The 576,716-nt window shown below is 40.3% G+C and overlaps 2 protein-coding genes and 2 long non-coding RNA genes across 18 annotated transcripts; 3 read left to right on the top strand and 1 right to left on the bottom strand.

Annotated features, from left to right (window-relative positions):
- Positions 1–101,566: 101,566 nt before the first annotated feature.
- SLC8A1 (solute carrier family 8 member A1) lies at positions 101,567–487,245 on the bottom strand. 12 transcript variants are annotated; one of them, XM_030311225.1, is made up of 12 exons: positions 486,779–487,242; positions 432,117–432,395; positions 410,487–412,318; positions 168,595–168,701; positions 165,440–165,460; positions 164,985–165,002; positions 164,859–164,873; positions 160,911–160,979; positions 156,299–156,429; positions 152,002–152,101; positions 127,824–128,099; positions 101,567–105,033 (listed from the first exon to the last, which is right to left on the bottom strand). In XM_030311225.1, the coding sequence occupies exons 3-12, from the start codon at positions 412,283–412,285 to the stop codon at positions 104,657–104,659; spliced, it is 2,913 nt and encodes a 970-aa protein (XP_030167085.1). In that variant the 5' UTR covers positions 412,286–412,318; positions 432,117–432,395; positions 486,779–487,242; the 3' UTR covers positions 101,567–104,656. The 12 variants fall into 12 exon arrangements, with proteins under 12 accessions (XP_030167085.1, XP_030167087.1, XP_030167086.1 ...); XM_030311227.2 differs by lacking the exon at positions 486,779–487,242 and adding an exon at positions 454,937–454,960; XM_030311226.1 differs by lacking the exon at positions 432,117–432,395.
- LOC115511278 (myristoylated alanine-rich C-kinase substrate-like) lies at positions 430,835–432,090 on the top strand. The gene is made up of 2 exons (XM_030311814.1): positions 430,835–431,301; positions 431,466–432,090. The coding sequence occupies exons 1-2, from the start codon at positions 430,835–430,837 to the stop codon at positions 432,088–432,090; spliced, it is 1,092 nt and encodes a 363-aa protein (XP_030167674.1).
- On the top strand, positions 485,860–502,576 carry LOC116737991. Of its 3 annotated transcripts, XR_004343437.1 has the most exons (5): positions 485,860–486,492; positions 488,921–488,997; positions 493,373–493,464; positions 500,546–500,622; positions 501,699–502,576. It is a non-coding gene; the product is annotated as an uncharacterized LOC116737991 (long non-coding RNA). The 3 variants fall into 3 exon arrangements; XR_004343436.1 differs by lacking the exon at positions 501,699–502,576 and having other exon boundaries at positions 500,546–501,355; XR_004343435.1 differs by lacking the exons at positions 500,546–500,622; positions 501,699–502,576 and having other exon boundaries at positions 493,373–493,722.
- A 23,226-nt stretch (positions 502,577–525,802) lies between these two features.
- Positions 525,803–576,153, top strand: LOC116738009. Of its 2 annotated transcripts, none has more exons than XR_004343480.1 (3): positions 525,803–525,832; positions 541,817–541,868; positions 575,925–576,153. It is a non-coding gene; the product is annotated as an uncharacterized LOC116738009 (long non-coding RNA). The 2 variants fall into 2 exon arrangements; XR_004343481.1 differs by lacking the exon at positions 525,803–525,832 and adding an exon at positions 540,439–540,623.
- The last annotated feature ends 563 nt before the right edge of the window (positions 576,154–576,716 follow it).

Raw genomic sequence — 576,716 nt, 5'->3', positions numbered from 1 at the left:
TTTGTGGTTAGGGAAGGCCTCTCAGAAAAGGTGGTGTTTCACTTGGGGGTTGAAAGATGAGCATGAACAGGCCAGCAAGGAATGAGGGCAAGTGCAGTCCAGGCAGGGGCAGAAGCGGGCGCATAATCCTGAAGTCAAAGCAGCATGGCTGGAGCAGTGATGAGAAAATCTGGGCCAGATGATACCAAGTATTATTGGCATTTTATTCTAGATGCAAAGCAGCAGCCGTCAGTGAGTTTTTAAGCAGACCGTTGACATTAAGTATTTTAATTCATTTCGAGTTCTCCATGATCTGACAGTAGACTGTCCTAGCACATGGTGTAGGCTGTCGTGATCAAGCTATTCTACATCTGTCTGGACTTCACTTGGCCCGATCTGGCCCTTATTTTTATTTATTTTTGGCTCCATCCATATTATAGTTTGCGAGCATTCAATGGCATAGGAAATTGATAATAATCCTAATAGGAATATTTATAGATCCCTTTTTATGTATCAGGCTGTAAACTCTAATAAAATGAATTTGATCGATGTGTATTAGGTCAACTAAATACTAATGGATACTTGGGGATTACTGTTATCCCCAAGCGGAGAGAAGTTCCATGACTGGTCCAAGCATGCAGCCAGTAAGTAGTGGGACTGGGACTGAAATTGTTTGGTGTGACTCAAAAGCCAGAATACTTAACCATTTTTATCTTGTTTCCTTTTCTGTTAGAGCTGAGGGGACTTGTAAGCCGAATGAAGTCCTACACTCTCATCTCAGAAACGAGGGCAGGCATGGCCAACTCTTGAGTGGTCTGGGAAAGGCTGCACAACAGCTAGCTGGTGGCCTCGACTTGTTCGAGGCCCTGTACTTACTAGTTCTCACAGACAGCATGAAACTGCATGTGTCCTGGTATCACGCGTATTGGTGCTAGTGACTTAGGTTTTACCGTAAGAGTCTTTGGTTTTGGACACTTACAAAAGACCACTTGTGCACTGAAGACAAAACAAGATCACTGAAGAATTAAGGAAAGATGATTATCTGGGAAAGGAGGTCAGGTGATATGCTGCACAAAGATAGCTCAGTATCATGTGGTCCCTTACACGTCCATAGTAATGGCCAAAAAGGTGAAAGACTTCCTATGGTAATGCGCATCGCAATGATTTTGGCTAATCTGCATCTTCTATCAGCCAGAAAACACCTGACACAATTACAACCCCCCTTCTCCCGCCACTTGCTTGTCATCTGTGAATACCAAGTGGGGGTAATTTTATTTTTATTGTTCCTGGGCTCTGTCCTCTCTCTAGGACAGAGGAGAGGTTAATTAGGAACATTGGGATGATGTTGGGTCAGTCCTTCCCGAAGCGTGTTCCTAGAATACCAGAACTGCAATATGCTAAGAGGCATTATGGGGGAAAGGTTCTGTGGCACAATAGGTTTAGGCAAGGCTGAGCTTTATCAAACTAGGTAGTTTTTACTATTAGAAATCTCAAGGTCTTTAATATGTATTGTGAATATCAAAGACAGGTAAAGAATATAGTGTTTCTCAAATATATTTGACCGTGGAAACCTTCACTCAGGATTTCCCCTAAACTTGCAGAACTGGTAAGCGCCATTGGATCTCTGACCTAATTCTCAGGCATATAATCTGCAACAGCGAGGCTTGCTTTGTATAAATAAAGCCTGCTTCAAGTATAATGGCCAAATTCTTTTCCTCCATACTCTTGATCAATTTCTTTGCCTTTATCTCCCAGTTTTTTTTCCCTTCATTTTTTCTCCTTTGTAGCATCAGCACATGGCAATTTTTTTTCAATTTAAAAATGCAACTGATATATAGGTAGAGAAATATCTAGTCTGCATAGTATAATTTCAGAAGCACAGAAAAGGTCCCTTTGCTCGAAAATAGATTTAGCTTCAGCCTATTACTTGACCTGAATGGTATACTTAGTGATTCCTATATATTATTAGTACTTAGAACATCTTCCAGCCAATGATGCATTTGGTGAATTAGATTCTCTCATTCTTAGTCCATCGCCCCCCCCCCCCAAAAAAAAACCTTTAGGGATGGGCTTTGACAAGGTGGAAATTTTGATGAGGGCTGTGAGGGCTATTGCACTCTACCTCAAGAACCCTCTGGCCCAATCCATTGTTTACCGCCTCTACTCGTCCCTGGCCAGGATGCTCCTGATTCCTCAATCCACTTTACTTTGATTTTAGAAGATCTGCAAATCTAGATGAATGTTGAATAGGCAAATCTACGTTTTGTTCTGTGAGGTCAAACTATTTGAAGTGGCTAAAATCATGGTTAAAATGATACACTTGGAAATTGTATCCCCTTCTGGGGGATGTAAGGATGCTGTTTGGTAGCTAGTAGCTACCTAGATAGATGGTTATTTTACTCAGCATAAGTTTGCTTTCCTGGATCCAGTATGTCCAGCTTAAGAAGAGGAGGGTGGAAAGTAGCGACTAAGTGCAGTGGTGTTGGTGATGGAGGAATTAGCTATCCTATCTCATGGTGACCATGTATTGCAACTAGAAGGGACCTTTACACTGAGTTTAATTGCTGTGTTTTTAGAGATGACTCCTACCAGAGAGAGTGACCTACCTACAGACGCTTATCAGAATCAAGGCTCAAGCCCTGTGCTCTCTCTCATTAGACTATCCTGCCAGTGACCTATGGGCTGGGTAATGTTGAAAGGGGGGTGGAGCCAGGAGAAAATGTGGGTAGAATGTCCTCCTCTGTCCCCTCCATTCTCCCCCTGTCCCCTCAATGTCTTCACAATTTTCTTTTTTTCCTATTTGTCATAAAACCATCTCCTTCTTTCCCTTTTGGCTACTTTTGTTTCTCACCGTGTTTCTCCACTCTTACATTCCTTTCTCTGCCCATAACTTTGGCTGTTTGTTCATTTTTGTCCTACGTCTTAAGTTTGCTCCTTGGTTCCATTCAAGGTGGCTGTAAATGACCATACATCTGAGCACTGCACAACTCCAGGGGTTGCAATCCACAAAAACCTCAGTATGACCAGTGTGGTCCCCTGGTCCTATCCCCAACCAAGAACTTGATTCCTATGTAACAAAATGGGGGAAAAGAAAACTTCTATTAGCTATGACAACTGCCCTCTAAAGAAGGTAGAGCTTATATGGTACTTCTGAAGAGCTTGTTGGGTTTGTTGAATGAAGGTAAGCTGAAACTGACTTTTGCTATCTTGAGAGAATTGAATGGCTTTGCACAACTGAAGAAGAGGAATTTGGAGTTCTACGAAGAGGAGGTTGAGATGAAATAAATTGGACAAGAAAACCAGAAAGATGGGTGAAGAAGTTGGTGTCATCAAAGAAGCTAGTGGAAATTTCCAAAGGTGAGGTGACCAAAAGGCATTTTAAGAACGAGGAGGCATAAAAGTTGTGATAGAACACCCTCTTATCTCACCCCTCACCCAGATCCTTAAGTTTATTGAATTACGATCATGCGTGCTTTGGGGATGTGTTTGAGTAGAAATTGCTTTATAAGGCTAAGTGTGATATTTGGGGAAATACAGGGCTGAAAAAAGAAAGCAAGCACATGAGGAATAGCCTTGAGCAGAGGTGACCAGAAGAATGAGACTGCCCAGGAAAAATCAGAATTTAAATGTGTAGAGGGGAGGACCGATATTTTGGATGTGCATTGGGCATGGAACAGGGATCAGAGCTGATTTTTATCTACATTTCAAGGGGCCGGGATTCTTTGGCCAACATCTGGTTTGCACATATATGATTAGAACACTGATGGGTTTCCCTGGGTCCAAATTATAACCACATAGCATCTGCTTCTCATAAGCCACTAAGAGGAGAAGGTCAAAGAGGCTCTTATCCAAGGACAATGGCATGTTTACTTTTCATTTAGAAAGAAAGCATTGGAAAAAATCAAATGGATAAACTTGTTAATGCAGCAAATGTGAAAAACCTGAGAGGGGTCTCTTAACTCAAAAGCCTATTGCCAGCTGGCACAGTTCAGTTGCCTGAAGACTTGGAGAAGGGCTGGGGGGAAGATTACAAACCATTTTCACTCACAACGGAGAAGAGATGCCAAGTAGGAAAAGTGTTGACTTCTACAATGGGAAGACACTTTTCCTAATAAAATGAACTAGGATTTATTTTTCTTTTGGAATTGACTCAGATGGCTCTGTATTTGCTGTAACCATCACCCCTTTGATTACAATAAGTATTGGGGAGCTGACTTGGGCTCGGGTATTGGCGAGCAGAAGCAGTGGTCCTCAGTTTCTTTCAGAGAAGTAAGAAAGGTTCCAACAAAGAGGGCCTCTTTAAAGAAGAATGTTTAACCATTAGGAAGTATTTATGTACCAGGCTTTGTGCTTCAGTAAATTCATCATATGCCTCAGTTATATTTCTCAGCACAGGTATTTGTGGCTGGTGGAAGTCCTGTGGTTGTCCTACTTGAGCAAATGTTGACTTTTTAGGTCTTTGGAAATGACTGAAGTAATCTGTCACCATCCCTGTTGATTATCAATTTTTTTACTGCAGTCTTCCAGCTCAAAGAATGATTCAAATACAGCACCATTTATAGTTGATGAGCTTTACAAAGGTTTGTTTTAAAAATATGGACTACTTTATTGATTACTCCTGAAGTCCTTGAGACAGATCTGTGGAAGTAGGAAAAAGAAAACCCGGTATTGGGGCAAAGCCAGGAAACTTGGGCTATGTAACCTTGGGTAAATTAATAATATTTCTTAGCCTCCGATTTCTTATCTGTAAAATAAAGGATTTGAAATCTGAAATCTTGCTCCTCCAGCTGAAAAGTGTTTTTTTTGTGTGTGTTTTAAAGCCCTGAGAGCAGTTACTGTGTATTCTATGCTGATTTGCCTGAGTCCTGACAGTGGCCCCTTATAAATAAGGGATGAAGTATGGATTAATCATTCAACTGAGGATCAGGACACCTGATGTCCCTGAAACCAGCCCAGCAGTTTTATTGTTCCTTTCTCTCCTCAATTGGAAATGGAAACTGTCCTCACTTTTTCTAAGTAACAATAAATAAGATCCATTCAATCTCCTCAAGTTCCATAGAACAGAGTCTATATAAACAGGACCTCACAGCTAACATGGATAGAAGTTCTAAATATATTGTTGCAGAAAAGCAAGTCACAGAATATGCACAGTGTAAGATCATTTGTGACATAATTTTATGTATGTGTGTGCCTATAAATGCATTAAAATGATTAAGGGTAGTGGTCAAAGAGCATTTAAGGCTTATTTGTGATTTTAACAAGATATTTTTTATTTGAATAATTAAAAGCAATAAAACTACACTGTCATTTTTTTTTTTGGTGATAAAATGATTTGCATCTTTAGATGGAAACTACATTGGGCCCCTGAGAGTGGACCAGAAAAAATTGGTCAGCTGAGTGAATTCAGTTGGTGTTTGTATGATGGGAAGGGGGTGTGAGGGTGTTGGAATCATGTTGTAAGACCGGCAGTGTGATAGAAATGGAACAAGTGTGTATTGCTCTATTTGGACCACGTGAGTACCAGCCTCATATTTTGCTCTGTGTCTTGTCTTCAGAGGATTTGGTGTAGGTCATTTTGGGATGTGGGCTTTGGCTGGACTCCCCAGCGACTTATTTGGGGTTACTGAAGTTCTCTCAGCCCTGTCCCATCAGCTGGTCCTACTTGCTTCCCCTGCAGGCTGTGGCTATCTCCTGAGCGTGTCCAGCAAAACTCCAGCAAAACTAACATTCTCCAAATGTTAGTATACGCTGTAGAGATGGTAACCAAAATAAGACTGAGGTGAATCCTCTGATGTCTCCAGATACTTGAAGGGAATGATGTTGCTTTGAGGAAAGAGGCCAAGGATATGCTTTTCCTGAGAGAAAGATGACATGGTGCCTATGCAATTGAAGACAGGCGTGCGTCTGTTACATATGTGCTAGATGTTGGAAGAATATTATACCTAATTACCATTTGTCTAGGCTTTATAGCAATTAATAGCTAAAAAATTTTTCAAAAACTATCTGGGATCAGAGAAATTAAATGATTTGCATAAACATATCCAGCATGTAAGTGACAGAACTAGACTTCTAATTTCCTCGATCTATCCCCAGCCTCTTGGTAGCCCACCTCTGCTGTGAGCTCAGAGGGCTTGGCCTGATGACACAGCTGCCTGCATGGGGTTATGACTTTTTTTTAAAATTTTTTTTAATGTTTGTTTTTTTATTTTTTTTAACGTTAATTTATTTTTGAGACAGAGACAGAGCATGAATGGGGGAGGGTCAGAGAAAGGAGACGACACAGAATCTGAAACAGGCTCTTAGCTGTCAGCCCAGAGCCCGACACGGGGCTCGAACTCACGGACCTGGAGATCATGACCTGAGCTGAAGTCGGACGCTTAACCGACTGAGCCACCCAGGCGCCCCAATGTTTGTTTATTCTTGAGACCGAGACAGAGCATGAACGGGGGAGGGTCAGAGAGAGGGAGACACAGAATCCGAAGCAGGCTGCAGGCTCTGAGCCGTCAGCACAGAGCCTGACGCGGGTTTCGAACTCACGAACCATGAAATCATGACCTGAGCTAAAGTCGGACACTTAACCAACTGAGCCACCCAGGCACCCTCATGGGGTTATGACTGTTAAAGGAAATCAGAAACCGCACTGGGCATCCTGCTGCCCATATGATTTGATCCAGAAGAAATGGCAGATAATGTTATTCCTATGTACTGCTCTAAACATTTGAATTCCAGAAAACAACAATCCTTCTGACTTTGATAAGATTCTCTGACATTGTTCTTCAGTGTCCCACTCCTTCCCACCACCTCCCGACTTCCTTCCCTTTGCTTTATTTTGCTGAGCACAATTTTCTTTTAAAGCACTGGTGGTTGCTATTACCAGAGACCTGTTGTTCAGTCTCCCAAATAGTTTGGAGTCCCTGACAAAGATTGAGGGCTCTGGCCTTAGCTGTTTCAGGAGGTAGTGGTGTGCATCTGAATAAACTTGGCTTAATCACGGCAAGTCCTGGTTGGCACAGTTTATCAGTGACATAACATCAAATAAATAAATGGCTCCTGGAAAACAGCTCATTCTAAAGCCAGCTGTTTTTATTGCTGAGCTCTGATTTCACTGTGATTAATGAGAATGTGTTCCCTCATCCTTGGAGATCAGAAGAACAGCTTCTCAAACCACTCCCCATTCCCCCCAGCCCCCCCACCCCCCAGCACTATCTTGCCATTAATCTATAGGACTCAAGATGGTTGCATTTCATGAATACTCCTTGGCTTGGGGAACTGGTCTTGCATGAGTAAATAGGATGGTGGTAATCTTTGTGTTATTGTAAGACTCAGTCTCCTGCTAAGAGAAATGTAGGTTCAGAATAGCACTAGTAATAATCACCACCACCCCTGCCCTCCCCCCCCCCCCCCCCCCTTTGCCTCATATACTTCAGCTCTCTGCAGTGCCCTTGAAGGATTCACTAGCACTGAAGAAGGGAGAGATTTCTCTCAAGTATTCTAATTTTGCTGCATAACTCGGGTCTGACCTCCATATTCTTTGGATTTTTGCCTTTGAATGTTCCTCTGGGCTTGATCCTGTTGTGTTGTCTTTTTGTTATGACTTCCTTTATGACTTAAATAATATATTCTCAAATAGGCTTGGAACAATATAGAAGCCTAGAGGAAAAAAATATAGAAGTCCCTCTTCTTTCTCATTTTTTATTTTAGTCCAGAGGTAGCCACTGTCAATAGTTAATATTTATCTTCCAGACCCTCATTAATACATTGACATACATGCATGTATTCATGCTTGTCCTGTGTATTTGTTTTGCAGGACTGTGATCCTTCTAAATGTGGTATTCTACGATATAGTCAATAATTCTTAGATTTTAAAAAAATGAAGTTTTTCAGGCACTAGAAAAGAGACCATAATATAAATCTCCACACACCCATAACCTAAGTTTTGTGAAATGGTTACATTTTGCTGTATTTGGTTTGTGGGTTGTAGTGAAGTTATATATTAGATGTATTGATATTTCCTTTATACCTTTCCTTTGTCCCTTTCTCCCTTCAGAAGTAATCTGTTTTGAATTTAGTGCTTATTCAACCCCAATGCATGTTTTTATACTTCTACTAAATGTTTTCATAAAAAATGTTGCTATATTTTGAATACAGTTAAAATTCTATAAATGAACTATATATACTTATATATAACTCTGTTCACTCTATTTGTTCACATGGCTAAGTAGAATTCCAGTTGCTTTATATACTTCATGGTGTTCTATTGTGTGAACAATACCCCAAGTTATTCAGTTATTCTCCCATTTGGGTATGTGGATAGTGTCTCCAGTACTTGCTTTAACAAACAAAATTGTAACAATTATTATTGGGAGTCTTCCTGTTGTGCAAGACTTAGTTTTTCTAGAGCACTGACCCATGAGTGGAATTGTTGGACTGTAGCTTCTGTGCTATTCAGCTTTAACAAGTATTGCCAGATTTTGGGGGGTGGGGTGAGGGGAGATGTAATTTTAAAAATTATTTTTTCCATATATTTCTCAATACTTAGTATTGTCAGACACTTTAATTTTTGCCCATGACTTTTTTTTGTTTTAACTTGCATTTCCCTAGTTGCTAGTTGAGGTTAAGAGTATTTTTTGTTTCTTGGATGCTCAGATTTCTACTTCAGTGAATTGCCTTTTTATATCTTTGCTAATTTCTTATTTTCATAATAGCACCTAACACAAAACACTAAACATTGACAAAATTTATAGGGCTTCATATATATATATATATATATATATATATATATATATATATAAATGTGTGTGTGTGTACATATATATGAATTCATTTAACCTTAGAGTCATGTGAAGGGCCTCACCCAAATTCACATCAGTGGTAAGTGACAAAACAAGGATTCAAACTCATGAAATTTGGTTTGAGTTTGTGTGCTTAACCATTATGCCAAGGTGTCTGGGTAGATAGCCTTGTTTTTATTCATATTCTTTCTTTGTATATTTCATGGCTATATTTCATGGGCCTTTTCCCTATGAGTTTCAGGATTATATGCTTATCTTCCAAGCATGTAATAGACCATATTCTTCCAAATCTGTTGGAATTATTTTTAATAACATGGAAAGTATAGTTTGGGAAGACTCAATGCTTTCACACCATCGTTTCTTCCCATGGCTGTGTTCTCTTTCCTTTATTGACTTTTGTCTCAAGTGATTTTAATGGTTTTTAAAATCTTGTTCATGAAGGGATGGCATCTCTCCATTCTCTATCCTCAAATTTATTCTTGAAAAATGTATTGTTTTTGAATGCTGCTGTAAATAGTAGCTTTTTATAAAACTTTTAAAATCTCTATGTAAGAACATAATTACAGATTGTATATTCAGTTTTTATCCAGGAAATTCCCTATCTTCCTCATTAGTTTTACTAGTTTGAATATGAATCTTTTGGATTTTCTAAAATCTACAGTTATAATTTCAGTGAAGGAAAGTTTTTTTCCTTTCCAAATCTTACGCCTTTATGGTCTCTTATGACCCATGTCTGATAACGCAATCCAGACTTTATTGGCCTCTTAAAGAGGGAGAATTTTTTTTTCTCCCTCCCTGTTCATATTGTCAGGAATACTTCGTATAATCTAATATCCTCTATCCCTTGAATATTTGGTAGAACTTTGTTAGAAAATCACTGGGGGCTTTTTCCCCCTCCCCCAGTAGGTAGATTTTTAATTAGTTTCATAAACAGTTTTAGGTTTATTCTTGTTCTATTTTGATTTTATTTTAATAACATGTTCTTTAGGAAGCTATCCATGTGTTTGGTGTTAACACAAAATTCAAATTTTACTTTAAAACTCTTAACATCTTAAACCTGTTGAAAAATACATAAAATAATATAACAGTTCTATAACACCCATCAAGTTAAATAGGTTCTAACTGGAAGCATAGAGGCTTCAGATCTCAGAGAAAGGAAGATGGGGTGGGGGGAGGGTAGGAGGAAGGAAATCAGGAAAGGAGAAAATAGTACAGATCTAGCTAAAGATAATCCTCTACATTCCATTTCAGTGCTCTTCTCTCCTGAGATACCCATCAACCTGAAGCAACTGCACATCACATTTCTGTGTTTTTATACCTTCACTATGTATGTTGGGCACCTTTAAATACATACTGTCGTTTGGTGTGGTCAGCCAGACTTATATATGTGAGGGCTAGAGGAAGAATAGTGTTCAGAGATTATCTGGGAACCAAATTCATCCCTTTTAAAAAACAGTGTTATTTTTTTTAATCCCCTATGAATGTATCCTTAACACTACGCTGTTCTGCTTTCCTTGTAATTGGGCTTTAGTATTCCGTGTCCGTAGTCTCCTACAACTTGTTCTATCCACTCAATGCGTATTTCTAAGGGCCATGTATGTTTTCCACATTGTTGCATTGATTTTCCATTACTAAATATTTTTTTGTGCACATGCCACAGTGTATTTATCCACTCACCTATTAATGAATATTTTTTCCCCAGATTTTTGCTATGGGCAATGCTGTGGCTGCCCTTTCTTCCTTTAATTTATTCAAAGAAAAAAGTATTGAATACTAATATGCCAGGTACTATTCAAAAAACTGGGGATGTAACAGTGTAGAGGGCAAACTAACAAAACAAGTAAAATGGATAGTCTGTTATGTGGTAATGAATACTAACGTTAAAAAAATAAACGGCAGAGAAAGGAAGCCTTGGACGCAGAGGAATTATCATTTTGGGAAAGATGCCAAGAAAGTCCACATTGAGGAGGTACTTCGTGAAGGACCCAGACGAGTGACAGAACGAGCTATGCGTGTATCCAGGGAAAGGGAATTCCAAGCAGAGGAAGCAACAAGTTCAGAGGTCCTAAGGCAGGAGCATGCCTGGGGCACTCACGAGCCTGCCCAGAAGCCAGAGAGGCTGTAACAGGGTTGGGAAGAGAGGGTGACCCAGAGGTAAGGTCAAAGGAGTGTAGGGGGCGGTGATTAGAGAGTGGGGAGAGGGTTCAGGTCGTGCAGGACCTAATAAGATATACAAGAATGTTTGGCTTTTGTGGCGAATGAGCCAGCAAGTCCTTTTCCTTCCATTTCTAACAGGATCCCTTTGGCTACTGAGAAAATCTGTAGGGGCTAGAATATAGGCAGAGAGGCCAGTCCAGGAATCCAAGTATGATATGGTGGCTCAGCCAAGGTATATACTTGATCTCCCTTATTCCTCAGAACAACTTTTTAAGGTAAATATATTCTGCCTATTTCCCAGTGAGAAATCGAAGTTTGGAGGAGGTCGGTCAGCTCTGTGTCTAACTCTGTCCTACAGGCTGTTCATGGCAGAACAGAACTTGAACCTGTGTCTGACTTAAACTGCTTTGCCATATTGACAGAAATAGTTCACAGTTAGAGCAAAACCGTGTTGCCTAATTTAAAACCCAAAATCTTGACAAGGGATCTTGCAATGGACTAGATAACTGGAACCTGGCATCTGGCAGGAAGTGTCAGCTGTGGTGTTTCTGCTCTCAGGTTATTCATGTTACATAAGGAAGAGGCATCATTGAAAGGAAAAGGTGGCCTCCACGTGGGAAAGAGGCTATCAGAATTGTCAGCTGGAATGGTCTGCAGGCACAGCCCTCAGAGATGACGTAGCGATGGCAGGACTACAGTTAGATTCATTGAGGAAGGCTGTTCTTTTCTACTGACTGCTCTCAAACTTTCAGGAACGAACGGTGACAACTTGTTGCCCTCTAGGTTCAATATTGGCATAATGTGTAATCAATAGATTATAAACGAGGTTTTGTGTTCTAGAATTTCAAAGGCTTCTGTGGTCTCAGGGAGCCACTGCTAACGGTAGAGCAGGCAGTGCAGCCTTCCGCCGTGGAGTTCACATGGTGTCCTCAGGCTTCAAGCAGGAAAGAAGCTCACAATTAGCGTACTGCCTTTATTTTATAGAAGGAAGAAACGGAGACAAAGAGAGCCTGTTTAAAGGTATTCATTGATCCAGAACTGAGCAAAGCTGTTCCGTGAGGGGCTCCAGTGCATTTCAAGGAAAACACTTTTAGGTATTAGACCTGTCTCTCCCGTCTGGCTGTGTGACCTTCCTAAGCCTCAGTTTCTCCATTAGTAAAAGCTGGACAATAACTATCTTGTGGAGTAGTTGGGAGAATTAGACGTGTCAAAGCTCTCAGGTGCTGTCTGGCACTGGGTAAGCTCTAGGTCTAATTGGTATTTTTTGAGTTAAAACCATGTTTTCAAGCCTACTTTGTAAATGACTTCCAAGTCTAAGTCCAAGCCAAATTTTAAGCCGCCTCTACACTGACAAATCAGCTTTGACCCATTTATACTTCTGTCTGATACATACTTGAAATACGTAATAGTGAATGATGTATTTTATGAAGGGCCTAGGGTTCCAAGCAAAAAGGAAAAAAGGGCCTAGTATTGAGTATATGTTTCAAAATTGAGGTATAATTGACACAGAATTTTATTTGTAGGTGCACAACATCGTGATTTACCATGAAATGATCACAGTGAGTCTAGTTGTCTGTCACCCTACAAAGTTAATACAATATTGACTGTATTCTGCAAGCTGTACATAACATCCTCATGACTTATTTTATAGCTGGAAGTTTGTAACAACTTAATCCCCTTCACCCATTTTGCACCCCACAACTCCCCTTCTCTCCCCTCTGGCTATCACCAATCTTCTGTCTATGTCTGAGTCTGGGTTTCATTTTTTCTTTAGATAAGTAAGATCATATGGTATTTGTTGTCTTTGAACTTGTCTCACTTAGCACAATACCCTCAAGGTCTATCTCATGTCACAAATAGCAAGATTGCACTCCCTCTTTTTTTTTTTTTTTTTTATGGCCGATTAGTATTCTGTGTGTGAGAGGGAGGGAGAGAGTGCACGCATATCTTGTCTATTGTAAATAATGCTGTAACAAACATAGGGGTGCATATCCCTTTGAATTAGTTTTTGTTTGGTTATATATACTCAGTAGAATTACTGGATCATATGATAACTCTTCTTAATCTTTTGAGCAACTTCCATACTGTTGTCATAGTGGCTGCACCAAATTACATTCCAATCAACAGGGCACACCCATTCTATTTTTTCTACTTTAGAGCATCTCTGTGAAGGAAATAGTTTCTTTATGGAACAAAAAGTCATTATGTAACTTCCCATTTTTAAGGGCCTGAGGGTCTCACATGTGCACCCAGCCAGGGATCTTTTGCCATGGCGCCACAAGTGTTTGAAGTGTCTTATTCTTTCTAAACACATTTCTGGTATGCTGTAGGGCATTTGATTGCAGTGAGGTAGACTAGATGAATTTTTTGGGGTGCTGGAATGAGAAGTTACCGGATTCACAAGTTTGAAGTACACTTACCAAGGCTTCACAATAAAAATGACTCCTTATTGTTCTAACTTCTGCCTTTAGAACTACTGTTCACCAGAAACACTAAAACCTAAGCATGATAGTGGGGGATGAACTTGATCTGTTGAGAGAACACTGTGTTGTTGGAGCAAGACTGAAGAGTACTTAGGGAAAACATTTTGTCTTTTCTGCTTGAAAAAAATGATGAGTGAAGTCAGCTCAGCTAAAGCCTTACCAGATACTTCTTGATGGGGATGTTATGAATTAAGGGCAAGAGATAGCTTTCAGGATTCAACTTTCCCAGAGTTCCTGCAGCTCTTAGATACATACATTAAGCCCCCAAGAAATACGCGATGAGCCAAGAGGTTAATCTATTGATTTACAGTGGGGCAAATGCCTTTCTCATGATTGGACTAATGTGTTCGGTATCCAGAATGTCGTCTTGATGTGGTATTTGGCGCCCAAAATTAATGATCATAAAGTTGCTTCCAAATCATGGAGTCAGAGCAAAAGCAAGAAAGTTGTCCTGAAATAGATGCTATCCAGGTTTTAGAGCAGTGTGATGAATGATGAACCACGCCTCTTCTATAATAGATAAGGCATTGATCTTAACTAGAAAGGATCTACCAACGAATACTCAGGAAATCTCTGTGCAGACCACTCAACTTCTTTAACACAATATTCCTCAGATTTTACAACAAAAGATTCCTTTGTAACTTTAATCAATTGCTGGAAGGCTATATATTGATAAGGAGTGTATCCCTATTCTTGAGCAGTTTGGTTGCAAACCACTTCAGTCATGTGTCGAATCTTCAGTTTCCTTCTCCAGGGATCACTTTATCTTTAAATTCTAGGAACCAGTATTTGCTGTAGACTCCTACACTGTTTGACCCTACATTTGGATATCATCCTGCTGTTCATGGGGCTCATGCTACACACTTGGAGATGTAAACACCAAAAGTGGTAGAAAGTAGAAGGGGGTAGTTGAGGACACGAGGACTACTGTGCCATGCAAGCTTCAAAAGTTGAGCTCTCAAATGAGTTATACAAAGTAAAGCAATATGTATCTTTCGATCTTTTTAAAAAATTTTAAATTCCACTAAAGCTAACATACAGTGTTACATTTGGCCTCAAGTGTGTAATACAGCGATTCAACAATTCCATATATCACTCGGTGCTCATCATGACAAGTGCATGCCTCCACCCCCATTGCCTATTTTACCCATCCCCATACTCCCCTCTCCTTTGGTAACCGTCAGTTTGTTCTCTATAGTTAAGAGTCTGTTTCTTGGCTTGTCTTTTTCCTCTTTGTTCATTTTTTTCTAACGTTTCTTAAATTCCACACCTGAGTTAAATCATGGTATTTGTCTTTCTGACTTATTTTGCATAGTATATTCTTTAGCTCCATCCATGTCATTGCAAAAGACATTTTCTTTGTTATGGCTGGATAATATGCTATTGTGCATATATACCACATCTTTTTTAATCCATTCACCTATCTGTGGACACTTGGGCTCCTGCCATAATTTGGCATTTGTGAATGATGCTGCTCTAACCATAAGGGTGGATGTATTTTTTGGTAAGTACCCAGTAGTGTGATCACTGGATGGTAAGATAGTTCTATTTTTAACTTTTCGAGGAGTCTCCATACTGTTATCCATAGTGGATGCACCAGTTTGCTTTCCCACCAACAGTGCAAAAGGGTTCCTTTCTCTTCACATATTTGCCAACACTTGTTTCTTTTTTTGATTTTTAGCTATTCTGACAAGTGTCAGATTGATCTCATTGTGGTTCTTGGATTTGCATTTCCATGATAACTGATGTTGATTATCTTTTCATGTGTTGGCCATTTGGATGTCGTCTTTGGAGAAATGTCTGTTCTGCCCATTTTCTAATTGGGTAATTTGTTTTTTGGGTGTTGTATAGGTTCTTTTTATATTTTGGATACTAACTATTGCATATGTCATTTGCAAATATCTTCTATGCAGTAGGTTGCCTTTTAGTTTTGTTGATTGTTTTCTTCACTGTGCAGAAGCTTTATTTTTGCTTTTGTTTCCCTTGCCTCAGGAGACCTATCTGGAAAAATGTTGCTATGACTGATGTCAGAGAAATTACTGGATTCTTAACAAGGATTTTTATGGTTTCATGTCTCACATTTAGGTCTTTCATTTTGAGTTTACTTTTTGTATATGGTGAAAGTGGTCCAGTTCCATTCTTTGGTATGTAGCTGTCCAGTTTTCCTGATACCATATGACCATCTTTGTCCACTTTCACTTGTATTCAAAGTAGTACTAAAAGTCCTAGCCACAGCAATTAGACAACAAAAAGAAAAGGCATCCAAATTGGTAAAGGGTGAAAGTTTTACTTCTTCCTTGAACATGGCATGATAATACAGACAACCCCAAATACTAAACACACACACACTGATGAATGAATTCTGTAAAGTTGAAGGATACAAAATCAATGTGCAGACATCTGTTTCTATACACTAATAATGAAGTAGAGAATTAATCACATCTATACACACTTACATATATGTATATAACTATTAATTTATGTACACATTTTTAAATACTACTTCACTAAAACGTACTTCATCAAAATTAAACTCTGTTCTTTAAAAGGCACCGTTAAAAGGACAAACTACAGAATTGAATAAAATATTCACAGTGCATATTTCTTCTGTCAAAAATATATAAAGTCCTCTTAAATTTAATGAAACAAATGACCCAAATAATGAGAAAATGGTTTGAACAGGATACTCCACTAATGAAGATATACAAAGGATTGATAACGTTTAAAAATGTTCAACATCCTTAGCCATCAGAGAAACCTATATTAAAACAAGATAGAACAATACACCCACTAACAGGGTTAAAAATTACTTTTTTAAAGTTTATTCATTTGAGAGAGGGAGAGAGCGAATCTCCACCAGGCTCTATACTGTCAGCGCAGAGCCCGACATGGGGCTCGATCCCACATATTGTGAGATCGTGGTCTGAGCCAGTATCAACAGTTGGATGCTTAACTTACTGAGCCACCCAGGATCCCCTGGTTAAAAATTTAAAACCAAACTGTGGAGAAGATGTTAATCAAATGGAATTTTCCTATATTGCTGGTGGGAATGTAAAATGGAACATCAGTTTTTCAGCACTGTATAAACTAAAACATCTATGTGGTAAAGTAAATACTTTTAGGTATTTTCCAGAGAGAATGAAAGCATATGTTCAAAGACCTGTATACAACTGTTCAGAGCTACTTTAAAAAAAACAAACAAACACTCAAATGCCAACCAACAGTTGAATGGATTAGAGAATCCTGGCATATCCTGGCATTACCACTCAATAAAAACAAATGATACATGTATTAACATGGATGAGTCACAAAATACGTTAGGTGAAATGAGCTAGATCTAAAAGATATTCTGTATGATTATGTTCAAATGAAGTTGTGGAACAGGCAAAACTATACTGACAGAAATCTATTGTGGTATACCACTGGTTGCCTAGGGCAGAGGTTGATGGGGCATAAATCCACTGTAAAGGGACACCAGGAGAATTTTTTGAGGGATGGAGATGATCTAGATCTTGACTATGTTGATTTGTCACAATTCAATGGGCTTGACTCTTAAAATACGCATACTGTGTGTAAACTAGTTTTCAATAAAGTTGTTTAAAAAAACTAAAATCACATCTAGGGTTGCACAAAAATATGTAGGAATAAACCTAACCAAAGAGGTGAAAAACCTGTTCTCTGAAAACTATAAAACAGTGCTGAAAGAAATTGAAGATGAAACAACTGGAAAACATTCCATGCTAATGGTTTGGAAGAAAAAATACTGTTAAAAGGTCCATACTACACATAGAAATCTACAGATTTAATGAAATCTGTTAAAATACCAGCATCGTTTTCACCGAACTAGAACAATCATAAAATTGACATGGAACCACAAAAGACCCTGAATAGTCAAAGCAATTTTGAAAAAGCAAAGCTGGAGGTATCACAATTCCACACCTCAAGTCTGTAGTAATCACAGCAGTTTGGTACTGGCACAAAAGTAGACACAAAGATCAGTAGGACGTAACAGAAAACCCAGAAATTAAACCCATGATTATATGGTCAATTAGTCTTCAACAAAGCAGGAAAGAGTGTCTCTGAATCTTTTTAATGGATGAAACCCAGTTGAGATGGGTATTCACCACTGTTTCATCCCAAATAAGGTTGTGACCTTATTTGGGGGAGCAAAACCGTTTTTGTTAGTGTCATGTTTTAGAACAAAATAGTTTGTTTCTTTGCAAGGTATTTTATGCAAAACACTGACATTAGGATTACCTACTTAATAGCTGCTTCACTGACGCCACGTAGGCATCATTCCAGGATGATCTGTCAGGTTGTCTGTATCACCCAGTATCACAGTGTGAATCCACTTTTCACAGTAAAGACTAGAGATGCCAATAAAGATGCAGTGGAGGCAGGTTTCTGGTCTATATGTGAGGAGAACTCCTCTACCTCTCCAGGTGATTATGGAGTAATTCTTTGGCTGATTTCAGCAACACTTGGCAATAGGTGGGGTATTCAGCTGTTTAAGCAGGTCTCTACCACTTGATGAACATCACCTTTCTTTTCCCAGGATTAATGTTGTCATTCTATTCCTTCCCTCTCCTTATTTGTCTTCGATCTTGGGTTGTGGATTAAGAAGGTGAGGGGAGATCCTAAACTCTTTGGTACCCATTTCCCCCTATTCCTTGTTCATAGTACTCGAGGGTCTTGCTCCCAGTTTATCAGAGTCAGTAACAGACAAGTTGGGTACTTTAGGGGCAGTATGGACATGGGGCAGCCATAGCGTTGGAAGAATATCAATCCCTGTTTCTGCCCAGCTCAAATGCTAAATTGTAAAGCGTTGTAAACCTTTGTTGCCTTTAATTTTGGATACTAAGTGAATTTTCTTGGGGTGTGGCCAAATCTGCCTGAAGAAAGTTTTATTAAAGAATAATTCAATAAAAGATTTGTGGCTGCTCAGTTCTGCAAAAGGGCCAATGATGAGTATTTAAAGTTAGTAACGAAGTAGCTCAGAGACCAGAATGGCAGGACTTTTGAGTTCACTTCCTTGTTTTTGTTCTTTTGAGCACTTTTTCTTTCACAAAAATCAAAAGGAATTTTCTTTAATATTTTGTAGACCAAACTGAAAACAAGTGAGCATTGTTTGCTCATTGAATCCTGTCCTGTGTAGGCACTTGAGGAATGTGTATTGACCAAGATTATTGGAAAGCTGTTAGGTAAGGATACATGCTACATCTTTTACCCTTTGGCCGAAGCCACTCACCTCCTAGGAATGTATTTTCTCACCTGGCACCAATGTTTTCGCCCCAGAAATGATGGTTTTATGTAAAATATGGCTAAGTAGCGGCTCTTTGTAACAGTCCACACTAAGAAGCAGCTTTTTTGTGGCTCCTCCTAGAAGCATCCAGAAGTAAGTTATATGCTGCGACTGCAGAAAAAAATTTCTTTACGGTCTGGCTTCCACCCATTCTGTTCTTTGCCAGTTCTGTGCCCTCTTCCATGCGAGTGCTCCCACCCTTAACCTGCTATCCTGAACTCCTTGGATAGGAACGCCTATTTCCCATTGTTCTTCTTTCCACGTCCTTGCATTCAGTGTTTCTGTCGCATTCAAGCTGGGTCTCTGTGTGTTGCCTGCCCATGTTGGAGTTTCTTCTCATCTTGTTCAGGGCTGAAGTAGTTTTGCTAGGAAGTGCATGCCCTATATTGGAATAGCCTGGTAGATGTTCCATTGTTTCAAAAAACCCATCTGTTTTTCCCTTTGATGGAGAGGTTAGGAGAGGCAGGAGGCCTGCAGGTGTTGTGACTCCTCAGAAGCTGTGAGGTTAAGTTTACCTCCATTTTATTGTGAGTATACTTTAGCTTTCTTGTTGATGAAGAGTTTCTGTAATCCAGCAACAGGATGCCTTGGGTAAAAGAGGTGGTGAGGTAAAGAATCTAAGAATCTACATTATTGAAGATAGAGCCTTGTGAGAGGCACCTTCAGCCCATGATACAGAATGAGGAAAGCCTTGCACTGCATGCTGGAAGGTTGGCTCCTGGTGGTATTTACCAAGAAACTTGGATTTCTTCCAGTAAACCAGCTGGTTAGCTGTGGCCTGGCAGTGTTGATTTACGTACCAGAGAATTCCTTCTAAAAAAAAAAAAAACTTCCCCTGAAACATGTATGGTGTCTGTGGACTTCGTAGTCCTCATGTTTTCCTACTGAAAGTCCTGAAGGCTGATGGAAACTTTGTGTCCCCACTCTGCAGTATTTCTGCTATTCAGTGCCATGTAGGAATTGACTGGGATTGACATGTTCTTTTCCTTGTTACCCTCTTTCCTTTCCCTCAAAGGGAACCTCCCAGGAGAGTGAATTTGTGTATATCTGTTACATTCTCTCCGTGTAATCAAAGCAATTCCTTTCAGATGCCTGCATGACTGCAGCAATCATACCTTTCCCAGAGATTCTCACTGGCTCTTGTGATGGGAATGCTTTTCCCAAGGAATCTCCGCAAATCCTATTTATCACAGGGCCTACCTGCAGTCCTATTAACTGGGGGAGCATTTTATTCTTGTACAGTTTAATGGTTTTGCTAGAACTCCTTCAGTACTGTCACCCCCTGAGCTTTGTTTCTCCTTCCCTCAACCTATTTTCACTTGGTTATTGGCTTCCTCCCAGATCTCCCACATCTCAGACTTTCTCAAGTTTTGCTCCTGTTTTTCTTATTCCTCCTCCCCCAGTGCCACTACTTCCCTTTGTTTGAATCAGGTCAGCTCTGCTTCTCATCTTTCCTCCTTATGCCTTGTTAATTCAGTCCCTCCCACAGCCTCCCCGGATCATCCAGTCAGCATCGGGATGATATTTAAAATAACAGCCACAACTACTACTTTACTGAGTACCTTCTATGTTCTATCCCTGCCCTTGCAAAACTCATTTCAAAGAAGCCTCTTAAAAAGCAAGGTGTAGATGTCATTATCCCCATTTTACAGATGAGGAAAATAAAACCTAGACGCGTTAACTGTTCCTAAGTAAACCAGTCCCTAGTTGGCTGACATGAGATGCAAACCCTTAACGCTCTGTGAGCCTGTGCTGCTTCTCCTGCACTCTGCTGTCGGACAAGAGAGCATATACCACTCCTATGAAATGACCGTTCATTTTTTCTTGAGATCTTGGCCGTAGTCCTGCTAGAAAAAACTGACTCAGAAAGGCGATGACCTTGCTCTTAGCCAGAGGCTTGTAAGCGGCAGACAATTCAGGATCAACATGGAGCTGTGTTTTGCATCCTATCCCCCCACTGCTTGGGGAAAACGTTGGTGCTCTTTAAGGTGTGGCTGCTGAATGCTGGATGTGATCAGCTCCATTGCTGGCTAATAGAGACAAACTGGGTAAAGATTATTAGAAAACTTATGGTCTGTTTCGTATGTCGTGTAATTTTTCCTGCTGGCTTGAGGTGATGGACATCCATTTAGCTGCTCTACCCCCTCTTTTATGCTCACCAGCCAAGGGTCAATGTGTGAAGCTATTTTTATCTCCTCCCCCTCTGACTCTTGTAATGGCTTGACTCTCCGCATTCAGCATGAGGACAGCCACTGGACTCCCATCATCTGAGGTCAATACACAAGCTCATATTTTGGCTTCAATGTTAGAAAGGGGAAGTCCTTAAATGAGAAAATGATGCGTTGTTTTTTTTTTTTAAGAACACAAACCTGTCTAATTTTACTAGATGGAAACTGGACACCTTATTGTAAACCTTTGGATTTTGTGCCAAAGAATTTTGCTTTATGTCAGCTCAGGTTTTATTAAATTCACAAGGGAATTATTGAAAGATTGGCTTTTAACATTAGCCAGAACTTAAAATCACTCTCCTCTTCTAAGAATTTCTTTGGAATTTTCCAAATTAAGTGGCTTTAAAATTGTATGACGTGCCTTCTAACAATCTGGATGCCAGTTCTCTTTTATGTGTTTTGAGATTAAAATCCATAAATAATTACTGGGCATTATGGGAAATCTTTTATACTGGTTTAGATGTGCAGGGATCATTTGAAGCTGGAGCATGCTTGACCTTCATATGATGGTTTCTGTGTTCTTTCAATATAAATTTTGATCACATCACTGATTAGGTTTTATATAATCCATGGTTTGGGGACACCTGGGTGGCTCAGTCAGCTGAGCATCTGACTCTTGATTTTGGCTCAGGTCGTGATCTCATGGTTGTGAGATCAAGCCCTGTGTAAGGCTCCATGCTGAGTATGGACCCTGCTTGAGATATACATATTCATTCTCATTCTCTCTCTCTCTGCCCCTTGCTCGCTTGTGCTCTTTCAAAAAAATAAATCTTATAAAAATAAATCCTGGTTTGATTCAGATGTTTGTTTCATTCATTGTTTGATTCAAATGTTTTAATGTCCTGACAAAACATTCAGTGATAGCTTGGTTATTTTGGCCATACAAAGTCAATCTAAACATTACTATGAAAATTGTCTTAAAAATCTATTAACTTATTTTTATTTTTTATTTTTTTTTAATTTTTTTTAACGTTTATTTATTTTTGAGACAGAGACAGAGCATGAAGGGGGGAGGGTCAGAGAGAGAGGGAGACACAGAATCCGAAACAGGCTCTAGGCTCTGAGCTGTCAGCACAGAGCCGGACGCGGGGCTCGAACCCACAGACTGCGAGATCATGACCTGAGCCGAAGTCGGATGCTTAACCGACCGAGCCACCCAGGCGCCCCTATTAACTTATTTTTGAAAAAGTCCTAGAGGATTGTCATTTGGGTTTTCTTTTTTTTTTTCCAGTGTGTGTATTCATCTATTTCCTTGACTCACTAATTCAGCTTGAGTTAATATACAATTTTTAGAGTTGAGAGCTTTGCTGACAAACCACTGTATAAGACTTTCTTGAAGACATGTCTCTTTCATTAGACAGTAATATTTTAATTAATCTTTAGATGCCTTAAATATAGATTCGACCCAGTAGGTATAGTCCAGACTATTTTGATCTAGAAAGAGCCTACCTGGGTTTTATGGTAATAAGCTCAACTTTTACATGCACATTGCTCAGTATCTTTATGAGGTTTGCTCTTCGTAGCAAGGCTTAATCAGCTAAGTTTTTAGTAAGAGGAACTAACAGAAGGACAAACTAAGACTCAAAGGGGATTGAAAGCAGAGATTCTCACTTGTACTCAGAAGCCCACTGAGTGCAAAATAGACCTGAAAATGGTAAACTTGGTCAGGGGTCAAACAGGACATTCCCTCTAGCTGAGAAGGAGAGGAACCTTTGCAAGTCTGCAAAGAGACACACACAGGTGACCTTCTGGAAAACAAATGCCATCAGCACATCTCCAGCACACTGTTAGAAAGAGGATACCCAAGCTTTGTAGCTGGCCTAGTTCTCCTGGGTAGATAGATTTCTTCTTGTGAATTATGTATTGACTTTGGGGTGTATACACCTTATTTTTCCTTCAATGGCCTACATGAAGCAGGGTTTGAGGATTCCTTGAAGACCTTGATTTGTAGCCATGACAGAATACCCTCTGGGCACTGGCTGGCTTTCCTGTCAGCACAGTGGTGCAGGGCTTAAACTGATAAGATTAAAACTCATGGATGATACATTTTGCCTCAGATATCAAAACGTCAGGATAATTAGTTTTGGAAGATGGCAAGTTTTCCCTGTTTACTAATGAGATTAAAAAAACAATGGGATGTTTGTGAGTAAAAAATTAGGGATTAGAAGAATTTACATAAAAATGTAACAGGTCAGTAATCTCGATCATTTAAACCCTGAAATTGAGTTAATGTTGCACTTTTATTTTTTTGGTGGTGGTATCACCGTTATGAGATTCATCAAAAAATCCTGTGAACTAGCTTTGTGCAAGACATATGTCAAACACTCGATACAGAGAGCCAGTAACATAGCCCTGCCTTCACAGGGGGGACAGGTTGTGTGTACTGTGGTGGTAACCTATGGGCACTGCTTTTTGAATAACTTGGGGACTTGGTCTCTTTGGTACCCATTACATCATAACTCTTCAAAGATGACTGTCCCTTTTCTAGGATCAAGCATGATGAGGCCATCTTCTCTACTTTTTTTCCTACCGTAGAATATTTTGGTGTTTACGTATTTCTCTTAGTCTTGGGCGGTGGCAGGTAGGATGGAGGGGTGTGGGGTGGTATTTACGGAAGGAGAAGAGGTATGCAAAATATATAAAGAGGAAGGAATTTTTTCCCAATTGCTTCAAAAATATTGATTCTAGCTCATTATGGGTAAACCCAATAACCTTGGTGTGAGGTCTTAGGGGGATTATTACTCATCTACTTGATCATTCCCAAGACTATGGTGGTTTAAACCAAAACGAGGAAAAATCTTGTCCTTTCTCTGGTCTCAAGTCTTAAATCTCTACTCATTGCCTCCTAAATCTGGAAAATATGTTGAAGAGAGAAAAAAATGGAAGTTGCAACAGTGATCTTCACCATAGGGTGCTATTTATATATTTTTAAAAACCATTAATACAGTACTATGTATGTTTATGAGTTACATACATGAAGTAAAAAGTGTCATACATCAAAATGATAAATGGCAAATTCAGGGGAGGGTACTTAGCTGTGGGGGGAGGGAGGGAGGGTAATGCAAATGAGAAAGACTTTCTATGTTTGATTGTATTTTATTCAAGTTGGTGTGTGCACAGATGGTCCATTATATTGTCCTCTTAATTTTCTTGGTAAATGTAGTTTTTAAAGGTTTTCTTTTAAAAAAGAGGGGGGATAGAGAATGTGTTATTTTAATGCATCTATTAAATGTTGGCTGAAGTCAGTGTTACTTCATCTCTGCTGGAAGTTCATGAGTGAAAATACCAAACCTAGTTTGTGGGACTGAGTACTTTCTGCTCTGTAGAATCTGTTTTCTATCAGCCTCAGATCAAAGACGGTTGGCCATGCAAATCTGAACGTTTTCTGGACGGCAGCTTTCCACGCACACACTGAATGCTTTCTTCACTATTGATTTTGCACCAGTTGTCCTAGGCAGCTTGACTTTGGGAAATTGCAGTAGGGCTCAAAAGCATTTTTGTCCCCCCATCATTAGTACTTTGAGCTGCTTAACTCATCCCTAAGTTCAGCAGTTGTTTCCTTTGATGGAGGATCAACTGTGTGAAGGCCCAGAGCTGGTGCTCCTTAAGTCAAGAGTGAGGCTGATATCTTTTCAATGGAGACACTTCATTTTGAGGAGTTTCTGGGTATTAGTATTCATAGGTGTGTCACTGACCAAGGTATTTAAAAGTGATGCCTTTTGGCATCCCTGGGTGGCTCAGTTGGTTGAGGGTCTGACTTGATTTTTGGCTCAGGTCTTGATGTCATGGTTTGTGAGATGCTTGGGATTCTTGCCTTCTCTCTCTGCCCCTCCCCTGCTTGCACACTCTCCCTCTCCCTCTCAGATAATTTCGGTTGGTTGGTTGATTTATTCATTCATTCTGCCCCATTTAATCGAGTGAAAGGGCTGTCTCCTTCCTCAAGTTTTCATAGATAGGAAAGGAACTACCACTGCCCAACATGGAACATGGGAAAGAATGGGAGGAATGCACATGGCTTTTCCTCAGCCCTCACTGTATTTCTCAGGGAAAACGGGGGACAGAAGATCTGTGAGTGTGGAAAATACAGGGATTGAACATGGAGAACCCAGCTTTGCCCAGGTGTCTATTGAGACGACATGTTCTCAGCAGTACTTCTTTGCTCTTAACTCTGATGAGCTTTGTGGGTAGGTTCCTGTCCTCACAAGGGGTGGGGGAAGCTTCCTCTGGGGCAAAGTAAACTTTAAAAAGATTAGGAAACTCAACTCTGGCTATAGGTCAAGACGGTCTCTTGAGCTTTATCAGGAATGATGCTGTCATTTTCTTCTTGCTAATATATATATATATATATATATATATATATATATATATATATATATATATATATATCATGGATCATTTTAATTCCAGTATAGCTAATATACAGTGTTATATTAGTTTCACGTGTATAGTATAGTCATTCAACAATCCTGTACATTACTCAGTACCCACCATAAGTGTACTCCTAATCTCCTTCTCCTATTTTACTCACTACCCTTATCCATCTCCCCTGTTAACTATCAATTCTCTTTAAGAGTCTGTTTCCTGGTTTGTCTTCTTTCCTTCGTTACTTTCTTAAATTCCACAAATGTGAAATCATATGGAATTTGTCTTTCTCTGACTTATTTTACTTAGCATTCTACCCTCTAGGTCCATCTACATTGTTATAAATGGCAAGATTTCATTCTTTTTTATGGCTGAGTAATATTTCATAATAAATGTATCATCTCTTTATCCATTCATCTATCAACAGACAGGTGGGGTGCTTCCATAATTTGGCTGTTGTAAATACCGCAATAAACATAGGGGTGCATGTATACTTTTGAATTAGTGTATTCGTATTCTCTGGGTAAATACTCAGCAGTGAAATTACTGAATCCTGTGGTAATTCTATTTTTAATTAAAAAAAAATTTTTTTTGAGAGTGAGAGAGCATGAATGGTGGAGGGGCAGAAAGACAGGGAGACACAGAATCTAAAGTAGGCTCCAAGCTCCAAGCTATCAGCACAGAGCCCAATGCAGGGCTTGAACTCACGGACTGTAAGATTGTGACCTGAGCTGAAGTTACATCCTTAACCAACTGAGCCACCCAGGTGCCCCTCTATTTTTAATTTTTTGAGGAACATCCATATTGTTTTCCACAGTGACTGCACCAGTTTGCATTCCCATCAACAGTGCCTGAGGGCTTCTTTTTTCCATATCCTTGGGAACACTTGTTTCTTGCGTTTATTTTAGCCCTTCTGACGGTGTGAAATGATCTCATTGGAGTTTTGGTTTCCCCGATGATGAATGATGTTAAGCATCTTTTTATGTGTTGGCCACTTTTATGTCTTTGAGAGAGATGTTTGTTCACTCAATGTCTTTGACCCATTTTTACTTGAATTATTTTTTTTTAATATAAAATTTATTGACAAATTGGTTTCCATACAACACCCAGTGCTCATCCCAAAAGGTGCCCTCCTCAATACCCATCACCCACCCTCCCCTCCCTCCTACCCCCCATCAACCCTCAGTTTGTTCTCAGTTTTTAACAGTCTCTTATGCTTTGGCTCTCTCCCACTCTAACCTCTTTTTTTTTTTTTTTCCTTCCCCTCCCCCATGGGTTCCTGTTAAGTTTCTCAGGATCCACATAAGAGTGAAACCATATGGTATCTGTCTTTCTCTGTATGGCTTATTTCACTTAGCATTACACTCTCCAGTTCCATCCACGTTGCTACAAAAGGCCATATTTCATTTTTTCTCATTGCCACGTAGTATTCCATTGTGTATATATACCACAATTTCTTTATCCATTCATCAGTTGATGGACATTTAGGCTCTTTCCATAATTTGGCTATTGTTGAGAGTGCTGCTATGAACATTGGGGTACAAGTGCCCCTATGCATCAGTACTCCTGTATCCCTTGGATAAATTCCTAGCAGTGCTATTGCTGGGTCATAGGGTAGGTCTATTTTTAATTTTCTGAGGAACCTCCACACTGCTTTCCAGAGCGGCTGCACCAATTTGCATTCCCACCAACAGTGCAAGAGGGTTCCCGTTTCTCCACATCCTCTCCAGCATCTATAGTCTCCTGATTTGTTCATTTTGGCCACTCTGACTGGCGTGAGGTGATACCTGAGTGTGGTTTTGATTTGTATTTCCCTGATAAGGAGCGACGCTGAACATCTTTTCATGTGCCTGTTGGCCATCTGGATGTCTTCTTTAGAGAAGTGTCTATTCATGTTTTCTGCCCATTTCTTCACTGGGTTATTTGTTTTTCGGGTGTGGAGTTTGGTGAGCTCTTTATAGATTTTAGATACTAGCCCTTTGTCCGATATGTCATTTGCAAATATCTTTTCCCATTCCGTTGGTTGCCTTTTAGTTTTGTTGGTTGTTTCCTTTGCTGTGCAGAAGCTTTTTATCTTCATAAGGTCCCAGTAATTCACTTTTGCTTTTAATTCCCTTGCCTTTGGGGATGTGTCGACTAAGAGATTGCTACGGCTGAGGTCAGAGAGGTCTTTTCCTGCTTTCTCCTCTAAGGTTCTGATGGTTTCCTGTCTCACATTTAGGTCCTTTATCCATTTTGAGTTTATTTTTGTAAATGGTGTGAGAAAGTGGTCTAGTTTCAACCTTCTGCATGTTGCTGTCCAGTTCTCCCAGCACCATTTGTGAAAGAGGCTGTCTTTTTTCCATTGGATGTTCTTTCCTGCTTTGTCAAAGATGAGTTGGCCATACGTTTGTGGGTCTAGTTCTGGGGTTTCTATTCTATTCCATTGGTCTGTGTGTCTGTTTTTGTGCCAATACCATGCTGTCTTGATGATGACAGCTTTGTAGTAGAGGCTAAAGTCTGGGATTGTGATGCCTCCTGCTTTGGTCGTCTTCTTCAAAATTCCTTTGGCTATTCGGGGCCTTTTGTGGTTCCATATGAATTTTAGGATTGCTTGTTCTAATTTCGAGAAGAATGCTGGTGCAATTTTGATTGGGATTGCATTGAATGTGTAGATAGCTTTGGGTAGTATTGACATTTTGACAATATTTATTTTTCCAATCCATGAGCAGGGAATGTCTTTCCATTTCTTTAAATCTTCTTCAATTACCTTCATAAGCTTTCTATAGTTTTCAGCATACAGATCCTTTACATCTTTGGTTAGATTTATTCCTAGGTATTTTATGCTTCTTGGGGCAATTGTGAATGGGATCATTTTCTTTATTTGTCTTTCTGTTGCTTCATTGTTAGTGTATAAGAATGCAACTGATTTCTGGACATTGATTTTGTATCCTGCAACTTTGCTGAATTCATGTATCAGTTCTAGCAGACTTTTGGTGGAGTCTATCGGATTTTCCATGTATAATATCATGTCGTCTGCAAAAAGCGAAAGCTTGACTTCATCTTTGCCAATTTGGATGCCTTTGATTTCCTTTTGTTGTCTGATTGCTGATGCTAGAACTTCCAGCACTATGTTAAACAACAGCGGTGAGAGTGGGCATCCCTGTCGTGTTCCTGATCTCAGGGAAAAAGCTCTCAGTTTTCCCCATTGAGGATGATGTTAGCTGTGGGCTTTTCATATATGGCTTTTATGATCTTTAAGTATGTTCCTTCTATCCCGACTTTCTCAAGGGTTTTTATTAAGAAAGGGTGCTGGATTTTGTCAAAGGCCTTTTCTGCATCGATTGACAGGATCATATGGTTCTTATCTTTTCTTTTATTAATGTGATGTATTACGTTGATTGATTTGTGAGTGTTGAACCAGCCCTGCAGCCCAGGAATGAATCCCACTTGATCATGGTGAATAATTCTTTTTATATGCTGTTGAATTCGATTTGCTAGTATCTTATTGAGAATTTTTGCATCCATATTCATCAGGGATATTGGCCTGTAGTTCTCTTTTTTTACTGGGTCTCTGTCTGGTTTAGGAATCAAAGTAATACTGGCTTCATAGAATGAGTCTGGAAGTTTTCCTTCCCTTTCTATTTCTTGGAATAGCTTGAGAAGGATAGGTATTATCTCTGCTTTAAACGTCTGGTAGAACTCCCCTGGGAAGCCATCTGGTCCTGGACTCTTATTTGTTGGGAGATTTTTGATAACCGATTCAATTTCTTCGCTGGTTATGGGTCTGTTCAAGCTTTCTATTTCCTCCTGATTGAGTTTTGGAAGAGTGTGGGTGTTCAGGAATTTGTCCATTTCTTCCAGGTTGTCCAATTTGTTGGCATATAATTTTTCATAGTATTCCCTGATAATTGTTTGTATCTCTGAGGGATTGGTTGTAATCATTCCATTTTCATTCATGATTTTATCTATTTGGGTCATCTCCCTTTTCTTTTTGAGAAGCCTGGCTAGAGGTTTGTCAATTTTGTTTATTTTTTCAAAAAACCAACTCTTGGTTTCGTTGATCTGCTCTACAGTTTTTTTAGATTCTATATTGTTTATTTCTGCTCTGATCTTTATTATTTCTCTTCTTCTGCTGGGTTTAGGCTGCCTTTGCTGTTCTGCTTCTATTTCCTTTAGGTGTGCTGTTAGATTTTGTATTTGGGATTTTTCTTGTTTCTTGAGATAGGCCTGGATTGCAATGTATTTCCCTCTCAGGACTGCCTTCGCTGCGTCCCAAAGCGTTTGGATTGTTGTATTTTCATTTTCGTTTGTTTCCATATATTTTTTGATTTCTTCTCTAATTGCCTGGTTGACCCACTCATTCGTTAGTAGGGCGTTCTTTAACCTCCATGCTTTTGGAGGCTTTCCAGACTTTTTCCTGTGGTTGATTTCAAGCTTCACAGCATTGTGGTCTGAAAGTATGCATGGTATAATTTCAATTCTTTTATACTTATGAAGGGGTGTTTTGTGACCCAGTATATGATCTATCTTGGAGAATGTTCCATGTGCACTCGAGAAGAAAGTATATTCTGTTGCTTTGGGATGCAGAGTTCTAAATATATCTGTCAAGTCCATCTGATCCAATGTCTCATTCAGGGCCCTTGTTTCTTTACTGACCGTGTGTCTAGATGATCTATCCTTTTCTGTAAGTCGGGTGTTAAAGTCCCCTGCAATTACCACATTCTTATCAATAAGGTTGCTTCTGTTTATGAGTAATTGTTTTATATATTTGGGGGCTCCGGTATTCGGCGCATAGACATTTATAATTGTTAGCTCTTCCTGATGGATAGACCCTGTAACTATTATATAATGTCCTTCTTCATCTCTTGTTACAGCCTTTAATTTAAAGTCTAGTTTGTCTGATATAAGTATGGCTACTCCAGCTTTCTTTTGGCTTCCAGTAGCATGATAAATAGTTCTCCATCCCCTCACTCTGAATCTAAAGGTGTCCTCAGGTCTAAAATGAGTCTCTTGTAGACAGCAAATAGATGGGTCTTGTTTTTTTATCCATTCTGATACCCTATGTTTTTTGGTTGGCGCATTTAATCCATTTACATTCAGTGTTATTATAGAAAGATACGGGTTTAGAGTCATTGTAATGTCTGTATGTTTTATGCTTGTAGTGATGTCTCTGGTACTTTGTCTCACAGGGTCCCCCTTAGGATCTCTTGTAGGGCTGGTTTAGTGGTGACAAATTCCTTCAGTTTTTGTTTGTTTGGGAAGACCTTTATCTCTCCTTCTATTCTAAATGACAGACTTGCTGGATAAAGGATTCTCGGCTGCATATTTTTTCTGTCTAGCACACTGAAAATCTCGTGCCAATTCTTTCTGGCCTGCCAAGTTTCAAAAGAGAGATCAGTCACGAGTCTTATAGGTCTCCCTTTATATGTGAGGGCACGTTTACCCCTTGCTGCTTTCAGAATTTTCTCTTTATCCTTGTATTTTGCCAGTTTCACTATGATATGTCGTGCAGAAGATGGATTCAAGTTACGTCTGAAGGGAGTTCTCTGTGCCTCTTGGATTTCAATGCCTTTTTCCTTCCCCAGTTCAGGGAAGTTCTCAGCTATGATTTCTTCAAGTACCCCTTCAGCACCTTTCCCTCTCTCTTCCTCCTCTGGGATACCAATTATGCGTATATTATTTCTTTTTAGTGTATCACTTAGTTCTCTAATTTTCCCCTCATACTCCTGGATTTTTTTATCTCTCTTTTTCTCAGCTTCCTCTTTTTCCATAACTTTATCTTCTAGTTCACCTATTCTCTCCTCTGCCTCTTCCATCCGAGCCGTGGTGGTTTGCATTTTGTTTTGCATTTCCTTTAAAGCGTTTTTCAGCTCCTCGTGACTGTTCCTTAGTCCCTTGATCTCTGTAGCAAGAGATTCTCTGCTGTCCTGTATACTGTTTTCAAGCCCAGCGATTAATTTTATGACTATTATTCTAAATTCACTTTCTGTTATATTATTTAAATCCTTTTTGATCAGCTCATTAGCTGTTGTTATTTCCTGGAGATTCTTCTGAGGGGAATTCTTCCGCTTGGTCATTTTGGATAGTCCCTGGTGTGGTGAGGACCTGCAGGGCACTTCCCCTGTGCTGTGGTGTATAACTGGAGTTGGTGGGCGGGGCCGCAGTCAGTCTTGATGTCTGCCCCCAGCCCACCGCTGGGGCCACAGTCAGACTGGTGTGTGCCTTCTCTTCCCCTTTCCTAGGGGCGGGATTCCCTGTGGGGTGGCGTGGCCCGTCTGGGCTACTTGCACACTGCCAGGTTTGTGGTGCTGGGGATCTGGAGTATTAGCTGGGGTGGGTAGGCAAGGTGCACGGCGGCAGGGGGGGCAAGCTTAGCTCGCTTCTCCTTAGGTGATCCACTTCAGGAGGGGCCCTGTGGCAGCCGGAGGGAGTCAAATCCACTGCCGGAGGTTTGGCTCCGCAGAAGCACAGAGTTGGGTGTTTGCGCGGAGCGAGCAATTTCCCCGGCCGGAACCGGTTCCCTTTGGGATTTTGGCTGGGGGATGGGCGGGGGAGATGGCGCTGGCGAGCGCCTTTGTTCCCCACCAAACTGAGCTCTGTCCTCCGGGGGCTCCGCAGCTCTCCCTCCCTTTGTCCTCCAGCCTTCCCGCTTTCTGAGCAGAGCTGTTAACTTATGACCTCCCAGACGCTAAGTCGCGCTTGCTGTCTGAACACAGTCCGTCAGGCCCTTCCGCTTTTGCAAGCCGGACTCAGGGGTTCTGCTTGGCTGGCGAGCCGCCCTTCCGCCCCGGCTCCCTCCCGCCAGTCCGTGGAGCGCGCACCGCCTCGCCGCCCTTCCTACCCTCTTCCGTGGGCCTCTCGTCTGCACTTGGGTCCGGTGACTCCGTTCTGCTAATCCTCTGGCGGTTTTCTGGGTTATTTAGGCAGGTGTAGGTGGAATCTAAGTGATCAGCAGGACGCGCGGTGAGCCCAGCGTCCTCCTACGCCGCCATCTTCCCAGAATCCTCTTGAATTATTTTTTTAATGTTCTTTATATATTTTGGATACTAACCCATTATCAAATATGTCCTTTGCATTTATTTTCTCCTATTCAATAGGTTGTTTAGTTTTATTGGTTCCTTCCTTTGTGCATAAGCTTCTTATTTTGATACCATCCCAATAGTTTATTTTTTCCTTTTGTTTCCCTTACATGAGGAGACCTGATCTAGAAAATGTTGCTATGGACAGTGTCAAAGAAATTACTGGCTGTCTTCTCTTTTAGGATCTTTATGGTTTCAGGTCTCACATCTAAGTTTTCCTTTCGAGATTATTTTTGTGTCTGGTATAAGAAAGTAGTCCAGTTTCATTATTTTGCATGTTGCTGTCCAGTTTTCCCACTACCATTTGTTGAAGAGAACTCCTTTTTCCCCATTGCATATTCTTGCCTCTTTTGTCAAAGAAAGCCCATATAATTGTGGGTTTATTTCTGGGCTATTTGGTACCATTGTTCTGTGTGTTTATTTTTGTGCCAGTTCCATATTGCTGTGATTACTACAGTTATGTAGTAGATCTTGAAATCTAAGACTGTGGTACCCCTAGTTTTGTTCTTTATTTTTTACAGTTGCTTTGGCTATCAGGGTCTTTTGTTGTTTCATTTACATTTTAGGGCATTTGTTCCAGTTCTGTGAAAAATGTGGTTGGTGTTTTGATAGGGATTGCATGTAACTTGTAGATTGCTTTGGGTAGTATGGACATTTCAACAATATTTGCTCTTCCAATCCAGGAGCATGGAATATCTTTCCATTTGTATCCTCTTCAATTTCTTTCATCACTCTTTTATAGTTTTCAGGACCCAGGTCTTTCATCTCCTTGGTTGAGTTTATTCATAGGTATTTTATTATTTTCGGTGTAATTGTAAATAGGATTGTTTTCTTAATTGCTCTTCTACTTCATTATCAGTGTACAGGAATGCAACAGATTTCTGTATATTGTATCCTGTGACCTTACTGAATTCATCTATCAGTTTTTGTAGTTTTTTTGGTGGAGTCTTGAATTTTCTATATATAGTATCATGTCATGTGCAAATAATGAAAGTTTTACTGGTTTGCCAATCTCAGTGCCTTTTGTTTTTGTTGTCTAATTGCTGTGGTGACTTCCAGTACTATGTTGAATAAAAGTGACAATGAACATCTTTGTCTAATTCCTTACCTTAGGGGAAAAGCTCTTGGTTTCTTTTTACCACTCAATATGTTTGTTGTGGGTTTTTCACATAAGGCCTTTATTTTGAGGTATGTTGCCTCCAAACCTACTTTGTTGAGGTGTTTTTTTTTTTTTTTTTTTATCATAGATGTATATTATACTTTGTCAAATGCTCTTTCTGCATCTATTGAAATCATTTTTTTATCCTTTTATTGATGTGATGTATTACATTAATTTGAAAGGATCAAGCTACCTTTGCTTCTCAGGAATAAATCTCAATTGTGGTAAATGCTTTTTTTTTTTTTTTTTTAAGCGTATTGTTGGATTTGGTTTGCTAATATTTTGAGGATTTTTGCATCTATGTTCATCAGATATATCGCCTATAGTTTTGTTTTCGTCTTTATCTGGTTTTGGTATCAGGGTAATCCTGGCTTCATGGAATGAAATTGGAAACTTTCCTTTCTCTCCAATTTTTTGGGAATAGTTTGAGAATAGGTGTTCATTCTTCTTTAAATGTTTGGTAGAATTCACCTGTGAAGCCATCTGGTCCTTGGCTTTTGTGTGATTTTTGAGGTTTTTGATTACTGATTCAAGTTCATTGCTGGTAATAGGTCTGTTGAAATTTTCTATTTCTGGCTTAGTTTCAGGAGGTTATGTTTCTAGGAATGGATGCATTTATTATAGGTTGTCCAATTAGTTGGGATTTAATTTTTCCTAATATTCTCTTATATTTCTGTAGTGGTTGTTACTCTTCTATTTCTGATTTTGTTTGAATCCCTTCTGTTTTGTTTTGTTTTTGATGAGTCCAGCTTAAAGATTTATTTTTGTTTTTGTTTTTTTCCAAAGCTCCTTGTTTCACTGATCCGTTTATATTGGCTTTTTTGTTTGTTTTGGTTTTTTTCTTGTTTTTTATAGTTTCTATTTCATTCTGGTCTAATCTTTATTCTTTTTCTAGCTCCGTTAGGTATAAGGTAGATTGTTTTTCAGATTTTTCTTGCTGTATCTCAGGGGGGCTGTTTGTTATGCTGTCTCTTTAAGGGTGGAGACTCCACTTACTCTTAACCTCTCAGCTCACCCAGAACAGAGCCCACTGATTTTAAAGTTCCCAGTGTTAAGCCCTACTGATTGTTAGGCCCCTCTGGTTTTCAAAGCCAAATGTTATGGGGATTCATCTTCCCATGTGGGTGGGTCCTTGTACCTGGTACCTGACATGTGGTCTTGTTCTCTCCCCTCTTTGTGCCTGCAGCCTGTCCCTCCCTCCTACAGACAGTCCTTTGGGTCAGTTTGGCTCTGTGTCTCTGCCCTTCCTGCCCTCTTTGTGGGCTCTTCTCTCCATTTAATTGTGGAGAGTCTGTTCTGCCGGGCTTTGGGTTTTTTTCTTGGTTACTTAACCTGGCGTGGGTGTCCTCTATCCATGGGACAGAGTAAGCTTAGGATCCTTCTACTCTGTCATCTTCCCTGAAAGCCCAGTGCTGCCATTTTCATGATCATTTGTCCAATTCTGTATCCTATCAAATGGAGTCAACCTCCTCCCCAGCCCCCTGCCTCACAAGAGAGCCTGAGCGAGCTAGCAGGGGAGGGGCAGAGGGAGAGGCAGAGAGAATCTTAAGCAGGTTCTATACCCAGCACACAGCCCAACCCAGGGCTCAATCTCATGAACTGTGAGATCATGACCAGAGCAGAAATCAAGAGTCAGACACTTATGTGACTGAGCCACCCAGGTGCTGCTGGAGTCAAACTGTTAGTGAAGGATGTAGTTAATGTTTATCTCCCAACCCTGGTGACTTCCATGGGGTTCTTGCATTTGTGAATGTGTGTGGAATGAGACAAGGAAGAAGGGATATGGTGGGGTCCTTGGTTCTTTTCCTGGGCCAAACTTTGGAAAATAGTCTACATCTGTATATCTAAATTTTTTGTCTCTGTATAGGGTTTCTTATTCTCAGCACTACTAACATTTGAGCCTAAAATTGTTGATGACTGTTCTTGCATTGTAGGAAATTAACATCTCTGACTTTAGTCTATTTTGTGCCAATAGCACCTACCCAGTTATGACAACCAAAAATGTCTCCAGGCTTTGCCAAATGTTCCCTGGGAATGGGGGGGGGGGGGCAAGCTTACTCCCTGTGGAGAACCACTGCTCCTTATAAAAGTCAATGCTTGTTTCTTACTGTTTTGTAAGCCAGACAGATGGAGAACAGCTTTCTTTAAAATCTAAAAAACTTCTAGCACTGTAAATTGTCATTCCACGTGCTTCTCCCTGTTTAATATACCAGAATATGAGTAAGAAGGCCCAGGTTCCTAGTCTTGACTTTGAGACACACACACACACACACACACACACACACACACACACACACAGCTGAGTGACCTTAGGTAATTTACCTCCATGCACCCTAGATTGAATTTTTCTCATACATAAATTATCACCTTTGAATGGTATGCAACAGAGTCCTCATTCTTCTTATTCCACATGGGGAGGTACACTTAAACTTTCAAAACTGGTTTTATAACTTTTGATCCATTAATTTTACTTCAAGTAATTTATCCTAGAGAAATACATGTGTATGCAAAATGTACATGCAAGGATACTCCTCGCATTGTTTCTCGTAATGGCAGATAATTGGAAATCTGTTGATTTTTACATAGGCAGAAATGCAATACCATTCAACTATTATAAAAGATAAGGCTTGGTAATATACATACATATGCAAATCTATACTTATAAATGTGAAAAGATGCATTATATACATTTGTAAGTAGAAAATAAAATTTGAGGGACACATGGGTGGCTCAGTTAGGCATCTGCCTCTTGATTTCTGCTCAGGTCATGATCTCCTGGTTTGTGAGATTGAGCCCTGGCAGCACAGAGCCTGCTTGGGATTCTCTGCCCCTGTCCCACTCAAGTGTGTGCTTTCTCTCTCAAATATATAAACTTAAAAAAAAATTAAATATAACTGACATACAAACCTATTTATATTTACAAAATGATCTCTGTATATGCAAACACATGAATGGAAAAAATATTAAGGCCTATACACCAAGTTGTTAATATTTGAAAAGGGTTGGGTTATGAATGACTTTCCGCATTGCATGTTTGTGTAGTTCAAAATGTTAAATTTTTAAAGAAAAAATGTATATTTTTATTAAGTTTATTTTGAGACAGAGCACAAGTAGGGAAAGGGGCAGAGAGACAGAATCCCAAGCAGGCTCCGCGCTGCCAGCTCAGAGCCTGATGTGGGGCTCAAACCCATGAAACTATGAGATCATGTCCTGAGCCGAAACCAAGAATCGCTTAACCAACTGAGCCACACAGGTGCCCCAGGTGTATTTTTAAAAGATGCATATTTTCCTTCTTATTGGACTGAGGTGGGTAAAACAGTAACTTTGGGTCCTTGTTCTCAACTGGAGGTGATTTTGCCTCCTCACAGGACATTTGGCACCATTGGGAGGCATTTTTAGTTGTCATACCAAGAGATGGGGGTATTCCTGCCATCTAACCGGTAGGGACAGCAATGTTGATACATACCCTGCATAGGACAAGCCCCGCCCCCACAACAAAGAATTATCAGGCTCAAATGTGAATAGTGCTGAGGTTGCTATCTTAGCCTTTTGATCAAGAACAGCTGATAGAAATGTACAGATTATGATGAAGTGATTGTTAGAAGAAATTGCCTCTAAAATCTTCAGGGAGTGTTCTAGTTGAACCTGATAGATCTATTCAACAGAGATCTTGTTCCTCATCCTAGTTCTTTTTCTTGGAATATTAAAGAACATTACAAAAACTGCTCCACCCAGTTTTACCATGTTTTGTTTTTTGTCGTTTTTTAAAAACACTTTTATTCGTCTCTCCCCGTTAAAAATCATGGCTACAATGAGTGACCTATTTTCAGCCCACTGGCTCAATGATGTCATCAAGGTGCTGTGTCTTCCATCTCTAGAGTCTCCTGTTCTTTATGTGGGCTTTGTCCTTAGCCTTGTTGTGAAATGCCTGTTGCAGTTGTAGGTGCCATAGTTAAATGCAGAAACATCCAGAGAAAGAAGGAAGAAAGTCTCTTCCCGTGACTGTCTCATAGGGGCTGGTTGGGATATTCTCCCATCTCAAAGGCCAGAAGTGGTTCATGTGCCTATCACTGCCATAATTTCTATCACTGCCGTAATTTCTAGCCAGAGGAAGAGAATTAACTTCAGAAGGATCCACACTCCCCTGAAGCTATGGGGAAGGGAGAGTTGGTCAGCTTTCTAAAGACTCCTGATAATGGGGTAGGGAAGGTAAATACATGAACAGAATTGGATTCTGTTTAAAAAGAGCATTGGCTGCTGGGAAGAGAACTCAGCGTCTGCTTCAAAAGAGCATCCCTGTATGCTCCCAAGTAGCTCAATGACCTCCCATTCAAGGGCAACCCAATCCTGATTAACTCTGCAGTAAGCTGAATTAGTTCTGGATCATAAACTTCTTGAGAACAGGGATAAAGATTTGTTCATAGACTTATTAATTATTTATGCTTTGACTGCTTTCAAAAAGGACTTGAAATGACTTACAATAAAAATGTGTACAATAAAACTCTTAAAACCATGGTAACCAGAATCGTGTTATGAAAAGATGGGAATAAGATTCATCTTTACCTTTCATATCACTTAGCTTAGTGCTTTACACACACACACATACACACACACACACACACACACACACAAATTCTTAAGAATAAATGTTTAAATAAATGGCCATCCCAACCCTTGGTTGGGAGCATAAATTTTATGAAATACCAAGAGAATCATTTCACAATTAGCAGCCAGTGCTTCCCTGAGGAAAGGCATCAGAGTTGCTTATCAGGCTAAGGTTGAGCAGATTTTTCATGCTAAGGGCCAGCAGTACAAATGATGATTGACCTTGCCTTTGGCAGCCTCAGAGAGATGGATTGTTGTCCATACACTGATCTTTTCAGCAAGGCAGTCTTACCAAAGAACCATCTAGATAGTAGTATCTATATAACCGTAGGATTAAAAATGTATGTAGATCAACGTGTATACTGGTTTGTCCCTGTTATCTGTATATCCAAAGCGTTCTGGGAAATCATTCCCACCAGCTAAACTATAACTTAAAGCACCCAACATTTCCTCTTGTGTTCTCTGCCCCTAACCCTACCCTCCTTGAAAATGTAAATGCGTGATAGGCTCTTCTTGGTATTTGTATTTTACATAGGAACAAAGCCCTTCAGCCAAAGACCTCTTTCAAAGGTTAGATTCTGGGCACTTGGAGTTGCAATGGTGAACTAGGTCATTTGGGCCAATCATTCCCCTGGGAATAGTGGAAAAGCTGGATCAACTATGGAAAACAACTGTTCTGAGACTTAACAACATAGCAAGACAGTGACAACTTAGGAATCAAAGGTTTGGGGGAAGAACAAAACCCAAAGAGGTGAGTCTGGCTTTGGGGGCTGCGTTCCTGTAAGAGACTTCTACTTAAGGAAAACTCAAGGCTGAGAAGCTTACTCAGAGCTTTGACAGCCTTATAGGGCTGGTGAGACAAACACCAGAGTTGAAGGTTCACTAAGGAGGGAGCTCTGCCAAAATCACAAGGTTTTTGTTGTTGGAACCCCAAAGGTACACTCCCAAGGAGAAAGGGTAACTTGGAAGTAGGGGGTCTTGAATCTTGTCAAACCCTGATTGTATTGTTGTGATCTGGAATTGCGAGCCACCCCTAGCCTAGATGTAGAAGCAAATTTTAAACTCCTAGGTAGGAAGATGCTATGTTGTAGAGCCTCAAGTTTTCTCTACATATTTCCGTATAATGTGAGGAACTACAACTTTGTAACCACAAGCAAAAAGAAATAAGAAACAAAGGAACCAGACCTGTAGCGGATCCAGGTAATGGAGTTATGAGACCTAGCCTTTAAAATACCTATGCTTAATACTTTCAAGAAAACAAAAGGTGAGATGGAGAGTGAGGGAATATGACAGCTGATATTTAAAGAGATAAAAGGTGTAGAATTCTTCCAGAAATGAGAAAAACCTTCCAGCCAGAGATACGCACCCCAAACTGGACTAGTACAAAGAAGACAAGATATTCAAGAGGAAAACAGATTAAAAATAATTCTATAAATCTGAAAGAAGCCAAGGGGAGGAGGTGAGGAGGAGGAGAGAGGGGAAAAAAAAAAAAAAAAGACCAGATGGAACCAGTAGAAAGTAAATAGTAATATGATAGTTTAGACTCAAATACATGAGTAATTACATTTGAAGTAAACATGCTGAAAATATTCCAATTTAAAGATAGATTGTCAGGATTTTAAAAACCCCAAAATTTGACATGTTGCTTAGGGGGGATCTCCTAAAATGTACATACACATGAAGTATAAGGGTACAGAATTTCAGACCCTTGAGCTAAGTAAGGCAGGGTTTGGGACAGGAAATGCTTAGTATGCTCAAAGTAGCTGCAATACAGAGCTGTCTCTTCTATCTGTTGGACTGGGTTTGTAGCTTGAAGGTGATTTATTAGGACCTTGAGTAACTGCCGATTGATTCATCAGACCTTTTGCCCCAGGTCGCATTATGAGTGTGAGGGAGTAGAAATTAAGGATTCCTCATCTTCTCACGATGAGATAATTTTTTGTTTCTCTGAAGTCTTAGGTTATTGGATGTTAGGCAAGAGTAGAGGCAATGGTAGGAAGATGGTGGAGGGATTTTTCTGTCTTCTTGAAATCTCTCAAAACAATGGGGTGAGCTTTGAGCAGTTCAGCAGACTTGGAATTAGCCAGGTGAGTTAAGTGTTTTTTTCTGGCTAAAAGAAACTGTTGAAACCTGTGGGCATTTAGAAGGGTAGATGAGGAAGTGAGGAAACACAGGTAATCATCTCAGTAGCTAGGTATCAGAAAGAACCAGACTCCAGTGCTGCTTGTGGGTACAAAAAGGGTCACCTTATCTTCTCCTTAGAAGTCTTTCTCCAGACCTCTAAATATGTGTCGTCTTTCTCCCTGCCATTGGGAGAGTGCCTCCTTATTGGAGGATAGGGGAAGTAATTTCAATTGTTATGATTGCTGTTAATAATTGAAACTAGTTTAAGATTTACTTTCATGAAGTAGTCATTACTGTGATATCATCAGTAATACAGTTTGGTATAATTAATGCTTTATAATCATTATAATAGTTGTCTATAGTAGTAGTATTAGCATGATAATTTTTATCCTAATAGGGTTCTGCTATCCCCTCTGCACACTACTGCTTGCTTTGTGTGCTTGGGGACAGAGGGCATGAGAGCAAAGACAGCTTTGGTTTTAATAGCACTTCCGTCTCTCCAGTTCCAGCTCATCTATGCTTCAGTTTTAATTAAGTTCTGCTCTCACATCAGTGGATGCTCCATCTAGTTGATTAAAAACAATAAGGTTAATTCATTTGGGGGATTCTTTTAAATTGTGGTTACTGGTCTTAGAATCCAAGACCATTTGGAATAAAAGGCAATCCTGTATTTTTGCGTCCCTGGTATATAAGGCAACTGACTGCCTCTGCACCTTCCTTCCACACCTCCAGTATTTACCACAGCCAAGCCTGCCTTGTAAGCTTGTTGAATTGAATCCAAAGGTCAAGTATCTGAAAGAAGGAGCCTTGGGACACTATATTAATTTCATCCATCCATTAAATCCTATTCCATATTTTTAATGTACTAATGCACCATTTAAAGGAAACCTTCAGAGAATCTTGTGTGATAGAACAGATTATTTTAGTAATTTAAATAAATCCTTTGCTACTTATCATACGTAATTTGTACACAGATTTTGGGCTGAAATCTTAGAATCTCATACATTGGGTTTCTCTAAAGTGAGGAGCACCTTTAACTTGCAATGTGTTTCAAGAGATATTCTTTCCTTGAGGTCATTTACTTACTGCATTTATCAATATTTTGGTAAAAGATCAAACATTTTGAAATTGGATGAAAAATAGAAGGCGTACAGCTAATTTGTCGTTTTAACATACTGGATACTGAGATACAATAAAGAGAAAATAAAAGTATTCTTCATCATCAGAGTAAACTAGTTGATGTATGCTATTTACAATTTTTCTATCCTAGCCACAGGGACCCTGAAGTTGCATGCATCCGTGGGTTAATGAGAAACATCATCAGTTTCCCAAAGGCAGCTATAAATGAGAGGAAAAAAAGCTACATTAAATCTAATCCTCATCTCTCGAAGCCTGCTCTTGATGGTCTTTCTTGTCTTGATATTGTGGGTTAGTGCTCACTAAGGTGCCATGGCATGGGCTAGGTAGAGCCATGTGCATTTGTATAATTCCACTCAATTACACTCATGGTTTGCCACCAAATCTGATTAGGTCAATTTATTGTTTTCACTATCATTTTCAAACTAGATCTTCCTCTCTCCCTGGAATATATGATCCGTTAAAACCCTAGAGTCAATAAACACTTATGAGGCTTCTATTATGCAAATAATTGTGACTAGGGATGGGAAAGGGCAACGTGATTAAGACTCGGCATTTTCCTTTATTGAATTATTGAACTTCCCATATGTGAAAACAAAAAAGAATTAAGCTTTTTAAAGGATACCTTAACAAAAGGATCGCTTTGTTCCTATTCTGTAGCTTTCTGGTGAGAAAAGTGATAGCTGGCCCTATCCTACGAGCCACAATAAGCATGATTTCAGTGCTTCACCGCGGTTATTCCTCCTAGGGCTGTCTGTCACATTTACTCTCTTGCTGGAGTAGCCAGAGCTGTCAGCATAGGACTCTCTACAAAATGAATACGTCACAGACAGAAAACTTTTATTTGGAAAAAGAAAAAGGTGAACCTAATGGCCACCAGTAGGGTCAAACCAAGTCAGATGGAAGGGCAAAACCTTAGAGCTGTGAGGTCTAAGATGGTGACTTTTTGAGAAGACGTCCCCCTGGAAAAGATGACTGATTCCCGAGCCAATGTCGGGGAGGAAGTCCAGGTATACTTGCAACAGCGTTGAGTTTGAGTTCTGATTCCACTGCTTAAGAACTCCTGGGGCCTTGATGTTTTCAGCTGTAAAATGGGGGTAATACATGCTTAAGGGTTATTGAAAGTTAATAATATATGTAAAATGCCTAGCATAAAAACAGCCCCAAATAATGTGGATGATGAAGGCAACTATTGATAATATCAGCCTTGAAAACTGTTGAAGCAGCTGACCTCAGCACATCGGATTCCCATGGATTTATGCCTGCTCTTTCCTGGAATTGAATTGGACTTTCCCACAGGCACAATTTACTGTTTATCACAAATAATCTCATTCTGCTTCCCTTTTCCTAATTCCTCTTGACTTATTCACACCAACTTTGTCCATCGTAATGTTGTTTGGAATATAACCAATTCCCCAACTTTAAAGGTTGAAAGTTTATTCAACTAACAGATATTTATTGAGGTCCTACTGTATGCTAAGTGCCGGTAATTCAGTAATAAGTAAAAATATAGTTTCTGCTCCCTGGCCTGTATACCCTGGTGGTAGCCCTCTGGAAATGAGGCCAATTAAATAATCATCCAAGTCAATAGAAAAATGTAGCTGTAATAATTGCTTATAAAGGGAGCTACATGTTGCTATGAAAGTTAATACAGTCTAGGAATGGGAGCTGTGATCCAGAGAAGGGAGAGTTATAAATTACTGGATATCCTCAAAATATTTGGTGGTAGCAGAATTTTGTGACATGAGTTACTAAAAGGCAGAAAGGGAACACATACTCAGTAACTACCATTCTCTTGACAACTGCTCGTGATGTCTCCTGATCTTTTAATTCTTTAGACTTTTCTCAGTGAAACCTCTAGATATGAAGAATTATTCACTAGTCCACTATCAACATGTATCATTCTCATCAATTTTATGGAGAATCAGAATAAACTCCTTCCCGTTTTTTTTTTTTTTTAAATACTTATTTTTGAGAGAGAGAGAGCTTGAGTGGGGGAGGGGCAGAGAGAGAGGGAGACACAGAATCCGAAGCAGGCTCCAGGCTCCAAGCTGTCAGTACAGAGCCCGATGCGGGGCTTGAACCCACGGATGGTGAGATCATGACCTGAGCCGAGGTTGGACGCCCAACCGCCTGAGCCACCCAGGTGCCCCTATTACTCTTAATCATAGGTTCTAGTATATTCTGTGACCTACAGACCACAGCTCTGCTTTCATTAAGGGACATCCTAACATTTCTACCACATTGCCTCCACCATGCTTGTTGGCTTTTAACTGAGTTTGGGAAAAGTGTTAGCTTCAATTTCTTCAGAATTAGTAGTCACCCTATCGTGAACATGTAGTATTGGAAGTTATTTCAAAAGGCTTAGCTGTCTTATTCCTTCCCTTATCAACACAGTTTCTGATTTTGATGGGCTGGATGTTGTGTACGTTCTGGTTTATGAAAGCTCTTTTCCCATCTCTGCTTTCCCCCAGCACTTCACTCACAATGTATTTTTATGCACAAAACAAAAAAATTAATAAGGAAGCGAAAATTTTTTGGTGTCTTTTAAACAAATGCAATGTGCAGACCCACAGGACAAGAGAAAGGCTAAGTTGGTCCAAGCTAGCAGGCAACACCCTTCAATTCTCTGATGGTAGAGGTTTTGTTTTGTTCAGCCTTGTATCACAACATCTTGAAGAGTGCCTGTTGTATGGTGGACGCTCAAAGAATTGAATGATTAACAACCTCCAAATTTGATTTGATCATAGGCTCATTGGCAAGTTTCACTTCCCTTTGTGATTGGAAAGATCTCAAAATCTAGCACAACGCAGAAATTTGTACTCTTCTGTCTCAGCTATGTTGTGTTTTCTTTTACGTATTCACCTTTATCGATTTTTATGTGTGAATCATGTCAGACTTTCCATTGTCCTCTGGCTGCTTTATCAACTCCGTTTCCTCATTACCCTCCAGTTTCTTAAACTGAACTGGAACTGGTCAGCATTTCAGGCTGGCTTTCCTGAGGTAGAGAGCTAGAGGGTATGGCTCCTGAATACCATGTTGTGAGCAAGGGAGAGTGAGGTGTGAAAGAGGCATAATCAGGATGCCACCGGCTAGAGAAAACTAGTCAGTGCCTTTGAAGACAGCTCTAGTTAAGGTTCAAGAGCAGCCACTGCTGTTAGCGTAATTACTATCAATGAAAGTGTCAACACCCATGGTGAATCAGACCTTGTTTCCCCGAATAGCTGAGATTCTAATTGATAACACACAGAGAACACAAGCAAATCAGGAAGGAAAGGAGGCTATTAATTTTGAGTATGAACTACATGAAATGAAAATGAAGAACAGGAAAATGAGTTTTAACAGAAAGAAATGACTCCGTGCTCAGAATCAGCTTCTCCCTTTTATGGTCAATTGATTGTTTTAGGATTGTGCTAAGTGTTTTACATTCTCATGTAGTCTTTTACCAATGCTATGTATGGCTTAAGATTATTGTATCTCCCTTTAATAAGGAAGCTGAGGTTCAGAAACCTTAAGTTTCCAATGGGAACAGGCAATATAATGAAAAACCCACAAATTTTAGCCGCTCTACCATTCTGCGTATATTATCTGGGTACTGATCACAGCTACAGTAGTACTTTTCTCTCACTTATTTCTAGTTGCTCATTGAGGATGATGTAGTTGTATATATTTTCGGTTCTTTTGAATTCATGGTTTCCTTTGGGTTGAACCTAAAACCGGACACTTGGACAAAAGTACAAGGTCATTTTTACTAGTTAACTTTGACTACTTTTCCTTTTAATTTTGGGTAGAGAAACACAGCCCTCAATTTAGAGGAGGGAGAACTGGGTTTGAATATAAACAGATGCACTAAGGCATTACGTATGAAAAGATCTCGAATGGTGCCTGGCACATAAGACTAGGAGAAGGTGGGGGTGAACACCGCAGGAAGGAAGAGAAAGCAGAACATATGTCTAAATACGTAGGACTATACCAAGTAGAAGCCTTTCAACCTTCTGTCACCCCTTCACTACTATTCTCCCCAATTCCTGATTCACATCAAACATAAACACAACTGACACATGAATCTCTCTCTTCAGCTAGTAAAGATTCACAGTGAACTAAACTCCAGATGAAGGTTGTGTCTGTGGAGCAAAGTTCCATGTTTGTTATCTACCCCTCTTCCCTAAGAGGGGAGCACTCAAGAGGAAGAGTGAAAAGCGAGCAGAATGGAGGAACAGAGAGCACCAGAAGAGAGAAGAAATTGATTTTTTTTTTTGGGGGGGGGTCAGGATCTGTCCTGAATAAATCCCATGCTTCAAATGCAATGGGAGATGGGAAGCATTTTCTAGACCTTTTCAATGCCACCAAGTGCCTGAGACTCTTCTCTGGCTATGGAAAAGGCCGTGAAAATGCTCACCTTATGTGTCAAGTATGTTAGGTCATAATGAGCTAGTTTAAATGTAGAAACAAAGATTACAAACTTGTGTCCACCTCCAAAGTTGAAGCGGTTATGGACTCCCCTCTCTCCCCTTCAGCCTCCTTCCTTGGTTTCGGGATGCCAAGTTGAAAGACCCAAGCTACACACAAGCTATGGGGCAGAGGGATAGGACTGGTGACAGTGACAGTGACTTGTGCAGTAGTCTGTGTACTTCAGATGGCTCAGCATGCTCGTAGGTCTTGCTGTTAATAAAATGTTCTGGTTGACTGAGAGGTACTAGTTGCCCACAGATGGACTGCCCGTTTTTGAAAAATCCTACAATTAAACTTAATTCAATTTTTCTTTGATGATAGCTCTTGAAGACTATGCAATTAGTGTTTCTGTCATCATTAGGAATATAAATTCTCCTCATACCAGCAAATCATAGAAGCAGTGGCTCATGGAGAGTGGATGTTAAGGGAATGTCAATGAACCCACATCTATTCTCTGAGGGTAGCTAACATTGTGGAGATTCTGCTGGAGGCAAAGGATGTGACCACTCTAGAGGGGGATGGGCAGAGGAAGCCTCTTGTAATGGATGCTGTCACTGAAACAGTGCCCACTTGAACTGATTTGTAAACTAACAACACCGACTTCAGCTATCTTGTGTTCCTGGGTAACCATGACAAGTTATAAAGGTCCACTGTCACTACACGGTGCCCTTCTAAGGTGCACACTTTGGTCGTGCTGCACATAGTGATTCAGAGGCCTGGCTTTGAATCTGTGTTAGTGCTGGCTCATTTAAGAGAGCCTTCAAGTTTTTGTTATGGCTGTGGCGAATTAAAATCTAATTGAATTCCCCAGGCATTTAATAGTGCATCTAATGTAGGCCAGGCTCTATACTAGGTGATGTAGAGGTACAGAGATGTAAGGGCTAAGGGTTGGTGCTTGGTATAATCCAGGTTTCCCGATACTGTGAAGCTCTGAGCAAGGGGCCCCTGCATTATAGACTGATGTGAACAGGCTCATGATTGGTGAAGTGTTGACTTTCTTAATTCACATCTCCTGCCCCCCAAAGCAGACCCTGCTGGGAGTAGTTTATCTGGGAAGTGATCTCAGCAAACATGGTGGGGTAACAGGGAAGGGAGAAAAGTCAATAAGTATGTTGTTGAGCAGGTGGGGGTGGACCCCACTGGAACTCTCTGAAGTACCCCGTGGCACGCACACCAGAATTGACCTACCACGGGGTGGGGAATTTAGACGTTTATGGACTCTCAGCCCCCATAAGTTGGGGGTTGGCCCTGGGGTCCTCAGTTCCACAGCACGTCCAGGTGCACAAGGCTGAGCAGGTGCTCCCAGTGTTTGAGGAAGCTTTCTGACGGGAGAGAAGCAGGAGCTGGAGGAGGTAGTTGGGGTTGTAGCAAGCTGGAAACCATTTATTGGTGAAGCCACCTCAGCCTAGGAGATTGCTGCTTATTATAGCAGTGACATGTGTTCACCACGAAAGTTTGGAAAATTGAGAACATTTCATAATCCCACTTCTCAAGAAGTAACATTCTGCTGGATTTCTTATGAAAAATTGCTTTTTCCTAGTGTGCATGTATTCTATATGTGTATATTGGTGGGGTTTTCCTTTGTTTTGAGACTTGGTGTTTTTGTTTTGTCTCCACCGTTCAATCGTAAATACTTAGCTCAGAATTTTGAAGAATTGAAAGTAGATAGTATGTGAGGTTAGGGCATTTTCCTGTCTCTTGTAAAGACCTGAAAGCATTGTGGAGATTATTTTGGATATTCCGGAGGAAAAGGTGAAACCGGGGAGCCCCTGAGTCTTCGTTTGGGTTACTATAACAGAATATCACAGACCAGGGGGCTTATTAGCACCCAAAACTTGGGGCGCCTGGGTGGCTCAGTCGATTCAGCCTCTGACTGTGGCTCAGGTCATGATCTTAGAGTTCGTGGGTTTGAACCCCGTGTCAGGCTCTGTGCTGAGAGCTCAGAATCTGGAACCTGCTTCAGATTCTGTGTCTCCCTCTCTCCTCCTCCAGTTATCTCTCTCTTTCAAAAATAAACATTAAAAAAACCCTAAAATTCCTCACAATTCTGGAGGCTAAAAGTCTGAGGTCAGGGTGCCCAGTATGGTTGAGTTGTGGTGAGGGACCTCCTCAGTGTGCAGGCTGCCAACTTCTAGTATCCTCATGTAGCAGAGAGTAGTCTGGGGTCCCTTTTATAGGGGCATTTATAAAATCCCATTTCATGAGAGTTGCATCCTGGTGATCTATTCACCTCCCAAAGACCCCACCTCTAAATACCATCACTTGGGGGGGGGTAGGTTTTACTATATGAATTGGGGAGCTGCACAAACCTTCAATCTTAGCACCTTAGTAGGAGCAGGGGAGAAGGAGATTGGACCCAGGGTTGGAGGGATGCTACAGGCCTGAGATTCTCACATATATCAGGCTTCTGCCCAGTCTGTGGCTGTACCCTGTGTGAATGACCTGGGTGAAAAGATTGGCTTGAGGCACAGTGGTTCTCAGCCTGGCCAATGCTCCCAGGACCCCAAAAGAGATACAGAAGAAGCAGATTTGCCTTTCTGAAAGTCTCAAGCCTGCTGGGCAGTGGCATCTAGGGTTGGGGTAAGTGACTGATGCAGGCCAAGAATGATGAGTGATAGAGTGATGACCTAAGGGGGCTCCCTGGTTCTTGGCTCTGCATGATGCTATAGGACTTTGCCAAAACCCTAAGGAAGGTCCCCCAGAAATGACTGATGGGAATTCTATCTTGCCTCTGTGGGTGTGGGCTTATAATTGCCTTTGGTTTAAGAAATACAGCAAAGTGAGGATTTAGATTTTAGAGTCTGCTGTTTCCTGGGGAATTACTTTCTCATGGCCTCCTTGGCTTCTGGCTCTGATGCAGCTCACAAATATGTAAATCTTTCCTCATTTTTGACCAAAAAATAAAAATCACTTATTCTCCTTCATCTGATCAGACTTACTACAGACTGGGGGTTATAACGGGAGAGATCACATTATCTGGAGTCTCCTGCCATCTCCCCAGCTATCTTTTTTTCTGTCTCCCCTTTCCTTTAGGTAGCAAGAACAGGTTCCTGTGGCTACCCGGGCTCTTTAGGTTGGTGTTTGTTCCTATCTGGTCTGTTCTGATTAGTTGTTAAGTATAGTCCGTTCTTGATCATCCTTCTGAGAAGCAGAACAAATCTCTCTCCTTCTCATTTTCTTGCAAGTTACTAGCGTCCTTCTGGAGCTTTGATCGTGCCCTTGAGAGTCTCCTATCCTTTCACAATTGCCTTAAGGAAATAGTTTGAGATAGAGACCGTGCCCTTCTTAAAAGGCCTTCTGTTAATGAAAGTTATATTTATTGTATATTAAACAGCCTCTTTAAAAAGTTTGAAATTGAGTAATCGAAAGCATTATGGCAGACGCACCAAATCCCATTTCACTTTGCCTGGGCACTCAGGAAGATGTTCTCTGGCTCCCCTTGTGGTGAGGTTGTAGCTATGTGATTAGTCTGAGCTCTGAGCCAGGAGCAAAGATGACAGGTGTCACTTCCGGGCGGAGTATTTACTAGCCAGTGTGCTTCTCTCTAGCCTCCTGCCGCAGCCCTTGTGGAAGCTAGGTGCTGAGGTGGCAGAGCTACAAAATGGAAGCAACACGGACCACGGGGCCACCTTCTGGAGAATTGCTTGACTATACCGGACTTTGTGAACTAACTGGGAAATAAGCTGGTATTTTAGGTCACGAAGATTTAAGGGTTATTTTGTAGCAGCATAGCCTAAGTTAACAGTAAACCTTAAACTGACTAACATGACCAACTCTGGAATCACACTTCCTAGGCTCCATTGCACACCCTACCACTTACTAGCTGTTTGTGCAAAAAGAGTCTCCAGGAGACCACCGATAGGAGGTGCCTAATACACTGTCGGGCACATAATAAATGTTCAAAAAGCAACAGCTTCTTGATGACAGTTATGCATAAGGATGATTAAACCCTAAAACAAAATTGTTAGTATAAGTGTGCAAGTACTCCCAAGCAATTTCAATGCCCATGTCTTTTGTTTATATCTAGAACCAATTATTCATCATAGGAAACAGCATTGGGAAAGTTATTGGTTGTGTCAATATAGGTTTATTTACAGAGGCAGCCATCAAATATTTGAGCCTTAGTTTTTCCACATTTGTTGCCACAGAGTTGCCCGTAGCACTATTTTATAAATATTTTAATCTTCTGCATCTCACACGATTATGTGTATTTATCATTTCTGAGCTAGCCTATTTTTGTTCCTTTTTCTTTCTAAATCTGACTTGTTTTCACCAGCTCCTCTTTCCGTAAACATATGGCCTGTCCTGCCTTTTTTCTGTGAGTGCACCTGGCAGTTTTTCTGATTTTGTCCCTGTCTTTGTTAGGCTGGTGGCAGGGGGTGATGGAGGGAGGGCTTGGGAGGGACCAGACAAGATGCTTTCATGGTTTAATGCCTTGTGGCGGGGAGGGGGCGCGGGAAGTTTAGCAGTGACCACAGTGAAGTGGAGGAGACGATGAGATAGGTTTGTGTCTGTCATGCGTGAGCATGCACTCTGGGGACTAGGATTTCAGGTGGTCAGCACAGAGTAGTTTTGCCACACGAGTTTGTGGTGCTGCAGAACATGGAGGTGGAGACATCCTGTGACCTTTTAGAAATGCAGAACTTGAATCTTGGAGAGATTGCTTTTGTATTTACCAATTATTTATTTTAGAAGCTAAAAACAAAGGGGTTAAGAGAGAACACAAAAAGATGCCTTAAGGTATGGAAGAAGGAATAAGAGCCAATTAAGAGGGGAGAGGAGGAGCGTGATAAGAGGACATTGCTCTGAAAGCTAAGGAGGAAAACTTCATGGAGAGTGGCACCCAGGCACTAAATATTTATTATTATTTTTTAATGATTTTATTTTGCAGGGGGCGGGGGGGGGGTGTCAGAGGATCTAAAGTGGGCTCCAATGCGGAGCTCGAACTCACAAACTGTGAGATCATGACCTGAACTGAAGTCGGATGCTCAACCGACTGAGCCACCTAGATGCCCCTAAATATTGTTAAATAAACGAATGGAAGGGCATTCAACCATGCTAAACGGTACAGGCTATTTAATGAGAATGCGGTAGAATCAGCCTGGCTCCTGGCTCTATTTTCCATTCTTTTATATTCATTTGTTAATTTTATTGTTTGGTTTGGTGTTTCTCCCTCACTTCTAATTTTATTTTACCTTGCTGCCTTAACTCATTTTGGAACAAAGTAAGATCCTTATAAAAGTATTTGCTAAGTAATTCTAAATTAACAGGATTTGAAAAAAAATAAGGAAAATATTTACTATTCTAACCTCCCCAGGAGATTTCTACTGAAAGACATTATTATAAAGCTCTGAGTAAGCACATTGTCATAAGGATTATGCCCCAGATGCATCTGGATAGCAGTCATCATTATAAATAGATGTTAATTCATAAAATATTTCCATGTAATTTCTATTCCAGTGAACGTAGTACTCTTACATAAGGGCCTGTATTTAATGCCATATTAAGAAAAGGGGAGTGTGGATAATAAGTGATAATGGTAGTGATATCTATCTATCTATATAAAAAGATAAAATTCAGAAATCTACCTACAGAACATTTCTGGGAGAATCAAGATGTGACTGTTTATCCGTACCTTGAAATTTTTCTTTCCTAGATATTGAAGAAGTTGTAGGATTTTGGCTGCTGCCAGTCCCATATCCGTCCCAACTCTCCACAAGCTGCATTTCCTGCCTTTCATTCAACTTAAAATCCAAGACCTTGCCTCCAGCTAACTGAGCCCACAGTCTTTTCCATCCTGCACACAGGTGGCAGCAGCTAAGGGCTGCCGAACCTGTAAGTCTACCTACGGAGGCTGCTGGCTCTCTACCTCCAGCTAGTGGCACTGCGCATTTTGCTGCCGGAGGCCAGTTTCTCTTTCTGAAAACTTTCTGCTCCTTTGGCAGCAAGACCCAGAGGTAGAGTGAATTGGTAGTGGGCATGGGTGGGTTGGAAGGGAGTGGGACTCAGCAGAGGGAGTCTCAGCTGCACCCACAGAACCTCTTAAGCATGAGGCTGTTCTTGTGGAGTTAGCTATTCTCATTTATATCTGACATAAACTGCGGAAAGATGGACTGGAGAGATCAAACTAGGTAGGATATTCCTCTGATGGTGGAAACTGTATCTCTACACCATTTTATGTTTTCAGAGCACTGTTGACCGAAACCAGCTTAAATAAATGACTGTTTCTAATTCAACAACATGAATTGAGGCTAATGCAAATAGATGTGGCTGCATAAGTGCAGGAAGACTGATGAAATCATAAAGTATTTTAGAAATCTTCAAGATACGTATCTTCATGCTTTCCCCATTTGGGGACACATGCAAAACAAGTAACGTGTAGGAAAATCCCCCCCAAAATGAAAGAAGCTTGCTTGAATTATTGCTTAATGCCAAATCATTAACGCTCCATAAACTTGGATTCCTTAGGTCTTGCTTCAGAGCTGACACTTATGTACCACACATATAATTTCATTCACATTTAACACCAGGTGAGAATTTTCTTTTTAAAATCAAAGTTACAAGTAAATATTGTACATTACTAAATGATTCAAACTTTAAGTTCCCAGAGTTCCTTAGTGATGAGTCTTTGAATGTGATAAGGGAGCAACTGCTGCTGCTATTTAATTTACAAAAATCCTTAAGTGTTGCCAGTCATTTACCTATTTATTTCATTTTTTCCTGTACTTAGTAAACAGCTATTTAGCTTTCAAATAGTATCTTTGGAACTAACAAACCAATGTCATTACCTTGATGGATGGGCTGTTTGAATTTTAATCTATGTGGTTAGTTATGGTGGCCTACTTGAAAATGAATAATCACCATATTATTTAATTTGGCAAATGGCTCTTATTACCTCTTGTAGGAAGCGTGTCTTCTCTAGATCATTTCAACTGATTTTTTTTTCTGACTGCTGATATCACACCTGTCATTTTGCGTTGGGTCTATGATTTTTCCAAGCTTTTAGAGTAATTGAAAAGATATTAACTTTAGAAATTTCATGAGTAAGTACAGTCTTCTATATTAATGTGGAATAAGAGATGAATTGGAGTCTCTCTGTGGTGCTTGGGATGGTCTTTGAATCCCAAAGAATTTGAGTTCTATATCTGCTCCTTTTGTCTATACCTTCCAAGATTTTTGAGTATTTCTTTCTTCCGTTGCACTTTTCAATTATTCTGCATCGATGTTAATCTCTCTGAATCCTGATGACTGTTATGTTTGATTATATGCATCTGTGTATATATGTGTGTATATACATATATATATTGGATTATATATTATACTGTTGGATTATCTGAGAGAATCCAAGTAGTTAATATTATAGAGTATATTTTATGTTGAAGTGTAATTTTGTGATTAAATTTGAATTGCTGTATCTGGAGTACTGGGAATTACCACTATTTCCTTACAAATTATGATGTCAACAACACAGAAGAATGCTAGGAGACAGCTCGGTTCTCCTGTCTACCATTTCTTGACAGATGTCTTCACTCTCATTTATGCTGGGCGTAGATCATACTCTCAGAAATAATGCAAAGACCCAGTCCAAGTCCTAAGTGATCTGTACTTCTTCTGTCCTCCTATTCATGCCGACTCAACTTTTTATTGGAATAAGGGAGAATATTAAATCTTGTTTCTTGAGTATTTTGATTGAGCAAAAAAGGCTTCATAGAAAATATAACAGGTTTCTGATTGCAAGCAAACCACCTTAACAAAAAGGATGCTTGCTGCCCCGTGGCTAGTCGGGAGTCTCTAAAGTGATAAGCGACTCTCAAGATCCAAGACTGGCAAAAGGACAAGAAATCAAGAGAACCCTGGAGGTGGGGCAGCCAGGTACCCAGCTGGAATCACACTATAAAGCCCCTTTTGGTTCAAGTGATACTGCTCTTCTATCACTTCTGATTAATTTGACCTCTAACTGTCCTGCCTTGGTTACAGTTGATCAAAGATCCTATGAGTTTCCATAGGAGGAGCCTGCTGGGGGAGGCAGGTGTTAGAAATCACCCTTCCACAAGGCCTCATAGAAAGATGAAGTGCTGATTGGAAGGGATATAGATGCTAGACAACCACAAAGAAGTTAATAACCAATAAATAACTAAATTATGTCTTTATTATTAGTTGGTAATCTTCAGAAGCAGAAGTCTAGCAAATAGTACCTGAGGAAAAAGTCTAAACTGTACCACACTCAGAGTATTGCAGCTAGCTGCCCAGCAGAGAGGAGTCCTCAGGGATGATGTGCGTGCAGGGTATCAAGGTCCCTGCTCACCCTTTTAGGCCATGCACCTGCTGGTCCTTCATTGAACCAAAGGCAAAGGAGCCCCTTGTTCCATTTCAGAGCCCTAGGGCCTTCTCAGCATGGACACTGTGAGGTCTGGCTTCTCAGTGTCCCAGTTGTTTTCACTTCATATCACTATCTTAGGCATCCTCCCAAGGACAATCCACTCTGCACTTCTGTGCTTTCCAGTATGAGGAGATTAAGGCCTGTCAGAATTCTTAGAAATGTTGGAAATGTGGAGCTAAGTTAACTCAGATTTCCTTATGAGAAATGCAAATTTGCCCCGCTTCACCTAGGACTCTCAAATAGTCTTCAGTAAAAACACTTAAATTTTTTTTTTTTTGTTTCTACCGATCTCATCTCTGTGCCTACACATTATATTCCTCAGTCCTAAGATCATCCAGCTGGCACCTCATGTCTCAGTTGGCTAGAAAAACTGAACAATGCGTGGCATTGTTCCATGTGCTAAAAATGAGTGATTTATTATTTAAAATTCAAATAATTTAGTATGCTTTCCAAGGAATTGGTTTAGACAATCATGATGGAAAACTGAAGGAGAAAAACTACAAATGGGAAATGTTTCTGACCTAAAAAGAATAAAAGTTCATCTTATTTTGGGTGGATCTAATGATGGTTCAGAAAATGGGCCTTTGGTCTCCAATCTTGCCATTGGGACATTATCTCAGGTTCTGAGATTGCATGGCATAATTTTCGTTCCTTAAGGTTTCCAGAGAATGATTCTGCTACTTCACTTCTCTGAGGCTCCTGAGTTTGGGCTCCAGCACCCTCTAATTTCTCCTCCTTACTTTTATCTACTTATTATATCACCTAGTCACTCCTCCTCATTGAGTTTTTAATCCTGATTGTGCCTTCCCTCTGCTTCCAAAGTCCAGTCCTTATCCAGGGTGATTTTCATGCTCTCTGGATGACCCATCCAATGCCATGGTGTGTATCTCTCTCTCTCTCTTTCTCTCTTTTTCTCTCCAAGGATCTCTACATCCATTCAGTTTTACCCTGGACAGTTACAGTCTGGAGCCCCTGTCATCAGCCAAACATGTTGCAGAGTCATAATTCAGACTCATTATGGCATCTCTTATTCTACCATATCAAGAATTCTCATTGAGTCCTCTACGTTCTGTATCTCCCATACTCTTATCCAGCTTATGTACAATATTCTATCATTTCAACTACTCTCTTGTAATAACCTAATCTCCCCTGTCTCAGGTTCATTACACTCACTTAGAGCAACCCTGAATCCTAGATGAGTCTTACCCCCTACTTTCTCATGTAGCTGTATCTACTTTCTTGGGTATCTCTTGAGAAAATGACTGGCACTCCTATAAATTGGTGGTCATCCTCTTAATCTGAGTGTATGATACTACCCAGAATATTCTTTGAAAATTGCAAGTCTGATTATACTCCTCCTGTTATTCTAGCTTAAATGCCTTCAATAGCATGTATTTGTCCTAAAATTAAATATAAAACTTGATTAACTGTTGCCCACCTTGCCGATCTCAGTGCCCCCTGCTCCCATTTAACCATATGGCTACCTACCAGGTATCTTTTAGTTCCTCTCTTTCCAGGTGTTTAAACATGCTTTTCCCTACAACACTGTTCACCATGCTCTTCTGCTTTGCTAACTCCTGTTAATTCTTCATGTTTGATACTGTCCCTTCCTTAGTTGAGCCTGATCTGACCTCCAGGCAACTTTTGCCATTACATGATTCCATAGCGCTCTCTGCTGCATATATCCTAGTACTTCTCACACCTTTAAAAATGTATGTAGTGTCTGTATTCTACACTAGCATTACATCTGGGACTGTTGCTCACTACAGTTTCCCCAGTATGTATAATAGAAATCTTTGCTCAATGAAAGGATGGATGGATGGATGGATGGATGGATGGATGGATGGATGAGTGAGTGAAACAAATATTCATCAATCTGAATAATTCACACCATTCCACCCTATTAATATAGTTGACTTGTATATTCCTTTTGTTGTTTCTCCTGATTTCTGAATTCTCATTTTGCCAGCCTGTGGAGTGTGAGATAAGGGGAGACAGAGGAATGGGTGATATATCTGTTTTTCATTGTTAGTAACCAAGATTGTTTTAATTCCTTGCAAGTCCTCTGCTGAGACAGACTCTTCTGATATCAGACATAATCAGATCTGGAAGACCCTTGAGTCTGTCCAGTGATTCTTAATGCAAAGCACCTTGTATCCCTTTGTATGGGGTTGGCAAACTAAGGGTGAGTTTTTGAAAAAAATACTTGGTAAGTCCAGCCATTTCAATTGAGGTTTAGATTAAATCATTTCCTAAGGGTTTCATTTTATTGCTGGTTTCATTGGCAGATATGTCCTTACATTAAACTACATAAAAAGAGTTATAAAGGAATTAGCTCCAAAGGTCATTCTAATATTTTTTGTAGGGAGGCAATTATTGGCCACATTTAACAAATCAACATTTCTACTTATTGGAGATGCACGTTGTTACCTTTGGAGCATTTTAAAGAAGAGAAAATGGAAAAAATCTCTTGAGTATGATCTATAGATTTCCTTTTAGCCTCTTGGAAATGACAGAGAAAAAGAAATTAGAAAAGATAAAGTGTGGGAGGATAAAGAGATTATTTTTCTTTATATTTTTATTAGTTGGCTGAATATCTTAACCTGACATTCTAAACTTTTTTTTTAATTTTTTTTTCCAACGTTTTTATTTATTTTTGGGACAGAGAGAGAGAGAGCATGAACGGGGGAGGGGCAGAGAGAGAGGGAGACACAGAATACGAAACAGGCTCCAGGCTCCGAGCCATCAGCCCAGAGCCTGACGCGGGGCTCAAACTCACGGACCGCGAGATCGTGACCTGGCTGAAGTCGGACGCTTAACCGACTGCGCCACCCAGGCGCCCCCATTCTAAACTTTTTAAAAATGAGTGTGGAATTACCTGTTTTCAGAAAAATGTGGGTATTGGGGCAGTGGGGAGACTGATCAGTCTTTCCTTGAGGTGTCAAGCTAAACATAGAGAAGTTCAGGAGCTATTGCCAAGATGAGGAATCCATTATGTGATGTGACTTCAGGGGAATCAGTTATGAGCAGGTCCCCCCCCCCCCCAAATACTGCCATCATGAACCTATCACAGTGCCAGAATTTTGCCATTAATTATTTCTCCAGGATTAAGGAATGATATACTTAGGAGTTGTCTTTGAAAATGCAGTTTTTTTTTAATGAGATCTTAGAAGTATGCACATATGTGCACACATACCCCACTTCTCAGTTATGAACTAGGAATTAAGTAGCTATCCTTATGGGAAAGAAACACTGGGAAAGACATTCTAGTAGGTGAAACCAGCATATAACAAAAGGAAGTTTTGTCTGTTTCTGCAAAAGGAAGTGTTATGCCTGTTAATAGTAACTTATTGGAAGGACAATGGTTGTGCTCAACATTAGAGGAAGAGACAGCCAACCAGGCCTTAAGGACAAAAATAAGGGTAAGTCTGGGAACTTAGGCAAGATGATTACCTCCTCATGCCTCAGATTCCTCATTTAGGAACTCTGGAGAACTAGTGCTGACTTCGTGAAGTTGCAATTAAGATCAAATGAGTTAATACTCATGAAATTCTTAGAACAGTGGCTCACACATAGTAAGCACTCAATAAAAGTTCTCTCTTAGCCTGAATGCAGAAAATCTCAGGGGCTGCCGATGTAAAGATTGGCTAATGGAGAGATGGCACAGGCCAGGGAGAAGTGGGTGAAGTGATACGAAATCGTATTCTGGATTTACATAGAAGGTATAATGCCAACTGTATTTGCTAATGAATTAAATATGAAGTGTAAGAAAAAGAATAAAAAATGATGTCATGGTTTTGGACCACAGCAAATGGAAAGTTGGTGGTTGCCACCTATTGAAATGCAGACGGTTGAGACAGATAAAGAAACTGTCTTTAGATATATTAAATTTCAGGTGCCTATGAGACTTCTAAGAGCAGGTGTCAAGGTCAGCAGGATACAGGAATCTGGTGTTCACTAGAGAGGTCCAGGCTTGAGTGGCAAATATGAGACAGAAGAATACACATAGAAGCTGAAATAATTCTTTACTAATTACTTGCAAGTGTCTAGCTGTTGTTAATGAATTTTCTCTGACATTATTCATTCTAGGCTCTCCCTACCTCTAGCCAAAGCTTTAACTGGGTTTCTTTGTCTAATGAAGTGATCTAAACCTTTGTTCCAGAGGTTTCTGGGTCTTTTACGCAGCTATCAGTAGTACATTTGCTGGAACCCTCCATTAACATTTCCTGTTGGATATGGTAGATGAAGGTGGTACCCAGAGGATCCTCCTGGCTGGACGTGTCTTCTGCAATTCTGCAGAGGGGAGCTTGGCAAAATAGGGCCATAGGAAAGCACCCTGGGGGGAAAAAGGACTGGGAGTGGGAAAAGGGTGAAGGGAATGTTCTAAAGACAGGTTTTGTCTGCTCTACTGATCACTGTTCAATGTCTTCAGGGAACTGGAACAGCCTCAGGCTACACCCAGTACTCTTTCCCCGCTCCCCCACCCCTGGTGCTCAGCAGGAGATGTGGCTGAAGGACTAGCAAGACGACCTGCCTCAGCTCCACACTTGAGCACGCAAGGTCAAAGCGTGTTGTGCTCGACTCTTCCGCTATTAATCTTCATTACCCAAACAGTCATTAAATGAAACTCAGCCCACGTTTTTTCGTTCAATTTTTATTACCACCACCTGACTAATTATTAAAAAGCAAGCAAGCATCAATTAGCTCCAGACACATACATGACAATTACACTGGGGAGACACGACAGGGTTGAACCACACATCCCCCTGCAGTGCATAATAAGCTGGCAGAAACCAGAACTCTATGTATAAGCAGCAAATGTGTCTAATTGACTTCCTGGGAAGTGAGGTCCTCATGTAAAAACATCTGGGTGCAATTTTCTGGGCATTTAAGCAACTCTAGAGAGACATGGAGTAGGCCCTGGGCTGCATTTTGATTGGATTTAAACCCCGCCCCTGCCACCTTAGTGCCTTATCCTTGGTCCTTTCTACTCCTTGCCCCACGTGTGTGTCCTTCTCTGTAGTTCTTGGTCCAACTCACCTATTATGGTTTGAAGTGATGGGCTTTTCTTCCCACATCTCATCGGTCCTCTGCCACACTGAATTTCTGGCCATTCTATAGACAGGAAAGGAGGGGCCGTAGGCACTTTGCACATGTTCTTTGCCCCACGTTTTGCTAAAAATGTGCATGTCAACTCCTGGCCTAAATGTCACTGACAATGTAGCTTTTACTGACTGCCCCCAAGCAGTTAGCTGTCTCCCACTTCCTGTTTCTGGAATAATACTTATCAAATTTGTGTATAATTGAACTGCTCTGTCTTTTCAACTAACGCGATCTGCTTGAGTTTAGAGACTATGTGGTTCTGATTTTGCCATCTAAGATCCCAGTACATGAACCATTCAGTGAATTTTGTAGCATTAATGAATTAGCATTCGCTTGGTTCAACAAAATCGGTTAGAAAATATGGCTGAAATAAGTTTTTATTCAACAGTTGGTATTGTTTCCCTGTGAACAGCTCACTAAGAAATATTGGTAGGTTTCATATTCTCACATTTGCACCTGTGATACATGATAGAGGAATGGTTCTCGGTGTTGTCAAAGGACCATCAGAATCATCTGGAGGGGCTTGATGGGCATGCAGATTCCTGAACCCTATTTCAGATCCTTAGACGTGGGGACTGGGAGTCTGGATGTTCAAAAACTTTCCTCAGTGAGTCTTATGGACACATAAGTTTGAAAAACACTATAGTAGAAAGGAGAGAGAGGGAGTAAGATGTTCCTTCGTAAATGCAGCCAGGATGCATTATGGTATAAGATGAAAACCATCAGAAGTCAGGAGAGAGGTGAAACCGTATTCCATCCTGTTATACGAGAGGGATATCCTTTTATCTTTAACCTCTCTTGGGGTGCCTGGGTGTCTCACTTGTATAGGCATCCAACTCTTCAACTCAGGTCATGATCTCAGGATTGTCAGATCTAGCCCCCCGGCCAACTCTGCACTAAGCATGGAGCCTGCTTAAGATTCTCATTCTCTCTCTCCTCCTTCCCTGCTTGTGCGCATGCATGCATGCTCTCTCTAGGGGGAGGGGGGAACCCACCTCTCTTATTGGCATTCTCATTCCCCACCCCTTCAGCCCTGATGCTGTGCATATATCCTCAGGCCCATATGCTTCACAATATTTTTCATGAGTACCCCTAATAAAGGAAAATGAAATTATACTTCTGGAATTCTGGGGGTTGGGGGATTAACCCAAAGCAGCCTCCCGGGGAAAAACATTTCTCTTAAGGCTTTAATACGCACTGGTTTTAAAATTAAAATGTTTTAAAGCACTATTGAATAACATTTAAGCTTGAAGAGGTTCTGCCTGTTTGCTCTTTGCTATAACTGCAGATGCACTGCTTTCTCTGAGAAGGCGGCATCTTAACATATAAGTGGATAAGGATTCTGGTAAGAGACAAACAGTCATAAAACTAATGTAACTATAGACATTTAAAAAATGTATTGAGGGAAAACAAAAGAAGTGCTAGGCAGATAATAGAGTTTACTGTTAAAACAATAGGGCTTAATTGTCAAAAGTAATATCCTCAGTAGATGAATACTTTCACGTAGAAGCAGAATTTTGTCTGGGATGCTTTAACACACAAAGGTAAGTTTTGGTTCATTTTTGCATTTTTGCATCCAGCTAACAGAATAGGAAAGGAGGTAAGAATTCAGAGACAGGATCTGAAGAATTTTTAGAGCAGTTTCCTCTAAAATATAATTAATTGAAGTACCTTCCTATGCTGGAAGTGAAACTTCGCTGCTTGTCTGTATGGCTCTTGGTAAAAACAGAGGTAAGTGGAAGATGGAGACTCTGGGGAATTTGAGAGGGCTCTGTCTGGAGAGCTACATTTTGGGTATGTTGCACCTGGCAATACACCTTGTCAGGTGTTAAAGATTCAGTGAACTCCAAGTATTTTGCCTATTTTCCATTTGCTTCTCAACCCCCTGTACACTTAGGTGGCAATTTAATTCATCTGCTTCCTACTCATTTACACCTAACTCATAATAAATGTTTGGAGGGAAAGCTGAGAACTCTCACCTGGGTTTAGTTAATACAGATTTTCAGTTCCAGAAAGGAAAGACACAGGATCATTTAGTCTAATTCATAACATGGGAGCCCTCTCTTCAAGCCCTATGCAACATTGTGACATAAGTATCTAACCTATACTATCTCTCGGTGTCCTACTCTTGTATGTCCTGCTATCTTCACATAGTACTCCAACCTCATGATCCCCTAACACAGTTCCCTATATCTTTTTAACTCCTGCTTTACTCATTGGCACACTGTTCATCTGATAAAGGAATTCGTGCTATGATCGTGGACAATATTGGGATGGAACCAGTAATACTCAAATTTTATTGAAAGTTTACTACAGGTCAGAAAGAGGATTAGTTTATTGTACTCTCATAACCACTTGAGGATAGTGTTGCTATCCTCATTCAGAAAATGGAATTTGGGCATGGAGAAGTTGAGGGACTTGGCCTTGGTCATACTGCTTGTGTGTTGTGGAATAGAACTTGAAATACAGGCCATCTGACTTGGCTCGTACTCTTAACCCCCATGTTCACTACCTCTTGTTGACTTAGAACCCTCCCAATGTGTTAGCGTTTGAGTGGTGGTCTCAGGATCTTTAGTCTTAATGTCTAAGGGATAGGCACCGAGAGCTACAAAAATAAGTCCTTAGGACTCTTGAGCCATAAAAGTTGGGTAGGAGGATGAGAGGATTACTCCACATTCATCTAAGGCTGAGTCATAAGATGCTAAGATACAAAATTATTTTGTGGGTCTAAATCTATTTGAAGAATTGGCCCTTGGTACCATACCTTCAATGTAGACAACAAATGTTAATTTAAAAATCCCCACTGGAATGCAAATTGGTGCAGCCACTCTGGAAAACAGTGTGGAGGTTCCTCAAAAAATGAAAAATAGACCTACCCTATGACCCAGCAATAGCACTGCTAGGAATTTACCCAAGGGATACAGGAGTACTGATGCATAGGGGCACTTGTACCCCAATGTTTATAGCAGCACTCTCAACAATAGCCAGATTATGGAAAGAGCCTAAATGTCCATCAACTGATGAATGGATAAAGAAATTGTGGTTTATATACGCAATGGAGTACTACGTGGCAATGAGAAAGAATGAAATATGGCCCTTTGTAGCAACATGGATGGAACTGGAGAGTGTTATGCTAAGTGAAGTAAGCCAGACATTGAAAGACAGCTACCATATGGTTTCACTCTTATATGGATCCTGAGAAACTTAACAGAAACCCATGGGGGAGGGGAAGGAAAAAAAAAAGAGTGGGAGAGAACCAAAGCATAAGAGACTCTTAAAAACTGAGAACAAACTGAGGGTTGATGGGGGGTTGGAGGGAGGGGAGGGTGGGTGATGGGTATTGAGGAGGGCACCTTTTGGGAGGAGCACTGGGTGTTGTATGGAAACCAGTTTGACAATAAACTTCATATATTGAAAAAAAAAAATCCCCACTGGATTTCCCAGGCAGCTTGAGGCCCTGAAACCTGAATTTGCCCGCCCTCCAACCTCCCTAAGACATCACTACTCAGCCCCAACCCTCAAGCCAGCCTGGGTATCTCAGTGTTGTGGTCTTCCAACCCAGCAGCACCTGAGAACCTGTTGAAAATGAATATACTTAGGCCCTGTCCCAGACCTACTGATTCAGAGATTCTGGAGCTAGAGCCTAATAATCTGTTTTAATTAGCATTCCAGGTGATTCTGATCAGTGCCCAAGCTTGCAGACCAGTGTCTCTGGAGTCAATAAAATGGAAAATGGAGCCTTATTAAGTTCACACTGTGCTGAGAATGGTGGATCAACCAGAATGTGGCTAGGTCTGGCTCTATTGGCAGCAAGTATATGTGAAATACAAAATATCAGTTCTGCAGGGGGGAAACCTTAGAAATCAAAGTGAGGAGGTAGAAAAAGCTTTAGCGGCGACAAAATGCAAAGGACTGAAATGTCTACAGAGTCCTTGTAGACCAGAACAGGTCTGACATTTGACCCCAGATACCCAAGGTCTGGGAGGGGGCCCAAGAGGAGGAGGTACATGGCAGGAAAAGGCACCAGGGTTGGCATCAATGTATGGCAGACTGGGTGATGTAAACATCAGAACTTAGAGTTCTGGAGGCCAGAGGTCTGAAATCAAGGTGTCCTCAGAGCCCTACCCCCTCTGAGGCCTAAGGGAATGAACTATTCCATGCCTCTCTCCTGGCTTCAAGCATTCTTTGGCTTCTAGATGTACTCCTCCAACCCATTTTCACATGGCATTCTCCCTATGTGCTTTCACATTGTCTTCCCTCTGTATATGTCTGTGTCCAAATTTGCCCCCCTTTTATAAGGACATCAGATAAACCACATTAGGGCCCTCTCTCATGACCTCATATTAAGTCCATTGCCTCTGTAAATACCTTATTTCCAAATGAGGTCCCATTTTCAGGTGGTGGGGTTAGGACTTAAATGTATCTTTGTGCGGGAACACAGTTCAACCCATGACAGTGTTTAGAGGAGGAAAGTGAGGAATTGAGGCAGGAGAAGAAGAGGGGAGAGTAGAGAGTAATCCATTGGTGTATATATGAGAAGTGTGCCCTTTGGAGCTTCAGTTGACTTGTGATTTTTTCCTGCTTCACTTTAGATGCTACAAATTTTGGATTAGCCCCACCCCTGACACTGGGTTCCCCCTTCCCAAAGTTGGCAGTACAGTGGAGTAGAGAGAACACTGCATTTGGGATGAAGGGTGCAAAGTGGATATTTTGCTCTGTTTTATAAACCCTATAAACTCTGTAAAGAATTCAGTCCCAAGAAAGTATCATGTAAGCTGGTAACAGCTTGGTGAGCCCTTTCTCCTCCTCTGTTCCCCTCCTCAGTCCACATGGGATTTTTAAAGGACTTTGTGGTTTTATACCAAAACCTGTGTGGCATGGGAATGGGTGGATGGGGCAGGGCTGCTGCTTCAGAGTGCAAATTTTTCCAACTGCTTCTAGAACACACACTGCACAGATAGGGAAGAGACTTTGGCAGAGGGATACCGGGCCTTGACTGCGGACTCCAGTTTTGTGATGGAATTGCTTTCCTCCAGTTGTATATTGAGCACTACAGCATCCACCAGTTCCAGGAAAGGCTGTTAGAAGTCATGTCCCTAAAGGAATTTACTGGAAGCAGGAGCAAGTGCCACATGCCAGATAAATGGGTTTACTCGTCTTCCCACAGGGAGATCTTTTATACTGAAGAGTCCTTTCTTGGGAGAATTCCTTTTTAGGTTTCTAAGATTCCCAGGAGTTGATGAAGGCTCATAACCTACTTCTGCCTTTACTCAGGGATTGTTCTGTGGCTGAATGGAAGGGGCATCAAATTTAGAACTGCCTGAAAGGAAATCTAGATAGAAGCTATTATTAGATGAGAGGCGAGCTGAGGTGGTATCAGCTGGTAAGGTACTATCAATTGTGCTTGGATTTAGGAGAGGATCTTAAATAAGAGCATGGACCTAAGACCATGAAAGCAGGAGGAATAATGGGCTTTGAAAACTTTCACTCTTCAGAAGCCAAGGTCACCACCATGGCTTATATATAAGGAGGCTCACTTCACGTAATAAGAGAAATAAAAATGTGTCCTTAGGAAAGGACAGGACACTAAGGAAGAAAATAGTTAATTGTGTTTGGAGGGACTCTCTTAAAATTTCCAATGGTGTTGTAAGATGGGGAAAAAGAGAAAATACGGAGTAATAGAGTTGGAAAGACCTCTCCAGCTGCCAAACTTCCCCACCTGGCATTTAAAATGGTCTTTTCATACTCTTGGTCTCACTTTACCTGTGCAGCTTTGCAGGATCTTGGTGATCTAATTCCAAAGTCTTTGCCTGATGGATGCAAAAACTGTTGACCAGAGAGTTTAAGGGATAGCTCACTCTTACACAACTGGTTAACATTAGAATTGAAATTAGAAAAGTTAAATCTCCTGTGAAATATATGGTTAGTAAAACTTGTATTAAAGAGTACGTCCTACACGTAATTGTGTGTGTGTGTGTGTACTCATTCCTGAATGACTGTGATTGATTTCTAGTTTCTTTTGATTGTATTTTCCTCAATATACTTATGCTTGGGAAGCATACAGGCACTATTTCAGCAACAGCCCAAACAAGGGGTGGAAAGCAGGGTGCTCTTATTCATTAGATTTCTTGACCCTGTTTCTCCTTGTGTTGGCCTTATTCTCACCTCCCTTGAGGATGAGCTTCCTCCTTGTGGCCAAAAAAGATGGGTATTGGTAACATTAGTCTTTGTCTACACTCTGTAACACCAGGAGAGACCGTGTTTCTCCAGAGGATTCTAATTGGTCCTTCAGTCATGTGACCTAGATGGATTCATAACTGTGGTCAGGAGGGGGGGGGACATTCTCATGGACCCAACCAAGTCCTGTGCCTCTCCTGTCTCTGAGGGCACATGGTAGATACTCCTGACAATACTTTATGTATTTCTATTTATCTTTTTTATTGTTTAATGAAATTTATTGTCAAATTGGTTTCCATACAATACCCAGGGCTCATCCCAACAGGTGCCCTCCTCAATGCCTATCATCCACTTTCCCCTCCCTCCCATTCCCCATCAACCCTCAATTTATTCTCAGTCTGTATTTCTCAGTACCAAAAAAAAAAAAAAAAAAAAAAAAAAAATAGTCTTCTGACTTTTCTGGTCTCTTTCCATCATCCTGTAGATCTCTCAATTTACTGTCCTTACAACTTTCCATTCCCACCAGACTTAATCCTGTCTCTGTGATGATGTTGGGATTTCCCTCTATAATTGAAAGGAGCCTGTGACCTACACAGAGACCAGGGTTCTAATCCAACCTCTGCCATTAACTACTGAGTCTTGATGGCCCATCTCCTTGGGCCTCAGTTCTCCTAAATATTTGAGCACATGAGGATGGAACTCCAATGACTGCCATACAAGCATAAATACGGGGAGACTCCACATAAGGTGTCTCCCATTTTCCCTTTGTATCATAGGCATACAAAATGAGTGTGTTAAGTTATACTTTTCAGGATGCAAATGAATGTCAAAATTTAGTGATGCAGACATGTTAAAATAGTGTTTTTCATAAAAATTAGTCCTATAGTATTTTTTCTCATGTTTTATAAATTTTAAACACATATTCAGCATTGGCATCATCATGAATAAAGCCACTTTTGGACCATCTCACAGTTTTCCAGAGTATGCTGTCTTTGCTTCCAGCTAATACATAGTCCCTTTTGAATCTGCGTATGATGTTTTAACTGGCATTTATTGTCCTCACGAATGCTTTCAAAAGACATTAGTATACTTGATTTTTCTTTTGTGCTTGATAGCTACAACATGTTGATTTTTCAAATGATCTTTTTTTAAAAAAATTTTTGAAGGAGAGAGTGAGCATGTGAGCAGGGGAGGAGCAGAGAGGGAGACACAGAATCCAAAGTGGGTTTCAGGCTCTGAGGTGTAAGTACAGAGCCCCATGTGGGGCTCAAACTCCCAAACCATGAGATCATGACCTGAGCCAAAGTTGGACGCCTAACCGACTGAACCACCCAGGTGTCCTTCAAATGATCTTTAAAAGCTTGTTTATAATGGCATCTAGTACTCACAATTCTGAGCTCACACCCCAGGAATAATTACTACTCCTTGATTAGATTTCTCATTTCCTCATTGTCCACAAGCGAATCTGTCATGTGACCTCTATAAACCTTTAACATTGCTTACGGCATTTAAGGCTAATAGGTTTAATTCAGAAGATAATTTATTCCAAATAAAGCTTTATAGAGTGTGCCCCCCCCCTTTTTTTTTTGTGAGAATTTTTAAGGACGTAGATAACATGATTCCCTCTTTTCAGAGCAAACACTTTGGGAAAAACCCTCACCTTAATATTTGTGATGGAAAGGGGGAGGCAAGGAGAACAGTTGATTAAAGCTGACTTTAAAACTTCACATGGGAGAGGAGAGGCAGGTGGGATGCCAGAGGAGGACTCAGTCATGCATGGAGTTAGTCTAGGGTGATTTCCCTATAGACTGGCACAAAGGCAGGTATGGGCTGTGTTGAGCCAGTGGAAACCTCAGAGGGACCGCGGCTGCTGGAAGTACAGTTGGCATGAGTTAAAGGAAAAGGAAGAGAGGGTAAGGTTTGGAAGGATCTCCACATGGAGAAAGAACAGGGGAGAAACAGGTCACCCGTTGCACCTCAATTCTCTTCAGTATAAACATGCCCTTTCTGTAGGGCACTGGCTATTCATGAAATGTCAAATTGCAAACCTGAAACTGTGTGAAAACTTTTGATGAATATCACTGGGGAAAATGAATAGATGAATAGTGAGTAACCTCTTGTTTTCTGAAAGGCTATATGAAATTGCTTACTGGATGTAGGGATGATACATGCTCATCCTTGAACGCTTGCTGTGTCTGAAAGTTAGGACTGTTGAAACGTCTGTTTCACACGGGATGAGACAACGAGCTGGACTTGCCTTGGTTAATTAGTACAACCAAGGGAGGCATTTGGGGATCTCTGTCAGATGGCCCATTGTACAGGTAAGCTAGTGTTTTTTGAAACCTATTTCAGGTACGTAAACAAATGACAACGTATGTGGATGAAACATTTTCACGAACGTGATTTCATTACACAAACCTCTGAAGGAGGCAACCATTATCACTCCCAGTTTGCAGATGAACACAAAATGGAGATGTGGGGTGGTTAAGTGCTTACGTCTACCTCTCAAAGAGGTAACCCAGAGAATGTTGGATTAGTGATGTTCCCTGTTATGTTGAAAGTTTAGAAACCATTACATAGACTGACATCCAACACTAGGTGACATTTCCCCACTCCATTCCTCAGCAAAGTCCAGGCAGTGTAGCTGCTAGGAAGAACTTACTCTGAAGGAAAAATGCCCAGTTAATGAAACTTTACAGGTTCAAAGGCTAGAAAGTTACTGTGTTTCAGAGTTTGTTTTGCTGTTGTGGGTTTAGTAAGACCTGAATGGGCATATTTCAAATAGTACAAAAGGTTACAATAGAACATGTTTTTATGTTGTGTTCTCTTGACCTTCCTCTTCTAGTTCCAGTCCCAAGAAGTAACTTTCAAACTACTCTCTTGTGAATGCTTCCAGAGAATTCTCTATACCTGATCATTACTTATTCCTCCTGCCAGTGTTGTTGTTGTTTTTTTTTTTTTAAGCACAATTGGCAACACGTTGAAAATCTTACAACTTCTATTATATTTTGGAGTTTATTCCAGATCATTCCACAAAAATTGACCTTATTCTTTATAGGGGCTATTTAGTATTCCATTACGTTTCATCTACTGAATAGATAATTTATGGACATTTGGGTTCATAAACCATGCTGAACTACACACTTTACTATTCTGTTCTTATGTGAACATATCTTTACAAAAACCCATCTAGGTGTATATATCCTGTATCAGAAAGTATGCTTTTAAAACTGGGAAATTACCAAATTGTTATCCAAAGATGGTAAACTAAGTTGCTCTCCTACTAGTTAGGAATGACATTATTTCTTTCACTACTGATTTGGTTTTACATTACCAAATTTTTTATTAGGGTCAGTTTACTGGGTGAAAATTTAGTTTTTTAAAATATTTTTTATTATTTTTGAAAGAGAGCAAGCAGGGAAGGGGCAGAGAGAGGGAGACACAGAATCGGAAGCAGGCTCCGGGCTCTGAGTGCTCAGCACAAAGCCCGACGTGGGGCTCAAACTCAGACTGCGAGATCATGACCTGAGCTGTAGTCAGCCACCCAACCGACTGAGCCACCCAGGGGCTCTGAAAATTTAGTTTTAATTTGTATTTCATACATTAAGAGTTGGCATAGCTGAAGATCTGTTTAACAATATGAACACATTGAATTGTACACTTTAATGGTTAAGATGGTAAAAGTCGATATAAATTTATATATTTTAATATATTTAAACCCTTTTTGTACTCTTCCTGTCCTTTGTCCATTTTTCAATTGGTTTAATGCTATTTTCCTTATTGGTTTGTTGCTGTTTTTATTTTAGGGAGAGGGAAAGTATGAGTGGGGAAGAGGGGCAAAGGGAGAGAGAATCTTAAGCAGGCTCCCCACTCAGTGCAGAGCCTGACCTGGAGCTCAGTACCGTAACCCTGGGATCATGACTTGAGCCGAAATCAAGAGTTGGATGCTCAGCTGACGGAGCCACCTAGGTGCCCCTCCATGTTGGTTTTTAAGAACTCTTGTTATACTAAGGAAAGTAGCCCTTTGCCATATGCCGTGAATATCTTTCCCAGTTTTTAAGTTTTATGAGGTTTAGAGCATTTTTTCCACTTAGATTTAAAAAAAAGATTGCATGTATAGTTCGAAACCAATTTAGATATTTGGTCTTTAAGAAATTTCTTTTGTGATTGTATTTTTTTTTGTCTCTAATTTTACTTTCATTTAAATCCTTAATCCATCCAAAATATTTTTGTCATAGGTTATATTCTTGCCTCACTATCTGTAAGGTGAATATGCAGTTCCAATGTGTTCTATTGTTTTTCCTCTGCTGAGTTAGAATGCTACCAAATTTCCACATGTAACTTTATTTTTGGACTCTTAACATTCAACTTAATCTTTCTATTCATTTACGTGTTCTAAATTTATTACTATGATTTTATAATGCATCTTATATACTTAGAAATTTAACATTTTTTTTTAATTTTTTTTTTAACGTTTATTTATTTTTGAGACAGAGAGAGACAGAGCATGAACGGGGGAGGGTCAGAGAGAGAGGGAGACACAGAATCTGAAACAGGCTCCAGGCTCTGAGCAGTCAGCACAGAGCCCGACGCGGGGCTCGAACTCACATACCGCGAGATCGTGACCTGAGCCGAAGTCGGACGCTTAACCGACTGAGCCACCCAGGCGCCCCAGAAATTTAACATTTTTATGTTTTACTACAAGTTGTCTTACTACTGATAAAGCGAAACCAAAATGGAGGCCGCAATTTGAGTATACCTGTAAGCCTACCACCCGTAGCCATGATGTAACCAAAACTTAAGCTGTCCCGATTTCCCTGAAATGCTGATTCTCACCTTAAATAATACTTCTTCATGTCAGCATAGCCTTGTAGTTTGCTAGGCAATCAGCTGCAAACAAGTAAACTTAGTGGTATTAATACTAAAAAGAATGTAAGTTTCAGGAAGCTTTCTGGGAAACATGGTGGAGTAGGAGGATCCTAGGCTCCCCTAGTTTCCAGGATAGTGTAAATAACCCGGAAAATGACCTGAAGACTGGCAGAATAGACTCCTCACAGCTAAATGTAGAGAAGAGGGCCAAACTGATGCATGGGACTTTCCCTGGAAGGGAGGGATGCCACATGGGGTAGGAAAAGGAGCAGACCCCCCCCCCAACCCAGGCACAGGGGACCCACACTGGGAAGACAAATCCCTATGACATTTGACTTTGAAAATCAGAGGGATATAATTTTGTGAGTTATTAAAATCTATGGGGCTTAACACCTGAAACTTTAGAAATCAGGCTCAGCTTTGGGAGAGCTGGAGGATAAGAAACTGAGTCCCTGGTTTTCGAGAAACAGCACAACTAACAGTTGTATATACTGTATACCACGGAGATACAGTATAGAAGCAGTCTGAAAAATCCCTAGGTTATGTGGGAATGTGATTTATTTACTAATCTGTTAGCTGAAGGTGCAGGGATCTTTGGGAGACTTCCCTAAGAACAAAAGAGCTGTCTGTGGGTGCCGTTTCCCTAACCCTGCCTGAACTGCAGGAACAAACACAGCATTTATGCTCTGTACCTAGCTTGTTAATAGTGTGCCCTGCCATGTGCTCCTAGAAGACTTACCTTCTTCATCCCAGCCTGGGCAGTTTCCTGAAGGGCTGCAGGTCCCTCCTGCTGCTGACAGCACACACCTGCTGGCTCCGCCCCAACCCTCCCCTTGCGTTATGTGGGCCTGCCCCCTCCAATATGCCTTTGGCCAGAGCCCATCCAAAGTGGTGCCACAAGTCAGGCAGTGTCTAAGCAGCCCTACAGGGGCTGGCACCACTCTTTCTTGACTCCTGCCCCAGGGTGAGGGGAAGGTAATCACACCAGCCTGACTGCATCCCCAGGGGTGGGATGGGGCAGACATCTAGTCTGTCTGTAGGTCCCACCCACCAATGAAAGCTCAGGGGATAGGAAAAGTGCCCTGCAATTTGGTGCTACTGAATTTCTGGCAGATGCGTGGTCTGACTTCACTCAAGCCCGAGGCAGCCCCAGACTGGCCCATTAACACAGGAACTGAATCCTGCTGACAGTAGACCATGAGAGCCATTGCAGATGACTGCCTGGAGGCAAACACAGCTCAGTGACAACAGCAGGGTGTATACAGCACACAAAGACACCCCAGAAGTGCAGGTTCTGGTGAACAGGGGACATTGCACTACAGGGCACTACAGCACTTCTTCATACGGCCACAACTTTCAAGATCAGGAGATGTAGCTGACTTTCCTGATGCATGGATACAAAGAGCTAGACAAAATGAAACAGGAATATATCCCAAATGAAAGGACAAAACAATAGCAAGAGAGCTAAATGAAATGGAGATAATCTGTCCAATAGAGATTTGGAAGTAATAGTCCTAAGGATACTCACTGGAATTGAGTAAAGGATCTCGGTGAGACCCTCAACAAAGAGAAAACTTTATTTATTTATTTATTTATTTATTTAATTTATTTTTTTTTCAACGTTTATTTATTTTTGGGACAGAGAGAGACAGAGCATGAACGGGGGAGGGGCAGAGAGAGAGGGAGACACAGAATCGGAAACAGGCTCCAGGCTCTGAGCCATCAGCCCAGAGCCCGACGCGGGGCTCGAACTCACGGACCGCGAGATCGTGACCTGGCTGAAGTCGGACGCTTAACCGACTGCGCCACCCAGGCGCCCCAAGAGAAAACTTTAGAAAGAACCAATCAGGTGAACTCGACAACCGAGGCCAAAAATATGCTAGATGGAATAAATACAGTAGAGAAAGCAGAAAAATGGAATAGTGACCTGGAGGGTGGAGAATGGAAAACAAGCTAAAAGACAAGAAGAGAGAGAGAGAAAAATAGACTTAAAGGAACTCAGTGACACCATCAAGCATAGTAACATAGGGATCCCAGAAGGAGAAGAGGGGAAAGGGGGCAGAAATTTTATTGGAAGAAATAATAGCTGAAAACTTCTTGAGTTTGGGGAAGGAAACAGAAATCCAGATTCAGGAGGCACAGAGCCCACAAAAATCAACCCAAGGATGTCCACACCAAAACACACAGTAATTAAAATGGTAAAAGTATGATAGAGAATTTTTAAAGCAACAAGAGAAAGTAGTTACAACAAGTGAACTCCCATAAGGTTAGCAGCAGCTTTTTCAGCAGAAATTCTGTAAGCCGGAAGAGTGGCATGATATATTCAAAGTGCTGAAAGAAAACCTGCAACCTCTATACTCTATCAGCAAAGCTATTATTCAGAATAGAGTTTCCTAGACAAAAGTTAAAGGAATTCATTATGACTAAACCAGCCATCTAAGAAATGTTAAATGGGACTTTCTGAATGGAAAGGGACGACTATAGGCAAGAGTAAAAAAGTAGGAAGCAGAAAAGCAGTAAAATATCAGGGGTTTCAGATAAGGATGTAAATTATGATACTGTATACCTGAAACGTGGTGGGGGGCAGGGAAAAGGAATAAAGAGTTCAAATTTAAGGAACTGTCAGTTTAAAATAGATTTATATTTTTATAAGTCTATAAAGTATATGGGACATATGTTATATAAAAACCTAATGAGCAAAAAATGAGAAAGGAATAAAGTATATCACTAGAGAAAGCCAGCAACTGTGAGAGAAGAGAGTAAGAGAAGAATAGGAACTACAAAAACAACCATAAGACAAGTAACAAACCCACAACTGGTACATACTTATCAGTGATTACTTTGAATGTAAATGGACTAAATGTTCCAATCAAAAGACATGGGATGATGGAATGGATAAAGTAAGACTTATCAGTATGTTGTCTACCAGAGACTCATTTGAGACCTAAATACACAGATTGGAAGTGAAGGGATGGGAAATGCAAATGCATTTATCATGCAAATGCAAGTGAAAAGAAGGCCGGGGTAGCAATACTTATTTGGGACAAATAGACTTTAAAACAAAGACTAACGAGATGAAGAGGACAATACATGATCCTAAAGGGAACAATCCAACTGGAAGATACAACAGTTATAAATACGCTTCCAACATGGAAGTATCCAGATACATAAAGCAGCTAAAAACAAACACAAAGTAATTGACTAATACATTAATAGCAGGGGATTTTAACACCCCATTTACTTTGATGGACCATTGAAACAGAAAATCAACAAGGAAACAATGGCTTTTAATGACACGTTAGACCCGATGGATCTAACAAGTATATTCAGAACATTGCATCCTAAAACAATATGCATTCTTCTCAAGAACATGTGGGACATTCTTCAGAATAGCTCACATGTTAGGCCACAAAACAAGTTTCAACAAATTTAAAAAGACTGAAGCCCTACTGTGCATCTTTTCTGACGACAATCCTATGGAAGTAGAAATCAGCTGTAAGAAAAAAATCTGGAAAGACCACAAATACATGGAAACTAAATAACATGTTACTGAACAACGAACGGGTCAACCAAGAAATCAAAGAGGAAATAAATATATGGAGGCAAGAGAAAATTAAAACACAGCAGTACAAAATCTTTGGGATGCTGCAGAAACTGTTATAAGAGGGAAGTGTGTGGTAATACAGGCCTACCTCAAGAAACAAGAAAAATCTCAACCTGGCCTTATAGCTAAATGAGCTAGAAAAAGAACAAACAAAACCTGAAACCAGTAGAAGAAATAAAAACAAAAGCAATAATAAATAGAAATTAAAAACAATAGAGCAGATCAATGAAGCCAGGAGCTGGTTCTTTGAAAAGATCAGCAAAATTGATAAAACTTTTGTCAGATTCAAAAAAAAATGAAGCAAAAGTAGAAATGAGAATAACCAACACCACAGAAGTACGAAGTTATAGAATATTTTGAAAAGTATATGCCAATACATTGAATAATCTAGAAGTGGATAAGCTCCTAGAAACCTATAACCCCCTAATACTGAAGTAGGAAGAAATAGAAAATTTGAACAGAGTACCAGCAATGAACTTGAACAATAATTTAAAAATTCCCAACAAAAGCCCGGGACCAAATGGTTTCACAGGTGAATTCTACCAAACATTTAAGGAAGAGCAAGTATCTATTCTCAAGCTGTTAAAAACATAGAAGAGGAAGGAAGCTTCCAAATTTATTCTAAAATGTATTCAGGGCAGCATCACCCTGATACCAAGACCAGTGAAAGACACTACAAAAAATAAACTACACACCGATATCTGTGATGAAAACATGCAAAAATTCTCAATAATATATTAGCAAACCAAATCCAATGATATATTAAAAACAATCTTTTGCCATCAAGTGGGATTTATTCCCGAGAAGCGAGGATGGCTCAATATTTACAAATCAACCGATGTGACACATCGCATCAAAAGAGAAAGGATCAAAACTATTTCAATAGAGGCAGAAAAAACATTTGACAAATTTAGAGGGAATATGCCTCAAAATAATGAAGGCCATATCTGAAAAGCCCACAGCTAACATCATACTCAGTGGTGAAAAACTGAGCTTTTCCCTTAACGTCAGGAACAAGGCAAGCATGTCCACTCTCACCACTTTTATTCAACATAGTACTGGGAGTCCTAGCCACAGCACTAAGAAAACAAAGACATCCAGATTGGTAAGGAAGAAATAGAACTTTCACTATTTGCGCATGGTGTGATACTATAGAGAATCTTAATGACTCCACCAGCACAATACTAGAACTGGAATAATGAATTCAGTAAGGCCTTGGGATTATAAAATATGTAGAAATTCATTGCATTGCTAGACGCTAATAATGAAGTAGCAGAAAGAGAAATTAAGAAAACATCCCATTTACAATTGTATCAAAATAGGGGCACCTGGGTGGCTCAGTTGTTTAACCACTGAGTTGGTTAAGCATCCAACTCTTGATTTCAACTCAGGTCAAGATCTCATGGTCATGAGATGGAGCCCTGTGGTGGGTTCTGATTCTCTCTCCCTCTTTCCTTTCTCTCTCTCAAAACAAAAATTGCACCAAAAATAATGAAGTAAGCTTAACCAAGGAGGTAGAAGACCTGTACTCTGAAAGCTATAGACATTGATGGAAGAAATTGAAGATGGGCACAAACAAATGGAAAGATATTCCATGCTTGTGGATTGGGAAGACAAATATTGTTAAAATGTCCACACTATCCAAAGCAACCTAAGGACTTAATAAAATTCCTATCAAAATACCGACAGTGTTTTTCACAGAACTGGGACAGATAATCCTATAACTTGTATGGAACCATAAAAGACCCTAAACAGCCAGCCAAAGCAGTCTTGAACAAAACTGGAGGTATCACAATCCCAGATTTCAAGATATACTACAAAGCTCTAACAGTCACAACAGAATGGTACTGGCACAAAAATAGACACACAGATCAATGATACCAAATTGCCACCCAGATAAACCCATGATTATATGGTCAGTTAATTTTTGACAAAGGAGGTAAGAATATGCAACAGGAAAAAGAGCGTCTTTTTAACAGGTAAGGTTGGGAAAACTGGACATCTACATGCAAAAGAATGAAACTGGACCACTTTCTTATACGCAAAAATAACCTTGAAATGGATTAAAGACTTAAATGTGAGACCTGAAGCCATAAAAATCCTAGAAGAGAGCACAGACAGTAATTTCTCTGACATCAGCTGTAGCACCATGTTTCTAGACATGTCTCCTGAGGCAAGTGAAACAAAAGGAAAAATAAACTATTGGGACTACGTCAAAAAGCCCATGCACAACAAAGGAAACAAACTAAAAACCTGGAAGGTAGAAGATATTTACAAATGACATTCAATAAAGAGTATAAGTAACTTCTATGACATAAAAAGTAATAAAAATAGGTAGAAGATGTGAACAGACATTTCTCTAAAGAAGGCCTATAGATGACCAACAGAGACATGAAAAGATTCTCAATCAACATTGCTCATCATCAGGGAAATGCAAATCAATACCACAATGAGATCACCTTACACCTGTCAGAATGGCTAAAATCAAAAACATAAGAAACAAGTGGTGGTAAGGATGTGGAGAAAAAGGACCCTTGTGCACTGTTGATAAAAAGGCAAACTGGTTCACCCATAGTGGAAAACAGTTTGGGAGTTCCTCAAAAAATTAAAAATGGAATCACAGGGGGCACTGTGTGGTTCAGTTAAGCATCAGACTTCAGCTCAGGTCATGATCTCGTGCTTCATGAGTTCAAGCTGACAGCTCAAAGCCTGGAGCCTCCTTCAGATTCTGTCTTTCCTCCTCTCTGCCCCTTCCTTGCTCATGCTCATGCTCTTTCTCTCTCTCAAAGAATAAACATTAAAAAAAATTTTTTTTAACGGAATTACAGTATGATCCAGTAATTTTACTACTGGGTATGTACCCAAAGACTATGAAAACACTAATTGAAAAAGATAAATCCACCCCTCCGTTAACTGCAGTATTTACAATAGCCAAACTATAGAAGCAGCACAAGTGTCTGTCTACAGAGGAATGGATAAAGGAGAGTGGTCTATATATGTAATGGAATATTACTCAGCTATAAAAAAGAATGGGATCTTGCCATTTACAACACCACTGGATGGATCTAGACAGTATAATGCTAAATGAACTAAGTCAGAGAAAGACAAATATCAATATGCCTTCATTCATATGTGGGATTTAAGAAACAAGAAAAAGACCAGAAAACCACACTCTTAACTGTAGAGAACTAACTGATGGTTACCAGAGGTGAGGTGGGTTGGGGGATGAGTGAAATAAGTAAAAGGGTTTAAGAGTACACTTACTGTGATGAGCGCTGAGTAATGTATAGAATTGGTGAATCACTCTATTGTGTACCTGAAACTAATATGACACTTTATGTTAACTCTATCAGAATTTAAAAGAAAAACATAAAGTATGTAAGTTTCTAGTAACCAATCACAATGGGAAAAATGCACTTTCCTTTTCATGCTTTATAAAGTGTGGCGTAATTGCCGAGAGCAGTTTGTTTTTCCCTAAATACTATCAAGCACAAGCTCTCTGAATTTTCTTTTGACACTCTTGTCTAGGGGGGCTATCTCCTCATTTTATTTCAATTTTTTAAATGTTTATTTTTGAGAGAGAGAATCTGAAGCAGGCTCCAGGCTCTGAGCTGTCAGCACAGAGTCCAATGTGGGGCTCAAACCCAACGGACTGCGAGGTCTTGACGTGAGCCAAAGTCGGATGCTTAACTGACTGAGCCACCCAGACGCCCCTCCTCATTTTATTTTAAAATATTCTGAACTACTCTATATTTTTCATGTGAATTTAAGTGTCATCTACTGACCCTCTCCTTAGTCTAAAACACTGTTGGTATTTTGGGGGTGGGGATTATATTATAGATTAATTGTATATAATATACCTTGTTACTGAATTTTTCTATACAAGACTAGAGTATTTCCATGTATGCAAATATTCTTTTAAATCCCGTCATAATTCATTAAGAAAACCTTTTTAAAATATAGCATGCAGAGATATAAATAGAACAATAAAGAAGTAAATAAATAGAATATTGTCAGCATCCCAAGTATTATATTTCCTCCCAATTACCATGCCACATCTTGCTCCAAGATAATTCCTGACCTGACTTGCAGCATTAAAACTGTTTTGTTTTTGGACTTATACAAATCATACAGAGTGTATTTTTTTTCTGGCTTCTTCCACCTTAAATTTGGGAGATTCATCAAATCTTTGAATAAATAGTTTCAGTTTATTCATTTTAATTTCTATGTTGTATCCATCACATAAATATACCACAGTCTGTTAAACCATTCTATTATCACACATTTTTTCCCAGTCTGGGTTATTATTTTGGTTAATATTGCACACATTTCTGTTGAGTACTGGGGTGTAAAATTGTTGGGCCATAGGATATGTGTATTTATAAATATACTAGGTGGTGCTGAATGATTTTCCAAAATGATTCATCTAATTTACACTCCTACCTGACAGGGTATGAATTTCAGTTAACTCATGTTCTTACCAACACTTGACATTGTCTTTTTTTTAAGTTTGTTTATTTAGAGAGCACAAACAGGGGAGGGGCAGACAGGGAGGGAGGGAGAATCCCAAGCAGGCTCTGCACTGTCAGCATGAAGTGCAATGTGGTGCTTGAACTCATGAACCTGTGAGATCATGGTCTGAGCCAAAATCAAGAGACGCCTAACCAACTGAGCCATCCAGACACCCCAACATTGTCTTTTTAATTTTAGTTATTTTGGTAGCTATGTAGTAGTATTACTGTGTGATTTTCATGTGCATTTTTCTGGTTGCTGAAGTAGTTAGTGCCTTTTTGTGTTTTGTTTTGGTAACTTGGATACCCTATTTTGCAAGTGCTGGTTCATACTCTTTTGTCCATTTTTCCATTAGCTTCTCATTTTTTCATATTTATACATAGAAGTTATTGGAGATTGTAAGATCTGTATTTGTTGGCGTTATTCCTATATTTTTAAACTGGCATTCCGAATAAGATATGGTCTACTGTTATATATTCTAATGTGGGTTTTTTTTTTTTTTTAGTGTCTTTGGATTTTTCTAGGGACAGCAAGACTCCCTAAATATTTTTTCTTTGATGGTTCCATTAGTGTCAAAGTTTTTCATTTTGCCATCTTCAGTTTGCAAAAGGAAATTCCTGTAGGTAGTGACTGACATTTATCTTGCTTTTCTTACTGTTCTCATCTGGACTGTTGCTTTGACATGATATTGGTCAGTAGAGGCATTTTTAAGAGTTTTTGATGTGAATGTTGGCTTACTCACTGATTCTGCCATAATAGAATGTCCAGCCCTCAACCCCAAAGGCCTCTAGTCACAGTACAAAGGTCACTTCAGGACTTTCTTGGAATTACACACTCTAGTCTCTGGAATGAATTTGTTCCTTAGCAGAGAAAACACTAAGTCTCCTGGATCTGTGAAGGATTTTGCCTGTTTGTGAATTCTGTTCTCACCTTCCGATTCTGTTTCCACAACAGTGTTGGGTCCGTCAAAACACCCGTAGTGTGTCATAGTAAACAGTTAGGTCCCCGTCTTATTCACTTGAATTTGAATTCTGCCTATGTGGCTTACCAGATGCCCTAATTTCTCTGAAACTGCGGATTTATTTGACCACCATAAATCTTCCCAAGGTAGAGTACTGCTTCTGGACCTGTATCCCCAGGGTCTTTTGCCAAGTCCTTGGTGCTGGGTATCCTACTTGGCTGCTGTTGTATTTTTTCTTGATGTCCTGCTCTACCCGCTTATCTTAATGAAATTCAGTGGTTCTAAATACTGTACATTAGAATGTCTTTGGGGGATAAGGTTGCAGATATAGTAAGGACTTCTAGTTAAATATGAATTTCAGAAAAAGTTTTTAGCTTATATTCTGTATAATATTTGGGACATACTTAAACTAAAAATTTGTTCTTTATCTGAAATTTAAATTTAACTGGGCATCTTATATTTTTATTTGCAGAACCTGTTAACTCTACTTGGGAGAGTTTTTGAAAAATACTTAAGTTGTACCATCTACCATCATGTGTCAAGATTTTGATTTAATTGGTCTGTAGTGGGTTCTAAGCCAAGTATGTGTATTAAATGCTCCCCTACTGCTATTAATGTGTGGCCAGAGTTTAAAACCAGTGCTCTAACTGCTTAGGACTGAAATCTTCCCAATAACCTGACCTACCACAGTGGACCCTGACCTACCACAGTCTTGTCTTTAGACCCTGACTATTCCTGGGTTACCCATTCATCCACCCACCCATCTTTCCTTCCTTCCATTCATTCATCTATTTAATACATAAGTGCCAACTCTAGGTCAAGCATATGATTTTAGCTTAATTTCCTAAACATCTTCAGTGTGACTTAAGGCAATTTAGTAAAATGAACCACCAGAAATGGTTGAGAAGGATTTCTGTACTCTGGCATATGAGGTGGGTGCGGCGGGGAGTAAATCTTCTAGTGGCTCTAGAATATTCTAACTCCTCTTTAATCCCACTTAATCAGTTACATAAAGACAATAGTTTATTCAATGTTTCTAATTATCAGTAGATCAAAAGGAAATGCCCTATCCTGGTCATAGATTTAGTCCTAAATTCTTATAAGCAGTCTTTTATGCAAAGTAATTACCCTTAAATCACTTCACCGATTAAACACATGTTATTCTTAAGATTCTCATATGCAGCATGTAGGTGATCATTTGTCATCTTCCTGGTTGGAGGAAATTAATCCCAACTTTGAACAACGACTTGCTCTCTTGTGCCTGATATGGATATAGTGTTATAGTGTCATTACAGTGGAATGAAGAGGACAGTACATAAAGTTTCCCTGGATGATTAGTGACCCTGCATCTTTCTTAGGGGCTCTTCAAATATTTCTGTTAAATTTCTTCCCAAAAACATACTTCATGGTCACAATAAACATGTTCTTTCACCTTCTGACCTAGTGCTACGGAAATATTGAAGGAACTATGAAAGATTCATAAGAACTTTGTCAAGTATGCTATGATGCAATATTAACTTCAGCATCATTTTCTGCAATTAGTTTTCCTATGAAAAAGATTTATATGCGTTTTAGAAAAACGTATTTCAGCTTAGAAAACGATATATTTCAGTCTTCTGGAATGTAATAGTTTATCAAACCTAAGTGCCTGTGGTTATAAACCAAACTTCCCGTTTTTTTCACATTTTTTTCCCCATATGGGAAAGTTAGAGTTGACTTATAATATTTTGATATGTGGGACTTAAATATGTGTGTATGTATATATATATATATACACACACACATATAATATGTATATTACATATGTAATGTGTGTATATGTGTGTTCCCACACAATGTGGTACCTGTTATTACAGAAAATCTGTATTTCTGTAACTGAAGGGCTCCTACCACATTACAAATATATACATACATATTATTTATATATTCATTATAGTTATTGTATGTATGCAAAAAAATACGGTTCAAGCAGCATTCTGAAACTTTTTTTTTGAAACCGTACTTTTTTTTTTTTTTTGCATACATACAATAAACTATAATGAATCCGCAGAGTCATTAAGACCATCAAAGAGTGAAAGTTCATTGCTACTGGTGGACTCCTATAATATAAAACTATTAATATAACACCAAAAATAAAACTACAAGGAGGAGAACAGTAAATTGCAGGAGCCAGATTTTTTTACGGCTGCTTCCATCTAGTTGAACATTTGGGTTTCTCCAGGACTGAATCTGTGTCCTGATGCCTGTGTGGGTATGAGTACAGCACAGTGGTTGGGGGTACGGCCTCTGGAGTCAGACTGGTATTCATCCTGGCTCGGTATATCACACAAACTTCACACATTAGGAACCTCTTTAGTTTCAAGTTTTCCATTTGAAATACGGGAAGAATAATACCGGACTCATGGAGGGTTTTTTGGTATGTGTATGAAGGTAGAATGAGATCATGTATGCTACGTGCCTAGCAGTGGCTGGCACTTTCTAAATATGAACTATTGTTATTGCTGCTTGTTACATAGTAATAAAAGTTGTGGAGTACTTTAGCAGGCATCACTAATTGTATCAATACTCTAACCCATCAGGTCAGGTTTCCTTTCTTCACTTCCCTTTTCTTCTTTTACATGCAATGAGTCCCTTCAGGATCCTATGTCATGTTAGCACTCTCTCTCACTTTTGTACTTTTTCCATTTGTCTTTTCTCCATTGTGTATCAGTGGCTTCTGTTCTCCTCCACTTCTTTTTCCCCAAACATTAGGAATCAACTCATACTCCACTATGGATGGATAGCAAACGGAACTGGTAGTAGTTCTCTCTGTCATGGCAGAGAGGATAGATGACATTTACATGGCACTCTTTTAAGTATTTTGTGTATGTTAACTCATTTTTACTCCAGGAAGTAGGTGTCGATATCTTCCCCATTTTACTGATGAGGAAACTGAGGCACATAGTAGGTCGCTTGCCTGTGATGACAGAGCTTAGCAGAGCCAGGGTTTGAAACCAAGTACTGTGGCTTCAGCATTTATGCTCTCAGCCATTATTCTCTAGTGCCCACCCCCGCCCCCCCCCCCCCCAGAGTTAGGCAACTGCAATACAGTGACACTTAGACTCACATGTTCATCCTACACAGTGAGAAGTGAGGCCTGGCAATTTTTCAAAGGTCACAGCAGGTCAAGCATGAGTGCGTCCCATGACTGCCAAACATGTTTCTTCATCTCAGGCTTTCACTGACTCAAATAAAAATGAAGTGCCCTGGTTGACTGACCTTAAAGGGTCTGACATTTGTTTTTATTTTTTATTTTTCCCTGTTTCATCTTTCATCAGTTCTTAAAAGACTCTGACATTTCTTTGTTCTACTTGTAGAAGAACATTATGTGTGTGTGTTGATTGCTTTTTGGACAATTGGAGGTTTTCCTTTTTTTTGACATCTGAGTGTCGCTTCTGATCATCTTTGGAAAGACATGGGTACTTGGGTCATTTGTTGCTATTGAATTGAAACGCCTTTGGAGAAGGACATTTGAGAGAAGGCTCCATTCCGATTTGTCAACAGAAGGAGATTAGTTAAGAATTTTGAGTTAATCTTTCCTTTGGAATTTATGGAACTCTGGCTTAGTAGGGGTCCGGATGAAGCATCATGGAGGTTCCAGTCACAGAAATACAGGTTTTTCTGTAATCAATAACAGGAACTGCAATTTTTGCCCTATTTTTTTTTCCTGCAGTGTCCCCAAACATGAGTGCTCTCTGATTAATAAAAGACGAGATTTTTCTTTTTTTTATTTGCATCTTTTGGGCTGGGACTTACATACAATTGGAATTTGTTGGCTAGAATTTTAAAACAGATGGCCACGTTCTTTTTTCCCCTCTAGGAAACTTGCTGGGTTGTTTGTCCTCTAGTTCTCATGGTAACTGAAGAGGGTTAACATTTTTCCTCACAAAGTAAAATCAGAGCTGTCACAACAGGTGCAGCTGTTTGTTGTAGTTTCTAGTTTGTGGAGTTCCTACTTTGTCTTGTAGTTTCTAGTTTGTGTTACTGGACTCTTGGGACACTTGTAGCTTGTTTTTAGTTACATATGGTAAGAAAAGAACCTAGAATAAATTCTCGCATTTGGCCTTTTAAATAATTTTTCATTGCCGTATGAAAATACAAATTTCCTCGCAAAATCAAATCTTGGGTAATGCAGGCCAATGTTATTACTCAGATGAAATGATTTCCTTTCATAGATGGGATATGCATGGGACCATTGTGGGTAACCTTCATATATTACAGATTTATCATCTCAGAATTTCTGAAAGTATTTATGTCATTCTGTTTTTAGCCAGTAGTTGAAATGTGGAAGCAGGGGCATGTACAAAGCATCTGGCTAAGGTGCCTGCCCAAGGATTGAATGTGAACTTCTACTAATTATATATTTGCAGTGTAGCCACCATTATTCCTTGAAATGTGGTGAGGTTTTATCTGCCATTGAATGGTTGAGCACTGATCCTGGAAGAGCTACTTACGGTTCCATACACATAAGCACGTAAAGTTGTAAGATATTGCAAGTCTACGCTTAAATATGTTCAATTTTTGAAGTTGAAAAGAAAATCGAGTTTACCGGCACGTCTCTGGATCTGATTATATTGTCCTTCCTTGTCAGGGTGACTACATAACAGAACACACGGAGACTGGGCACAATTGGACAGACACAGCTGTTCACAGATGATGAAAATGGTGCTGCAACATGGCGGGTTTTATGGACAGTCCGAGAACAAAATGGTCACTTGTGATAAGGTAGAACTCCTGGTGTACTCATGCACATTTTGGTCTGGTGATTGTGCCCATTCATGGATTATCCACATAGGCATGTCCTTGTTGCTCTGGATTTCTTAAAAGAATCCTGCTCAAAATTGTGAGCGAAATTAGACTTTCTTTGGTCCCAAATCAGACATCTACAGGTAAGCAGGCCCAAAGAACAGAAATAAATTTGTCCATTCCTCAGGATTGTCTGAAATATTGAAGGTGATGTTGGATGAGCTGTGTCTACAGTAACTTTGATGAGGCATGAAAAACCTAGTGAGCTTTCCTTGCATCTGGGGGCTATTAGCTAAAGTCTCTTTACTGATATGACATTCTATATGATTTCTTGTCACAAATTAAAAGATCTATGATAACAATGCAGGATTGTTAATGTGGAGTTGTACATCAAATCTCTCTGGGATTTTTGACTTATTCATGGTGATGTGTTGCATATTTTGGTAGAAATTGCTATCAATTAAAAAAAAGTTTTTTGTTTTTTTTTTTTTTTTGTTTTTTTTTTTTGAGAGAGAGAGAATGAGCAGGGGAGAGCAGAGAGAGAGAGAGAGGGAACACAGAATCAGAAGCAGGCTCCAGGCTCTGAGCTGTCAGCACAGAGCCTGATATGAGGCTCAAACTCGGACCATGAGATCATGACCTGAGCTGAAGTCAGACGCTTAACCAACTAAGCCACCCAGGTGCCCCTAGATATTGCTATCGTTTTTATGCCATGTAGGGAATTTGCTCAAATCAAATAGATACTTTCAAGATTTATAGAGACTTAATAACATAATGATCATAAACTTGAGCTTTGGAGTCAGACAGACTTGAATTCAAATTCTGGTTCTGCCACTTAGTAATGTGATTTTGGGGGCAAATAGGTAAGTTTTCTAAGCCTCAGGTTTTCATGTGTAAGAGGGCAGAAATTATACTCCTTTTAGAGATTTTTGGTGAGGAACAAGGATATCATCCAGGTTAAGTGTTTAGTATGTTGCCTGGTTAATAATAAGTAATAAATGTTGGCTAAGTCTACTATAATGAAGAGAGTTAGAATTAAGCACATTTGGTCTTCTCATTTCTCTGTGGGAAGTGATACTGGTGTTAAAGAAAAATTTATTTTCAGACACCTGTTAAAGACAGGAAAGTTCTATTCAAGAAGGGGACTGCTGCAATGGGGTTTTGCAGTAAGGGAGAGAGACTGAGCTCAACTCTGAATAGAATGAAGACATTGGGGATTTATATGCAACAAGTGAGAAGGAGGCCATTGGATGGAATATTACTAAGAGGATACATCCAAGCTAGGTAGATTTTTGCTAGACTGACTTCACAGGATTCTTGCTGAAGGCAGGTCAGAGTGTTAACATGTCAAGGATGAGGGATGAAGAATTTGATCAGATACCAATGTGGGAGGGTTTTCACTAAAATGACACAGCAGGATTTTTGCTAAGATTGGACTAAGTGGGCCTGGGACAGAGCCCAAGGTCAAGGCCTAGTCAAGAAGAGATCTCAGAGGAACATGACTCAAGTGTGGTCAAGGAGAGAGCTTTGGTCACTTGCATTAAGGGACATAAATATTGTATGGGCCATAAATACCAGCTAACGTTTATTGTGTGGATTATGCATATCAGGTACTATTGCCAGACATGTAATAAATGTTAATTATTTCATTCAACTCTTAGGACAATTCTCAAGAGCAGGTGTTCTTAGTCTGATTTTATATTCCAGGAAATTGAGATTCTAAATGGTGAAGGGATTTTCACAAGACTAGATTACCCAGGTAGACTGACAAAGCTGGAATCTGAATCCAGAGGCTTCTGATTCTGCAAAGCAGCATTGGTGGACACTGTTTCATCTTGTGTATGTGTGGCTATATGATCTAATCTTGCCTCCAGTGAGTAGCACATATTTACAGTGACTGAGTGACTTAATATGTGTGAGAATGGAAAGTTACAATCGGTTTCAATAGGTTCAGAGAAACTTCAAATGTTGTAAAAAAAAAAAAAATTAGTGACACAAGGTCAAGGCATAGAACACCTGTCAATCTCATTACTGTAAGCACCACAATGGCAGGAATCACAAGGTTTTATGTTTCTTCCAAGGTACTCAATTGCCTTGGAACTTTGGGCTTCATTCTTTGACCAAATTGCTGATCTCCTGCCTTCTGACTTGGATGGATCTGAGACTCCCTTATCTCTGTCATAGCAACAATTTCTCTTGAAAGACAGTAGATGCATCTCCTTGAATAATAAAAAGGAGAATGTGCCACATTTCAGGTGTGAATTTCGCTGTCCGTGGATGGGTGCATATCTGGTAAACAGATAAGGTAATGTAATGAAATCTGTCATTGAGAAAGTATCCTAGATGTATATAAGTATCAGTCGTATTCTGTGGATAAATATCCCTTCATCAGCCATTTTCCTCCTCTTTCACAGAATTTCTTGATCTCCTGCAGAGACATCATTTTAGGGAATGTTAGCAAAGAATCTTAGTGTTTGAAAACCAACGCAATATACACATTTCAAGGGGAGACCTTTTAAGCATTTCTTCAGAATTAGGGTCAAACCTCTTAAACTGGGTTTTCTTTTAACTTTTAGATACGACGTTAAGACGTTATTTCTGTGAGTGATAGTTGCATTTTCTTTGGGCCGAATGGACTGTATTTTAATCCAAGATCTGTAGATAATTTCTATCTTTGTTATGTCAGAGAAACAAAATAATTTCTTAATTCCATGGAAATTATAGAAGAATGGTATAGGGGGAGTTCAGAAATTCCTCACTGGGAGATAGAAGCTTGTGATTTCTTTGGTTCTTGAGAATTCTCCTGATACTTGGTATAGAGCCTAATTCATAGTAGATGGTCAATAAATATTTGCTGGATGAGTGAATGGATTTTGCCTAGATGAAATGTTCCTGAGCCTGGGCTGGACTATGACAAGGAAGGCTTTGATTCTTCTTTGTTCCAGTTAGTTAACTGAGTCACACTGAAGATACATAAAAGTTGATTAAAAAAAAATGAATGGCTAATTTACAAACATTTATATTTAAGTATTAGGAAATATGGTTAAAATTAGGAAAACAGCTAAGACAGTGATTTGTACAGAATTGACTAGTTCAGTCAGCGAACACTTCAGAGATTACAGTTTCAACAAGATTAAATGTCACATAAAACATATATGTATGACAGACAGTGCTTTTGATTTTTATGTTAACATACCATTGATTATACATATGAGAAATCTTGCCGGTTCAATTTTGGGTTATGAAATATATAATTTTTTATAAGATATTTCAAATTACAACATATCTCAGGCAGCATGCAGGAAAAGTCATTTATTGTACATTTGTGAGAGTACACCTTGCAATAAGCTTCCAGTTTGGGGTAGTTAGATCAAGAGTATAGAAACCATTGAAATGATAGTATGGTTGAAATCAGCAGTTGTGTTTACTGACTGAGAGAGACCATTTCTGGTAAAAATAAAACTCTGAATTCATTCATTAGGAAAATGCACAGTGAGCATAAACTCAATTCTTTAGGAAGTTTTTTTTTTTTCCACAATGAATTCTCATTTATTGGTGATATAGCAGCTGCAGGAAATCTGAATTCTGAGAGCTGGTTGTACATAACAGCAGGAATTCTGTGGGCTCACATGATTACAACAAAGATGCTTACCATTTGAAATCACATATTATAACAACGGTGCTATACAAACATCACAAATATTTGGTGTTTCAGAGTCTTAACAAATATTATGCTGTGGTTATTTCACAAAGAGACTAGATTAACAGGCAGTGTAAATCACATATATCTTAAGATTTTAAAAATACATTTTATACAATAGGTTTCTAATTTCTTCACTAGAATTTAATTTTGGTTTTGTCCCATACTTAGAGTCCTTAAAGAAACTATGAATCTCTGGCTCATGCCAAGAAAGTCAATAGACTTGATATTTCCCCACAGGAATATGGCTGAGTGTACATTGAATCACAGAGTCAATAAAGCAACATCGAACTTATAACAGATTATTTTTAAAATTCAAATAAAATCTAAGTATTTTAAAAGCAGTTTGAACAAAACTATAGGAATCAAAAAATTTATTTACAAAACATTTGAATATATTTTGTAAATGGCTAGTTCTTACTAACTGCACAAATGAAGTATCCTTGGTGCATATAGTCTGTTAACCTTCTATGCAACGTTGTTAGACCTCTGAGTTGTGTGAGATGATTAGGTGGGAAGATTAGATGGTAATTTCCATCCACTCATGGTACTTGAAAGGGGACATTTTAATGCCATCCATGTTAGATAAGATCTGTCACTAATGTCGATGCCTTCATTTAAAAGGATTGACTGAAATTCCCAGAAGTGACTTAGTGCAGTCTAAGAATTCTAGGAAAGAATGATATATTTACCATCAAATGTTGGAATTCTAATCCAGCATTATGCAGGTGATCCAAGTTACTGTGCCTTTCATTCCCAAGGTGTCTGCATTACACTGATTTAAAGAATATTTTTCTTGGCCCTTAGGAATACAAAACATTGATTTCTCAAAAGAGAGAGAATGATAGGGCAAGCATTTCTTACAATCACATTCATAGTGAAAGAAATTACCTTTTCATTAAACAATGCTCTTTGGCAAAAGACTTTGTAAATAACCTCTATTTTTAACTTTTCATTTAGTCCATTTTCCTTTTTTTTTTTAAAATTTTTTTTTTCAACGTTTATTTATTTTTGGGACAGAGAGAGACAGAGCATGAACGGGGGAGGGGCAGAGAGAGAGGGAGACACAGAATCGGAAACAGGCTCCAGGCTCTGAGCCATCAGCCCAGAGCCTGACGCGAGGCTCGAACTCCCGGACCGCGAGATCGTGACCTGGCTGAAGTCGGACGCTTAACCGACTGCGCCACCCAGGCGCCCCTAGTCCATTTTCCTTTTTAATGATATCAGGTTTCTGGTGACTTGTTCACTACTATAAGTTAATAGGAAAACACCACAGATACAAAAATGTTTAAGTTTAGCACGTATTTTTGAAAGTTGAATTCAAAATGTATTGATTCATTGATACTAGAGAAGGTATTTTACACAGGCATTTCTAACAGTGTTGCTTAAGATTATAATTTTAACACTATGGTTAGCAAGGAGGATATTCCCCACTACATGTTATCACTGAAACACACTGAATGAATCCACTGGACTCTTTATTTTTATACATTGTGTTTCCTACAAAATAGGTAATGATGCACATACCTTAATGTGTGTGCGTGTGGTTGTGTGTGCGCGCGTGCGTGCGCCGAATGGCAAGTTTAGAGATTACATTCATTGGCCTAAAGAATAAAAACTGAAAAACTCAAGTATCCAAATCCATTACTGACCTACCACCACTCAGGAATTTCAAAGTGCGGTGAAGTTTTTTTATAAATAACTTGAGACGTGTGAACATTTTTCAGGACCAACTAGAGGAATATTAGGATTGCTTACTTCATTTTTCAAGGTAAGATCTTTTCCTCTCTGTTTTTATTCTCTTCTTTCCACTCTCTCCCTCTCTTTGAAGGTTATTTGCAATGGGTCCTTGAAACTGTGCATACGAGATGTAAACAAGCTGTTATTCCCTTTTTTGCCCTGTGCAGGGGATTCATGATCACCTGTTAGGGAGAGGTGGTTTCTGGCCCAATGACCTGCCACTTTTTTTTTTTTTTTTTTGTATGGATTGCCTATTCTGGCTCAGGATGAGTTCAGTTTACTATGAAAGTCTTTACCAGGCTTACTCAGTGGGAACGAAAGCTGTCCGTAACCACTGAAGGCAAGAGAGAAGTTCTAAATTAGTTCCTGTTTAAATTCTCCCTTCTCATTTGTCTCTCTTTAGAATACTCGCAGTGGCACAGAGCAGTGCATATATACAGTATGTACAATATGCTAATTCCTTTCATTGCCCTTGTCTAGGAAGCTACAAATGTCTTCTCAGTGTGAGCTTCCTACTGTCTACAAAAAATTAATAGATGAAACCCAGGGAAGTCCCCATTGTAATAACAGTTGTGCCAACAATTATTATGGCTTATTAGAATAGTGTTGAATTGCACCACTGACCTATGAAAATCACCATGAATGGCACTGAAAGGCAAAGCTACTGAAGATTAAAACAATTATGTTACCTTCTAATATCAAGGCCTTTTTGATGTACCACATAAGAGTCTTTAGAGCATATAACTTTTTTCTCCTAATATTTCTGAAAGAAATTTTTAATCTAGGTTTGTTTAAAGGTTTTCGGACTTGAGTCAATAACATAAACCATGAGTTGTGGACTAAGGTCAGCAAGGAGAATATTTGCTACAGCAAAGCCACCACTGTAACTCTGCCTTGGATTTAAGAGTGTAAAAATACCACAGTGGACTCAAGTTCTGCAGGTAGGTCAAGGCTCTGGACCTGTGTGAATCCCAGGCAATCTGATTCAGCACCCACCCCTGCTCCCCCAAGGTGTACTTTCCATCACCAAAGTGTCTGGACATTGGTGATTATTCTAGGAAGTATCCTCTTAGTGAGGCTTTAACTTTTAGTAAAATGATATGCAAATGGCTATGTGCACAATGGTGGAGACAGAGGAAGGAGGTACTGCTTGAGCTGAGCTGGAGCTTTCTGATGATCAGGTGCGGAAGAGACATAGGATGATTGGGAAAGAGCCAATGAGGAAATATTCTTGGAGACAGAAAACAGACACTTAAGATGTTCAAACTTTGACCAGCAACAGGAGAGGAGCACAGATTTTAGAGAAGCAGGAAGAACACATTATGATCTATCCGTTATTCTTTTTCAGTAATTTCTAAAAAAGCAGTCATTCCAAAATATCTGACAAACTTGACTCCTTTAAGGGAGGCCTGGAATGAGTGACAGTTATAGAATTTCTCTCCAGAATATCATGGTTGAGCTTCCATTTTAAGGCCTCCTTTTGTACACTTTGCATTATTTTTCTGGATCCCCAAAGGAAGGGGGTCAAAATATATATGGATGTTTTAAGTATGATCTTTTCAGGTTAGATTTTTAGGAAACATGCACACACAATAACAATCTTAAGTTCTACTTTCCGAGATCTCTTTATAAGCAAAGTCACTTGCTGACTCTCCATTTCTGCACCAATTCAAACAAGAGCCAGGAAGGGTGCTCCGGAGGGACTTGGGATGATGTCTACGTTATCTGTGCTTTTTATGAGGTTTTATGAGCCATACTGAGATTTTGAAACTATCTTCTAAAACCCAAACTCACTCATAACCAGTAGTTATTTTGGCTTAATTCATACTCAGTTTTCAAACCAACAAACTGTGTCATTAAATATAACTCAGTACTGATACACGATGATGTAGTATTAAGGCAAATGGTCCAGAGCTAATCAATTAAAAGGGTCCAAGGTCATTCTAGAGGCCCTGCACCAGTCAAGCAAAGCAGAGTGACTGTTGGTTTTTTGAAAGAACGGGAAAAGCTGATTAGAAATCTCGCTGATTGTGGAGAGCCTGCCTGAAGTTCAGTTATGCCAGGAAAGAATATTTGCAAGGATTAATTTTCCTTCAAATTACATTTTAATTCCAAACAGTGAGCATTTCTGTCCATACATCAGAATGTACAGGGCCCACATGAAACCTACCGTTTAAGCTTTTTCTTGTGAAGATGCAGAGTTTGACGGTGGGCCTATCAAACCTGAACATGCACCAGAATCCTCCTCAAGACCTTGTCAAAACCCACATTGCTGGGTCCACTTCCAGAATTCGATTCATAGGTCTGGGCTGGGGTCTCTGGTAGAACCAGAGAAGTTGTATAAATAACAAATTTCAAAATTGTTGCTGATACTGTTTTGTTGGGGACCAAATGTTAAGTGTCACTGTATAGCTTATTCTAGAATACACTACAGTTTTCCAAATCACCTTAATTGTGCTCCCAGGACAAAGCTTTTCCATGTGGAACGTGAAGGTCGGTATTGGATTTTTTTCCCCCCGATGTTTTTGTAACGTAGGTAAGGGACAGATTTGATAGATGCTGATTTAATATTAAAGAAAGGATCTGAAGTTTAAGTGCCTTATCTGCTTATACAACAAACCTGTAAGTGAAATGTAACCAAACTCTAACCTATGACCTCTGAAGGGAATGTTTTTCCATATTATCAAATTTGAGTCTCTAAAAGGCTTTTTGGAGAAAACTCTACAGTTTCTCTTCTGAGGGTAGTATTTTAGCCCTACCATGAAGTTCGTCACCACACAGGTGATATTCCCTCTATTATTTCAGGGTGGTTAACATAATAGCTCCTTCATAGTTTTTTACTGAACACAAAGGTTGATTGTTTTTTTTTTTTTCTAGTAAAATCCTCTTTAAAGTATATCAAATCTAAGGGCCTGTATGCATGAGTACAGAGAGGGCAAGATCATCAAGGGAAAAATCCGAGAAATTCATTTGATGGGGAATTGAACAAGATGTCAGCACGCTTAGAGATTTGCAGTTTGTTTGACAAGTGGAGCTGGGTCAGTTCAGGAGGCTGGATTGGTACAAGGACTTGAGGAAGAGACGTGAGGGTCTGAGCAGCCATCTATGCAGAAGGGGGACTCAGTCTACTCACAGGCTCTCTCTGCCTTACAGCAAGCACCCACCACTGATGGACAGAGCTACCTAGATGGCTTAAGGCAGTCATCTTTGGAAAATGCTTCTGGTGCAGATTTGTGTAAAAAAGACAGAAAATCCTACCTTTCCAATTTAGGATCTCCTGATCAAATATGAAATGGGGGTCAAATTCAATGTGAGGGACTTATCAAAATATAAGAATCCCATGCCTACTGCAACTGAACAGCAGCTCTATATAACAGTTAGTGATGAGAAGAAAAAATAAAATTTTATCCCTCAGTGGAAGTCAGAGCTACTAATATAGTTATAAAATAATGTTACCTATTTTAATTTTTTTCTCTCGACAGGCTCACAAGATCACTTGATCTGTTACAGTGTTGGGAACATTTGTTTACTTTTCCCCCGACAAATTTGGCCCTGTGCCTCAATGCTAATAAAGCTGGAATATACGACTTATGATGTTGAAACGGTTTTGCCATTTCTAATGACATACTAACTGGGATTCCTTCAAGAGAAAGCTTACATTTATTCCACTAAAACATCCTTTGTTTATGTAAGCGGAGTTCACCACTGTTGCTTTTTCTCTTCCCCATGGCAATGTCTATTGCTTCTTGCTATGTTTTCTCTGTGTGCAATTTCAGATTGCTAATGAAGCATGTGGGCTGTGGGCAAACCAGGTGATTGCTAGGGGTGGGATTTAAGTCTTTGTGAAACCTTTTTGAGTAGTCATTTTCTCCACAACAAGGGAGGCTTTTAAAAAGACAGTTGAATCTGTAGCATAAATGAAATTCCTTTTTCATCTTCCTTTACAGTCTTAGTATCTTTTTGTCCAGTCAACACGTATCATGTTTGTATTCACTCCCTTTGGTGTAAAATGACTGCTCTCAGTCTTCCTCCTAAAAGATTGTCATTAAGTACAAAGAATGAAAAGTGGGATTATTATGGGAAACTGTATGAACTTACACTTTACGTTCAGAAAAAGAGTGGATTCAGCCTTACAAAGGTCACCGGTGTGGAATCCGTTCCAATCTTGTTAAATTTTCTATTGTAGGTCTACCGCAAAGGGAGAAACTTTTCACTCCCTGTTTGGGAAGGGACATTTTTTTTTTTTTCCAGCAGTGCACAAAGAATTATTTCAAAAGAGACTTTTAAATTCCCATCAGACTTAATGTGGTTTTATTGGCTTGACACTTGCAATCAAGAATTAGGAGGAAACTTGTTCACAGTGGAAAGCACCTTCAACCCATACCCAGTAGATAACAGGGAACTACCAGATCACATAGGGCTTGATGTATTGTGGGAAAGCAAGCTAGAGGTAAAGTCCTTCCTTTAATGATGAGGAAATCCAAGTTCAGAGAGAGCCAAAGATTCATAACCCTCTGAAACAAAGACTAATTTTCAAAAGAGGAAAGCCTTCGGGTCTCCTCTCTGATGACTAGTTGATGTTGAAATGAAGAGAACCTTGTGTATTCAGACATCGGGACTGAGGTCCCTCCTAGTTGGCTGTTAAAATGTGACAACTGGAGTTGTAACTCACTGAAATGTGTATAGCCGGATACCTCAAGAAGAGCAACAGGCAGAGTGAAGAAAATCCAGTGATGATTTAGTATCCACACTCAATAGAAAAAAAGAAAAATTCAGGAATGGGAGGCAAATGATCTTTGAAGTCAGTTTTCCCCAACTTGAAATGTTAAAGACCGTATATCAACCTCACACAGAGTTTGGCTCATTGTACACTCAGGATCTGTTAGTGGAGTCTAAATTCATTTGTTTCATTGGTGAAAGACTATGAAGTTAACAGACTTAGTATTTCTATTTCTGTTAAAGAAAAGCTTCTTGATAGGTTTCAGGATGGCTGCATTAAGCAGTCTCAAATTGATAAAATGCCTCAACCAAAATGGAAGGTGACTTTGAGTGCCACAAGTGGCCTCTTCCTGACTGAATTCAGGGCTAGTGTTAATTTTCTAGAAATTACTGTGTCTTGAATTCTTCATATCCTCTTAGAATGCCTAATACAATACTTTGCACAAAACGCTTGAGATTTATAGAATTATAGGATTGAAAAATATAATAGACTCTGCCATTTGATTTAAAAATGGCTCCACAGCCTTGACTGTATAGATTTTTAAGTTTTAACTACATACAAAATGCATCAATGGTTCTGGAAAACATACTTGCTAAATTGACTAATTTCCTGTTCTCTTTGGTTTAGCTTCTGATTCTTTTTCCTCCGATAATGTGCCATTTGATGTTTTTCTAGCCTCAGTAACCAGATCTGAATTTTAACTGATTATCACTGTCCAGGCACTCTCTCCATCTCTCAAGTTTTATTGATTTGTGAGGACCAGCAAGGAAGATAAAGTGGCATTAAGATCCTAGTGTCAGAGCAATTTCTGACTTTTGATTAGGAGTTGGAAATATCAAATCTTTTTATTGGATTACAGTCACAGTCATGTTAAAGATACTCTGAACGGTCTGTGCTTTTGTAAAAACCTTCTGGATCAACCAGTGAGGCAGCTATTCTTTCTGTTTTTCTTTTATATTATGAGCTAAGGAATGGCTGTTTCTCCTGGGAGAATTAGGAAATAAAAGGCAGACTCTGGAATTATGTCAGTGTCCTCCCACAGAATGAGTATGGGGAAATACTCCACTGGGAACCCTGACAGATAAAAATTTACAGGGAAGAGCAAAACATTAAGAGAGCCTGTCACAAGCTCTGCCCTCCTCTTTAACCCAGAAGCCTGTGCTGAACCCTTTTCATTGTTTTCAAATATCATTACATATCTTGTCTGTTGTTTTAAAGGGACCCAAACCAGTTCAGGTTTGTTCACAACGTAAAACTCAGTCTTTGGGTAAAGTCCTAATACTACCACCCATGGATCTGGTTTTGGTTAATGGAAGCACTAAGCTCTAAAGAGGCATGATTTCTAACAGCGACAAAGCAATTATTATTTTCATTTTACTAACAGAATGACTTCAGAGTTGGGATGCCAGCGTATTGGCCAGGAAGAAAAAAACACAAGCTTGGACTCCTTTAAGGGTAGACTCCTTGCTAGGTCCAATCCACTTGGCTCTGCTGCTTTCGTAGTGTTTTTAAAAATTGAGTCCATGGAAACCAGTTTGAAAAGATGGGTTCACTCTCCAGGCAGGCGACAAGTACGACTCTAAAGATCTGAGTCAAAACGGCCTGGCTCAGAGCAGAGAGGAATCGCAATAGGTAATATTCATATTAAGTGAAAATAATACCCTGGCATTGTTCTAATGTTCATAGACCATATCCATCATGGGGGTGAGCAAGGGTGGGGTTGGGCTCGAGACTAGGTTTGGACCCATGTATCTTGTATAGTTCCCAACTCCACCTAGTATTTGAATGGTGACGTGACGTATGACATTGATAGTGATTTGTCTCCCCTTCCCCAACTGCTTGTTTGCCTCTAGAGACTATAAGTGGATGGCAAGGGTTGAATACTGATGTTACTAAATCCTATGTCTCAATAATTATGTTTTCTTTAAGGCTTTGCCATAGAGATCTTGGCTTCAGAATTGGCATTTAAAAGCATCTCTATGGGTGTTTAAAGTTTTAAATTTTTAATTTTTTCAAGGTGATAAGCAGATTTAGTCCATTTTGAAAATGAGTGCAACCCTTTTAGCTTTCTCTCATCATCTGCAGTTGTTTCTGAAAGATGTGCCATAGAGATTGAGTCAGAAGTATGAAAAGGGGCATAGAAGCAGAGTCGTTGATACAACCCTACTGCTCATGGCTTCTTTGGGTGCTAGATTCTTTTCTCAACAAAATGAAACCAGTTGTTGGGAAAATTCCCAATCTATTTTGATGAGAAAGATACTCATTTTTTAAAATGTAAATCTATGCAGGATCTGTGAAGACAACCTGAGAACTTCAAGAATATTTTAAGCCACTTGCATACATTTACCATAGGATCATCTGTCTCTAAGAAGGTTCGAAGTGTCAAATTTCCTAAGGGATTACTAATGGCAGCAAAAGTCTTGTTGTTCTTAAGAGTTTTAGACTAAAACTCAAAGATAATATTTTCCTACAAAATGTAACAATAGGAGAGCTAATAAAAATGACTTTCAGTTTTTGCATGATGTTATCCTTTGCTTAGATCCAATACCGCAAAAATTTTGTTGAAATAGCAATAAGATAAAGTCCTTCCAGTATTTCTAATATTGGGACAATAAGTGTCCCAAATAAGGTCCGGTATGTAATGAAGCAGTTGGTTAAATAGGCTCCAGTGACCTGATGTCAATATTACTACCCCTCTCTGTACCCACTCCTTACCCTGACTGGACCCCTTGGAGAAATCTCATGTACTGGTTGGTTGAAATGGTTAGTTTGTCTGTTAGTAAGATCTTGGAGGGAAAATGCTAGTCACAACACAGCCAGCGTATGTGTAAGTTGACGGTTGCTTGAGTGAAAATATCTTAGTTAAATTACAGCTAGTGGAAGATCTACATGGTTGTAGATGATTAGGTTTTTGTGGCAGAACTGGGTAGGAGTCTCACTCATGCTTTCCTATTGTGCCAAAACATATTTCTAGAAAATGTCAAGTGATGTATGGGAGCCTGCCTGCTCAGTGCTATGTTTCCAGGGAAAATATAAAATCTCATTCTTTTAATCCCTCAGGATTTGACCTAGATGAGCATAATTTTTTTTCAAGAGCTGTTTTCAACACCCTCCAAATAACAGAGGGTAATTGGAAAAGTCAGAAAGGTGCTCTAATCGATCCTAAAGACTGTCTATCAAAAATGCTTGCTAAATGAAGGGAAGAAAAGTGAATTTCTTTCTTTTAAAGATCTACTCCTGTTTTTAGAAGGATATATATGATTAACGTTCTAGGCAGCTTTCAAACAACTTTGAATTTGCATCTTTAGCAAAAAAAGAAAAGAATCAGGAAAACATTTCTTTCTGTATCTCTCTCCCTGTTCTCATTTATAAAAATTTTTTAAAAATCTTTATTTTTGAGAGAGAGAGTGTGAGCAGGGGAGAGGCAGAGAGAGAGGGAGACACAGAATCTGAAGCAGGCTCTGAGCTGTCAGCACAGAGCCCAATGTGGGGCTTGAACCCACAAGCTGTGAGATCATGACCTGAGCCAAAGTTGGACGCTTAAGCGACTGAGCCCCCCAGGCGCCCCCTCCCTTTTCTCATTTATAAAAGATTCTGATAAAAATGAACCCTAACCTGACACGGGCTTTTAGGGTAATCTTAGACATCCAAAAACATAGTTCAAGTTATTTGACATACGTTGTGTGTTTTTGTATTTATATATATCTCTCTAGGGAGAGATGGGACAGAGATTTAATGCTGAAATTGTGTCTGATTCATATCGAATTAATCTTCAAACCACCATTTCAAATGTTTTTTTACACTGGTTGAAATGGCAACTTTTGGTAGGAAAAAAAGATTGAAAACAACTCTTCTATTTGCATGAAAAGGCCGGTGTTTCAGAAGCCTTTCAACTACTGATAGGTCTTATTGTTTATTTGGGTTAGACTCAAGCTCAATAGCCCATCTGATGATTATTTAAAATATTAAAATTCTGAAATGTTAACATCAAAATGAAATCAGCCTTTTATAAATTAAATTGTCAAATTCTGAAATGTAGAAACTTCCTGCCCTCCCCCCCCCCCCAAAAAAGAGGGAAATTATTGAAGGCATTTTTATGAGACACCTGTATAGATCCAGTGTATTCCATAAAATAACTCGATAATATGGAAAAGGCTGCCCAAAGCATACTTTTTGGGGGTTGCCAAAGCCAGAAGTTATGTATGTCCAGCTTTGATTTCCATATAAAAACAATACAAGCTGAAATTGTCCTGTTTTGGGAAACTGGAAATTTATCTTCCTTAAAGTTAATGACTTTCAAATATTTTAGACAAGAATAGTGATGAAATCTTACCTCACACATTTTATTCATGCTAAATTCTCTCATTTTTAAGTATGTTCTGTCAACATAATTAACTTTCACCTAAAACATTATTTTATCCATATTACTCACTGAGCATTAGAATGTAAAATCTCGAGATTTCTTCTTTGGAGCATTCTTCCAAGTTTAATGGTAAATATAAGAAGGCAGAGAAATGTACCCATAGAGAAAATTAAACTATTTTTCTCAGAACTAGCTATCTGGGTCATATAACTTTTATCTTAAATATTTATACAGTTGATTTTTTAAGTGAAATATTTTGAAAAGTGGTTATATATTTGGTTATTAGAATTGTTCCTTCCACTTGGAAAGAATGGAAACTTCATATTAGAAGATAGGTCAAAACAAATAGTATCACATTTTTAAGAAAGCTCTCCCTCGAGAATTTATCTCTTGTCCTACCATGTGGCTTCAAGAAGGGTCTGACAAAAAGTTCTGTAAATTAAGTGGGTTATTTCAACTTGGGAATGTAGGGGAGAGGTCTTTGGAAATCTCTGGGCCAGATCCTTCTTGGTGGGTAAACAGCTTCCAGTAGAGGGCTGCCTAAGAATTCCAGTACATTAATTCCCCTGTCACCCCCAGTATACTCCTGGCTTTGGCTAGGTAGATCTGTCTTCCTGTAAAGATAGGAGTCGTGGTTTTAACTACAAAGTCATATTGCCTTTTGAAGTTCTGAAGGAATGTTCTTTCCTACAAATAAATCAAAATAATAATATATACAATGACTGTTGATTTAAATGTCCCTTAGGAGATTAAATCAGAGGAAACTTGGCAAAATTGAAAATTGGTAGAGCCTCTGAGGAAATCTTTTGGGACATCTTGGCAGGCAGGGAAAAAGTCACAGAAAGCTACTCACCAGTTCTTGTGGGCTGGAAAGCTTAAGTGCTCTCTCTCTTGGGAGACCCAACGCTCAGTGGTTGTTCCTTCTATAGGTAAGACATCTCTGCCTTGGGAGATGATTAACCATGGCCTGATTAAGCTCCAAAAAGGAAATATCTAACTGTTGGAATTGATTCCCCTTCCTTTGTCATCCTTGTAGGTGGAATACCATTTGGACCACACAACACTTTAAATGTGCTGGGTGGAAGACCATGAACATGGCTAGAAGTGATAGGAATATAATATTGAAAAGAAGAGTAGAAGTGCCGTCCATTGACAAAAATCTGTAGGTAGATCTGAAGGAAAGCTAATACATGCACTCATAACAGCATCTTTTTAAGAAAAATATGATTGTGTAAAGCTCTTCTGCCTAGTGCACTCACTTGTTTATCCATTAAAATGCTCAATTTTGCCCATAGCTAGAATGCTTTCAAGTGATTACTGTAACAAAAGCTGTGAATGCCAGGTGTAGGTCTGGATGAGATCTAAGGTGGTGCATTGTCAATCACGAAATGGCCATTATATAGTTATGAAACTAGATGCAAAACTTGCTCTGAATGCAACTGCCCAAGATCAGAGACAGAAAAGCAGAATCAAAAGAGACACTCAACATCATGAGCCAGGAAATGCTTTTTAGAAGAGGTCTTAAAGGGGCTGACTTATATTCTTGAGGAGGTAAAGTTTTGACAGTGTGTGAGAATGGAGGGCTTCATCATCTACCGGAGGAAATTTTTTTCTAATTGCTTCCACAAAGTTCTCAGATATGCGTAGAACAGACCAGTCAGATTGACAGATCAGTATCCGGGATCCTGGGTTGTGGAATCAACAATGAATTTCCCTGTGTGGAAAAGGCAATGTGCTTCTATTAACTGAGACCACTGGGGGAAAAGATGCTGTGTTAGGGATTCTCATTGCAAATGAGATCCACCTATCAGAATGCCTGCAAGGTGGTTTAAAAGAGCAAATTTTATAATTTTTTCTTTGAAAAGCAAGAAGAAAATGTGTGTGCTATATAGAAAGCAAAGCTCTCAAATCTTTACTGGTGGTAGGCTTGAATCATTATGTTTGAAAGAATTAAAATTATCTTCTAAGAGGTTGAGAAGCATTGAGCCAAGGCATTTCCTTGAAGGGTAAAGAGTCAAGACTACTCTGGTCATTGAATTACTCTTTGTTATTTAAAGAAATAAATATCGGCTGCTCATTTTGTGTTATACCAAAGATTGGTAACTGGGAGACATTAATTGCTGATCCAAGAAAATACTTAAATTATACCTTATTTCCTTCACATGTGAAACTGTGCCACATTATATACGGACATAATGAGGAATTCTAAAGCAAATTTGAAAGACTATCAGATGAATATCATTTACATGAACACAGTGGATTCTATTGTAAGAACTAAATCCACTGATAATTTATGTGGGCTTGCAAATAAGTACAAACTAGAGGTCACGTTTTTCCCCCTGCAAATGCTTATTTCTGGTGTCACCTCTTCTTATATTATTGATTGTATGACACATAAAGTCACTAGCATGTAATTAGTCAGAAATTAATGCAAGGAAGTTCTATTAGGGATCAAGAGGAATATAATATATCGATACCAGAAGACTATCGCTTGGACCAGTTTTATCAGAACTGATTTATTAGCTACAATATTCTAACAAGTGGTTGGATGTGTAACTGTTTATGGGTTAATGTTTTTGGATGCAGAAAGGAGGCAGATAAAGGGTACTAAAAGATGTAAAAAAATTAGTGAAATGGAGAAACATCCAACATTTATCTCCGTACCATCAGATAGATACATATTCTGACACTGTGCTCTCTTGGGACATTAAAAAGGAAATACTATATGACCAAAGGGTTGACATTTGCAAGAATCTGAATACTGGGTATCTATTGTCTGTCTTTTGGATGAGGATACCAATTGCACAATAATACCTTTTTGGTCTTTATTTCTTCAAAACATGAAAACAAAAATGAAGTAGATGACAATGAGAGAAAACATTCCATACAGAATATGCTGTATCACTAGTGATTAAGTCAGAAACAATTAGAAACTTTATTTGTGCCAATAACGTGTACCATTTATAAGGAACAGCACAATTAGTGCACTTCCCCCCTAAAGCTGTGCACAATACACACAAAATAAAATGAAATAATTTTACACAACTACAATTATTAACAACCCTGAACAATCAGAATCATATTTTCCCTATAACATGAAACTTTAAAAAGCAAACAAACCAAAAAGCTTTGAAATTAAAATTCAGTGGCAAGAATTTCTGAAAGTCCTCTGTGAAAATCTGCGGGATTATTGACATTCCAAATATGGCTAAAATTGAGTGCAAAAATCTAATATTTAAACAACTCATGTCCTTTGACTATATTTACTTGGTGTTTCTAGGCTAGCTTTCCATTTACTAAATCTTAAAAAAAATGGGTTAGAATGTGCCCCCAAAAGAGGCCACCAGTTTTGGACCACGGCCTGCTGGGGTGAGTCTCCTGGAGATATGAGGAACAGTAGAGGTGTGGGGCATAGAAAAGTACTGTTGTCCAACAAAGATAAAAACTGGGATTAATTGGACCCGTTCAGTCCTCTGGATCACCAACATGATTGCCTTTCTTGGCTTACAATGGGGAGATGTACAGATCTGCAAGATTGGCCAAGGATACATAGCATGCTTCCCCTAACCTGTGCTTTATCTCTTAAGTTAAAATCTTAGATATTTGGACAATTATATTTGTACAGTTTCAGTGTGTTTATGTTAAGAGTTTTATAATTGTTTTTTCCCTGCAAGATAAAACTTTTCATATGGCTGTGATCACTTTTACCCACCGAGAGAGCAATCACATTAGCTGTGAGCCCACTGAGGGTGGGGATCTGGGCTGTCTTGTTCATGGTTTAGTCCCCAAGAGTAGCACAGTACCTGGTATATTGAGTAGTAACCAGCATTTAATTATTCATTCAGTCACTGGATGTTTATGAAATGATGAGTGATCATGATTAATGAGTGGAAGAAGAGAAAGTAACTCTGAACAGCTTTTATCTCTTAAGTATCTTTGAATGGATACAGAGGGCCAGTGGTGTCTCTGGCCTGGGATGCTCTATAGAGAAGTCTCTGAGACAGGACCAAAGTCATTGCATTTTGCCTCCTTACTAGACTCACTACTTTGGAATGTTGGGTTTATCCATGCTCTTTGGTATTCTGAAATAGAAAGAGCCATTCCTTTTCCAGGGTTAAAAACCTCCCAGTGCAATCCTCCTGGGAGGCACTAATCTCATTAAATTGCTTCCTCCTTAGTCACAAGTACAGAAGATACACTTTTAAAGGCCCATTCGTCTCCCTGGCTTCATTCCTACTCAGGAACTGCAGGTACAATCAGAGGAGTCTGGATGTTGAAAGTAACAGGGCTCAAAATAGCCTTTTACATAAAAAAAAAAAAAAAAAAAAAAAAACGAACAAATCACTATCTACCATCTGTCCCAGACAGAGCAGAAGTGAAATAAATACTTTGGGGGCAGGGCAGGGGTGGGTGTCAGGGAGGTGGAGGCTCTCAAAGCCTGGGCACATCGAATCTGGCCACTGCTCTACAACCTTTCTCCTTTGCCCTCCTGAATCATCAAGAGGTGATTCTTTAGAGGCCTCTGGTGTATTCCACGTGGCTAATTTTCCATGAAGATAGTTGGTAGTTTGCCTGCTGTCCTCTCAGTAGCTTTAACTTCCCAACGAACTGTTATTGCTTCTTAGAAACGAATGTGCAAGTCCATGAACAATAAGCCATTTTCTCCTTTTATCCCTAGTAAAATCAAACTCACAACACAAACGTTACAACTCAGGTGAAAAGGAGACTCACTTATATCTTCAATGTCCAGTCAACGTTGCTGAATGGGAGAACAGTATACGCTATACTCTACTATATACAGGTACGCTTATTTTGTTTTTCATCCATGCACTGTGTAACAGGTATCACGACAACATTCCCCAACAGGCACACGAAGAAGGAGCAAATGTTCAGTCATGACTGGAACAGGATTGTGCAAGCCATGGATACTTTCAAAAATAAAGCTGACAAATGATCCCAGGCAACAGCGAACATGGGACTGGGACACACATGATGCAAATGGAAAACGATGATGTGCTTTTTTGAATGGGGTTATTCCTGTTTGCCTGAGAGATGGTGGGCAGGAGGAGGAGGATTGGGATGGGGGACCTGGGGGTTAGCCAGGCTGGAAAATCAGAATAAGGGCCTTGCTAATCATAGTCCAGACCTGAAGAGATAAGAAATAAATGATTTTGCACGTTCTTGGGAATCTAGGCACGTTATTCCTGTACCTGTTAAACAAGACTGTCAGGCATCATATCTTTGAATGTCAGACTGTATCTAGAGCCATCACTTCTCCTGGCTCCATTCAAGCGCCCATGCTTCTTCTTGGAGGCAGCTTTATCTCTGCTCATGTCCCAGAGAGAAGCACGAAATTTAGTGATCGAGCAAAGACCTGCCTCTTCTTCAGCGCCCATGTCCTTTCTGAATCCCAAATAATTTGTCAAGTGTTTGGAAGAGAGGGCAATTGTAACGATTTAAATTTTTACCAAAAACCCATTTGCACTTAGATTGGTCATCAACTCCCGCAAGGGAAACAGAAACTTTGACCCTCCCAACAAAATAATACAAAATAAAAGTCAAACGTCAGCCACCTCCCAGCCCCCACCAAAAACAAGCAGAAACAGAAAACAAATCAAAGACTTAATGATTTATGAACCTGGAGAGAACACAGTCCTTCTAGGCTGAGCTGCAAAGATGCCCCTGCCTCCGTGCCTCGTTCAAAGTGGCGATGCCCCCTGGGAATAAGAGGTGATGGTTTCTCACTTCCGCCCTAGTACAGAGTATGCTCTTGAAGCTGGGTTCCATCAGCAGGTAAGTGAACATGACAAATGTCAGTTTCCTCTGTTCATTATACATAATATTTTATGTATATATTTATATACGTATATATATATAAATTTACTATATCTGATTGTTCCTTTAGAAGCCTTTTATGTGGCAGTAGGCCTCCAGGGAGGAGAAGAAAATGTACAAGAGCCATAGGAGCACGAAGAGGCAGGATGTGAGGAGCTTGGCAGTCCGGGGCCCACCCAGCTCACCTCCGATCTCTGGCCTTCGCCGATACAGCAGCACCCCCACATTGATGAAAGCAAAAATGGTGAAGAGAGTGACAGAGAAAGCTAGCGTGCCAGGGGACACTTTGAACTGTTCCCCGTTGGCTGCGTGGTAGATGGCAGCGATGGACCAGGCCACGCCGATTCCCAGGAAGACGTTCACCGCGTTGCTGCCAGTGACGTTACCTATGGATGCATCTGCGTACTGGTCCTGGGTGGCGGCCACTTTGCTTGCAAACGTATCTGTGGAGGAAGGAAAAAAAGGCAGTGACACTCAATATTTTAGGTCCGTGGAGCACTGGAAGCTTCCGTGATGTACTCTAGGGTCAAATCCCCTGACGGAAACCTCGTGACCAGGAGGAGGTTTTCCTCTTCTCTGGAGTTCCCCTCCTGTGGTCGGAACAATGGGATCTAGACATCAGAAGCCAAATGTTTGGTGTTGGCTGTGTTACCAGATGATCTTGGGTCAATTTCTTTGCCCACAGGTAGCACAGTTCTTTGTGAAACTGAGCTTGCAGGGCAGCATTTTTCAGAGTGATCATGACCCGTCTACATTAGAATCACGTGGGGTCCTCAAGCGTGAATGGTACAAGGTTCCATCCAGCTGGGCTGCATCAGAATCACCGGGGCCCAGGAATCTGCTTTAACAACATCCCAAGAGATTGTAGGTCACTAAAGCTTGTGAATGGCTATTGGAGGGAATTGCTAAAAGGTTCTGTATCGACAGCTCTAGGTTACAGATGAGGAAGCTAAGGTGTCAGGAGATCTTTCCAAAGATTCAAGAGCAAATCCTCAGTGGAACTGAAGCTAATTGAACCATAATAATAGCTGGCATTGGCCTAGAGCCTTAGGAATAGGAAAGCCGACTCACCTACATTACTGCACTGATTGTGACAATTCTATGAGGGGGCACACTTTGAGGACACTGGGCTTCTGGACAATAAGTGATGGGTGCAACATCACGCAACAAGGGAGAAGCCATCTCGGGGCTTGCGCTGGGACCTCCCGCCGTCACTGCAAGTACTCGTTCACTGCAGGCAGCATCGTACCTTTCACTATGCCATGCGTACCAGTGGCCATTCTCAAAGCTTTGTTCGCCAGTAATCCCGAGTGCATCTTCTTCTGAAGATAGGAAAATCGTGGTCCATACAAGGAGTAGGACAAGTGACTGATACTCGCGATGAGTAGAGCATAGGGCATGTTTGTGCCATCAAATCCTGTCGTCACAACTGAATGTGTGACCCCAGGTGGATTACTTAATTTCTCAAGCCTCAATTTTCCAATCTGTGAAATGGGGATAGTGACACCCACCTCAGGGTGCTGTTGAAATGCTATAGGTAAAATGCTTATCTATCTTGGTAGAAAGTAAGAGTAGCTCTTTTTGTTCTTTTGCAAAGACCATGTGGGTAAAGCTGGCTGATCAGTTTACTAAAAGTTGAGGCAGGATCTGAAATCGCTCCTTTCTTTAAGCACATAAACAGAACTTGCAGGATACTCAGTTTCTTTTCTGTTCAGCTCCCTTGTTAGTATCGAAGTCCTCTCAGTTACCTTGGCAGAATACCTTGCACAGTAGGCTTATAGAAGACATGAATAACTGTGAGATTGAACTCCTATTTGCAAGAGCCAGTAATGGCAGGTGTGATATTACCGTAAGGTGCCGTGTCATCTGCTCTGGTCCTCCGGAGGTTCCTGGGATGCTCTGGGCAGGCATGGACTTGTGGGATATTTGGATCACTTTCTCCCCTCTTTTGCTACCCTGTTGCCACCATCCTCCTCCTGTAGATCTCCAAGGGGGATGATACATCAAGCATGCAAGCTTCTATCAACCTGTAGATTTTTGTGCTTTACTCTGGGTGAGTTGGTTATTTAGGTTGCTCAGAGGATAGTTCCCAGCAGCATCCCTTTCTTTTTTGAAAGGAAGTCAACATGGAGGGCCCATCTCATTAATCTTGACCTTTCTGGTAGAAAGCAGGTTTTACTTAGTTTTATAATTAGACAAACGCTGCCTGCTCTGTACCAGGCACTATCCTACATGTTACACGCAGATTCTCATTCAACCTTCTTAGTCTTAAAGATTTTATGGTTTGGGAACACCTCTTGGACATGTCAGTAGAACAAGGATTTTTAAACCAAATTGTTATAACTTCAGAGCCCATTCTCCGTACACCCTGCACTGTCCCTCCCAGAAAGGCTAAAGTTTTCCCTTCCTCATTTCAGATGGCCCTGTCCCTTCCCCTCAGAAACTCTGAAACTGGTTATCCCAGAATGCTCTTTCCTGTCTCTCAGCAAAGGCTGCAGGAGGGGTAGGCGGTTTGCTCAGCCACCCGCCCGTATTTGAGCCGCTTTGTGTATTCAGCTCACACACCGCAGCCCCATCAGGACTATCATGGAGACTGGCGAGTGAAAGCCAAGCGAGGCAGATCTTAATGGTCTCTTGCACTTCATCATTAAGAGTTATTAGGAGCTGCAGCCTCCACAAAATGAAGTCGTTTTGCTTTTCTCTTTCAAGGACAGAGAGCTGAGCAGGGAAAGTGAAGGCAAAGAGTGGAAGGCAAGGGAAAGTGGCTCATGGCTCAGCTGCTTCGGAGGAACACTTGAGATGTTCTGTGCTGACATGGCTGTTGGCACCAGCTGGTGGTGAACAGATGGCTGTGTTAGGCTGGGCCCGACGAGGTAGGGGATGATCCCTCCCCGTGCTGCAGGGGCAGGCGACCTGGCACTCACACCTGCTGACCTCCCCTGGCCTGTGGCACATGGCACACAGGACTTCCTGGGTGCCCCATCTCCACTCCAACCCTACGCTTTTCTGGAGGCTTCTGCCACTGTGCCAGAAGGGGATGAGGCGTAAAATCAAAGATTCCTGGGGCCCAGGGACCCTGAACACCCAGACCAGTCCTTTTGCCTGAAAGACGTCCCTGGGTCTGCAGGGATGTCTCCCTCCCTTGTTTTTCAATAGCCTATTGTGAATACTGAATTGGAGTTCTTGTAACAACAGGTTCCTGTTTTTTCAAATGCCTTTCTCTGGATTCCCTACAAGATGAGTAGTGGAAGTAATTAGCTGATCAAAACAGTGAAACCTGTTTGGGGCCTATTTGAGTCTCGTAGGTTTTATTTACCTGGGTTATACATCAGGCCTTTTATCCGTTTTAATTCAAAAGCTATGTAAAAATTACAGAGACACATGCAAACCCAAACCAGTAACCTTACCTCCAGCAGAGACGACTCTGTTTTCCAAATAAAGTGTGATGGGATCTCCCCAAATTGCATTCTGTCACTGCTCTGCTGCTTAGTGCAAAGAGCAACGCATACGTTAGACTGCCAAGCCTTACCCTGGACACTAAGCTCATACCCTGCTTATGGCTGAGCAAGGCAAAGCCACTCAAATGCCATTCCCCAAAGTAAAATCCAAGAAATAACTACCGCTGTGGTCTGAGGGGTTGTAATCATATTCAGAACTTGGCCCATTTAACAAACACATGAATCAGGTTTCCCATGTGATTGGCACAAACTAAGACATGTTGATAGTTACATATATGTGTCTTCCTACCTATGCAGCTTAGGTCAGATTTCTAGTAGGAATTGTTGCTTTTCACTTCACCTTGAATTCTGAGGCATTTTGGATTAGTCCTACAGTCTTAGACTTTTGGTTCTGCCTCCTGGTACCTATGACTGTAAATCATAGGGAAGATTCAGTCGGGAGACAGTGTGGCTGGAACTAAACCATACATCACAGAGTCAGGACATCACTGTTCTCTGCAGACCTATCCTGACTCTGTATAACCTTGGCCAAGTCATCTGGTCAATGTGCACAATAGGTCGGCACATTCTCCTTTCCTCCAAGAATTGTTACCTGAATCTTGCAAACTTTACAGCGACATACACACCAAGCCTTAAATGTCTCTTCTGTAAAAATGGATACTTATTATATTCCTGTAGGTCACACACAAGGTTTATTATCTAGAGCAAGGGTTTCATCCCAGACGATTTATTCTTGACTTTTAGCCTATTTGGGGGGCCAGCTGTTCAACCCTCAAGCACTTTGTGCCTCAGGAACTGACACCGATGGTGATTTTAATTGGAATCCAGCCTGCTTGTCAAGGCATGGTTACTTCCCCAGCACCTGTGAATTACAATATAAGAGACAGACCAGGGGGTACAGAGCTTCATGATACAGTAGTGAGAGAAGCTCATTAAGGAGACAGTCCTAGGTCTTATGTGCGTTGTTGGATAAGACACTTCACTTTTTTTTTAGTTCTAGTTTCTTCATCTAAAATAAAAAATTTAGAAGATCTCTAAGACTATCCCTAAGTTTACTGTTTGGGTGGTGTGCGGAATACATCAAAATACTAAATTTATATGTATGATTTTGCTGTGTTTTTCTTTTTTGTAGGAGTTTGTACATGAGCACCCATCTTCATTTGAACCGATTAATCTCATTTTAAAGAATGGCCTAAATGAAACATTCAAAGATCCTAGGAAGAAAGGTCTCTAGACCCAAAGATATTGCCATTGATCAAATTGTGGCAATATTTATGAAACTAAACCACACCGCCCGGAGTCATTTGCCTTTTCAAAATAGATAAACGTTGGCAAAATTATTTACTTGAAACCCCTCTGACCAGCGAGCCATTTATATGCGTGACCCATGGTATATAAATGGTGGCAGTGACGACCTTTGCAAACTTGGTGCGTTATGTCAAGTTTGCATACCACTGGCATGGGAAATACTGGGAGAGCCTGGTTCAAAGATCTGGGGCTCCACCCTCAACCTACTTAATCAGGCTGTCTTAGGAAAGGACACATTTTAACAAGGGCCTCACGTTATTCTTCTTTATACCAAGGTTTGAGAACCATGGCTCTGAGCCAGGGAAATGGCTGTTGCTCCAAACACCCATTGTTTGGGGGGCCTTGCTGAGAGGGATAGATGTTTCAGTTTTGGGGAAGCAGCTAATTTCTCTTGGAAACAGTGATGCCCTCCGGTCTAGTGGTGGTTTGACTCAAACACACACTTGGGTGGGTTTAATGGAGGGGCCGGGGCTGCCCCTCCAGTTCTAATGCCCTCCAACTCTTGAGTTATGCTATGTTCTTATTATTTTTAAACCTTGTTCCAGCATGGATGCTGTGAAAGACCAAAGGAGGAAGGAAATTTACTTAAATTCGTAGAATTCTGGCTCCACCATTCGCCAGGTAAGAAGCTTACCTACTTCAGAGGGTTTTGAAAGAAACCCTGTTAACCTGAGCAGCACGCAGATTAGGGCCTGAGACCTAATGAGTGTTCAGCATTACTGGCTATTTTTATAACCCAGTAGCACCAGATCCTAAGAGAATAAGTGGTGGGGAATTCTGACTCAATGTGATAATTCTAAACTTTCAGGGAGTTATAACATCCTTTAAAGACTGCCTAACTTTATGATCATGTGCATTTAAAAATGCGATAAAGCATAAAATTATTCTCAAAAATCAAAGCGATTCTTTATTTTGAAAATTCCATATAGCCTGAGTCATGGAATGGCATTGGAGCTCTTCTAGTTTTAAGGCCCTAATCTCACTAGTGACTGAAAGGCAAGCAGGCAGGCATCTATTCTCCTCTAGGCGCTTTTTGTCTTGCTTTTTTAGAATTCAAATGAAAATCATTTACATGCGAATTCTTCTGTCACTGAGGACTTTGAACAAGATTTTGTCTTTAGTTGTGACATTTACCCAAGTAAATACGAAAACCACACTGCCTCACACACGCACTCCATTGGTTCATCTCAAAAGAATCCTTATTTGACTTTCAGGTGAAGTGCAAGAGGTCAAGGAATTACTGATGTTGACGGATTAATGACCAGTTAGGAGTTGTAAAAACAGAAAAAGGGAAGAACACTTCAGTGAGATTTCTGCCCATAAAAGCTCCCTGAAAGAGTGTAAAAAAGAAATGGAGATGGTGACGTGACTTATTTTTAGAAGGGAACAGAGGTAAGTAAGAAGCTCCAGAGGATTCGTGTTGGCACATCGGAACACCTGCTTCTACTCATTTTTATCCCCAACTGCAAATCAGAAGCACCAGGGCAACATTTGAAAAATACTAGCTTCCTAGCCCCACCCAAGCTTCTGTTTAATTTGTCTGGAGCACCAGTATTTTTTAAAGCTCCCCCAACCAGACTGAAATCCGCTAACCACTCAGAGCCTTTGTTTCTTCATCCGTGTGAGGACAATGGCACCTCCCGGATAGCGTATGGAATAGCCCTGACGCACAGATCGTCGAAAACCAGCCTTGTTTTGTTACCAAATAACTTTTCATTTTGATCTTTGCAAGGGTACCTCCAGGACATTGTTTTCCTGTCTTGTATTTGAAATCCTGGGAGATTTGAAATTCAAAGAGATTAATTCTAATTAAAAGGGAAAAGTAATGGGGGTTTATTTTTCTGAGGAACACAAAGTGGAGGAGAGAATGAACACAAACCAACAGTGCTATTTGATCTGCCTTCCAAAATGTAATTTGATCCGTGCTCTCAAAAGAACGTGATAATACTCCACTCTTAAACACACCCATAATGGGATGATTGTTCAGTATGATGTCCATGAAGATTCAAGAGAGGATCCAAGGTTCCCCTTCCTTGTTTAAACGTCTAGCTTCATGAGGTTTGCTGAAATTTTCTCAAATCCCTGGTTCTAAATCTTTGAGGTCAACAACAACTTTTGAGCCTCTCAAAGAACTCTAAAGGTTTGTCTGAGATGGGGCTAATTCAATTCAATTCAGTTCATTCTGTTCAATTCTATTCACTCCTCCCCATGCCCACTCTTGACCTTGAAAAAAGCCCCAAACCAACTAGCTGGGTGTGGAGCAAAGAAGTGGTATTCTGACCTGGTTGTCTCCTGAGACTTGCATTAACATGGTCTTGGAGTGGACCAGATTATGTATGTTAAGTGGGTTTGGTACTTTCACTTTGGGGGTCCTGCTTGTCTATTTCCCCACATAAAAAGGTTTATGCAGATTATTGTGGTGGAAGTTGCAACGTGTGCCTGATAAAATAAGGGGTGCAGGGTTGACTGACTTGAGAGAAGTCTCCTGTCTCTGTTCAAGTGGTAAACAGGCAGCTTGATGATGACCATAGTATTCCACAGTTCCCACTGGGTTCATGTGAATCATTGGTTCTGCTTGGCATTGAGAGCCTTAGTAAGCAGAGGTCACTGTCCATAGTTCATTTGGTCACCTGATTCCATGTTACTCTGTGGTTAACCACTGTTGTTACTGAAGGATGCCAGTGCTGATTACTGTGGACTGCATAATGTCTCTAGTTATAGTAGGAAGGAGCCTAAGCTATGGAGTAAGACCTGGTCCTGGTCCCATTTACCATGTACTGGGTGTGTGGCCTTGGGATAACCTCTCTTTAAGACTCTGATATCTGTAAAATAGCGAAAATAAAAGTCCCTATTTATATAGCCATAAAGATGATCAAAAGAAGCACTACAAAATGGCTCAGGATGGTGTCTGGAAGTTAGTAGGTGCACAGCGAATATTTCCTATTTCAGAATTCTTTCTTCTGGTGATAACAAAGGGAATGTTAATGATATTAACCACTTTTTATTATGGTTTCCTTCAGCTAGGTGATTTAAGGTTAATAAACCTATAGGATTTAGGGAGAATGTGTTTCTGTCTTTGATGTCCACAAATGATAGTGGTGATAAGGGCAGTGATAGTTAACATTTACGAGGCTCCTAGGCGAGGCTCTATATATGGCTTCCCATCGGGGCACCTGGGTGGCTCAGTCGGTTGAGTGTCTGACTTCAGCTCACAGTTCGTGGGTCTGGACCCTACATCGGGCTCTGTGCTGACAGCTCAGAGCCTGGAGCCTGCTTTGGATTCTGTGTCTGTCTCTCTCTCTCTCTCAAAAATAAACATTAAAACAATTATGTATGGCTTCCCATGTAATCTACAAGACAATCATATGAAGTAGGAACTTTTATTATCTTCATTTGATAGATGAGAAAATTGAATCTCTGAGTATAAGAAAGTTGGCTAAAGTTATATAGCCAATAAGAGGTGAAACTAGTATTCACAAACTAATGTGCTCCTAGCCAGAATTCATGTTCTTAACCAAGAGGGCACTGTGTATTGACTGACTTTATGCATAAGAGCGTGGGGTGTTGACAAGGACTGAATAACATACCTGAAATTTGAAAATGGGCAAAGGGTTCCAAGAAAATATCCAGAAACCTTATAATGTTCACCTCTGACTATAACTACACAATACTAAAACAGCTTATCAGTTGAAAGAAAAGGATTAAAATGGTTGTACAGAGAAACATGAGCCTGACTCCTTTAGAAAAATATTTGTACGGGTCAGAAACAGATTAAGAAGGGGCTATTTCCATGGATGACCCTTCATACCTTTAGAACAATATTAGAGATCACTGACAAAGTAATTTTTTTCAATTCCTAAGTTCCTGGCTTCTCTTGCTATTACATTATAGTACATAAAAACAGGCTTGAAGGAACCTACTTTTAAAATAACATCAAGGTTCTGGTATTTTCAATTTTGAGCCAGAATTTTTTTACTTTTATAATGAACCTTTATTAATACCAAGTCCATGAGGGTAAAACATTGTTGAGATTTAGATCAGCAGCATTTTGCTAATTTTGAAAAGGCAAAAAAAGGGCATGTTTGGGGCTACAGCAAGTAGCTAACTGTCACTTTCCCAAGCCATTTTGTTATTAGATACAACTGGAACTCCTTGCCTCCAACACAGTCCAGGGTTGCCTGCGTGAAACAGTCAGTGTCTTCCACCTTGCTGTTCCTTCCTTCCCCATAATCTCCCTCTGTCCCTCAACCCTCCTTGCCTTTGAAGCCTGGTTTGTTCTTCTATGCTTTGTTCTATTTCTGGAACATGTCTCCTGTCTGAATCTTCTCAAGTCCTGCTTTAGAGATGGTAAAGCCATAGGTGCCCCAAGCCTTGCTAGAACTACAGGTAGCTGAGTGGGACCCGACAGAAAGACTGTACTATAACTTGGAGAAAACAGAAACGCTCACTGCCACTTCCAGATAGCCTTAGTAGGTTACAAGAGAACTTCCCTTTCAGCTGGGCTATACTGGTATAACTCAAAGCCTACAGATCTAGATAACACGCTGAAGACCCCCAACATGTGCCCTTGTCCTGTGGATGGTTACCCAGTTATTTATTCCTCATAAACCTTCTTTTTTTGAGAGGGGTTGCTTTGTGCACTATGAGTTCAGGAAAGTGTGTACACTACTAAAAGTAGACAAATAGAGTCATCTCAATAAACAGTAAAGGTCACTTTCAGTGATCAGGGCTATGGTAAGTGGGATCCTAAGGGGGAAGTCGGCATAATACTGCACACACAGCAGGTGCATCTCAGCAGGCATCAGGGTGAGGAGAGGGGGGTGAGAGTAATGAAGAGATTTCCTGGCCATCAGGGGTTTCCTGGCCTGGAATTTAGAGTTAGGAAGGTGCTCAGGACAGATCATAAAGTGGAACAAGAATCTTGAAAAACAAACTTCATCCACTATAAAACTTTTCTGAGGACGAGCTGTGAAGGGGAGAGATCTATGGGTCGTTGTTTCCTTCGAACCATTCTTGTCAGGCAATGATGGACTATATGACAAGGCCAGAATCCTCTCTTAATTCTGTATCTGTGTTACGGTAACATTATATTGTATTTACTAATAGTGTATTCCATTGACTTCAACCCACAAAATTACTTCGCGTATTCATTTGTTAAGAGCTCTGTGCCCTTAACATTTCTGGGAGGGGATATAATACCCAAGTCTTCCATCATTTGTACCTGGGCTCTTACTAGAGATGTAATTTGGAATGCGGAGACTAGAAAGTAAGGTGTAGAGCTCCATCCAGGCTGCTAAGGATACGTGATGAGGCTGAGCTCTAATGTCATATTTTGTTCTTGTCTCTTTCCCAGGCACCTAGCACTGCTCTTGGTAGATAATTTTTAAATGACTTTTGACAAAAATTTCTTATTTTTACATCTGAGAGCTTTCAGAGCTCTTCCATAGATGTTCTACTATTTGTTCTTTCTGACAATTCAGTGGGTGGGTGCATGGATGGGTGGGTGCCGTGTTGGTTTTTTTTTTTTTTTTTTTTTTTTTTTTTCAGGGGAGGAAGCTGAAGCCCCCTAGGAGGCAGAAGGAATGTGAATGCAGGGGTGGGCTTAGAATCCACATTTTGTGATTCCTGGTGCCGGGGTTCTCATGCTGGAGGCTTGTTTCCAGGATCTCTCATCAGATTCCATTCTTGCCAGATATTATCCCACGCTCTGAACCTGATGACACATCTAGATTGCCTAACTTCCAGGGCTGCTGTGGATATCAAAGAGATAATTTATACAGATGTACTTTTAAAACAATGAAGCTATGCAAATGTGGTTACTGTTGAAACACTTATTGTGTTAAGTGCAAATGCCCTGCCCTCATGAAATCATCATTCACCACTGATGCCTTAATGTGGATCATTTGTTGCATATTCCAAAGTAATAACTAACACGGAACATTTAGATTGGGAGGGGAAGAAGTATTGGGAAGAAAAACCCAGGGCAGTTGGGTACTATCCCCTAAGAACAGATGTTGGTAGGTGTAACAAGAGAGTCACAGCTGCCAGAGAGGAAGGTAAACCACTGAAAACCTCAAAAGGGTTATGTAAAGGAATAGGTCAAGAAAAAGTAATGCCTTTTCAGAATTTCTAAGGTTAGAACTGCTGGGATAAGTTTGCAGGGGGATAACCAGAGGTTTGAGTGAGTAGGTAATTTTCCAATGATTGGTGTATAAGGAGTCATACTACCCTATTAAAATACCCCCCGTGTGTATAGAGTATACATGCTCTTGAATCCAGGATTCCATGATCCTGTTTTATTTTCTTCTCAAGAATGTTCATCTCATTGCTATCTGAAACTTTATCCTATTTTTGTTAAGTATCTGTTTTCTTCCCCTGGGGTATGCACTTTGTGGGATTAAACATCTGTCTCGTTTATCCCTCTGTATCTACTATGTTGAATGGGGTATACTACTTAGTGGGTACTTAATATTTGTAGAACACATGAATCAAAACACATGCAAAATGGCTCTGAATCCTATGCCTTGCTACTGTATCATACTGCTTCCTTTGATCTGATGTTTAAAAAATGGTTTTAAACTTAACGTCTAATGACTCGTGTAGAGGGAAGATGTCTGGAATATTTGATGATCGAGAATGCCACATTGTCTCACACTCAGTTTGTGCTTCCTGGCATCATCTGTCAGAACACAGTTTTTTATTTTGAATATTACTTCTCACTATTCCTCTGTAGACTGAGCTCTGGTGTAGAAGTTGTAGAAGAAAGGGCTTAATCCATACTCTCAGGAAAACAAGACTTGGTCCTGAAGTTATCAATGTCAGGTTCTTCTAGGTGGTTTGACCCTTGTCTCCCTACATGTGGAACTCTGGAAGCACAGATGGAAACAGACAAAAGGATGAGCATTTTCTGGTGTGGTCTCACGCTGGATGTTGACCCCTTTCTGAGCACCCTGACCAGTTGTCTTCTAATTGGACAAGTGGGTTAGTTTAGGGCTTTTGCTTTGCCATTTTTCAGCTGTCTGAAGCATCATCATACAAAGAATCCTTCCGAGAAGGACATTTTCGTGATCTTTTTGCACATTTGTGGTTAGTTGTTGTTTCACAACTCTAACTCAGGAATGACAAGGTATAATTTGTCCTCTGCTGGCTCCGTTTGCGAACCCCAGTGGGGATCATTTCAGTTTGGAACCACAGCAAGTCTCGCTTGTTGTCTCAACCCACGAGTTTTTAGGGCGATAACCTAATAATAGCTTACAATTTATGGAGGACCCTGTCAAAAAGCCTCCTGGGCTCCAGAACAGGAGGGAGCGAGGGGAAAGGAAACAAACACGACACAGCATTTCCTGATTGTAAATAATAGAACCAAAGTGGCTATCTTCTCCGTAGCACGAAACGTAGGATTTATATGTGCTGAGTTAAACAAAGGTTATCTAATATGGCCACCAATAGATTTGGCATTTCTGGGTCATGCGCCAGAAAAGGTGGCTGAAGAATGTGAGGCATTTTATGGATTTAAATCCTTTTTGTGGAATGAAGCGGAGTATAAACTGGTAATATATAGCTTAAGTTTCAGTCCTGGGCAAAGGCAGGATGTGAGGTCTGTGCGCTGAGGAGCATTGATGGCATTCCAGCTGGCTTTGTGCTTAAATGCCAAGCACCATGATTTCATGTCTGTGATATGCACTATCCCCGACAGGTATTAAAATGCTTTTACAGTCACATGTAAGATTTGCTTTTTAAATTGAATTACCATTTTATTTGCCTTCTCTTCTAAAAATAGCAAGGAGCCTTAAAGTCATTTTGTTTCTCATGCGGTGCCCATGACATGGCAATTAGGTTCTGCTTTTTTTTGTAGCCCACTTTTTTTTTTTTTCTTTTGAATTCAGTGATAATATTCTGTGTGCAGGAGACAATGTTCACAGCCTGTGTTCTAGGCCCTGGTCTCTACTCTCTTCCTAATGGTTTTCATGGATTTGTATTGATCCAGGGGCCAATGACCAGTGTCTACAGGGTGACAGCTAGGGCTGGGGATAATAGTAAGAAGCTGAACTCATGAGAGTTGCCTCATTTTCAATGTGTTATGATTACCTGAATGAATTGGCCACGGATATTTAGCCTCTATAGATCATTAAACGGGGGTTTTACCCCAAGATTCACAGTGCTAATTCTAAATACCATTGTGTGATATTTTCCCCCAGCGATTTCAAATATATGAGCCAAGGCTACTGTTGTGGGGGAGGGTAGTGGGATTGTTTTAAAGGGTGCACATATCTCTATATTCACAAAGCAATAAAGACCAAAAACATCTCATATTTGTAGTTTGCAAATGACTATAGAGATGTTACGGTGAATAAAACAAAAATTATCTTAAAATTTTACAGAATCTGAGGTAAATCCCTACATTTATGTATTACTAAAGTATAGTTACCATCATGTGGAGGATCCATGACATTTTTACATTCAAATTGGTCCTTGAGAAACGCTGAAAGAAGCCAAATGTGTGGGGTCTTCAAAGTTACATTAGTGGCTCCCTGGGGCAGGAGGCAAAGGTGGGGGTTACCTGTCCGTAGCTAAGAGGGAAGTTACAAGAGGGAAGAAATTCATGTGGGTAGAGGTGGGGATTACCTGTCAGTAGCCAAGAGGGAAGTGACGAAATGTTCTAAAGCTGGATTAGGGTAATGATTGTAGGGCACTGTAGATTTGCTAAAAAAATAAAAAAATAAAAAACTCCCTTAACTGTACATTTCAATGGGTGACTTATGGTATATAAATTATGCCTACAAGGTTGTTTAAAAATGCAGCCTGAGGCCTGAATTTAAAAGAAAAAAAAAAAGCACAACAGTGGTTCTTGAAATTTTTCATTTTCATTATCTAATTTTCACATGTGACAAGGGAGAAATGAAAGTTATCACCTCAACATTATTTTCAAGTCACTTCTAAGAGACCCAGGCTATTGTTAGTCCCCTTGGAGCAAACAGGCCTAAGGTCTTCACTTGTTTTTTTTTCCCCTTTGCAATATACCTCAAGACTAAAAAGGAGAGGAAATCTACATTCATCCGCATTGCACATTCATAACACCAGCTCTCTGAATACAACACACACACACACAAACCACTGAACAGCGTGATGTTTCTGCCAATATCCTTGCTTTGTCTGACCTAGACTAGGCAGGAAGGCCCAGAGAAGACTAGGGTGAAACATTTTTAGTTTCCCTTCTTTTACACCATGATTTTTGTGGGACTGAGTGAAGGTGGTTGGCGTGGGATTGGGGCACTAATCCAAAGACAGGCTTATGTCACATTGGGCATGACGCGTGCTGCATTCTCAGCTCCCCGGGGCCACCTCCTGGTGGATGACATCATTGTCAGCATCCTGGTCCCCCTCCAGCCTTGTGCTCCATGCCAGGGACCCCATACAGTGCTACCTCTTGATACAAACTAAAGATTGCAATTGCCAACAAAAAATTTGTAAGTACTAAATACAAATTCTTCTTTTGGGCTGTAAGAATAAGGGATTCAAATAGTTTTGAAATGGGTGTTTCCCAGGTTTTTACAAAAATGCTTTGGGTCTGCTGCACTTAGTCTATTCCCCAGTGTTTTAGTTTAGAATAACAGGCAGTTCTTATGCCATTTGTGGAGCAAATCTTGTGAAATCTGGTATCCAGCCTTCCTTTGTTTCGCTCTGTCCTTAGAAATGCTTGCTTTTGTAAGCTTCCTTCAAGTCCTATGACCTCACCTATTCATGAGAAAGTGTGCTGGAACATTCCGAGCGTTTTACCTCCAGCTGGCTGGTCACTGGCGTGAGGGTGAGAGAAGGTCCTGTGGAAAGCCCTCTGAGTGATTAAGGGTTGCCCGGTGCTGGACCTCTGGCCATGTCCCTGGGTGGCTCTGCCTCTTGGCCTGACTGTGATCAGAGGGCCCATTTTCAGCAGTCCTGACCTTTCTTGGTGGTGAAGAAACTGACTGCTTATTCAGGTATCTGGAAACAAAATATACCTGCCCTTTCGGATCTTCCTGGGGGAACCAACATTATAGCCATGGGGAAATCCTGGTGCAGAGTAAAGCAATTCTGTTTTCATTCCCATTTAAGCTGTTGTGAAATGTTAATCACCCGATTAAATTCGTATACAGGTAATATGTAGCTATGGTATGTTCTCTTCAACCGTGTCTGAGTTGAAATGCCAATGTTGAGTGTAAAAGCTCGGGGTAGAATTGCAGGAAACAGGAACACAATTGAGAATGTCCACCAAACCTGAATTCCTAATGTAGGAATTCCTAACACAGGACCTCGTAATGAAGATGGGCTGCGAATTTACTTGGTTTGCTATTTTTCACTTGCTGTGATACAGCTGAGCTAACTACCGGGAGGCCTAAGCCTATTTATCAGTACATTGAGGTAGAAAGGAAAAGAGATCTAATATTTTTTTCAAGCACCAATTATATGCTAGGCCCTGTACCGGGTGCTTGATAAAGGTGCTCTCATGCCATCTTCACTACAACTCTGAGGTAGATTTTCATGTCCCCATTACTGTTATTCAGATCAATGAACTAAGGTTGACAGGAGTCAAGCAATTTGCCTCTAGAGGTGGGGTGGGTGGATTTGAACTCACGTTTACCTGACTCTAAAGCTCATGTTCTTTTATACCGTCTTGTGGAGAACCATGAATACCCCACTAAGAGATGATTTTGCATAATTCTTATATTGAGGCTGTTTCCCAGTTAATCCGTGAACCCAGAAATGAAAACACCAAAATCTATCTGAAGTAGGATGGAGGGAGAGGAAATGGTTGTATCAGTCGGATTCCTCGTTATTCTCCAGGGTAGATCAGATGGCTGTGGGATTTCAGAATGGCTGGATACAATCTACCCTGAGAAGAGTATCTGATTGTGCTGTGTTTCCTTCTGACCCCATCTCTGTTGTTAAGTAAGGGGGAGGCTGAGTGTATGTACTGATAGATGCCTTGGATAGTTACTTCTAGTGATTCTACTCCCAGGCTCTTACTCCTGCTCAGAGACCTAGAAAACGGCTTGATTTCCAGAGTTTCCAGTAAGTCTGCAGAACGTGACTGCTGGGAGAACATCCCCGGTATGCCCTTCCTGATCCTGACGCCCGTGCCTGGTCAGCCGTGTATCACAGGAAGCTTTGGTCTCGGCCCAGAATGACCAAACCTCCTTTAAATTTTTACAGGTAGGAAATGCTAAATGTTTATGGGTATAGAAATAGGCCTTTATCATTTCTGTAATTTTTTGAAGCATGTACCCTACTAGGTGCTTTCCATGCCAAAGGAATAAGGATATAAGGTGCCTGACCTCAAAGAGCTTGAATATAATTCTACTGTGGCATGCTTTAAAAGTAGGAAATACTAAATTGAAGCAAAGAAAGAAGTAATTTCCCACAAATTATAAGATATGTGGGAAAATATGGGATACTTTAAAAATAAATCCATATAAAAAATAAATCCACATAAAAAAATAGAGTGGTTGAGTACCAGATTATGATAAGGAGAGACAATTTGTCATCAATTGAAACTTGGACTGAATATGAGCAAATCATTTATTCTCTGTGGGCCTTAATTTCATTATGTAAGTGAGGACATTGGTGCTGTCTTTACGCGATAAAGGGACTTTTAAACAGAGGCACCGCTGTCTATACAACCTGCATGACTGTACTAGTTATGTTAGGATCCCCTGGGAAATAAAGCAGTGGGATTTAATAAATTGTAATGTCTTTGTTACTCAAGTATACTCTATAATGTAGTTTTCAGAGTTTTTAGAAGTTAGGAAAGTAAAAACCAAAACATGTTAACCATGAATAAATAATATATTTTATATATGTTATATATATGCATTATATATACATATATACACATATACATATATATGTATATATATATATATATACACACACACACACACACACACACACACACACACACACCTGCAATGTTTTCTAGCACAATGCCAAAGAGGTAAAAAATAAATTCACTTTTAGAGAATGGTTGGGTCTCAGGGACAAGAAAATCTCAGAGGAGACAAAAATCACTTCATGTAACTTAATGATATGATCTAAATGAAATAATAGATAATATAAATACAGTGTGTCTGCCTAACACACAGTGGAGTGGTAAAGTTTTAAAAGGTTCCTTCCCTGATCATAATATTTTTCCTATTCTTTCTCATTTTCTGATGGTTTCTATTCCTTTTGACATTTTGAGAGTTGATGTCAGTGTAGAGAATGTTATTTCCTAGATTTACAGCAATTTTCGGTTGACAAAGTGCTCTGAGATCCATATTACTTTAATCCTCTCATCAACTCTGCTTAAATTGTCATGTATCGGGGCTCCTGGGGGGCTCAGTCGGTTAAGCATCTGACTTCGGCTCAGGTCATGATCTCGCTGTCTGTGAGTTCGAGCCCCACGTCGGGCTCTGTGCTGACAGCTCAGAGCCTGGAGCCTGCTTTGGATTCTGTGTCTCCCTCACCTTCTGCCCCTCCCACGCCCGTGGTCTGTCTCTCTTGCTTTCAAAAATAAATAAAACATTAAAAAAAAGTTTAAACAAATTGCCATGTATCATCATGCCTGTTTTACAGGCAGGAAAACCAAGGCTGAGTCAAACAACTGATTCCAGTCATACAATGAGTAATGGTTGGAAGTCCAGCTTCCTGGATTCAATTCTAAAGCTCTGTACCTATAGTTCTAAAACTCTCTACCTCCTTGGTGCATATTCATGACGCTTCACTAAGCAAACATAGTGAACAGCTAGTATAACTAGTTTTTTGTCAAATTCTTCCTATGGTGTTTAGAAACCTGGAAGTAATGTAACTTAAAAATAGCATACATTTTCTCTAAAATAAGGTTTTATTCTTTAAAAAAAGGTTCTATATACAGAATGGGAAAAATGCCTAAGATCATCTCTTTTCTTTCTCTTCATGATTTAAAGTGTCTACAATGAAATAATTCCTACTTGACAAAACTCAAAGGATATTCAAAACACTGGAAGTGAACAGAGAAATCTAACAATACCAGAGGCTAAGAAGCAGCCTTAGAATGCCCAATTTTAAAATTGTTGTGGTCCTAGGAGTAAACAGCTCCTAATGGGAAGATACAAGGGGCAGTAGGCCAGCTTCAGGCACAAGCCTAATCAAGACGTATGGACCACGACCAAGGTAGACTGAGTGAAGTCAAAATATTCCCAACTCATTAACATCTAAGAGTTTTCTCCGTAAGGAAGAATGCTTGCTTCTACTTGATTCCAATAGAAGCAAGAGATGCAAGGAACACCTGTGTTTGGAATGTGATATAGAAGCTGGAATATTTTGGCCCAATGTACCCAATTTCATCCAAGTAAATGTACGCAAAAACAGTATGTGCTATAGGTGGTGCCTCATACAAAAATGGCTGGCTTCTAAACTTCTTGCGTTAATTTCTTTGAGATTTCGAGCCTATTTCCCATAGAAACAATCTGACATAACCTAGTTATGGTCCCAAGTCAGGCTACTGCAGAATGCCTAATTAGTACTACACAAAACATACCTAAAGTTTTAAAAGTATTGGCCTGAGTTCTGGATCTGAAAATCAGCGATGATAGAGAAGAGAATGAAGAAAGAGACAAAAAATATCTTGCCCCTCCTCATCACCCTTCCCATCATAGCCACATTATGAAAGAGGAGACTCACTGCTCTCAAGTTATCCTTGCCCTTCTTACTACAATAACCTGCCCAAATATATTCTTCAAGAATAATCCACACTGTAAAAGTATCTACTGCTCATCTCCCTCAATCATAACTTTCTTGTCTCTAGAAGGTGTTAAGAAAGTCATCTGAGTAACTCACAATAAAGTGTCAATGGATGATTTGTCCATTCATTTATAGACACAACACATTCACATACACGGCCAAACACATGGGCACATGCGATTGTATTATCTGTTATCTGGGCATCATTTTCGAAGCCAAAAATATGAGAGAGAGACATTAAAAGGGCAAGGTTTCTGCTCCCATGAAGCCTACATTTCAGTGAGGAGAGGTAGACAATAACATCAAAAATAAACCAAAAAATCCAGAAGGTAATAAAGATTCTATGGAAAAAGGGTGATATAACACAAATGAATTGTTTGAACCACTTCACATTGTGTGGTTAGGAAAGGTCTCTTCAAGGAAGTGACATTTAGGATGAACTATAATTGAAGACAAAGAACCAGTCTTGAGTAAATGGAGGGGAAGAGCATTTTCGACAGCTAGTGCAACCTTGAGAAAGGAACGAACTTGATGTGTGGAGGACAATAAAAAGGCCAGTGGGGCTGAAGAACAAGGAGGAAAACAATGGAAAGACAGGCAAGGGCCAAGTCACATAGGGCTTTCTTTGTAAGCCCGGAGGATACTTTTGAAGTTTATCTTCAGTGAAGTAGGAAGCCCTTGGAAGATGGTAAGCAGAAATGCGGTCTGATTGCCATCTTAAAACAATCCCTAGAAGAAGCATGGAGACAAGAAGCTACTGTAGGAGTCAGAGAGAATGGCCTGTCTGGACTTGGTTATAGAGAACTAAGTGGTCCCATCATGATGTACCGTAGTGGTAAGATCTGCAGGACCTAAGGATGGCTTGACTGTGGGGACAAGGAAAAAGAAATCAAGGACACTGGGTAGATGATGATACTGTTTTCCTGAAAAAAGGCAAGATCTGGAAGGAATAGGTTTGGTTGAAGGATAAGGCAGCTGGGCAGTGGAACTAAAGCCGTTCCACTCTGCACATGGTGATTTGGAGCCCCAACTTCCACATCCAGCATCAATATAGGGAGGGCAGTTGGCATATGAATCTAGAACTCAGGAAGGTGGAGACTGGAGATACACGTTTGGTAATCATTGGCACGCTGGCGGCATTTAAGCCATGGAGACTGGTGTGATGGGCCCAGATGGGGAAGGGGGAACTGGAGACTAGGCTCTGCCTATGCCACCATTTAGAGGTGGGAGGAGACTATTCAGGAAGCCCCTCTTCTCTGGAAAAGAAGGCTCTTGCTCTGCTAGCATGTGTGAGTCCTTAAGGTCATCTCAGCATACCTAATGTTGAGGGGGAGTGCAGACCCTCAGGGGTCCTCCTCTGCCAATAGGCTAGAATGAGTATTTGATACCAGTGGCATGAGGGAGAAGCTTTTTCTCCCCATAGAGGTTGAAAAATATAAAAATATAAAAAAAAACAATTTTGAGATATTTAAATATTTAATCCTGCTTAGGGCAGGCCATCCCAAGCTGAGAGTTCAAGGGTCTCACCACAAAGAGGCAAGCAGCCCATCGAACACTAGCCGGGAACCCTTCTGCTTTAGGAAAAGTGTCAAGACATCAACCTGGAGAAAAAGCGGGGTCTCAGGACCAGTGCCGATTAATGGTACGCTTTCGGTGAAAAGAATTAGTCTCTCCTTTATTCTTCTACCTGTACCAACTGGGCTTTGTCATCTGGGAACAATAGCATCTTTTTTTTTTTTTTTTTTTTTTGAGGAGTCAGAAGCTATAATAAGGCATTCTCTGAATCATCAGGGTTGAAGAATCAAGTCAGAAATATTATGTTTGCTCAGCATCTCATTCAATTTGCACAGCTTTTTTGGGGGGGGATGTCTGTTTATATAAATATGATGAGATTACCTGTGAATATATTGTGTGGGGAGCATGCTGTGCAGCTAATATTGCAGCAAATTACAGGAATTCTCCAGGTAGCAGAGCGAAGGAATCTGTTTTCCGATGGGAAGAATTTTTGGCGGTGAAGGGAAACCGTTCTGACAGCTAATGATTCTGTTGGATTCTCCCCAACAGGCTCTCTTACCTCTTGATGCCCCTACCTGGGTTCTGAGCTGGTTTTAAGTGGCAGAACAATGACCCCTCCAAACACTGAGGTTTAGTGTCATCCACATTTCACGTTCCAGAAAAAAAAAAAACAAAAAACTTAACGATATGGTATGGCTGCCACACTTTTCAAGAGTTTAAAACAAGAGAGGCACACAAGCACGTTGGAAGACTGGTATATAGAGCCAGTTTTGAGGTATTGAAATGAGCTGGGAGATTTTTAAAAAATGTAAATATTTAGAAACAAGGATTTGACTTAGTAAAATCATTTCTTCTGATCCTTTTGAAAACAGGAGATGCATTTGGTAGGACCACCGGCTGCGTTTCCAGAGAGGTAAGCGGATTTTGAGTAATACTGACGAGAGACCTAAGTTTTGCTTTCGTTATCCTAATTTGCACATATTCTCCTCAAGGGTTAAACCCAGGGCCAACAGTGCGTGCTAACCTGAGCACCAGCCTTAGGGAGAGTAGATTCCAAAGCATAGTTTCCTATAGTAACCTGAGATAGAGCAACGGATAGCCGTTATGTTTTGTTCCTTTTGGTACAGTTGTTCTCTAAACAGAACAACTCGCAATAAAGAATATTTTAAGGTTCTCCTCCTGCTTGCTAAATTTCTGGTTATTTTCGGGAAAAAATTCAAAGTAAAGATCAAAATGGAAACTGCTAGAAACAGCTGGGGTTGAGAGGGTGACTGCTTCCTGCCCCTCCCCACCCCCCCACCCCCGAGGATCAGCTGTCAAATGGAAGACTGCATAGTCCTGCTCCATGGCAGGAGTGAAAGTACCCCCTAGATCCTCTGGCGCCTCCATCATCTCAGTTGGACACCGGAACTACACCGGACCCCTTGATCAGGACTCCCAAATGGTCGATCAGTTGGATAATACCATGTGTAATATAGCTCACCAGTATAAATCTGGACAGTTTATTCCCGGTTACTCAAAGATGAATTGTCCAAACTTACACTGGTCAGACCGTCCTCAGCCGTTCATAAATAACTAATTAACAAAAGCTGCTGTTTTAATCAAATTCCTTCTATGTTTCAAATGTTTTAGTAGATGCATAATTTATAGGTGTCTTCTCCAGTCCGTACCACAATTCTGCAAGTTATATAGGACTCTCCCAATTTTACAAATGAAGGCTCAGAGACTTGTCCACAGTCACTGAGATGATAAATGTCGGAGTGCAGAAGAACAGCTAGTAACTTCCAGTGAGGAGATATACACATGATTTAAGCTGTACTTGTTTTCAGACTCAAAACCAAAAGCCAGGGTTAGCTGTATATCTGCCATGATGTCAACTAGTGCTGGGGACTGGATCCAGAACTTCAGTTACAGTAGGCTCTGATGTGCACCAGGATCACCTGTGAACTTAAAGCACACATTGTCTCGGCCTGTCCTCCTGATCTTCTGACTCCTCAGGTTGATGGTAGGTTCAGGGCATTTGCATTTTTTTTTTCAACGTTTATTTATTTTTGGGACAGAGAGAGACAGAGCATGAACGGGGGAGGGGCAGAGAGAGAGGGAGACACAGAATCGGAAACAGGCTCCAGGCTCTGAGCCATCAGCCCAGAGCCTGACGCGGGGCTCGAACTCACGGACCGCGAGATCGTGACCTGGCTGAAGTCGGATGCTTAACCGACTGCGCCCCCCAGGCGCCCCCCTGTATTTGCATTGTTTTTTTAAAAAAATTTTTTTTTCAATGTTTATTTTTATTTTTGGGACAGAGAGAGACAGAGCATGAACGGGGGGAGGGGCAGAGAGAGAGGGAGACACAGAATCGGAAACAGGCTCCAGGCTCCGAGCTATCAGCCTAGAGCCCGACGCGGGGCTCGAACTCACAGACCGCGAGATCGTGACCTGGCTGAAGTCGGACGCTTAACCGACTGCGCCCCCCAGGCGCCCCCCTGTATTTGCATTGTTTTAAACAGGCTCCCAGGTAGTTTTGATGCTCACCAAAGTTTGAAAATTACTGCTGTCAATGTCAAGTTTGGGAGGAGGATTTCTTAGAAGTCTGAGCAAATATAATGAACTACAGTTGTAGGTGGGAAGAAAAATTCAGCTTATAAGGAATGCATGAAGGGACATCCACGAAATGTGTAGCTGCCCTGCTCGCTTTGGCCAGAATTACTTTTTCCCTGTCCTGCTCAATGTCGACTTTTTTTTGTAAACTTATTCCCATTAACATTTGGGTCAAGAGAATATTGTATCAGGTTTTCAGTAGGTATTTATCTCAGGTATCCAACCATACAGTTTCATGGAAATTATCCAAACATTAGTAAATATCTAAAAGACAAATTTTGTGCTTGAAGATGATCCTGTAATTTCGTGTTTTTGAAAGTGCTAATTGTAATGGGAAGCTGATCTATCGATCTATCCATCAAACCAATGTGCTCTTTCCACGCAGGCCAGGCAGTCCCTCTGGGAATGCTTTCCTGTCACCATGATGATACTGGCCAGCGTTCTAACCTTGAAAACTGCCATGACAGTTTTCTGGCAGTGACATTATTTATATCTCTGGGCTCTTGTCTTTCATAAGCCTGGTTTGTTAGCACAGTCCTTGAAATTGTGAGAAAGAAAAGGTCAGGAAGGCACATGGGCTTCCACGTCTGGGGGAAATCATATACGAATGCATTCTCTACCTGGTACCGAAGTTCCAAGCGCGACGAACACTACCGCAGTCACAGAATCTTTCAGGCCAATGGTGCATCCGAAGTGGGAAGCCAGGTCTCCAATGAAAGCTGTCAGTATGCCGATCATGAGGATGGAGACAATGAAACAGGCCCAGCCATTCCAGTATTCTGTAGGGGGGACGAAGGCGAAGAGGACCTTCCAGAACACAGTCAGGAAATGCATCACATAATCGAAACAGGAGGGTAGCTTCTCCTCCCCACATTCATCGTCGTCGTCATCTTCCCCTGGAGACAGGAATGAAGCACATTTCATCACAACCTGCACTAATTGGGCTCCTCCTCTCTTCAACTGCCTCCTTCCTAGGCCTGAGTAACCAGGAGGTCATTAGAGGTGACTGAAGCTTAGGGTTTTCCAAGAGCCAATCATAATTAGTCAATTAATTATTAAACTGACATACCCCCTCACAGTGGTTCACCGGTCACTGGCAAATACTTAAGCCCCACCCAGTTCTGGTTATACTCAATCAACAGACCCCCCTTTCTACTGTCCTATCACCTTCAGAGAAATGAAAAGGATTTCTTCCAACAGACTGGGAAGCCCTGTGCCAGGCTCAGAAAGAAGCTTCTTTTGATGCAGGGTAACTACGACAGAGCCCTTTGGCCAAAGTTCTTTCCTTCCAGCTTCAAGGCTGGCTCTGGAGATCCATGGTGAAATAATCACCTACAGGACAGTGTTCAAACAAGGCCCTCAATCACAGCTCTGGGCCCTACACGTTTCTTCAGCTTTATCTCTTGCAATTACTTCAAACTCAAACTTCATCCTAGCCAAATGGAATCATCTGCATTTGTTTTCAAACCATATGTACTTTCTCCAACTTTTGTCCTTTAGAACTAAATGTGTTTGGCATGTCCTCATCCCTCCCTCCCTCCCCTTCCCCACTCATCCCTTAAAACTCACTTCCTTTGTGAAACCTCTGATAGCCCCCTTGCCCTCCAGCCAGTACTTCCAAACCCCCCCCCCCCCCCGGACACTTGTGACACTAGATCAAGGTTCTCAAACTGTGGTCCCTCAGCCAGCAATATCAGCATCACCAGAGAACTTGTTAGAAAAGCAAATTCCTGGCCCCACAAAATCAGAAACTAGAGGACTGGGGGTGGAGTGGAAGGGGGGGTGGCAGAGGCGATTTTGATGCACACTCAACAACCAGTCTCTCTCCAGACTGTCCATTCACTTTCTTTTCCAGTTGACTGTGAGCCTGTCGAGGGCAGGAGTTTGTTCATTTTTGTGTCCCTAGTGTTTGGTCCCATCTCCAGCATCTGTGATAAGCTGGCTAAGTGCTTGTTAAATGAAGTAATGCATGCATGAATTTCCACTGACTTTATATAACTACTTAATTACATAATATATACACACACTGCACAATTCTGCCAATTACATCCTACAATCGGTGCATAAAGAAATGCACCAAGCTTATTATTTAAAGGAACCAGGAAATCAATAATAGCATTCTAAAACAGACTTCTTCTAGAATGGGATACAGTTCTCATTCACATGTTTGAAAATTGGGATACTGAATGTCAACTCTTCTTGAAGTGGTGGCCAATATAATTTCATGTGTTTTGTGCCATTTTGGGAAGAACTCCTTGAGGACTTTGTTCATCCCCAACCGCCACAAATCTTGTCACCAAAGATCCCCTTTGTCCAACTAATGCAGTTGGCAGCAGCAGGTGAGGCTGTCAGACTTCCCATCTGACTGTGTGACCGGAGACTACCAGAAAGGAGCAAATGCGTGTGCACTCTGTGAGGCACTCCGGTGGTGAAGCCATCTGGTGCAGATCATTACTGGGAAAACCCTTACAGCGGAGGAGCTTTGAGGGAAGAGGTGTCTCTCAAAACACGACAAGAAGAAAGTCTCCATTTGTCACCTGTCACCTCACAGAAGAGAGACGAGGCAATGGCTTGCTCTCTCTTCGATGAGCACATGCTCATCATGCAAACAACCTTTGGGGATCTGTGGAGAAAACAGACTCCCCTTGGAGGCTTTGGACCATCTCCAACAAAGTGTTGGGAGGAAGCTCCCAGCAGATGAATGGAATCACCTTTGGAGACTAGGTAGGTAGGGAACTCAAGTCAACCAGCGGGTTGTAAAATGTGTGACTAACTAGAGTAAGAAAGCATTATTAACCATGTTAAAGTCACTGAAGGAGGCCCTTGGACTAGGGTGGCTCTAATGCTTTGGTAATCTATGTAAGCAAATCAAAACCTAAACCAGATCAATTTCCATAAATGCAGTCTTGTCTGAGAAAACAATTTTAGAGCAACCAATCACAGGTGGCCACCTAGGTTTTACCAAATAAGGCAACCACTTAAGCAACAATCAAGTAATTTCCTTGCTTTGCTTCCTCCTCTGATGTATAAAGGCCTTTCCCCTAGCTCCTATTGGCTGAGTGCCCCTAAACCACTTTGGGTTGGTCCTGCCTGATTCCAATACATATTTGCTCCAATAAACTCTTGAAATTTTTAATGTGCCTCAGTTTATCTTTTAACACCCATCTCCTTCAGTGTCATGTTGTACACTGATTACATATTTGTGACATCTTGCCTGAAAGGAGATGATTTTAAATAAAAGCACATGTTATGGGCTGAATTATCTCCCCCAGATTTTTAAGGCGAAGCCCTAAGCTCAGAGTGTGACTGTATTTGGAAATAGGGCCTTTAAGAGATGGCTAAATTAAAATGAGGCTGTTAGGGTGCCCTCATCTAATCTAATCAGACTGGTATCCTTTTAAGAGGAGGATATTGGGACACACACCAGGGATGCATGCGAATAAAGACGACCATGTGAAGGCACAGCAAGAAGGCTGGGCTGCCCCCAGTCAAGGAGAGAAGCCCCAGGAGAAACCAAACCCACCAACACTTTGGTCTTGGACATTTATCTTCCAGAACTGTGAGAAAAATTTCTGTTGTTTAAGCTACCCAGGCTGTGGTCTTTTGTTACAGCAGCCCTGGCAAACTAATACAGTCCCTTTGGAAGCCTCCTGGGTCATGACACTGATATTTAAGGACAACCACTCAGTGTTTCTATTACCCACTCCTTTCTTATTTGCTTATCCATTTCTTCTTTTTCCCCTCTAACTTTTCTTCTCATTTCCCTTTCACCCCATGCTTTGGGTCCAGAAGAACTCACTGTGAGAGCAGCTGTTGTTAGGGCTTATTGGAGAGAAAGAGGAAGAAGAGAATCCTGTTAACTTCTCCAACTCCTCTTCTTCCCAACTCCCCATCCCAAAGATGGGAGAGTTGCAAAAATACCCCACGGAAGCTCAGGAAAAACACTGGAGTTTCTGGTTATATTTATTTTGTATATGATCCTCTATATTTTTGGACAGTTTGTAATTTCATAGGATATATGATTAAAGCAGTTTGGAAAACATGGATTTTAATTATTTATAGAAACATTATTCTGCCTCTGATTCTACAAAATTACTTTGGGGTGTCTAAGACTCATTATGAAGAAAAAGCAAATAGTGAAGCTTCTCTGAAGAAATGACACTTGTAAATCGAGAGTAGACATTATATTTGTCTTCAGGATGGCAATAATAACACCTTTCCCATGAGGGGTGTGCAGGGGAGTAATTAGATCATCTCTTCAAAGTGAGGATATTTCAAGATAATGATTATCATGGTAGTTATGATTTTCCCACACTTGGGATTATACTGCGTTTCCTTGCCATTATTTAATTGATTAGTCAACATGCTGGGTCCTAAGGTTACTTTCTAGGCTTTTAGAAACAAAATTGAATCTTGTCCTCTGGAATTATCTTCATGATGCATAAGTGTGCAATGCAAAATAAGTGTGTGCGTGTATGAGAGAGAGGGACAGAGAGATAAATTTCCTTCTGTAGGTCTAAAATATACAAGGTATCTAAAATATATATATATATATATATACACACACACATATATATGTGTATATATACACACATATATATGTATATATACACACATACACATATATAAAACATACACACGTATATATATAAAACACGTGTGTGTGTGTATATATATATATATATATATATATATATATATTTTTTTTTTTTTTTTTAAGAGCGAGAACATGAGCAAGGAGCAGAGAGAGGGAGAGAGAGAATCCCAAGGAGGATCTGCACTGTATGGAACCCAATGCGGGACTTGAACCCATGAACTGTGAGATCATGACCTGAACCAAAGTCAGACGCTTAACCAACTGAGCCACCCAGGCACCCTGGTGTCTGAAATATTTTAACACATAAATCTGGAATGGGAGGGCCCATCTGTTTTATTGCATTTCTAAGTAGAAGTGCCTTCCCATCCTTCTTCCTGGGATCACACTGCTCTTTATAAATTTTAATCTCCAACTCAGATGCCTAAATATTAAAAATGACCACTAACTTCCATGTATGAAGCACAATTACCCTGTCTTGGAGAAGGAAAAATACGATGTTTGTCCATCACCACCAGGACTGAGAAGTTTGTTTCCTGCAAAGAGCAGTGGAACATTAAAACACAAAAAAACACCTGGAACATCTTTTCTGTGATGGCAAAAGTGATAGCAATGCTCCAGTTCTGTATGTTTGCCAGCTTTGGCTTACTGGAGGCTACATAATTCTTTCAAGTCCTTCCTCTGCATTAACAAAGAAACAGGCAGTTTGGTGGGTTCCCTTTTATAGGATCCCAAGCAAAGGATCTTCTTATGTTAGAATCCTCCTTTTCAGCTTTATGGATTCCACTAATGGAAAGATAAGCTATATTCGATTAATCCTTCCCATGGCCCTTCAAATGATTTCCTTGAGACCTGCTGGACTTCCTAAATATAGCTACAAAAATAGCCAAATGATTAAAACCACAAAGAAGAGAGCATCAGTTCAACTACTGACATAACAGAACTTGAACTGACCCTGCTCTGGAGCATGGGAACAAGGTAGCATTAGCATGATTGATCATGATAGGGAATCCTCACCTTGGGACCTGCAGATAACTTAGCATCTAATGTAGACCAGGTGTTAGAGTGCATCCCTCCAGAGGTACCCAGGATTTGGCCTCGGTAAAGGCTTTATCAACCAGAAAAAGAGGTCACTGGGGTATTGGGGACACTTAGGTCAGAAGACTTAAGACAATTTCTAATTCTCATAGCTTCTTTGGGAACAAGACTTGACCTTCCTGAGCCTCAGTTCCTCATCAAATGAGTTTCCTAACTCCCACATTACAGATCTGTGGTAAGGACTGGAAGAGGAAATGTTAAAGTCTTTTGTGAAACTGTGAACCCCTTTATAGACAGACGTCTATGTTCCTTCTCTATTGCTAGTCAGAAGCAAGGTAGTAAATCTTGGGGCGCCTGGGTGGCGCAGTCGGTTAAGCGTCCGACTTCAGCCAGGTCACGATCTCGCGGTCCGTGAGTTCGAGCCCCGCATCAGGCTCTGGGCTGATGGCTCGGAGCCTGGAGCCTGTTTCCGATTCTGTGTCTCCCTCTCTCTCTGCCCCTCCCCCGTTCATGCTCTGTCTCTCTCTGTCCCAAAAATAAAATAAACGTTGAAAAAAAAAAAAAAATTTTTAAAAAAAAAAGAAGCAAGGTAGTAAATCAATATGATCTGAGGATCCTGATTTCACAGAATCTATATTCTGTTTGAGTCATTATCACCACAGCTTTCCCAAGTTGCTTGAGTGTAAGAAAAGAAAAACGGAGAGAACATGATAGTGTCTACTAAGGCACTAAACTTTTTTACATATCTGATCTTATTTAATCCTTACAATAATGCTACAAGGTAAACGTCATTAATCCTGTTGTACATACAAAAACCCTGAAGTTCACAGGGTTTAAGTGATTTTCTAAAATAATCACACAGTTGGTAAGTGGCTGATTTGGGATTTGATCTAACAGCCCAGGAAACATTTTACCACAGGTGATGTCTTTTTGAAGCAAGTTGAGAAGTATAGCATCTATTACATATTGATTCAAAGTTTGAATCTGAGAATACTTCTAATGCTTAGTGCTGTATAAATACAATGTTGCCTTTTTTAGGAATTTGAAAACATTGATGTACCCTGTTTGTATCGTAATTCATATGGTTTCTTTCCTAGATCTGATACATTTTTGGGTCAGGTCAGCTGTATGATCTTTCCCAAGACCTTGGGGACCAACTAAACATAGAAAACAATAAATAAAGGGAGGGCATCATGGTTATGACCATTTCAAAATTTCTACTTGAGTGTAGCCAGTTCTTATTTCCATTTCTAGTTGTCAAAGGTCAACCATGTAGTTCTGAATCAAACACCCTGCCTACATCTGGCTCTTCTCTCTAGAATTTGGGAAACTGGCCTATGTTGTCACATAGGGGACATGTGTGCTGTTGTCACATAGGGGACAGTTTGGGGAATGTGTGCTGCTATTAATCTGAGGAAGGGTCTTTCAATTACTTCTAGGTATTTACCTATCATTAGTCTATTTTTCTTTTGCAAGAGTATCCTCCAATTAAGGGAATATGAGAATGACCAGATGCTTTTCAGGAGTATGACAGAGTGGATTTAGGATGACATCTGCCAATTGCACCGCCATCCCATATGACCTGAGCCCCGCATACATTACTCCACAGCCCCATGTAATATAGAAACCAATAACTGTGAAGCTTGATCACCCTACAGTGGTTTTCTATATTCAACACACATTGTTTTGAGCCTAAGTTCTTTATGAAATTTTATTCCTTTGTTTCCAAGTGGGATTGATTTGATTTGGTGTCTATCTAGTCTCTGAGCACAAAGATTTGTTCAATCCAATGAACAGGCTCATTTGATTGAGCTTTCTCCTCTGTAGCTATCACTTTTTTTTTGCAACATGATACACAGGAATTACCAAAAAAGTTCTCTTCAGTTGTAGATTTCCATTTTTCTTTGCTTTCAAAGGTTCTGACAGAATCGTAAAGCGTCAAGACAAAAGAAACCTTAGCAATCTGTGAAATCAACCCTCCCCATTTTAAGAGGAAAAACTACAAGTGGATCTGAAAATTTTTTGTTCTCTTGCTTTCCTGTATCTCTCTCCCCTATTTCCCCCCCATTTGAAACATAAGGTTTTGAGTTAAACCCAGTAGCTTTTACTGTCTTGCTCATTCAAGGACCTAAAAACTTTTCTCTCCATTCCCTCCTTTTTTCCCCCCTCAATTTTAATGTTTATTCATTTTTGAGGGACATAACATGAGCAGGGGAGGGGAGGGGCAGAGAGAGAGGGACACACAGAATCCGAAGCAGGCTCCAGGCTCTAAGCTATTAGCACAGAGCCCAACGCAGGGCTCGAACTCATGAACCATGAGATCATGATCTGAGACACAGTCGGACGCTTAACCAAGTGAACCACCCAGGCGCCCCTCCATTTCCCCCTTTAAGTGTTTGTATGTTATTTCTAGTGAGAAAACATTTGTGTGTCTCTTTCCATTCTTAACAGTTTCTATATGCCGCTAAATTCAGTGACCCAAAGATTCATTCCCAAACAAGAACTTGTCTCTTGTTCTGGATTTTGAAGAAGTGCTATAAACATTTTCCTATAACGTAATAGCTAGGAAGTATTTACTTTATGTATATTCTCTGATGACAAGTAGAAGATATCAGCAATTTTTCCACTAAGTACACTGCAGGATAACTCCTTACTAAAAGAAATCTCAAAACACAATTTACTCAGATTACTAGATCTGTGCATTGTCAAAGCACAGAGGAAAAAAATGCAGACCTTTGCTTTTATCAAATGAAACGTGAATATTAGAAAATGCCTGGACTTAAAGCATTGAGAGGGTTTCAGAGCTTTCTCGGGTCAATTTTCTGCTTAAGATGAATTCCTTTAAAATCTGTCTACCAAATGGTCAACTGTGCCGCACTTGAGAGTCTTAGCTACTGGACAGTTCATGATCCCACAGTCCAAGGTTTGGAGGGCTCTGGGTTAGGTTCCGTTCATTTGCCCAGATCCCATAGGCTCTCAGGCCATATGGAATAGGTCCATCTTGCTCCGTATGCCATTCCTTCAGGCAATTGAAGCTGGATACTCTCATATCGACCTCAGTCTTTGCTCCAGGTTCCTTTGGCAAGCTGGCCATACTCCTCTGAGCACTAAGGCCTTCTCCTGTTTTAGAATACAGTACGTGGAGCTGAGTGTAACTTCAAGAGGCACCTAACTCACCTGCACTGGGGGAAGGTCTCTTACCTTTCGCATCCTGGACACCATTCACTTTCATTAATGTACACACTGGGCTTTTGGTAGCCACCTCAAATACTGTCCTACATAGAACTTACTCATACCTGTATGTCAACAACTCTTTCAATGCCATTTCTAGGTCATACCTCCCATTTCCCATACTAGTATAACTGATTTGGGGGGACTAAAACTATACAATGTTTTTATCTGTCCTTATTATGCTCTTTAAGAGACATAATTCCTTACTGTCTGTTCAGTCCACTAAAACTGAATACTATAATACCTGTACTTTTTATTAGAATACCAGGTATTAGAATACCTGTACTTTTGACATCATGCCAGCTCTTTCTAAGAACTTTCCTTCTTGAAGCTTTCTTCAAAATGTATTTGGATTGTGAAAAAGTCCCTGGGAAGCTCATTGTCCTTCGGGAGAGTGCGAGGCTTGCTGTTCATCTCTAGTCTGCCTTAGTCCCTGCAGGCAAAGTCCTGAGAGCAAGCCTAGGGGAGAGAAGTCCATCTTCACAAACTAGTGGGGATTTGAATTAGCGTGGAGACTCGATGTCTAGAATACAGTGTGCCTGCACACCCACATCTAAGTGCACTCCTAGAGACTTGACTGCTCTCTAGTTTTTATTCTATGTCCCTCAATAAGTAAATGCATTGGATATCAACACCACTGTGCATGAAGTTTGAGTTCAAGATTGCTATAGATTTGTAACTTGGACCTCTGGCCTGTTCTGAGATGGAGAGGACACCTACATAGACCTTGTTAATCATCCCCAACCCCCAATTCCAAGCCAGAGACAGCTATGGGCGATTCTGCCCCATAGGATCAGTGCTAATTTCAGCCCATGCTTGGGGGGTTAGGGTCATGTGATGTGTGACAGTGCTGGAAGGGACACAAGGCAACTCAATCCCTGTGAATCCTCTCAACCTTGTCTGGAATAAATGAACCCCTGGGTGAAAGAACAGAATCCCTACCAGCTTAGGCCATCATGGACCTTATTAGGACAGTTGGCTCAAGAAGTATCTCCCGTGTCAGAAGTATTTCTCAGCAGATGTGGCCAGTGTCAAAATGAAAAGCGATTCACTAAGGAGTGCTCGTTCCAAGTAAGTCTGTATATTAGCAAAACGAATCAGTTTAAACCTGAAAACGGACTGTGTAGCTTCACCCCCTTTCTCTTTGTAAAGAGTTCCTTAATGTGAGCTGAGTGTTCCTAATGATTGTAGCTTGACATAATTAGTCATGCAATTATGCCCCAAGCTTTGTCTTTGCGAAATAACTCCAAGTCAGGCTAAATATCTTGAAACTCAGTGTACTCTTACCCTTTATTGACTGTAGGATGAATAGAGTTCCAGGCTTCTGCAGTAGAGAAGCATATTCCCTATAGACTTGAGCACCTACGAAATAAACTTTCAACAAGCGGAATTGATACTCGGCAAGTGTGGATGCCTCCTGCTAGTTTAGATGGTTTAGTTACAGTGGGTGGATTGTGAGCACACCAGGTTCTAAGACTGGCCTGAGGGCTCTGATAACACTTTGTAAATATCAGCAGCTGAGTCTAAATTACCCTCCTAGAGTGTAAAAGTTGAGCTTTGGAGGAACTCTGGGCAGCAATAACCCTGTGATTTTCAACAAACAGCTCAATGTTATGTCCTAGGAAAATGCTGAAATTTATGTAAAGGTAGACATGTACCAAAGCCGGCCTCACATGCAGAGCATCATGAAGACTGGATTCTCTTAAGATACTGCTGTGATCAAGCTAGCAGTTCAGGTTCACTTACTGAGTGCGTACTCTCATGCACACGGGTAAACAGATACATCCCATCTAATCTTCGTCCTTGTAGCAATCTGGTCAAGGCGGTATTATTTTCTCCATTTTAAAGGTGAAACCAAACCTCGAAGAGTTTAAGTGACTTGGTTATGAAATCTGAACCTCTTTCCACCACTTCACTGAGATTAACTTGACCCAATGTTTCCAGTGGAAAAAATTCTCTGTGGTTTGTCCAGTAGAAATCCAACCTGATAAAATCTAAGCTCATTAAAATATTCTCCTTAAATACTCCTAAAAATACTCTCCTTAAAATAACCCTCTGCATACATCATGTATAAAATACTGAATGCTCTTTTGGGGAATGGATGGATGGCCCTAGTTTCTTCTTCTGCAAGAGTCTGATTTTCCTTTCATCTTAGGGAAAATCCTCTACTGGTGGTTTATATTGGCCCTGATGAGAAGTGGGAACCTTTTCATTCTGGTGGCAAACATCTATCTCTCTGCATAGCAAACAGAAGGAATCCAGCTCTTCAGGAGCTCTTGCCCACCCCTACCCCCAGCACCCCCTGCCCCCTGCCTGCCTTCCTGGTCTCAAGATCACTCGATGAAACTTTGTTCTTTTTGTTTGTTTGTTTTTTTAATTTTTTAATGTTTATTTATTTTTGAGACACAGAGAGCACAAGTGGGGAATGGGCAGAGAGAGAGGAAGACACAGAATCCGAAGCAGGCTCCAGGCTCTGAGTTGTTAGTACAGAGCCTGACGGGGGGGCTCAAACTCACTAACCGTGAGATCATGACCTGAGCCGAAGTCAGACGCTTAACCGACTGAGCCACCCAGGTGCCCCAGTGAGATTTTGTTCTGATCTCGAGGTTTGTGAGTTGATTTGCTGGCAAGGTGGCGATGTACACTTAGTATCTAAAATTAGAATCATGGCTTTGGTTCACACAATACAAAATGATTGCAATTACTTAGCACCCCTCATCTGCTTGCCCGTGTTTCCTTCTCTCTGTTGTGATTTTCAGCGAGGCCCCAGTAAATAGGCCTGCCGCTGACAACAAAGGGACTTCATGAAGTGATTTACATGTTCTCGGGCACAGATTCTCCATGTGCTTCAGTTTCCACTCCTGGAAATTGAGGATAGCTATTACTAATTTAATCCTTAGTGATGAGAGAGCATAAGGCAAGTTGAGGGCAAAGCACAAGCTAGCACGCCCCCCTCCCCAGGGGCTGTGCAAGAACAAAGGGGAAAACAAATGGTTAAAGATCACAGGCAAGACATCAGTCTCCATCAGTTTACAAATACATTAGTAAATTATAAGCAAAAGGCAATCTTATCAATAACCTAATCTCCAGAAACCTGTAGACTCAGTTTCCAGGAGCCCCCAAAATCACCCCTCCATAATGATATGGGGAACAGAGGCAAGAAGGAAATTGCAGGTAAAATTAAATTTCCTTATAACCTGCAGCCCATTGACAAATACTTGAGGCAAATAAAGAGAATAACATTTCCCCAGTAACTCTCTACTGTCTTAATGCTAATGCTTTGCTAGAGGGACAAACAACCTTAGCTTGACAATGCCTAGGCCTCCCACATCCTGTGAATCTGCTTCGGCATATGAAAATCCTTTTGGAAACTACCTCTTGACTTTATCTCCCCCAACTCCATAGTATATAACCAGTCACTCTTCACAACCCCAGTGCAGCTCTTTATGACCATGGGTCTGTCCCCATACTTTAATAAAATCACCTTTTTATGCTAAAGAAGTCTCAAGAATTCTTTCCTGGCTGTCAGCTCTGAACCCCTACCATTCCAAAACCCCATCATTAGTTCTGATGACAAGATAAATGAAGTTTTTAAAAGAAGCTGTATGCTTCTATGTAGTAAAATCTGTTTTGGACAGGAGGATTAGCTCATCCAGATGGGGTACCTCCATTCCCACTGCTTGTGTGCACTTTCCATAAAGGGTAGGCTGGTTACAGTGGATGTTGACAATCAAGTTTGTCTGCCAGGAGCTTTTTAATTTTCCATAAATAATAGCCCTGATGGAGCTCTGGTGATGGTTTTCTTCCATATAAACCATCTTAAAAAGATCTCTTTCCCTCTCCTTATCTATAAGTCTATGGCCCGTTTTTCTTATCTGGTTAAAGCACGGAACGTCGCTGTTTTGTACGCAACTAAGAATATTTTACGTCGCTGTTTTGTACGCAACTCTAGGCCGAACCCCTAACCTGGACCAGTATCTGTAGTCAATCTTTAAAGGGAATGGAGTGGTTGAAAGAGTGACTTTATTTGTACCATTCATTTTTTTTTTCGGTGAATATTTAGTAATAACTTATGTGTCAGGGAGAGTTCTAGGCATTGGAAATATACACAAATAAAACCCCACAGAACTTCCATTCTGACCGGGAGAGATAGATAGCAATCAAGTAAAACAAATGAACAAACCTCATGATTTCAGATACTGATATGGGCTAGGAAGACAGTGAAGTCAAGTAGTGTATTCGTGTGAGAAGTAAGGGAGGTGATTCATTTTCAGAAATATCAAAAGCTGTGCTGTCTAGTTAACAATAGGTTTCCAACCTAATGAAAATATGTATGAACCCCACTCCCACCACAATGGAGTCCCAGACCCTTGGACACTTCACTTTTTGGTCTTTTCCCCCCCTCTCTATCTCTTGGGCTTATTTTCGCAGGCTTTGCAATGAGCATGCACCGAAGAACAAAGGAAGGACTGTAAATCTCTGAGTCACCTCAGGAAATGTATATTTGTTCCAATCAGACTACTTGTTGCTTTACATGGGCAGAGGTGACGTCCAGGTAAGGCTGTAACCTCTGTAGAACTCAGCCAATGAGGAATCAGGGGTGGGACTTATATGCTGGGGGATAAATTGCTGTAACTACCCTGAGTGTGCCTGTCCATCAGATACCTGCTTTTGCAAGAACGTTGATTGAAGCCTCACTTCAGTGTGCTCCAAGTCTCCGTGTCCCTCCTTTGATTGGATCAGTGGGCTTATTCTCACACTAGTGACTGGGTAGTTGAGACACTCCTCTGAAGAGGTGACCTGGAAGCTGATATCTTAATGGTGAGAACATCCAAACAGAGGGAAAGCCTTTCTTGTGTGTGTGGGGAAGCAGCTTGTGCAAAGGCCCTGAGGCAAGAGCATAGTGTGAAGAAAAGGACTAAGCCTATGGCCTCCAGGCATTAAACTCCGGAGTCACAAGTGTGACAAGATGGAAGGAGGATTGAGTCTAGAATCAGAACCTATAGGTTGGGGTCTGAATCCTAACTTCTGTTCCTCCATCTCATAAATGGGTTCATGGATACATACTGCACAGGGTTGCTGTGCGGCTTGTGTGAACAGGAAACTGTCCACCATTGGTGAGATGGTTCACTCATTCAGTGCTGCAGAGTTGTGGACTCAGGAAAGTTTTGGTCTTTGCTTTGTCTAGCCCTAAAGTATCACATCATCAAGAGACTCAGAGGTCCTTGGGGAAGATCAGGGGCCAGGCATGGATGGAATAAGTGCTAAGGTGCTGGTTCTACAAATACCAACTCTAAAAGAAAAAAATGAGAGCAATACTATAAAGTTTGGCAAGGGCTAACAATTCTAAAACAGGCTCTGTGTGACCTTGGATGAGACACTTTCCCTCTCTGGTCTCAGTTTCTTGTTTATCAAAATAAGGGGAGGTTGGAATAGCTGCTCAGTAAGCTCCTTTTTAGCTCTGGGCAGATTCTGTTCTAAGATGCGCTTTTTTTTTTTTTTTTAATTTTTTTTTTTATAACATTTATTTTTGAGACAGAGACAGAGCATGAACAGGGGAGGGTCAGAGAGAGAGGGAGACACAGAATCTGAAACAGGTTCCAGGCTCTGAGCGGTCAGCACAGAGCCCGACGCGGGGCTCGAACTCACAGCCCTCACGGACCGTGAGATCATGACCTGAGCCGAAGTCGGCCGCCCAACCGACTGAGCCACACAGGTGCCCCTAAGATGCGCTTAATAGGACAGAAGACATAACACCAAGCCAGACGTGTTGAGACAACGGCAAGGCAGGAGAGCTGAAATGGGGTGGGGAGTGGGGGTGTGTGTCCAAGCCTGTTGCTTCAGGTAAGTGGCTTTGGTTGCAAGAACCAGCATGACACGGTCTTTACCAAGAAAGCAGACTGAACAGCAAGAGATAATGCTGCAAGTCACTTTTATGAGGCTCCCCTCTGCCTTTGGGGTGTGTGTATGTGGTGGCCGTGGCCATGTTTTCTCCTCCTTCCACCTCTTTGGATTATGCCGAGATGTCTCCCCCACTGAAAACAGTGTACGAAGGCTCTCGCCTAGGGATGAAATGCCCCCCATGCCTCATGCATTGATTTGTAAGCAACCGCTAGAAGAACTGTATTCGCATCTCAGCAGCCAACGCCAACAAAAGACCTACTGGATCCAGTGATGGAGCATTGTTTGCAGAGCTGAGCTGCTGCCTCTCCAGACAAAAGCTGCATCAGAGACGTGACTTCAGGCTTACAAATAAGAGCCGCTGAATCATTCTGGAGCCCTTCAGCACTGTGTTTTCCTGAAGATTTTGTAATAAGCAATTTAAGAGAAAAACAGCTCAACAAGCCAATATTCTTTTCAGAAATACCAGCTAACGCATATCCAAGGGACAGAAGATAACTGCTTATTTCTCCCACCCTCTCATACTCCCGCCCCTGTGTAGCTGGCCTGCGCTGTTCTAAAACAGGGTCAAAGCTACCTGGTTCAACATTTTATCCTGTCACCACTGACATTTTTAAGATGATAGATATTCTAGATTTGCTTTGCCTAACCTGCGAATAGGGCCCCAAATAGTTTTCTCTCTGGAAATTTCTGTAACCCTTTCTTCCTCATGCCTTGTGCCTTTCCTCTTTCTTAGTTAGGATCAGGATTATCAGCTAAATACCGGTAAAATTCCACTAAGAAAACTGACAGAAAAAAGCCACTTTAAATATAGATTTGTAGGGGCGCCTGGCTGGCGCAGTCGGTTAAGCGTCCGACTTCAGCCAGGTCACGATCTCGCGGTTCGGGAGTTCGAGCCCCGCGTCGGGCTCTGGGCTGATGGCTCAGAGCCTGGAGCCTGTTTCCGATTCTGTGTCTCCCTCTCTCTCTGCCCCTCCCCCGTTCATGCTCTGTCTCTCTCTGTCCCAAAAATAAATAAAGGTTGAAAAAAAAAATTAAAAAAAAATAAAAAAAAAAATATAGATTTGTACATTCAATTTGCAACGTACAAAAAATACTTTATGTGTACAAACACATGCATATGAGCATGTTCTATGTATTTGTATTTATTAGACAAGAATTATGTATGCCTGAACGTTTTTGAAACATGGCATCTGTCTGTATGAGAGTCTGTACGTATTTATATAGATTTTCTTGTAGATCAGACATAGCTGTATGATGTAGTGAAAACAGGCTTTTAATCCAGTTACATGTAGATTGAAAAACATTGACTCACACATAAATTCATTCTTTTTCCACAAATAGTTATCATCGCTTAACATTGTCCTAAGTGCTAGAGAAATAATGGTCAACAGGACAGATCTGCTGTTATTTAAAACTAAAAAGGATTTTAATTTAGATTCTTACTACTTCCAAGAGGATCTGAGCGGATCTGTACCTACTAACAGAGCATAACATACTTTAAGATAAAATAGGACACAAATATCCAAAGAAAGCATAAATAAAGGAGGCTTTCAGACACGTGAATTGAGTGAATTTTGACCAGTTGGGGAAAAAACATCAAGTGAGCTTTCTGACAGCCAGAGCGAATAAGGAGACATCGAATTATACAGTTATGATTTTCTAACTGCAGAAGTGATAAAAGTTAATTTGCTGGGAAAATAAAATGTCTTTAAAGTAGGAATTTATCATGCTTTATAGTGAGTGACATCATGAAGAATTATTCTAACTCTAAGGAAAGATAAAACAATACTTTTCAAATATTATACTTTAAACATTAAAATTATAACTAAATTATAATTCAGGGAGGGCAGTTTTGAAAAGGACTCTGATAAAAAGGTAAAGAAGCTTTATTTCTTAATATCTAATTCAAAGCAAGGAAGAGCAGCTACTGAATTTAGTTAATGTAACCATCAGATGGTGTGTCTTAAACATTAGATGTTTCAAATGAGCTTCAGCCACGTTGGTGTAATTACCCAATTTATCAAACGTGTACTGTAAGGCAGATACTCCACTTGATTAAAGTCAGAGCTTTAAGTTTCAAGTAGTAGGACCAGGGAAAGCAAGTTGACATTTATTGCTGAAAATGAAGGGTCCATCAGGGGACCCTTTCATATTTCCATGTTCCAGAGACTGACGTCACCTATTCCAATCCCCTAATTTCACAAGTGACGTTAGAAGATTTGTCTAGAGCCGTCCAACTAGTCGGCGGCTCTTTGATCATTTGAACTCAAGTCTCCAGATAAGCCAGAGATTCCAGTGGACGATTGTTACATGAAATGCTGTCACCCATGTTACGTGCACTATCGCAACGCACGTGAATATTTTAGCTGTATACTAGAAGAAGGAACGAGAACCAAGTTGGAGGGCAACAGTGTTGTTCACATCTCCTGTTAGAGTTTAAAATAATCGTTCTTCCTATTAGTTCAAGCATGCTGGTGGTGCAGAGCATGAAAAACCTGCCTGAATTGCTGATCATACCACCGGGAAACAGCAGGAGCTCGAAAAAAAGAATGGGCATTGATTCTGTTTTGTTTCTGAAGACCTGACATGATTTCTAGCAGGAGACATAAATACAATTCCAAGATCACAAAAAGAATGTGGAAGCCCTTCTGGGTTCCTCATGATGGGATTAGCCTTGCAGTGACTGAACCTGTCCATTTCCGCACCTGGTATTCTTTCTGGTCTTTCTGTGCCTCTGTCCAGTGCTTGCAGACTCATTTCTAAACACTTCACTCGCTGCGTGTAACCAAGAGTAAAGGACTCGTCAACTTTGTCCCTTTCTCTTGCATTAACTCATTTGAAATCTAGCCACTTAAGACCTGAATGAAAACTGTAGGAGGGACAGGGCACCTAGGTGGCTCAGCCAGTTAAGCATCCAACTCTTGATTTCAGCTCACAGTTGGGGAGATCGAGCCCTGCATCGGGCTCTGCGCTGATAGTGTGGAGCCTGCTTGGGATTCTTTCTCTTCCATTCTCTCTGCCCCTCCTTCCTTCTCTCTCTCTCTCTCAAATAAATAAACCTTAAATTTTTTTTAAAAATTGTGGGAGGGACACCCAGGGTTTCACTGAAAGCTTATCAACTTTGAACTCAAAACAATGGGGCTTCCTATTCTAGCTGGCCACTTGCTAGTTGTGTGACCCTAACGAAACACGTTATAGAAGCAACCTCAGGACTGTAAGCTCATGAAAAAAAAAATACTTAGGGTATAGCTGTGAGGATTAGAAATAATAGAGGGCATCGGCCATGTAGAAGACAATGAATAAATGGTAATATTGTTTAAGCAGATGTGAGCCACAATTTCATACAGAGGTATAGGCTGTTGTGCCTATTTCTCATGAAACCAGCACACCCTTGTTCATTAAATGAAAAAGTCAGCTTATCATTTGTAGGTAAAGGATAATTAAGATTATCTGTATAGTCACACAAGAAACAGGGCAAAATGGAAACTCCCAGTCTCTAGCACCTTCTCCCTCTACTTTGCCAGCCCTCCCTCCCTCCCTCCCTCCCTCCCTCCCTTCCTTCCTTCCTTCCTTCCTTCCTTCCTTCCTTCCTTCCTTCCTTCCTTCCTTCCTTCTGATTGTCTTATAGTTATGCTGAAGCTGTGCCAAACTTGACCCAGCAGCACTTTTTTAAACTGCTTAAATGGGATTTTCAAATGACCCAGGGTTAACACATTAAGTAATGAGAGTGCCTCTTCCTTAACGGTGTTCAGTAATAGGAGAGATGCTAGCATGATTCCTGCTTAGACCAGATTGCATGGCAATCCCATGCCCACTTGAGGCACCATTTTTATTATTTTCATTTAAGCCTATGGAGTGGGTCTGTCGTCAAGTTGACAGTATTTTCAAGTGAATTACTGTCTGGGGCACCAGAGTTGACAGTTTTTGCTATGAAATAATTCAATTGAATTGAGAACACTTATTTCTCCACATAGCATGCATGGATGATGAGTTGATGACGAAGCGTCCCCCAAACCCGAACTAGTTTCCACACTGGCTTGGTAGGCGTTGGGAGAGCATGCCCTCCTTCTGTAGCTGAAGTCGGGTCTCTGGTTGTAGTCTACTGTGAAGTGGAGTGAGTGTGGACAGGCCAGCCGCATCCACCAGCCTGGCCGAGTTTTGAATGTCTGTCCTACAGATTTCACAGACATTTCTGATTTCCCATTAAGGAGCATGAAGAAAATTCAGCACTTTCAAAGCATCATCTCACTTAGATTCTTTGAGGCTACACTTTAAAGACTATCTTCCCGTCCCTTTCCTTTTGGGAGAATGGGTGTGGACCGTATACTGTTAACTGTGCAGAAGAGCTAACTTAAGCCGGGTGGGTGGGAAGAATAGAGGTTTCCATTGCTGAAATCAGGTGGGCCGTGAAACACAATGCTGTCAGGGGTACTCTAACACTATGCCGTCTGCTGACAGAACTCCCAAATTTCAATACTGGATGGGGTCTTTCTTAGAACTTGCCTAGTCCAACCCTCTCATTCCATTGCTGCTGAAACGAAAATTCAGAAAGGTTAAATACTTCGTCAAGGTTTTATAGCTGGTAAGATACAGAACCGAGACCGCAAGAAGGATTTTTTTTTTCTTTTGCCGCCTTGGAGTGTTCCTTTGTTATGAGGATGCCAGCAGATACTATGTCGGATATGCAAACTCTATGTCAAAAGTAGTAAAAGAATTCCGGAAAAATCCCTAGTGCTGGATCCCCAAAATTACCAGATAAGAGAGAGGGCAGCGTGTTGACTTTCTTTAAAGAAGGTCACGGGGTGCCTGGGTGGCGCAGTCGGTTAAGCGTCCGACTTCAGCCAGGTCACGATCTCGCGGTCCGTGAGTTCGAGCCCCGCGTCGGGCTCTGGGCTGATGGCTCAGAGCCTGGAGCCTGTTTCCGATTCTGTGTCTCCCTCTCTCTCTGCCCCTCCCCCGTTCATGCTCTGTCTCTCTCTGTCCCAAAAATAAATAAAAAACGTTGAAAAAAAAATTAAAAAAAAAAAAAAAAAAAAAAAAAAGAAGGTCACAAATTACGAGGCAGGAGAAGTCTATGGATGCATGTAGGCAAACATACTTCTTGTTTGGGGAACTGGCTGGTGTATCCTCCCTATGGGCCTATAAACTAGGCTTAGGGAGACTTAACGAATATTAAAGGGAAAAAACCCTTCATATTTTAAGCTGGGCTCAATTATCCAAATGACGAAAGATACATGCTGTGTAAGATACACGTGTGTGTCTGTACGCGTTGTGCGTATCTGTGTGTGCACACGTCTGCGCGTCCCTGTGTGTTCATGTGCACACACGTGCATGTCTGTGCATATCAGATATCCCCTACCAGATGTGTGTTCCATACGTGTATCCGTGTGTGTGTGCACGGGCACAGACTCAGTCCCCAGGTACAGCGAGTGAGTGAACCCTTCACACTGGAGAGAATCCTGGGCTGACCTGTACCGTGGCGCTGCCATTTACCAGCCTTGCTTCTTGAGCAAGTTCTGTTGCTTTTCTGAATCTCAGTTTTTTACCTATTCAGTGGTGTGCCTGATACTCACTACAAAAGGGACGGTGGTTTTTAGTCACTTCGCCATTTCAGCAATTAAACTGAATCGACTGTATTCACACAAAATTTGGTCATGTTGGAGACTCTTCAACAAGATTTGTCTCCCAAACAACCGACTCTGGTATCTAAGTGTAGAAACAGCCCTCACGAAAAGATGAATTGCCTTGACTAATCCTTATAGCAACTCCACAGGTGAGGACTAGTTATCTCTGCTTTACGTTTGAGGGAACAGAGATTTAGAGGGGAGGTAATCTGTCCAGAATCACCCAGAGAATTTCTGGAGATCTGGGACACAAATCCACATCTGACTCCAAAGCCAGGCTTGCAACCACTCTCCTTCACCTCACCATGGCCCAGGACTGCTGCGAAGAACAACAATATGGTGGTTGTGGAGTTGGGGCACTGGCATCTGGTTCTCTTCACCCAGATGGAGTCTGCCATCTTCCTTGACCTAACCGTTTCTCCTCTATATCCCAGCTGGTACACATTTTCTTAAGGTCGGCCCTCCATTCTGCCTGGATGGAGACACTGGGAAGGAGGAGGACATGGGGACAGTTCATACTGGACATGGCAGTGAGTGCTAGCCTCTCGTCGAAGAGCATCTGTCTGCTGACACGTCTTAGAAGCACCCGACGGTCGCTTAACTGCCTCATGCTACTGCTGAGGGTATCCCACCCAGGAGGCGACAGAAGGACCACCACGGGGACGAGACTGTCTAGACCCTACCTCATCTCTGGAGACTTATGAATCCTTGAACTCTTCAAATGTCAGACTCTAAGAACTTGGTTCCCAGAAACAGGTTATGGGAAGCCCAGGTACTGAGCCCAGGAACTGAAGTTAAGGAAAAGCAGGGGAACAAGAAGACTGCCGGGGGGTTACCTCGAAACTAATTTAAACATAATCAGTGAGAAACAGAAGTAAAATCCTATTTCCAAAATTATTATTTGTTTGGCAAGATAGATAGACTCAATTTTGCACAGAAAATTGCATAGGAAAAAGCGTCTCAGTAGAGCCGTTTAACAGCAATTTGATATTTTAATAAGGCAAACGGTTCTGATTCTCAACTCTTTTGCAATGAAATCTTAAAATCCAATGAAAGTCTGTTTTCAATACCGCTTTACAAATTTTATTGTCCATTTAACAACCGAAGAACATTAACATTCTTTAGACACTTAAATTTAATCATAATGACAAATATTGAGCTTTCTAACTGCCCTTCTAATAATTTAGTGCTTAAAAAATATGGGTTTGCTTTTCTGATATTTTTGTCTCAAAATTGTAAATAAGGTCAATTTACCCAGCGGCCTGCAAACGTCTGAGCAATTTTGTGTTATTCCCAAGCAGTCATTTAGTAACATAAAACACAACATGCTGCATGACAAATAAGAACACTCGAGAGGTTTTGTATTTCATTCATTAACAACAGTTCAAAGGATCTGGGCAGGAGTCGGTCCCATCGTGAGAGTGCTGAAACCATGGCACCAAGAGAGGGGGCAAAACCAGAGTCCCTCAAGCAGACAGAGGTGCGGAGGGAGCAATTTGACTCATTTTGAAACTTCTCCTTCTTAAGGGTAGTAGAGAGCCCACTGGACTAGCATTTGGAAGACTGGGGTTCTGAGCATTGTTCCAAAGACATATTGCCTCACCAAGGCTCAGATTCTAGAAGATCAGGGTAATCGTAACACCTCTCACGTACGATTTTGAGAGGATTTAATTCAACGTTATAAATGAAAGTGTTTGCAAACCAAATATGCCCCTTGAAAGTAAGGAAGCATTAGCGTCTTTATAGTTGGTTTGCTGTATACCTATTCTGACCAGGATCACAACTTTGGTCTTGTGTGTGGCAAAATCTCTCTCACCGTTCTAAGCTGCCCTTTTGCCACTGTGAAGGACTGGCCATTAAATGTGTGTGCTGGTCCCTGTGAATTACAAAAATGTGTGAATAAACGAACACAAACCCACTCCACTGCTCGAAAAGAAGATGCATGGCTAATGTGTCTATTGATGGTGTCTTCTTGGCCACAGTTGAGTGTAGCCTCACGTATATTTCTCATCTCTCTCCACAGCTTTGTTGCTCTCCATGATAAGCTCATTGTCATACACACACTTGATTTTGTTTGCCTTATTTGCTGCCTCTTTGGGTAGAATATAAGCTCCACTTGGGCTGGGGTATTTGTCTGTTTCCTGTGCTGTCGTATCTCTTCCACCAAGAACAATGATGGACATGTAGAAAAATGAATTAATGATGTCCAGCTTCTGACCATTATATAAATGCTCATACGTCTGCAGCCAAAGGAGACCTGTGAACCATTGGGAATGGTTCATTAAAGTTTATGCTACTTTTAATGTTTTTAACGTTTCGATTCTGCTGTAACAAAGCCCATAAAATAATTTCATTATTTTTAATGTTTTCAACTGGTCTCATCAGCAATTTCTTATTCAAGCATTTTTGTCCTTTTAGTTTTTGACTCTGAAGAGGGAGTATAAAGCTCATGCCTCAGATACTAATGTTTGGTTTAAAGAAAAACATAAGACATAGTGAGCGAGTACTGTAGACTGTTTGTGCCCCCCACCCCCAAATTCATATGTTGAAACCTAATCCCCAATATGATGGTATTAGGAGGTGGCGCCTTTCGGAAGTGATTAGGCCATGAGGATAAAGCCCTTATAAAAAGGACCCCAGGGGTGCCTGGGTGGCTAAGTCGGTTAAGCGTCTGACTCCTGATTTTGGCTCAGGTCAAGATCTCATGGTTCATGAGTTTTAATCCTGCAACGGGCTCTGTGCTGATGGTGCAGAGGCTGCTTGGGATTCTCTCTCTCTCCCTCTCTCTGCCCCTCCCTTGCTTGATCTCTCTCTCTCTCTTCCCCCCCCCTCAAAATAAATAAGTAAACTTAAAAAACAATAAAAAATAAAAAAGATCCCAGAGAGCTCTCTTGCCTGTTCCTCAATGTGAGGACAAGTCAGAAGACAGAAGTTCCTGTCTGTGAACCAGGAAGCAAGGTCTTACCAGACACCAAATCTGCCAGTGCCTTGATCTTGGACTTCTCAGCCTCTTAAACTGTGAGCTTGTTTGTTAAGACACCCAGTCTCGGGCGCCTGGGTGGCGCAGTCGGTTAAGCGTCCGACTTCAGCCAGGTCACGATCTCGCGGTCCGTGAGTTCGAGCCCCACGTCAGGCTCTGGGCTGATGGCTCGGAGCCTGGAGCCTGTTTCCGATTCTGTGTCTCCCTCTCTCTCTGCCCCTCCCCCGTTCATGCTCTGTCTCTGTCCCAAAAATAAATAAACGTTGAAAAAAAAAAAAATTAAAAAAAAAAAAAAAAAGACACCCAGTCTCTGGTACTTGGTAAAGGCAGCCCCAAGGGGCTAACACAGGGAGTTTTCCCCTCCCCCAAGGAGAATTTGCATGTAAATTCCAAATCTACTCTCCAAGCAATTTCCCATTATTTAAGGTTCATAAGTTTCCTTTATTTACTCAATTGCAAGAAACCAAAGTGTGATTATAAACAGCATTAATAACAAAGAGGCACAAAAATCCTACCACCCTCTGTTCCCACTTCGGAGCATCTGTCAGATTATTCTACTGCAGATTGGAAAGAGGGGGTTGTGTTAGCAGTCACGACCTAACGGCCAGTGATGTTGGTTCCATACTTTTCAGTGGGAATCACTATTTAGAACATTCTAGTCTTGTTCAATAGCTGCAACAGTAGAAGATGGACCTGTGGGGAGTGCTAAAGAGAAAGAACCAGTCAAGATGGAACGGAAGGATTAAGGGGGGAAATCCCACAATGGTGTTGCTTTCATGCATCTTTGAGAGGGGCTTTCCTCTGTCTTTATACGATCATATAGACAGTGGACAAGGTTTGAGAAGACAAGAAAAAGACCTTTCTTTCTATATTTAATTCCCTCGGGTCTCTGACTCCTTGAGTTTGAAAACAACTTCGTTTTGGTAGGATTTTCCTTTGCACTTCTAGAGCCAGTGCAAACGCTGATCTGTTAGACACGGTTGAAGAGAGTGTAAAATTATACAGATGGTAGTGATAAAGTGTCTTAATGTCACCTTCTCCCACCTAGCATTTTGCTCCTTCCGTAGTGACCTTCATTTGGCCACTTCTCCTGCTTCAGGGAAATTTCCGGACAAAGACTTCGTGATTGGCTGTCTGTGAATTAGAGACACAAAAGCCTTAAACGCCTTTACGTTTATCTTGTCTATTTCCAGAAAGAAAGACACAGTGTAGATGGAGAAGAATGCCATGTTTGAAGACATGTGCTTCATCTAGAAAGTCCGAGGCAGTCTCTGAAATGTGCAGGTATGCTACCAAAACATTTATTCCTCTTTTAATTTTACCCTGGAAGGTCATTGGTGCTTTGACATAGACCAAGTGGTCCCAGTAGGAAAAGCAAGCTCAGTGTGGGCCGTTGTCATTTACAGCATGCAGAGAAAGGTACTCACCAGCGCTGACAGTGATGGCTTCGATAAACTGCTCTCTCCAGCTGTTTGTCCCAACCACAAGGGCTAAGTTTGTCTTCTTAATAAGTTTGTCCACGGTACTCTAGAAGGGTTGGAAAGAATAAGATAACTGTTGGGTTGGTTAAAGCCTTGGGAAATCTAAGATTTCCAAAATCTGGTGATTTTGAAACCCCAGAGTTCTACGAAGGGTAGGGGATGTTAGGCTCAGAACAACAGTATTGACATCAAACACTGTTATGATTATGCAAATGAGCATAGCCCTTGGCTGGAACCATTCAGAAATAGAAATTGCTTCATAGCAAATTCGAGCCTCTTTCACTGCCTAATGGCCAGTGAAGAATGGCCTCAGTGTTTAGAAGAGCAGACGTTGCAGAAGCCCATCCCTTCCCCTTGAATGCTTCATGAACTTGCTTCTTTCCTGGCTTCAACTGTGGCATCCTGTCTATAACTGAATTAGTATATGGCCTGCTCAGCATTACACGTTTCTGAATAGCTGGAATTGGCAGATAGATTATGGAACTAAAAACTGTTATTATTGTGCTTTGGTTTATCAATGAAATGCAGCCAGAGAGCAGAGCCCCAAGAATTCTGCTGCAGGATCATCAATAAATGGATTTTTCTGTGGCTACTGATTTTGTCAGCCTGGCGGCTGTTAGAGAAGCCACTCTAACGCTACTTCTGTTGCAAACAAGAAAAGGCGAGACAAGAGAAGTTTAATTCATATGGTTTAGGGCACATTGCAATTGATGTTGCGCTAGATTCCCCTCCCTGTTACTTTTCTCTTTAGACTTCTTTTTCTCTCTTCAGACTTCTTTTTTTTTTTAATTTTTTTTTTTTCAACGTTTATTTATTTTTGGGACAGAGAGAGACAGAGCATGAACGGGGGAGGGGCAGAGAGAGAGGGAGACACAGAATCGGAAACAGGCTCCAGGCTCCGAGCCATCAGCCCAAAGCCCGACGCGGGGCTCGAACTCACGGACCGCGAGATCGTGACCTGGCTGAAGTCGGACGCTTAACCGACTGCGCCACCCAGGCGCCCCAACTCTTAGACTTCTTTTTAAGCACTTGGCTTTCTACAGTGAGCACCCTCTAACTTTCTAAATGTCAGTTAAGGTAACAACAACAACAGCCAAACATTCACAGGAGAACCAAGCAGGCAGATACACCCAAAGCACTACCACCAATCATAGCGACTACAGGGAGAAGGGTCACTCCCAGGACATGAGGGTACCCTGCCCAGAGAGACTATCGCGTGGACTAGTCTACCACACATATCCACACTTACTGTCAGAGCATCCTCGAATCCCCACTAATTGCAAAGAGGCAGAAAACACATATTATTTGTCTCAGGTCAACATCTATACACGTTTAATGCAATGCACGTCAACTGACTATGGCTTGGGAGAGAGAGAGCGAGCAAGTTCTCAGCCAACTGGGAGTGAAGAAAATGTGATCTGAGCAGCCTGTACAGAAGGCCAAAGCTCAGTCGGAACATCAAGTGTGTTAGTTCAACGAGAGTCATCCGAACATGGAGATGATAATAAGCATGAAAGGGCCCACCTCCAACTGGCCCACTCTGTATTTTCAACATCGTTCCTTGCTAGATGTTTTCCTTAGGGTGGTGACCTTTCCGCCCTAGCCTTGTGTCTAGAACTGCTAGCACCCTGATAACCGCTGTGACCGTCACTGCTCTTGGCCACAGTATCTTCAGGCACAGGACAGGCATGTCTTTTCTCTCTGGACTCAGCCCCATTTTATCAAGCACACTGAGTGTCTTGGCTGGTGCCAACTCACAGTTCTGTGCAGGATATGACAAGAAATGACTTTGATTTTTCCTAACTGTAATGGAAACTTGGGGAAGGTCTCGCCAAAGGAGCCCTCTGTTCTGATGCCAAGGCAGAGAATCCCATCACCTGGGAGATAAACAGTTAAAGAGATAAACTGCTGTAATAGTTAAACACACAGAGTTGCCTCAAGAAACATCTCTAAAGAACAATGTTTTAAAATAAATGAAAGTTAAAATTTATGTGTATGAAAAACCCAGGGTAGATTGTAAACTTTGGTTCACGTTGACTCTGGGGGACTGTGGGACAGCCTGCTTCCTCCGAGGGCTTAATTTGCATAAGTGTCCTCCCTTGATCCACGGGAAGAGGGGACACTAAGTAAGATGAATTTGAACTCTCACTGCACTGGACCTGTAGGCTGTTGTCACAGCCTCACCATCAGCAGTGGGTGTCAGGAAGCCAAACCCTTAGTCACAAAATAGTAAACAGGAACCCAGCAGGCAAACGCAGAGTGGGACATTGTGAGGTGCCACCCAGATTCAAGTCTCTCATATAGTTCTAAGAGCTCTGAATAGGTTCTTTAAAAACAGCTATGGACCTAGAAAAATAAATTTCTTAAAAGAATAACATCATATTGATATTCGAGGGCACTTCAGGAACATGCCCTCAACCTCCCTTTCCTTTTAATAGTAACTAACTACTGGTGAACTTTGAGGAGACGGGAGGAAATAGCCTATGGAAGCTATTCTAGAAAGATAAGAACCCCGAACAAGTGGACTTCTGTAAAGAGACTGGGGAGCTTTCAAACGTCCAGGTCATTGGGGTGGTTACGAGAGAGAGCTTTGGACCCAAGAACGCTTTGCCGCCTGGAAGACCGTGCCCTGCCACACCCAGTCCAATGCTTCCTGCAGAAAGTTTCTGTGACTGCTCTTCCTAGTCTTGGGTGCGTGGAAGGGGAAGGCCGGCTGTCCCATAAAGGAGAGACAGGCTGTCCCATAAAGCCTGTCCCATAAGGCAGGCTGTCCCATAAGGCAGGCTGTCCCATACAATTATTCCCCATGAGAGCCCTGGAGGGATGGAGGGCAAACTTGCCCAGAAATGCCAAGTAGTAGAATCTCCGTTATAGCAGGTGGCACCAGGCGCTCTGATTCCAGGTGAAAAGAGGGGGCATGAAGAAGAGTGAGGTTGGCTACATCTGGACAGACTGGTCCGTGGAAATGGACAGTCTGAGGTATCTGCACCCCTGGGATCACAGGGAACCTGTGTATGTGTGTGTCAGTCCGCAGGTTCTAGATCAAACAACAGGTGAGCTCCGATACTTGGGGTCTGCCCAGAAAGCACCGGTCCCAGTGTTTACCCCTGTTCCTTTGCATGGGAATGAGTGAAAGAAACAGAGATTTGCAGCAGCCTGAAGGGGAACGTTTAATTGCATTTTTTATTTTTTTAAAAAATTCACTTCAATTGCAAAAAGACATTTTCCCTTCTACCTGTCTCCTCTCAGGCACCTCCATTTGTGAACTAATTTTAAAAAATAATTAATGGATCCAGCTAAAGGAAAAGAGGCCACTACTATGAAACATCAAGATAAAATACTGAGGCTTCTAAGGTCCTGGCCTGATTGTCCCTGTTGGGATCCTCATTCTGGTTTTCCAAATAGGAGCAGAGTCTGCTTTTGAAAAATAATTGGGGAAGATGCAGCTGCACCATGGGTTTGTAGTTCTGGAAAACCAGAGAACGAGGTTCCTTTTCATGTCCCGCTCCAGAATTAGCGTGTGGCTCTCCTGGGGTCTTAGCTGTCAGGGCTGTGTGAACGAGACGGGTGGGAGGTAGAGTAGGGACAGCGGGAGCAGCTAAAATGGACAGCAAGTTTCGCCTCAAAATTCTAAGCTCACCCTAAGGCCCATCTGCTTAACTTCTGAAAAATGACTTTTCATCATCCAGAGGACCAGGAATCCAATTTCATCTGCTCAGTTGTGAACTCTCTGCTCACAGGCACTATATACCTTTAGTACGTTGACTGTGCTAAAATGTCCTAGGATCTGAAGAGGAGGACTAATTATAAATGAGAACTTGTCAATGGGGTGGATGTTTTATAGGGAGAGCTTCCCATTCCCCCTCCAGAACAAAAGCCTCCTGTCTGCAGTGTGAACGGTTTGCTTCTAATGGATTCACTGGCTTCTTCAAATAGAGCTTGGTTTCCTCCACACATCACAATCTCTTGGAATCCACCTTTGCTTCTTCCTTGCTCTCCCCTCAGACAAAGTCCTCCCTTTGGGGCACCTCTGACCCTGGGCAGTGACAGATGCCACCCACTGGCCCCTGGTTCTGATACTGTTCAGTTTGCAGGACCACTTGGTTCCCTACCTTTCTAATTCTAGTTCTGCCCTGAAAAAATTCTCAGTTAATGAGCTAGTTCCTGACATTGACGGCAGTCTGGACAGTCTGGGTCCCGAGATGGGCCTGGCCTCCCCCGTGGGCAGCGTCGGTGAGCATACCTTGAATTCGTAGGATTCTTCAATGATCACTTCCAGCTTGGTGTGTTCTCCCAGAATGGGGCGCCCCATTTCTGCAATGCGCCTCTCCTCTTCCTCTTTGCTGGTCAGCGGCTGCTTGTCATCACATTCCTCTGTGAAAGGGAAGGGCAAGAAAGTTAGCCCTGTGCTCAATTTTCTTTGGAAATCCCTGGGTTCTGCTACAAGAAAACCGAGAAGGAAGGAAGCCCTAATGACCTACTAAAAGTCCCTTGGGTGAGATCATAAGGCCGGAGGGGAGAAGTGCTGGCGTGTCATCACTTCACATCACATCACTGTTAACAGCAGGTGACTGTAAATGACCCGCAACCTGAGCACAAGCCAAAGTGCAGATCAGGAAAGCAGCTCGTATGGGCATATCACTGGGAAAGACTCTGCCTGCACGCTGTCTGTGCTGAGGGATCACCCAGCTGTCCCCTGTGATGCTGGTTCACCTGACTGTTTTTATACATTCCTTTAGCAGGTGACCAAAGGAACCGTAATGAAAAGTGCTGGAGTGACACAAGGGATGGAGGGATCTGGCCTCCTCCTCTCCACTCTCCAGAGGCAACAGAAAATGCCCCAGCGCCAAAAAATTGGTTGAAGGGAGATTCTGATCTTAGCCAGAGCCCCTGTTGCAAGTTAAGAAGCAAACCATCCATTCCGTGTTTCACAACGATGCCTGTGTCCTCGTGCTTCCGCTCTGTGGTGCAAAGTTGAGATTTGTTAGGAAGACCTTGACCACGCTCATCTTAAAGTAAACGGGGGGGCAAAGGTGAAGCCTTTGGGAGTTAATACCACTCACCATGTGAGCATGATTATTTCCAGAACCACCAGGTTCCTTACACTCCAGGAAAGGCTAGTGGGTGTTAAGAAAATGTTAATGGACTTGAGAGTCCACTAATGAGGGGAAGCTCACAGTTGGCTCCTCGCTATGTGAAGGTCATTAGGATAAATTTCAGACTGAAAAAGGCCATGCACATGGCAAACACCATTCCTATAATCACTCTACCTCCTTATCCTTCAGGCCTAGGATGCCAGAACGAGACAGGCTACTTGAGTCAAATGTACCTCATCTCCAAGGGAGTTGTATGGGTGGTATGGAAAGACCTCTGCCCTTTGCTTCTAGAACTTTCCAGGCAAACTGCCTGTGGTAGGAATCTGTTGACTGAGGAAACACGAGAAAGGGAGGGACTTCTAGCCCAGTCTTCTTGCCTTTTGTGTTTATTTAGGCATCAGCTTCTGCAGGAGTCCATACCTCTCATTCCCTCCAAAGACAAGTTTTCCCTCTGCTGAGGGCCCTGCTGTGATGGTTCCATTTGATGCTCTAGCAAATTTTGTAGAGAACCAGTTCCTAGGCCAGCTCACTGCTAGGGCACAGAGAAGATGGGCTAGGGATACTGCTAGCTAGCATTTTAAATACCAAGTGTCAAAACCAACCCAAGGCAAAAGCAGGATGTAGCATATTAATGCTTTAGTATGTATTCAATAGTGTCTTCCTAAAAGAATATTTTAGAATCTGCTTTTCTATCCCCAGTCCTTATGTGGCCTCAAGGAAATTACACGGAGACTAAAAAATAAGTGATTTTGGACTGACCAGAAAGTGCTAAATGTTAAGAGATACAAAGGAGAGGGGCAAGGAGATTAATTTTAACTGCAGAAGTAGTAGAGATTTTTATAGCAGGCTTGGGAAGTTATGACCCAAGAGAAGGCAAAGGGTTCCAACTTGTGTCCTCCAGATTTGTCCTTGAAATTGTGTACGTAGTCAAGGAAGTGGTCAGCTGAGATATGTGATGTCTAGTCTACCCAGTGCTCAAGTCAATCGTATTTTGATTCCTTGCTTTCTGATCCTTGAACTCAGGATAATGTTATTGGTAGTTTTCGTAGCAGTAGGTTCTTTTAGTGTCTTTGTTCAAAACCTTGGCTGAACATGGATGTCTTAGAGACTTACAGCAAATAAAAATTATTTTTCCAGAAGAACAGCCAGGATTATTATTTGAATTGCAAAACCATGGAGAGAGAATATTTATTATGGCTTCCTTTTCCGTAGTTTACTTATAAGTGATAAGTTGTTTTAAATGGGACTCAAGGCACTTTATGTAGAAAATTGGAGAAACTACAAAAGAAAGGTGATGTGGTCACATTGTTTAATGCCACATTTCACAAAATGAAATTATTTGGAACATGGCATTGAACAAATGGACATGGTAGCAAATGAAATTGAATTACAGTGATTAAAAACGGTTATTTATTCCCTTTTTAGTCATCTTTCCATCCTTCTGATCAGGATGAAATGCTTAGTTTGGTGCTATTATATCTGTAACTAGTTCCTGACATTTGCTGTATATGCATATAAAGATCCTGTTTGTTGTTCACGTGAGAAGTGAGGTATAGAGATGGGAGAGCTTAGAATGCAGCGAGGTGAGGCTGAGAAATCAGGGTGGGGAAGCAGCTTGCTCTGTCTAAGGGAGTCAGGGAAGCCTTCAGAAAAGAGGAAATATTTGAAATTGGCCTTGGAACCTGCAGAGCAGCTTGTCAGGTGAAGTTGGTGGTAAGGTTGGCTAGAAGGTGGTATAGAAGGGGGCATTCCAGGCAGACAGATGTCCAAGCACAAAGGCATAATGTCATGGAAAGGTCAGGGCTATTTGCACTTAATAAATGTCATGAACATTTAAGAGAGAATTGTATGTGATGGAAAAGAAGCAACTAGATAAATCCTAGTGTTGCTCTGCAACGATATTGATAAATTAGTATCTGTGGTACAGATTTTTGATGCTGGCAAATACTGGTCTGTTTTTTTAAAAAGTGTCCTCTCTTGGGGCGCCTGGGTGGCTCAGTCGGTTAAGCGTCCGACTTCGGCTCAGGTCATGATCTCGCGGTCCATGAGTTCGAGCCCCGTGTCGGGCTCTGTGCTGACAGCTCAGAGCCTGGAGCCCGTTTTAGATTCTGTGTCTCCCTCTCTCTGCCCCTCCCCTGTTTATGCTCTGTCTCTCTCTCTGTCTCAAAAATAAATAAACATTAAAAAAATTTAAAAAAAAGTGTCCTCTCTTTGGGGACACCTGGATGGCTCAGTCGGTTAAGCGTCCAACTCTCAGTTTCGGCTCAGGTCATGATCTCACGGTTTCCTGAGTTCGAGCCCTGTATCAGGCTCTGTGCTGACAGTGGGGAGCCTGCTTGGGATTCTCTCTCTCTCTCTCTCTCTCTCTCTCTCTCTCTCTCTCTCTTCCCCTCACACTCATGCTGCTCATACTGTCTCTGTCTCTCTCAAAATTAAAGAAAGAATTAAAGTGTCCTCTCTTTAAAAAAAAAATCCTCTCTTGAGATATCTTTTATTGGTTGGGGGAAACAGTTTAACATAATTTGTTTGGATGGTCTATTATATTTGTTTCCTTTTCATTTTGAATGCTGGATCAAACACAGTCCATTTTACTCTGGCCAAGTCAGTTTCACCTCCTTACTTATGCACAGTGATAACATACTGGAGTTTTAGTTTGGCTTGTCAGAGAATTCATTCTCTGTCTCTGTCTCTGCATACATATACAAGTATACTTTTAAAATTCATCATATTTAATTGAGAAGTTGATACTAAATCACATAACATCATAGGCTTAACCAACCAACACAATTTAAAGATCAAATGTGTAATTCATACTCACTGTAAAAATCAGTATTTTTTTAGAGTTTATTTTTTAGAGATTGATAGAGTGCGAAGCTGAGAGGGGCAGAGAGAGGGGGAAGACAGAGGATCCAAAGTAGGCTCCGTGCTGACAGCAGACAGCCTGATTTGGGGCTCAAGTCCACAAACTATGAGATTATGACTTGAGCTGAAGTTGGATGCTCAACTGACTGAGCCACCCAGGCACCCCATAAAATCGGTATTGACAAGACATAAACCAAGCCTGTGATAAAACCACCAGTCAAGTCTGGGTATCATGATTATTGAGTGGGTAAGTGTGATATGAGGAATAGGAAAGTCCTACTGGGGCAGGAGGAAGTGTTTCTACCACAGTAGCCAGTGATGGCAATGATTGAGGAATGAATATCCCTGTCCTCATCCAGAGACTTGGAGATGATGCCTGGGCTCTATGCTTACGGTAGATTTGGGATGACTGCGTGGTCCTCTGGTCACCTTGGCAATGTTCCCTCTAGAGAACTCCCCACAGATGTATTATCATCAGTGTGTATGTGGCTATCATCACATTGCCTGGAGGCAAGAAAGGCAGGCTCTGGAAAGAAATACAGCTTGCTTTTAAAGAAACTTCATTATACTTGGAATGAAAGACCCATTTTGAGAAGCGAGACTTGCGAGAAATCTGGAATATGTTGAAACTTGAGAGGGAGAGGCCATGGGGTCAATCTTCTCTTCAGGTCCATTTGCTCCCTTGACTATGCATCCTGTCCTGTGTGGATATGCTTGTGTTATTGTTGATGACCCACCATACTCCCAGCTGCAGAGAAGCCACTGTATCCTTTAGCAATGTTCTAGAGGGGACAGGGGCCAAACTGTTTCATGTCTAAAGACTTCAAGAACACTTGAAGGCAGTTAACTTCAAGCTAACTAAATTGTGGTTTTCAAGAACCATGATGCAATGAGTACCTGCAATGGTGATTACAGTAGAAGGGATCGGATGTTCTCTAGCATGAACTTTCCGGAAGATAGGCTGGCCTAGCAAAAAGGACAGGCAGAAAATCAGCAGAATGGATGCACTGGTTTGCTACCAGAGCTTTGTGGAATTAGTAAGCTAAACATCACATCCAGATGCACACATCACAAGCAGTGTTAGTTTGGGGATTGCGTTACTCCTACGGAGGTCACAGAAGTGAACAAATAAATGGAGTAAGTGTTCTAGGAGCCAAGCCAGATTATGTGAATGAACCACACCCTCCTCAGTAGGGGGTGCTGCTAGATTCCTGCAAGCGTCTGAGGTGGAGTGTCCATGCCCTTCAAGTGACTGCTTCCAGAGGCCTCACAAAACAATGGAAAGCACTTGGTGTGATGACAGGTAACCTGGTTTTGAAGCCTACTGGTGCCAATGACATAGCCAATAACCTTGAGCAGGTTATTTCCCAGTTTCCCCGCATGTAAATGGGGATAATAGTACCTGCTCCATCCACATCATAGGTTTGTTTGAGGGTCTAGTGACATAGCATCTGGAAACATGCTTATTTATTTCCTGGGCAGTCTGAATAGGAGAATGTTTTATTCACTGGCAGGCTTTGCAAGGGTACACCATCATCACAGTAACTCTTGGGTTATTTGGGCCTAGGGTTTTTGTTAAACTTCTGGCTCAATCGACTGCCAAATCCACCTGCCACTGACTTCTACCAAGAGCTACCTAGAACTGATCTGAGAATTGATGAAATCGACTTGGTGCCAACTTTTGCCAAAATGCTTGCCATCTAAGTTTGGGCAAAGCATTCTCTTCTCTGACACTCAGTTTCCTCAACTGTAAATGAAGCTAAAATTGAAGAGGGTTGGTTCCTCTACCCTAGGTACTGCAGTGATTGAAGTGTGTTACAATGTCAGAATTTTCATACTTTGGCTTTCTTAAAAAGCCACGTACCTTGTTAAGTCTACTATATTCTGAGAATCATCTAACTGGGAGAGCAACTTTTAGAGAAGTATATTGACTTTTAATATACAACTCTATGGCTGCCTGTTTAGGGAATCACACATGCCTCTCTCTTCTCCAGATTGAACCAGAATACTTAATTTTTTTTAAACAATCCAAATTAATGTGCTCTAGTTTCACATCACAAGCAGTGTGATGCACATGCAATGAGTCCCCCTCATTGCTCATTTGACTGGAATTCACACTGATGGCATTTATGAGACATGGCTGGGCTTTGGATTGCAAAGGGGTTAAGATGAAGGTAGGAATGAAGAGGTTGAAAGGGAGGAAATGAAGGTTCTAGAACACTCATCATTAGAGGGCCAGGCTCTGAATCCAGATGGGTGATTTGGGGTAGATTGATTAATCAATTGATTAATCTCTTTCAACCTTCATTTCCTTCATATAGGTGAGAACAATAATATCTTCGTAAGGTTGAAGATTAAATGGTATACCAAATTACAAACTCTAATGAGCTATAACATATAGGAGGATATCATGTTTTATGCCGTAAAGGTCAAGGGAGAATGAGATCATAGGTCCCAACAAGGGCCTTTCAATGAGGCAAGGTCTAGGAGCAACACATAAAGACTTGCAAATTCCAAAATCACCTCCAGCACTTAATGTCCACCACTAATGAAATCTCTGAAATATATTGGGCTGTGGACCAAATGACTTTTTCAATTTCCATATATTCTGCTTCAGATTTAGATTTTCACACTCAGCTGCACAAGACTACAGAAAAGCTGCAGGCGGAGGCCAAGGGCTAGATTAATTCTTCTCTACTGCCCTTGCATCTCAAAGCCTTGACTTCAAAGCCTCAAAGTGACTTCAAAGGAAAGTTCTTTAGGCTTAAAGCTGCTTTTCACTGTGTAGACCTAAATTTTAGAACCTTCCCCAGGGCATCTATAGCGTGTGGATCCCAGGTATTCTGACCCAGCTCAGGAGAAGAAGGGTCATCTAAAGTGAGAGGGGCCTGCCAATGTGGAGATTCCCAGAGAGTTTTGGAACATTCTCTTGTTCTAACTGTATCAATTTCAAGTGTTGGGAAGAGGGGGGCAAGAACAGAAAATCTCTAGTTCAAATTAAAGCCTTAAGAAAGATTTAATGAAGTAAGTACATGAAATGATAGAAATCTTTGGAAGGAGTGATTCTGTTCTCTTGAACGCAAGATGTGTCCAAGGCAGGAAATGTTGGGCATTAATGGACGGATATTCTAGAACATGATATGAACAATTTCTGGGGAAATAAAACTAGGATCCTGTTATTACCTAGATATTTAAAAGGGAGGGTGCTTCAAGTGACACAAAAGGAAGGCCCGAAAAGCAAAATCCTGACATAGTCAATTATCAGGAAAATAGGAAAATAGCTAAATACATCAATGTATTTTAACAAGGCACTATGTAGCCAATGATTTTCTAGTGAAGATCTCATTATCAGGCTGCACAGGACTTAAGGTGCTGCTAGACCCTACAATATTTCTCCAATGGTTGACTTTTTAATTTCTAATTATTTCAGAATCCATGAAGGCTACCTTGCCCAATTGCCACCTCCCTCAAATCTCACAAGGACAACCAACTTATTGGGTGCCAGGAGCAGAGTATTTCCAAGAAGACTTCAGTGAGTTCAAACATGGGATGAGAAAAATAAGATAAAAGTTTTAAAACTAAATGCAAATTCCCACACTTGGATTCAAAACCAGCATCTTCAGCAGTGCACAACTGGGGAGACTTGAAGGGGGGGGGAGAGCTTCACATGGTTCAGATTTTAAAAACCCTCTGTGAGGACTTGTCCTGTTTTAGCATTTTTATCCTTTTCACTGTCTGTGTCTCTGAGAGTCTATGGATTATTTTATCATTAAATGCCGTGTCCGGGGAGGAGAAGCAGAGAGCAAAGACCCCCTGTGAAATTGCTCGCATTCAGAAAGTTCCACTTTGGACAGAATCATATTGGAACGACCTGATCATGAGTTTATATGAACAGTGGTTTAATTAATTCCCAACTCCCCCACCATAGCATTTGCAAAATGGAAATTTTTGGAAATATTTCCCCCCTTAAATATTTTGGTTCAGCTGATTTCAGGAAAAAAAGAATGCCACTGTTGGTATCTGCACAACATATTGAAAATGTCATGGCCATTAGGATGCGTTGAGAGACATCTTCAACCTTCACCTTCACACAGATCAGACCTACCATTTATTATTTCTGTCCCTCTCTAAATCTGCATAGATGATTCTGAAAAAGTGAGGAATTGCTTAGGGTCAAAAGGGAGGATGCCGTAAGGAAACATCTTCCTTCTGTACACAAGAAAATAGCTTTAGAGTGTTTGGAATAGTTTAATGTAATCAACACAGGCTGGATACCAGTATGAATTTGAGAGTTTTAAACTTTTTGACTCGCAGTTTGGGTTTTTATAGAACACTCTGTAATGCATCCGAAGAGGCCATGATTATAAAGCTCAAACTGAAGTCCCCAAACAGGGGCTCAGATTGGTGCTGTGGGGTGAGGGGAAAGGACTGCTCTGTCCTCTGCTAACCGGGCATCATGTATTAATAGGGGCCTGAACTTGGGCCATGGAGCGGTCCTAGATGTCAATTCCTCTGTTTCCTTAAGGCCAGCAATTGTCTTATTTATTCTGGCACTCTGGAGCATCTGGCAGGGGTACACAGCACATCATCAGTGCTATGTGAACATTTATAAATCGACCAGTATCAAAATGTGAACAATTACAGATTCTCCATACAAATGTGCATATACAGGAACACAACACACACGTTGTTAATGTGTAAAACGTTAAATGTGTAAAGTCAACAAGAGCACACCATGTGCCACGGCTAAATGTTAACGCAGGTTACCTAAAATGTGGTTTTGGTTTGATTTTTAAAGGCATTTGGGGGAAAGTGAAGAACATTAAAAAAAAAAAACTGCCTTACCGTACAGGTATTTTCCTTCATAAAAGCAAATAAAAATGAGAAGTGATTTTTAAAAATGTAAACAACACATGGTGAAAACAGCAAAAAAAAAAAAAAATTGACGTCATTAGCTTTAAAAATTCATACCTGTTATTGTGAAGCCACCTAAAAAAGAAAAAAGAACAAATGTTACAATTTATTTAACTTACAATCTAAATAACAAATGCCAGTGACATTGGCTGCCTGACCACCCATCTAAGATACAGAAACTTGCCAAATTATATTCACAATTAAGAAAAAACTGAAAACATCTGCACATGATTTAATCGCTACTCATTCTTTGAAGATTATGAGGCTTAGTGCACAAATTTAATTCTTGTGCATACCTAAGCAACCGCTGGTTTTTAAAGAGACTGCACTGAACTAAAAATGGAATATAAACTATCCGAACTACACAAAAATGAGGCCAGCGGCCCTACACAACAATATGGCTAGTAAACCAACAGAAATAAAAGAAGAGTCAGAAAGGTACTGTATCACCTGACATTCATGGAAAATAACTTAGAAAAATGGAAAGGAAATGCAAGAAATGAAATGCTTACCAAGCTCATTCAGTAACAGGGCTGTGAAAGAAACAGACAAAGACAAACACAGAATAAGAGACCAGATGAATAATGAAAGTAAGAGGAATATCAGCAGAAAGAAATCCAGGCAGATTTGATTACAGTGGTAGGGGGCCACTGCTAACATGGGTGCACCCCAAGGAAATGTGGCATTGGGAATATTTTCAAATAAACAATCCCAACGCTAATTTTTGCAAATGTGTGTGGTTGATTATATATGTGTACAGTTCACCTGGGGACTTCATAAAACATTTCTACTGTATATGTTTACATATACTATACGTATCCAGTTTACCACACACGGTAGAAATATTTTACGGAGTTAATCTTAACTTTATTTGACTGAGTCTTCCTCATTACATATTGCCAGAGAGTTACTGAACTCAACATACGGGAGTCTTAAATCATCCAGGATCTCAGGTCTGATACCTGTCGTTCAATGACGATAGATAGAACATCTCAAGAAATTCTATTTTGGCTGCCCTGCCTGACGGAGACTTTGGCACAAGGTAAAGCCCTCTCTGGCGGTTCTACTTATTTGGTATTCACTGGCCATCAAGGGATGCTTATGTTTTTTTAAACCTTCAAAACTTGAGTCCCAGGAATTAGCACTTATGTGTGTGTCCTTATCTATGACTTCTGCATATTATAAGTGCACGATCACACTACTTCTTGTGGACCTGTAACTTCATGGAAACCGACAAGGCAGGTGGAGGTGGGGTGGGGTGGGACATCCGTGATTTATCTTCCAGGTTATGTGCTTTAAACCCAGACTAAACAGTGGCGCTTTATTTTGGTGAAAGCTACCTAGCTAAACATATACCAATTACTTCAGGAGTTGTGGAGGAGAATGCTACAATTACGTTTTCAGCCCTGTTTTCCTGCTAATGGTAGTGGCATTAGAGGATACTTTCTAAAACAAGTCAGTAATTTCACATATAGTGACAAGAATCCACTTGGAAGGGTGCGAAACCAGATAGTGCTATCAAGGAATTTTAATTTGCTTTCACATGACGGCATATTTTACTAAAATGGCCATTGAAAGAGCTGTATCTAAGATGCTCTTCCTTTAGATAAAAGACAGTGTTTTGGAGGAATACATTTAGAAGTAAGTGCTTTTTTTCTGTATGTTAATGAGGCATTTTTGATCCCATCTTTGTAAGAAATCAGCTCAGTTTTCTAAAGTGTCTTTTCCTTCTGCCTACTGCCTATGGAGCATATTAAATAGACCGCATTAAAATGAGTCCCCAAAATGTTCCTTTGGGACATGATTAAGTCAGGACATACACTTTTTTTTTTTTTCCTGATGGACTCTGAAGTCTGTGAGTTCTTACAAATGTGAGATCAAATTCCCCCAAATGTTGAGTCTATATAGGAATAGACTATATTTGATTTTTTTTTCTTACATGTAAAAGTATAAATTTCTTACCAAGTGGTCTAATCATCTCCTATGCTACTGCATGCATGTTTGTATGCAGTGAGTAAGAGCTATTAATGTGTAGAATGCTCATTTACATAATCCCTTTAAAATTGCCACTAGTAGAGGGTAATTATATGAAGCCCTTGTGATAATTCAGAACAAAATGTTATCTTTAAGGGTGGTATAAAATTCCTGTCCTTCCTTATGAAAACTAGGCCATGGAAATAGATATAAAATCAAAGAGCACAAAGAAATTGGCTTCTTTGTTCAAATATTTTCTAAAAATATGTAAGTACAAATCAACTAAAAAAAATCTAGCTTTAAGGATACTGCTATTTATTTTTCCTTTTTACTATATATATTAGAAAACTGTCAATTCTATAAGGATCAAAACATTTTGGAGCATAAGGCTGGCTAGGCCTTAAGCAAGGCCTAAATTCGTGTCTACCTCTTGTCCCTTGGAAATGTCATATTTGATGATATGAAAAATCTTAGGCCAAATGGATGCTACAATGTGTACAACAGTATTCTTCAAGGGTCTTTGCTCTTATTAAATATCTATTTTTTTGAAAACTGGGTTGTGGAAAGGAGCCTAATTACTGAATTATCTCAAAAGTTCCTATTAGTTGCCATTAGAATAATGGCATTAGTTATAAGTCATTACTTATTAGTCATTACTAATAAGCATTATCACTAAGTTTTTATGACTAATGTTCAAGGGGAGATTTGGTAGTCAGCAGCACATTTTAGAACAATCCCTGAATAGTTAATAACTGAACACAGAAATCATGCTTTTAGATCATCACTTCTGATTTACAGAAATCTCTTACTGTATTTCTTAAGTCTGCGCTTCAATCCAGGTTAGTGGGCGTTTCCTGAAGAGAGGGGGCATTTCTTGGTGCACTTATGAATGAGGGAGGGGGATGAAATTGCTAAAGCTTCCAAGGAAATAAAGGATAGTACTTGGAGCCGAGGAAGAGGAGAGAGTTAAGTGTGAGAGTAGGAGACACGGAGAGAGAAGAGTACAATTTCTCGCTGGTATGTCTTTGTATACTCTCACACCTGTCATTCCTCTTCTTATCCATTTTGGTTCCTCAAGCACAAGGGAGAAACTGCACTCTTTCTCATATTCCTCACGGTCAAATATTCTAATGGTAATGATCTTCCTGTGGGAACACAAGACAAAGGCAAAACAAATGGTTGGTGTCACACGCTCATGCTAGGTGTTCACCAAGCTGCATGTTACTGTGATGTTATGAAGGTTGAACTGGCAACACATGGACCTCCAGAAGTATGTAAGAGGGCATCACGGCTACTCCCAGCTGGCCCCGGTGACGTTTTCTCCCAATTTACCACTTACACCATTTCTTCCTGCTTCACTTAGCTGTCAGGAAGTACCCCAACTTAGGAAGAGAGATCGGAAAGTTGGCTTCGTTTTGGCCTGGCAAACATTAGCACCATCATTCCCAGAAATGAAGGCCTGATTGACTGCACTGAACATTCGTTTCTCAGCCCTGCAGCGGGCAGAGTGGCCAGAATTGGCTGATGGAGCTACAGGTTGGGACCGCTGTGGCCCCCGGGGGTGAGATCTATGCCCTGTTACATAGGTGGAGGGATGTGTGTGTTGTGAGTCACGTCTGAAGAGTGCAGGCATCCAGGGGTGGCACAGGCCAGCAAGAAGCTGTTGGGCTCAGCCCTGGAGCAGCTCCCCCACCTTTCTTCTCACTCATCTCCACCAGGCGGGGCTCTCCAATCTCAAGGAAGAAGGTCTTGTTTTTCTCATACTCCTCATCATCAATTACCTTGACTGATATTGTTTTGCTGAAACAGAGAAGAGTAGAAATTGACGAACAAGGGAAAGAGAAGGAACATAGAGAAGAGGAAAGCAAGGTTAACGAGCTGCACTTCCAGACAAACTTCTGTACTTCCAGAGAACCTTCCGTACTGTGACTTTGTTCTTCCAGAATGGGTGTGGGGTAGGTCTGTAAGATTATAGAGGTCACCCAATGCATAGCTCCCCTGCCCAAGGCCATGGAATGATTTTAGGCAACACGTAGCACTCAGGACTAATAGGTTTATCATCATCATCATGAGGAGGAAAAGCAGAAGAACACAGGTCACAATAATAAGAAAAAAAATATTTACTTAGTAAATGCCTTAATCGTAGGATTGTCTGAGCTGTGCCCCAGAAATCAATCCTTTAGAACAAATAGGTAAATCACATCAAAATATCAACAGAGGTTATCTGTGAGTGACTGGCTTATGGGTCATTTTTTAATTTTTTTACCTTCATTCTGCTTTACTGTATTTCCAAACATAATATTTTTATCATAAAGTTTTATTAAAGTAATAAATGTATAAGACCATCACAAAATAAAATCAAACACTTTTATGTTACCCCACCCAATGTCCTAGAATCAGACTCTTCTTCAAGTTAGTCAGATTTTCCACCTAGATCTCAAGGGGAAGGTGTTCATGTTTTATTTGTCTTTCTAAAGAAGAAAGCTGAGGCCTCCCAATAGCTGTTTTGGAAGGTGGGGGATGGGGAACCATGATGTTATAGTTATTTTCATCCCTCCAAAGTTGAATTTCAACTCTTACAAAATATACCATTTATACTATTTCCAACTTTAGCAATACACCAAGGCATTTAGTTAAGAATTCTTCCTGTAATTCATCCATTAGCACTTGTAGCCTTAGGGTCCTCTGGTTAAGAGTGACTGACAGACAGTAGGACAAATGCAAATATTATGCAAATGTCAATTTCCCATAAGCCTGATGACTGTGAAAAGAAATCTAACGTTACCTTCTAATTAATAAGGGCTTAATCACTTCCTATATTGCAACTTACTCAGAGCCCCCTAAACACTTGTTTGCCCTTGAAAAAAAATTTTTTTCCAGTAACATTGGCCAAGAACATTTCTGACTAAAGTTTTTGAAACAATGAATTTACATAGACACAGTTTTAATGTCATGGACGTTATTTAGTTTGAGTGGAGTTTTCTAGATCTTCTGGAACAAATTTTGTTTATAATCTTTTTTTTTTCTTCTAGTTATTGATCAAAGCCATCAAGTTTCATTTAGACCTATGTATGACAAGGAGCTTCAGTGTTCTTTCCTAGTATTAAATAAAGGTAGAAGTTGCTTTTAATTTTCTGAAAATCCTAGTTCCTAATGCTCAATGCTTTAGTCTTACTTTCTGGGGTTAACAATGTGGAAATAAGATCAAATGATTGCGTCTGGTCCTTTGGAGCCCCATAACTGGCTCTCTGTTCCTCAGCTAAAGAATATCCCTGAATGATGCTCATATCTAATTTCTCATTACTGAGGAATTGGGGTTCATAACAGGGCCTTTTCTATCTCAGCTGTGTTCTCAAAGACTGAAATACTAAGGCCAGGTGAACATCTGTAAATGACTAAAACAATAATTATTTTTATTCTTATTTTTATTTTTTATTTTTTAAATCATTTTTAAAGAGTAGTTAGGTATTTACAAAACTACCAACAATGTGATGAAGTCCAACTACGTGTATACAGTGAACAGTTCCTGTCTAACTTCTAGAATTGTTTTCTGGAAGTGACCCATTTACTTAGAGAGAGAGAGAGAGAGAGAGAGAGAGAGAGTGAGAGAGTGTGTAAATATATAATAAAATCAGCCTGCCCTGACTGTATTAAGATATCTGATCATTCCTCAATCTCCAAAAGTTAAAAATTATTAGAGAGAGCACAAGAGATGTAAGCCATGATGATACATGAACTCTTTATTTCAGAACTGAATTTGATGTTATCAGTGAAATCAAGTTTATTTTGCAAAACCTGCCAAATGTCTATCCTCTTTGTCATTAAATTTATGCATTTGGGGTATTAATTTCCATCTTCCTGCCTTATAGTCATAAACTGCAGTTGTACAATTCCACTAAAGAAATCACCCGTAAGACCAAGTGTGGCAAAGTGCTGATGGGCATTAGAAGGGCCCTGCCACCATCTTCTGGACTTGATGGTCTAACATGCCTTATCAAGGCAACTTCATGAAGTTGAATGAATGTAGCTTAATGTAGTTCAGCTACATTAAGCTGAATGTCATGTTGCAATGCTCTTGCTTATATTACCTAAAAACATTTGACTTCTCTTTCTGCATCTTGCAGTCCCAACCCATCCTATGTGTAATCCCACGTTTTTTTGATTTGCATAAATAGAGCACCATAGAGACGACTGGAGTAGCCTGGCTAACCGGGTAAGTCTGTTAAGAAAAAACTACCGGTTTTCTTCCCAAAAAGCAACATGATCACTCATTCACAAATGAATGGAAGTAACCAAATAACATTGTTTTGTATCCTTTGTGAATTTAATCCTCTATTGTTGTAGCAGCTTTATTTTCTATACTCTGGAGTATGAGAAATATAAAATCCCACACAATTTGTATAATACAATAAGCACTGAAAGTTTACCTTTAGATTATCAATATTTACTAGGTCCATAATCCTTAGAAAATGTTTCAGGATTTGATAACTGTAAGACTGGAAAATCCAAGATGAAGAAAAAGAAAACAGTACCTCTGTAGGTGCCTGGCAAAGACACCTAAAATAGATGGGATTTGCATAATGGCATATTATTTCAAAATCATTAATAATACCATCAATAGTATCCCTGACAGGAGGAACCATTAAATTATAAATTGATTTTGGTGCTCTTGCATAGTAAAACTATTAATAGGCAACTTGATTATTGAAGGACATTTCAGTCCATTTAAAGAGGCAGGATAAAGTTAATCCTTAAGAATTAGCCCTTGAAATCAAGAGAGGCAAAAATCAGAAGAGATTGCTAATGTTCACCTTTCATTTCTCCCCCTAGCAAAGGTAGCAAAGGTGAAAATGACTAACATAATTTGAGAGAGAAAGAGAGAGCGAGCACGAGCAGAGGAGGGGCAGAAGGAGAGGGAGAATCTTAACCAGGCTTCATACTCAGCGCAGAGCCCAGCCCAGAGTCTGACTTGGGGCTCGATCCCAGGACCATGAGATCATGACCTGAGCTGAAATCAAGAGCCAGAAGCTTAACCGATTGAGCCACCCAGGCACCCCCTAACCAATGTAATTTTTAAGGGAACTTATCCTTAGGCTGTCCTTTGCTCACTTTTCAGAGCCTAATGCCACTTCTGCCATCACAGGGGAAGTTACATGAGATGGGGTGGATTTGGTAAGGACTCCAGTTATTCTAGTTTGATAATCAGCAGAAGCACACCTCTGTTCCTCATAATTTTGCAGTGGATATAGAATCTCAAGGACTGAAAAGATTAAAGGCCCTCCCATTTGCACCCCACCCCCACCCCCCATTGCCACACCAATCCCATATTCAAAGGGCTTTTGCTTTATAACAGGGACTCCCTCTCCCTGAGAACACAGATTCCTGTTGGCTGTCCTTTTGTTCTCTTTACCGACAGGTAGCAGTCAAGTCAAGTTTTATTTCTTTAGACTGAAAGGTTAACCAAAACAAGACTGGAAGACTCAGGTAGACATAGCCCTTCAACCAACGACAACTCTTGTACTCTGATTGCCCTGATAACGAACAAATAGAAAAGCTGATATCGTGCAATTTTCATCTACCATAATTATGAAGAAGGTAATGAGAACTTTTCACTTGATTTTTTTAAAACATCTCTCTAAAGTTGTTGAGTGTACTATAAAAAAGATGTTTTCTGGAAACTAGCAAAGTAGTTACAGATCTTATGATAACATTAGATGATTTCTCAATATGGCCAAAATTTTTATAGTAATACACCTTGGTTCCATTTCTAGGGGGGGAAAGATTTTAAGGAAGATCAATTTGTTTAGTGGAAAAATACGGGCTATTCCTTTTGATTTCTTTGTAGTGCTTTTTCTCTGATAATAAACCAACAACTATTTTGACTTCTCAGTCTCTCTGGTATCTGATGGGTCTCAAAAGACCCAAACACCTTATAACATTCGGCCAAGGAGTTTGTATATCTGGTGGTGACTCAGGCAGATGGTGGGAAAGGAAAGAAAGAGGTGGCTTTTGTAGCAGAGGTAAAAAAAAAAAAAAAAAAAAAGGAAGAAGAAAATCTCTGTAAAATATATTCTGATATCTCATCAGTAAGTCAAAGTAGCATCAGGGCCTCTTTTTCTATGTCAACCTCAATTTGCCCTTCTGTGGTTTTTCTCAAGACTGTTCTTGATGTTAAGAGAAGTGAGAAAAAGATGAGTTTGGGAGGTTAAAGAGAAGAGACTCTACTTTTAAATCCCCATGTAAAAGATTTTAGTGAGTATTTCACATATTTGGATACCTCAATGGCTATTTTAACATTTATTTAAAAAAAAACCCTAAACTCTCTTTAGGCCTACTGAGAAGTCAATGAACCTATGAGCACTTTACATTTCTTAATTCACCTGTCTTCATAACAGCCCTAGAAGTAACTTCTGCTGCTTAACATTCACAGAGGAAACAATGACTCAGAGAAGTGAAGAAACTTCCAAGGTCACAAAGTGAGACTCCTATGACTGGCTTTAAAGACCAATACCTTCAATTATATGACGCACAAAGTTCCTTATTCATTCAGCTGTGCAGTATTTTTATGATCACTTTAAAGGATCTGGATCATTATTTTAAATTAATATAGAGGTGTATTGTTTTATCTTTTTGTTAAGGATTGCCTAGATTAGCAATAGTAGAATTTCAATTCTATTTTTAAAAGGAGAGCAACACATATATTTTATGATGGCTGTTCTAAAAAGTGGAATCCCTGAGGAGATAGAGGTCCTATTAGAAGTAATCGAAAAGTGCCATGAATATGTAGGGACTCACCAATTCTGAGAACTTTGAGCCACCGATCAGTAGCCTCAGCCTCATAGGGAGAGGTGGGGGGCTTGTTAGAACTTCAGAATCTCAGGCCTACCCCCCAGGCCCACCAAATCAGATCTGTGTATTAACAAGATACCCAGATGACACTATGCATGTTAACGTTTGAGAATCACGGACCTAGAGAGGACAATGCGTTCTTTTATTAAGTCAGATGACAAATTGAGAGGCTGGTAATAGCTGGGCTTGTGTTTCGGTTCTGTCTGCATATTAGAATCACATGTGGAGCTTTGCAAACTTTAAGTGGGGGGCTCGGCTCACTCGAAAGCAGTGAAATCAAACACTCTGGTTGTGGGGCCCCAGCAAGAATACAGTTTTTAAAAGTTTTCCAGGTGATTCCAATATGCAGTAGGGGCTGGCAACTGGCTAATGGGGAGCAAGACTGTATGCCTGATGTTTAAAAGAATGTATTAAATAAAGAATAGATAGAATTGTGAGAAAGTCAGAGTCAAAACTAAATGTCAGGTCTAATTAGCAATCTAGACTGAAACATGGGAGAAACATTTTGCTTTGTCCTTCACTAAAGTGGATTATATAGACTATTTAAATTGCTCTTTTCTCCTCTGAGGAAATGCTGGTCTCCTCAGGCCACCCTAATAGTATAGGTGAGAAAACACCTTGAGCATTCAGGCAGCAGGGTTTACACTCATACAGAGTTATTTCCTTCCCAACCAAGTGATAGGAACTCTGGTGATAGGCTTTTACACAATGGAAGTTCTACTGGGAGAGTAAGAAAAATAAGGGTTTCAGTTGCCACAGAAGATAGTAATGCCTCATATCCCCACTCTCAGCTTCTGAGCCATGTCAGTGAAAGGCATGTTGGTGGAACTGAAAACTTTCCACATTAGGGCTACCATACTTAGACTCAAGAAAGAAGTGACCCAGGATTGATTACATCTGAAGGGAAAAGATCTGGCAACTTCTCCGACCACAGCATGATGTCATCAGGTGAGGCAAATTTGAAATTTAATGTTAAAAGCTTTGGTATAGACTATTACTCAAAAGGGCAAGCCAACAGGAAAATGGGCAAAGGATCTGAATAGACACTTCTCCAAAGAAGATCAACAAATGAACAATAAGTATGTGACGAGATGCTCAACATCATTAGTTAGTGGGGGAAATGCCAATGAAAACAGCAATGGGATACCAATTCAAACCCACTAAGATGGCTAGAAGCAAACACACAGATAATGACAAGTGTTGTAGAGAATGTAGAGGGGTTAGAACTCTCTTACACTGCTGGCAGGAATGCAAAATGCTGCAGAAAAGACCTAGCAATTCCTCCAAAATTAAAAAACAGAGTGACCGTATGACCCAGCGATTCCACTTGTAGGTCTTCACAGCAAGATTATTCATGAAAGCCCCAAGGTGGAAACAACCTAATTATCCATCAACTAATGAGCGAATAAACATAATGTGGTCTGTCTACACAATGGAGTATTACTCAACAAGAAAAAGAAATGAAATTCTGACACACACTAACTGAAGGATGGCAGAACATGTCATGTTGGTATGCTGATAATTTTGAGTAATAGGTACTCGAAAAACAGCAAATGCAGGGACACCCTTTCTCTGAACTGCACCCCCTGCCCCCCGCCCCCCGCCATCTGCCTAAAGACAGATACTCTAAAAGGAGCTTGACTGTCACAGATTCCCTCCCTGCAAGTGTCATCAGCCATTACCACAGGAGACGAGAGTACAAGTGGATGTCACATCCTGACAAACTTTGTCACACACTGTCATACTTCCCATCTGTTCTTCTAAGGGTCTAATCATCTTTCCTAAAAATCATCTGCTTTCTTCTCAGAGGCCTACATTCTCCACCTCTTCCCCTACTAAGATGGTATGTAAGCGTGCATTTAAGCTACCTTAGGGAATAACTAATTTGTCCCTGGGTGTCTCTCATGTAGACATGAAGTATACATGTTAGTAAGTTTTATTTCTCTTATTTATCTTTCTTTTAGTCCATGGTCTCAGCCAAGAACTCTAAAAGGTGGAGGAAAAATTATCTTTCCTCCCCTACACTTCAACAATGGTTGAACCATGGAAACATTATGCTGAATGAAAGAAGCCAGACACAGAAGTTCATGTATGGTATGATTCATTTATATGAAAAGTCCAGAACAGGCAAATCCATAGGGGCAGAAAGTAGATTAGTGGCTGCCTAGGGCTGAGGTTTGGCGGGGGGGGGGGGGGGGGGGGTTGTCAGTAATTGGATGGTGACTATTCATGGGAATGGGTTTTCACTTGGGGGTGATAAAAATGTTCTACAATTGATTGTAGCAATGGTTACACAATTCCAAAAATACACTAAACCTCATTGAATCACATATTTTAAATAAGTGAACGTATGACATGTGAATTGTGTCTTCATAAAGCTGTTATTATTTTTTTAAAGCAAGCTTCAGGGTAAATCCTAGTCTTTAGAAAGAACTGTGTCTTGGGTGAGAAAATGCTGTGAGGATGTTGAGGCTTTCTGGTACGGAGTTTCAAATTTTGCTGGTCCTGCTAAACAGAAAATTGGAATGCTGCATGCCAGAGACAGGGAGGGCCATGTGCCCCAAAGCTAAGCACCATTGCTCAGTCTGTCAGCACCATGGGCCCTCAATCCATCCCTTTCCCCAGGTTTCCCCACAGAATCCTGCCCTCCAGGATCAAGGGTTATTGATGTTGTACTTTGACATGCTAAGCATTTCTGGTGGCTCTTACCTCAGGCCTAGCTTCCTTGGCTGGTTTCTTTTCCCCAAAGTACAAAGTATTATGAAATGTCAGAAGTGGCATTTCCCTCATGGCATTTATTTAAAAAGAAAAGGAAAGGACCGTAATCATAGGTCATGCTGCTGCCCCTTGCTGAGTCCACAGCTCTCTACGTATCACCTCGGGCATTATCCAGCAACGTTGTTGACATTGATTTCTCTCTGCCTACAAGGAAAGATGAGCTTGCTATGGATTGCCTTTGTATGCTTGGTTTAAATTCCTGGCCCATTTTAAGCTTTGTTTGTTTTTTCTTCAAAAATTGATTTGATGAGTTAGTTGGGGATTTGGAGTAACAGAGAGAAAGGGGCAGTCAGAGAAGACTCACGCATATATTCTCCACATTTTCCATAAGTGACCCAAATCCACTCCCCTAATTAACATTCCAAATAGGATAAAACACGCTGCTATTCATATTATTTCTAATAATGTTTTCCCATCATCTTTAGATTAGGAGAAACTCTGGGTATAGATCTACTTGGGAATTTGCTCAAGTTTCCATGCTAAGATGGGTCATAAAGGAGGGGCCAGGCCATGACTCAATCTGTTGTTTCCTTTGTTGACAGGTCGAGAGCATCAGACTGGGATGCGGATTACACAAGTTCATTAGTATCTTGATTCGGCCACTTTCTAGCCAAGGTATTTGGACCAGTTCTGGCATCCTTCTAAACATCAATGTTACCGTCTATCAAATGGGGATAATAAAGCTCACTGCACAGTGACTGATGTTCACAGTGTTATGATGATCAAATAGGGGGTGTCATCATTCATCAACTGTAGATGATACAACTTCACAGGTAGTCACAAAGATGAAATAACACAATGCATGCAAAATAATTTTGCAAAGGACTCTAAAATGTTATGAAAAGTTGTTATTATTAGTTGAAAAGGAGTGGCTTACTCTGTAGTTCTTACTTGCCTGTTTACCTAGTCACCTCAAAGGGGGCAGTTGGCGGGGCGCCTAGGTGGCTCAGTCAGTTAAGCGTCTGACTTCAGCTCAGGTCATGATCTCGCGGTTTGTGAGTTCTAGCCCCACGTCGGGCTCGGTGCTGACAGCTCAGAGCCTGGAGACTGCTTCAGATTCTGTCTGCTCCTCTCTCTGCCCCTCCCCTGCTCATGCTCACTCTCTGTCTCTCAATAATGAATAAACGTTAAAATTAAAAAAAAAAAGGCAGTTGGCAGATGGTGGAGGTGGGGGTCAGGAAATATTTGATGGAGTCATGGGCCATACCCTCAAATTCACTCTCCTGTGTAGCTTGGGATCACATCCTGTATAATGGCCTACCTACTTCAGAACCCTGAAATCAGAGAAGCAAGTGGCATAAAGGCTAGTAGTGTTCAGCTTCCCAGTCCCAGCTCTGCTAGGTCCCCTTTTACATCAGCTAGTTACACGGAGGGGACTGAAATCATGCTTTTCCAGAGCTCCTGCTCTGAAGAGAGGTTGACAAACAGGGATAGTACTATTCTGGCACTTAAATAGACTCTGAGGTTGAGAGTTGCTAAAGTAGCTAAATGAAGGGAGTTTCTCGGGAGGCTTGTCATCCATGCCCTGATCTCCACATTATCAAGTGGTAATTGAAATGATTGCTTCAAGCAAGGCAAGAGGCAGGGCCAGCTAAAAATCCTGCTATTCTCTTGGGATACCCACAGAATTTTACAGAGCACGGGATCAGGGGTTTTCCAATGGCGGCTTACCCTATTTTATTTTTTTCTGCTCACTTTTGTAACTGAAAGGCAACCAATTTATTTTTTCCAAATGCAAAATAGGAACAAAAGTAATTCATTTTTGATCTTTCTCCTTTCAGCAAGGTCAGCTTTAGTCTCTAAAGAAAAGCCTGTGAGCTCCCTTCCTGTCCTGTGCTGGTTGACCACTTGAAAGAAACATTGCCGGGACCCTAGAATTATTGCTCTAATAAATAATATGCTAAGAATTCTAGTATCCCCCAGGGTTCTATTCCATTATAGCAGGCTAGTGTGAAAACCACATGAGTAAAGTTTTGAAGAGAAAATGGTATGAATGTGTTAAAGTGACCATAATTTTGTGATATATAAAATCTATACCTTACCATTGCCTCCTTGCTGTACAGTCGATAAACTTCAGTCTTAAGGAGGGTAAAGTCATAAAGATCCTGGGTTTGTTACCTAAATGTACATGCTGACAATTGGTCAGTATAGTGAAAAATAAAGTGGATCAAGCATTGGACATCATGTTGAAATACATGAAAACAGATCTTTGTCTAGATGTTTAAAGACCGTTCAAAATTATTGGCGTTGCGCAAGTTCCATGAGAGAGACTTTTAACCAAATGATGGAGGGTTCTCAGCATCTTGAAACTGCTCCCTTAACTTGTCAGGACAGCTTAAGTGTCCACAGTCTGAGATCTTTGCTGTACTCCATACAGGGAATGGGAAAGGCCAAATTCTGTAGAAAATGTTGTTTTGACAAATCCCTCAAAGTTGAGGATAATGTTCAATACTTTGTGGCATCAAGGATAACACATAACACATAAATATCTTTGGTTCCATTTTTGAAACTTCTGTCAAGTCCTCAATTTATAATTTTTTTTTTTTTTTATAAAAGGCCACTGCCCTTAATAAGAATTTGGAATTAAGTGAAATTGATGCTGGTGAATTGCAACAAAACTTTTGAGTTCCCATCCTTTTCAAAAACTCTCTTCATATTGGACATTTCAAACATTGCTGGGTTATTACTGAATCTCTCTCCAGAGATTATTTCTGCCTTTGGACTTTCTTCCTCTGTCAAGATTCTTTGTTCAATGTAGAGTTTCCCTGGAAAACAGTGGAAGGATTTCACTCCTAGAATGTTACAGAACAGCAGCTAGTGTATGCTGAAAGCATCTCTATCCAAAAGAGTCCAGTTTTAAGAATAGAACATCATGAAATAAAGCTGGGCTTTCTTACATTTTTTTATTTACATGCTTTCTCTCTTTTTCTTCCTTCCCATCCTTTCTCCATGGCCACAAAATAATCAATGGCAAATCAGTCTCTCTGCATGCGTTTATACAAAATATTCTAAAAGACAAGATGCCAGATATTTTCTTGAACAGAGCCAATAATCAATAATGAGTGAATTGTTGCTGAGTTTTGTACTTTGCATTTCTATTGCATGTCTAATATTTTATTGCTATTTTACATTAGATTAAGCAATCAATCCTTATGTGTTCATACTACATATTCTGCAAAGATGTTTGGACTTTCGTTTTGCATCTCACAATGGGGGCTTATTGATTTACAAAAAATAAAACAATAAATAATAATATTTATTGACTACTCACCCCATGGGATATAATGTGAGAAATGCAGGTGGGGCTCTGGTTTGTTTCTACTGGAGGTGTCATCTAAGAAGCTCTCCAGGAAGTCTGTTAAACTATTTCAATGTTCATTTATTTCCATAAATAACATAATTATTAAGGCTAATCAGGACACTGTGACCGTGACCATGGCTCTGAGTGACTCCACAATAGGGGTGCAAAAAAATGACCTTCTAAAATGCTTTCTTAGGAAAGGGAATCAGGTTGCAAACTTCTCCTTCTGTCATTTATTAGCTGCACCCGTGTGAGTTACTTATTCTTTCTAAGGCTCAAGTGCCTACTCTGGAAAGTGGTTATAATGATGGTATTTATCTCATCTGATTGCTGCAAACAGTCATTGTGATAATACATACAAAATTCTTAACACAGAGCCTTAACACAGGCATTATAGGAATAGGAATATTAGCTATTCCTATTATGGCCATGATCAATATTATGTCAAGTTAAGAAGTGGGACTTTTGGGAATGAACTGTCTATAACTCCTACAAGTGACTTAATCTATATGTTTGTCTTCTTGTCTATAAAAATGGAATAATTATATCTATGTCATAAGGTTGTTGAGAGGATTATATACAAAAACAGAATAGTAAGCAATCAACAAATGATGGTTGTCAAAATTATTATTATGGAAACCAAGGAGAAGACAGACTAGGAACTAAAGTATTTCAGTAAGGCTTATTTACTGACATCAAGCTTAGTAGAAATCGATAGGTTAGTAGTAGAAAACTGATAGGTTAGTAGAAATCGATAATACAACCCTTTTTCTTTTAAATCCGATTTTCAGTGCCTATCTTTGGCTTTTGCTTTCTCTGATAATCTAGAAAAAAAAAACTTGATTCGGAACAGAATTCTGTCCATCTTCATGTGAAATATCAGCTAGTCTGTATTTCATGGGTTCTTTTCCACTAAATACAATTAAAATAATATGAATTACTTTCAGTTATTCTGTGTTCTTTCTCTTAAATTGTTTTTCCTGCCCATCAAGGTAATACTTACTCGTTGTTGAGAATTTGACAAATGCAGAAATGAAGAAAAATGAAAATCACCCATAAGCTCACCACTAGAGATCACCATTTAACATTTAAAAATGTTTACTTTTAGCTTTTAAAATATACAGCTACACAATTCAGACTATATATATACGTGTGTATATATATATATACGTATATATATGCATATATGTATACATATACATGTGTATATATATACGTATATATGCATATATGTATATAGTGTGTGTGTGTGTAAATAAAAATTGGTATCATGATTTTTCACTTAATGTTCAACATTTTGAACATTTCCCATGGCATAAAATTTTTTAAAACTTTTCTTTAGAATGGCATAAGATATTCCATGAAATGTCTTTACAGTAATGTAATTAACTCTTTATGAATGGATTGTGGGCCATTGTTTTTCTCTCTACTGTCCCTATCTGTCTAGACTGATCTGTATTTTATAGGGGGAAAGAAATAAAACAAGCCAAAAATATTATGAACTTTTTATGTTTTTCTATGGATGCATTACTTGGGATCAGTTCTGTTAAGGATGAATGTTTATTTCTTGTAATCTTCTTTACATGCTTGGGTCCCACTCTGGACTCCTACCACAGGTGGTAACCTTCCTCAGCTCTGTTTTCTATTGGCCCTTTTTGAAATTCTTGTCTGGATTCTGCCATGTAGAAAATTCATACATCAATTTTTAAAAGGGGAAATTCTCTTCTCAGTCATTACTAATCTTCTGGCTAGTTTTGTTGGAAAATTTTTTCAGGAATCATCTGCCAATGTTGTTTCCCTAGAAGGCCATTCTGGCTACCTCACTAAGCTCCTGTTTATTTTGTAACAAATAATTCCTCATGCTAAATCACTTGCAAATGCTCATGGTTATGCCCTTCTCCTGATCACCCACTCCCGTTGTCATCAGAATGGTATTAGTCATTTTCTACTCAAATTCAGTCCTTGCCTTCACCAACACCCTACCCTCCAGTCTAGAAGCATAATCTCCCAATGCTCCACCGCAGAAATCTCCCTCTTCACCTCTCATTATACAGGTGAGCAAACTGAAACTCACTGACATTGGCCAACACCTCAAAAGTAGAGGATGCCAGAGTCAGGATTAAAACTCATCTCCAGAGTTTGAGTCCGCATCTGGTATTTATCTATTCTGCTATCATCCTAGTGTTTTTCTTCTCTCGTGCTGCTGGAATCCAATTCACCACTCTTTGTAGAAAACCTTTCCTTCCCTCCTCTCTTTTTAATGAACTAAAAACTGATACCGATAACAAAAGGAAATGACTGGTTTTGTTAACTTCCTGCCTTTTTAAATCATTGTCTGTCATCCTGATAAATGCTTTATAAATTAAAGGGCCCATCCAATGGAGACATGGACTTCCTGTAGTAAGGATGACTGTGTAGAGTGTGACCTGGTGAGTCTTTGACATGAAAACAGTCTGAAACATCCACAGAAACACTAAAGAATAAATCAAAACCAGCCCATAGTCTTATTTGTATCCCAAGTCTCCTGGGCATCATGTTTAGCAGTTGTCTATCTTTGCATTTTTCTATGCTTCCTTCCTTCTTCCCCCAGAGTCATGGAATATCCCTATTAGCCACTAGACAAGGAACCTGAAGATCTACTTGGACTGAGATGAGAACGGTCCATAATTATGTGTAATTTTTTCCACTTAAGGAATATAATTCAATTTTTTAAAATTTATTTTTAGAGAGAAAGCACAAGCAGGGGTGGGGCAGAGGGACAGGGAGAATCCACGCTCAGTGCGGAGTCTAACGTGGGGCTCGAGCCTAGGACTGTGAGATCATGACCTGAGCCTGAAATCAAGATTTGGATGCTTAACTGACTGAGCCACCCAGGCACCCTGATTATGATTGAATTTTATGGGGACTCCATTTCCTAATTCAAAGAGAGTAATTTTGGAAGGAATTAGCTTTGCAGCAATGTAGGGAGCCATAAATGCTCCGGGTAGTGTGCCTCTATATGGTGAAATACTTCCTGAGTGTCTAATCACGACCAGGTAAACATTAAAAGTGATATAAACTATGAATCAAAAATTATTACCAGCAAAATATCAAGAGTCTCAGTATGCCCCCCGCTTTCTGCTGCTGCTTTCCACTCTGCAAAACACAGTGATTCACTGGCTGTGGACTCTTGCTGAACTTTACAGCACAGCACTTGTTTGGATGTTTAAATCTTTTTCAGGTATTCTACTTGGTTTAAAACTTCACCAAACAGTTATTCTTTTGGAGCTCATATTCTTAACAGAAGGGACCCAAGGCACTTTATAGGTAATCATCGCAAGAGAAAATCAGCAAGAAGACAATTTAGCCTCCTGCGGATGCCAGCAGTTTAAAGCTTAAAATCAAAATTAACCAAAACCAGAATAGAGTTCATTGGCTTTGTACCGAAAATGTGTTTTGCCTTTTTCCCTTTTATGTTTTATGTTTTTAATGGGAGTTGTCCCCAGTTAGACTTTACAGAACCAGAACAGGTTTACAGAATGCAAATAAAGCCATTGTTTAACAAAAAATTGAGCCACTAGACCAAACACAGTGAGAAAGTACTTGGTGAGCCATTCTTGGATTAATTACAGGACTTCTGATGAGATGCATTTAAAGTGTGCATTGATTTTAGGAGGAAATATGTAAGTCAGCTTTTAAATTTTTTATTTTGTTATGGGTTGTATGATGTACACAGTTAGTACACAAAAAGCAAATCCTCGCTATTATTTTTGCTTTTGACCCAGACATAATCTTCTTACAGGGAAAGGTTATTATTGTTATGACTTGTTCTATTTGACAAATTCTCTAAAAAGTCTACACTTTTGTTCAGAGAATCTGGTAGGTCGAAGGGGACATATGATATCTAGATTGGCATTGGCATTGACCGATATGTAGCTTATAGCTGTAAATATATAAATGTAACAGCTCTTATAGTAGCATGACCTTGGTCAAGCCACTTTCCCTCTCCAAATTTCAATTTCATCAAATGTAAAGTAAGAACCCCATAGACCTGACATGAAAAACTAATGAAATAACATATATGAAAGAACCTTTCATACTTAGAGTATTTTCAAATGCTGCTGCTTTATTATTACTATCTAACTCAATCTTCTCATTTTACAATTGAGCAAACTTTGGTCTCTTAAATTTTTTTTCATGTTAATTTGCTTTTGAGAGAGAGAGAGACAGAGCATGAGTGGGGAAAGGCGAAGAGAGAAGGAGACACAGAATCCTAAGCAGACTCCAGGGTCTGGGCTGTCAGCACAGACCCTGATGTGGGGCTCAAACTCTCGAACCATGAGATCATGCCTTGCACCAACGTCAGATGCTTAACGGACTGAGCCACTCAGGCGCCCCAAGCTTTGGTCTCTTGATTCCAACCATCTTTCCATTAAAGCTTCCTCAGCTCCTCTCTAAAATATATATGGTGTGTTAATCCTAATGTTCCAATATTCATTTTGTAAAATAAAAACTAACTCTGTAAACAGAAAGTCGGTAATATCTGACACGTATCCATGGATCTCCTTTCAGAGTTATATTTTATGTTTATATCACTAAAACTTAGAAATTATAGTAGCAGATATAATTGACTTCTAGAACATGAAATAATACTTTATTAACTATGTATTATGATACTATCCTATTGGATTTTAACTCTTCTATTAACGTTAATCTTGTAGAATTGGATTTAACTCATATTAATTATAATAACTGGTTCATTTCATAAAATGAAGAAACAAGGGAGACATAAGAGTACATCTCATGGACTGGTTTATGTATCCTGAATAAATGCTACTAATTCAGTAGAAATAATAATTTTTTAGTATTTTGTACTAAAAAATGAGACCAGAAAAGGCTTAAAAGTTTATTTATGGATTTTCTTACCTATATTAGCTTGCTGTCTTGGTGTAACATTCATAGGGCCTAAAAACTTTTTCTATTCAATCATCTTTTAGTTTCTAGAATGATCAAAATCCTCTCCATAATTCTAGCTAAATTTCTTTCACAAGGTCAGCCTTCCTGATACAGATATGCAAAGGTTAGTGAAGCCATAAAAATACACTTCTGGGTCTTCAGAGCCCCAATAATGTAAAATCTTCTGTCTAAGCCATCCATACTCAACAGTAACCCAGCTGCCAAGAGCCAGGATACCAATAGGTATGCCATGTGCATTTCTTATGACAGTGGACATAATGATGGCACGAGGTATTTGCTTCAGAGACATTTGTGATGATACAGCTATTCTCACTGTCACACTTTTGTACTTGAGTTTGTGTTGCTTTACCAAGGTCTTGGAGATTTTTCGGTAAAAAGCAGCCCACATATTGTTTAGATGAAAAGATAGGCTTCTTAGTGTAGGTTTGGCCATGAGAGTGAGCAAAATGAACGGTGTGTAGGTGATTCAAGCTCACGACTTGGACCTCACAACAAAAGGCCAAATGAAGTAATCAGGCACACTCTGGATTCCTACAGCATGTTATTCTGTCCAGTCATTCCACAGACCTTCACCTAGTATCCACCTATGCATCAGGCCCGCGTTAGGTGTCAGGGATAGAAAGAAGAATATGAATCCACAGCTTAGAGGGGTGACAGACATGCAAACTGAAGACCACCTACCCCCTTACATGATACTTATCAAACAAGGGCTCTGTGCAGAGAAAGCTCAAAGGGTGGGGAAGTTTAAAATGGCAGGAATAACTGGGCTGGGTCTTGAAGGAAGAGCAGAGGTTTGTCAGGCAGAAATACATTTAAAGCTCAAAGACAAAAACAGGAAAACAAACTTGGTGCAAATAACAGAGAAACGAAAAGATGTGAAAAGTGTGAGGTGCTGTTGGGCTCCTGTTTTTGTGCTCAGGTATGTGCAAGAGGGTTGATGGAAGGTGAGCCGGGAAAGAGGGCTTAGGAGAAACGTTTAGGGTTAAGAGAAATGCTAAGTGATGTGGGCACAATCTCGTAACAGAAAGCCAATGGGCCACTTTGATTATGGGTTGTCATGATCAATTTTGACCTTTAGGACAATCGATGTTACTGAGTAGAGCTTGTGTTGTAGAAGAATAGAAAGACAGTGAAGGAGAGGGCAGGGAAGCAGCCACGGAGAAAATGCTCTTTCCCGGATGGGCAGAGCCTAATGTCCCTGCGAGAATAGCTGGCCAGGTACCCCGCCAGCAGCATGTTTTGAGAAACTGGCCCCCAGCCTCCAATCTAGATCTGTCAAAGCTTAAGAAATAGAAATTGCTTTAATGTTTTAATTTCTTTTCTGCAACCGCTTCTTCCTGAAAACTGGTCTGTGGGTTAGAGAAAACAAATTGAAATTCCATGAAATGGTCTCTTTGAGCTCCTGCTTTCTCTTGCAACGATCAGTTTCTTAAAGCCAGGTGAAGGTAGTAAAATACAAATTCTTCTGGAGAAAACATCAGATAGTAAAGCCGACCTGATTTTCATGAACAGAAAATCTAATTATCTGCCATCAATTCAGGTCTGAGCACATATTTCATTTTACTTTTATCAAGTGTGAGTGGTTTTGGCAAGCATTTTGACAAAATATCTAGATGTACACACTGAGTTTTTAAATGAAACTATCAAAAACTGAAGTCTCAGGCTAATGAATTACATGGAAAATTGCTATCACATTACATTATCTTATACAGTATTGGCAGGAGGACTGGTGAGAGAACTGCAACCAAAATGATGTAATAAAATGGAAATTTACAAGTTGGGGTGTAGGAAAGGTTAAAAAGAGTATCATTCTTCTCATAGAGTGAGCAGAAAAGTGATTGATTCTTAGGTTACTTAGCAAGCCGTGTGTGTGCGTGTGCGTGCGTGTGCGCGCACACACGCATACATGGCAGAGAAAGAGAAACAGAGAAAGAAAAAATAGAAGGAATAGTGTCTTGAGGTCTCTGATGAGAAACAGCAATTTGCTATAGGAGGTAAGTGAGATGTAAGAAGATTGAAGGCATGAATAGAATGACATCTGCTCCTTGCTCTTCTTTGTTTAGGCAGACAAGAGCAGTGAGCGGTTAAAGGCAAAAGAGATAACAAGAGTTCAACAGCAGCAACTGCTGTTATGTCCAAGGGCCAGCCCTGATTCATCACAATGGGATGAACCAGACTGAACGACGACGAGGCTGAACAAGATCTAGCCCACTGGACCAGAGCAGGGAGCTGGAAATGACAGAAGCTGTGCAAATCCACCCAAAGGGAGGAGGCCCATTCCAACGCAGAAGAACATGGCACCCAGAAAGAATGGAAATGGTAGATGGAAGCTAGGTAAACCACTGTGTGGGATGGGCAAGAAAGCATGGAGCTGAGTGATGTAGACTTAAGGATAAAACAAAACCGAGAGGTCAGGCAAAGCACTGCATACAGCATCACGTGGCAGAACCCTGTTCTCCTGAGAGGTATCAATCCTCCAAGGGAAATGATTGCAGTAATGATGGGCCTTCATCAGGATGAGGTAAAGTCTTAAAGTCAAGACAGGAAGAGAGAAACTAGATAGGAAACCAAACCTGTTCAGATAGATTTCAGAAACCTAGCAGTTTATTGGGTTTTTTTGGTGTGTGTGTGTGTTTGTGTTTGTGTGTGTTTTTCTTGAGTTCCTGGAACAATTTGTAGCAATTTCACAGTGTTTGGTAAATTACAGACTGGACTATTGGAACTGGAGAGCAGGTCAGAATCTGATGATCAACAAGCTTATTGTGATGCTGAGGTCCAGAAGGCTAGGAGGGTTTCTAAAATCCCTCCTACTTCAGGTCAGGGTGGGGTGGGGCTAAGAAAGCTGGGTGGGATCAGTCCAGGGTGGTGGAGAACTACAGGAAAGGGATAAAGCCGAAAAAAATTTTGGAGAAAAAAATTACAGCCACCACAATGTCTTTCCTTGGGCTCTTTCTACCTGCTTCCTCCAAAATCTCTTCTGTATAGTCCTATCTTTCCTTGTGATTGTGTACAATTATAATATATTTAAATATTTAATATACTTAATGTATTTAAATAAATACAACTATAATATATATAAATATATATTATTTTCCAAAGAGATAGCTGACATAATAATATGGAAGGCTAAGGAATTTTGTGCGGAGGAGATAAGAAACTCTGATCTTGACATATTTAATTTAAGCTATGATGGGAAATGTATTACGCTATGTGTGGAATATGGGCCTTCAGTGAAGATGAAGTGTCTAGATGAAGGCTGTCTATATGTTTGCCATGAATGTTGAAATGGAAATTGAAGCCATTCATGTGAGTTGATAGACTCTTTCCAAAGGAGTGACCTTGGAAAAAAAAGCCAAGGAAGATAGAACCTGATACTGTAATATCTCTGGTAACAGTGTGAAAAAGAGGACACGTGCGCGCATGCGCGCGCGCGCGCGCACACACACACACACACACACACACACACACACACCAAGGCACCAGTCATGGGAAGGTGAGAATTGAAGCTCAGCGTAGGATGTCTTTTAATTTGAAGAGGGAGGCTCTCACATGTCAATGTCAGAAGCTCCACAATTGTAGACAAAAAAGAGGGGTCGTGATTTGGGCCAAGGAGAGACTTTTGGAAATAAAGCCAAAGAGCTGGTTTGTGTAGTGATTCAAAAGAAGATAGGAAAGATTTTTGAGTTAGTAATGTTATTGTTGGTTTTTCTTTTCCTTTTTTTTTTTTTTTTAAATTATTTATTTATTTGAGAGAGAGAGAAAGCACAAGCTGGAGAGGGGCAGAGGGAGAGGGGGAGAGAGAATCCCAAGCAGGCCCTGCTGCCAGCACAGAGCCCAATGCAGGGCTTGAACTCACAAACCGTGAGATCATAACCTGAGCCAAAATCAAGAGTAAGACGCTTAACCAACTGAGCCACCCCTGTGCCCTATTTTTATTGGTTTTAACACAAAAGAGAAAGTAAACAAGATGGCCTATAGTATGGGTAGTCATAGTGAATGGTGACTCTCCACATAGGAAGTGACCAGAGCATGGATTCCTAGTAAAAATAAGATTTGTGCCATGTTGAGAAATCAGATTGCAGACTTGTGTGGTCCTGAGGCTTATGGAAAGAACATAACATTAGACCAACAGGTCCTCAGATCCAGCTGACCATTAAACTTTCCTGCAGAGCTTTTAAAAACAAACACACAGATTTCTTGTCCTTACCATAGACTCAGAATCTTTGGATGTGTAGGGGAAAGGTGAGTGGGGGGCTCTCTCGAGTTAAAAATCTCCTCTAAGAATTCTAAAGCAATGATCCATTCATTGTCATGAGGAAAATATTTTACTCGCCCTGCACCTCTCCCCAGCTTAAGAGGCTCAATAGCAAATATAATTAAGAGAAGAGCCTTTATAAAAACCCATCTTTCAGGGGTGCCTGGGTGGCTCCGTCGGTTGAGCGTCCGACTTCGGCTCAGGTCATGATCTCACAGCTTGTGAGTTCAAGCCCCGCATCAGGCTCTGTGCTGACAGCTTGGAGCCTGGAGCCTGCTTCAGATTCTGTGCCTCCCCCTCTCTCTGCTCCAACCCACTTGCATTCTGTTTGTCTCTCTCAAAAATAAATACATATTAAATAAATTAAAAAAAATCTTTCATATTGTCTCACTTTTCATATTTAAGTAGTTCCTGAAATTTATCCTTTTCCATAATTTCTTAGATTCATCAGATATGACATTAGCTATTGTTCAGGGTGAAAGCGGAAGGTGGTTCTTCACAGCCTTTGTGGATTCTGCCCACTGTAATGTAGCAGGCCATTTTTCTATCAAGTCTAATCTCAGTACATAGATTAGTAGTAAAATCTATTTGTTATCTCATTGAGTTACTAAGTCTATAAAGCATTCTGCAGAGGGGGTATTCTTTATGGTAGACCAATTTGTTCTGTAACCTGTATAATTGTCCCCTTAGAAGAGCTCATGGAAATGACCCTGGACACATCACATACATCAGTGGCTGCAAATAAAATGAAGTCTGGCATTTATCATCGTGGAATTGCACCAACTTGGTCTGGCACGACTCCATGCAGTCATTTGCCCCAGTTCCTATTTAGGGGCCAGATGAAATAATATTCAGTGTGCTTCAACAGTCATATCCTCCCTGATAAATTTAGCATTTACTGAGGGATCCACTTTCCATGCACGCGGTAACTGCACTATTGTCTCTGAGCCCAGAGATTATTGGCAGAAGTAACAGCTGGTGCCTCAGGACGGAGCTACAATTTTATGGTGTGGTGGCTAAGGCTGGAAATGGAACTAGTAAACCACAAATGCCAAAGACATCATAAAGAAAAATGTTCCTTAGGAAGCACTCGCCAATTTCTGGGCAATCAATTATTCCCTAACCTACACATTGACTTTTATGAATAAAACAGCCCAGGAAATGCATTTAATTTAGCAGACAGTTTCGATAAGGTGAGGTGCTTTCCCTCCTTAGCAAGAGACTTCTCTTCCACAACATCCTCTGGCCTGCACCCTTGCCCTCTGGTAGATACACTTTTGGGTTCACTTCTATTTCTCAAACTCTTTTGTAAACAAGGATGGTCAAGCAAAACTGAGTGCTCTTTGAATAAAAGAGAACTGAGTATTGAGAGTGAAACTGATTGTCTCCAAGACTCTTTCCAGTTTGGAAATTTTCTCATCTGGCTACATCTTTTTTTCCCCACCTCTGTGGAACCAAGAGAGTGGTGTTATCTGTGAGGTTCAAAACTGCATCCATTGCTAAAGTTCCAGGAGAGAATGCCTGCCCAAGAATGTTCCTTGGGGATGGCTTTAGCAGAGGAAAAGCATGCCTCTCTCCTGTATCTTCAGTTCTCTCACTTGCCTCTAGTGCCAAATAGAAGTCAGGTTCAGAAGGACCCTCATGAGTGCCCATCAGAACCATAAAATTTAGGTTAGGTCCAAACTTCTAGAAGGACGTGCCAGCTCTAGTTAGGCCTTTGAGAAGAAGGAAATATTGAGGGTCTTTGAGTCTATTTCTCTGTGAAAGCGTAAGGTGAAATTATGTAATTAAAATTTATTTCTACCTTAAACAACTGACAACATTGTGTGTGTTAACTTCTCAAATGAATTTGTGATAGCTTAAATGAAAGATATAGGTACAAAGAAAACATGGGTAAAACATACAGATTAGAAATACAGGAGGAGTTAATGATAGAGAAGATAATGATAGCAAAAACCAAAGCAAAACAAAACAAAAAAAAAAAACCCTTTTCTTGGGAAACAATTGTGTTTGAGATGTAGCATCAGTCACATGCACACCAGCTTACTGACTGAACATTCTTTCAGGGAATGCTACCAGTCTGAGCTGGTACTTGAATTTCCCTAGCCTAGAAAGATGATAAATAAATATCAGTATTATATATTTATGTAGGGATAATCTCTTAAATCCCCAAACACTTGGTGACATATCTAACTTCTACAAGTTCTATAAAATATTTCAAGTGTTATTAATTTCATTTGCTATGAGAAAATTATTTATTGATTTTTTTTTTTACCAGACTGCATTTAGTAAAACTGACTCAAACTGTAAATGCAGAATGTAACTCACAATGAAAAATGAATTCCTCAGCAGTATGGAAAGTGAGGAGAATCTGAAGTCAGAAACCTTGATATCTGATATACTCTCCAGTTTTCCCAGAAGCAATCTTTGGAAGCATGTAAATAACACTGGCAGAATACTGGGTGGTTCCTTCTTTTAGCCACTAATGACCCTGAAGTTTAGACCGATTTTCAAGTGGAGCGCTCGGGCCCTTATTATAGTGACAAATTCATATTAACTCAATTGTCAGTCCTTTTCATTATGGATACAGAGTTGAAGGGATCTCTCGGCACTCAGTTCTTTGAGCTTGTAGAGGCACTGCACAGCTCTCTGGAAAGCCAATTGAAGAAAAAATGTAAAAGGGATTCAACTAGGATCTGTTTTAGGTCTCATAACATGATTGCTCATTAAGTTTCCTGATGGAAGGCATTATTTTTTAAGTTCTGTAGTAATGCACTTAATAAATACAGAAATTGGCTGCTAATATAATGGAAAATGGTTCAGTTTTAAGACTCCCAAAATTAACATGATCCCATTTCAAAGTGGAGTTAAAAATATTTCCATATTTTTCAGTCATCAGATTGAAGGTATGTGATGAGGCCTGCTTGGAATCCTGGAAAACAGAGGAATTAAATAATATAATATGCATTATACAGCTCTACTTGCTGTGGTGGAAAAGGAAGCCACTCACTCTGAGACCCCTGTTTGCATTAATGTTGGCTCACTGGTTTGCTTAGGATGGGGCTTAGGGTACAGGGCCATATCTCCTGAAGTAGGACTCCTCTAGACCAACACATGATGCTCTTAATGCATCACAGTCAGACTACAGAGAATAGGCCTCCACAAGGATTATAAGTAGAGCCTGTCAGTACTATACCACAAGTGATCTAAACACTGGCAGCCAGTAGGCTTTATTTTCCAATGGATGGAGTCTACTCCAGAATAACGATTAGACGACAAAGGAAGGCTTTAATGATTACGCAAAATTGTTCAAGGTGCAAATCTTTCTTTGTATTGCCCAGACCATATGAATTAGGATTCTGGAAGCAAGCAGAGCAAATTCTCCTATACTACTTGCCAGGAAACTATCTCCTCAAAATTCCTCTCCTTATTTAGAAAAACACAACTACAAAAATTCAGCTTCAAAGTTTGTGCATTTTGATACATGTTGATGATTCTACCTGGTAATTGATCACTTGGAAATTGACAGGACTTACATTAGGCTCTTGTTCTCAGTTCCAGTCTTAACAGGGGAACAAGGAGACGCATAAAGCATTACTCATCAGTGGCCGTATTTGGCAAAGGCAGGTCTCTCCCCCCTACTGTTATCATTCATCCTGATAGAGCCGTGACACAGACCAGATGTCATTTCAATGTTAAAATTACATTGTTTTCATAACAAAGTCAGCTTACATCACTCTTAAATAGATCACACTAAGGTTCTTCTGTATACTGTCATGGAGAGAGTGAGCTAGATCTTTCCAGAGGACTTGCCAAGCACAAACTATAGGAGAAGTTAAGATTTTCTCAGGGCACTCACCAGCTGGCTCACAGCCTATATATCTCCATATCTCTCTGCAGCATACTTCGAGTCATTGCAATATAGAATGCCCTTTCTACTGATTTCTTTGATTCCTGGAGGAAATGACAGGTACTTGTTCTTGTGGGAGGTAGAAGGCCAAAGATGTCATTGGCTGGAGCTCTTTTCTTGCCTGTTTTCCTTGCCCTTTCTTCTGGAGCCCTAGTGACTTTGAATTAATTTACAGTCCACTGTGTAACAGTATATGTGCACTACTTTTCCCACTGGACAGTTGGAACTTGGAAGATAACAATTTCGAACCCAAGGTCAGAATCCATATGGACTCAGCCCATGGAAGCCATGATTTTGGAAGCTTAGTTCCTTCTCTCTCCCTTATCTCTGTTATAGCCCCACTTGCCTTATCACCTCTGTGGCACTGATGATATGTTCGGGGAACAAGGGCTGCAGGCACTAACAAAAAATCATCCTCAGGGGACTCTCATGGTAAAATGCCAAATGAGGACATCCTGTGCTGACCAAGTCCCTGAAACGCTTCAAACTATTGAGATGAACCTAAAGAAAGAACGTTTTCCTTTTAGTTTTGGAGATTTTGCCCTTAATTGACCTCATGCATCTAACTATTCACAATAGACATTTTTATACGAAAGGTCATACTGGAAAAAAAATACAGTCCACTTAGATACCTGCATATGATTATGCAGATAGATCATCTGCCAATGATTATGAGCAGGATTGGTAAAAGAGTCTAATATGTTGAATATTCTAGGGAATGCTAACATGTCTTTAGTTCCTCGCCATACTCCCTTCTCTTGTTTTATTTTCTCCCCCCAGTTTTTTTTTTTTTTTTGCCTTTTAAGAAAATAAAAAAACTCAAAGGTAGAGTGTAAATTACCAGATGAAAATACCCAGAAATATTCTATCCTTGAATGGGGACCCTGATCCCTCAAAAAAAAAAGGTGAAAAATTATTCATAAATAATATACTTCTCCTTGAAGATTGCTAGGAGATATAAGATAAATGCCACCATTGTTTCTCATGGGTCTCAGTGAAATTTTGTGGTTTTCTGTTTCTCAGTTCCTTTTGACTTAGTTAAGGTATGACAGCTTGGGATATAATCAGTGTTTCCTACTTATTCAATGCCCTTTAACTCTATAATCAAAACAAAATTAAATTTACTGACTTTTTTTTTCTTTGCTGTATATTTGAGATTATCTATTCCCCAAACCAGAGCTTTTAAGGCAAGTATTTTATTTTGAGGAGAAATGACCATGAAGCTTGATCTAGGTGATCAACCTCAGTAAAGTCATCCCTTGCTGAGAAGTACTGCCATTGCCTGAAGGCACATCTCCACTTTCCCTGAATAACTACATGATATTTGACTGAGGTCTGGCTCTGAATATTCAAACATAGAGGGTCCTGCATACTCTGGTTTGGAGAAACTTATGCTGATATGGATCATGTAGACCAAAGCGCTATACGATCTGGAACATGTTTGGTCATAAGAAATGCTGAACATTTTATGATTAAGTGTGTGTGTACAAGTGTGCCTGTGTGCGTGTGCACACGCATGCCCCAGATTTTTTTCTGCTATATTCTCTTTACAGGATGGGTTTCCAGAAATTAGATCAGCAGCATGCAAAGAGCAAGGGATAAAGATGAATCCAATGTTGTTAACTCAGTGTAGTCGGGTGAACAGGTAAAAGTGTCAGAATTCTCATCAGGATCTGACTGTATTTACTTTTTGATTCTATTGCCCCCACCTTCATCCATGCCTTTGTAATGTCCAAAGCCTACTCAGTCTTTTAAGATAAAGCTATAAGGCCACCTCCTCCACAAAGCCATCCGTGCTTCATCATTTAGAATTCCCTCTTTTCTGAATTTACTGTCACAGTTATTTTGTAAATTCACATGGAATGTATCACTTTCTGATTTGCGAGGTGATTATGTTCCTGCCTGATCACGAATACTGGGCTAGAAACACTTCGAGAACAAAATCTCTCTCTACTTCAACTTTGTATTTCTGAGAAGGGAAAACAGTCAAGAAGTATTTATTGAATCAGAATATATGACTATAGCCATACATATGTATTTTTTCTTCTATGCTAATACCATTCCCCACCCCATCCCCCCCCCCAACCCTCACCATGCCATTGTAAAACAAAAACCAAAACATTTACGAAAAGCACTGAGGCTCACAGCTTAAAGGTAGCAAGGTCAGGAGTACCACCGGAGCAAACTGTGGACACCCACACAAGCAGGGAGAAGCTCACCTGACAGAGTCATTGGAGTCATGGCTCTGGGCAACCAATATGTCACTTCATTAAAAAGTCACTGTTCGTGAATTGCAATTACCATTTGGTTTGAAAGCATATGTTCATGACTAAGAAATTGTCTCTAGGCCCAGAGAAAGGATCTTGCTGGCTTTTCTAGAGGAAGTGAATGCCAACCAGAATGGCATCTATGTAAGCAACATTAGGCATGCTTTAAAATGTGCCCCCGTGATGAGCCATGAGAACTGACTTGCTATATGAAAGAACTCAGTGACTCTACCCCCATGCTACGCTCCGTGCCCACTCAGACAATAAGTTGGGATGGCTGTTTTATGCTAACTCTTCACATTCAATAAAACAAAGGGAAAGCTTTAGGCAGCCTTCCCTTCTTCTCAGTAAGTGACGTTATTAGCGTGCTTTGCTCGGGCCCCCCCTTAAGCATGTTTATTTGCAATTCCTTCCAAATGTCACTTATTAGAAATTCCGCCTTCCTGATCCTGGAGGTAACAAACCTGGACACGCAGCTTTCAACAGCAAATGGAAAGAGGCTCAGTGTGTATCCAGAGATAAGCAAATTAAAGGGCATAAAAGACTGGGGCAGTTTACAGCTAAAGAGCATCAGTGTAATGTATGTAGAAATCACGCACTCTATTGCCTCATAACATTGCACTCCTACTGGCTCTTTCCCTTTACCCGGTGTGGTTGCCAGCAAAACCTAAACACGAAGTGTTCCGCAGCCATGAACTAGTCCCAAATCACTGGACTGAAAAAATGCCATTCTGTAGTATGCCTACTGCTAAAGCTTCCATTAGTTGCCCAAGAGAGTGGCAAGAATAGCTCAGAGTAAGTCTTAGCCAAAAATACGTAATGACAACATATGGAGAAAACCAAAAGAATTATAAATGGAAAAAGATTAACAAATTCAGTGCTGCTAATGGGGCGGGGGGAGCTTTATGAGTTCTTTATGAGCTTAATGAGTTCTTTCATTCTAACATGGTGAGGGTTAAAAGCAATTTTATAAACCTAGTTTAAGAGAGGAAGGAAAAAGCTGCAGAAAGATCTGTGTGTTCTTTAGATGACATTTGAAACACACTTACATGCTTTTAAAAGCCATTTGTTGCTGTTACCATTCAGGTGGTATGCTTGAATGCTCAGAAAACAGCTTAAATTTGGGATACAGTGTTCTATCCTTAAAGGTTGGTTTAGATTGCTACTTTACAATAATTGGGGAATTATTCCAGGTGTAATAGGTATATAGAAAATTCTAAGGTCTGAAAATTCCCGTATAAAGGCATTTTAAATTTGTCATATTTCCCATGATCCTTTAACAAAATCAACTACAGATTTTCAGATTATTTTCCCATCCCGATTAAGGGTAACCACAATAACAACTACGTACTTCAGTGTTTAGCAGAACCGACCACACATTTTTGCCCTTAACTGAAGGGAAAACAACCATATGGACCTTGTTCTTAGCCAGGGCTCCATTAGCTAATTGAATTGACAAAGCCCAAGCAGTGAGAGACCATGGATTAGCCACATGTTAATGATTCCATTCCTTTGGCACAGCTAATGGTGTCTTGTTTCAGCGCAGCCTAGAGAAGTTTGCCTCATTTTGAACGGGTTAGACAGATCAGTGCAATAGTACCAAAGCGCACCAAATATATCATTGTTTTGAGGAACAAGAAAAGGCAAAGTTAATTGCAGTCCCAGACCTGAAATGCCCGATATACCCAAAATATTATCATTCTAGCATACAATCAATATAAAACTTGTGGAGGAGATAGTTTATATTCTTTTTTTCATTCTCGATCTTTGAAATCCGGTATATATTTTACAGCTGCAGCATTTCTCAATGTGGATTGGCCACATTTCAAGTATTGAGTCCTTAACAGCCACATGGGTTGGTGGCTAGTATATTGGACAGCGTAGGATTGAATGGTGACATGTGTCACTCCCATGTCTTTCCATTGTTCATACCCATAGTCCTTTTGAGAGTTTAATGCTTCACGTTTATTCCTAAACACGAGCTGGACACAGAGCCATTCATAATGGTAAATTAACCTAAAGATAAAAGAATAACAGCTAGCTTGCTCCCTATTAAGGAAAACTGGATCTCTAATGAAAAACACATAATTTGTTAAGGTCTAAAAAGTACTAGGGGCAGAATATGGCCATTTTGATCCTTTTTTTTTTTTTAATTTTTTTTTCCAACGTTTATTTATTTTTGGGACAGAGAGAGACAGAGCATGAACGGGGGAGGGGCAGAGAGAGAGGGAGACACAGAATCGGAAACAGGCTCCAGGCTCCGAGCCATCAGCCCAGAGCCCGACGCGGGGCTCGAACTCACGGACCGCGAGATCGTGACCTGGCTGAAGTCGGACGCCCAACCGACTGCGCCACCCAGGAGCCCCTAATCCATTTTGATCCACTTTGAAATAAGTGATCACATAATGCTTCAAGCCCCTTAAGGCATGATGTGAAAGTGTGGGTGTGAATAAGCCTCTTCCAAAATTTTGTAAACGTTCTGCTTCAGTTGTGTTGTGTACAACTAGCCTAGGGGGTATAGTGATCACATTTTCCTATCTGGAAATAGGGAAACACGATCTGACAAAGGAATGAATTGTTCCTGTGTGATTTGTTGACACAAAAATCCTCATCCAGTCATGAGACTAAAATATGTTTAATGGAAAGATTGGACTGGAAAAAACAGAGTTATAGAAAATTAGGTTGTCTTCAGAGAGTTCACCAAACTTAGGAAGAATAAATAACTAAGGTTCTAGTTGGCAACGATAATGGGACCAACGAAAAGATTAGGGCTATGAAGAACCAACAGAGAATCCATTAGATTGCATCCTTACCTAATTTCTGGGACACCAGTGTGAATAAGCCAGTGTTATTACAAATAACCAGAATTTTGAAAAATTGCTGAATTTTATTCCTAAAGTCAGGGTATCTGCCACTTCCCTCAATATCTACTTCTAGAATTAAAGGGTGTCATTTCATCACCTTGGGACATTTATTTTAATCTGTCCTGAATGTAATTATTCCATCAAGCTATTGTCACAAAATCCTATTAACTCAAAGAGTGATTGCATTATTCACTCCTTACTCATTCCTTGATTTCAGTGCCTATTAAATGCAAGTTTCAGGCAGCCAATATGAAGGATAACCTTAAGGGTTCTTACATCTTTTTGATTTTAGGCATTGTTTACTCCCTGGTATTATGAACATTGGTCTCAAAACGAGAATTTGCTAATATTATAGTTCATCATAATGATGCATCTAGGCTTAAGAAATTCAGAGAAGGCCTAATAAAATTTATTAATTTTAATAAAAATTAAAAATGAGGTTCATCAAATGACTGAAATACTTCCTTTGATTATCCTAAAAGGCAATCATCAAAAGCACCAGATTAGAACCAGTATAATGATGGATTCCTACACAAACAGTGGGATTCTACTTCTTGAATAACCTCTACAGAAATCAGGATTACAGTTTCTTAAACCTGAACATGTGATCCAAGGTAAGACAAAAGAACTTTTTATCTTGATTTGCGAATTTAATTACTCGAAATGACTTTGAACACTTTACAAAATGGATTATATTTATACATTGAACAAATCCACTTAACTAAAAAGATAAAAATAATATGAAATGATTGCTCAAGAAAATATGAAGTAGGAGGTCCCCATATCATAGATGCTGGTTACAAGTTTCTAAATTAGAATATGGAGTCATGACTTCTGGAAAGTTAGGTTTAATCATCTATGTGGTTGGCCCTAGAAAATGTCTTAAGTTGGTGAAATGTAACTTCTCTCCCCCTTTTTTAGCATCAGTGGGGTGCTCCTCTTTGGAACTCCCACTAGTTGCATATCCAAAGATATGACCCTAAAATATATCTCTCTTCAAATTCAAAGTATGCTGCAACTCTTTGAAAGTGGCCAGATTGAAGTAACCTTAAGGTTTACGAAGCAGACCTCCTTGATTGCCATATCACTGGAAGGACTTCTCTTTCTATAATTCAAGCTATCCAAAAGAACTACTGTAAATGTTTTATGCACCGCGAGTACCTACAGCCAAGGAAGAAGAAGAGAACATAGAGGGTGAAAGGAGGGGCAGGAACAAGAAAGGACAGTCATAGTGTCTAGCTTATAGAAAGAACCCAATGTATGCCTTTATCCAGTGAGTACTGAAGCACTTTCCTAACTTGATCTCTGGGGCCTCTCGCTTTCTAGGTCTAGACCTCTCTCCCTGGTCAAGGTTCCAAAGGCCCACCTCCTCCTTCTTGCAAGAATAGATCTTAATATCATTTACACACACATGACAGGTAACTAGTTAAATCTCTCCTGGGAATCAGTAGGCACTCAATAGGGAGTGAAATTGAAGTCAAGTGAATACTGTGAATGTTAGTTGTTCAGGTACCACTGGGCAGGAAGGAAGGCATGGGAAAGAGATCTTAACACTTTGTTTCAGAGAGCATGGCAGTTTGTCTGGGAATGCAACTGGAACCCTTTTATTTTTAATTAAATTAATTAATTAATTAGTTTGTTTTTTAATCCTGGGGTTCGGGTTACTATAGTTGGAAGTAAAATTAAACAGAGGGTAACAGTTTTCTCTTTGGCACATTAATCAATTGCTCTGCTTAGGAGGTCCCTTAAACAGAAAAGAGTGAACAAATTTGGGCACCAGAGGAATCCTCTGGGCCTTAGCAATCACCTCCTCTTACCTGATGGAAAGCAAACAAAAACTGAGCCAGGGGGCAATGATGGTCTTTTTCCCCTTCTCTTCTCATATGCCCATTTAGGCTTAAATGTTCTTTAAAGAATTCAGAACTCTGTGCACTACATGAAGGCTTACTTTTGAGGGGAAAAGAATCAGAGAATGTCAAATTTAGATTTTTTTCTAAATGTTTATTCATTTTTGAAAGACAGAGAGAGACAGAGCACAAGCGGGGGTGGGGCGGAGAGAGAGGCGGACACAGAATCTGAAGCAGGCTCCAGGCTCCGAGCTGTCAGCACAGAGCCCGACGCGGGGCTAGAACCCACAAACCCTGAGATCATGACCTGAGCCGAAGTCAGGCACTCAACCAACTGAGCCACCCAGGCGCCCCCAGAGAATATCAAATTTAGATTGTTCTGTCCAGAGACCAATGATTCCATTTTTCCTTCCCCCACACATGCCAGATATCATTCATTTATCATTCATTCGGCAATTATTTACACACACCAATTATGTGCCATAGAGACTGTTCTTGGAGCTAGATATAGATTAGTGAAACAAAACAGGAAAAGGTCCTTGCCCTCTCCTTGAGGTGAGACATATGTATACAATATATATATAATAAATAATGTATAGAGTATGTTAGAAGTGCTACGGAAAACATAAAAGGAGAGTTAGGGAGAGGCGTGTTGGGTGGGGGGTGGCGGTTGTAATTTTAAATAGAACGTCAAGGTGGGCCCTATTGAAAATTTTGCACTTGAGACTTCAAGGAAAGGAGAGAGTTATCTATACAGATTGTTTTTTCAGTGGGGGTTAGGGGGAGGCAGTGGTAAGGAAGATCATATGTCCTAGGGAAACGCCTGTCTTTTTATGGTTTAAGGAGGTTACTGTGGCTGCAGAAAAAGTGATACAGAGGTAAGAGCAGGATAGGGGAGGAGGGTGGTCGGTGAGGCCAAATCAAGTGGGCCACATAGAGTCTTTTTTTTTTTTTAATTTTTTTTTAATGTTTATTTATTTTTGAGAGAGAGAGCGAGCACGAGCAGGGGAGAGACAGAGAGAGAAGGCAACACAGAATCTGAAGCAGGATCCAGGCTCTGAGCTATGAGCATGGAGCCTGACATGGGGTTGGAACTCACAAACCATGAGATCAAGACCTGAGCCGAAGTCGGATGCTTGACCAACTGAGCCACCCGGGTGCCCCGGCCACATAGACTCTTGAAAGGACTTTGGTTCTGAGTGAAATCAGGAACATTGTTTTGAGCAGTCAAGGGATTTAATTTGACTTGAACTTTAATGGATCACTCTGGCAATTTGTTGAGAATAGATCCTTGAAATAAGAATGCAACCAGGAGGCTACTGCAGCTAATGTAGATAATGGTGCCTCTGATGGGAATAGCAACACTTAGGAAGGCAAATTTGCAACTATAGACACTGGCAGATGGATTGGTGTGGTGGCAGGAGTCTGTGGAAAGTCTATTCTGATTGCTTCTCTTTCCTCAGGGAGCTAAGAAGCCAGATCATCAGCTGAGAGTGGGGACAGTGGAGAGGAAGTGCTGGCCCTAAGAGTAAAGAAGAGGCCGGGCTGAAATAGCTGGATAGGGAAGAGGAAATGAAAACTAGGGAAAGACAGCATGACTAGTGGCATCAACAGTGCTTACTGCTCGGTATTGCCTCCGTTCCCACAGGTATCAAAATCTTCCTCCGCCCAGAACCTCCCAGCAGCCCTATTGATCAATCTGAGTAGACAGATGAGAGAATGTGTATTTCCCAGTTCTGATCTAATCTGACCTACTCCTACGGTAAACTGAAGTCCAGAGAGTGTCTTTTAAACTGCCATCTTTGAGGATCATTTGAATTACCAATTAGCAAGTGCTCTAGTAAGGAAAACAATTAGAATGCCTATCTAAATATCATGCACCACGAGGGCCTGATAACTACGGCTCCTGGGAATTCATGCTATAGGATAAGGGGACCAAGGGCTGCAGCTGAGTGTCTGAAACATGAATCATATTAATGCAGCGGGAATAAGTCACCTGCTCAATGGATTTCTAATTAACTCTTAGATCTTTACATTCTGGCTCAAAGTTATATCTTCTGCACATCCTGGCTTTAGTTTTCAAAAGGTGCCAGGGAGATCAGCCAGAGTTTGTCTTTTGAATAGACTGGCATGACTTTTCAACAAGACCCAACAGAATCACATTTGATTTCAAGAAATTGAGGAGATAATTAAGAATGTGCTAGTCACTACTGAATGTAGTTATGTATGCTTGCTTCTGCAATTTAAAGGGGGAAAAAAAGGTCCATTTAAGTCATCTTCAAAGGGTTCTTGCTATAAAATAAAAGTTAGAGGAGGGGTAAATCTGCAACGCCAATGATTTTCTTGCTTTACCAGTAACTTAGTATTACATAACGAATGCTGAATTATCAAAGCATTTATTGACATTTCTTCACACACACTGGGAATTGGTTTGTGGCCTTCAGAACTCTCCACTCTTCCTAACTGCTTCTCAAAGTTCTCTCTCTCCTCTCCTTCCCACTCAGTTTACTTCTTGGAAGCCTTGTTGACCTTTGCAATCATTTCCTCTCTCTTACCTGATCTTCGTCTGCTCGTAAATCCATCCCTTTTCTCATGTTCAGCATCTTAGAATGGAAAAGTTCATAAAGCACCATCAACACCACAAAGCCACATGCAATTATGAACAGGTGCCCAGGGCTAGCTCACACATGACAGAGTCCTTGTGGGATTTTATCAAGACTCTCATTTTCAAGAGGGCTATCCCTTTTAGAAAAATCAAGCCATTCTTAAGCGGATCTTTTCTTTGTTTTTCCAGTCCAGAAATAATTGCTATGTCAAGTTCAATAATAAAGTGAATAGCTGCTGTTGACTGAGGACCTACTCTGGGGTGTGGAGCTAGCGAGACTCTCCTAGTCATCTCACAACAACCGTGCCAGCCTTCTCCCTTCTCATTTTTTTTTTCCTGTGGATACTCATTAGATCTGAAAGTCCTACAGATTGGCATCTCTAAAGTAAAGCAGTTTGTCCTATAAAATTGTTTAATGATGTTGGGCCTTTTAAATTCAGCTTGTGACGTTTTGTTTGTCATTTTAAGGAGCCAGTGGAACCTCCAGTTGGGTTTTTTCCAATAGGCAGCCACTAATGTGGACCAGAAGTTTACAACAAAGATACAGATGAGAAAATCATCGATGCTGAGATGCGAGTGATAGGCACAGGTCTAGCAAAAGAAAGAGATCCTCGGAGGCACAAGAAATGGCTGACAGCAGCATCTTGGGAGATTTTCATATTTTGGTCGTGGGAAGAGAAAGACAAGCCATAAAAGGATCCAGTAGGGGCAATGGAAAAAGCTAAGTAGCAGACTTCTGAAAGAGTTAAGGAAGTCGAAGGAATAACTCTTTAAGGTGCTTCAAGTGGTCAGGGCTATAGAGGTCAGCACTGTAGAACTCTTATAGATATGGAACTTAGAAAAAAAATCATGGAACTTAGGAAGAAAATCAATCATCCTTAAGAGGGTTAACAGCAACATGTGGGTGAAAAAGACAGGTTCCAAGGGACTAATAATACTCTTATTTCATGGGAGTGGATAGAAACTTGGGGACAAATGGAAGAATGTTACTTTTAGAGTGAAGGGTAGAGTGATTCATGGGTATCACAATAAAAGCCTAAGAAGTGGTACATGAATTGAATAGGGGACTGTATATGATACCATAATTCTATACTTAATAAACACTCGATAAGCAAAATGTAAAGCAGAAATAAAAGAAGAATGAAATACACAATGAAAAATGATTTAGCCATAAAAAGAGGGTATAATGCTAAGCAAAATAACCCAATCAGAGAAAGACAAATACCGTATGATTTCACTCATATGTGGAACTGAAGAAACAACACAAATGACCAAAGGAAAAAAAAAAAAAAAAGAGAGACAAACCAAGAAGCAGACTCTTAACTACAGAGAACAAACTGATGGTTACCAGAGGGGAGGTGGGTAAGGGATGGGTGAAAGAGGTGATGGGGATTCAAGAGCACACTTATCATGATGAGCACTGAGTAATGTGTGGAAGTGTTGAATCACTATATTATACACCTGAAACTAATATACCACTGTATGTGAACTATACTGAAGTTAAAATTAAAAAAAAAAAACTTGAAAAAAAATAAAAGGAATTTTGAATAAATTCATAATATATTCTCCAGCACGCTGCATTTCTCTTCATTTTTAAAATATATAAATATTTAATGTAATTTAAATAAACAGTGACGAAGAGGAGGAGGAGAAAAATAAAGAATCTCAATATTGCCCAGAAAAGGGGGCTGAGGAGGGGACATAATTCTTAGGCATCCTAAGGGAGGAGATGTAAGTGATAGTTCCTTTTTCTGGTGACTATCTGATACTTATCATCAAGTGCTAGTCAGATGAGATGCAGTATCTTGAAGGCATCATGAACACCTCAAAGAAGGAGGGATAGAGCACTAAAGAGTGAAGGCTTTTGAGCCCCCCTTTTCCCTCCAGGAAACATTAAAATGTTTTCAAATTCTAGGCCAAGTGGCTTAGTTTCAGAGTTCCTCTTATGCAGCCGTGCTGTCTCCTTCCAGCTGCCACATGTCCTATGGATGGATCTATAAATTCGGGACAACAAAGTGAATGTGTAGAGGCCGGGTTGGGGGTGGGCAAGAGAGGTAAGACTGAATCAGGGCCAGTGGCTGCCTACAGGCAACTCAACGGAACACTCATGTCTGATTTGTGGAAGTGACATCATCATTAGCTTCAGATCAATACTGGCCAAAATTGAAGAACTCAACTGTGGTGTGGCAGCTTTAAATCTTTAAAATATATGACCAAGTTGACTCTTCTCTGTAGCCCCCCTCTTGGACTTCAGAACTGATGGCACATTTTCATTTCTAATTTTCAGCCTCATCCAGTTCCTGGTTGATACTAGGCTGCACCGATGATTTGCTGGGGCAATCACAGAGTGACTAGGGAATAAAACCTGCTGCTTTAGGTTAAAGATGTCTACTCAGAACTGCATTCCTTGCTTTCTCCCCCACCCCATCCTCCTGTGCACATGGTCTATAGTCCAGGGAAATAAAATAGCCTTTTCAAGACGAATGTGTTTTACCAGTAGATGGAGTAAATGCTTCCCAGAATCCTGTACCTGCTAGTTAATGGACTGGTGTCTCAAAAAGAGACAAAGCCACCACCAACAACTGATTCTGGAACTTAATGTATAATAGCAGGTGGCGAACGTGATCAATGACATGGATGGCTCTTGCCTGAAATGTTTTGTAAGAGAGGAGACACTTATTCACATATACATATGTGAATAATGAATAAATGAATAAATGAATAAATATATGGATATATGGATATATACGAATAGATAGATAGATGAATAAATGAAGGTAAGCAAGAGGACACAGAGGAAACTTGGAGTACTCACAATCCCTTCATTTCTTCACAATTTTGCCTAAAATGAGCCCAGCATCTGGGGTACGATCCCAAGTGCAAATTTTCCCCCCTTCATCTTAAATGTTTTTCAAAAGGGATCCTTTCACTCTGTGGTTTGGTGAAAGGGCGGGATGGGGGGAAGTCCACTTTGCAGCTGGTACAACACAGAAGAGAGCTGCGTCAACTCTCAAAGGCTGCCAAGCCTTTCTTTTGGCAGAAGCACTGGGGATATTACACTGGGGATAATTTATCACGCTTGCTTTGGATGTTCCAAATTTGCAAGCCGTGGCTAATTTCCAGAGACAGCAGGGCAATAAACTCCACTTTCCTAAGAGAAAAACAGTAACCGCACCACCTTTCAATTAAATGGGCCATGGAAAACGAAGAGCCACCCATGATCATGGATATTCAGAAATCCTCAGAAAGCCTGAGTGTGGCCACTAGTGGTGGGAATAATGACTGTGCACCCGGAGAAGCCTGGCTTCACGGATATTAGGAATTGGCATGTGCATCTGCTTCCATATTTGTCTCTTTCTGTACATTTTCCTGTATGAACACACAGGCACACGTGAACCCTCACGTGTGCAAGACCAAAACACAAGTATTGGATGCTCATGGAGGAATTATAGCCTCTTCTGTTATGCATCAGGTGAAGTTTTCCTCACAGTCTCTGGGATCTCCTTTTCTCTGCTCTTTTCTTAATCTCCTGGTGCCTCCTTGATCATCCAAGGCCCCTTGGAGCAGGAAGCAAACGACTCCTCCCTCTAGATCAGTGAGCCACACTGGGCAGTTGTCCTCAACCCCTCAATGCTTCCTAAATAGGTCTGCGGTCTTTTATGTTTCCTGAGCCAGGTGTTCAGAAACTGTGTATTGTGTTAATGAATCAGTATTTTACAGGGGGGTTCCAGGCCACCATTCAAAGGAACGCAGATGGTGGGCATTTTGAGTGGGTGACTGGGGGCTAAAAAGGATGGATATTTGGGGGTGAGAATCTCATCCTAAGTGGGAAGCCTACTTTCAGATGGTCCTACTACTTTTGTGGTCCAGGATCATGCCATCTGATTACATTAACATCTCATGTGTTCATTACAGAATCCAGACCAGGACCACGCGGTGCCTCTAACTTCAGAGAAAGTGAAGCAACCCCATTAGTGTGAGGTTTACACAACCTTTGACTCAACGGTCAGTTTCTCTCCCCTCTCCAGTTCCTGCAGGGTAGGCTGCTAGCTTAATTTTTGTCTCCTGATTTTTGTTTCTATGGATATGTTAATGGTTTTACAGGATCATTTCCTAAGGTGCAGAGGAACACCTTGGGCCAGTCTCTATTTTCAAAGTCAGAAATGCTGTGAGGTCAGGCAGGATCTCGTGAATTCTGTAATACGCTAGAAATATCTTCTAATTTCTTTTTTCGCACTAATCTGTAAAGGTACCTCAACAGTTTCCCTTCTTTGCCCTGCTGAAACATTTATAAAAAAATATGCATCTAGAAAGAGGCCAATAGATGTTAGCTCTTATTATTTTTATCCTATAATTGCTGAAGCTAATCCTATTTCATGGTTTGCAGCCCCCAAACCGATGGATGTTCCCTTTTGTCAGGATCCTAACAAACTTCTCTGCCCTGGTCTGATACCAGCAACTTGTGTTTATGTGCTTATGGCTGGTGGTGGGTTGACATATATGCCTTCCTAGTGCATGTTATTTCATGACCTGACCTCTTCTTCGAGCTTCAGCTGCATTCGGACTTCTACTCTGTCCTGTATGGTCTCTCAGATGCCTCTCTTCCAGGCCCTGTTGAGGCAGGTCAAGGTCATCTTCTGAGTTCAGAGAATTCTCACTTTTTAGTGAACTGTGATCCCAATCTCCACCCTAGACCATGTACAGGAGCCAAACTAACCACAAGGTCAGGCTTTGCTAAAATTATCCCGTCTGTCAGTCTCCTGGCAAAGGACGAGTTTGAAGATTTTAATCACAACATTGACACACACAATGCTAATTTCATACAGTTATGTAACTTAACTGATAAGCCCATCTAAGCTTTACCTGCATGGTAAAAGACCTGAGGTTAAAAAGTGAAACATATTAACTAACCATATGCTTAATTTATATTTACCCAACAGAAAGCATTTCTGAAATCTGAAATAAACAAACATGGGGTGAAGGGATTGCGTGAAGGCAGGTCTTCACATCCAGAACCAATATTAAGAGCAAGAGAACAACTAATTTGTCTCAGTGGGGTAGCAAAGGGACACAGCCTTCAGAATGTCGTGGGAGATTATATTTCAACGACTTACAGTTAATTTGAAAACTGACTTAGCTCTGGCCCTATTATTAATGACAGTTTCAATCAATGACCATTTTGTATCTAAATTTCACTTTATCTGTATTTCTCCTCTCTTCTACCTATTAGGATTCCTGGACTACTTGACTTACATTAAAAATGTTCTATTTTCTGTGGCTAGTTGTGTTTTGCTTTGATAAACTCATTGCAAAATGTGTGTAATTATTGCATTGCGAACAAGGGAATGGCAATAAATTTAGGCATAGCATTTTTGAACAAAATACAAGCAGCTTGAAAAACTGTTTCTGAATGACAAGAAATTTGGCATGACCAAGTAGGTGAAAAGTACCATTATACATCTTTATGTATTGAAGTTTATGTCTATAGAGCAGAGGGAGAAAAAGAGGAAGCATACTGGAGGTATTAGCCTGTGTACTTTTCTGATTTTACGGATGATCACATTTATCTAGGGCCTATAATGCTTTATAAAAGATGAAAACATTCTTGTGGGAGGAAAAAAACCAATTAATTTCCTTGCTTGCAGAGATGGGTAACCTTGTTTCTTCTATCTTAGATTTCAGTAGGACACCCCCATCTTTGGATGAAAAATGCTGACCGGTGTGTTCTGGGAATCTTGGCTCACCCAGAGGCTAATGAGCACAGTGTCCTGGCTGTGTGCCCAGCTTTTGTGGCAGGGAGTTACCCCCAGTGCTTTTTTTAACTTACACTAAAGTTTGGACTTAGAAAGCAAGATCTGCCAGCGCATCAGAGGAAATAGGGCTTTCCCTCTATAACCATCGACATCAAATTCTATTTCTACCTGCAGCCCTGGAATCAGCCTCTTTGGTCTGATTTAATCGCCATATTCACACCCATCTCTGTTGGCGAAGTTAAAGAGGAAAGAGCGCGGGTAGGACTCTTCTAGTTTGGGGGAACCCAATCTATGTGTCCCTTTCAATGGGGACGCAGGAGAGGGGTTGGGTCGTGGGGATGAGTCCTAAGGAGTGTATATATGCACCGAGGAGGAAAGGCAGAGCATGTGACACAAAGGGCAAGTGCAGAAGAGTAGCTCTCACTTGACCTTGTTAGGCTTCCTGCATGGAATTAAATTTCAGAAACTGGGGAGGCTCGCAAGGAGTAATTACTGCAATTGCCTCACCCCCTACTGTCAGCACATGGCAAAGTTTGCTGTGGGTAGGGCAGCAGGCAGTTTTTTCCGAACATTTCAAAATATTGGTAACATTTTCTTAAATTTCTCACCAACCCACAGAGATGATTTGGAGGCACCCGAACTCTTCTGTCCAAGTCAAGGCTCAGAAAGTATCCCAAAGCAGCAGGACTAGAAATGCAGTGACAATGTACGCTTGCATTGATGTTCTCTGATATACAACTCGACCGAAGGGCATTTTTACAAAAGCCCCAAGCACCAAAATTACAGGGTAATTTTTCCCCTTCAACCTTTCATTTAGTAAACTGTTAGCCTAGCTCACAAGTCTTCTGAGATCACTTCAGCCTATAGCCATGATGTTTTTATTTTTATTTTTTTTTAAGGTTTAAAAGTAGCCATGAAGGAGTCAAATCAGCATCTTCACTAGTTTTACTGAGTCCATAGGAAAGATGTATTACAATTCAGTTTCCCATCCATGAGATGGCTTGGAAAACGATGCAGCCCAGTACAGCCACCCCTACCCCCCCACCCCCGGCGCCCCGCCCCCCGCACCCCCCCACCTCACCGCCGGAGAGAGTGATTTTTAAAAGCGGTATATCAAGTCCGGTAAGGCAGAATTTGACTGAAATTGCAAGTAAATAAGATGATTTTTGTCTTGCCTGAGAGAGGTGGATCACTATTTCTTATGTTTTCTTCTCTTCTCTTTTCTTTTCTTTTTCCTTCCTTCCTTCCTTCCTTCCTTCCTTCCTTCCTTCCTTCCTTCCTTCCTCCCTCCCTCCCTCCCTCCCTCCCTCCCTCCCTCTCTCTCTCTCTCTCTCTTTCTTTCTTTCTTTCTTTCTTTCTTTCTTTCTTTCTTTCTTTCTTTCTTTCTTTCTTTCTTTCTTTCTTCATCTCAGGCAAATGAAGCCAAAGTCTCTTGGCTCTTGTTGTACCTTTGAACCTGCTGCGGCCTTACAGCTGGCTAGCAATGAACCTGAAAAAGAATCATCATGGCTATGACTCTATAGGGTTTTCTTTGACGAAAAAGAGGGAATAGGAACAAAGAAGAGAGAGAGAGAGGCAGGGAAAGAGGAAGAGGGGGGAAAACAGTGGAGAGAAGAGGAAATGGAAAGGAAGGGAAGGTCAGAGATGTAGGTTAGAAAGGAGGAGAAAAAACAATTGACGCATCAGGGCTCCCCGGGGAGTGGAACTCTGACAGCTGAGGCATCTCTTATTTGGCTCCTTCACCTGCCTAGAGAGAGAAGAGCGCTGTTTTGAAAGGGGTTCATTAGTGAATCAGGCTCAGGCTTGACGCTTTAGCCATCAGGGTTTGGGTGCTTGTTTCGAGGGCCCTGCTTGGGCACAGGTCTTTGCCCTTTTGCTTTGCCGCTTGCTGGCCAGCTAACCAGCGGATCCAGAGACTGGTTTCATCTCACAGCTCTTCAGTTTTATTTTCCTGACAGTGCAGTACTTCATTAAGAAAAAGGCACTCAGCTATTAATTTCTGCTAACGCTTAGCCTGGCCAATGAAATAGAAGCATGTGCCATTCTGTGTCTATTTTAGGGTAGGGATGTGGGGGCGGTTAAACTCTGCTTGGCTTACAGCTCTCTGCATTCACCTCATTCTTCCCAGCTCTGTCTTCTTTGTTCATCCTTCCCCTGACAGGCTGCCTGATGGTTACAAGAACGGTGCAGAATTGTAACAGGCTCAGACTGGATGAAGGAGGGAAGGCGATCAGGCGATCTTCTTAATAGTTTAAAACATACATATAACCTTTTCTTAAGAGAATATCTGAATGCTCTGAAGTATTAGTCACTGCTGTTTGAACGTTTTATCTTCCTAGGGGGAAAATTAAAATTCTCCTGTGCCCGCCTTCCATCTTCTCTCTCTTCCTAGCTTGTAGAAATGACTGGGGGGATCGGGGGGTGGGGGGGTGGGGTGGGGGAAGACCCATTTGTAACTAGTCTCTGGTGCTGTATTGATCACTACTTTACAATATCTAATGTACGAAATGATGGCCTCAGGAAAGCAAGCAGCAATTAATGGGTTAAGTATACAAATGATTAAATATCTATTGGATTCACTTCCATTAAGTAAATATTTTTATCGCGAGAACAACTTTTTTCTCTCATCTGTTGGATTGTCAGTGTATTAGAAGTGAGCATATCCTGGAGGCGCCTGGGTGGCTCAGTCGGTTAAACGTCCAACGTCAGCTCAGGTCATGGTCTCACGGTCTATGAGTTTGAGCCCCGCGTCAGGCTATGTGCTGACAGCTCAGAGCCTGGAGCCTGCTTCAGATTCTGTGTCTCCCTCTCTCTCTGCCCCTCCCCTGCTCATGCTCTGTCTCTCTCTGTCTCAAAAATAAATAAAAACAAAAAATAAAAAAAAAAAAAGTGAGCATATTCTGATTTACTATAGGAAAGGGGGGCGGGGGGAGGATGAGCGAGAGATTTGCCTTGTCTTTGTGACCATCAGAGACAAAGCAGGAATGAGCCTTCAAGAACCAGAGCAGGTCTTGCCTAGAAACTACACAGGGGGCCACCTGAGTGGGTCCAATGTAGCTCAGCTATAAATACGCCCATCACAAAGATATTAAAGGGCCTGAAATTTTCATTTCATCGGGACTCATGTGAAATTTGGCAGGGAAATGACAGCGAAGTGTCTAGTGATATAACCATCCCTTAGCATCATACTATTTCAGCCGAACAGAAAAGGTATGGACATAGCATGAGATAAAGCTGTCTCCTAGAGTCTGGTTGGAGTCCTGGGGAGGTCAGAAAAGATTGGGATTCTGCTAATGAGAAGTTTCAAGAGGCAGAGGCAGAGAAGCCAAAGAGGCACCTTGCCTCTTTTACAGATATGATGGGAATCAGGCCTTCCTAAAAGCCCCTCGTTAACTTCACTATTTAGAACTGGAAGGTACTAAAAGCTACAGCTCCATCCTTTTACGAGAAAGGAAGCAGAATCTCATGGAGGTGTTAAAGAAATCACAGCTGGAGAATAGGAATATTTTAGTATGTGCTTGGCACTCCGCTAAGTGGTTTGAGGTGCGCATACCTCATCTAATCCAATGATTACCAGCCATGGCTGCGCATCTTAATCACCCATGGAAACGAGAAAATACATAGTTGCATATGTGTTCCAATCCACCATCCACTGGACGCTCAGATTTCTTACCCTTTGGGGTAGAGCTAGGTGAGTGTAGTGTTGAGTTTTCTGTTGTTGTTGTTTTTTTTTTCCTTTCTTTTTTCTTCTTCTTCTTCTTCTTTTTTTTTTTTTTTGCTGCACAAATGATTCTGAGTCACCGCAGGGTTGAAGACTATTTGTGTAATTCTCACAATTTTTGACTCAGGAATATTACTCCATCTTCTCCAGAAGATGAAAGTGAAGTTCATGTCTTGAGGGGACTAGAACCCAGGTCTATACTTTCTGGTTCCTTAGTTTTTTTCCGTTTAACACAACTTGCCCGGAGGGCTGAAGTCTTGGGTTTAGAGTAGATAAGCGCAGTTCTTCCAAGTGTATTCCACTTTATCCTCTGAGTGTTCCATGAGAAACCAAGGAATATATTTGCCGGCAGCAGGGTGTATGGAAAAGAGCACAGGGATTTGCACTGCAGTGTTTTTAATGTTGGTTAATTGCGTGACTTATGGGCATGCCACCTTGCTAAGCCTCAGTTTCTCATTTCCATAATGGGAATGGCAAACAATATCTCAAATTGCATATGAATATGAAATGAGAAAAAAATCTATACAGTAGTGAAACGAGTGCCTGGAACATAGTAGTAGTGTACGAACAGTTCACAGTACTGAACAAGCAGCAATTCTTTTTGCTGTGTTTATGGCTACTAATAGCTTGCTCTTTGCCAGACCATGGCATTTATCCCATTTTGCAATCCTTTCCCCTTTTCTGTAAACAAAAGAAAGCAGTGACTGGGGAGATGGCACTAGAGGTGGGATAGAGTCAAAGATTATAACGAATCACGCAGAATCTCTCTCACACCTAGTGTAAGATGCATAATTTCTATACACGGGGCTTGATGGGAAAATGAGGTTGGAGCAGGGGATGTGTCGGGAAGCTGCATTTATGCCTATCAAACCCTCTATTTTTTCTCAGATGGAGACAGGTGGGGGAAGGTGAAGGTCCCTCCCAGAGACGACACCACTACCTAAGCATCACACTACCTTGGCCTCACTTGGATAAGCACATTTGTCTGGTGTAATCCTAGGAGCTGCTAGACATAGACAAGTACTTTCATCACTTGAACGGTGAGCTTCAGTGTTAGAGTTGCTCTATTTATACTTTGCTCTGCAGGCAATCCTGATGCTTTTACATAAGTGGCAAGCTCCACTACCTTAGCAAACAAGTAAATAAGGTGATAAACCGTACTCTCTTTTCCGTACGGGCGTGTGATGAATTCCCAAGCCAGCTTCACGTCCCATTATTCTGGCCAACTTACCTATTTTAAATCACTTGAGATGACAGTGGGTTTTATTGTTTTCCTCTCTCAAAGTCGGGCCTTGATATGACAGTTAATTTGCAAACACATGGGAGCTGGCTGGGTGACAGGCAGGGCAAGGGATGGCGAAGTGGGCTGGTTCAACTCTCGCGACGTAATTGCTCAAACTTAGCCTTGCTGGGTCTATTCAGCACTTCTGTGATTACATACTGTTCCAAGACTCAAGAAGATGAAGGTTTGGAAGCATTGCATACCATGTGTATTTTCTCGGCACTGCAAACTTCTCTGGTTTCAAGGGTCAGCTTTCTGATACATGCAGAATTGAAACAGAGGCTTGGGAAATCAGAGATTGCATGGGGGAGCCACACACCTGCTCAGGCACAGGAAAGGCCTGGAATGCCAAGGCACTTGAGCATAATCCGGTTTCTGTATACAGACCTGGATCCTTCCTCCACGGATGAGGCAGTTACAGACACTTAGGATTCTGGAAAATACCTGGATGCTCCTACCCTACCCCTTCTACTCTGAGGGCAGAGGAGAACCAACAGTATAGGTATTAGACTGATTTACATTTTGTTTCCTTCTTAGAGATGAAGTGGAAGCACCCTTGATTAATGTGTCCACACTTGAATGTCCATAAAAGTAGCAAATGCTGGCGTCCAGCTGTTAATGAATGATCTAAAAGATTACTTGGTAGCTTTTAGTATAATCCTGAAATTAGTTAATGGAAGTGCCACTAATGAACATCTATTAATAGAGGCAACTGATGTTAACACTGCTAATGTAATGGCCAGGAGGTGTAATAAAACGTGTGGACAGAGCAAACCTAATACCGTTCTATATCAAAGTAGCTCCCTTGAAAAATGTAAAGCCAGGTAATGATTACAACTAGGAGGCATTTTAACAACAGGGTCATTGCTGGCGGGGCTCACCATCAAGTTTTAAATAGAGTAGCGGACAGCTATACTTTGAGACCTTCATTCTCTGTGGGACCTTTCTTGATTACTCTTACTGGGTGTCAAAGCTCTGATTATTTCTCTGAACTCTTATCACATAACAAGGAAACTTTTAATTTGATATTTAAGTTTCTTTATGGTTCTTTGTCTTATGGGTGTTGTAAACTATTAGCAATAGAAAACAGGGACTCTCTATGCATAATAGGATGGCTTTTTGTTTTTAATTTTTTTAATGTTTTATTTATTTTTGAGAGCAAGAGACAGAGTGTGAGTGGGGGAGGGGCAGAGAGAGAGGAGACACAGAATCTGAAGCAGGCTCCAGGTTCTGAGCTGTCAGCACAGAGCCCGATGCGGGGCTCGAACTCATGAACTGTGAGATCATGACCTGAGCTGAAGTCTGACATTTAATCGATGAGCCACCCAGGTGCCCCAAGGATGTTTTTCATCTCACCCGGGGCTGAGTGAGTCCCATCCTCTGTGACCTCTTAAGAGTGTTTTGTTTCTTTATATCCTAATCATACCAATGTGCAAAAAAAGAACCATTAATTTCTCTCCTTTACGAGGTTCTTTGGAATTAGGCATTCTGTCTTGTATCTCTGATTCCCTACCCCCGGCACCAGGCTCTGCAACAATGCCAGGGCAGTGCTGATTATTGTGGCCAAAGAGATAATTGTGTCGTTTGGACTCAGTTTGTGCCTTTGTCTTAGGAAACTCAGAAAACAAGGGGCTGCTCCCTGCCTTCCAAGGGCTCACAGTCTAGACATACTTATGTAGAATTCAGCTCATCCTGGGAAATGAATTCCCGCAAGAGGAAATGCACTTAGCATATGTGTAGTGTGTGCTGAAAATTGCTTTTTTCTTTCCAAATGAAATCATTTATTTCATTAAAAAAACAAAACAAAACAAAACAAAACAATTTCCCTTGATTACCGCCCTTCGTAAATAAAATTATCGTCAAGGCCCTGACACAGCTCTCTGCTATGAAATACAGAACTCTTGAAAGTCAGTTATTCTCCACCTCATCGTGTCTCAGTGTAAAGGATACCCACGCTCTAGTATCACACACGTGAGAGCTTTTCTTTCTTCCCGCAGTAGATATTAGCGTTCACTCTGCCTATGCGCAGACGACATACACAGATACGCCTCCGTGGGAATTCACGTACATAGAAGCAGCAAGATGGAGCCAGTTTTAGCTTTGGGGGCCACGGGATGATGTGGAAAAGCCTGCCATCTACACCGGCGTGGCACTGGAATGACAGCCAAATGGAAGCAGCTGCAGCCGCCTGAGAAACAAAGCTGGAGAATTTGACAGCAGAAGCAAGCGGCTGCAGCCCAAATCCCCGGGTGTCAAGAGCCCTGCTGTGGGGCCTGGCGAAGGCAGTCGTGGATTGGCACCACTGAAATCATGGGTTTCGCTAAATGGCTTGCCTTTTATGAACCTTTGAGAAAGGGAAAGCAAGTGTTCTCTCATGTATTCAAGCCGTTATTTGTTGAAAGGCTACTATGGGTCAGTCACGATTCATTTCATAATGGTTATATGCTAAAATGCTCACATGTTAATAAATTGTATTTATTTATTTTTTTTAAATTTTTTTTCAACGTTTATTTATTTTTGGGACAGACAGAGACAGAGCATGAACGAGGGAGGGGCAGAGAGAGAGGGAGACACAGAATCGGAAACAGGCTCCAGGCTCTGAGCCATCAGCCCAGAGCCTGACGCGGGGCTCGAACTCCCGGACCGCGAGATCGTGACCTGGCTGAAGTCGGACGCTTAACCGACTGCGCCACCCAGGCGCCCCAAATTGTATTTATTTTTTAATGTTTATTTATTTTGAGAGAGAGAGAGAGAGAGAGAGAGCATGCTTGTGAGCAGAGGAGGGGCAGAGAGAGAGAGAGAGAGAGGGAGAGAGGGAGAGAGAGAATCCCAAGCAAGCTCCCTGCTGTCAGCGCAGAACCTGATGTGGGGCTCAATCTCATGAACCCTGAGATCACGACCTGAGCCAAAATCAAGAGTCAGACACTTAACTGACTTAGCCACTCAGGCACCCCAAATTGTATTTATTTTTATACGTAATCTAATAACCATAATCATGATGCTGACTGATTTCAACCTTTCATTTTGACTATGTACTAAAAAGCTGGTTACCTGGCTGCTATTCACATATAAACCGAATTTCTTCCATGTGCAATTAACATGGATAAAACTTGAGTAGAAAAGGTGCCAATGAGAGACAGCTAATGACCTCTGACCCCACTGAGATGCACGAATACCATTTTCCAAATTATAAAAAAATAGAAAAATAACAATGCAGTTCAGAAAAATATGTTTTCCCATAAATAAAGATAATTTGTATTTAAGAACACAACTTGGGAACTAATTAAACAGAGAAAACACTTCAAACGATCGCCAGAGAAACCCCTTAATTCTTTTCAAAGTAGAACCTGTCCTCGTATTTCTCTCTCTCTCGTACTCTCTATGCGGCTACAACACTTCATTTGTTTAGTCAATCAAGAGTTGACATTATCTGCAAGATGCCCTGCTGATAACTCTCCCAAATACTTCTAGATCGTTCTATTTCCACAGCACTGCACCACTGTTGTTGATGTGCTCCATCTCCGTGTCCTTTCCTGGAAGGGACTGTGATCTTCTGAGCATCAGCCGATGACTATGCTTTTCTAAAAATGCTTTGGAAACAGCCCGGCAACATTTATGTTGTGTGTCATACACATTATCTCTTTACCCCATTGTATTTTGTGCTTGGTTCCTTAAGGAGCAGTTATTCGTGTGTAAAAGAAAGACTGTTAGGAAGGAAACAGTATGTAGGTTGAAGCTACGAATGACGTACATCTACAAGAGTCAAGTTACTAATGACCATGACGTTGGTACAAAAAGCTAGGTTAGTTCCTGTCTCGTTAGATGGATGCAGATACTTTTGCGGTGGTGGTGTTGATCTGTGAAAAGCCCAACCAAGACTCGGAACTAAGGTCTAGGAAGATGAACTGATTTTTTAAAATACAAGTTCCAAATCTGGCGCTAGAACTTCAGCTACCATATATCTCTATATCCCCAGTTTGGGGCCTTTGTGCAGACTCCAGGCTCGAGGAGAAGCCACTGTATTATGAGACGGCTTTGTGAGCTTATGGCTTACGTGAGCCCCAGCCGGTCCAGAGACATTATGGGTTCCCCTCAAGATTAAGCTTTTGTAGGTTTGCCTTGGTTCCTCAGTTCTGTATACAAATCCTCAGCTCCAGACAAACCCTGGGCACTTGCGCCTTCCTGCTGTTCTTACTTTGTGCCTTTCCCGCTTCTTGGAATGCTCTGACCCTCATTACTTCATTCAAGTTCCCTTAACACACATTCTAGAGGATGGCTTTCATCCTAACAACTCAGGCATTACATCTCAGGTCAGATGAGAAGCACTACTTAGCTCTACACTGTAAAACAAGATAAACACTTGCCCTTACCTGTTTTACAATCTTAGTTCAACAAAGGAGATGGTTACAATTTTCCATCTCAGCTTTTACTTGATTGCTAAAAGGATGCAGGAACACAGTACGCATGGTTCGGTAAATGGGAAGTGTTTATGTATTGTTCAATTTTCCGTTAAAATTATAATTAATTGAATGTTGTTTAGAATTAATGAGCCTAGGCAGATATTTCATATAAAATGTAATGCAAATTTTGTATGTAAATCAAAGTCTGCTCTTTACCATATTTACTTTACAGCCTACACGAACAAAAGCTAATAGTACGTTTGTCAACAAATTAAAAGGATGACTTTTTTTTTTGCTCTCGATTTAGAAGAGTCCTTTCCTCTTTGTTTGAAAGCTTCCTTCATGTGGGAGGAAATTTTCCCTTTGCCGATACCTGCTGCCATATACGTGGAAGGCAGAAATGATGGATATGGCTGACAGCAGTTTAAAACAAACCTGTCTCGATGTACCAGCAGTTAAATGCTCAGACTGTATCACCAAACTAAGAGGGAAGGGAGAAATCAAGCCTGACCTTGAACAATCTACCACCTTTCTCAAGCCTTGCTCGATTCTCTGAACGGGCCCCATCACTGCTTGCTAAAATCTTCCTGGTCTGCTTTGTCTTAGGACACACAATAAGGAATACTCAGTATTTCCACAAGAATACTAAATGCCACATATGCAAGAGAGGTACTACTTCTTGGCAGTTTTTTCTTTTATTCTGAACTGAAAAAGGTAGTATGCGAAAATAAGGCAAAAATCAAGTTAGATTTTGAAGAGTTTCATATCCATATCCGTATAAGAAATAGAAAATATCCATCACCCTTTTGGCATTAACATCAAATTTTGGTGGGTATACCTGATAGACATCTACAAATCTTTTTTTTTTTTAATTTTTTAACACTTATTTATTTTTGAGAGAAAGAGACAGAGCATGAGTGGGAGAGGGATAGAGAGAGAGGGAGACACAGAATCAGAAGCAGACTCCAGGCTCTGAACTGTCAGAACAGAGCCCAACGCGGGGCTCGAACTCACGAGCAGTGAGATCATGACCTGACCTGAGTGGACTCTTAACTGACTGAGCCACCCAGGTGCCCACATCTACAGATCTTTTTGATGGCTCAGGACTCCCAACCTTCCCACTTATTTTCATAGGTGACACTTTGGAGGAGTGACTATTTCTCTCAAAATGGTTGTATCAGTGCTATATTTTCATCCCCTTGTTTTTTCTTCTTGATTTGAGGTCAAAATACCCATTGTTTTCTTCAAATGGGTTTTCCCATCTATGGTGGTGAATCCAGCACTCTTACTTTTCTCTGAAAATTAATTCTTCTGCAGAGTTCCTTACACGGATCTCCTCCCCTGAGCTTTGGGCAATTACATTCTCTTGTGTCTTTCCCATAAATCTCACTTAGAAGACAAACCCCTCAGGTTAAACTGCTGTCAGGTGTGTGCATTTCTCATGGAGAGCCAACAACACCAACATCAACAGCAGCCACCTTCACCGCTACCTGTGAAAGCACCTTACTTTGGGAACCTATTCTTTTTTCAGCATTCTTGTTTGAATGTGAATCCAGCCCAGGACAGGGACACTGGAGTCAGGCTGGCCATCCCTGGACTCTGGCCTGGGACACCTATGATGTGGGGCGGCACTGGACTAGGAACTAGAGGGGTGTGGTCAACAAGAGGGAGATGAAATTTCTGAGGTGAAGAAGCCTACAGTCTAATAGAATGAGGCCATGTCCTAAGACAGAGCAGGCCAGGAAGGTGTTAGCAGGCAATGGGTCTGGTTCAAAGAGGAAAGCAAGGCTTGAAAGAGGTGGTAGGTCATTAACAGTCGAGTAGACAAAGGGTGAGAATCTACTTAGGAGTTTGTGGAAGCAGAAACCCAGAGGAGACCTTGGATATGATCCAAAAGACTGTGCTCTTTTGAACCTTTAACTCTGTCTGGGCACCTAAGTCACTGGATGGTCATTAAAGGCAAAGAAAATCAGGGGCATGTAGGTAGGGATGTCCACGTTAGGCTGGCACATAGATGCTCCAATTACAGTGTGTTATTTTAAGAGAAATGGAACATGTGAATGTGGCACAGATCACTATTTTTTTGGTCTCCAACTGTTTTCCGTGGAATGACAAGGTATATATATTCAGAATGATGTGCTGTTTAGACGGCATCTATCTACACAGAGAGACTGGAGATTAGAAGAGTAGGATTGTATAGCAAAGGGGGGGGACTTAATGCATATCTTCGAACTCAATGGCCTTTGTAGGAGTCCTAATCACTTTTTGTTACTGTCCAGCTTCCTCTTCTGTTTCACACTAGCAATACCCCCTAAGAGCTATGACGTAAATCTTCCAAATTCCTTACAACATTTGCATATTCTAGGAAGTTAAGTATGAGTTTCTGTTATATAAAATAACTCAAATATTGTTCAAAGAATTTCTTTTGTGGACTTTTTTTCTTCTGGAGGAGATTAATGTATATTATTATCTATGGAAGCCATTCTCTCCTAAGAGCAACAATGTAGGTACTTGGATGTTGTTTGCAATGGAACTTACCTTTACAGAGATAATTGCAGTAACCTTTCAAACGAACATATGCGTATACCAGAACTTGCACCTGTCACTGTTGCCATGGAAACGGTTCCAAAACATAAGATATGATTCTATTATTGAGGCCGTATAGTTTCCCAAATAAGTCTTAATGGAAGTGTAACAGGAAAAAAAAAAGAATTTTATGGAGAATAATTTTAAATTATGTAGTGAAGTTTGTGACCACATCTTACTCAAATCACATCAGTAACCTTCATCTGAATAGGAAGCAACAGTCAGTAAATGTCAAGCATACATAAAGAAACATAAAGGAGGTTTATTTTAAGATAAGTGAAGTGCCCAAATGCTACCTCTCTAATGTTCATCTTCATCATTGTTCATTTTCGATCACTATTCCTATCGTTGGCTGAGGCATAGCATTAGCTGTCTGGGTGGCGCATCCTGAGGTCACGGAGTCATCTGATGATTTTTTCCAGTTTCTGGCATCTTTGGACTTCCTGTTGTTATGGTAAACAGACTTAGATCTACAAAGCTTTTAGAGCTGAGAGACCTAAAAGATGTCTGTTCCAGCCCCTTACTTTGCAGATGAGGGAACCGAGGTCCAAAAAGATAAATGCTTTGTCCAAGGTACAGAAAGAAGTTCATGTGGCTGAACTAAAACTCAGGTCCCTGACTCTCCTCCCCACACACAATCAGTGTGCTGCCTTGGGAATGCTGTCCACATCCCTGCCAGTTAAAGCTAGTGCATTCTTTCCTGGAGAGAGGAGTCAAGCTCTGGAATTGAATATCGGGACCTTCACTGCCCACGTATATATTCAAAGGAGCTAGTCCAATTTGCTAAGTGAAATAAAATTTTAACTTCTCCCTGAAAGTATGTATCTCCTCACAAAAATCTATTGATTATGTGGGGATTACTACTTTGCACCTTAGAAACTGAACTAATGCCTTAATATAATAAGAGAAGGAAAGTGTTTTCAACCTCTTCTGTACTTTGATGTCACGTGAATCAAATGACCCAGGCTCATAATAAAGCCAACTGTGAAATCAGTGTTCACCTCCAAGTCAAGCGCCTGGGAAACCCATCGGTGGAGCTTAATTTAAAGCTATCTGATGATGGTTGGGGTTTCAGTGTATTATTTTGAGCACATAGTTATGGCATTATATGTGGGGAAAGAAAGCCCTCCTGGTCATAAATCATGACTGGCAATGGGTTCTCCCAGGGACAGAGAATGCTTATTATGTAACTCTCGTTAAGGGTTGACGGGTGGCCGACTCTGGGCTGAGTCTCTGGCAGAGCCGAGGACTCCCCAAGCTCTAGGAGGCCCCCGAGACAATGTGTCATGCAGCGATGATGGGTGGAAAATACTCTCACTGTTCAAGTTGTGATTGTTTTGGCTTCCTCTGGGGTAGGCTTTTGGCACTTGAACTGGCCCCAGTGTAAGACCGCAGCTGGAAAATGCCATTATTTGGATTGGTTAAGAGGAGTTTTTGAATTGAACTCCACTGTAGCATTAGGGAAGGAAAAACGTTCCTGCCACATTCCGCAAGTCTCAGAGTAGCCATCTTCCTACCGTTCATGTCTCTGCAGATGAATGGGATTATAAACACTTTTTTGGGGTATAGATGCACAGGTATACAAGACACTCAAAGTTATGTAAGTCTAGAGTACTAGAGTAATCCACTCCATAAATACGTATTGAGAACACACGAAGTACCAGGCACACTGTTCCAGTATGGACACATGTATACACACACACGTGTAGACACGCACGTGTGTCACTTTTAAGACAGAGACAGTGAATTCCTTCCTCACAGGCATTAAAAGACATAGCATGAGTAAAGCACGCGGGGTGGGGAAGGCTGCCATAACTATTAATTCCCCTTACACCTTTTCTTCGTCATCCCCCAGCTTTGGGATATCAGTAACCTTCCTGCCCTTCCAAATTCTGCAAACGACCCTCAACAAGGGAGAGACGGAAGGGTGCGAAGGTGATCTGTTGTTGGCCCAATTCAGAGCCTGTGACACCCAGGCTAAACCTTCTGCTTCTATAAAGGGTGCCCACAGACTCTAGCTTGTTACCTTTCGGGTCTGGAAGGGATGGGAGTTTTTTCATCATGAATACCTGCTAATTTGTCTAAATGCAGTGAGACCAGACACATAGACATAGGTGTGTTTCCTAACAATAAAATTAATACATTTCTGTTGCTAAATATTTGGGGTAGAAAAAAATAATTATGCATAATCCTACAATTCAAGCAATGTTACCCCAGACAGTTTGGTGTATTTCCTGTAGTTTGCTACTTGCTTTGGGGCAGACTCCCAAGAAACGAACACAATGGCACCATGTTGTTTCCGTTTTGACTGCGTAATTGTTATATACAGCAGCAATGACTTATGACTTCCTGAAGCAGAGGACAAGACGTGTAGTGTGTGAGAGACAGAAAAAGAGAGAGAGGAAGGTGGGGAGAAAATGTATATGTGAATATTGAGGCGAAATGAGTCCGCTAGAATTTCACTGTCGGCCAGAACTGAAAACATCCGCGATATTTAAGTCGGCCTGTCTGGTTCTTTGTAAATATCATTGTAGAAAAACAAGCTAAAACCTAAGGGTAAAAAGTCTCCATTTCATTCCATATTTGCAAATAAAGCCCATTCCATCAATAGTAAAATTGCTTTGTGTAATTTGCAATCTCATTGTCGTCCTGGCTATTCCCCCATCAGGCTGCCTGTGTTTACGTAGCTTCTCCCCATGGCACGTGCTGGGAGCAGAAAAGGATATAATTATAGATCTCCATCCACTCACGAGAACAATGGCTGCGCCCAGCCACTGGACTCTCCCTTCTCGAAGCTCTCCATAGGAAACAGAATGGCGTAGCTACTGTTTTGAATGTCTAAGGCCCAAAAATGTTAGGAAGACAGCTGCCACAAGTTCTTTGCGCGAGGCGCCTCTTTGAACGTTTACCCTCACTATCGCTTTATTCATCCTGTCAGGAGCAGACCAAAGACCAGAGATTTTAAGATACCCTGCCTATAATTACTCAACAATAGCAGAAGACCAAGAGGGATACAACCATAACGCGTTTCAAGACTTTCTACGCTCGCTTAGAAAAAAAAAAAAAGGAAGCTAAATTTGCGTCTCTGAGCAAAGTTAACCCGGGCCATTTCAGAACCCTTAGTTTCTACGTAAAGTAGCTATGATGCTTTGGATACTAAGGAAACCCCTAAATGTTTAGACTAAACTAAGTCAATACTTACTGGAGTGATTTCCCACTCATGAAAAGCAACTGGAAAAATTTCTCAAGTCTAAGTTTCGCTATCAAAATATTAGTGACATCATGGCTTGAGAGTTGGTTTTACCCGTTTTAGACTAAGAAACCCATTCAAATGGAGTCTGTGGCCCATGACCTCACTCTAGGAAAATGAGAAAAGGAATGCAAAGTGACATCAGCACCATATATCTTCTGAAGGGTATTGCACTCCTCCTCTGTGATGGATTGGCCTGTGCACTCCAAATATATTCACTGTGGCAAGGGCACCAACTCTGCTGTACATTTAGAGTTGAATATGTCTTTTTTTTCCCCCATGACAGATACAAAATATTCAGACGGTATAAGAATTTCTATGCTCTAGGACCTCCCCCTGATGTCTACAGAGGAGGAGGATAAAGAAACATGTCTAAGACCTCAAGAGGACCACCTGAATCAGGAACAATGTAAAAGGAAAGGAGGTAGAATGGGGACAGCTTGTAGACAGCTTGTGACATTTCTGAGTAATTACTGAGTGCAGAAGGTTCTGGAGTTGGAGGGCCAACTCTCCATCAGCAGCCCGCCTTCTCTGATACGAAAAATGAACATTTGAGCAATTTAATGGAAAGCCGTGAAAACGCAGCTGCAAGCATTACATTCCAGCTAGATTGCTTCCTCTAAGCTTTCCTATTTAGAAAATTTGAAGTCTTCCAGACCTTCTCCCTAGGATATTAGGAAGTAAGCAGAAGCTCTGGATTCTTGGATTTAGCAATGGGAGGTGAATCAGGAAAGACTCCATGCAAATGAAGAGGGACACAGGATAACCACCGCCATTTTGTTTATTGAGCACCTACTACGTGAGAGTCCGTCCTGAGCGTTTCACATCTGTTATCTCTTAAATTTCCCAACAACGCTAAGGTAATGACAGCCTTTCCTGCCAACCTATGAAACCCAGGCTGGGAGTTGTCCAGTGACTTTTCCTGTATAATCTCGCCCTAAGGGAAGACGTTACTCTGATTTTTCCACCTCATGTTTTTCCCTGGCAATTGCTGTGAGAGAATGTTGTTTTTGGAGTTGGGTAGGCAAGTGTTGTGCATGATATGAAAAACCGAAAAGAAAAAAAAAAACAGAGAAAAAAAATCCGACACAAAGCACTAGTCAATTTCAGCCCCTCTCCAAATGATCAAGGCCTTTTCCTACTGCTGGATATTTTGAAACGAACAGGTTTGCCTCAATTTTCAGCCGGGCTTTTGCTCTTTGTGGAGTGCAACCCCAGCCAGCCTCAGGAGAATCAGTGAAAGAGGATCAGTTACACTCTGGAGCAGCCACACGGGGGCACTCCTGAGATCCTGAGGCGTCTTCCTACTAAGGAAAGAGTTGCTGGAGTCCCAAGTGATCCCGCGGGTGTTTAACAAAGGGAAGGAATGTCTAGAGGATAAGACTCTGCGCACTCACTCTTTGGAAAATGTCTGCTGTATATATTTGCCAAGTGATAAGGAATCTAGTAAATCTAGTAAATCAGAGGCCATTTGATGATTTACAGTGTTCAAAGGTAGCTTCCTAGCTCTTGAAAGAATTATATAAATGGCTATTTAAAAATAGGCAACCAATATAATTGAGCAAGCTGAAATGGGCTATGATACAAACCATATGTTACGGCCATGGAAAATCAAAATAAAAGTAACTCAGTATAAATTGAGAATCATTCCCACTTGAATTGACACAGTTTCATGGAAGTGGCACACAGCTTGGAATTCTAACCCTTGTGCTATTCTAGATAAGAGATCTTTCTCCCCAACATGACACCCTCCTCTTTAGTTTTGAGGGTCTATTCCTGATACCCCTTTCTGCCCAACACACGCTATACTACGTGGTCACACGAAGTGCCTGTAAACGAAGAGGTATGTTCAAGCCATTTTTATCTTGTGACAAAATTAGCAGTAAAAGTAAACAGGAAACAGGAAATGCCCACCTGGAGAGAATAATGTGTAAACCTCAAGTAGATTGGTGAGAATTTCTCAAGACAGAGTGCTTGGGAGGACAATTTAGCAAAGCATGGAATTTGACAAGGTAAAACTTCTGCACATTCTGACTTTATGCTGTACTCATCTGTTTGTTTCTGACTAGAAAAGACCCATTGATACACAAGGCTCACTGGAACCATCTAGTTCAGCAGAAGAAACCAAACCAGAGAAGGCATGTCGTTGCATTAATATTTTCATTTGATTTCATCTTATTTGTAAAGTTGACTCTTTAAAAAAAAATCACTTAATCTTATATACACCCCTATGTTTATTACAGTATTGTTTATCATAGCCAAAATGCGGAAGCAACCCAAGTGTCCATCCACAGACGAATGGATAAAGACGTGAGATATGTATCTATCTGGAATATCACTCAGCCCTAAAAACGGATAAGCTCTTGTCATTTGTGACAAAATGGATGGACCCAGAGGGTATTATGTTAAGTGAACTAAGTCACACGGAGAGAGATAAATGCCGTGTGATTTCATTTATACGTGGAAGCTAAAAAGCAAGGAAACAAAAAGCAGAATCTGACCTATACAGGCAGAGAACAAACTGATAGTTGCCAGAAGGGAGGGAGGTGAGGGGACGGGCAAAATGGGTGAAGGAAAGTAGGAGATACAGGCTTCCAGTTCCATTATGAATAAATCACAGGAATAAAAGACACAGCATAGGGAATACAGCCAATGATATCGTAATGGTGTTGTATGGTGACAGATGGTGGCCACACTTGTGGTGAGCACAGCCTAATGTATAAACTTATTGAATCACTATGTTTCACACCTGCAACTAATGTCACATTTGTGTGCCAACTACATTCCAATTTTAAAAAGTAGATAAATCGCTCCTTCCCTGCACTATTTGCCGCTCTCTTGGGATGCCTATTGTGATAAATGCAAACAAATGTTTGACGATAATGGCAAATGTCCCCAAACAGACATCATGTCCAGTTTCTAAGCTGCAATGATAGCTTACATTTTATTATAATCTTTTTTTTTTTTTAATTTTTTTTCAACGTTTATTTATTTTCGGGACAGAGAGAGACAGAGCATGAACAGGGGAGGGGCAGAGAGAGAGGGAGACACAGAATCGGAAACAGGCTCCAGGCTCTGAGCCATCAGCCCAGAGCCCGACGCGGGGCTCGAACTCACGGACCGCGAGATCGTGACCTGGCTGAAGTCGGACGCTTAACCGACTGCGCCACCCAGGCGCCCCATTCTTTAATAGAACTATATATAATTATGTATTATGTGTCAGAGAGATGCTGACTGTTTTATATATATTACATTATTTTATTCTCTAAAACCTCTTTTATAAATGAGGAAACATTAAATGATGTTTAAAGAGGTCAAGCAACTTGTCCAAGTTGGCACAGTTAGGAAGTAGCTGAACTGGGACTTGACAGGTTTGTCTCAGTGGCCTATGATTTTAGTTGTTATACTATCTATCTTGGACTAGTTGATAAAACAGCTCTTTAGTTAACCTCTCTTCTTTTAAGAGTTTTAGCAGATTTTAAATATTTCTTTCCTAGCTAGTCAGTAACTTAATTTTTAAGCTGCACACATACACAGACAAGTTCAGATGAAGAAAAAAAAAAACACAAAAAAACCAAACACAGGCTCCAGATAGAGACTATAGTTGCATTTCTTGTGGATCCGTGGTTGCACCCACACTACAAGCTCATGATACACATCCCTCCAGCCCTGGCTTTAGAAACCCATTTTGAACAGGGGAAACTTGAAATATGCAGACCGCGGTCTTGACTCCCCTTAAGAATGCCTGCTTTTATTGGGTTTACCCTGTAATCCTGCAACTTTTGGCCAGAGTCAAATAGGGCGACGATGTTTTTCTACTTGGCTTCTACACAATCCGGTTCATTTCAAAATGCTTCCAACTAGTCCCCACTGCAGACTTTGTTCATTGCAGTACTCTTCCTTGACTTTCATTAAGCAGAACCTCAGATCAGAGCAGCGTGGCCCAGACATTGGGCTGGTCGGTCCACTCAGGAGTCGATCCTTCTGTGCATCCACCTTTAAGACCTGCCAGTTGAGTGTGTTGTGTTTCCAACACTGCATTCCAAAGAGACCTTTTATAAGGAAAAGTGGCTGCTGTTTAATTCATTTCAGAAAGTAGATGGTGAACCCATATTGCTTTGATCTGCTTTCACACTAAGTCCGTTTGTTCACGGGAGGTTTGCATTCTCTTCAACATAAAATTTGTTTAAAAAAATTCCGACTCCTTGTTCCTGGGCTTCCATAATGACATTTGAGAGAACTTTGTTTAATTCGGTTTTAATTCTGTCCCTTTCAAGGAAAATGGTCAGATGCGACCAGGACATGGAAACATGATCTTGCTGTCAGTGCCTAACAAAGCTTGCAGTCTAACAGACTTCTATTAACAAACAAACAAACAAACAAAAACAAACAGAGCTTTTTCCATTATTGCCTCATATTCTTCCTTCTTTCCCCACATTTTCTGAAATGTAATTTCTAACGGGTGGGAAACAGTCATTTTAGTGTGAAAACTTGCTAGAGTGGAAAGGCCATTGTGTACTTCCTGTAGACTATAACGCCAGAGGAGAATTTGCCAAGGAGAATCCTTGGCAGAAGGGGGGAGGTGGTACCTTGGAATCAACTCTTAACTATGTGAAGGCTTTGGGTCTTGGTGAATTTTCCAAGCATGGGGTATTGGCTTTCTGGAGGCTGGACTGAAGAAGTCTACTGCCCCCTGAGAGCATGCCAGGGGCACTGCTTAGCTGAGGCCCACCATTGTACTGACCAGTCAACTAGGCCACATCCAGAAGGGCTTTGCTTCACATCACTTGACAGGTGATTGAAAATGCTTAATGTCAGAATACAGAAGAAGCCTGACCAAAGCAACTTTAGAACACAGCAAAGATGTGTGGACTTGTGTATGTGTGTGTTTGGTGTGTGTGTGGTGGGTGTGTGTGTGTGTGTGTATAGAGATGGGTCTGAGGCATGGATTTTATTAACGTGATTATTTAAATAGACTCTCCCAAATGCGAGAGCAGCAGATGTTGCCACACAAATGAAGAAAAAAGGATCGGGGCATATATGTCACATTAACTATATTGGACAGCATTCAAATGATAAACATTTTAATCACTCCAGGTTATAGTTCTGCTTTAGATTTTGTGTTAATATGTTAATAGAAAAATGCAAATTTACGCATCGGATTCTAATAAATATGCATAAATAATTAGATTTTACAAGAGAAAAGGACCTTAGGGATTATCTCCTCCAGTCCTCGTGTTAAAGGTGAGGTCAAGACTTTCACCAGACTGCAGAGAAGTTCAGTGCCTTGCTAAAGGTCTTACAGGCAATTAAGGGCAGAACTGTGATTGAAATATAGACTCTCTGACTCCAGGTTTAGTGCTGCCTCCTCTATCACCTGTAATAGATTCAGAGGCAAAAACATAAACTTGTGTCTGCTATGCTCAATTCCCAACAAAATGTTGCAACGATATTTTGTGTCTATTTCCTGCCTTGAAGCTTGATGGAAGGTAGTGATTCTGAGTTCATTAAAACAGGTGGCTTGACTTTTTTTAAACCTTAGTTCTCTATCCCACTGAAACTATTTATAGAATTTAAAAAAATCACTTTCGAGGGGATAAGTGAATTTAAAAATTCAGTGTTTGAGGACATTAAGGCATATTAAGCAAACTAAATACTCCAGATTGTATATTAAACATCAAGTGCCAACTCTAGGGTGCATTTTTCCATAGTCATTTGAAATTTATTTTAAGGTTTTCCTATTGAGATCCTATTGGGGGAGATAATAAGATATGTCAGGTTTTGTTTTGTTTTTTCCCTAGGTTTAATAAGTCTCCTGTGAGTGACATATAGCTGGGAATAAATGGATTACATTTGTAACCAAATTAAGGTGATGGTAGACAGGAAGAAGCCAGAATATGACCTACTGCTTATTGATAGAGAAGATGTAGGTGGAATCTTGAGAATCTTAGGTCATTTTTGGCTTTGAAATTGTTGTATTATTTGTTCACTGTAAAGTAACGTTTTGCCCATAAACGATTTCAAAACAAACAAATAAGTCTACACCCAATGATCTCTTCTGTCTTGATTCCCCATCCACCAGGGGCAAAATGGATTTTTATTTCTAGGGACATTCGGTGAGAACAGGATGAGCCGAAGATGGGGTAAGCCTGCCAAATGTCACAGGACTGTGTCCTTGAGCCCTTTGTGTCCTGCTGCAATACCTTCTAGGAAACCAACTGATGAAAACCTAATTCCACAAAACTATATCGCTCTGGAGATGGTATTATGGCTCCTTCCAATTTTCTTCATGATCTTACAGGCAGGTGAATAAGAAGTTTATTTAATAAAACAATGACTCCCTGAAGGAGACCAAGCTAAGAGCTGCATGTCACCGTGACAACTAAACAGATGGATTCATTTGGTGTGGCCCCTCTCAGGGCTGCCATTAGCCCATCAGGAATGTCTCCATTACAATGCTGACCAAATGGAAAACAGGCCTGTTGATCTACAAATGCCCCTACCGTCTTGAAAGTAGTTCTCTCAAAACCTTTTGAAATAAATAGAATACCAGTTACAAAATTGTAAGTACCTTTACTTGGGATGAGTGGTGAAAAACAAAACAATGTGTCCCATGACATCAGTGGTTTTCAAAATTCAGTGTCTGTATGACTCATTCGCATAATTTACCACGTTTCACATTTTCAAAAGCTTTAGTGCTTCTCAGGTAAGTGGGGAAGCCTGGGCCTTTCCCTGCCAGTCTCCATCAAGGTGGTAAGAGGGATGGGGTGCCTGGGTGGCTCAGTCGGTTGAGCATCTGACTCTTGATTTCAGCTTAGGTCATGATCTCACAGTTTGTGAGTTCGAGCCCTGCGCTGGGATCTGTGCTGACAGTGTGGAGACTGCTTGGGATTCTCTCTCTCTCTCTCTCTCTCTCTGTCTCTCCCCTGCTCACTCTCTCTCTCAAAAATAAATAAATAAACTTAAAAAAAAAGGTGGTAGGAGGGAAAGGAGGTGCTGACTTTTCCATTTCCCACCCTGAGAAGCATTATTCTCCATGAATCATCAAGAAATATCCATGCTTTCCGATATCCATGGAAATATCCATGCTTTGAAGAACTTTTTTTTTAAAGAAATTTTTAATTTAAAGTTGGGAATATTACCATTGTTTTGTTTCTCAGGTTGTATGGTAGTAAAAATTGCCAAAGAATCATTTAAATAGTGAGAGTACTGACAAACTATAATGTATTATGTGGCTCAAAATGCTTCCTGATCTGATTAGCTACCAAGACCTTATTTAAGACAAGGAAGGGTGGAGACTTCACTGGAAATGACTCATGGATGTTCAATGTGTGGATTTTATTTGTGGAAAAAAAAAGTATTTTGATAAGTAGCGATAGCTGTTTCAAAGAAAAGTGTTGAGGCTCTATTAAGAAGTACACATTCAAATCTATTAATCTAGATATCTAGTCTCAAAACGTGTATGTATGTGTGCATGTGTGTGTGTGTGTGACATTTTTAAAGTAATTTAAACCAAGCCATTGTTTCATACCCTGAATTAACAACCCATGAAACAATTCCCTAATTGTTAAATGGATATTGTGATGAATATTAAAAATGTTAGCAGAATAAAAATTGTCTGGAAATACAGAGAATCGTGTCTTAGGTATTGCTTTATTATTAGGGGGGAAGAAATTTAGTATGGTGTAAGGAGAATAGAATTTTGGAATTAGGTTGAGTTAAAGTTCTGTCTTATCCATAGGTGGCATTAGACAAATCACTTAACATCTTGCAGTTCCCTTTCATGATCTAGAAAATGAGAATAACATATGCATTATGAAGAGATTGTAAGTACTAACTGGATAAAACAATCTAGGACATGCTCGGCAAATAATTGGTGCTTAACATCACTCTCATTAAAGTTGGTGATTATTAACTGGCACTTTACAATTAAAATAATCTAGACAAAAATAAATAAGAATGACTGGTCCAATTAATCTTTTCAATAGAGGTACAGACAGAATATGTATTTTATATTTTTTTAATGTTTATTTATTTATTTGTAGAGAGACAGACAGCATGATAAGGGGAGCGGAGGAGAGAGACAGGGAGAGAGAGAGAATGCCAAGCATTCTCAGGCTCAAGCAGAGACTGATGTGGGGCTTGAACTCATGAACCGTAAGATCATGATCTGGGCCGAAAACAGGAGTCCGACACTTAATCGACTAAGCCACCAGGCACCCCTGGAATATTTTTTGGGTCACCATTGCAGTGATTTGCTACTGAAGAAACCTTCTTTCTCCTCACTAAGTCTCTATGGCCCATATTTAATTTGGGATTTGGAGAAGGACAGGTGGGATGTTTTCCCAGAGTACTTCAGTGCTATATAGCTGAAAAAAAACCTTAAGTATGTTAACATGCAAAAAAGTGCCTATGAATATTCAGTAGTTCCGCTAATGGGATCATAGAACTAAGGGAGGTAGGAGTTTGATTCCCACTCGGGCCTTTTAGTTTTCTTGGCTTCTCAGCCTCTGGCCCCCACAGGCCATTGCCATGAAGGTATCAAGCAGCAGCGTGTGTATGGATCTACAGAACCTCCTGAAATTACAGAGCAGAGTTCAATGTTAGCAAGTTGTAATAAAGAAGACATGTTTTGTTCAATAATCATACTGAAGGTTTTGCTTCAGAGACCCCGCTAAAATACGGGATGTCTGAACGGCATACTACTAAAATATTAGGGTGCGAAAATCATTCTTCTTTTTTTTAGACTGCATTTAAAAAAACTCACTACAAAAGCTCAGTGTGTGAGGTGGATAAGCTTCAGACAAAGGAAAAACCAAACCTGCTAGTCAGCGGTACAAAAAAATGTCAACTTCTACTTCATGTTGCCAAAGAGACCGGGTAAACAGACTTAAACAAAGAGAAGTGGCTGTCTTGGCAAGAAGGCTAATGTGGAAAACCTCTTCATTGTTGTATGGCATGCTTCTTTTCAGAAGAGCAGACAGGGAGAGAGGAAAAACAAGAATAGAAGCATCTTTCTTCCAAAGAGGGGCATCTGCGTCCCTGAGAGATGAACTTAGCCGCCCAGGGACGACATCTTAGTAAATCACTTGGAAACAAAGCTTGAAAGGCCTATGGATTGTCTCACGATTCCCTCACTACTTTACCCTCTGTTCTTTGATCAGCTGTGTGAGGAAGTGGTCTCATAGGAGATCTTTTAATTCAAGCTTTCAGCCTGTGTTTACTCTGTGTTTTCCAGGCAGGGCAATGCCTGGAAGTTGGGGGAGAGGGTGAGTAACGGAGTCTGTCTGACTGATGAAGGTCACCATTTAACAAGTAAATACAGAGTTAAGTTTCATCTGACTTACATCTCTTTCCTCTTAGAAGTTTATCCAATCCAACCACATATCCAGATGCCATTATTTCCCCCGCATTAGCTTCGACACATACGAGGCATTACAGATAAATGCAGTGGCGCTTCAAGTGATCCCATTCCTCAAGATATTTACAGTACATGGTATAGAAAAATGCTCTCATTATAGGCTTTGGTGAGAAAAATGTTGTGTTTTTACACCACCATATATGCAGTATGATTATACATCTGTAAAGCTCTTCAGCAAACAATAAATAAGTCAACAGTGATCATTAATGATGGATACAAAAACTAGAGGTTACTGTTTTCTTCCTTCTATTAATGTCTGTCTCCAAATTTTCTAGAATATGTCCATCTAAGAATTTATAATTTATTAATGTGAATCTGGTTTCAGATGTTGAACTTTGTGGTTTATTCTTTCACGCAGTTTGAGGCGAGCACAATGAAGTTTGCCAAAACCAAGATATAATGAAACAGTTCTTTCTACATCTGCAAGTTTGTTTGCAAGTTTTTTAAAAAAAGAAAATGCCTTTCTTTTAATGTGTGTCTTCAAACCCGTCACCATAGAAGTTGCTTGTTTTGAAAGGGAATAAAATAAGATTGCAAACCAGCTCTAACTTCATTGGGAAGCTTCCACCTAAGCAGAAGGCAAATGTTAGCACTGGTAAGTTACACATTACAAGAAAAAGAGTTCTTTCCAATTGCTAAGTCATCAATAGGTTAAAAATAGAAACGAGATTGGGGTCTTAAGTCATTTCCCTACATTGTAAGGGTCAAAAAGAACACCACTTTGTAAGAAGTCAGCCAATGCTCTGTGCCCAGACTTGGCACGTTGGATTCATAACACTGCCTATCAAGTTGCTCTTAACGAGTGATGTTAAACATGCATTCTTTGCAGGCTGTTACAATGCTGCGTCACACAGATACAGCCTCTTCCTCTTCCGAAAGGTCATCAGAAAACATGAAGTTCAATGCAGCAAAGAATTACTGTTTGCAACTCTTAAAAATGTCATTCTCTTTATAGAACTGGGTTAAAAATCTACTTGTTTTTTTATTTCAAATTTCACTGCAGAGAGTGGCGTCTTAACCTACAAGACACCCACTCCAAGGTAATGTCATCCTAGTGAGGTCTAGCTGGTCTGAAGAGTTGGTCAACTTGTCAGATCTACCAAACTCTTGGGAGATTGTAAACTTTTGTGGGCATATTGGTTTCTGTTCATTTTCACAAGATTGACAGGCTCATTATGGTAATACGGACATCTCTACCTGAGAGCTCATACTGTGCAATTGTAATTTTGCATATGCTAATGAGAAGACAATTCTATCAGAGTGAACATTTGGGCTGAGGTGCAAGGCACCATTTAATTATAAGAACAGTATGGGATTGAGCTCTGTCATGGATTCTTCCATTCCTTCCACCTTGTCTCTTTCCAAATTCTTCTATTTCTTCCTAGATTTCCTTCCTCCTCTGCTTTCTCTCTCCTTAATAAATGACAGATCCTTTTTTTTTTCTTATGCCATTTCTATGGCTGCACTTGAAACAAGAATTCTTTCCCCCTAGTTGTTGGTTAACATCTGCAAATGTGAGAGAATTTTAACATGACAAACAACAAGGAATTAGAAATAAACTAAAATGAAACAGTGTCTCTTCTCTCCCCCACCTCCATGGTGGAAATGGTGATATCCTCACCATCTGCACATTCGCAGGCTGTGAGTGGGCAGAAAACCAGCTGGAGACACAGCCCATGGCAGGGATCCAGAGCCTCAGCTTCTGGGAGGTCCTAGAAGCTCAGGATGCCTCCCAGCTATTGGATTATCTCTTGTCACGTACATTCAAAGGGACAACGTAAAACACTCTTCCAACCAATTTTGTGTAGAGAAGATCTCCACTAAGGTAGAGTAGGGGACGGTGTTCTGGAGTTAGTGTCAGGGAACCGAGTCCTTGAGGGTCATCCATTTGCAATTGTGGGATCTTAGGTCTGTCACTTTACCTCTCTGGAGTTTGGTTTTCTCACTTAAAAAGTGAGAGCTTCTGGCTTTACCATTCTATAATTTTGTTATGGAAAATATGTGCAGAATTAAGAGAAGAATGAAAATAGTTTAGGGATGCCTTCTTTACCTTGGTTGACAAGTTACATTAAGAGTAGAATATTGCTGTGCTCCCAAAATATATCTCTGAGGCAAGAATTGTGGTGGAAAAGTAAATAGAGTGCCATACTCTTCCCACCAATTAGGCGAGGAAATGTGATTACTCTGAGCCCAAGAGACTTCTAAAAAAATGGAGGCAATGATTCCATTTAGTGCCCTCACTGGCACCCACCTGTGTCCATGTGTGTGTCAGAACTGAAGTTAGGGCCATGGTAAGGTCATCCCTGTTTGCAAACTGGGAGAATGGGGCTGAGAGACCCGAGGAGCTGTTCCTGGGGCTGTGCTGGAACACAGAAATCCAACATAAGCTGCAAGAAGGAAAACCACCAGGAGGCAGTGACATGACCATATTTCTGTGAAAAGCTACCTTGTGACCTTGTTAAGTAATTTATAAAACCATGAGATACACAGTATTTTAATATGATTCCTAAAATGAACATCCAGTGAAACCGGTCCCTCCCACTCCTAACTGAATGTCATGTCAACACTGTCTTAAGGACACTTTGCAAATTCTGTGGAAGAAGACTGGAGAGATATGGAATATAAATTTACTTTTGTGGGGGTGGCTCCTTGAGATTCTAAAGGTTTAACTCTAATATGTTTTAAAACCAAGGCTCATTGGCCAGGTATACTTTTGTGAATTTGAGAATATATAATGGTTATGATACAGCCGTACACATGTGCATATATTTATATATGACAAAATTGTCAAAGTGAATGTGAAAGTTCTCTTTTCAAATGCTCTTTAATGGAAATAATTCTGTTTTTACCATCTATATAGTCTTTTACTGCATATATTTAGTATTCATGTTTCCTCTAATTAAGTTATACATTCCCTTTTGGGCACATTTTTGTTCTATACATGAGCTTGGTAAGTTTCTTTTGTTTGTTTGTTTTTGTTTTTGACATCACTCAACACTTCCTGGTGCTTAAGCCAAGCAGTCAGGGGAAAGCAAATAATCTGTAGAGAAGCCAGAAAGCTTTTCCTCGGTCCTGAGCTGGGCTTTCCCCAGAACATATCCGGGCCTACTGTATGGGTGAGGCCAAAGGCACTTGCTGCATCCACAGGCTTGGGATGCTGGATCTGTTTTTCCAACAAGCCACCTGGGAGAGGACGGCCTATCACACCACCTCTGGTGTTTCTCCCTCTGTAGTTGGGGGTAACAACATGGGGTGGAGGGAAAATACTGCTGCAATTTAAAACAGCAGGTGAGCCCTGGGGTGCCTGGGTGGCTCAGTTGGTTAAGCGTCCAACTTCGGCTTAGGTCACGATCTCATGGGTTGTGAGTTTGAGCCCTGCATTGGGCTCTGTGCTGACAGCTTGGAGCCTGGAGCCTGCTTCAGATTCTGTGTCTTCCTCTCTCTGCCCATTCCCCGTTTGCTCTCTCTCTCTCTCTCAAAAATAAATAAACATTAAAAAAATTTTTAAAAAAGAACAGTAGGTAAGCCCATCGCTAGCCCAGCCCCACAATCTCTGCAGCTCTATCTGCCCCAATATTGGACAATGTCCATCAGGAAAAAAATATATTATCTATATGTATGTGTATATGTATATATGTGTACATATATTTCATATATATGTGTGTATATGTGTAAACATATATATACATATATTCATAGTTCTCAGCCTAGATCTTATAGTCAGTTACAATCTTTGTAATTGCATTTTAGCTAAAGGCATGGTGAAAATTGCTTGCAGATCTTAGCTCATTTGAAATGAACCCCGGTGTGGTATGGAGGCTTTCTAACACATCGACACTTTTCCATATATTTCAGAAAACCTTTTTAGATACAGTACAGGGGAATATCTTTTAAACAAGCTCCCTTCATGCAGTTCCTAAACAGATGATGGCATTTGACTCACTATGTCCCACTCACTCGTCATCAGCTACTGGGGGAGAAGTAGATGGGCCAGAGTCAGAGGAAACCTGAGAAATGATAATGAAACGCCTGTAAAAAAAAAAATCAATGACACTTATGGAAATGAGCTCTTTACCACCCTTTCTATGACCTTTCCTTCCTTCCTTCTTTTTTTTTTTTTTTTTTTTCTCATAGGCAGCCTTAGTTTACAGCAGGAGCAATCATCCAATGAGGTTCCAGAGAAAGAAAAATGATTACAGAGATAGCCACTATTTGCAAGAGCATATCAGATCATGGCAAAGCACATCATGTCAACACTCCCCCTGCGACCATCTAGTTTTTACTGGAGTTAATTAAAGCAATTAATTCCCTTCCCTTGCAAAGCAGGGTGATTACATAAATAGATAATTTCCCAATCCATACCCATAAGGCAAGTGATTTCTCTGCCCTTCCCTCAGTATATCAAAGAAGGTAACTGAAGTAAATTATCCTTTTTTAAAAAAATCTGACCTTTCAGAAATTCTCCATCAACTTTCTCTGCTTTGTTTTCCTATCCGGTTGGATGGTGGAACCACATCTCCACACAGACACAGGACTCCAAGGTTAATTAAGCCTTTCACATAGCAAAGATCGGTGACGTCCAAACTGTAACCCCAGTGACAGGAGCAGAATGACAGATGAACACTCCGACAGTCACCACTGAGTCCTCTTCAACAACAATTTACCAGCGTGGGTGATGCTGACAATAATTAGGCAAACAAAATGCCAAACAATTGTAAGAAAAGCTGTCAAACATTTTGTGTTATTATCCCCTGCACAGGCCTGTGATTTATCATCACAGAAAAAGTACGTTAAAAAAAAAAAATCTCTAAACAGTGACATTTTGTTCAAATTACAACCCCCGGCTTTCCGGACTGCCTGCAGACTGACATCTCCAATGTCAGATGTGACGCTCAGCAATTTGTTCCCTCATTCGTTGAGCGGGTCGCTGGGGTGGGTTCCTGCCACTGTCGGGGAGAGCTGGTGTGCCAAGAGCAGGAGCAAAGCACCTCTCAATGCACTTGAAGCCACTCACCTTTCAGATGTCAAAATGAAATACAACAACTGCCATCTACATTTCTTTCTTCGATTCTTTGGGTCATGCTGGTCCCAAAATTTGAAATACGGTCTTTTTCACCAAATCTCCTACCATCACCTCTTCCTCCCTTTCTACCCAAGACCCCATTCGGGATTCTGGACTTGGATGAAGTATACTTTAAGGGCTTTGATTTTTCAATCGAATTTCCAGGTAATGTCCCCGATGGCTGTAACTGGACCAGAAAGAAAAAAAAATGGAAACAATACTTTTCTAATTCAATTTCTTTACAGGTTGGCACAGTTCTACAGATAAATTCGGATACACTGAGAAGTACTGCAGGGAGACCTCCTTCCAGGGATGCCGGGCCAATGAGACAGACGTAAGGTGCTAATATTACGATTTTGTAGAGAGTCCACCGGCAGTCTCTAACTTAGATGTCTGGGTTGCTAAGTGTTGAAGTGGACCCTGGAGGTCACGTAAAATACCTTTTCAACTAATGAGAGAATTCCTGTCTATGATACTTCTGGCTGAGGTTCTGAACTGGAACGCTTCCAAGGGTGGGGGTGAGGCAGCCTTCTGCATTACAAACACCTGAAAAGCCTAAAGTTTGGGTCTTTGCTGTCTGCAACAGCCCCTCCTACCCTGTCCCGACATCAAGATTCACTCAAGGGTAAGAACCCCTACTCCCTATATATCGCCTCGTTTGAATAGCCATTTCTTTCTATCCTGGTGAAAGGGCTTCTCCTCACTCCTTCCTTCATCTTTTTCTCAATCTTTACACACACAAGAGAACTTTATCTTCTGATGATGCTCTTTTGTGACAGTTTGGTTAGTCATTGAGTCTCATCAGTAGAGTAAATCTTCATTTTATTTGGGTTTTGATTTTTAGAAAGAGCCAAGAGTCATTTTACTTGAAATATGGCAAATCATGCAGGTTAGCACACAGACTCAATGAGCTCTAATTTCCCCCCGACCATGTATCTTCTTCTCTTAATCTTTTCACAAGGCGTCAATAACTCCATGCTGACTGCTGGCTACCCAGGGACCCTCTCTCTAGAGTAAGCCCTGGTGGATGGCACTTAGGACCTTTTCCAACCATCTTTCCTACCAAAATCCACATGCCCTATGTCTCATATCCGAGAAAGGTGATAGTGAATTCCGTGGAAAAATGTAAACTAGGGTGTTGACAGCTTCTATCAGAACACTTTGATGTGTTGCAACCTAACGTTTACACATCAATGGTGACTCACTTCCTTAGCCCAGCAAAGTAAAACTAAGGTTTTATTCTCTCTTTTTTTTCTTCCTCTCTCTCCTTTTTCTCTTTCCTCTTTCCCATTCCTCTTCATAGACAAATGTAAGTTATCCCCCACAACCTGTTCATCTAATTCTGGAAGCTGTTTCTCAAGGGAAAACCCATAAGGAAGGGCTAGGTAAGGGATGTGCAGAACTCACTGAAAAGTCACTTCAGCTACAGAAGGAAAACTCAAAGGTCTACAGTCTGTGGAAGGCAAGTCTGTGGTATCCACTTTGAAGATAAAGAACAGTTTTGACCAACTTTACCAAATTGATTTTAACACCCTTTGGTCCTGTGGACTTCCAACCTACCCTGATTGATCTAGGCTGATGAGACACAAAAGCATTAGCAGTAAAGACCAAAATAAACGAGCTTTTAGAAGTCTTCCCTCTCGTTCAAGAACATTTAAATTTATATGAGTTATACCCACAGTCACTGGAGGAAAGGTAATATGAATTCACCCTTCCAGTAAAGAAGAGGCTGAAATAATAACTTTGAGTTCCTTTAAACCCAATTGTGACGTAGTCTAACATGTGACATGGCTGAAATATATTATCTTTCCTTTCTGACACGAGAAGTTGAATGTGTGTATGAAGTTTTATTTGTTTGTTTGTTTGTTTTAGATCTTCTACAGGTAACCACAGTCTTTGAAACAAAGTGGCTCATTTTATATATCTGGACCCTTTCAGGCAACAAAGTGAGGTATACAATTTTTTCTCCCTCATAATCAGACCTAGGATATAGGGCAAACATTTCAGAGTTCAAAGTTTTTTCATGAACTTTTCATCTTGTTTCCATCTAGACATTGAAAGGGGTGGAATTACCCAACGGAGTCACAGATGGAAATATAGTTTGGTGAAGAAACAGGAAGCAATAGAAATGGAAGGACTCCCATATATTTTTCTTTACAGTCTAAATATGCTGCACACGTGAAGACTGCAACAGATCCAGATTCAAAATGGCCCTTGCTGTGCTTTGGGAAATCTGGGCTGTGAAGATCTTCTGCAGTAGAAAGGGTGGTTCTATCATGCTACCTGGAAGGCCAGTCTGGGGTGTGCTCACTGGATGTGTTGAGATCAATTACCCACAAGTCTTCGCGGAGCCTCTCTTCGGTAAGAACAGGGGAAGCCCGAGCCATTGGTATTCTGTGCACACATACTAACAGCTTGTGTGCAATCATTTCTTGCAGAGGCAATCATTTCTCAGCTGCTTTCAGATTCTATTTATTGTTTATTTTCCCCTTGGCTGAAAAGGTTTCTCCTTCATACTAAGCAGAGGCACCAATCTAGGAGAATGCATTAGAAACTGCTCTATTGGTATCCTGCTGGATTTCCCATGGGGTTGAAATGCTCAAACAAAACGTGATGAAAATTTTAGGGTGTTTTGGGTGACTTCAGTCCCAAGGTGTCACTAGGGTGACTTGGTTTCCTGCTCTTCGAGATTTAGGCAATGCTTGTTTCAGAAGGGAGATCTGGCAGGCCTTGAAAATGAGGCAGCTTTTACATCAGCCTTTCAGTGGTGGAAAAATCCATGTACTCGCGATGTCAAGATACTATGCCCTCGTTTGGGTGCAGGTGTGAAGGGTGAATGAATTCCTTGAAGAGGAAAATGTGGCCGTGGGCACTGTGTAGTGGTGCAATTCAGTCTTTGCACTGGGTTTTTCAAGAAGTCCAAAAGGAAGTACAAAGATTTTCTTCTCACGTCTTCCTAAGACAAACAGATGATGACGGGGCAGATATAAGGGAAGCTTTGGGGGTAGAGAAGAGAAGGTCATTCCTTTCCTAATCTTACCAAAGTTTACAATTTGTCTTCCTTTGGGTAGTGTCTATTTGGTGCTTGCCCCACAATTGAGTTGTAAGCTCCATGGAGACAGGGAACGTGTTCCTGCTCTGTTCATTACTACATTGCCAATACCGATCACAGTTCTTGGCACAGTGCAACAAAGGATAAATAAACACTTAGTCTCTTTTAAACCATTGGTTCTCCTTCTCCAAGTGTGACGTTGGTATGGATTTTCTTGAAGTTTGATGATGACCAAAGCCAGTAGTGGAATGAAAATCAGCTGGAAAGCGTGGTCTCTGATTCACAGGGAATTCTAATATTTCCTGGTACATTTTGGTGTACTGGTCTGTAACCCATTTTTAAGCCATAAAACAGAAACTCCAATGCTGTCTTTTTTAATGATAAGATATAATAGCGGTCATTTGTACAAGTCAAGAAATATTTTCTGAGCCCCTATATTGTGCCAGGAACTGTTCTTGATTCCTGATGAACATGGCACATGGTTGTTCATGGAGCTTTCAGTCAAATAATGCCTATATGATTGGAACTGGTGGGCATGGAGTTCAAAACAGCTGTTCTAAGCCAAACTGCTCTAAACAAATGATGTGGATATCATCAGGGACTTGCTTCAATTTTGATTATATTTAGCTCTCCTGACACCTCTCTCACCAGCTAAGTTGGGTAGGAAGAGGTCTACCTGGGAAGCACAGAATGAAGTGGGAAGAGAGGTACCCAGGGGTCAGTGCGGTAACACTATTCTTAGCAAATGGTCCCCTGGTAATTTTCAAGAAGGTAAGATATTGAAATATTGAATTGATCTCATGATTGATCTCATGATATGGCCACGACAGCTCTAAAATGGTTCTATAATGTAAACCTGCCTTCAGTGAGTGATCTAAAGTTTGAACAACCTATGGAACAGGGTGGGGAGTCAGTTGGCACAGATAATTGAAGTCGTGGCTCCAGACCACTTGCCGATTGATTCATGAGAAATTTATTTTACATTTCTAAGCATCAGTTTCATATGTAGAGAGGAGATAGCATTATATACAGGGTTGTCGTAAATACAATATAAAATGATATCGTGCATTGTTAGCATGGTAAGTGACACATAAGAGCAGCTGAATACGTTATTATTCAACAGAGATTGAATATTTCAACGAATCACAATATTCATTAATCACTACATTTCATTAATTGCAACACTCAGAGGAGAGGAGCGCAGGATATATGACTGGCAGATAAGACAACTGATGCTTAAAGGGATAGAACATCAATACTTTCACTGCTCTGGGCACAGGGGAGGCTTGCACTTCACTTTCCCATTGAAATTAGATATGGCCATGTGACTTGCTTAGGCTAATGAAACATGAAGAGAGAAGCAGGTGTTGGTTTTGGGTGGAAGCCCCTAAAAGCCATCTTCCCTTCCCTGCACCACCACGTAGAGTGATGTTTCAGGAGGTGGACCGTCCAGCATCTTGTGTCCTGAAGTGAGGACAGTGCAGAGCAGAGCCCCCAGCTAATACTGATGGAATGCGGCGTGAGCAAGAAATAAATGCCCGTTGTTTTTGCCACTGAGATTTTCGGAGTTGTCTGTTATTGCAGCAAAACCTGGCTTATCCTACTTTGCCCAAGATTAAAACTATTTGGATCCAGGATTCAAACTCGGGTCTTACGAAACTAAGGCCAATGCTTCTTGTACCACCTTACAGACATCCTTATCACTTATTAGTAATAAAAAGCCCAGTGGATGTGACTTCGTCAAGAGAAATTTGACTTTCCTGTTTCTCTTACCCTTGACTTGGAACAAAATTAATTTTTTTGCCACAGATGCAGGGAGAAAATTCTCAGATCCAAGGTCGATGGAAGGTAACGAAAAAGTTGGAGAGAGGTGGGAAGGTAATAAAGCTGGTTGAAAAGATTCATTCGTTTTGCAGAGCTCTCTGTTGCCCGCAGGTTCATGACCTGAAGATTACACAGGATGAAGGGAGGTCCTTATCAAAAGCCTGCAACTCTGTAGCAACTAAATCAATTTTTAAATGATTTATGTGATGTTCTTCGGGACCAAAGGCAGTAATTCATTCCCCATGTGGCACTCAGGCTGCTGCTTAGTTGTTGCAAAATGATTAATTTTTATTTACAGCGTGCCTCCCCTCCTACATTACTGGCACCAAGATTCGAGAGCATGACATTTCTATAGCATGGAATTATTTACTGGGGGAATTCCTAGGCAAAAAGAAAAACAAAAATCTACTAAAAGCCAAAGATCTCAACATACGCTAAAACAACCACTGTAAAAACTTTCCAAGGCCAATTCTTCCAATCTGTTCAGTTCAGTCCATTTAAGGTAAACAGGCCAAATTAATTTCCCAAGGGGAGCCATTGTTACATCAATTCAAACTTAACACTAACTTCAACAAGGAGAGGATAAAGACCCTCGAATTCCTATGGTTCTTATTTCCCTAGAAGACTGAGTTCAAAAAGTTTCTAGAATTTAGAGTACATAGCATATTTCAACTTAATTTGAAATAAATGTGGCATTTACAAAATGCTATAAGGATGTCTCTTCTGGGCCACCATATGTAGGTATGTCTTTTTTTTTTTTTCAAAACTGCAGAACTATATTCCCAGGCTTCCTACTCTTTAGCTTGCCAGTCTGAACCCAATATGTCTGTCACTAGCTGAGAACCAACCCCCTCAAAGTAAGGTTCAGATTTTTCTCATCAGCCATATCCTAACTTGAAACTCCTAACCAAGGGTCCACAATAAGTTGATAATGAGGAGTTACTTTGTATTTCCTTTCCACATGAGATTTTTAGGTTCGGGGTAAGGACCTTATACAGCAAGGAGGGAAAAATAGAAACTACCCTGAAACCATTAGAAAGAAGTCTGCCCATCGCTCCCAGACACAAGAAAATTAGAAGGCCTGGAGAATGGTGCCTGCCATTTTCCCTTCTCCCATCTTCTAGGACAAAATTTCCCAAGGGAACAGTTAGGAGAAGTCAGCTTGGCCACTTACCAGTTCCATACCAGAGACTATTCACAGATTCCTGTACATTTCATACCACATCCTTCTCCTTGGATCATCGCACACTTTCACCTCATCAGGCTAATGATACTGGTTACACTGCAAGCTGATGCCTGTGGATCACTATTTCCTGAATCATGATGCATGCTGTATCCCACAAGTAGATTATGGATCAAATTAGTACTCTGCATCTACTCTAAGTTGGATTGTTTAAAAGACATGGCTAGCTCATCGGCAAATGGCTTGAACTGGTATGATGAAGGATGAAATATCTCGTCAATTTAGGTTATTTGTTAAGCCTTCTAGAAGTAAAAGCTGTGAAACCAAAGGGCCAAGGCTGAGGGTTTTTCTGGCTTGTAGTTTGTTTTGTGCATCAGCAAACTTTGGGAATCCCAGTTCATCAGGTTTGCAGGTGGGCAAACCTGTTGTTGGGCAAAAGGTGGGCAAAGTTGTTGAAAACAGAGTTAAAAAAAAAAAAGAAAGGAAAAGAGGGCTCTTCTATCACCACTCTACCACCACTAATGCTGAAGCACTTTCATTAACTGGAATATAAAACAGGAAAACAAAAGAGCAAAGGCTTTGCTGACATATTAACAAGACCCTAGATCCTTCCCCTGTAGGACCAAGGGGTCCCCTAGATATATCTTATGTCTCCAGATAACTTCAGCTGTAACCCTAATTTGAAAGTAACAGAAGTAAAGGGATGTAGACTGGGAGAATACATGGACTGATATCCTAGGAAGTTAAGAATATTTGCTTAGTAAGCGAGCTCATAACACATACAACGACCAATTTTTTCATTAACATCTTCCTGTCATGTCACTTTTCTGCATGCTGTTTTTCTTCTCCTCACGTCCTGGACTTGCTTCCACAATTACCAGTCCAGAGAAAGACACTAAGTACTCAACCCCCAGTACTTGCCTACTTCCCCCCATTCAGTTGTAATCTCTGTGAAATTTACATTGACTGTCTATCCCAGCAGCCACGGGAGTACCTGCTGTACAGAAGGTTTTCAGCAACTATTTGTGAAATGAATGAATGGATGAAAAAAAAATGATAAAAGCTGCCATTTACTAAGCACCTATTACATGGTGGGGAATGCTAGGCATATCACTAACCATGTTTTGAATTCTCATAACAACTCTACAAACTAGATGTTTTTTTGTCTTGTATTATAGAAGAACAGCTTCAGTGACTTTCAGGTGTGTGTCCGGCATATAGGGAGCCATTTGTAGAGTGATGCCCTCCTCTGTGACAATCGGGGCCCTTCCCACATATTTTCCTGAGTATATTGTGTCCAGTCAGCAGGATGGCATGAAGAAGATGGTTAATGACAGCTTGCCTTTACTGTTGAGCACGTGTCTCTTGGTCAGCGGGATGGGAGGGAGAAGGAAAACACAGTCATTGAATTGTGCTGGGTGTTTTACACATTTGATCACATTCAATCCTGAAAACAAACTTACCATGCTGACATTAGTGGTCTTGTAAGCAAATGAGCGATCAAAAGTGAGGAGACATGAAGTGACTTTTCCCAGACTCTAACCCATAGTGCGTAATCTAAGGGTGCTGAAGATGAAGGATCCTGGGCCCTGCCTGATTCACTAAAGTGGAATTCCTCAAAACGGGGCCCCAGAACCTCCTTTTCTAGCAACTCACTAAATGGTTCTAATGGCAACTAAAGTTTGAGAAGTGCTGGCCTATGTCCAGCTGCCTCGAAATGCATATTCTTGGGGCAAGAAATTTTTAATGGACTTGCACACCACCAGGAGCCAGATGTTCTATAAACGGAAGAAATGTCCCTTTAGCAAGCATCAGGGCTGCATTTGCAGCTCAGAATATGAAGAATGCCTTAGTACTCCCCATTAATGTTAATGGGAATCATGTGGCTCATTCTCTATATTCCACGCTGAAAAGTGTTCCCTTTAGAACCAGGAGAGGCTATATTTAATCAAACCATCTGGATTCCTATGCACATGTATAAGGGCAGAAAATAGGTCACAGTTGGTAAGCTACTTTCTGGAAACAATTGCATTGTATCAGCAAACTCCAAAGTCCTGAAAGGGTCCCTGCTCTCCTGGCTCCCTCAGTGAGTGACAGCCCCACAGCTAAGAGGGGTCAGAGAAATTCCAAAAGTTAAAGAGATGAAGTTTGAATAGCAAGACAATGCATAAAGCAAATCATCCCCAAAAGATAAAGTGTGGAATAAACTTGTTAAAAGCTATCAACCTCCCCCAAATAACACGTTTCTACTCCAAAGAACCTCACTTGCAGCTTAGAGAACAGCATGAAATTAAGAAACATAATTGGGACAGCATAAGAACTCCAGATATGAACTATGGTGGCCATCAGGTTTACAGTCACTCAAGTGCCTATGAAAACTATAAACCCTGAGAGAGTCAGAGAACCTGGTGGAAAAGAGTAGTAAGCATTCACAAGGTTTTAAGGACTCAACTCTATTATTGGATATTTCTATTAAAAGAGAGAAGTTATAGAACTGGGTGAGGAATCTGAAGACAAGAAGAGGACTTACCAAGCTCAGTCTGGTATGAACCTCAGTCAGGTCTTGGAGAAGGAAGCTACTGATTACAATGGAGTGTGAGGACTGCTGAGTACTGGGTTCAGCAGAATTTACAGGTCGTTACTCCCCGTCAACACGTTGCCCTTAGGTTACTTCTTTAAGTTTATTTATTTTGAGAGAGAAAGGGAGAGAGAGTGGGGGAGGGGCAGAGAGAGAGGGAGAGAGAGAGAAAATCCTAAGCAGGCTCCGCACTGTCAGCACAGAGCCCGATGCGGGGCTTGAACTCACTAACCATGAAATAATGACCTGAGCCAAAATCAAGAATCAGATGCTTAACCGACTGAGCCACCCAGGTGCCCCATGCCTTTCAGGTACTTCTTATGGGTCATTTTGACTGTCACTCTTTGGAAAGCACCAAATAAGCAGAGGCAGGAGAAGGTGGAACACTGAAGTCTCCCAAGGCCTGTGGCATGGGGGATGAATGGCAAATCTTACACCATTTGCCTTTTGGTGTGTCTGAGAGCCTGAAGTTCCCTAAGAGTCCCAAGACTAAAGCCCCTAGGCTACAGTGAGCAATTGAACAAAAACCCACATGATAAATGATCAGTAGGCTTTCAAGCCAGCACTCGTGGAAGCCATGCCATCCTTGAGGTATTGGGAAGAGAGCAGAGCCCCATAATTACCACTACTGTGTCTATGGGGAAATTCAAGAGCCCAAGTTATGCAAGAATCTTTTCACTTTCTCCATCCTAGGATCAGGAACCTTCCAACTCCAGCTTCAGATCCAAGGTGGTGCCAGGAGCTCTGACCAAGGGGATGGCATAGGAGGGTGTCTTCATTTTCTATTCCTGATGTAACAAATTCCCGAAATTTAGGGGCTTAAAACAACACAAATCTATTATCTTATGGTTGTGTAGGTTGGAAGTCCTAACAGATATCATCAGCTTGAAATCAGAGTGTCAGCAAGGCTGTGCTCCTTTCTGGAGGGTGTAGGGGAGAATCAGTTCCATTGCCTCTTCTACCTTCTAGAAGCCACACATATTCCTTGGCTCGTGGCCCCTTCCTTAAAGCCAGAAACACTGTGTCTCTCTGACCTTTCTTCCATAGTCGCCACTGACTCCAGACAAAAACGGTTCTCCATTTCTAAGGACACATGCAATTAGACTGGACCCACTGAGAAATCCAGGATCATTTTCCCATCTCAAGTTCCTTAACGTAATCACATCTGCCAAGTCCCCTTTGCCAAGTCTGCTAACACATTCATAGGTGCCAGGAATTGGGACATGGACATCTTTGTATGTGTGTGTTTTGGGGGGGGGGCATTATTCTGCCCATCACAGGGGTAAAAAGTGGTGAAGGAGAGAGATTCACAGAGATTCAAAGGATCCTAGATAAGAAGCTCTCTGGAGGAGGCTCCCTTTGTGGGGCTTCAGATTGGTGCTATTTTTCCAGGACCCTTTAAATAGTTCAGGCTGGTTTTCCAAAGTCCCCATTTTTTAAAAAATTACCTTCAGGGCTACCGTTATCATTCTGGTCCTTCCCTTCTCACCTGGATTATACACTAATCCTTCCTCACTGGTCCCCTGTGGCCCTACATGCAAATTTGCCCTGCCCCAGGCTCACTTTCCACACAGCAGCCAGTTATCCTTCAAAACTGTGTCTTGTTATGTCACTCCCATGTTTAAAACTTTTTAATACCTTTCTCTCCTACTTACACCAAGACCCCCAGGCCCCTCACCATGGCCAACAGAGCCCTACCCGGCATGACCTAGGACTCCTCTCCCATCTGCCCTCACCCTACTTCCCCCCGGGGTCACCGGGCTCCACCAGCACGGCTTCTTTGTTGTCCCTCCAGCTCCCCAAGCCAGCTCTCGCCTTGGCCCCTACAGCACCCTTTGCCTGGAAGGGTTGACTCCATATCTTTGTGTGGTTTCTTCCCTCCCTTGTTTCCAGACCTAGGTGAAATGTCACCTCCTCAGAGAACTCGGACCACTCTCACTCCCTCTGCCCAACCCCTTCCTTCGCTCTCTATCCCCCTAACTGAACATATTTATTTAGGTTTTGTGTTCCTTACACTACCTGACATTACATTTTTGTGTGAGCCTGTTCTCCTTGTGGATTATCTGTCTCTGCTGCCAGAACGCAGAAGGTACCTGAGGACAAGGAAATGCCATGAGCTAAGAATAGTGCCTCACACGTCAGAGGCACCCAAATACTTGCCGAAAGAATGAATTCAACACATATCTGTTGAGGAGCAATTTTAGGGAAGGACACTGTAATACAACGATGAAAATGGCGGACATGGTCTACCCTTTTCCCCGAGTGTCCCCCTGATTGACCGGTTTTTCTGTCCAGAGTCAACTGTTACTGATGACCTATGGTTATTTTTAATTCTCATGTCCATCTCATGGCTCTCCCTGTCCTCATTCATTCTTTTATTCATTCATCTAATCAACACGTATTTATTTTGAACACCTAAGCTAGATCCGTAATAGGTCCCCGTCCCTGAAATAAGATTATCAGTTAGGGAGGTTACTTTTGCTGGTGGCCATGACGGGAAGCAGATAAGGGATAGAAAGGTTCTATGCACACTCCTCTAATCCCTCCCCTTTCTCATATGAATTCATTTGCAGACAAAGATGAAAGCATCTTAAAGTGGTAACAGAGACTCCTTAGATAATCAAAGGATTGCAAGGATGTAGGCGTCAGGAGACATGATCCCAGCACCGACAATGCGAAGATTGTACCATGTGGATGGAGTCAGGTGACTGAGTCTCTGAGGATCCTGCTGCATGGGTCTAGAAGGTCACCCTAGAAGGTCTAACTGGCCAAGTTAGAATAGGTGTGTAATCCTAATCCCCAGCCCAGCCTCGGTGGCAGTGCACCAGGAATTGCCCTTTTAACATTTTCCACTCCTTATTCACCATTAGGCTTGTAATTTCTGTGTTTTACTTACAGAACACATGCTAAGTGAGTGGTTCTAAACTAGCCTGAGCTAATTTCAACCTCGAGCTCACTCTGCTGCCTACGGCAAATCAGATAGGGGATATTGACGCATGCCCTATGTGTCCTACAAGATGCGTTATGCAGAGTTAGTTTGGGCTCTGTGTGGGAAGATGCACATGTTTCAAATACTCTTAATAATCAAGACACATAAGGAGATGCTTCCTATGAACAGATGAGCCAAGAAGAAGCTACACAAGGTACACAAACCCTAGTCCTGCTCACTAGTTTGTGGAGGAGAACAAAGAGCTGGATGTCCAAAACTGTATTTTGAAATACTCTGCAAGCATAGTTCTTTCCGGAAACATGCTTGTAATCCAAAGCACTCATATATCAAAGCAGCTATCAAGAACCATTGGCTCAGTTGTGATCATGTGACATTCGGCCTCACGTACTACTTGCATTGCAAGACATCGCTCGTTTATCAAGTTAATCTTGGTCAGAAATATTTGCTCGTCTTGTGGAACACTCGCAGCACAAGTTGCTTGCCATCTAAGGTTTTACTGAACAAGCAACATGGAAGGCCACAAAGTACTTTACAGGGTGTCCAAAATTTGATGCTATTTACTATGTCTAATAAGGACTGATAAGGGCTAAGTATAAGCTTTTACTTTGAAAGCGAGGCTCAGTAATCAGAAATTAATTAAATAAGTTTGTTAAATAACACCTTAGCATTTCAAGCTCAGTCTGAACTTTTCTTCTCTCTGATTTAATGCTTCAGGATGGGGTGAAGTTCCTAAGCCATTCAGCCAGGTACGCTCACACAGCAAAGAGGAGGCGGAAGAAATAATGTGTCATGTTCCTCTCTTCCTTTCAGCTCGGCTGACAGACAGTCTTCTGTCTTGGCCAGAGCGCAGAGAGGTGGTCCTGCTTCTCTGCTAGGCTCTGTGTCTCCCAGGGCAGCTGGGTGTCGCTACTCAGGCCAGGGTCTGCGTACCTCTCTTACGATCCTGCCCTTCAGACTCTTATAAAGAAAGCACCACACTGCTGCTTCTAGATTTAGTTACTTTTGTGCATTTCCTTCACTGAGTAGTCTCGGATGAGAAGACCTTGGAGGATGCAGGCCAGTCCTTCTGGATGGAAGAGACCAGGGGACCCTGCCTTCCCAGCTGTTTGCCTCCTGTGATGACATTCACATACCGTCTTCCACCAAAGAAACCCAGGGCACAGCCGCTTATGTGTATAGCCCCATCTACATGGACTAATTTATCCAAATTTGCCCGTTATGTACACAAACATAATTTCTAGGATTAAAAATAAACTAGTAACACCAAAGCTAGGCTGTCTAGCTTCCGTGCTAAAGGGCTATGGAAACTGCGCCCCAACACTTTCCAACCACAGCCACATGAAAAGCCACAGAGTGGAACTGTCTGGAAGATGAGAATATCAGAGAGGCTTAGGAACTCTGTGTGGGGGAGGATGTGATCAAGAGATGGGAAACTGTCCTGACCATTTGACTTTATAAATGCTCATTAACAGTTTTGCAAAAGACTTGGTAATGACGCAGGCATATCAGCAAGCTTCTCTTCGTGCTGTAGGGAATCCGGATATAGGGATTCTTGTTCTTTTTGTCAGAAAACTAATTTCACTACTGACAGTAAATCAAAATGCTACATGGCCACCTCAATAAATGTAAATGACTCTAAGATGCATATCTCCATAGAAAAAAAGAATAGCAAACACTTATAAAAACGGAAAATACTCCTACATGTAATCTGACTGTTCTGAGTGGGGACTGACTTGTCAAAAGGTCTCTCTAGAAATGGACCAGAGTTGAATTTGTGTTGTGCGTCCACCATTTGGTTTTTCCTTTATATTAAATTGAGGCTATATATAGATATGAAATTATAATGGCACAAAGTGCCTGTTTTCCATAAGCAGTCGGTAGACTCTAAAAATAAGAATTCATTCCTCTCTTTGCTGCAAAAGGGCACCAAAGCCGAGGCATTTTTATTTAACATACCAAAGTTAATCAAATCGGTATCAAAGTATGTGGCAAATGGCTAAATCCCCCCCTAATTACCTTATTTTAAACACTTTTTTTTCAACGTTTTTATTTATTTTTGGGGGGGACAGAGAGAGACAGAGCATGAATGGGGGAGGGGCAGAGAAAGGGAGACACAGAACCGGAAACAGGCTCCAGGCTCTGAGCCATCAGCCCAGAGCCTGACGCGGGGCTCGAACTCACGGACCGCGAGATCGTGACCTGGCTGAAGTCGGATGCTTAACCGACTGCGCCACCCAGGCGCCCCCCAATTACCTTATTTTAAATGAATGGACGAGGAAATACATCGGCTTGGTAATCAGAGCTTATTATGATCAGGCCGAAACTACTGTATTACAGTTTTTATTACCTTGGAACAAATGAATAGACTGAAGAATCCGTCCACACCACTGGAGTTAGGTCACTAATTCTGACCACGAGGTACCTACATGCCATGCGACTCAAATTGTTATCTGAACAAAGGAGAGAACTGTTTTATGTTAAGGGTCCACAGAGTTGGCCGTCGACGACAAATGTCACTCCAACCTGAAATGCAGTTGCATTTAAGGTTGCAAATAAGCCAGTCTACTAACTGTGGAGAAAAACCCTTAAAGTTAATTTCCAAAAGCAACAAACTGTATGCTGGTTGGGGGAGACCCTGCTTTTATCCACAGTAGCAGATTGTCTGGAAGTCTGGAAGGAGAACAGGACCTTAAGTCAGAGGCCTGGGTTTGAGGCCTTTCTTGTCAGTTGGCCTTTATGTAAGTTCGGGTAAACCACGGTCCTCAGTAACCTGGTTTTCCCTGGATTAAAAAAATGACCTAGCGTTGGGGCACCTGGGTGGCCCAGTCAGGTAAGCGTCTGATTCTTGATTTTGGCTCAGGTTATGATCTCACAGTTTGCGAGATCTAGGCTCTGCGCTGACAGTGCAAAGCCTGTTTGGGATTTTCTCTCTCTCCTTCTCTCTCTGCCCCTCCCCTGCTCTCTCTCTCTCTCTCTCTCTCTCTCAAAATAAATAAATAAACTTAAAAAAAAAAAAAAAAAAAAAACCTAGCACGGTCTACCTCGAAAGCCTGTTGTCAGGATCACAGGGGATAATTATGTGAAAGGTGCTTTGTAAAGTGAGAAATACTCTCCTAAGGCAGGGCACTGGGCCTCCCACATTTGAGTGAGGATGTTCTGCAGGGAGATCAGCCTGGATAGACGCGGGGTGAGGGTAACTTCTCTGCCTGATAGTTACCTCCTTCGAGCCGTGGAGGCTGAATCCCCCTCGGGCTAGACCTGTACACGGCACCTTCGGTTATCACGAGAGCTGACTGAGCACCGGGGATGTCTCAATTCTAACTTCTGAACGGGTCTATACAGCTGGTCGTAAAACTCAAACAGGTGAAAATCTGGCCTAAATTGTGCCAACTCGATGGCTTCATATTGGCAAATTTGGCAAATATTTGGGAAGGTGACCTTTGGGAGCTAATTACGAGCTGCTTTCCCTTCGCTTACACATTCTTGCACCTGTGCTAAAGCCAGAGCGAGGAGAAGAGAGAGCAGAGAGCAGTGGGATTTGCCGCCTGATGATCTTTGGGGCCTCGCTTTGTGACAGTCTGTTCCTTAAGTGGAGGTTTTTGTAACAGAAGTCGGTTAAGCTGCTTCAGCATGTGGGGAAGACCCAGGATACAACACTGAGACTATGTTCCCTTTCAAATCTCCAAGGCTTCACGAGACGATGGGTGAAAACAAAAGGGCCTTAAACAGATTTGATGCATTTTCCTCATTTCAGACAATGTCTGTTCCTTACACGTTATCCTCTAGCCGACAGCAAAAACATGCCAGCTCATCCTTACTTCGCGGACACTGTGGCTTTAAAGGGCAGAAACCTGCAGCTCCCAAAACGGTCTAGTGAAGTCAACTCATATCAAGGTCAGCAGAGTGGATGATATAAAATATTCAGGGACGGGTGTGGTGAAGAACAGGGCTTTCTTTCTTTGTCTTAGTATGTTGATAATTCTACTTCCTTAAACTTTCTTTTTTTTTTTATTTTTTAACATTTATTTATTATTGAGACACAGAGAGAGACAGAGCATGAGCAGGGGAGGGGCAGAGAGAGGGGGAGACACAGAATCCGAAGGGGGCTCCAGGCTCTGAGCTGTCAGCACAGAGTCCGACGCGGGGCTCGAACTCATGAACCGTGAGATCATGACCTGAGCCGAAGTCAGACGCTTCACCGACTGAGCCACCCAGGCGCCCCACTTCGTTAACATTTCAAAATGCATTTTAAAGAAGCCATTGTTTTCATTGGACATCTTTATTCCAAAGTGCACCCATTTTTTGTTTCTCTGCTTTGTTATTATCTATAGTAGGCATTTCCCATGGTTGAAGTGATGCACATTAGAGGATTTATTCTGGACACTGTCAATGCACAACTTGCCTTGAGAATTTTATGGGGGAAACTTAACCTTTTGTGGTGGTTCAGCTTAGGATGGTTATTTTGAGTGCACTGGTCTAGGTGATAAAGACTAGACAGTGAGATTCTACCCAGTGGCCCAAAGTGATTCACCTAAAAATAATGTGACGCACAAACTAAAAATCAACGATGGAATCCTGCTGCATGAACTTCATTGCACAGGGTGCAAGGATAGAGGAAGAGGAAGCTAATATAACAAACGTAGAAACGGCTTATGCTGTTAATAACAATGACACATACGGGCGTATTCTGATTCCGCTATTACCACTCACTAGCTTTGTTACTCCGACAAGTTGCTCTCCCTCTCTGTGCCTCATTTGTAGCTTTTTTTCTTCTTTTTATCTTTAAAAGACGGATAGTGATAGTAGCTACCTCATGAAGTTGTCATGAAAATTAAATGAAATAATCACTACAAAGTATTTAGCAGAGTGTCTGAAATATTGTCAATACTCAACAAACACCAGCTGTAATGAGATCAGTAATGCTTACTCATTTGACTACATGGATAGATTAAAAACTAAGAAGAACTAGGACAACAATAAGCATGTACACAGTTTGTTTACTATATTCTGGGCACTGTCCTAAATGCATACAAGCATTATATCTATTAATGTACTTAATTCTAACACCAACTTCATGAGGTAGCTGTGTTATTATCCTCATTGTACAGACAGGGAAACCAAGGAACGAAAGGCAAAGTGACTTACCCAAGTCTCCATGATGGAGCTAGGATTTGGCCGGCCAGCCCGCAGGTATCTCAATGTTTCCCGAAGTTAATTAGCACATTTTTGTTTTTATAATCTTGTTTACTACATCACGAGTTTCTGTCTTTTCAAATGTGCAATGGTTGGGGCACCTGGGTGGCTCAGTCCATTAAGCGTCTGACTTTGGCTCAGGTCACGATCTCACGGTTTGTGAATTCGAGCCCCGCGTCGGACTGTGTGCTGACAGCTCAGAGCCTGGAGCCTGCTTGGATTCTGTGTCTCCCCCTCTCTCTGCCCCTCCCCTACTTGCACTCTGCCTCTCAAAAATAAATAAACATTAAAAAACTTTAAAAATAGATTCAATGGTTATTTTATAGCAGCCATCAGCTCTCATTTATTTATTTGTATCTCTCAAAATAAAGGCATCACAAAATGATGATATGGGGAAATTGGAGTTACTTTGTGTATTATTCATTCACACGTGGGGAACAAAAGGTATCTCATGCCAAATGTGGGCAAAGCAATATACTTTTTGGCTTGGAGAATGAGATCTGGAGCTTGAGGGTTTTTTGATCTCTCTTCTAATTTTTCTTACAAGGCATAAACTGATAGGATGCCCGGATTTATGACAAGATGGCCCTTTATCCCCTCTTTTCTTTCTGTATATTGAGCTCCTATTCTGTAACCAATGCCTGTATAAGAAAACAGAACCCCCTGCCACTGCTCGCCATCAGAGCTCTTAAAAATCTTGTCCAATTTCATCAATATTCCTTTTTTACAGTTTTTCCCCCTTCTTATTTTATAACAATTTCCCCCTACATGTTTTTCAACTTGTCTTCTAAGCCCAGATGCTTAAATATTGGTTGCTCTGGGTCTTAATGGTTACTCCAGAGCCATGGAATTTTAAATTTGATCTCAGACTTTTAAGACGTGACAGCTTGATTATTTTACAAGGCCAAAACCCTGAATCAAGTCTGTAATTTTAAGAATCAAAACTGTTTTCCCACTGATGTAGACATTTTGAAATGTGTGGTCCACAGCTATTTATGAGTGGTTTACAGCTGTTGTCTCTTTGTGCCCAAGATCACGGAGAGTCCAGAGTTGATCCTCTGGGACTGCTATCAATTTAGCTCTCATTTGAGACAGCTTTTCCTTCAACTATCAGTTTTTGGCTCTCTTATGCTTACTGTAGTCTCATGCCATTCAGGCATTCACAGGGCACTTGGACAATTTAGCGATGATCTATAATACAGGCTTTTAAAACAAGTGACTTATTCAAATGCCAGTGAAACAAAAAATGACTCTTGGATTAAAAAAAAAAAAATCAAGTGCCAGCAACTGAGAAAAAAATTACAGAAATTAGTGTGAGGGGTAGGTCACTTCTTTAGCATACGGAGATGTGATTAATACAATACCAGTTTGGGGCATCATGATATCTGAGACCCAGTGCAACGATTCCTAATGTTGTCACTGAGGAACAAAGGAAGGCTCTTCAAGGCAAACTTACTGATTTTTTATTGCAGTTGGACATGATTTTGCAAGTGCTCTATCAGAGGCCATGTTTGATAGGGCCCGGCACCTCATTTCCCAAGCGTGTTCTGGAAATCCTATTCCAATCCTTCTTCTAAGGGAAAAAGTCATTATATCAGCCTTGAGAATGGGATAAACCTAAAGTTCACAAGGTAACATCGGTTACCAGGGTGAAAAATGGACACATTCTGGTTTGGGGCTTAAACATGCCTCCAGTGGGCAGACTTCACTAAAAAGCTCTAGATCTTGACCCTGCTATGGCTCACGTTTGCTTTTGGTCCTTGATCACTTATGCCTCAAGCCCCCTACATTAACACTTTATCCCTTAGTTTCCTTATCTATAAAATGTCAGTAATAATAATACCATGGGATTGTTACAAGCGTGAAATTCACTTATATTTGTAAAATGTTAGAATTATGTCAGGCATAGAGAAAGCACTATATAAATGTTTGATTATAAGAATTGTTCCCTGCTTCTTTTCTATTGTGATAAAAAGTAATCTGATTAATACACAATTATATCTGAGTATGGTAGACTGTGCAGACCATATGATACTTGAAATCATGGAATCCATTTTTTTTTTTTTTAAAGAATGAAACGTTTCTGAATTGCAAACTCTGGAGAGCACCGAACGCCATATTGAGAAGTTGGATGAGGAAAATAAAGAATTGGAAATACTAGACTTTTGGATATTGGTTGCAGCTTTTTAGGATTATCTCTGGCCCATGTAAATTGCAAAAGCAGACGTGAACATTGACAGTGTAAACTCGACTAAAATACGACTCTAAATATGAATGTCTGCTATTATAAAAGAATCTACTGATAATAAAACCTGAGGAAATAAACAATTAGAAAATAGCAGGTTATTTTCTCTTCCTTAAAAGTCCTGAAATTTTAATTTCACCATGCATGGTCACAGGATAAAACATCTGTTCTAATGGAAAAATAACAAAAATCCCTTTCTGAAAAGCCCCACAGAGAATTTTTCACATGAGTAGATGGAAATATGTATTCCATTTTTAGATAACTACTCTTTCTTGATGCAAAAAATTTGGTGGCTAAAAAACACAAATATCACATTTGCCTTCAATCACGAAAGCCTAATAAGCACCAGAGTTGCAAAACCGTCATGCTTAATGAACTCATTCATTTATTCATTCTTTCCTTTCGAGAAGTGAATGACATCCAGGCACTGGGAAGGCTGAAATAAAACAATTAATCCCTGCTCTTAGGAGTTCACACTCTAGCCGGGAAAGTCAAACCCCAACCCCAATTAAAAGATGATGTCATTAGCTCTGAGATAGAGATACACACAGGAGTGACTTGAGAAGGGACAAGGAATCCAGATCAGCAGTATCCGGAAAAGCTCCTAAGAAGAGGTGACATCTGAATGGTGTCTTTGAAAGCGCTATGAGGACAGCCAGGCAGAGATTCTCTAGACAAGGAGGAATGATTTATGCAAAATCATTGATGGGTAAAAATGCACCAATCAATCTCATACACAGCACCTGAGCGTGTTGCCTATATTTCTGTTAGCATGAATCTTATGCCTATTTTTATGGACTTTTATGTCGCCCTTGGCAAGCAGTACACTCTTAGAAATGGGCCGATCCATCCCCGTGCTTCCTATTTTGTCTTGCACTTACAACTTGTCAGCATAGGTTCGATGCAATGAAAAAATGAATTACTGTGAGGTTTAATAAGATCATTTGTGAAACATACACTTCACCAAAACGTCCACAGAACCACTCATTAACAAGGGCAACTCTTGGGGTTTTGCAAACATGGCCCCCTTCCCAGGGCAGGGGCAAGGGAAAGTCTCTAGTCTTTTCAAAGAATCTCATCCCCAAGGCATTTTTGTGGTCATGTGGAAAAAGGGTCTGGGAAATGTGCTCTCAGATGGCATGGCTGGAATGAGGAATGGGAACAGTTTTGCCTTCTACACAGTTTCTGGAAAAGGCAATAAGAACAAAAAAAAGCATCAGTGTGGGTCAGCATTCTCGGTGCCTGAGTTGAAAGGTGCTATAAACAGGGGCGAGTCTGATAGACCATCTCCACCCCGGCCCCGTGCCAAGAATAGCTACAGGGTGGCAACTCAAATCAGCCAGGGCTGGTGAGCTCTGTCTCACGACTTTGGAGTCCCAACCAGCATCTGGGAAAGTCGCTCTGAAGAGACAGCCACCTTCCCGGGCACAACGAGCGTCGTGCCCAGGTCCTACACAGAAAGACGTTCATCTCAGAGCAGAAACAGGGCTCTGCTCCCTTCAGGCAACTTACAAAATAAAGCTTTAAGTATGTGGAGCTGGGAATTTCTGGAAAGAGGGAGGCCTATCATCTAAACCTGAGTTCTTTTTTCAAAGCAAGTAAAGCAGAGAACAGCAATTATTTCCATGCCAGTTCTCAGGGGAATTTCTGTAGCCAGAATCAGCTAATGATGGTTATTAAAGGTAAATGTTCCCTGATCCTCAGGAAGTGATTTTTCATCCTGGTGCTTTTGAGGCTTTGTCTGCACTTGAATCCTGGGTAGAAGAAAGCCCTCCTGGATTCATCCTAATCTAATACTCAAAGTGGGTGATTCGCAGGAGTCTGTTTCTTCTTCTAAATATTGTGGTAACGGGAGATTCACTCTTGGCTTCGACTCTTCAGCCCCAGCAATAGAAGAGTACAGCTTTAAGACTAGAACTGGTACATCTGCTTTTTCCCTTTTATTTACTTTTTTTAAATTTTTTTAACGTTTATTTATTTTTGAGACAGAGAGAGACAGAGCATGAACGAGGGAGGGTCACAGAGAGAGGGAGACACAGAATCTGAAACAGGCTCCAGGCTCTGAGCAGTCAGCACAGAGCCCGACGCGGGGCTCGAACTCACAGACCACGAGATCGTGACCTGAGCCGAAGTCGGACGCTTAACCGACTGAGCCACCCAGGCGCCCCTGCTTTTTCCCTTTTAACAACAAAATAATAAAATGCAACAAAATGCCACTGTTTCTGTTTTTTCTTTTTTCCTTCTTCGTCTTCTAGGGTATTTATCTTTCTTACCTAATTCAGAAGCATGCTGGGAAGTCTAACTACATCTGAAAGGGGATGTTCTGTAAATCCTTAAGATCGGAGTAGTAACAGGGAGTCATTTCTAATCCGGGATAAACTCCACTAATCGGCTTTCTTACCCCAGGTACAAAACACAGTAAAGCCAACCAACATTTGGAAGAGGAAGGAAGAGCTGTTATAGTTGCCCAGTGAAGTCCTTTTCACACTCAGCAGAGGGCAAATACTATTTCCTCCGTATCTCTATGCTAGCCAGAACATCGCGTGTCATGTCGTCAGCAAGCATGCTGCTTCCTGAAATGCAAAGGCTGTCTACTTTTGAAGTTTGTGTGTGTACGTTATTCGTGCACTCAGGCACATGCAGGCTGCTAAACATATTACTACCCAAGATTAAGAAGCATAAATGGAAACTGAATGACTCTGCTCTTAAGAGACATTCCTTCCACCAACTGCAGTGCTAGGTGAGAGGTATCTGTTTCATTTTCACACCCTGCTTTGTTTGATTGGGCCTCGTACCAAAAGAAAGACATGTTATAGCTTTGGGGGGAAGGGTGAGGTCCAGTTTCTTGCTGGAATCAGTTACCAGAAATTTTATTTATTTATTTAAAAAAATTTTTTTAATTTATTTGTTTTGAGAGAAGACGGAGAGCACAAGCAGGGAAGGGGCAGAAGAGAGGGAGAGAGAATTCCAAGCAGGCTCCAAACTGCCAGAAGAGAGCTGGATGCGGGGCTTGAACTCACAAACTGCAAGATCGTACCTGGGCTGAAACTGAGAGGAGGATGCTTAACGGACTGAGCCACGCAGGCGCCCTCACCAGCAATTTTAAAAGGGATCGTCCCTTTTAAACCCCGTGTTCAGTCCTGCCCAATAATAAAGAATCGCTGTTAAAACTATCCAAACACTGGCTGCAAAGGGAGCCAGTATAAACCCAACAGATGCAAACATCCTTCCCACATCCCTGACCGTGCCCCTCCCCTGCCAGAATATTGAAAACCCTGGAGTTAGCTTTATTTTTTGTCGCTGCAGACGTGGCCTGAGCATATTCCTGAGGAGTCCTGCCTCGTGAAGGCTTCTTCTTGGAAGAATCTTCTTTTCATCAGCGTTCTCTCTCATTCACTCATTCTCAAGACAGCCTGGATTCTTTATCAAGTCACTAGTTTTGCTTTATTAAGTTAAATAGTCTACCAGATCAAGACAATTTAGGAGCTATTGAGGTGGGAACATGATGGCAGACAAAACTGGTCCATTCAATGAAAACAAAAGAAACTCCAAAACCTTTAAACACTTTTCCTTTTCTTCCCCCAGAAGGAGGAGAAGGATGGCTCATCCAGTTGTAGTGGGGTCATAGGAAGAGCTGGGTGCTCATATTACCTTTGGGTTTTTTGATAAACCTGAGGAGCAGGCAAGACAAATGGTAAAACATGTGGATCTCTGACGGGCAATGACATAGAAGAGAATCGCGAACAGCTATTTGGAGAGTGGTACGTTATCTGGAGAGTGTTATATGGTTCATCGGGGACCCCTTGAAAGGTGTTTGTTCAGAGTCTACCTCTCGAAGACACCTACACAAGAGCCATCAGCTGCCGATTACACGGAGGAAGATTTATACATCATCCCAAGCGTCTTTACGACTGCCCTTTCCAAAATCACGAAAGAAAACAAAGACACAGAACAAAGAACCACAGTGGGTGCTGCTTCATTTTCTCTTGCACCCAGCCCTTGAAAGTATCAAAGCAGAGCTCCTTATCAGGGCTACACTTCAGCTCTCCTTTTATTTTTTAATTTTAATTTTTTAACGTTTATTTACTTTTGAGAGAGACAGAGACAGAGCGTGAGCAGGGGAGGGGCAGAGAGAGAAGGAGACACAGAACCCAAAGCAGGCTCCAGGCTCTGAGCTGTCAGCGCAGAGCCCTACACGGGGCTAGATCCCATGACCCGTGAGATTACGACCTGAGCCGAAGTTGGACGCTTAACCGACTGAGCCCCCCAGGCGCCCCTCTCCTTTTTGCCACAGGCAAAACAACTCCATCTCTGGAAGAATCTGAATGCCACACTCTATCCTTAAATAGCCTTCCCAGCAACAGACACAAGATGGGGTAGAGTTAGACTTTCACTGACAAGGAGGGCTTTGCAAATAGAGAGCTACAATCAGGCAGAAGGAAAATAACTGGAAGAGTCAGTGGTTTGGCATATTCACCCATCCCCTCCCCCACATTTTTCTATTTTCCTGAAAAGCAAAGCTGTATGACCATTTACCCCAGGGATTCTGGCCAAGTCCAGGAAAAGTAGGCTTGTAATTGTTCATGTAATTCTAGTGGTTTAAGAGAAGCAGTGGTCTCGTCCATATTATAGACGACTTCTGCAAACATGTATAGCCCAGATGCTCAGGAGGTTAATCTTCAAAACACATTTTTTATCTGTATAAAGCCCTGCACACGATTCTTTTTTTTTTTTTTTTTAATTTTTTTTTCAACGTTTATTTATTTTTGGGACAGAGAGAGACAGAGCATGAACGGGGGAGGGGCAGAGAGAGGGAGACACAGAATCGGAAACAGGTTCCAGGCTCTGAGCCATCAGCCCAGAGCCTGACGCGGGGCTCGAACTCACGGACCGCGAGATCGTGACCTGGCTGAAGTCGGACGCTTAACTGACTGCGCCACCCAGGCGCCCCCCTGCACACGATTCTTATTTCCATTTCTTCTGAAGCTTTCAAGCTTTCAATTAAATAGTTCTTTATTATAAATATATAAATATATGTGTGTGTGTGTATGTGTGTGTATATTTTTTTTTTTTCCAATTGAAAGACTTGACCGCACATTAATGATGGGTTTGTAAGATGGGAAGTCTGACTTCTAAGGCAGCTGGGCTGAAGTAGCAGTCTAATAAACTTTGTATCACACAACTTATACTGGTGTCTCTGTCCACTGATGACCTTCTGTCTAGTTCTGAGCTACAATGGCCAACTATGTTCACGCACAGTCCATTGAGAACCAACCTTAAGAGTAACTTTCAGTTGAAAACGAATAACCGTGGACCTACCATGTGCAACTTAGAGCGGCGGATCATTCTAGGGCTGCATGGATCACGCTTCTAAGTCACATGGGTTTAATTGGTCGGACCAAAGTTATGACTGCACCAGCTCTGCACATGTGTTCTTCCGTGGACTTTCCACTTAGACATCCCTTGACAATGGGCAGGATGGAGTCATGCCCTCAGACCAGTATGAGTGCGATTGGGAATCAGACTTTAAAAAGTGACCCCCCTAGGTTCCTTAAGTAATGTCTAGCCCTCTTCCAGAGGAGTAATTAGCCATCAAGTTCCCTTCCACCCCCACTTTCTAAAAGATATTTCAAACATTTTAGAACTGAATGAGTGATTATTATACTCAACTTCCAAGTCTTGTCTGGCAGAGAATATTTAAAAGGATGTAACATTCACCTTGTTCCCCGTCTGTCAGTAAATATTTATTGAACAATACCACCTCGAGACAAGAGCAAAGTATAACATGCAGTCCTGTCGTGTCTAGTTGAATAGAAAAGACCAACACAAATGCAAAAATCATAGAACAATACAAGGCAGCCTAGGTGTAGGATTGGTGGTTGTTGGAGATGTCAGTGGGTCAAGAGCTTATAAAACGGTTATGTTTCAAAACATGCTTGTGAGTTGGCAGCAGTCTCTATATGTCCTCAGAAAACTAATGGGAGTCAGGCTCTTACAAAAGCTTACATTATATATAACGCCCCTGAACCAGAGACTTAAGAATACGAACTCATGACGTGTTATTGTTCCAAGAGGAAAAATACCTGGAATATACCTGGTCCAGGAGTTCGCTGTAGAGGATAAGAGGATACTTTTTTTCTTGGGGGGAAGGGCAGAGAACGAGGGAGACACAGAATCCGAAGCAGGCGCCAGGCTCCGAGCCGTCAGCCCAGAGCCCCACACGGGGCTCCAACTCAAGAACCGTGAGATCATGACCTGAGCCCAAATCGGACGCTTAACCGACTGAGCCACCCAGGCGCCCCTGTAGAGGATAATTCTATTCCTGATTCTCTCAGCCGGCCAGGCAGGGGAAAGGTCGGGTGTCAGTGAGCATGTGTGTATATGGACAAGGACAAGGGGCCTCGCAGCTCCAGCTCACGACACCGGGAGGACAGGGGCATGGGGCTGGAGTGAAGGTCAGGGAGGGGGAGCAGGGATGGAGGCTGCAGGATGGGAAACTAAAATGGGGGCTCTGCAGGGTGCGATGATGAAGAGCCATCCTGGCAAGTGGGAGGATGCAAGTTTGTCTCCTCTCCTCCCACCTGCTCTACATTCGCTCACTGTATGACTCCGAGCCAGGCACTTTCTCCCTCTGCGTAAAGACAGAACAGTGCAGCGGTTAACTAGTACCCTGCTGTTGACTTCCTTAACTCCTGGCTGGTGCCAGAGGGCAGAGAGGAAAGACGGAAACAGAAGGCACCTTCCCTTTGCTTCCCTGCTCATCACGGATCCCAACTCTGCCTCGCCAAGCCCCACACCCGATTATCGCTCCTAAAGGGATGCTGGAAAGGGAAGAAACACACACCAGGTTATCAAACCTTAGTAAGTCACGGCCTGAAGCAACGAGGAAGAGAAGAAGAAGTGGATTGTAGTCTGAAAACACTGCCTGATCCTCTGGTTTAGAAACCACTTCTGCTTTCCCCTCCGCTGTCCCCAGCCGCACTGCCCCCTGTAGACTCCGCAAACCATAGGTGGTGCTTAAGGCAAGGTGGTCTGTTCTGTTAATAAAACTGCCTCGGAGACGGGATTCATGACAGCATTTCCACGAATTTTCATTTCAAGAGCAAATAAAGACACTCCCGGAGAACGACTCCTAGGGCCTCGCACACGAAATGAACTTCTCATCTGCTTTGTTTTCATTTAACAGAATCACATTGTAGGAAAGCTAAGTCATTCGTCGTTAAAAAATCTGATGCAGAGAAAGGGTTTTAGGAATAGCCCTCCCGGGGATTGTTCCTTCAGATGAAGAAGAAGAGAAATGGCAGGAGTGCACCGGGGAAGTGTTGGCTTCAGCGTGGCTCCTGAGGAGGAGGAAGTTCTCCCTAACTTGGGCCAAGTTCTCCCCCACCTCCCACCTCCCAGCCCCTGACCTCTACTCCTAACCTCAGCTCAAACGCTGACGCTGAGGAGGCCTTCACAGTGAGTATAACTCCTGTGCTGGGCAGGAGAGACTCAATTGTGCATACACCCCTTCCAACTCTATGGTCAGCAAATTCACGTTGGTAGTTTGAAATCATCCATCGCGGAAGAGTTTACATCATGGGAATAGACCAATTCCACAAATCGGGCCTTTTCTTTGGAGGGGACAGTCTACCAGCACACCAGTGGGTAAAAGCAAACAAATACATTTCTTCCCCCAGAGAACCTCAAAAAGTACTTCACTTCTAAAATATCTCTGCCAGATGACCCTATATTTTGACTTAGAATATTATCACATGTTCTATAAAGCCATGGTTTACGAGCTACATTTAATGCTCAAGTACAGTGAGTATTTTTTTACTCAAATGTGTTACAAAATCCTAAGCGATATCATTTTTCCTGTCTGGGTAAAGTATGGAGATGTAAGCTATAAAAGAATAAAGAAGCAAGGAGACTGACCAAACTGTATGTTTTCAAAGAATAATTTGACAGAGTCTGATAAAAATGTTACATTATTTGGAATACTGTTTCTGGTTATACAATTTATGAGTATGGCTTGTGTTACAACATGAAGGGCAAAATTTTTCTTCTTTAAGTTACAAATGTAATTTCACATGCGGGGTAGATGAGGGAATCCCAAAGGGTTCCTAATGAATATTTTGCCTGTGTGCTTTAAAGCCCCAAGTGTCTTTCTTACAGTCTATCTGCAGCATTGAGCTACTCTGTCCAGACAATCTCATTAAAATACACATTGGTACCCCGGATAGGTAACATGGCAACAGAAGATTATCAAAAATTGTATGTTTTTTGTATCAGATTAGTGGACAGACATAGGGTTTGAGGAGTGGGGTGAAAGACAACCATATTTTGGTAGGTAGCTAGTTGGACCTATGAGGAGTCTTGAGTAAGCATTCTCTTGGAGGAGTAAGAGATCCAGAATAGTGAATTTGGGACAATATAAGGGCACTTGGAGGACCTGAGGGAGGGAGAGTTTCTGCCCATGATTCAGTCTCAGTGTATAGTCTAGACAGCCGGCTCCAATAAATCAAGGACTCTCTGATGGCACCTGGATCATATTAAAGTTCAAATATCCATTGATATTTGATATTGAATGAGAAATGTGGTATGGGAGTTAAAAAATCACCGGTTTTCAAAATTTTTGTGTTCTTATCTTAGTTTAGAATATAGGTGAGATAACACAGTTTTAGGCAGATCCTACGTCTTCTCTTTGACCCATACGTGGCATCGATTCTCACCAGGTGTGGCGAGAACATCGGCTCTTAAACTTCCGTTCTTTCCACACTGATTACCTCTTTCCTTCCAATAGATGAGGAAGCCAAGCTAATGAACTGTCAAAGAGAAAGACCATGGCAGAATCAGGGCTACATTTGCAATAATGTATTTCCTGGGATAGTCTGCTACTTTCTCATTATCCAGGTTTACTGCCCTATGAGGTTTTGTTAGGTGCTCAGAAATAAGAGAATTACAGCAAAGGGACACTGCATCCCTAAAAAAACAACAACGCATTTTTTAAAAACCAGGAAACAAAGCAGATTTTGGTTGCTGTGGGTAATTTTATGTTTTAGTCATCAGGATTTGAAGGACCCCAAAGATCCCATTACTATGTTTTATGATAAGCAATGACTTTCCCTCCATTTCCGCAGACATTTTAAAGTGGTTCGTATCAGTACCTCCCTCTCTTCAACTTTGATACCCAGCAGTTAAATAACAAAAATAAAAATACAAATGTCTCAAGCAACCTGGTTAAACTCTAATTGACTCCCCTGACAACTTTGATATTGTCCCCCTGGTTTGCGCCCATGACCAAAATGTATAACCACTGGGCATATTTTCTAGACATAAAAATTCAATGTAATATACGGGCAGGCAAAGTTTATGCCAACTCAACGTCTGTGTTTTTTTATTATAAGAAGTGCTTTCTCAAACAAACTTGCCAGACTACAATGTAAAGCCATAGATGAAACAAAGAGAAGGAAAGTCCAGAGTGTTAAAATGAATGGCTTTGGGAGCTTATGATTCCACGGCTTTATATCCAAGTGCCTTACTGTGCTTAACAAAATTTTGAAAATGAAAACAAAGTCTGTCCATTAGCAATAGGGAGGTTAGTTTCCCGGCTGAAGTTCTGGAAGTTACCAGGATCCCAAACTAAGAGGCCCTTGATGAAACCCAGGGTTCTACTGTCACAATATGACCCACCTCTGTTTGCAGATGAGTCACTGGGGCATTTCTTCAAAGAGGCAGGAAAGTGGGGGCACCCTTCTAAAAATGGCACCATGGGGATTTGCATTTTGGAATGGCCTCCAGGTGATTCTGCCCCCCTGTCACTCCAGAGCAGTGTTACTTCAGGCACCTTTGAAAGAACTATATGACCTCACATATTTAAAGAGCAACTTTCCATCTCCCTCAAAAAGCCCTTTGTTAGTTTACATTAAGGTAATGATCCACTGGATCTTTCAGTTAATGTAAACTTCTTGTCTTCATAAAATAAGCTAAAATGGATACACTCTTAATTTTTACTGTGAGATTGAGGTCTTACTGAGTCACAAGAATGCCCCGACTATTGGGAAAGGTCCCTTTATCTCTATCACCACCTACCAACTCGCTTTTAAAATCTTACACGTTGCAAATCACTAAAAACACCTGTACAACCAATATACGTCAATGCTCTAATATCACACTAACCCCCGGCAACACACGGTTAGCGGTTTCATTATTTTATTTTGAGTCATCACATGTACTTATGAGTTAAATACGAACTACATAAAGAGTTTTACATGTGAAACAGTGGCCAACAATCAAGAAGAGAGGGAGGAAAAACTAAGCATGAAACCAACATACAGAGTTTTCTCTTTCTATGACATGTGTGCTCCCATCAAGGCAATGACAAAAGAAAATACATTTTTTCAGGACTTTTCTACCACGACACTAACACACACCGGAGGAGACTTCAAATGCCACCTACTGACAAGTCAGACTATCGACCCGTCGTCTCTCTCATTTTTATTTCCCCTGCATCGTAACGTGATGGCCTTTGGAGAGTGAGGCAACAAAACCACCAAAGAACCAGGGACTCTCATGTGGGGCTTTGGGCTTTGTCTTCAGTGTCTGAGTTGGATTTGGAGTCATGCTCCTGTGGAACAGCTGTTTCCGGAGACACCCCTCTAGAGACATACCTGGTCACTTGCCATGGTTTACGTGATTATCCGTTATGGGGGTAAATGCATCCAACGAAAGCTCATTTCAGAATATAATATGGTATGGATTGAAGACCTAATAGAGAGAAGTGTACCCAGAGGGGTGATTGTGATCTTTTAAGTCAATAAAACCTTGGAAGCCTTCTGTAAATTGACTTAAAAAAATGGCTCCCTTCTCAACACCCCACTGTAGTTTTTGATTTGTCTTTGGTTAAGTCATTCTGAGCAAAAGGCCAGGCCAGGGTATTTTAAACCTTGAACAGTGTCACCAAGGGATACAAAGAATGTTCTATTATCTTGTTTATTGTCTTACCAAACTTAGTAATACAAGCTTCTCTTCCTTCATCTAGTGGATTTTCCACGGATATGAAAGCCTCAAAAAAGCAGAGAACATGTCTGCTATCATATAACAGGAGCTAAGTAAATATTTGCCATATATAAGAATTTTTTTAATAATTGAATGAATAGAGTTTCTGAAAAAAATTGGCAGCAATAATAGTGGACTTAAAAAAAATTTGTTTAATGTTCATTTATTTTTGAGAGAGACAGAGATAGAATGCAAGTGGGTTAGGGGCAGAAAGAGAGGGAGACACAGAATCCAAAGCAGGCTCCAGGCTCTGAGCTGTCAGCACAGAGCCCGACATAGGGCTCGGACTCATGAGCTGTGAGATCATGACCTGAGCTAAAGTTGGATGCTCAACCGACTGAGCCACCCAGGCGCCCCAATAATTGTGGATTTTAAGTACAGCTGTAGTTGTGTCATTGTGTTCAATTAAGTAAACTTTAAACTAGGAATGTAGAGCTTGTACGCAAATCAGTGGAACTTTCAATAACACATATTTAAAATTTCCATTTTTCTGAATACAAAAATGTCCTCTAGGTGAAATTTATACACTTCTCTCTTCCCTCAATATCAAAGATTTTTTAATATCTAGCTTTACAGGGCTTTAGAAGTACAAGAAAAATCACTGTATTGATGCTAAGTGAAGGGTAGAGAAAGCAATTCTATTAAGCTGTTGACCTAGTTTCTTTCTCTCTGGTTTCTTTAAGGCAATTGAAAAGTCCTCAACTGGGTACAATTCAAGGGTGGCTATTCCACTGCTGTCCAGTCAGAAGCATATAGATAGAATGGCTTTTATAGACTTATCTGTTATATTCACTTACATAATTTTCTGTCATCAAGAAGAAAAAAAGGTCAAACTCTTGAGATTACTGGATCCATTGTAAAACAAGGTATCCAGATGTTACATTAGAAACAGTACTGATTGGTACAGAGTTCAAGGCATTTTCAATTATTATATGAATATATGTATTATATAAATGTCACACATATGTATTATATATATGTCACATATACATATTATATGTGACAGGTTTAGTAAATCTTGTGTATAGAAAGTATTGGGATTAATAGAATCCATGACAACCTGTTTAATGTTTTAAACAAAGCACTGAGTGGTGTGACAGAAACCAACCAGAATCTGCTACCGTTCACCTAAAACTGCAATGAGATATCTTTATGGTCGAAATTAGCAAAGAGATTACTTATGCATGCCCTTTATCCAGCAATTCCAGTTCAAAGAGTTTATTTGACAGATTGTTTCACAGGTATATAAAAATTCTCATGTACCATTACTGTTTATAAAATAAAAACCCTAGGAAGCACCTGGGTGGCTCAGTCGGTGAAGTGTCTGATTCGATTTCGACTAAGGTCATGATCCCAGGGTTGTGATTTCAAGCCTCATGTTGGGTCTATGCTCAAAGTGTGGAGCCTGCTTGGGACTCTCTCTCTCCCTCTCTCTGCTCCCCCACTCTCTCTCTTTCTCCCAAAGTAAATAAATAAACCTAAAAAAATACCCTAGAAACTCTTAAATGTTGATCGATTTAGGATTTTTTTTTTTTCTCTCCAACATACACTGTTTGCTGTCTGCCAGAAATTGTTCCAAGTATTTTTCACACACTCAGTTAATCCTCAGAACAATGATCTTCTGTCTCCACTTTACAAATGAGATAAAGTAGGGGCGCCTGGGTGGCGCAGTCGGTTAAGCGTCCGACTTCAGCCAGGTCACGATCTCGCGGTCCGTGAGTTCAAGCCCCGCGTCGGGCTCTGGGCTGATGGCTCAGAGCCTGGAGCATGTTTCTGATTCTGTGTCTCCCTGTCTCTCTGCCCCTCCCCCGTTCATGCTCTGTCTCTCTCTGTCCCAAAAAATAAATAAACGTTGAAAAAAAAAATTAAAAAAAAAAAAGCAAATGAGATAAAGTAGCTTGTGGAAGGCCACAGGGATATTAAGTGGCTAACCTAGGGTTTGAACATAAGCAAGTATTGTAAAAAATAAGGTAGACCTAAATTTAGTGAACCAATATCAAAGACATATTTTTAGGTTACAAGAAAGAAGCAAGTTGCATATTAAATATAGTTCTAAATAAAGAGCACACTCTCTCTATATACATCTACATATGCATATAAGTGCCTAGAAAAGGTCTAGAAGTATCTATCCAAACCAATGACCTGTTAACTCTTATTTCTAAACAGAATTCTAAGGTGGGCTTTCACCTTTTACATTTTTTACACTTCTGAATAGTTTTAATTTTATATATTTAAATGGCAAAGAAATGATGTGTTTATTGGGTTATTAAAATAAAGTTAAATGCCACCCACATTCCCATCCTTGCCCTAAAGGCAGTGATTAAAAAGGAAGAACACTAAAAATAAACAAACAAATAAAGTATAACATTTACTGGTTGTATTTTTGTTTGTAATAATGAAAAGATGTTATTGAAGGATCCAACTTTATACAGTCTATAGTCACAAGTACATGTATTCTGTATGTAGCAAATGTATAGTCCGGAATAGAGGACTTTCATGGAAGAAAAAAAAATACACAAGGAAAATTAGATTATTAATGTTAAGTTCAGAACTATTCCCAAATTTCTTTAGACACACAGCACATATATGAGAAAAACAATGACAACAATGAATCCATAAAGATAACAGTATTACTTAATGATAGATTTAAAAGAAACAAAGAAATATATTGAATGTGAAATCATAATGGGAGTTGTAATGATTTGGTATACACTATACTCATGCTTAGAAGATTCGTGTTCAAATTTTCAAATATTTAGTGTTTTAATTTATTAAAAAAGTCCGACTATAAACATGACTAAAGAAATGGGAAAATTATTTATCCTGATATTTGTTATATTTATTTAGTGTTAGACTTTGAAATCCATCTATAAGATGAATGCTGGAAGGCAAGATTACAACCCATTACAAGATTTTAATCACAACAAGGAAATGTGGTACATGTAACACCCAGAACAAACTGAGGGTTGAAGGGGGAGGGGAAAATGGGTGATGGGCATTAAGGAGGGCACTTGTTGGGGTAAGCACTGGGTGTTATATGTAAGTGCTAAATCATTGGATTCTACTCCTGAAGCCAAGATTACAATGTATGTTAACTAACTTGTGAATAAAAAAGAAAGAAAGAAAGAAAGAAAGAAGAAAGAAAGAAGAGAGAAGAAAGAAAGAAGAGAGAAGAAAGAAAGAAAGAAAGAAAGAAAGAAAGAAAGAAAGAAAGAAGAAAGAAAGAGAGAAAGAAAGAAAGCAAGCAGGCCTGTGAATCGTGACACATTGACATGGAATTTTGATTAGTCTCACATAGCAATAATGTGATCAGAAGATTATTAGCCCTGTAAATTAAACTCAATAAGCTCCTGTGAACCCAAGCAATTTACTATCAGTCCACCCACAAACAATACACATTTAGAATATATTACGTCTAGAGACACAGCTACACTAGGACTTAATGGCAGATCCTCGCTCTTGTGAGAAGGAGATGGAGGAAAGACAGAGGGTATGCCTGCTTGTGGTGAAGAGAAAACGGAAGTGTCCAAGCACCATATTGAGAATTCGTGAAGTGCCCTTACTACCTGTAGAACTAGTCACTGCTCTTGGATTTTGGCTAGAAAAATCTAATCTTTTTTTTTTTATATGAAATTTATTGTCAAATTGGTTTCCATACAACACCCAGTGCTCATCCCAACAGGTGCCCTCCTCAATGCCCATCACCCACTTTCCCCTCCCTCCCACCCCCCATCAACCCTCAGTTAATTCTCAGTTTTTAAGAGTCTCTTATGGTTTTGTAGAAAAATCTAATATTATACTCAGTTTTACAAAGAAATGAGTAACAGGCCTCAATCCACTCTCCTTAATCCATTTAGTCAGATCCGATTTGCATTGTACATTAGTACTCATTCCATGGCAACTGAAGAATATTAAAAGTGATTCCAGAAAAAAAATATGCAAGAAAGTGCTTCAGGTATTTTCCCCTTACCTGAGAGAGCCCAAGGGCAGAATGAGTAGGTCCCCAAATTTCTAGGAATGACATCTCCTTGTTGAGAGCAACCTGAAATATGCAGTTGCTGTAGCCTAACTCCTAAGAGACACCTCCAGTTATTTAAAGAGAGTAACGATAACACCAGCCAAGCAAAAGCAGTAAACTGATTTCTTTTTTATGAATAGGTATGCCTCATTTAGGAGATCTATTAAACTTCCAGTTAAAATGAGATTTTTCTACCTTCTGTAGCTGTAAGAAACACTAATCTATTTTCTCCTATTAACCACATGGGTGGGGAAAACTAGTTGGTGGCCTCTTCAAACTCTCCACTAACGAAATGACCTTTTGTAAGCGGACATTTGAAATTGGACCTGAATGGTAACCTGAATAATTTCTATACATGAATGCATGCTAATAAATGAAACTCTAGGAGTATAGCTACTATGTACTTAAAATGCCCACCATTTCTTCTACAAATGTGTTGAGACAAAATACTGAGTATAAAAGATTCACTATCTAAGGCACAAATTCCTAATTGTTGCTTTAAGGCACTAAGAAACCCACCCCTTGATATGTACTCATAGTAGAGTTTCCTAAATCTTCCTGATTCTTTTTTATTTTTCTTTTTACCAAATAAAATAAAGACAGAACTCTGCTAAAAATATTCACTGGAAATAAAGTAGCTAAGTCATTTTAATTAAATGTATTTATCAGCAAGCTAGATGGTTCCATGCAGTATTTTGTATTTATTCCTGTTACTTTTCCTTATTTTATTGTTAACTCATTTTCCATCCTGTGGGGATTGTTAATGCTGAGACTGTCACGTAGAGTTTTTGCTCTCTTTCTTTTATGTCATCATCAAGTTCATTAATCACCCAGTGATTACTCAAGTAATTGACAAAGCAGTGGATGGACCTCTCTGAGGACTCTTCTATGTGTCTCCACGTGAGACTCCCTTTAGGCCAGATTGAGACCAAGCATCACACTTTGGTATGGTTGTTCCTTAACAGTTCCATAATCCAGCCCTCTTTGATCTCAGAGTTCTTTGTGTTGGTCACATGACTATAATGAAAGCTTTTCTTAAATGTTTTGCTGAACTAAAAGCACATAATACACACGGTATTCTCCTGGTCTTATCACTAGGAACTAGGTCAAAGACATAGAAATAGCAAGCGGCTTCCTTGATGTTGCAGATGGCAGACATTATATCCCATCCATCTCTGAATTCCCAGTTTCAGACCCAGTGACTACATGACATTAAGTATATAGGTTAAATAATTTTTTATTGGGAGAATCTCAGATTTTTAAAGAAGTGTTTTTGTGGTCCTAACTATGCCATCTTCACAACTCTTAGTCTCTATGGATCTGGTTCTAACTCTGCTAAGAAATTCTAAGATCTCTTTCAGATATGAGACTCTTACCTAGATCGAACATTCTTTAGCTTATAACTTATACCCTATTTCCCTAACTCTATGCATTCTTCTGAAAGAAATTTAAAAAATATATTTTTAGCTTGTCAATACATACCAAGATAACAGCAACTATGTTTAATCTCCACATGTCTAAAGCAAATATTTAATCACATGTCTAAAGCCTCAACATGGTGCCAATCATTTGTAAGCTTGCAAAAATAATGCAGTCCGATTTTTCTTCCAGCTATTTAACATATGTAAATATGAACTTAGAAACCCTAAAACACTTTACTGGAAGTGTGATAATCTTAGCATTAGATTGGTATTGATTGATCATTTCAGGGAATTAGTGAACCCTTAATGACTCACCTTCAATCAATCTTCTTTTTTTTTTTTTTTTAATTTTTTTTTTAACGTTTATTTATTTTTGGGACTGAGAGAGACAGAGCATGAACGGGGGAGGGGCAGAGAGAGAGGGAGACACAGAATTGGAAACAGGCTCCAGGCTCTGAGCCATCAGCCCAGAGCCTGACGCGGGGCTCGAACTCACGGACCGTGAGATCGTGACCTGGCTGAAGTCGGAAGCTTAACCGACTGCGCCACCCAGGCGCCCCCTTCAATCAATCTTCTAAAGAGGAGGGGGCTACTATTTAATTTGTTAAAACGAAGAATTCTGGGCACAACTAAGAGAAAGATGTATGATTTAAGTATGAACTTCATACAGAATGGGTGAATTGTAAAATCCATATTCTAAAAATCCCCAGTGTCTGTTTACTATGGCTAATGAGTGGGTGGGTGAGAGAAATGGAGAGCACACGCCAAATATAAATTGGCTACTCTGTCCAGTAAATTGCTTCCACCTGCCTCCTACTGGGAGCCACACTGACTTCTTGGCTATTTTCTTCCTGTAAATGATTGGGTTATAGGTTTGGAAAACTCGATATACTTTATTTTCAGCAGCTTTAAAGTGGGTTTATGAATGAAATCTACTGTTTTTATTAAAAAGAGAGTTTTCTAAGGGATGGGGGTGAGGCATATGGGAAATGGATGGAGGTGTTACTTTCAGGGAAAAAAACTATACACAGATAATATTTACCAACATTTTGCTGTCCTTCAAGCTGATAGTTTAATATTTTTAGAATAGTTCCAGAGAAGTCCTGACATTTACTCTATGTTGAAAGAAGTTAAAAAGCTATGGTTTCAACATTGTGGTCAACATTTAACTTGTAAAATGGTAATAACTTACACAATCTGGGGCACTATGGTAAGGATCATGCGGAGATGGCACAGGGAAGCTGACTGAAAACTATAGAAGGTTCTATGAATATTAATTATAATCGCAGAGTACTGTTATTGATGGTGAGATATCATAGATGATCATTTACCTAGAATTTAAAAATGTGTATGTAGACCACTCAGACTAAATGGTTTAGATATTTACAGCAACTATTCAGTTGGTCCATACCCTGCCCTGGGCTCATCCTTCCTGCCTCCCCCACTCTTCCCTGGCCACATACAGGGAGTAAGAAGAGTGGCCATGAACCTGGATCCACTGGGGGGTATAGGCTATTCAAAGAGTAACGAAAAACAAAGTTCCAGACTCAGTTCTCCAGCAAGGCAGCTACTCGGACACCTCGCCCCCAGTGACCTGGATTTGGAGCTGGTGGGCATTACCCAGCCCAGCTCTCCGGACAGCAGAACCACGTGAGGAGGCTGTACAGCACCTAGCAGCTAACGTTTCCATGGCTCTGTGTCACAAACAATCTGTTTCTACATCTTGTGCCATCAGGATCCTGGGAAAGATGTCCATACTCATTATCCATGAAAGGAGTTGATTGCCTAAGTGATTTGCCTGCTTTCCACAGAGTGGGGAAAAACTATTAAAGGCACTTTTAGCCATAAGATTGCACCGTCAGCAGCCAGGCTCTCCCTCTTTCTTCCTCTTTCTCACCCTCATTCTCTAATATAAATTGGAGATCAACTCATTCCCTGCCTGGGTTGTTCATCTCGGGGTCAAAAGCCCTGGGACATCTGTGAATCCTGTCCTGAAACCGGATGTGACACGAAGAAGGGGAGGGACACGTAAGAAAGTTAGGAGGTGCTGCCTCACTTCCCAGGAAGGGGTGCTGAGAGGTGGTTAGGAAACGTTTGGACTTGTGAGAGTGATGATCCAGGGAACTGGAGGACTGGCTTCTCACCTACATCCTCCCTCACCTTCCATTCCCTTGCTCTATATTTTCGCCTACAAGAGTTGCCCATCTGTCTCTGCCAAAACATCCTCCGAGGTGAAAATGCATTTGGGTGGAAGGGGGTTTTAGCACAGTAAGCCCTAAGCCATAGTCTATGCTCATGAGAAAAATAACTCGAATGACTTTCCAAGGAGCAGATCTTTCTTCACACTGGTCAGTTTGGGGCAGTGGGAACGAGGCAGTGGCAAAATCTCCAGAACAGTCTCCCTGTGAGCATCCCTGAGACTCCTGAACTCCTGAGCCCCAGGCACGCATACATTACTCCCATCACAATCCTGACCCTTGGGAAAGAAATGAGCACATAGCACTAGTACTTCTAAAGGGAAAAGACATAACACCAACTACTGGCCTTGGTGACAAACATCAAACACAAGCATAGTTTTACATTCCCCGTGCACCAACGGCTCTCTGAGTAAAATCTAGGACACTTAAGTTCCTCTAGCAAATGCCAGACGTGTGCCCCATACGACCTCATTTTGTCCTCACAGCAATCCTACGAAGCCATTATTATTATTATATCCATTTTACACGTGAGAAAACAGGTTTTGCGAGGTCACATAACTAAAAGAAAATCATGCACTTAGTACATCGTGGAGCCAAGATCTCCATCCAGCCCTGGATGATTCCAAAGCCTTTATGTTTCGCCGCATTAGAGAGTTGGCTGCTTGAAATCTAGGATGTTCTATTCTATAGAGAAGACAGTGTATATTTCCTATTTGTTTCCTAGACTGGCTCATGATAAAGTATTGTTTCAGCGCCTCGGAAGAAAGCTGTGGCAAGAGATGCACGGGAGCACAGGAGACTAGAATTCTTCTCGGTCCTATTGTACCCCAGGGACGAAGGCATTTTCTGCAGTTCAAACCTAAGACATAAGCTGTGAGGTGCAGCCCCCTGAGCTTTGAATTTTGCCACAGCCTAGAAACTGAGCTCCAACTTGGGACTAGAAACCCACCCATCCTGATCTCGGAGAGGGACTGGGATATTACCACACGTGACGGCTATCCAGAAGCAAAGTGGGCTGAGCAGCCTACTCAGGGAAAGGCTGAGGACAGCAGCCTTCTAAGAACTTACACCAGCTCCAGCAGGGCTCATTCTTTTCTTTTCTTTTTCTTTTTTTGTCTTATAGAGAATCTTTGTGCTTTGATGTTCTTAAAAAGCCATATGGAGAAGTATTTAACCAAATCTGTAGGCCAAAGAACTGAAAAGGGGTTACCAACATATGCCTCACGCTGGTGGGTTAAGGCAACTCAACTCACATTCAGGAAAAATCAATATTTAATCATCCTTTTTGGGGAACAGTTTTGCAAGGCAAAGAGAAATAGGAAAATGTGATTAAGCAGTGCGGTTTTGTAGGCACAGAGGGAGGAAGGCGGGCGGGTGGTCAAGTAAGTTCGCACCCCTGGGAGTCAGTGGTCCGGGTCTGTGTCCTGTCTCTTGCACTACCTAGCTCCATGACCATGCACAATAACAACAATACAAATAGTGATAACCTTTGTTCCCTGAATTCTACATGTTGAAATTTTGCTGAGTGCTTTATATGTATTGTTTCATTTAGGATTTAGAACAACCCTATAAACTAGGCATTGTAAGTCCTCTCTGAGGGATTAAGAAACTAAGTCAGGAGGAGTTGATATAACTGGCCCAAGGTCACAAAGCTAGTTCGCGGCGAAGCTAGTAGTAGAACATAATGAATCCAACATTCAAAGTCATGGCCTCTAGGCTACTCTGTCCTTCAAAGCCTCCATTTCCTTTTCCACAAAATTGTGAACTTGGGCCAAAGGATCTGAAAGCTTGCCAGCCTAGCTCTGGGAGTCCATGGAGTTCTAAACATCTGAAAGAGGCAAAGCCAATAACGCATTTTCAACTTCTTCCCCCCTTGCAGACTGTAAGCCCTAGCAAAAAGAAGTGAATCTGTGCACCGTGTCTATACTCTACCAGAATCTGAATCGTTTTGGACAAGCGGCTGTCTCCAGAGGTACAATTCTCAGCTAATGATATGATGCCATGTTCATTCAGTTTAAAAACTGCACCATTCCAGGTTTTATACCTCCAACCCCCACACCCATTTGCAGGAAACAATCCTCCCAAAGAGGAGGACATTCTACTTCAGTGACCATTACCTGCTTAGCTGAAAACATGCTCCATACTTTCAGAGTCTAATCAGTGGCCAGAGTTCTCATGGGACCAACACTGGGTGGGGTGAGTGGAAGGAGGAGGTATTGTTTGGGCACTGAGCACTTTTGTGGGCAGAGAGCACTGACTTCTGTCAAGTATGACCCATGCCAAAGTCACACTAACTTGACTTTGCTTTTCTTGAACCATCGCCAAGTTTAGGGGATCCCTAGGTGTCTGGTCACCTCCTAAGTTCCTGTGTGCTCCCAAAGGTATTAGCAGAAGAGAAAAGCATATACGGCAATAGTTACAATCTGAAATGAAGTTATGGACACAACTCAGAAGTATAATTTGCTACTAAAACATACTCAGAGGGATCACTGGTGAATTTCCAGAAGATTAAGCAACTTGTCCTCTTGGCAACAAGAAGGGATTCTGGGTTTCCCAGACTTCGTGTTCAAGTCTGAGATAAGTCTGACACATAGACAATTGCCATAGCTAATCTGGGGCAGGAAAAGGAAGACCCTTAGTCTGCTAAAGTCCTAAAGCAGTCCCTTACTCTACTAAGGGACATGGGTCTTCAGGCCACAGCCTGGGCAGCTGGCAACTTACTTTCATCTTCCAGAGCAAGTAAAATGTCCAGGCGATGGTTAGGCTGTGACAGAAGCTCTGAACAGCAAGACATCATTTACCAAGAGAGCTTGGTTAAGTCAACATCTCCTTAAAAAAGGGCTCCAGTGGTTTGTGAACAGACAATATCAAAGTCTTTTAACATCTGTCATACGCTTTAATAATGTCACAATGTTCCAAAACAATGGTTGTATTTTGATCACAGGCAAATTACAAAAAGGCTGCTGGGAAACCTGACAAATGCTACCAGAATGAGATTTCCTTCGTCTAGTTCATTTTTGCCCTTTCGCTCAGATTTTTCGTCCACTTGATTCTTCGTGAAGGAAATAAGGAGGATGTTGGAATAGCAATTTCCAATATCCAGATTCCAGACATATCAGCCTGCTACAGACAGAACTCAAATCCAAGGCATTCCTGGAATCCCCATGTTAATTACCACATTATCAGGTCCTGGAAGGACTGTGAGCTATTGTATAAGGATTCTGAGTAACTCGATTCCCCTAATGAACTCAAGCCACCCAGACAATGGAATGAACAGCCTGTAGCCAGTCTGGGCCGCTGCCTCTCACCCCCGCAGTCTCAGAGCCTTGGCCTCTCCCGGGTTTGGCACATGGCCGGTCCTTTCCCACTGTCAGCCTCCTTGGTGCTGCCTGGCGGTCTTTCTCTTCTACATGGACCGCCCAGAGTCTTGTCCCACCCCTTTCCTTGACCCAGCCACTGCCACTCGTGTTGCAGTGTCTTCTCATTCATCACCACCACTGCCTTCTAGTCTGCTGGTATTGCACCGTTTCTCCTGGGTTACCAGTTATCGCTCTGTCCCCAATTCCAACTGTATTCTGGGCTGTACCCGTGCTCACCTAAACCCTGTGCTACACAGATAAATCCACAGATCAATCCGTGGGCTCACTGCTGCCAGGTGAACTTGGACCATTGCTTCTGAAGCATCTTCAGCCTATCCACCTCACCCATGTAACTGTAAAACTCTTTTGGTCAGGGTTTCTCCACTTTGATATGCAGGTGAATCACCAGTTGGTTTTGTTAACATGCAGATTAGACTTTAGTAGGTCTGGAGTAGGGTTTGAGATTCTGCATTTCTAAAAACTTCCCAGGTGACAGCAACTTGACTGGTCCAGGATCAAACTTGAGTAGCAAGTCTCTAGAAAAGGGGCTTTGTTCTACTCCTCTCTGCATTCCTGGAATTTCAACCTTAGTCTCACAGCCACCACTTGAAAAAGTCCTTCTACATATGTGGTAGCAGAGATACAAAATGATTATGACACACATTGATAGATGAATGGATAAAGAAGATGGGGTGTGTAATACAATGAAATACTACTCAGCCATAAAAAAGGATGAAATTCTTTGCAACAACATGGATGGATCTAGAGAGCATAATGCTAAGTTAAATAAGTCAGAGAAAGACAAACTTCATATAATTTCACTCATATATGTGGAATTTAAGAAATGAAACAAGGGGTGCCTGGGTGGCTCAGTCGGTTGAGCGTCTGACTTCGGTTCAGGTCACGATCTCGTGGTCCATGAGTTTGAGCCCCACATTGGGCTCTGTGCTGACAGCTCAGAGCCTGGAGCCTGCTTCGGATTCTGTGTCTCCCTCTCTCTCTGCTCCCCCCTGACTCGTACTCTGTCTCTCTGTCTCTCAAAAATGAATAACGTTAAAAAAAAAAAAAGAAGGGGCACCTGGGTGGCTCAGTCGGTCGAGCGTCTGACTTCGGCTCAGGTCACGATCTCATGGTTTGTGAGTTCGAGCCCCGCATCGGGCTCTGTGCTGACAGCTCAGAGCCTGGAGCCTGCTTTTGCTTCTGTGTCTCCCTCTCTCTCTGCCCCTAACCCAGTCACATTCTGTCTCTGTCTCTATCAAAAATAAATAAACATTAAAAAAAATTAAAAAAGAAATGAAACAAACAAAGAAAAATAAAAAGAAACCAAAAAACAGACCCTTAACTGTAGAGAACAAATGGATGGTTACCAGAGGAGAGATGGGTGGGGGGGATGGGGGAAATAGATGAAGGGATGAAGAGTACATTTATCATGATGAGCCCTGAGTGATGTACAGAACTGCTGAATCACTATATGGTACACCTGAAATGAACAGAGCACTGTATGTTAACTATACCAGAATTAAAATTTTAAAAATTGATCATGACACAGTCCCTGCCCCCAAGACCACACAGTCGGGGGCAAGGTTCTCAACCTCAGTATTATTCACATTTTGGGCTGATCATTCTTTGTTGTGGGGGCTGTCCTATGAATGGTAAGATGCTTAGCAGCACCACCGGCCTCGAGCCACAATGTATCAGCAGCACCTCTACCCACCAGATATTGAAGCACCTACCTAATTGTGACAATTTAAAAAATGTCTTTAGGTATTGCCAAATGTCCCCCGCGGGGCAAAATTGCCCTGGCTGAGAATCCCTGGTCTAGGTGGGAGACAGACTTGTAAAGAACAATTGAAATGAAGGATCAAGTTACAGAGCACAGTTTAGGAAAAGGGATTGCTAACATTTCAGAGTGTGTGATGAGCATTAGGCACATAGTAAGTGCTCAAGAAAAGTTTGTCAGGTAACCAAGTGAACTGCCGATGTCCTCACATCCCCTGGTAACTGTAACAATTTACCTTTCTGGCCTCAGTTAGTGGAAAGGACATTTGCACATTCCAAAGATAAACATCTAATTACTTCCCCGACATCATGAATTTCCATGGATACATTTACCAGGTGCATCACAAGGGAAGAAAGCAAGCTTATCTTTCAGAATAATTCAAATGGAGCATGGCTATTCGGAAAAACATGAGACTCTTACAATAATAAATCACATTTTTTTAACGGAAGTTGGTACTGTTTTCTTTGACATTATAAGCACACTCATACTAGAAAATGACAAAAAGGAGTGTGGGTACATGTAACTCTGTAAATGAATTCAAGCAGAATGGTGGATTTTGTAGCTTGGCTCACCTTAATGCATTCTCTTAAGCAGCTGCGTCTTTTTCCCCTCCAGGTTTTGTGAGGATGAATGCATTTCCAAGACTATTCTGAGATGCTCATATTCGTACACAGATGCATCTGACATCTGACCACGCATAAATAGGAGGGCGAGTCAGCAAGCAGATAAGCTTAGGGAACCCGAGTCAGAGGGAAGCCAGGAAGAGTCCACATTTCGGGAATGGAGACCTCAGTTAGCATCAAGTGGCAGAGCAAAGATTATGTCAGCACGTGGATTCATTAACAGGGCCGCACAGTCAAGATGTTTAGGTGATTTATCTTAATAAGGTGATTTATCTCAATAAGGAAGCAGGAATAGAGAAGAGTCTGATTTGGAAGCAGAACAATGAGTCTGTGACTGGAGAATACGGAGGTGCAAGGGCATTTGAGGACAAATAAGAGGAAGGGACAAGGGGGGTGCATAGCATGGAACATTTCAGTGTGAACTTTCAGACACGTCCTTGGTAGATGTTATTATCCCTTAACATTTTGTAAATGGAAGCCAAAAATAGGCCCACGAGGAAAGTTCTTGGAAATATATACCGATTGGACTGGAATACCCATAGTTGCCAAAGGAAAGTGTGACACTTGGTCCCATTGCCAAAGTCAGTAAGCCTTGGCCCAGATAATGGCAAACCTTTCCTTTTAGAATACAGTTTCTTAATTTAAACCCCAACTTCAGTCCCTGCACAGAAGTGGAAATCAGCAGGTCTGATGCTGAGGCCAGGGCTCCATGGCTGGTTGGCTATGTGAACCAACCTTTTTGCTCCAATTTTCCTATCTGGAAAATGGGGAAGCTAATACTTTCCACCAATCTATGCTAAAGGAATATTGTGATAAGTCAGAGGACAAATCTCTGATTTATTTTTTGTTGTTATTTCATGAAGGGCATTCCTGCACTTAGTATGATAACGGCTTCTGTTTCAATCCATAAATTTGAAAAAAAAAGCAATAAAGTAAATAATTCAACCTAAGAAAACCAAAAACTCTTGAATAATACCCATTGGTTTTTCAGATATTAAATGGAAGGATACAATCTCTGGCTAGATTTCTCAGCAAGGGCAGTTAAGGCCCCTGTTTACCAGAAGCATCTGGTTAGTAACACCATTCATAGAAAGGAAACACATTCACAAATGTCAATTTAGGACTATTATCCCATGTTCTGTCTAGTTTGTGTCTTTCAGTGGCATGGGGTAACAGCAAAGCCTCTGGAACCATCTAGAAGGGAAAGTGGACAGTCAGTACCAAGTCTGGGTTGGCGGCCATTGACAGCACAGAGTCACAATTATGTAACATCCAGAGCGACCAACTCTGAAGACAATTGCCAGTTCTGCGTCATTAGGAGCAAGCAAGAAAAAAAAAACCACTAAGAAATAATAAAATGAAAAAAGGAATAATGAAATGAAATGAAATGTCACAAATCAAAACAAACACTATTCAAGAGTGTTCTGTTTCTCAAGCCTAAGAAACCCATTCTGGCTCAATACACCAGAGGATTTCTGGTCCCTACCAAAGCACAGAGTGGCTCTTTTTTGGTGGCAGCTGCCTTTCGCTAGTTTCAGAGCAGACAATGCCTACGATTTGCTGCCGCGATACTCTCTTAATAATTCTTACTGTTGTGAAAGGAGCATGAATCTAACTGGAATGATGGGGACCTAACAGAATGGCAGCGTGGCATGCTGGGAATAGGGAACCACTCAGCTAGTGCCTCAAGGTCTGGACTCTCAGTCACCACCTTACTGGGTTGTCTCGGGCAAGTCTGTACCTCATCTTAGTTTCTTCTTCTGCAAACGGACAAGACTGAGCTCGATACCTCGCTAATCTGCCAGGAAAAGATGGGGGGTAAAGTGGAAGGAGTCAGAGGATACACTGAGGCAACATGTGATGGAAAGTAATCAGCGGCTGCTCAATTTGGGTGAACATGGGTCATTTGTGTGGGGCGGGGAACGAGAGGCAGCAGCTTGGGAAATGATGCTGTAACACTCTGAGCCACCGGGGTTTCTGGGGATCATCACCAATATCTTAGTGCTGTACTTGACTCTGGAAGCAGAAGGAATGTCTCTGTTGGAAAAATACTCAAAACAAAAATAACAACAAACCCCTAACGGTGTGTTGGGCTCACAGTTATTTCCGATAGTGGTTCGGTCCCTTGGGGGAGGAAGGAGCCAGGTAGAAGCCATGGAGATCAGACACCTGGCCAATTAGCTCCACAGGGAATGCTGCATAGGGCAAGACTCTGTCATCCCATCTCTTTGAAGAAGCATCTTCTCTGGAGGCCTTTAAAAATAGGACACACTCTCAGCGGGGAAGATGACGAGGTATAAAGCTACCTGGGGGAAGTGAATAGGGAAGACGGCCTTCCATAATATTTGGGGCATTGGGTCCTATAGGCAGACTCCAAAGCTAACTGAAAATACTGACATGATGTTTATTCAACAGAAAGCTTCCAGACCCAGTGAAATACCCAGCTGAATCAATTTTTTTGAAGAAAAAACAAAAAAAACTCTGCCAGTGAAATCCAACTTGTTTTTCTTATTGTTGATGTTTCCATATCTATCTATGTATCTATTTATCTATTTATCTATGTATCTGTGTATCTATATATCTATCTATCTATCATCTATCATCTATTTATCTAATTTGCTGAATTTAGCTTTTGAAGGGACAGATCCCAAGGAGACAGTGCTTCAGGCAAAATCTCATTTCTTCCCTATTTACCTTCTTAGTCAAGACAAATTTTTAATGTTTTGGACAGGAACTACATTAACAACCCAGAAACAAAGTTTACAGACGTTTGCTGTGCTCTCTCAACAGTAACCAAGAGAATCACCTCCCTGGGGAAGGAGGGTGTTAGGCCTTGGAAGGCACCCAGGTAAAAAGCACCTGTGTTTTGGCTGTATCTACATGGTCTTGACCGCCTCACTAAAATTGGTTACTGAAATATTTCCAAATGCTTAAGCAATTCATGTCATATAAATAATGATTACCTGAATATATTAATAAAATATTTTTGATATATAATTCATATACCATAAAATCTACCTTACTAAAGTGTATAATTCAGTAGTTTTTAGTGTAGTTCACTAAACCATCATCGCTCTCTAATTCAAGGACGTTTTAATCACCCAAAAAAGAAAAATACCTTGTACCAATTACCAGTCACTCCTGTTTCCCCCTCATCCAGCCCCTAGAAATTAATAACCTATTTTCTGTCTCTATGTATTCACCTATTCCGAATATTTCATATGAATGGAATCATACAATATCTGGTCTTTTGTGATTGGCTTCTTTCACTTAGCACAATGTTCTCAAGTTCATGTTGTAGTATGTGTCAGTACTAATATCTTGTAAGCAATTACTATGTACAAGACAGCTAGGTATTGAAGTTTTCCTTCCAGATGTATGGAATTGAAGCAAACCCAACTCACCCTCACCAACCTTGGATGCCACGGGTCATAGACCACATGTTTGTGGTGCAGGCCAGTGGTTACCAGGGCCAAAAACAAGTGGGGTCACCCAACGAGACACAGCAGGATTTCTCAGTACACAAGCAAGAGACAGAGCATAACTGGAGAGTGAGGAAAGAAAGCATAAGATAAAAAGGAGGTATCCGAGGGGTACAGTTACGCTCTAGGTACCAGATGAGAAACCAACTAAGAAAGAAAGAACAGTGGGTGAGATGAACTCAGTGGCCAGAGATATAAGCCAATTAACCAGGGATGAAGTATATGGGTCTGTAGCCATAGTCCTGACTAAAAGCATGAGCTCCAGAGTTCTCAGATGCAGAACCACAGAACATCTGCACTGGAGGAACTTAGACCTACCTTCTCCAACTCCATCATTTTAAAGATGAACAATCTGAGCCCCAGAGAGGCTAGGACACCTCCCCAAATTCACAAACCTTACCCTCTTAGTCTCCATCCTCTCAGTAGAATACATTTTCCACAGGGGTGCCTGGGTGGCTCAGTAGGTTAAGTGTCCGACTTTGGCTCAGGTCATGATCTTAGGGTGCATGGGTTTGGGCGTCACAGCCGGCCCTATGCTGACAGTTCAGAGCCTGAAGCCTGCTTCAGATTCTGTCTCTCTCTCTCTCTCTCTCTGCCACTCACATTTTCCATAATAGCTCATTGCCACAGGCCAACAATACAATTTGGTCACATGTTAGTGTCAAAATGCAGCTTAGCAGGCCTGTACTCCTATACCCTCACGGAATGCAAGAACTCGCTAAATGTCTTAACATATTTTCACATTAGCTTAAAAGAAAAACTTGGGATCCTTTGACTTAATGCTTTTTGGCTAACTGTCTAAGCATACAAGGTTCCCTAATATGTTAAATAAATTTCATAAATTAGTATCAATCTATAGAGTTAGAAACGGAGGAAAACAAATGAGGTTCCCTGAGAGGTCAGCCAAAGGAAAAAACCTAATTCTGTACCATTGTTAGAACAGTGATGCCCAGAATATGCACATAAATATCATGTAATGACCACTAAAAAGTCCTTAGTGTTCAACAGCATTGTAAAATTAACAGTTCAACAGGCAGGACTCCAAAGCACTTGGCCATTTAAAATTCAGAGCTGTAGCTTTTTAATCTATTTTTGCTAGAATTATGTTATACAGGAAATCTTTGTTCCTTCAGGAAAATGAAAAATTAAAAATAAGCAGACCTTAACACCTTGAAATGGTTTAAAATGTTTTGGTATATTCATATTATGAAACAACTGAAGGCATTAAAATGGTGGTATAGAGGTATATTTCTGGGCATGGAGACTTTGATAATTTGTTAAAGAATACAGGCTACAGAGGAATTTTGATGTCTATTTACATATATATTTTGTATTTAGGCATAAATACAAGGAAAACATCTGGAAGGACATCCATAAATGATTACAGAATTGTGTCCCCACGTGGAATTATAAGAGGAATTAACTTTTGTTTTGTTTTGCTTTTTTTTCTTCTTTGCTCTCAAATTCTAATTTTTCTACAATGAAAACAGATCACTTGTATCATTTAAAATGTTAAAAAGAAAATTCACTTTGAATATCGTGATTGTTAAGACTGCTTCATTATTATTCGTTCCTACAAAAATATCTTTTAGAATCCACAACAAAATAAACCTTAGTTATCATCTTTGGAAACCCAGAACAAAACAATCCTTCTACATCAAATATGAATCAATACAAAAGGAAGCTTGTGAAAGGAAACAAACATGTGGGGTCTTGGTTTACTTCCCTCCCTTCCCCCTTGGCACCCATGCCCTTGTAGCTCAAAGAGGTACAGTTTCTTTTCATTTATTCTGATGTGTTAAATCAGTGTCTTCTCTCTAGACCACACATAAAACTCATGGTTTAGAATTTATTCTCACGCTTTAGGCTGCCTAGTCACCTCTGCCCTGTTGCCAAGTGTTCAGGGTCCGTCACTTCCACAGGCTTATTTTCATCCATGAGCTTGTTTATTGAGGTTGTTTTCACCGATGTTTACCTCAGAGAAAAGTCCGATCAATAATAAGGCACTTTGGGGCGCTGGGTGGCTTAGTCGTTTCAGTGTCCCACTTTGGCTCAGGTCATGATCTCAAGGCTCGTGAGTTTGAGCCCCGCATTGGGCTCACTGCTATCAGTGCATAAGCCCACTTTGGATCGTCAGTCTGCTCCCCACCTCCGCCTCTCTCTCTCTCTTTCCCTCTCTCTCAAAAATAAATAAATGTCTGAAAAAATAATAAAGCACTTTGAATCACCCCATTCCCTAATTCATGGAGTTGAAAGCCATAGATCATGTTTATGTTCCAAGAGATCAAACTACCAAGGCCATCATGAGGAACAATTGTGAGAGGCACCATTTTCACCATCTGTTACAGTGATGGTTTTCTCTAGAGTTGTGTAGTGCACATTTTCTAACAGTGGTCCAGGAAACCGCATTCTATAATCTAATTTAATTTCATATAATTCCATTTTTATTCATTATTTGACTATATGGAGAGGCACATTCTCCTCATGTGTCCTATAAATTTCAAGGATATTTTTAAGAATAGACTTCTAATTCTAAAACCAATGGATCACATTCACTGAAAAATACAAGATACGATTGGATAGCAAGTTGATCATATAAATAGAAGCAAAAGCTCCTACCTCTAGATTTAGAATCGTGGCTTGTCAAACTTGGTGTTAGGTTTTATTAATAGTAGCAAATGTGGGATAGTTTTATGTCTCATAATTTTTTATAATTATTCTCATGTTCTCAATATCTATAGCTCCGTTTTTTAAAGAAACAGTTTTATTGAGATGCCACTAACATACAATGAGCTGGATATATTTAAAGTATTCAATTTCACAAATCTGCAAAGTTTTGAAATATGTATCTATGAAAGTATTGCTTCAATCAAGATAATGAACATATCCAGTCACTCCCAAATTTTCCTTGGACACCTATTTGTCCCTTTCTCAGGCAACACTGACCTTTCTGTCACTATAGATTACTGTGAATCTCCAAAAGTAGAATGACCCATCATTATATATTTTCTGGAGGAGGATGAGTCTGGCTTTTGCATTGGGCATCACTATTTTGAGAGTCATCCACATCGTTGAATGTATATCTTTTTTATTCCTAAACAGTATTGTGGTTTAGGAATACCACAATTTGTTTACTCATTCACTGTTAATAGATATCTTGGGTTGTTTTTAAAAGTACAAGTCTTTGTATTGATAAATGCTTTTTTTTTTTTCTCTTGGGTAAACACCAAGAAATAGAACGGCTGGATCATACAGTAGAGATATGTTTAACTTTTTTTTTTTTTTAATGTTTTATTTTATTTTTGAGAGAGAGACAGAGTGCAAGTGGGTTAGGGGCAGAGAGAGAGGGAGACACAGAATCCGAAGCAGGCTCCAGGCTCTGAGCTGTAGCACGGAGCCTGATGTGGGGTTTGAACCCACAAACCATGAGATCATAAACTGAGCTGAAGTTGGATGCTCAACCGACTGAGCCACCCCAGCACCTTGAGATATATTTAACTTTTTAAGAAACTGTCTCCTGATGCTCACAAATATTTGATATGGCCTTTTAACCTGCAGCCATTCTCTTTGGTGTGCACTGACTTTTTTCATTGTGGTTATAATTTGCATTTCTTTAGTGATAAATGCTGCCAAGCATCTTTTCATGTGTTTGTTACCTGTATGTTTTCTTTAGTGAAAAGTCTACTCAAATCTTTTGGCAAGTTTCATATTTTCTTAACTGTTGAATTCTGAGCATTCTTTATATAGTTGGGTAGAAGTCTTGTGTTAGATAAATTATGTGCTGATATTTTCTTTCAGTCTTGCTTATTTTTTTTTTATTCATGGAAGGGTATCTTCAAAGAATAGAAGGTTTAAATTTTATCAATTTTCATCATGTTTTTGGCGAGGCCCCTAAGAAGCCTATAGTATGAGGTATCTTTCTCTGCATATAGGTAGCCAGTGTTTTCAGCCAACATTTGTCCTTCCCTGAATCGCCTTTGTGTTTTTGTTTAAAAAAAGTTGTTCATTTTAAAAAAGTTGTTTATATATGCGGGTCTATTTCTTTCTCTTTTTTTAAAAGTTATATTTAGGTAATCTCTACATTCAACATGGGGCTCGAACTCATGACCCTAAGATCAAGAGTCTCATGCTCTACCAGCTGAGCCAGCCAGGCTCCCCAGTGTGTATCTACTTCTGTACTTTCCATTTTGTTTGATTGATCTTTTTATTTTTATGCTACTACCACACTATCTTGATTATTGCAGCTATAAAAGAAGTCTTGGAATCAGGTAGTGTTACCCTCAAATTCTGTTCTTCGTTTTCAAGCTGCTTAGCTATTCTAGATCTAGAATAGATCCTCTGCCTTTCCATATGAATTTTTAAAGAACTTGACAATTTCTACCAAAAAAAAAAAAAAAGGTTGATGCAATTATCGCTGTAATTATGTTGAATCTCTGGTCAATTCGGAAAGAATTGATTACTTAAAAATACTGAATATTCATGAAAGATACGTCTCTCCATTTACTTACGTTGTCTCTAATTTCTCTCAGCTAGGTTTTGAACTTCTCAGCGTACAGGTCTTGCCCATCTGTTGTCAGATTTATCTTTAGGTATTTCATGATTTTGTAACAAATTGTACAAAATCTTGACCTTTTTCTCAGGTCTATTTGCATATATTACTAGTATATAGAAATACAATTAATTTCTATCTATTGATCTTGAATCCTGCAAACTTGTGAAATTCCCTTACTAGTATTAGTAGTTTCACTTTTACAAAAGATTCCACTAACTTTTCAATACAGGCAATCATGTTTTGTAGATTCCACTAAATTTTCAATACAACCCTGTTTTGTAGATTCCACTAAACTTTCAATACAGGCAATCATGTTTTCTACCAATACCAGGTTTTATTTCTGCCTTTCCCATCTGGATGCTTTTTTTGTACTGGCTAAAATCTCTAGTCTAATGTTGAATAAAACTGGTGAGATGAGATAGCCCTGTCTTCTTCCTGATCTTAGGGAAAAGGCATTCACTCTTTTACTATTACATGTGACACTAGTTTTAAGTTTCTGATGGATATCCTTTATTAGAACAAAGAGCTTCCCTTCTATTCCTAGTTTTTCTGAGAGTTTTTACTAGGAATAGATATTGAATTTATTCTTTTTATGCTTCTACTGAGATGATATTATGTTTTTCCATTTTCAGTTTGTTAACGGCACTCATTCAGCATAATAATATGTTTAATTTATTTTTTTTCTGCTGATAAATTCTCAAACAAAGCAATTTCTGAATAAGCAGAAGGCTAGTCAAGGTTGCTGCCTCCATAACATTAGATTGGCCTGAGCGAAGTAAATAAATAACTACTTTCTATTCTAGGAACAGTTTTGAATTTCAATTGTTTAAATCTGTTATAACTGCCTTTCTGTCTGTATTTGGTAGATCCAACTGAATTAGTTCTGAACTAGTATTAGCAAAGAGAAAATGTGCAGTGAATTTTAAAGTTGATATGTAACTTAAAATGTGTCCCCAAATCGGATTCTGTGTCTCCCTCTCACTTTGCCCCTCCCCTGCTCACGCTTTGTCTCTCTCCTCTCTCCTTCAAAAATAAATAAACATTAAAAGATTTTTTTTTAAACGGGTGCCTGGTGGCTCAGTCGGTTATGAGTCTGATTTCAGCTCAGGTCATGATCTCACAGTTTGTGGGTTCAAGCCCCGCATCGGGCTCTGTGCTGACAGCTTGGAGCCTAGAGCCTGCTTTGGATTCTGTGTCTCCCTCTCTCTTTGCGCCTCCCCTGCTCACGCTTTCTCTCTCTCTCTCTCTCTCTCTCTCTCTCTCTCTCTCTCACTTTCTCTCTCTCTCCCCTTCAAAAGTAAATAAACATTAAAACAATTTTTAATGTGTCCCCAAATCATGATTTCTGCCTGAAGAATTGGTCAAAATAGATAATTTCAAACAAAAATGGGTCACATATCTTGAATGGCACTCTCTTATCCAAAATAAACCTTCTGGAATATTTACCTAGAGTCTTTTCATGAAGCCTGAGTAGAATCATCTTAGAAAATGATTTCCAGTAATGGGGTCCTAAAGAGATAAATTTATCTAAATTTTACATGATTCTATATAAACTTTGGCACATGGTTATAATACATTAAGCAACAAAAGGGGGGATATTCAAAAGCTCCTTGCAATGAGAACATTTATCACAGTGCTGTATCGAGAAATGAACCTGGGCACACAACCAAGATAAGTAATTGTACTGGTCCCAGGCCAATTTAAATTGTGTACTATAGACCTTCTATGTAGAAAAAACAGCTCATAGGCTTTGTATTCAAACGTTATGTGGAAAAAACATGATATCAAAGTCTTTTGTTCTCCAATCAAGACCTGAGTTTCTGTTGGCAAGACAATCTCTGTGGATGTGTAGAACTCCTTGACATAGTATGTGTGGTCCAAGGGGAAACACTGGTTTGGGCTGATCACGGACAATGAAAACATATTTGGTCTATAAGCCGAGATCCATTCACACTGGTATGATTCTGGACTAAACTAGACTTTCTTTTGTAGTTCAAGGGCATAAGGAGACTGACAAGGAGACTTACTAGAAAAAAAAGTAATTATTAAAAGGAACACCACTTGAATAAGTTTAGATACCTCTGCAAAAAAATGTGTTCACTTCGCTGCAAAAGACCTAGAGACAGTCAAAGGGCTTAAGGGATTAGAAGAAGGGATTTGGGGGGGGCGGGCATTAATTTGGGCTTTGTATATGAACATGGAATTTGGCTAAGTACTAATAAATACATTTTGTGTAAAAAGTCTGCTTAGCTCATTATAAATATTAAAATTAAGAGCATATTTTCTTCGTTTAAGCATGATAACAATTTAGCTAAGATCACAAATTTCCACAAAACAATTTTCCATTCTCAAAGTTCTTTTCTCTTTTAAAATAGCTATAAGCATGAATTCAAGGACATCAACTTGTAAAGAAAATCTCCCCACCATTTTTAACAACTAGCCAGCGTTTCTAAATCAATTTATGATAAAAAGTCTGAATTGTTACAATAGGTCATATGGGAATTACAAGTAATAACAATACTAGTAATGCCCACAATACTCAACATAAACCAAGTTCCAGAACTACATACATCCATACCAATGTTCATTGATATTTAACTGTTTAATAAAAAGGAAACACTTGTTGATCTCAAAGTGTACTTTTACAGAATTAAAGAGGTGAACATTTTACCCAAGTGATTGTTAATTCAGAAAAAAAATTCTTTGATAATATTACTGATATTCCTATAAACCAATTAGTTATTGGTGATGTATAGGCCAAGGCTGCCTGGGAGGTGACATGATGTTAAGGAGAAATGCTGCAATCAAGACTGTTCATAATGAAATGATTCTAAGGGACAAAAAAAAATGGTTCTGAAATCAATATACAACTACAGATTAACAGCAAGAAGATATATAATTGTCAAGTTATGCCACTCAGTTCTTGGGAAGAAAGTATGCTTTCTCTTTAAATTTACCAAAGAATCTGTAGACCCTGAATACCTCCATATAGCTTTCCTACATGACTTATGAACTTCAATGAGTTTAGTCAATCTGAAAAAAAACTCAGTCAAGGAAGAAGGTGGACGTTCCATAAATACTTCTGGATAAACGAAGTGAATTCAAAAATAAAATGAATCTAGAAAACAAAAGGCTAGACTACCTTATGAGGAATATGATAGAGGATAACCCCAGTCAATTTGGCCAGTATGGTCTTCTAGGTACTGAAGTATATTTTCCTCAGACCCTGCTTGCAGTGTCTCTCAGTTATATTTGTGAATGGAAACACAATGGATTGAGCAAGTTCACTTATAATTCCAAGGCTATGGATTCTTGAGCGCCTGGGGCCTTCCGTTTAACAGATGAGGTTTAAAAATTTACCAAGGTTGGGGCGCCTGGCTGGCTCAGTCGGTTAAGCGTCTGACTTCGGCTCAGGTCACGATCTCGCCATCCGCGAGTTCGAGCCCCGCGTCGGGCTCTGGGCTGATGGCTCAGAGCCTGGAGCCTGCTTCCGATTCTGTGTTTCCCTCTCTCTCTGCCCCTCCCCCGTTCATGCTGTGTCTCCCTCTGTCTCAAAAATAAATAAACGTTAAAAAAAAATTTTTTTTTTAAATTTACCAAGGTTGATACTACTCACTTCCTCACTTCTGATTCCCCCTCTACCCCCTTCACCAGGCATTATCTGGGTTTTGAATGTATGTACCCTTGGGAAGCAGTATACTATATGGGTTTGTTTTTCAAGCTTTCACATCCCCATTCAGTGAAAAACCTGTATAACTGCTTAAAGGTATCTCAGTGAAAAACTTAACACAAAGATAACCAGTGTGCTGAAAGCTGAGATAACTGGAGCGTGATAGGCGATGCTGTCAGCTCAGTGACATTCTGGATTCTCAGAACACCGGCTACCACCATTTTGGGAAGTTTCACCAAGCACCATCGAAAGCCGGTGCTAAATGGTCCTACCTGCTGCACACACAGGCTTGCGTGTCAATTCACATCATGATGTATTGCTTGCACCTTAAAACATAGCCCTCAGTCATGCGCACCAGTGCAAGGATGTGGCAACAGAAAAGGAAGGAATGCATGCCAGTGCTAGAAATAGACAAGTAAACCAAACAACCCCTATGCTTCATTTTACTGGTATGAGGGAGACATAATCAGTGTGAGCATGTGAAGGAGGAACTTTGAGAGGAGAGTGAGGAGAAGGCTTCACAGAGAGGATGGCATTGAAGTTGTACCTGGAAAAATGAAAAGGTGTGGGCAGATAATGCAGAAGTCACTGATGTTTGACTTTGAGGCGTGTTTCCAAACTACCTTTGAATAATGGTGAATTTGCGATTAGAACTGGAGCAAAGTTCCACTAATGTGTAATAGTAGCTAAGCCAGACTGCCGGGTTGTGTATATCAGTTCTTCCACGAAGCTAATAGTACAGTATCGGCATGTTATTTACTTTTCCTGGGCTCAGTTTCCTCATCTTCAAAATGGGGATAATAATATATTGTACCTAACTTACGGTGCTATTGGGAGGATTACCTGGCATATACATTTAACATGCTTAGGACGGTACCTGATCCTTAGTAAGCACTCAACGAATGTCATCTATTATCGTCAGGATTAACATTATCCTCATCTTAAAGATAATGAAACAGAGCCCTGGTGCCCCCATTCCTAACCTGTAAAATATGTTTGGTAAAAAATTTTAACTGTCAAGTGCTGGCTGTGGAATAAAGGTTTGTGCGTAGGCAGTATGAAGTTGGAGCCTGTGGATAGGACAGCCACATTCGAGGGTGTTCGCAGCATATCTGGCTGCCGCAGCATTGTGGACGCAGCTGCTCTGATATAATGTGCCTAACAGCTTAACAAACCCTGTGAACTTCAACCTACCTTTGCCCCCCATAGGCGATTTCCATATTGCCCCATTTGTGAGCCATTTTTAAATCCTTGTTTCTTCTAATTCTAGGCCTCTCTTAATGGAATCATGTAATTTTATTAATACTAAACGTCAGGTTTTGGTATGCTGTGGGGTGGAAAACAAGAAATGGTGTACCCAAGTCCCCTGCTCTTCAGAGAGACTTTTCCCCACCATCAGACCCTCGGACATCCGACAGACAACTTCAAAGAGCTTCCTTGCCTTAACGAGGGGGGTCCTTGGGGCTGGTCAACAGCCCTATTTATCGAAATTGTTCCCAGAGAAGGAATGGAAGACAGAATAAAACTCCTTCCCAGGCGAGGCGCTTCTTCAGAAATAAGTCTCCAGGATGACCTGATGGTCCTATCAGACACAGACCACAGAGCTCCTGATTCAGTAGGTCTGGGCTGGGGTCTGGAATTTACCTTTCTAAGAAGTTCCCCCAACAGGAAGACAGTTCAGAAGGAAAAGAAAGCCACCACAAAATGAATATAATAATACATGAGGCCAATGGTGATTCCCCTCCTGCAGGTTTTGCCTGATAGTATTCTTATGCAATCCTCCCCACTTTGCTTCTCAGATCCACTCTGAGCATATTTCCAAATAGGAGTCTATCTTTACATGCAGAGCCCTGGATGGCTGCCATCCAAACACCTCCCTGGTGATAGTCCCGCCTCTTAGAGTGGTCAAAATCTAATTTCAGTCTTATCAGGACAAGAGAAAACAACCAGGTTTAAGGGCCTTTGCCATCCCTAAAACTATAGCCCCCTTATGCTGCCTTACGTTACCACCGCCTGACCCATTTATTTATTTCTGCCTCCTTCCACTCAAATATAAGCTCCATGGGGACACAGAATTGTGTTCACTGGCTGGTAGTAGGTGTTAAAAATCTTTGTTAAACTGATAACATTCATCTTAGTAGTATTAGTAACACTGAAAATAAGTTCTCCCCGAAATAAGTTGGTCAGCTATTTAAAAGTTCGGCTTCTCTGAAGATACCTTCGGCAGGGACAAGGTTAATTCTCCCTGACTCAAGTACAGATACCATTTTCAAACTTCTCTTGTTCAACTTCTCTCTGATTCTTATTCCAGGCTGGAGACAGACAGTATCCATCTCGTCTCAGACTGATGCAAGGCAGTAGTAATAAAATAAGCTACCCACATCATGTATTCATATTGGTTTTATGATTCATATTTTTCTGAGTTAGGAATAATGGTTGTTTTGGTTTAGGCTGGAGTAGAATTCTGACTCATGTCAACAAATCACTGACAAACCGGGCACCGATAGAAATTAAAAACTGAAAGCAGCTTTTATTAGGGCGAAGCTATAACAACGCTACACAACTATTGGCTAATTACAGGTTGGCTCCATATCCTTTACAACAAAAACACACACGGGCAATGTGCCAATAATTTAAAAATAGAATATGCAATTAGAAAGATGGGGATGTTTATTTAAAAGGTTATTCGGCATGTTGCTTCTTTTTAAAGATAAGAACTGCTGAAAAATGAAACAAGTTCAACTTGTAATTTGGATCCAAAATTCTGCAATTCCTTTAAGTCTGTCACTTTAAGTGGTCCTTGTTCAAGAGAACTATTTTTAATCTGAAAATCATAGCAGCATGTAAAGACAATAAGCTGTGCTATTTCCTCAGTTTTTAGAAATTGCATTTTATTCTCCTCACACTAGAAAACTGATGCTGGCATTTGCTTCCCGCCTGGAAGTGGGGTCTGAGTTCTTTGATGTCACTGCTGTGGATATTCAGCGTGCAAGGACAGCACAGATTTCTGCAGGAGGCAGGGGGCGGGGGTGGGTGTGGGATCAGGGCTGAGAAAAGTATGAGAGCAACAAGAGGCCAAACATGATCTGGTTGGAAAAGAGTGGCTAAATATGGATCCATGGTAACAAGTGCTAAGTTTCAAAGGGCAAAAAGTCAAAATCATCAGGTGATTTTCGAACTCTGGTGTGCCTCAGACTTTCCCGGACAAATGCACTCAGACTATGAGCATCTGAGCTTCATCTCAGAACTGCCTGATCAGAGACTCTCATGAAGGAGGCTGGACATCTGTGTGTTTAAAAACCCATTTCAGGTGATTCTGAGACTCGGCACATTTGCACAGGTGCTGGCTTAGACTTCACACTTGCTATGAACCACAAACTACTAAATCATTTCCGTGTGTACCCTCCGCTACAACTCTTATGAGGCAAGTATTATTATTATCCCCATCTTGCAGAGAAGGAAACCAAGACGTGGTAACTTTCCCCGGGTCACATGACTAAGTGGAAAGAATAGAATCATCTGTTCCCAAACTCACACACTTAACCACTGTACAAAGCTGCCTCCATCCATATGGAGTATAATGTCCCATATACATGGAGACCATTGCTGTCTAAGTAAAACATAGAGCTATTTATGGGAACTGGTCCAAAAATAATGCTACTATTTTTATCTACTGAGTGTAACCAGTAAAGAAAAATACATACATTGAAATTCAGTCGTCAGGACTCTTGAAGTTATATTAGGATCGATCTGGCAGGAGCCTAACTGTTGTATTAAGTGCCTTCTGTGTGCAACGCTTGGGAAGGTTATTCTTGGGAATTTTTTTTTTTCCTTCTCACCCTTTTAATGAGATGTTTGGATGTGAGATCGGTGCCTGGAATAAAAAAATTCCTGCGGATATTAGAGTGACTAGGATTTGAACAACGGCTGCATGGATTTGTCAGTACTATAAAAATGCCCACTGGAAGGCTTTCAGCGTCCAGGAAACTGGACTTGGAAAGGAAGACGTGAACAGGCAGCCGCGTAGGTAATCTAGGTAGACGCAGTGAGAGGCCTTAATTTCCCGGCACAGTCCTGTTTATAGGGGGTGGGGGCAATGGCTTCACTTCACATCAGAGAGAAATCAAAGTGACAAATCATTTTACAAGATGCACGCCATTGCAGTGAGGATTTCCAGTTTCCTAAGTGGAACAATTAGCAGGTGTTCATGAAGCCTCTAGCAGGTAATACCGTTTGGAATAAGACACAGATTGCTCAACATTGACTCTATTTAATTTTGCCTTTCTTACCCGGCTCAGGGGCAACTGGACTGAGGGACCAACTGTGCCTCACCTGACGTCACCCGGCTTTTATTCCTCTCTTTGGTTTCCTGCAGCATGGACTTTTACAGTTGCTATTCAATTACTTCTTAGAGCTTCCTTTGTTACCTGGCTGCTCCAAGTTTGTCAGTATCGATCCCTCCCTAGGCCATATGTTCTTTATAGGAGATGTTCGATACATGGTTTCCTGAACAAACAATTAAATTAATGAAAGAACGCATGCCTCACTAAGCAGCCCATGCCATAATCCCGTGCATGAGCAGTTCTGCCTGTCATAAAGCTGCTCATGTCACACAGTACTCTCCTTCATTCAGCCCTCTATTAGCCACGGTGCCGCCTCTCTGGGCCTACAAACAATCCCCCCTGCAAGCAGCTCCTTTAATATCTGAAAGAAGTTACAATGAACTCCTACGTCCTAATTCTTCTCCCACATTCTTCTCAACTGTTTCTTTATAATATGACTTCCAGATGGTTCACAATTTTGATCGCCTTCCTCTGGAAAGAGTTTGCCCTTGTCCCCATGAAAAAGTGGCGCAAAGAATTGAGCACAGTATTCCTGATGGGAGCTGAATGCTGTAGTTTCCTTTGAATCTTTACATTTCTTCTCCTCAACACCCTTGCTACTTCCAAAATTAGTATGTTTTATCAACACAGATGAACATAGAGTTTATGAGTTATTTTAGGTGAACGGTGGCTTACGATGAACGAAAATGTCATCATTTTTCCTAAAGGCTGCACTGTAAAAACATGGAAAGTAAATACTAGTTTTTGAACACCCACCACGTGGAACGTACTAGGAGGTGCACTTAACATATTCACCTCTGATACATTGATCTCTGTGTCATTCGAACAAAGAGGAAGTATTCAATCCACGTTTTCCTGAATACACGATGGTTGCTCTATCTTTTTGTGGGGTTTAGGGTACCTTCCTTGTAAAGTTGTGGCGGGGATATGGGATGTAGATAAACTGCCAAGTGCAGAACGATGATGCATTGAGTTGGGATTCGATTAATATTAGTATTTGTTGTCATCATCAGCATCAGCATCGCCATTACCAACATCTAAGTCACAGCCTATATAGTTGCAGGTGCTTGTTGTTGTTGTTGTTGTTTTTAACTTCAGTGCCATATAATACATTTGTATACATGTACCCATATATATTCAGTTTGTTCCAGAAAAAAAGGATGAGTGATTATTGTTATTCAGTGCAAACTTAATAGACATCCAACGGTCTTCATCAAAATACTGATTAAAATATTGGCCGGGCTGAAGGGGGGCGGGGGGAACCTTATCCTCCATTATTCCATAATTCCCCAAACCACTATATCCCATAGCGCACCTATGCTTTGTTGGCTGGTCCACTTTGCCTGAGATTAGCTGATGCCTTTTTGAACATAGAGTCTGCTTTTGTGTTTGTTTCAAGCTATAGATAACCCTAAACAAACCCACAGCAAACTACAACTTGATGTTAACAATGAAAAAGGATGGGATCTTCCCAAGCTCAGAAATGTATTAAATAGAGTAGTCCTCCCTTATCCAGAGGGATACATTCTAAGACCCCCAGTAGATGCCTGAAACCATGGCTAGTACCCAGACCAACTTACATATATTATGGTTTTTTTTTTTTCCTCCTGTGTATACATATGTATGTTGAAGCTTAATTTGTAAATTAGGCACTGTAAGAGATTAACAACAATAACTCATAATAAAATTGATTATAATATACATACTGTAATAAACACTATGTGAATAACATCTCTCCGTCTCTCAAAATATCTTACTGTATTTTACTCACCCTTCTCTTCTTGTGATGATGTGAGATGATAAAATACGTAGGTGATAACATGAAGTGAGGTGAATGATGTAACGCTAGGCTACTACAGACCTTCTGACAATAAGTCAGAAGGAGGCTTCTCTGCTTCCAGAACCCGGCTGGCCCAGGGTAACTGGAACCGCAGAGACTGAAACCAAGGATAAGGGCGGGGGGGCGGGGGGGGGGGGAGGGTAGTGTAATAAGGAAATCGCTTTCAGATGAGCAGTGTTAGGTCTCTTTAAATTCTTCAGCACTTCCTTTTTGAATCACTTTGATGTGTATCTCATTGTTAAGAAGAGGGAAGAATGGCTTGATCTTAAATGGATCACATAAGATGTATCATACTTAAAAGGGACATTTTCCTCCATTTTCAATATTTTTTAAACTTGATCTTTTAAGACTCTCCTCCAAAAAGAATTTGGCGAACTAATGAAAATGCATTAAAATCAAACGTGGCTGACTTCTTTCCTCCCTGTGCCCTCAGAACATTCTACCAGAACAAAATTAGCCAATTTGGCCATTAGTCATCAATAGCTTTTACTCCCTGATTCTAATAGCCTGTCCCCCTGGCCTTCCCATTTGAATCATCCCATTTGAATGGAGGTGGAGAGACTGTGAATGAGACAACGCCATGTAAATCAAAGGCAAAATACCGTAAAATCCTCAGTTTGAGAGTTGGTAATCCTGTGTTAGATTTGGCTCCATATGTTTTTCAAGGTCATACATCTACTTTTATGGTTCCACTGTCTCAATTTCCTCATCGACAAATTAAGCAGTATATGAAACTTCACCTTTCCTAAGTCCCAGGGTATCTCTCTTTTTGTCACATAAATCCAACAGCTGGATTTTTCCTTTTGAAATAATTATTTTAACATTGCATAGAAAATAGCTGTTAAGAAATGTATTTGATTTTTCTGATATGCTGGTGTATGCTTTGCACACATCAATTATCTAAGGCATTCGTGGCAACCATGACCATTTGTATCAGTTGTAACTGGGATGCTGTCCATCAGAAAAGAAACTGAGCCTCAAGATTGATATGCTTAGGGGCGCCTGGGTGGCTCAGTTGGTTGGGCGTCCGACTTTGGCTCAGGTCATGATCTCGCAGCTCACAAGTTCGAGCCCCACGTCGGGCTCTGTGTTGAGAGCTCGAAGCCTGAAGCCTGCTTAGAATTCTGTGTCTCCCTCTTTCTCTGGCCCTCCCCCATTCGTACTCTGTCTCTCTCTCTCTCAAAAATAAATAAAAACATTAAAAAAAAAAAGATTGATATGCTTCGACAGGCAGTGAATCTGGAAACAGACTAGAAGACGCGCACTAAGGCATGGGGTCTATGTGTTAACTTCCATGTCAGGAGTCACCTGAGATACAGGTACGTAAAGTATTTCCTACTCATTACAACAATTCGCAAGCATTTGGTAAGCTTCTGCTGTCCGTTTCAACTAAGGAATCCTGTTACTCATTAGTCACCTTAAAATTTGCTGCCGAATCTCTAAGAAAATGGCAAAGACCATGATGTCTGCCACTAGAGCAGATATAACATTTGTTCATAAAATTCACACATTCTTAAGTAGTAAATCAATTTCTTTGATTTTCCTTACTCCTGTTACACTTCACTGAATGAGGCAAAAAAAGATTGCATCAGTAATGATTTCAGGAAGGCTGCTTCGTGGCTTTGCATAATATAAGAACAAAGGTTTCCAGGTATCCCTTGGTTCATCAGTTAAGGTTCTCGAATCAGAAAATGATTTTATTCATTTTTTTAATTCCCAGGAACTATCCCACAGTAAGTATGATTAGTCCATAAATGGTTGTTGAAGGAAAAGTAAGCCATCATTTTCTCACTTTAATACCTTCCCAAGTTGTTATTAAGTCAAGTTTGAACAATATCAATTTAATCAAGTTAGTATGATATAACAAAGTTGACCATATAAATGCCACTTGTGTTATGCCCGTCATGTATCACATATGGGGTAATGTGTATGAGTGTGCACATATATATCCATATACACATATTACTATATACACACATATATCTACCATATAATCTTGTAAATAATTATATAATACTCTATAAATATAAATATATTCATATTCCCATTTAATCCTTAGAACAATCCTTTATGGTAGGTTTACAATCCGTATTACAGATAGACAGAGATGTATTTAGCATTATTCAAGAAGGAAGAGTCACATTCCATTGCATTCCTACCAAAATTTTAGTCCCAAGGCTTTTAGAATTTAAATCTTATTTGATTAAATAACAGTCGAAATTAACTAATGATAGGTAGATTCTCAGGTTACTGACAGAGGGGGAAATATCTACAGAAGTATTCTTAATTCTTTGTAAAGCTATACTGCACAGACACGATAATGCTTTCCTTCCCAAGAGCCTCTACTGTCTCTATCATAGACAAATTACAAAGTTGATAATCATTTTTCTTGAAAAGCTATAAAGATTGACATTCATAGCATAGTAGGTACTTGATAAATAGTCATTCTGATTTTTATCAATATTTCCTTTTCAGGATTTGAAATACAAATAGAAGGAACTTATTACTCCCATAAGAAACTGCCGTCCATGAAACGTTCAAAGGTCTTGCAAATAGAATTGTCATTTTTGTGTCTCAAATTATCTCACCTTTTTTTTTTTTTTTTAAAGGTCAATAACCCTGACTGAATAATCTATTTGACATGAAACAAGTCTGGATTTCTGGCTCCCTTGCTTAGGATAATCTTCTTTTTAAAATCCCTGATTTAAGGGACACCTGGGTGGCTCAACTTCAGCTCAGGTCATGATCTCGCCATTCGTGAGTTCGAGCCCCGCATCAGGCTCTGTGCTGACAGCTCAGAGCCTGGAGCCTGCCTCAGATTCTGTGTCTCCCTCTCTCTGCCCCTCCCCCCGCCCCACTCTCTGTCTCTGTCTCTCAAAAATGAATAAACGTTAAAAAAATTAGAAAAAATAAATAAAATAAAATCCCCAATTTAAGAATCTATTAACACCCATTCCACAAATATTTGTATGGCAAAATTCAAGTACCAGGAAATAGCATAATGCAAAATTAACAGAGCGGCATTATCAAGGAGCATATGACCAAAACAGCTGCAACTTGATGATTATTTGTCCCACTGCCCAGTTTCTGGAAGGGGAAATACAACAAAAACAAACTCTCTTACCCAAGCAGCTTCTGGGAGTGTTTAACCAGACTCTAAATGCATTGTAGGGATTTAGAAATATTCCAAATTATTTAAATGATTTGAAATGATGTCAGATAGCTCTCTTAGCAAGGTGTTTATTCCATCTTTGAATAACAAAATTATGAGAGAGGTGCTTCCAGTTTTGTGAATGTAATTTTTTTAGAAGAATTATTAGAATAAGAAGTAGGCTGTAAAAATCTTTTTCTCATTTCCATGCATGCTTAACTTATAAACAGAATTACCATATGACTTCTATTCTAAACTAGGACATGGGGTGAGTAAAAGGAGCACTATTAAAAATGATAACGTGTAGGGGCACCTGGGTGGCTCAGTCGGTTAAGCGTCCAGCTTCGGCACAGGTCATGATCTTGTAGTTTGTGGGTTCCAGCCCCGTGTCAAGCTCTATGCTGACAGCTCAGAGCCTGGGGCCTGCTTGGGATTCTGTCTCCTTCTCTCTCTCCCCCTCCCCAGCTTGCGTGCTCTCTCTGTCTCTCTCTCCCTCTGTCTCTCTGTCTCTCTCTCTCTCAGAAATAGTAAATTAATAAGCTATTTTAAAAAATAAAAATAAAAATAAAAATGATAACATGTGGAAACTAAGATTGTCTCATGAAAACCGGGACATGCAGTCACCTTACTCATAAATACACTTATATAATAAAGAGACAGAGATATCTAAACCGAAATCCATAAGACTGAAATATGATGAGCTTAAAAATTAATAAAGAGCTTTTAACATTTAAACAGACACAGGATTAGAAGTAAAGATGTGGCTTTAATCGATACTGTAAATGCAAAGGTAAGAAAGACCTACATTTTTAAGCAGAGAAAACGTCCAGAAAAATCAAGGAATAGGAAGGGGCGTTGCATCTGGTTTTGGAGAGACAACTGTAAAATGGTGTTCAAGGTTAAAATGAGGCTATCTCAGAGGCACTTCCTAAATCTCCAAGGCAGGATCATTTAAACTTCCTGTCGTACGCCTAAATAGGACGAAACATTCCATTTTCTTTTCTCCCAACTCTGTAGCAGTGTCCTTTCCCTTTCTTGTCACTATAAGAGGAAATGTCAAAAATTCCTGTTCTAAATATGAATCAAAGTGAAGTGGCTCATGCATTTATTAAGAATGTAAGGCTTTCGTCTCCACAATATGGCCACTTTGTGTTTTCTCTTTTTCTCTCTCTCCCTCTCTTCCTCTCTCGGTCCCCCTGCCTGCCACCCTCCCTCCCTTTCTCTCCTTCTTTTGATTCGAAGCATACCCGTCCGAAACCTGAAGTTCATCAGACGCTTACTACTTCTGATTACTCGCAAAGGCTGTATCTTGCCGACCCCTTGGTTTAACCGGAAACGTCACGGCCCTGGGACGTGTTATAAAAGCACTTCTACCCACCCCATCTTCTTTCAAGTGAGTGTTGCCGTATCTCACCTCCTGCTATGGGAGGACAGAATGGCTGCCAGAGGATGTGGGAAACATGTGGCCCATGGTGTGTGCCACAAGTTTTAGCCCCTGCTTACTTCCTCCCTGTAATTCCCTCCAGAGCCTGACGGCGTGCTCAGCATACTCCTCCTCCTGCACTCCAACCCCCTTTCTTTATTCCCTGGAAATTCCCAGCACATCCCTTCCCACTCTTTCCTTAAATAATGACCCAATTTATTTATTTAAAGGCCTGCTTTCTCCCTACAAACTCTGTAGAGAAGATCTGCAATTAATTCTTGTACGGAGAGAACATAGTTTCTGTTTCATGACCAGAAAGACAGTTGACTTGTGAGGCTCTTGGTTGACGTGTGGTGATTTAAGGGAGAACACAACTCTGCCCCTTCTAGGAAATGCAATGAAAAAACTTGACCTCTTGAGGTAAGTCAGAAGGAGAATGTTTTTGGAGAAGACCTTCAGGCCCCTGGAACCAGGGAGGAGGAGTCTTAGTCTAGCGCAGGGGTGCCATTCTCCCCTTTCAAACCAAGAGTGCCAGTTGATAATTTGGCTAATGGTGTGCCTGAGAAAGGCTAGGCGGATTGGCTCCTTTCTCTAGAAAGTCATTAACCAATTATGAACAATGTGAGCATGAAAGAAGGTCACGCCTATTTAATATTTTATTATTATGCATTATAATATACATTTTTATATATTATACATTTTATATTATATTAATATAAAATATTTATTTATTATGATATATTATATATTTACATATTTATTATTATTTATATATTTATATATTATATTATACATTTTTATATATTATACATTTTATATACTATACGTTTTTATATATTATAAGAATGCTATTTCAAAAAAAAAAAACAAACCTTGGTTCAGTTCCCTTCAGATCCTGTCCTGAAACCTGAATCATGTGGTGTCTGATTTACCGTCATGAAAAATAAACACCTCTTTGCTTTGACATCTTCTTTAAGTTTCACTTGCCTTTATAGATTACCCGGAATGAGGAGAAAGTTAAATGCACACTAATGTCTGTGCTGGGGCACCCTACTGGGCCTGTGTTATGTGGGCAAGCATCGGTTGTCTTCTTCAATAGCCCAACAGACAAAGCCTGCAGCTCTGAACCGTCCAGAGCCTATTCGATTCACAAGCCCGTGTTAGGCACCCGTGTAAGCTGTTGTGCAGTTTGTGTGGTGTTAGAATCAGGGATCATTTGTTCTGGATTTCTCAGGCAAGCCCAGGCAGCAACAGCTCAATCAGCACCAGACTTTTCAAATTCAGAGCTAGGAACCTTAACGTGGTAAAGGCTAAATGGTGCCCGGGGAGGGCATCCTATAGTTTCCCTATGAGCCCACGTTCTTACTTTCCCTTCCTACTAAGGTATTCTATTTACCCCATGATTTTGTCTGTGTCTTGGCTGCAAGGCTGAGGCTCCCACTTCTGGTATAGTACGCTCTGTGATTCAAGAGAGTAGGTCTCTTTCTTGCCAAGACCACCTCAGAATATTGATTAGAGGAAAGATCAAAAATAGTCCTGGCTTTTGAAAATACAGTGCTTCTGTTTGAAAGGTTCCATTGAGCAGCAGGGAAGAGATTTTTTTAAAAGCGAAGAAAAAAGCATCAGAAGGAGGCAGACACACTTATCTTTGAGTGAAAAATCTTTCTTCTCTGCCCTTGGTCTTTTCTTGTCTCTTCCTATTTCTTTTACAGCCCACTCAGTTTCTCGCTCCCCTTCTCTTGGACCTCCACCCTCTTGACTCTCCTCTCACGGTTTCTTTCTCTTTTACCCTTACAATTGCCAACCATTAAAAGACAAGATGGTCCACTTGTCCAAGATTGTAAGCTGAAACAAATTGGTGGTGCTGATCAATGGTAATGATCACTAACCATGGGCTAGTAATGGATCCTGCCAGCCTGGTAAGAACTTGCATATTTAAAGAGGGCACTTTTTGGATGAGGGGATGGGAGAAACAGATAAAGCAGATTAAGAGTATACTTATCACGATGAGCACTGAGAAATGTATAGAATTGTTGAATCATTATATTGTACACCTGACACTAATTTAACACTGCATGTTAATTAAACTTGAATAAAAAATGAATAACAGAAGCAATGAATGAATGAATGAATGAGACACGTTTAGCCCTTCCAGAAGGGCCTATACCTTAAGTATGTTGCCTTAGTCAAACCTATCTGATCTATCTGGATCAACAATGTAAGGTTAAAGATGATTGGGTGGAAATAAGAGAAGGGTCCTAACCAGAGTGCAGACGTATTGATCCCATGATCTTGGCTCATTAATAGAAACCTCTAATGGTCCAAGTAACCTTCTAAGTTCACTGCACATACTAGGTTCTCCATAGGAAAACAAAACATCACTTTGATGTATGATGACTTATTACGATAATACATTACAGCAAATTCTAAACAGGAAAGAAACCACTTGCAATGTTAGCTCTCTGAAAACTTACTTTCATCTATTCTTTTCCAATATTTTCCATATGCACATTTTATACATTTGAAGCCACAGGGCACAAATTATTTCGTGCCCTGCTTTTTAAAAAAATATTAACCACGCTTCTAAGTTGGTAAGTAGTCTTCATACTTTTTAACAGTGTATAATTCCATTGAATGAAACATTTATATAATTCACATAAACATTCCATTATTACAATACTGGACCTTTGAACTGTTTGGAATAGAACCCCGGCAAGTACGTTTGTGTGTATGATGTTTTCACATTGCAGATTATTCTTATAAAATATAGCCCCAGAAGAGGTATTAATATATCAAACGTGTCAACCATTTTACAACACATAATACATATTACCAAATTTCAAATCATAGCTTTTTTCCAAAAAAAAAAAAAAAATTTTTGCGTACTTTCTTCATTCAAAGCATTTTGGTGGACTTTGAAGCATAAATGAATGGATTTAAAATACAGTCTTTGCCCTGAAAATCAGACAGTCCAGTTGGGGAAGTAAGGCATACACATGTGAAATGAGAACTAACTGTATCAACTACAGAGATTCAGAGAAGAAAGAACAAGATCGTTTTCAGCACGAGTAGCTGCAGAGTTAGGCTTTTGAGTCTTAGGACATTTGTAGGTTTGAATGATTTAGATGGAAGAATATTAAAGCTGGTAAATAATATGATAAGAAAGAAAATTAAGCAGTCTAAGGAATTCCCTGTGACTCAAAGCACCATATGAATAATTTAACTCATTAGCCTGATACACATAGATTGCAAACTCTCCAAGGATAGTTTCACTACTAGTAATGGTTATTCACACTTGTCCTTGAAACTTTCTCTCCTCTTGTTACATTTGATATGGTACCTCTGAGGTTCATCTCCTCTGCCTCTAACCAGTCCTTCTTTCTCTCAAGTTCTTCCTCTAATAGCCTCTGCAAATAAAGCATTTCTCAAAGTTTTCTTCCAGTCCTTTTGTGCCTTTATATTCTTTCTGTAGGTCATATCACTTGATCTGTTGGCTCTAACTATAACTTCTTGCTTCCAACTCCCCAATCTCTCCAGCTCTCAATTGTCTTTTTTTGGTCTGATACATACCTTTCCACCTGCCACTGACAGCATTTGAAATTCACCATGTCCAAAAGTGGCCCCTTCCCGTGTTCTCCAGATCATTTGAAAGCACTGCAGTTCAGAAGAACGTTATCTTCTATGGTTCTTTCATCCTCATGGTTCACATTCAGTCAGGTTTCCAAATTTGTTCCAAGCTACACAGCGAATTCCAATTTCTTCCTATTGTAGGCCATCAAAGTCCCTCACCTAGACTATTGCAAGGATTCCTATCTGATCTGTTTGCCTCTAGCCTCATCCCCTTCAGTCTGCACTCCACACCATTACCAGGTGCCTTCTGAAAGCATTATGTCACCTGTCTACTCAAGGACTTCCAACAGATCTAATCAGTGGGCAGAGTTGAATCCAAACACATTAATGTGTCTCCCCTGATCCTTTATTCTTTGGATCCACTCTATTTCTCTAATTTCATCTCCCCATCCTACAACTGTCTACACACACACACACACACACACACACCTTAGACTATTTAAAATTCAATGAAAACAGACATGGCTTTTCAACAAGCTGAATCTCCTGCAACTTCCTTAGAATTGAACACTCTCACACACTCTTGTCTACTGAAATCTTATACAATCTTTTGGTCCAACCAACTATTATTATCACTTCGAAACACCTTCCTCGACTTCCATCTCCTCACTTTGAACTCCTGTACTCTAACTAACTAGCACAAAGTAATTTACATTTCTGTCTGTACAACTACAGTGTTCTCTTTCTGAAGGCCAAGTTAAGAAATTCAATAAATGCGGGTGTGTTTTCATTTTTATTCTCTCTGGTCAAAGGCTGAGCTTCCTCCTGCTACTTCATAAATGGCCAGTAGAAGATCACCGGCTACACCCAAAAGCCTTCAAGAAGATGTTCAATAGAATCTTCATGTAAAAGGTGTGGAGAGGAGGAGGGGCAGAAGGGAGAAAGAGCTGTGAGAAGTTACCCATGATTTTCCTCTCTAATCGGCCCTAGGCCGTATCTTCAAAATGAAAGCCAAGACCTCTAATCACTTGTCATGGTGGGTTCTTTAGCAATAATGTAGCATTGTAAATTCAAGTTCTTGTATTAGGCTCTTTTGTCCCCATTTAAGACCCTTGCTGAGTTTTAAAAGTGAGAGCTTTAAGTTCAGAAGAATCTCAGGCTCCAAGTGCTTCCCAATTGCTTCATGTGATGCTGACTGGTGTCCCAGCACACTGTGGGATGCCCGGGTCTCCAAATAAATCTGAGGTAGGATAGAGGGGAGAAAGAGGAAGGGAACTTGCAACTAACACTCCAACTTTATTTATCACTTACCCTGGGAAAGTCCTGAGCTAATAAAAAGAGCCAAGTTATTTAAAGAGCAGGAGCTAAACCATCAGAAACATAAACTAATGTTTCTAAATAAAAAAAGGGTGTGGAGCATGAGTTGTTTTTTTTTTTTTTTAAAGTAGATGCCATATATTAAGAAAGCTGAGTTTTAAAAGATATTTTTGAATGGACTCTACAGTTTGTTTATTAGGATTCGGGGTTATTCCCAAGACCCATTTCTGACTTCTGGGGTTCATGACATTAGGTGGCAGTTGTGTTTTTTCCATTTGCGTCGTAGAGCCAGGATAATGATAGTATCTGCTTTTGCCCGAAGTGAGACTGGTAAAAGAAACACATTAAAAATGAGGACAAATGGTCATGTCTCATTAAGCCCAGTTCTTCCTGCAATTCTTCAGGTTAAAATTCCCCGTTATTCAGTTTTATTTGTTCAAACACAACACATGTTGTTGGATTAAAGGGACGAGAATAAAATAACCAGTGAATAATAAAGGCGGTCTCTAAGGCTGACTACATTTAATAAACTAAAGGGAAAGAGAATGCTAGGAGACATAAAAGCAGCACCTGATACATTTCCTAAATCACCATATCAGCCAGTTATTCCAACCCGGTGCATGTATACCAACAGACCACAATCCCAAAGACAGAAGACTATACCCAGAGTGCCTCCTATTTTGAGTCTGTTAGTTGTATTTGCAAAGTTGAGTACAGAATCCACCATTTGCTGGCTCAGGAAAAGGAAAAAAATGAAAACATAATCCCTTTTTCTTTTTGCACTGACAGCTTGGGAACTGTTTATGATTCAGTAAATTAAGGCCTTCTGGACAAATGACAGAATTCACTAATTTGGAATCTGATGAACGCACCTGCTAAATCCAGGCCTATATCTGTAGATAAATACCTGCTCTAATGCTATCCAGTTACCTGTAAATAAGAGCCACAACATGGAGTAGATCAAATCATCTCAAAATAATCATAAATCATTTCTTTTCCTCAAGTATACTAAAGTATTATTATGCAGTTTGGAGCAGTACATGTATAGGCTGGGAGCCCTGGCCTTATAGGTCCACAGGCAAGGGTTCAAATCCTGGCTCGGCCAAGCCCTCACCGGCTCATGATTTCAAGAAGTTGACCTAATCACTTTGTACCTCAGCTTTCTCTCTTGGAAAATGAGGATGATAATATCTATGTTATGAGATTGTTATAAAAATTGAGAGAATGCCATAAATCATGCTAAGCTTAGTGCCCGACATGCAATACGTTCTCAATAAATGTGGGCTTTTTATAAAAATTATCATTAGTGAAGCTGAAAAATTGAACAGTCTAGACAGTGCTTTTAACATCATACACTACAGGAAATTCATAGAATAATCTAGTTCAAACACACACACACACACACACACACACACAATGAAAACATTTCTCCCAGTGCTCAACTGTGTTTGGTATTTCTCTGATTCACTTCCATGGCCCATTCTGATGCCTACACAACCCTATAGCAAAGAACTCCCAGGAGAATCAGAAAATATCCTATATATTAGTGGGATTTTGTGTGAATGAACTCCATTAAATAGAATGGGCTTTGTATAGAACCTTGTCAATTATTTTCCTTTATGATGGCTTTTCTAAATGGAGATTTACTAAAGGATTTGTGTAGTGACTTGACAAACTATAAACATTTTATTTCTAAATCTTTTTATGTCTTTGTAAAGGTCATGGGCTGGGGCTATGTAATTCTCTTTGCAGCACCACATCTAATTGGCTGCTTAGGAAATGCTTTTTGAGATGGTGAAGAGCTCTGTTTTTCATTAAGTGGCTTTGAACTTTGGCACTGCAAGTCCCGACTCTGGATTTACCCTTCACTTTACCACATAATTCAATTCAAACAGTAAAATGATTATCCTCTCTCTCTAGTACATGTCGGGGGAGAGGAAGGGGTTCCTCCTGTGCCTTCTGATGTATCTTTATCAATCTAGTGCATTTTAATAAAAGGATTCCACTCTTCTCTAAACTTCCTTATTCCAACCCTTCTTTTAACGTTATGCTTCAGCACTGTGTGGTGAAGCTAGGGGGGAAAAGGACCAGTGAGTCAAAAATGGGTTAGGAACATAATTCTCTACCATGCTGCAGAAAAGAAGAAAGTTGGCTAAAATCCAAAGGTCAAGTATATACAGACTTTCTTATGGGAAAGGAATTTCAAACCTGTTTAAAAATCTTCTGAAGTGAGTTTATAATCCCAGACTACCAAAATTAACCATCCAGTTGAATCATTCTGATATTTCTGTGAGTTATGTTACATTGATTAACCTTTCCAGGGTTATCTGTTATCAGATAAACACAGCAATATATTTTACATAAATACTTCTGAGCAAACTGGCAATGTGGAGCACAAGAAGTTTAACAGATGCCCTCTAAGACTGCCCAAGTTTTTTCAGACAGAAAAAGCAAATTAGCCACATGAATGTAGTTTTCAACACAATACTGTACAAGCTGAAACAAACATACCGTCTTCTTTCCTCACTTTTTATTTTTAACGCTTCTAAATTATGTTAGAATTTGAGGGCTTCCAGTTGAAGGTTGGCTGACTAGGATGATAAATTCTGGGGGGGGAAAAACTCTTAACAAAAATGCTTGTTGCGCTCCATAAAAAGTCACTTTCATTCCAGAATTTCATTCGTCAGAATGGTGAGGTACCCAATGTTATGGGGATTCTCAAGTCTATTTTATTTAAGACCTAGTAGCTTGTTCTGCTCTGTAATGGAAAACATACAATTTTCTGTCACCTTTATTTTCTCAATAGTGTAAGGAAGAACAAAAGAATTGATTTCTAGGGCTTCTATAACTTAGTATTATTTCAGCATATAATCAATTGTCCTCTATTAGCGTGGAGCCAATAATCATCACATTGTAAATATATCTATATGTATACTACTTGGATGTCCCATCTTGTTGTACCATCAGCAATATATACATAGAGACACAGAATGTTAGAGTTAGTTAAAAGGAGCTTCAGAGATTATCCAGCCACCTTATTTCGGAAGTAAATAAAATGGAGTTCAGGGAGGTTAGTCATTTTCCCCCAGAAAAGCTTGTATCTGATTTCCCAACCGCCACCCTGAGTTCCAGTCCGGTGTGATGTTGTGGATGGAAGAAAGTAAAATGCCCATGTGCTGAATATTGTATGAGGCTTTCCTGTCTTTTAGCCCATTCAAATATCCTCAACAATTTACTATCATATAGACTATCATTTCAGTTTTATATATAGATGTCTTAGCGTAGCTTAAGGTCACATACCTGGACAATGACCACATTTTTAGTCAGTGTGCATAGTTTTGAAATAATATTAAAAATGAAATTTATGAATATAATTTAGTTTATAATAAATAATATATATACATTAGCATTCGTAAAAGCTGCATGGTACCAGCAACAAAAGCATTACCTGTGAGTCTACCATGGAGAAAGAAGGGTAACTTCAGTAATGCACTCAAAGGCAAAATCATTCTAAGAAGAATGCCCTTAAAATGTCCCCCAAAACATTTTTATTCAGCCATAAATATGAATAGCTGAAGTTGAGGGTTATAATGACAAAATTCTCAAACCATTGATGAAATGGCATGCCCTATTTTCAGACAGATAGCTCCATAACAGCAAAGAGAAAAGATATCTAATTTGTGTCTGAGACGTTTAAATTAAATCCAATGACAAAGAACTACTGAAGTGTCCCTTCCTGTAGTCATTCTCCCTCATCTTGAACCGAAAACTCATCCCTCAGACTGCTGGGGTGGAGTAGGGGGTGGGGAGGCATTTAATGCCATCCCGCCATTATCTTTTTCTCCCCCTGACCTCTACAAAGGCCTCCAGTAAAAACTGCTCATCCCTCCGATAGCCAAAACCCCCAAAGCCTCATTCATACACCTCATGGGTCTCAACCTCCAGGTGGACACCAGGGTTCTGGTTGTGTAAACAGCCATATTCTGAACACCAAATGAGTTTCTAGCTAAGATATATATATGTTTTATATATCTATCATATATATATATATGTTTATATATATGATATATATGTTTATATATATAAATATATGATAGATATATAAAATATTTTATATATCTATCTAATATATATGTTATATATATCTATATAAGATATATAAAATAAACCATTAACCAATAAAATAAATAAAATATATTCTATCAATATATATATATCATAATATATCATAATATATATATATATATTTTTTTAAGTTCTTTTTAAAGTAACCTCTACCTCCAACATGGGGCTCAAACTCATGATCTTGAGATCAAGAGTCACATGCTCTACCAACTGAACCAACCAGGTGCCCTGATTTTATATTCATTATGTATATATGTTCATCCTCCCACGGGTGGCTTTCATTCCAATTATCTTAGAAATTTAAGTTGTTTAAACAAAATACACAGATATATACCCAGAAAGTTAGCAACATGTTCATATATTTTTCTAATTTCCTAAAATATCAAAGCATAAATAACCATTCAAAGAAGTAACATCTACCATTTATTTGCTTTCTTTCAGATTCAGATATGGCTTCATCTGGAAAACACACTCCCTCTAACTAAACAAAAATGGTTGCTCTGTAACTGTGATTAAATTTACATTGTTTTGTCAAATTAAATATATGAAGAATGCTGTTCATAAACAGAAAAATAAGATAGAAATGATAGTAAACTAACTTCTTTTAGTAAATATGATGAGCACAGCTTCCTTTCCCTTACTTGTATTTTTTTTAAATCATGTGAATAATACAAAAGTACCTTCTCTTCAAACTTAAAACTATAACAGCCCTAAACAAAGAGTAGAAGTGATTCTTTTCCATGGACCCCAGGGCCAGCCCAGGCATAGTCCTTTACTGAAAACTGCCTGGCTCAATTGAAATAAGCTGATATTTTTTTTTCTCAACAGAAGATAAATGTGTTTTGAGGCTCTGTCTTTTTCATGATCAGCTGGCTGTGTGTGAATATAGGCTCTTTGGAATCTGACCTTATTGTATAAGTGGAATGGCCTTATTCCATAAGTCAAGAAAGAGATAGATGAATGAGTTTGGAAGGCGCTGCTAGTTGGTATATGAACCAAGTGCTTGGGAATGAGTGGGATGAAGGAAAGATTCCTCAGAGGAAGTAATGTTGGAGCTACATCTTGAAAAAATTGGGATTTAAAGTCAGAAAAGATAGCACTGTATATTTCCCTATGATGTCATGCCATGGTGACAAACTAAAATCTCTGCCTATGTTGAAGGGCAAATGGCTGGTCTCTAAGATTCTCCACTCTCCTTCAATCTCAAGGACAACTGTGGTTTCCCTTGGACCAGTTTGCGTGAAACCCTGAAGATGTGAGCATCTTTAGTACAGCAGCGATTACATTGAATTACAATGATCTGTTTGCATGTTTCCTCCGCTTAAAGGCAGAGGATGTATTTATATCACGCTGCAACAATGCCTGACATATTCTACACCCGCAAATGACTAAACACATCAACGCACGAATGAAGATTTAACCAAGACAGCAAAGGCCTTGCAGGGGCTACTCTGCCCACAGTTTACAATGATGTTCACTAAAAAAGCTCAGAATGCTTCATACTATAGACAGTTCTGAGCACCCCTGGTAGGTCTAAATTAGTTCAGAGGGCTCCCCAGACTTCCAGATAAATCTTGCTTAACAAAACTCTCTTCTCTGAAAAATAACTTCACATCCCTTAGGGAGGTTATTTAAACTGGCCCTTTCTACTGGGACTCCTCCAACTCCTGGTCTAGGCTCCATTTCTGGAGATGCTATCATAGATATGGGTTGCTAGGTTCACTTTGGTTCACCACCAAAACAGGCATAAACTTCTGTGTCCTGCCAGCATGTTCCATTTTAGGACACCTTAATATTTTTATTCCTGGTTCCTTTTAAAATAAAAAATGAAAAAAATATAATATTAAGTTCATGGAAAGTTCGTGGACTTTGGTGTCAGAGATCAGAGTTTGGATTTTGACTCTGCCACTTTCTGTTTGACCCTGGGTAAGTTAACTCCCTGAGCCTCAGTTTCCTTAACTGGAAAATGGGGATAATAGTACTTACTTCACAGGGGGTAGTGAGCATTAAATATGATATACCAACACAGTGTACCAAATAGGCATTCTTTTTTTTTTCAATATATGAAATTTATTGTCCAATTGGTTTCCATACAACACCCAGTGCTCATCCCAAAAGGTGCCCTCCTCAATACCCATCACCCACCCTCCCCTCCCTCCCACCTCCCATCAGCCCTCAGTTTGTTCTCAGTTTTTAAGAGTCTCTTATGCTTTGGCTCTCTTCCACTCTAACCTCTTTTTTTTTTTCCTTCCCCTCACCCATGAGTTTCTGTTAGTTTCTCAGGATCCACATAAGAGTGAAACCATATGATATCTGTTTTTCTCTGTATGGCTTATTTCACTTAGCATCACACTCTCCAGTTCCATCCACGTTGCTACAAAGGGCCATATTTCGTTCTTTCTCATTGCCCTGTAGTACTCCATTGTGTATATAAACCACAATTTCTTTATCCATTCATCAGTTGATGGACATTTAGGCTCTTTCCATGATTTGGCTATTGTTGAGAGTACTGCTATAAACATTGGGGTACAAGTGCCCCTATGCATCAGTACTCCTGTATCCCTTGGGCAAATTCCTAGCAGTGCTATTGCTGGGTCATAGGGTAGGTCTATTTTTAATTTTTTGAGGAACCTCCACACTGTTTTCCAGAGTGGCTGTACCAGTTTGCATTCCCACCAACAGTGCTTGAGGGTTCCCGTTTCTCTACATCCTCTCCAGCATCTATAGTCTCCTGATTTGTTCATTTTGGCCACTCTGACTGGCGTGAGGTGATATCTGAGTGTGGTTTTGATTCCAAATAGGTATTCAATAAATAGTGGCCTTATGCCTAAGAAAATAGGAACACATTTGTAATGTGCAAAAGCCAATCGATTTTTCTCAAGATGATGAAACAAGGCAAAGGTCTGTTTGAATATAAACACGGATTGTGTTAACTATTTAATTAATATATGGGGCATATTTTTCAGCTGCTGTTTATCTTTAAAAATGTAAAATACATTTTCTTTTCATCTTAAGAATGGGGGGGGGAAGGAAATAAATCCACTGTCTCAGAACGATATTTTGAGATTAATACTTGAATTGCAACATTTTGTTAGGAATGACTTTCCAAGAAAGGATACATCGTCATAAAGAATGATACTGTTTTGTATGGGGCGCCTGGGTGGCGCAGTCGGTTAAGCGTCCGGCTTCAGCCAGGTCACGATCTCACGATCCGGGAGTTCGAGCCCCGCGTCGGGCTCTGGGCTGATGGCTCGGAGCCTGGAGCCTGTTTCCGATTCTGTGTCTCCCTCTCTCTCTGCCCCTCCCCCGTTCATGCTCTGTCTCTCTCTGTCCCAAAAATAAATAAAAAAACGTTGAAAAAAAAAAAATTTAAAAAAAAAAAAAAAAAAAAAAAAAAAAAAAAATGATACTGTTTTGTAAATACTGGAATGCTGCTCTGAGCAGTTGATTCATGCAGAATAATTTTTCTTTCTTGCCTTATGACCCTGAATTCTCTAAGCTTTAAGAAAGTACCTAACTAGGGTCGCCTGGGTGGCTCAGTCAGTTAAGCGTCTGACTTCGGCTCAGGTCGTGATCTTGCAGTTCATGGGTTCGAGCCGCCGCAGGGGCTGCTGACAGCTCAGAGCCTGGAGCCTGCTTGGGATTCTGTGTCTCTCTCTCTTTCTCTCCCCCTCCCCTGGTCATGCTCTGCCTCTCTGTGTCTCTCAAAAATAAATAAATGTTAAAAAAAAAAAAAAAAGGACCTGACTCAATAGAAAGCTTATCAAGGGGGTGAGGTAAAAAAGCAAGAAAAACACAAACTACTCATTGCCATCCACCCCAACCTCAGTAATGCAATAGTAGTTAGTAGATCCAAATAGCAGGCATACAGGGATTATATTCAATATGGATTAATCTCTTACTTTTCTCTTTCTCTATATACTTTTCCCATCGTCTCTTAGACTTCTTCCCCTTGGTTTCAATTCAATTTATTCTTTATTAGTTATATTCCTGTATTCCTATTTATGACTCTAGAAATATATGAAATCATTCTTCCTATTTGTGGAGAAATATAGTATCCTGATGACTCCAGGAAATCTGTCTGTTTCAATTATTGTACCACATCAACATGAAATTCCTTGATTCTTTTCATGTACCAGTCCTATCTCTTATTTAATAATCCTAAATCATCAAAATTAGATCTGTTTTACTGGTATTTAGCTCACAAAATCACATTTCATTATGCGATGTAACTGTATAGGAAAGGTCTGAGGCACAGAGAAGTAAAATAACATAAACAGTATCACCCAGCTCATATAAATGTAGAAAATATGGAAGTTCATAAGCTGTGGTCTGTCTTAACCTTCTTCCCAATCCCTTCTCTCTCTCTCTGTCTGTCTGTCTCTCTCTCTCTCTCTCTCTCACACACACACACACACACACACACACTCTTCAGTGAGGTTATAATTCAGCCAATGGATAATCCTTGTGGGTCAGCATCTGGTAACTTTTTCAGAAGGCAGAAACATTTACAGATTTACAATAGAAGCACGGTCATCCTGCCATGCTGTAAGACAAATCTTAACACACATAAAAATAACTTTGGTACCTACTAATCTATAAAACAAACAATAGCGTGTGTGTGTATATGAGAGAGAGAGAGAGAGAGAGACAGAGACAGAGACAGAGAGAGACAGAGAAGGGCAGTTTTCTTTTTTTTTTTTTAATTTTTTTTTCAACGTTTATTTATTTTTGGGACAGAGAGAGACAGAGCATGAACGGGGGAGGGTCAGAGAGAGGGAGACACAGAATCGGAAACAGGCTCCAGGCTCCGAGCCGTCAGTCCAGAGCCCGACGCGGGGCTCGAACTCACGGACCGCGAGATCGTGACCTGGCTGAAGTCGGACGCTTAACCGACTGCGCCACCCAGGCGCCCCAAGGGCAGTTTTCTATAAACTGGATAATATGAATGAATACCAGCTATTCTGAGAACACTGAGCCTGCTGACTGAAGATTAGTCTAGAATGTAACGTAACCCAAGTTAAAGCTTCTGGCCCACAAATCATGGCTTTGATTCCATTGCTGCTCTGTAAGCTTCCTCACATGGCATCAGATTCTACTGAAAGCACTCTATAAGTGTATGTGAATAATTATTTAAAAGCAAATTAGGGGCGCCTGGGTGGCTCAGTCGGTTGAGTGTCCGACTTCGGCTCAGGTCATGATCTTGCGGTCTGAGTTCAGGCCCCGCGTCGGGCTCTGTGCTGGCAGCTTGTGGCCTGGAGCCTGCTTAAGATTCTGTGTCTCCCTCTGTCTCTGTTCTTCCCCTGCTCATGCTCTGTCTCTCCCTCTCTCTCAAAAATAAACAAGCGTTAAAAAAAAAATGTCTGGCATCTACATGGTGATGATGTTGTGAGCTGTAACCAATTTCGGAAGAGTAAAGAATTAGGATTCACCTTGGGTGCCTTTTATCATCTGACACTACTAACCTCAGTTATCCCTGCAAAAAAAAAAAAAAAAAAAAAAAAAAAATTCCCAGGGCGCCTGGGTGGCTCAGTAGGTTGAGTATCCAACTTCAGCTCAGGTCATGATGATCTCGCGGTCCGTGGGTTCGAGCCCCGCGTCGGGCTCTGTGCTGACAGCTCAGAGCCTGGAGCCTGCTTCAGATTCTGTGTCTCCCTCTCTCTCTCTGCCCCTCCCCCACTCATGCTCTCTCTCTCTCTGTCAAAAATAAACATTTAAAAAAAATTTTTTTAAGTTTTAAAAGCAAAATTAATGACATAGGCATGTTTCTATCAATAAGTCACAATAAAACAAGTTTCCATCACAAAAACTAGTGATGATTCTTCCTCTGAAATTTGATGGTGAAATGTGTTCACTAACTGGATTTTCTGCTTTTTCAAATTTCCTAATCGGTGCCAAAAGGCATACACTATACCCTACAGGAATACAATAAAATACTAGCTGAACTTGAAGTCATAGCTGTGTTTCAAAAGATTTGAAAACAAGATGCTATATGTCATAAATATAAGTAAGCATGAATATTAAAATAACTGAAATGAAAAACAGGGATTAAAATTTAAATGATAAGTTAACACATGATCCTCTGATGGAACTATCACTAAGCCAGAGACAATGAACTTTCCTGGAAAGCAAAACGTTGGCCTTGGATAATGTGCTGTTCTCATATTCCTAAGGCAAAGAAAATTAGTTACCCTACAACACGGATCACATAAACAAAGAATCTGTCCAAATTTCAAGAACCAAGACAATTTATGTTAGTAAACAAACGCTATTTCCTTCCAGCACCTTCTTCCATGTTTGTTTAGTTCTTAGTGAGCATGGAAATAAACAGATCACTCATTCCCAAGATGCCATTATCGGCAGGAACCGCTGTCTTTCAGGCTGTCATGTTTCATGTCAGACCACAGTATCTTGTTTAAAGATGGCCAGAGATTAGATAAAGGTGCCGTGCATTCTCTGGTTACACTTTATTTTGGTAGAAGCAGCAACGCTTTGAGCCTCTCTCAGGAGCTGCAGCAATCCAGTTACAGGGAAGTTGAGAGTTTTCTCAAGTTAGGCAGATCCAAAATTCACTTCACTATTTTTATACACACTCGGTTTTGGAATTTGTTTTAGAAACATGTATGCTATCCTTTCACAATACCGGGTTGTGAAAAGAGAATCATCGAAACAAGTTATGTACATGTATGAAAAACTGTCCAGTACATGGACATGTCCAGCACACGTCCCTGTGAAGTGAATAATGGGGGTTATAGAACAGAATGCAATCTAGGATCCTGTTTTGCCATTTTATAGGTAACCAATGAGTATGCACAGGGAAATTTTGAAAGTACCTGATTATTAGCAATGAACCGGGGTAAAGAAGTGTGAGTTGGGTATTTTGGGATACTTTCAATTTCTAAGACATACCTAGATAGACAGATGTGTAGATAGATGTTACTATGTAATTAGAAAATCTTGAACAAATATCATGATGTAGAAAGTAATCAATATACAATGCATCCTATTGTATACCTATTGTGTATGCCTTCACAAATTCAGTTGAAAATGCTAGGTCGATAAAGAGAAATATATTGCATCACTTCATGGCTTTTCAGAGTTTTTAACCTGCACTCTGGATGTCTATTGGGAATAGAACCTCTCATTGCTCATCGTAGCCTGTACCCCTGGGAACTTTTGGCCAATTTTCTTTTAGTTAAGATATATTAGGTACTCTCTGGATATTAAAAATGGAGGTCTAGGATATTGATCAACGTATACCTCTAAGAGCCATGAGGAACATGTGCATTTCAAATGCCCTGTCCTATTTCTGTGGCTCACTGGGGCAAATGGGTCAAAAAAGGAGTTGGGAGGCTGGGTGTGTCAAACACAGCTCCCCATCCCTTCCTTGTGAACCCCAGGTTTAGGATTTTTGCTCTGTAATCCTCTGCCTAGCAGAAGGGCCCTATAGGGCTCAAGGTTTTTGAGTTTAATTCCTAAGTCTGGCCTGGGCTCATCCATTTCTTGCTAAATTGCCAGCTCAGTGTGGGAGTGGGGAAAACGCAAATTCATCAGGCTAATCAGCCTTATGGGTCTTGAGGGTGGGAAGAAGTCTAAGGCAGTTATTTCAGAGGCAGCTTGTCCTCTCTCCGCCTAAAACACGCTGGATCGTTATGTGTGAGTTTCTGTTCTTTTTGCTTAAGGCTTCGATCCCTGCACAGACACAAATTACCTTGAGAAAGCTCACCCTTTGAGCTATCACCAGCCATTTTAAAACCTACTATGAATTGTTTTATGTGATCCATATGGGAGAGAGAGCTTGAAGGGGGCTGATGCCCTGATGTAGAAAGCAGTGCAGTGGAGTGCAGGCGAGGAAGCGACCTGGCCTGTTCCCTTGTTTGCTGTGGTACCAGCTTTGCTTCACGTGCTCCCTGGTCCTTTGTGCCTATTTTTTTCGCATATAGAAAAGCGAGAGCAGCAATTCATTGGCTCCCTGAAACAGGTTAATTTATCTTCAGGGAGGAGCTCTAACAGCACCAGCTCTAACGGTACCAGCAAGTACCCGTCCCTGGGGTTAGCTTGATTTTCAAATGCACGTCCCCAATTTGGATGGATATGTAAGAAAAGCAAATGGCAGGGGTAGCAGTTGCCTTCTTACCTGGCCTTGACTACCCTGCTAATTAGAACCACAACACCATGACTCATTTAGATTACTCTGGAGTCCAAATCAAGTAACTGAGATGGGAACGCTGGGCATTTATGCAGGTTACTTTATAAAATGAAGGAGAGTCCCTTCTAGGACTTTGATGGTTTTGCAAGGTCCTTCCTTAATTTACCCTCTATGAATTAAGGATGTTCTCTTTGTTAAAAGTGACAAAAGTGTTTCAATGTTTGCAAAATAGAAAACAAATCAGACTATTGTGTCCTTGAGGTCTTAGGAGATTCCAGAAAATATCAACACACAGTTAAAATATCACACTTCTGGATCTAAACTTCTGGTCCTAGGCTTTGCCACATATTAACATTACGTTCTGGGGAAAGTTTCTTAACTTCTTTGAGTCTGTCTTTTTTATGTATAAAACACAATTAATATCGCCTACTTCTTAAAATTGTTTTTAAGATTACATAAGTGTGTGTGAATGTACTCTTCTAAACTACAAGGTTATTTTTAGAACATTATTAATGTTGGTTTTATGCATGACTTCCATTTCTGACATCCACAGGGCAATAGCGATCATAGGTCAAATCCCACTGCGTGGACCACCAAGAAACAGCACAATTCTTATCCTTGAAGTAGATTTACCTGTAAATGAATTCTTCTAAAATTATGTACCCTATCTGCCTAGAGCATGGCCACTGTTTGTGATAGTAAGGAAAAATATTTACAACCTTAGAAAAAGGCAAATGTGAGTTGCACGTCCTTTCAGTGCCATATGAAGGCAGAGACATAATCAAGGGGTATTTAATTATTTAGGGAAAGTGCATTTTGTTGACTCTCTTTATTATTGATGAAAGTCCAAGACTTAGTGAAGTGTCATATTAACCTGTGTTTGGTAGAGATACCAATAATTTTTGTCTAGTGAAGATAACCCCCAAACTTGCAATTTATTGCCCTGTAAGATACATTTTAACCACTTCTGTATCTAATGCAGCAATCTTATTGTAATATTTATTAAATGGACTGCGCAGGCTCAGGTCTTTCAAATGATCTTATCATCTTACTAGATCCTAAGTAATAAATGAGTTGAATGAATTTTTTGACACAGTCATTTTATGTATGTAGGTCATGTTTTTAACTTTTGAAAATTGTACTTTCACTGTGATAAAGATATTTTGCTGTTGTGGAGGTAGTTATAGTGGGTTTGGTGGACGGTAGAATATATTCTGATATTGGGAAAAAGAGCATTAGAATGTGAATGGGAAGAAAGATGGATGGATGGCAAGTTAGGAGTGAAGTTTCTGGAAAACGTAAGTGAAAATGTTAAAATTTGCTTCCTCTCTGTATTTCTCTTGAGGGAGTCAACATGCTGTTATATGGTTTATGGTCAAAAGGTGGGGATCTTGCTTAAATAGCAGTGCTTTCTAATAACAGGAATATATACGATTACAATTGTACTCGGTGATTCTAAATCCTCACAGAATAAACTTCAATGAACATTATCATCCATTTACACTTAATGTCTGAAGTAGTGGAGACCCAGAGAGTTTTGGGGTTACCAAAAAGACGAGTCCCTGAAAATACAAACAGTACTCAGTGTCCTTGACCCTGTGCTAAGGGTACTAACCACTTCTAAGATTTATCCGTGGGTGAAATGCATCCGCACAGAGGTCCTCATTGCATACAGCAAGGGATGGTATGCATGTTTCCAGGCATATCCTGAAATTTCTGCCTAAGCTTGAGCTTTTAAGACTTAAGTTTTTAGGACCTCATTTCAATTTTGAGTAACATGAGGATATTGGGCTGATGCAAATTTCTCACTCCTCTGTGAAATGTTCTATACAAAAAAAACAGGGAAGGCAAAAGATATCTGACGGAATGTAAAACTTGGGAAACACCTCCTTAAAAAGCAAGTCAGAGCAACATATAATTGACCCTCAAAAGAGTTCAGCTGCAAATAAACCTTTTCAAACCTGTTTAACCATGCACTTCCTCAAACTGTTTGGCCATGGGCTGACCCTCCTCTGCCTCACCTTTTCTTGTCCATCACCTGTGAATGTGCCTATGAATGTCACCTATTAACTGAAAACACAAATTTCATGCAGTACTTTAGGAAATTCTGTATTAATCACCTCTCAGGTCACTTGAGCACAAGTACTTATCCAACATGCATATAGCACTTAGTACCTTCCAGGCAGGTATCTATTCACTTCAGATATCAACCCACTCCAATCAGGTAAAAATGCACAAGATGTTTAGAATTTTTTGCTATATTCTTTAAAAAATTTTTTTTAACATTTACTTATTTTTGAGAGACAGAGAGAGAAAGAACAGGAGTAGGAGAGGGGCACAGAGAGAGGGAGACACAGACTCCGAAGCAGGCTCCAGGCTTTGAGCTGTCAGCACAGAGCCCGATGCGGGGCTCGAACCCACGAACCGCAAAATCATGACCTGAGCCTAAGTCGGACGCTTAACCGACTGAGCCACCCAGGTGCCCCTTGCTATAATCTTTTATGGTGTCAAGGACTGAGTCTATGCCAACATAGGCGAGGTAAGATGCATTGAAGGGAAGGATTCAGTGCAAATTTGTAACAGTTTCTATCCAACCCTCCCTTGCTCCCCAGTGACAAAAAAGTAAAGGGACAAGAAACCAGATCACTCCAGGTGTGTCCTACAAACATTTCATAGTGGTTCTGGCTCTGAGAAAGTTCATCTTTGAATAAGACGCCCAGATTCGCCATTTGTTTTAATGTAAACTATTAGGAAAACGTCTGGGAGGAATGCCCTCAAAAAAAGCATTTGTTGAGAGTAAGCCATCTAGTGAAGCAATATTTAAATTCGATGAGCAGAAAGAAACCCCAAAACCTCAGGTCTCCTAGTAGCCTTAGTCTTGGCCCATCTAGCCCAATGTACACAAATCTGAAATCTTGTGGTGGGGACCTGCCAGGAAACTCTTGCTCAGAACTGGGCGAAGGTCGTGTACCTAGCGGGACCTAGATTCCCAGACCGATGCCAAGAAATCTTGAGCCTGACGCTCAAAAGTAAGTATTGAAGACAATAATGAGTGTGGGAGATCCCAGGGCACATATATAGGCTTCCCCACCGTCTCTCTCTTGCCCTGACACCCACGTTAAGAACCAATCATCACAGGCCAGGAGGAGCACACGGTCGAGAGCTCTGGGAGTCACCTTCAGTGTTTTGTCCGTCTGGTTTCAAAATGGGCAAGCCGTGGATTTTCACCTCTTACAATTGGTTCAACTGGAGTAGTCCAAGCTTGGAAGGCAAAGCTTTTCTAATATTTGTTCCTCTAGAGTCAAGGCTCTGTCTTCATTTTGCAGTGGGTGCTCATGTGTCGTGGTGATGAGACTGAACATTAGACATTTAATATTTCCTCTCCTTGCAATGCAAGCAGATACACACACAGGAAAAAGCATGCACTCTGGGTCCTGCTACCCTTCCCAGATCCCTATTTCCTGTCACATGCTTGAAAAGGAATCAACACCCCTGCCTCGTCAATAACCACATAGGTTTTTAAAAATAAACACACTTGTGGGGCACCTGGGTGACTCAGTTAGTTAAGCCTTCAACTCCTGATGTCAGATCAGGTCATGATCTCGAAGTCTATGGAATTGAGCCCCGCGTCACACTCTTCCTGACAACAAGGAGGCTGCTTGGGAATCTCTCTCACTCTCTCTCTCTGCCCCTCCCCTGCTCTTTCTCTCTCTTTCTAAATAAATAAATAAACATAAAAGATTTAAAAACAATAAACAAGCTTTTTAAAACATTTGATTTCTTTCTTTACTTATTTATTTATTTATTATAGAAAGAAAGAGAGTGTGAGCAGGGGAGAGGGGCAGAATCTTAAGCAGTCCACACGCTCAGCCCAGAGCCCGACGTGGGGCTCAATCCCACAACCTTAGGATCATGACCTGAGCCAAAATCAAGAGTCGAACACTCAACTGACCGAGCCACCCAAGCGCAACCCCCCCCAAATAAAGATGTTTAAAAAACGTTGGGGGTGCTTCATAAATTATATTTCCATTTACCTGCAAAGGAAATTGGAGTGATGGGGAAGAAAACATGTTTGTATCTCAATTATGTAGGAAAGTAGTCAAAAGATTACTGTGAGCCCAAAGAGAATGTCCGAGGAAAAAATACACTTAAGAACAAGAAAGATGGTTCCCTTCAACTCTGGAAGGGGCAGGGCCACTGATTTATTCCCAGACTCATTGGTCTATGAATAGAAGAAAGAAACAAGGCAAATTTGTGTCTGAGTATCCCCAACTCTGAACCAACATGCTTTACAATGACCAGCAAATCTGCATTTTGAGAATGACAAATTTTCTTGTGGTTTCTCAACTGTAATCTTCAATACTAACAAAAGCTGGCATGAGACTCTGAATGTGTTCATTTCTTGGGAAACTTGGCTACATATCTCTATTTGTGGGGTTGCCGTAGTTCCGCTCAAACAGTGAGTGATAGATGGAGTGACGAGACAGCTAAGCCTTCCCTTTCTCGTGCTGTTCTTTCATTGGATTTGGGATGGGCAGTTTCTTGCCCCGTCATGAAACTCACTGCACCCCAGGCTCGAGTGGATCGACATCGCAGGGGACTTGTTAGAAATACAAATCAAGGGCTCTACCTTCCATGAACCAGAATCTCCGAAAGTGGGGACCAGCACTCAGTGTTGCAACAAGTCTGCTTTGCAGTCAAAGGGCCACAGCCTGCCATGAGTTAGTGTGACCCTTTCTGGGAAAGGGGGCAAGTCTGAGTCAGTGTTTTATTCTCTTCCCCCGGAACTCTTGCTGTGATGGAATTTCGAAGTCTGGCCTTTCAAGTGCAGTCCCCAAAATGGAATGCGGCACACAGGAAGGCAGAGAGGGGAACGAGTCTGAGAGCCAAACAGAGAAGAATGACCTGTATGGCTAAGTTGTTTTGTCTGCATCCTGTCTAAAGGCACCAAGATTTACAGAGAATAAACTAAGGGAAGGGGGAAAAAATTGGAGCTCAATGATCTTTCCAGTTTGGAGTCATTTTATTTATTTATGTATTTTTACACTTATTTATTTATTTTTGAGGCACAGAGAGAGACACAGCACAAGCGGGGGATGGGCAGAGAGAGAGGGAGACAGAATCTGAAGCAGGCTCCAGGCTCCGAGCTGTCAGCACAGAGCCCAACGTGGGGCTCGAATTCACAAACCGCAAGATCATGACCTGAGCTGAAGTCGGATGCTCAACCGACTGAGCCACCCAGGCACCCCTTTTTTTTGGAGTCATTTTAAATTGAGCAGTAATCTGAGCAGATCTTCAGCCATTATGTGTGTTCCACTGAATTTCAGGCTGGCTTTTCCTCCCCTGAGTAATCAGCCCACACATAGGCAGGTGAAAAGGTAGAAAAAAACACTTATTTCATTTTCTATTTCCCACATCTCCTTCTGTATACACATCGACATATATAGCACTTGTCAAGAACACCTTCCACAACATCAAGGTAATAGAATTTTAGATAGACTTTGGGTAGTTTTCTGTGCCTGGGTTCAAATTCTGTCTCTGCCGTTTACTGGCTATTTGAAATGTGGCAACTAACCTACTCTCTGTAGGACTCATTCATTTATTGATTTATTCACTCAGCAATGATGCTTTGAGTGGCTATTATGTACCCAAAGTTGTTACATACATACAGAATGCATACACAAAGAATAAGAACGATGCTCTAATCTCATAAAACAAACATTCCAGAAGAAGACATAAAAAAAAAACAAACAATCAAATAATAACATACATGAAATAATACCAATGCTACAAATAAAAATAAAGCAGCATAGTGGAGATAGAAAATGAGTGTTAGTGAAGGTACCATTTTAAACATAATAGGTAGTAGGGGTTGCTGGGTGGCTCAGTCGGTTAGGCATCAGCTTCTTGGTTTCAGCTCAGGTCACGGTCACATAGTTAGTGAGTTCGAGCCCCACGTTGGGCTTTGCGCTGGCAATGTGGAGCCTGCTTGGGATTCTCTCTCCTTGTCTCTCTCTGCCCCTCCTCACCTCTCTCTCTCTCTGCCTTTCCTCTGCCCTCTCTCTCTCACTAATAAATAAATAAACTTAAAAAAAATAAACATAATGGGTAGTAAAAGCCTCTTTGATATTTGAGCAGAGGGCTGAATAAAATGAGAGACAGGACACTGTATGGAGAAAACTTTTTTTTTATTTTTTTTAATGTTTTTATTTATTTTTGAAGGAGAGAGAGAGACAGAGCATGAGCGGGGGAGGAGCAGAAAGAGAGGGAGACACAGAATTCAAGGCTCCAATCTCTAAGCTGTACGTGCAGAGCCTGATGCGAGGCTCGAACTCACGAACTATGAGATCATGACCTGAGCCGAAGTCAGATGCTTAACCGACTGAGCCACGCAGGCACCCCTGGAGAAAGAACTTTCTGAAGAGAATAGTAAGTGCAAAGGTCCTGAGGCAGAAATGAGTTTGGAGTTATTGGGAAATCAAGAAGGTATGGTAGCCACGAGGCATAAGGGAGGAGGAGAGTAGAGCTAGATCACATGCGGCCTGTAGCTAATGGTGTGGACTCTCATGCATGTGTGATAAGGACACTTAAAACTTAAGATCCACCCTCTTAGCAAATCTTTAAGTACACAATCCACTATTGTTAACTAAAGGCATCATACTACACAGTAGATATCCAGGATTTATTCATCTTGCAAAACTGAAACTCTGTACCCTTTTACTAATCCCTCTCGACTATTTCCCTTCCCTCCATTCTCTGGCAACCAGCATTTTCTCTCTGCTTCTATGAGTCTGACTACTTTGGAGTCCTCATATACGTGGTATCAGGTATTATCTGTCCGAGGTCTGGCTTACTATTTTTTTTAAGTGTGGTAGAAACACATTGGAGGTATTTAAGCAAGAGAATGCTAGGGTCTGGCTTAGACTTCAATGGATCATTCCAGGGGTGCCTGGGTGGCTCAGTTGGTGAAGCGTCTGACTCTTGATTTCAGCTCAGGTCACGATCTCACAGGTGTGAGTTCAAGCCCAGCATCGGGCTGTGGAGCCTGCTTGGGATTCCATCTCTCCCTCCCTTAGCCCCTCCCCCCCTCAAAAAAAATCATTTCTAAAGGATCATTCCAGCTGCTGTGTAAGAATTCTCTGTGCCGCTAACAGGAGTGGATCACACGCAAGAAAAGAATCAGGGAGACTGGAGAGAGACGGTGCTGTCTTGGACAAGCTGTAGACATGATGAGAGATGACTAGGTAGGACGTTTTTCTGTAGGAGGAGCTAACCAATCCACCGATAAAACGAACCAGGGACAGCTGCCAGGTTCCTGCGCTGAAGAACTAGGTAAATGGTCATTGTGTTTGGTGAAATCAGGCAGCCAGACAGAGGAGCAGGTTTGAGCAAGGAGAAGAATGTAAACCAAGAGTTGCTTTGGATGGGTTAAATTTGAGATACCTATTTCCTAATCTTTAGCTATATAGTAGACACGTCCTGGAGTGTGCGGAGCATGAAATGGATATAACACACATCCACGTGAAACCCTTAGGGTGGGGTAAGGCATGTAAGAAACATGCAGTAAATCAATAGTAAGGAGACACATAGTATCTCAGTCATTCAAGGGAAACTGGAGTGTTATCTTCTCAGGCTGGAAGATCATTTAAGAATCATGTGACTGTGGGGTTGGCACCTGGGTGGCTCAGTCGGTTAAGTGTCCGACTTTGGCTCAGGTCACGATTTCACGGTTCATGGGTTCGGGCCCCGCATCGGGCTCTATGCTGAGAGCTCAGAGCTTGGAGCCTGCTTCGGATTCTGTGTCTGCCTCTCTCTCTGCCCCTCCTCCACTCATCTCTGTCTGTCTCGCTCTCAAAAGTAAATAAACATTCAAAAAATGATAACAAAAAGAATCATGTGACTGGGTGGTGAGCTTGCAGTAAATGGTAAACCAGTGTTATTTCAACACTTCTTAGAGTACAGAGAGCCACACCTCATGCTTCTAACCTGTAAATTTAAGCACATGAAAGGCAGAATCTTTTTGAGAATCTCCTCTCCAAGCTTTCTCCTACCCCAGACACCCTTTTAAACATACTATCAAAGAAGTCAGCATTGAACAATGGGGACAAGCCATGGTTCTGAGCCAGACAACTTGGGCTCAGTGTCTCACTTCACCTTTTGCTATATATGTGACATCAAAGAAGTTACTTATTTTTTTTTTTTTAATTTTTTTTTTTCAACGTTTATTTATTTTTGGGACAGAGAGAGACAGAGCATGAATGGGGGAGGGGCAGAGAGAGAGGGAGACACAGAGTCAGAAACAGGCTCCAGGCTCTGAGCCATCAGCCCAGAGCCCGACGCGGGGCTCGAACTCACGGACCGCGAGATCGTGACCTGGCTGAAGTCGGACGCTTAACCGACTGCGCCACCCAGGCGCCCCAGAAGTTACTTATTTAACCTCCTGACCCTTAGTTTCCTTCTCTGTAAACAGGTAGAACACCCACAGCACAGACCTCTTGGAAACATTCAGTGAGAAAACATGCCATTTTCCCTGAGTGATACCAACATTTTCTTTTAGCTGTGTAGATCATCCACTAGTTTAATTACTAGGTAATTGAACTCTGTACTAACAATTTTTAAATAAAGGAAACCAAATACTTTCAAAATAATCTACATTGCATTCACTTATGACTCCTGAAAAAGAGGTCAAACTTTATGGGCCAGAAGAGAGATATTTATTTAGTCCCCACTTACTTATCTCTTTGGCTGTTCCTTTCTTTATTTTAGAAGACATCGCTAAATAAATGCATCCATTCATTGCCTATGGTGTCTTTTGATGTGCAGTCAAGCACAGCAGCCTTGTTTTAAAAGGGAGAAACAGCAGTGAAATCTGAGATAAGAATACACACTTTATGTTAGATACAAAAGAGGATGCTTCAAGAGTTAGTAGTACAGGATACTGAAAGGAAATAATACACAATTAAGGAAGTTTGTCTTTTTATATGGTATTCTATCCCATGTAGAGATTTGTTAGTAAAGAGATTTTAGCACCTCCCTCCCCTATCATATATGCTTAGTGAAATAAAAGTTATTAAGTTTCTTCTATAAAGCAGGCTACTAGGGGCTTTCATAGATCACCTTCTTTATTCTTTTTTTTTTTTTTAACGTATTATTTATTTTTGGGACAGAGAGAGACAGAGCATGAACGGGGGAGGGTCAGAGAGAGAGGGAGACACAGAATCGGAAACAGGCTCCAGGCTCTGAGCCATCAGCCCAGAGCCTGACACGGGGCTCGAACTCACGGACCGCGAGATCGTGACCTGGCTGAAGTCGGACGCTTAACCGACTGAGCCACCCAGGCGCCCCAATCACCTTCTTTATTCTTAATGACACAACAATTTATTATTTTTATCCCCATTGTACATATTTGCAAACAGGCTAAGAATCAGCAAATGAGAAAATCAACACAGATATAACTGTTTAAACCAAGATTTCTCAATGTCCAAGATTTCCTGAGTTTAAACCAAGATTTCTCTATGTCTAAAGGCCATGTATTTTCACCTTTGCATCAACCACGTCCTGAATAATAAAGATAAAAAAATGAAATCAAACAATGGCTTACTGTCCATGTGTTCTGTGTGTTCTAAAAAAGCACATTCAAATTTATAAGTAATCTGAATTAGAATTTTTAAAATGTAATCCAAGGTTGTAAAAAATAAGCTATATTTGTTCCAATGCTTGCATATCTACTGAAAGAAGAAGGTCAGTAATTTGGCATACATTTTATGTATGTATTATTATCTTAAGCTTAATATATCTCTTGTACAAAACTGGAAGATGTTATAAATTATAAGGGCACAAGAACTAATCTTTGGATGATAAGTATAAACTACCATTTTTTTGAATACCCGTAATGAGCCAGACTCTCTGGTAGATACTTTATATAAATATAATAACCTCTCATCCTCAAAATACTCCTGTAAAGAAGATAATTATTACTGCTGCCATTTTATAGTTGATGAAATTGGGACTTCTAGAGATATGTGACCTGTCACAGCACCCAAGTAAAGCATTATTACTGGATTTTGCTGAGAATGAAACTCCCCACTGGACTTTGTATTGCATTTTATAATATTTGTATGTTAGTTAATTATGTCAGGGGTCATGTCGTACACACTTTAGAAGGCAGAGACTGAGTCTGAATTATATTTCTGTACATGCAGGCATCCAAACTCTGAGGATACGTGTTTCATCCAAACTATATGAAGACAGTGTTTGCAATGGGAAGTCCTAAAGGAGGGAAGGCTATACTGGTCACAGAGGCTCTAACACAGCACTTCCCCCTCCAAGGTGGCTTCCTGGCTGCCCAGAACATATCTTCTGAGATGCTTCAGTGCCCTAATCTCCATTCGAGAGTCTGTTCCTAGCAATACATTAGATCTGAGACCAGCCTACTGAGTATTGCATTCAACAAAGAGCCAGAAAACCTGTATTTTAGTCCAGTTTCCACCCAAGACAGACTAAACACTCACAAACAACTCTCTGCATATGCTAAAATCTGCCCCTTTGTCATTAAATTTGAGAAAGACAAGGCTGGGGGTTGGCATGGGGGGAGATGGTGTTTGATGGAGACAGTGAGGAACTCTATGTATTACAGTTAATGGATTAGCTTGCCTGAGTATTTGAGATTGTGCAGATTATCCAAAAGAAAGATTCAAACCAACAAATCCAAGGGACTCCCCGGTGATCCAAAGGCAATGTACAACAAATACAAATTAATGGGTTTTCAGAAGGCTCTCTCATACTGTGCAAAATACGTACGTATATTTATAAAAAATTCAACTCTTATCCAAAAGAAGCAAAAAGCCAATATAAGGAAAATGGAGAGGTTTTTTAAATGGCCGTTGCTTATGTCAATCTAACGAATAATTAACCTAGCAACTGTGACAAGGTAATCCTTCAGGAATGAATTAGATAAGTGGTTTTATGTGCTTGGTTTGCTTTTTGTTGTCGTTGTTTTGTTGTTATTGTTGTTTTTAAATTTAATCACAGGAATTTAGAAAAGAAACTTGCAGTTGTATTAAAGTTTGGAGCCAATGTATCCTGTGAACAATTCAATTTAAGAACATACTCAATTAGGGAATTAAAGTAGCAGGAGCTAAACTTAGGCCAGAAAATTAAGATTATTATCTCTGAAATAATATTTTCCAAAGCTAAGAATAATCCATGATGTTTATCGTGGAGCATTAGATTTCAATGAATATCTCAAATGGCTACCATATGTGTTCCCGTGCTGTTCCTTCCATTGTGGAATGGACATTTCTATTTGGTATCCAAAAGCTGGTAAGTTCTCTTTCTACAATCTCTGGGAAGTCAAAGAAGCCTGTGAGTCATCAGAATTCATCATCACAAATAGGCATGGCATCTAATTTCCTACACAGATTATAACACACAACTTTGGTCTCTACAAATCTGGATGCAGTGTTGGCTATGGGCAAAGAATGACTTAAGCGACCTTCCTGATAACGGTCACATTTTAGTCAGAAAACAATTAATTTTTTCATATAACTTGATTAACTTAAAAAGTAGAGTACTGCTTTAAATTAATACCAGGGTGCTAAGTTACTAAAAATAGGCACTGATGTTTGTCCCTTGGACCCAGGTGGGCTAGTCCCTACTCTCCAGTCACGTCTATACAAGTAAGAGTCTTCCAAGTCTTTGTAGCTTATCTGGTGTATCTATGAAAAATCAGGGAGGGTGTTAAAAGCTGGAAGGGTGTAAAACTCATTTACGGAAAGTCCACACCCCACCTTATTTTTAATGTCCTTATCTTTGATTCTCAAAAGGGGTGGAGATTTCATAGCCATGCTTTTGTGTTCAGCTTCTGACTCCTCATTCATCTACAACCTCCTGTCATCACTTACAAAGTTACATGGGAGGAGGGGGGGTAAATCTTTTTCAGAACCAGATAAAAAAAATATTTTTTTATGAGAATTTTTTTAGGAAACCTTCTGCCTGCTCAAATGCACCCTTCCTCAAATACGCATTGGCCATCATATGGCTAGAGCTTGAAGTCTCCTTGGAGGCCACCTCTTGACAGCTAAAAATAAAGAGGAAGTCCTCCTAGAGCCCTTCCTTCTGGCCCTGTCCTTCTCCTGGTCATTCAACTATGAAAACTTGCCTTTATCTGTGATCCCCCCTCCCCCCTCCCCCCGCCACCCATTCTTCCCAGGCTCTCAAAGGACTGTTGGTTTTTCATTAAGGAAAATGGCCCTAAACCATTATTAAACAATTTCCACCCCAACCCCCTCCTCTCATGGCCCCATTACAACATCACTAACATGGAGCCCAACACTCTAATACTATGAGTACGACATATTCTCTGGAGCTGTGAACTGTGAGAAGAATCCTCAACTGTAGTAAACTTTGGGCATGGCAGAATCCACCTTTCTCCCTTAATATTGCCCACATACTTTTCTACTTCTTCCCCCAGATCCCACTCCTATTTATCCCTTTGGAATCTTCTGTCCCATTTTCATTTCCCGAGTTGGTCCCCAATGGTGGTAAATGACACTACCATAATTACAGTTACCACTCAGCTACCTGTACACCCTTCAGTACAGGTAAAAGCCTTTGAAGGGAGGAAGGGATCAGAATAGGAATCAGTTCCTCATGGCCCCAGATCCTCTGACTCAGAGAAGGGAAGGGGAATTAGCCATTGAATAAGCGTATCATTTTAACTGACACGATCACAGTAAGTGGTCAAACAATTAAAAACAACATCAACTTGAAAAACATTATACATAAGTCATTTCATTCTTGTGCAGATGTTTTTATAGGACAGAGTCCCAGAAACGGGGTTGCTAGGTCAAAGGACAAATGAATCTCCAATTCTGTTAATTATTTCCAGATCTTCCTCCAGAAGGGTTATACCACTTTGCATTCTAGAGATGTACAAAAGTGCTTGTTTTCTCCCAGCTTTGAAACAGAACGTGGCATCAAACTGCTGAATTTCTGTTAGTCTTATGAATGAGAAATAGTTTCTTGCTGTGGTTTGAACGTACATTATTGTGAGTGAGATGATCATATGTTTACGGGCCATTTGTATTCTCCCTTAGATTTCTATATTTGACAGAAGGCATTTTTCAATCCAAAGCACTGTTTCCTTAACTTCAAGTCACATCCCATAGGCAGCCTATCCATGTGCTAGATGTAAGGCCAATGCCGCTTATACATGTTCTGCCAATTCAGTGAAGATGGATGGGACGCGCATGTCAAAGGAGCAAAAGGACTTCAAAGCCTTCATGCTCCTCAAGATCAGCCATCAGTTACTGGTTTGGCAAAAGCTGAATGAAGTATGAAAAGGTGACTGCAGACCACAGTAAGGAGGGATCACCTGTTCTATGCATTCACATTCTGTGTTATTTGGGGAATCTTGCCTGGATGATTTGTTTCCTCCTTTTTCTAAAAAGTAGTAACTGTATTTCTGTAACTTGTGCAGATTACAGAGAGAGAGAGAGAGAGAGAGAGAGAGAAGAGAAAGCAGGAAAGAAAAGAAGGAGGGAGGGAAGGAGGGAGGGAGGAAGGAAGGACAGAAGGAAGAAAGATAACAGAGGGAGGGAAGGAGGAAATATCAAGAAAAACTTCTCACATCTGACCATCAATGTGGTTTATAGCATTCCATTTCCAGACATATCTCATTGAATAAGTTTTGTTTACTTATTTATTTTTTATTTCTTTTTTACTTCTGGTTTTTTTTTTTTAATTTTTTTTTTCAACGTTTATTTATTTTGGGGACAGAGAGAGACAGAGCATGAATGGGGGAGGCGCAGAGAGAGAGGGAGACACAGAATCGGAAGCAGGCTCCAGGCTCTGAGCCATCAGCCCTGAGCCCGACGCGGGGCTCGAACTCACAGACCGCGAGATCGTGACCTGGCTGAAGTCGGAGGCTCAACCGACTGCGCCACCCAGGCGCCCCACTTCTGGTTTTTTTAATTGAGATATACTTGACATATAACATTATATTAGTTTCACATATTATAGCTCATACCATATCATATTCATGGGGAATATGGAGGGCCCTGATGGTACCCTCTCCCCACCAGATGGCCTTCAGAAATATCCCTGGACTTCAGGAGTAAAGTAGCATAGCACAGAGAAACACCTCTTCTAGAGTGTCAGTTCATAATAAATTTTGTATTAACTATTAGTAAGTACTCCTTAAAAAAATGTTCTGTTGGCAAATATATATGGGAAGTGTGGGATCGAATAAGGATAAGCAAGCTCTTCTCTTGCAAGATCTCTCAAAGCCTTAATATGAAGATGCCTTAAAGTAATCAGTGTCTCCCAGCAGAATCTGGCTGCAGAGTCCTCGTCCCAGAAAACAATAACAACAAAATAACAAGCAAACGAAAGAGGACCTAGCATTGGGGGTAATGCTGGGAAATGGCGGAAGAGGGAGAGAAGCCTCTAGCGAGGCGATCCCGATGAGTCTGAAACCTGAGGACGGGTTGTGTGTCCCAGCCTCTCAGGGCTCAGGTCACCCGGCTCTAAAGTGGATGCTTCTACGAGGTCACTTTCGGTGACCACAAGTGACTCCCTTGGTCCATCTCAAGGGTACCGTGTGAAGGGAGTGAGATCGACGCTTCTATAATGGCATGAGAAACAGCCTAAGAAACATTGAGGGTTTTCTCTCGCACGGTATCATGGAGAACATGAGACTCATTGTCATTCTTCTTACATGTAGAGCCTGCCTTCTTCTCATTGATTTTCACGGACTTACCAATGTAGGTGGCGGTATACCCTGAGATCAGGTCACCAAGTCAGTCAGGAAACAGCTTTACTTAACTTGTGGTGACTGCATGTAACATACACCTGTCCTCCGCTCCTATTCGGTATTTCAATACCAAAATAAACCCACAGGCGGTTCTAATCACTCTGTTTCTTTGGCATTTGCTCTTCCTGGTATTTTCTGTCAGTTTATTACAACAGAGATTCTAACCTGTCAATGTTACTAACCTATTAAGATGTAATCGGTTTCTGTGAACCCCTGAAGTGGGATTTGTTGGAAAAGCCCAACGCTTTGCTTGGCCCCTTCCCTCCTTCTGTCATGAGATGTATTGAGCCTACAGGTGCCAGGCACTCTGCTGAGAGCTACCGGTGCAAAGGCATTCATGGTTGTGCACACAGTTTTTGGTTGTTTGTTTGTTTTTCTGAATGCTCTGACACACTCCCTACAGATGCAGTCAGACGCCTCCTCCTCCAGGAAGCCTTACTGAAGCATCACGTCACGTCAGTCTGGATTATGTGCTACCCACTCCTGGGACACACACGCTTCCAGAGAGCTCCTTCTACAGATATACAACATTTACACTTACACTACTGTATGCCTGCCTCCCTCTTAATCTCTTATCACCTCAGTATCTATGGCAGTGACAGCCACATAGGAAGAATCCAGACTTCTGGCTGATCAACTCAATCAGAGTAAGAGAAAACAATTCTTTGTCCTCACAGATGACATAAAAAATCCAGTTCAGCTTTTCCAAGTTCACATTTGAACTCGCAGTTCACATGTGCAATGTCTTAAATGCAAATTGCATGAAAATGTCTTACATTCACAAATATGTTTGGATTACGATATGTTCCTATTTCCCTTTCAGAGGTAAATCTGCATGGTGTTAAAATTATTTGATGTTGGTCTCAAGCTCAGTCACAGTCCTGCACACAGAGAAGGACCTGAAGTGGAAGCCAGACTAGAACACAGCTGCGAGAGACCTAGCGCATTTCCCTCTGTTTAAACCTGCCTGCTTTGGGGGACCGTCCTCTCTTCCTACTTCCGCTTTTGCACGCCTGTTAATGTGAGGAGAAACCAGTGTGAGACGTTAGCAGTAACATTTCTAGTTTAATTACAGAAACACAAGCCTTACATCTCTGTAAGCCTCAATTATAAAAAAAAAAAAAGACAAAAGTACATGTCATGTCTTCTCTGCTTCTCATCACCAAGCATCTTGTCCTATTATAAACAAAGACGCTCCACGAGTATTCAGAGCATAATTACAATACAGCAGTCAGTCTGCCAGTTACATCTGCAAAACACTGCAGTGAGAACTTGCCTAGATGTATGTTGGGGTAGGAGGCAGATAGGAGAGAGGGCCTGCTTCATCTGAGCAAATCACCTGGAAGAGCGTATTTTTTATGATAATCCCATACCCTTGAAATGACATTCTAAAAGACATTTAAATGTAGTTATTTATTTAGAGAGAGGGAGAATGTGAGCAGCGTAAAGAGGCAGAGGGAGAAAGAGAGAGAGAGAGAGAGGAACCTAAGCAAGGCTCCACACTCAGCATGGAACCTGATGTGGGGCTCGATCCCATGACCCTGCGATCATGACCTGAGCAAAAATCAAGAGTCAGATACTCAACTGTGTGAGCCACTCAGGCGCCCAATATTTAAACGTATTCAAAGAAAGACTGTAAACAGCAATATTTCTGTGTTCAGTGTAGAAGTTACTGCCTCCCATTACTACCAATATATAAAATGCCACTGAATAATGATCAGATAGATTCAAACCTCTTGGCTTATGTGGCATTCCTTTGGTGCACATGATTCTTCTTCAACGTTTATTTATTTTTGGGACAGAGAGAGACAGAGCATGAACAGGGGAGGGGCAGAGAGAGAGGGAGACACAGGATCGGACGCAGGCTCCAGGCTCTGAGCCATCAGCCCAGAGCCTGACGCGGGGCTCGAACTCACAGACCGCGAGATCGTGACCTGGCTGAAGTCGGACGCTTAACCGACTGCGCCACCCAGGCGCCCCGCACATGATTCTTCTTAAGGAAAGTCCACCTCATGGCTTCTTGCTCCCCCTTTCCCTCTCTCTTCTATCCCCTGACTTTAGGGAGACTTAAGCTTTTGGGAAGACAAATCTTTGTTTTTGAGTTGCCTGGTTTCTCTCTGCTTCCAGATATTTTATCCTGATGTGTTTGTATCGAAAGGAATAAAAGGGAATCCATCACAAAATTATCTTTGCTCAGTGAATGCCAAAAATTACGTGCAACCAAAGCAAAAAAATAAAATAAAATAAAGAGGGGGATGCTGGTAGTGACCTAGCCCTCATCCCTGTTATGACGGGCAAACAGGAAGAAGACTGAGGAATGCATTCATCCATCCACTCCCCGCCCCATTCCCCATCCATTCATTATTCAAGCTAAATTCAGTAACTAGCTGCAGGTTTTATATCATTCCTCAAATGCATACACTTTTTTAAAATCCAGGCAGAGGATTAAAAAAAAAAAAAATCCTACCACATGGTGCCTATGTTTAAATATGTCCTAAAAAGTGTGGTTGCAGAAATACCCATAGTCCACATAAAGCATATTTTCATAGATACCCTGATAGCTAAAGAACTGGGAACATCAAATACAATGCCTGCGTCAGAAAGTTCCCAAGTTTGGATTTTCTTCCTTATTGTTGCATCAAGGAGAGAACAGAGGTTTGGAGCAAGAAAATCCTGTTTGAGACCTAGCTGTGTCTCCTCCTACTTATTCTATTTACTTTGGGGAGCTGAACTGAGGATCAAATAAATTAATCCATGCAATAACCATTTGATTGATTCATTCATTCATTCAACAACCTCTGCAATGACCAGGGTACTGTTCTAGGTGCAGTAGGAATACAAGGGTGAGAAAAAAGGGACAAGGACTTTACTCTCATGGGGTTCTTCATCTATGAGGCAGCCAGATGCTGATAAAATAACCACGCTGATGAATTTATAATGACATATTAGAGTGTGTGCTCCTATGGAGTGTGTGCACTTCTCCGAGCTTGATAAAGGAACCAACAAAGCCAGGGACACTATGGCAGACTTCACTAAGGGAGACACTTTATAGCAGAGAGATAAAGGAAAGAGTACCGGGTGAAAGGGTGGAGGTCGGCGTGGGTAGAACAGCATGTCTGAACAAGACAGAGAACCGTGGTAAGGGGGTTCTGCGAGAAGGTCGGTGTGGCCATAAGGTTGGGAATGGGCAGGAAAAAAGGGAAAGTGAAGAGCAAGGTGGGGGGTGGGGTGTTCAGCACATATGTAACTGTTGGAAATGAAAGGGGATGTGAATATAAAATTCACACTGAGTTTGGAAGACATAGCATGAAAAAATGTAAAATATACCAATAACTGTGTATATTGGTTACATGTTGAAAGGATATTTCAAATATAATGGGTTGAACAAAGCATATCATTAAAATTAGTTTCATCTGTTTTTTTTTTTTTTAATTTTCTGAAGGTAATTACTAGAAAAGTTAAAGTTACATACATGGCTTACATTCTATTTCTATTGGACAGTGCTAGCCATGCGTGCAGAGCCTTTGAACTCTGGACAAGAGTTTTTATCCTGAGCACAACTGGAAGGAAGCGTTGGAAAGCTTTAGACAGAGGGATGATGGGATTGTTCCAGCTTCTGGATGGAGAACAGATCAAAACACAGCGAGAGGGTGTATGGAAAAGGAGCCCTGGGCGGCACTCGACAGGCCAGAAGCCTCAGAGCAGTGTGGTTTAAGGTCAAGGAGGACAGAGGTGACACATGGAGGGAAAGGAAAGATGTTTAGGGGGGAAACTTCAACAGGCCCCAGCAGCAAATGGGATATGGTATCGAGAACCTTCACAGGGCAGAAGGCCAGCTGGGAATACAAAGATACATATGGAAATGTAAAATCTAACACTGTGAGTCCTATCCTAGAGATCTGAATTCAGGGTAGTTGGGAGCACAACGTGGGAAGAAGTGCTTTACACAGCACACAGCACGGCTGTGGCTGCTTTTGTTTTAAGGTGGGCTTTACTGAAAATCAGCTTCTAACATCACGTCGAGAAACTACATTCTGGTTGGAACATTAAATCTCTTTTAACCAGAGTTGATCTGAAATCAACAGATGCATAATGAGTGTTGACTATGTGCAAGGGACCACGGAAGGGCTGGAGGAGAAAAGGTAAAGGAATTAACATTTATTTAGTGTCCACTCTCATGTGCCAGGAGCTTTTATGTTTAACTCATTCCGCTCTCCTAAGAACTTCAGGAAGTCATCTCATTATCCCATTTTAGAGATGGGTAAAATGAGACTCAATGAGGTTAAAAAGCTGACTGAAGCTCCATACAGACAGAGGGCATTTTGATTTTGCTCCCCACCGTATCTCTAATGCCCAGCATCCTGCCTAGCTTATAGTAAATACCCAGTAAATAAAGGCAGCATGAGTGAATAAAGGTTATACAGCTCACAAGAGGTAGAGCCAAGTTCCAACTCTGTTGTATTTGACTCAGGCACAGTGTAACAAACTTGAAATTAAAACAAAAAAATAGAAACAGAGACAGCTTATACATTTGTATGTGGTTAGCAGGTATTTATGTAAGAGCCCTTTATCTATGACAGATGGTTATCCCACACTTCATTGAATAATAAAACTTGTCAACATTTCCTGAAAACTTACTGTGTGCCAGACACTGTTCAAATCATTTCACTTGATTTATATTATTTATGCTTCATTCTTAACAACTCTGTGGGGTAGGAACCATTATTTTCCCCATGTTACAAATCGGGGGAAACTAAGGTACAAGAGGTTCGGTCATTAGCTTCAAGTCACATGACCGCCAAGACATTAAACCCAAGGAAACTAACTCGAGAGCCTATCCCACACTCTTAGCTACTGTGAGACTGAACCCTCTACTCCATGGGACTCTAGTTCTTACGAAGATCTCCCCGGGATTAGGGCAAAGTCTGCCTTCGCGGCATTGGTCCCACACCCTTTCCTGGGGCCACACAGTATGATGCTTTATTAGGGCACACCTTTTGTGATTCTAGGAAATCATTCAAGGATAAATAGTGAGTCAGACATTTGGAGAGTCGGAGAAAAGCGAGCACAAAAGAAGCCCATGTATCTGTGTGCATCTCATTCAGTGCAAAGAGCACATTTATCCTGGGTCTTGAAGTGTCCACTGGCAGAAAGCTATCAACTGTCTCCGATGGCATCAGATAGAACAGGGAAAAGATGCGAAGCAAGAGCGTTAGTAAGCTGAAAATTTCCCAACAGCCCAGACCATCTCAGTAGGGTGTTAACAAGTGAATTCAAGAGACCCTTGTTCACTAATGGAGCTTAATAGTTAAGATACTCTCTAAGCACACTGGGTGTTAAGTGCTTGCTAGCAGTTCAGGTAATGAACTGAATGCTTATGACCAGCCATCCAGGCATTTTCTATGTGCCATTTACTTCAAGTGTCAAATTACAGATTGATTCTGTGATGGGTAAGAGGGCTTAGTGCTCTGATTTGGAAAATCTGTTGGCCAAATATGGACCTAATGCGAACATTTCACTTCTTTCAAGACTGTAACATTGCCATGCACATTAGTAGAGCTCCTAAAGGAATCATGTTTTGTTTTGTTTTTGTCTTTCTAAAAAAAAATAGTTGCCAATACTGTACAAATTTTAGAATAATATTCAGTACCTGGCAGTTTGATATAAAGGGATCCCACTGGTGCCCCATCAAGATGATCTGAAGGGCAATCAAGATCTCATTATAAAGTAGTCTAATCTAGGGGCGCCTGAGTGGCTCAGTCGGACAAGTGTCCACTTCGGCTCAGGTCATGATCTCACAGTCCATGAGTTCGAGCCCCACGTCGGGCTCTGTGCTGACAGCTTGGAACCTGGAACCTGTTTCAGATTCTGTGTCTCCCTCTCTCTTTGACCCTCCCCCGTTCATGCTCTGTCTCTGTCTCAAAAATAAATAAACGTAAAAAAATAAAAATAAAGTGGTCTAATCTGAGTGCCTCACTGCCTATAGACTGACATCAGCTTGCTGTTTCCCTACTCTTGAGGTCAACTGTAGCCACCGCGAATCATGGAAGCAGACCAATGCCCTACGTGCTAAGTGGACATACATAGCAGATATGGAGGACTGTCCCTGCCCCCTGGCAACCATGAGAAGTAATTCTGCCAAGATTCCCAACACTCACTCTGTCAGAGAACATCTTATACCGTATTAGAATTGCTTGTCTAAATTTCTCTTCTTCTAAACTAATAACCCCAGGAGGGCAAATCCTGTATCTCTCTTTCTCATTACTACACTCCTAGTATCTCGTGCAACATCTAGCATATAGTAGGCACTCAACACCCAATTAATGAATACAACTACTTTTGCATGTCGCATTATGTTGTTGGTAAATTATCAGTTTTAGAAGACATTACGAAAACAGTGTTCTAGAAATGTATTCTCCACAATGTTCTCTGATGGCCTTTACAAATGTGCTAACATTCAGATAAAATTCTAAGACCAGAAAATGAAGGCTTGGGATTGGGGTGAGGAGAGAGGAGTTCGTAGAAAAAGGGGTAACTGAAAGTATTTAAGAAGGTAATGAATGAAATAAAAAAGGAAGTCAACAATATTTAGTCAGATATATGGAGAGAAAAGATCGGGAATTAATACAAGGGGGGCCAGGGTGGGAGGCTTTGGGTTTTGTATTTTGTAACACAAAACGAAGAGGAACAGCACATTATTTTTACCTTAAAATTCATCTAGGAAAAGGTTCTTTGAAATACATGTAACTTCTTCTTGGAATATTGCTTCTCAGATGCCTGGGTGACTCAGTCAGTTAAGTGTCCGAGTCTGGGTTTTGGCTCAGGTCATGATCTCAAAGTTCCTGAGATCAAGCCCTGCATCAGGCTGTGCTGATGGCACAGAGCCTGCTTAGGATTCTCTCTCTCCCTCTCTCTTTACCCCTACCCTGCTTGTGCTGTCTCTATCTCTATCAAAACAAATAAACATTTAAAAAAAAGAATATTGATTCTTTCTTTTAAATACCATACCAGCTGTTTTTAATTTGATTTCAGTCAAATTTAATGCAGTAGTGATTTCCATTAGTTCCTCAAGTGTAACTGATGTGGAACATTCTGGACCTGGTTCTGAATGATGGACGGAGAAGAAGATGAAGACTGACTCCTGGCTCTTCACATCATTCCCAGGTAAAATGATAGTTGTAGACAAAACCAATGACTGTGGCCAACTTTGTTCAAGTGGGAAAGTTTAAAGAAAGTTAAATCAAAATTTGGTGTTTGTGCTTCTTCAGGTTGTTTTCTATTAGAAGATCAAATAATTTGGAAACCTGGATTAACTTCACAAGATGGGTCATGTGCTTCAGGTTACTTTTAAGCTTGCTAAGACATCTCCTCTATCTCTCTTCCACTTCTCAACTAATATAGAAGTAGTCCACACCTCTACCTGGATGTCCCACAGATATCTGAAGTTAAATGGCTCACACCCCCAAACTAACCTAGTAGGTCCCCATAGACCTCCTTACTGCCCAGAGTTTTCTACCTTGATGAATGGACATTTACTCAAGGTGCAAACTTTGGGATCATGTTTACTTCCAGGTCATTCTCCTGCTTCCTTCTTTCATCTACCCATTTCCTGTCAGACACCAAGGTTTCTCAATTTTCTTTTTCAAATACCTTTTAAATCCCTGTCCACATTTCCCCTCCATTACCACTCTGGTGGTTCCAAATTTAAATAACTTGAGAAACTGGCTTCTTTTTTCCCAGTTGGCCCCCACCTCCCAGATGCTATCCCCATTATGTCGTAATTATCGTTGTAGAATAAAAGCCTCCTCATGTCACTTCCCTGCTTAAAAAGCTGTGTAGCTCTGTGTTTCTTAGGGTGAAGTCACAACTCCACAGAACAGCATCATCCAAGTTCTTTCCAGCCTGGTCTCACCTGCCTTTCCAGGCTTATCTCTTCTCCATCTGGCAGTTTACCTTGACCAGGTATGTCTCCCAAACTACGTGAACCTATAAGTTAAAACAGATCCAGGGGCACCTGGGTGGCTCACTTGGTTAAGCGTCCGACTCATTGGTTTGTGAGTTCAAACTCTTGTGAGTTCAAGCGTCACAAATCATTGGTTTGTGAGTTCAAGCCCTGTGTCAGGCTCTGTGCCGTCAGCACGGAGCCTGCTTAGGATTCTCTCTCTCTCTCTCTCTCTCTCTCTCTCTCTCCCTCCCTCTCTGCCCCTCCCCTGCTCGTGCTTTCTCTCTCTCTCAAAATAAATAAGTAAACAAAACAGGCCCACACCAGCAGGAACCAAGAGTATGTCCGTGGCTCCATTTCTATGCAATGTGAAAGAATAGTAACCCCTTAAAATTCCTCACGGCCAGTTCTTGGGAGATCCTGAAAGGAAATTATTTTTGTCCTCACATGAACTATAATCCAATGTGATAATCTTTTTATCACATTCAACACCAGTTACATATTATTACTTCATGCAAATCATTCCCTAGGAAAAAAATAATGATGAATGAATGTCTAGGGGATTGGTTCTAAATTAGCAGGATTTCCAGAGTTTAGCTTAGCATGGTGCCTATCAACCTCATCAGATCCAGTTCCCCTTCATAACAAATATTTTATAACACTCTTCTTCATTACCCTGAAATGAAATTCGTAGGTAATTAAACCCACCCATCCATAATCAAAGACAAACATATAGGTATAATGCCTAGATTGTAATATAAGTGAAAAATGAAATAAGTTTATAATATTCTATAAAAATTTCTAATAAAATATGTAATTGTTCAATAATTACATTAGATAGCCAGATGGTTATACCTTCCAATCATGAATAGCAAGAATGTAAAGGAAAAGATGAGAAGCCATTCCTGTCTAAAGGATACTGAAAAATTAAAAACAGATACCATATAGATGGGTTCCAGAAAAAGAAAAGGAAAAACAAAACCAAAAGCCAGTGTTAGGTTAAGTAATGAAAGACAGATTTCTGTCTATATGAAAGTAGGAAAATGTAAATAATCTTAATTTAAGTAAGAATGAATACATCCAGGACAAATTACCAACTCAAATTGAAGAAAGGAAGAAAGGATTTATCGTTGTGTCCACAAGGTTTTTCAGTACATACGGTGGCAAGAAATAAAATATTTCTACATGCTTTGTAACTTCGTGTTTAGTAATAATATATTATGTTAGTAAAACCACATATTTTCACGCAACAGTTGTAACTGCAGGTTGGTATGATGTATTGTATTGGTGACTCAAATACCCCAACTGCTGCTGCCTGGGCGATGTGATTTTCCAAACTTGTGACTAATTCTGGGCAAAATACTAAACCCAGTCAAGTACAATCTTCCCTTGATTTACATGATAATTGCATTACTCAAACATTCAGTACATACTAAAACACTGCTAAGACTACTTTGTGTTTTATAGTTAGGTTCCATGGATCAGACACCTATATACTTATAGTATACATAAGTAACTGAAGTTTTACTTCTGGGGATTTCTGGGAGACACTCAGAGTGACCTAGAACTCAAGGAGATTTTTTGTTACTTGAGACCATGCCATGCAAGGTAGTTTACACGCTCCTGGGCCCCCACTCAGTATAATTCTCACTCTACTCCCTCCTAGTCACTAGAATAACAATAACAGGCCCCCATAAACATCCCAAATCACCCCCCCCCAACCTGTAAGCCCAGGAGGTACCGCTTTCATTCAGGACTACTGGCTTAGGACTCTTCTGTATCGATTTGTACACCGGATCTGGAGGAAGGAGATCATTTTTACTGATGAAGGTTGGTATTAGATGAGTGCTATAATCATTCCTCTCCATGTAAATAAAACTCAGACCCACAAAACCCTACTTTCAGTCAATGAGATAAGCCATACATTCAACATACTTTCCTTTTTAAACTTAAATCTTATTGCCCAAAGGATAAAAAACAACTGATAGTAAAACTTGCCTTCTTCTCTTTTCCTGCCCAACTTCTAGACCCCCTGAGATGATAATGACGATTTACGTGAGGATAGCTAACATTTATTTACTTAAACACTTGCTTGGTGCCACCGCTAAACTAAGTGCTTTAAATAGCACTTAAGCTACACAACAGCCCTGAGCTTGTTAGTGAGGTCCTTGTGAAGACTTAGAGGTGATCCACGAGAAATAACCTGGCATACCATCTGCCACATTGTAAAGGGTTAAAAACCAAAAGCTATTGCCATTAAATCCCAAAGCACCCCGAAGCAATAACCCAATATAGCATGTCTTACCATCATGCCAGTTGTCCAGTAATTATTTATTTATACCATGGACAATACAATTCTTAAAATATGCATGGGAACAAGCCCATCAAAGCCAGAGACTTCCTTTAGATCTGCCCCTCTTGGGCAGACAATAACACGTGGGCTTGGCTTAGATTATGTATAACTGGTTGTCATTAGGACCGTGCCTATTGCAGCAAATGGTAGCTTTGTGTTTGGGCCCTGAGTTGTAACATTCATTTCTTCAAGGTTGATCGATTCTGGACAGTCACATTATTTGCCTGTTCAGTAGGGCAAGAAATTTTCCGAGGGAGAATTTTTTGGGTAGCGTTTACACGTGTACCTGTGAGTCTGGGGAGAAAAAAAAAATGTGAGTATAATATGAGGAGTTTTAAAAATGACTAATGAGAATTACCCTGGATTTTTTTTCACCTTGTTACCTCTGCACCCACAGCTGAGGTTTTATAAGAGCAGCTTATATTTCTCTCTCAGTCAGATGGTAAAAAAGTACACCTGCCTGACAGTACTTTGCTCTTACAATCACGTATGCTTCAGACTTTTAAGAAAAAATAACAGCTAATAAAAGCAATTAAAACATATCAGTTGATACTATTTTTCTCAATGATCAATAGATGAATTAAGTGATGGGAACATAAAGAAACAAAATAATTAAGCAAAAATAGTTCTAAAACCACGAGGTCTTAACATTATCAGATTTCAAACTCACTGAAATCGTCCAGTTACTAAGAGGTGTGTGTGCGTGTGCGTGTGTATGTGTGTTTTAGGGCAATAGGCTTTAATGATTCATTTAAAATGTAAATAAAATAAGCTAGAAGGTACGGTAAGTAAAGCTAAAAAAATTAGAGCCTCTCCATCTAAAAAGTTCACAATCTAAAACAATTGAGTAACTTTATTTTTGGTTCCTTCTCTAAACAATTATTTTGTCCCATTCATGTGCATGTCCGCCAAATATTTTCAATGTAATTTTCCATCATCAGGTCCTTAGATTACCTTTGTCTGGGAGATGACAAATTGTACCAGCTGTTCTTACTACTACCCACCCCATTCATTTATACATGCACCATGGGGAGAAATTGTTTTTTAATTAAAAAAAAAAATCCATAGCCAGCCTCTTTTCCTCTATTTAAGAAGATCTTGCTCTCCAAGAAGGTCCCCGCTTGCCAGTCTGTTTCTTGGCCTTTTTATGGGGAAAACTGAGAGGAAAGAATGAGGAGATGAGAAAAAGGACAGGCAATGGGTGCAATTTTTTATCCTTTTTAACTGTTTTTATTGAGAGAAGAAAGGGAGCAGCTTGCGGGTATGTCAAATACCAGATGGGAGAAGAAAAGGGGATTTTAAGTTTATTGCTGGAGCACATGTCTCTTTAATCAAGTAAGGGACATGAGTTATTTTACGATAATATTAGATTTCATGGCGCGCATTCTTTCAAGCCTGACATTACTCTGGGTCTGATCCATACTGGCCATGTTCTCAATGAGTTATTTATGGCACTTGACCATTTTTAGAGTGTATTTAAATGTTTTCCCTTATTTGAACCTCAGAAAACCATAGGGTAAGCAGGGAACAAATTATACTCATATTTTACATATGACTGAATCAAAATGATGAAAATGGGGTAAGACTTTCTAGCGCCCACGTTGGTGGGCATTTTATCAGCAATATATTAGTATATCATGTTGGGATACTTAGTTTAATGTGGATTTGCTTCAGAGACACATCATTACAAATTCAAAAACATCTCAATAACCTGCAGAAAACAAAATCAATGATTCATGTGTTTATAATTACCCAAATATTTGGCATTCATATATAACTGAGAAATGATTAACTGCTCACTTCACTTTTCACCTAGATATATGTGGCCAAATAGTATTTTTCTACTTTTGGACTTAATCACACCATTTAAGAATTCCTACAGTACGGAGATTCTGAGTCCCCTTTGGAAGATCTCTTCAGGAACAGTCCTTCTTATGGAGATGACAAAGGTCAGGTTTCCTGTTCAGCTAATGTCCTGACCACACCTACATTTACACACACCAATATGTCACTCATTTGCATCGTACTTGAGAGTCTAAAAACTTGGGGCACCTGGGTGGCGCAGTCGGTTAAGCGTCCGACTTCAGCCAGGTCACGATCTCGCGGTCCGTGAGTTCGAGCCCCGCGTCAGGCTCTGGGCTGATGGCTCGGAGCCTGGAGCCTGTTTCCGATTCTGTGTCTCCCTCTCTCTCTGCCCCTCCCCCGTTCATGCTCTGTCTCTCTCTGTCCCAAAAATAAATAAACGTTGAAAAAAATAAAATAAAAATAAAAACTGCTTTGCTATACTTTTAAAACACAGATTTTGGAGCCGGAGAACCAAGGCTTCATTCTTCCCCAGGACATTAAAACTCCCTAAAAACAGGTAATGAATATATCTCTTTTATCTCTATATTCCCTGTTTGTAAAACGAGGGTAACAAGCACCTGACTCCATAAGATCGCTATCGAATGTGCTAATAACATACGTACGTACTTAGAGCAACTTAACAGTAAGCACTCAGTTAACGACAGCTTTTAGTTTTATTCATACTACATTTGTCAATGCTTAAGTTAGCTGTAGCACACAGTAGTCACAAAATAAATGTTTATGGGGTGCACATGATATGCGCGCGCCAGTTCTGACAATGTGTGATCTGTGGGGAAGTTACTTCACCAGGAAAATCAGAATAGAACACCAACAATAATGAAAACAGCTTCACAAGGCTGTTCTGAAGAGCAAATGGAATAATATATGTCAGAAATGCTTTATAAATTATCAAGTGTGCAATGCATGTTAATTATCATGTTGATTCTCTATTTTCATTCTCACAAATACACTCTTCTGCAGACGTGATTATCTTCATTTTATAGATGAGGCAACAGGCTTAAAGAGGATTATGTAACTGCTCAAGGTCATCTCGATGCTTGGAGGAATACTCAGACCAAAAATAGGTCTTTTTTTTGTGCCTCCAATTCCAGTATTATTTCTATGTATTTCTATGCTTGTTTTTTTATATATAAATGGACTTCGAGAATGTTGATACAAATATAGGTTTTATTTTAGGGATACTGTGTTATTGTCAAAGAATTAAAAAAAAAAGTGGGTGGCAACAATCCAATGACAGCAATTAACAAATTTAATCACTCTAAAGCCCTCTTAAAAGGACTTCATCTATCAGTTTTAGATTACATATATTAAAACTAACCATCTCAAAATTTCCCCTGACGTTAACCTTGGGCATCTGATTTTGAAGGGTTTGAAGGTGGGGTCATCAAAAAAGACAGCTGAATTGCTGTGGTTCTGGGTCATTTCATAGGGATTTTTCACAAAATCAAACTGATAGAATTTAAGGCCCCCTTAGAGAGCCCAGTCCCCTGACAGTGTGCTTGTCCCCAAAGGCAAGTTTTCACATGGCGAAAGCTCACACCAACTCTTGATTCATCCAGTGGATGGCACCAGGTAGGATCTGTAGTCCCAGCTCTCTCCATATCTGTGCTGGACTCTGAGGCACCACTTCTGGCCTCCTCATTCCTCCTCCTAGTCTCTGCTTCCATTTACCTCCCGAGATCAAATGGTGAGCCTATAGCTCAGAATCTGCTTCTGCCCACGTCTTTCAGCCAGTTGGAATTTCCTGACATTGGCCCCAGCTCACCTTCTCTGCCACCGCACGACAACTTCTAACATCCAACTCTGATCTTTTCTTTGCCCTCCGCATTCATGGTACCTACGTGTCCCCTTTTCCCTTACTGATCTCCCACCAAGTTGTGGCTTCTTGAGATACTAGCCCAGCCCCGTTTCTACCTCTACTCTCTCGATTTCTGATTTCTGGTAAACAGTTTCTTCTAATTGGAACACAATTTACTAAACTGTGGTACATCTTTTCCCTATCCTGTTGAAAACCACTGTCAAGTGAGACAAATGTGCATGTATTATCAGTCTGTGCCACTCTGCTGTAGATGTTAACCATCTCATCAAGATAGCTCTAGACCGTCAATGACATCTGAAGCTGCAGGTCTAAAATGGAATTGAATAAGGGAGCTGTGGTCTACCCAATACAAAGTGTAGGTAGGGAGACAATGACACCGAAGGGTTCTGGATACACTGTTTCTGTTAAAATGCCATCTAGGGTTACATTAGCTTTGTTAACAGACACTTTATACCAGTAACTCACATGAAGCTTGAAGGCAACAAAAACCTTCATATCTCGTCCACAGGAACTCGTGCCAAGGGTCTCCCACATCCTCACTATTCACTTGGTGTTTTGTTAAATCAAAATTCAGTTCTTTATGTTATCCCAAATTATTTCTACAGTCTATTTAATATTAATGAGATTGTATTTACTTATTAGAATATTATTCATATAATCAATATAACATTAACTTAATCATTCACATAAGAGTCATTCTTTCGCTATAATCTAGTATTAATATTCTGACTTCAAATTTTATTGGGAAGAAGTAGGATTTGCCGGTTCCAGGATAATTCCCCTCCACTTTCATGAAAATTGGGGAACATTTGGTATTATTCCTGTTTTTGCCACTCTCGTATTGTTAACATTTAAGATGGGTTGTTTCTTCTGTCTGCAAACCTCCATGATGCTCAGGGAGAGAACTAGATGACAGCCATTAGCTAAGGACATAGAGCATTAAGTTGGGAACAGAAGCCATCAGCACATAATCTCTTAATTGTTAATGTGCACGGGCTTGAACAGCTCCACTCTGAGGAAAACTGGATGGTGTTAGCCATGCTAATTTTAGGACTTTGTCTGGTTTTTCAGCCTGGGATGTTTCACTGGACTCCAGCCAAATCTCAGTTGTCTCTGTCATGCTTAGTGGGTCATGGACGAGCCAGCCCCAAGGCCCCTTTCTTTCCATCTGTGGCCGTCAGCCATTTCAGTGTCATGGAGCACACAGGCAACAAAATTCTGGCAAGTCCCTTTTGATTCTCTTTAGCAGCTCTTATATATGTCTTCCCAGTTAAACTGTTGAGCTGTTAGCTGGAGCCGATTTGAGGGACCATCTAGAGGTTAAGCCCGGCAGCCAATTTCGAGAGCTGAGCATCATGAGAAGGAAGGGTATTACTCCACTGCTACTGGGAGGGGACAGAAATGAGGTAAAACACTGGTCAGAAACACTGGAGAAAGAATGCAAACCTTCCCCTTTGGGTTGACACCTTCTCGATATTTCCTGGAGGATAAAGATGTATGAAATAAAGAGCACAAAGATGTAAAGTGGAGCTGACCATAAAACTTTATGTGATGCTTATGTTGGTCTTTGAAAACATGGCATGGAGACATGCAGCATTCGAACAGCTGCACATCCATAATTTCTGGCTACGAATTCTGGGCAAACAGATTCAACAGAGATATAACGCAAATTAAAATGAAGGAAAAGGATCTCTTTTCTCTGTCACTGAGTCACTGTACAGACAGAGGTGATAACCCTTTCAGAACCTCTCCCAGAACCATACCATAGGTTGGTGAGTTCTTAGGGCTCAGGAATTTTTCTAGAAGTTAAACAGAGGACAGGACACCAGACCTCTAGGAAATCAATTTACACTTCCAAATTCCCTCCCATGTACACTTCCCCCAACTTCTTGTCTCAAATGTCTTCTTTTCTCATTTCCTCTTCATTTCACCTCAACCTTGTGTGTTGGCCTTACTGGCCTAGTGCTGTTTTTTAAAGCAACTTTGTTTTTTCTTGTGTAATTGACAGCCTATCCTATTCTTGGGTCTAACACAATCTCCTGGGAGAAATTTTATTTTTTACGTGTCTTATTTTTATCAGACTGGAGCTTCTTGCTAAAAAGTGTGTTTACCTCTAATAATGAATTACAAAATAAATTAAATTTACAAAGTACATTAAGGTAATATATATATTTCAGTGAGAGCAAAGGAAGCCTCTATTATATTTTTGAATCAGTATCTCAAGAAATTAATACCAACTCTAGAGCTTTACAATTTACAAAGCCCTTTCACATTTGCATTTTTATTTAATTATGACAACCATAGTATTAACTATGTAAAAACTAAGTATTTAAAAAAAACTTTTTTTAACGTTTATTCATTTTTGAGACAGAGAGAGACAGAGCATGAATGGGGGAAGGTCAGAGAGAGAGGGAGACACAGAATCTGAAACAGGCTCCAGGCTCCGAGCCGTCAGCACAGAGCCTGACGCGGGGCTTGAACTCACGGACCGCGAGACCATGACCTGAGCCGAAGTCGGACACCCAACCAACTGAGCCATCCAGGAGCCCCAATACTAAGTATTTTTTAAAATTTTAATATTTATTTTTGAGAGAGAGACAGAGTATGAGCAGGGTAGGGGCAGAGAGAGAGGAAACCACAGAATCTGAAGCAGGCTCCAGGCTCTGAACTGTCAGCACAGAGCCTGAAGTGGGTCTCGAACCCACAAACTCCAAGATCAGGACCTGAGCCAAAATCAGACACTTAACGGACTGAGCCACCCAGGTACCCAGTATTAACAGTATTTTGAATACCACATTACTATGGTCATCTCCATTTTACAAATAAAGATATCAAAGGTCAGAGGAATTAAGTAACTTGAGATATTGAGGAATTTAACCCCAAAGTTCATGATTCTAAATTCAGTGCATTTTTTGGTTTTTTACCCAGCTTCCTAGTAGTTCTCTGGAAACACACCCCCTCCATAGCTATAAGGACCACCTATATCTCATTTTCAGTCTTAGAAGGCTTAAGGCTCTCTGCTGCCTCCAAGTTTCAGAAAGGTTTGTTTTAAAACCAGAGGAGTCTCTTTTTCCAAAACTGTGCCCAGGGCTCAAGGATTTTTAAGTATGATACTGGTTAGTGGTCCCAACCCCAAACCTGGTATGATTCTAGTTTACTTAATTTCGGGGTCTTTACACAAGAATCTGAATTTCAAGTGTAGGGGTCCGCTTTGAATTAATCTGAGAAAATTTCTCAGATTAAATATTCTGCATTGGTGTGGGGTGCCTAGCTGGTTCAGTCGATAGAGCGTGGGACTCTTGATCGTGGAGTCATAGTTCAAACCCCACATTGGGTATAGAGTTTACTTATAGATAAATAACAAACAAACAAACAAACAAACAAAATTTTAAAGAAATTTCTGCATTGTTATCTTTCATGTCAACATCACAGCTCCAGAAATAAGGAAGCTTTTGCGGGCGGGATAAGGGGAAAAGGGGCCAGAGGACCAGGGCAGCCCCTGTCCACTATCACGGATCTGACTGGGAAAATCAAGTATAGTTTCTGGTGCTTGTGAACATGGGTTTTTGTGTCAGACAAAGCTTGATTCCCAATTTTCCCAAGGCTCAGTTTCCCAATTCCTAAAGGATAGAAGAAAGTAATATCTTCCACCTCAGGGATTTGGTGAGAATTGAATGAGTTAATGAATGTAAAGCACAATGTGTATTGACTTGCACATAGTAAATGCCCAATCAACCCTAGCTCTTTTTGTTAGTATGAGATACCATCAGATCCTGGAGATAGAACAGAGACGCACATATTTAAAGAGATAGGTGAAAAACTGAAAGGCTGAGCTATAATTCTTTGGAATGGGGTATGCAAAATTGTCTCCGTGTAGGGTTGACCCTGTTCTGTGGAAACACTGTCTCTGGCAGGCAGATTCTGGGCATGTGACATCACTGGCTGGTTCCTCTGTTGCCTTAGCAGCAGCCCAGCAGCCAGACAACACACTTTTACAACAGAACAAGGTCCGGAGTCAGTCTCGGGGGCAGGCAGGGAGACCCAAAAGCAGGGATATTTTCGTACATGAAATTGAGATGTAATGTCCTAACCATCTTTTAATTTATAAGCATTGCTCATTCCCTACAGAGCAAATTCAATGCCTTTCCAAGGCACGGTTGCAAAAGCCAACTAATTTAAAAAGAAGCAAATTATGATAAGCCCCTCTTAATGCAGGAAGGGTTAGACAGCTTGCTACTAGAAATCAAGAAATATTTACAATAATCACATTCAACTCCAGACTTTCATCTATAAATCTAAACAGAAAACTTTAATCCTACAGACTGTGAGCTGATGCCATGGATGGCTATATATGGTCACAGAACTCCTAAGGGGAAGCAAAAGGAAAAGAAGGAGGAAAAAACCTCAGATGCCATGTCTCATAATTTGTGTATATGCTCCACCATGGGGACCTGTTAACTCTGGCAAAATTTACAAGTAAGATTCATTAATCAGCTTTACTCAAGCACACGTAGCACTCTCCACTTTAAGGAGCCACAAACTCCTCTCCCTTTGGGAAATCTCACTGTTTACCATGCTGAAGTATTTTCTTCACAGATAAAACTGTTATGACAAACATCAAAGACAGCTGGATTACATATTCTGGGGGCTCGACAGCCCCAGAGGGGCAAAAGAAATTAATTTTTCTTGCGGCCGACTTCATGAATGTTCTCTCAACTCTTTTTTCTCCCCCTCCTTTCTGTTTACCTCTGTTGGCCTATAGGTTAGAAAGAATATATCTTGAAAGTGTTCAAATATTCTTGGAAATGGCCACATTTTCCTGTATTCTTTCTAGGCTGAAGACACTTCCAGGATAAATTTGGCTTCTAGGGAATCTTGCTGAAGACACTTCCTCCCCTGCAGTTAACAATCCATTGTTTATAGGATGATATTTTGTTGTTTCATTCATTTCCCCAGTGTAACAATGGAAAGTCATTATCTCTGGCTTTGGTCTTAACATAGGAAGGGATAGCAAATTGCCTCACCTACTAGTGAATGGAAGGGAAATCCCAGGTGTTTATAGGCAGAGATGTTGAGGGAATACAAAGGAGGAAGAATGCTAAAGGGAAAAAATAAATTCTTACAAAATATCAACATCAGCCTTATTAGACCGCATTTAAACTTAACCAACCAACTTGGAAAAAAAAAATTAGACTACGTCATCAACTGTAAACTGAAGAACAGAGTCCAGAAATCTCAAAATGCTTATACTATCAACATTTTTATTACTTTTTTGCTCTAAAGGATGTCTCTTTTAAAACCTATTATTAGCAGATTTTGTATTGTCACAATATTAAGAGTGAGTTTATAAAGCTGGAAATGCCATGCTCCCTGATTTCAAACTATACTACAAAGCTATAGTAATCAAAACAGTATGACACTGGCACAAAGACATATAGATCAATAAAATAAAATGGAGAGCTCAAGGAGAAAAAAAAATGCATCAATGGTCAAAAAATCTGTGACAGGGGCGCCTGGGTGGCGCAGTCGGTTAAGCGTCCGACTTCAGCCAGGTCACGATCTCGCGGTCCGGGAGTTCGAGCCCCGCATCAGGCTCTGGGCTGACGGCTCGGACCCTGGAGCCTGTTTCCGATTCTGTGTCTCCCTCTCTCTCTGCCCCTCCCCCCTTCATGCTCTGTCTCTCTCTGTCCCAAAAATAAATAAACGTTGAAAAAAAAAATTAAAAAAAAAAAATCTGTGACAAAAGAGGCAAGACAGGCTCTTTAATAAATGGCATTGGGAAAATGGGACAGCTGCATGCAAAAAAAAAAAAAAAAAAAGAAATTGGATCACCGTCTTACACCACACACAAAAATTAAATTCCAAATGGATTAAAGAGTTGAATGTAAAACGCCCAGAAGAAAACATAAGCAGTAATCTCCTTAACATCGGTCTTAGCAATATTTTTTCTGGACCAGTCTCCTCTGGCAAGGGCAACAAAAGCTAAATAAATAAATGGTACTACATCAAACTAAGAAGTTTCTGCACAGTGAAGGAAACTATCAACAAAATGAAAAGGCAGCCTACTGAATGGGAGAAGATATTTGAAAATTATACATCTGATAAGGGGTTAATATCCAAAATATATAAAGGACTTACACATCTTAATATCAAAAAAACAAACAACCCAATTAGAAAATGGGCAGAGGACATGAACAGACATTTTTTTCCAAAGAAGACATACAGATGGCCAACAGGAACATGAAAAGATGCTCAACATCACTAATCATCAGGGAAACGCAAATTAAAGCCACTATGAGACATCACCTCATAACTGTCAGGTTGGCTATCATCAAAAAGACAAAAAATAACAAGTGTTGGTGAGGATGTGGAGAACAGTGAAATCTCACGCACTATGGTGGGAATGCACATTATTACAGTCACTATGAAAAAGAGTATGGAGGTTCCTCAAAGAATTAAAAATAGAACTACCATGCAATTCAACAATTCTACTACTGAGTATTTACCCAAAGAAAATGAAAACACCAATTCAAAGAGATAATATGCACCCCCTATGTTCATTGTAGTATTACTCACCATAGCTAAGATACAGAAGCAACGTAAGTGTTCATCAACAGATGAATAGACATTTGAATATATAGTGGTATATATTGAGTATATAGTGGTATATGCATACAATGTAATATTACTCAGCCATAAAAAAGATAATGAAATCTTACCATTTGCAACATGGATGGACCTAGAAGGCATTATGCTAAGTGACACAGACATAGAAAGACAAATAATACCATATGATTTTGCTTATATGTGGAGTCTACAAAACAAAATGAACAAACAAAATAGAGAAACAGACTTACAGATACAAAGAACAAACTGGCAGTTACCAGGGGGGTGGGGACAGATGGGGGTGAAATAGGTGAAGGGGATTAAGGGGTACAAACTTCTAGTTATAAGATAAATAAGTCCTGGGGATGTAATGTACAGCACAGGGAATTTTAAAAAAGAGTGAATTTATAAAAAGATGAATCAGTTGCAAAAGTAAATTTCTCTCAGCATATATGACTGTCATTTTACGAAATATACAAAACTGTCTTACACTCACTTTTCTCCCCATAGGTCTCCGCTGGGGTCAATCTCAATAAAACAGGGATCTTCACAAATAGATAATCACAGTCATCATCAAATCCTCCTTGCTCAAAATTTATAGCTTATAATTCAATGTCAATATGAATAATATCCTAATTCGCCAGTAATAAAGTTATAGTCACCCTCTTTCCTTACAGCTAAAATGACCCAAAGACTCATTTAGGGTTTGAGGGAAAACTGAGATCTCTTGAGTATCTATTTTAAGGTACGCATTTTACAAGGTGTTTTACATGTACTATCCTATTTAACTTGCCTCAAAACTCACTGGAATAGGTATTAATATATTTAATTTATAGATCAGGAAGCGAATGCTCAAAGAACCCCGGGTAACAAGTAAGATCTGCAGCCAGAACTCTTATGTCTCTTGCCACAAACAAACAAACCAGTAGATATACAAAACAGGGTAAAGATCAGTGGCAAGTGGTCTGGAGGTAATGGATTTCATCATATATATATATATATATATATATATATATATATATATCTGCCCTCCTTTCTCCCATTCTTTCCTATTTGTGCTCTACATCTCTTAACGCTGCCCCTAAAGTACTAGGTTTAGGTATTCTTCATAAATCTTCAGAATATGAGTATGGATCAGATGGTTTGGGGAGGCAACTTGACAGAATAAATGAGTTCATGTCACCTTCCCAAGAGATCTCAGTGATATTGGTCTGGGCACAGATATACTCCTTGCTGACACAGTGTGAAAAATGAAGTGAGAGTCTGGACTTTTTTACCCTCGGGCACCCACAGGTTCACTAAAGATTCACAACAACATCCAGAAATAATGTTAAGTTACAGAAAGAGCTCTTTAAATGCCAAAACTCATACAGACAAGGAGAGGGAAGTCACTTTTCAAGTGATTAGGAAACTTTAAAGGAAGAATGGGATGAATGAGTAGAATTTAATAGAATTTAGATACAGAACAGGCTAAGTCTATTCTGGTGTGTGTGTGTGTGTGTGTGTGTGTGTGTGTGAAGAATTTTGAATTCTAGACTAATTTTGCACAAGGGAGACTAGATCATAGCAAGGAAGATGAATTTGGCTATGAATGAACTAGGCTTGTAAAGGGGGAGAACTGGAAAAAAAAAAAACATTTAGAAGCTATTACCCAAGTCCAGTCTTGCTGAAGATAAGGTATACAAAGGTAGTGGTAGAAAGAGGAAGGTCCGTCCATTTCCCAGGCTGACTCCCGCACAGGATCTACAAGAACCCCATCACTCCATATTGTGATTATAAGGCCTTTTCAACTGCTTTGTGAATAACCAAAGATGACATATGTTTAAGAAGATACCGTGTTTTTTGGTGCTGAGGCACTGAAATATAGACTAGGCATTTTAAAAATAAACTATCCTTCTCTTTTAAAAAGAAGCCCCTGCAATGTCATCTTTCCTTGTTTACCAGATCTAGCTACATCAGGATGAGGGAGAAAGGTAATTCCAAAGCAATAAATCTTCCATGGAAAGCGCTCTACCTCTGGCTGCTTGATAATGAATTTAATCAGTCGGGAGAACAGCCCTGTCATTACGGATTAATCACCAAACACTCTGTTTTGGTAAGTTAATTGATACTGTGTTTGCAGCTGATGGTGGTCACAAGACACACTTGATATTTTAAAGAAATTTAGAGATCGAAGGAATGCTCAATCAGTTCATTAGCAACTGCAAAACACAGCAAACAAACACAAAAATGGAGTTGTCTAACTGCAAATACTCAGATAGCTGTTCTTACGGGCTTGATGAATCCAAGCCAGGAGTGACTCAAATTATTGGTAATATTTCTCTTCCTGTTGGTTTGTTTTGTTTCTTTTCAACTCAAATAGGGAATTACAAGACAATGGAGTCTGGAGCAGGGGTTTTTCCAACTAAAAAACTTAAAATATATCCATTTTGCAAAGTGCAGCTTGTTTTTTCAAAGATATATCTTAATTGGACAGTTTTGAAAGATTTTTTTATGTGTTCTATTTTCAACATGATGTCAAATACTGTTCATCCTTATTAAACTTCCATGTATAACGTAGGACTCTAGATCATTAGCACAGAATTCAATGAAATTGATTTAGAGTTTTCTAGCCAATTATTCTCTTAAAACGTATTATGGATTTTAAATAGGGTGTGAGCCATCCCTCAAGAAACTAAACTAACTGAAAAATTCAGCAACTCTATGGACCCAGATTTAGGGTCTCTAGGTTGACTTCTGTAGGTCAACTTCTTTAGCAAGGTATTTAGAACTCTGAATAAAGACGCAGACTTTCCAACTTAAAAGTTTCCCCAGAGTACATTTTTTCCAACATCATTATCATGCTATTTTTAAGTTTCACTAATTGCTACACAAATTTGTGATTTACTGTTGCCCTAGCCTTCTAGTATTTCTTGGCAACCTCAAGTGTGTGAAAATGCACAGTGTAAGCACCCTAATGAATTCTTTCTTGTGTAAGCTGACCTAAGCCAATTTGCTTCTCAATATTCTGGAAAAGCTTCACCTGAAATTAGAGGTAGATGGTAGCTATGGTCTCTCCTCCTACAATTTCACTATCAAGTGGGCTTTTCCGTGAAAGTAAATCTCAAACTAAATTCTTTTAAACTTTAAACACTTATTCATAAGTGGGCACAAAAATGGACAGGTATTGTAAACCCAGGGAGGTCCCACTCTGTTGAGAGTCTGACATGTGCCTCATAAGAAATGCTCACGCTGAGGCAGATATAACCGTGTGGCACAGTAGGACCACGTAATCATATGGTCAAGTTGGGCAGCAGATCCCCCCGTGAAATGGGAGAAAATGGGACCAATGGCTCTCTTACCAAAAGAATTGTTTCAAAAGTGCTAGGCAGCTGGGCTAGTAGCTTCTACACATGCTTAATACTGGCACAGAGGGACCCATAAAATCTCTCTGTCCAACGAAATATTCTGAACAATTCTTATTTCCAAAATGGAAAGTTATCTCTCTGTGAGTTTTCATATCACGAGATATGAGTTCTATCTCATAATTAGCAAACTGTCTAGGATGGTGTGATAGGCACAATTCTAAGATGGCCTCCCGTGGCTCATGACCATGTCTATTCTCTGTCTCTTCAGAGTGGGAAGTACTTGCTTCTAACCAATGGAATATGGCAAAGGTGATGGGATGCCACTCCTAAAACTAAATTACATAATATAGCAAGATGAAGATAGTAGGCAAATGTATTAGGTCCCTAATCATTTGACTTAAGTTCATCAAAGAGAGTTCTTCCTGGCTGGGTTTGATCTAAGGAAGGTCTAGGCCTTCACTGAAAGAAGATACTCCAAGAAATTCTCCTGCTGGCCTTGAATAAGTGAGCCACCACGAAGCCTGTGGATGCAAGGAAAAGAATTCTTCCAACAACCACATGAGCTTTGGAGAATACCCCAAGCATCAAATAAGACCCAGCCTTGGCCAAGGCTTGACTGCAGGCTTGTGACCCTGAACGGAGGGCCCAGTTAAACTGTGCAAGCCCTTCTAACCCATGGAAGTGGTAAGGTAATAAATGCATGTTGTTTCAAGCCACCATGTTGCTGGTAATTTGTTATGCGGCGATAGAAAACAGATACATACGGATTATGATAAGGAGACTTGAAGGGATTTCTTTAAGTGCCACTTCTGGGATGGGTGCTTCATATGCTAAGTAACAGCCCTGGAGTAGAGCTCAAAAGGAATCAATACACACATGCGCCATGCTGTTTCCTCATGTGTATATTTCAGTAACTGTCTACATAGATGATAATATATTCTGTCCCACATATTTGGTCTTTGAACTCTAAGTATTACACTACAGAGTAAGAGCTGGAAGTATCCATCCACAATGTTAGTCCTCTCCCTGCCTCTCTGCTTCTACCACACTCTCCCTATTAGAGACAGCCAAGTAGAGTCCTGGGAAGTTTTGGCGACTTCCTCAAGGCCATTCAGTTGAAGACTAAGACAGAAGCCTCACATCTTGAAAGTCTCACAGCTATCTGAATTTTTTTTTACTCTACCCAGCTATATAACCCTTCTCTCCCAGCTATAATGCCTACTTAAACTCACCTTCAACCCACAGGTTTTGGAGAAAATTATCCTGTACCCCTTGGCATCCATTCATCCACTCATTGAATATTCATTACACATCTACTATGTGCCAGGCATTGTTCTAGGAGCTGGTGTTATATAAGGAATAAAAGAGACAAAAGTCCCTGTCCTCACGGAGCTTAAATTCTGATGAATGGGAAACAGATAATGAATGAAAAAAATCAAAATATGTAGTAAATTTGATGTGGGTTAAGTGCTAAAGGGAAAAGGAGAATAGGGAAAGACAAGGGAGCCAGGATTTCCTAGAGTCTCAGGGTAGACCTCTTGGAGAAAGTGACATTTGAATCATGGCCTAAAGGAGAAAAGGAAGCAAGCCAAGAAAATGTTTAGAACAAAAGTGCTTCAGGCAGAAGAAAGAACAAAAGCAAAGGCTGTGTTTATATAGAGACCTTGAAGTATAAGACCTAGAAAAAGTGAAGGTGGCCAAGGGGGCTGCAGCAGGGTAAGCAATGGGGGTGAGATGGGGGGTGAGAACAGTCTGAGGGGCAACAGAAGACCAAGTCTGGGGAGCTGTCATGCTGAATGAGGCAGGAATCCAGGAGAGGGTTTTGAAAAGAGGAGTGTCTGGGAAAATCAGCATCCTTTCTCAGGAGTTTTAAATCGGAATCAAGTCAGAGTAGAAGTGGCCTCCTCCTGTGGCATAAGAAGCGAAGTCCCATTTGCAGAGAAAGAGGGATGAGTCACATCCATGGAGAAAAGCTGAGGTTGGAGCCTGGGAGAGAGCTCAGCCTGGTGTTCCATTCTTGCTCCTGGAACTCTTAAATTTATCTTCTGGCCCAGTCCACTCTCTGCCTTCTTTAAAATGGCTTCGCCTTGGGACACCTGGGTAGCTCAGTTGGTCAAGCTTCCAACTTCGGCTCAGGTTTTGTCATGATCTCACAGTGCGTGAGATCAAGGCCCTCACTGAGCTCTGGGCTGACAGCACAGAGCCTGCTTGGGATTCTCTCCGCGCTTGCTCTCTTTCTCCCTTTCTCTCTGCCCCTCCCCAGCTCGCTCACTCTCTCTCTGTCTCTTAAACTAAATAAACATTTTTTAAAAATAACAATAAAATGGCTTTGCCTCTCAAATGTCACCTCTCAGACGGGTTTCTCTCTGACCACATCTCCTAAAATAACAGTCCCTCTCAAGCTCCCTCCCGCATCTTGCTTTGTCTTCATAACATTTCCCGCCAATTTCCATCAATTTGTTTATTGATTTGTTGACTCTTTGTCTCCCAGACCCAGAACGCACACTCCATGCAGGCAGACCCTCTGCCACCTTTTTCACACTACCTCTAGTTTCTAGAAGAGTGTCTGGCTCATGATCGATGCTATTTTAATACTTCTTTGAGTGAGTAAACGAATAACTACAAATGCTTAAATTCCCCAATTGTTATTGTCTCCAGTATCAGCGTTCCTCTATTTGGAGGACTTGCTGAAACACGGATGGCTGGACCCTCTTGCCAGAATTCCTGCTTCAGGTTTTGAGGTCCCAGGTGACGCTAGTGCTGGTCCTCTACGGGCCACACTTTGCCAAGGACTCTTCTCTCTCCAGTTAGCTTCTGTGACTATCACAGAAGTTTTGGCGAACAGAGAGGACTTCGGATTTTTTTTTTTTTAATCTAGTAAAGTTCTCAAGCTAAAGTTAATGTAAAACACATACCCGTTGTAAAAGCTTAACAGCTCACTCAAATTATTTTGCCACATGGAACTATTAAGAAAGAGCTCTGGGAGATCTCACACTGTTTGAGGTGTGAACATTAATAAAGCACTCAATCTGGTTTATGTAACTCGATACCACACCCCAGCAATGTGTGGCACTATACTTGTGTCATAATGTCCACAATGAGTGTCATGAAACATCGCAAATTAATACCTTTAACTTACTTAGTGCTTTGCAATTTGCACAGCAAAACACCCTTGAAAAAGAATAAATCGGTCATTAGAACTGCTATGAAACGCCACAATGTAGGCATTAATGTGTGACCGACGTGTGACTTACTCGATCTCTTCATGAGAACTCTACAGTCTCCATAAAAAAGTTTCACCAGGAAAAAAAAACTTATCTGTGTCATCCCCACCCCCGCCCCCCCCCCCCCCCCCCGTTTTTTAAACCAAGGGTTCTAAGAAGATGTTTAGATATATCCTTCGATTTGTGGTCGAAGTTTGACCGAACTCGTCACTAATGTATCACACAAGTGGGTTCTGCCAGCTGCACTTGCATGCTTCTTGTCCTAATAAAGCAAAATAAAGTCACTTGGCAAGTGACGAGCACCTTAATTATTTTAACTGCTTACACTTACTAAGATTTCAAACGACCGTACTTAACAGAATTTCCTGAGTAATGAGGGTCCACACGGATCCGAGTGGGCTTTTCACAACTTCAGGAAGGCAGAAATTACTTATCTGGCTACAGCCAAATTTGGCCTTTCTACTAAAATAAGGGTTACCAGGTGTCCTACTTCTTTAGGGAATGTGCTACTTTTCAACAAATCACCCTGCATGTCTGACCCAAAGTAGGGCAGTAAAAATGTCTCTTTTTCCATGACATGCCAGATTCTCCTCCTCCCTCCGCTTTGACTCACTGAGTTTCCACACCTTTTGGTGTTTGAGTTTGAAGTTTTTCCCAGAATGAAAAAAACCAGAATCTCTGGGCCCCATGAACCTCTATGCTTCCTACAAGAGAATGTGATCCCAGGGAGAAAATTTTCCACCAAGCAGGCTAGCCAACTTTACCAGTTTGTATATCCACATGGACCACATCTGAGGTTGTTCCAGACATCAGAATCAGGGGTTGGCTATGCTCTGCAATAACACTCACCTTGCCTGAAATCGTCTACGGCATGACTGTCACTTCCTCCAGGAAGGCTTCCCAGCCATCACATCCTCTACTCCCCCCAACCCCTCGCACCACACCCCCAGCTGGAACTAACCTTTCCATTCCCCTGTCCTTCCATAACTTTCTTTTTATACTTGTCTTCAAGTGATTATAACAAGCTGCCTAGAATCATAGGGGCTCCAGCGCGATAAACGTCATGGCTGCTACTTCTTATGTATCTCGGTGTATTTGTAAACCTCAGCCTTTATTTCAAGAACAGACTTCTCCCTCTTCAGTTTGGCAAAACTGTATTCATTTTGCAAAATTCAAATGTCCTCTACTGTGCGCCCCCCTCCCCGCCATTCCTCCTGTCTCCATACAGCGAGTCTAACCTTCCCTCACAATTTCAGACACTGACACATCCCTCTGTTGAAGCACTTAATACTATATTGTAATTACTTCTTTTGTAGATTTATGTATCGTTGATGCGCTGAACTGTAATCATTTCTTTACATCTCTGTCTACACTAGACCGTGAATTTATCAAGACAGGCTAAACCCAGTGGCCTTCCACAGAGCCTAGCACATTGTAGGTGCTCAGTAGGACTTGCCAGTCGAAGCTCTCGTAACGGAGCTCTACTTAAAATGATTTTTTTTAACGTTTATTTATTTTTGAGACAGAGAGAGACAGAGCATGAACAGGGGAGGGTCAGAGAGAGGGAGACACAGAATCCGAAACAGGTTCCAGGCTCTGAGCTGTCAGCACAGAGCCCGACGCAGGGCTCAAACCCACGGACCGTGAGATCATGACCTGAGCCGAAGTCGACCACTTAACCGACTGAGCCACCCAGGCACCCCATCGGAGCTCTACTTAATGATGAACTGATGATGACCTTGATGATAAGCTTAATGCTCTGCATGGCACATTAAGCACCTACACCTAGTAGATTATTCTCAGGTGTGCTTGGATGGCGTCACTGCACGGTCACCATGAGTCAGTTTGTTTATTCCCAGCGTGTTACGCCACTTCTGTTGCTGTCATTACATAATTTGATCAAACGCTATTTGAACTAATGGGATAGGACTATTTAAAAAAAGTTATTCCTATGACAATCAAGTGGAATGCTTTTATAAACACTCAACTAATACTAGTTTTTAAAAAACTAATTTAATATAAGGAAGACCATTGTAAAAGGTTGGGGAAAACATGGATGAACTCTGCAATGAAACTGTGTCACAACTCTCTTCAAAGAAACAGAAACTGAAATCATACATTATGGGTGTGGTTTAAGTAAATAAGAAAACAAAGAATTACAATTGCTGGATCCTTACTTAAAGAAAAATTCTAATTATTCTATGAAAATATTAGCGAATGAAAGTACATATATGTTTTAGTTAAACTGTTATTTATTTAAAATTTATTTAAAATTCCTGCTGAGTAAAAAGATAAAATAAAAATAAAATTCATGCTAATTTGATTAGCTGCCAGGCATAAAATTAGAAGAATTCTACTGCAATTATTGTATGTCCTTCTTGATTGATTCATTTGAATATTTGATAAATACTATACTTCTCTTGCTTTTATATTATCTAATGCACAATCTATTGTCTAATGATTATAAGCCTGTTGACCTACGAGTATAGGATACAGTGGCTGGCAAATTAGAGGTACCCAAGGGTTGAATCATTAATGAGTTAATGAGCCTGTTAATCCTTATTTTGATTCTGTTTTTTAAAACGTGTCCTTTTTGACATATCCTCTTAATAGGAAAAATGTAAAAGTGGGGTAAAAGTGGGAAGAAACAAGTTTTCATGAACTGGCTAAAGTATTCAAACTTCAAATATGTTTTTCCACATTTTTGCAAAGCTAACTGAAACCAGATACATAACTCTGTAGCCAATCTACCTAAGAGGGGTTGACTGTTACTTCTTGGTTGTTTCTGACTTTTCCTGCTACATATCTGCATGAAGGGGCACCATGTAACTTATGGTATATAAAATTTACATGTATTTTCGTAATACAACTAGCTATGGTGATTATGTTGAACTAGACTTTGCCGGCAAGATATTAACTTAGAGTTAAAGAATTAGGACTCTCTCACACCAAGTAATCAATTTGGCCAAATTGATATATAGATGCAATTATAGTGCAGATAGAAGCACAATCCTGGTAAGCATCTCAGATTGACCGCTGGAAATTGTGACTGAAAACTACAGGATCCTTTTTCAAAGAGAGTCACTGAAAAATGTTTCCTCTTAGGCCTGAAAAATAAATGTTTGTGTTACTGATGAATGGAGCCATTTGGAAAAATCATCATAACTTGCTTTAGAGATCGCTATTATAGACATTGATTAGGACACTACATTTGAGGATGTAATTAAATGCATGAAAGTGATTAAACTCAAATTGCTACAAAATATGGCAGCCCTTTGGAAATGTTTATGGATCATGTTAATGCAAAATATCCCGAGTAAACAGAAAGCATGTCCATACATTTCATAGGAGATACATTTATCTCAGGACGATCATAACTCCCCACAGAATGCAGAAAAAGACTGATCATAGAAAAAATCCTGAAAAACATCTCTTTTTAGTACTGACTTCAAGTTTCCAGACCACAAGAAGGGTCTATTTAAGACAAGCTCATTTACTGATGAGATGGGCAAAACAAAACCACCCTGTACATCTAAACTACCCTGTGTAATATTGTGAGTGGTTCATGCCACCTTGGTAAATGCTTTTGTTAAACCCACTGCTTTCTGACAACTTTTGTTAAATGTTTTCCTTCTCTAAATATCTTGTTTTGCTCAGAAGTTTGGTCAAATCAAGTGATAACTCAAAGAGAATTATGTGAATATATATATTCATATTCATATTGACTTATATAAAATAAACAAATATATACACACACACACACACACACACACACACACACACACACATATATCCCACCGTTAACCCTTGGATATTTTAGCTGCCCCAGAGCGTCATCTGAATCTCTTATCCCCAGTCACCTGGCGAAGGCCCTGTGTACTAAGAGGGTGATCTGAACACCTAATTCCTAAACTTTTGTGTGCCCAATGGCAATCTTAAACCATGAATTCACACTTCCTGTTTATAATCTAAGTTAAGCTTCTAGAGTTTTCTCACCCTGATAGATACAACGGACATTTTTAAATATTTACCATGAAGCCTAAGTTTTAGGAAACAAAATTGTTATACTATGGTTGTGACTAACTGTGGTTACAAAATTCTCTAGGTCAGTTACCCAAAATCACAAGTCCACTGCTCAGACTACTTTTATGTCTCACCTGAAAGCACACAGTGCCCCATGATCTCCAACTGAAGAAGCGGCCCCAATCCCCCCCACTGTTATCCTTTTTCTAATCCCATGTCAGTTTGGGGGTGCTTATAACCAGCTGGTAGGGAGCAAAGAAGAGTTTAAATTATGAGAATTGTTTTCATGTACATTTTATGATAAACTGTAAAAACTTGGAATGATGGAAAAGCACAATGAAGAAAATTACTGTTCTAATATTCAGTCTCCCAAAAAGGACCCCAGCTGATAACCTGGTTTGTTTGATTCCAATTCGTAAACACACACACATACACACACACAGACATACACAAATTTGGTATTCTACTGATCAACAATATGTCATGAACATTTTCTACTCGTCATTCAGAATTCTTCAAAATTACGCTTTTTCAGTGGCTCCACGATATTCCATTATATGGATACAACATAATTTATGGTTGGACAATAGTAACCGAAGCATTTTTCTGGAAGATCTGGGTTACACCACCTCATCACTATAGTAATATAAGAGTATTCATAGAAAGTTAATATTTTTCAGATGCTGTGTAAGTAACAGATTCAGCCTGCCTTTTCCTGTTCTCTTCATTGGTGTTTCTTAAATGGAAGGATCTGTTTATCTTGCAGCTATCTCTTGGCTTAGAATCATTCACCACTTTTTTTCCCCTAAGTTTTCGATTGCGAACAAGGTGTTATCTTAAGTGGGGCTGATTTACCTCAACTACAAAACCTACAGCGACTTCTCACATACTTCCTGCTAATTATTCTAAATAGTTACAGGAGTATAATTATGAATCCCAGTGGTCCTCAGATTGTGCTCTCTGACCAGAAATATCAGAGTTACCAGAGAGTTTGCTAGAATAGCAATTCTTGGCACCATTCCAGACCCACTAAATCATAAACTCTGGCGAGCAGATTTAGCAACCTGTGTGTTAACAACCTCCAGGTGATCTTGACGCTTGCTCCAGCAGTATTTTACAGATTGACCACGCTGTTGAGGTAAGCCACTTCACACTAGCGTAAGCCACCAACACATCCACCAATCCGTTTAACAGTCCTATGCATAGCATTCTCCCAACAATACTTTAATATCACTAGTCTGCATTGGATCTTAATCTGAACACTTCCCTGTGATCATTCCAAAGGCGCTGCTTAAGAAAACGAGAAGTACATTTCTTCAAAGATCTCTAACCAATTTGACGGAGGTTTTACCTCATCCTAGCATTTCTAACCCACGTAGGAAACCGCCTGAAGGGGCAACAGTAAATACGGAAACTACCAAATGACTCTAGGTAGGTTGACCTTGAGGCGGTCTAGAGTGCTGTGGAGCTGTATCTAGCTAGACTATTGGCAAGATAGAATCATTTCACAGAAGCTGTTTTTATCTCCTTGGACTTTTTTTTCTAACTTGAAAAATGTGCCTCTTAAAGAGTGCTCCTCCACTGTTCTCTCCTGCCAAGTGTTTCTTTTCTCCTTTATGTATTAGGGTATATTTTTAAACATATTACATGTAAATAACTCCATTTAGGGGAAAGGCTGCTTTGAAGAAAAGCAGTTTATTATTCAGAATGGGGAAGGCGATGCTGGTGTGACATTTTTAAGGGATTTGTATAAATAGAAATATGCATCCTTTGAAAAGCAGACTATAGAAGTAGAAATACTCCTGGAAACTCTTATCTCCATTTTAAGAATCAGTTGTTCGGGCTAATGGTAAACCAAGAGCTACAGCCTATTTCTCTCTCCCCACTCAATGTGGGGTAGTCATACAGCCATACGGGATTTGACACTAACCATAAAGCTTCTCTTGTAAATCTCCCAAGATTTATGACAGCATTATGTCTTTCATGCTCTTTCTTTCCCAGATTTTGACTTCAAAGTCTTCTGGGACTAGAAGAGCCGCTCAGCAGTCATCCAGCCTCCACACTGTAAAACTCTGAGTCACAGACTCTAGAATTACTGAACCTAAGAGGAAATTTAGGGGGCACTGAAACCATTTGTCAGCTGGTGAAATGCAGTCAGGTAGACAAAGAGTGACAAAAAGCCAGGGCTCCCCGTTTTCATGCAGAGCCCTTAGTCTAAAGTCACCATCCTCCGTCACTACCAACGTCATGCTAGTGACTAAATGTCCTTACTGCTGGAATATTTTTACACAGAGCTAAACTAAGTTATCCCTGACCAAGTTCAACATCATTTCTTCTCATTCAATCCTCAAGTGGAGACAGTAAAATGCTGGTAAATCCATTACCTAGAGATCTTTTATCTTAACTTTTATCGCAGAATTTCAGATCAGAGAAATCTCAAGAGGCCATCTATCTATGCCTTGCACCCGGACATTACTGAACAGAGAACAAAACAGTTAGAAACTTCTCTATTACTAAAGATTTTTAGAAAAGAGAAGAAATGCCTTGATAAATTCAGGTCACATAAGGGTGTAGGCCTTTTTACTGATGAAAGCGAGCAAAACGAAATCACTCTATGTATCTATGTAACACTACCTTGATATATACACACACACACACACACACACACACATATATATTGTATCTTGATATATAACGAGCTGACATTAATTGTTGTAGGCAAATGCTACTTCCTGAAGAGCTACCAAATTTGCTTTGTGCTTTTGCTACAACATCTCTGAAACTCCCAACACTTTTCAAGATTTTGCTTACTCTGTCCATCCTGTCTAGCTCCTTCACATTCACCCATTTGTTGGCAATGAAATGCTAACAATCAAAATATTCAAGGGAAGGATGAGAAAACAAATAAGAGGACGAGGAAAACATCATGGTTGTGATTTACGGAGCAAAGGAGGGCTTCTGGCATCAACGTTCATAAACATTGAGGCAGATTATACTATTCATCTCTGGGTTCACTTATTCTTCCCCTACGTTAAATTAAATACTTATTTAGGTCTTGTGAGAACCCTAATGATCACAGTGTACCAGTATATGCACATACTTCCGGTAACGTGTCAGCAGACAAAACAGGGGCAGAGAGAGAAATTGCCAGAGCAGTGTTGATACTGACTGAATTTTATCTTTCATTTTTAACCCAGATATATAACGCATTCAGTCTTTAAAAACTATGTAACTGGGGGCGCCTGGGTGGCTCAGTCGGTAAGCGTCCAACTTCGGCTCAGGTCATGATCTCACGGCTCGTGGTTCGAGCCCCACATCGGCTCTGTGCTGACAGCTCAGAGCCTGGAGCCTGTTTCAGATTCTGTGTCTCCCTCTCTCTCTGCCCCTCCCCCACTTGCACTCTGTCTCTCTCTGTCTCAAAAATAAATAAACATTAAAAAAATATGTAAACTGTCTAATCTTGTAGAGTGGCTGAGTCTTCTTACAGAATTATAAAAGGTCAAGAACAAAGTGATAGTATCCAAAGCACACAAGTTAGCATCCCCTCTATTCTTTCTCAAAATTCAAAAAGTGTGGTGATTAGAACATGTTTCCAATCTCACAGCTCTGTATTATTTTATTAGGTAAAAATCCCACCAACCATCCAAGACTATTCTACTGTACTTTGGGGTCATTTCTCAGAGTGTGTACGTTAAGAAACCAGCAATCTTTGCTTGTGGTCACTTTCTCTGGCATTATATAATACAACAAAATCTCACAAGTAAAATGTATAAGGCACATATAAGATCAGAGGAAGGACCTCTATTCTCCAAATGCTTATCTGTGCTCTTTTAATTCAGTGGTTTTTCAGTCCATGAGAACAATCTGCACTCCCATTTGCAGTAAAATATTACTACACCCTTTCCTTATTTCCATTGTGAAGTCTTAATTCCAGATACATACTCCAATTTACGTAAATCCTTCCCGATTCCTTATAAAACCATATGAAGATGCTCCCAGCAAAAACAGTTAAGGAAATAACTTTTTAATGTAGAGAGGTAAAGGAGTAAGATTGGAATATATCCCCATGTTCTTTGATTTGTCAAAAATCACCTTGTAACACAATTAAATACCGCAGCTGGAAAAATCAGTCATTTTATTTATATAATAGGCTCTGTCATTAGACAAAGAAGAATGTAATCCAAGTGGGTTAAATCACTGAGTCATCCAATCAACCAAAAAGTTGAAAAGTTCAGCATTCATATGTTGGCATATTGCCCTTGGCGAGGCAGTGGGCTCCTTCAGATATTACAAGCCCTGGGAACACAACTAGGTTACTCTAAACCAGTGATCATTTGCCCTCTAGGTGACAAGTGGCAGTGTCTAAAGACATTTTTAGTTGTCACAATTTGGGGGATGCGACTGGCATGGAGTGAGAAGGGCCCAGGAATGGTGCTAAACATCTTAAATGCACAAGGCAGCCCCCAGAACAAAGGATTATCTGGAATAAAATGTCAAGAGTGCTCAGGCTGAGAAACCTTGTCCTAAACATTACGAAGAATCTGGACACCCAATGCCATTGCAACATGTTATACAACTCTCTACGTTCGAGGGGGGCCGGGGTGGGGGAGGATAGCCATTCCAGGGAGAATCATTTGTTCCACTTGGGGTGTTTCTGACCTCTGAACCAGCAAGATGTTCATGCCTCTGAATGGATTTATCAGGACAACGAAATGTAACTATTATATTAAAATACGATGTGTGCTCTTGTGGGTTTGGTGTGTGATTCTCTGAAATGAGATAATTGTAACAAAGCAAATGGCATTTAATTTTATATCAATTTCTGCTACACTCTTTGAGAAACCGTTCAGAGCACGGAGTAGAGATCTAGTACATATTATGACTGTGGGTGGGTGGGGGGGTAGTTCACAAACTGATGTCTGCTCTCTTCCTTTCTAGGAACTGCAGTTTCATTTTCCCTCTTTTCTAATATGTCTAGAGTACCTGCTGCCATAGCAACCACTGATCTAGCACAACAACATGTTTTTTCCTCCTTCTTTAAAAAAAAATGAGTTTCCATTCTTGCCAAGAAGGAACTATTAATCTACCATTATGCTAGCTTTGGGAAGTTGAAAAGCCATAGAAGTTGTCACTTACCGCAAAATTCCAAAAAGTTAATTGTTAGTATCTTTTGTGCCAAGAACTCTACCCTAGTCCCAGAGAGGAAATGGGACACTGAAATAAGATTCTGGAGCTAAGGAGGTGAGATCTCTCTTCTTTCCCACAAAGTTTCCCAGCAGGGTGTAAACCCTCCAATTCCCTCGTAGAATATCATGTCTGGCTAAACAAGCTAATCTCCTACTGGATAATGCTTTAAAAGATCACTGATGTCCAGAAACATGACTAACTACATGATGCTTCTTAAGACAAAAATTAACCTTAAAAATTAATCTACTTACCTTTGAGGGTAGGGCAACAACAACAATAATAAAAACAAACAAACAAAAAATCCTTGTGGTGACTAATATACACGTAGGCAAACCTTGTTGAAGAAACCAAAATCACTGTTCAGTTCTTGATAAAACAAGAAATCCTGCTTGAGTCTCCTGACTGACTAAATTCCTTCTAGTATTGGGTAATCATATCTCAAATCTGATTTAGCCTTGCTCTTCCAACCATGGAATGCCTATAAACATACCTACCCGGAACTGTGTCCAGGCCTGTCCTATGACAATGGTCGGTGATATCCTGGATTTTTATAACTGACACTCCAATCTGTGAAGGCCAGATTCTTCCCAGTTTTTCAAGACAAATCCACTGGGTGTTCTGTCTATGGTGTTCCACATGTGTGCCCAACGCCTGATGGGAAATGCCACCAACGGGGGCCAGAGCATTTGAACCAGAGGAAGAAGGAAACAAAGGTTGACTTCAGACTCCTTAAAATTCCAGAGCTATTTACTGTCCTAAGAGGAGAAGAACTGAAGGATTTTCAATATTCAGAAACGTCTGCTTATTATCAGAGCAATGAGAACTCAAAATTTAGTCACTGGGAAAGAAAAGATTTAAGAGGGGGAACTAAAGCTGTCACTTACTCAAAGGCTTTACAGAATTGGATCCTGGCGTACGTTGGAGCCTCAACACAAGAAAGACCTGCTGTAAATGAGAACAGAGGAAGGGGAGGACCATTCACTTTTACTAATAGTACGCATGGAGAATGAACACACAACACCTTTTAAGTAGACCCTTAGAACTACCCAGATTGTCGTGTAAATTCAGCATGTTTCTTATTGTTTTCCACAACAAACAAAGACCTGGCTATGCATTTCCTTTTAACTTCATGGAAATGGGCAAGGGTTTAAAGGGAAGAAAGATATTACTTCCTGAAACCTTGGATGTTTTGCTGAAAACATGCTTAAAGGAATGAATCTCTGTTACAATAACAAAAACATTTGACAAAATGCTTTTAAACAATTCATCTCTAAGGGAAAATGTGGGAAATATATAACTGGGAGTAAATATGCATTCAATTGCACTGTTCTGCTTTAGATCCTCAGTTCAGAGAAAAGTATTTGTTTAGTAGGCAGCAACTTAAAAGGTTATCACCTTCCCTCCAGATGTCAGCTGTTAATTCACACATCTCCAAGGTTACATGAATCTATGAATGGTCTGCAAACCATTTAAAAGTCCAACTTCAATTCTATTGTCAGTAATCTTAATAATAATACCCCCATTCTATTCCAGTAGTCTAATACAATTTGAGATCATTAGAAAATGATAGAAATTTGAAACAAACAAAACAAGACTGCTGAAAAGATAACGGCAATGTAACACCTTTCAATTGCCTATACAGCTTGGGAAAAAAAAAAAACCAAAAACCTGATAATGACAAGTGTAATAAGAAGCACCTGATTAACACATTAAATTTTTCTGGAACCTGATATTTCATGAAAAAGAGAAGTTATTGGTGCAAATGAGCTTTTATCTCTGTCAGGCAGAATCCTTTGTCTCTAAAAAGTAAGTAAAACACAGAAGAGTTCCATGAAGAAACAAGACAGAGAAAACTATAGGTTGCTGTGTCGACAGCAAGTAATCCAGTGATGAGGACTTGACTTTCTAGGGTCAGTCCTCCAGTCTATAGGGACCTACCTCTCAGGGTGGTGCAGGGAAAGTGTGCTTTCTCAGTCTCCATAAAATTTGACAGGTTCTAGGCAGAAAGAACGGGATTCAAGTCTGCAATTCCTATGGCCTTGCAAAAGTAAGGTCTTGATGTTACTTCCTTAACTGAAGAGGGTGATGAGCATCTTTCAGCACCCCACATAGGTAATGATCAGCAAGTTTATGAAACTGAAAAAATGAACTGTTGTTTTATGGATTAAATAGAATAAATGCATAGCGCCTAAAGCAATTCCCGATACATAGCAAGTATCCAATAATGTGTCTTACTCTACCTTTTCCCTTTCTCTCTTTCTGAGCCATACTCTGGTGTTTGATATAACACCTCATTATATATACCATATATTATTATGGTATAACATCTCATTAGCCAATATGTTCCTTGACGGTCTAGCTTATGGCCATCAGTCCAGTTTCTCAGCTGATTAAAATGAGTATAACGGACAACAGAGTTCAGGATCAGTTCCAACAAGGATTAGTTGGCTCTTATTCCATAGTCAAAGGCTGTCTCCACCAAGTTTTCCATTGCTTACAAAGAAGATGAGGGAAGAGACCAGCCACAATTCTGCTTTCACTGGTGGAAAACCAATGCAAGGAGCATCACCCACCCATCATGGGCATGAGCACCATCTATGCACTCAAAATTTTCACTGTGCCTTTATTACATATCTGGCTACATTTGCTGGGCTTGACTATTCTAGATGAATCTTCTCAATACTGGCTACACATGAGAATCATTTATGTAGCTTCATAAATATGTCAGTGCTCAGGCTCCACCCTGAGAAAAGTGGAGCAAAGCTTCCTGAAATGGAAAGGATTCTCACCAAGATGACCATCCTGAGAATCAATAGAAATAGAGATCATGGGTCAAAGGCAAATATTCTTTCTCCTCTGGGAATCACCAGCATTTGCACGGATCTCTATGGCTGGCTACATGACCCAGAGCACTTTCTTAAAGTGGGACACAGTGTGCTCTGAATCCAGACCTGATACTGAATTTATTATGGTTGGGTAGCTGCTGTTATGGCCATGAGACACCTGAACTTACACATTAGACAGCTGAGCCAATGGATGCTTCAATAGCCAAGAAAATAACAGAGTGGGGGAGACCCTCTGTTCATCTGACATGGTGCCAGCTTGGCAAAAGAGCATTTTTTTCCCTCCAGAAGTCACTGAAAGAAAATAATGTAACAACTCCATAGCCTTTTAGCTCTTAAAATACGGAGTCACGGTTTCTTTTCCAGTTTATTTTCAATGCAAACCAGATTCCAGGTTCAACAGGAACAAAAAGCATGCCTTGGTGCCTCTTATAGTCCTGATTCGCTTTTTCAATTCCTCTGAACTGACTGGGACTCCAATCTGGTTGGCTTTCCAGACAAGTCTATCAGCACTGGCATTTTGAGCTCTGTTGCTAACAAATACCCCCGTATCTGAGTCCTATTCTGTACCTGGTTACTGCTGGTATATTGATTTTTTCTACCATATGTTGTTAAATTCAAATAACTTAGAAAATGATAATATCAGACAAGTTCATTATAAAATATATAATAAACAGAAAGAAAATATCCACTATACTACCACCAAAGGTCAACACCTGTTAACACAATCTCCAAACACGTTTCTATGTCATATCTTTTTGTTTTTACAAAAATATGCAACCACAAAATTCTCAATATATATCATTTTCCTTTTTCATGAAATAAAATGTATGAATATCTTTTTGTCAATAATCAATCATTTAGAATATTATATTTACTGGTAGTACAGTCTCTCCTTGTAATTGACATAGCCATCTCAACATTGATATTTAGTTGTTTTGAATATTGTCTGCTGTTAAAACCTACGCTCCCATGATACTTGTAAACTCTTCAACTGCTACCATGCCATCATGACCGGCTTGGTGGCCTAGGAAGAAGGACAGATTCTGATGTTTACAAAGTCTGTCGCCGTGGCTTATCAAGAAACAAGCCAATATGTATTATCGTCACATCCAGTGTTTCAAAAGAAGGAAGCACTGACATTAACTGAAAGGAGAGTTTATGTGTGTGTGTGTATATTACATATGTTATATAATTACATATACTAGATCTATAAAATCTCCTATTGTCACTATTTTGTCACTATTAGTTGGGGAAAGAAAATGGGTTACGAGAGCCAGTCTTAAGTTCCTACCCTGTTATCATTTAAAATTTAAAATTTATGTTTAATTCCTCAGGGCACCTGAGTGGCTCGTCGGTTAAGCGTCCTACTTCGGCTCAAGTAATGATCTCACAGTTGGTGGGTTTGAGTCCCACAACAGGCTCTGTGCTGACAGCTAGGAGCCTGCAGCCTGCTTCGGATTCTGTGTCTCCCTCTCTCTGCCCCTCCCCAGCTCACACTCTGTCTCTGTCTCTCAAAAATGAATAAATGTTAAAAAATTTTTTTAAATAAAATAAAATTTACATTTAAGTTTCAAATCACTGTCAGCGCTAAATCACTGAAGTTAGTAAATTAAAAAAAAAAAAATTTTAATGTTTATTTATTATTGAGAGACACAGAGAGACAAGCATGAGCATGAGAGGGGCAGAGAGAGCAGGAGACACAGAATCCAAAGCAGGCTCCAGGCTCTGAGCTGTCAGCACAGTGCTCGATGTGGGGCTCGAACTCACAAACTGAGAGATCATGATCTGAGCTGAAGTCGGAGGCTCAACTGACTGAGCCACCCAGGCGCCCCTTTCTTTCTTTCTTTCTTTTTTTAATTGTAACACATACCTATCCTGTGAGTAGGCCTGGGTAGGGGGGGAATGTTCGCTGTAGCCACACTTGGTACAGGCCTAGAGCTTACAAATCCTTGTTACTGGGGTGTCAGAGTGGGCGAACAATAAAGGCTATCATAATGCAATATATACCCATTTGGCAAAAGAGTTTAAAACTGACTTTTAAAAATGAAATGAGGAACGTGGAGGTACAAATGGGAGAACATCTCTCAGAGAATCATCAGTTGGGATTAGCTACTATTTACACAGTCTACTATTCACTAACCTTTCCATGGTTACAAAAGAAGAAAGGATAAGTCAGGTAGCCGAGGTATGACTTCATGCCTTTTGACTGGGTTAGACCAGAACTGCAGAAGTGCTGGAAGATTCTCCATCAGTTTGAGCTTCTCTACAGGAAACCTGGAAGGCAAGCTGTGACTAACAAGGTGCCCTGGGGAAAGCAAAGGTGGGATTGGCTGACATGACCTTGTGAGGCCCTTCCTCAGCCCCCCTTCCTCACCCCACCCGAGGATCAGGTCCATTTGGGGAACACTGTCAGCAGGACCACACGCCAGACTGGTTGTGGTCACTGGCACTTTGCTCCAGGTCAGGACCACTCTAGCATGATTTCTGCAGAACCCTTAGAGAAGAAGTCAGTTGAAGGAATTTTACTCAGGTCCGGAATGGCCCAGTCTCTAGAGGTCTGGATCCAAAATATAAAGAGACTGCAGTTTTTTTTTTTATCTGACTCTCACCAGAATGAAAAACGATTTAAATGCTCCCTAGGGGCCTTAAATTGTTATGTTTCCAAAAATGCTATACTGTGGGAAACACTAATATTCAATAAATAGCCCCACTCTCTTTTACTCAGACTACTTGAAAAAATAAAATCACTGATGAAGAACTGGATGCTATTTTAAGTTATCAAACCTGACAAAATGAAAACCACCATTTTTCTAAATTCCACAGCCAACGAACAACCTACATCAGTAGTCACAACATTAAATTCCACTGAACAAAGAGGTATGTTAAGTTGAAGGAGAACAGAGCTAGAGGCTGAAGGCAGATCCTCGAGTGGAAGGATGAAGCGTTGAGGGGAAGGCTCATCCAGCAGAGGAAAAGAAAAGGCATCGGTCTGGCTATCTGAGAATTCACCAAGGAAGCTACAAGCTGTGTTGGTCACGATGTCCCTAGCAACACAGCAAATTCATTTAAAATCAAGCCATACATTCACTGGATTCTTCTCCTCCCAATCTCTTGTTTTCTTGCCTCTGGGTAAAGGTCATTTCTTAAACTTTCATGGGTCAGATGGGGAGGAAAGGGGAGAAGGAGCGGCAGACAGGCAGGGAGGGAGGAATGAGAGGGTGTTCCCACTGGCGAACTCAGCAATGAATGACTTGCCTACTCCAGAATGAAGTGGGAGGCATAGCGTGCCACGGGGGTACAAGAAGCCCATTCCCTGGCAAGTAAGGGGGGCAGGGGAGGGCTCCTCTCTGAAAACTGGGAGAGATTTTGGTGGTGATGTCAGAAACGGAGCAGCTGCCTTGTAAGGACTTTGCCAACTGGCATAGGGGGCACGGTCCAGAGTGCCAGTTCTCTTTGTAATAAGGAAAGGCAGGAAATGGGCAGGGAGCATCAAACACGGGGGGGAAAGCCAGATTTGAAGGACAGGAGAGGGGAAAGAAAGGGCCCCACGTGGAATCATGGTATTCTTGGTGAGGGAGACATCCATATTTTATATTTGCGTGGTGTGTTACAGTTTACAAAACACAGACACTCTTGCATCGAAACCTGGCAGTGATCTGTGAGATGGGCGCAATTATCACTATTTTCCAGATGAAGAAATAAGTGATATAATCTAAGAAATAAGTGATACACTTGATTGCAAGTCTTCTTATATAGGTCAAATGTTCTAACATTCTTTCTACATGTATCTGAGCAGTCTTACTGGGGCAGGTCTGCACTGAATGAGTCGGGTGAGAAGGGCTTTGTATACAGTCATGTATTCTTAAATTACTAGTTATTACTATTTGCAATGTTATTAGGCCAGTTCACAACTAGTAGGAACAGTCAATATTTCCATGCGTAGAAGGAAAGAAGACACAAATTCTGAGATTAGAGGTTAGATGTTCAAGATTTTTTTTCCAATGCTTACCCAGTTCAAAGCACCATGATATCGAGGGTCTAATTCATCCATTTCCCAACAGGAGAGCTTCCTCTGACCTCCAAATGAGTGTCCCACAAAGGGGATACATCTTGCCCTCTCCTACCTTCTAAATCATCTTACTTTGCAGCCTCCCCAGCTGCAGCTTCTATGTATTGTCAGCCCTCTTTACGAATGCTACAGATCAGTGACAATTCTATAACAGCAAGAAATAAATGGGGATACACTATCAAATCGGAGGGTTCTGGTGAATCCAAATACAGTTCTGATTTTGTTATGTGTTCGAATATCTCTTTCAAAAAAGGCACATTTCCTTGGTTTTGGAATCCTCATTTAACTTGATAGTACTCCAGAGCATACTGAATTTACTGTCGAATCAGGCCCTGGTTGAACATCTGGGTTCGGGCAGCTTTTGCCATGAATGGGAACAATATGGCGTCACTAATAGGCTGCTGGAAAAGAAGGATAGAGACCCAAATCTCAAGTCTGATTCAGTCTCCACCTCCTAGTGACATGCTAGGAAATGCTAATAGTGGCTATCTTTGAGTGCTTATTATGTGCCATGTGCTTTACACATAGTATCTTTAACCCTCATGGTAACATGCAAGGTATATCTAAACCCCGTTGTGCGGATGAGAGACTGAAGCTCAACCAAGGTCACTCAATCAGCACACAGGGAAGCCATCTTTCCCAGCATCTAGAACCGTAAAACTTCCAACTTTCTCTACTGTACACGAAAGTTGTTTTTCCCTCATCTACTTTATAAATGTCAAAATGATGGACAGCATCTTTTGGAGGTTGCCTTTTTCTATTATCTTTTAAATAAGTCCGACATTCCATACATCGATCAATGATAGTTGACGCATTGATTCCACAAATGGTGACTGAGAACCTACTGTGTGCCAGCCTTGGAGGCCCAGCCAAGAATAAAAGCAACAACTGAATGTTGTCTTTAAAATAAGTTTGCGTTCACAGAGCTCTACACACCTATCTATCTGTTCTTTGGCTTTCTTCCCCTACCTGGTGAACCTGTTGCTTAGTCCTAGGGCTGAATTCCACCCACAGGTCAGTAGCCTGGGAGGTGAGTCCACACTCCCATCCACTGAAGAGTCACACTGTGGTAACAACAGCTTCCTCATCACTCCAAAAGCTATAAACGGCACACAGCTGATGACCAATAATTACATTTATCCCTCATATACATTTCTTAATGAAATTTAGCGACAAAAAATTACAAATCCTGTTCTTCACTGTATGCAATGCAGTGTAACTGCAGTTAACGTGGCACTTCAGGTTGAATTTCTTGTAAATTTGAATATAATCACAAAATAAGATGCCCAATTTTGGTATTTTTCTGTTTTTAAATGTAAATTTCAAACCGTAGCGTCAAGAACCTCGAGTACTCTGGCTTTGAAGTGGCTACCCTCCATCCCAGTGCCTTTCTCTTTATTCTACTGCATACACAACCATCCTTCAGGAACTGCTTAAAATCCAAGATCTGAAACTCTAAAATCCCCCTTTCAACCCTCAGTCTCCTTTCTGGCCACTCCTTATCTGTCTTTTTTACTGACTTCAATCAGTTGCAACACTCTATAGATTCTTGGTTCGCAGTATCTGGAAATGCCATTGGATCTCACAAAGGCACATCCCTTCTTTCCATTTTGCCTTCCTTTGATGTTCAAGGTTTTTTCCAATGCTTATCCAATTCAATTAACAAACCTATACTAACGTGCCATCAGATTAACTGTCATAGAACGTGAACCTAACTTTTTTTTAATGTTTATTTATTTTTAAGAGAGAGAAAGTTGGGGCGGAGGGGCAGAGAGAGAAGGAGACACAAAATCTGAAGCAGTCTCCAGGCTCTGAGCTGTCAGCACAGAGTCTGACGCAGGGCTTGAACTCATGAACTGCAAGATTATGACTTGAGCTGAAGTCTGCTGCTTAACTGACTGAGCTACCCAGGCGCCCCAGACATGAACCTAACTTTAAACTTCTGCTCAAAATCGTTCAGCCATTTGCCCCCTGAATATCAAAAAATCAGCTTGGCATTCAAAGCCGAGTTGAGCCCGACTAACCTCATCAGTGTTATCTTCCAAACACCATTTATTTTCAGGATACTACACTTTAGGCAAACTGTATTCGTACTATTCTTTAGACAGGCTGCAAGGTTTCCCTAGCTTTATGCCTTTGCTCATGCTATTTTCTGCCTGGTAAACTCCTTTGCCCAGTTTGGATTGTTAGAATATTACCCGTATCTTTAAACATCTAAATCTCCATGTTAACTGTTTTTCTTCTATGATATTTTTATCATGATTCTTTGTATTAAAGACATGTATATACATTTCTTCTCCCATACTAAATTTAACTTTGAATTCATTATGCCTAATAAAATTCTTTGCATACTCTAAGAACTTAGTTTCAGATGAATGGCTAGCAAAAGCAAAAAAAAAAAAAAAACCTTTTTGAGTTTTTAATATATATTTCTTTGTACATTAAATGAAAAATATTCCCTACTGCCAAAGCAAATTCTATTTACAACTAGTGCAAAGTTTTACTAACTGAATTCTATATCCCATATTTATGGAGAACTATCTGTATCTATTTCTATATAATGACATAATATTTTGTGTGTATGGTTATAGAGCTATTTAATTATTAAAATGAGTGAAAATTCTTGGGGGTGCCTGTTTGGTTCAGTCAGTTAAGTGTCCAACTTCGGCTCAGGTCATGATCTCATGGTTCATGAGTTCAAGCCCTGCATTGGGCTCTATGCTGACACCTCAGAGACTGGAGCCTGCTTTGGATTCTGTGTCTCCCTCTTTCTCTGCTCCTCCCCCAGTGGCTCGCTCTCTCTCTCTCTCTCTCTCTCTCTCTCTCTCAAAAATAAATAAACATTAAAAAAGATAAAATGAGTGAAAATTTTTAATCTTAGTTTAGTTTATGAGTCATGTCTAAATACAGAAGTCAGTGCTCATTGAAAAATCATACATAGTCAGATACTAAAAATACAAGTGCTAATTGTCCCATATCTGGATTTCTAGCTTTAAATGTACCATTAATTCTAGGGTTGCCTGGGTGGCTCAGTTGGTTAAGCGTCCAACTCTTGATTTCAGCTCAGGTCATGATCTCAAGGTTCATGAGTTTAAGCCCCACATCAGGCTCTGAACAGACAGCACGGAACCTGCCTGGTATTCTCTCTCTCTCTCTCTCTCTCTCAAAATAAATAAAACTTTTAAGTGTACAATTCTAAGTTTTTATTGATTAAAACATATGTGCTAACCAGAACCTCAAATTTTACATTGACTTTTGTCATGACCCAGGTTAGTATTCATTTTTCCCTTAGTTATGGCCACCATGTTTCCAGTGTTGAAGAAAAACCGTCTTGAGGCACCTTGGTGGCTCGGTCTGTAAAGTGTCTGACTTCGTCTCAGGTCATGATCTCACAGTTCATGAGTTCACGCCCTGTGTCAGGCTCTGTGCTGACAGCTCAGAGTCTGGAGCCTGTTTTGGATTCTGTGTCTCCCTCTCTCTGCCCCTCCCTGGCGCGTGCTCTCTCTCGCTCTCTCTCGTGCTCTCTCTCTCTCAAAAAGAAACAAACATAAGAAAAATTTTTAGAAAAACTATCTTCACCACATCATACTGCAGTGCTTCCCTCCTACCTTTCCCATCACAGGAAAGTGAAAAGAAAGCTTACAGGTGTTGTTCTGGAATCATCCTTCAGCTACCCACCTTGACTATACCTCCTTGCTCAGTAAGTGCCCCTCTCGGATTAAAGCCTTTGCTATTAGCTACTGACACAACCTGCACCATTTGATTTTTATTTGTGACTTATTGCTCCACATCACTGTTGACAAAATTAAAGCCATGAATTTCTCCCCCGATAAGGCATTTGTGCCTTTGATAAACAGCACTCAAATGTATAACATATAGGTTCTGTGCACAATACACATCAATAGCACCACATGAAACCATTTTGGAACTTAAATTTAGATTCAAATTGGTATTTAAAGTTAATCCTCACTGAATAGGAAACATTAAAAATGAGGCAAGTTTGAAAAATACCAAGCAATTTGGCATTATGCAGTGTTGCATGCCAATTCCTTTTTTCGAAAGCAAACATTTTTCCAAAGCAAAAAATTCTCCCATTAAACTCAAGCATTAAGAAGAAAGTAGAGTCTTAATTACTCAAGGAGGAAATTCATTTGCTCCATGGTTAGCTGTGTAAACAGCCCGGGGAGCTTTCTCAGTGGCTGGCCTTCTAAAGAGCCCCAGTCAGACTCCATTCCTTCATTCCCCCCAAACCACAGGGGCCAACACCTTTGTCCAATAGCAGCAGTTTCCATATTGAGGAAGACGTTATTGTGTACCTGACAGCAGGGAGTGCTCACTCAGGTCTTTGCCCTCACTTTCCCTGTTTCCTATTTTGTCCTCACTGTCCCAACTTCCCTGGAGGAAATTCAGTAGAACCTTTAATTGGTCTGAAGCAGTCAAGTCACTGACCATCTGACTCCTAGGTGTTTCAGGCCATCTGTCAGTAATCTGGACAACCCTTTGGTTATAACTTCCTCTCTTCGTTATTCCTGTGCTTATACACAGTTAGCTTGAAATTCAACATTAGCTTCAAACTAGTAAGAGAACATTTATTGTATGAGATTGAAGAAGTACAGAACCTATTCATAGAAAGCACTCTGGCATCCAAAACAAATGTGTAACTAATAATGAATAATAGTAGCATTGTCTCTAAAAGCAAGAACACGAATATATAGCTATGAAGTAAAAATAAACTCCTGACAGGGCCATATGTGCCCTCAAGGAAATAAGTAGAAAGCTTTTCTTGCTTTCGAATATTGTGTCACTATTTCACTTGATTATTTTAAAATGTAACTTTTCATAAATTTAAGATAATATGTATTTGCAGATCCACTGGAATCTAACACAGCACGTTAACCTGAGACTGCCAAGATAAAGTAGACCCATGAATTTTAATATATTTCTCTACAGCCTTCTCACTTGCCAGTCATTAGTGGGAGAAATGCTTCCCTCTGAGCATATCTGACAACAAATATTTTTTCTGTTTTCTTTTGTTTTTGTTTTTGTCCTTCTGTGTGTATGCCTATGATCACCAAACCTAGCCCTAGTTTTAGTCATTAGCAAACGCCACGATCACGTCTACAGTCCATCTGTAATACATGGATTTATCTGATGCCTTCAGGAATATATTTTCTGAAAAAAATTCATAAATTGAAAAGGCCATATTAAAACATCTCATTTTATGCAACAGCTATCAAATTGGCAAAATTCAATAGCCGAAAGAGTTCGTGCATTTTGGGGAAACGAATCCAAGAAATAGTTAACCCAATTAATGAATCATCATTTCTTCACTGGTCATCAATACCCGAGATTCACTAAAAATTAGAATATGGGCACTAGGCCCACTGGTCTGACTTACAGTGACATTTCCTGCATTTTCATGATTGGAAAGGAGAACTGAAGCATTTTAGCAGTTTCAGGCTGACACAGAGTACTTTGCTTCCTGGGTTGAAATGCATAATTAACCAGAAAAGTAGTTGCTGAACAGCTAAACAGACTGTGTAAAAATGACCCCATTACTGTTCAAATGAATGCTGAAAAGTAGGGTGCCATGGTGAGTTTTGTTTTGGAGAGAAGCTAAATTCAAGCAATTGACAAAGACTGATTTTTCCTTTTTTCAGAAGCTGATGAAGGCTTATGGGTAAAAGCAATTACCTCTGTTTGTGGATTTATAATCCCATGAAAATTCTGTAATTTACGGAACCACTGAGCAAGACCAAGCTATCTCCCCTCCCAGCCCCATGGGACGTAGCTCATTTCAGCAAAGAAATAGAGTCAGTGTTGTAAAGGAGGTAGTACTCATAGGTAGAAGGCAAACAATGTTAGGAAAACATGCTGCCCAATTTCCATAAGAAACACCCAAATTATTGGACAGAATAGCCAATCCGTTTCAGAGCACAAGTGAATCCCATTTTTGTTGCTAAGTGAAGATGTCAGGGCAGAATTAGTGGCTTACATTACGATGGGCTGTGTACCTATATTTGATAAAGCAATTACTACAAGAAAAGATAAATATGGGAAATATTGTGGATCAAAGCCAAGGGGTATCTTAAATATAGACTGCTGAAGAAAAGCACATGGATGTTCCCATATCTTGTCAATGGTAGCTTTTAGGAGGTTATCTTTAAAAGAAAATGGATGAGTCATGATATAACAACTGGCCCCTTTTTCAGCACATTCTACAAATTAGAATTCTTGGGAGACCTCGTGCCCCAATTCATCTTCCAATTCCCAACAGACAAGGTACTTCACCTTTTTGCACCACATTGGCATTTGCATTGCGGTGCCTGGATTATGGTTAATGGCTGGTCTGGGCATGTTTCCTTTTTAGGAATGGGAAGGATGAGATCATTCTTCAACTGTCTTAATCTTTAACTATTTTAACAAAATACAGTGTTCATGCTTGAGCCATCAGGTGTTTTATTTTTTCCCCGTCCACTCTGCTTTTTTTTTCTACTCTAGTCAATCCATGCAGCACTCTAGCTGCACATTCTTCTGATTATATTAATAAGCTGTGGCATGAAATCTAACTTAAAGTTTCATAAATTTGCCTTGTTCCTTGAAAATAATTAGCATGAGTTTGAAACATCTGTTGGCTGAATTCTCAAAGACTATCACAATCGTGGCAAAATCATTTACACAATATGTCTTACGTCATTATATGCTACATCTATAGCATCTTTTTTCCATTGGTTGGAGCTTCTAAATGTTTTCCACTCATGAGAAAATGCAATTAATAGTGGATTCATGTGTCATCAGTCATCTTGATAATATATGCATGTATAGAAACAGAGAAGCTCCAGTTTTTAAATAACGCATTTCCTCAAAAATTCATACAAATAAGCCAAAGATTATGCTAAGTAGGTCTCGAGAAACATTTAGAGCATGCTCCCTGTGATATGCAATTTTAAAATAATAGAAGATATCATTGCTCTTGGAGCTTTGGGCATTCCTGGACCTGCTAATTCTTTGTGAACACATTGTTACTTTGGCAAGATGCCAGAGTGTTGCCCAAGCGATGTTAATGTGACATTAGGTATATAAATGCCAAACAGGACATTTCAAAACTTCTGAATGGGTTATGGATCTATCAGTGTCTACAGCTTTTTACTACCAGACAGGTAAGAGTAGAACGGGTGTTAACACCTGCCCCAAGGTAAGGGCTGAGTGTCGAGCGTATGGCAGGAAGTTACAGGAGTGGAGTGTCTTCCCAGACCAACTGATGACATCAGTGTGGTGGAGCTGTGGGAACGCCAAGGGCCCCTGCCCCCCAACACCGTGGCATGTTTGGTACTGAGGGCCTGGCCATGAAGACAGAGCTGGTGTGGTCGGACATTTCCAACAAGCCTGCCATCTAACCATTGTCAGCTCATCTTCTTGTTAGTTCCAGGCAAAACCCTTTTGTGAGTCACTTCTCCGAAGCTCAAAGACATCCACAGAAGAACCTAATGTCTCACAGTTCCCCCTTAGGATTTAAACTCAGGAAAGTTAGCATCTGATGCATATTCCCCATATCTAAGTCATGTGCTGACTGCATGCACATAAAACAGGAACAAGTCAGTCTCTCTCTATGTTGTGTTCTCCCCCTTTTTCCCCACGATTTTCTTCCTTCATCATGCAAATGCAAAAAGTGGCCAGGAGGGTTAGGCTAAGTGGGTTCTAGGTAGTTCCTACTGTGTGATCTTAGTAAGTCACTTACTAAGGCTTCTCTTAAATGGTTTCCTTATCTGTGAAAGGAGATGTTTAAAACTCAATGCTATCTTTGGTTCCTTCACTTATAAACGTCAATGGTTTCTCCTTTCTTGGTACTATGCCGTCTCCCTGGCTGTTGCCTGTGTCCATTTCTTCATTTCTATTTTAGGAAGTAGTAATCCCTCATGCCCATGGAGCCTCTCCCACCCCACCCCCCACCCCCCACCCTGGAAAAACACCACCAGTCTGTAATGGCAGGTCCTCTAGCTCTGGGCACATTGTGTTTACACTGCTCTGCCTCCGTAAACTGTCAGTTTCTTCAACAAACACATTCTCCACGTTCCCAACTTTGGGAAGCTTGGTATGCACTCAGTAAGTATCTTGTGAATAACTGACCTTTCTAACCTTCTCCCGGAGGGTCCCTTCAAGCAAAGGGAAGGGTCAAGAGGAGTCACCCTTTGCTTTTCTGGACAATTCTCTTCACAAAGAGCCAGTCTTACCTCCTGTCTCTTCTGTCTGAGGTGACTTTTTGAAAGCTGTGGGTCTTCCCTGGTGATTGGGATTATTGATCACCTCGCATTTACTCACAAGTGTAGGCAAATAACTGTATTGGGTACCAAGGAATATATCCCATAAGTAATAAAGTCACAATTATGTTATCTCTATAACAATTTGATAATCTCCTATCATACTAGACTATGAGTTTGGCTATAGGAAGGGCCATATTTTCTTCATCCCTGACATAGTCTGGGGCATCAGATATTAGGTTTCATACATTTTCACTGAAAGTTTGTTTGGGGTTGAACCAGATCCCATTCAGTCTGAATTCATGCCCTCAAAAGCATTTTGTATTGCTCCCTGTAAGATGCGCAGGCACTCTGGCTTTAATTTATCAACATTTTCTTTTATCTATTTTCTGGGAGGCAGGATTATCAACAATTTTTTAAATTAAGATATGATTGACACACAACACTGCATTCGTTGTAGGAGTACAAAATAACAATTCACCATATGGATAGATGGTGAAACGGTTACCACAGTAAGTTTGGTTAGCACCCGTCCCCACACAGAGTTACATTTTTTTTTTTTTCTTGTCCTGAGGACTTTTAAGATTATACTCCTGGCAACTTTCAAATATGCAGTAGAGGATCATTAACTACAGTCACCAGGCTGTATGTTATATTGTTTTATTTTCCACATTTCCCTTTGGAAACCACGTGGGGTTTTGGTACTTTACACATTCCCCTTTACACAATAAAACATAATTCAACTGCCTGCATCTGGGCGAAGGGAGACAGCAATTAGGACAGCTTTGGGAAATAAGAGTGACAAGTAGGTGGCCTAACTGGGGAAACTGAATTCACAACGACAGAACTGCTAATTAACAAACCATTGCACACTGAAGCATGCCTTCATGCTCACGAAAGTGGTAAAGCAGCACCAAAGGCCCATATTTTGGAGAGGCTCTAGTGAGATACTTAAAATTCATGAGCTTGATCAAGGTTTAGTAATATAAATGATTTGTCTCTTGGGCTTGACCAATTCTGCTACGCTGAAAGATACAGCATTGGAGCACATTTTATTTTAACTGCAGTATTGAATTAAAAGACATAAATATAGGGAATAATTTATAGCCTCAAGATGCCTCAAAAATGAATTCTCCTTGGTAACTTAAGTGCAAATGCACAGGAATGAAAAATGTTATAATTATATAACATGCTGAAGTCAGAGTAAATTTTTACCTTTAAACATTACTTTTGATATGATCGCAAAACACCCATTCAAAAAAGGTCTATAAAATTCTTCTCAGTGTTGAGACCCTGAAAAAAGAATGCAAGATGCTTTCCTCAGAGAGAGCCAATCTCCCTGAAGCAGGCACACTGGTTCATTTGAAATTGCCTATTAGTCGAATAAAATAACACCTCTAAGTAGCCAGTAGTATTTTTTTACAAGGCTCTATTCTGAACTTTTTTTTTCCTATTGGGAAAACAAATCTGCAGATTCAGGCTTAGAAATACACTCGGAGTCGGTAGAAAAAGCAGGGTTTCTGCCTTGCTTCCTAGCCAAAAGATAATGGATCCTTAGGCAGTTTGTCAAGAACTCTTGCTCCAGAATTGTCCAAAGCAAGCAGCTGGCCAGAAATAAAATTTGAACCCCCCAAAGATTTTTTTAATTCACAAACCTCCAGAAACATGCCCACAAAATACCACCATCAGAGCTTCAGTGTTTCGAGTGTGGGTATGTAGTCAACAATCTGGAATACTCTAATTCTCACGGCATAACCTCCATCTGTCATCTAGCTTGCTGAGGAGAAAACAAGTTGGAGGTGATAGCAACTAATACAGCTGGAGAATGGAAAGGAATAACAAAAAGTAAGATCCTCAGGGTGTTAGAAGTAATTACAACAGAAATCATCTCGCTCAGAGTACAGTGGAAATTACGCCTCCTGGTGCCATATTGTCCAACGGTTGCCCCTGTCAATCTACAGGGTAGAGGTGGTGAAAAGAATGTACTCATCCATGTACGGGCCCCTTGTTCCTGTTTTGCCTTCAGTCTCAAAACTGCCTATCAATGAACCGATTAGGCCGCAAATTTGCTAGCAGTGCTATTCCATATCTCCCATACCTTCACAACCAAAAATGTGCTGTGAGCTGTGCAACAGGGGCCACCATGGGCGAAGAGTGTGAAGAGTAAAAAGGGGGAGAAAGAGAAAAAAGAAAGAGGAAAAAATGAAGAGGTAACCTGTGGAAGCAGGAAACTAGAGGAAATAAAAACTTTCTAGTTTAACTTCTCAATGAGTCATGGGGGCAAGGGAAAGAACGCATGCCTCTTTTCACTAACGCTTTTCGCAGTAAATCTTCGAGATGGTGTTTGTTAGATTATTACAGTACCCCTCTGAGAGCAATAACATGATGCAATTAAAAAAAATCAGGACATCTGAACACTAAATTATCCCAATTTACAGAAAGCACAGCAAAATCTTTCAGTTGTCACTGGCTGAATCAGAATGAAATCCACATCCCGTACAAGAGATCACTGAAAGTAGTTTTATTTGGTTTTCATTAAAAGCTTTCTAGATTGTGGCTAGTAAAAGAGGCCTGTATATTCTACCAACAGTTTAGTGTTTATGAGCATTACAGGAAAGAATAAAACTTTGCAGATACCTATTTGCAGAAATGGCAGTGGAAAGTAGGGTTGTGAGATTTTTCTACTGTATAAATATAATCATCATCAGCTCATCATTCTCAGGCCATTTTAACTCATCTTCCCACTTTTTGAATTCACCTACAAATTACCTCCAATATTTGCTAATAATAATATTACCAAATACCATTTTCTCATTTAAAAAGCATTTTCACATACCTCATCTCATGACATTCATCCCAGGACTTTGGTTAAGAATTAATTTCATGATTTTTCAGAAAAGAAATGGCATCTTAAGAACACATAACTAAATTAACTATGCCCCTAAAGCCAGCGAATTTGGTTCAAAATGAGATTTTTTTCAACACCAAAATATGCCCATTCTATAATACTGAAATACAGCTGCAAGCTTGATACATAATTTTGAGAAATAGTAATTTTCTTAGATTGGATTGATTTGGGGACCATCAAGTTTTTGGCACTGACTTTTGAATAAAATGAATGATCAGGCAAGACAGTGCCATATGAAATTTTTAAAAAAGAAATTACCTATGGTTCTGAAGATAATTTCAAGAGAGGAATTTAAGATTTTTCAACAATAATGGTATATTGGAATCCAGGCGCACTTTAAGGGTAACAAATTTAAAGTATGATAATGGCTGCCACAATATTTTGCACACAGTAGGCATTCAATAAATACTCACAGAAAAATTTTAAAGGAAACATTCCCTATACAAGTACTGATAGGATTTCCTAATAATCAGTTTCATCAGAAAATTATGCATAGATATTAGAAATGCAAATTGGTACAGATGCTCTTAAAATAACTTTGTGAAAGCTATGAAGAGCCTTAACATGTCTACATATTTTGGTCTATGTATTCCAATTTAAGGATTTAACCTAAAGAATTAACTTAAGATGTCGGCCAAGATTTTTTCTTTTAAATGTTCACTATGACATCCATTATTTATGTGTACACATTTGTAAAAAAAAAAGAAAAAACAATAGCAAAACAAAAACCATTAATAGGGGATCATTAAGTAAAACTGTATGCATATAATAGAATATCATTCAGCTGTGAACATATTATTTTAAAGAATTTTATTTGTGTAAGGAACACTTGAAACACAGACCTTCAAAAAGCAAGAGCACAACAAAGACTCCATATACCGCAGAGTAAAAAGTAATCATCTCTGATTTGTGTGACTGTTTACAATTTTCTCCTTATCTTTTGAAAATACTTTATTTTGGGTACATTATTTTTATAAAGACACCTAAGTTAAAGTCAGTAACTAAACATGGGTGGAGTTTTTAGCATGTGTCAGGCAGGGTTCTAACCTTTTTACATATATTATCTCATTTAATTCTTATAAAAATTATTGATACAGAGCTAGTCATCCTATTTGAGAAGTGAGGAAACTGGGGCAGAGAGATGCTGAGCAACTAACCCCACATCAACTTCCAAATAAATATCTGAGCTGGGTTTCGAACCAAATCATCTGATTCCAGACCTCCTACTCTTTCCTGCCATAGTATATTCTCCTTATCACACGGGCTGCTTAGTGATGTGCCCGAATACATTAAGGTCATGGAGCAAGCCATCTCTGACAACTGTGATCCTTGTCTATGAAGTTTTATAACCCTATTGGTGAGCTGGCTTATGATTCTGATGGTGTGTTCAGTGTGCTTTACTCTCTCTATAACCAATTTTCATGAATGTGTTACTTCTTCATCCTGAGAACACAAAGGTTATTTAACAGAGAGGGACATTACATCCATTTGCATCCACTTCGTGATCATCCATGTATAGGATATCAAGCACTGAACTAAAGTTGAGAATAATTAGCTGGTTAGAGCTCTCTCTACCACAAATTTAACACTACCTTGGAGGGGGTGTCTGCTTTTAATTAAAGCTATTTCTTGACCATGAGAAAAGAGCACTAGTTTAAGAGCAGGGAGATTCAGATTGTTTCTCGCTAAAATTGCTCCTTAGCCATTAGGGCCTGCGACAATCAAAGACAGCACAGTAATTTCATTGGTTTCGGAAGTTCCTGTTAAATTCACTGGCAAACATGTCCGCAAAACCACAGCCGCTAAAATTTTAGAGGTGTGAGTCAGTCACGATAATAAAAATAGAGAGTTTTATAATGATTGTATCAGGTAGGAAGACACAAATATAGTTTTACTATGGATGAAAGCTATCAATAGACACTTTTGTTACTGATTCTGTTTAAATGCCCTCTGAAAACTTAGAGTCTAATATAGAGTGGGTTTTTTCTGGTTATTATTGTTGGGTTTTACAATTACCTATTTATAATCAGATCCCTTTTTTTCCTTTTTTTAAATTTTTTTAATGTTTTTTAATTTATTTTTTGAAGGAGAGAGAGAGACAGAGCATGAGCGGGGGAGGAGCAGAGAGAGAGGGAGACAGAATTCGAAGCAGGCTCCAGGCTCTATGATGTCAGCACAGAGCCCAACGTGGGGCTCGAACTCACGAACCATGAGATCATGACCTGAGCCTAAGTCAGCCGCTCAACTGACTGAGCCACCCAGGCGCCCTGGGATCCCTTTTTTTTTCTTAATAAACAAAAAGTCGGGAAGACTTGTCACTAGCATGTTACTAGCACGGATTTACTTTATACCTTAAATTTGTTCCTTCTCTCCAGATACCATGTGAGTCTCCTATCAAGTACAAGTGAGAACACCCTTGTCCTATAGCCTGTCTGAAGCTTTATTACATATATCGTTGCAAAGCATAATATAAATCAGCATCTTTTTGGCAACAACTCAAAGGCATATATAGGTATAATGTGTGTCAGTAAGTTTTATTCCAATTTTCTTTGCTTATAAAGCAGATATTTATTTCTACTAATTCCAGAATAAACAGGTAAGAGTATAATAGATGTAAATAGAAGAAGGTCCATTATGTCCTCATAAACCATGAGTTGACCCACTGCAAGTATATGATGGGTGTATCTCTACATGTTGCATGTAATAATACATACTGGTTTACCACCTAACAGCTCCTATGAAATTTGGTTCCTGAGTACTGTATTTTATACAAGTAAATAAGAAACTTAATGGCAAGAGAAATAACCTAATGTCTAAAGGCACCTTAATTCTATGAACAATTTACAAACAGAAAATTACTACCTTGATTTCTACAAGGTAAAAATATTGTTCCTATCCTTCAAGTATTTTGTAAAATGAAACACAAATCAAAGTGGATACAGAACTACTAATGATTGAAATTGCAGTCTTTTCCTTTTATTTTAGGTATTGATTTTATTGGAAAACAATATCCTATATTGAGACCAAAAACTCTGGGAACTGCTGACGTTCTAGCCACTGAGACAACAATTGCGTAGGGACGCAAATATCTGTACACATTAGCTTCCATTTATATGGTCCCACGGGAGATGTAGCAATAGATTAAGCAATATCTTAATGACACAGTGTAGCTGATATATGCCAAGCACACGGGGAGCATCACATGGTGTTACCTGTACATTCTGCTGAGTAACTTCAAACTAACAGTCAATCCAAACTCAAACATCCAAAAAGAAAAAAAAATATTCTTTACTTTAGAATATTTCCAGGTCTAATGACTCTGATTCTTGCCTAATTGATTTCCTTGTGCTAAATTTTGTATTGTCCTCCCCTTCACTGATCTATAACTACCTATCACTTCATTAATTAAAATATTTAATTCTTCGAGTATTTTTCTGTTCCATCCACAGTCTTATGTTTAAGTGAGGACTTGTTTTCGTCTCTTGGAGGTTCATTCATTGTTCATGCACTTTTGCAATACCTTTTCCCTCTTTTTTTTAAATTGATAAGTACGCTTCACTTGAGATACTTTTAAGATAAGTCAGTATATATGGGAATGAATTGGCTTATGCCTAGAAATCAATATATTATTCCTTCCACTCCTACAGCCATCTTGAAAATGCTATTGGTTAAATAAAAACGATAGTGATGTATGTTTATAATAGAACAACAGGCATCCATTTGAGAAAAAATCCTTTGTAGGTGGCATGACTGGGGGGAGGGCAGGGAAGACACAGACAGATCTGTGTCATCTGCATACCAAAGAACTTGGCCTATCTGACTGGGATAGTTGTTGCAGAAGAGAATGGGAGAGTATTTAAGGACAGAGCCCTGAGGAGTGTCCACGGACATCAGCACAAAGAAGGCTGGTGGGGATAGCCTAAGGAGGCATGGTACATTGGAAGCAAACCAAGCATTCCTCTATGCTTGAACAACCAAGACTAAGAGAAAGATAAGGTGAGACAAGGTCGTGGGGTCTCAGGAGAGTATAACGCTGCCAAAGAATTGCTGGAAGGGACTTCGGGGATTTTTTTTCTTTAATAAAGACATAAATGGCAACTTTTTGAGTGCCACAGAGTCAACACTATCCTTAAAATCTCACAGATCTATTTCAGCTGCAACTCTACAAGCTCCCTTAAGTCAGAGAAGAAAAATCAATTATTTAATCCATGTGAAAAAAATTAAAAAAAAAAACTGCCAATGTGGTTTGACTAGCAAACCACTGGAGTTGTGGTTTGTGCATAATGGATTCCCTCTTCCATTGCCTCTAATCTAATTAATTCCTCATATCCGTCTCCATTCCAGCAGACGTGTTTACTAGCCAAGTTGCATTAAGATGATTTTGAATAGTTTCATTGAAAAAAAATGGATAGGAGGTGGGTAAGTGAAGCAAACAGACAGAAACATCAAATACAAAGTTTTTCATTTCTGTGGGCTGTTTCTTTCATATTACAAAGGTCTTCAATAGAAAAGCAATCTCTACTTTTCTGAGACACCATGCATATAGAGCATGGCTAAAATAAGGTGAGCTATACCACATTTCCTAACTATTACACCTGCATAATTATTCATAGTGCCCCCTTTTACTCAAAAAAGTGCTCTGATTTGGGCAATAAAATTATATGGTTCCCACAGATATGTTGTGACAGGAATGCCAATTTACATAAGACATTGAAACAAACTTGATATGATCCCTTTAACAGATCAATACAGTGGACATATATAATTTTGCAAGTTCAGAACTGATCAAGTTTTCCTAAGAAAGAATTTAAGTTCCTCTTATTTGTTTTTTATATTATTTGTTGTCTTTCAACATGCTTCTTTTTAATAAAAAGCTATGTTAAGAAAACTAAGACAAAGGGGCTCCCAGGTGGTTCAGTAGGTTCGGCGTCTGACTCTTGATTTCAACTCAGGTTTTGATCTCATGGTTCATGAGATTGAGCCTCATGAAGGACTGTCTCCCTCTCTCTCTGCCCCTCCCACTCCTCCCTGTCTCTCACAAGTAAATAAATAAACTCAAAAAAAGAAAACTAAGTCATGGAGTGACTTAAAAATGAAAAGAAATACAAATCAAGTCTCCTCATGCTTGACTATAAATCTTATTCAGTGTTATGTGAATTTTTTTCAGTGTTTTCTCTCACGAGAACAGCAACCATTTTTGAGATAGAGGAAAACATAGATCATTTACTTCAACTCCTTGATTCTACTTTCAAGAAAACCAAAGCTCAGGGAAATGCAATGACTTGCCCAATGTCACAGGTCTGGTTAGTGCAGAACTAGGTCTGAAGACCTGGTCCAAACACTGCTTAGTTTGCATTTCATTCTGTCTCCTGCATTAGACTCCTCATTTATTTTATTACTGATGATGCTCCTGGCAGGGAGACAGTCCTCAATATCTAGCTTTGCCCTAAGCCTTACATTTTCCAATAGGGAAAGGTAGAAAAAGCAAAGGATCCCACACAAAAATTTCCACTTACCAACTTTTCTGACAGGGGGCAAAGCAAGGTAGTGTCTGTAAATCAGCATTGTAAAATCTCTTAGACTGCTGATATTTGACTGTTCTTTTGTTAAATTTTTTAGGTTTCTTTATTTTTGACAGAGAGAGAAAAAGAGAGAGAGCACAGACAGGGAAGGGGCAGAGGGAGAGGGAGACACAGAGTCCGAAGCAGGCTCCAGACTGAGCTGTCAGCACAGAGCCTGCCACGGGGCTTGAACTCACAAACTGTGAGATCATGACCTGAGCCAAAGTCAGTAGTTTAACCCACTGAGCCACCCAGGTGCCCCTGACTGCTTCTCGAAATAAAGCAAGCTCTGTGTCTTGTCCCTGATTTCAATGCAACAGAGTTTAATGTTTTTTAAGTTTTATTTTATTTTTGAGAGATAGAATGAGCAGGGAAGGGACAGAAAGAGAGGGAGAGAGAATCCCAAGCAAGCTCTATGCTGTCAGCACAGAACCCCAACCCCCCCCCCAACATGGGGCTCGATCTCATCAACAGTGACATCATGACCGGAACTGAAATCAAGAGTCAGACCCTTAACTGACTGAGCCACCCAGGTAGCCCAATGCAACAGACTTTAATACAAAAGAACAGTAGGGACTTTGGGAAAACTGGCCCACGAAACATCACTGGGAATTCTGAGTTTAAGAAAAACATAGTCAAGATTTATTTCTTAACATTCAGTGTAATAAAAAGTTTAATTTGTTCTAAAGCAAGTGTTAGGATTAGTTTAGCCAAAGAATTTGAAGGTAAAATTTTAAAAATACAAATGTGTTTAAAGCAATATACTTGTTAAAACAAAACTACTGTAGTAAAAAAACCATTTTAAGTGCTTTTATTTCCTTTATGTACCGTGTTAGATACTGAGTTGAATCAGAATGTGCATTTGAATCAGGGGAATGTATTTATTTACTGAATTTATATTATCAATAAATTCAAGGAGAAGCAATTGCACTAATTGGATTTTAACACACTGAAATTTCTTGCATGAAGGTTTAATACATATTTGATGACCCCATCTGTCCTACACCTAAACAAATTTAGATGAAACATGTTTATTGAGAAATTATTTTCCATCAAGGAATCAGTCAACATGATGTGACTAACCAAAAGGGTCATAATTGTAAAAAAAATGTATTGTATTTCCAGACAGCTCAAATGATATTTCCACATATTTTTCACAATTACCAAGAGGATTTAGTTCTTTATAACAAACATATCCTCAGATCATTTTATTTTATTTTTTTTTTCAACGTTTTTTATTTATTTTTGGGACAGAGAGAGACAGAGCATGAACGGGGGAGGGGCAGAGAGAGAGGGAGACACAGAATCGGAAACAGGCTCCAGGCTCCGAGCCATCAGCCCAGAGCCTGACGCGGGGCTCGAACTCACGGACCGCGAGATCGTGACCTGGCTGAAGTCGGACGCTTAACCGACTGCGCCACCCAGGCGCCCCTCAGATCATTTTAAAAAGAAGAAAAAGAAAGGAAAGAAGACAGGAATTAAAGTAGTACAATTACAGACCAGAGTTACTGAACTCCCCTGACATTGTATATACCTCTCTATCATCAGAATTATATCACTTTGTAAAATCGTATTTCTTTTTTTTCCCCACTAAATGTTAAGCTTGAATAAAAGGGACTCTCTTGATATTCTTCACATCTGTAGGTTAAGCACAAACAAGCCACAATTAAGAAGTTAATATATTTGTGGGGTGCCTGGGTGGCTCACTTGGTGAAGCATCTGACTGTTGATTTCAGCTCAGGTCATGATCTCACCATTTCGTGAGTTTGAGTCCGGCATCGGGATCTACACAGAGAGTGTGGAGCCTGATTGGGATTCTCTCTCTCCGTCTCTCTCTGCCCCTCCCCAGCTCGTGTTCTGTCCCTCTCAAAATAAGTTTTACAAATTCAAAAAAGAAGTTAATATATTTGTGCTGAATTAACTGATTGATTAATACATGGATGGATGGAGAATCATGGTTGGTGAGGAATCAAGATAAGTTTAGACAGTAAGGATAACAGTAGCATGTCAGGTGAGATGAGGATCCATGGGCAAGCTGCTAATGGAACTGGCTTCTTTCAAGGCAGCATCGACATTGAGGGAAAAGGAACCACTCAATTCTGCACCTGTTTGTTGTGGGTTAGGAGTAAGAACGTGATCCAGGCAGCGTCGCAGGAGGAATTTCATTTCCTAGCAGCCGTAACAGAAGTGAACATCCCACTACTTCCATACAGCATATGATTATTCTTACTATTTCAATCGTAACTCTCCCCCAACTCTAATCCTGAATAATTTGATGTGTCTTATAAACACTTCTCAGGCATATTTACATCATCATCATAGATATTCCTCTGAGTCAAGGAGATGCAGGACGTAGTTTTGCCCTCCTTGGACAAACAATTTAATCCAGGTGGAAACCTGTAAAATACTCTTCAAAAGGATCACAAGGCAAATAAGATGTGATGAAAGGGGCTGAGTGGGTGCCCAGGCAGGAAGCTTCTCCTGAGTCGGCCTTGCTGGTAGCAAAGGTAAGAGCCACAGGCTAAGTCCTAGACCCAACAACTTCCACTTGGGAGGGTGTCAAGATCACCAGAGGAGGTGTCAATGCACTTAGTTTCCAGTTTGGGCTCTGCCACTTAGAACAATTCATTTAACTCTTTGAACTTGAATTTCCCATCTATCAAGGTCTTTGATGCTTCCTTCTTTCTTTCTGCTGTCTAACAAAAAACCATTTGTTGAGCTCCTATTAGGTATTAATCACTGCGGCACTCCTCTGCCCTAAAATAGATGTGCTAATGCTAATGCCTCTTTGAAGATCAAAGAGACGAGATGTGCAGGAACCTTGTAAATAGCACAGTGTTATATAAAAGGAAAAAGCCTTATCTCTGACCCCTCCCATGTTCCCTATCAGCTTTAACACCCTGGGTTCCACATTCTATCTTGTTTCCCTCCCTTCCCTACCAAAATGATGATTGCATTGATGAGGCACATTCTGGAGAGCATCTTGTTATGATTTTGATCACTTTCTATAGCTATCATTTTTCTTAGGCTATTCAAAGAAAACTATACACCTTAGAGTGCCCCTACTTTAAATGTGAGCATGCACACAAATACACACTCATGCACACCATATACAGAATCACAAAATACAACAACGTGCTTTTTTTTTTTTAAGAAAAGAAAGATAAGAAAAGAAGCACCCTGTGCCTAATTCCCAGCAAGACTAGATTAGATTTGTGTAAACAATCATCTGGAAAGTAACTAAAAGCAACAACAATAACAACTAACACTTACTGAGTCCTTACTATAGGGCAGGTACTGGCTAACTGGATGTAACCTTTTATAATAGGCGCTATTACCCTCATTCCGTAGATGATGGAACTGAAACGGAACGAGGTTAAATATTTATGCATTTATTAGTTTATGAGTGAGAGGAAGGATTTAAACCCATGCTAGTCTGCCCCCAAAGCCTGTGCTCTCAATCATTCATGTTACTGCAGAAGATGCCTCTGGGTGGCCACAATGTCACGAAACCCACCTGCTAAACGAAATGCTAAGCACGACTTCATAAGGTTGTCATTTGGGTCCACAATGAATGTGTACCATTCACTCTAATTCTGTGGGCAGGTTTGAGAGGCAACAAATTTAAAATGAACATGATTAGAATTAGGCACACTGATAGCCTCACTGAGAAAAGGAAAAACATATTTTCAATATATATGTAATATATATGTAATATACTATATGTATATATGTAATATACATGTAATAAATATACAGAGAGAGCACATGCAAGGACTCAAAACTCAGCAGAGCAGAAGACCGGAAAACTTTACTGTAGGGCCCGAGACCCAGATCCACCTCAAAATATCTCAAAGGCTTCATATGCAGGAAGGAGTCATTAGGTTAATACCCAAATAAAACCAGATCAATTTACGAGAATACAATATACAAGGATTACGGAAATCATGGAAATTAGGAAAGATGTTCCTTTCCTGTAAGAATTCAAACCTATAGAAGATGCTTCAGTTACTCAAACAACTAAGTTTTGCAGGATATTTTAGCCCTAGATATTGCCAGGTTTCCATCCAGATGAGGACTTCATATTATACTATTTACCTTATCATTTTATTATATTTATTTTTATATTTTTATCTATACACATGTTTGTATTGATTGTGTTATGAATACATTGTATTAATATTGTTAATAATCTACCGTTCGATTGGACTATGTGTAGGTCAGATGAATCATTTCCTTGGAATATATGAGTTTAAAGCAACCAAGGTTTCATCCACCTAGAGTTCTTTTTTCCATATTAACACACAGCTTAAAAAGACTCCCTGCAGCTTTCTGTCTTTCCTTGCTAATCTATGTGTCCTCCTTCAACACCCTATCAGGATATTCTGAGATGCTAGCCTACCTGAGTCTGAGACCCCGAAGGCACTAAGCCCCAGTCAATTCCTGGCTAGGAAGCTATGATGTCTCTAATAGCCTTGCTTGTTCATGCTCAGTAAAGTCCTATCTTTTAGAGGAAGGACTCAGATTGAGCAACATAACTTCACAGGATTAGGAAGCAGTGGAAGACAGGTGAAACCAATACTGGTACATTTCCTTACTTGACATCCCTGTGAGTTCATTACTGCTATCAACAAAGGTTCAGATTTGAATTGTTCCCAATATCTATTGTTCTGGTCTCCATTAAAGAGGGAAGCCAAACGGGGACAGGAGACCCCCGGGGTGGAGACCGGGAGGGAGAAGACTCTTCTGGGGAAGAGCAGGCACAGAGTGGGTTGCCGCTGTCAGAGGTGGCCGGTAGGGATGCTGGCAGCTCATTATCATTTGCTCTCAGTCTAAACACGGCAGCAGAGCCCCATCAGTGCTAAGAGCACTTGAGAGGATGATGCCAAGGAAGGCACGGTGGTAACGAAACATCCGCACTGGTGTTTGACTGAATATCTGCACCTCCACCTCCAGGAGAGCAAAAGACACGAGGTTCTCTAGGGCAGGGGCCATGTTGGCGTCACCGATGTCGTTTCACAATCTTGCCAGAAAACGTGACATGGAACAGGTGCTCATGAAACATTTGTTGCAAGCAGGAATCAGTGGAAAGGTACCAGCCCTATCCATTCTATCAAACCTAGGAAGATTCCACAAGCTTCCTCTGGCTCCTCAAACATACTCAGGCAGTTGTAAGTACATTTGATTTCAAGGACAAAGTTGCTGTCTATTTTTAATAAAGAAGCAGCTTGAGTGAATCCCTTGTCTATTTTCTTACTCTCTTATTGCCTTTTGTTTGCTTGAGCAAGAATCTGGACTAATTTCAGGCTTCACTTCATTTTAGTAATAACTGAAATCTAATCAGGGCTGCATATTCGTTGCCTGTGTCTCTGTCCCTCTGCCTGCCCCCTCTTCTTCCCTCCTCCCTTTCTCTGCCTATCCCTCCCTTTTGTACACTGGGAGCCTCCCCTCTCTCTCTCTCCCTCTCTCTTTCCCACTATCCAACGTCCTCCTCTTCCCTCTGACCCTAGGTACCTCTCTGCCTCTCTCTCTTTCCTTCTCTCTCCTTCTCCTTCCCCTCCTTCCACTCTATCTCCCTGCTTCCTTCCCTTTCTCTGTTTCTGCCTCTATCACAACCACCATTCTGTCTCCCACTGCCCTCCCTCCCCACCTCCCTCTGACTCCTCCCCCTTGTGGCCCCATTTTTGGTCCCCAATCTGCCCCCTCTGACTCCTCTCTCTCTGCCTCCTCTCTCTCTCCCTCTTTCAGCTGATAGGTAGAACTCACACTCAGAGATACACACATTGAACTAAATAGCTCATTTAAAAAACTGTGTCAAGTTAATATTATAACATTTAGTGTGTGAGAATGAAAGCTGTCCTCTGGGAATTGTTTTTGTTTTATCATGCCCTAAAATTTAATCTCTATATAAACAGGACTTAATTTCACTTTCCCACCTTTATCTCTGTAAATAATGTGTGTGTGTGCGTGCGTGTGTGTGTGTGTGTGTGTGTGTGCATGAGTGTGTGTGCCAGAGAAAAGTTCTCTGTTGAGAGGGAACATTTGGAGGCTTCTGTTAAAGGTTATAATCATTACATTTATAAACATATTGACAACAAGCATCCTCTGGTCCTGCCTCTCTGTTGTCATTAATTCACACTGTCTTGTAATATATAGAGAGGAAAAAAAAAGACCAAGAAACTACTATTTTAAGTATAGAGAAAAGCTGCATTCATTGTTCAGCCATATAAGGAAGTTAAACAGTAGAGGGCCAGGGCAGACAATGACAGAAAACTACTAATAAAGACGTTTCGTTTTTATTTAGGAACGAAGGAAAAATAAGAGAGACAGAAGACTAGACAGTCACTGAACAGGTCAGGTACCTGGAGGGCTTATAACATCAGCGTTTTTCTTGCTTTTCAGACTCAGTCTGATCACGGATCTTTTAGGTTAATGGAGAGTGGGGGTGGGGTGCAGTGTGGTTAATACATGTTCAAGAATTCCAGAAAGATAAATGACTACTGTGTTTTGTCCATTCTGAGCTGCATTGAAGGGACGTTGTAGTCAGGGTCAAGGCATGACAAGCCCCCTGCGTGTCCATTCTCGCCTATGAAAGCCATTCAAGAGGAGAACAGTCCCTGAGGCAGCAGCACAGATTTTGCCCTCAGGCAGTCCTACCGGTAAATTCTGGATCCAGCCTTCTTAGCTGTGTGACCCTGAGAAAGTGAGTACTCTCTAAGCCTCAATTTCTCCACCTGTAAAATGAGTATAGAAGCATCTAGCTGATGCAGGCACTGTGAAGATTAAATCCAAAGCACATCGTAGGAAACACAGCACAAAATCTGGTTCTCAGCACATCTTATAACACTACCATCACCACCAAAATCACCGCTGCAACTGCCACCATCCCCATCATCCCCACCTCTACCTACATCATCCTTACTTTCCAGCGAGATGAGCGTAAGCAACTTCCTGAGAATCACAAAGCTCGTAGGGGACCAAGGTAAAGCTCAAACTTGGGTCTGGAATCTCTATTGAGGACTCGTCCCAAGTCCATCTTTATCTCAGGAAGTCTAACGTGGAAAAGTGGAGTGCTCTTGGTGTCAAGGGTCATCACAGGGCTTCAAGAGTACCCAGAACTCCAGATATCTCATGCCTAAGCCTACCGGAAATAAAATATCCTAGGCTGCTTCCTTAATATCTGAATCACCAGGTGTAGGAAATTTCCCTGGTTGCTCTGTTATCATGAGCACCAGCCTGAAAGGCCAGGGACCAAAGTTCTGCGTTTGGCTCTGCTTTTGCCCCCTGCCTCCGTATCTTCAAGTGTCACCAAAGAACACAATGTCTATTTCCCCTATCTGGCCCCGTGGAGACATTGCAAGAGGGAAAGAAAATGTCATCTAGAGCCCAAATCCTCAGGAGAAAGGCAGGAAATGAAAAGGCATTGTTTATTTCGCCCGGCTCTGCAGTGAGACAGCTGTATGGGCCTGTGAATAAAAAAAAAAAAAAAAAAAAAAAAAAAAAAATGAGCCCTGGCTGGCTCAACCTTTGGCAAATAGATGGGTATTACGTGGGCAGGAGGCTGAGCCAGGAGAGGAAGCAAAGGAGGAGATTTCCTTTAATTCTGCCCATATTGTTGACTGCTTGTTTTCCCTCCCAGGACCTGCTGGACTTCCCCGCTGCCAGAGCACAAAGTACAAGGCAGTGTGGGAAGCCAGCAGCTAAAGCACCAGCTGCCGCAGCTGCTTGCCTGCTCCGTCAACACCTTCCACAGGGCTCCCCTCAGCGGGCTCACCCTGAGCAGCTACAAAGATCATTGCTAGTGCCACTGACTCACCTTACATTTGGCTGTCCTCTCTTCCCCTCCTGCCACCTGGCCCAAAGCGACTTCTATTCTATCCTTGCAAGGATAACGCTTAAGACTTGCATGGTCTGTATGACGTAATAGGGGCCTAACAGCTTTCGCATCCCCAAGACTGCAGGTCCAGTGAGCAGGTGTCAGTATCCATGACCGAACATGAAGGAGACACTTTATGGGAACACCTCTATGGTTCTCAAGATACTGCAACCCATAGGCAAGTGTCTACACCTCAGCGAACAAGGACAGAGCAATGTAACAACAAATAACCCCATTCAGGCGTTATACCCTCAAGGTTGCTCCATTCAAAAGAATTAAGCTTACTGCAGTCTCTTTCCCTGGGTCACCAGTGTCCTCAGGAAGGAAGGAAGGAAGGAAAAGAAAAAGAAAGAAAGAAAGAGAGAAAGAAAGAAAGAGAGAAAGAAAGAAAGAAAGAAAGAGAGAAAGAAAGAAAGAAAGTCTCTTCCCATTTCACAATGTGGTATAAAATCTTCTCAGGTTTTACCAAGATGGTGGCTATACACTGCTAATTCTGAAAAAATGCGGCTAGAGTGGGAGGCACATGGGTTAAGGGCTGCTCAAGGAGGTAGAGGATTAAAATAAGTCAAAACCATTCATAGACACCAAGGACTAATTCACAAAGTGCAAAATAAAATACTGACAACATTTTGCTAGAAATCTTGTGAATTTTCCTTAGAAATACAAGAGGCAATGCAGTACGGGGCGGAGCGGGGTGGAGGGAGGCAAGCACATAAGCTTTTTTTTTTTTTAAGTAGAGCAGTTCTTTTATTTACATTTTTTAACTTAATTTTTTATTTTATTGTACTGAAAAAATCTTGAGATCTACTCTCTTAACAGATTTTAAGTGCACGATACAATATTGTTAACTATAGGCACACTGTTTTATGGTAGTTCTCTAGAAGGTATTCATGTTGCATTATTGAAACTTTATACCTATTGATTAGCAGCTCCCCTCTCCCCCCCACCCCTTGCCCCTGGCAACCACAACTGTGCTATTTCCAGGACTGACAATTTTAGATATTTCAAATAAGTAGAATCATGAGGTATTTGTTCTTCTGTGACTGGCTTAAAGGGATATATGCTCAGATTAATTTAAGTAACTTCATAATGATTTTAAATCCCATTAAAGAAAATAAATGTCCACTGAGTTTTTCATTCAGTTTGATAACCATGCTGCCTGTTTAGTGAAATTTTCCATACTTTCAGATTTACCAAGATACTACTCCATCTTAAAAAAACACATTTTTCTCTCCAGTTATGCTTTCTGGTCCTTCAAAAGCAAATGCAAATATTTTGTCCAAAATTAAGACTTCTCCTACAGCTTACATCATGCCTTCATAGTGATGTCTGACTTATCAAAACATGAGTTATCTCGTTATCTCCCATTTTAGAGTATCAGGAGTATATTTCTTCTGTTTCCTTCATAGTAACTCACCCAGTGCTGGGCACAAATCAGTAGCTTATTATGCATGTACAGATTGATTGATATATAAATTCTTTTCTAGCCTTAACCAAGTGAAGCAATCATCCCCCTGTGGAATGGCCTTGAACGATGATTCAGAAACGAGTCCGTACTTTAAACACTTCAGTGTGTCTGAACTATGAAATTTCCTCATTTGGTAAGATAAAATTTATTTACATAACTATATTATAACCCTAAACTCTAATTAGTAGTGGGAAAATGAGATGACAACAGTAAACATGGAAATCTGGTAAACAACCCTGCTTCACATATCAATTTAGGCTCCTGGCAATAGCGAATGGGAAGTCAAAAACTTTTTTGGCACTTACCCTGTCTTATATTTGCAATAGTTGTGCATACATGAAAATATGCATTTGTAAAAGCACTTCTTGTAGCTTTAATTTAGATTTGCAGATGATGCTATATGTGGTGTGGATCTAAGAAGAGATAAATATTCCAGTCTGAAAAGATAATCCACCAAAGCAGAAATCCATTAAAATCCTTAAATTATTCCATCTAAATTTCTTTTTTTAGTATATTACCTTGGAAAATTTTATGTCAACATAAAATACCACGCTTCTATCATTTTCATAGGTCAAATGTAGCAAATAAAATTCTTCCTCCATAAAGTAAATCTTGAGTATGTTGGATTCAAATATATGCCAATGGCCTTTCTTGCCTAACATTATTTTCTATAGTATTTTTCATCATTTCTGATTCCCCCAAACACACATAATTATTCTTCTGTTCTGACCACTTCAGGCTTTCTTACCATTTTTGCCTCATCTCTTTTTTACAGCTGGCTGTTTTCTTGTATTACATATTTGTTCTACTCTCAAAATTGAATTGCCATCTCATAGAGCTAGGTCTTTACTCCCCGGAATTCTATAGAGCAAGAGAAGAACACTGGTGATATAAGTAGCAAAAACAAAGTATTTACTTTCCCTGCAATATAATAAGAAGAATGCCACAGACTCTATATAATAACAAAATTTCATTTCTATTTCTTTTTCCAAAAACAGGAAGATAAATATTTAGTGCCAAAAAAGCTATATTTGTTGAGATGTCTTGCATATTGTATTTCCTAAAGCGAATGGAGTTACAATCACACTTGAAAATGTACTAGTTGTTAAAACAAAATTAAGTTTGGACAGACCCATTGTTTAATAAATTATGCTGTGGCTAGGAACCCCCAGTAAACTGATTTGCTAAGCAATATGTTACACAAAATCTCCAACCTACATACCTTGTCCTTCAACTCTGCATCTTAAATATATAATAGTAAATGCTCATGATCTTTGAGTCATTCTCCAAAAATATTATTGGGTTACGACTAAGTCATTGAACTTGATTTGTATCTACGTTAGTTAATTAACCTTAACACTTTACAGAACAGTCAAGCTAATGTTGGACTTTGGAAGACCAAACAACATTTTGTAATAAGTATTACCATTAAACTAGCATCATTAAAAAACGGCCATTAGCAGCACTTCAAATCTGTGGATATCACCTACCAAACCACAAATCAAATTAGCATGTTCTTCATTCTTTATTAGCTGTTAACATTAGACAGAATTCCCTGTTAAAAGTCAAGATTAGCTGGCATGGGTTTAGTATTTGTCATTGATCGAGTTTATACAAAAGCACGTGCTAAATGTTAATTATATCTATTAATGGGTCTTTGCATTGTAATTGTAAAATGTCTTGTCGAGAATACATTTTATTTAAGACTACAAGCACCACTCATCACTTATCAGTATCTTTGTCAGATACATATTTTGATCTTAAGCAAGGTCAAATTGAAATAATTCAACTCATTTATATAAACATGTGAATGAATAGGTACAGATATGCTTATATCAATTTAAATGACTTCTACAAAAATAAGGTCAAAGATTAGGAATCTATCTTGATCTTGAAACCAAAGAATCAATAAAGTTGACTGCCTTTTGATCTCCATCCTTGATCACATTGGATCCAAGGCAGAAATGGTTACCTTGGTTAATGGCTTCTTAAAATAGGTAAGTTTGTTTTTTGTTTTGTTTTTGTTTTGTTTTTTTTTTAAGGCAAGGAAGATTTTATTTAAGACTACTGCAAAAGAGAAGAGAGATTAAACTCAATTCTATAGAAACAAAAGGTTGGAGAATTTTCAGTGCTGAGTGAAATCACAAAAAAGTATTAAAGGACAGGAAGGGAATATAATCCAGGCTTTTCCAAGAATCTCTTTATGGTGTTCTGGAAAGAATCATAAATTCTGACTTCATGCACAGCATTAAACAAAGACAAAGATTTTTTAAGTGGTTAATAAAGTTCAGTGGAATCAACAGTCCTACCTATATATCGCAGGTTTCTAAGAAAGTCACCTCTCAAGATTAACTGTATAATTGGATGAGTTATCAATACATTCTTTAAGAGAAACTGGGTTGAGTCCATATCGTTCACCTTCACTGCCTGATGATAAGCTCTGTGGCTTGGATCTGATAGTGTGGATCTGGCATTAGGAACAACACTTGCGTGGCTCAGTCGGTTAAGTGTCTGACTCCTGATATTGTTTCAGGTCATGACCTTGTAGTCATGTGATCGAGCCTTGCATCTGGCTCATGCTGAGCATGGAGACTGCTTAGGATTCTCTCTTACCCTCTGCCCCTTCCCTGATTGTTCATTCATTCCCTCTCTCTCTCTCAAAATAAATAAATAAAATTAAAAAAAAAAAAAAGAAACAACTTCCAGAGGAAAAAATGATCCACTTAAAAAAAAAAAAGAAGGGATCATTGATAATATTATGTTTTTCTAGAAACACTTGTTGAAATCCTTGGTGCCTAGCTGAAGGCTAAGCCCCAGTCACCTAAACAAATTTATTTAAGCAAGAGATATATTAAAAGCATCTACAAAGCTTGTCAGTAATAACTCCATAATGTCAGGATGAAGACTCTTTAAAATTAAAATTCTAGAAAAAAAAAATTGAGGACCATAATTTTATTCTACTGATAAATAAAATGTTTGCCATTTCTAAAATTTCGTATTTCAACTTAGTGACTAAAATATAGTAAGAGTTTTATTAAACTAGGAACTAGTGATTGATCTAGAATACTCCAAAGAATACATACACAGAGGTAGTATGCCAATAATTCTACCCGTTCTTACCAATTTTCACAAGATATCTAAATTTCTAAAGCTGGAATTTGGCAATATTCCTTCCTTAGCAAGAATTAAATCAATTTAATAGCATAGGGCAAATGTTTTAAATGGAGCTTGGCAGAATAAGCTATTCCATCAAATCAATGTCAGTTGTTTTTTGTTTATTTGTTTGTTTGTTTTCCCTTCTTCTTCCTCTTCTACACTGCGCCCAAAAGAAGGTTTATGGTTTGGTAAAAGTCCTGAACGGCAGAATAGAGAAGGAAAGACCGCCTCTCAAATAAAGAAGTACAGATCCATCATTAACAAAGTCAAGACATTTCCAGGAGAAAACATCCTAAGTAAAATGAATAAACAAAACAAAACACCCATTTGGTCATATTTAAGGGCTACCTTGTGAGTTCACTTAATAATATTCAATATTACTTTAGTGACATGTAATATACTTTTATATAGATCACAAGTGCTATCTAATACAAGAGGGTTCAATAACTGAAATGATTAAAAAATATAATGAGAAAAAATTCCTACCAAAGGAATAAAGTTTATGAGCTAATGTGGGCAGGATCACATTCAATGCAAGGCCTCTGGGAAAATCCTTCCTTAAGTATGCAAGGTATTCATTTGCTTCTATATTACTATCTTTCAGTAAAATACATGTCCCAACAAAACACATCCCAATAAGGGGAGTATTAGCAATATGAGAACCAACATAAAATAAATATTCATCCGAAGTTACCCCCACACACACACGCATCTGAAGATGGATATCACAATCTCTGCTTTGCTTGATTCCATCATAATAACCACACTCGGTAACTGTCCATCTTTATAATATAACATCAAAGAGATGTAAAGACATTGGAAGGCATCTTCAGGAATATCTGTTCCCTCTGCCCATCTTCCCCTGCCCCCTCACCCTCACTCTACACTTTTAGCAGAAGAATGTAGTTTTGGAGAGAACATACTTGGCATTTGACATATCACATAACATTTACACAAGAGTTAACCATTTTTAGAACAAACTGTATTACATATTTTTTCCTGGAAATTCAACCAACATAATCATTCATTTTAATACCCTTTGTTGTCCTGCAGATATTATAGTTTCCTCCCTCCCTTCCTTCCTTCCTTCCTTCCTTCCTTCCTTCCTGTTTGGACATTGCTCATTGACTCAAACTTTCTGCTTTGCATTTGGTGAGTGCAATGCCCCCTCCTAGGTAAGGAAGGAGAAATAGCTCTAAATAGCAGCTGTCAATGGAAGAATCATCGCACAACCAGGCACTCGGTGTGACCACATTGGCAAGTGTCACTGTAAAGTGTCAATAGGAAGAGTAAAGTGTTCCCAATCCTTTTCCCTAACCTGTTCCTTGTCAAAGAGGATGCTTGAACAGAACCTTATTCTCTCTCCGTCACTATTATCAGTAGGGTAAAAGGGTTCACGTAATCATGGAAAGTAAAATCAGACTAGAACTAAATAAGAGCTATATGACTTTTCCCACGTTGGCATAAAACTAAAAAAAGCAGAATTGGTCATGAAGTCATAATTAAGCATTAGCATGGAAGCAGAAACATTATCTTATATTGTCACAAAAACACAGTATCAGATACAAGCAGCAAAAAAATGTTCCAGTCAAGCCCTGGTAGCCAGGAAATTCTTTTCAAAGGTGTTTCCTTTTTGGGCTTTCCCAATTTGTACTCAGTAAAGAAGTTAGGGACCTAACATGAGGGTCTAAATATTCACTTTCAACAAATAAGTAAGTAAGTAAATATCTCCTTTTTTTTGTATGTATATCATGTGATTGAAAACAGAATGCACATTTTCAACCTATTGTAAGTAGTTTGATAAACTGTGTCACAAAACTCATTCTATCATAACCTCTATAATGTACTTAAAGTATGCAAAAGTACAAAAAAAAATAAAACCAAATCAAGATATCTATATAGACCATATTGATAAGTGGCACATGAGGGAGCACTGGTATTTTTTAAGGGGCCTTTACAGTAAATATTCCATTCCTTGTATGCCTTTTCATTAAAAAAAAACATGCATACACTCTCCCATTCACAAATGCACTCAACCCCACACAGATGTCTAAAAAAAAGAACTTACACAATTTCGTCGTTCTGGAACTCGAGCTCTCCGCAAGTGTCCTCAAAGTCCTCCCCACCACCTCTGGCAGTCCCTTCAATGGTTTTATAGGGAACGATAACATTTCCTCGAGCTCCAGATGTTCTCAATACCTTCACCTCCATAATGCCAATGCTCTCGCTCACATGAGTCACAGGTTCCTCAAAAGTAAAGATGCCAGCGTGGTCATCATCGAAGATAGTCACAGTGGCAGTGGAGGGAGAGCCGAGGCAAGCGAGTGTAGAAACATGATTGGCTTCCAGGATGCCATCTTCTGAGGCTTCGGAAGATACTTTAACATTGCTCAGATGCACAAGGAAATTTTCATCCTCCTCAAAGATATCATCATCAATGATGCCAACTCTGATTTCCTTCTGGGTCTCACCAGGCTTAAAGACCACAGTTCCTTCGGTAAATTCGTAATCAGACCCAGCATTGGCTGTGCCATCTTCTGTTCTGAAGTCAACAAACACAGTGTTGGTCAAATCACCACCTCTGCGGAGAATGGTCAGGGCTACAGTACCACAGTTCTCCAGACACTGGTATGTCCCTTGTTCAAAGAAGATCTTACTAACAGGGTCATTTTCAGCCACTTCAGTGTTGACCTCATGCATGCTGACTGCCTTCCTTGCCTGGTCAGCTGCATGCCTCTTTAAAATGTTGCCAGCTCCAGTCATCAGGCGAGTAGCTTGGATGCGGTAAAATGCTCGACTTTTTTGCTGCTGACTTAGGACTTGGTAGTTAGCTAATTCTATTAATTGCTCTATTTCTTTCTCCGGATGTTTCTGCTTGAGCTCCTTCAGAATCCTAGCCATTTCTCGCCTGGCCTCTTCATCATCTTGGTCCCTCTCGTCAACCTCCAGAACCAGGGCACCATCTAAGAAATTGTCAACGTGGGAATTGACCACTTTCCCATCCATTTCAATTTCAGTCTTGGAAGATGGCCTGTCTCCTTCATGTTCAATAATCATTCCCCTCTGCTTGCCAGCCCGATACCTCTTGTAGACATACTTGTAAAACAGAAGCCTCCTATCTGCTACCCAAGCGAACACAACACAGATGGGAAAGAAGAAGAAAGTAAGCAAACCTTCCCACACCTCCACGACCCCAGGAGAGATGACAGACAAAATAATGTAAAGCCAAGTATAGGCAAAGATGCTCCAGGCTGCTGTCACAAAGAACACACGCAAATGCTTAATCTTCCTCGTCTCTCCATCTGGGACCACGTAAACACAAAGCGCGATAATGATGAACATATTGAATGCAGCACTTCCCACGATGGTGCTGGGACCTAGGTCTCCCGCAGTGAAGTTATGGCCACACACTTCAATTACCGAAAGGAGAATCTCTGGAGCAGAAGATCCCAGGGCCATCAAGGTCAGGTTCGAAACGGTCTCATTCCAGATCCTCACAGTGGTCTTGGTGGTCTCTCCATTGGGTTTCTTTATGGTTATTTCTTTTTCTTGAGACGTGATGACTTCTATAGAGGACATGAACCGGTCGGCAATGATAGAGACTCCAAGAAACATGTAGACCATGGCCACAAAATACACGGTAGCTCTAGCAATTTTGTCTCCAAAGGAAGGGTCTTGGGGCTCCCAAATGGGTAAAATCACCCCCTTCTTACAGTAATATGAGCCGGTACACTCGCCAGTTTCATTGCCTTCTCCTTCCATTTCTGTGTCAGCACTTATAAGGTCCACATGGGAAAATAAGAGAGCCACGAAGGCTAACAGATGAAATCCCACTGAAAATGTAGGTGAGAGTCTTAATCGCAGCATGTTGTACAATGGTAGACTTCCAACTGTCCCAACCTACCAGTAAAAATAAGATGGAGGGAGGGTAGGGGAAAAAAAAAAAATCACACCATCAGAGCCAGATCCAAAGCATGACTAATTACTTACTTTTATTACTTTTACCAATGATTTGTTTATTTTTGGCTACCATAACATCTATGGTGAATCATTATTCAAAGTATCCGTCATTGATTAAGCAATCCTTTGTAAAACTCACAACTCAATCTCTCTGCTTTTCTACATGAAGCCTCCATTCCCGGAGCAATGTATACAATTCACTTCCTGGAAGTGAAAAGTTGAATTATAGGTTTGCCTTGTTGAATACATAGTTAGGCATACTAGCAGCCAATAAGGGGCGGGGGCGGGGGAAGACTTCTGACGCATTGAATAATTTTCTCCTTGTTGCTAATGCAGGTTTTCTTTTAAATTTTGGTTACTATAATTACCTTCCAGAAATGGTTTCATTGCCAAAATCACCTTATTAAGACTGCCGTTTTAATGTTCAGACTCTAAAAACTTTACCAACACAGGCCTCTCAATGATCTTAAATTCTGGAGCACACCTTACACTGCATTTTATGAAATCATGTCCTATGGCTCCAAGCTTACGTGGAAACACAGGGGTATCTTCAAGGTTTCCCACAAAGTCAATGGTGTTTGTACTTGAGAGGAAAAATATTCTGCTGTAATGCAGTATTTCTGCACATTAAGTATAGTTTTTAAAAACATATTTTGAGGAGAGTACATTTCCTCCTAATTTTCAGCAAGCCCAGTTCCCCGGATACGTTAGCAGTTGGGCATCTGGCTCTTGAAGCACAGCTCTTCGAATCTGGGTACAGATCTCGCTTTAGAATCTGCAGGCTGTCCACAGCAGGAAAGGGAGATAACCAGGCCCGGGTCTAGTCGTGTGTTAAGGCTCTTGTCTGACAGGCTGTGAAATCAGCTTTCCCTAGCCATAAAATGTTCCTTCTCGGTGTTGATGTCATCCTTTTCCATGGTCATTCGAAAACACATATTGGTTCTGCACAGGGTTCAAGTGACCAAAAAATCCAGGAGCAATAATTCCATCTAAATTAGCTCATGTGGCAGAACAACAGTGACCACAAAGTATATACGTGATGAAGGGCTGTAAGTAATTAGGGATCTAGCAGCAGAGTCACTGAGCCACATAAAACTTGGTAAACAAAGCAAAGTTGTGGACTGGAAAACCATGGCACTAACCTCACCCACCAGCTCAGGCAAAACTCCACTTGGACCATACATCACCTCTGCCTCTAAGGCTTGGTTAGGTGCTGACATAGAGAAAGGTCTGGTCCAAGTCAGGGTAACTCTGGTCTGGAAGGCCAGTTATGACATCAGATACAGTGTTGGTAAGAAGGGGTCCTGAGTCAGAACATCACCTTGTGGCCTGATAAAAACTTAAAAGTGGAGCTAGACTGGAGCTTTTCAGAGCCTGGGGCAGTCTAAGAGCCTCCCACACATTCATCTACATTCTCTGGCCCATGTTTGCTACTGATGGCATATAGTGGAAATTCGCCGTGGCCCAGGAGAAACCCCCTGGCCCGGCACATTCTGGCAGACCCTCAGAGAGCCCACCGTTGCCGAAAAGCCCCTTTTAGCTCATCGCTATTGGGAGATAAGCTTTGACATTTTCCCCACACTAAAGACACAGCAGAGGGTCGTGGTAGCAGAATTACATTCTACATAAAAGGCTGAAAAAAGAGAAAAAAGCATATTTTTAAAATATGCAAGATTCATGGTCCGTGATTCTACTTGTTCGGTCATTATAGGGCTTGGGTAGGTTGTGGGATCGCCACTTAAAACAGGGAGACATTGAAGTAACCTGCAAGAGTAGTGGGAGATCTAGTTTAAATTCCCTTATGCAGCCATTTATTCCACAAATATTTATGAGTGCCACCTAGTACATGTTTTAGAATGACCTGCGGGGCTCTCTCCTAGGTCCTAAGAATTCATCAATGAATTAAAAGCAAAAAAAAAAAAAAAAAAAAAAAAAAACAAAGTCTCTGTCCTTGAAGACCTTATGTTCTATCAGGGAGGAAACAAATAAATAAATGTCAGATGCTAAAAAGTGCTGGAGAGGTGGGGGCAGAAAGCAATATAAGTAGGACAGGGAGTCCATGTGTGTGAGAGCGTGTGTGAGTGTATATGTGAGTGTGTGTACATAGCATACATGATTTTATATTGGATCGTTAAGAAAGGCATCCCTGATGAGATAACATTGGAGCTAAGTCCTGAAGGAACTAAGGGACCCAGCCCTGTGGATATCTACAGGAGGAGAATTCCAAGTAAGTGCCAAGACCCTGTTGGGACTTTTCTTTGCGTAATCTAGGAGCCATAGAGGAACCAGTGTGACAAGAGGGCATGAACAAGGGGAACAGGGCTCAGAAGCTGGGGACATAGTGGGAATGGATCAGGAAAGGAATGGAGTCCACCTTAAAGCACCGGCTTTGATCGTGAAAGAGATGGAAATCATGGGGAGGTTCTGATCAGAAGCGTGAGATCAGCTGATTTTCCTGTTGCAAAGATCTTTCTGCTTGTTCCGTGAAGAATACAGTTATAGGGACAGGCAAGAAACAAGGAGACCAGGTTTTGCCTTTTATTTAAAAATCTGGGGGCACTTGAGTGGCTCAGTTGGTTAAGCTCCTGACCCTTGGTTTTGGCTCAGGTCATGATCTCACAGTTCATGAGTTCCAGCCCCACATCTGGATCTGCACTGACAGATAGATAGATAGATAGATAGATAGATAAATAAATAAATAAATAAAACTTAAAAAAAACACCCTGAATTATAAATGATCCCAATGCCTGGCAGGTATAAAAAAGGATACAGTCAAGATTTCTAGTTTAAAACCTTTGGAAAACTTACAACATAAAACGTCTTGGGAACCTGTGAAGATCAGAAAGGTTAAGTATTTGCTCACAGAGTGTAGTATGGAATGGAGAGAGGAAACCCAGAACGGAGATTCCAACCTGTGCCTGTCTCCAGGACTGATGTAATTCACCACTTGCTTCAAATCCCTGCCAAATCTCATCATTCCATTTTCACATTTCAGCCAAAATGAGCTTTCTAAAGTACAGCTCTGACTCTCTCACTCCCCTTAAAACTCTTCTTTGGTTGCCTATTGCCCTGAAAACAAAACCCAATCCCCTCAACAAGCTGTTCAGACCTTTTAGGATCTAGCCTCTGAGTTCTAGAATATGGAAATTCTTTCCATCCCCTGACCATGACCATGCGTTCTTACCTCCAGCTCTTCGAAGACTGTGTGTTCTGTGCCCCCAACTATTTTCTTTCTTAGAAGTAAATGTCAAAACAGCACAACAGCAAATCATGGCCAATTGCCTGAGAGATTAACAGGAGGTTCTATTTACAAACACTACAACAGACTCTATGCTAAATTCTTTATATGTATTCTTATATCTAATACTTACAATAACAAGCATTGCTATTTTACACAACTCCTAGTGTTGCCATTTACATTACAGTCCATGAGAATAGCACTGCCTGGAGTTATGTAATGCTCAGTGCCCTTACAATCACCCTATGCAGTAGATATTATTAGCCCACTTTGGAGACGGGCTTCACTGAGGCACAGACAGGTTAAGTACTTGGTGGAAGTCATAAAGATAGTAAACTCCCAAACGAAGATTCAAACCCTGGTCTGTCTCTGAGACTGGTATCATTAACTGTTCCATAACAGCATCCCTGATAGTGTGTGAAGTAATCTTAGAGAGCTATTGGATTTGGACTTGGACTGGCCCATTGGAAAACCTCTTGGCTTCCATGAAGGGTTAGGAGGGCCTCAGTAGCAAAGCCCCATGCAAGGTTTCCAACAGCCTCACTTTGATCTTGTGGATTAGGGACTCAAACAGACAAACATTGAGAGCTGTGGTGTAATGTACAGGCTGGCATGTTCCTAGACACAATTGCCCTAAACTTGCTTGTTTTTTACCAATTACCTGGCCACCTCTTCCTGCACACACTCTCAGGGCAATCCCTTAGGTCAGGCAAAAAAAAAAAAAAAAAGTCCTGCCCAACCCACATCTCACAGCATATTCTTAGCCAAAAGGGTACAGATGTCTAAGGGCGGATGCATCAGTAAAAATTCCTATCAGAGAAAAAGGAAGGGGGTTTCTGAGGTTAACTTCAAAACATCACAATTATATTCAAAAGGTGGTAGTATTGTAATCTGTGAAATCAGTGGACACAAAACCCTGGTACAGATTTTTGGCAATGGAGCGACTGGAAAGAACTCTCTGGACCTCAGTTTCTTTCTTTACTAAATTAATTACCAAATCCAAATGCTTTGGAGGATGCGGGGCAGATGTTATCTAAATAAGAGTTCCTTCTTCATTCTTTTGTTTCAGGGTATTTCCTCTGTCATCAGATTCAAGCAGAACTACCTGACCCTTCCCCCTGTCTCCTTAAATACCTATTTCCATAAAAATTAAGCAGGGAATAGAGGCTGTTGATATGTCATTCTGTTGCCCAGCTTTCTTATATTCTGCCCTGGTCTACTGAACTCTGTAACAAGGGGGAGGCTATTTTTCACAGTGGTTTCAAATCAACTCTTAAATCAAAGGCTGATTCTTGCTTAGGAATATCCATTACATCATCTAAATGAGCCTTCGGCACAAAGTCAAGAATACCCAGATCGTCTTCTGCTCACTATTTATTTTAAAGGAAAACTAACAATGCCACATCTACAGATGTGAATGGCAGTGATGAAGGTTAGTGAAAAGGCCCAGACACCAGTGTTGAAGGTGGCGAGGTCATAGGAATGGAAGATGCACCTGTAAGACAGATTTTTACCAAGACAGATTTCCTTGGTAAAGAGTGGAGAAGAGCCCCCCACTGCAGAGGCCTGAGGAATAATCAGTGAAAGGGGCTCCCTGTGGGGGTCTGTAGCCAGGTTTGACTACCAGAGAGGACCCGACTCAGAGAGAAGAAACACCTTTGGCACCCCCACCAGTCCAGTGCACAGGGCAGCCTAATCTCATTCTATTGACTGGCAGCTTGGGTTATTCAAAGGAACTCCTTGACTCCCTCATCAGGACCTAGAATTCCTTTCTATGTAATTCGTGCTGACTGAATGCATCAAAGCTAAGCAATTAATCTGTTTCTAAGGCAACATTAAAGCAACCATACGTTTTTTCCCACTATTGAGACAAGCACTTGCAAACACTTTTAGACAAAGGGATGATGCTAGAGGATGATCTTATCTAACTAGCCATCTAGGGTGCAAATTACTGTTCTGGTACCCAACCTCAGGCTAACAGACCTTGACCACATGTTAGGAAGGATCTCTGTTTCCACAACGACTCTCTGCTATTATCTTTTTTTTTTTTTTTTCTCAAAGAGAATTTCCTCTTTGTTGTTTAATACTTTGGGACAGGTCCTCCAGAGTACAGGCAGTGAGAGGTCATAAAAAGGGCTCCCGCCCTCTGGCTGAACGTACTAGACTGCAGTCAGGATCCTGTCCCGTGTCAGAAAACACCCAGCTCATTCATCAAAGGAAGCAACTGGGGTAGTGGTCAGGCAACGTGGCCAAAAAAATAAAGATGAATTTAGGATTTAAAATAATGAAGAAGTTATTGGAAAGTCATGAGATGTACTCCCTACTTTGTTTTCCTATGTAGGACTTATTACTCTTTATGTGCTAATATAATTTATTTAAGGGTTCTTTTTGTTGCCTTTCTCTCTCTGATAGATGTAAACTTTGTTACAGGTGAAGATGTTTGTCTCTTTTGCTCATCAACGGAGCCCCAGTTCCTGGAGCAGAATCTGGCACATGAAAGATACACAGCACCTGCTTATTGAGTGAATACAATAATTCTCAGAAAGTCATGTGCTGATTTCACCAAATCTCTGAAGGTGAATCAGAACCTGAGAGCTGGGACTAGCCATCTGATTTTAAAACTGTGCCCTGTGCGAAGTAGATGCCCCTAAACTGAGTAGAGGCCGGTATCACACTGAAAAGCCAATGTCAGCATTAGGTGGAGGAGAGGAAAGGGGATTCAGGTTCACGGACAGAGAACCTCACCCTGGAAAAACCGACCTCCAGCATAAAAAGAGGAGCTGGGGCTTTGACAGTTTCCCCAGGTCCTGGAGGTGAGTCCTCCTGCGTGAGCTCTGGCTTGCTGATTTCTTTTGGAATGCCAAGTTCATCCTGATATTTTGAATATCCCCAACGAAGCGTATCTTCTCCTTGCAGTAAAATAAACAGACATCTGGTCAAACATCAACCAAAAATGACCTCCATCAGGGAGGTCCCATAAAAGGGAAAGCACATCAGCACATCAAGAGTATACATTTAAATATATTAACTCTGCATACTGGCGTGGAAATAGGAATAAGAGAAAGAAAGCTGGACAACAGAGTCTTTCAATAAAAAAGGGAAGCTGCTCGGCTAATCTTGGGCCAGGACTGTCCTCAGATTCATTCTGCCAGTGCCAAGGGCAGAGGAAGGCCCCCCGTGAGGGTATTTATGACAATAATGACTGCAACCATTGACTGAGCACTTGCTTTGTTCCAGAGGCTTTACTGACTGCTTTGGATTCACTGTCCCCGAGGTTTCTGACAACATCGCAAGGAGATACTATCCTTCTAATTTTACCAGTGAGAAAAATAAATGGTTCATAAAAGTAAGCCGGTTGAAGTCATACAAACCTAAGTACAACTACTAGGAGTTTAATCTAGGCACTTTGCATTAATTACACCATCATGCTTTCCAAAATGGCAGCCTCTTTTTGTTTCCACTTCCTGTGTGAACGATTCTGTTATTTGGTAAAAAAGAGCCCCCTGCTTAGGTGTTTCGTGCAAAATACCTTTCCATGCCACCCTCCTTTCCCCCTAAATAAATGTCTATCATTTATACTATCTTATCAAGAGCTTTCATGGCCCTTTCTCCTGTCTCATGCCTCCTCACCCCCTGAGTAAACATTTTATAAGCACTCCTATTCATCACATAGTGAGGGAAAGATGATCCATGTGGGGGATCATCAGCTAAAATCTGACGTCTGAAATCACTCCAAAATCATGCAATAATCTCAAGGATTTTCCCTTTGGTCCGGAGAAAAGAAAATAGAGAAAGAAATCCTAGCAGGGAGCATGCAAAACTAAAATAAAAGATGGGTGGGGTAGGGAAAACGATACTAAATTTTAGCATGACATGTTAATACTTTGCTCTAGGAACAATAAGTCAATATTTTTTCAAGAATTTCAATGCAGCTCACAAATTTGCTATCTTGGGGTCATGACTTTTTTTTTTTTTTAATTTTTAAACAAGTAAGTAATCCAACAAAACAGGAAAACACATTCATTCATGGTTTTGTCTGCCAAGCTTCTCTTAGCCACTCACATACGCCAGATACCGTATTAAAAAGGATGAATTAGAGGGGTGCCTGGGTAGCTCAGTCAGTTGAGCGTCAGACTCTTGATTTCAGCTCAGGTCATGATCCCAGGGTCATAGGATCAAGCCCTGCATGGGGCTCCATGTTGAGCGTGGAGCCTGCTTAGGATTCTCTCTCTCTCTCATCTCTCTCTCTCTCTCTCTCTCTCTCTCTCTCTCTCTACTCCTCCCCAGCTCATGCACTCTCTCATAAAATAAAATAAAATAAAATAAAATAAAATAAAATAAAACAAAACAAAATAAAATAAGATGAATAAGATAATATCCCCCAAGAAACTCATATTCTGGTGGGATATTATAAAAGCCAAAGTGTAGGTCCCCCTTCTGGAACAGAACTCTTTTGTTACTAGAGAATCACAGAAAAGGAGAGACTTTCCAGGCATTCAGACTGTGAGATCATGGATACACCTCGACACACTCAAAGTGGATCACCTCATTACCAAGTTAATGCACTTGAGCTCTTGGGTTAATACAACCAGGGTTCTAGAAACCTCAGACTTCCCAGCCTACATCTCTACAACCCAGGGTTTTTAAGCATAGTGAACTCCTCGAGGCAGGGCCTTGGAACACCTCATCTGTGCTCTGTAACTCTTTCAGGGGCCTCGTTATGGACAATAATAACTATTTCAGGTAATAATTTGTTCACCATCCACCCTGAAGAGAAAGAGAAGCCCTTCTTTGAGGTCTGACCTTACATACTGGGAACCAAAAATGAGGTCATATGCATGCGTTTATATCTAGGTCACCAAAAAAGATTTCCTACCTAAAAATATTTTCCACACGAGCTTGTTGACATTTCATCTTAAGAAATGTGGGTTTTCTGAGTGAAGTACAGCCCTCGGTACATTTCTGGCTCTAGACAGTGGACCAGTCATTTATTCATCAAGCACTTATTGAGTGGTGTCTATGTGCAAAGCACCAAACCAAACACTACAGGGATTACAAAGATGATTGCACCTGCACCTGATGAACTCACTGTCTTCAAGCAACTCAAATAGTTAGTTACTCGAATTACCACGAATACTAGGAAGGATATGGAAGACTCCATAAAAGGAGAGGATCGAGGGGCACCTGGATGGCTCAGTCAGTTAAGCATCCGGCTTCCGCTCAGGAAGGTCATGATCTCACAGGTCATGGGTTCAAGCCCCGCGTCGGGCTCTGTGCTGACAGCTCAGAGACTGGAGCCTGCTTCAGATTCTGTGTCTCCCTCTCTCTCTCTGCCCCTCCCCTGCTCATGCTCTGTCTCTCTCTGTCTCTCAAAAACGAATAAATGTAAAAACAATTTTTTTTAATTTTTTTTTAACGTTTATTTATTTTTTGAGACAGAGAGACAGAGCATGAACAGGGGAGGGGCAGAGAGAGAGAAGGAGGCACAGAATCTGAAGCAGGCTCCAGGCTCTGAGCTGTCAACACAGAGCCCGACGCGGGGCTTGAACTCACGGACCGTGAGATCATGACCTGAGCCGAAGTCGGACGTTTAACTGACTGAGCCACCCAGGCGCCCCCCAAAAAAATTTTTTAAAGGACAGGATTGGAAGGATGACAAAAGCATCCGATGTACAGTATCTCTGAAGAGGAAACCCAAATTCGAACTTTAATAAGCACCCCAGCTGATTTGATATGGGCAGTCTTGGCAACACCCCTCAACGGCATTGGATTAAAGGGAAGAACTGGGTAGAGAGTAGAACTGGCATGGGGTATCTTCATCAAACACAGACTGCAGAGCAGAGCACTTAGACAAAGTACTGGACAGAGACTAGTACTGAAAAACTACAATTAGTGTTTCTTGCAATAGCAGCAAGGTGTTGATGTGAAATAATACATCAGAAGGGCTTTTCTTCCCATAGATTGGCACTCCAGATGGCATCGAAATATGAAGCCCCTTGGTGAGTTGGAGGGTGGGGGGTCGGGAGGTAGGAGAGAAGACAGTGGAGGAGAATGGATGCTAACAGGAGATCACGGGGGCTCCCAAAAGAGATTAAAGCATTGGGAGTCATTTATCCTACTTCATAATTTTGCCAAGGGTTAGTTCTGCCCTGTTGAAATAGAAACAGCTAAGGACTGCTGGGACATTACATCAACACATGACAAAGACCCAGGATAAATGGAAGAGTTTGGAGACTTTCTATCCAGGTTCCATGCACAATTCCTGAATAGAGGAGACAATATGCAGAAACATAAATCCCAAACTTGAAGCTTTAGATGCTGAGGAAGGCTGTGCTCTTTAAATTATAGGGTCTTTGTGGGGCTTTTCACCACCCCCTTTGTTCACTTAAACTCAAGGCTAAATCTTTGTAGTCGCTTTGTGCATTCTAGTTGGCTCTTGGGACTGGGGATATTTAATACAGAATCCAATTTCAAGCTATGTGATAGGAACACCCGGAATGCCTTTTTTTAAAAAAAAATCTTTTTTAACAAGGAAAATGCTGGTTATGTGAGCAGAGGCTGGTGAATTTCATCAGCTTTTTCCCTGAGTCATTAAGCTTCATCTTCAAGTAGATTGCTTTTCAGAAGATGGAACCCTATCAACTTGAAGTTTGTAAGTCTTTTAAATTTTTCTGCATAGTGTCAAATCACAGTCCTTGAAAGAATAAGATGTTCTTGAGAAACACAGTAGTAGGAAGGGAAAAGAAATATTCTTTTAAAAAACTCAAGTTGATAGATGCTCGTGTAATGGTGACCCTTCGTCAATATTCTATGCTACCGTTTTCTAAAGTTTCTGACAATATACCTAATGTCATGGCTCTGAAACCAGATGCACATGTATATACAACAAATAGATTTTTTTAAATGGAAGCAGTGTAGAAAGGAACTAGCCAAATTCTGATATTTAGAGGAATAAATTGAGTAGTTTATGGGAAAACATGAAATTTTTACACAAATCCCTGAGCACAGTTTATGAAACATACAATTTCTCCACTAGATAAAGCATCTAGTGAATATGCCCTTTAAACCAATCCCATATACCTATATTTGAAGAAGTGTTTAAATATTGGCTGAAGTGTTATGGTTTTAATGTTATGCAACCATGCCAAGACGATTATGTTATGGTCTTTTTGTGATAGGCCAGGATTGGAGAGGAGCCAGTGGAAAAGAGTTGAGAAAAAAAGTCAGTGGAGGAAGAAATGCCAATCATTTAATCATTTAATTAGCAAGTGAAGATAGTAACTTACGCCTTTTAAGCAAGGATTATTTTCATCAGTATCAACGACTTACGAGAGAACATTCACTCACTCATTCAACAAACTCTGAATGTCTATTACCTGTCTGGAATGGGAGAGGCACTGGGGCTAAAATCATGAGGTAAACAGATACACTCTCTCTCCTCCTGGAATATATTATGTAGCTGGGAAGACAGATGACAGATGTTATTTTAAATTATTTCAAAAAGAAACAATTGTTAACTCTGATAAATGTTGTAAAGGCAACACGCAGTCCTGCAAGGGTAAGTCATAGAGGATCAGACCTGCTAGGGAAGGCTTTGCTGAAGAAATAACATGTGAGCTGAAAATTAAGATAGTCAGCAGGAACCTAGGCAAAAGATTGTTGGAGTACAAGGTCTTGGGTTAAACTTTTTGCAGTTCACCTTCTCTGGAATGGGGTTGGTTACTGACAGACCTACCTTCTTAGATATGCTGGGGGATGCTTTCACATTTAGAAAAAACTGAAAGTGGCTTCTGCAATTTTTTTGAGACTTGCCCCTCTGAGGTCACAATCATGTAATCACAATTAATTTCTTTCCATCGCTCTGCTAGGGACAATGAGGTAGATGGAAGGGTCATCAGTCTGGGGGCCAATGACTGCTAATCTCAAGGATCAGTCCTGTGGCCTTGGACAAGTCATTTTCCCCTTCTTGGCCTGATCTGTAAAACTGGGGAATTTTGCTAACAATATGAAGTTACAATATCCTAATCCCTCCCTTTGTTGTCCATGGTCAACATTCACAATACAGCACATGTCTATCTTCCCAGGATTTCTGTTCCTGGTAATCAACTGAGCTACTAAATTAAAATTACCCAAACGTGCACAGTTTTCCCTTCTCATGCTTTTCCACCAGCCCTCCATGATCCATCTTAAATGTACAATCTCCCTTCATAAAACTGCTTTTATTGCTAGGAAGTCCTCTGAAAGCCTAACTAATTTGCCTCTACTCCCTTTTCCCAACATGAAAACTCAGGCCATGGTAACTTAAAAGACCTTTCCAAAGCCACACATCTCAGACTTGCCAGAGTTAGGCGCTACCACGAGGTCTTGGATGCTAGGCTCTAGGCCACCTCTCTTTGCGCGATCCCAACCCCAAATGCTAGGATTCTTCTGACTCACTAATATTGCCTTTGGGTCTCTCACAATCTAGCTGTATGTCAGGAGTTGCCAAACTATGGCCATCAGGTCGAATGTAGCCTGTCACCTAATTTTATAAGACTCATTTTGTTAATTTTTTTTACCTTCGTAAATAATTGGAACAATGAAAAAATGTTTTTTGATGTGAAAATTATATGATGTTCAAATTTCAGTGTCACTAAATAATGTTTTGTGGCACACAGCATGACCATTCATTTGTGTATCGTCAACGGCTGCTTTCCTGCTACAACAGCAGTGTTGACTAATTGTGACAACCCTATGGTCCATAGAGCCAAAAATGTTTACTATGTGGCCCCTTGGAAAACAGTTTTGTGACCCCTGGTATATGTCATTCTGTGTGTCCTTATCTTCCTCCTTCCCATGGCGACCTCCCATAATTACCCTGTTCATATAAAAGCATACAGGCAGGGACAGAGCCTCACCATTCATCTCAAGGAATAAGAACAAATTCTTATTGAGCGCTCACGTGCCAGAAACCAGTCCAAATGTTTCACAAGTATTAATGTATTATTCCTCACAGAAAAACCCACATGGCCTTTTACTATGATCATTCTCATTTAATAGATGAGGAAAATGAGGCAGAGGGAAGCAAACTGGCATGATGCTAACTATCCCTTTTGCTGAATACACATCAATGACTATCATGATATATCTCTTGACTTCAGAGAACTTTAGTCGGAGTACTCTAGGGCCCTTCATTTTATTAGTCAATACCCTCAGTCTAGAAGCAAAAGTCATAGTTTCCTTTCCACCTTGGGGAATCATTAATAGACATCTGGACACTCCTGAGGCCAGAAAACACAGATACATTTCTGGAGGCCTTCTATATTATCAGAGAAGAAAAGGAAGATGGGACTTTGTTGAAATGACCTCAGAGCCCTACTGAATTCAACTGTTTCCTACTTCACTCTGAAAAGTCATGCACTTTCCTATGGCCTTCATTTGCTTATTTGTTTCATTTGCTTATTTGATCTCTGCTGTTTCTTCCAGAGCTAGCTGTGGTTCAAAGCAGCAAGAGCACAGATAAGGAGCAGCTCTTCAAAGGGGCCACTGACAGGTGCATGGCCAAGAGAAGAGAGGCAGCGAGGAGTCTGGGGGAAAAAGAGCCAGCAACTCTGCCCAGTCCCAACTCACTCATGTCAGCTCTAGGGAGCTCACATCCTCCAGCATTTGGCAGGTAGATTATTTTGGAAGAGCGACTTGGAACTTCTGAGAGACATTCGATATATGACTTAGCACCTCTCCAAACTCTATCCTTTTGCCCCTGCCCGATGCCACTCCCTCTGGGGACTCTGCCCCAGTCTACGCAGGAAGTTGAGGTCTGCGGGTAGTGTAAGCAGTCTGATTCTCTAAACTTGCTGTTAGGACTGGATGCTATACATCGAGCAGAGCAGAGCCACAGTGGGCCCTGGGCCTTATGTTTTCAGGAGAAGCAGAAGTGAGGAGGTGGACAAGTTCAAGAAGCTCAAGGGAGAAAGCACCAGAGCCATTCAGTGCCAAAGAAAGAAAGAAAAACCACCTGTAATGGCCCAGAAAGCCTGACCATCAAATTTCAGGGAGGAACAGATTGGCAGGTGGTCTGTCCCTTGTCTGACCTCTCGAACTGTTACAGCTTCTTTCCTTAAAGGTCATGCTGGAAATTCATCCTGAATTTCGGGTTTACTTGTAAAATACATGGATACAGTGGCCTATGCTATCATTTGTTCCAGATCCCCTGTTCCATGCCTGGTTCTGACTAGACACACAGCTGATTTCAAAAGCCTGGAAATGGCCCGAACATCGCCCCAGGGTTGTCCTTGCTATAAATTAGCGGGGACTGGTTTACAGGTTTCAAAAATAGCTAGGCTTGATTTATTTTAGAAGTCCTTTTCACTCTTTGAAAATGAACTAAAATGCCTCTTCTTCCATGAAGCCTTTTCCAATATTCTCTTCTTCCTTCCAACTCTATAGAATTTTGCTCATTAGACAATCATAGCAATAGTTCTCACTTGGCCCAGCATTTAGGTGCCCTAGACCACAACATCCCTAAGAATAGAAAACATGGTACAAAGAGCAGGGCTCTTGAACAACGTCAAAAACCGGTACTGTCACCTACTAGCTCTTGGATAAGTTATTTAACAGAGCCAGGGTTTCATCTTTAAATTGGGAGAACGACGCTTTCTTGCAGGGCACTTATGAGCATTACGTGAGAAAACATACACAGGGTGATTAGATTGGCCTTGGGCATGCAGTGGGCACTCAGCAAATGTCAAATGACTCCTCTTCATCATCTGCATTCTCTGAAAAGCCCAGTGCAATGCCTTGCATACACTGAGTGCTCAATAAATATCATGGTTGGGTTGGAGTAAATTGCTGAATCACCCTCGTCTGTCTGACTTTTCATCTCACGTTCGATTCAATGAAGAAATTATTCATTATTCTGACTTCACATGTAATGACATCTACAAAGTGATTATTTTTTCTGTCTTTTTAAAAATTAAGATGAATTCTAATACTTGAATTTATTTTTCTGTCTATATTATATATGCAAGAAACCATCTGTCTGAATTGGTATCGTATGTGCATTTTGTAGGTTACTGATATGAGTATTTTAAAATGACACATAGTAGAAACCATTTGAGATTTTAAGGATATCATTTCACACGGGGGGATACAATGTGCCCATTCTCAGAAGAATTTAAAAAGCTAAGTTTTCAAGAAAGGATCAAATTTTTGATATCTTTGCCTCTGTCTGGCTACTCTCTACTTCCTCTGAGGGCACTCAGGTCCCTCACACTTCCCCACCAGAAGGAGCCTCTGAGGGCACAAACTGGGCACCAACCCAATTTCAAACTACTTTCACTTCTGCTTCACCTTCCTATGATCCAGGCCTTCAGGACTTTTCTGTCAGCTGATCTGATAAACGAATACAAGTTAACGAATACACAGACGTCAATGGTTTACGAGAATTAACGGTAGCTCTTTCCTGGGTGATGTCCTTGCGTTTTATTAGGGATCTACTAGATAGAATTACTTAATTCAAATGAAGGTCCCATAGCGAGAATTTCTGATCTTATGTTTACAGATGGATAAACGCTTCAAACCCAAAGATGTTTTGCCCCCCTCCAATCACTTTATAGGCGGCTGCCTACAATGTACTTGCCCTTGACCATAAACACATTTCCTTCACTTGAGCTGCCAGTCAGGACTTTTCTCCTTCCATATGTCCTCCCCCTCCTCCTGAAATGGGCTACAAAGTTTCAGGTAAAGAGAAAATGTGATTCTCTTGAACCTTTGTCTATCTCGTTACATACTACACTCTCCTGGCAGGGCGGATCAAAGGACGATCACAGATGTGGAAATAAAACACTTAGAGTTCAATAAGAGTTGTCAGCCAGGAGAGCCCACACAAAACACTTGAGGCAGCAAGGGCTGCAAGCAACCATCTTCCAAGTTGAGTCAACACACTGGAAAAAGGCACCCAGTCTCCTCATTCGTATTCTGAACAGCTCTCGATGAAAACATGCCAGTGAGAGTAGCTCACCCTAGAAGTCTCCAGTTCAGAAAATGGATTGTTTGATGTACAACCCTTACTGAGAGCCTAATTATTGATTAGTTTAAGCATGCAAAATATGTGTTCTATAAAATATATTTTGTGGGGTGTGTGTGTGTGTGTGTGTGTGTGTGTGTATGAGAGCCTGGGAAGGGAGGGAGGCAGGGAAAGAGAGAGATGGAGAGACACAGACACAGACACACAGGGAAAGAGGTATCTTTTGGAAGAGAAGGAAAGAAAAAGGAAAATAATCTCACTGTATTTAATGAGGCCCCACCGGACTAGCTCTGAGTCCAAATCAAAATCTCAAAAGCTGACTGTGAAAGCTCACATTTCCGGAATCTACTCCATCCCAATGGGTCAGAAAGCATCTGACATGTACTTTCACTAAATCTCAAGTATGTCTCCAGGGGGTAGATTTCCCTTTGTTCAGAGAGAAAACTGGAAATGCCTAGTTCAGCAGCCCACTGTCTTGGTCAGCCACAAATATTACTGAGATTAGAACCCAAGTGATAGGCAGCTAACGGGGCCTTGAGGGATGGTAGTTGCGATTCTGAAATCTGGGGAAAGTCAGGGAGAATATTTGCCACAAGAGGGAGCAGGAGAATTTGATCAGATGGGAGACTATTTGGTAGAGGTTATGATGAGGGGTCTAACTATAAGGTATGGACAATACTGGAAGATGTTCTGGCAAGAGACATCTATCCCTTACAAGAAAAAAGGATGGGAGGTGGGGGGGTCGAAAGGAGCAGGAAGAAGAGAGATTGCCACGTTTTGATCCCTAAATTCTCTGCAAATGTAAAGCAACAACTTAACAATTTTTGGTTAAAAGCAACATTCATTCACACTGCAAAAAATATAAAGCATGCAAGATATGTACTGTACCATCCTCTTTTACTCATGTGTTTCTTTTTCCAGATTTAATTTCTAATTCAACAGGGATCTTGTTTGTTTCCATGCTGGTGGGGCAGACAGCTTGCTTCTTAACCTCCAAGCTGTGCTCCCTCTACCTGAAGGCATCATGCAGAAAGGGCTCCTCTCACTGAATTGCAACATGAAAATCATATGGCAAAGTCCTAAAATGCACTTACTTTGGGAGAAACACATCCATGACCTAAATGGATGCTTTAACTTGCTTTAAAGCAGGAATGCAACTTCATTGGGTCTGCAGAGCTTTTATCCTCATTTATTTTTTTCAAAGAAACAGATTAAATACTGAGAGGGAAGAAGCCATGCGTTTACTTTGCAAGATAAATAAAAGTCTATTTTTGTCTGATAAAAAACATGTTAAATATAGCTTGCTAACAAAATACTGAAGCTCTCTTGGAATTTTTTTTTCTGAAACATCATAAGCTTGAAAGAACAATTAATGTGATTCCTGCAACTAGTCCTGACTATACTTCATCTTCCTTTTGTAATTTTATTTGGAGTTCAAACACTGCTATTGCTATATCACCTCTCTTCCCCTTTATGGTCAAAAAAATGGTTATCTAGCCCCTACTCTTAATCCAAAATGATCTAGCAGAAACCATTAAATAGTAACGATAGATAGAAAGATAGATGTATAGACAAGTAAGTAAGTAGACGGGTAGACGTAGAGACCGACAGACAGATAGATATAAAGCACAGCCTTCATATTCTTTTAATTCATTACTCTCCTCTTCCAGCCCTGTTAAGCTTTCAAGACGGAGTAAATGAAGTCTGATTGTCGTGGATACTTACATCCTTTGCAACCCCTGCACAGCTCAACAGTCAATGATGGTCTACCTCTGTCCAGTTCTTTATCCCCCCCCCCAGTAATTAACATTCCATATTTCGTACAAGACAACAGCTATTTTGGGGGGGGGGGGCAGGGAAGCAGGACTCATTTTTTTTTAGTAGGCGGGAGAAATCTTAGCAAAATAGCACTTAGAATCAAATGGAATTCTTCAAGCAGGTGGAATTTGTAAAATGAAAACCACTCAAGAAAACACATCTTGCTTCTTGATGAAATAAGTGGGTCTTCCCCCACCTTCTCACTCACAAGGCCCCGAAGATGGAACTGGCTCTCCCTTCCTTCCTCCTTTCACACCAGCCTCAGCTCCCAATTAAGCAAGTTTAGCAAACCCATACCAGTGAAATCCAAGTAACACAGGATTTGAAAGAGGAACCTAAAGGCAATCACCCTTATTCTGGTTTCGTTTTCTGATCTGAAATGAATGAAACATCTAGACACATTTTCCTCCTTCCTTTCTGGACTTGCTGCAGGAGTAGCTCTGAGAGAGAAAGAGAAAACAGGCGTGTGTGTGTGTGTGTGCGCGCGCGCGTGTGTGTGTGCGTGTGTGTGTGCGTGTGTGTGTGTGTGTGTGTGTGTTTTGTGGGGCGTGGGTGGGAGGTATACTTGCAGAATCCCCTCCTGGTTGCTCCCCATTTCCCTTAGGAAATCTTCACACAGATGCTGGATTGTGGGTGTTCAATTGCTCATATTTGGAGATACTCAAGCGATGCCTTTAACCAGATCTGATCAGAATCTCCACCTACTCCGCAGCTCCTCCATGATCTGGATGCCAGTACTGTCTTTACCACATCTGTCATTTTTTAAAAAGCTTCTTCCACTACACCTCCTACTGATATCCTTTTTTCTCTTTTTAGTCTTTACACCTCCAGCAGGACAAAGTTTGTATTGTTATAGTCACAACCACTAGTGGCTGACTAGCAGGAGAGATAAAGAGCGCCAGCCAGGGAGCCAGGCTAAGGGGGGGAGGGGGGGTGGCTAAACATACCCAGTGCAAAGCATCACTTTCTTTCCAGTGACTGCGGACACCATGCACTATGATAGCTCTCTTCAAAAAAAAGAAAAAAAAATTCTTTGTTAAATTTGATCACTCTGCTTTCAACTCAACCACTGCCACTTTGTCTGGAGAGGGAAATACAAATTGCCAGCCCCAGTCATTCATCAAATAGTCAACAGAATCCTGGGGGGGGCGGAGGGGGGGCGGTGGATTTTTAAAATCAAGGATGCACACATACTGTATTTTTAAAAGCATCGCCGGGGCAGATTTGGTTTCTTTAGCCGACCGTCCACCCATAAGACCTCCCTCTTCTTCATTAAGGAGGAGCCAAGAAGGATATCCTCACATCTCAGCACACAGACCATTTCCCCAAGAGCCAGCAAAGCTCCAGAGGCAGATAATGCAGCTGCAAAGTTCCCTTCGAATCTCGAGGGGGAAAGATGCCTGTGCGCGCCCAATCCCCACCGCACACCGCTGCACGGTGTCCAGAGACCGGGACCCTTCAGCCCACTCCCCGCTGCAATCCCCCCTTGCCTGTTCCGTCTGCCCTGGCCACAACTCCCTCCTCTCCGCAGTCCGTGGCGAAGGAACACCTAGAGCTTGCCGGAAAAGAGACTCGCGAGTGTGGCCTTGGGGGAAGACCCCAGGGATTACCAGGAGGAGGGATGACCTCGGAGCAGAGCCCGGTGGGTGGGGACGCCTGGATGCCCAGCAGCGCAGCATTCCGGGCGGACTTAGCTCTTCGCGCCCTGAAGCCTCCGAGCCCCGCGCCGCGCAGGGTGCAGCATCCCTCCCTAGCAGCCCTTTCTTCCTCAGGCAGCCGGCGCTGGCAGGCAGGCACACTCACGCCCAGACGCACCAGCCCGAGCAATTTCGCTCCCGGAGAAGCGCGGACACCCCAGAAAACGTGGAGGGGCACACGCACGCGCGCACACACACACACACACACACACACACACACAATTTAGCAGCCGGTCCTGTGCCCAAGCGGAGCGAAGTGTAGCCTTAGGAGCACGAAATGAAAAAGAGTTGGCGGTAGCTGACCCCATCCCTTCGGCTGCCCATCCTAAGAGCCTACCTGGTTCGGGAGAGTGTGGCTCGATCCTTCCCCCGTTCCGCGGCGCTAGCAGGCAACGCGGCGCGCTCCCTCCTTTTAAATAGCTCCCGACCGGGAAGAGGTCGCTCCCATCTTCTGGGGGAAGCACAAAGCGGGCGGCGGCGGGCAGGCTCCCGTGCAGCGCCGGCGCGAGCGGGAGCGGCGGCTGCGGGCAGCCGGTGCGCGCGGGCGGGAGGCAGGCGCGGAGGCCGGGAGGCTGGGAGGGCCGGGGCCCGGGCGGCGCGCGCGCTCCCCCTCCCTCCCTCCCTCCCGCGCACACTCGCCCGCCCGCCGCCCGCAGCCTCGCACTCGCTCACACGCGCGCTCGGCCCCGCCGCGGCCCGCCGGGCCCCGGCGCCCTCGGGGACCGCCCGGGGGAAGAGCCGGCGGGTTGGTGCCGCCCCGGGCGGGCGGGGAGCCCTCCCGGCCTCCGCCGCCGCCGAGGTTTCTCGGTTTGGTCCCGGCCCTCGGCCCCGCAGTGCGTTCCGGCCGCGCGCTAGCGCTCTCTCGGGCACCCAGCCCATCGATTACACGCGCAGACGGGCGCTGCAACTTTTCTTTTCAACCTTCCTCGCCTCTCCCCGCAAGGCAGAACCCTAACCCCGACTTGCCTGCCCATTTCTCACCTCTGAAATTGTTACTCCAGATGTATCTCTCTTCCTCCGCCTTCTATCCCTTGTGCTGAAGGAAGCTCTCGTTTAGCAATGGGATGTGGGGTTGCATCAATGATTTTCTCTTACCCCCTCATTGTGTTTTTCCTACATGTAGACGTGCACAGCAGTACCGTGGCTAGAAGCTGCTGACACAAGCAGCTAAGGACATGGGGGTGAGGGGAGAGGTGGTCCCCAGCCAAGATCTCTGAAGGATTCTCCGTGTGGCTGTTTCTCTCAAAGATTGCAGCTCACCTGGGAATGAAGACCAAGAAGCTGTTTAACGTGAAAGCCGTGCAGCTTTTCAACTACAGAGAGGAGTAAGAGCTGAGCGGTAAGGTTGAGTTGAGAAAAATCTAATGCAGCAATCGACGAACCATTCATTGGCCTTTCCAAGAGAAGCATTATCATTGCCAATACATCACTTCGCCATAATTAATAAAGGAGCATTGCACCAGGCCCTTGCTCTCTTGACAGCTCATTCATCCTTACAAATCCTTAATGACTTGGCAGGATGAAAGGCTAGACCCACTGTGGAGTTCACAAACCTGGCCCCACATCAGACACACCTGGGAAGCTTGTTAAAAATGCAGATTTCAGCGTCCCATCTCCAGACTCTGATGTTGAAGTTCTCAAGAGAGACTCCAAGCTTGTGTGTTTAAAGCCCCCGTGGACATCCACCGCTGGTGTAGTCTGGGTGGTTGGGGATGGGGTGGGGTAAGGGGCAGCTGTATGGAGAAGGTGAGAGGAAAAGAGCACCAGGGAGAAAGTTCAGTCCTTAGCAGGGTTCTCCCCGCTACTTACTGTCAGTTCTGTGGCAGCCAGGCCACGGGGGGGAAAGGAGAATCTGACTCCAGGAACCCCACAGCTTGAGTATGAGGCCAGTGGCTCTCAACCCTGCCTGCACTTCAGAATCTCCTGGGGAGCTTTTAAAACTCCCAGTGCTTAGGCCACACCCCAGACTGATTAACTTGGAATCTCTGGGGGTAGGACCCAGGCAGCAGTAATTTTTTCCTCTTTCTTTCTTTCTTTGTTTCTTTTTTTTTTTTTTTAAGATTCCCCGGTTGATTCCTACAAGTAACCGAGGTTGAGAGCCACTGTTCCGGGCCACTAGCCCTCAACCTTGAATGTGCATTTGAATCTAACCTAGGGATTGTGGTTTCTTATGCAGGCCTAGGATCTGCATTTCTAGCAAACTTACCAGTGGTGTTGGTACTGCCTGAATGAGGACGGTGATTTAATTAACAAGGGTGTTCTGCATGGATCTAACAGTCAGGGGTGCACAGCTTCGCGGAGGAAACCAAGCTTCTTGTCTCGTATGTTCCCAGGAACCATTCTCCCCAAGCAACATTGTCCTTGCCTTGCTAGAAGTTAAAATGTTCTTGACTCTCCACAGACTTTTTGTTAGACTGCACTGACTAGTGGGTGTAAACAGAATGACATGTGGGGAGACACAGAAGGTCACTACCTCTGTGTAAGAGTATGTCCTTAGCCAAAAATTACTTAGGGTACTGATTTCAAGGGAGTGTGAGAGGCAGACATTTGGCTCACACTCAATGAAAGGGACTTGGAGAGAAAAGTGGCTGCTTTCTAAATGACACAGAGCAAAGCATGTAACTAAAGACTCCACCCCCAGGAAACAGGACCAGGCTAACTGAAGGACACTTTTTTCCCCCAATCTAGTCTTTTTTTCCCAATCTAGTCTGATAGTAGGTTAATTTGAATTTTGGGGAGAAAAAATCTACATTAAGGTCCTCTCTTTACCTAACACCATTAAAAGGCAGCCTAGGACCCAGTGATTTGGCACCCTTTTTTGATTTGGCCCCATTTCTGAATACTAAATTTTTTTATTCTTCTTCTTTTTTTTTTTTTTTTTGCCTTTTATTTCTCATTAAAGGCATCTTTACAGGGGTTCCAGGGCCCGAAGGCAAATCAAACCTTTTGCTCCCTCCAAAATGTCATACATGACTGGATTTTTATTGCAAGAATTATCAAAGGCTACATCACTGGCACAAGGCTTAAGGTAAGGAAATTGAGTGGTTTCTGCAGGCTGTGGCTTTGGAAAGAACTATTGTATGTAGGAAGGTGGTGATTTACATTCCAATGCCAATAGTATTTCTTAATTGTAATCTTGAATATGGATTTCCATTCTTTTCATTGAGCTTGGTTATGGATTGCTAATGTTATGTATCCAAAGCAGTATGGTATGACTGTCTGGGGACTCCACAGGGAAATCACTAAGATTTGATATATTCTCAAGATGGTTCTGATTTTCATGAACCAATTCCCTTCCAACCTTCAGGAGATCTTTTAGCAAACTTATTCTCAGACCAAGTATAAATGTGAATAGGCCCTATTTTTTCATCCAGTCTACAGAGAAATTGGACATATGATCAGGGCTACCAAAATTTGTTTTTTAATTTTTTTAAACACGTATTTATTATAGAGAGACAGAGCAGGAGCAAGGGAGGGGCTGAGAGACGGGGAGACACAGAATCGGAAGCAGGCTCCAGGCTCTGAGCTGTCAGCCCAACGCGGGGCTCGAACTCACAAACCACGAGATCATGACCTGAGCAGAAGTCGGACCCTTAACCGATGGAGCCACCCAGGCGCCCCCAAAATTTGTTTTTAATGTTTAATATTTTACTAGAACCCTCAATAATCTTTCCTCATAAGGAAAACAAGTACATGAGTTGTATACAAGTACACAAGTATAAAAAAGTAAACTAATTGTAATATCTTTCATTTTTACTTTGAATCACTTAGGTCAGAGGTACCATTGTTGTTTTTCTAGTCTTGGGTCTTCTCCAGGGCATTAATTTGGAGCCAGTCATTCCCCACCTCGTTTCCTACTGTGCCGGCCTTCACACTCAACTACCTGCTCATTCTTGGGCTTAGTCTGATACCGATTTCTACATAAGAAACAAATAGTATAGTCTCCCGAGCCTAATCAGCAAGCAGAGCTTAGCCTTGGCCACTCTCCCACATCTAGGAATTTCAGGTGGGCCACTGGCAACATACGTGCTTTGGGTTTCCTTTGGAAACAGGGCTTTGATTCAGGGATGACTGCAGGGACTTTTTGTTGACTTCTAAGTGCTATCCTTCCTCCTCACTGGGATCTTGTTCCTGCAAGTAAACTTTTACTTCTCTGTTTTGTTTTGACTAGTTGAGCACCACCCTGTGAATTCCATCCAGTAAGTGGACCCTGCTGCTGGGTGGGAGCAACCTCCCCAGTAGACTCAAACTTGTAACCCATAATTCCTGCACTGGCAGATCGCCTACTTCCTCTGAACGGCTCACAGTGTTTGGATCAGGGACCTGCACTTCCACATTTGAGCAATTTATAGTCAAGGATTGGGCTTGGACCAAATCCTGACACTTTTGTTCTCCATTTCTGCACCTTATTACATTAAGGATATTACCTAGTCAGTGTCCCACAGTTTTACCAATGATAAGGTGACCAATGAGTAACTCCATGGCAGAATCATTAGCTAGAGCAATTAGTGGATCAGTAAAGAACAGAAACTGGTTAAGAGTTAAGGATTTGGAGTCAGAATATCTGGGTTTGAATCTCATCACTGGCTGTGTAATCTTGCAGAAGTTCTTTATCCTCTCCAAGTCACAGTATCTTTGCCTGGAAAATCTAGATGGTAAAAATATCTTTAAAGGAGCCATAGGAAAGATGAAATGTATATAATATGCTTGACATAGTTCCTGATCGTAGTAATTATTTAATAAACGATGCCAATGTTATACTATTGTTGGTAAAGTTCCATAAAAATGATATTCATGAAGTAAGAAAAAAAGTGTCTATATAATTGGGTTCTACATAATCAGGCCATCTCATTATCAATAATGATCACGCTATCATTTGTACTATCCAGAATTCTATACAATAAATAAATCCAGGAAGACGGATGCTCTACAGTATAAGAGTACTTTCATTCACTGTAATGAAAGAAGCTGTTGTGTACTTTCCAATTTTGTCTTAAGTACAGAGTGTAGTTATATGTTGGATAAAAGGGGCACCACATTTGTTATATTGGTTTGACACGATTTCAAATCCACTTGTTTATGACAAAGACCAAAAAAAAAAAAAGTTGCTTTTAGAAGTAAAGTTGTTCTGATATAAGAATGAAGGAAATTGTGTCAGGATATCATCATCTCATCTCTTCTCACCAATAAGAACTCAGCAGCTCAGCTGCTGAGGGCCCCCGTGAGGCTTCTGGATAAAAACATACAAAAAACAACTAAGGCAAATGGGCATTTAGACTATAAATACCGGAGAGTTTGTAAGGACTATCTGAGAGTGTTCGGTCTGGGCAGGGCGACTCCTTGCTCATCTAAAATAGCTCTCCAAAGACCTTGGGGCATTAGCTCCTGCCTTGGTAAAGGCGATTCTTACTGGCAGTGATGAAAACCATCCAGCAGCCCTTGCAAAGATCATCTTGCCCATCAACACCAGAACTACCGTTCCCTAGCAACGTGGTCTAGCAACAGGGAACTTTTACTTTTGCACTGACAGCTGGACATCAGCTCGCAGTGGGCTAACCCATCTCTCCCAAGTGCCAACTCCTATAAAGGTACAACTGAAGTGAATGTGGACTTTATTCCTTTCCTTTCCTCTTGCCTGGAACAATAGTGTGATTAATCAATCATCGATTTGGAGTGTATTATTTCTTCATTGGAGGCATGTGATTCTTTATTAAGAGGCATCCTGTATGCTATTGACTTGTGACATTCCCGCAGTGAATCTGCTTCAAAGAAATTTCTGGCAAAACAAACTCTGTCTCTGGGCACTAATTTGCTTTCCAAAACAAAACAACATTCTTACTGGATCACAGTATTTCTTTTCCTTTAGGTCTGGGTATTAACTTGATCCCATCTCTGTGATAATCTGAGGGTGTGATTTCCAATAGAGTCATTTTATTTTTTTTTATTTTTTTAAACGTTTATTTATTTTTGAGACAGAGAGAGACAGAGCATAAATGGGGGAGGGGCAGAGAGAGAGGGAGCCACAGAATCGGAAGCAGGCTCCAGGCTCTGAGCCATCAGCCCAGAGCCCGACGTGGGGCTCGAACTCACAGACCGCGAGATCGTGACCTGAGCTGAAGTCGGACGCTCAACCGACTGAGCCACCCAGGTGCCCCTCCAATAGAGTCATTTTAAACAAATTCCACTACAATGAAAATTTTGCTTATCACATCAATTTTATTAACAGATGAACTTAACCTGCAGGACATAAACTTCTTCACTAAGTTTGCACAAACTTTCCTCAGTGTTGATTCAAGGACTCTCTACCAACAGAGATTCAAAATCAAAGCCTCCAGGGTACTCTGTACCAGCAAGCTGTTCCTCGCAATCTCATCAATCCAGTTCCGAAGCAATGTCCCTGCGAGATTACACTTCAGCTTTTTTCAGTAAATCTCTTTTCTAAAGCATCATCTATGACATATAGCTCCCTTACTGCATCTTCGATTGCTGGCCACTGATCAGAATATTCTGAGAACCACCAATGTTTTAGCAGTTACCAAAGTGTCCAGACAGTAGCCCTTGAAAATAGTGACAGCAAAGATACCTAAGAAGGACATAGACTGAACTTAACGGATGTCTTCATCCATGGTTTTTAAGATGCCGATTCTGCTACCACCAGAAGTATCTGGAAATAATGAAACTATATGCCTTTGTCTCTAAAAATTCAGAATCTTTTCTAGTATGGCCTAGAGTCTAGCAATCATGAGCAAGAAAAGTTCCAAAGCTACATTCTATTTTCCTTTTCTTTTAAAATCTTATCCTGTCACTCAAAAAGCTTAACCGTCTTTGGATTTGCTTAACGTTTTTTGAGAGTGTATACCAAAATAAATGTCATTTGTGTGCTATTGAATCATTTGCCATATACAACCTAACTTGTGTTTACGGAATCCTTAGGAACCAATGAGGGAGTTATGATTACCCTCATTTTACAGACTGAGATAGTTCAAACAGATTTACCCAACCCCGGCTACGCATAAGTATCCATTAAGTATACTTAAGCCCAGACCCACTCTTGGAGTTTCTGTTCTCATTGGTTGGAAGTGGAATATAGGCCCTGGAAATGTTTTAAGTTCCTGAGTGGTTCTAAGTTTCAGCCAGAGCTGAGAACCACTGGCCTAAGATCAAATAGGTAATTAGTGGTAAGGACAAGTGAAACAAAAAAAATCCCTTTCCATCTGCCACAATGCTGCTTGTAGTCTGCTATTCCATCAAACATTGGTATTTAACAGAATATAAAAATAGGGACTCTTCTTGGAAACTTAAGAGAGCTTGCAAATGTTTGAGGGCCTTTTACATCTCTAAGGGGCATAAGTGAGTTTTGTAATTGACCTGACAAAAATATACAAGCAGATTAGAAGAGATGATCAAGAAAACTGAGTCCATTGGCTGCGTGGCCTCTTTCTGTTTTGTTGAACACTCAATCCCCAGCATGTAGAGCAGTTTGGGTATACGGTAGATGAATTAATAAAGCACATATTGTCCCCTATAAAGGACTGGCCTGTGTGGACAGAAGATGGGTTTTGGTTCTAGGGTAAAGTAAACTCTTTGGCCCCTGTCCAGTGCAAATTGCAACTCAATAGCAATCATCTCCTTGTAGCTATAGTGCAGGCCCTGGTTAGCAACTGACATGTCACCATATCCACACCCACAGTCCTGCCTGGCCACCTGCTCTGTGATGACAGACAGATTGTCTGTGACATTGCAGGAGGCCAGACCACACAGAGATGGCAATCTGACCAAGCCTCAGGCGTGCGCCTGTAAACTGACCCTTTGTCAATTATCTCAGGAATTACTTATAAGCTCATTTGGCCCACTTTGTAAGAATGTCAGAGAATCTCTTATTTCCTGTTAAGAGAGGCTCTTTAGGCATATAATTTATGGATATGTGCTTGTTTTTTCATATATTATTTTTCAAGAATCAAGGAATCTGTGAATTCTCTGATATGTTCAGAGTCAGTCATCAAGCAACTCTTACTAAAGGCAAAAGTGAGGAGGGGCAGAGACAAATAAAATGCAGTTAAGAATAGTCATGTTAATTCATTATTTCATTCATTCCTTTACGTGTTCATTCAACAACTATTGATGAAAGCCTACTCTGAGCCAGGCACCGTCCCAGATCTGAGATACAATGGAGAAAACATCAGTTAACTTTCCCATCCTGGGGGGACTGACATACTACTACAAAAAGAAGAGGCGGGAGGCCACATAAACAAATGGACACATAATAGGGTATCAGATGGAGATACTGCTATGGAGGAAATGAAGCAAGGCAGTCAAGATCGTGACTTCAGGAAGCAAGCACCAGTTTAGGTGGTCAGTTTCGCAGACACCTCAATGAAGTTGGAATTTCCTATTGACCGCGCGATCCCTTTTTTTGAGAGTCCCAAACAGACAAATTGATAGAGCACAGTGTTTTGTTCACTTGATCATTTGAGTTGATCTGCCTTGAGCTGAGGCTCTTTTAGAAATTCCCGCCTCAGAGTAGCTGGGCATTATCAGGCCAAGTTGCAGAGGCACAGACACGTGGTTTGCACCTGTGCGTTCAGGTGCATATTCGTCTGAAGTAAATCCAAGAGTTGTTCCAGAAAGACAGCTCCCAGAGGTTGCACATAAAATGCCTGTATTTCTTCTAAGGCAGAGCTGCTGCAAGAATTCTGAGTGTCCCTTCGGTTTTTATTTAAAGGATGGTGACTTCATACAACTGGATGGCAAACTTTACATAAGAGAGCTGTCAGACCTCTGATCACAAAGTCAACAGCACTGGTGAGGAGGGAAGGGAATAACATATGTGTAGTTACCGATGGTTCTAGTGCTTCCTCCCATGAGTTTGTCACACCTCCTGTATCCTTCTTTCTACATTCTTATCTGAGATCACAAAATACATATAGCACACACACACACACACACACACACACACACACACACATTGAGCTCACACATACAACACTCTTACACAAACGCACACATTTACAAACACAAATCTTAACTGTGGCTAAATATCTAATTATTGGTAAATCATCATCTGCGAATTTGCAAAAACACATGAAAATAATAGCTGACTTCTAATTTTTTTCTGACTTTATTTAACCTTAATTGTCTTCAATTGGCCAGATCTTAAATACTGAGTTTAACATCTACTTAGCAGCTCATAGGCTAACACAGAGTACGACCCATGTACTGCCCTCTTTCAAAATGAATGATGATAGATTTGAGGCCTAAAAAAGAGACTGGATTTATGTATCTTACAGATCTTAAGAGACATTTGGTTTTGGTCTTCCTGTTTCTTATGTCAAAAAAAAAATCTCTGCATCTAGAAATTGCTCAAAGAAAACCAGATTTGATATGGAAATTATTCACAGCAAAATGCCAACCTAACTCAAAATAGATGATCAATACATATGTGTTGAATAAATGATGCAAATTAACGGAGCATGCCTTATTATAGGGCAATCATGTAAAGAAACTTTGCAGATTTACTGGCGGAATTTGTAAATCATTCGGGCAGCAAATAGTAAGTGACTACTCCATTCAGTGCCATGAACTAAGTCCTGTGGGAGTTAAAAACATGAATTAGATACCTCTAGGAATTTAACTCCACAGTGAGAATCAGACTCTGAAAATTTTTGAGCACATGAGGGCTAGAGCCAGAGAAGCACTTCCTAAAGGTACATCTTGAGGAGGGTATGAAATGTGTCAAAGTGAACATGGTCAAGGATAAAGAGACCAGTAAGGAGATGATCGCAGTCATTTCACAGTAAGCCCCAACCAGTACAGGGACTCTAAGCGATGACTGGAAAACAAAGGAAGAATATGTTTATCTTTCTCCTTGGCTCAGAACTTCAGCAGAGTCTCATTACTACTGCTCCTTCCCCAGCCCAGTATTTTTTTAAATCACTGAGTTTTCACTTTCAGAGGAAGCCTTCTGGATAGTTCCAATTGGAACACATATGATTTCTGTAAGGCTGTTAGTATTCTAGGAAACAAGTCTCCTTTAAGTGTGTATACTAAAGGGGTGGGGGTGGGGGGTCATCTGGCCCAACAGGCAAGGAGAGTATTTCATCCCTGGGATGGTGCATGGTGATAATAAAGAGTAGACAACCCTCAGTTAGTTTTATTATTTTTTAAAAATTCTCCACAAACAATGAGTCCCCTATTTTTTGCACATTAGTGTTACTGTTCCCACTGCCTGACCCCCTTGATGAGGATGGCTGCCTTTTTTAATAGGATATGGGAAACTGAGAGTATCTGGTCTTCTTTCTATGACTTATATCTGACTTGTAAGTAGAGAGCAGGTGAAAAGATCCTAACCCCCTCACCCCACCCTTACAGCCACTCCACTAGTAAATTGTCAGACATTTACATCTACTGTGTGGGAAAGCCAAATGGAGCCAAGTTTGACAACGTATGGCCTTTATAAAGAGCCTCTTACTTCCCCTTAACTAAAACTGCTTTTAATATTATTTTAGAAATATATAGAATAGATGAAGAAACTCTGAATGTAGTCATAACATTTAATCAAATATTTTTTGTCTTTTGATCACACACAAACACTCACTCACTCACTCAGAAGAACACTGTTTTGCTGAAAGCAGTCTTATTTGTTGGATAAAAGATTCCGGAAGAACCAATTAGCTTGATATTTCATATGTGTCTCTGACATCTCTTGTGACACACCCTTATTCTGACACAAACTAAAAAGCTGTACATTTGTCATTAGGAGAAATCTAATGTTAATTGATCACTAACAATACTTGGCATTGTAAGATATATTTTTAAAAGGAAAAGCATGTATTAGATGTTTAGATCTTCATCCTTTTGTTTTAAAGTGAAATGTTATTATGCATCCCGATGTTTACAGCAGCACTATCCACAATAGCCTAAGTATGGAAAGAGCCCAAATGTCCATCGATGGATGAATGGATAAAGAAGATGTGGTATATATACACACACATACACACACACACACACACACACACACACACACACACAAAATGGAGTATTACTCGGCAATCAAAAAGAATGAAATCTTGCCATTTGCAACTACATGGATGGAACTGGAGGGTATTGTGCTAAGCAAAATTAGTCAGTCAGAGAAAGACAAGTATCATATGACTTCACTCATATGAGGACTTTAAGAGACAAAACATATGAACATAAGGGAAGGGAAACAAAAATAATATAAAAACAGGGAGGGGGACAAAACATAAGAGACTCTTAAATATGGAGAACAAACAGAGGGTCGCTGGAGGGGTTGTGGGAATGGGGAAGGGCTAAATGGGTAAGGGGCATTAGGGAATCTACTCCTGAAATCATTGTTGCACTATATGCTAACTAACGTGGATGTAAATTAAAACAATAAAATGAAAAAAATAATAAAATAAAATAAAGTGAAATTGTATTTATTTTATTCAAAAAATTTAAGACATTTGATTTTTTTAATGTTTATTTACTTTGAGAGAGAGATAGAGCAGGAGAGGGGGCAGAGAGAGAGAGAGAGAGAGAGAGAGAACCCTAAGCAGTCTCCATGCTGTCAGCACAGAGCCCTACACAGGGCTCAAATTCATGAACTGTAAGATCATGACCTGGGCTGAAATCAAGAGTCAGACACTTAACTGAGTGAGTCACTCATGCGCCCCTAATACATTTGATTATAAATTAAAATTAAGTTTTAATAAACTTATTTAAATAAAATTGCATTAATAAAGGAAACTTTTTTTTCCTTTTTCTGTGAGAGAAAGTATCTTATGGTCAGAACAGATGTGAGCTTGAATTTTGTGGAAATGGGCTTGAAATTTGATAGTTACCTGCTAGCAATACAATCACAGATAAAAATCATTTATTCATGCAATCATTTATTGAGTTTTTAAAAGTAACTGTTAAGAAAGAGACCATGTGAGACATAAGGAATTATCGAGAACACATGAGAAAATTGGGCTTTCATACTGAGGAAGAAAAGAGACATTAACCAAATTGCCCAATTTTCTACTACAGGAAGATGACCATTTTTAGAAGAGTCTGTTCTTTTTATATCTTCCATAAATGCTTTCCCAAATTACCCTCTTACACCTATAGATAAGAAGAAATGTTGATAGCCGAAGTGAACAAATTAATTCTGGTTCAATTCTGAAATTGACAATGCATTTCATAACTAAAAGATTCCTATATTTCCACCTGTTTACTTGAAGTTAAAATTTCTGCATTGTAGTATATATACAAATAAGCAATTATGCACATTGTGTTATGTACTCTGTCAGGAGTTGTGGGAGGACAGTACTCAAAAAGTTCCTCCTCTTTGAGTAAGGAGAGGAGGCTCCCAAAGGAATTGTTTTAAACACTGTAAGAAGCAGAGACTGATACCTGATTTCCCAGTCTTGTCTCCAATTTGCTTTTGAATTATAAAGTCCTGGGGTGATGAAAAGACCACCAAGGACAAACAGGGTGTGCTGGTCTCAGAAGTGGGGCTGTGGCATGGAGATGAGATAGGGCTGTAGACCCAAAACAATAATCCAATCACACAGAAGTTGTTCCGTGCCTGGAAAAGATGCTGGGGAAAGGGTTCCTCCCCAGCGGCAACAGTTAAGGACTTTACCTGACCACACGAAGAATATAACCAATGGGATGGGTCAGCAGTAGGATCCAACATGAAGGAGTTGCAACCTTGCCCCAAGAAGTGTTCCCCCTCCTGCATCCCTGCTGGAATAGTACAGGAATGTAGAAGAAAGAGGGTGAGCAGAAGGTAGACAATATCCCTTCCTCCCCAAGTCTTTAGAGCAGTGGTTCTCAGTTGGGGTGGTAGGGCTCCTCAGGGGCAATTTGGAAATTCTTGGGGGTGTTTTGTTGTCACGATAACATGGAAGTTGCTATAGACATTTAGTGGGCCAGGGTCAGAGAGGTAACGCATATTACAATGTGTGAGCCAGTTCCATACAGTGAATAATTGTTCTTCATTTCATAGAACTTTCATATGTTCTATAGGACACTCACATAGGTGAAGAAACTTACTATCAGAGCCTAGAACCTTACTCTCGTTTTTGTAGGAGTAAATATTTTTGCATGTTTTGACTTAACGCTGATTTTTCCAGGAATGTAACAACTGTGTGTATTGAGGAAAGATTGTACTTTGTTTTATTTGAAAATTAACAAGAGCTGTCCACAAGTTTGGAAAATCACTTCATTGATGGCAATGTTGCTTGTTAACCAACGTTTGTAGCTGTTGCCCTCAGGGTAGTTCTACATAATGGGACAAGCATCTGACTGCTCCAACAGATCTTTTGGAATGGTGATACCTGAGTTTTATAAATTGAGCAGCATATTAGCTCATTTTTAGAATATTGGCATTTATTCCCCTTTTATGGTATAATTAGAACATTTTACAAAATTGTTAAAAATTATACATGGAATAGGTTACATTATCCATTAATTTTATTTCAGAATCATGAAGAGCTTGCGACAGCATATTTGTTGTAGGCGAGGGAAGTTGGATGTGAAGGAATTGATAACCTCTCTAAGTTTGTAACTGTCTAATACTTGCAAATGTAGTCTGAAGTGTCAAGGGCAGGAATTGGGGGAGAAATCTGCATCAATTATGAGCTTGAAATTTAACGATACATGTGAATGAGTCAATTACAATAATGAGGCTCGCTCAATAACTCAAATTGACCAAAAATTTTCTGCATTGGTATGCCTTTTAGGGAACCACTGCTGGAGAGGAGTTCCACCAGAGAACTCCACTGGAGACAATCATTCCAAAATGACTTAAGGACCTTCCCTGTAGCTTTTATATTCCAACTGGATGATCACGTACTGGAAACGTGGAAAGAATGTGTAGTTAACAGTTTTGCTACTAACTAGTCGCTGCCAACCTTGTCTCTTTTCGTCTCTTCTACAGAACGATGATTTGCTAACTTTTGCTTCTTCATTAAAGGTCATAACAGCCCTGAGCTTTGCATCTCTTGCAAACCGAGAATTCAAATAAATTTTCTGTCTCTTTCAATATGATTCTGAGAATCATAAAGTGCAAGAAGCATAAAGTGTTTGCAATGACAGGAACTGTGATTCTGTACCTTCTTACATTCCAAGATACTCAGACCCATAGCTCATGTTGATTGCCTGTCCTTCTCCCAAACCCAACCCAAGGAGCACAGATGCTAGAAAGTTTCACTTGGTCTTTCCATTTCCAATGGATGATGCCAATTTCTTTATTCACATACATGATGTACCTGAAAAAACCTATTTATGATTACTTGACATCACTAACTCATTCTAAATGGCCCAAGAGGGCACTAAATATAGGAGTGTCTAGATGTTGAGATGAGTTAATCATATATTCTTATAGGAACAGGTGCTCTAAAAACAAAATACACGGAGAAAGAAAGAAGCTGGGTACGTGCTTTAAAAGATGGATTAATTTGAGAATGAAATCCCACCAGGAGGGAATAGTTAATTAAATCCTCTGAAAAGAATGGAATGGAGCCCCAAGGCTGGCTGGAGTCTAAACTGATAGAACACAGTGTTTATCATGCCCCTTAGGGTTTGTATCTGACCCTCGGGAAGGTTGTTCAGCTTCAATTTTTTTCTGTCCAAAGATTTCACTGTTAAGCCCCAGTTACCCATCTTGAAAATGTCTCCTACTGCCCAGAGATGAGACAGGGGTAGGGACTGATGTAAACCCAACGCCACTAAGAGGACAGCTCAACGTAAAAGGATCTGCTTTATAGAGCATGGCCCATAGATCACACAACAGCACTGCCCTCCTTAACAAGGGTCAGCATCCTGATGGTTCAAGTTGCTTCTGATGAGGGATGATGGTGCTATTAATTGTTTAAGTATTATAGAAGAAGGAAAAAGTCTAAACTGTTCCATTCACTTCTCTAAATTCTCTTTTTCCTCTCAAAAACACTGCTAGCTACCATTTTTGTCTCCCTTTGTTTCTTCTATAGAACGCTGAGTTGCTACTTACTACTTTTTGCTTCTTCATTAAAGGTCATATGATGTCTCTTTGCATTTGACATTCACATAAACAACTTATGTCCTTTTATTCCCTCCAGAATGCTATTTTCTTTCATTAAGTCCTTATTAATTTCCACTTTTTCCCCCCAAAAACAATAGTGGTTTCCTTTGATCCTTTGGAATTTACTATGTGTTCACCATCTTTTTCTATCACATTCATGATACTACATTTTTATGGCTATCACCTTGTAATCTTCACAAAGTAATTTGCAATAACAACATTGAAGATTTTTTCAGATATTATCATATTCCTGTGCAAAAATGAATTATTATTAACTGTGTCTATAACGTTAAGCAAACTAGTTCAGGATCCTAGATCTCAGGTTGAATGTATACAAAATGGGTATTGAACTGATTTCTGTCTCTTTCTTCCATTAAACCATTGAGATTTCATGATATAAAGTCTCAGCACTCACTTTAGGTTTCAAAGCTCATGTTCCATCATTTAGTCTATATCATATTCACAAGAGTGGTGATGTGGATTTATCAGCATCCTCCTCCATATTTGGAAATTCCCTTTATCTTGTTCAAAACACCGTCATTCACTTTTTCTGGAAAGATAACTTTGAGACAATACTGACTGTAGTGGTGTTTACTTAAAAATTAATGGCGTTTGTGTATTTTTTACTGTTTATTGCTATTGCTTTTTACAGAAAAAAAATGTTCTTTCCTGTCCATCTAAACAATAATTTTTCAAGTCAACAATCACTCAATTGTTTTGATGAGGAAGACTTTTCATGTCTTTCTATGTGGTTCCCAGCATTGCCCATTAAGTTTAAGTAAGCTCCTCATGAAAGCAAAAGAATTTTTAGATGATCATAATTTTCTATCTTTTGTAATTTCTCTTAATCAAAAGTAGATTTTCTTTTCCGCACTTTGTGTCTAACTCAGTGTGCAGAAATTTTTTGTACATAATAAGCTGCCTTTAAATACATCCCTCACCCTTTATCATAGTAAATTTCAAACATAAGTAAAAGGAGAAGTAGAGCTAGTCCCCAAGTACCTACTTTCTGCTTCGCCAGTTAACAACAAATTGTCGAGTCTGTGGCATCTAGATGTCTCCTCTAGTTGATATTGTTGATATCAACTAGTTGATATTTGTTGATTTGTGTTGATATTTCAAAGTCACTCCTAGATATTACATTATTTTCATCAGTAAATACTTCAATGTATATTTCTAAAAGAGGACTCTTTTTCATAACTGCAACAACATTGCCACACTTAAGAAATTGACAATAATCATTTAATTCCATCAGATATCCCGTGAAGAAATGTCTCTGATTCTCTCATTAAACAATATGTTTGCCATTAGTTTGTGAGAATAGTGATCCAAATAACATTAAAACATTACATACGTATGAAGTGTCTTTAAGAACCTCTTTACCTATAAATCCCTCCTCTCTTTATTTTTGCAGTTGAATGTTCTAAGACATCAAGTCCTTTGTTCTGTCAAGTTTCACTCATTCTGGAATTTGCTGAACACATTACTATGATATCTTGTAATGGACTTCTGTCTTCTATCTTTTCTATAAATTTCATTGCTTATCTGGCATGACTGTGTGATAGGGAGTCTTGTGTATATACCTCACATTTTGTCATATCAAGAAGTAAATAATGTCTGGTTGCCCTCTTTCTGTGTTGTTAAACTTATTAGTGTGTTCAGGTATCCTTGGCTTGATTCATCTATCATAAAGTTCCCAACTAGTGTTTTCAGCAACCATTGATGATTATTGCCAGATCCTTTATTTCATTGGAGATTTAAAATTAGAAATATTCTGTCATTACTTCATAATTTACTAATTGGAATTCTTAAAAGCAGAACTTTCTCTTGAAAGGGAGCAGAATTTGCCACCCCAAATATGTCTCTTTGGTATATGGATTATTTTAGAGTTATTATTTTTTAGAAATTTTTGTTTTGTTTTGTTTGTTTAAGTGTGTTTGTTTGTTTTTGCATGCAAAAGATTGAGAGTGTGTGCGCACAAGCAGGAGAGGCAGAGAAGCAGAGACAGAGAGAGAGAGAGAAGCCCAAGCAGGCTCTGCACTGTCAGCTTTGGTTTTGTTTTTGTGTTTCTTTTTTTAGGTTTATTCATTTATTTCTTTTTGAAAGAGAGAGAGAGAATGAGAGAGCATTCTGGCGAGCAAGGGAGGAGAAGAGGGGGAGGAACAGAGAGAGAATCCCAAGCAGGCTCCATGCCATCAGCACAAGCCCAACATGGGGCTTGAACTTGCCAACCGTGAGATCATGACCTGAGCCCAAACCAAGAGTCAGACGCTTCACAGACTGAGACACTCAGGTGCCCTTAGAGCAGACAACACAGGAGAAAACTGAATAGAAGCTACCATTTTGTGAGAAACATTTACTTTTACAGGGAAATCTCCTTCTCTGTACCAGAAGGAGGATGACCAACTTTCTAGACATTCTTATCAATGGAGAAGCCATGTATTTAAGTCTCAATAACAACCATATACTTGATTTCTGTGCTTTTCTTGATAGCCTTTCATAACTGGACACCCTCAACCCCAACATTTTTCTTTTTTTTCTTCATCTGCAGATGGCATTTAAGGTGATGGTTTGGGCCATTTTAGGAGTTATTCAGTTTTCCTGCATATCTTCCAACATTTATACAAGAGGTATACACGCTACTAAACTTCTGTTTATTTTTCTCCTGTCATTCTGTCTTTTATTACAGGGGGTCTCCGCCAAGAACCTAGAGAAGCACAGGGAAAATTATTTCTCCTCCTCTACTCTCATCAACTGTTAGGTTACCCTGAAGTTCGATTTGAAGAGCGTTTTAATACTTTCAGTAATCCTACTTATGCACACTCTTTCCCTATTTTCTCCTATTTGGCTTAATCCACTTTTTAATGTATCCCCCCTTAAAACAGCATTTAATTAAAAACTGAAAAACAGCATTATTTCAGTTAAGTCTCCATACTTTATAGAGACTTAAACATTTCCTGTTATGTTTAAATCCAGGCAGTTTTTCTAGAGGGCAATCTGGCAAACTTTTTATTTTTAATGCGCATGCCTTTAGTCAGAGTAATTCTGCATCAAGTAACCTAGCCAAAGAAAATAATTGAAAAATACGCACAGATATAAATGCACACAAATTCAACACAGCATTGTTTATAATAGCTAAAAATTATTGCAAACAATCTAAATGTCTAGCAATAGGCTATCTAACACATTGTGGTAATCATGAGCAACCATTGAAAATGGAATTATAGGGGCGCCTGGGTGGCGCAGTCGGTTAAGCGTCCGACTTCAGCCAGGTCACGATCTCGTGGTCCGTGAGTTCGAGCCCCGCGTCAGGCTCTGGGCTGATAGCTCAGAGCCTGGAGCCTGTTTCCGATTCTGTGTCTGCCTCTCTCTCTGCCCCTCCCCCGTTCATGCTCTGTTTCTCTCTGTCCCAAAAATAAAAAAAAAAAAAAAAAAAAAAGTTGAAAATGGAATTATAGATCCATGTTGACATGAACAGAATGATCTATAGATCAATATAAGATACAGATCTATACTGACACAAACATATATTGTGTTAAAAGCAGGTTACAAAAAATATCATGTATAGCTAGATGCTATAATTATAAAAGGAATAAATTCATGAGAATAGATACAGATATACAGCTATATGCATAGAAAAATTCAGAAAGCTTATCCCTTCAAATGTTACTTATATAGATTTCTGGACAGTGGCACTGAAGTAATTTTCTATTTCTACTTTACTTACTTTCATAGATACATGCCTTTTTTTTCACAATTAACAATGAAAATAAACCAAAATTTTATTTATTTTTTATGATTAAAGAAGACTTTTCAATCAATAATAAGAAATGTCTTGAATTGCAAAGAACCCAATAAATCAATTTTCAATTTGTAAATAAAGAAGATCCTTGTTCACTGTCACTTGAGCCTAACACACACCACTCTTTCTTCTTCCCTTAAATGTCATGGTGCAGATTACAGTTAAATAGTTTTGCTAGTGCTATGATTTCCACCTTCCAACTTTTAAAATTTTATGTCTACGCTTGATGCTTCTTATCACCTGTGAAATTGCTGACTTTATACTAAACAGGGCTGCTGGAACCTTTACACTGAAGGCTAAGTTTCTCAAAAAGAAGCCTTTGCCATTGCTAATGTTCCGTGGTCCATGGAGACTCTGTGCATATTATGCTCTTAAATTTTTAGTCTCACTTTGTGGTATAAGTATCGATAACCTCACTTGACAGAGGAGAGGAAAGGCCATGTTCACACAGCTAATAAACTCCTAAGCTGGGAATCGGATCCAGGATTTTTGACTCTAAAGTCCATTCTTTGCCCTCTTGACCACTGTATCCCCTATTGGTCTCATTCACCTCTTTCCTACCTTGAAAGTCTCATCTGACAAGTCTTAACCACACAGAGAAGAGCTTACTTAATTCTCTGCCTCCACATTTGTTGGGATAGATTACCTTATCCATCAATGTCTAACCCCTCATCACTAGCACAACATTAGCTCCTGTGAAAGAGGGACATGCTACTTCTTTCACCACCCTATGTACTGAAACAGTCATAAATTGCGAGCCAAGCACACTGATTTGTTATTGCTGCCTAGACATAATGTTTTTCCATCAGTCAGATAGAGGAAGCACACCCTTCATTAAAGTAAGAAGTAACCAACCTCAGACATCTGTCTGGAAATACCCTACTCATATACCCCGTGGCAAGAAAGTTGACAGGAAATCTGAAATGATTACTCCAATTGCAATGAGCTGAAACAGGTTGTTTAAAATTACAACCGGTGCAAATATCAGATAACTGGCAAGAGAGGGCAAGATTCACGTTTTAATCAAAATTTCTAAGGCAGAAACTTTAATATGCATGTTTCTATATCACACGGGCAAATCTTAAAAAAATTAAGAAGTTTTAAAAGATATGTATCCATCTATGATGCATCACCTGAGGAATGAAAGGGGCAGGGCATCAACTATGTAGGATAGAGCACTCTTCCGGCTGAGGGGAGGAATGTAGTGAGAAGGACAATGGACAAACTTGACCTATGTCTAAGCCAGGGGGATCAGGTGGGCGTGAAAACAGAGGAATCGAAGATGTATAGAGAGCCAAGTGCTGTCAACAGTGACCTAACCTGCATGTGATAAAGCAATGTCCGTTTGCATGACAGTCTTGCAGTAAACTTACCCTTGCATGTTGTGAAGTAAAAAAAAAAAACCCTGAGACCTTGAATTGGAAGATCTAGATTCCAGCTTGACAACATCTATCACTCAAATTAATCTTTAATCTCTGTGAGTTACTCCTTTTATAAAATGGAAATGAAGCATTTCATCCCCCAACCCACAGAGTCACTGAGATTGAATGAGAAAACACTAGGCATAGCATAAAGCATCATGTTAATGCAAGGCTGAGATTTTAGAATTATTTGCCAATTACCCGATCCTAACTGTGTTCTTGCCTGTTTCAGAGATGCATCGTCCATCAACAAATGTTTTCTGAGAGCCTACTTATGTACCAGGCCTGTTCGAGGTGCTGCCCGTACAGCACAATAAAACTGCCCTTCTGGAGTTTACATAGCCAATCAGTGGAGACCAAAATTATAGACTACTAGATTTGTGAGAGCCATTAATGCATCCAACTCAACAGATATTCCTGAGCACCTCCATGGGTCAAGCACAGCGATGGAATAGAACGTACACACCATCTGTTGTAGAGCTTATGGCTTAGAAGCCTGGCGTTGGCCAAGTTTAAGGTGAACCATAATACAGCATCGTACAGCTAAGATAATGCAGTGGAGACACACAACCCCTATTTAGGAGTCAGGAGAGCATCCCGAGGGAAGCAGTGCACATGTCAGAAGACAGAATAGAGAAGAGAGCTAGTGACAACTTTCCCATGCTACCCTGCAGTTTTGAGTACAGTGTTCCTGGCTGCGTGCATCCAAGGAAGAGACCTGAGACACAGAGGATCTAGAAATTGTTAACACATGGTGCATGATGAAAACAACCCCTGATGATATCTATCTTGGAATATTAAAGACTTAAACATAATAAATATCTTATTATAAATAAAATAAGCTTATTTGGTGTGATTCTTAATATCAAATTTCAGTTTAATGGCCAAATATAAATCTTCCTAAAATCCCCATTCCCATTTCTTCTGTTTTTCTGGAAATACCCTTCCTTCACTCTTTAACCAACTCACATTGCCTCACCTCCACTCCAATATTCCTTATCCTCTTCCCTGCTTTTCTTTTCTCCATAGCACTTAACACCTTCCTACATGTATATATTTGACTAATTAATTATTAATCTGCCTTGTCTCAAAATAATATGTCATGTGAAGACAGAGGTTTTATATGTTTTGCTTATAGCTATATTTGAAGATAAATGTCTGCCCTATAAATATTTGTTGAATAGATGAAGGAGACTTGTCCAGAATATGAAATGCCACATAGAACATTTTATTTCTATTGTAGCCAATTGAAGGTGATGGCATTATTTCTTTGAGTATTAATGCAGTGGGTAAAGAGTATAATCAGATAGACCTACGATTTTTTTTTCTGATAGAAAAATATATTTTTCCTTTTATGCTTCCAGTGGTAAGGAACTCATTACCTCAGGCAAGGTGGATAGACAACTCTGATCTCTCCTATTTTCTTCTTACATTAAACCAAATTCTGCCACTCTGTAAACTGTCCTGAGTGATATTAATTTCAATATAAATTGATATTCAATATAGAGGTAGACATAAATCGGTTTAGGATTGAAAACATGCCTACAAGTTATAGTACTAATAAAAAGATAACTTTCATGATCTAAGGCATTCCATTTAAGATTAGTCCCACTGTTCTCCTTTCTGCAGTGCAAATGATGAGACTGGCCATCTCTCAGTAGGTTGTCTTCTTGCAAGGCTGGTTTTCACTGATCCCATTATCCTTGATCAGGACAATTGCCCTCTAGCTATATGATTTTAACTATGGCATCCTGGCTTGGGAAGCAATGTTATCAGATGATGTTTTTAAAATTTTTTAATGTTTATTTATTCTTGATAGAGAGGGAGAGACAGAGCACGAGCAGGGGAGGGGCAGAGCCAGAGGGAGACACAGAATCCAAAGCAGGCTCCAGGCTCTGAGTTGTCAGCACAGAGCCTGATGCAGGGCTTGAACTCATGAACCCCGAAATCATGACCTGAGCTGAAGTCAGATGCTCAACCGACTGAGCCACCCAGGCACCCTGATATATTTAGCCCTAACGGATTATCTTTTCTATAATTACTAGTCATAATCTGCAGTCTTTGTTTTCTTCTTTGGGCCATATGTTTAATCTGCATAATGAAGCCTTATCTCATGGCTACTAGATAGAGTACCAGAAAGGGAGATTTACTTTTGGACAAAAATATATATGATTTCTCAGAAAAGGATACTGTCTCAATGGTAAGATTAAATATATCTTTCAATTTTTTTTTTTTCAGTTTATTTACTTATTTGGCAGGGGGGGCGGAGGGAGGGCGGGCAGAAAGAGAGAAGGAGAAAAAGAATCCTAAGCAGGCTCTGTGCACTCAGCATGGAGCCAGATGCAGGGCTTGAACTCACTAACTGTGAGATTGTGACCTGAGCTGAAAGCAAGAGTCGTATGCTTAACCAACCGAGCCACCCAGGTGCCCCAAATGTATCTTTCAATTTCTAATTACTTTGAAATCATACCTCCTAAAGCTTTGATGTCAACTTCTTTTTTCCTCCACCATGCCTTCTAATATTTTGATATTGTTTTCAGTAATGAGTATAATGGTAGCTGACATTTCTATATTGACTATAATAGTAGCTAAAATTTATTAAATGTACTTAGCACTGCTCTGAACACTTTATAAGTATGAAGTTACTTAATCTTCTTACCAGCCCTTCGACATAGTCGCTGATAGTATCTATGCTTTAAAGTTAAAGAAACTGAGGTACAGAGGCAGGGAATAAATTCAGGCCGTTTGGTTCAGGAGAATCGTGCTCATGACCACAGTGTTAGAGCTTAAATGGATTCACATTTGGATTCATGTTTGCAAAGCTTTAGTTATTTGTATGTGCAAATAAGTTGAAACAATAGTCTAAGAGTATACTAAAAACCTTTGTGGAAAGAGGAAGACATAGTGAATGCAAAAAAAAAAAAAATCATGACTTTCTTGGAGTCCTAAGAAATGTATGTAACTAAAATAATCAAGGTATTGAACTATGTCTTCATCATCTTAAACTTAGTTATAAAATAATTACCTAGGGATCTATCTCTTGATAGCTTAGTGTCTTAGATAAGCAGTTTTTGAACTTTGTGGGCCCAATTATACTCTTAAAAATCAGTGAGGGCCTAACAGAGCTTTTGCTTTTGTGGTTATATCTCTGGCTATTTATTAGAAATTAAATTTATTAGAAATTAAAACTAAGAACGTATTCGATATGAAGTTACTCATTCAACAAAAATAATAATATGTCCACTACACGTTAACATAAGTGATAAATTTTTACCAAGATAACCACATTTTCTATAACAAAAATATTCAGCAGTGAGAATGGTCTTGCTTTCCAGATCTGCAAATATTGCTAACGTTTGGCTTAAGAGAAGGCAGCTGGATTTGCATATCTGATTTTCCATTTAATCGGATTTGTCGCAATATCACGCACTATGTAACTTCTGGAAACCTCCAGTGTACGCTTGTGAAAAGATGAAAAAGAAAACGGCAAATTACACCTTCATATTATTATGAAGAAAAGAGCGTTCACCTGAAAGAATTTCCAACACGTTCAGCAGCACCCGCATCACACTTTGAGAACTGCTGTCTTGCAATGACTGACTAGGAGAAACACAAAATAAACCTTAGGACTTCCCATAGATACTTACATAAACTAGATTCTCCTACTTTCAGTTCTATTGAAAAAAAAACAAAAAAAACAAAAACAGCAACAAAAAAACAACCACAAAGCTTTCTAAGATGTTTCTGAAGTTTTAAGGAGTTCAGAGGAATTTTGCTCCCCTCAGCAATTTTCTATTCAAAATGTAGTTAACAACCTTAACATATTGCCAGACTTGTTTTATCTCTAAAGGGCTTTTGTTTCCTTTGAAAGCATGGAACTAAATAAGTAATGAGGAATTAAAAGCAATTTTTACAAGTCAGTTAAAGCATTTTGAGGACAATTGTGGACTGTTTTGATTTTGCTATGAAGTGTCAGATTCTCTTAAGAACTATGATCTTTTCGGGGCGCCTGGGTGGCGCAGTCGGTTAAGCGTCCGACTTCAGCCAGGTCACGATCTCGCGGTCCGTGAGTTCGAGCCCCGCGTCAGGCTCTGGGCTGATGGCTCAGAGCCTGGAGCCTGTTTCCGATTCTGTGTCTCCCTCTCTCTCTGCCCCTCCCCCGTTCATGCTCTGTCTCTCTCTGTCCCAAAAATAAATAAACGTTGAAAAAAAAAAAAAATTTAAAAAAGAACTATGATCTTTTCCTGTTGGCATACTCTTCATATCATCCAATTTGCAACAACCTATTTTCCTTTGTTTTCTTCTAAAGGGACCCTATACAGTCTCTGGGTCCAAGGCCTAAAGCAGAGTGTTGTCTCAGTTTCCCAGGGCCACCACAGGCTATTGTCCAGACTCCTTTGCCTCGATACCTGCTGGAGTTCATGCATTCATTTAGGGCTAGAAAGATCAAATCTTACCCTTCTGAGGTTTGCCTTCGACTGAAAATAGACAAAGATATAATCTAATGTTAGATAATAATAAGCCCTAGAAAAAACTTAATCATGTCATGGGGATAAAGAGTGACAAAGAAGGGATTTAGGTAAAGTAGGCAGAGAAGGCCTCCCTCAGCAGGTAACATTGGCCTAGACATCTGAATAAAGTAAGGGAAAAATCTATTTCTGGGGCAAGGGCAGTCGTGGTGGAGGTCCTAGAAAATGCTAATTCCCTCATGCCAAGAAGCTTGGATTCTTTGCATTCGAGGAAAGAGCAGGAGCCAGTGTGGCTGGAGCAAAGAGAACAAATGATAGAAATATAGGAAAGGAGATGAAGACCGAGAGAGGTTGTAACAACTTATTCTAAGAGTGCTGGAAACTGGGGCGCCTGGGTGGCGCAGTCGGTTAAGCGTCCGACTTCAGCCAGGTCACGATCTCGCGGTCCGTGAGTTCCAGCCCCGCGTCGGGCTCTGGGCTGATGGCTCAGAGCCTGGAGCCTGTTTCCGATTCTGTGTCTCCTTCTCTCTCTCTGCCCCTCCCCCGTTCATGCTCTGTCTCTCTCTGTCCCAAAAATAAATAAACGTTGAAAAAATTTTTAAAAAAATAAAAAAAAAAAAAAGAGTGCTGGAAACTAATGGAAGGTAGGAAGTAGAGGACTGTCACGTTTGAAGAGAATCGCTCCACTGTGGGGAACTGCCTCAGGGGCATGACGGAAGCAGGAAGGCCTGCGTGGGGAGAGTTGCCAGTGGCTTTCACTAGGATGTTAGCAGCGGGGAAAAGAGGGATCCAATCTGAGATCTAGTTGGACGGTAGAAACAACAGAATTCGTTGATGGATCAAAAATGGGATAGACGAAAAAGTAAGAAAACAAGGCTAAGTGGATTTTTCTGTTGAGCTGCTGGGTGGATGTAGTTTGCTCTTTACTCTCAGAGGGAATGTAGGGGTGAGAAATGAAAAGTTTGGTTTTGAATGCATTAAGTTTGAGATGCCTAGTAGAGCTCTAAGAAGGGACGTTGACGTCTCGGTTGAGAATGTGAGTCTGAAACACAGGGTTGTGGCCTGACATAAAAATTGGAGCAATAGGGGCGCCTGGATGGCGCAGTCGGTTAAGCGTCCGACTTCAGCTCAGGTCACGATCTCGCGGTCCGTGAGTTCGAGCCCCGCGTCAGGCTCTGGGCTGATGGCTCAGAGCCTGGAGCCTGTTTCCGATTCTGTGTCTCCCTCTCTCTCTGCCCCTCCCCCGTTCATGCTCTGTCTCTCTCTGTCCCAAAAATAAATAAACGTTGAAAAAAAATTAAAAAAAAAAATTGGAGCATTAGTGACATGTGCATCATTGCTAAAATCCATTTAAAAAGTTGGGAGCACGCTGGAGCCTGATACTTCCAGTATTAGCTCTGTCCTGATGATATGACTATATCAAGAAGACTAGAGTATCTTGTGAGAAATGTACATTTCTTTTCTCTCCAAAAAAAAAAAAAAAAAAAAAAAAGCTAATTGCAATGGAGAACATGCACTATTCTCTTGATTTCTGAACATCTAGGAATAGCGATCACCCATTTCAGATTTTCTAACATAATTACCTCTCCATAGTCTGTCTTGTTCACTCCGTTTATATCACCAAACTTAATGCCTACTGCGTATTAAGTACTCATTAAATTTTTGAAGGTGTGAGGGAACCATTAAATCAATGAATAAAAAGTTAACCGTCTATTTTCTCTGATATTTTGGTCTGGAAAATGTGGTTATGATTAATGTACAGGTACATCTTACTTATAGCAAGTGTAATATTGCAATGACAGCGTGATGCATTATTTGCAGCATTCGGTGTTTAAAAATATATAATACTATCCTCTGAAAACAGGAATAGAAAGCTTGTCAAATACATAAGTAAATTTCTTGGGCAACCTAATCTTTTAAAATTTATGTAGTGATTTTAAAGTTTACTTATTTATGTTGAGAGAGACAGAGACAGCGCAAGTGGGGGAGGGGCAGAGAGAGAGAGGAAGAGAAGGAATGCCAAACAGACTCTGAGCTGTCAGCACAGAGCCTGATGCGGGGTTCAAACCCACAAACTGTGAGATCATGACCTGAGCCGAAATCAAGACTCTGAGGCATAACCGACTGAGCCACCCAGGTGCCCTTAAAATTTATTTTAGTAGGCTGAACTACCATGGAGTCTGAAGAAAACGTCAGGTTTCTTTTATCTTAACAGAGGACCTTACCATGTAGTCCTAGATTGGGGAGCTAAGGTTTTGTAGCTCCCTATTCCTGGAACCCTCTGAATGCCTGCGAATAAATCAGTTCAGTCCTCTGTGCTTCAGGCTGTTATCTGTAAAATAATCAGCCTGCTCCTGTCTCCCTACCCCCTCCCTATTTCTTTGTCTCACGTTATTAAAAAGAGGTAATTTCCTGGGGGACCTGGGTGGCTCAGTCAGTTAAGCATCCGACTTCGGCTCAGGTCATGATCTCACAGCTTGTGAGTTCGAGCCCCGCATCGGGCTCTGTGCCGACAGCTCAGAGCCTGGAGCCTGCTTCAGATTCTGCGTCTCCCTCTCTCTCTGCCCCTCCCCAGCTTGTGCATGCACGTGCTCTCTCTCTCTCTGTGTCTCAAAAATAAATAAACTTAAAAAAAAGAGGTAATTTCTTGCCACTTAAACAATATTTTAGAAACGATTGCTCAACTTTACAGTCACTACCCAAATGAAAAAGACTTTTGACCTTTTGCTGAAGGAAGAAACGGGGGTCAGTTGGCATGGAAAAGTTTTCTTCCTTTGGCTGAAGATGAACTTAACTGCATTTTTTTTCTGCTCTGTACACTTAAGCCGCATGGGTAATTTATCCTTGAGTTGAACTGAGTTTCAGTAGGTGTGTGTGTGTGTGTGTGTGTGTCCGTGCATATGTGCCTGTGCGTGTGCATGTTTGTGTATAGGAGACTTGGTCGACGTAGGAACTAAATACAAAGACACTGGTTGATAAACTTTCAAGAGGCCTAGAGTAGGCTCAGTAAATGTTCATTTCTGAATTAGAGTAGCTTGATGTGGCACAACGAATTTCCAGGATAGTTGTGACTCAGTACTTTTCAGGAGCTATCCGGACTTCAGCTTGGAAAAAAGTCAGAGATGATCACAATGTGTTAACATCTTTTCAGAAAAAAAAAAAAAAAGCTCTATTAATACATAGCATTATTATTATTCCAGCCTGCCTCCTTCGGCCACACATTTCAGCATCAAATTGTAAAAATCCAGTGATACAATTTCTGGAGGGTTGTTTCACTCTCTTTTGCCTGTTCGTTAATATTGTTTGAGAGGTAATTTCTTTTTTCTGCCTTTTTATATTCAGCTGTATCTTGGGGGTGATAGAAGGCCTTTTCTTTCTCAGTTTTTCTGCTCTCCACACATACATTCTCTCTCTCCTTCACACACACACACACACACACACACACACACACACACAATTACCGATTTTCTGAAAAACAAAGCAAGTCACTTGTTTAAGGCTGTCCTACTTGTCATAGGGAGGACAGTTGTTATTTGAGCCATAATCAGCATAGTACTGCGCTGAAACAGGCAGGTGTCTTTCAGTCCCTGTTTACATATTGCTGAGGCCGACTCAACTCAGTGTGACCTTTACAGAGCTAAACTATCCCAACAAATTGCAATCGGCCGTCATGTTTGTATTTATAAATTCAAACAGTGAAAAAATTATTTAAAGCAACGTGTGTTAGAGAATCAAATGTACTGTCCATTTAAAAACCTATGATTTCATTTGAGTAATAAAAAGTCACGTGCTGAGTTTTTTCATTATACATATACATTTGCATTATACATATATACATGATACATTTTTCCTGTACATATAGAGTGCGTGTTTCTCTCCCTTTTAAAAGATCAGTTTCTGATGGGTTCCAAAGGATCTCAGTGATAGCAAGATTTCAATATAATTTTATTCTTTGATGGATTTTCTGGGGAATTTCACGTCCATTTCACGGGATATTGCATTTCATTATTGATCAACTAATTTTAAATTTCAGGAAAATTTGCAAGTCCATCAATTCAGCACTAATTCAGAATGTGCAATCATTTAGACATTGATTGTTACTGAATAAACATTTAAAATATCTGACTAAATTTCTGAGGTCCTTTTGGGGAAAATTCAATTCTAAATCAGTATTTTAAGAAAATAAATGATTAAAGGATATCAGAATTTATATATTTTTGTATGTAATTTTAACTTACAAATTTAAAATTGATTTTTTGTGTCAATTTTTTTTGTTTACAGCATATAGATAGTCACAATGAATTCTTGTTCCACTAAAACCTGAAACCCAAATTTTTGATATACTATTTTTCTTTTAATCAGGATTTTTGTCAGACTTAGGAAAATCATACATGTTCTTTAAATTCATAGAAATCTTTCTCTTGGTCACCTGGCTGGATACCACTTTTTCCCTCAAGTTTTCCTGATATAGAGATTATAGTGATAAATACTTCTTACATTCCATAGATGAGGAAACAGAAATTTCTCATCTTGGTTAAAAAGAGAAAACACACCAGGAGAAATAAACAGAGTTTTCGTGTTCCTATCTCTTAAAACACTACCTTCATTTATTTTTTTTAATTTCTGTAATGTTTATTTATTTTTGTGTGAGAGAGAGAGAGAGTTAGCAAGGGAGGGGCAGAGAGAAAGGGAGCACAGGATCTGAAGCAGGCTCCAGGGTCCAAGCTGTCAGCACAGACCCCGACGTGGGGCTCGAATTCATGAACTGTGAGATCATGACCCAAGCCCAAGTCGGATGCTTACCTGACTGAGCCACCCAGGTGCCTCTCGCTTCATTTCTAATTGAGAAAGATCACTAAAATATGAGTGATAAGTGTTTCCATCTTAGCTTGGATTATAAGGTGCTTTGACATCTTAAGGCTTCTGGACTTGCGGAAAACATTTTAAAAGTTGTGAATATGGGAGAAAAATGCAAGACTATTTAACATCACTTGCATTGTTTATCTCTTCATAGTGGTCCATTTAATAGCTGTGTGACTGCTTATCCTTAGTCCCCACCCATGGGCTGCTCATTAATGTACCCGGGCAATTTCTTCCTGACGCCACATCTATTGATACAGCTATGAAAATTGACTGAGGACCAATGATAAGGTTTCCGTAGTGACTCAATTTTACCGAGGAATGGGAGAAAAATGGGACAAGGAAAGGTCATATGATAAAAAAACTGCATAGTTTCATTACTTTTTTTTAAATTACATTCTGATTTTCTGTGGTGCCAGTAGAGAGGCCATCAACATTTATTCTTTAGAACTAAAACAAACAAAAAAATCCCTCATGAAACACTGAAAGAGGAAACCAAAAGTTGCTCTGTTCCCCAAATGCAGTGCTTTTGGTTGCCAAAGGTTAGTTGCCCTAATGATGCTTTGATGAAGGAGGTTGAGTGTATTAGTTGAATCCCAACCAACAGTTCTTGTTGGGGTGCAAGGTGCTCATTTCCAAGTTGTGCTGAACACATTGGCCACTCTAGAATACACATCTTCTTTCTGTCCATATCTCATGAGGAATGAATGAACTCAATGACATGGTAAGAGAGGAAGACCATGATATTGTGCAGCATTTGCAAACAGTACTCACTGTCTAATCTTACATTTTGAAGAGATTCATCAGTGTCTATAACTGCATTGATTTGGTGCTTAAGCACAAATATCTAGTAACATAAAAGATCACAACCACAACCTTTTCATTATAGAGATATCCTTTAATGTGGGAGGGGGAGAGAGGAGTGTGTTCTTTGCCGTTAGATACAAGGGCAATTTATTGGTTCTGAGGTATATTGTATCGTAGCATTTTAAGGTTTAGGCTGTGAATGTCACCGCACATACAAATGAATGCTATATTTACTTGTAAGTGCCATGGTGTTGGGAGGACAAAACAGGCTTTGGATTCAGTCATACCTGGGGTTGAATCCCTGAAACATGTGAGCTATGTGATTTTATGCAAGATTATTTCATCGCTTGGGTTTTAGTTTTCTTCCTCAAAGAGGAATATGGCACCTTTCTTGCAGGATTGCTCTAAACATTCAACAACATCCCATTTGGAGAACATGTAACAGTGTGTCTGAGAAAGAGTAACATTAACTCTTAGATCCCTCTTCTCTCCCCAGAAGAGAATATAGCTTGATTTGGGTTAAGAGAATCTCCTATTGTAGAGAATGATCATAATCTTCACCACCGGGTTTATGAATAGGGGAAGAAAATGAAATATTTTATTTATTCTTGAAAATAAACCAAAGAAGAACGAATTGTTCACAAGTCTTAACGCTTTTAGACAAGTTGTGTTTACGTGCTGAAAAGTGGGATCTCAGCTTTTCATATCTCCACCCCTTTCTGTCTGTCTCAAAAACCCAAGTATGCCTTGCCTTGGGCAAATCCTGAAAGAGGAGGACAAATTTCTGATTCTTCCACAGAACCTTCTGATTCTTCTTTTGATTGGTGCTTTCTGAATCAGGATTATGCAGTTTAAAGTTAGAATTTCAGAGTTGGAAGAGCTATTACAACAGTGTCTTAAATCTTCAGGCACATGAAAATCACCTGAGAAGCTTGATCAAAATGGAGATTTGCAGTGCCTATCCCAAAAGATTCTCATTTGGGAGGTATAAGCTCCCCGTTCCTGCATTTTTTTAGATTATTTTAAAGTTGTTATGTAAATTCCAGTTCGTTTACATACAGTGTCATGTTAGTTTCAGATGTACAATTGAGTACAACTGAGTACGATTCAGCACTTTCACACATCACCCAGTGCTCATCACCACAAGTGCACGCCTTAATCCCCATCACCTATTTAACCACAGCCCACCCACCTCCCCTCTGGTAAACAAATATCCCAAGTATCTCTGATTCAGTTGGCGACACACCCACGTAGACCATCTCTGGCCTTAGGGCTGTCTAATTCAAGGTTCTAACTAGTGCAGGCGCCTTAGAGCTTCTGATTCAGCTGAGCTGCCAGGGGAGGCTTCGGATTTTGTGTGAACCGAAGCTTACACAGTTTGGAGTCTGTGTTAAGAAAAGAAACAAACAAACAAAAAAGTTACTTTTGTAAATGTTACCAAAGCATAGGATCATGTGAACATGTTACCAGGCCTTCTCCCTGGGCCTGGGAAGGGACCCATGGATATGAGGGTCGCCGGACATAAGCTTCCAAGCTTCACAGTACGTTCATTTCTGAGTCCCACCATGGCAATCCATCCTTCTGATTGTCCCTATTTTACACAACGAAGAAACTGAGGAATGTAACTTGCTACGGCCAAAGAGCTAGTAAGTGGCAGAGCTCGGATTTGAATCCAGGGCCTGTCTCCAGAGCCTTTGTTCTTTTTACCATGACAACATAATCTCTCTTACAGATAGTTCCTGTTTTCTGAAAACCATACAGAGACGATACTTCGTCTTATTTCTATTACAGGACCCTCAGTTACACTCTCACTAGACGAAATAAAGGGCTGATGACGACAAATAAATAGATAAAATGATTAGTCGAGTAGTTTTGCATTGTTGATTACTATGAAGTTACTCTCCTTGTGTATTTTTATATTTTAAAATCTAAATTTAAAACACACAATCACTCAGAATATGTATTGAGGCATACCTGATAAGTAGTTGATGAAGGCTCTGGGGGATTAAAAGTAAAAGAAGGTACATCTATCACCCTGGAAATTTATAATCTAATGAGCCAAGGGTGTTCATAGAGTGGGTGGTATATCTCAAGGGTGAGATAACCCTGAACTTTACAAACAGCATGAGCAAGTATGTGGAAGGCTTCCACATTTAGAGAGGAGAGAAAGCATAATCCTAACCTCCACAAAAGAATAGCTACATTAAACCAAAACAAAACAAAATTAAAAAAAAAAACAAACAACGAAAGAGACAGCTAATTGTTTAGTCCAATATTCTGTTAGCAACACGCCCCTCCCTTTTAGCTGCTTAGAATAAAGATGACTTTGCCGTGAACAGCGGGCACATGACTAAGTTCTGCCTGATGAGATCGAAACAGAAGTGTTATGTGAGAACTTCCAGAAAACCTTCTTAAAAGACAGCTGACTGCTCCCTTTGTTCCTTTCTCTTCCCCTTTCTCCTTTCTGCTGGCTCAGTGTGGATTTATGGCTGGAATTTGAGCAGCCACTGTGGTCCATGAGGCAGTGTACTAAAGTTTGCAAAGCGTCAGGATACGTAGGAGTCATAGTGACCATGAAGCTGCTCTATCAGGCTTGAACTGTTTATTTCCAGATTATGTTCACCAGAGAGAGAGAGAGAGACCACTATTTATTTAAGAAATGTTTATTTGGGGTTTCTGTCATTTACAGCTGAATTTAATCCTAACTTATAAAAACGTGTACCATGAATGCTAACCCCAACTGTCATTGTGTTAAGAAGATTTTAATTGTATAAAGTAGGTATAACTAACACTCTACAACTACACTTTAAATAAAAAAAAAACCAAATGCATCACTATTATGCACCCAAATAAAATAAACACTTACAAACTCTCACTCTGGGAGAAAATATGATCATTTCAATCATTCCATGTTAGTCAAATTAGCATTAAATCTTTTTCTTTGGTAGTGTGTTCAGATGATTTGCATACATAGCTTCTTCCAAATTAGGTCCCTGTAGTGGATATTTATTGTATTAAAAGTAGTTAATAAAATTAATTCTACCAATGCTAGAATTTCTGGCAAAAAAAAAAAGAGAATATATTTTATATATAGTACCTTTCTGGTGATGCTCAAAAAATATGATGCAGAAGATTCCGTATATGATCTGGGCATATTAGGCATTCAGTGTTTGTTGAATGAATAATTTGATAAATAAATACTGTTCTACAAATAGCACCATTGGTGGCTATGATGCAAATGAAAGCATCTGAGATATAGAGGAAGTTGGTGGAAAGTGAAACAAATCATTTTCATGGGATAAGAGGAAATGTGTAGATGGTAGGAGCAGATGTTTGATCATTGGAGCAGGATCAACAATGCAATGCTTGGAGAACCAATAGTACTTCTGAGAAACCAGCCATATTGTAAAATAATCACTTTTAGAGGGATTAATAATTAATTAAACTAACAAAGCGCGTGATATTTCAGAAAAGAGAAAATTGATTTCTTCCAAATTAATTGATTAATTCAAGGATTAGAGAAAGAATCAATTGTTCAATAATGATTTGTTGAAATCCTGTTAAGTGATCAACACTGGGAGATGACATATACTCTAAATATGCCTCAGTGCTATGTCTATTACTTGTAATTTTAATGCTAGTAATTCACAGTCAAACATGCTCTGTATTTTCCCCAATTGACCGCATTTTTTGTTTGTCTCATAGATATCATAGTTATAGAGGTGGAAGAGATTTTGAAGAGTGTTTCACTAATATTTAGGACAAATTTTGCTAAATGCAATTTTTTACCTGCAGGGCATTTTTTTTTTTTTTAATCATAAACAGGCTTGATATAATCTTTTTAAAAAGTAGGCTAGGGGCACCTGGGTGGCTCAGTCGTTGATGTGTCTGACTTCAGCTCAGGTCATGATCTCATGATCTGTGAGTTCAAGCCCAGCTTCAGGCTCTGTGCTGACAGCTCAGAGCCTGGAGCCTGCTTCGGCTTCTGTGTCTCCTTCTCTCTCTGTCCCTCCCCCATTCACATTCTATTTATCTCTTTCTCTCTCTCTCTCTCAAAAATAAATAAACATTAAAAGGGGGGGGGCACCTGGGTGGCTCAGTCGGTTTGAGCATCCAACTTGGCTCAGGTCATGATCTTGTGGTCCGTGAGTTCAAGCCCCGCATCGGGCTCTGCGCTGACAGCTCAGAGCCTGGAGCCTGCTTCAGATTCTGTGTCTCCCTTTCTCTCTGTCCCTCTCCCACTTGCACTCTGTCTCTCTCTCTCAAAAATAAATAAATGTCAAAAAATGTAAAAGTAAAAAAGTAGGCTATCCATGATAATGATGTATAAATAGCATGACTATGTTACATATATTTAATGTGGCTTCCCATAGTACTATATGCTTTTCTGTTGTCTATGCATTTTCATGTTGTTTGTATAGAACTGCTACATCCATTCTATAAGCACTTTAAAGTTTGGCTGCTATTTTTTCATCACTCAGCTCACTAGGGAATATGGTATTTCCTTAAGAAAACTTTCCCTGGTTACCCAGACCAGATCAGATCCCCTGCTATGCACCCTATACTTCTAGAAATACACTTACCATAAGTGTAATGAGTTAAAAATGTAATTTGTGTTTAATATCTAGCTCTTCAACTGCAATATAAGAGCAAAGAATGTTCACTCCAGTGTTCCCAGCATAGTACCTTGCACAAAGTATGGGCACCCAGCATAATGCCTGGCCCATACAAAGTGCCCAATAAATGATTGCATGCATGAATTAACACAACGGGTAGTCATTGAGAACCTACTTTGTGCTTCCCACAACTGTGCAAATTATTTAATAGCAGGAGTTTGATTTGGGGCCCTTTTTCTTGGCCAACCTACTACTTTGCTTCATCTGAGATTGCTGATTTCATACTCAGGCCCCTTAAGAATAGTTCTCCTTTGTTCCTTCAATTAGTATCTGTTTTCACATGCTATGTGTGAAGCTGAATTTATCTTTGGAATCTTCCACTTACTGATAATTTGCTAATTGTATAATTTTTTTTTAAATTTTTTTTCAACGTTTATTTATTTTTGGGACAGAGAGAGACAGAGCATGAACGGGGGAGGGGCAGAGAGAGACGGAGACACAGAATCGGAAACAGGCTCCAGGCTCCGAGCCATCAGCCCAGAGCCCGACGCGGGGCTCCAACTCACGGACCGTGAGATCGTGACCTGGCTGAAGTCGGACGCTTAACCGACTGCGCCACCCAGGTGCCCCGCTAATTGTATAATTTTTAATGACTTGAATTGTGGGGCTCCTTGGTTGGCTCAGTTGGTTAAGCATCCGACTTTGGCTCAGGTCATGACCTCACGGTTCGTGGGTTCGAGCCCTGTGACCATATCTGTGTTGACAGCTGGGAGACTGGAGCCTGCTTGGGATTCTGTGTCTCCCTCTCTCTCTGCCCCTCCCCCACGCTTGCTCTGTCTCCCACTCTCTCAATAATAAAATAAACATTCAAAAACAATAATAAATAAAGTTTTTCAATTGCAAAGTGCCCTTAAAGACTATACAGTCCAAAATATTTTGTAATAAAATATTTCCTTCACTTAACATAGCTGAAAATTAGTTGTCTGGCACTCTTCGAACACTTTTAATCACCCTCAGGAAACACACTTCTTTGCAAGGAAGCACAACCCCTTGTTGTACCTCTCAAATCATTGGAAACTTCTTTATGTTGTTTGGAGCTCTTCCATGCTATAAAATCTCCAGGGGGTGCTGTTGTTATACTGTAAACAAAACCCTTAACTTTTGGATGATGGGCCTCTCCATATGGGAAGATAGTTCTTATGTCTTCTCAAATAAATGTAAACACCATGTCTCCTCCACCTGTGTGCCACTCAAGTTTCTCCCAGATGTTTTGCCTTTCTCATTTATATTTCATTCACATATTTATATTTTAACTCTTCAAAAATGAGTATATAGTATCCCCCAGGTGAACAATTTGGCGCTTTGGACAATGGGGATTTTGCCTTAGGTAAGGATTCCTTCCTAAGGATCACAGGATTCAACAGTAACTCACTGGCAGTTTGTCCTACGATCACAGGGCATGATACAAGGACTTGTTTTGTAAGGTAAACTGTGCCCAATGCCACAGGAAAATGAATAGTCCAATCACTGGCAGAGGCACAGTTATATTTTATCAATTCATTTCTGCTCACAAATGTCAATGATAATGAACCCATCAACCATTGCTTTGGACTGATCTACGTATCTTCTCTACTTTGACAGGCTGATGATACGAAGGAATGAAATTGTTTATGCTACAGAATTTTAAAGAAATGATCAACAAATTTATTCAAACGATGTCTGCCAGAAAAATACACTCATGTTGTAAGAGAAATAATATAGACTGCGAAAGAGAGTATTGATATCCTCTGCTTCATTCTGAGTATCAAATACAATGGCATTTATTTCAGCATGCCTCAGTCCAGATGCTTAATTCTGTTCTTAGACAATAAGATCTATTCCTCTTTCTAACAATTCTCATACTCCACAGTGGGTATTATGTGAGCCATTCTGATGTTTTAAAATTTTTGAAAATTGTAACACTTTTGCAAAACACGGAATATAGCATATCCAGAAGGAAAAGTTAGAAGGAATACATAGAAATGGGAAAATATGTCCCAGAACACCATAGGAGTGAGGTTTCCTATTGGTATCGTCCTAATTTATTGTCTACAATATTGTTACATAAATATTTTTTGAAAAGATGGTATAAATAAACCAAGCATTGTTGAAATATACACTTCATTTTTTTCCAATTATTCAATCTACAATATGCATTATATGTAGGAAACATGCCAGCCTATCCAGCTGCCAGAGGTTTAAAACACATCCTGTCAGGCTTCGTTGAGGAGGTTGCATTAGAAATGAAATATGTAAGATGTAGAAAGCCATACTGTTAGACACGGATTTACCACTACTCTGATATTCTCCTTAATATTTAGTAATTGTCAACAATTTAGATCCACAATGTACATTTTCCCCAAGTATCCTAGAAATTACTTTAGTTGTAGAAGATGGCTGATTGGGGAGGACATTTCACCTTTCTTTTTTTAGTTCTCCAATCGACGTTAAGTCTAGTTTGGATTTTTCTTCCAAAACTAATGTCTCAGATCTCCTAATGACCTTTTATTTTGCTTGAATACAGCAGCATGGAAGTCTTTACTATTCTGGAAGTTTTGGCAAAGATAATTGGATATATTGACACAGTACAGGGAGGGGAAAAAGCGTCTTCCAACTCACTACTCCAAACGACAACAGCAGTTCAACTGAGATACTTCCTTTAAAATAAGCAAAATTGCCATCTCCCTCTCCTTTGGTGTTTACTCTGACTCCAAGGAGAGAGGAACAGGAATGAAAGGAGCCCGTTGCGGTGCCTGCTGACTCAGACTGGTTTTCCCACCGCTGCTAAAAAGGCAGAGCAGGCTACATAATCGAGAAAGCTTAATGGTTGGCCATGGCTTTGACACAGACACTTGGGCTTAAGCACTTTTTCATGCCCCGGTAAGTAAATTGTTAATGGACAGATAACACCATCTTAATCTCCGACACTACTTCATGGAAAAACCATACACCCAGTCCCAGGGAAGGAGAATTTTAAAGTAATAGTACACAAGGTTAAAAAGTTTAAAGCCAGCGGACTGCCTATCTGGCTTTGGGTTTAGCATTAACCTTCAGATAGGAATGAGTATTTGCGTTAAGTTTACCCTTTTAGAGGCATGAGCTATTAAGGGGTGGATAGGCAGAAAACTAAAGGTCTTTGTGCATGTGTGAAATATTGCAAGCATCACAAGATTAGATGAAATGCCAGACCAGCCTTTGCTGTCACCACAAGGGGGACACCTTCTGTGTGCAGAAATAAATAGACTGAAAGAAAGTGAAGGCTTTTTTGTCCATATTCCTCCTCTCTCACTCCCCCAAGTTCACTGAGAAAGCTGGTGAAAGACTATAAATGCCTGGGAACTTCCATGAGATAGACTTTAGGAGATTCGGGTCCATTAATATGCTCTTAGGGTTGACTGTTGCCATCTCATTTCATAGATGTGCAGGCAAATTCTCTTGAAACGCGATTCCTAAACTGCTTACTCTCCAGTTTTTTGTTCCTTCTGTGTGTGTTTTTTGTTTTGCCTTTTTTTTTTTTTTTTGATCCTGCCCAGCACGTGGAAAGAATAAGCATGTTCCCTTTTAGTTGTCAAAAGGGAAGTCTCAGATGACAGTGTACTTTTCAACAAAACCAACTGCTTTTCTTTTTAAGTAATGTGACCAAAGGGGGTGGGGGGAGGCAAAGAAATCCAAACCTTTCGCATGGTTTACTCACGCATTAATCTCCTTATTCATAGTTTGTCTTCCTCCTAACCAAAAGGTGACTCAACTTCACAGGAATTCTCTCCTTGTGCCATTTTAGTATTAAGCATCATTTTATTTCTTTACTTAACTGAGACTTTACAGGACTGTGCTCACGTCTTAGCATTATTAAGACCTTCAAGAGGAGCTACTCATTGTAATATTTCAGGGAGAACAGAGAGGGGATACACAGTGTTCTCTGACTGAGCCTTCCAACTGCCCCGAGGTAGATTGCAATGGTGTGTGAGACTATGGCCCTGTGACAGCAAAAAGAATGGTAGGCTTAGACGTGGAAGACCTGTGCCAGAATCCCACAAGATAGCCTTAATTGTGGAAATAATAATGCTCTAGTGATAACAACTCTTGTTGATTGAGTGCTGACTCTGTGTCAGGCATAACACCGAGTGCCTAACAAACATCTCATGAAGGTGTTGCATCAACCCAGGGACATTATCAGGATCCCTGTTTTACAGATAGGACAGTGAGGCTAAGGTGACACATTGCTGGTCATTTATAGCAGAAACAGAATTCAAAATCAGGTCTCCCTGCTCAGCTTCACCATCTGTAAAACCAAGGTATAATTTCCCTCATACTTTGCTGTGCTTAAATGGGAGGGCCTGGGCCTTGTACATCAAAAAGAAGTACACACACACACACACACACACACATATATGGCATAGCATTTGTGTTAAGGACCACATGACATATGGACTTGATGAAGAACTGAAAATGGACTCCTCATAAGGTGGGGTACAAGGCAGAGGAAAGTAGGAAGAACTTTCCTTCCCAGGGTCATGGTTCTATGTCGTGTCACCAACCTAAAAGTCTCTTCTTGTTTTTCTGACGTTCAGCATTCCTCCCAGGAGATGCCAGAGAAGCTTTTATTTTTTATTTTTTTTTACTCTGGTGGTAAGGGGACTGTGGCATATTGCTGGAAGGGGAAGTGGGCTGGAGACTCAGTTTTACTTTGGGTTTAGAACATTTCAGTTGGAGAGAGAGGGCAGAAGGCTGGAGGGCCAAAGAGCAGGCAGACTTTGTCCTTTCCCTTAAGACAGATGCAGCATTTAACTCTCAGGCTCCCACTCTGACAAGAGCCATTAAATGGTGTCCTCACAACCTTCCTCTGTGCGGTTGGTCTCTGAGCAGGAAAAGGATCAGGTCCGTTGGCAGAACTCTCCCATAGGAACAATCTCAAAACTCTAGCCAATCAAACAGTTTTCTAAGTCCCCAAGGAGCCAATACAGCGTCGCCTTATTAAAAAGCCAGTCCTCAGATTTTTATAGCCCAAGGTGAAATGAGGGAACTCACTCGCCTTCACACGGTGATACACTTCTCACAAAATTTATTTGTTATAGTTAAATACACATAACATAAAACTTACTATCTTAACCATTTTCAAGTGCATAGTTCCATGGTATTCAAGATATTCATTTTACTGTGTAACCAGCACTGCCACCTATCTCCAGAATTTATTTTGCAACAGCACAGGTGAAGCTGGAGAACACTATACTAAGTGAAACAAGCAAGACGTAGAATGACAAACGCTATATGATCTCCCTTACATGTGGAGTAAAAAACAACCAAACGCAACACGACACAAAACAAAACTCCAAAACCCGAACTCTTAGCAAAAGACATCAGACCTGTGACTCTGAGGCAGAGGGTGGGGGTATGGGGGAACTGGAGGAAGGTGGTCAACGGGTACAAACTTCCAGCTAAAAGACGAGTAAGTCCCGGGGATGTAACGTACGACATGGTGACTACAGCTAACACTGCTGTCTGGTATACAGGAGAATTAAGAGAGTCAAATCCTGAGAATTCTCATCACAAGGAAAATTTTTTTCTTCTGTGTTCTTTCTTTCTTTTCACTGTATCAGTATGAGATGATGGATGTTACCTGAACCTACTGTGCTAATCATTTCACAATGTATGTAATTCAAGCCATCACGGTTCACATCTTAAAAAAATTTTTTTTAACGTTTATTTATTTTTGAGACGGAGAGAGACAGAGCATGAACAGGGGAGGGGCAGAGAGAGAAGGAGACACAGAATCTGAAACGGGCTCCAGGCTCTGAGCCGTCAGCACAGAGTCCGACGCGGGGCTCGAACCCACGGACCGTGAGATCACGACCTGAGCTGGTCGGACGCTTAACCGACTGAGCCACCCAGGCGCCCCACGGTTCACATCTTAAATTGACACAGTGATGTATGCCAATTGTTTCTCAATAAAACTGGGAGAGAAGAGCTGGATTCATAGTAATATAGAGTTAAATCGGTGTTAAAAACAAACACACACAAAAATATTTTTCCCTTACCTACCGAGACATATTCATGAGAACTTTGATGGCATTAAGTACGTACAAGTTGTTGTTGTTTCCACCAAGAAACTGGTGAAAGTGTGTGGATATTTTACTTCCACCAGGGAAAAATATGCATCATTTAAATATCACCAATCACTTGGAAGGGGCAACCATGTATTTATGAGGGCAGAGGCAATGTGCCTGCCTTTAAAACACGTGGCTTATTGGAAAACATGGAGAGATGGGTTTTTGTTAGTGTTTTAACCTTTGAGGATTGATGTGGATTCTAAACAGAAACTTCAGTATTTCGGAAGGCAATAAGCACAAAATAGTTTTGTTGTGAAGTTTTCAGATCTTCATTCCTTTCATATCCTCTAACTGTTTTTTCTGAAGCTTCCGCTCACATATGGAATGCATAATGTTAGGCTTCTTCTTATAAATATGAATATATTAATTCATTCAAGACTGATTAGAACCTCCCAGATACCTAGCATCTCAGTAAGTGTTGAGGACGCAAAGATGAGTATCTTCTAGGTACTTAATGAATCTTCATTATGGAAAGTTTTAAGTACACACTGAAGGTGCAAAGTTGAAGGTAATGCAGTAATATTTTGAGTTGATTTGTGGGGAGCAAGATGGAGTCAATTCACAATTGCCTACTCCAATAGCCAGGGATGTCCAAGGATAAAACTCAAAATGTAAGATGTCCGATGTCAATCTGACAAAGATATTGAACACAGGGTATCAATAACATCAGTGAAAAAGAAGCAAAAAGTATAACACATGGTAAAGCTTTCTGATGGCTGACATCTAGTTGGAACAAATGGGCAAAGATGCTAATCATGTTATAGAGAAACATGTGTTATACTAGACACAGAAAAGGATATCTACAAGTCAGTAACACTGAAGAATTGGTAAGCAATGTTTTCTCCAATCTGGGTTTAAAAACCGTGCCATTTGGGGAGCCTGGGTGGCTCAGTCGGTTGGGCGTCCGACTTTGGCCTACGTCATGATCTCACGGTTGATGGGTTCGAGCCCCGCATCGGGCTCTATGCTGACAGCTTAGAGTCTGGAGCCTGCCTTGAATTCTGTGTCTCCCTCTCTCTGTCCCTTCCCTACTCACGCTCTGTCTCTCAAAAATAAATAAACATTGACAAAACATTTTTTAAAGAAAAACAAAAATAAAGGAAAAGAAAAAAAAAGAAAACCCTGCCATTCACTATACTTCTACTATAGTTATACTTCTTCATATAAGAATGTGAACATGACAAGCCTGATGTTAAAATACAGAATTTCTATTTTGAAGTTTTAAGGCCAAAAGACAAACCAACACCAAAGAGATTCTTTCCAGATAAAAAAGGATATTTCATAACATTATCTGTGTTTCTCCTGTGAATACAATTTGACAGTTGTGAGGGACCTTTGGTAAACGTCCAAGTCAGGCTCTTATTTTATGATCAGAGAAGCTTCGATCCAGAAAATGAAAATAAATTTACTGAGATCACAGAACTGGGGCATTGGAAAACCAGGCCTAGACCCCAGTTCTCCCTCCATCATAATCCAGCAATCTTTCCCATATTATTTATGCCAACGGACAATCGGTAGTTATGTTCTGTCTTTGTGATGGAGTTTCCTCTTCTTCATTTTCTCTGTCCCAAGTTGGTTAATACACTTGATACTTATTCCCTTTTTGCAGCTCTGAGAAACTTCAGGTCAGACCTGATCCACCCAAAAGTGTGTGCCTTCTCCCCTCTGCAGGCCTCTGCAATCACTACAATCAAATAGTTGAATCATTTGGCCCAAATTCGAATAACAGGCCTGACAGGTCTGGCTGTCCCACTGCCTTTTGGTGACTCATCCATTTAACTTGTAATTTCTTTCAGGTACCTGGACATTTTTTGTCCTCAATCCAACAGCTTTTCTGAAACACATTTTTACTGCAAACGCTAAAAATAAGCTCCAGCTTCCAAAGAGGAAGCACAAGTGTGAGAAATTGGTTTTGAGACTAAATAAATTACAATCATGTAAAACCAAATGGGACCTAGAGATTATTTAGTTCCACCTTTCCTTTGGCTGATGTTCAGAAGAGTTCATGTCATTCATTCCTGAGTGTAATTCGTGTCAGCCATTAGCGGAACTGGGATCCAGAAGTAAGTGCTTCTGTCTTTCTGTCTGATGATCTTAGTTGTATTTTCGGAGGAAAATATTGGGAGGGGGGAGGAAAGCAAATTCTGTGTCATGTGTCATGTTTTTAAGACTTCTCACCTATTATTTCATTTGCTCACACCCCCTCAAATGCAGTGTAATCATTGTTATTATCATTCATTTACAAATGACACCTGAAGCTACAATTGAAATGAGAAGTCACAGCACTGGGAGATGAATTTTGATGCTGGATATATCAACTTTGCACTTTGTTTACTTTGAACAGAAACACTATGATAAATAAAGTTGAAAAGTTATGTATCATCTGATACACAATTTTATGATTGTTCACAGAAATGATTTCTTCTGTGTTCACGATAACAAAACCTGCCATTTTGAATGATGATTCTCCAGATCATAAGATATGGTAGAAAGAGCATAGATTTTAGTGTCAGGTAGACGTACATTCAAATTCGAGCTTGTCCCACTTCCAGTGTAGTAGCTCAACAAATGGTAGTCATAATCCTTTTTATTATTATCCTATGTCTGAAAGTAAACCATCTTCCCTGTGGTGGGGTGGGGGGGGTGGTGTGTTTCGATCATTTGTTTTGTCCTTTCAATTCCATATAAATGAAATCATATGGTATTTGTCTTCCACTCTCTGATTTGTTTCACTAAACATAACATCCTCACGGACTATCCATGTTGTTGCAAGTGACAAACCACCTTTTGAGGAACAACATATCCTATATTAAATGTGCAGGACAAAAGAGAAGCGTCCAAGTCAGGACATGCTCTTAAAGCATCTTTTTATTTCTTTTCCATTCATGCCTTAATTGTCATCAGATGACAAGGACCGGGGAAATTTATGTAAAAGTGAAAAGCCATACCAAGAACGAAGGCTGGGTTTGGGAGCAAATCACGGATGTATCAGTTAGTGAGCAAAAAACCAACATGTACATATGAAAGCCTTCCTACATTTCTCCATTGTCGCACACACTTTTGACCATGAACTTTACAGCAAGAAGGCATTCCAGTGGTTATGAAGTCCAAACTTCTTCATCCCACAGAGAAAACAGGTCTGGAAAAGACTAGTGACTTGCTAACTATTTACTTTGTGACAGAATGGGATCGTGAAGACAGGATTTAGGATTTTGAGTGTAGTAGTTTTGCTCCTAGTCTCCAAACATCGAAATTCACGCCTGTTTAACGATTTACCTCCTCCTGTGGTAGAGTTAGTATTTTTCAAAGAGGACTGTCAGTAATTACTCAGTTGTTAGATGCCAGAAATTATTTGGTTCTCGAGTGGTATCATTTTCTCCTTTAAAAAAAAAAATAAAGCAGACCCATTCAGTGGCTACATTCAGGTACCTACACCTTACTCATTATCATTTTTTCCTCACTGGCAAGAAATACTTTGGCTCTAATAAATGGAACAATACAAAACTGAAGTCAAGTTTTAGATGCTATCTAAGTTTTTAGATGTTATCTAAATGAGATATCCACATTGGCCTAAATAAACAGATTATTTGACGAGGTATCCTTGGCCTATCTAATTGTGTACATTGGTAAACTGAGTTAAGTTTCCAGATCCAAATGGAGGCACTACTCAAATGGTATCTGGTGTCGTCAGATTAAAATCCATTTCTAAAAGTATTACCCAAAAGGATTCCAGAACTATCTAAAGATAGAAAATACCACTGTATGGCAAGTACTTCAAACAGTTGGATCAAGATCTGGATAATGTTGCTAAAAATGCTAATGGAAGCTTCTCACTATCACCATGTGTTATTTTTGCCCTCATAACCAGATAAACCTGTGCTTGATTTTTTTAAAAAGTGATTCTCAGAATATTTCTGGTATTGGAATATAAAATCATGAAAAAGAATATTCATCTAAAAAAGAAAGATTTCAATTACCCTCTCTTCTGTGTAAGTTCTCTCATTTTGAAGCTGGGATAGCTTCTGAGGTTGGTGAGTCTGGAGAGCCTCAGAATAAATAGACCACAGTTTGAAGTTAATCAACCACCAAAGGCCACACATCCTTCAACATGTGAATCAGTAGTGTTCCAAGAATCTGTTTATCAGTTAGTCAGGTGGACCTTAGGATGTAAAGAGCCAGTCGGATTCTTAGAATTAACAGTTTGGAGGTAAATGAGGAAGGACAGGCCTCCTGCTTGGGCACGTGGAAGACAAAAGACACATGATTCCTTAGCGAACATTTTCTTCTAGTTCTCCATCCAATGAGAATTATTCATTTCATTATTCACTAAGCATTTGTGGACTACACCCACTGTATGTTAGACACTGTGCCAAGCCTTTCACATACAAAGATGAATAAGATAAGTACATGCCCCCAAGTTGCTTAGAGTCTAATGAGGAGGCCGAAAAACACATTGACAATACTAAGTGTGATCATGGAGATCTATGCAGGGTGCGGTGGGAGCACAATGGAAGAAAAAAAAATCAGAATAGGATAATGGGGGTGGGGCATTACAGAGAGAAGTGTTCTTGTTTTGAGTCTTAAAGCAAGGGCAGGGTTTGTTAAGTGAAAAGAGAAACAAACACTGAAGAAAGAAGGTAATGAACATGTAAGAAAATGGAGATCAGAGCCACTTTTGACAGTTTCAGTGAATCGTGAATAGTTTGGTAAAGCTGGGACAAAGAAAGTTTACTGGGTGATAGAGAAGAACAAGCTTAGAGATATAGGCAGGTCTACGATTTCAAGAGTCCTTGGTACAAACCTAATAAATTTGGATTTTATCCTGGAAGTTATAGGGATTCATTGAAAGGTTTTACAGATAAGTATGCCTGATTGAAATTGTGTTTTAGCAAGATCATTTTGGCAGCTAAGTGGAGCACAGTGGGAGTGGCCAGGCTGGAGGAAGGGCATCTCATAGCATGTTACTGAAATAACTCATGTAATAGCTATAAAAGGCAGCGGTGATAGATATAAGAGACATTCAAGAGATAGGAACTATAGAATTTGAGGGCTTATTTGTTGCAGTAGGGAGACAGTCAGTCAAGGAAAGGAGTCTAAGCTGACTTTCTGGTTTAAGGTTAATCAAAGAGTTAGATAAACCAGAAAGATCAGTCAGGTGGATAGTAAAAATGATGAGTTTAATTCTGAAAATATAAAGCATGAGTCAAGGGATCTGCAGACATGGGTTGAATAGACAGTTGGATGTATGGATAGGAAGGTGGACAGCAGGCATTAGTAATGAGAAACTAGAGTCAAAGGTAAAAGTGATGGTAAGATAGCACCTCGTTGTTCCAAATTTGTTCGTATGCTTTGTTTAAGTAAATCACATACCAATGTATGAAAATTTTTCAAAAGATAACCTTGAACCAATCAGTAGTCTGAGGAATCTGGAGATTGGAAGAGGGGCCATAAAATTGCTAATAAGCAGGAATTTGATAGGGATAGGTCTCAAGGTCCTGTGCATGGAGCCCTTCAAATTACCTGCAACATACTTGTTGGCTGAGTTGTAGCTTTCAATCCCCTAAACACAGCAACTAAATAAATTAAAAATGGGAAGAGGGGAGCCTGGGTGGCTCAATCAGTTGAGTGTCAGACTCCTGATTTTGGCTCAGGTCGTGATCTCACAGTGGTGAGAGCAAGCCCCGAATCAGGTTTTACATTGGGTATGGAGCCTGCTTGAGATTTTTCTCCCTCTCCCTCTGCCCCCTCCCCGGGGCATTCTCTCTCTCTCTCTCTCAAAAAAAAAAAAAAAAAAAAAAAATAGAAAGAATCTAGTGCACATCCAAAGAAGAGCTTTAGGCATTATACTGAGGTGGAATTCACACACATGTCATAAGAGGACCCACTGAAGAAACTGGAGCCATAGAGAAAGTTTGAGGGAAATGTAACTGCTCTTCTTCAGAAACTTCAAGGGATGTCAGTCAGAATAGGAATTGTGTTTTGTAAGATTATAAGGACTAGAAGTAGCATTAGTAGATAGAAGTAGTTATCTTTCTTTATTAGTATCTGCTATGTACTTGCCCATAGTGAGTGGATAATAAGATCGACTCTGAAGCCAGACTTGTCCAGGTCTACTATTATTAGCTGTGTGACCTTGGGAAGATTTCATTAGTCCCTCCCTGTCTCATTTTCCTCATCAAAAAACGAGGGTGACAGTAGGATCCAGCTCATGAGCTTATTGTCAGGATTTCATGAGTTAATGCATGTAAACACACTGAGAAAAGTGCTTGGCATGTAAAAATTGCTTTATGTGTTAGCTACCATTGTTATTAGTAGCTATAGAAATATAAAGGGCATTTGCCCTCCACCCCCATGGAAATGCTAAGTAGAAAAAGAGATTTAGAGAGGTACTCTTTAAGCAACTTTTTAAAATTTATGAATTATTTGTAAGGCAGTGTCTGAAAGTTAAAAATAACTCCACACACTTGCTTACTTTAGAAAACTGACATTTTAAAATAATGTTGCCAGTTTTCATAAATCTCCTCCAGTTCTAGGTGCTTTGATTAGCAAGTACTCTCTTTTGACATGCATGCAGTTGTTGGAAGGACATGGAATCAATCTATGCTCTTCATTTTTGAAAATTGATCTGTAATTGAACCAGAGACACATGGAGGCAAAGAACTTTCAAGAGATCACCCAGTAAAACACCCAATAAGATAGGGAAAACACTCAGGAAGAGAAGTGTTCCTTTAAGTCCTTCACTGGATGTATGGACATTTGTCACCTTTGAGTTTCTTCTTCATCATGCCCTTTGGGAGCTGTCTCTTGACCACCTAGCAGCAATTTCAATTTTGTGGCCCCATCACCTACAGCATACAGGTGGACCTGACCGAATCTTAATAATAAGAATATATCATCCACAGGAGCTCTAGTAGTTTCGGCTTTCCTCATGTCATAGTAGCATCCCCACTGGGACTTTGTGCTGAGAAATTTTCCTCTGTAGAGACTGCTGGTCTGAGGGGTCCTGGGCCCTCTGACCTATGGTTCCAGCCAGGACAAGGTGTGGTCTCAGTTTCTTCGTGTTGCTAAGACTTTATCTTTGGTGAGTGACTTCCCATTTATTTTGAGAAAAACAAGCCTTGGGCCTTTTGGTTAGGCAAATTGTAAAGATGTGTCTAATATCCTATTTTAAAATAAAAAGGTTTAAGAGGCATCTGAGTGGCTCAGTGGGTTAAACATCTGACTCTTGATTTCAGCTCAGGTCCTGATCCCACAGTTTGTGAGTTCAAACCCAACACAGGGCTCTGCACTGACAGCACAGAGGCTGCTTGGGATTCTCTCTCTCTCCTTCTGTCTCTGCCCCTCCCCTGCTAACATGATCACATTCTCTCTCTCTCACTCTCTAAATAAATAAATAAATAAATAAGCTAAGCTAAGCTAAGCTAAAATAAAATAAAATAAAATAAAATAGTTTAAAACAGTGAGAGAGAGAGAGAGAGAGAGAGAGAGAGAGAGAGATAGTCTTTAATCCCCCTATGGATGCAGTGAGTGGCACAGGTTTTGATGATACAACCAGGGCATCAAAGTATCAAAGGAAATTTTTCTATCTTCCTACTCTTTACCCTAAACCAAGCTCTTTTAGTTTTAGTTTTAGTCTTTACCCTACACCAAGCTCTTTACCATGAAGCAGCAAAGATGGCCTTCATGACCTTTACACTTTATCCTAATACAGTCATATAGATTATTGAAGGGAAAAAATGAGCTTTGGGACATATAGTCTCTATATTATTTATTTTGCCTGTGTTCCAAAGACAGCATGGGCCTAAATTTTGGCTTTGGGACCCAGGGATTGAACTTAAGCTAAGTATATAGTATTACTTAAATGTAGTTTCTTAATCGTGAAACGTTTGGGGTCTGGTTTTTAGTGTACGGTGTTTTTGTTTTTGTTTGTCAACACTCTGAGTTGCTCAGGAAGTCATGTGATTTAATTTAATGGGTTATTTTGGCTGTCTGTTGTTCATATGGTTGTTGACTGTTGATAGTTTAAAAAATGTAAACTATTAGGGCGTATAGATTTATGGGGCCTGCAGAGGCCCCATTTTTTGTCTCTAATCTTATTTGCTTTCCCTTTCCCTTACCTGCATCACAGGAGAAATTTATCTTTTAAGGCAAAAGAATATTTAAATTAATAGTAGCAAAATGATCTCCAGGGAAACAATAAGAAATGATCTTGCCTATGTGATAGAATAAAAATAGAGTGGTAGAACGTGGATTTGACCTCTATTCCTCTGCACAAGCATGATAAAAAGAGGAAAAAGTTTTCATTACATGCTCTGTGCAAAATCAATCAATCAATCAATAATAAGTGGCCAACTTGTGTATAATTTGTATTGCCATAATTAAAATATGTTTCATTATAATTTTCATAAAGCTAATACATAATTGTGCAATGTTACATGCTGAATTCCTGAAGGTCCCGTGCTCATAAGCCTGATCTAAATGCAACTTGAATGCCAAGTGCAGCTCTCATTCTTCATTTTAGGTTTATGAACTGGAATTTAAATGCCATTTAACATGCATGTGAACTGGGTCCCTGAATACAATACTAACTTTCATTTGAATGATTCTTATCTCATTTTTTAATTTGTGTCTAGCTCATCTTTGCTACGTAACAGTGAAGGATGGGGGGAAGGATATAAAAATTTTGCCGCCTACTTATTGAAACATAATGTGATGAAGAGAGGAGGGAAGAAGATGGAATATAGTCACAAAATAATAATTTATCCTCTAGGTCTGAAAAATATCCAGTCAACAATTTGGAAACATTAGTTTATAAAGAATAGTCAATGTTATTTCTTATTCAGGGATATGAAATATTATTTAATGTATACTTGACCTTAATAAATAAAAGTAAATAAATCTTATTTCTTATTACACTTTCTTTTCAGAAGCACTATTTCCAATGGTTAGCTTACTCATTAAGCATTAAACTAAATGAACAGTAATCTGAGAAGAATAACATGGCTTGCTTTTTTTATCAGACACTATACTGAATATTTTTTGACATTAATTTTTTCACTCATTAATTTATTTGTTTCCATTTTTAAAAGGCCAGGAAACAATTGTGAGACAGTTAGAACACGGAGGTTAAGCGCAGGCTTCAAATCTTGCCTCTTCTGTTTACTTGCTGTGTGACCTTGGGCATATTATGTAACCTTTCTGTGCCTCACTCTTTTTCTGTAAAATGGTTGCTTATCTTGTAGAGCAATGATCAGAATTAGTAAGTTAATATATGCGACTTGCTTGGAAGCATGCTTGGAAAATAACAGAGCGCAACACATGCCAAGGTAGTTACTAGAGAATTTGCCCAGCATGGCGATAAGATGCATAATTGGTAGTTAATAGATTTGTCTGAATCTAGAATTTGGAGATTCAACCAAAACCAAAACCAAAACCAAACCTTTTTATGTCATTGTATGTATTGTATCCATGGGTAAAACAGTGGTAAAATTAGTTGAAATTTAGAAATAGTTTGTTAAAATTATATTTCTTTAAATGAAATTCAAGAATAGCTTGCAATCAATAATGTCATTTCATAAATGATCACATCTTATCTCTCAGGGGGTAAGCTGCTGGGCAGACTGAAGGCCTAGACTGATAATTACTATTATAAATTATTACTGATCAGAATGTAATACCTTACTCTTCATAGAGCAACTATTCAATGAAGTCTTCTATTTCTACCTAAAACATACCTTGCTCAGAAAATGATTCAAGAAATGTTAACTGATGCCCTTCTCATCCATGATGATACGAGTTCATTTTTGAAATTGCTTTTTTTTGTATATCTCTTACTATTCATGAGTGAATATATATCTGTATTTATTTCTTTATTTTTGATATCTTAAATGACAGTTTCAAGGCTCACCTTCATGGTATAATTTAGAGTAGGAAAGGGATTCAATGTGCACATACTCAACCAATGAAAGAGTATTTAATCAGTGCTTCCCAAAGGCTCAGTTTTAGTGCTGGGTTGATTTTAAAAACTGACTTGAAAGGCATTTAAGAATTCATCTATACGCTCCTTGAAATGTGATCACTCTTCTGTGTAATATTCCTAGTTTCAGAGACTTCCTCAAGAGACTGATTTGACTTTAATATTGCTTACAAAGATGGTACCACCATTTACTGGCCACGATGCTAAATACCTTGTGCGCATTCTGCCACTTAATCCCTTCCATGTGGTCATGCTGTTACTATCCAAAACTTATAGTGAAGGAAATGGAGGCCTACAAAGATGATGTTACCTGTCCAAGGTCACACAGCCATGATGTACATTGAAGAGCCAGGATGAAACTCAGATTGTCTGATCCCACCTACCATCAGCAGTCAGAACTCTGATCGTTGCTTCCACCCACTATCTTGAATAATCTTCTTTATCCAAGATCTTTAAGTTGTATTTACTTGCATTTGGCCCAGACTCTTTCCTTGCAGGGTTGGGCAACCCAGTCTTCGTTTCCCACCTTAAATGGAAGGAGTCTCTTGTGGCCCTACATATCCTCATCATATTTTGGCTACCATTAATTTCTCATTCATGTATTTTGATATGTGATAAACGAATAGATCTCCCGCATAAAATCACTCACTCTCTTTCCAGAATTCTTGCCACTTAGAAAGGCAAAAGGCAAAAAAGGCAATGATTTGCCTATTCCTGAGAAAACTGTTGCTATCCAAAATTAACAAGCCGTTTCAAGATGGCTGTCTGATACTCGCTAAAATAGTATAAAATGTCATTTACCGTCTATAATTCAGAACCATAACGTCACATATACATATTTTTTAACGTTTCTATAATTGTGGCTAGCACACATAAATTTCAGGCTAAAGAAGTATGAGAGATATCACATAGATCCATATCAATCCTTTGTATAGAGAAAACTTCTTTTTAAATATGCTGAAACCTGTAAAGAGGATCTCCTTGTCAGCAAAGATTACATCAGTAAAGCTTTCAAAGAAATCATCTCTTTGGGCAAGAGTTCAGTTTTGATCTTCAGCTGTGGTTCTGTTAACTTGCCTGTCGAGATCAATTAAAGTGGTTACCGCTTTTTTATTTCAAAAACGAAGTGGTTCTTGATCCTGGTTGTGGCTTTACATTTCATTGGGTAGATTTAAAAAGTAAACTACCCTTGCCTGGACCCCATGAGCATATGTAGTTCATCTGGAGTGCAGTGTGGACACTACTCCTCCTAAGTGATTCTCAGGTGCAGTTAGAGGTGAGAAGCATGGGAAGAAGTCAGCAAGGTAGAAAAGGCCATTTTCTCCGCAGCAGCACTAAGTCCCACAGCGATCTGTTCCCTTCTCATTACTTTATAAACCTTAAAACTACCTGCAAAATTCTTCGGTCACGGAATTCTTCTAATACCTTGCCGTGACACTTGAAAATATGTAACTTTAAGCTTAAGAAATTGAAAGAAGTGCAGCATGGGCAGATTAGCTCTGATCAGAAAACCAAATTATCTGGGTTCTGGGGAACCCATCGATTAACCATTGGAGAAAGATTAATCCATTGATTAACCTTGGAGAAAGTATATAGCCTCTCTGGTCTTCAGATTTGTTCCCGAGTCTCATGCCTGCTGTCATCTTTAAGGTTCTTGACATCATCAGTGGTCTGTCTGAGACCACTCAATGTCCCACAATTTTTAATCATCGGAGAGATTTTTATTTCGTTTAAAGTTCCCAAGGAGATTTTTATTTTTTTCTTAGTTTTTTCTTCTAATTTTTATTTAATTTCTAGTTAGTTCACATATAGTATAATATTGGTTTCAGGAGAAGAATTCAGTGATTCATCACTTACATATAACAGCCAATGCTCATCATAACAAGTGCCCTCCACCACCCCCCTCCCTCCATCAAGCCTCAGTTTGTTCTCTGTCATAAAAAGTCTCTTAGGGTTTGTTTCCCTCTCTGTCTTTTTTCCCCCCAGGGGATTTTTAAAAAGTAGCCCAATGCTATCATTTCCTTGAAACTTAATGTCCTTTCCTGTGGATCAAAATCCTTTTTCATACCTCTGAAGAAGTAAACCTCTCCAATCACTTTCATACAAACTCCGCCCTCAATGTTCAGGGAACTTGTTCCCCATCAAAGCCCCTAAAAGACTTGCTCTTCCCGCTCATTGGAGCCCGAGTGACCTGGCCCAGGAGCTATCCCATCTGGCACCGTCATATACACAGGAGCCTCAAATCTGTGCTCTGTGTTCTTAGGATACATTTCAACTTCTTTATCAGTCTTGGTCACCATGAATTTCCTTCAGGTCATGACTTCCCCAAGATTGTCTACATGTATAGTCATCACTGAGTGCTTAAGAAGTCATAGTCAAAAGGCCAAGTAGTTTGAGTATTTGTCATTTTTTTTCACGGATCTTTACATACTATTTAAAAAATAGCAATAAGTCACTCTTTATTACTGATATTGCACTTCTTAAATTTACGTACTAAAGACTAACAGGAACAGACATTTCTCATGAGGAATGAATACTTGAAATGTACTTGGCAGTAAGCATATGAGAAAACAGTCAATGACATCATAGATGCATTGCATCTGGTCACAAATACCAGTGACATAACTTACAATAACCTTTTGCTTATTGAAAATTGCCCAGACTCCTGCTGTACTGTTCCTTTGGAAAAGCTGCTTGGTATGTAGTGTTTAATTCAGTATTTTAAAGCCATCCTTTTGTAGGCCCGTTCCACTTTAGCGAAAGTTACAACGCCTGTGTGTTAGTTTTAAAAAAAAAAGCAAAGTTTATCGCCTGCCTCTCTCTCTCTCAGTATCAGAATATTAGTATTTTTAGGTGAATAAAATAGCCTATTTTAGAGATCTGCAGAGGGTAAGCTTGAATGTGTTGTTAATTTCATGTGCCATCAGGGTGAATAGATATGAAAAGGAATAATTTGATGAAAACATCCATGCTTTAGTATTATAATTATTTTAACAATGATGAAGTTTTATTATGGGAATAGAACCCTGTTTTCTCCTTCTCTGCCACTTTTTTTGGTATTATGGAATATTCACAATTTGAGAGAAATCACTCCATCACTAGAGTCATCTTATCTACAACCCCTAAGCAAATTGATTTTCCCACTATCTAATTTATCCAAAGAACATCTCCCTGGTCAGTATTACAAGCCATTTTTATTATTTTCCTACACTTGTTTATTAAGCATTTTGCACGTCATGTTTTGTCAACAGGAAAGGAAAAGTCACATCCAATTTTTTCTTTCTTTTTTTCCTCTCCTGCTCTATTACAAGATTGAAAGCCTAAAGAACGAGAGTTCAAATCTTGCTTGAAATATAGACACTTTATTCTCAACCAGAGAAATTCTGGATTTACGTTTCATTTTCTTGTGGAAAAATTACTTTAATTCAATTTTGGAAAAACCCACACATTTTACACGTGTGACCTGTAAATTTGTCCCTTGATTCCATTTAGGTGTTTGGCAAGAGTTCACAGATTTTGCCAACAACTCTCAAAGAACTGCTTTAATGGTCTAATTGTTACAATTTGGTAATTAGCCAGAGTCGCATTTCAAAGTGTGACCGATAAGATTTGGCAGAGTTAGCCAGTATTTCAGAAAATGGACTAGAGTCATAGAGATGCTACTATTGTTCTCGTCTTCACGTTTATACTTTTACTTTGGACTCCTGAGACGTACGGCTTTTGTGACTCTGCCACAACCTACTATTCCCAACACATCCCTGACAGCTGCAAGCATCTTTGGGGAAGTGTCCCCTCAAGTTCCTGTTTCCAGTCATTAATGCAAAAGAAAGAAAAACGCTAGAGGCACTGAGAACCATCCAACGCTTCAGCTGGCTTCAGCAATTGCCACTTGCGCAAGACCCGTGTTTGTGAAAGCAACCCAAGAATCTTTGAACAGGATGTAATCAACCTCCGATCTGCTGAGAAACACTGCAAAAATGACTTCCCCTGCCAAAAATAATAATGTCGTTTATGAGCAGCCCTTCCATGTCTAAGGAAGAAGTAGCCCCACGTGTGAGTTTCTGCTGGCTTCAGAGGAGCAGGCGAAGAAAAGGGCAAATCCTACCAACCCCAGCCTAAAATACACGGCATCAGAACGCACGGCAAGCTGTGGCTCATTCCAAAGGTGCTGGCAATATCCGGGAAGACTCCTATCCGCAAAAATCCAAAGGGTAAGTGACCCCGGACAAAGGGATTAGATTTGGCAGGAATTCCGTGCTGTCGCTTTCCCTCTGTAACCAAGCTGCCTTGTCTTGTGAAGGCAGAGCTGTTAAATACCTCTCAGACACCAGCCCCAACCCAAATCTTTCTTTCTTTCTTTCTTCCTGTCTTTTTTTTTTTTTTTTTTTTTTTCAAACTATCATTTGGCAGCTTCCCTTAAAGGACACCAAGAGCTCAGGAAGGAATATTCATGAATGCTCCTTTAGATAAGTTTCATCACAAAAGCCCTGCACCTACCTCCGTCAAGTCTGGGCTGCTGGGTCCGCATGGGCTGGATGTGAGACAAGACCCCGTATGATGGCTGCTCCGAATTTACCAGAAAGAGAGGACCTGAGATGCTTGTCCTTTAAGTGTCTCTAAACATGGTTTGCATAGCTGGATCTCTGCTTATCTGTGCCTTTCGGCTTTCGCTTCCATACATGGATCTGTTCCCAACAGTAACTCCAAGCTGTGGAAAAGAAGCTATCTGGCAGCTCTCCGCTTCATCCAACACATGGACGATAAAAATACACGTATAGAGATCCTTCCAGCCAGGCCCGTTTCCCACCCCGCCGTCCTGCCACTGTGCCTTTTTGGAAATACGCTTTCAGATTGGCATTTCCACTCCCCGGACGTTTAGGGAACAATCACTTTTCCCCTGATTCCCACGTAGAGCTTTTAGGATGTGGGTTTGCTTAGCTTATGAAAACAGAGGCACAATTATAACTCCTTACCACGGTCTGGTCTTCATCCTTAAAGATTTCAGCGATAAGATACGTACAGGACCTGCAAAATGTTGAGTGAATGGTGAATGTATAAATGAATGTCTGGACAAATGGATGTGAATTCGTACATGAATGAATACGTACATACTTAATGTATTTATTTAGTTAAGACGAGCTGTGAACACTCTGAATTATTGGTCTTAAAGGATAAGGTAGCAACGGAAGGTCAGAGTGATCAAAGTCTTCAAGACAGAAGGAGAGGCCAGGTTCTTCCGGACACAGCTTCTCATTTAGGATTTTGTGGCAATTCCTACTAATGTACCATCTAGCATACAGTTCGAGATTCAGAAAACTTTTTTATAATGTTAAAGAATGTAAATTCGAATAGAAGACTAGTTGCTACATTTATGAAGTGTCAGCGATACTTTAAAAGACGCATAACCTGGACCGGAATTTGAAGGGTAGGGAAGGAGAAATCTGGCTTCGGCTAATAAAGCTCTCGGTGAGAGGTCCTCCCCCAGGGGGCTGCGGAAACTCCACTTAACCTTCCAGTTCCTGAAAATTTGGCTTCTCTGTTTCAAAATTTCTCTCTTTTTTTCAGTCTGTTGTGACGCGCGTGCGCGTGTGTGTGTGTGCATGCGCGCACGTATGTGAGAGAATTCCCGAATAACATTTTTCCATTAGCCTTTTTGTTCCCAGTCCTGTTAAAATTCCTATAGACTCTCTTATCTGAAGAAGAAAAAATAAATTCGAGGTATGCAGAGATAATTCATTTTTGTGTACTGAAATGGAACAAGTTTGCTTAAAGCCTTCCAGAGGAAAAGGAGAAGGATGGATGACACAAGATTGGCAAAAGGATCATTGTTGCGGGTGGTTGACTGGTCGCTGGGGGACTCATTATATTATCCTCTCTCCTTTGCGTACATTTTCAAATTTGTGTAAAAGAGGGAAGGGTACAAAATAGCTGTACTAATGGCAAATTGGGGAATTCTGGATTCGAGTAATCTCTGTGCAAAGCACTAAGGCCAGAGCAGGGAGGGGCAAATTTTTTTTCATTCAAAATATTATGACATTCAAACCTTCCCCTCCCTCCCTCCAATCAGACATATGTGTGTGTTTGTGTGTGTGTAGAGTCTATATCGTAATACGTTTTATGTTAATATTATCTATATATCTTCAATCTGACATAAATGTATAGATAGATTCCACTTATTAGTGCATTTTATGTTGTATAGTATCTACACATTATATGTATGCATAATAATGTGTTATCTGTATAAAAATATATATTCTATATAAAAATAATGTATCTGAGGGAAATGAAGATATGATATTTAGTTAGTTAATTGGTTACTTTTTAAGACACGGTATTTAAAAAGCTGACCGTATGTAGCTCAGTGGCGGACCCAGCAGATGGCGGCTGTGCCGAGGGACCATTCAGTGCCCTCTCTTCCCTTGCCTTTTTCTACTTTAGAATTCCTAAAGGGAAACTTTGTTTTTTCACCGCCCCTTGCAGCCAGGGACAACCGTGTAACACACGTTCTGGTCAAATAGGCATAAATAGGAGTCTCCTGGGTGAGACTTCAGGAAAGTGTGTCTTTATCTGGTAAAAAGGGACAGGGTCAGCTTTGCCCCTCTTGTCCCTCTACCCCTCCCACCTATTTCCTTCCCACAGAATGAACCTGAAGACTGAAACTGCAGCCGCTGTGTGGTGACCCGGAGGGGACAAGGGAGAGGACAAAGGCCCGTGAGGTAAGGGAGCTGGACCAGACAGGCAGAAAGAACTTCAGGTATTGACAGCCTCACTGAGTTGCCCACCCCGGACTTCCTGTTATTGGAGAAAAATAAAACCATAATTCATACAGAAAGTGGACTTTTAATTTTTTTCAGATGCAGGTGTTTGGGTGGATGATGGTAACATTCAGACTCCAATTCTGATTTTTCCACTCCCCACTCCACACTTTTCAATCCTTCCCCAAAACATTTAGGATAAAATATAAATGGCTTAACTTAGTTCTCAGGGATGTTTTAAAATTTACTTGCAATTCACATATTTTTTTAAAAAGTTTTTATTTATTTATTTATTTTGAGAGACACAGAGACAGTGGGAGGAGCAGAAAGAGAGAAAGAGAGAGAGAGAGAGGGAGAGAGAGAATCCCAAGCGGGCTCCACACTATCAGCACAGAGCCTGATGCAGGGATCAAACCCCTGAAGCCGTGAGATCATGACCTGAGCCGAAACCAAGAGTCGGAGGCTTAACCGACTGAGCCCCCCCAGGTGCCCCAATTACAATTCACATCTTAATCTCGTCTCTGGTCACTCACCCACCCAGGTCCTTTCATTGAAGCCACCTCCAGTGACCTGTACTGCATGCACAGCCTGACTACGTAGAAAGCCGTGGCTTTCCTCACATTTCTTATGCTATTTTCCTGCACCTTTTCTTTCTGCGTAGAACATTCGTCATTGTCTTCTGTGTTTAGCTAACTCTCCTTGAACTTCAAGGCTCGGATCAGCTGCTCTTTCCTCCGGGAGGACGCTGGCCTTTCCAGTGCGGTTTAGGATCTGGAGCACACGTTGTACAACTCTGCCTTCCCACGCTATAACTCTAGGGTAACTGCTATTTCACCCGTTTGCTTTTTCAATTCAGCTTCAAGTTCCACAAAGTCAGGGAACAGATTTCACCTGCACTTGTATTATTAGGACTTAGCCTACAATAGGCATTCAATACAATATTTAACTAAATAAATGATGGAATGGATAGATCAATAAATTATTCTTGATCAGAGAGAGAAAGAAAGATTTCATGGAATAAGTGCATGGCTTAGAATTAGACTCCTCACTCTTGAAGCAGGGTTAGAACTGAGACAGGGACAGATTCAGGCACAGACCAAGGACCAAGTACAAAGGTCCCGAGTTCCTGAGTGAACAAATGGTAGATAAGAAGGCAGGAATTCCAGGTGGACAAAGTTGAGTCAAAGCCGAGAGGCAAAATGGTACAGAATCTGTTTGACTAACTGTGAGGAGTCCACCTGGGCTGAGGCTTGGGACGGAGGAAACCCAAAGGACCTTGAGTGACAGGCTTAGCATGTTGGTTTGGGGTATATTAAGTGGAGGAGTTACGGCACAATCAAAGTTGCGATTTTTTTTATGAGACTTAATTTTCCTTCTTGATGAGTTTTGATGATAATAGAATGATACAGGAATCTTGAAAGCAAACGTTTACAAAGAAAAGCGGGTGGTTGGGTTCCTACTTGGCACTCTCTGCAAGAAAATTCTTCTTTTTTAAAGCTTATGTATTTATTTTCAAAGGGGGGAGGAGCACAACCAGGGGAGGCGTAGAGAGAGAGGGAGACAGAGGATCCGAAGCGGGCTTGGTGCTGACAGCAGAGAGCCCCATGTGGGCCTCGAACCCACAAACCATGAGATCATGACCTGAGCTGAAGTCAGATGCTTAACCAACCAAGCCACCCAGGTGCCCCAACTCTGCAAGAAAATTCTTAATATCTTCTTTGCTCCTAAAGGGACATCTTACTTTCTAGGTTCACTATTAAATTTAATGTGTTAGAAGGGAAGAAGGAAGAGGAGGAGGGGTGTAGAAGTGTATAATCACACCTCAGAATGAAGTGTTGGGGCTTCAGCTAGTTTAAAAACTTGTCTGCATGCTTATACGAACACTTGTATTTTAAATTCTTCCCAGGGCTTTGAAAATGCAGAACCATTGTGCTTAACATCAGAGATTGCTTCTAGAAGATCTCTTAAGTAATTCTTTTTTTAAAAAGTTTTTAAAATATTTATTTATTTTTGAGAGAGAAAGAGACAGAGCAAAAGTGGGGGAGGAACAGAGACAGAGGGAGACACAGAATCTGAAGCAGGCTCCAGGCTCTGAACTGTCAGGACAGAGCCCGACGCAGGGCTCAAACCTATAAACCGTGAGATCATGACCTGAGCCAAAGTCGGATGCTCAACCGACTGAGCCACCCAGGCGTGCCTATCTCTTAAGTAATTCTAATAGCTCTAATATAATAAGGATATTTAATTCATTTGATGTTTTCATTATTAAAATATTTGATTATTTGTGGTGTATATCCTCATATGTCAGATTACGTGATCTGGTGCTTTCAAGTCATCAACAATGATTTAGCTCTAACCGAGCTGGTGGCACCCTGGGAGATGATCTTGGGTAAATTCATCTCTTTTTTGCTCTTCACAGGGTTTGATTTTGTTCTTCTATGCCATTTGCAAATGATGAGCCCTCTTCCTCTGCTTTGGAACTCATGTCCCATGATCTGCAAGAAACATTTTTTTAACGTTCATTTATTTTTATTTTTGAGAGAGAGACAGAATGTGAGCGGGATGTCAGAATGTCAGAGAGAGAGAGAGAGAGAGAGAGAGAGAATCCGAAACAGGCTCCAGGCTCTGAGCTGTCAGCACAGAGCCCGATGCAGGGCTCAAACCTACAAACTGTGAGATCATGACCTGAACTGAAGTTGAATGATTAACCAACTGAACCACCCAGGCCCTCCTGCAAGGATCATTTTTAAAAGACTATTTGCAAACAGATTTTTGGGGGGTGTTTGGGGGGAGGTGCTTCCAATGATTAACACCTGAACAACAGAATAGAAAGCCCAAACTGGTCTCGTATTCCTTCTGGGCTTTAAGGTCTCAAACCCTTCATAGGTGTCCAATGATACTCTTTTGACTTTATGTGAATGTAAGGACCTCCCTGTAGAAGAAAGCAAGAGAAATGGTATAGTCATAGTTACTTGTGAGTTTAGTCCTATTTTAAAAACATTTTAAAAACAAAGCAAAGAAAACAAAATCAACATTATTCAATTATTTTTGCTCTCTATTGAAACTGTAGATTCTCAGGGGCTCCTGGGTGGCTCAGTCTGTTAAGCGTCCGACTTTGGCTCAGGTCATGATCTCACAGTTCGTGAGTTCGAGCCCCGTTTCGGGCGCTGTGCTGACAGCTCAGAGCCTGGAGCCTGCTTCACATTCTGTGTCTCCCTCTCTCTGCCCCTTCCCTGCTCATGCTCTGTCTCTCTCTGTCTCAAACATAAATAATCATTTAAAAAAAATAAAAAAGAAAAAGAAACTGTAGATTCTCCTTTGTAAGTGGATTAGAATATTCCTGACTTCAGGAACTGAGCCCATTATATACTGTATAGTACCTAATACGGTGTTCTATACTAAATAAATTCCTAGAGTAATATTTCTAAATAAATAAATTTTAAAAAATATTAAGGACATTAATCTACTCAGATTTTGCTGTTATTAGGATTTTTTTTCATCACCAGACACTGACTATATAAAAAAAAATCAGTGTTTAAAAGGATTTACTAATTGTAATAGTGTATCATTTAAAGTGTATTCTATCTTCCTGTGTAGACAGCCTAGTTAAGCTTGATCATGTCCCTGGGCTTATCACTAGAGAACAGGCAGAGACATTAATGCTAATGTAAAATATAATGAAGAAGTTTTTTTGTTTTGTTTTGGTTTTGCATATATTTCATTGAGGTATAGGGAGAGCTTGAAGAGACTGAAGGGAAGAAATTGCTTACAAGTTATTTTCACTGCAATTGTTGGACACCGGAGTAGAGAGAAAATGTTGGAATGCCATAGCATTCTCTCTCAACACCGCAGCTGGACCCTAGTGATTTTTGCAGGAGAAGGTGATTTAAAGGCACTGATGAACGAGGAGGCATCCCGTCAGGCTTAGTTGGAACGAGACTGATTTGGAAGAACTGAGGGGTAAAACAGAGAACTATGAGGCTATGAAGGCAGGGAAGCATTTCTCCAAACACACTTGGCCATTGGTTCAAAGACAAGTTGAAAGACTTTGCAAAAGTGCATGTTACTAAGCATTTCTTACAAAGTAACCGTGCCCAGAGGCTCACACAGCCGTCTACACCCATAAAATATTGTATATGTCATCTACGCTATGCATTAACGTAGGTAAAAGGCATGATGAGTGTTTAGAAAAATGCACAGACATTACACGAAGATATATATTTCTCCAAAATGGAGCTTATTTTATTTGAGATACTTTCAGACTACCTACAAGCTACTTTAATGAGATTGCTTTCTGAAGGCAACAAGTTCAGTAAATCACTCTGCTTTTCTCCAGTCTTTTCATCCTGCATGTGCAATTTTAACCATGATGGAAGGAGAGACTCTCTGGTCCAAAAAACTCAACATATTTCTTATCCACAGACACAGGTAAGTGGAAACAACCATTCTTCCATGTCGGCATTAGTCATTGTGATCTGTTTTTAACTTGTTGCAGAGTCAAATAACACTGGTGTGTGTCATAAAATGTCTCCAAATATTCCTGGGCTTGTTCATTTGCTTCAAGCACATAAAGAGGCAAATGTTAAAGCAATGTGTTCTGATCAAGAAACAGCTGGAAATGGCAGCTGCCTGATACGGAGCAATCAAGAATGGAAGGTTTATTTTGGACGAGAGGTGTTGTCCAACTGTGAGACTGAGTGATTGCAGCTGAGAATAAGTGCAAACACAATCAATAGTGGCTCCAGGTCTGAACTCATTGAGAACCTGTCTCGTGTCACGTCTTTTTCTGCTGCCACAGTCACACTACATCTGTAGACGCTGATACTATCCGTGGAGGAGGTAAAAAGTTCTTCAGTTTATTCTTATTCTTAAGGACAGCTTCTGAGCTGTCATGATTTGAAATTACAATGACCAAAAGGCTCCTTCAGGAAAAAAGAAACAATATATTCCAAAGTCAAATTGTACAACGGACAGGTAAGAATGCCTCAACTTTAAATGGTCTTGGGTGGGCATTGCCTCAAGAGCCAGCCAAGTTGTTCTCTGCTTTCTGGAGTTGTATGACTGTGGGTGAAGTGATTTCATTCTTCCCGGTCCCTAACAGTGATGTTATTTTATCAATACAGACCGTAGAAGCAGCTCAATAAATGTTTTCTGTTGAACAATCTATAATCGCGACATTTGATATTGAATTTCAATACTACTTCAGCATAACCTGATTGAATTCAACTCCACTTCAACACAAATATTTGTTCAAAATATGTGTTTCGTTATGCCTCATTATTTATAGGCATACTTCATGTATCACACACAGATATATCACAGACACATAAAGACAGACACGTAACTACGTAAGAAATATTCCTCAAACGTATGCTTTGTGGAGGATATCTTAATAATAGCACTTTTTAAAATAAAAATCTTTCTCCTGTTTATATTACAAAAATGACCACTTGATGGTTCATAAATCTTTCCCTTCTTTCCTTTGTGCCTATATCTGTGTAAGGTCTTGATGGGCCAATCACCACATGGAATGCAAACGCTGATAAAATAAAGTTCCTGACCTCGGTGGGGATTAACATTCACTTGTTCCTTCACCCGATCTTTCCCAGCTAGCATTCTCATTAGATGTTTTCAGTTAAAAACACAAAAACAAGAACAAACAAAAAAACCACTTATTTTAAGACCCGGGGAGTCAACCTGGAGCCTCGGCAGCCTTTACCCTTGCTGTAGCTCTTCTCTGCTTTCTACACTCAGATGTGCAACCCTCTTTTTCATCTGGTTGCTTTTATAATGCCAAGGGAAGAAGCACATTATTTGGAGTACAATCTTTGGGTCCAGAGTATCGAAACGCTCCTCTTCGTGACAATGCCAAGTGACTTTATTTGTTCCATGAAGCCCTTGAAAACAGTAATGCATTTGAAACATCAGAGGGGAAGCTGTCAAAGGAAAAAAAGAATTATCTCCACCACCACCTACACTGTCTTGAACAAAATTATAATGTCGTCGTATGGAAGGAAGTCCGTTCCATAGAACACTACTTTTATTAACACGGGCGTGTAATCCTGGAGGCTTAAAGGTGTCAGGTCTGACCAGGAGATAAAATAGATATATTTTATATACCATTTGTTGGTATTCGTACAGCATTTTTCTTTTGAGGATCCCAAAGCGATTAATCTTTCTTGTTGTTTGAAATCTTAGCCAGTGTGCTTTAATGCATCTAGCAACCTTGGAGTAAGCAGGTCTCAGGGTAGGTGAAGCTTTTAGGGATTTAATTTCTGGTTAAGCCTGGAAAACAAGAGGGTAATGACCTCTAAACCCCGGCAGCCCATGCACCCGGGCAGTGTCTTCACGGACTGTTGCTGCATGGGTATGGGGACATTATTCAGAGCCCCAACCCCAACATTGCTCCTGCCTGCATGATCCTCTGCCAAGTAACAAATTAAAAGGCCCAACTCAATCACTTCTTTGAAGGTCCAGCGTCCATACTCAGAAATGGCAGAGGGTTCATTCCAAAATGTTCGTTTTCTACTGAAAAGGCTACATCAAACTTTCTAGCATCATAGCAATAGTTTTTAACTTTTAATTTAAAAAAAATGTTCTATTTAGAGCATTTATATTTCACATCAGCATAGTTATTTTGGGGTTGAGATGCCATACTAAAGAACCATGAGGTCCTTATGATATTAGGATTTATGCAAGAAAGAGCACATTGTTACCATGGGGATCAGTAAATAGTCTTGATCTGAGACACTAGTTCCCACTGCCAAGACATGGGTGGGAGAAGGTGGTTCCCACAGACTCTGTTTTCTCTAGGCTAAAAATATCGTATGATTTCTATTAAAGGGCAATTAAAAAAATTCCCAGTGATTTAACCTAAAAGAAACGTACCCTATCATTTGCAGAACAATTCGGCAGTGAGCTCGCTATCTAATACTTAGGGACGGCATTTGTATGCAATATTAATTATGCTCATGTGCCGTCATATCAAAGGTGGTGTTGCAACTGCAGCCTTTTTTAGTGATGTTTCACATTGGTCTTCAAAAAGAAATGGTGTATAGAGATACAAATATCACAGACATAAATGACTACTTTTTAAGGTTTACAATATAAATTTAGCACCTTGAAGTTAACTCTTCAAAATAGCTGTTTTGGGAGCACCTGGGTGGCTCAGTTGGTCAAGTGTCTGACTATTGATTTAGGCTCAGGTCATGATATCATGGTCATGAGGTCGAGCCCCGCACAGGGCTCCACACTCAGTGCGGAGATTAAGATTCTCTCTCTTCCTCTGCCTCTCTGCCTCTCCCCTGCTCACACTCTCTCTGTCTCAAAACAAACAAACAGAAAGTTGTTTTGGCTTGTGAAATGTTGCTTCAAAAGGTTGTGATGTACGTGAATTCTCTGACTGTTGCTTTTACGGCCTCTAGTCAAGAAATCCAAAACATTACAATTCTTTTCCTGAAGCTTACTACTAAGTAATACGTCAAAGTATCTACAATTAACCCTTGCATTCACAAGGTGCTGTAGAATCTGCAAAGTGATTTTACCGTCAATCATTGTGCCCCATGTACTTCACAATCCTATGAGATAAGCAGGGTTGGTAATAAGGTAATAGTCTCCTTTTGTATGATGAGATTGAAACGTAAAAAGGTCAGAATGATTGCCTAAACCTACAAGGTTAATAAGCGTAAGACTGAGCGCGAGGTCTCACAATGAAAGAGACTCTTCTTCCTGTGGTGTTAGGAAAATGACACGCTTCATTTCATACAATTGGTCCTATAAACTCTATCATCATATCATCAAGACTTCTGGATTCAATTCGGTGACAATGAACACTAAAGTGTGATGTGAATTATTGTCTGAAAATGTTGTTGAACTAAACAGCCGTTAAGTCAAATTATCCATTGGGTGGGGCAGGATATCATTCATGGCCCTGTAAGGGCATTTATTTTAAGAAAATTTGACACACATTGAAAGGAACTAAATTTTAGTTCATTATAAATTTTGCCAAAATTAAGTTTTATTTTACCACTTAAAAGGTAGGTTTCTTCCTCCTCCTCGTCTTCCACCTCCTTCTCCTCACTGCCCTCCCCTCCCCGACCTAGTGTGACTTGTGAGGCCTTGGTAAGTTTATCATCGCACAACTCAACCTGTTTCTTTTTTTTTTCCTCTTTGTTTTTTGTTCTTTCATTACTTTGCTGGAATCAAGGTAGCACCGCCAGGTTTAAAACATTATTACTATTCCTCATGCTGTCTTCTTCTAAGGTATGTTCTTTATATAGAATATTTGTTGGGCTCTTTCCAGGTTTAAATGAGTATAATTCATCAAGGGATCAACACTAACTGAAGAACTAAAGTCTATGCATTTTGAATGACTGCTTCTCAGAAGTTCTAAAGCACGTTTTCTTCTTAAACATCGCTCCTTTTTCTGCCGGCTCGTTACTCCCTGAACATCATTTTTAACAGCACTGGCTTTGATAAGAATTTTACTTTTTCCAACTGCCCCCTTTGGAGACTTCTGTTGGTTCCTACTACCCACGTCCCTAGAGTCAAATGTTTCTAGTCTTCTAGGCTTTGTTCTCACCTTACCTTTCATTCCCATGAGTCACCCCCGTGACCTTCCACAAGTTTTATTTTCTCCTTAGATTGTAGAGTTGGCTTCTTATGTTTGCTACCAGAGACTCCTGCTTGCTATACAAGAAGAAAACGAAAGTGCTATAATTAAGGCTGTTTCCTCATGCAACTAATACTATGAAATAACCAAGTATTTTTGTTATCGAGCATTATTTATTACAGCAGCATTATAGTTTCCTGAAACCACTAACATTCATTTATGGAGATATTTTTACATTTTGCTTGAATCTCACATTAGGTTGTGCTTATCCCGTTCTGAGGGAGGGAGCCCAGATAAAATATATCCGCTTTCAAAAGCTCCCTACGATCTTTATACATGGAGCAGTGGTTCCCAAACCACATCAAAATCTGCTGGGCTCGAGACTCACTCTTTTGGATAGTATACCACTTACCAGGCTCATTTAGGAGACATAGAAACGGAAGTTCTGGTTGCCCAGGTAATTTCTCTAGGTCAAGGACAAAAGTCATTTAGCTTTTTCTCCAGTCTAGGAATCTGTTTGCTCTGCTAATTGACCTAGCCGAATCAGATCAATAATGCCCCTTATCCGCAGTGAAGAAGGTAAGAAATCCATTCCAAAGTGGTGGATGCTTTGCTTTTCTCTCCTTCATGCTGCCTGCTAATGTGAATCTGGGCGTAACAGACACTACTTGGCAAAAGGTAAGTGCACCGAAGTAAAAACCATATTCTTAATGAGTTCATTTATTCCTGACAGAGGCTTAGGTTTTTACCCATCCAAGATCATCATGAAGTCACCGTGAAGAAGTGCCTTCCTATATTTTGAAATCTTGAGGAGTGGAGACTGGAGGGAACGGGGTGAGAACATTGCCCGCCAGGGTCCCTCTGAGTTCAGGTCTCCTGCATCTGTGGATTTACAACAAACGCAGTCCCCTGGAAGCTTACATTCAGATTGGGGCCAAAAAATAAGCACAAGAATAACCAAATCCATTCTTGACCAATTATATATATTTTTTTTCCTTCTCCTTATTAATATGTTAAAGAAGGGATGATGGGAATTTGTGGAAAAATAATTGGGAGAGAAACTCATTTTCTCTAATCCAGTCTACTGCTTGTCCTGTGTTCCCACATCCATAACCATTTGCCCAATCACTCAGTTTTGGGACCAGCCTTCCAACCGGTCTCCATGCCTCCTGCCTGGACTTCCTCCTGTCTTCTTCTCACATTGCATCCAAAATGATCTTTACTAGGCTTGTATCTGATTTTATCACTCTGCTGATTTAAATCTTTTGGTGGCTTCCCAGAGCTTTGTGGTTTCTCTCAAAATCCCCAGCTTGCTATCCAAGCTCCTTCATGTGACATGGCACCTGCCTGCTTCTTTTGTCTCATCTTTCATTTCAAGCCCACAAGCATTTTCTGCTCTGGTCCTATCAAACTCTTTGCCTCTGTCCTCAAGAATTTCCCAGATATCATTCTCTTCACTGAAAACATTTTTTTTTTTGAGTTTTATTTACTTATTTTGAGAGAGAGAGAGAGAGAGAGAGCGAGCGAGCATGAGCAGGGGAGGGGCAGAGAGAGGGAGGGAGAGAGAGAATCCCAAGCAGGTACTGCACTGTAGCGCAGAGCCTGAGGTGGGGCTTAAACTCACAACCCGCGAGATTGTGACCTGAGTGGAAACCAGGAGTCGGACGCTTAACTGACTGAGCCACCTAGGCACCCCTTTACTTAAAACCTTTTTAATCTCTTCTACCCATTTAATTCCCATTCTTTAAGACTGAGTTCTTGAAAAATACTCCTTCTGACTTCTTAATATTCCCGCCCCCCCCCCCACCTGCCATGTCTCCGAATCACCCTCAGCAGCTATTTTAGGACTTGTCATATAAGATTACACGTTCTGGTTTATGGTTCTGTGCTGTCCCCTGGATGTAAAACTCTATGACGAAAGGGCCACCTGGGTGGCTCAGTCAGGTAAGGGCTTGACTCTTGATCTCAGCTCAGGTCTTGATCTCAGTGAGTTCAAGCCCCACGTTGGGCTCCGCAATTGAATGTACTTAAAAAAAATAAAACAGCTCTATGAGGGGAAAGGGTGTGCCACTATGTCTTTATATGGCCAGCACCTAGAGGCGTGCAAGTTATGTAGCAAACAATCAGATCTGCTTTTGGAATTCAAGAAGAAAGTGAGTGAGTTAATAAAGCAAGGAGATAGATGGATGATGTAAACTCAAGTTTGCCAGGAAGGCAGACTTGCAAAGCACACGTTGCCACAAACAGTTTCTCATGGCTGAGTATCTCCTTTTGCAATCCCGTCTCCACTCTTTCCCTTCTGCGGAAACCATGCTTTTCAGGCCCAGCCCGCCAGGACTCTCCCCAGGACTCTAGGTGAGGCTCATTTCCCTCTCTAATAAACATCTACTGGCTATCCCATACTCTTGCTCAATCAAGTTATCTCATTTCCCTGAACCAATTAACTCAAAATTTCCATCTCTTCTGACATGTTTTTCTCAATTAATTAGAAAAGAGAGTAAATTCCCATTAGTACTCTTGTATCTGAATGTGGAGATCATCATCCACTTCTTCAGCCCCAAATACAGCTCCATTGTTTCATTAGGCTCACAGCACACTAAGGGGTGAATGAGAACCATAGAGCCCGAGACCTGAGCGTGAGCTCCAGGCTTCCCACTTTCTGTCTGTGTCATGTAGGGTCTGTTACCTCCTCTTGGCGTCGCAGGCTCTTTTCCAGAAGGTTGTGGATTACAGCGTCCTCCACGTACAGATTTGATAGTATGACGTGATGAGATCGGTTAGCCTCTAATCCCTGACACATAGGTTCTCTGGAGATCAATAGTCGTTATGTGTGTTAATATGAAAGATCTTTCTCTTGATATTGGATAGGTTGAATTTCATTTTGTTTTACACTTCTAGGTCACGGATTTTTCAATATTGCAAATCATAGTAAAAGAGGCACTTTATCATCTCCCGTCATCACAAGAAAAAGAAGGGTGAGTAGAGCAGAGTAAGGTATTTTGACCGAGACCCCATGCACATAACCTTTATTACAGTACCTTGTTATAATTGTTCTATTTATTATTGGCTATTAAGAGTTGTTCATCTCTTACTGTGCCTACTTTATAAATTAAACTTCCTCATAGGTATGTATTGTAGGAAAAAACATATTATATGTAGGGTTAGTACAGCTGCACTTTCAACCATCCACTGGAGATCTTGGAAAGTCTCCCCACAAATAGGATGTACCACTGTATGACCTTCTTTTAGTTCCTTGAAAATGTTCTCCTCTCACCACTGGACCTTTGCACATTCTGTTCCCTATGTTTAAAGGCCCCTCTGCACCTCTTGCCATTTATCTTTTGATTTCTATAAAAACTTCAAGCATTAGCTGAAAAATACCTTGCTTGAGGGAGTTACCTCTGAAAAGCCGCAGACTAGGTGAGGCCCCCATCATATATGCTTTTGTAACAACCTCCTACTCTTTCGAGCATCTATTAAAATTCTAATGAAGTTAAGTATGTTCACTTGCCTATTTTTCACCTTTTGAGAACTGGTATGATTTCTATTTCTTCACCACCTTATCCACAGTATAAGCTCCAGTGTTGTGCTTATGCTAAGAGCTCAATAAATAATTTTTGAATGAGTATGTGAATGATGGTAAATGACCTGGACTCCAGGAAGGCACTGTGCACCTAAGGGGGAGTGATGATAAATCAAGCTGGAGAAGACTACAAGAGTCAAATATTTTTTTAAAAATTTTTTTAATGATATTATTTATTTTTGAGACAGAGAGAGACAGAGCATGAGCAGGGGAGGGGCAGAGAGAGAGGGAGATACAGAAACCAAAGCAGGCTCCAGGTTCTGAGCTGTCAGCGCAGAGCCCGACACAGGGCTCGAACTCACGGACTGCGAGATCATGACCTGAGCCGAAGTCGGTCGCCCAACCGACTGGGCCACCCAGGCGCCCCTACAAGAGTCAAATCTTGAAGGGCGTTGAGTACATAACAAATCTGGACTTACTCTCAAGTGTGATTAGCAGCCATTAATTTTTTTTTTTTTTTAAGTTTAGACTTTTTCAGGTTTGTTGACTGGCTGAAGAGTGGATTGGTACAGAAAGAAGCTGGAGTCGGGCAAAACAATTAAGAAGTGAGTGCAATTATCTGGGAGAGGAAAATTAAGAGCATACCCTAAAGTAGTGTTTCTCACATTTGTTGCATACCATAATCGTGTGAATGGTTAGTAAAGCCCACAGAGGCCCAGGCCCCTTGATGTAGGAGGGCTCATGGGCCTTTGTATTTGTACCAATACAGTTTCCCCAGGGGATTCTGAAACCCATACATGTGAGAACCACTGAAGTGAATTTAAGATAGTGAGATGTAGTCTTGATAAAGGTGAATGATTTTTTTTCTTTTGAGGCGGGGGATGGGTACAAGTAAGGAGTATATGCTAAATTCTAGGTTATTGGCCACAATAGCCAGTTCTGCCATTGGCTAGAATGGAAAGAGATCATTAGTTTTGCATCTTTGTTATTGGGATTAAAGTTAGTCTCGTTCTCATTTTATTGGTGTCTCTCCTCTACAAAATCTATCCCAGTTGGTCCGTGAAGAGCTGGGGTCGGAATCCCTCCTGCCATGATGAAAGAGATTATAATAGAACTCACATTCCCCCTCTGTGATAAGGTCTTACCAATTCACAAGTGAGAAGTTGTATGTATCTCAGAATTACATGCTTTTTCTCTACGTGTGTTGTGTCACTGTCCACTTCATTTCCCTATGAAAGAAAAAGCATGTGACGTTCACTACAGTGCTTCTTATTTTGGTAGTGTTAGGTATCTGCCCATTTGTTGCCACATCTTTTGCGATTCATAGAAGTTTACTCTGAGCACCCAAACTCTGGATAATATTAAATCTTGTGGGGGCGCCTGGGTGGCTCAGTCGGTTGGGCGACCGACTTCGGCTCAGGTCATGATCTCACGGTCCGTGAGTTCGAGCCCCGCATCGGGCTCTGTGCTGACAGCTCAGAGCCTGGAGCCTGTTTCAGATTCTGTGTCTCCCTCTCTCTCTGACCCTCCCCCATTCATGCTCTGTCCCTCTCTGTCTCAAAAATAAATAAATGTAAAAAAAAAAATTTAAATCTTATGAAAGAACAACTGAGAAAGTGTTTACCCATCATCTGCATTAGGTGCCACCCACACACTAGTATGGTGCTAGTATTTGCTGATCTTTAATAGTACTACTGAAATTGAAAAAAATGTGTTGCAGATTTAATATTAGTTTGGCGTCTTCCTAAGGCCTGGAACATGGTAGCATTCCTTGGGATTTGTACTCTAGGGGGAAATAGAAGCGTAATTTAAGGGTAAATACAATTTACTGTGTAACATAAGAGTAAATATCCAAGAGCAAGAATCAGGGAAGATCCAAAAGGTAAAATGGTCTGGGTTGATATTCCTGTCTCTAGTCTCACCACACAATATAATTCACCCTAAATATGTTTTTAACTAAAATATTAAAAACGTCCCTTCATTTGTCATAGTTACAGACAACCTGGAATCATAGAAAGGGCTTGAGCGCTAGTCTGGACACATAACCAACCGTGGGACCTTGTGCTCATCACTTAAATGCTTTGTGTGTCAGTTTCCTCAACTTTGTTTTATTTTATTTTTTTAAGTTTATTTATTTTGAGAGAGCACACGCGCACATGAGGGAGTGAGGGGCAGAGAGAGAGGGAGAGAGAGAGTCCCAAGCAGGCTCTACACAGTCAGCACAGAGCTCCACGCGGGGCTCAAACTCACCAGCCGTGAGGTCACGACCTGAGCTGAGATCAAGAGTTGGTCGCTCAACCAACTGAGCCACCCAGAAGCCCCAGCGTCCTCAACTTTAAGATGCTGGGAATGGCTAGTCTCTAAAAATCCCTTCTGGTTCTACGGTTCTGAGATTCTAGGTTCTATCAACTGAGCATCTGTATAGTTTTTAATAGAAATGTGATTTCATCTGGGAACATCTGTTACAGTGTATAGCATATTTTGCCAAGTCCTTGACCTTAATTTTATCACTGGCATCAGATGTTCCTTTACAGATTCTACTCTGCATCTTACTGAGGGAACACCAGTTAGGCTTGTGTCTTGAGTAGTGTCAGTCTGACTCAAAAAATTGGCCAGATTTGTTAACATTACCATTAAATGACTTCTTAATTAAGATTGTCAATACCACCAGTGATACAGTTCAATGCTATTTTAGCATTAGAAATTACATAAACTACTCATTTACATTTTTATTTTTATACTTACTGCAAAATAAAAGTATTTTTGTTAAAGGCGTTATACTTTTTTCCAAATAAACGTGGATTCTAAAATAATTCTGTAACACACATATTAATTGAATACTGACTGCTGTTTCATTTCTCCTAATAAAAGAAGATTCCCTTAATAATAATTATAACTACTTCTATTATTAATTTAGAAACCTGCTTCTTTCCACTGAGAATTTTATTTTTATGATTTTCTGGCTATAAGAAGAATTTAGTGTGGGCCATAGAAGTCCCTCAGTTTTTACTTAGTTGAAACCAAGGAGATAGAAATAGATTTTTTTTTTCAATTTTTGCCTTTACGATTTGTTCATTAAGAGAAAAAGTACAGGGGTGCCTGGGTGGCTAGTCGGTTAAGCATCCGACTTCAGCTCAGGTCATGATCTCACAGTCTGTGAGTTCGAGCCCCACATTGGGCTCTGGGCTGACAGCTCAGAGCCTGGAGCCTGCTTCGGATTCTGTGTCTCCCTCTCTCTCTGCCCCTCCCCCACTCATGCTCTGTCTCTGTCTCAAAAATAAATTTAGAAATATTTTTTTAGAAGAAAAAGTGCAGTCTTCTATGGTTAATTATTAAATCCAGGCAAATCTTTGATTCCAAGGGGAAGAAATGATAATAAATAAAGAGCAAACAAATAATGCATTAGACTCAGTACACTTGGTGATTTGCCTCTCGGCGTCTCTATTTTCCAATCTGCAGATGACGGTGGGAAGGCATGAAATAGTAATCACCTTGTGAAATGTACTGAAAATTATTTGAGGTAACAACAGGACAGCTCGTGACCAATAGTTATCGTTGCCAGGAAGTAGCTACTATTTCATGATTAATTTAATATGCAGAATTAAGTGACATGTAAGAAGTTTCCCTGGGCTCGTGCTACTTTGTGATTGCACGCTGGAAACACGTTCGTTGTATTTTACCTCATCCTCTTTCCTTTAGAGTGAGCCATAGAAATGTCAATAAGCATATTGGGCCTCCTAACACTGTCTTCCTTCCTTCTGTTCCTGGTACTGTATTGTTGGTCATAACTTGTCATGTGTTTTTAGCATCTGGGGATGAAGTGTTGATTTTCTCTCCCAATACGGTTTAGTATTTTTAAATGAGCTCCCTATTGTAGTCTCTTTTGGTTAGCCTTGCCTCTGTTTCTTCTGAGAAGCTTTTGATTACTCCATAAAGGAAACTTCAAGGTGTAATAGGATATATATCCTTACAAGAAATAAATACTTTCAATATTTTGCAAAAGAAATTCTAGAAAGCACGGTGGAGACATGCATTACCTTTCTCTGATTCTTTCAGCCTATTGTCTTCTTTGGTTCCTTTATCCCAGGCCAATCTCTGTCCTCCACCTGTCTGCACTGGGTGACCTGCTCAGCCACTTGGAATCTTCTGTTCCCACAGAGCTGGGTCAGCAGTGCTGGTGCTTTCCGGGCACCTTGCAGAGAGGGGTGGAGACAAGTGACAGGAGGAAGGGGAACAAACATACCCATTTGCACTGTTCTTTTCAAAAGTGAAAAAATGTGCCTCCAAAGAGTAACTCTTCTGTGCTCACTGTGTCTTTTGGTGGCTAACTGGGGCAAGAACTACCATCTCCAAAGACGTTGGGAATCATAAGGGTTAAATGATCTACATAAGGTCATGCAGCCTGGAAGCATTCCAGATCAGTTTTAGTCTGTATCTTCCAAATGCAGCTCCAGGATTCTTTCCACTCATTGGTTCCAACATCTCTATTCTGGGACTATTATCAGAAGTGCCTGAACTTGTCTTTGGGAAATCCCGTCATTCACTCAAGTGCTTCATGAGGCATTTTGATTATGAAAACAGAAGAAATCTTAAAGCTTTGCTATGATGACAACTAAGAATGTTAACAGTCTTTTAAAATAAGATGTAAGGATTTAGGAAGGTATGTATATGCTCACTGCATCTTCTCAAAGGCAGAGTGATTCATATTGCCAGAAGCTTCATCCGTAGCAGACCGGAGAAAGACAATAGCCGTAAACAGTTTGTTCTGTTACTGGAATAGGTAAGTTTTCTTCTATGAATGTGGGAGAAAAGGATGGGGTTGTTATAGGCTCAATACCCACCAATTTTTATTCCATACAAATAGCATAGTACCAATTGCAGACAAGACACTAAAATGCCTTTTGAGAAATGCAATGAAAGGTTGACTTGAGGTCCTTGTAAGGTCGTGGCTAAAATGAAACAAAATAAGATACAAAAGTTGTCACACAGTGCCTTGAACATGTATTAGAAACAATTAAATAGTGTTTTTTTGTTTTTGTTTTTGTTTTTGCTGTCAGATGAATGAGATCAAAGCATTCAGAAAATTCCCCTTGATTTCAGGGAAATAAAAGCTTAATAGTTCACAACAATCAAAATTAATTATTTTAGCAATAAATATGCATGTAGCATACTTTGGAAATTGTCTTTCTGTAAAAGTGGTCCTAAGCTCCAGGTCATATTATAATCATGTAGGAAGTTAAGAAGAAGAAGAAGAAGAAGAAGAAGAAGAAGAAGAAGAAGAAGACGGCGAAGGAGGAGGAGGAGGAAGAGGAGGAGGAGGAGAAAAAAGAAAAAGAAAAAACCAACCAACCAAACAAAAAACAAACCACAAACCAAAAGAACCACAAAATATCAAGGCCTCCTTACTTCAGACCAATTAAATTTGAATCTCTAGGGGTGGAGTTTGGGGTTTTTTATTTTGTTTTGCTTTGTTTTGCTTTTTAGCTTACCAGACCATTCTAACATGTGGCCACAGTTGAGGAACATTGGTTTGTAACATGAATGGTCTGGAGTAACAATTACAGAACATGACTTACGTGTGTCTATTTCACTAATAATGGCCCGTGGTATGCCGTCCTTTCCTTCTTATGATGGCCCTATTCATAATTGTTCAGTTTTCTGAAGAGGACCTGAGGCATACACATCAGCCTGCAGTGTCCCTAGTGACGTTAAATAAAGTGTATGAGAAGTAACAGGAAAGATGGTCCAGAGCCCAAGTCTTGCAGCTGGAAAGAGGAAATGATTAGAAACTTCTTACTATTTGATTACAAGTTTCTGTGACTGTTTCTTGCTTTCTCCTTGTCTCCCTGGATCCCTTCCTTTCTCCTTTTTTCTCATTGCCTACCTACTTACTCCTTTGTGCTTCTCAGTTTCTTGAGCATCTTCCTTTTATTCTTTTCTTTCACTCCCTTTTCTCAGATAAAATATACTTGCTTTAGGATAAGAAGATTAAGTTGAAATGCAATCCCTGTTGTAATCCCAGCTAGCTGTATCAGCTCCGTTTGATTTTTGGTTCCATAGCCATTTTCGAGTAGCTTAGATATTTGTCTGATTCCCAACCCTCCTAGATTACCATAGTACAACTTAGCTTTTGTATTAATGTCATGTGTGAGGAACACTTACCAAACGACAGTTGGTTAAATTTTAGTGGTTACCCAATTTGTTGGTGTACAACTGTTCAAAGTACTCTTTTTTGTTTGTTTATTTGTTTGTTTACTTGTTTTAAAGAGAGACTGTGAGTGGAAGAGAGGGGCAGAAGGAGAGAGAGAGAATCCCAAGCAGGCTCCACACTCAGTGTGGAGTCTGACACAGGGCTCGATCCCAGGAACCTGGGATCATGACCTGAGTGGAAATCAAGAGCTGGACACTCAACTGACTGAGCCACTCAGCTGCCCCCAAAGTACCCTCTTAATATCTTTTTAACTTCTATAGAGTCAGTAGTAGTGTCCACATTTTAAATTCTCATTTTACTAATTTGAGTCTTCTCTTTTTTCCTTCTTAGTCCACCAAGTTAAATGTTAATTTTGTTAGTCTTTGCAAAGAAACATGTTTTGATTTCATTAATTTTTGCTATTATTTTTCTACTCTATTTCATTGGTCTCTGCTCTAACCTTTATTATTTCCTTCCTTCTGCTAGTTTGAGGGTTAGTCTTTTCTTTTTCTAGTTCCTTAAGTTGTAAAATTAGGTCGTTGGTTTGAGATCTTTCTTTTTTTTTTAAGTATAAACACTTATGACTGTGAATTTTCCCCTTAAGCACTGCTTTTACTGATCTTAACAGTTTTTTTTAAATGTTTTATTTATTTATTTATTTATTTATTTATTTATTTATTTATTTTTCAGACAGAGAGAGACAGAGCATGAGCAGGGGAGGGGCAGAAAGAGAGGGAGCACAGAATCCGAAGCAGGCTCCAGGCTCCGAGCTGTCAGCCCAGAGCCTGACACGGGGCTCGAACTCACAGACTGTGAGATCATGACCTGAGCTGAAGTCGGACGCTTAACTGACTGAGCTACCCAGGCCCCCTGATCTTATCAGTTTTGATAAGGTTTTTTTTTTTTTTTCAATAATCTCTAAGTATTTCCTAATTTCACTTGCATTGTTTAATTTCCACAAAATTGTGAAATTTCCAGTTTTACTTCTGTTCTACCTTCTAAGGTGGTGGGAAAAGTTACTTTTATAGAAGGATGATAGCTATCCTTCTATATCTCTTGAGAGTTAATCTGTGTCCTAACATGTGCTCTCTCCTGCAAAATGTCCTAGGTGCACTGAGAAGATTGTGTTGTGCTATTGTTGTTGTATGGAGGTTTCTGTATATGCCTGTCTAGTTGGTTTATTGTATTGTTTAAGTTCTCTATCTCTTCAGTTATCTTCTGTCTGGTTGTTCTATTTTCATTATTGAAAATGGAGTATTTAAGTCTATAACTATTATTGTAGAACTGTTTCTTGAATTTTATCAGTTTTCGCTTCATATATTTTGATGGTCCGTCATCAGGTGCACAAATGATTATAATTGTTGTATATTCTTGCTGTATTGAAGCTTAAAAATATATAGTACTCTTCTTTGTCTCATGATCTTTTGTGATTTAAAGTCTGTTTGTCTGATGTTAATATACCATCCTTGCTCTGATTGATACTATTTGCATAAAATATCTTTGTCCTTCCTTTCACTTTCCTTCTATTTGTTTCTTTGGTTCTAAGGTGGGTATCCTGTAAACTGAATATACATGTGATGGATCATGTGATTTTATCCATTATTCTAATCTCTGTCTTCTGATTGGAGAGTTTAATTCATTTCTACTTAAAGTAATTATGAATAAGGAAGGACTTCTGTTTTTTTCCTATTTCTTTTCTCTATGCCTTACAGCTTTCTTTTTGTCCTGTATTTTCTGTATTACTGCTTTCTTTTATGTTTAGTTGATTTTCTTGTTTAAATTATTTTCTCATTTTCTTTTGTGTATGTTCTCTCGTTATTTTCCTTGTGGTTATTTTGGGGAGTATATTTAACATTCTGAAGTTAAAACATACTGTTTTGAATTTATACCAGCTTACCTTCAGTAACATAAAGAAACTTCTCCTTTATAGCTACATCCCTACCCATTTAGGTTGTTGATGTCACAAAATTACATCTGCCTACGTTGTGTATCCAAAAATGTAACCTAATAATTCTTTTGAATGCATTAGTCTCAAATTATATAGAAATCAAAACTTGGAGTTACAAACCAAAGTTATAATGTCATGAGCTTTTAGACTAATAATTGGTTTTCTTTTAATAGATTAGTCTCATAAATCATGTAGAAAACAAAAAGTGAAGTTACAACCTTCACAGTTGTTACAAGAATATAAGCTTTTATAATTGCCCTTTTAAATTGCCCTTTTATTTTTCTTCATTGAGATCTTTATTTTGTTGTATAGCTTTGAGTTACTATCTGTTGTCTTGTCATTTCGCACTGTAGGACTCCTTTGAACATTTCTTGCAGGGCAGGTCTAGTGGTAATGAACTCTTTCAGCTTTTGTTTATCTGGGAATATTTTAATGTCTCCCTCACTTTCTTTTTTTTTTTTTCTAAGTTTATTAATTTCTGAGAGAGAAAGGGAGGGAGAGAGGGAGAGAATATAAGCAGGGGAGGGGTAGAGAGAGAGGGAGACTGAGAATTCCAAGCAGGCTCCACACTGTCAGCATAGAGTCCCACATGGGGCCTCAATTTCATGAACTGAACCATGAGATCATGAACTGAGCCAAAATCAAGAGTCAAACGCTTAACTCACTGAGCTACCCAGGCACCCCAATGTCTCCCTCACTTTTTAAGAACAATTTTGCCAGATGTAGGATTCCGGATGGACAGTTGTTTTCTTTCAGCACTTTGAACATATCAGTACACTGCCTTGTGGCCTCCAAAGTTTCTGGTGAGAAATCTGTCCCTCAGTGAAAACCCCTTGCCTCTCTCTCTTGTGCGTTCAAGATTCTCTCTTTGTCTTTGTCTTTCAAAGTTTAACTATAACGTGTCTCAATATGGGTCTCTTTGACTTCGCCTTATTCAGAGTTTGTTGAGCTTCCTGGATGTTTATATGCATGTATTTTAGTCATTGTTTTTCATATTGTTTCTTCATATATTCTCTATGTCTCTATCTTTCTCTTCTCTTTCTGGAATCCCCATAATGTGTATGTTGGTCTACTTGATAGTGTGCTATATATAGGTCCCTTAAGCTCTATTCACTTTTCTTCAGTCTTTTTTCTTTCTCTTCCTCAGGCGTCATAATTTTCATTGTTTTGTCTTTAAGTATGCTGATTCTTTCTTCTGCTGACTCAAATTTGCCTTTGAATTCCTCTAGCAAAAATTTTGCTAAATTTTGATTAATGTACTTTTCAGCTCCAGAATTTCATTTTGGTCTGTTTTTAGATTTTCTCTTTTTGACATTTCCATTTGTTCACACTTTTTTTTTTTTTTTTCAGTTGTTCCACATCTTCTTTAGTTCTTTAGTTCTTTGGGTGTCTTTAAGATGATTGTTTAAAAGCCTTTGCCTAGGATATCTGCTATCAGTTCTTTTTCAGTGACAGTTTCTGTTGACTTATTTTTTTCCTTTGAATGGCCATCCTTTCCTGTTTCCTTGTATCCCGTATGATTGTTTTTTGAAGACTTGACATATGAATCTAACAATGTAGAAACCATGGGAATCAGGCTTTTCTTCTTTCCCAAGATTTGCTATTGCTGTTGTTGTTGCTGTTGTTGTTGTTGTTGTTGTTGTTTCTGTGTGATTGCTATAGACTATCTCTGTGCTGAGGATCAACCTGAGATGCAAACATAAGGTCATCTCAAGTCATTTCTGAGTCTTCTGCCGGGCATTTGTGGTTACTTTTTAATATCCCCTATATTTGCAGTTGTTTTGAATGTCCTAGTCTTTGATGTCTGGCTCCCAAAAGGAAGCAAATGAAAAAAATGAAGAGGTGGGGGAAGGAGAAGTGACCCTTTAAGTCCCCTGGAAGTCACATCAGCCAGAAGGGAAGGGACTTGCAACAATGGGACGAAGTAACAACAATAATGGCTGCCACCTCTTTGGTCTGCATCTGTATGATCAGGAGCAGCAATCAGGGGTCAGAGCAAAGATCCCAAATATTTGGAGGACGAGGTCCATTTTGCCCACTCTGGCTCTCACGCACTGTAAGGTGATCCGGGAATGTGTGTGCAATGGCTGCCATGCAGTTGGGAGTGGGGATGGGTAGCTGCTACTGTGCAAGAGCTGAAATAGACTGAAATTAAGCACAATTTACTGCCCAAGCCTTCCTTTGGAAGTTGCAAGCTTTCAATAGAGTTCAGAGTTCCAAAAGAGTTACACCAGACGGATTCTGCCAGTGAAATTGTTGTCTAGGTGGGAAGACAGATTCCTGGCACTTCCTATTCTGCCATCTTCCCAGAGTCCCGTGAATGGCAACTTTTTCATCATCTCAGTGAGGATCATTTTTTATTAACTAATTTAGCTTCCAAAATAGATGATCAATCTGGAATTTCAGGGAAGAAAACTTTTCAAAAGAGGTTTCTGACCATCTTCGAATCCTTTGTTCAATCTTCATTGTCCAAAAGCAAAGTACATACTGGAGAACAAATTTCACAATAGACTTTTAACCTTTTCCCTGTGATCCAACATGTTCAAATTTCAATATTCGTGTGCAAGCATTATGCACTAGCGGTGGTCACAAATAGACTTAGGCCACATTTCCTTCATTTAATGTTTGTATTTGTGTCAATACCAACACCTGAGCAGCACACAGTTTTTCTTCTCTTTAACTCAACAATTAAACTCAGGATCAATTCCAGACACTTTGTGGCCCTTCCAGGTCATGTTGGGGCTGTAGACGGGAGAGGAAAATATTTCTGCTTCAATGGAGATTTTCCCTAAGAATGCAGCTGTGTTTCTCAATCCATATTAAATGAAACATCTGTTTAATTGTTCATTTATTAATCTATAGTCTGAGTTCTTGTTTCCACTAGAACTTTCTAAGGTCCTCATCCCAGTCTAGTGAGTCTGATTTCTTAAGGAACCCTCAGGCTACTGGGTGAAAAAGACATTTGTGATCAATTGTATTAAGGCACAGTTAAGTGAAGTATTACAGGGCACAGAAGGAGAAAGGACAAATGCTTGGAGGAGTCATGAAAGGACATCACAATGACGATTCCTGATCTCGGACTTAAAAGATAATTAGGAGTTAATGAGGCAAGAAATATGAGAAGAGTAAAATAAGTGAAGGGAACAGCATATACAAAGCCACATTGGCATGATCAGAGATGTGGACTTCAGAATGCTACCAGGATGTTTATAGAAAGAAGGGGTGGGTGGAAGGAAGATTCTGACAGCTAAATATGGATTTTTAGGTCCTCTGACCTAAGGACATTGGACTTGATTCCTCAGGCAATAGAGCATAAATAAAGGGAACTTTAAAGCATAAAGTGGTTTGTGAGCATTTGTTTTTCTAAAAGTTATTTCTAGCAGCACACAGATGATTAATTAGGAGCTGGTAGCAAGAAAGAAAATGCCCTCAGCCTTGGTGAGAAGATGGAGAAGAGGAGTAACGCTTGAGAGACCTTTATGAAATATTATTGACAGAACTTTCCATTGGTTGGGTTTAAACCTTGAAGGAGTTTTCTTAGGAAGGTTAACTTGGAAGGACCTGAGGTCACTACAGGTAATGAACAGGTCATTATAAATTCAGTCTTAGTGTTTGAGACAGAGTTGAAGGGATTTCTATATATGAGGTAGAGTGCAATGAGATAAATTAGCCAAGGGCAAAACTCCAATGGCAGGGTTTCCACTTCAGACCTTAGCTAGGTCTTAGTAGATGGCACATTCAGAGTTTAGTAGGATTTCTGCAGGTTGGACTGAATGGATTATCTTTTTTTTTTTTTTCAATATATGAAATTTATTGTCAAATTGGTTTCCATACAACACCCAGTGCTCATCCCAAAAGGTGCCCTCCTCAATACCCATCACCCACCCTCCCCTCCCTCCCACCCCCCATCAACCCTCAGTTTGTTCTCACTTTTTAACAGTCTCTTATGCTTTGGCTCTCTCCCACTCTAACCTCTTTTTTTTTTTTTCCTTCCCCTCCCCCATGGGTTTCTGTTAAGTTTCTCAAGATCCACATAAGAGTGAAACTGTATGGTATCTGTCTTTCTCTGTATGGCTTATTTCACTTAGCATCACACTCTCCAGTTCCATCCACGTTGCTACAAAAGGCCATATTTCATTCTTTCTCATTGCCACGTAGTATTCCATTGTGTATATAAACCACAATTTATCCATTCATCAGTTGATGGACATTTAGGCTCTTTCCACAATTTGGCTTGTACCCCAATGTTTATAGCAGCACTCTCAACAATAGCCAAATTGTGAATGGATTATCTTCTGAGTCATCTTGTTTAATATATTTTACACATCTTTTGAGTCTCTGAGAAAAGATTGGGCCTAACTGATAGTATATTACAGTAACCCCCTGCTTATCCATGGGAGATCTGTTCCAAAACCCCCAGTGAAAGCCTGAAACCAAGGATAGTACTGAACCCTATATTTGCTGTGCTTTTTCCTATACATACGTACCTATGATAAAGTTTAATTTGCAAATCAGGCACGGTAAGAGATTACAGCAATAAGCAATAAAAACTTGAACAACCATGACAATGTACTGTAATGAAAGTCATGTGAATGGAGTCTCTCTTTCTGTCAAAGTATCTTATTATACCATACTCACCTTTCCTCTTCTCGTGATGATGTCAGATGATAAAATGCCCATGTGATGAGATGACGTGAGGTGAATGACGCAGACATTGTGACATAGCGTTAGGCTACCATTGACCTTCTGATGATACATCAGGAGGATCATCTGCGTTTGGGCTGCAGTTGACCGTGGGTAATAGAAACTGAAAAGTGAAACCACAGAAAAAGGAGGACTACTGTATTCTTTTATTTTTTTTTTCAAAAGTATTAAAGCAGCAGTGATTTGTGTCTTAATAAGAAGAGTTGATCATCGTTTTTACATGTTCAATAGAAGTGCAATGGTAGGGGTTGGATTCACAACCTTATAAAGTAAGAGCAACCTATGGCCTCATACTACAGACACCCATAAAGCTTAGATAGTTTAATAATTGGGAATCAAATCCAGGTCCCATGTCTCCAGATCCCATGCTCTAAGCCAGTGCTTTTAAAACATTACTGATGCCCAGATCCACCCACCAGAGACTTGGCTTAATCACCTCAAGTGAAGCTCAGGCATTGGTCCTAAAGCTCCCCTGGCAATTCTAATTGCAGCCAGAGATGCAAACCGTTGCTTCCCATCTCATTACTTTACTGCCTTCTGTTTTGGAAGATGCCGCCACATCACACTATTTCAATGGCTCCCCCTGGAGCTCAATGCAGATAGTGCCCCACGGAGATGGATAGTTTGGCAGCTGCGTCTCAACACATATTCATTCTCTGGAAAAAAAAAATAATAAACCCTTCAAATCCAAGACTTTTAATAAGTATAATTAATCGGAATCCTTTGTGTATGTGAAGACAATCGGAGCCTGGAAAGATTTTCTAACTCTTTTAGCTTTATGTGGCAGTTTTTAACAACTTCAGAGATCCTACATATGTGTCAGGAATTCCCATAATCAATATATTTATTTGATTACAAATATAATCAATAGGGGCACCAGGGTGGCTCAGTCGGTTGGGCGTCCAGCTTCTGCTCAGGTCATGATGTCCCAGTTCGTCGGGCTCTGTGCTGACAGCTCAGTCTGGAGCCGGCTTTGAATTCTGTGTCTCTGTCTGTCTCTTCCCTGTCTCTACTTGCACTTTGTTTGTCTTTCTGTCTCTCTCTCAAAAAGAAATAAACATTAAAAAAACTTTTTTAAAATATAATCAGATCACAAACACAAAACTAGGTAAAATGCTTTAGCTTCTAGATAGAGCACCATGCCATGTATTACTATTCAGAGTGTTCAGAGTGATGTTACTAGGAAAAGGTAGGAATGTGGCCATCGAAGTAGGGAAGTTGCAATAAGCCACCATTCTCAATTCTTACAGTTTTCTTAACATTTTTGAAAACTTTCGGCTTCATTTACTCTTGTGAGGACTGCACAGAGCTCCTTACCAACTAAAATTGGTTTGATCTATTGGAAAACCACAACAAAATCAGGACAGAGGTAGGCCAAGAGTTTAGACAGAGTAAGCTTTGCTGTGATCCTGGGTGGGTAATAGTATCATCAGATGCCATCCAGAAGATTCCTGAATACAGGCAATGGGAATGGAACCAGAGCAATACAAACATTAGCTCTTATAGAAAGAGAATGGGCACTGGAGACAGTCCAGCCCATTCTTGCCTGATACTTCACTAGCTGTGTGACAATGGGTAAAATAATTAACCTCTCTGAGTTTCAGTTTGCTCTTCTACAAAAGGAGATAGTGATGCTTTCCTTACAGGATTTACGTGAACTCCTAAATATGAAAGGACCTAGCTCAGGGTCTCTTTATTCATTCTTCCTCCACACTGGCCTTGGCTGAAGGACAGCGGTAGCAAAAGCAGAAAGTGCCAGGGAGTGGCAGCCATGGTGGTGGTAAGTCAACGATGATGAGGTGACAATGAGGCGGGTTGGACACGGAGCACAGCTGCAGGATTTGAAGCCTCCATATGGCCACAGACACACTCAATCAATTCCATTTGTTTGCAAAAAAAAAAAAAAAAAAAAAAAAAAAGAACCACCATTGTAATGTTGTAGCCTCCTACCCATCAGGGAATAATTCAGCTCACCCTGCTTTCTACAGGGTCAGCTGGATCCCCTGTAGGGTCTCCTCAGAAAGAGCGCAGGCTACAGTCATGTCATTTTATAATGCTGCCGCCTGAGTTTTCATTTAATTAAGAAGCCTGACCTTTAGAAAAAGAGTTTATTTTTTTTTCTTGCCTTAGCTTAGCTTACTATGATCCTAATGGAAGCTGAAAATCTGACGGTAAAGAGTGCCACGTTTGCACTGATAAGGCTAACACGTTGTTCCTCTTAGCACAGAGAAATGAAATAAGCATAATTATAGATGCATACACCAAAATCCCTTTCAGAGGAACCTGATCTCAAGTAGATGGGAAGGTGGGAGGAGTAGGAAATAAAAGATAATCCCTAGGGGAATGTATACCAATATATATATATACATCCCAAAGAACTGAGGCCCCCAAGAACACTATCCTTGTAACTAGCCTTTACCCAAAGCAAATTAAAGTCAGATTCTGACCCAATCCTTTAAACATCTGGATATGGAAAAGTAGCCACATGAAGCCTCTGTTGTATACAGCATTTGTGGCACTTTTTCGATAAAATGGACACATGAACCAGTGAGAAAGGGGACTGTGACCTGTCAGAGGGACCACAACGGGACCACATCACATGCTGCATGTGCCAATGGTTGATGATGTCGTGCTCTACAAGGGAAGCAAGCAGATGGAGACCTTCAAGCTCTGGTGGAGTCTGGAGAAGTCTCTGGCATTTGCCCTGCCCTGGGCTTATCCCCAAACTCCCCTGAGCCAGTCTCTGCTCAGGAGGACCCATGGGCCTCTGTCCTGACCCAAAAATAGCAGCTACAGCTACTGTGTGTGTGTGTTCTTCATTTTTGGTGCCCTTTTTTCTTTCCAGTAGAGAATGCATTTTGTCTGGCCTTCACAGAGACTGTTGTCCTGGATAGAATGACATTGTGTTACCAACATAGACTACCTGGCTCTCAACTGAGTCATAGTCATCATTAAAAGCACAACCCCGACACCAGTGACAACTCTTTCGGGTGGTGATGGGCTTGTGCCCCTGGAGTTAGCAGTGTCATCCAATCAGCAAGCAAGTTTTCTTTAATCAGCTACCATTGATTTATTGACAGATGAAACAAAACAATGCAATGTCGACCCAAACTGAGGCTTTGGTCCCAAGAAATTCTGGTTTGTGTCTCCCCAGCTGTGAGCACTTTTACTTCTGTTCCTTAAGAGTAACAAGGGAATATTAGAGCTGGAGTGTCTGTTTCCCTCTTTTTAAAGGTTGTAAAATATCACTCAACACCAAATGGAGCAAAGAGATAAAGAGACAAAATATGAATGAGATAGTTGAATAAACGCTGCTAGGTTAAGTCCTAAATCCCATCATTATACCCCCTAGTTTTCTTTGTCAGGGTTCGTATAGTCAGTAAATCAGCCTCACTTTCCCAGGCATGTCTGCGCTGCATGAAAAGAGAGACTATCACGTTGCTAATTTAATAGCCTTGCTCCAGAGATTGGCATCACCTTAAATGAAGAAAAGGTCAAGAAAGTATGCGACAATAAACAGTGCTCCACTCACAGCATCTCTTCCTACCTTCCCAATGGCCTTCCCGCCCTTGAATATTTTCAGTCCATTATACATGAACTCGTTGCTGGTCACATAATTTACCACATGCATGAATGAGCTCGAGGAAAGGAGTGTCATAAACAAAATTGGTTTTGTGTACCTATTAGTATCTATTGTTAGACACGAACATACACATGAACGCATGCATAGCCCTTATGTTAACATACCCCCCCAAAATAAAGGTCGTTGTTCAACTTGAAGCTCTAGTATATAACAGATCCCTTTTCAAGTCAGCTCATTATATACCTTAAGGGAAATTTAAAGCCAAACAGCAAACCTTATAGTACGCTATTCCTTTCTTCCAACAGCAGAGTCTGACTATTTTTATTTGAGCCAGCATGGCATTTAAATATATTCTCCTAGGAGTACCTGGCTGGCTCGGTCGGTTAAGCGTCTGACTCTTGGTTTTGGCTCAGGTCATGATCCCAGGGTCGTGGGATCAAGCCCTGCGTTGGGCTTCACTCTGAGCGTGGAGCTTGTTTAAAATGTATCCTCACATATGATAATAGTGGTCATTGCACACATCACAGTGGAAATAAAGTCCATCCACAAGGAGAGTACTAGGTGGAGGGGAAGCATGTCCTTAATAAAGGCTGTGGGGGGAATCCTACAAAGGCTTTAACTTCTATTTTTGGTACGACAGATATTCTCTGATAGAAGGATTTTTCTTTCTCACCTATATTTTTTTCAGATGTTTGACAACATCTGCAATATTTTCTCCCGTTGATGATATGATCCATGTGGCAGATTTACACAGTGCCGGTCAGTTTGCCTAAGTCCTCCCAGGGAAAAGCGGTTTTGCACACACTGCCTCATGTACCAGGTAGCAACTATCACAGCTCTCCTGAACGAGTGACACTAGACCCCCTCCCTCCCCAGGGAGCCAGCTGTATCTATTTGAAACACACTTTTAGGTGAGTCTGTGGGGCATCTTTGCTGCATAGAAGGGCTCTTAGTAGGATGCAGAAGTTTCTGTTTTAAGTTTTATTTATTTTGAGAGAGAGTGTGCAGATGTGAGCAGGGGAGGGGCAGAGAGAGAGAGAGAGAGAGAGAGAGAAGGAGAGAATCCTAAGTAGGCTGTGTGCTGTCAGTGCAGAGCCTGATGCAGGGCTCAATCACATAAACCGTGAGATCATGACCTGAGCTGAAATCAAGAGACGCTTAACCGACTGAGCCACCCAGGTGCCCCAGGATGCAGAAGTTTCTGAAAAATATAATATTGGCCTTGAATGTACAGGACAAAATTGGGGTTTGTGCATCACTGTAAATGAAGGTCAAGATGATCTAATGTGGAAATACAGTAACATTATTTTCTTTAGCATTTTACTATTAGTAGATGAAGAATATCCAGGGAGAAGGGAAAAGGCTAAAAGAGGGTCTATTTTCCTTTCTTGGTAATGGCCACTTGTGACCTTGAATGTGTGTAGATGGACACACGGCTGCAAATCTCATTTTAAAATAAATTTTTTGATTATTTTTTTGAATTAGAAACCTGAATTATTCTTTTATAAATATAAATATTCCATTGTCAATCTCCTTTCTCTTCTCTAATCATTTTTGCTTAAAAAAAAAATCACCGTGGCTTCATCTCTTAATCCAATTCATACCACTCCTCTTGACAAAGAGAGAAAAATGGAAAAAAAGACCAGTGGCAGAATGTCAAATGTGACAATATGACACCATCATAAGGTACAGTGACCAGGAGAGGGCAAGAAAGGCCCATGGTCAAAGGGAGACATAGCTAAGGAGAATGACAGGATGCAAGAGAGCACCAAAGGTGGCACAGGTGCTTTTGTCTGGCAAGTTTGCATCAAATGGTTGGCAGCTACCATCTTCAATGCTGTGCTTTCTAATGCTATTTATAACCTACTCACGGACCTTACAAACTGCTGGTGTTTCCGTTGCATCACTTAGGTAATAGCGTATGCAGTTGCCTATCTTCCCCAGTAGGCCACTGGAGCAAATGGTCTTGGCTTTCTCACCTCTATCTCCCCAGAGCCAGCAGAGAGCCCGACATACAATAATCACCTAACAAATGTTTATTAAATTTCTGTTTTTGAAAATCCAGTCAAAACTAGTGTTGACTAATAGAACTCTAGAGGTAAGAAAACATAGATCAAGACCCCAAGTTCCCAGGCCTGGGGCTAACGCCCAAAAGTTCCTTGAATTTGATGAGAATGATTTCTGTGTGATCGGGCAGGGGGTCTTGGAAGAAAGTTTACTTGTTATTCGACATCGGGAAATAGAAACGAGACGTTAAAGAGAAAACACAGGAATCTGTGCAGCAAGATGGCGTAGGAGAGAGGACCCCTAGGAGAGTAGAGGCGTCTGCTTCTCGTGCAAAGTTTTCGGGAAAGACAGGTGCAAGAGGACCACGATAAGAAGGGAGATCCCGAGAAACTCACAAAGATTCCGAAGTGAGAGGATAATCTGGGATGTACAAATGTGTAGCCATCAGTTTCAGAGGGCAAAAACACTGTCTACGTATCCATGGCCACTTGTATTGTAGAAATCGCCTAAAAGGAAAAAAAAGGGAAAGGAAAGAAAGAAACTAATGGGGTTGAAGTGGATGCCTGCCATTTGTATAATCTGTGATAGTGAATGGGTGAACAGTGCATACAGGTGGACATAAAGAGGGTGTTGAGAGAGGGAAATTTAAGTTGGATTCATATATTTTACAATGCAGTGCCATATCTTTGATTACTTCAAATATTTCATCCAGTCTTGCCAGTGTCTATACATTTACTTTTAGATGTATTCAGTCACAATCTTTAATTTATGCCCTGTTGCTATTTTACCACCTATGCCGTATTTGAAAAAGTCTTCCCCTCATTTTCTGAAATACAGATTTGAGCCAACACGAAACTATGAAAGTGTATGTCTGGATTTTTCTAATATAGAAATTTTTATTTGCTAATTTGTAGAGTTTTATTTCCTTGTTTTTCAGAAGTTGTTCTTTCTTCATCATACAACACTAAAATCTTTTCATTACCCTCCTTTTATGATATAATTATAAAGCTTTGACTTTGGTTGGGAAAGTCACAACTCCACTGAAAGCAGCCTGAACCACATTATCTCTTTATCATTAACTTGCCTTTTTAACCATATAGACCAGTGGGAGACCAAATATCAAAATAAATTTTTCCTGGAGCACCTGAGTGGTTCAGTCGGTTGAGTGTCCAACTTTGGCTCAGATCTTGATCTCATGGTGTGTGAGTTTGAGCCCCGTGTTGGGCTCTGTGCTGACAGCTCAAAGTCTGAAGCCTGCCTCAGATTCTGTGTCTCCCTCTCTCTCTGCCCCTACCCTGCTCATGCTCTCTCTCTCTCTCAAAAACAAATAAACATAAATAAATAAATAAGTAAACAAATAAATTCTTCCTTTCCTCAAGAGAAGTTAGTAGCCAGTATTCTTATAATGCAATCGGGATGGTGAAAGAAAATGGAATGTAGTATTGTGGACTGATGTTAGATCCGGTACAGCTAAGTTTTGGGGAGAATTAAGTAATCCATAACCACACATTAGGTAGGGATAGCATTATTTTAGCTACTCTGACTTTATCCTTCTTCCTCAGCTCCGTTGGTTTCATAAGTAGAGCATTTTACTTGTAGAGCAACCTTATAATCTTATTTATGCTTATCTTACAGAGCACAGTCAAATGAGCTCTGGCCATTTTACTGTCACCCTGCACCAGGAGGACAATCAAATGGTTAATGGAGTTTTGGCATTGTCCGTGGATTTGCCTAATATTCCGGTTACTTTCTGGATCACAATTTCAGAAAATGAGATAGCTCTTAGTTTTAGAGGCACAAATTTGTTCTTTACCCTAACTCCATTCATTTCATCAATTGGCTTCTGATCGAAAAGTAAGACTTGGAAAATATTAAGTTTATTTTCTCCCTGCTAATTTGTGCTCTGTCCTGTTTTCATTTTTAGGAAATAAAAAGTTTGAAAATTATTTCACATTTCATTAATATTCTTTCTCAAAGTGAAACAGAAAACTATTCTCTCTGGCTTAGGGCAGATTTTTAACTTTTTAACAATGGAATTTAGCCTCAGAGTGAATATTTTGAATGAATGATTTTTATTCCTAATTTTTCTCATAGATAATATTACACATATTATTAAACATCTCTAAAAAGACAGAACCCAGTTCAGCAAATATTTACATTTTTTAAAATGACAATACAATTTCCTTAAATAGTTGTTCTCTTCTTCTTCTTCTTCTTCTTTTTTTTTTTTTTTTTTTTTGGTATGGTCTATTTGACACAAATCTTTCCTTTCTTCCTTTCTCTTCATTTGTGAAATGATCATTACTATTGCCATTAGTATTTTTAATTTATTTCCATGGGAAAGCTCCGATCGATTCTCACAGGATCCAAGACTCTTACATTTTGCGAACAGAAATGAAAGACTACATCAATATGCATTTATTCAATTTAATATTAAAAAAATTGTTGAGAGCATCTCTCTGAGTGTCAGCATTTCTGATGAGTATCTGTTCGGCACTGAGGCCAGAACGTCACTGTAGCCCTGATTTCGGAATCAGGGAGTGAATAAAAACAATTTTGCCTTTTCTACACCTATAGTTATTTAGGACAAAGCTCTGTGCTGGTGTGTTATGCCTTATTTGAGCAATATTAAAGTCAGTAGAACTGATGCTTAAAATTTTCTTTAAACTGCTAGATTTTAGTCTTGAGAAGCCAATACCTAATCTAATTATGACATCAGAATCAACTCAAGCACATTCTGTGTTAAATTTGAATACAGAAAAGTAAACTGATGGAAATATGAGCCACTGTAAAGAGTTTAAAAGCCCAGGAAAAATAATGTATCAGAAGACGTAGTTCTCTTCTGAATCCTCAACAAGTTGGTTCTAGTTTAGTATTTTTTTTTTCTTTATAAAGATCTGGCATGTGTTTGCTGTTGCTGGATACTCAGTTTGTGACTCTGTTGATTTTCAGGGTAAAGTGTGAATGTTACAATCTTGCAACAGACGAATACTCTCTACAACTGATAATTTGAGAAGTCACCAATTTATAATGGGTTTTATTAATAGGATATAGGTGTAAATATAGGCATGTTTACAGATCTATATTAGGTATCATGTAATATATAAAAGATATAGCCAATGGTCTTTGTCTGAAGAAGCTGCTCATTTTGGGAAGAGAAAGTTCGTTTACCTGGAATATAACCCAAAGCAATGTCAAGAACAACAATGTTCAGGTCCAGGGCAGGCAAGATCTACGTTGTGCCCGAAATGACGAGGCAAGCAGTGGAACTTGCATTGCATCTCTAAGAAGAAATAAGCTTTGTATAGATGGCGACTGGGGTGGAGAACATTTTAGCCTAAACGAATAGTATGAATAAGGGCAGAGTGGTATGAATGTGGCTGACGGGTTTTGGGGACTGTTTGCATTAGTATCCTCTGAGCAGAGGATGTAACGTGCATACATACGTGTAGAGGAAGATGGGAGTACAGTGGAGTATTGGAAATAGGCAGTGGATGATTTTGAAAGTCAGAAGGGTCAGGTGGACCTTGAATTTTATTCTGAACTTTATTTTATACATAGTACTTTAAACTCTAAAGGACTTCTGAGCTAAATGATCGGCTCATGTGAAACAGTTTTTTGGAATATTAATCTGACAGTGTTTTGCAGATTGCTTTTGAAAAGGAAGAAAAGACAGCTCAGCGAGGAAAGCATTTAATAATCCAGGCACAATAGCTACAAACCAAAAATAGTATGGTGGAGAGGAAAAGATAAAATTGCTAAGCGGTGGTTTTAGTTTCTCAGTTCAAGGCGAAGCAGAGAGCTATCTTATGAGATTTGTCTGCTGTTTTTAAAGGTAGCTTCCCCATTTTCTTTCTGCCCATCTACCTGTTTATATTCTGACCTGATACTCTGATAGAGGATGTATTTTGGGATTGTTCTCTGTCTTTCATCCTCATTACAAAGGACTGGCCCAGTGATTGTGATGCCTATAAAACTCTTAGCCAGGCTGAGGACAAAGAATCTAGCTCAGATGAAGAAAAATAGATCTGTCTGTCTGGATGTTGCAAAACATTCCATTTCTAGTGATCTTTAAACCCATTGGGCCATATATATTATAACTGACTTCCAAAAGTTTGGGAAAGTCAAGAGCTCTGAAGTGAGGCTACCTTGTTTAATCCTAGATTTATCCTATTTTATGGATGACTTTGCATCAATGAGAATTTATTACTCTTTGACTTTGAACTTCTAGCTTCTGCCACAGTCTTATCTGATAGTGTTTGAGAACAGACACAAAGGCATGTATAGTACACAGCATTCTTTCTTTAGCATGTCATTAAACCTTAAAGAAGACCTGTAATAATCCATCTTTCCTACCCCAAACCTTTCCATAATTAACCAACATCTAAGTAGGAGCCATCAGGTACTTGCTGATACAACAAAGTGTGTGTTGACAGGAAAAGCTAGGTTTCAGCTGATAAAGGGAAAAAGTACTCAACTCTGCTCGCTTCTTCCAGGCAGTTGAAGGTAGAGCCAGTGGTGGCGGCCTGTGTGAATGGCTTCAAGATGCACAAGGCCTTCAGGCAACCGTTTGGTAGGGTCAGTGGAAAATATGGGACATCATAGGATACTTGTACCTGAAATCAATGTACAGGAAACAGAGGCTAAGTAGTTCCACCCACAGAGTCTGTAGAGAACAGTCTGAAATCTTGTTACAGTGATTTTGGAGTGTAAATCTATAATATTTGATACTTGTGTTTTTGAAAGATACGTCTTAAGCAGCAATAGCTCAAAAAACACAAATGCATGTAAAGCTTGAAAATAAGTACTACATTTGCATTTCTTTAGCAACTTAATGATTAGTGCTGAATTGCACAAATTTTTGTCCATGTTTATCATTCTTCACAAGGGCTGTGGTGGTGTCCCTTGACACTTAAACAAAGACAAATCCGCTGAATGAGCATTTGCATCTACTTCAAAGGCTAACGATTATTTTAAGAAGACTTTACGAAAGAATAATTTTGCACGTGGAGCCGCAGGAATCAGTGTTATCTGATTCAAAAACATAATTCAATTTTTAACCCAATTCATAGATTTCAAGTAATGCTTTGGAACTTCATTTAATAAAAGGTGAAATAATTCACAATTATAGATTCTACTGCTAATTTTTGAAAATGAAACTCCTGATTTTGATAGCATTTGTTTTGCAATTTTGGAAATCTTCAGCTAAAGGATTCAATTAATAGAGTGCCAACATTTTTCAGTGTTTGAAGCCTTAGTGAATTGCAAGTTATTGAAAATAAAGCAAGCAAAAACATATTGAAACATTTCCCCACAAAAACAAAGAGGAATGGAAGAATTGAAACACAGAGAGTAAACAGTATATAAGACTGAATATTAAAGTTACATAATTGGGCTCTGGGATAGCTTGACTTTGGGAAAAATCTTTGAGAGAATCTCTTAGTTTTAATTGGATTCATGTCTACTTTGAGAAGACCTTTCACTTTCGTGGCAACTACATTTTGCTAAGTGTTCAAATAAATCATGAATAAAAACCATTTGATGAGTTTTGACTTATAAACACATTTGTCCAAGAAAGTATGTTGAATGGAGGTAAATGATTGCACTTGTGAAAAAATTTGCCCTAAAATATTTATGCATTTCAGCTGAAAATTGAATCAAGGCTATTTTTTTCACACAGTTTGCTCTGAGCTTATCAAGTATCTCAACCCCTGCGGCAAGGGGATTTACAATAAAACTGTTATGTTCTACAGAAAGGCGTGAACTAAAGATGCCAACAAACAATTTCACATTCATTAGCTATAAAATAAATCCTTGAAAGGAAGATTGTACCAATTTTATCAAAAATTAAAAGAAGTAAAACAAGATTAAAAATGCATCTTTAGGAAAAAAAAATCCCAATGTTACAATGTAAGATACAGCTAAGAAATTTATTTATGGGACACCTGGGTGGTTCAGTAGGTTAAGCATCTGACTTTGGCTCAGGTCATGATCTCCTGGTTCCAGGGTTCGAACCTGTGTCAGGCTCTGTGCTGACAGATCAGAGCCTGAAGCCTGCTTTGGATTCTGTGTCTGTCTCTCTCTCTGCCCCTCACCCACTCAAGTTCTGTCTTTGTCCCTCTCAAAATTAAATAAATAGGAAGATGAGAAAGAAGAAGAAGAAGAAGAAGAAGAAGAAGAAGAAGAAGAAGAAGGAGAAGAAGAAGAAATTTATTTATAAGCATTTTGGAGTAAGTGCCAAAATTAATTATCCTGCTTATATATTTAAAAAAAATTTTGACGGGTGGGGGGTGCCTCACTGGCTCAGTCAGTAGAGTGTGTAACTCTTTTCTATTTATTTTTTTAAGTTTATTTATTTTTGAGAGACAGAGAGTGCAAGCAGGGGATGCGCAGAGAGAGAGGGAGACAGAGCATCCAAAGTGGGCTCCAAGCTGACAGCAGAGAGCCTAACCCAGGGCTGGAGCTCATGGACTGCAAGATCATGACTTGAGCTAAAGTCACAGATGCTTAACCGACTGAGTCACCCAGGTTCCCTAAGCATGCAATTCTTGATCTCAGAGTTGTAAATTTAAGCCCCATATTGGGTGTAAAGATTACTTAAAAGTATGATGTTAAAATATATATATATACACACACATATATTTATTTATCAACATAAGTTCCAGTTTTGTTTTCTTATATATGCTATTTTTATTTTTAGAAAGAATTTTATCTTCAAAAATTGTTGAATACATCGTTTTATGTCCGTGAACATAATAAAACCAATTTGATGTCACAAATATATCAACATGTTGAACAATTTTTATTACTTTTAATGCACCTTTGACTTTAAAAACTGTACTAGTTTGAAAAGATAAATCTCTGGAGCCTAGCTTTCTGGCCCTAACATCTTGCTCTGATCTCACTACCTCTGAGAAGTTAAATACTTATTTTAACTATTTCAATGGCCTCAATTTCCTCATTTATAAAAATGGAGATAATAAGAACACAAGTGTCCTGGGGGCATGAGAATTAAATGAGTAACTAATTGAATGACGATCATCAGTCATCATCATCACCATCATTGTCTTCTAAGATTTTTGCCTAGGTAGCCTAGTTTTATTCCCTATTTAGAATTACCAAAATTCAGCAAAGTATCTGATAGGTATTGCAAAAAAAGAGAAAGAGGGGAAAAAAGGATGCTAAATAAGGAGTAACAAGTTGTAGATAAAATATGGAAAGAATCATTTGGTGATTATTATAACAGGTGGGGTTTTTCAAAAATATGAGCACTTCTTATTTAACAATGAATGTATAGGGGCGCCTGGGTGGCTAGGTCAGTTAAGCGTCCAACTTCGGCTCAGGTCATGATCTCACGTTCCGTGAGTTCGAGCCCCGCGACGGGCTCTGTGCTGACAGCTCAGAGCCTGGAGCCTGTTTCAGATTCTGTGTCTCCCTCTCTCTCTCTGCCCCTCCCCTGTTCATGCTCTGCCTTTCTCTGTCACAAAAATAAATAAACGTTAAAAAAAATGATGAATGTGTAAATTTAGGAGCTATTTTTTTTCCTTATGTGTGCCAAATGCATGTTTTTAAATCAAAATATTATGTAACTATAATAGATACATCCAATGCTGTAAGATAATTCAGATATTTGAAGAACTACTTTAAAGTACTATTTCTTAAAACAAGAAAAAGAAAAATAGCAAATCACACGTGGTACTTCATAGTCTTTGCCTAAAGGAGGGTTGTTTGACTAACAGAGATTTTGGGTGATAGTTACTATTATGAATAGTTGCTTCATAAGAAGCATAAGATATGGGAGTCATATTTCTTCTTTGTACATGTAACAGTTAAGAACACGGATTACTGTTTGTAGTAGAAAGGAACACTTTGCAAAATTACTCCTCACTTCAGAGTTAGTTTCTTTTTGCTTAGTTGCTGTTTCTCTTTCTCAATGGCTAAATGGAATGGTATTTGCATTTTACAAACTCTAATTAAAATGTACCAGTTTCATATTTCATTTTACAAATCTAAGATTCCTAAACACTTACATGAACTAAATTTTAAATCAAGGTCTTAATTAAATCTTTAAATAATTAGTGTTCAAAGCAACAGTGTGAACAGAATTACTGTTAATTAGATTGTTCATTTATCTATTCTGTTATAGCCAGAGATACACATTTGGATCTTAACCGTAAGTGTTTACAGAGAAGAGACAGGTAGTGGAAATTATTTATAAATCTATAGTAAAATATAGTTTTTTTCTGCTAGGACTGTGTGGCGGAGGGCGTGTGTGCCCGTATGTGTGTGTATGGTGTTAAATTTGAATTTTAGAAAAACAAGTTGTAAGTTTTGGGTATGTTCCAATCTTCTGCATCTTGAATATACATTTATTAAGGCACCTTGGATTTCTAACCTAAAAATCTTTCAATATAATGTAATGTCCTCCAAGATTACTTTAGTTCAGTATCTACTTCTTACTAAAAAAATTGGGAGGGGGTAGGTTAGAAAACTAGAGTTTTTTTATGGACCACAAAAACTGTTCCACTGTAATTTTAAAAGGCTGAAGACTTCAGGTTAATAAGCTCAGAGATTTCTCATAGGGGAAGGAAACAGAAAAATTATTACATTGAGAACATAATGAAAACAAAGAAAGCCTTTATAAGCTAATGCTGAATTTCAATTCTTCAAAACTTGAGAGAAAATATCTTTTGACAAAATTAAAGTATGATAATTTATGTATTTCCATTTATGAGAATAACCCTAGAATAAATTAAAAATAAAGAAAATCACAAAGGGCTGTCTTTTCCAATTTCTTCACGATTAAGATCTTTGTTTCTTCCAATTGATTAGTATACAGTATGTTTATATAACAACAAATCTAATTGCTAAGTGAAATATAGGTGCCATCTATAAAGTAAAACAGTTTTCAAATGAGCATCCGGTAGAGTGTTCAAATGAAGGTTGATTCGAGATTCACACATTTTGTTAACTGATTTGAATTTAATATAAATTGATTCATACAGTATATATTATTCTTCTGCCACTTGAATTTGATAGAATATCTGTTACATCCAGCTATCGCATATAGTTGTAGTTCTTTTCTTTTCTCTATAATCTTCCACTGAATGTGTCTACTCATTCTGTCATTGGAGGATATTTGGTTTGTTTCCGATTTGGGGCTCTTACAAGTAGTGCTGGGATTGCTGGGTCATAGTCTATTCGTATTTTCCGCTTTTGTAGAGAATGCCAGACTCTCTTGCTGTAGGATTAAACCAGTTAATACTGCTGTAAACACTGCATGAATATCTTCATTTTTCCAATATTTTAGGATATGTATCACACTATGATTTTAATTTGCATTTATGTAGTGATTAATCATTAGTAAATAATACACTTAGTAGTCACTAGTGCATACATCTTATTAAGTATCTATTCAAGTACTTTGTCCGTTTTTATAATTAATTATATTTTTCACATCAGTTTTTGAGAGTTTAAAAATATATAGGGGCGCCTGGGTGGCTCAGTCAGTTAAGTGGCTGACTTCAGCTCAGGTCATGATCTCACGGTCCATGAGTTCGAGCCCCGCGTCGGGCTCTGTGCTGACAGCTCAGAGCCTGGAGCCTGTTTCGGATTCTGTGTCTCCCTCTCTCTCTGACCCTACCCCATTCATGCTCTGTCTTTCTCTGTCTCAAAAATAAATAAACGTTAAAAAAAAAATTAAAAAATATATATATATTTTGTGTGTGTGACCCCCTATTAAGCATATATGTTTTAGATATTTTCGTCCACTTGCCTTTTTACTCTGTGATGTTTTTGATAAAGTTTTAACATAGCCCAATTTATTAATTTTTCTTTATGTACAATGGTCTTGTGTCCCACATAAGAAAATTTTCTGTACAATAATTTTATAAGATAGTTTTCTGTTTTATGGCCTAGGGGCACTTGCCTGTTATGTTTATTTTTTTGCCATTCATCACTAACTGATTTTGTGATAGTGTGAAATAGGGGTCAAACTTCATTTTTTCCTACGTGGTTATCCAATTAATCCAGCTCCACTAATTGAAAAAAACTGCTCTGGGGGCACCTGGGTGGCTCAGTTGATTAAGCATCCGACTTCAGCTCAGGCCATGAGCCTCTCGGTTCTTAAGTTCAAGCTCCACGTTGGGCTCTGTGCTGACAGCTCGGAGCCTGGAGCCTGCTTCAGATTCTGTGTCTCCCTCTCTGTTCCTTCCCTGCTCGTGCTCTGTCTCTCAAAAATAAATAAAGATTTTAAAAAATTGAAAAGACTGCTTTAAATCAAATTCCCACATGTTTGCAAACTTGCTTGTAGATTCTCTATTTTGGTCCACTGACCTATTTTTCTAACCTTGAACCAACAACACATGGTCTTAATTACTGAAGGTCTGTAGTATGTCTTCATGTCTGATAAAATAAGTCATCATATCTGTTTTTTTTCTGCAGGGTTCTTGGTAATTTTTTGTTTTTGCATTTCCATATATATTTTAGAATCAACCTTGTCTACACACACACACACACACACACACACATCTTTTCAGATTTTGATGGCGAATGCACCGAATTCTACAGAGTGATTCGACCTAGTTAAACTTTTGAGATTTTAAATCTAGGATCCATGTATATTATTCCATTTTTGAAGTTTTTCTTGATAATGTTTTATAGGATGCTCACAAAGAGGTCTTATGCATCTGTCATTAGATTGATATTTTATCTAAGTAAGGATTTATATAAAATATTTCACATTTTTGATGTTATTTAAAAGACCTTATTTTTTTAATTTTTAATTTTTGAAAGAGTTTTTGTTAAAACATTTTTTAAATGTTTGTTTATTTTTGAGAGAGGGAGAGACAGAGCATGAGCAGGGGAGGGGCAGAGAGAGAGAGGGAGACCTAGAATCCAAAATAGGCTTCAGGCTCTGAGCTGTCAGCACAGAGCCCGGTACGGGACCGGAACCCACGAACCGAGAGATTGTGACCTAAGCCAAAGTCAGAAGCTTAACTGAGCCACCCAGGTGCCCCCTTTTTTTATTTTTTAAAAAATATTTATTTATTTTGAAAGAGAGAGAGCAGGGGCGGGGGAGAGAGAGAGAGAATTCCAAGTAGGCCTTGCGCTGTAGGAACCTGAAGCGGGGCTCAATCTCAGGAACAGCGAGATAATGACCTGAGCCGAAATCAAGAGTCAGACACTAAACTGGCTGAGCCACCCAGGTGCCCCCAAAATGGCATATTTTCAAATATCTTCATAACTGTTTACTGCTAGTATATAGAAGAACTCTATTTGTTTTGTTTTTCATTACAGGAGCCAGCAGCCTTGAAAAATCACTTACTATATATAATAATTCATTATAGTTTCTTTTAGATTTTCAATATTCATGTGCACATCGACTGTGCATAATGGCGTTTTTACCTCTTCCTTTTCAATCCTTATATTTTCTTTTTTCTTACTGTTCTGGCTAAGACTTTTAGCAAATTGTCAAATGGATTTGTGAATAATGAGCATTTGTGCCTCACTCCTCATTTCAGGCAAAGAACAATTTATCGTTTATCATTAGTCATATGCTCCAATGTGCTCCAAGTTCTTACCAATTCCTTTTTATCAGATTAAGGACATTCCTAGATATTTCTAATTTCCACAAAACGAAGTTCAGTTTTCTCGAATGCTTTTTCTGCCTATGTTAAAATGTTGACATGAGTTTTCTTTTTATAAATGTTACTTCATGGTTGAACTATATTGATCTGGTTGTATTCCTAGTATAAACCTATCTTGTACTCCAAGCGTTCCTAGTATTCCTAGCATAAACCTACCTTGATAATGATGTCTTATTATTTTCTAATGTATTCTGATAAAGACTTGTTGTTTTTTATTTTTATATTTTAGGATACATCTATGTGTCTATATCCACAAGAAACATCACCTGTAGTTTTCCTATCAACTTTTGATATCAAAATTATTTTGGCCACATAAAATGAGTTGGGGATGTTTTCTTTTCTTTTTTTTTTCTGTTATCTGGAAGAATTTATGTAAGATTAATATATTTCTTTTTTAAATGTTTGGAAGAGTTAACTTGAGAGGCTATAACATTGTGGAGTTTTCATTAAAGAAAAGTGCTATTTACTAATGAAATTTCATTGATAGTTATGAGATTTTTCCATTTTTTCCTTTAAAAAATTTATTTTATGTTTTATTTATTTTTGAGAGAGAGAGAGAGGGAGAGAGAGAAAGCACGGGAGGGACAGAGAAAGAGAGGGAGACACAGAATCCAAAGACAGGCTCCAGGCTCTGAGATAGCTGTCAGCACAGAGCCGGATGCGGAGCTCAAACGCACGAACCGCGAGATCATGACCTGCGCTGAAGTCGGAGGCCCAACCGACAGAGCCACCAAGGCGCCACTTTCCATTTTTTTCATGTCATCATTATTTATTAACTCTTGTGGAGTTTGTCAATTTCACCTAAGTTTCTCCATTTAATGGAGATGTCCATAATTTAAAAAATTTTATTAGTTTTTATGCCAACTTTTGATGTTACTATATTGCATAGCTATTCTGATTTACTAATTATTAGGTTCTGCTCTTTATATCTGCGTTTATTATTTCTTGATTCTTCTCTGATTTTGCTGATTTTTTTGAATTTTCTGTGTTTTAAAAATCTATACACTATATGGCATATGTATGTTCTTTTCTTTTGTGTGTGAGTAGCTCTTATATTTTAAAAAGTTAGTAAATTTGGGGCGCCTGGGTGGCTCAGTCGGTTGAGCGTCCGACTTCAGCTCAGATCATGATCTCACAGTTCGTGGGCCTGAGCTCCACATCGGGCTCTGTGCTGATGGCTCAGAACCTGGAGCCTGTTTCGGATTCTGTGTCTCCCTCTCTCTTTGCCCCTCCCCCAGTCATGCTCTGTCTCAAAAATAAATAAACATTAAAATAAAATAAAATAAAATAAAATAAAAAGTTAGTAAATTTGTGCTAGCATTTTTCTCTATTTAACATAATGTCTCAGGTCCCTCTTTTCATATAGCATCCGGGGGATCCTTATTCTGATGAATCATACAAATGGTTTATTTCCTTTTCTACTGCACTTACTCTGTTCTCTACCATCCAACTTTAGTAAATAATGATTTCCCCTTATGACATTTTTATAAGTTTTATTTGCTTTTTGAGAGAGAGAGAGCACGAGCGGGGAAGGCACAGAGAGAGAGGGAGACAGAGAATCCTAAGCAGGTTCCACACTGTCAGCACAGAGCCTGATGTGGGGCTCAAACTCCTGAACCATGAGATCACCATCTGAGCCAAAATCAAGAGTCAGTTGCTTAACTGACTGAGCCACCCATGTGCCCCATTTTTCCTTTTCAATTTTGACTTTTGTAACGCTTGACATTAGTACCTTATGTTTCTCGACCTAAATGTTATCCTATTTCCTCCCAGCTATCAGTGATGAGACAAAGATGAAACTTAAATTGGGTCTGATATTCTTCCTTTCTTCTTCTCACTTTTATTAGTTGCATCATTTCACTTTATGGAGGAACATAATCCTTAAGCTCCACTCTGCTAACTAACTAAACCTCCTAATCTGAGTCCAACTTCTTTTAAAAAAATGTTTTTAAATATTTATTAATTTTTGAGAGACAGAGAGAGAGAGAGAGGGAGACACAGAATCTGAAGAAGGCTCCAGGCTCTGAGCTGTCAGCACAGAGCTTGATGCGGGGCTCCACGAACTGCAAGATCATGACCTGAGCCAAAGTCGGACTCTTAACCAACTGAGCCACCCAGGCGCCCCTATTTGAGTCCCACTTCTTTTTTTTTAAAAAAAAATTTTTTTTTCAACGTTTATTTATTTTTGGGACAGAGAGAGACAGAGCATGAACAGGGGAGGGGCAGAGAGAGAGGGAGACACAGAATCGGAAACAGGCTCCAGGCTCTGAGCCATCAGCCCAGAGCCCGACGCGGGGCTCGAACTCACGGACCGCGAGATCGTGACCTGGCTGAAGTCGGACGCTTAACCGACTGAGCCACCCAGGCGCCCCTTGAGTCCCACTTCTTACAGCGGCTCCTCACTACCAGGTTGCCTGCCATGTTGCACACCGCCACCTCTCCCCAATAACTGAAGTTCTACTAGTTTCCTCAAGCACGCCAAGAAATCATGGCAAGGATATTTTCTAAGTCCTTGTATGTTCATAATTAGCCTGGTTAAATATCCTTAAAATTGCATTCTACCCTGTTGTCCTTTCACCAAAGAAAACGAGCCAAAAAGGCCAGAATTGGACTTGCTGTTCATACATTTGCATTGATTTAAATACAATACATACAAGGTCTACCGCGCAATGGAAGAACAACGCAGGCAGCAGCATTCTCCCAGCCCGGCTTCTCCTCCCTGACACAGGGACAGGGCCTGGGGCTGGCTGAGGGCTGGGCTGTTCCATGAGTGTCACCCACAAGCCCGCCTTGGCAGTTTGGGCCCCTGGTTCTCCCCAAGTTCACAGTCAAGGCAGCCTTGAAGGAGAATGGCTTCAAGGACAATGGACACATGCCACAAAAGGATCCCCCACACTCTTGCCTGCCAGGACTAGGTCCAGCCCGCTCATACACTGAACCCAATTTCCTTCTCATCACAGAACTGGTCTGGATGAGGGATAGTCTAGTTAAATATAAAACTCTTAGCTCACACTTTCTTTTCTCATATTGACCAAAACAGCCTTATTTTTCCCCTCAGTCTGACTAAATTTTAAACATGTTTCTTCCTGATGATAGGCTCCTGAATTCCCTTCTCTTAGAGCATTTACTTTAAAGACTTTCAATTGTAGGTTCTTTCTCTGCTCCTTTGACCTGTAAATGTTTTCCTAGCCTCTTTCCAGTTTTATAACCCAGAAATGACCTTCTCAAGGACCTGGGAGCCATCCTTTTGAAATGTGATCATTGGGAAACATAGAGCCTCTATCTCCCTGACTTTGTGGACAGGTTAGAAGCCTACTTTCATTGCATGTAGACTAGCAAACACAGAAGCCTATGCCTTCACATTGAACATCTTCCTCCCTGATGCCCTTTGGTACTTTTCTGCTGGCTTAGCCTAGTGCTAAAAAACGATCCGACCTCTTGTTTCAATCTCTCTTCCCTGTGGTAATAGTATTGAATAATGTTTTCTTTGCCAATTTAACTATGTCTGGTGAAATGTTTCTTTGACAACGTGTCTTGTAAGTATTGTTCCACTGTCTCTGTTATCATCTATTTCTGTGAAGAAATCTGAGGTCAGCTTGACTATTCTCCCGTTAGAAATGTCCTGAGGGACATGTGGGTGGCTCAGCAGGCTAAGTGTCCGACTTCGGCTCAAGTCATGATCTCACGGTTCGTGAGTTCGAGCGCCGCATCGGGCTCTGTGCTGACAACTCAGAGGTTGGGGTCTGTTTCAGATTCTGTGTCTCCCTCTCTCTCTCTGCCCCTCCCCCACTTGCATTGTGTCTCTTTCTCTCAAAAATAAATACACATTTAAAACAACTTAAAAAAATTGAAAATTAAAAAAATTAAAATGTCTTGAATTTTTACCTCGCTATCCTAATATAAATCTCAATAACTTTACCAAGGCATGTCTCATGAACCTTTACAGTTCAGTATTCACTGTAGAAAAGTAAATGTATCGTGGAAAAGTTTTCTTAACGCATGGCTTAAATATTTGTTTGGTTATTGTTTTGGTTGTTTTCATTATTATCTCCAATCACATCTACATTTGATCTTGTTTATCTGTTTCCTATTTACCACATGCTCCCTAGTCCTTTTTCCATCTTTATTTCTGTTTTATTTTGCTCTATTTTTCCATTTTCATACTTCCCTCTCCATGGTAGTTCCCTACAACTTTTTATACATTTATGTGTCGATTTTGTTTTCCTTTCTATTTCACTTTTTGCCAACTTACATTTCAATTTCTTCTATTTTTTTTTTTTTTTTCATCACATTTACCCTGACCTCTTGCACTTTTTGCTTGGGTGGTCTTCTAAAGCCATGATTTCTTCTTTAGTTGAACACATTTTGTGTCAAGATGTTTCATTATGATTCATCTATTCTCTTTCACAATTTCAATTAATTCTATGAGTGATAAAACTATACAAGAATATGCACAATAATTTAAATTTTTATCAGTCAGGGTCCTTGTTTGAAGCCTCAATATTTCATTCTGCCTAAGTTAGGCAGAATGGATTGATTCAAAGGATCTTAGGTGACTAATAGGAAGACTGGAGGTCAGGGATGAGGAAACAGGCAGAAATCAAAGGGAGTTTTAGGGCCAGAGGCACCCTTGCTGTCATACCACAGAACTCATGTATTTAGCACACTGACACTAATCTTGCAAACAGAAACTGGGGCTATCATTGTCCCAGCTGCCACTAGACACCAGACTCCACCATCAACTGACACAATGAACTGTAATGTATACCTATTGCCTGTTTCTATTCAATGTCCCAGGCAAAAACATATAATTAGTTGAACGTGGATCACTTGCCTGCCCCTGGTTGCCAGAGTACAGGAAGAACAACTATTTGCTTTTTTTTTTTTTTTTTTTTTAATCCAGGAAGACTCACACATCGAAAGAATCTCTAATTATTTGGTGGGGCTTCAGATTCTGGGCAGTCAAGTTAATATTGGTATATGACCATTTAAAAAGTTACATACTGGAATGATAAAGATGTGACTTAAACTATTAAAGGAAACTATTAAAGGAAAATGTTTATTAATAGTTTATTAATAGTTTATTAAACTATTAAAGGAAAATGAAGATGTAAGTTATAAAGAAATGGGAAAGACATAAATGAGAAGGTACCATGGGGTGATGAGCATGTATTGTTTTTGACCACTGGCATCAGTTTTTCCTTATTCTGGTAATAGCATCTGGATTTTACTTTGAGAACCACCTCACCACTTCTAGTCTCTATAGGGCAGGTAGGGATAACCCAACTCATTTGGTGGTAGGTCCAGGCCTGGACTTGATCAGTCAAGGCAATCTACCTCACTGGTGACTGAGATTAGTTCGGAGCTGGGCATGTTACTCACACAAGGCAAAGGAGATCTCTGAAAAAGAAATCATGACAGATCATTTCAGGAACTATTGGAACAGAGATATTTCCTTTTCAGAATGGCTGCTTGTTTGTAACAGAATCTTCAAGCTTCTGGTAGCCATGTTGACTCTATGTGAGACAGTATCATAGATGGCTACACTGAGGCCAATGAGAGGAAATCTGGCTAGAGGTGGGTAGATTTCCTGACCACATTTGTTGTAGTTCATTGCAGTCCTGGCTGAAGTGTGTAAGACTCCTAAGAAGAAAACTCTATTAACTTACTGAGAAATATATAAAAGGAGGCTCGAATTTCCAGTACACATTTTCATTTCATAAGTGAAATCTTACAAATTCTAAAGTTGATTTCCAAGACAATTTGGATAAAAAAAAAAACGGCCAGAAAATTTTAATACCCATAAGATGATTAACAAATGTCAAAGCATACAGTAATGCTCCAGAAGTTAAAAAAATGTGACTCTGGTGCTGAAACTTATTAATTAATGGAATAGAACAAAGTCAAGATAATTCATGCATCCATTGAATCATTTTATAATACTGATATTTCATATTAGTGAGAAAAGAATGGGATTCAATACATAATATTGGGAAAGTTATATCACATGGAAAAATAAGTTAGATCCATGTTTCAGAAAACTAATTCTGTGTCGATGTAAAAATAAAATTCCAGAAGAATGAAATACCTGTTTAAAAGAACCAGAAGAATGCCTTTTTGTAGTTGCTATGGACTGGATTGTGTCCCCCACAGATTTGTATGTTGGAGCCCAGGGCATTTAGAAGGTAATTAAGATTAAATGAGGTCCTAAGGGTGAGGTCCTAATACACCAGCATTGTTAGCCTTATAAGGAGTGGGAGAGAGAGAGATCTCTCTTCATGCATGGGCATTGAGGAAAGACCATGTAAGGATAGGGTGAGAAGGTAGTCTTCTGAAAGCCAGGAAGAGAGCTCTCACCAGAAATTGAGCATGGTGGCACCCAGATCTCGGACTTACAGCCTCCAGAAACCGTGAGGAAGGAAATTTCTGTTGTTAACCACATGAGGTATTTTGCTATGGTGGCCTGAGCTGACTAATGCAGTAAACCGAAACTGAAGATCTTTCAAACATGTCATCAAGACTGAAAATCAAAAATCTAAGAAGTTTTACAAATTTGATTACATGAAACGTTAAAACATCTGCATCATGGAAACTACCACATTTCAGGTAAAGAGAAGCAATAGACAGACATGGACAAAATAGTATTCATTTTCTCTATATAATAAAATCAATAGCCATCATCTAAGGAGTTTCTAAAATAAAGAAGAAAATGACAGTTCAATAGAAAAATGGACAATTAATGTAAACAGAAAATTTGCAGAAGGAAAAATGGATTAATAAATGTAAGAAAACTGCTTGACCTCATTTGTTTTTTAAATCTTTTTTTTTAATGTCTGTTTATTTTTGAGAGAGAGAGGGACATTTGGGTGGCTCAGTTGGTTAAGCGCCCAACTTTGGCTCAGGTCATGATCTCACGGTTCATGGGCTCGAGCCCCACATCGAGCCTGGAGCCTTCTTCGAATTCTGTGTCTCCCTCTCTCTTTGCCCCTTCCCAGCTCATGCTCTCTCTCAACTTTAAAAAAATTAAAAGAGAGAGAGAGAGAGAGAGAGAGAGAACGAGTGGGGGAGGGGCGAAGAGAGAGATGCACAGAATCCAAAGCAGGCTCCAGGCTCTGAGCTGTCAGCACAGAGCCCACCGTGGGGTTCAAACCCACGAACTTGGGGATCATGACCTGAGCCAAAGTTGGACACTTAACTGACTGAGCCATCCAGGCACCCCTGACTTCATTTGTGATCAAAGTAATACATAAGGAAATCATAATAAAATGCTTTTCCTTGTCAATTTATAAAGAAAGAGTTGAGTGTCAGCATCTACTATTGGCCAGATGGAACAAAATAGCACTGTTATGTATCATGAATTGTGGTATCTGTTATGCCCAGAATTCGTGATCCCCAAAGACCACCAGGGAGCCAAGTCCGATGCAAAAGCAAAGAGCCTTTATTCGAGCTAGTAGCTCGAGCTCAATCCCCTACCTGCACCCACACAGCAGTGAAATGCTGGAGAGAGCCAGCGAGTTTCAAAAACACAAAGGTTTTATAGGGGTCTAGGGGCAGTTGGTGAGGTAATGGCTGTGGCCTTAGCCGATTGGCTGGGGAAGGGTTGTGGCCTTAGCCAATTTGCTGGGGAAGGGTCAAAGTCCCATTAGGCAGGTTGCCGGGTGTGTTTTGATCTGGAAGTTTCAACGGGTGAGTGGGAGGTTACTCAAGAGGAGGAGGTGTGGTCTGAGGTTTCTGCGGTTTTCCCAGAAAGGGGGCCAAGTAGGGGACATAGTCACTCAAAATGGAGGACACAGAACATGATGGAGTCGGCCGGGGTAGGTCCGCTCTTTCAGTATCCATATGCTGATATAATGCTTCAGTATCTATTACATCTAAAATATTTTTCCCACTGATCCAGCAAACCTCCTGTTCAGAGAGTTTTTGACAGAAATGACCTTACTGTGAACAAATATATATTCATTGGAGCATTGTTTATAACAGCACAAATAAATTAAAAAACAAAAAAACCTGAACATCCACCAAAGAAGGTTTAGATAAATTAGGATACATGCCAATATGAACTATTATGCATGGGTAAAAATAATATTCTTTTTTGTATATATGAGGGGAAGTTCCAGTAGGAATTGCAAAGCCTAAAAGTTATTCACAAATGCGTGTAGAGTGTGATGCTATTTACAAACATTCTAAAACCTGTGTGTGTGTGTGTGTGTGCGCGCACCAAAGGAAAAAAGAACAGAAAGATAAATGCCAAACATTCAGGTGTTTACCCTAGAGAGGGGAGTAGTATGATGGAAATACTTTTGCTCTTTTAGTCTCTACTGCTTAGCTGTATTACAATGAATAATAATAGAGTTTAATTTTTTAATGTTCGTTTGTTTTGAGAGAGTGTGTGCATATGAGCAGGGGTCGGGGGGACAGAGGATCTGAAACAGGCTCTGTGCAGACAGCAGACAGCATTATGCACGGCTCTTAACCCATGAACCGCGAGATCATGACCTGAGCTGAGGTCACACACTTAACTGATTGAGGCACCCAGGCGCCCCCACATACGAATAGAGTTTAAAACATAGAATTAGCACTTATTCTGGAAAAGTTATGGTAAAAAAAAAATGAAAATGTTGGTACCTTCATCAAATAGTTCTTTTTTGGAAACAACAATTGATATAGTAAAAGCCACAAACTTACATCTGGTTATAAAATAGAAGTAATAGGTTTTACATATCTTGTTACGTCACTTCAATTCTACTGACAAATTGATACTAAAACTCTGTTTTATCAATGAAAACGACTTAGGCTCAAACATTGACTTCAGTAGGAAGTTAGAGCAGTGCAGGTGGGCACAGGTGTATCCCTATAAAACCTCTTCAGTATATCTGTTCCAGGTTCAGAGTCACAGCCTATGGGAGGGAGGTGGGGAAAGGGGACTAAGTAATCTGACCTTAGTGTCCTCTGTTCTCCATGCCTGCCACGCCTCCCACTGGGAGACTCCAACTAGAAAATGGAGGGCTAGGAGCCTGGGTGAGACAATCCCTAATGTAACCCAAAGGCAGTTCTGGGCCACAGAGCAGGGAGGGGAAGGGATATCTATAGCTTTGCAGCAGCACAAGGAGAAGAGCCACCCTAAACACCATACACCCAGATGGTCTCCACCACTCAAGCCTTTTCTACTTTCTCTCTTCTAGGAAGGCTCTTCACAGACCACACCTACGTCTGACTAATTGTCTTTCAAAGTTGAACTCAGCCAGTCTCTTAAATTGCTAAGGTCAGGTGCAGCACTCCCCAAAGAAGTAGAGTTCCAGGCGTTGGTGTATTTTTCCTATTGCTTCACACCTGGAACCAGAGGCATCCATTACAGCTCCAGGAAGACATGCAGGTACCAAATGAAAAACCTGGAATTTGTGTTCTGAGAACTATGACACAAGAGAAAACTGGTGGACTGTTACCAGTAACCTCAAAATTAAAATAAAAATAGCCAGCCTCTATGTTTTGTGGAACGAAATTTGCAGGTAATTTTCCAATTATTAAAGACAAGAAGGGGGATTGCTAAGGATTAAAGTCCTCACACAGCTCCGATAGATACATTTTAAAAGAAACTCTACAAGGGGCGCCTGGGTGGCTCAGTCGGTTACACGTTGGACTTAGGCTCAGGTCCCGACCTTGCAGTTTGGGAGTTCGGGCTCTGTGCCGACAGCCCAGAGCCTGGAGCTTACTTCAGATTCTACCTCCCTTTCTACCTGCCCCTCCCCTGCTCAAGCTCTGTCTCTCTCTCAGAAATAAACATTAATTTTTTTTTCAAAAACAAAATAATAGATATTCTACGGAAGGCAAAAAAGACTTTTTCTCAAACATATACTCTAGAAAGCTTGAGTATTTATATATAGCTACCGGCCTGCACTATGTTATTATTCTTGTGGGTTTCCCTCTTTTTAATGATGCATGTGCACTTAGTATATTAGCAGGCTTCCCCTTGTTTTTAAAGGGAGAACCCAACATCCAAAAATAGATTGATTTTATGCTTAAATACTGAAGTAATAGTTCTGGGAATAAGAGCCTTCAGAGTCTCTTAAGTTTCTTTATATCCCTTATTTTATTTGCTAAGACTATTATGGAAACTCTGCCAATACCCTTTGGTAAGAAGCTAATTAACAATGAATGAGTATAGTCAATTGAGATATTGTTATGTAAGCAAATAGAACAATGCCAGGCTACATCGTTTATTATAAAACATGCCTCAATTAAAATTTCATGTGATATAGTGCACGCAGATTTTCTAGGATAAACAGCAATGTTTTAGAGACTAAAACCCTTTTATAGTGCTCTACTAAACCCTGAGACAGCAAATCAATAGGATATTCAAGTCAAGCAAGACAGTTTCAGAGAAGGACAAACTATTAACCTTAAATGTGAATGCATTTGCATTTATAAATTTAGCTTAAATCAATTTGTGTCTAATCTCCTTGTAATTATATCCTGTTATTTAGAAATGATAAGTATATTTTTAAAACTTTTTAATTGACATTGTAATGATCCAAATGTAACTCAGAGTGGCCTTTATTATATTCTTAGGGAGATAATATCAAATCTGCACATGATGACTGCAACTTGTTCCAACTACCTGGTAAGTATCAGTGATGAAAATTGCTTATAAAATTTTGAGCTCCCTGGATTCAGCTTTTCATGCTTGGTTGTCTAAAGACATTCCCTTCGGTCTTTTATTCCTTGAGATAAAATTCACATACCATAACATTTATATCCTTTTAGTGTTTTAGTATATCCACGATGTTGTGCCATCATCACTACTGTTTAATTGCGGAATGTTTTCAACATCTCCAAAGAAAGCCCATACCAATCGGTGGTCATTCTCGATTACCCCTCACCCCAATCCCTGGTAACCAGAGCTGATACTCTATCTCCATGGATTTACCAATTCTGGACATGGTATATACATGGAATCATAGAATATGTGGCCTTTTGTCTTTGACTTTTTCAACTTAGCATAATGTATTCAAGGTCATCCATGTCGTGGCACCAATCATTAGTTTATTTCTTTATATGGCTGAATAATGTTCCATTATATGGATATATCACATTTTGTTTAACCATTCATCAGTTGATGAACATTTGGGTTGTTTGCATTTTTTTGCTATTATGAATAACTCCACAATGAATACTTGTGTACAAGTTGTGGTCATATGTCTTCAGTTCTCTTGGATATATATCTAGAAGTGGAATTGCTGGGCTCTGTGGTCACTCAATGCAGAATTAAGTTTTGTGGGATCCCTGAAGAATTTCACTGCATCTTTTTAGGTTCTCACCAGCGAGGTATGAGGGTTCCAACTTCTCTACATCGTCACCAACACTGGTTGTTGTCTGTGTTTTTGTTTATATCAATCCTTTCCTTCATGCCTTTTTTTTAAAGTTTATTTATTTATTCTGAGAGAGACAGAGACAGCGTGAGCAGGGGAGGGGCAGAGAGAGAGGGAGAGAGAGAGAATTCCAAGCGGGCTCTGCACTGGCATCGCAGAGCCCCATGCGGGGCTTGAACTCACAAAACCACAACATCATGACCTGAGCTGAAACCAAGAGTTGGATGCTTATCCAGCTGAGCCACCCAGGCACCCCTTTTTCTTCATTCTTAAATAAAAAATCCAATTAATCCTTAGAATACCTTTTTATATTGACACTGACTATCCTAAATAACTCAGCGATTAAAGCTTTTCTTTCAACTACTGTTTTCATCATTTTGAGCAGAAATATTTTTGATATCTGTGAAATGGAGAAAATGCTACACACTTGAAATGAATTTGTGGAAATTTCATGAGTATATTGGTTTCCTAATGATGCTGTAACAAAACAAATTTGGTGATTTAAACAAGACAAATTTATTATCTTATCGTTCTAAAGGTGACTATTCTGACATGAAACTCACTGGGCTGAAATCAAGATGTTGGCAGGGCGGCATTCCTCTCTGTAGGTCTATTTCCTTGCTTTTTCAAGTTTCTAAAGACCACCCCCATTCCTTGACTCATGGATTTCTCTCTCTTACCTTCAAAGCCAAGAAGGGCAAGTAGAGTCCTCCACCTGTTTCCATCTCTTCACTTAGAAAAGATTCCTCACTTGTAAGGATGCAGGATTAGAATGGACCCACACAGACAACCCAGGATAATCTTTCCTTCTCCAGGCCCTTAAACTTTAAAAAATTTTTTTTATGTTTATTTATTTTTGGGAGAGAAAGAGACAGAGCACAAGCAGGGGAGGGGCAGAAAGAGAAGGGAGACACAGAATCCGAAGCAGGTTTCAGGCTCTGAGCTGTCAGCACAGAGCCCGACGTGGGGATTGAACTCACAAACCGTGAGATCATGACCTGAGCCCAAGTCAGTCACTTAACTGACTGAGCCACCCACGGGCCCCTCCAGGCCTTAATTGAACCATATCTGCAAAATACCTTTTACCACGTAAGGTAACGTGTTCAAAGATTCTATGAATTATGGCATAGACATCTTTGTGGGACCATTGTTTTCCCATCACAATGAGACAACGTACGTCTCGTGACAGGTACAGGACTGGCACACAATGCTGGATAACCATCTTTTTTTAATTGTTTATAATAGGTACTATATGGTAAAATGGCAATGTAGTACATTTCTACTGTGTCAAGAAGATGGATGGCCAAATCTGAGACAGCTGTACGTAAAGACTTAAAGTTCATACACTACTGTTACTCCCACAGAATAATTCTTGTCATGGGATATTTGGCAGATGAGTATCGTGGCATTAACCCCCGGCCACAACTGCCTCATCTTTCCTCTGGCCTGGCAGCCAAGACATCTCAGGGCCATTTGGAGATATTTTGTTTTTGTGATGTGATCATCACAGTCCTTTACCTAAAACTGAGAGGACACTGAAGAGACCTTGAGAGAGGAAAAGAATATTGCCAGAATTCTAAAAAGTGGACCGTTGGTTCTGTCACCTGTGATGAGTGACGTTTTTCCTTCATTTATTCACATCAGTATCACTAATTTCTGGGTCTTCTAATGCTTGATATGTACCCATAGCTTACTTTTAAAATGGGGAGAGTGGTCACAATAGTGTTTAGCGAGCAAAGACATTATTAGCTGGATAGTTGCTAAAATTCCCTATGATGAAGAAAGTCATTTCCAATATCTCTCTTGTGTCTTTGCTACACACACACACACACACACACCGATAATTTCTTCCAAATACCTGGTTCTATGGCAAGAGTTCCACTCCCTGACAACTTTGGGGTTTGAAAGAAGATTGGGTAGCATTAACATAGTAAATGTTCACATTTCATAGTAACATTAATACAGTAATTGTCAATTATCTTAAAAAACAACAACCACTACCACCATCACAACCACCACAGGAAATAGACCTCTGTTAATAAAATGAAATAAATTTCTAGCTCCACAGGGAAACAAAATGTTGTGTCATTGGTGGAGACCAGAACCAAAACAAATCACTTTATTCATAATAACTGGAAATGTCATTTTCTCCCTTAGGATTAGCTTTTCTCTTCTGTAACCATAATCACTTTTTGCCTAAAGGAATTAATTCTGAAATTAAGACTAGCTATTTTGTATTACTTCTTGTTTCTTTGATCAAAAAAAGGCAGTTACAGACTTATTGAGTTAAAAATAATTCTTGATTTTTTTAAAGCAATTGTTGCCCTGGATAAGTTAGGAGTTTCAGTCCAATGCCACCAAATTTTTAAATTAAAAAAATTTTTAAGATTATTTATTTATTTTGAGAGAAGGGAGAGAGAGAGAGAGAGAGAGAGATGACAAGTAGGAGGGACAGAGAGGAGAGACAGAATCCCAAGCGAATCCCAACTCGAGGCTCGAACTCCTGAATATGAGATCATGATCAAGAGTCAGACGTTTAACAGACCACACCACCCAGGTGCCCAATGCCATCAAATTTTTAGTAAAATCATTGCATTGTCAGATGGCTACAAAAGAAATAACGTTTTCTGTATTTTGTGGACATTCCCTAAATGTCTCTAAAAGCTTTGCCAATATTTGCCAGTTTGAAAATATGTTCTAGTAGAAATTCAGCTAGTGGTATTTTAAGCAAATTCCAATTAGAAACCATTTAGATGTCAGTGATCAAAACATAGGAGGGAGAGTTGGTATCTAACGATGATAACGCACATTTATAGAATACCTTTCCCTGAGAAGATCAGAACAGGTAAGCACAAGTACTTGTATCTGTTTAACACTGATGCTTGGAGTTGGGCACATACGCTGACTTTTCCAGGTGGGGCTAAGGAGGAGAGCTGTGTATTTACCTCGCACATCTGACAGCACAGGAACAGGCTTGTTTTATTTAGTGGGGAAAGAGCGGATAGCCAGGGGTGAATTGACACAGAGGAACAGATAGCCTCGGTTCAAGCACTGTTTGCCTCTGACATCAGTGTTACTGTTGACATCTTCTGTCCTTCGTTGTCAATCCCTAAACTAAATTACGGATTTTGTTCCCGCATAAAAAGAAAGCTGTAATTCATTGCTTCATGTACGTTAGCAAAAATGCTTCTGCCAAAGGCTGTTTCTGAAATACTGCAATAAAAAGACCTAAATCAATAGAGGAGAAAAATGAAAATGATAAATAATAATAAATGAGAGAAAAATTTTAAGATGTCTGACAATGCCATATTCTATTTAAGGGTCAAGCTAAAAGTATGTTGACGCAGACCTTAGAAGGGTCTGAATGCGCTCCGGTGCCCACGACTTTTTCAGCTGGTGATTTGCAACATACTTTTAATAAAGAATGTGGGTAAAATAAGAGAAAAGAAAGCAAGTAAAAAACACCTACACTCCTAGTACCTGCACAAACTACCGTTCATCTTTTGGTGTATTTATTTTCTTTTTCTGCAAATTATTATACTTTTGTTTGTAAATTTTTATTTTGAGATGATTTCAAATTCATGGAATATTTTCAAGATGCGTACTATAAATTCCCTGATACTTTTAACCCAGATGTAACAACTGTTCAGTTTTGCCTCCTTAGCTGTATCAGGTTCTTTCTCTTCACCTGTGTGCACGTGCACACACACACACATACGCACACACACATCTACCTGTGTCTGCGTAAATATTTGTAACCAGATACATATGAAAAAAATTTTCCTGAATCATTTGGGGGTATTATATCTTTACTCCTAAATACCTCTAAAAATCAAGAACTTGAACATTGTTGTAATACGTTATCTAATCCACGTATTTAACTTTTTCTAGTTGTCCCTGTAAGGTATCTTATAATTTTGTCCCCTTAGTACAGCATCTAATCTAGATCACATGTTATGTTTACTTATTATGTCTGGTTGGCTCTATTAATCTGAAGAAGATTCTCAGCCTTTCTGTTTTATTGACCTTGACATTTTTAAGAGACAAGATAATACTAATACTAATAATACTACAAATAATAAACTCATAGAATGTGCTGCACCTTAAGTGTTTCTGGTGTTTCCTCATGATGCAATATGAGTTCTATATATTTTTTGAAGAATACCATAGATATGGTGATGTGCTCTTTTCACTTAATGAGGCACATATTGACTACTTGCTCCAACATGAGTAACATGAACTTTGGTCATGGGGTTAGGCAGTGCCTGCCAAGAATCTCCACTGTAATTTAATTATGTTTCTATTTATAATGAAGCTGTAATTTGTGGATGGGCACTTTGAGACTATGTAAATACCCTATTCCTCATCAAACTTTAGCCATTAAATTTAGCAAACACTATTGATTTCTAACTCTATCATTTCTTCCATATTTTATTAGCTGGCATTGATAGAGATTTCTTATCTCCTCTATTATTGATTCATGTATGTATGTGTGTATGTGTGTGTGTGTATGTATATTCACATAGATTCATGGATTCCTATTTTATTCAGTTACAATTCATTGTTATTGTATTATTATTATTATTATTATGCTCAAGTGGCCCTAATTTTGGCCGGTGGGAACCTTTATAATCTTTTTGACTCAGCTCCAAGATTTATTGAGCATTCTTTTAATTTATGGTGAAAATGTTCCAGACTCATGTTGGATTTTCTCTGCCCCAGGCTTGGCATTAGTATTTACTTCAATGAGTCCTGATTTCTTTACAGTAGAGAATGGCATTTAGAAACTAAAGTCTAGGGAATAATGTACTCATTGCTACTGGGGTGTCATTTCCTCTAGGTCCGCCCAGTAGACAGGGCTAGAAAATATACACATGGACACACACACATACACACACACCTCTCTATATAAACAGATATACCTATGTATGCCTCTATTTATCTGTTTAGTAGTAGACAGTAATAGTTATATGAATTGATACTAATTCCAATACCACACCACAGGAGCGTGTTAGTCTTTCCCCTTTCCATACTTGTAACTCCCTTTTCCAAAAGTGAAAAACAACTGGCTCTCATTATCCTTTATATATATTACATTAAATATTACATATATACTACGCATTCACATATACATTATAAATATAATGGTGGCCGGGCACATGGGTCATGTTCCCATCATCTCAGAGGGGCACTGGATAGTTGTAGGTTATGGCCGGGTTGGTGATGGTGGCTACTTGGCGAAGGGGCTCGGTGGGGGCAGAATTCTAGCATGGCCTCTGATGGTGCAGGACACATCCAGCACTGGCTCCCTGGTCCAGGTATTCTTGTGGAAATCATGAGTCCCCACCGGTCATCTTGATCTGATGGCAGTGGCAGCCATCATCATCACCACTAATCCAGAGTTTATCAACCTCTCTCAAAAAAAAAGCCCATACTCATTAGTAGTCACTCCCCATTATCCCTCGTCTAGCCCCCGGAAAAATGAATCTTCAGGTAAATAATAGGTAAAGAATATACCAGCCGCACTTCCAATTACTGCAGAAACAATGGAAAGAAAGAAAGAATGGTATTCATGTCCTGGAAAATTCAGAGGCTTCTTGAAGTGCGCATGATAGGGGAAAGGGATCCAGCTGGATTCAAGTTTCTGCAGCATCCCAAGCAGCTCCTGTCAAGGAATCTAATGAGAGTGAGTTTTCCAATTGAAAAAAAAATATAAAGACCAGATGCGAACCTTCCTTCAGGGCAAGTTTCAGAGCTGAAGTAATTTCATAGTAGAGGTAGTCACTATGAAACAGGAATGAGAAATCTACTCATGAGAGATAAGAGCAGCTGTGATGGAGCAAATCTCTGAGTATTTAAGAAGATGCAATGTCTCAACTACTATTCCTGATCTGGGGGATGGGATGCCTCTAGGGATTCACATACGATGAATGCCAAGTGCCCAGACGCCCCGATGGATTTGGATTTCCCCACATGAGGGGAATGGCTACCCTGCTGCCTGGCCCTTTTCTTAGTGGTTAAGTCTGAAGGAAAATGGAACAAAAGGATTGTAAATAAATGTTCGGTGGGCACACTGCTTCCCCAAGACTGATGTTTTCCTCCAGGGGGAGGAAGTTCTGCTAGGATGAAACTCCTGTGCTTCCTCCGTCCCCAAATTTAAGCATCCCAGGGTTGGAGGAAGGCATCGGTTGGTGAATTTTGGACCAGGAAACTAGAACGCATATTTTGTTGTTCTTTGAGAGCAGGCTTAGCCATAAAACAAGAATTTTGCAATGCTCTTTCATGCTGAGCGAAGGGAGTATTTTAGAAAGAATTTCTGCCTGGTGTAGTGACCCATACTGCCTCAGTGAATATTTGGAGCCCCTTTTCTTAAAAATATAAGCCGAATTCTTCACAGTTCATCAACATTAGGTGACTCTTTTCTTCTCATTTCCCAACCGGTTTAGGACTTTTGTAGACAAGAGTTTATTACTGGGCCACCCCAACACCTATTTTCACTCATTAGTATCCCGGTGTTGAACCTTCTGAGGTCCAAGTTACTGCGATATCTCTAACTTCAGCTCATTTACTTCTCATTTTTCAGAATTATGCCAAGGATTCCTATCATATTGTCTTTTTTTTTTTTTTTTTTTTTTATTTTTGGGACAGAGAGAGACAGAGCATGAACGGGGGAGGGGCAGAGAGAGAGGGAGACACAGAATCGGAAACAGGCTCCAGGCTCTGAGCCATCAGCCCAGAGCCCGACGCGGGGCTCGAACTCACGGACCGCGAGATCGTGACCTGGCTGAAGTCGGACGCGTAACCGACTGCGCCACCCAGGCGCCCCTCATATTGTCTTTCAAAGTGGCTATGTATCTCTGTGTTAATGATATCTCTGTATCATTGGGGTGCCTGGGTGGGTCAGTCGGTTAAGCATCTGAATCTTGATTTTGGCTCAGGTCATGATCTCATGGTCATGAGACTGAGTCCCACGTCAGGCTCTACACTGGGCATGGAGCCTGATTAAGATTCTCTCTCTCTCCTGGGGCGCCTGGGTGGCTCAGTCGATTAAGCATCCGACTTCAGCTCAGGTCATGATCTCACAGTTCGTGAGTTTGAGCCCCATGTCGGGCTCTGTGCTGACAGCTCAGAGCCTGGAGCCTGCTTCACATTCTGTGTCTCCCTCTCTCTCTGCCCCTTCCCTGCTCATGCTGTGTCTCTCTCTGTCTCAAAAATAAATAAACATTAAAAAAATTTAAAAATTAAGGAAAAAAAAAAGATTCTCTCTCTCCTCTCTCTTCCTCAGCCCCTACCCTGCTCGCACTCTCTAACCCTCTCTCAAAATAAGTAAATAAATAAACATTTTAATAAAAATAAAAATACTTTATTGTTGCAATGGTTTTGGTGCAGTGCTATCAGCTTACAGTACAACATGGTCAAAACTAGATTTCCCACCTGATTTCTGTTGTTTGGCTTTCTTTCAATATTTTAATATAAAAAATGATGGGGCGCCTGGGTGGCGCAGTCGGTTAAGCGTCCGACTTCAGCCAGGTCACGATCTCGCGGTCCGGGAGTTCGAGCCCCGCGTCGGGCTCTGGGCTGATGGCTCAGAGCCTGGAGCCTGTTTCCGATTCTGTGTCTCCCTCTCTCTCTGCCCCTCGCCCGTTCATGCTCTGTCTCTCTCTGTCCCAAAAATAAATAAACGTTGAAAAAAAAATCAAAAAAAATGATCGGTTTCTTATTTTTACCAAAATAATTAAATTTCTTTGGTTTTCTTTTTACTTATATTCTATCCTGAGTTATAAAACATACTTATGTGGAGATTTTGTTCAGTACACTAAAATATTTTCTTGCGTTATATAATATATATTATATATGTATATATATAACCCATATATTTAAAACATTCATTACAGCAATGTATCAGTGTAGTATATTCCTTTCAAACTTCTGACTTTTTTCTTTATTCTCTATGTCTCTTTCACTTATTCTTTCTGTCTTAAAATGGGGAAATGGTAGTGACAGGCAAAGACATAAAAAGATAGGGTTTACTATTGCTTTCTACTGGTTTTTCGGACTATATTTTTGACAACTGAATGTATTCACAGGACAACCCATCAGTGTATGACATTGACAACATACCATTGTGTGTAAAGCAAGAAACACAAAATATTCAGCAGTACGAAAAAATGAGAGTATTTCTTGTTTTGAGAGAGATTTTAGAAGTTCCTAAGACCCTTGGGGCACCTGGGTGGCTCAGTCGGTTGAGCATCCAACTTCCACTCAGGTCATGACCTCACCGTTCATGGGTTCAAACCCCATATCGGGCTCTGTGCTGACAGCTCAGAGCCTGAAGCCTGCTTTTCTCTCCCTCTCCTTCCTTCTCTCCCTCCCTCTCCCTCTCTCCCTCCCTCTCTCTCAAAAGTAAGTCAACATTAAAAAAAAAAAGTCAGACACTCAACCAACTGAGCCACCCCAGCACCCCTGAATTGTACACTTTAAATAGGTAAATTGGGGGCACCTGGGTGGCTCAGTCGGTTGAACGTGCAACTTCGGCTCAGGTCATGATCTCGTGGTTCATGAGTTTGAACCCCGTGTCAAGCTCTGTGCTGCCAGCTCGGATCCTGGAGCCTGCTTCAGATTCTGTGTCTCCCTCTCTCTCTGCCCCCACCCCCCACTCATACTCTGTCTCTGTCTCTCTCTCTCAAAAATAAACATCAAAATAAATAAATAAATAAATAAATAATTTCCTAAGGGCCTTAAAAATCAATATGCAAAATGAAATAAGCTCATCCATGTAGATTAACTAAATGGGCATAATCATTTTAGAAAGCAATTTGGAGACATATACTAAGATCTTTAAAATATGCACATGCTTTTTTCATTTCTGGGGCATTGTTGTAAATAAAACATTTTTAATTCTTTAAAGAAGACTTTATGCACAACGGTTTTTATAATACTCTTATCTATAACAGTAAAATATGTAAAACAACTAAGCAGTTTAATTAATATAATGATAAATAAAGCATGCTCTATAAACATAATAGAATATAATAGATTGTGTTCCTGAGTTCATTTTAATATGCAGGATATATAAGCCAGAACAAGAAGAAATTGTACAGTCACTATGAGGACAACAATATAAAACTGAAAAAAAATCCAACTCTATGATTACAGAAATACTGAGAAAGAAATAAGGTGAAATATTTATAGGGGTGGTCTCTGAATGAATAGATATATACTTTTCTTGAATCTTTTGTTATCACCATTTCAACGGTTGCGAACTGTCTTGTAGTAACATTCCTAATAAAAAAGAACTTTGTAGTTTATTTTTTATTTTTTAAAATTTTTTTTTCAACGTTTATTTATTTTTGGGACAGAGAGAGACAGAGCATGAACGGGGGAGGGGCAGAGAGAGAGGGAGACACAGAACCGGAAACAGGCTCCAGGCTCCGAGCCATCAGCCCAGAGCCCGACGCGGGGCTCGAACTCCCGGACCGCGAGATCGTGACCTGGCTGAAGTCGGACGCTTAACCGACTGCGCCACCCAGGCGCCCCCGTACATTCGTTTTTAAACTACAAAGTTCTTGGGGCGCGCCCCCGTACATTCGTTTTTAAACTACAAAGTTCTTGGGGCGCGCCCCCGTACATTCGTTTTTAAACTACAAAGTTCTTGGGGCGCCTGGGTGGCGCAGTCGGTTAAGCGTCCGACTTCAGCCAGGTCACGATCTCGCGGTCCGGGAGTTCGAGCCCCGCGTCGGGCTCTGGGCTGATGGCTCGGAGCCTGGAGCCTGTTTCCGGTTCTGTGTCTCCCTCTCTCTCTGCCCCTCCCCCGTTCATGCTCTGTCTCTCTCTGTCCCAAAAATAAATAAACGTTGAAAAAAAAAATTTAAAAAAAAAACAAAAACAAAAAAAAACAAAAAAAAAACGAATGTACGAATAATAGCAAGTGTACAGATTTCAAGATGACTATATGATTTCTTGTACTGGGTTGATCCAAGAAACTTCTCAACAGGGTTGAGTTTAACTTAAAATTTGGAAGTGGGGATACAGAGGGCTGAAAAAAAAAGACATCGTAAGTTCTTATTTGATGCATGTGTAGTGATTGTCGCTCACAGGACCCTGAGGGGGGCAGTATGGGTTGACTGGCTTTATTCTTTCATATGGATTCAAAATAAATAAATAAAAAACTTCTGTAGCTCAGGAATCTTCCTGTCATAACTATCAGCTTTTATTTGCTGTTGTAAAATGCTGTTTATGGCCCTTACCTATATTTTTCTCTTGATTTTTAAATGCTACACCTCTAAAGCATGGCCAAATACAAACAATACAGTACAAATAATACCACAATTTCTGAAATGGCAAAGAGAATACCTTATATTCTCATACTCCAGAGATAATCTTTTCATGATACATTAATCCTATATGATAATATGTATATATATGCACATGCAATATATAATGCAACTCATTATAGTTAATTTAAAATATCAATAGCACTGCAGCATACCTACTTTTCTCTAAAACATTTTTTTTTTAATTTTTTTTTTCAACGTTTATTTATTTTTGGGACAGAGAGAGACAGAGCATGAACGGGGGAGGGGCAGAGAGAGAGGGAGACACAGAATCGGAAACAGGCTCCAGGCTCTGAGCCATCAGCCCAGAGCCTGACGCGGGGCTCGAACTCACGGACTGCGAGATCGTGACCTGGCTGAAGTCGGACGCTCAACCGACTGCGCCACCCAGGCGCCCCTCTAAAACATTTTTTATTAAACGTTTCCTGCTTTTATTTTCCCATGTCAAAGTATAAGGGGCATCTTCGCTGTCCTTAAAATTTATCTTGTGTTTTATTGTGAGAACGAACCATAACTAGTTTCTTTAATTTCCTACCGATGATCATTTAGATCATTTGTAAATTATGGCTTTTTCCTCCATAGTAAACAATTCTGCAATCACTACCCTGGTATATATGTCTTTGCTTTGATTAAATTTTTCAAAGCAGGAACATTAAATATAATGGAGAGGTAGTTGCTATTGATTTAAGCTTGTGCTATACAAATAAGGAATAGGCAATGTATCAAATGACAGCGGAATCAGAGCAGTACAAATCGTTTTATCTTTAGACTTGCCCTTACAGGGATTAGATCATAAGACAATAGTCCAATCAGAGAACTAAGAGATATCTCTGTGATCATCAATCAAGAGAATACAGGTAATGATTATAATGATAACTTGTATTAAAAGATTATGACATCCCAGTCAGTGAATTAAACCATCTTACACAATTCCTACAAAGTCCTTATTAGGAAGATGATGTTATTATGCCCACTTTTTCAATGAAGCATTTAAGGTAGATTAATTTGACCTAGGTCACATAGTGAAATCTATCTTCAGGGCAAGAATTCGGTTTGCATTATGTATAATGGCACTCACAAGCCAATTAATTCTATCAAAATAGTCTGTGAGAAAGTCCCTTACTCATATATAAGTACAGAAAGGCTGAAATATAAGTGAAGTGGGAGAAAATCTATAGAATAACTGAATCACTACTCAATCTTTCTTTAATTATGCATATATAAATATTATCTAACGATGGCTATTTTTTACTAGCTCAGATATTATTTTGGCCACTTAAACAATTTTGCAATGAACCAATAGTGACTGAAGTCATTTTTAAAAAGCAACGTGCAAAAAAAATAGTAAGGATAAATAAATAAAAAGCAAAGTGCATATATTGTAAACTTCCACAACAACCACTTGGGTATTAAGCCAAAACATTTGATTCACTGTTGTTGATTTCCTTCTTTTCTCTTACCTCCCACAACCATAGCGTCAAGTTTGATTGATTTTTCACTTCAAAAGGATCACTTACATCTGTCCCTTCTTTTCTGCTATGATTAAGAATGCTGTCTTGATGACAGAAGATGAAGAATGTTCTCCCACTCTGGAGTGGGACCCATGGAAACCAGATAATTTGCACTGAGGTAGAAATGAGGTAAAGGACGTGTTTCCTAAATAAGGAACACGAATAGTTGAAGTTGGTAGAGAGAGATTTTAGGGAAGATCAGAAAGAAGCTTCTCTGAGCAACTTCTCAGGTCCCTCCCCCTGGTTCCCAGGCAAAGAGTCAAAAAGTAATAGGCATATGTGTGTATGAAATTAACATGTTTCAAATTCTCAATACTTGTTACCATTAACATATTTATGCGGACTCTTTATAACAATACATCTGATTCAGGGCCCTTTGAAGAGAATTTGTCCTGGAATACAAATAAAAAGTTGGCTCTCTGTCTCCACATATATCTATATATTTCTATCTATCTATCTATCTATCTACGTATCTATCATCTATCTATCTACTTATCTATCATCTAGTTATCTTTTGTTGGGCTTTTTGTTGTTCTATTTGTTTGATGCTGCTATAGTGATACATATGTTTCTACTTTGAGCTGCAATGTTTTTGGAGCTAAGGAATAGGGGGTAACATCACAGAACTGGTAAGAGCAAAGTAAATGATCACACTTATTCTTTGGCTCATTTCCATCATTCAAGCAAGGAAAGCAAGCCCTTTAAAGGAAGAGAAGCAAAAACATTATGACTAGAGGAAACTTTCCATGACTCTCTTCTTATCGGCCATGTTTTATCTGTTGGCTGTTTATATTTCTACCCCTTGTGGCATCAGCAATCTGCAGCTTGGGGAAATGAATGTTTTTAAAATGCTTTTGAGGCTCCTCAAACTTGATTTTCCATGTGGAAATGTAGACAGATTTATCAAGGAAGGACAAATGAATACCAGTACCAAAGTAATAATAACAGTAACCTCCGAATTGATTGTTGGGAATGACTCCTTAACTTTGGATTTTCCTGTGGTCGGAGATGTGATCTTCTCCAGTGTGTGGACCTTCTCTGACTTGCGGTGGCTACATCTGGCATTCCATTTTGTGTGCCAGCTAAATTCTCTTCCAGGAGCTTAGGAATGCTTGTTAGGAGAGTATGCCTAGGAGTAGCAGAAAAGAAGAGAGACAAAGAAGATAGAGGGGAAGGTGGAGGAGGAAGAAAATCTGTGTCTCAAATATTCTCATAACTTTTTTATTGGGGAAAAAAATAGTTTCATTTGAATTACTTTTCAAATGAAAATTTATCATTAAAAAACGGACTGTCTCCGGGCGCCTGGGTGGCTCAGTCGGTTAAGCCTCTGATTTCAGCTCAGGTCATGATCTCATGATCCATGATTTCAAGCCCCATATCAGGCTCTGTGCTGACAGCTCGGAGCCTGGAGCCTGCTTCAGATTCTGTGTGTTCTTCTCTCTCTGCCCCTCCCCCACTCATGCTTTTTCCCTCCCCCCTTCTTTCTCAAAACTAAATAATTTTAAAAAATGGACTGTCTCAAATATGTACAGACAAAGGAAAGGAACGTGATTTGGTTTTATTGTTTTTGGCTAATTTATCCCGGAAGCAATTTTTTTTAATGTTTTTATTTAGTTTTGAAGGAGAGCGAGAGCATGAGCAGGGAAGGAGCTGAGAGGGAGACATAGAAATTGAAGCAGGCTCCAGGCTCTAAGCTGTCAGCACAAAGCCTGATGTGGGGCTCGAACTCACGAACTGTGAGATCATGACCTGAGCCGAAGTTGGATGCTTAACTGACTGAGCCACCCAGGCTCCCCACCTGGAAGCAATTTTAAACATGTGATGAATTCCATTGATTATTTAAGATATTGTTTTCATTAGGTATACGAAAGTACCATTTAAATATCCAGAGTGAGGGGCGCCTGGGTGGCGCAGTCGGTTAAGCGTCCGACTTCAGCCAGGTCACAATCTCGCGGCCCGTGAGTTCGAGCCCCGCGTCGGGCTCTGGGCTGATGGCTCAGAGCCTGGAGCCTGTTTCCGGTTCTGTGTCTCCCTCTCTCTCTCTGCCCCTCCCCCGTTCATGCTCTGTCTCTCTCTGTCCCAAAAATAAATAAACGTTGAAAAAAAAAATTTTATAAAAAAATAAAAAATAAAAAAAAATAAATAAATATCCAGAGTGAGTCTACAGATCTCTTTTATTCTGTTTTCCTGTTTTAGTAAGATGATACTCGTAAGGGTATCTAGTACAAGTTTTTTCCTTGATTTCTCTCCTTCATTTCCCACAAAGGGTACTCATTTCCATTGTCTTTTATTCTCTTCCTACTGACATTAAACTTGACTGGAGTTCTGGCAGAAGCATGCCCAAGGTTAGGAGATGCTTAGACAATCCTGCAGCAGCCGCTCTGGGGCATCCCAGGCAATCTGTCATGAGATAACAAGTCATTCAACTAGGAACCTAGGGACTTAATGAGTCAGTCACTAGGAGAGTGTGCTACAAAGTATAGGGCATTCCACTTCCACAAAAACCATAACTTGATTTATGGCAATAAAATCAAGTACATGGTAATCTTTAGATTGTGTCTCTTCCCTATAATGCCTATTAGGTACCTGTTACCAGCCCAAATTAGAATAAAAAGGCTGTAATTCTGTGTCATCATTCTTAGCTGTCTTGTATATTAAAAATGAAGACAGAGCTCAAAAAAAAAAAAAAAAAAAAGCTGTGCCCAGGTCTGTTCATAGTCTTTAATTGGAGACACTCTTCTGTTTGTGCACCCCTAAAACCAGGAGGCATCTTCAGTCTCGGTCATATGGCTGAAAGAATTAAAAAAGAAGAGGCCAACAGAAATTAAGGAAGAGAATAAGGTTATGGGCAAAGCACAGAAGAACACAGAAGGGTAGTTTCTGATAATCCCTTAATTTTGTCTTCAGTTGAAATGAAGAGATTTTACTGAAAGATCTTTTTAACTCATGTTGTACTCTTAAGAGTTCTGAACCTTTCACCTTCATTGACTTTGAAAAAGACCCATTCATTAATTTGGGACATAGTAAGGAGCAGAATTCTCTAACAATATAGGCATATGTATGTACCTATTGAGTGGCCCAAACCTGGAATACTGACAATGCCAAATGCTGGCAAGGAAAACGAGGAAGTTTAAATGAGCTCCTTTTAAGCAGAATATATGTGTGTGTGTGTGTGTGCTGAACTTCCTCTTGTTTTCTCCACTGGGCCTTGCTTTACAGACAAGGCAGGCAAATGTCACCATGAATATAATGGAATCAATCCACTGGACCTGTCAGGGACAGCTGCTCATGTCTGAGTTCCAGGCAAGGACCACACTTAGGAAAGGTCTGTTATTTTAGAAAACCGCCTAGTGAAACTTGTTTCTGAGGGCAGTGTTTTTGCACTGAAAAATGAAACTATAAATTAAGTTTAGAGTGAGTCAAAGACATATGCTTGACCCCAGGCATATATAGTTTGTCATCTAACACACGTGAACTATGAATTTTGGTATACTTAAAAGCGGTATAATTTGAAATTTTACTTTGTTCCTCAAATGTTACAGAATTGGGAGATTAGTGATCTTGACCATGTGGCAACTTGTCAGCTGTGCTTGTAGGGTGGTCAGCATGTAAAGGTGACATGGCTGGAATAATGCAGGCTATTATGAAAGGTGGGCATTGATTCAATGGCCACATCCTGGTTCTCACCCATTTCCCCATAGGTCCTGTGATTAAGTCAGAGTCCACAACATCATGGCCATTAGCAGAGGATTCTCTGACTGATTATTGCTGCCTTTTCAACTTTAATAGATTTTTTTTTTACCATCAATACCACAGACATTATGGGATCTGCTTGGGGGTAGGAATGCCTACGTGTTACTAAATTGGTGGACGACCCTTACAGAGATGAGTGAGGAAAGAAAAAAACCTCTGGAGTTTGAAAGTGGTTGACATTTGACCCAATTGCCTTCGAAGAATGGCAAATTTTCCCTTAGGAGAGAGTTTCACTTTTATTTAGGATATCACCTTTTCGAGTCTGAAAAGGTCGTGCCTTAGGGCACTGTGCAGAGAAGGGAAAAAGAGAAACAGAAAAAGAAACAGCTTGCTCAGCAAAAGCAAGAAATAATAGTTTTCAGGCTTTGGCTGGTAGGCCAGAGGACTGCAGGAATCAGGAATCCAAAAGAGGAGGCCTGGACGAAGGGTCTGTAAACAGTAATTTTTAACCTGGCTGCACACTAGAATTAACAAGGGGAACTTTTAGAAAATACCCATTTCTCATTTCCACTCCCCAAAGATTCTAATTCCTTGGTGGGGAGGAGGGGGGGTGCTGAGCAACAACGGTTTCATAAAGTCTCTCCAGAAATTCTAATTCTCAGCCGGGGAAAGAATCTGTGGGAAGAAGGTGACCACGTCCTGGAATGGAATTTATGGCAGAAGATAAGACAGTAAGAACCCCAAAGAGTGGCCAGAGCAAAAAAGCTTGGAAATGAGAGCTGGGGGCACCTGGGTGGCTCAGTCGGTTAAGTGTTCGGCTCTTGATTTCAGCTCAGGTCATGATCTTGCAGTTCGGGAGTTCGAGTCCCACATGGGGATCCGTGGTGGCAACATAAAGCCTGCTTGGGATTCTCCCTCTCCCTCTTTCTTTGCCTCTCCCTCACTCATGTTCTGTCTCTCTCAAAAAAACAAAAAACAAAAAACAAAAAACAAACATTAAAAAAATGAAAAGAAGAACTGGATAATATTTAATCTTAAAATTATTTGTTCTCCTAGGTGTTCTATGCTGCCCCTGTGCTAATACTCTATCTTTGGTGAAATGTACATGCACAATCTTGTACTGATGAGGTTTTAGGGAATGGGAATGAGAGTCCAGTTCTGGTCAGAACCGGTACCAAAAAAGAGAAGCAACTCTGAGAGCTGAAACAAGAGTTCTGCAGAGATCAATCACAGAACAAGAGCTAATTAGAAGACGGGATGGTGTAGGATACACTTCAGAAATCTCTGGGATTCGGGGTTTCCCACCATATGTGGCATGGAATCTTAGGACTCATTATTTAGAAATATTATCCCAAACAGAGGGACGAGGTAGAGTTAAACTTTTAATAGTATCAAGAGTCAATTTGAGTTTAATAAGTGTTTAATGTGCTCGTTAGATGTTAGCAACCATTTTGACTAGTCCTTGTTTGAAGCATCTTGACTAATCCTTGTTGGAATCCAGATCTCATCCCTTTTAATAGGTGTGCGACTTAGAAATTTACTTATTTTTTCTTGAGTAACATGGGGATAAGTGGTGCAGTTTTGAAGTGTAGGCATGTCTGCGGGGCAAGCATGTTTCGGAAATTAAAATTTAGGCCATCACTTTTCCTTTTAGAAATTTATCTTGAGGGAATAAGCATACAGGTATGCACAGGTATTTGGATGATATTTTTTATGGCAACAAATAAGAAATATTTTAAATATTCAACAATAGGAAATACGTTAAATTAAATGTAGGGCAACCATATAATGAAATGCTCTGTATTTATTATGAATGACTACACATGTTTATATTTACTGACAAAATGTCCGTATTGTTTTCCATATTACAGTTATGTGAAAAAAGTGTGTGAAATAGTCCAGTTCTCTGTGTGTGTGTGTGTGTGTGTGTGCACATGTCTGTATGTATGGGCAAGTTCCTAGAACAATGTCTGGACGGATACATACAGACATGGAAGTCTAATCATTTTGTCAGTTTTATATCATCTTTCTTTTTAAAATGTAATAGGCTGTTTAAGGCAGCAGAACAACAATCTTGCAACAAAACCATTCACACACACTTGTAACACAAAGATAGACAGTGTGTTTTTTGAGAAGGTGTGATTGTTGGGGCGCCTGGGTGGCTCAGTCGGTTAAGCATCCAACTTCGGCTCAAGTCATGATCTCACGGTTCATGAGTTCGAGCCCCACGTCGGGCTCTGTGCTGACCACTCAGAGCCTGAAGCCTGTTTCGGATTCTGTGTCTCCCTCTCTCTCTGACCCTCCCCGTTCATGCTCTGTCTCTCTCTGTCTCAAAAATAAATAAACGTTTAAAAAAATTAAAAAAAAAGAAAATGTTTGCAGTGTCTAAAACTGACAACAGTTATTGCATATATATTATCTTTTGTTTCATAAATAAACTATTAAAAATCCTAATTCGGGGTGCCTGGGTGGCTCAGTCGGTTAAGCATCTGACTTCAGCTCAGGTCATGATCTCGCGGTCCGTGAATTCAAGCCCTGCGTCGGGCTCTGTGCTGACAGCTCAGAGCCTGGAGTCTGTTTCGGATTCTGTGTCTCCGTCTCTCTCTGGCCCTCCCCCCATTCATGCTCTGTCTCTCTCTGTCTCAAAAATAAATAAATGTTAAAAAAATTTTAAAAAAACTGAGAACAAACTGAGGGTTGATGGGAGGTGGGAGGGAGTGGAGGGTGGGTGATGGGTATTGAGGAGGGCACCTGTTGGGATGAGCACTGGGTGTTGTATAGAAACCAATTAGACAATAAATTTCATGTAAAAAAAACATAGAAGCAATAATGTTGACTTAGCTTATGGGGTTTAAGGGTGTGCTAACAAACTATATTTCACCTATAAAGTTTAAATAAGTAGATACTACTTAAGTAGTTCAAATAGTGTTTGTTTGCATTTCTTTTTGTCTGGAAAAATCATGTAAGAATTTTATTTTCACTGTACTGAAAGAGAGATGGTAAAATACCTTCCAAAACATCCTAACATTATCCCATAAATAATATATTGTCATGTTGTATCCCAATGATAGAATTTTCCAGAGGCATTATAAGAGTTGCTGTCATGATCACAATGCTCTCAGGCACTCAATAATTCACGATCGCAGGTGCTGCATACCCTGTATGTGAGACCTGTGTGCTCTTTTTGGGACTGAGCTCCACATGTACTCACTGAAGAACCAGCTTAATAAGAGCAAACAAAGCCTCTCTGTGCTTGTCACGTGGTTCCCACATACTCTGCAAATGCAAGGGGGAGAGAGTTGGGAGACACGGTGTCTCTCTTAACTGCATGCACGGTTAAGACTGAAGAGGCATGAAACTCAGAGAAGGGAGCTCGCTGTTCCCCCATCTTCAAGGGGTTCCCTTCCGAGGCCTGGATCCCAAACGGAGGCTTTGCAAACACTGGCCACTTTTTTTTCAGAACAGCCTCTCTGGGCAGGAGGCCCACTGCCTGATTAATCCTGCATTCCTCAAAACAGCAGGCAACCAGAAAAACATTCCCTGTGGAATTTGAGCTCACCTGCCCTCTGGGGGGTCAGAGAGCAGGTAGACTGAGGGCTGTGTATGGGAGCATTTGTCCTAAAGTGGATGACACCCCGATGTTGCCTTCTAGAAGTTATCTTGCTTTGAAGTAAACAGTGAAAGCTGCCTAAGGTAATTTAAAAGATACCAGTTAAGGATCTTCAGGTCTGCCTGCAAATAATTATCACATGAGAATCTTTTTAAAAACACAGACTTTTAAAACTGTTGATTTTCATGGCCTTTGTAAAGCCTTCTTGAGTCAGAATCCCCTGGGGTGGGGCCCAGAAATAATTACTTTAATAAAAAAGTTCCACTGATTCTGATGTACAGTCAGGTTTGGAAATCATTTCTTAAGTCTGAGCTAAATAAACAAAAAATCAGTAGAAGATTAACAAACCAAAGGGCATAGAGGAAACTAAGAGGGGGCGTGAGGAAGAGAATAGGAAAAAAAAAATCACCGCTAAAAAAATAGTGATGGGAAAGAGTGAGAAACATCAACATTTGACAGAAGGTAGTATTAAACACGGCAGCAAGCCGAGCCAACAGTGGTTTGCGCCGGTCTAGAAGGACGGACATGGAGAACGATGTCTCCTCATCTGTAAGGACTGCAATTACCCTTGCATTCATCATTTGTACACTAAAGTCAATAAATTGTAATAAGGCTTTGTCACCCAACAAATGTCTCCTGCTTGGAAAATCAGTGCTTCTGCCCTGCGCCCCCACTTATGCTCCAGCAGGAGAGCTGAAGGTGATCTTGAAACAATGCTCTATTCTCCTGATATTATCATTTAATTGTAGCTCCCTCACACCCAACCTTCTGAGTTTTTAATGAAATATTTCCTAAAAATACATGCCTTTAATAGGAACATGTGAAATGGAAAAGGAGAAATGTTTCAAATCCAGATGAGTAAACACACCATCGTAGGTCATGGGACCCCCCCCCCCAACCTCCCCACCATGGGGGCTTGGGGGAAGTCATCATGTTGATTCCTATTGAACCAAATCTAGTCAACACTTCAGTCTGAAAATGGTGAGAAATGGGAAAAAAATGGGTTTTTAAGATAGAAAACAAAAACCAGAAGTGCTCTCATGTTAAACATCAAAATGAGAAACAATATAAATGAAGCTAAAATTACTTTTATAAAGATGATCAGGCAATTCACATATAAGAAATAAAATGGACTAATTCAACTTTCGAACATCCATTTGTGTTGAAAGTTTTGCTTTCTTTCACATCAAAACTCTATCTTTGGCTCTAGTGTTGTCCTTGCAAAGAAATCTGTATTCATTTCTTCCTTAAAATCAAGACCATCCACCTTTGAGTTTCATTCATGGTCTCTAGGACAAGATAATAATGTAGACTATCCTCGTTAGTAAAACAGGCAAAATAATAATATCTCCTATGTGAGAACTGAGTGAAGTAATGTGTAAAGCATTTGGAAAAATATCTGGCTTTTTGTAAACACTATGCAAGTGTTTATATATTATGAAAGTAAGATTCTTCTATGGCTTTTTAAGCTCCATGAACAATTTTTCCCTCCATGTTTCCATATTTCTTCTGTTGATTGCCTTCTAGCAATGCATCTTAGGTGGCATAATAGCTTATATAGTAATAGTTGGCCCAGTGGTGTGTCCAGGGTTGTTCCAGAGATCAGCAGTCTCTTATTCCTAAAGTCCCCTGGTGCATTTATGACAAAAAGTATTAAGTAGAAATCTCGTCAACCTTCAGAACATTAAAGATAATGGAAAGTCAAAGGGGAAAATGAGTTGAGAGGGACCCAAAGGAAACGTGTCCCTACTGAAAGAATGGCTCCCCTCAGACAAGGTGGAAAGCATCACAGAAGGGGGAGAAGGTGAGGGGCTTCTCATTCACATCAGCCAAATCAACCCCATTGCAGGAGAGGGACAGATACTGCCACCAAACTGCTCTCTGAGCTGTGGGACTCTTTTTAGGCTTCCTCCATCCTTTATATGTGTTTTTGTCTCCTTTACTGTTCTCTACAGACTTCCCTTAATATCACCCGTTTGGTAATATTACTTCACTATCTATAGCACCTGTAGATTTCTATTAAAAAAATTTTTTTTTACATTTATTTATTTTTGAGAGACAGAGAGAGACAGAGCACAAGGTGGGGGGGAGGGGCAGAGAGAGAAGGAGACACAGCATCAGAAGCAGGCTCCAGGCTCTGAGATGTCAGCACAGGGCCCCACGCGGGGCTTGAACTCAACGAACAGTGATATCATGACCTGAGCCAAAGTGGGGCGCTCAACCGACTGAGCCACCCAGGCATCCCTGATTTCTTTTTTTTTTTTAATGTTTATTTATTTGAGAGAGAGAGAGCAGGGGAGGGGAATAGAGAGAGGGAGACACAGGCTCCAAAGCAGGCTCCAGGCTCCAGAGCAGTCAGCACAGAGACCCACTTGGGCTCGAACTCACGAATCACGAGATCGTGACCCGAGATGCTTAACCAACAGAGACACCCAGATTTCCCGATTTCTCTCTTAAACTGTTGCTATATCGTCTGACCCCTGGCCTCTGTCCTGTCATAATTAATTGACCTTACTGTTTTGTGGCACCAGAAACACTGGATGCAGTATGTTTAGTGAAACTGTGGTCAGAACATTGATAATTATGTGCCTCCAATATAATGAACACCACGCCTCCTGATGACACCAGTTGTTTCCAAGTGATGTGTGCCTTGATTTTTAATGTTTTATCTTTAAAAAAACTTAATTATTGGGGCTCGTGGATGGCTCAGTCGGTTGAGCGTCCGACTTCCGCTCAGGTCACGATCTCGCGGTTCGTGGGTTCAAGCCCGCATGGGGCTCTGTGCGGACATCTCAAAGCCTGGAGCCTGCTTCAGATTCTGTGCCTCCCTCTCTGTCCCAACCCACTCGCATTCTGTCTCTGTATCTGTCAAAAATAAATAAACATTAAAATTTTTTTTAATAAAAAAATAAAAAAAACTAAGTATTATTGCCCCCCAAATAAGCTTAAAAAACAAAAGTTTTTGAAATAGAATATTAAATATTAGGATTGGAAAAAAAACCTTAAAGATTATCTAGTCCAACTGCCATTTGATTTTTAAAATCTTATCTATAATTTCCACATAATACGTGAATTTAATTAATCCAGGGTTTCAATTCCTCCAATCATGGGGGACTTAGAACTTACTGAAACAGTTCGTTCTGACTATTAAAAGTTACATTACAAATGTCTTTCTAATTCAGAGCTGGAATGTCTCCTGGTATTTCTAAATTACAAAGACACTGGGTATGTATGTACAGGTTGTGCACTGTACAAGGGTGCTGCTTGATAGGACATTGTTCCGATCCAACTGTTGTGGGTTTGTCTCTTTACTAAAGTAATTTGGCCAATGTAACAATATAAATTAAGAAAGAAATGCCATTTAAAAATTATTGCAAGGATACAATTTGAGCTAACAGCAGTCCTGCTTTATCATTTGTAGTCAAATTGATAAAAGCCCATCCCTCCTCTCATGGTGACCCTTCGGATATTTTATTTTGATTAGTAGAGTTCCAAGAGCCTGTGGACTCTGTCTCTGAGAGGGACTCAGGTTTTCCATGTCTAAAGCTCAAACTACTCGCTGGCCAATATAAAAATAAAGGTAACAATTGTCAAAGCATCTACCTACTTAGGACAACAGTGTAATATTTTCTTTTCTCCATCCTTACTGTGAAGTTGCACTGGGATTGTAACATGTCACAATATTTTTGAAGAATTGGATTATCAATAATACATTTTAAATATAGTAACCTCTTACGAAATTTCTAATATTATCCAGGTAAAACATAAAAGCACTTCTTAGAACATTCCCATGTTGTCACCTACAGTATCATGGAGGTTTCCGTTGTCTGTTAAGAAGAAATTCAAAATAGTGCCTTCTGAAAGATGCTCTTATCCAATGTGTGCATATCAGTAACAATTTAATGTTTAGATAAACTTAGATAAACTCATATTGTTAAAAAAAGCTGTTATGATATTAAAATAGAACCTCTCTATATCTTGCTTGTGAATCTCACCCATCTGGCTTTAAAGACACAATGAATATAGTTGATCAATAAAATTTTATCTAACATTTATAGCATAAGGGAAGGAGGATGGGTTAGAAAGTATGGTCACTAACAAATATTTTACTGCACTGTGCCCACCTGTCTTTGGCTAAACCATTTCCAAGTCTTATATTTTCTCTCTAGTAATCTGTGTCTGACTTTTTTTTTTTTCTAGAAGAGGGCTTACAACTTGTAAAATCTTTATGTGTTTATTAAACAAGAAAAAATGATGCAATTTTTATTGCAAGAGTTAACTTAGTTCCACAGCATTGTGAACATAGCACATAACTAAAAGTGCAAGTTCACCTCCTTGCCAGGTCATCCATCCAATTTGCCAGAGCCAGTCACATTGTTTTGTTGATCTTTTTTTTTTTTTACATTTATTTATTTATTTATTTATTTATTTTTGAGAGACAGAGAGAGACAGCACAAGCGGGGGAGGGACAGAGAGAGAGGGAGACACAGAATCTGAAGCAGGCTCCAGGCTCTGAGCTGTCAGCACAGAGCCCGACACGGGGCTCGAACTCGCAAACTGGGAGATCATGACCTGAACCGAAGTCAGACGCTCAACCGACTGAGCCACCCAGGTGTCCCCGTTTATCTTTAAGTCATTTTTTTTGTACCTATGTAATATCTATATTTAAGACTCACTAACATTTAAAAAAATTGAATTCATTCATTCATTCAACAAAAATAGAATCTACTCTTTCTAGGCAGTGTTTATTCTTATACTTGGGAATAGACGGATACTAAAGCAGAGAAGAAAATATCAGATAGTTATATAAGGCCAATAAAGTAAATAAAAGAGGGCAGTGTGATGCTGATGGATGGGATGGTGTTTCCTCAGACTGGTGTGTAGGGAAGGCCTCTCTGACCAGCGGCATGGGGACAGAGTATTCCAGGACAATGAAATAGCCCATTCAAATGAGCTTAGGCAAACACACATTTAGCAATGACAAGGAACAAAATCAAGGCCTCGAGTGGACGCATCAGAGTGATGAAAGAGAAAATGGAAGGAAAAATAATGTCAGAGAAGTAGTATCAACAGGGACTTCTAGGTAGGGTGGGGATCCTGGATTCTATTTTTAAGTGTGATGTGAAGGCATTGGAGGGTGTTAAGAAGGGAGATCACATGATCTTATTTTCACAATTTTTATTGAAGTGTAACTGACATACACTGTCCTATTAGTTTCAGGTGTACATCATAGTGATTTGATGTTTTTATACGCTACGAAATGATCCCCCAGTAAGTCGAGTTACCATCAGTCACCAAAGTTATTACAATATTATTGAATATTGAATATTGAATATTGAAATGTATTCCTTGAGCTGTTATGTTGCATCTGCATGACTTACTGGTTTTATAACTGGAAGTTTAAAATGATCACTCTGGCCACGATGTGGAGAGTGGATTGTAGATGGAAGTAGAAGTCCATTGGGATTTATCGTGGTAGCAAAATGGCGGTGGTGCTTGGACTGTGAACAGCGGATAGGTAAGAGTACAGGAAGGGAGATGTGACATGAGGGGGAGATGGGCTTCTGGACAGTTGTTCAGATAGAATCAGACAGAACTGGTATATGTTTTATGGTAAGAGCACTGGGGTATGGGTGAGATGAGGGAAAGAGTAGAATATTTTAAGGATAAATCTTAGGATGGTGGCTTGGGCAAATAAGAAATGGTGCATTTTATTGAGATCAAAGATTAGGAAAGAGGCACATTTAGCCATGTTAAATTGAAGCCGCCTCTTAGAAACGCAAGTGAAAATTCAAGTTTGTGGTTGGATATAACAACTGGAGGTTAGGGAAATTCAGAGAGTATGGGTTAGAGGCATAACTTAGTCAACACCATTATCTGTACTTAAAACCAAGGGTGTGGCTAAGGAATCCTACCATATATTTTAGTTTTATTTCAGTCTCTTAATTTTTGCTTTATATTTTGTAATTTCTTTCCTCTTCATCTCTTCTTATTTGCTGGTTTTGGGGGAAGTTGAATCAAGAATTTATTCTTGACGTTTCTGTCGTTTTGACATATTTTCATCTATAAATAAGGCATATATGTGGTAAAAGAAGTGTGTTTCTAGAAGTACAAATGTACGTAGAGGGAAAGGCAAGCCCCTTTGCCTAACTCTTCCCGCTTGACCCTCACTTCCTCTCAGGAGAAGCAATACAGTCTCCAGCTGTTTTACACAAATGGGAGTTGATTAAAAATATTCTATTATACCTTGTTTATTCACTGGAAAGTAGCTGTTGACAAAATTTCTGCTTGGTGTTCTACTATATGGTGTATCATGATTTACTTAACTGCTCTACTGAAGAGCATTTAGGTTCCTTTTTATTCTTTTGCTCTTCTCCCTTATTTCCTGCATGTTACTCATTTTTCTGCTTCTTTACTGTCTGTTTACCTCTAGCTACTACTCCATTTTTGGGTTCCATTATATAGCAAATTCCTTAGGTGTGTTAATCATGATCACTAAAATCCTTTTCATTTTCCCTGTCTTATTACAGGCAACATCTTCGTTGTTCATTTCTGGAACGATGGCATCGCTACCTTGAATTCTTTCCTGATCTCTGCCTCTTCAGTTGCCTTTCGCTTGCTGTGTTCCTTTTCTCCGGTTTGCTTTACGTCAATGCTGACAACTCCCTTTTATAATCCTTCGTGAACTTTCTCTGTGTGTGACCGGCGGCTGTAGAGTTCTGGTCTGCTCTTTGTACAAGTGAAGATGGCAAGAGGCAGTCCGAACTCTCCAGCTGGGAATGTCTTCTCAGAACATTTCCCAAACAGAGATGTTGTTTCCTGTCCTGGAGACACACATTCCCGAGTCACTCCTCCAGAGGGAGCCTATGCCACAGACGCCAGCGTAGCTCTTTTCTAACATGTCTCACCTGGATTTCTCAGGGCAACTTAGTGTTTACGTCTGCTCCAATTTTGCTAGCAGATGCAAGGTGATGTCTGCTTTCCCTTTCTATCCTGCCTCATTTGCCATTTACTTCTCCCATGAGGAGTGTCTCCAATGGGACATGGTTGACGTCACTTCTTTCTCACCTTTCCTGAAGCTCGGTGCCATGGAACCAAATTCCCACGTTACTCTTCTCCTGGTCAGCCTCACCCCCAGCCCTCATCATCCGGAGAAATGAATCACAGGTCCCTCGGGATCATATCATTATTTTTCAGAGCAATACAGCTCTCTGCTTGAGAAGTAGCGATATGTTTTACACTGTTGGAGGCTTTCTTGAATCGAGACAGATTTGGGCAGATAATATTCTTACCTTAGCTTTTTCCTACTTTGTTTATTAAAGGGATTTTCAAAGTTACTTTTGTTTCTTATGTCAATATAAGTTATTTTCACAGAAGAGAGAAAACAAAAGCTTATATTTTTCTTCAGACTTCTGCTGGTGGTCCAGTAACCCACTAATTATTCACGGTATTCTTTCTCAGCAGATTAGCTCATCTGCTATGCAGAGGAAACTGATTTTTTTTTTTTCAACGTTTATTATTTATTTTTGGGACAGAGAGAGACAGAGCATGAACGGGGGAGGAGCAGAGAGAGAGGGAGACACAGAATCGGAAACAGGCTCCAGGCTCTGAGCCATCAGCCCAGAGCCTGACGCGGGGCTCGAACTCACAGACCGCGAGATCGTGACCTGGCTGAAGTCGGACGCTTAACCGACTGCGCCACCCAGGCGCCCCAGAGGAAACTGATTTTAATTTCCTTCTCTCCTACCTACGTTAAGTATCAGCGCTTGTTTCTTCCTCTACAGAATCTGTGCTAACGTTTTGTATGTATCACTTTATTTTGTCGTTACCCATTGTGGAGCTGAGCTTATTCTAACTGAGGCACAGATCAGGGAACGGAGGCTCCAATAAATGAAGTATCCAGAAGTTACACCAACAGTTAGTGGTGGAACAGTAAATTGAGCCCAGATTTGATTCCTCACCATTATGCTCCAAGAACCATAAAGACCATATAAATAAAATTATTAGATCTGGGGGCACCTGGGTGCCTCAGTCCATTAAGCACCCAACTCTTGACTTCTGCTCAGGTCATGATCTCACGGTTTATGAGTTTGAGTCCTGAATTGGGCTCTGTGCTGACAGTGCAGAGCCTGCATGGGATCCTCTGTCTCTCCTCTCTCTCTCCCTGCCTCACTCTCCCTCCCTTTCTCAAATAAACTAAAAAAATTATTAGATTTCCCTGACGTTTTTTTAAAAAAAAACTTTTTTTTAACATTTATTTATTTTTGAGACAGAGAGAGACAGAGCATGAAGGGGGGAGGGGCAGAGAGAGAAGGAGACACAGAATCCGAAACAGACTCCAGGCTCTGAGCCATCAGCCCAGAGCCTGATGCGGGGCTCGAACTCACGGACCGCAAGATCGTGACCTGAGCTGAAGTCGGACGCTTAACCGACTGCGCCACCCAGGCGCCCCTCCCTGACGTTTTAAAATTCAATTGATTATTGTACAGACCACTTACTGGGACCTATCATTGGAAGGTATTTCAAACTTATACACTAAATATGCATGGTTTCTATCATGCAATCATACCTCTATAAAGCGGCTTAAAAATTATGCCATGGTTGGGGGTGGGAAACAGAGATTACCATGTCATGTATGGAGCAATATCTGAATTGTGAAAATCGGCACGGCATCATGGACATAATAAGAATTTGGGATTAGATACATAGGAGCTTGAATTCCACATTTGCCATAATTAGTTGTTTGGGAAAAATGCTTTGCTTCTCTGAGCTCTTTGTAAATTCTGATTGTAAAGGTAAAATTTAAAAACTTACAAGATCAATAAGAGAATTAAGTTGTATAAGGTGAGGAAAGTATGTGCACAAAGTAGACATTCACCTAATTTCCATTTCTTTCCTAAATACTCATATTGCATCTTTTGCCATCCAAGCTAATGGTTTTTTTTTGGTTGTTGTTGTTTTAATCTCTGACACCCAATAAGCTGATATAACACTTGGGATTTTACTGCCATTAAATATAATAGGGGATTTTAAAAGACTAAGAAAATATGATACAAGAAACGTTTTAGTCTCCAGGAAGTGCACCGAGGACTATGCATTGTGCAAAGAGCTTCTGAAAACCTTCTGATAAAATTGTAACAATAAAGCAACTCTGTAGGCACACGTTCAAATACTAATATATTCCACATAAATATATATTAATTTAGCTAATAATGCAACCAAAATGTCCAATAAGAGATTTCTGAAAGCAGAAGAGAAAAAGAAGATAGCATTAGGAATACTTTTTCAAGAAAATAGGAAATTTGCTTAGAGCATTTCAAAGGGCAAATCTGAGAACCCTTATCAAGGAAAGCTACTTCACTGCTTGAGGATTTGTTATAAGCCCAGTCAAGGAGAAATGAAAGGAAATGTTAATACATATGGTCTTGAAAGAAAATCTGTGAGATAAAGCACATTTCAATTTTTCATTCAGTATTTAACTGAAAGCTATGTCATATTCATAACCTTAACATGATGGAAATAAAAGAGTGTCTCAGCTAGCCTGGAATTCTGCCATTTATGGTTTTGCATTTTTATGTAGCAGAGAGTGACAGCATTTAGTCTGCCGGGGGGGGGGGGGTCCCAATTCTCTTAGCGCCAATCCCTCATGGACATTGGAGGAAATGCTCCACTGGATATACCAGTCAGCTCACACTACTTCTGTACTCGCAAGTCCCCGGTGCACAGGATAGCAGATAGAAGTTGCCTTAACACAAAGAAAGCCCACTGAAGACATTCTTCATTAAGGGAAAATTCGTTTTAGCATTTCCATGGTTCATGTTAAACATCCCCCAATCCACAAACATGTCTCTTGCTGGAGACCTTCTGTGGGTCTCACGACATTTGCTACTAGATTCTGTCTTGGCATCTCAGATCCTTTCAATTACAGCTTCTGAAGGACCTTGAGTAATGCTTTAATGTGATGAGGTATAGGTTATGTCAATGTGATAAAAATCAGAAGCCCACACGGTGTCCTCTTTCTCCCTCTCCCTGGCAGAGAACGTGAAAGCCAAGGTAGTATATTCCTTCCCGGAAAAATAATATGCTGCACAGACTAAGGTAACTGCTCAGATTTCTAAAATAGCACCCCTATACTCATGATGAATGAATTAGCTTGGGTTTTCCATATTTTAGTTTATTGTAACTTGAATAAGTTTTATTTTGACCTGTCACTATAAAACAGTGAGCAAGCACATGATGGGGAATTTACCTAATACAACTGCAGTCTCCCGATGACATTGGGAAATATATAGCCATTGAAATGCCAAAAGTATTTGTAATTGCCTATTAGACCACTGTGTTCTTGCTTATAGAGTGGCTCACTGTGGGGGTGGGGCTCTCTCTGGTGCTTGAAATTTGGGAGGATAGTCCATTCTACCACCTCCCATCAGAACCCAGGCATCTGAATTCCACTTGCTGGATATTGTCTGGATTAGATGCTGTACTGTCAACATTTGTATGTTCAATGTCAATTACAGCATTGACATGGCACTGAGATTCTGTTGCGGCCCCGACTAGCTGGTGCCCCTATTGGCTGACACTTTGAATATATAGTGTAGTGACTTCTGCATTAATTGTATGCTTTGGGCAAGTTATTTCAACTTTCTGTGCCTCAGTAACCCCTTTTTTCATACTGTTTTAACATATTGTTTTACATTGCTTTTCACAGGGCTGGGCACATACTAAGAAAGCTTATACACATAGATATTTTAATTATATATACCATCTATAATGTTTATAAAAAATTGATAGCTTTCAATACACACACACACACACACACACACACTATGAAATTCAGTTAAGAAAGTTATTTAAGAACGCATAAACATGTGGCCAAAACCAATTTTTTAAATACAGCACCATAGTTATTTTTACAGTCTTACAAATATGTGCCCTTTAGGTTAGTGTTCAAAAGGCCACATTGATCCTGTGCCTTCTAACCACGTGAGGGAAAAGTGACACTAAATCACATGGTGTGATGTCTGGGGATCTGGGTGGCTCTTGTGCTCAAGGCATGTTAATGTATTTAATGTTACGAACAGCGTCCTGCACAGTATAGCAGTGTGGAAGACATTCGCGAAGGAACCCCAGACCCTGTGATGTGGATGAGGTAGTCTCTTCCTACCAGAAAATAGACCTGTCAGAGACTTCCTCTATCATTCCACCACTAGCTCTAAATGTATTACCATTGTCACTGTGTCCTCTAAAATTAAGAAAAAAAAAATGGAACAATGATTTACTTGCAAGAAAGACATTAACTTTCTGTAAATCCCTTATGTGTTCTGTAGTCACAGAACCCAATTTAATAAAGTCCAACACAATAACAGAGAAAATTAGAATTCGAAGAGTAATTCTATAGTTTGGTGCCTACTGCATGCCCACATAGAAGATTCATTCTGAATAATATATGTTGAAAGTTAATTTATAAATATATAATGAATAACCATTCCATTCAGAATAGGTACCTGTTGTTCAAGTAGTAAATTTTTGACACTTTCACTTTGTTTCTGAAAAACCAATAGGAAGAAAGAGAATCCATATAACCTGGTGAAGGTTCTGGGTCAAATTCTGAGTTCTGGGTCTCACCCTTGATAGTTGGGCAGGAATTGGGAAGAAGGCCTATCTATGTTGGCAAACAGGACAACAGGTGACTAGATTTCCATAGGGGTCACAAATGAATACGGCATTGTGTTGCTATGTGCAAACAAGGGTGGTCATGTATGAGGGAAGACAGTTTGGATAAAAATAAGACAGAGAAAACTGAACTGGGAAGTTTGAAGATTCAAAGGTCACTTGGCCACTTAGAAGTAAGGCCAGGGGTTTGAGAATGAGCACTCAAAAGAAAACCATAATCGGGAAATTGTATATTTTCCTTCATGTCTCATACAATCCACTTAAAATTCAATGAAAATGTAGCAAAGAGCAGCCATGGACTTTACTACTGGTTCAGAAAGAACTGTCTCTTCCTTCACTCTTCAGCACTGTTTGAAGACGACAAAATAACATTGAAACCCTCTTTCTATTTTCATACCCAATCACAAACCCTACATCACCCCTTTCTTCTCCCCACATCAATTAGCTTATATTTTTTACTATCTGCAGTCGTCCCCAGTTTCCTATTTACAATGTACATTTTCGTATTATTCATTTTGCACTTTATTAGTTAAAATGAGCCTAGGTGGGGCTTCGATCTTGCCCTGAGAGTTCTATGGTTAGAACCATCTTATCCCTTTTCTTTCTTTGGCATTCCTCAGCCCGGTGCTTTCAGCTCCAGCTGTTTCTTATCATATCCCTGAAGCCAATTTGCTGGCATTGTCTGAGCTGTAAAACAATCCTCCAGATGCTTGTGAAAATGTACTTATTGCTTGCTTTGCTCACCCACAGCAATGTTCATAATTCTATGTAAGTTGCAGTCAGAATTTCAGTCTCGGTTGTTTTCAAACCATGTGTCACCATTTCAAGAACTGCCTCACATGCTTTTGAGACGCTTTTGTTCTTAATTTTGTTAGAATTGAGTTTTGCTTTCAAGAATTTCTGGTATGCTGCTTCATTTCCCTCTTAGTTCACATAAGCTGCCATTGGTTGCAGAGGGCGTTATAATTATATTAAGTATTCAGTGTTCGTGGGTAATGAATACTACCGGTGTATGTGGCAGCTTCAGCAGTTGTGGACTCTTTTCTACCTTCTGTTCCACAGGGTGGGACTCTCGGACCAGTTCAGGCTAAGGGATTTCCATTAGTCATCCCAATACTTCATTCCTCATCTATCCCTTTTCATGGGTGGCTAAATAATTCTCTTTTCAGCCATGGTTTAAACAGACTTAAATGGGGTTTACCACATCACATTTAAGCTCTATCTTGTCTAAACCACGATATCATCAGACTTTGATAAAGACTTAAAACATTGATTATTTCTAGGGCACCTGGGTGGTTCAGTCAGTTAAGTGTCTGATTGATTTCAGCTCAGGTCATGATCTCACATTTCGTGAGCTCAAACCCTGTGTCCAGGCTCTGTGCTCACTGCTCGGAGCCTGCTTGAGATTCTCTCTATCTCCCTCTGCCGCTCTCTTCTGCTCATGCTGGTTCTCTCTCTCTAAAATAATAGAAAGTTAAAATAGAAAAAAAAAAAACAAACATTGATTATGTCTGCTGATCTTTCTGATTAGAAAGCCTGTCCCAAAATTGAGAAGTCAACATAAGAAAAAGACAGTCTCTCCAAGCTTCCTCCCACCCATCCTTCCTGATACTGGGATTATATTTTATATAAATCTTAGGGTTGCCATATTATAACAGTAAGTACTCATCCTATGAGGACCCAGAGGTTTGAATACACCAAGAGAGGGAGATCAATTCTGATATCAAGTTATCCCAGAAAATCAGGAAACCAATGGAGAAACGTAAGCTAAGAGACTATTACTTTCATGCCCTGGACTTGAACATGGTGAAGGCTAACTGGGGGTCCTATCTAGTGGAAGCCAGAGCTTGGCAGAGGAAGCCATGGGGTAAACGATAGACTGGAAATAGAACAAAGTACACAATGCAAAGCAGATATTCTAGCAGATATTTTGCCTTGGCTATTCTTCATCTTTCAGCAAATTCTTCAAATGACCCCTTTACCCCAACAAAATGCTTTGATTTTAAGCCTCATGTATGCCTAAGCTTGGACTGACATGTTTAAATAAAAGAACAAGCCCAAGAGGTCCATGAGACAGAGTTTGTAGGAACCAGTGAGCATTCACCAGGAGACAGTGAATGTTCAGAGAGAAATTGGGGTTGTGTGGCCTAGCTGTCCCTCTCTAAATGGCAATTCCACTTCTAATGTGCATTCTAAAAGTTCTGGGACTCATTTTTACTAGGAAAAGAACTGTAACTTGTAGAAAGACAAAAATATTTTTTTAATGAAAAGGAGAACAGGTTAGAGAGAGAGAGAGAGAATGGGTTGCAGCAGGATGAATATGCAGCAGCCATGAATTTCCAGGATATTCTTAGAAGACCAAGCCCTTGTTGCCTTTAACATGCATTGCCCAGCACCAAGAAAATGCTCATGAATGTCTGATGACCTGCTTCTGAAAATTTTTTACTGTCTCTTTGGCTGACCCTTGCTCTTCCATTTGCTTTGCAGTACCTTTCTTCGAATAGAACCTTCCTCTGGAAACCAGCACCTGATGGGAGAACAGTGGAGTCTGACCCTAACAGTCAATTCTCCAAGATGTAAGGACGTATTTCTAGTTTGTGGCTTTGCCTCCAATGATCCGGTCAGTTAGAGGCAACCCTCCTGGGAAGTATCTTTCCAATGAGGACTGCTATAAACATTCCTAGAGCACTCTGCTTGCCAGAATATTTAGGCAAATCTGAAAAAATAAAGATCAATAAATAAAAAAATCAAAACAAGCTTGTTGTTTGGTGACATACACAAATATGTTTTTTTCACATCTTTGGTATAGTTTCACCTCTTCTTGATAGCCCTGGAATTCTAATAATCAATTATTTTAACATTAGATGAGATATAAATGGTGATTTTTAATTCTGGCTTGATATAAACAGATCTGAAATCACACTCTAGAATATTCCTAAACAAACCTCTGAGGTCAGCATAGTGGTTAAAAATGCTGACCCTGGTGTTAGTTCTTCCCCCACCCCATTTCTACTATTTAATCGCTGTAATTTTGTGCAAGGTATTTAAACCTCTGTGTTTTGTTTTCCTCTACTACTTATTTCACACATTAATATAGGTAATTAGGTTAGAAAATGCCAGGTACATGGTAAGTGCCCAATAAATATTGGCTCATATCATTTTAATAGCAGTTTAATTTCATGTCATTATTTTTCCTCATATATATGACTTCATTGTAGCTATCCAATAAAGCTATATTTATAGGTAACTGTCAGATAAAACACTTAAAATAATCTATTC

Source organism: Lynx canadensis, chromosome A3 (genome assembly GCF_007474595.2).
Source record: "Lynx canadensis isolate LIC74 chromosome A3, mLynCan4.pri.v2, whole genome shotgun sequence".
In the NCBI taxonomy this organism is placed as follows: domain Eukaryota; kingdom Metazoa; phylum Chordata; class Mammalia; order Carnivora; family Felidae; genus Lynx; species Lynx canadensis.
This window is presented reverse-complemented; position numbering and strand designations above follow the sequence as displayed.

What these genes read in the sequence shown, in the direction of transcription:
- LOC115511278 (XM_030311814.1), top strand. Translation starts at nt 430,835, where the DNA reads ATGCCTGTGCGCGCCCAATCCCCACCGCACACCGCTGCACGGTGTCCA. An exon ending in GCGCGGACACCCCAGAAAAC is followed by an intron (nt 431,302 to 431,465) that starts GTGGAGGGGCAC and finishes GCCCATCCTAAG; the next exon opens with AGCCTACCTGGTTCGGGAGA.
- SLC8A1 (XM_030311225.1), bottom strand. Translation starts at nt 412,285, where the DNA reads ATGCTGCGATTAAGACTCTCACCTACATTTTCAGTGGGATTTCATCTG. An exon ending in GGAGATGAGTGAGAAGAAAG is followed by an intron (nt 165,461 to 168,594) that starts GTGGGGGAGCTG and finishes TTTCTTTCACAG; the next exon opens with CCCTGTTACTGAATGAGCTT. An exon ending in GCTTGGAACTTCGGTACCAG is followed by an intron (nt 105,034 to 127,823) that starts GTAGAGAATGCA and finishes CTTCCTCCACAG; the next exon opens with ATACGTTTGCAAGCAAAGTG.